Raw genomic sequence first — 568407 nt, forward strand, 5'->3', positions numbered from 1 at the left:
TCCCGCTACCCAGGAATGGTATATTGAGGGGCACATCATACCACAGACACACTCTCTTCTCCCTCCTTCCATCGGGGAGAAGGTTCAAGAGTGTGAAAGCACCCAACAGGCTTGGACAATTTGTTTCCCACAGCCATCAGGCTCCTGAACAAATCCCATCTCAGACCTCACACACTGCCCTTGCTTGGTACTAATCGACCTGTTACACTGTAACTCCATTCTCCCCAAATTACCCTTCTCACTATGCCAGGTCTAATGTGACAGGTACAAAGTCACTGAGGACTAATAACAGAAGGGGCTGCAGATTAGCTGGGGTCTGTTCCCCAGGATAACACTGCCCATCTATTCACATAGATCACACAAGATCAAGATTTATGATTCTATGCAGTTTACGAGCAACAAAAGAGACCAGTCATACAGGACATCAAGTAGGAAGCCCGGGAACACAGAGCCATTGTCTCAGGGTCTGGCCCAGAAATCTTCGGACCCAAGGCTATGGGTGCAGTTGGACCGGGCATACAGCCCTGGGTGCATGAACTCTCTGGGAAGGGGTGGGAGTGGGTGGGCTCAGGCTCGTTGCAGATTTGTGGCCATCGCTATGTTGTCCTGACGCACTGCTTTGTAGTCGGCCAGGATCTTGTCCAGGCTGCTGAGTGCTGTCCTCCCAGTCTCTGACTCAATCTGCAGGGAGAGCGGGGGAAGGAATAAGGTCAGATTAGATGGGTGGGCGGGGGGGGTGGGGGTCCCCATTCATTTCATGCAGCACGCACACCTCAGTCCCAGACCTGGGCAGTGGGCAGCCACAACAAACATGTGCATCAGTTCACTGACAGGGACACACACACACACACACACACACACACACACACACACACACACACACACACACACACAAATATGTGCACATGCGCACACACCACACATGAAACAGCACATGGTCTCACAAACATGAACAAGCGGTCACACACAATCACACACACAGACATATGAACAAGTGCACAGTCATATTTACAGTCAGGCACGCAATCACACAGGTAAGCGTAAACCTGCACAAGCGCGCAGTCACACAAAGGCAGGCAGGCAATCACACACAGCCCACAAATGGAGCTTCTTCCCGTGTACACAGCCTCTCACACCTGCTCCTCCAGGTCCCGCACCTCCCTCAGGATGGTCCCGCTGTCCTCAATGGTGCTGATCAGGTGGCTGCAGTTCTACAACACAGACAGCAGTGGGTGAGTGAAGGCCGGACCCACCCTCTCCACATGTCCCCTCCCCCTCAGGCAGTTGGGCCAACATGGCCTGTGCTCCCCGTACCTCATGCAGCGCTGCCAGGTACTTGTAGGCCTTACGAACAACCTCGTCCCGCTTTGCATCCTGAAGCAAGAGAACAGAGTCAATGAGTGGTCTGGGTGGGGTCAGGAACAGTTGCCCCAGGGTGGGGGAGGGGGTTCTGGATCATCACTCTGGGGTAGGTGGGGTCAGGAACAGTACCTGGGTTAGGGGTTCAGGGTGTGGTGGATGGGGACAAGGGTGGAGGTGATGAGTCAAGGGGGTGGGTGCGTGGAGTGCCCAAAGGATGTTGTCATATACATGAGTACAATGTAGGTGCACAGAATTTCCCACTTGCTTGCAGCCCATGACCAGGACAGGGAAAGAGATGATCAGCTTCAGAGAACAGGTCAATGTTCACAGTTGCAGTCACTGGTGTGTCAGTGGGGGTTCCAGAGGGATCTGCGGTGAGGGATAGGGCAATATGGGGAGGTTCACAAGCAATCGGACAAGGCTGATGCTTCACGAACTGATGAGCTGAACACCTTCTATGCTCATTTTGAGAAGAAGAACTCAACAGTGCCAACTAGAATCCCTGCAAAGGCTGAGGACCCCTGTGATTCTCTCCCCAAGGCCAATGTCAGAACATCGTTCAGGAGGGTGAACCCTTGCAAGGCCTCAGGCTGTGATGGTGTACCTGGCAGGATAGTGAAAATCTGTGCCAACCAACTACCCAGAGTGTTCATGGACATACCTTAACCTCTCACTGCTGCAATCAGAGGTTCCCATCTGCTTCAAAAAGGCATCAATCATCCTGGTGCCCGAGAAGAGCAGAGTGAGCTCCCTCAATGACTATCACCCAGTAGCACTAATATCTACTGTGATTAAATGCTTTGAGAGGCAGGTCATGGCCAGAATTAACATGTACCCACTGCAATTCTCCTGTCGTCACAATCGCTCCACAGCAGCTACAATATCACTGACTCTCCACTCAGCTCTGGATCACCTCGAACAACAACTCATACACAAGGCTGCTCTTAAGACTACAGCTCATCCTTCAATACCATTATTCCCTCAGTCCCGGTCAAGAAGCTCCAAACCTGGGCCTCTGCACCCCGCTCCGCAACTGGATCCTTGACTTCTTCATCGGAAGACCACAGTCAGTACGAATTGGAAACAACGTCTTCTTCTCACTGATCATCAACACAGGAACACCCAAAGGATGCGTGCTGCTCTACTCACGCTACACCCACATGTGGCCAAGCACAATTCCAATACTTCATGCAAATGCACCATGATTGTCGACAGAATCACAGACAGCAATTAGAAAATATAGATCAGCTATCTTTGAGTGGTGTCATGCCAACAATCTTGTGTCCAACATAAGCAAAACCAAGGAGATGATTGTAGACTTCAGGAGGAAATCAGGGGAATACGACCCAGGGTTCAATAGTGGAGAGAGACAAGAACTTCAAATTTCTGGGAGTGAACATCTCAGAACATCTGTCCTGGAATCTCCTTGTTGATGCAATCACAAAGAAGGCTCATCAGTGGCTATACTTTGTGAGGAGATTCGGTTTGTCACTGAAGTCCCTCGAAAACCTCAACAGGTGAACTGTGGAGAGCATTTTGCCTGGTTGCATCATTGCCTGGAATGGAGGTGCCAACTCTCAGGAGAATACTAAATTCCAGAGGGTTGTTAACTCAGTTTGAGACATCACAGATATCAAACTTCACTTCATCAAGATGATGCAGTGCCTTCAGAAAGCAGCCTCTATCCTCAAGGACCCCCACCACCCAGGGCCATGCCCTCTCTTCACTCTGCTACCATCAGGAAAAAGGTACAGGAGCCTGAAGACAAACCCTCAGTGGCACAAGGACAGCTTCTTCCCTGTTCCCATCAGATTCCTGAATAATCAATGAATCAAAGACACTGCCTTACTTTTCGGGCACTACGATTATTTATTTTGTAAGATGGTTTATAATATGAATGTTTGCACTGTGATGCTGGCATTTACACTGAATTTCACGACTTGTTCCTGATTTTGATTCTGAATAGTTTCTCAAGATAGTGCCAGATTTTAGGCTTCTGGTCCTATGGAGGTTGTGACAGGGGGATGAGGGAGGTACCTGGAACCCTTGGTGGGGTTGGACCAGCAACCCTTGGTGGCAGTCCAACTCACAGGGGCCTCCCACCCTCCACATGAACCCACCCTCCACATGAACCCACCCTCCACATGAACCCACCCTCCACATGAACCCACCCTCCACATGAACCCACCCTCCACATGAACCCACCCTCCACATGAACCCACCCTCCACATGAACCCACCCTCCACATGAACCCACCCTCCACATGAACCCACCCTCCACATGAACCCACCCTCCACATGAACCCACCCTCCACATGAACCCTCCCCCCACAGGGACCCCACTCCCCCATATGAATCCCCCACACCCCCACCATGACTCTGCTCCCCAACAGGGACCCCCACCCCCCACAGGGATACCCCACCAGGACCCCCAGCCCCTCAGAGTTACCTCCACTAGGACTCTCATCCCCCAGCAGGGACCCAGCAGGGACTACCCCTCACCCCCACAGGGACCTCCCCTCACCCCCACAGGGACCTCCCCTCACCCCCACAGGGACCTCCCCTCACCCCCACAGGGACCTCCCTTCACCCCCACAGGGACCTCCCCTCACCCCCACAGGGCCCGTCCACTTTCCCTGACCCAGACCCACCCCCACATCGCCGACAGATCCACCCCCGGTGCTGCTCCCCCATCGGAAGCACATCCCCCCATTCCCAGCACCCAACATTCCAGCACAGGATCCCCCCATCCTCAACACTACCCCCACTCAAACCCCATCTCCCCAACAAGGAGCCTCTGACCCCTGTCAAGGTTCCCCACCCCTCATCCAAGCCCCAGCCCACACCTCCAACACAGTCTCCCCCATCCACCCGACATACCACAGCCCCTCCCACTCCCGCAGACCTGGACGCCCAACCCAGATACACCCACACCAGCACTGTCCCATGCCCCCTGATCTGGACACACCAACCCTGACCCAGATTAGCCCCATGCCGCTTGACCCAGACACCCTATACCTTGAAGACCAGCTCATCTGTCACAGCGAAGGTTCGTTCCAGTTTGCCCGAGAGACTGTTCACCTCCTTCTGAGAGTCCCTGGTGTCAGAGAGTATCTACGGGAGGAACAGAGACCAGCTGAGGGAGGGGGGGGCCGGGGGCGGCCGAGGGAGGGGGGGGCCGGGGGCGGCCGAGGGAGGGGGGGGGCCGGGGGCGGCCGAGGGAGGGGGGGGCCGGGGGCGGCCGAGGGAGGGGGGGGCCGGGGGCGGCCGAGGGAGGGGGGGCAGGGGGGGGCCGAGGAGGGGGGGGGCAGGGGGCGGCCGAGGGAGGGGGGGGGCCGGGGGCGGCCGAGGGAGGGGGGGGGGCCGGGGGCGGCCGAGGGAAGGGAGGGCCGGGGGCGGCCGAGGGAGGGGGGGACCGGGGGCGGCCGAGGGAGGGGGGGACCTGGGGCGGCCGAGGGAGGGGGGGTCGGGGACGGCCATGGGGGGGGGTCCGGGGGCGGCCGAGGCGGGCGGGGGGCCGGGGGCGGCTGAGGGAGGGGGGGCCGGGGGCGGCCGAGGGGGGGGGCAGGGGCGGCTGAGGGAGGGGGGGCCGGGGGCGGCCGAGGGAGGGGGGAGCCGGGGGCGGCCGAGGGAGGGGGGGACCGGGGGCGACCGAGGGGGGGGGGGCGGGGGAGGCCGAGGGGGGGGGGGGGCCGGGGGAGGGGGGCGGCCGGGGAGGGGGGCGGCCGGGGGAGGGGGGGTCGGGGACGGCCATGGGGGGGGGGGTCCGGGGGCGGCCGAGGCGGGCGGGGGGCCGGGGGCGGCTGAGGGAGGGGGGGCCGGGGGCGGCCGAGGGGGGGGGGCAGGGGCGGCCGAGGGAGGGGGGGCCGGGGGCGGCCGAGGGGGGGGGGGGAGCCGGGGGCGGCCGAGGGAGGGGGGGGACCGGGGGCGACCGGGGGGGGGGGGGGCGGGGGAGGCCGAGGTGGGGGGGGCCGGGGGAGGGGGGCGGCCGGGGGAGGGGGGCGGCCGGGGGAGGGGGTCGGCCGGGGGAGGGGGGGCGGCCGGGGGAGGGGGGCGGCCGGGGGAGGGGGGCGGCCGGGGGAGGGGGGCGGCCGGGGGAGGGGGGCGGCCGGGGGAGGGGGGCGGCCGGGGGAGGGGGGCGGCCGGGGGAGGGGGGCGGCCGGGGGAGGGGGGGGGCCGGGGGAGGGGGGGACCGGGGGCGGCCGAGGGAGGGGGGGACCGGGAGCGGCCGTGGGGGGGGGGGGGCGGGGGCGGCCGGGGGCGGGTGCGGCCGGGGGAGGGGGAGGCCGGGGGCGGCCGGGGGAGGGGGGCGGCCGGGGGAGGGGGGCGGCCGGGGGAGGGGGGCGGCCGCGGGAGGGGGGCGGCCGGGGGAGGGGGGCGGCCGGGGGAGGGGGGCGGCCGGGGGAGGGGGGCGGCCGGGGGAGGGGGGCGGCCGGGGGAGGGGGGCGGCCGAGGGAGGGGGAGGCCGGTGGCAGCCGAGGGAGGGGGGCCGGGGGCGGCAGAGGGAGGGGGCGGGGGAATCTGAGGGCTAGGGTAAAGAGTAGAGAGCACCCAAGATGGGGAGTGAGGTCAATCCCAGGTTAAAACCCTGGAAGTGCCTGATCCCAGATGATGACCACTGACCTTGGAAATGTCCTCCTTCTGTTTCTTGATGTTGCCGATGATCTCTAGGATACGTTGTGTGTAGGTCGAGCGCCCCACATCTTTGGGGAGGGTCCCTAACTCAACTGTCTGTGGGAGAGAGAGATTTCAAAACACACCAACACCCCAGCCACAGTTCCACTCCCTCCCCACCCCTCACTGCCCCTCCCACGGCACTCCCCCCTTGCTCACCCCCCTCATTGAACACCCTCCCTTACAACTGCCCCTTCCTGAATGGTGCACTCACCAGCTGCCTGTACAGGGCTTCCTTCTTCTTTGCTTCCTCTGCTGAGTATTTTATCTTCTCACGGAGAGCCTTCATCTCCTCTAGTTTCCGAACTGACTGGTGCTGCCAGCAAACAGTGATACGGGTATGAACAGCCAGAACTCAGGAGAAGTGTGGGCATGAGGGCCAAGCAGGGGACTGGAGGTGATTCCATTTACCCATCATTTATCAAATGCTGGAGAGGTTCAAATGTGTGGGCTGGTCAGAAACAAACTACAGGGAAATTAGGACCAAAACAGTCTCCTTGGCAAAGGCTGATGGGGGGAGAAGAGGGGTGTATGGGAGGTATGGGTGGGTGAAGGTGGGTATGTGTGTGTATTGTTACGAGCCCAAAGGACCCCAAAACCCAGCAGCAATAGACATTCACCAAGACTACTCTCATCTACTCTCCTGAACCTTGAGGTGATGTCCCCTGGATCTAAGGATGATAGACTCTGTTCACTATGTTGCAGAGGTGACAAGACTCACTAGAGATTGCCAAGGCGTGGTGAGGGTGGAGCAGAGGCTGAGAGTGGAACCCAGGGAAGGTGTGTGAGATGAGGAAGAGTTTAAGGTCAAACATTAATTTGGAGGGTGAAGGGGAGGGAATGTACAGTAGGGAGGAGTCTGGTACTCTTTGCCAGATAGGATGGGAGATTCAGGGATCCTCCTACATTTTACTCAGAGCCGGGGGTTAAACAGAGAGCTGCAACCCACAAGAGCTGAGGCTGGGTAAGGGCTGGATGGCCTCTTGCAACAGTGAGCAAGCACCAGCCTCTGAATGGGCAATAACAGAGCAGAGTGGGAAGAGGTTATGGATGGGGGAGTGGGCTGCCTGTGCTTTGAGGAAACCCACCCCCTTCCCCCTTTGCCCAGCCACCTCCTTTCAAGGAGCGGGGGGAGGGACAGGCTCCCAGACAACCCATTTCCAGGCCTCACCTCGCGCTTGGCAGTGACCTCCTTGAGCCGACGGAACTCAGCCACAAGTGGCGCTCGATGTTTCTCCCACTGCTGGGCCAGCCTGACGATCCGCTGGGCACTGCCCTCAATCACAGCCTGGGGGTTACCAGGGGAATAAGAGTCATTGAGGAGGAAAAGGGGGAAATAGAGGGTCCGGACGAGGGGAAGCGGGGGTCCGGGCGAGGGGAAGCAGGGGTCCGGGCGAGGGGAAGCAGGGGTCCGGGCGAGGGGAAGCAGGGGTCCGGGCGAGGGGAAGCAGGGGTCCGGGCGAGGGGAAGCAGGGGTCCGGGCGAGGGGAAGCAGGGGTCCGGGCGAGGGGAAGCAGGGGTCCGGGCGAGGGGAAGCAGGGGTCCGGGCGAGGGGAAGCAGGGGTCCGGGCGAGGGGAAGCAGGGGTCCGGGCGAGGGGAAGCAGGGGTCCGGGCGAGGGGAAGCAGGGGTCCGGGCGAGGGGAAGCAGGGGTCCGGGCGAGGGGAAGCAGGGGTCCGGGCGAGGGGAAGCAGGGGTCCGGGCGAGGGGAAGCAGGGGTCCGGGCGAGGGGAAGCAGGGGTCCGGGCGAGGGGAAGCAGGGGTCCGGGCGAGGGGAAGCAGGGGTCCGGGCGAGGGGAAGCAGGGGTCCGGGCGAGGGGAAGCAGGGGTCCGGGCGAGGGGAAGCAGGGGTCCGGGCGAGGGGAAGCAGGGGTCCGGGCGAGGGGAAGCAGGGGTCCGGGCGAGGGGAAGCAGGGGTCCGGGCGAGGGGAAGCAGGGGTCCGGGCGAGGGGAAGCAGGGGTCCGGGCGAGGGGAAGCAGGGGTCCGGGCGAGGGGAAGCAGGGGTCCGGGCGAGGGGAAGCAGGGGTCCGGGCGAGGGGAAGCAGGGGTCCGGGCGAGGGGAAGCAGGGGTCCGGGCGAGGGGAAGCAGGGGTCCGGGCGAGGGGAAGCAGGGGTCCGGGCGAGGGGAAGCAGGGGTCCGGGCGAGGGGAAGCAGGGGTCCGGGCGAGGGGAAGCAGGGGTCCGGGCGAGGGGAAGCAGGGGTCCGGGCGAGGGGAAGCAGGGGTCCGGGCGAGGGGAAGCAGGGGTCCGGGCGAGGGGAAGCAGGGGTCCGGGCGAGGGGAAGCAGGGGTCCGGGCGAGGGGAAGCAGGGGTCCGGGCGAGGGGAAGCAGGGGTCCGGGCGAGGGGAAGCAGGGGTCCGGGCGAGGGGAACCAGGGGTCCGGGCGAGGGGAACCAGGGGTCCGGGCGAGGGGAACCAGGGGTCCGGGCGAGGGGAACCAGGGGTCCGGGCGAGGGGAACCAGGGGTCCGGGCGAGGGGAACCAGGGGTCCGGGCGAGGGGAACCAGGGGTCCGGGCGAGGGGAACCAGGGGTCCGGGCGAGGGGAAGCAGGGGTCCGGGCGAGGGGAAGCAGGGGTCCGGGCGAGGGGAACCAGGGGTCCGGGCGAGGGGAACCAGGGGTCCGGGCGAGGGGAACCAGGGGTCCGGGCGAGGGGAACCAGGGGTCCGGGCGAGGGGAAGCAGGGGTCCGGGCGAGGGGAAGCAGGGGTCCGGGCGAGGGGAAGCAGGGGTCCGGGCGAGGGGAAGCAGGGGTCCGGGCGAGGGGAAGCAGGGGTCCGGGCGAGGGGAAGCAGGGGTCCGGGCGAGGGGAAGCAGGGGTCCGGGCGAGGGGAAGCAGGGGTCCGGGCGAGGGGAAGCAGGGGTCCGGGCGAGGGGAAGCAGGGGTCCGGGCGAGGGGAAGCAGGGGTCCGGGCGAGGGGAACCAGGGGTCCGGGCGAGGGGAACCAGGGGTCCGGGCGAGGGGAACCAGGGGTCCGGGCGAGGGGAACCAGGGGTCCGGGCGAGGGGAACCAGGGGTCCGGGCGAGGGGAACCAGGGGTCCGGGCGAGGGGAACCAGGGGTCCGGGCGAGGGGAACCAGGGGTCCGGGCGAGGGGAACCAGGGGTCCGGGCGAGGGGAACCAGGGGTCCGGGCGAGGGGAACCAGGGGTCCGGGCGAGGGGAACCAGGGGTCCGGGCGAGGGGAACCAGGGGTCCCGGCGAGGGGAACCAGGGGTCCCGGCGAGGGGAACCAGGGGTCCGGGCGAGGGGAACCAGGGGTCCGGGCGAGGGGAACCAGGGGTCCGGGCGAGGGGAACCAGGGGTCCGGGCGAGGGGAACCAGGGGTCCGGGCGAGGGGAACCAGGGGTCCGGGCGAGGGGAACCAGGGGTCCGGGCGAGGGGAACCAGGGGTCCGGGCGAGGGGAACCAGGGGTCCGGGCGAGGGGAACCAGGGGTCCGGGCGAGGGGAACCAGGGGTCCGGGCGAGGGGAACCAGGGGTCCGGGCGAGGGGAACCAGGGGTCCGGGCGAGGGGAACCAGGGGTCCGGGCGAGGGGAACCAGGGGTCCGGGCGAGGGGAACCAGGGGTCCGGGCGAGGGGAACCAGGGGTCCGGGCGAGGGGAACCAGGGGTCCGGGCGAGGGGAACCAGGGGTCCGGGCGAGGGGAAGCAGGGGTCCGGGCGAGGGGAAGCAGGGGTCCGGGCGAGGGGAAGCAGGGGTCCGGGCGAGGGGAAGCAGGGGTCCGGGCGAGGGGAAGCAGGGGTCCGGGCGAGGGGAAGCAGGGGTCCGGGCGAGGGGAAGCAGGGGTCCGGGCGAGGGGAACCAGGGGTCCGGGCGAGGGGAACCAGGGGTCCGGGCGAGGGGAACCAGGGGTCCGGGCGAGGGGAACCAGGGGTCCGGGCGAGGGGAAGCAGGGGTCCGGGCGAGGGGAAGCAGGGGTCCGGGCGAGGGGAACCAGGGGTCCGGCGAGGGGAACCAGGGGAACAGGGGTCAGTGACGAGGACACAAGGGAACAGGGTCAGTGACGGGGTCATGGGGGGTGAGGGTGGTCGCTGGGTGGTCAGTGAGGGGGGTCATTGTGGGTCACAGGGTTCAGTGAGGGGATCACGGGGGGAGGGTCGGGGTGGATTGAGTGGGGTATATCCAGAGAGTCGAAGGAGATGGGGGAGTGACCATGGGAAAGGGAAGAGGGAAGCAAGAGTGGGGACATTGTTGGGTCCCACTGCCAGCTCACTCAAGGGTACACCCCTGGATCCCACTGCCCACCTCTCACCTGTAATTTGCCCAGATTGGTCTCAGCGTCTGGCAGCAGCTCCACGGTCCTACGCTTCACACCCATCAGCTCTTCCTTCTGGGATGCAGCCTGCTGTGCTCCACGCACCTCCTCCCGTACCTGAATGGCGGTGGGGGGAGGGGTTGTGGTGGAGGGGAGAGTTTACACAGACCCACAGTATCCTTCTCTCAGCCCCCCTCCCCACTTACCCAACTAAACCAAACCACCCCAACCACTCAGTTCTCACTTCCTTCCCTGCCGGATGGGGTGTTACATGAGGGCTGAACGGAACCAAGTCCACTCCCCTGATCTGACAAAGTCCTTACAGAAACCTCCCTATCGTCCCCATACCAGCAGGTTCCCCTCCTCACACCACGCTTTCCAGACAAGATACGTCACCGCCCCTTCATCACTGAGTGGGATTCTCAGGCCCCTCTCCCCACCTAGCAGTGAGCACCACTCCCCACACCCACTGCAGCATTTTGTACCTGAGAAACGGTCACCAGCAGATGCTTCACATCTCTTGACACGTCCTCCAGGCGCAGGCTAAGGCCCTCCAACCTCTGCTGACAGGCACTCAGTTCTTCTTGCTGCATCCGTACACCCTGTGGGCACAAGCAGAGAGCTTTGGGTGTGGAGGGGCAGGGGTGGTCGGGAAACAAAATAATCTCCACAAGTCACCAGAAAACCAGGAGAAAACTGTGGAGTGGGAAGGGCAATACAAATGGAAAAGGATGATGGGAAATTCAGCCAGCATTAATAGTGCCAGCAATTGGGACTTGGGTTTGAATCCCGTGCGGTCTATAAGGAGTTTGTACGTTGCATAATCTTGCAATGAGACAAGGTGCTGTTTCTGCAATTCACAGGTGGCCTCAATTTGCCAGTGCATGAGGCTGTGGAGCAACATGTTGGTGTGGGAATGGGGTGTGGAACTGAAGTGTTTGGCCACTGGGAGGTCTTTGCTGTTGCTGTGGACAGAGCAAAGGTGCTTAATGAAACGATCCCTGTCTGTTTCCAGCCTCCCCAGTGAAGGGGGTCCATGTCAGGAGCATCGGATTCAGTGTCCCTTTTGACCACAGTAGGGGAACTTGGTCACAGGTTTGAGGTGGGGTGGGGGAAGATTTAATAGGATTCTGGGGGGGGGGGGATACCTTTATTTTTAAACAGAGGGTGGTGGGTACATTGAGCAAATTGCTGAAGGTAGTTGATCAGGTATTATTGCACCATTTAGACAGATACATGGATAGGATAAGTTTAGAGGGATGTGGACCAAATGCAGACAGATGGAACACATAGAGGTGTGACATTTTGGTCAGCATGGGAATGTTGGGCTGAAGGGCCTGTTTTAAAGCTGTACAGATCTATGACTGCAGATCAAGTTCACGTTTGAAATCACGTGTACCAAGGTATACAGAGGAAGTTCATTTTGTAAGCAGCTCAGCTCATCAACCTGAATAAAGTACAGAGGGAAAACCACAGTGCACGGAGATCTGTTGGAACAGGGAACTGGCAATGTAATTGGGGCGGCACAGTTAGCACAACACTGTTACAGCACCAGCGATCGAGATTCGAATCCTGGACTGTAAGGAGTTTGTGCATTCTCCCCATGCCTGCATGGGTTTTCTACGCGGGCTCTGGTTTCCTCCAACTTCAAAATGTACTGGCGGTTGTAGGACAATTGGGTGTAAATTGGGCCAAAATGGCTTGTTAAAAATTAAAAATATTTCATTACTGTGAGTATCGTACAGGAGCCTGATGCCTGAAGTAGGTATCACTTTTTAAATTTAAATTTAGACATACAACGTGGTTACAGGCCATTGCTGCCCAATTACAACCAATTGATCTACCACCCTTGTATGTCTCGAACGATGGGCGGTAAACGGAGTTGTGCCCAGGCAGGCACGTGGAGAACATACAAACTCCTTTTAGACAGCATGGGATTCAAACCCAGGTCCTGATCGCTGGTCCTATACGGGCATTGTGGTGCTGGCAATCCTGCACTTCATTTGCAAAACATTTTTTTTAAATCAGTAAGATTGATGAGGATCCACTGTCAGAGGTCCAGTGTAAATCAATAATTAATGATGGAGGAAACAGGATGTTGTGAAGCTGTGAAAGCTGAACATTATAACCATTGTACCACAACTTGCAGGATGTTTTACAGCTTGTTGGGAGTGTTCAAAGCTCTCACTTGAGCAGACTAACTGATGTGCACTGAAATTGATTGTTTGTGAACCTCACCACTGCTGCACGGCGTTTGCTGGTGCATCGTCTCGATCGGAGGTTTCGAGTGTGGATAAACGGACAATATCCCTCACCCAGCTGAAACTGTCCAGACGGCTTGGCAGAATTGAGGGCAACTCTTCAGACTAATCCCGGGATGCAGGTACGCCCTCGCACCAATATGCAGGAGAGAGATGGGGTCTGGGATGGACGCTGAACAGAAGCAACCTTTGTCAGGGCCCAGTTCAGGACAACCTGGTGATGAAAGGTATTAGTGGACAGCTCTACAGTGTGTGGACATGAGGCCAGAGCAATACACCACCTTCTGAAAGATCCAGCCACTGTTCACACTGCTCCTCGAGCTCTGGCGATAGGGACACGCAGGCACACAAGGCTGGCTGGTTCCTCATGCTGGACCAGCGGGCTGGAGCTGGTGGGGAATTGTAATGAGATATAGTTGGACACACACTCACCTCTTCCGAATCCCTGCAGTGAGGATGGGCACTGCCAACAGACTCCACCTGGCGGATCAGCCCATCTGCATCCTGTGTGGGAAAGAAACAGGTGACATACTGCCCCTACTCACACCGACCCCACGTGCACACTGCCCCGGTAACACGCACACACACACATTGACCTATCAGTCATTGCCACTCCTTGACCGTGCACCCGCATGGACTACTGCACCTCTCCCTACCAGCAGCGAGGTACAATCGACCAGCAGCCCCGATGTGGCCTTAGTTCCTTCCTAGATCTCAGCTTCCCATGTTCACCCTGCAACCAGTACCCTGCACCAGCTCCACAACTGCCTTGAGGCCACAACAATTGGCCTGACTGGAGGCAGGAGATGGGATCCCACTCCACTGCAGTCACTGCCTATGGCTCATTCTTTCCACATCCGAGGCCCAGCACCGCTGCCTCATCCATGACTGCTCCCAAAGGAGGTGGGAGTGAGTCGTTATCACGAGCCGCTGCTGTCTGCATGGAAGTCATGGTGGAATGCTGGATGGACTGAATCACCACACTGGACACGGTCATACTAGAGAGAATGCAGAGGAGACTCACCTTTGAGAGGTGGGAAAGACAGTGGATAGGCTGGGCTTGTTCTCCCTGCAGGGCAACCTCATCAAGGAGGAGGCAGGGACAGGAGTGGACAGTCAGAGTGGTAGGGGACTCTGCCATATTTTGGACTCTGACCATATTTAACTTTTCATAATGTACACTCCAGTCTAGGTCTATGAGTACACTACATTACAAACACTAGTATGTGCCAGCTAGTGGTTGGGTATAAAACCAGTCTCGGGAAAAGGGGATTCAGACTATATGCACTTGTTGCAAACTGGAACACAGAGTCCAAAGAGTTAAAGGTGAGAGGGAGGAGACTTTGAGCGGTTGATGATAGAATCAGGTACAAGGTAGAAGGTGCAAATTCCCCACAGACAGTGCCCAAGGTCAGGATGGAACCCAGGGGCCTGGCAAGAGTTTCGACAAGTGCAGGGAGCTATAAAGGGAATCAATATTTTGCTTACATAGAGTGGTTGATAACTGGGATTTACTGCCAGAGGTCAGGATGGAACCAAGGGGCCTGGCAAGGAATTCACAAGTGCAGGGAGCTATAAAGGGAATCAATATTTTGCTTACAGAGAGTGGCTGATATCTGGGATTTACTGCCAGGGGAGGTATTGAAATCAGACACAGTCCCATACAGATAATTGTGAAAGATGGCTGAAAATGATTAAACTCACACCATTCTGTGAAAAGTGATGGGATGCAAATTATTTAGATTAGAGCTTGAGAGTAGACAGTACTAGCTAATGTTCCCTTCTTATCAGAAGCCTCAAGGATGCAGGAATCTGGTTCGAACTGGCACGGTGATCTAAGGTACCTATGGCTACTACTGCTCTTGCTTAATAAAGACACGAATATTAACTTAGACGCCCCCAAGGAGGGGATGGACTAATTAGCATAACATGCGATGCATGATGAGGGAGAAATTGTGTGGTATCTGCAATGATGGAAGGGAAAAGGGGAAGGTTGTAAGGTATTGAATCGAGCGCGGGACAGTACAAAAGAATGATGATTCTGGACCTCTGGTGTGTCTTGGGACAGAGGGCTCTGCAGACCAGAAATAAAGCTGAACCTGTTCTCTAAGACTTTGTCTTCAGAGTAGTGATTGTGAACACTAGATTTCACACACTTAAATAGGCAAGAGATAGGATCGAGACCAATGTAGGCCAATGGGATTGGTATTGATGGCATGGAGGTGATAGGCTGAAGGGGTTTTTTCTGTGACCTGCTGTTGGGAAGGTTCGGCTGGGTATTCAGAGGGTTGTTTGCAAACTATCCACGTGGCCAGGACCTGGACTCACGTCCAGACCAGCAGGACAAGGGTTCTTCCCTAAGTGGGTGACACAGTTGGCGTAGCGGTTAGCTCAACACTGTTACAGTGCCAGCGATCAGGACTGGGGTATGAATCCTGCACTGTCTGTAAGGGGTTTGTACATTCTCCCTGTGTCTGCATGGGTTTTTCCTGGTTTCCTCATGGGCTGTAGGTCTAAAGATAAAATGTTAAATATATTAAAATTTAAATTTAAAACATCTGGAAGTGGTCCAGGACTTCCATAGTCATCCTTCGTACAAAGGCAGAGAGAGCCAGTCACATTCTCGTGCACCATGTGTCATCTGCCGGCTGGAGCATGTACTCACCCCCAAGAGTGAGCAGGAGAATCCCAATTCCTCCACACTGCCCCCCCCACCACAATTCCCAGATAGGAGGGAGACATCAAGCTGACACCTCGTTTTCCTACCTGGGTGAAGGTGAACCTCTCGGTGTGGGTGAAGCGGGACCCCTTGGCTTCCATTGAGCTGGTTCCATAAGACTGCAGCAGCTGGGAGAGGTCAGACGGCGAAGGGGTCTGACCCCCAGGGCTGTGCTGAACACACCACTGGAACTGGTCCCGAATCCGTCTCTGCAGGCGCTGGCACTTACGGGCTTTATACTCCTGGTCGCAGTGAGAGAAACAGGGAAACACAGTTTGAAATCAGATGAGACTGCTAGGACCATGAGCTCACTTCCACGCGACAACGTCTAAACCTCTCCCACCCCTGAAATACGAGAATTGGAAAAAGATAGTAGACGCTGGAATCCCAAGATTAAAAACAGGCGAAGGTGGAAAGACTCAGCAGGTCAGGCAGCATCTATGGAGGATCCAGACCCTCATCGTAGAGGAAAGAGGAGGAGATTCATCGCCTCCTACAACTCAACATAATGATGAGGGATCTCTGCTGGCCTCAGCTCCTCTTAAAACCATAGAACCAAAGAACACTACAGCACAGGAACAGACCCTTCCACCTAAACTATTAACTTGCACCCAGACCATAGCCCTCCATCCCCTCCCAACCACATACCTATCCAAATTTTTCTTTAATGTCAAATTCAAGCCTGCATTCATCACTTCAACTGGCAGCTCTTTCCACACTCCCACCACTTTCTGTATGGTTTTCCCCCCTCATGCTCCCTTTAAACATTTCCCTTTTGTGCATTAGCCCATGTTCTTTTGTTCTTGTCTCATCCAACCTCAGTAGAAAAAGCCACTTTCATTTACTCCATCAATATCCCTCATAATTTTGTATACCTCTGTCAAATCTCACATTCTTTGATGCTCCAGGGAATAAAGTCCCAATTGAGTTTCAGTAACTCAGTTCCTCAAGTCCTGGCAACATCCTCTTCTGTGCCAGTTCCCCACAGCTGTCCATCCATACCTTACTTTCAAATACTTCTCCACTCCCACCATGATGTCCCCTCAAGGAGCAAAGGTTTCCACGCACCTCCATTCTCAACAACCAGCCCTTCATTCTGTACCTCATTTGTGACTCTCCCAACAGTGGAAACAACCCCATTTCCACCCAGTCCTGATGAAGAGATTCCGCCCATGACATCACCGGAGATGAGGAGGAACTATTTCTCCCAGAGGAGTGAATCTGGGGAATTCCCTGCCCAAGGAAGTCTGGAGGCTGCCTCATTAAAACAGTGAGACAGATTTTTAGATAGGTGGGGAATTAGGTATGGGGTCGGGGGGGTGAAACAGGCAGGGAAGTGGAACAGAGTCCTGGGCAGGATCACCCCTGATCTCAGTGAATGGCAGAGCAGTTCCACAGGCTGGATGGCCGATTCCAGACGTTGCAATGAGTGTGATAGAGGGAATATGTAGAAGGGTGACGAATAGAGAAAGGGACAGCATGACTCGAGACTGGATCTGACCAGGCCAGTTAAGCAGGGTTTTGAAGATTCCACCGGCATCAGGTGTGGACCTACCTCTGGAGACAGGTGGGATGCCAAGCCCTGGTTGTTCCACTCCGCATCCCACTCTTGAACAGCACTGAGTTCAGTGGTGGCTCGTTCCAGGAGTGAGGCAGCAACGAAGGAGTGGTGGGAGGGCTGGGCTGTGACAGGAGGGCAGTGCCGATCGAAATAATCCTTGGTCTCTGTATACACACACACACACACACAGCAGAGGGGGTAGGTGCTGGGTCACGTAGCTGGGAATGACAACACTTGGTGAGGCTCAGCTCGCAGAACTTCCCACCCTGACACAGTGGGAGCACTGATCTGCAACACATAGACCCCGTAAACAGCCCCAATAATTTCCCCCCACACAAGGGCCCCGTAAACCACCCTGATAATTCCCCCAACAGACAGACCCCGTAAACCACCCCAATAATTCCCCCACCCCACACAAACACGTAAATCACCCCGATAATTTCCCCCACACAAAGACCCTGTAATAAACCCCACAACCCATTGGATCCATGACTTGAGAAACACTTCAACAACAGACACATTACTGTCTGTGTACTGTCCCAGGGTGGCAGATGTCCCCCGCAATGGGAAGACCCAGAATATTCGCTCCCACCTGTTGGGATCTTCCCAGCTGGAAAGTTTGTGGGGAGACTGAGTGGCTGACTATGGAATTCTTGCATCAGTCGGGTGCCCTGCAAAGAGACAATGCACATGGACATCAGTGCTGGGGCTGGGGGCTGGGGGGATCTCTGCACATTATTTACTATTGAATATTCACTTTCTGTGTTGTCACATGGTTTGCATATTCTTCTTGTTTGTCTCTTTTGAATATGTATCTTTTCTTGAATAAGTTTTATTGTACTAAGTAGAAATGCCAGGCCCACAGGAAAAAGAATCTCAGGGTTGTATGTAATGTCATGTACTTGTCATGTACTCTTGATGATAAATCTGTAAAAGGACAAGAAGACAGGGAGAGGGGACAGGCAGGGCATCACTCCCCTGTCACACAATGCTAGAGGATTGGACACGAGAGCAAACCGAATCCTCAAGAGGAATGAGGAGATGCTCTCGGGATCCCAGACAAGTAGGAGATCTTGGCAAACACCTTGGGGAGATCAGAAATAAAAACAATTTACTTTTAAATTTAGTCATACAGCACTCTGCCCATGAGTCCATGCCACTCAATTTACACCCCATTAATCTACACCCCCAGTACATTTTGAACAGTGCAAGAAAACCCATGCAGACATGGGGAGTATATACAAAATCCTTAGAGAGAGTGTGGAACTTGAACCCATCCTGACCTAATTGCTGGTGCTGTAAAGGCTATGTCAACCGTGCCACCCCAGGTCTGGAATAGATCTAGATGAATGGTGATTAATCTGTAATATCATCTCTGCTCCTGCCTCAATAGATGTTACTCAAACAGCTGATGTCCTAGCAGAGAGGGTGGGTTACACTGTAGGTGTGCGATTGGAGTTCTGGGTAGTGGGGATAAGGAGATGAATGAGGTTGATGGATTGTTCCCATGGGACCAAGGACCCCTTGAGCTTCCTGTTATCAGAATGGAATGGGAGAACCCCCACCCCTCCCAGATGGCTGAAGGTCGAGAGATCTCTCAGTGAATAGGACTGATGGCTATTGGAAGAGAGTGCGGGGGTGGGGGAAGTGATGCTGAGTGTGCGAAGGATTCAGTGGATCTTCAGTGATGAAAATCATGTTTTAATTTTATGTGTATGCTGTGGTCGTAATAGTTGCCTCTCATGGTTTTGTTGCCACATATTATGGGTTTTTTTTTGTTTTAGTTGTTGCTCTGTGTTTTGTGTCTGTGATGTTGTAGTTTGAATAAAGTTTGTTTGTATATATAAAAAAGGGGCTGACATTCAACCTTGTACAAACTATCCCCCCCTTTTCACAGAGCAAATGCAGCAAAGCCCTGGGGTGGGGTCACCTACCTGAGCAGCCAGTGAGCCAGGTGTCCTGAGGGATGGTGGCAGCCAGGGGGTGGCCAGCTCCTGCCTAATCCTGGCTGCGATAGCTCGCTGGAGGACAGCTGACTTGCCTGCTGAAGGGAAAGGGTGGGTCAGTGACTGAAGCACGAGCCTGCTCCTCTCGCTTCCACCATCTCCTCTCCATCATCCCCCACCCCCATTTTCCCACACACTCCTCTCGCCCTATTGTACATTCTCCAACCCTGCCATTCCCCATCCTCTGCTCACAGCTCCCATAATAGACGACGATTTACAGGTTCTAGTATTTCCTAATTTCAAAATGTATCATCTTCAAGTGTCCGTGGCCCGGTCTCCGCTCATGTGCCCACATGCGCCAGGGCGCGGGTCAATATCCTATCCACCTCCTCCATGATGATATTGCGAATTACTATCTTATTAATCCAATAAACCAAACTTTGTAGATGCAGCTTTATGTAGGATTAATTCATTGATAAAATGGATAAACATTTTGCATAACTTCGCATTAAGATTTTCATAATGATGAATAAACAAAGCATATATTGTATTAAAAAATATAATGATATTTAACCTCAAAGAGATATATAAGAAATTAGATGAATTCAAAGAAAATTATCTTGGGCTCACGTTCCCTTCGTAGTTTACACAGATATGACATATGATGTCGTAGTCACTAAGGTAACACTACAAACAATAGTCTTACTTAAAGACAAGTACAAAATTAACTAAGAATCAAAAACACAAGGTTTTAAGTTTTACACCCACCACCCACTCAACTGATCTCCATCCCCATCCCATTCCATCTCCTGTCCATCCACCCCTGTCCTCTGTCCTCCATGCACTCCCCCTTTCACCAGCCCACCCAACAACCCTCAGGAGGGTGCCCAAAGAGTTTGGGACATTAGTGAAGGGGGTTCTGGCCACCTCACTTTCGGCCGAACTACACCCTCCAGGTATGGAAAGCCCCTTGATTCTATTGCCCATGGGCCCTCTATTGGAGGGAGGGGGTTGTGGAGACCAACCTGTCGATTGGTGGGGTGACTCAGATCCGTCCCGGGGCAGCTTCTCCACAAGGAACATGAGCAGGCGCCGCAACTCCAGCTCATTGCTGTACAAGAAGGTCTGATATCCAATGTCCCCCTCATAGCCCAGGTCCTGGTAGGAAGCAGAGGAAGGTCAGGATCAAAGAAGCCTTACCAATGTCCCACCCACACAACTTGTTTAGCTGGGAGAGGGGTGGGTGGGTGGGGAGCGAGAAAGAAATGGTGGGAGCGAGAAAGAAATGGTGGGAGCGAGAAAGAAATGGTGGGAGCGAGAAAGAAATGGCAGGGATGGGGGGGGGGGGGGGGAGAGAAGGGAGATGGATGTCTCCTTATCTGCCACCTCACTTGACAAGCCTGAGCCAGGGTCATTCCAATCCGGAAGCGTGCTGACATTCCAGGTGGGAGCAGGTGGCTGAGGCCATTCACCAGGGGAGGGTCAATTCTCTGCAGACAACGCACCACTGCCTCCACGATCAGCTCGGTGGTGAACTGCCGCAGGCTGCACACGTCCTCTGGTACATCCCTGCAGAGAGATGGAGGGTCAATCTGTCTGAAACAAATCCAATGTCAGTACGATAGGAGGTGCAGTCCAGAGGCATTGCACCTAAACCATCTGCCTTCTGTCTGCAGAGAAGGGGTAGGCTGGGAACCAAGTGGGGCCCACCAGCAGGTAAGGGCAGTCGCGGACCTGTCTGAGACCCATCTGCGTGGAGGGGGGCACCACGTCTGCTGGGGACGGGGAGAGTGTGTCCGTGGGGGGGGAGGCGGGGGGGTGGAAGTGTCCGGGACGTGTCCGTGGGGGGGGTGGAAGTGTCCGGGTCGTCTCCGTAAGGGGGGGGAAGGTGGAAGTGTCCGGGACGTCTCCGTGAGGGGCGGGGTGGAAATGTTCGTGAGAAGGGGGGTGGAAGTGTCCGCGGCCCGGCCTCCACTCACGTGCCCACATGCGCCAGGGCCCGGGTCAGTATCCTATCCACCTCCTCCATGAACCCCCTTCACCGCACCGTCCACCACTGCTCCGGAAGTCACGGTCTGTGTGCCGGAAGTCACGTGCAGAGGGCTGAGCGCAGCCTGCTGGGAATTGTAGTCAATAACCTGTCCGTTCTCACATGGCGGCGAACCCCCTCCACCACACCACGCGAGTTGAGGTATCCACGGTCAACATGATGATCCAGCCAGGACTGTGTCCGTTCCAGTAGGGTTGGGCGGCGCTCGCTGAGGTGAGGGGGTGTCTGGTGCCGATTACATGGTTCAGCCGGACCTTTCTCAAAGTTTAACAAGATCTGCGGGGTTGGGAGCGCCGGGGGAGGAGCGCGGCGCCGGTGGCCGCCACTAGCGTCCGGGGGGGGGACGGGGCGCCGGTGGCCGCCACCAGCGTCCGGGGGGGCGGGGCGCCGGTGGCCACATCTAAAAGCTATGGTGAAGAGGGATTGGAGATGCTGGAGGAATTCAGCTGGTCGTTCAGTGTCCATAGGCCCCTGAGTTTCTCTGAACCAACCCTCTGACTTCCCCAACCCTTCCTGCCCTCCACTCCATTTTCCTCCCCGAAACCCTCCGCCCACTGAGCTTTCTCCTAACCCCCTGCCTGGGCTTCACCATCCCCTCCAACCTCCCCTCTTGAGAGACGGAGCAGTCCACCCTCAGGAGTTGCCTCCCCTTCATCCACATCTCAACGAGTTCCACGCACGCCCTAACGCTGAACTCTTCTTCCATCAGCTCCATCTCCGTGCCGACTTCCACAACTACGATTCTCACATGCCCACTACAGATTCCCCTCCAGCTTTAATCCTTCTTTCTCCTCCTCGACATCTTCTGTCTGCTCTGATCCTTTATATTTCCAACCATGACAGCAAGAAGGGCTCAGACCCAAAACCACAGCAATACACATTTGCCTCCTAGGAACACCAAAAGACCGGTTGAGTTCCTTCAGCATTTTGGTGGGGTTTTTTGTGCTGCATGGTGCCTGCAGACTTTCAGGTTTCATTCGAAGGAGGATTTGAGCAGAAGCACTTGGAGGCAAGGAATCAGGATTTAGTGTCACAAAATTCGGCGTTTTGCAGCAGAACCACAGTGCTAACATTCATATTTTAACCATCTTACAGCACTACTACAAATATTAAAAATAGTATTGCCTGAAAAGTAAGGCAGTGTCTTTGGTTCATTGATTATTCAAGAATCTAATGGCAGTGGGGAAGAAGCTGTCTTTGTGCCACTAGGTGCTGGTCTTTAGGCTCCTGTACATTTTTCCCCAGTGATAACAGAGTAAAGAGGGTGTGGCCTGGGTGGAAGGGTCTTTGAGGATAGAGGCTGTATTTTTAAGACACCGCCTCATGTCGATGTCCTCGATGGAGTGAGGTCTGATGCCTGTGATGTCGCCGGCAGAGTAAACAACCCGCTGGAGTTTATTCTTATCCTGTGTTGGCACCTCAACACCAGGCAGTGATGCAACCAGGCAAAATGCTCTCCACAGTTCACCTGTCGAGATTTTCAAGGGACTTCAGTGACAGACCGAATCTCCTCAGACACCTCAAAGTATAATCACTGGTGAGCCTTCTTTGTGATTACCTCAACATGGAGGCTCCAGGACAGATCCTCAGATGTTGATTCCCAGGAATTTGAAGTTCTTGACCCTCTCCACTACTGATTCTCAAAGAGGACTGCGTCGTGTTCCCCTGACTTCCTCCTGAAGTCCACAATCATCTCCTTGGTTTTGCTGATGTTGAGCACAAGGTTGTCATTAAACCATTCAACGAGCTGATTTATCTCTCTCCTGTACACTTCCTCAATTGCCGATTGTGATTCTGCCATCAACTGTGGTGTCATCAGCAAACTTGTAGATAGCATTGGAATTGTGCCTGACCCCACAGTCAGTGGTGTATAATGAGAAGAGCAGGGGGTAAGCATGCATCCTCAGGGTGCATCTGTGTTGATAATCAATGTGAAGGAGATGTTATTTTCAATTCGTACTGAATGTGGTCTTCCGATGTGGGGGGTATAGAGTTTCTAGCTTCTTGACCAGCACTGAGGGAATAATGGTATTGACCAAGCTGTAGTTGATGAAGACTTATGTACAAGTTGCTTTTTGGACCCCTCCTGCCCTCCACCTCCTGATCCACCCCACCCATTGAGCTTTCCCCATTTTGGCAAGTCTGATCACCTGGCTGTGCTCCTTCTGCCTTCATACAGACAGAACCTAAAAAGAGAGGCTCTGGAGGTCAGGACAGCTAGAAAGTGGTCACAGGAGGCTGAAGAACAGTTACAGGACATCCTCAAGTCAGTGAGCTTTCCCCCAACCAGAAACCCTGGATGAACAATGATATCTAGAACCTGCTGAGAACCAGATCACAGGCATTAAAGTTCTGAGATCCAAATCAGTATAGGAGTAGCTATGACCAACAGAAAGTCACCTTATTGGGTATAATCGCTCTCTCGAGAACCCTGCGTGTCAGTAGCCAGAAGTCACCCTATTGGGTATGCGCTCCCTCCCCTCGCCCTCCCTCCCCTCGCCCTCCCTCCCCTCGCCCTCCCTCCCCTCGCCCTCCCTCCCCTCGCCCTCCCTCCCCTCGCCCTCCCTCAAACCCTGTGTGTCAGTAGCCAGGTCAATCTAATAGAAGGAATGAGAGAGCATCACGTCTCTGAATCATAATTGTGTGAGTGTGTACACAACAGTAGAGACAAGGAATGTAATGAACCCTGCATATACTCCATGCACCAACCATGAGAAGGAAAACAACAGAAGGTAGAAAATGTCTACCTTAACAACCCCAACAAGTTCCTGCCAATAGATCAAGACAAAAGCATGCCAAGATGGCAGAGGGAAAGTTCAGGGAATTCACCGAAGTAGAAGAAAGTTGGGATAACTACCTCGAACCGTTTAACCACTACTGCGTAGCTCACAATATTGTGGAAGGTCCAGTAAACTGCAAACGTGCCCTCTTCCTCAGTAGAAGAGGCAGCAAAACATTCAACCTCCTTAAGACCTTGCTGGCCTCAGAGGATCCAAAATATTCAACGAATTATGTACAGGTTTAAGGAACCAGACCACCAGTTATGGCAGAAAGGCAACAAATCTATGAAAGGAGACAAGGACCAGGAGAAACAGTAAGTAAATACCTGGCATCATTGTGCAAACTGGCAGAGCACTGTCATTTCAAGCAGTTTCTAAATCAGGCACTGTGAGACAGATTAGTGATGGGGTTGGCAAATTGCCAAGCAAGGCAAAAATTATTAGCAATGTATGAAGACATTACACTACAAGTTGCATACAGAACTGCCTGCAGCTCTGAAATGGCAGATAAAAACTTGGATGTAGGTCAATCAGACCTACTAGTTGGAAAGTCTTCCCTCATAATGCTTCCATTGTGGGAAATAAAACCACTGACCAGAAAACTTTCTTCAAAAATTCTAAATTCAACCATTGCAGAACAGGACATATCAAAACTAAATGTTCACTTCTAAAGCACAAGTGGCCTGTAGCTAAAGTCAAAACAATTGCAGAGAGAGAAACAACCTGGCAACGATGCCCAACGGCTGACCTTCAAGCTCCTGAAATGTCAGCTCCTGAGATATTACACATCAGAGGAATAAACAGGAAACACAGCAATCTTTATACTGCTAAAAATAAACGGACACCCCCTGAAGATGGAGTTAGACCCAGGGGCTGAGGTGTCCCTAATGCCGTTACATGTAAAAGATCACTTGCTACCACGCCTCCTGGTAAAATCAACTGAAATAACTCTATGATCTGTTACAGGAGACAGAATCAGTGTTTGGAAAAAGTATGGTCCAAATACAATACAAACAACAGCAACCAAAAACACTCTCCACATCATAGGTACCCATGGACCAGCACTTTTTGGAAGCAACTGGGTACAAAACATTCCCTAGACTGGCTGGAAATTGGTTCAATACTAAATGTAAACCACACAGACACCTTCCAGCCAGAACCTGAGACTAAATCCTCAGCAACCACAAGAATTGGGGAAAATCAAAGGCGTTCAAGCCAAACTGCAATTAAAAGATAATGCCGAACCAAAATCCTTCCAAGTCAGAACAGTCCCATTTGCTATAAAAGAGAAAATTGAGGCTGAATTAAACAGACTAAAACATGAATGCATATTAGAACCAATACAATACAGCAATTGGGCAGCGTCCATTGTACCTGTACAAAAAGCAAATGGTGAAATTTGTATTTGCAACGATTACAAAGTCACCATCAATTCATCACTCAAAATACCTGAGCACCCCATGCCCAAGGCAGAAAAATTGTTCCAACCACTAAACAGAGGGCAAAAATTCACAAAACTAGATTTGTCACAAGCATATCAACATATAGAATTAGACAAAAAGAAAAATCAAGGAAATGTGTAACAATCAATACCCATCTGGGACTATTCACCTTTACATGCCTTATGGAATTTCAGCAACACCTGCTATTTTTCAAGTAACAATGGACAAATCACTACATGGACTCTCAGTTGGGTGTTACCTAGATGATATCTAGGTAAATAACAGTGAACACTTACAAAACCTTGATAAGGTTTTAACAAGACTACAATTACGAAAGGTGTTACAGAGTTCTGTGCTGTGTATTAGCCTATGTGTTGTAGTTTTATGTTAAAAAATGACAGTTTGCCTTAGAGAGCCAAGGTGATGGTGGACTGCTGAGAGTGGGAGACAGACAGAGTATGTGCAGAAAATGATCTAAAAATTTCTGGACTTGGACGATAAACCACCATTGAGGGTGCTGTGGAGTGGAAGTTGGCCCAGAGTACGAGTCATGGTCTGGAAGACAGTTTAGAATGTTGGGATTTCAAAAAAAGGATGAACATTCCGAAGGCAGACAGAAGGATCTGGGCGGACCAAGCCAGTGGTTCCTCTCTCTGCAAGCAACACAAGACAACAACTTTGAATTTTGTGCTCGCTCGCTCGCACAATGTCCATTTCCTGAGTAAATACTGATGCAAATAAATGGTTTAAGATCGCCCCATTACGTGAGGCTCCACACATAGTTGACCATTCTGATCCTTTAGGGGACCAATTTTGTCCCTTACTATCCTTTTAATATACTTGGAGAAACCCTTTGGATTCACCTTCACACTATCTGCCAAAGCACCCTCATATCTTCTTTTTGCCTTCCTCATTTCCTTCTTTAGTATTCTCTTACATTTTCTATACTCTGCAAATACCTAATTTCCTCCTTGTTACCTATACCGGTTATACACCTCTCTTCTTAATCATATCACCAATATCCCTTGAAAACTAAGTTCCCTATGCCCATTAATTTTGGCTTTAATCCTGGTAGGAACATGCAAACTCTGCACTTCAAAATCTTGGCCTGCATACATGAAACTCAATAGAGAAAACCTACCGGGGACATCTACCACCTAAAATGATAGAAGGAGAAGGAAATGAAAATAATTGACTCAGTGGAACTTCTTGTTTACTTTTATTGAGTGACAACATTGTTTGATGGGTTTAATGTATCTTAGATTCTGAACTTTAAATGAATGGGAGGGGAGGTAGGGAGGGTGGGATGGGAAGAGGGGGGGAAGAAAACAACACTGTATATATTTGAAAAGAAAAATGTATGCATCTTGATCAATGTGGTTTATAGTGTGAAAAAAAAATAAAAAAAAAAAAATCTTGGCCTGAATGTTGGACGCATCCTTGCCAGAAAACAACTTATTCCAATAGACTCCTCCAAGATCCTTCCTCATTTCTACAAAATTGACTTTTCTCCAATTTAGAACCTCAACTCAAGGACCAGACCTATCCTTATCCATAAGTAACTTGAACCTGATGACATTATGGTCCCTGGACTCAAAATGTTCACCTAAACAGACTTCTGTCACCTGACCTCTCTTTTTCTCTAATAGGAGATCCAGTATTGTATCCTCTCTCATTGGTACCTCTACATATTGATTTAGAAAACTTTCCTGAACACATTTGACAAACTCCAAGCTATCCAGTCCTTTTACAGTATGGGAGTCCAATTCAATATGCAGAAAGTTTAAAATCTCCTACTACCACAACTTTCTGTTTCTTACATTGGTCTGCTACCTCCCTACTGATTTGCGCCTCCAATTCTCTGACTATTGGGTGGGCTATAACATCATTAGTGTGCTCACACCTTTCCTGTTCTTTAGCTCCACCCATTATGGCCTCTGTAGGCAAGTCTACAGTGCTGTCCTAGCATAGCTGTGATATTTTCCCTGACTAGCAATGCCATTTGTCCCCCTTTCAGCCCTCCCTCTCTATCACGAACTGAACATTGGAACCCCAGAACATTGATCTGCCAGTCCTGCCCCTCCAACAACCAAGTCTCACTAATAGTAATAACCTCTTAATCGCAGGTGTAAATCCATACCCTAAGCTCATGTGCCTTACTGATAATGCTTTTCACATTGAAGTAGGTACATCTGAGATCATTTCTATCATGTACAAGCATCTGCTTTCTGTCTTTACACACAGTCCTCACATGACCCTTACCGTCCTTCACTTCACTATCTCACTCTGCTTTCCCCTCACCCAGCAAATCTAGTTTAAATCCCCCCAGAGCAGCACTAGCAAACCTACCCATGAGGATGCTAGTCCCCTGCTAATTCAGGTGCAAACCATCCCATCAGATAAGGTCCCACTTCCCTGGAACAAAACATAATCTAGAAACATGAAGCCCTCCCTCCTGTCATGTGTTTAGCTGCATTATATTCCTGTTTTTAAGCTTCACTATCACTTGGCACCGATAGCAATCCTGAGATTACCACCTGGAGGTCCTGTATTGCTAACTCCCTAAACTCTCCTGGCAAGACCTCCTCCCCCTTCCTACCCACATCATTGATCCCTACATGGACCACAACATCTGGCTGCTCACCCTTCCTCCTTAGAATCAGGAGAACTTGATCCAAAATATCTCAGATCCTGGCACCAAGGAGGCAACAGACCACCTGAGATACTCGATCTCTCCCACAGAAATTCTCATCTCTCCCTCTATCAAATTCCCTATCACTACTGCGCTCTTCTCCTTCTAAGTTGGGAGTCCAGTCTCAATGCCAGGGACGTGACCTCTACAACTTGTCCGTAGTAGATCATCCTCACCATCAGTATTCAAAACAGTATACCTATTACTGATGGGAATGCTCTGCTCATTCTGCCTCTTCCCCTTGCCTCCCCTGACAGTCACCCAACCGCCTGTTTCTTGACTTAGGGGTGACTACCTCCCAAATGATCCAAAGTTCACCAAACTGCAGCTCCAGTTCCCTAACTCAGTTTATCAGGAGCTGCAGCTGGATGCACCTCTTGCAGGTAGAATCATTAGTAACAAATGTGTTGTCTCTGACATAGAAACATAGAAGATAGGAGCAGGAGTAGGTCATTCGACCCTTCGAGCCTGCTCCGTCATTCAACGAGATCATGGCTGATCTTAAAGTTCAGTACCCCGTCCCCGCCTTCTCTCCGTAACCTTTAATACCCTTATACTGAAGAAATATATCTAATTCCCTCTTAAATATATTTAATGAACCTGCCTCTACTGCCCTCTGTGGCAATGAATTCCACAGATTCACCACCCTCTGGGTAAAGAAATTCCTCCTCATCTCAGTCCTAAATGGTTTGCCTATTATCCTCAAACCATGGCCCCGGGTTCTGGATTTTCCCATCATTGGAAACATCCCATCTGCATCCATTCTGTCCAATCCTGCAAGAATTTTATATGTCTCTATGAGATCCCCTCTCAATCTTCTAAACTCCAGCGAGTACAATCCCAATTTACGCAATCTTTTCTCACAAGTCATTCCTGCCATTCCAGGTATCAGCCTGGTGAATCACCTCTGCACTCCCTCCATTGCAAGAACATCCTTCCTTAGATAAGGTGACCAAAACTGCACACAATACTCCAGGTGTGGTCTCATCAAGGCCCTGTACAGCTGCAGTAAGGTATTCTTGTTCCTATACTCAAACCCTCTTGATATGATGGCCAACATACCATTTGCCTTTTTAACCACCTGCTGTACCTGCATGCTCGCCTTCAGAGACTGGTGTACAAGTACCCCTATGTCTCTCTGCACTTCCCCATCTCTTAAATCCATTGCCATTCAAATAGTAATCTGCCCTCCGGTTTGTATTACCAAAGTGGATAACCTCTCATTTATCCACATTGTAGTGCATTTGCCATGTATCTGCCCAGTCCCTCAATTTATCCAAATCACACTGGAGCTTCCTGACTCCCTCTTCCGTGCACACCCCTCTTAGCTTAGTGTCATCTGACTTCCCACATTCTGCAGTCAAAATACTGGACTGCCCTCACAACTGCCTCCATTACCCAATTCCTCAGTTAATTAACTATCTTAATTCAAGAAACTTACCACTTTTAGCGGGAGTGAATTCCTCCTCAGCAACTACTCAACAAAGCCACAATGTCCCTCTCTGAACCACAACATTACTGGACACTTGAACAGCTGTCCTGTAGCTAGCTGCTACAAGCTATGCTCTGTAGAGCCCATTACACAGGAGAGGTTATTGGTGCAGGCAGGTTAGCTCAGAAAGAACAACATAAACCCATTTGAGCATAGTTAACACTGATCTTTATTGGACTCACAGCCCTGCTTTTATTCTCAAGATGAGGGGCGTGGTCGAAGCCCCCTCAGCACTGATTGGTGCATTTGTGATCCGCTTTCCTTGATAGGCCAGTTAGGCTCCTTTACTTGTGGCCAATTGGAGGGCAGAGCTGCAAGCCTCTTGCAGCCTGCTGGATCATTGCGGTCATCCTTTATTTTGTGAGGCTCCGTGGGGGAGCTATGAAGGGCTGCCACAGTCCCTCTTTTTCTGTCCTTATCTATTATCTCAATTGCTCCCTGACCCTAATCAATTAACTCAATTGCAGCCTCCTGACTTCAACTCAAAAAGAAGCAAGGTAAGAGTTCCTTACCTTTTCAAACCTCCCTCTCAGCTGTGCTGATGTCACGTGCCTGTGCAATCTGCCCTTTCCTGACTTTAAAAAATAATTAAATAAAAATGGCTACTCACACACAGACCCTCCTTGCAGCCTCCTGACTCCAACTCAAAAGAAGTAAGGTAAAAGTTCCTTATCTTTTCAAACCTCCCTCTCATTTATTATATTTTTTAGAAATTTACATACAGAGCTGTATCAGGCCATTTTGGCCCAATTTACATAAAATTATCCAATACCCCCGGTACATTTTGAACAATGGGAACGAATGGGAACAATGGGACGAAACCGGAGACCCCAGGGAAAACCCACGCAGACATAGGGAGGATGTACAAACTCCTTACAGACAGCGCAGCGTTACGAGCCCAGAGGACCCCAAAACCCAATAGCAATATTCATCAAGACAAATAGTTACTTAAACAAAAGTTGCTTTTAATTATCTTGAAACATGAAAACAGAATCACACTTTAACTTATCACTATTAACTTAACTAATCTAACTTAACCCCCTTCTAATTCTAAGTGCATGTGTATATAATGTGTATTTAAGTTCAGAAAAGTTATTTGATTCACAGTCCAAACTCACTTCTCATTCCTCCAAGTTCACTGGTTGCAGGCAATTCTTATACTGGGCACAGAATTTAACATTTTAAAAATTAACCAGGCTTTGTGCTTGAAAGGTAAATGGTTACCACTCAAGAAGGTTCTTGTTGGTTTTCAGGGATAGATTTGTTGTACGCTGGACACCCACAACTGATTCCTTTTTAATCAGCCACTTCACTCTCTTGCAGAAGAAACTTGCCCCCTCAGGGTTCTCCAGGTGATAACCTCTTTCTTTCAGGTCACCACAGAGTTCCTTTCTGTTTCTCTTATTCCAAATAAAACATTAGACAGCCAGTCCTCTCATCTTGCATGAACCACAAGGGCATTGACCAGGCTGAACTCAGCACTCACAACCCATCTTCCAAATGGGGTTTTTCCAAAAGCTTGCCAGCTTGTCCTGTTCCAGTCCCAGCTGCTGCTGCTAACTGTCAAACTCTAGAACTGATCTCTGTGTGTCTCTCTCAGAGAAAAACCTGTTTGACTCTCTCTGCCTGCAAAACCACATGACCCTCCTAGAACAGCAAATTCCCCTCCTGTCTGTGGCTCTGACAAGTTCTTTCATCTGTTGCCTTTTTGAAAACAACAATCCATTAGTGAAGTCACTCTCCAAAGCTTTTGCAAAGGCTCTGGGGCCGACATGTCGAGCATGAGCAGAGCTCCAGTATTTTAAATAAGATCTGTTTTAAAGTGTTTGTATGTGACCTACTCTTAAAATAAACTGCCACAATTTATCTCCTAAAAACACATTTATATTCTGTCACAGTGGGATTCTAACCCAGGTCCCGATCATTGGTGCTGTAAAAGGCATTGCACTGATATGCCAACTGTGTATCTTTTCATACATGTGTGATTATTATGTGCTGTGTAATTGTGTGTGTGTGTGTGTGTGTGTGTGTGTGTGTAGGATGTGAAAAATCGCTGTTTTGTCAGGTTGTATATGTACAGTCAGATGATAATAAATTTGAACGTGAAATATGTCCATCTATTTGCATTAACTATGTGCAATAAAGAATGCCGAAATCTTAGTCTTACTAATCACAGAGCACCTGTGGCATACAGATTACTTAAAATGGGATGTGAGTGGAAAGAAAAAGATTGAGAACCACTGCTCTAAGAGTTTATATTATAACCTGACAGTTCCACTACATATCTAGAAATTTGCCAGGGTTTCTGATGTCATACCAAACCTATGCAAACTCCTGAGGAAGTAGAGGTGCTGATGAGCTCTCTTCATGATGACATTAGTTAATTGGGTCCAGGAGATAGTAACTCCCAAGAATTTAAATTTTTCACCCTCTCCACCTCTGATCCCCCAGTGATCACTGAATTGTACACTTCTGGTTTTCCCTTCCTTAAGTCCTTAGTTTTGGTGACATTGAATGGAAGGCTGTTGTTGATGCACCATTCGGCCAAGTTTTCGATCTCCATCCTGTCTGCTGACTCATCACTTTCCTTGATACAACCCACGGCCGTGGGATCATCAGCAAATTTGTAGACGATGTTGTTGTTTTACCGAGCCACAGTCGTAGGTGTAAAGTGAGTGGAGCAAGGGGCTGAGAACACAGCCCTGTGGTGCTCCGGTACTGATGGAGATTGTGAAGAAGTTATCAATCTTTGCTGATTGTGGTTTGGAGGTAAGGAAGTCCAGGATCCGATTCCACAGTGGGGTTTAAGGGCCAGGTCTTGGAGTTTGCTGATCAGTTTAGATGGGATGATGGTGTTAAATGCCGAACTATAGTCGATAAAGCTCCCCATAATATATGCATCTTTGCTGTCTAAGTGTTCCAGGGCTATGTGTAGAGTCAGTGAGATGACATCCACTGTAGACCTGTTGCTACGATAGGGAAATTGTAATGGAGCTGATATGCTTTAATACCAGCCTCTCAAAACACTTCATCACTGTTGATGTGAGTGCCACTGGTCAATAGTCATTTAGGCAGGTTAATAAAGATCCTTCCTGTATTCAGCCTGCTTCCAAACTCATTGCTCTTTGAACCCACTGAACTTGTTTTCCTTCCCCTTACCAAAAAATGGCCCCACCAGGTTCCACAAAACTGATTTGGACCACACCAGAACATTTATTGTGCTTTGTCCACTTGCAGCCTTTAATATCATTTCCCCTTTTCAATGTTAGCACGGTGGGAAAAGAAACTGCCTGAGCAGATTTTCTAGTTTTTTTTGTTAGCTCATAGAATCCTACAGCACAAAAACAGGCCCTTCAGCACATCTATTCTATACCAAACTATTAATGTGAGGATGTAAGCCAGCGCTTCTACACTTCAGACCCATTTGCTCCTCTCATTTGTTCTCCTGCCCCCAAACTAATTTCCAATCCTCATCAGCAATTCTCTTGTAAAAGTTATGGTCTTCAGTTTTTTTTCTGCTTCTTCACCAGGTTTCCAAATTTTGGTTTTAATACCAACCACTGAAGTGCCCCACTTTACCATTTTTGGAAGTCTGATTAGCTGTTCCCAGCCCATTTTGTAGCTCCTCTGTACGCTATTGCTTGTCCTGTGTGTTCTGATCCAATCCTTAGTTATGGTGAACAATCGGGATAAATGTTCCCCAATGATCAAAAGATTCCTGCCTGGACAGCAAATGGTGCCTATAGAAATTTCTTGTGTAGCAACCCTTTATGTGACACCATCAAACCTGTTCCATTCCTGTTACTGTGGATGGTTTTCTGTTATTCAAACCCCCCAAGAATTAAATGGGTCATTCTCACAATGCTGGAACAGAAGACTTCAACTCCTTACTAACATCTTCAATGAAGGAATCCTGTGTAATATATCCTTGTTTGTTGATATTATGAGTGAGGAAACAGGTTTGGTAAGTCTCAGAGGCAAGGATCTGCACACAGGTTTTGATAGCAAAAAGCTTTATTTGCTAGGAGCAAAGCCATGGGAAAATTAGGTTATACACAGCACACACACTGTATATACAACTGTGGGAAGGGCGGAAAAACAGTGAACAAATGCATACAGTTTATTACTTAGCATGGGAACCGCACTTGGTTGGCAATAAGAATTTGATAGTGTGGAAAAATTAGCAGTATTGAAACACGCACACAGCTAATAAACGGGCATGGGGAAAAATGATGCACACACACACACATAGTAAAGGGAAAAGTAAATTTGTGTCCTGCCACCCCTTGACTCTGGGTGAACATGGCTCTGTGCTAATCTAGGGACACTGATCAGTGCTCCCAACCCCTATTAAACAGTACCATTATTTCACCAGCAGTTTCTCAGCCCAGGTTCACGTTTCTCAGCCCAGAGTGGAGCAGGTGGGGGGGGTCCCTCGAAGATAGCAAGAGAGCGAACAAAGGGTGCATATACTGCTGGAGAGTCTAACCCAGGTGATTGACTGGGGGAGGGTGGGGGGAAATGGTTCAGTGCCAGTCAGGCTAACCTAATTATGGCAGCCAATGACCCGAGGTCAAGTACAGGCAAACTGGAGGGTGTAGGGCAGGTAATTAACATGGGCCAACAGCAAGGTGTGTGGCCGAAACAGGAGCTTGATTGGCAACTGGTGTGTCCTCTGACTAGGTAGGGAGGAGTGGCATCACATGACAGTCACAACTCTCCTAATACAGTTGACAAAGATAAAAATGGACAAATTCTGCAAAATTTTAGAGATAGGGAAAACGTCAAAGTATTTTCAAATAGTTGTACAGCACAGAAGTGGGTCCCTTTGCCTACCACATCCACACTAACCTTAATGCTAAGACTAATCCCATTTTCCCACATTAAGTCTGTAATCTACATGAGTGCTTGTTTATATGTTGAAGGTATCTGATTTCAACATCAGAGTTCGAGACGTCAACCTGAGTGTAAAATCCTCTTCAAAACTTGTGCCCTTTTTGATTCTTCGCCTACTTTTCTTCTCTCCATACCCAAAACCCCCACCACCATGGGAAAAAGGGTGACCATCTTTGCCACTTGTTGTTTTAACAACATCATGCTTCAAAACCTCAGTACCACCCCCGCAACTGGATCTTTGACTTTCTCATCGGTGATGAGTCAGCATACAGGATGGAGACTGAAAACCTGGCTGAATGGTTCACCAACAATAAACACATTCAATATCACCAAAGCCAAGGAGCTGATTGTGGACTTCAGGAAGGGAAAACCAGACATACATGATCTCGTGATTAATTAGGGACATCAGAGGTTGAGAGGGTGAGCAAATTTAAGTTCTTGGGAGTTACTATCTTGAAGAATCTTTTCTGGGCCCAACACACCAACAGCATGAAGAAAGCACTTCAGCACCTCTACTTCTTCAGGAGTTTGCAGAAGTTTTGTATGACATCAGAAACCCTGGCAATTTTTACAGATGTGTGGTGGAAAGTGTGCTGACCAGCTGCATCACAGTCTGGTATGGGGACACCAATACCTTGAGCCTAATGCCCTCCAAAAGGTGGTGGACACAGCCCAGGACATCACAGGTAAAACCCTCCCCACCAACAAGAACATCTACAGGGTGTCAGAGGACAGCGGCAATCATCAAGAAGCCACCTAACCTAGCGCGCACACACACGGTTTGCTGTTATCAGTAAAGATGTATAGGTGCCGCAAGACTCATACCACCAGGTCCAGGAACAACTGCTACCCCTCCATCATCAGACACCTTTACAACAAACTAATTTAAGGACTCTTACTTGTGCACTTTATTGTTTTTTTTCTCCTCTCTGTATTACAGTTGTTTTCATTTGTATGTGTATGTCATGTGTATGTTTTTTTCACTATCAATTCTGCCTGGCCCACAGGAAAGGAGATCAGTGGAAATCGACAAAGAGAACAGATAGAGAAGTGAAGCAAAGGCCAAAGACCAGATCAGGTCTGATCTCAAGCAGCAGCACGGTTTTAACCAGTTTTTAATCATCAGCTCACTCTTCATAAAATGCCAGGAATAAGGCAGAGAACAAAGGGAATACAAGTGAGATGCTGCTTTGCATCAACAGCAATTTTAGATGTATTTAATATAGAAAAACAACAGGATAAATGCATTATACTTCCAATTTCAAATTCTCTGTAGATGTACTTTTATTACCATTTTTCTCAAAACGAAATACATAACTCCAAATTAATCTTTCATAAAAGTTTAAAAAATGTTTGTGAAATGATACTTGCATCTGCTGTGATGAATTGATGTTTAAAAATCAATAGCAAACAGACATAGCAGCATCCAACATGAGGCAGTCACCATTGTTGGGAGGTTTGCGACAGACTGGAGCTTTTCCATTCAATACAATAAATCCACTACTTTCGGCTCTTCACAAAGTCTTCTCCTTTCTTTATGGAAGCCTTCAGTTCACTCATGGCCTCTGCTACAAGCTTTTCCTCAAAAGCAGATAGTTTACCTAATCCGAGATTCTTCTCTATACCATTTTTCTGGGGGGGGTGGGGGAGGGAAAGCAAAAACAACTTGAAACATTTTCTCAGAAAAACAATTTAGAGACCATTATTCTGACTAAGGTGCAAAACCAACAAGCGAATATAAAGTTACAAGGGCAGACTTGTTTCATAAGTTAGTGGATCTCTGTTAAAACATTCCAGCCCTATTATCCCTGAGAAAGGGAAGGTGGAATTATAAAAATGAAGAAAGGTAAGCAAACTTCAAAGTTTCAATCATTTAATCTGACCCCTGTTGGAACATTCTAGACACAAGAGTACAGAATTAAATTGAATGCCCTCCACCAGAAGCACCACAGATGATGCAATTTCACACAGAATAGACCACTTGATAGACTTCACAGCTCAACAACAGAACTATACTTTTCCAAAAGTCTCCAAGGTCAGTACTGAGAGTTAGTCAAATGGAACCCTCCTACATTGTCCCCTTGCTTGATGCTCAGAATGCTTTGCCATAATAAAAGCATCATTATAGCTTTACTGGGACCTGCTGTATGAGGAAGCTGGTGCTAACCCGACCCACTCCATTGATGCAGTAATAAGGACAAATTGAAGGGGTAAACAAGAACTTCCATCACATCCAACTGGAGAGGGACAAAGGAAAAAGATCAATAGGTTCCAGGAGGTCTGTTAGCAAAGCTAGTTCTGCTCATCCCAACAATTACCTGCACTGAGCTGGTTTTAGAACACAGTACAGGCCCTTCAGCCTATGTAAACCTTGTGCACAATGAGCTCATTTTTCCCTCTTTCCCATCCATATCCCTATATTTTTCTGACATCCATTTGCCCATCTAAGAGTCTTTTGAATGTCCCTGTTATATTAGGTGGTCCACCCTTGGCATCCATCACCAAGTTAAAAAAAACTTGCCTCGGACATCTCCCCTAAACTTTTCTCCACTCTTCTTAAACTGATGTCCTCTGGTATTTGCTATTGTCACCCCAGGAAAATCATGTTGGCTGTCCACCTGTCCAAGCTCCCCATAATCTTGTATACCTATCAAGTCACCTCTCATCCTTCATTGCTGTAAAGAGAAAAGCCCAAGCTCAGATGACATGTTCTCCAATCCAGGCACCATCCTGGTAAACCTCCTCTGCACCCTTTCCATTGTTGTATTTCTGAGCCCCACACCCCAGCTCTGAGGGGCTGCACTGCTCACCCTGGCCTGTCCAGCAGCAACCCTCACATGGGTACAAGTGGAGGGCAGGCTCAACTCAGTTTCCCTACAATCTGAACATGGCCTTAAAAAAAAAGGTAAGAGAAGATGCACCATATAATTGGCTCTGCTGTGTCCATATAGAAAACAGAGCTTCTGTCAATACCAAAGTTTTACTGTGGAATTGTCTGATTTGCTTCTCAACATACAGAGATTAAAAGCAGCAACGAGAGTCATTTCAATTACAAAATATTGTTAGAGTTGTCAAAGTGCACAAATTCATTCACGTTTTGGCCACTTGCAATTGAAGGGGAAACATCTGGCTGAACCTGCCCAAATTGAAAGCATACAAACTCACCCCAAGTAGTAAAGGTGTAGAGAAGTATGGAGATTCAGTTTCTTCAGACCGAACAAATGCACATTCTACTACTCCTTCTTTACCATTCATAGCATCCAGGAGAGAGAAGACAAATCTGGCACCAGCATAAGCCATAGACAGGGTGGCAGAACCTAAATAATCCATTGAAAAATAAAATTAATGCATAATCACTTAATAGGTTTTTAGTTCTTGCCAAAAATAATTAAACTTCCCAGTTAAGTTTGGAACAAAAGTTAAGAAAAATGCTGTTCACACAATTGCATCCAAATCAAATTTCACAATGTAAATTGTAGTCACTTTGACAGGGTGATACTAACAGGTTAGAGAGTTTCTACAAGTAACCAGTATTCTGGATATCATTCAATGCTGCCATTTTACATGTGCTTCTCACGTGGTCAGCTATTAAAAGTTTCAGATGTTGGTGGACTGACGTACTGTTGCTGCTATCAAATATACAGGACATTGTTCTCATACCTCAGGGTGAGTGGAATCAAGGAAACCAGTTTAAAGGGTGCTCAATAATTTAGTTGTAATGAGATTGAGAGGATGAAGATGGTTGTCAGTTTCAGGTACAAATGGAGAAGTAACTATAGATTAGTTTGGAAAATAGATATTTTCAAAATATTGGCTATCCCTTTGCTTTCTGTCGATGCAGTGTGACCAGAGTTTCTCCAGCACATTTCTATAGTGCACTGGACACCAGCACCTGAAATCTTTCTCATTTAATCTTAGCAAGCAGAAACTAGTTGATTCTTGCTTTGGAAGAGGGGAAGAGGATGAGAACATTTACTGCATCCAGTGCTGCCTCCTCTTCATCAGAGAGGCTAGACACAGACTGGGTGAACATTTCGTTCAGCAACTTCACTCTGTCCACAGCAATAGTAAAGATCTCCCATTGGCCAACCACTTCAAATTCCATACCCATTGCCAGTGATCAGGGTTTGAATCCAGTGCTGTAAGGAGTTTGCATGTCCTCCCCATATCTGCATGGGTTTCCTCTGGGGGTTCTGGCTTCCTCCCACCCTTCTAAACGTACTGGGGTTGTCGGTCAATTGGGTGTAATTGGGCTGCACAGGCTTGTGGGCCAAAAGAGCTTGTTATCTGCTGCATGTCTCTGCCCTCTCCCCCATCACTTTTCAGCTTCTTTCCCCTCCCACCTGTATCCACCCACTACCTTTTAGCCTATGCTTTTCCCCCTTGTAATTCAGGTACCTTGCCCAATTTTCAGAACACCTGAAGGAGGGCTCAGGCCAGAAATGTCTTCTGTTTTTTTATTTTGTATGGATGCTGCATGACTTGCTGAATTTCTCCAGCGGTTTAGTGTACTATACTAGTCCTCAGCATCTATCAGACATGTCATTTACCACTGCATGTAAGTGAAGGTTTAAGGAAATGCATAACAAAAGCCACTTAATCTCCAAGATTATCTCAGTCCTGTTTAAACACTACAGCAAATACTGGAAAAAATCTGCTCATGCTTGTAATCAGCACAATTCATTGAACTTGCTTACATTGGAATAAATAAGATTGAAGCTTCAATTGTCATCGTCCAACTAAATGCCTACAAACCCAATTCATTTTACTCAATCCAACAACAGAAAAAACTTGAGAAGTTTAGAAACAAACGAACAACTCCTGCAAGGTGAAGAGGTCAAATGGCCCTGTAAAAAAAATGGTAACACACTAACCTGCTCCAGCCTTTGCTTTGACCACCTCTGTACCAGCCTCTTGGATTCTTTCTGTCAAGGCCTGCAGCTTATCCTGGGGGATTTCAACTTTAGGAGTACACTGAAGTGAAAACCAAAACTGAAGTTAGCATCCTAATGCTCACTTTCTATGGATTCAGACAGATGTGAACAGATCAAACAAAAACCCATTTATCAGTTTTCAGATGACCAGAAATATATGTTATCGCTTCGCAATTTAAATAAATTTCAGTACACAGAGCTACTGGTAGAATAGAGAGGTTCATACAGCAGTGGCCTTTCCCAGATTTTTATGTCAAAATGAATCCATATAGGCCAGTTAGTATGTAACTGAAGGGAATGAAATGTTTGAAACATGGAGCAGCATGCAACTCCAGTACACCAGATGCTACTGAGATTTTCCAACTTTCATTTCAAGATCATATTGGGGTTGTGGCTTCTTGCTATAATCAAGTGGATGCATGTGGAAAAATATCAATTAGGTATATTCAGAAAGTGACAATGGAATTTATGTCAAACAAAAAACACATTCCTTGAAAGTGAGCTATTTATTTAATCGTACAAGGCCAACAGTACAGATTTCATGGATAAAAGTTTGAGGAGCAAACACAAGCTGCAACTCTGAAATACTTTAGCCAAATAAGAATAGGATTTTTTGGGGGGAGGGGCAGGGGAGAAGATGGGAAGTAGCACGACTGATCAGGGATAGCATTACAGTTGCAGAAAGGAAGGACTCTGTGGCAGTAGTGTCTACTTAGTCAGTCTGGGTGGAAGTAAGAAATAGGAAGGGAGCAATCTCTGTATTGGGAGTTGTCCACAGGCCCCCCAAATACCTTCAGGATAATGAGGAACAGATTAGCAGGCACATTTTGGAATGGAGCAGAAGTAACAGGGTTATTATTTCTTCCCAAATATTGACTGGCATTCCCTTCCTGCAAGAGGGAGAGATAGGCAGAATTTGTCAGGGGTGTCCAAGGATTCCTGACAGTTTGTGGATCAGTCAACTAGAGAAGAGTAGTCCATACTGGATCTAGGACTGGGTACAGAACCTGGTCAGGTGACAGACCTCTGAGTGGGGGAGCATTTCAGTGATACAGATCACAACTCCCCAAGCTTTAGCATAGCTATGGATAAGGATAAATGTAGAGAGAATGATAAAGTGTTTAATTGTGGAAGGGCTAATTACAATGGGATGAGGCAGGAACTAGGAAGAGTAAATTGGGAACAGATGTTCTCAGGAGAAAGCACAGATGTGGAGGATGTTTAGGGACCACTTATGTGGGGTTCTCGATAGGCATGGTCCACTGTGAAAGTAGGAAATGAGAACCATGGTTGACAAAGCATGTAGACAGCTAGACAAGGGAGGAAGCATACATTAAATTTAGGAAGCAAAACACAGAAGGGCTCATAATATGTGTTTACAGGGGTGGTGGTGAAGGCTGGAACAACAGGGGCACTTAAGAGACTCTTAGACAGGCACATAGATGATGGAAAAAGAGGGTTTGAGGTTGGGAGTGTTTAGTTTTTTTGGTAGGCCAAAGGGCCTGTGTTGTAATGTTCTATGAGTAAACAGCATGTGAAACTGTCTTTAGGAATGGATTTCACTGATAACGGGATAATCCTGAAAAGTGCAACTGCTAAACAGATTAAATCAAGTCTACAACTCCTGTTAACTCTATACTAATTAGCCAGAATTTGATGATAGTTTGATCATCTTCATTGCCTGCTTACCTGAGAGATCAGTGGGATGATTGTCTTTCCAGCATGGCCTCCAACCACTGGTACAGATACACGTGCAGGGTCAAGACCCTTCAAAACAAAACGCATTTGCACATCATTACTGAAAATATTTGAATTAAACTATACAACAAACAAACAAAAAAAAGGTAATCAGTAACTGTTGTTGCAAAGATGCATACATCAGATTGAAAGAGTGCAGAGAAGATTTACTAGGATGTTGCCAGGAATTCAGGAACTGAGTTACAGGGAAAGATTAAACAGGCTAGGACTTTATTCCCTGGAGCGTAGAAGAATGAGGGGAGATTTAATAGAGGTATACAAAATTGAGGGGTATGGACAGAGTAAATGCATATAGGCTTTTTCAACTGAGGTTAGCAGAGGTATAATGGATGCAAATTTAATGTTTTAACCAAAGACCATCCTATTTCACATTTACCTTAAGCTCAGCAACAAAGGTGTTAGCTCTGACCACATCCAATGTTGAGACACCAAAAATCTTATTAGGGTTGTATACTCCAAGTTTCTTGAAAAGTTCTGTTGCGATTGGTATTGTAGAGTTCACCTTGGGGAAAAAAAGATGACAAAATAATATCAGAAGAATGCCAAAACAAGGAATCTGTAGAAATCCACATTGTGCTTGCTTTTGTTGATCTGTAAATTTATAGATTATAAAATGGATTACAGAAAGAAAATACTTAAAATTCAAACTACAATTGAATAAAAACTCCAATTACTCAATCAACATCTTACAAGTTCCAGTCACACAAACACAGCTCAAAAGGAAATTTGAGGGAAATAACAAGAAACAACAAACAAGACCAATTCCTGGGAATAAGACAGTTTGCCAATCACAAACTATAGTAGTTGAAAATACAGTACATTTCCCCATATCCAAAATTCTGTTAACTGAACTTTTATTCCAGTGGCGACATGACGTCACAAGTTGAAAAGTTTTTCACCCAATTTACCCATGTGGGGCTCTGACGCTCTGTTGGTGCCATTTTGAATCCAACGGAGTTCTCGTGTATTGTACAATGGCAAAAAGGTCTGCAGATAGCACTGTCAAAGTCAGTGAAAAGGGGAAGTGTTTATCCTTGTCTATAGAATAGAAAGTAAAGCTGTTGGTGAAACTGGTGCAAGTGGTGCAAGTCTGAAACGTCTAACAGATGAGTATGGTGTTGGAATGAAGAGGCAGAAGGATAAACTCTTGAAGTTCTATTCTGAAAGTGATGAATAGAAATTAATGAAAACACTGCATTAAGGTAAAAATGAAGAATGATTGTGTATTGGAGTGGATCCAACAGCATCGCAGTGAACCACTTAATGGTTCGCTGATCATGAAACAAGTAAAGCTCTATCATGGTGATCTGAACATTGAAGTGAACTGTGAAAATTCAGCAGAGTGAATGAGTAAATTTAAGACAAGGCATTAAATTGTTAAAGATTAGTGGTTAAAAAAAACATCTGCTGATCACAAATCAGTGGAGAAATTCATTGACAAGTTTGCCAAGATCGCATCGCTAATGAAAATCTGATGCCAGACGAAGTCTATAATGCTGATGAAACATCACTGTTTTGGCTTTTTTCCCCCAGAACAACACTGGCCACAGCTGATAAGCCCCTACAGGAATTCAGGATGCCAAGAACAGAATAACTGCTGGGATGTGTTAATGCAGCAGGCATCCACGTGTAAACTTACTGTGATAAGTAAAAGTTTGCATCCTTGTTTTAAAGGAGTGAATTTCTTATCAGTTCATAATTATGCAAATAGAAAGGCAAGGGTCACCAGGGATATCTTTTCTGACTGGTTTAACAAACATTTTGTGCCAGCAAGTCATGCTCACTGCAGGGAAGCTGGATGACGAATACAAGATTTTTTTATTCCTTGACTATTGTTCTACTCATCCTCAGCTGAAAATCTCAAAGATAATATTCATGCCATGTAGCTTCCCCCAAAGTGACTTCCTTAAATCAGCCATGTGACCAAGGTATCCTTAGATCAATGAAGAGTGAATATAAAAACACTTGAACAGGATGCTATCAGTAGTGTGGCAGGTTTCCAAAAGGAGTTTACCATCAAGGATGCCATGTATGCTTCTGCCAACACTGGGAATAAAGTGACTAAAGACACAGTTATACATGCCTGTCACAATCTCTGGCCTGCAACTATGTTCCTTGATAGAGATGAAGATTTTATTGGTTTGAAAGATTCTTTGTGTCAGGTGAAAAAAGTGACCTCATTCAGACTCCACCTGTTAGCTGGAAGAAGAGTATATTGAAGAAGTTGTTCCAGTTGTTCATTCACTGACTGATGGTGAAAGAGCTGAACTTGTTCTGCATCAAGGTGAGCACAATGAAGATGGCTTAGTTGACACTGCAGAAAAAGTGTCTATAGACGACATGGTGAGAATGTGATGGACTTATTGAAGGCCTAGAGCAGTGTGCATTCATAACAGAACAAGAAATCAGGACAGTTTATTAAATCAAAGAGAGACTGCTATGACAAAAGCCAAAGTTAATGAGGCAGATGACACTGGAGGAAACATTTGAAAAAACAGTTGGAGAGAATTTCTAGTGTTTGTTGCTACATTTATCTTATTTTGTAAACAGCAATCACATTCTTTTTGGTAAGAAACTATTTCACGTATGAAAAGCATTCCATTGTTTTTTGTTGTTGTTTAACCATTGATACAAGTATTCTGCTGATGCTACCGGGCTGCTTAAAGCCATTATTCCATTATCTAAAAAAAATCCCATTAACCAAATATGGGGAAACACTGTATTCTGTGGAGCTTGGAAGAGTGATCATTTTTAAATTTACAAAATCCAAAGAGGGTACAACAAGGTAGATGTTGAGGTTTCCAAGAGTGGATGTGTTTCAATCCAGGAAATGGCCTTTTCTCCAAGAGAAGAATCCTTCATACTTGAAAAGGGTTGTGAGGTGTTCCTTAACCAGAAAACTTTCCAGGTGCAAATTTTTCACAAAGATTCATCTTGTCACTTTTAGTCTATGACTACTTACTCTCGGGTGTCAACAAGTTGAATTGTTGCTTCCATACAAGCTTTTTAGCCAATTTTGAAACCAAATTAGGTATCATACACATGATTCCACATCAGAATAGTTTCAATGTTTGCATTATACCTTGGTTAATTGAAATTTATGACCAGTGGAATAATTTACTACTACAGTTTGTAGAGTGCGTCGAAAGAACCAAAGACTTGTTGATCCAAACCAAGGCTTTTATTAACTAAAAGACTGGAGCATATCACAAGTATCACCAGTGAGCATATCACCAGTCTAGAATGACCTGGTCTGGCTAGGAGCAATCCTTTAAGACCTACCAATAGGTGTGACTACGCTCTCAGCCAATCACAGTCATCCTACACTACTATCTGTATATATACACGTTGGTGATACAATCTGTACTATCACATTCACCCCTTCTTTGAGAACTAACCCCAGGGTGGATGGAGATTAGGGGCTGTACCAGTCAGGGGGCCTGACCATCCGGTATGACCGCAGTGGTACCGGGATTGGGGTCACCAGCAGGCTCGTCAGGTGCAGCCACTGCTTCGCTCAATTCCACAACAGCGTTGTCAACAGTCTGGCCTGAGCTGGTGGGGTGGTGCTGGTCCCTCTGTTCAAGCACATGACCTGGGGGAGAAGGAATAGGGGGAGGTTGGGTTAAAGGCACTGCTGTGCCTGATCCGGCTTGGGCTAGGTCCCTTACTGAGACTGTGTCCTCCTGCCCGTCCGGCTACTCAACGTAGGCATAATGCGGGTTCGCATGGAGCAGAGTCACTTGATCAACCAAGGGTCGTTCTTTGAGGACCGGATGTGGCGTGGTAAGAGGACTGGACCGGGAACCGTGAGCCACGCTGGTATGATCGTTCATCCTTTCATGGGGGGTGGCATTGGTCATGGTGCATAGGAGGGAGCGGATGGAGTATAGTGCACTAGTGAGCACGTCCTGCCAGCGAGAGGTGAGGAGACCTTTGGACCGGAGGGCAAGCGTAACAGTTTTCCAGACGGTGGCATTGTCTCTTTACCCATGGGTTATAGCTAGTGGTCCTGCTTGAAGCAATACCACGCTCCAGAAGGTACTGCCGCAACTCTGCGCTCATAAATGAGGACTCCCCTGTCACTGTGGATGTATCTGGGGTACCCGAAGATGGCGAAGATGCTGCGCAGGGCCTCTATGACTGAGGAGGCAGTCATGTCCGAGCAGGGCACAGCAAACGGGCGCGGGAGTACTCATCGATAGCCATAAGGATGTAGGTGTTACGGTTGGTCAACGGAAGGGGCCTTTGAAGTCTACACTGAGACACTCAAAGGGGTGGGTGGCTTTGCTGACATGGGTGATCTCCAGATGGAAGAAGAGGGGCTTGCATTCGGCGCACACCGGGCAGGCTTGGGTCATGGAGCAAATCTCCTTGACCGTGCAGGGCAGGTTGCGACCTTTGACAAAGTGGGCAAACTTAGTGACCCCTGGATGACAGAACTCCTCGTGGAGTCTCTGCAGCCTGTCCAGTTGTATGTTGGCTTAAGTCCCCCTGGAGAGCGCATCTGGTGGGTTGTTGAGTTTACCAGGCCGATACAGTATATCATAATTAAAGGTGGAGAGCTCGATTCTCCATCTGGCAATTTTGAAATTCTTGATCTTACCTCGCTGGGTTTTGCTAAACATGAAGGAAACCGCGCGTTGGTCGGTCAGCAGTGTAAAGTGCCTGCCAGTGAGGTAGTGTCTCCAACGACATACTGCTTCGACTGTGGTCTGGGCCTCCTTCTCGACAGAAGAGTGTCAGCTCTCAGGACCCTGGAGGGTTCTGGAGAAGGTGGCTACCGGCCGGCCGGCCTGGTTCAAAATGGCTGCCAGTGCAATGTCGGACACATCGCTCTCGACGGAACGGAATGGACTCGTCGATGGTGTGCAGCTTTGCAGCAGCAATCCCCAATTTGATGCGGTCAAAGGCCGCTCTGGCTTCAGTTGACAGGCCGTGCCTTGTCAGCAGTGTGGAACCCATTGGGCATAATAAAAGAAAAAGCCCAGGCAGCATCTGAGTGCTTTCTGGGTGTTGGGGGGGGGGCAAGTCCATGAGGGGACACATGCGGTCAGGGTCCGGCATGACCATCCCGTTCTCCACAACCCGAGCCAAATGGTCTGGAAGACACACTTGTCAAAATTGTAGGTCAAGTTCAGCCAAACTGCAGTCTGAAAAAATTTCTCAAGGTTGGTATCATGATCCTCCGTGTCATGGCTGCAGATGGTGACATTGTCCAGATACGGGTAAGTAGCAGTCAGCCCATTCTGGTCCAGAAGACCGCGATGTCATTTGTGACCCCAAAGGGTACCCTGAGGAATTGATACAACCGGCCGTGAACAGTTGGGAGCTGATGATAGGCCGAACGCAAGTCAATGGTGGAAAATACACAATATTTGCCGATCTGATTCACCACATCTGTGATCCGTGGAAGGGGGTACACATTCAGAAGCATGAAGCGGTTGATTTTCTGGCTGTGGTAAACTACAATCCGCGGCTTCTCCTCGTTTTTAACAACCACCGCCTGGGCCCTCCAGGGACTCGAGCTAGGTTCGATAATGCCCTCGTCCAGCAGTCTGCGCACCTCACTTGTGATAAATTTCCTGTGTTCATGACTATATTGCCGGCTTTTGGTGGCACCTCGGAGGGTGGAGAGACTACAGGTGAGGCCCCGGGGGTTGGTGGTCGACCTACTTGTGATATGCTCCAGTCTTTTAGTTAATAAAATTGTAGAGCACGTCGAAAGAACCAAAGACGTTGATCCAAACCAAGGCTTTTATTAACCAAAAGACTGGAACATATCACAACTAGGTCGACCAGTCCAGAATGACCTGGTCTGGCTAGCAGCAATTCTTTAAGACCTGCCAGTAGGTGTGGCTACACTCTCAGCCAATCACAGTCATCCTACACTCCAATCTGTACATATACACATTGGTGATAGAATCTGTACTATCACACAGTTACATTAAAGTCTATCACACAGTTACATTAAAATCTTACCAATAAACTCAAGTAGGTCAGTTCTGGGAATATTTCATGAAAATATTACACACAAATTTTGTTTCTACACCAAAACAAGAGCAATGAGTCTCATTGGGAGGCATTTAAAGTTTTCCACAACACATTTATCTGAGACGGGAGCAAAGGCAGACAATTTGTGCCCTTCAGTCTGTTCCACTTTTTAAACAGGCTGACCATCTCAAGCCATTTTTCCATCCCACATCCCTGGATCCTGTTACCATCCAGAAATCAATTTCTGTTTTTAAATAGCCCAATCATAGCCCAAGATAGTGACCTTCAAATGGAAGAATGCAGTCAAGTTGTGACTTGTACAAGACATACAACCAACTTGTAGAACAAACTCACAGGGTTGGAGATGACACAGATCATTGCCTCTGGACAATGCTGGGCACAAGCCTCTGTTAGATCTGCAACTATTGAAGCATTTGTGGTGAACAGATCATCTCGAGTCATGCCTGCAATCAAAAATAATTTTAGTGTTTACACATCTGTTTCACAGCAGTCTTGTATGTATAAACAAACAAACAAAAATTCTTCTATGTATTCTCCCACAATTTATTTTTTCATTTTAGTGATAATGACTGCAAATTATGGAACCTATTACAGCTTTAATTTGGCCACAAGCTTATTTAAAAAAGCAAAACGGAAACCCAGTCATACTTTAATAAAAATACACACGTCCATTTTAACTAAGATGTGCTTTGGGGAAGAAAATGCAATACTTTTGAGAACCAAATACAAGTAATCTAATCAAATATAGATTCTATCTTAATATCCAAAAATTGTGATGCACATTGTTGCCTTCCATAGAGTTCTCACATTTTTGGAAGAAATTGGAAGAAATTTCACCTCATCTATTCTAGACAGTAGATCTTGGCAAGGCAACTCAGCCAAAGGAAACAACTTTACATCTACCCATTTCAATGAGATCATGAACTTGACAGCACAGACCTAACCTGCTCATTTATTCGACATCTCAGAAATCAGTTCAGTGACCATTTAATGCACTCCCTCAATTGCAAGAATGTCCTTCACTAAATAGATACAAATTGTGAACAGCTGAGGTCCAAACACTAAATCCTTTGGCAGCCCATTACTTGTTATTCTTTTTCTAACCATGAAGTAATCGTTGATTCACTGCATACTCAGTTCAATGCATTCGCTTTATTAATCTTATGTACTTTTTTAAGGACTTTAAAGTGTCACATTAGTTGGTTCCTCTTATTCTGCCAGAAATAACCCTCAAAAAATCTCATAGATTTATCAGTTTTCCTTTCATAGATACATTGTGACTGCTAAATCTGACTTCATGAGCTGTTTGTCACTGAAAAGATTTCAATATTTTCCCCATGTGCTGACATTATCTTTCTTCAATGGTGAAATTTTCAAGTTTTCATTGTGGGAACTATTAGGACAGGAATGTTCTCTACCATTTCCTTATTTCTCAAGGCAAGTTTCTGTAAAGGGCCCCTCATTCATTTTATTTGTACAGTTTGTCCTGTACAGAAAGCATGATGGGACTCACTTCATATTGTTTTTAAAATAGACAATGTGTATTAGTTCGAACAATTTTACTAAAAGTTCTTATGATTATTCAAAAACTATATGAAGAAACTAAATGAACAGACCACCAATGGCATTCTGTATTTAGTTTACAATCATCCAAGTCTCAGTATTTCAGTATTGGTCAACCACAATGAAATTGTCAGATTTAATTCAATTCTAGATAAATTTACACCAAGTGGTTTATTTGAGCTGCAATACATCTATTACCAGTAGTTTGGTTTTAAAGCTAATCATACTGATGATTTTATTAAATATAAAAAAGTTAACTCCAATCCAATTTGCAGATTCATTGAAAATTTCAGTCTTTTGAGAAAGAAAAGCTATTAAACCATACACTATAGCAAAAAAACAGTTCCTCATAAAGCTTGAGACTTCACACAACTGTGAGACAGAGCACTCACAATTTTAGACTGAAAATTCTAATTTCAGTAAGTGAAAAGGCATGCAAGCTCCAATAATGCAGAGATACACCCCCGTCCAAAATATTTCCCCAAGATAGTTATTGCACAGCCTTAGATTTTATGAATTTAAACTATCACCACACAAAATAGTTATTGCAAATCACTGTTCTGATGAAGGGTCTTCAGTCTGAAATGTTAACGGTTTCCTTCTGCCACAGATCCTGTGCAACCTGATATGTTTTTGGAGTCCTCATGTAAATTTCTGTTTTCCAAATTTTGCAAGTGTTGATTTTTCTACTCCTCTCCCAACCTCCCAGTGTCCAATGCGAATCAGAATGTTATTGCCATGAACACGTCACAAAATTCTGTGGCAGCGTGGTGCAAACATTTGTATAAACCGCCTTATAATGTTGAGCCAAAAGGACCCATAGATATTCACCAAGACAAATGGTTACTTGAACAATAGTTGCTTTTAATTGTCTTTAAACATGAAAACAGAATCAAACTTCAACTTATCTATTATTAACTTAACCTAATTTAACCCCCTTCTAATTCTAAGCACACATGTAATTTGTATGCAAGTTCAGAAAAGTTCTTTGGTTCACAGTCCGATCTCATTCCTCCAAGTTCACTGGTTGCAGGCAATTCTTATACTGTGCACAGAAATTTAACATGTATCAAGTTCACCAGGATTTGGTGCTTGAAAGGTAAATGGTTACCACTCAGGAAGGTGCTTGATGGTTTTCAGAGAGAGATTTGTTGTTCAAGGACATCCACAACTCCACTCCATTGCCTTGCTGACGAAACTTGCCCCTTCAGGGTTCTCCAGATGATAACCTCTTTCTTTCAGGTCACCACAGAGTTCCTTTTTGTTCCAGTAAAACATTAAACAGCCAGTCCTCTCCTCTTGCATGAACCACAAGGGCTTTGACCAGGCACTCACAACCCATCAATCCTATCTGCAACACATAGTATGCAGATATAATTGTACCTCTTCAGAATAAAGGAAATGCCAGTAGAGAAATTATTGAGATCAATGAAGAGGATCCCAGTGCAGATGGCAGGCTCTTGTATTCTGTTCCCTACTTTTTTATTTTAGGTTTCTTTGGGTTTTTCTCGTTCCTTTCAGGGTTTGTGACTTTACCAAGATTTGGTTCTTGGCATTTATTTAATTTATGTAATCCTTCCTTCATTGTATTAAGGTTTGGGAGGGAGGAGATAGGAGTATGAAAAAAACTCAGACTATATAGGATTTGAATGAGTCTTTGAAAATCAAACATGGCAGCTCGCCAGCGGTGAAACTTTGTGAGGTGTCTGAAAAGATTCAGTATGTAATAAAACTCTCCTAAATTTCTACAGGTTGGTTGTATGGATGCACCAGCTCTCAGGACAAGAATAAACTCCAGAGGGTTGTTAACAATGCCGGCGACATCACAGGCACCAGACTTTATGCCATTCGAGAACATCTGCACGAGGCGATATCTTAAAAAAAAAGCAGCCTCTATCTTCAAAGACCCCCACCACTCAAGCCATGCTCTCTTCACTCTGCTACCATCGGGAAAAGGTACAGGAGCCTAAAGACGAGCACTCAGTGGCACAGGGACAGCTTCATCCCCACTGCCATCAGACTCCTGAATGATAAAAGAACCAAAGACGCCCCACCCCCGCTGGCCTCGCGCCATCGCCCCCCCCTTCGCTGGCCTCGCGCCATCGCCCCCCCCTTTGCTGGCCTCGCGCCATCGCCCCCCCTTCGCTGGCCTCGCGCCATCGCCCCCCCTTCGCTGGCCTCGCGCCATCGCCCCCCCTTCGCTGGCCTCGCGCCATCGCCCCCCCTTCGCTGGCCTCGCGCCATCGCCCCCCCTTCGCTGGCCTCGCGCCATCGCCCCCCCTTCGCTGGCCTTGCGCCATCGCTCGCCCCCTTCGCTGGCCTTGCGCCATCGCTCGCCCCCTTCGCTGGCCTTGCGCCATCGCTCGCCCCCTTCGCTGGCCTTGCGCCATCGCTCGCCCCCTTCGCTGGCCTTGCGCCATCGCTCGCCCCCTTCGCTGGCCTTGCGCCATCGCTCGCCCCCTTCGCTGGCCTTGCGCCATCGCCCCCCCATTCGCTGGCCTCGCGCCATCGCCCCCCCCTTCGCTGGCCTCGCGTCATCAAATAATATGATGAATACAGCAATTAAACATGAACATTTATTTATATATAATATAGGAAAAAAGAAAAGAACTCCCCCCCTTCAGCCAACTCTCCTAAGGAGAGCCATAAAAAAAAGAAATATTAAATATACATATTAAAATCTAATCAATATAAATTGAAATGTAAATATTCCGAGTATAACAGCCACTTATTAATAAAAAAATTATAATTATCATGCATAACATACGTAATTTTTTCCATTATTGAACAATATTTCATCTCATATCAATCATACTAGCAATACATTTTTTCGCTACGAATAAAGCTAAATATACAAAAGCAAGCTGGAATTTATCTAATCCCAAACCTTTCAGAGGTTTCAAACTACCCAATAAAAACTGTTGGATCTAAAACTATTTTAATCTTATACAGGTATTCTAAAAACAATTGAATTTTCTTCCAAAAAGATTGTATGACCAAACAGCATGAAGAAAAGTTCCAACCGTATCACCATATCTAAAACACAAATCTGATTAATCTAAACCATATTTTTTTTAATTTTTCATGTGTCAAATATAATTGATGTAAAAAATTGTAATTAATCATTGCATAACGTGCATTTATCTAGTTACACTATCATAACAGATATCAAACCAATCATCTTCAAAAAAATAAAACCAATATCCGCTTCCCATTTAAATTTAGATCTATCCCAACCCTTTTTATCCATACCATCCTGTAATAGTTGATACACAAATTCAATATACCTCTCTCTGGTACCTTCATAAGAAGTGTCAAATTAAGTCATTTTAGGTAAAATCATCTCTACCAAACATACATTTTACCAAAGATCGAATTTGATAATAAAAAAATAAAGAATTCTTATCAATACTAAAATCTTCCCTCATCTGATTAAAAGATAAAAACTTACCCTCTTTAAAACAATCTCCCAAATTTTTCACACCTTTAAATCTCCAATGCAATAAACTTTGATTATGTATTGAAAAAGAAATAAGTTGATTATTATACAACGGAGTCAAAACAAATAATTTACCCCTAGAACCTATCATTTTATTTTTCTTTATCCATAACTTCATTAAATGTTTTAGTATAGGCACATTATATTGCTGTAACAAATTCATACTCCACCTAAACAAAAGTATTTCAAATTCAGAAATACTTGCCATCTCAATTTTAGCCCATCTAGGAGGCCGTACCAAATCCATCAATGAGCTAATAAATTTAAGTTGAGTTGCCTCATAATAATTTTGAAAATGTGGTAAACGTAATCCCCCTAACTCATATTTCCAAGTTAATTTATTCAAAGCTACTCTCGAAAATTTACCCCTCCATAAAAACTCCCTAACTGTTTTATTTAAATCTAAAAAAAAATTTATCAAGTAAATACAGAATAGATTGAAACAGATATTGTATACGCGGAAAGATATTCATCTTAATTGTATTTATCCTTCCCACTAAATTAATAGGTAAATCTTTCCATTTAATCAAATCAGTTTTGATTTTTTTTTCATTAACACAGCATAATTTATATAAAGATTGATAATTAACATTCAAAATTATACCCAGATATTTAATTCGGTCAGTCCACTTCAAATTAATAATATTCTTATAAACTGAATAATCTCCTTCACTTACCGGTAATATTTCACTTTTTTCCCAGTTAACTTTATTTCCAGAAAGACATCCATATTGTATTAAACATTCCTTCAAATGCAAAAGTGACTGAGCTGGATTTGTTAAATACACCAGCAAATAAATTAATTTTATACTCCTCATTTAAAACTTTCATACCTTGTATCTGTGTATTTTGTCTTATCAACTGGGCTAAAGGTTCAATTACTAACACAAACAAAGCTGGTGATAAAGGTCAACCTTGACGAGTTGATCGAGTTAACTGAAAAGATTCTGAAATCAAATCATTCGTCAATACTCTAGCTACCGGTTTACTATGTAGAGCCCTAATCCAACCAATAAAAAGAAGAACCAAATTTAAATTTCTCCAAAACTTTAAACAAAAAATTCCATTCAATTCTATCAAATGCTTTTTCTGCATCCAAGGATATCACCATCGGATGATCTAAAGATTGTCAAAATCTATTAATCAAACTAATCACGTGCAAAATGTTATCTTTTTTAAAAAACTTTATTTAAAGATTTTATCACATGAATAAAACAAAAAAAAATTACATTTAAAGAAAAAGAAAAATAAAGTAATTATTACAACACAGCATTAATGACCTAACTTAAATCAGTCTAACCCCCCCCCCCCATATATACGGCCACTAAAAAAAAATATATATATATAAAAAAACCCACCCTCCCCTCCCGAAATAAAGAGTGAAGAATTAATAAAGTTAATAATATTATATATAAAAAAACCACTCAAACAAAAAAAAATAACAGGTAAAAATACTAATAAAAAAAGTTATCAAATCTAAAATATCACACATAAAACATATTTAAGTCAAACTTAATTGCATGTACTTAACAAATGGAGTCCACTTCAGCTTATAAAAAGACATCTTATCTTGAATTGAAAAAGATATCTTTTCCATAATTAAACAAGACTTCATCTCTAAATACCACCTATCTAAGGTTAATATATTTCTGTCTTTCCAAGTAAGCGCTATACATTTCTTGGCCACTGCTAAGGCTAAATAGATAAAAGAAATCGGATAATCATTTAAGCCTAAGTCAATTAATGATTGCATATTCCCCAATAAAAATATATCAGGATCTAATACAACAGATATTATATAAACTATTAAATATAGATTGAATACCTTTCCAAAACTGTTGCAATCGATCACAAAACCAAACAGAATGTAAAAAAGTATTGGCCGTCTGATCACAATGAAAACAACAATCTGACTTACCAAGACCAAATTTTTTTAAATTTCTCTGGTGTTAAATATAATTGATGTATAAAATTATAATTAATCATCGCTAATCTAGCATTGATCTATTTCCGAATACTATTCTGACAAATTTCAATCCAGGCTTCTTCATCTATTATAGAACCTAAATCTTTTTCCCATTTCAACTTATCTTTATCCCAATCTGTCTTGCTTTCATTTTCTTGTAAAATACAAATCAGATATATACCCCTTTTTTGGTATGGAAAGTACATATTTCTCAAAACTAGTTTCAGGCAATAAAATCATATGTCGGCCACATATCTGTTTTACAAATGATCTTAACCGATAATACACAAATACAGAATTTCCACTAATACCAAATTTCCTTTGTAATTCCTCAAAAGAACAAAAACATCCTTCAAAAAAAAAAAAATCTGATAAATTTTTTATTCCTTTCCTTTCCCATTGTTTCAAAATAATATTGGAGACTGTAAAAGGAACAAGTTGATTATTATATAATGGCAATCGCCCAGACCATTTATTTTTAAGCCCCAATTTATTAAGTTTACTTGTTCATAAATTCAATAAATGTTTCAATATTGGTACATCGTAAGTTCGTAATAAATTTTTATTCCATCGAAACAAAAACTCATGTGGAAATTTATCTAAAATAACTGCCATTTCTATCTTTGCCCAACTAGGTGGATCCTCCATATTCATTAATGCACTAAGAAATTTAAATTGAGCTGCCTCATAATCAACTTTCTCATTGCTACCCTTGGAAATTTTCCCTTCCATAAGAAGTCTCTAACTGCTTTATATAAATCCTTAAAAATCTTTTTTTTTTAAAATAACGAATTGATTGAAACAAATATTGTATCCGAGGAAAAATATTCACTTTTATAGTATTAATCCTCCCCAATAAACCTAAAGGTAAATCCTTCCACCTAATCAAGTCTAATTTAATCTTTTTTATTAAAGGAAGATAATTAATTGAATATAAATCTTGATATTCTGTATTAATATTAATTCCTAAATATTTAATTTGTTTAGTCCACTTCAAATTTATAATATTTTCATATATTGAATAATCATCTTTACAAATTGACAAAATTTCACTTTTAGCCCAATTTACCTTATAACCAGATAATTGACCATAATTTTCTAAAGATTCTTGAATTGCTGGTAAAGAGATATCAGGATCCACCAAATATAATAAGACATCATCAGCAAATAAATTAATCTTATATTCCTCATTCAAAACTCTCATACCCTTAACATTTTCATTTTGACGTATTAATTGTGCCAAAGGTTCAATAACTATGGCAAATAAAGCAGGTGACAATGGACATCCTTGTCTAATAGACCTTGTTAAATCAAAAGATTCTGAAATCTGCCCATTGGTAGCAACTCTAGCCTTCAGACTATTATACAAAGCCTTTATCAATCCAATAAACGAGGAACCAAAACAAAATTTCTCAAGTACTTTAAATAAAAACTTCCATTCCACTCTATCAAAAGCCTTTTCTGCATCCAACGAAACCACTATTGGATAATTCATTTGAGATTTAGATTTGTTTATCAAAGTTATTAAATGCAAAATATTATCAGACACATATCTATTTTTTATAAATCCTGTTTGGTCTTTATGTATTATTTTAGGTAAATATTGAGCTAATCTATTAGCCATAACTTTAGCCACAATTTTATAATCCACATTTAACAACGATATTGGTCGATAAGAAGAAACCTGTAAAGGATCTTTTTTTTGGTATAACTGTGATTACTGCATTAGAACAAGATTCAGGTAATTGAAAATTTTTTTAAATTTGCTGTATTACATCCTTATAAATAAGAGATATATCAACATAAAAAGTTTTATAAAACTCTATAGAAAAACCCATCTTCACCAGGTGCCTTTCCATTTGGCATATCTCTTATCACCATTTCAATTTCATTTTCTGTAAAAAATTTATCCAACTCTTGTCTATCTTCTTGATTCAGTTGTGGCAATTTAATATTTTTCAAAAAAGAATCTATTGCATCTTCAGTTACATCTTTACATTCTGAAGTATATAATTTTTAATAAAAATTACAAAATTCCTGATTAATTTCTTTTTGTCTAAAAGTAATACCCGATTTCTTTCTAATTGCTGGTATAATCCTAGATAATTGTTCCTTTTTTAAATGCCATGACAGAACTTTATGAGCTTTCTCACCCCATTCATAAAACTTATGTTTATTTCGATTCATTAAACATTCAAACCAATATGTTTGTAATTCATTATATTTAAATTTTAAATTAGTTAACTGATTCTTTTGCATTTCGGTAGCATTTTTTTGAAATTCTTTTTCAGTAACAGTCATCTTTTTCTCTAAATCTTCAATCTCTCTGATTCTCTCTTTCTTTACTTTAGAAGCATAACTAATAATTTGACCTCGTAAAAAAGCTTTCATTGCATCCCATAAAACAAAATGACAAGAAACAGAATTAATATTATTACTAATAAAAACTTCAATTTGTTTTTTTAAATAACTAATAAATTCTGGTTTTTGCAATAACATAGTATTAAATCTCCATCTTGGAGTTCTCTGAACATCTTGTGATCTCTGATATTCTAAAAATAGTAATGAATGGTCTGAAACCAACCTTGCCTTATAATCCACAGATATAACCCTATCCTGCAAATGTGTTGAAATTAAAAAATAATCAATTCTTGAAAAAGAATTATGACGTGAAGAATAAAAAGAAAAATCTTTCTCTGTAGGATTAAATCTTCGCCAAATATCAACTAAATTCAAATCTGTCATCATGTTAGTCACTTGCACTGCCATCTTAGATTTCTTAATTGCTCTTGGATACTTGTCCAATAAAGGCTCCAATACCACATTTAAGATCATTGCTTGTCCAAGTAATAAAGACATATCCACAACAAAAGCTGTATCCTCAACATTTGGAGCATAAACATCAAGCAAAGTCCAAGCCTCGTTAAAGATTATACAATTCAGTTTTAATATACTTCCACCATTTTTCTCTTCATTCTGTAAATGGTAGATTCTTGTGCACCAAAATTGCCACTCCTTTTGCCTTTGAATTAAATGAAGAATAAAAAACTTGTCCAACCCATTCACATTTAAGTTTCAAATGTTCCTTATCTGTTAAATGAGTTTCCTGCAAAAAAGCCACATCAACTTTTAATTTTTTTAAATAAGCAAGTACTTTCTTATGCTTAATAGGATTATTTAAACCCTGGACATTAAGAGAAACAAACTTTAATTTAGACATTTCTTACAACACAAGAAAAAAAGAGAAAAAAAAAACAAAAAAAAGACCCCCTCCCCTTATCCCCTCTTAAAACTACAACAAAAAAAATTTAAAAAAAAAATAAATAAAAAGAAACTTCACTCCTTAATCCAAAAATTAAGGAAAAAAAACAGGTAAGAGGTTACAACTACCTCCTCCTGTCTGAACCGCACAATGCGGTAACTCCCACAAAATATTGGGTGTGAGATAACTCACACGTAGCTGATGACTTCTGGAAAATAATGCCCAACCAGTTCCCTCTCCTAACTCCCATTTCACATTAAACTATCATCATTATCTAAATCTTCTCGAAAAAAAATATTTTTTTTATTTTTTTTTAAAAATCAGCTTTGTCATTCCGACCACCATTGCTTCCATTTCTTCTTGAAATTCGATTCCCATCTTGCGTCTCCACTCTCTTTGGAGACCGTGGAGGACTACGTCATTCCTGGAATTGCGTGATTGGTAACAGTTGAGCAAAGTCCATAGCTTCTTTAGGGTTATCAAAAAATTTTGGTTGATATCCATCCTGAAAAATCTTCAATACTGCAGGGTATCTAAATGTTGCTTTATATCCTTTTTTCCATAGCACTTCTTTCACAGGATTAAATTCACGTCATTGAGACATAACTTCTTGACTCAAATCCGGATAAAAAAAAACACGATTGTTCTGGACCATCAAAGGAGATCTGCTTTGTTGCGCATTTCTAATAGCCACACGCAAAATTGTCTATCATAATAGTTTAAACAACGGACCAGAACAGGTCTTGGATTCTGTCCTGGAAAAGGCTTTCTTCTCAAAGCTCAGTGAGCACGTTCCAGTATTAAACCTTCCGGGAACTTAACTTGTCCTAACACTTGTGGAATCCAATCAGTAAAAAATTTTCTTGGATCTGGTCCTTCTATATCTTCTGGCAAACCAATAATTTTTACGTTGTTCCGTCTAGACTGTTTCTCAAAATAATCAACCTTTTTCGCTAAATTTTTCTTCTGAATTTGTAAAGTTTCAATTGTTTTATTTATGTCTTGTATTTGATCTTGTACCTCAACTATACCTTGGTCACAAACATCAAGTCTTTCATTTGTTTCAAGCTTAAAAGCTCCATAATCAACCATCTGTTGAGTATTAATGTCCACCAAGGTATTAAGCATAGTGTAATTAAAGCACTAGAACAAGACTCAGGTAATTCATAATGTTCTCCAACTTGATGTAATATATCCCCAAACCCTGTAGATAAATCATCATAAAAAATTTTATAAAATTTAACCGAGAATCCATCATCGCCAGGCGATTTACCATTCGGCATTTCCAGCATAGCCATTTTAATTTCAGAATCAGTAAATGGTTTTTCTAACTCCTGTATATCTCCATCCTCTAATATCGGTAAATTCAGCTGTGATAAAAAAAGATCAATCGGTCCAGTTTCCTGTTTTCCTTCAGATGTATATAACTTTTTATAAAATGAATAAAATTCATCATTAATCTCACGAGATTTATAAGTAGTAAGAGAATTCCGTCTAACAGCATTAATAGTCCTCGATATCTGTTCTTTCTTTAATTGCCATTCCAATACCTTTTGTGCTTTCTCTCCCTATTCGTAACACCATTGCAGCCTGGGGCTGCTTCAAGTCGTCAAGGCCCAAAATCTACAACATTTCAAAAATGTATTTTCTTTTGAACTTAAGATTTAGTCTTTTTACCATTAGTGGCCATAATTTCTTAAAAACTTAAATTAAAATTTAAAAAATTTAAACTTGGAAACAAAAGGTTAAAAAAACGGGTATTTTAAAGTCTGGCCAGAGAGGTCGAGATCCCACGTCTAGACTCTACGCCATCTTCCACCCCCCCCCCTCCCCGCTCGGGCATCATCACCCCACCCTCCCCGCTCGGGCATCATCACCCCCCCCTCCCCGCTCGGGCATCATCACCCCCCCCTCCCCGCTCGGGCATCATCACCCCCCCCTCCCCGCTCGGGCATCATCACCCCCCCCTCCCCGCTCGGGCATCATCACCCCCCCCTCCCCGCTCGGGCATCATCACCCCCCCCTCCCCGCTCGGGCATCATCACCCCCCCCTCCCCGCTCGGGCATCATCACCCCCCCCCTCCCCGCTCGGGCATCATCACCCCCCCCCTCCCCGCTCGGGCATCATCACCCCCCCCCTCCCCGCTCGGGCATCATCACCCCCCCCCTCCCCGCTCGGGCATCATCACCCCCCCCTCCCCGCTCGGGCATCATCACCCCCCCCTCCCCGCTCGGGCATCATCACCCCCCCCTCCCCGCTCGGGCATCATCACCCCCCCCCTCCCCGCTCGGGCATCATCACCCCCCCCCCTCCCCGCTCGTGCATCATCACCCCCCCCCTCCCCGCTCGGGCATCATCACCCCCCCCCTCCCCGCTCGGGCATCATCACCCCCCCCCTCCCCGCTCGGGCATCATCACCCCCCCCCTCCCCGCTCGGGCATCATCACCCCCTCCCCGCTCACGCATCATCACCCCCTCCCCGCTCACGCATCATCACCCCCCTCCCCGCTCACGCATCATCACCCCCTCCCCGCTCACGCATCATCACCCCCTCCCCGCTCACGCATCATCACCCCCCTCCCCGCTCACGCATCATCACCCCCCTCCCCGCTCACGCATCATCACCCCCCTCCCCGCTCACCCATCATCACCCCCCCTCCCCGTTCACGCATCATCACCCCCCTCCCCGTTCACGCATCATCACCCCCTCCCCGTTCACGCATCATCACCCCCCTCCCCGTTCACGCATCATCACCCCCCCTCCCCGTTCACGCATCATCACCCCCCCTCCCCGTTCACGCATCATCACCCCCCCTCCCCGTTCACGCATCATCACCCCCCCTCCCCGTTCACGCATCATCACCCCCCCTCCCCGTTCACGCATCATCACCCCCCTCCCCGTTCACGCATCATCACCCCCCCCCGTTGTAAGATAGTTTGCACTATGATTGTGCTCAAAACACGAATTTCATAACTTGTTCACAACAAATTCTGATTCATTCTGAAATCTGACAGCAGAGAATAAGCTGTCATTGTGCTGTTGAGTGCTCGTCTTTACCGGAGTAAAGAGGGCATGGTCTGGGTGGTGGGGGTCCTTAAGGAAAGAGGCTGCTTTCTTTTTTTATTTAATTTTTTTATTTTTCACACAATAAACCATACCGACCAAAATACATAGACATTTTTCTCTTGAATATATAGTGTCATTTTCTCCCCTTTTTCCCCCCCTCCCTCCCCCTTCCCATTTATTCAAAGTTCAATCTATAAGATACATTAAATCCGTTAAACAATGTCGTCACTTAATAAAACAAACAAGAAATTTTTATCTTTTACTTTTATGTACTGAGTCAGTTCATTTCGTTGTCTTCTCCTTGTCATTTTAGGTGGTGAAGGTTCATGGTAGGATTTCTCTATTGTATTTTATGTATGGTTCCCATATTTGTTCGAATATTGTGATGTTATTTCTTAAATTATATTAAAGAGGTACAAGGACTGCCTAAAGAAATCTCTTGGTGCCTGCCACATTGACCACTGCCAGTGGGCTGATATCGCCTTAAACCGTGCATCTTGGCACCTCACAGTTCGGCGGGCAGCAGCCTCCTTTGAAGAAGACCGCAGAGCCCACCTCACTGACAAAAGACAAAGGAGGAAAAACCCAACACCCAACCCCAACCAACCAATTTTCCCCTGCAACCGTGTCTGCCTGTCCCGCATCGGACTTGTCAGCCACAAACGAGCCTGCAGCTGACGTGGTCATTACCCCTCTGTAAATCTTCGTCCATGAAGCCAAGCCAAAGTAAAGGATGTTATTTTTTCTAATGGAATACATTTATTTATTTCTATGTACCATTGTTGTATTCTCAAGTTGTCTTCTAATTTCCAGCTAGGGCTATCATAATAAATCTTTTTTGTGCTCCATCCAAATAGGCTGCTTTCTTAAGACATCACCTCTTGTAGGTGTCCTTGATGGAGTGAAGACTGGTGCCCATGATATCACAGGCAGAGTTAACCATCCTCTGGAGTTTTTTTCTTGTCCTGAGCATTGGCACCTCCATATAAACAACCAGAAAGTCTTTGGTGACATTTCAAATCTCCTTAAAGTATAGTCATTGGTGAGCCTTCTATTCTTCATGATTGCATCAACATGGAGGCTCCAGGACAGATACTCAGAGATGTGTCAGTATGTATTTTTATCTTTGCTATATAAAGGATACTGTTTGACCTGAGTTTTTCCAGCATGGTGCTTTTACTTCAACCACAGTATCTGCAGACTTCCGTGTTTTATTCCTGGTTCGTGTTCTCCTGAAGTACATAATCATCTCCTTGGTTTTACTAATGTTGAGTGTAACGTTGTGACACCACTCAACTAGCTGATCCATTTCCCTCCTGTATGCTTCCTCATTGCTGTCTATGATTCTCCTGAGACCATCAGCAAATTTGTAGGTAGCATTTGAATTGTGCCTAGTGAGTAGAGGCTTAAACACGCATCCTAGAGAGTGCCTGTGTTGTCAAGGATCCAGTTGCAGAGGGGGAGGGGGTGCAGAGGCCCATGGTTTGGATCAGTGGTTCTCAACCTTTTTCCTTTTCACTCATATACCACTAAGTAATTCCTATGCCATGGATCCCATTCGATTAGAAAGGGATTGCTTAAAGTGGTATGTGAGTGGGAAGGGGAGGTCAAGAATCACAGCTCTAGACCCAATTGTTACTGAAATATTTTGCTTGAGAAAAATTGTCAATGGCCCATTTCATTTGGAGTTATGAAACCATGCACAGAACAAGTCAATGAGGTACGATTAAAACAGTGGTGATCAAACTTTTTCTTTCCATCCATATACCACCTAAAGCAATCCCTTACTAATCACAGAGCACCTATGGCACAGAGAATACTTAAAAGTGGTATGTGTGGAAAGAAAAAGGTTGAGAACCACTGGTTTGGGGCTTGTTCACCAGCAATAAGGGAATAATGGTGTTGAAGGCTGAGCTGTAGTCGATGAAGAGCAGCCATGTGCATGAGTTGTTGTCTAGGTGTTCCAGAGCTTAGGGGAGAGCCAGTGCATCTGCCGTAGAATGACTGTGCTGGTAGGCAAATCATAGTGGGTCCAGTCCTTTACTTAAGTGCGTGTTAATTCTGGCCATGACTGGGCAATAGTCATTGAAGCCGCCCACTCTGCTTTCTTAGGCACCGGAATGATTAATGTTCTTTTGAAGCAGGTGGGAACTTCTGACTGCAGCAGTGAGAGGTTGAAAATGTCCACGAACACTCCAATTAGTTGGTTGGCATAACATTTTAGCTAGGTACGCCTTTAGGGCCTGACACCTTGTGAAGGTTCACCCTTTTGAACGATGCTCTAACATTAGCCTCAGAGACAGATATCACAGGGTCCTCAGCCTTTGCAGGCATTCTCATAGGCACTGTTGAGTTCTCCTTCTCAAAGCAGGCATAGCTGTTCAGCTCATTGAGTAGTGAAGCATCACAGTCATTTATGGTGTTTGCCCTCACTTTGTAGGATGTAACATAGGATGGATCCCACATAATTAACAGATCGGTTCAATGAAGGAATCAGCATCAAGGCTAGAAATGTTAGTTAAAATATAAAGCACATACCTGGTTTCCTTGGTACTCCAGCAGGAATAGCCACCAGTTCACACCCTTTTAATGCATCAGGCAGCTGTTCGGCACCCAAATAACCTGGGCAAAAATAATTCAGTCAGTGCTTTAATTAGGCAGAGCCAAATTGATAGCATAATTACATTTAACGATTAGTAAAATCACTGAGACTGTCCACAGGTAATTAGCAGCCTGAAAATGTGTTTAATAAACCTGCCAGGTAATTTGTACTTGACAAAGTCCTACATCCAGCAAAAGGAAAAGTACAATGGTTTGCTGTCAGTAGCACTGAAAAGTCAATGAGCATACTTTCCACTGGTTGGAATCAAACCATTGTTGTAGTCTGTAGATTAATTAACCACACCAAGAGATCCTCAGAATAGTCCCCTGGCCCTACTACCATCAACTGTTTCAATGTTCTTTCTGGCATCACCCAATCAGAAGGGGGGGGGGGAGGGGGAAGGAAACACTTGCTAATAATCAATGTTCAAATCTCCTCAAAATTCTTTAGAAAATAAAGCAAGAACTGGACAACATTAAGGAATTGGTTAATAAATGGCTGAAAGAAAGTCTGACCACGTATCCTTACAGCATTACCAAATTCTCCACCAAATCATTTGCAAAACACTGACCAAGATTGATCAAAGATTGAATTTTCTGAAGTTACTCATCTCCCAACTCCACAAAGCCTTTTCACCATCTACAAGGAAAAAAAAAAGAATGCTAAGTGCAACTCCTACCACACAAGCAGTTTTACTGGCATCAAGACTTCACAACCTCAACATGACACATGATTTACAGTATGCATCTTCTAAAAAAATTGCAAGCTGTCCTCAGCCATCCAATTTCACTATGCCTTTCCACCATCTACCAGGTACCAATCAGTAAAGTGAAAGAATACGGTTTAGTTGCTTCAACGAGTGCAGATCCAACACCTTCCAAGCTCAGCAGAGAGATAAAGCAGCACATTTGACTACTACCAACCAAACAGCCAGGGGCTTCAATGCTTGCAAGGAAAAGCATTTTCAAAATCCACTGCGGTAACTTAACCAAAGCCATTCTGACAGCTTTTTTTTATGATCACCAAGTTTGTGTCTTCAGGTACATGGGAACAGCATCACCTACATTTTTCACCATAGATACTCCTTCAGTATCAGGTCTAAATACTGGAATTTTCTCCTCACCAGAACAACTGCTGAAGTTCGAGATAAAAGCTTGGAAAAATGGGCAATACTGTAAATGATTAAAAACCTATGACAGGGCAGCATGTCCTCAGTATCACACAGATGTGCTCATCTCTGGAACAGGGCTTGAACTAAACATCGTGGCACTAAGATATGATTAAAGCTGTAGATAACATCGGATAAACAAACATTTCTCTCCCCTCCAACCCAGATCTTGCACGAGGACACAGCACTGCACCATTTTGCCCCTCATGCCTGCTCAGCAAGATCATGGCCAATTTTATTTGAGTGCAAATTTCCTGCAGTAAACCCATATTCCAAGATTCGCTTAATAATCAAAAAATTGCAGATCTCTATCTTGAATGTACACTCAGGTGACCAATCCTTTGGGCAGAGAATTCCGAAAAGAGACTATGCTCTACATGACGAAATTCTTCAAATTTTAAATTTAGACATAGCACAGTAACAGGCCCTTCCAAGCCAATGAGCCCGTGCCACCCAATTACACCCAAAATGTGTTTTTTTTGAAGGGAGGGAGGAAACCAGAGGAAATCCACGCAGACAATGGGGAGAAAGTACAAACTCCTGAGAGACAGCACAGGATTCGAACCCCAGTCCCAGTCATTGGTACTCTAAATGTTGCACTAACGGCGACACTATGTCACTCACTCTGACCCAATTCACTAACCCCTTTCACAGTCCAATGGAAAGGTCTCAATCCAAAGCACCGCTATCATTTGTCTCTACAGATGCCAATCAACCTGGGAAATTTCAGCAGCAGTTTGCTTTTTGCTAGTCATTTTAGATCGATTACAGCCAACATCAGCTCTGCATATAAACCTGTCAAGCTCCATAAAATTTTTGAGCATTTATGAGATTAGCTCCTTGACCTCTTTTCATGGTGATTTTATTGATTAGATAAATCTTTACTGCATTCTTATACAGAAGACCAGGAAGGGAGATGTATGCAAAATTCAAAATGCACTTTTCCCAGGGCCCTTTATAAATTTCAAAATTAGGCTTTTATTCTTGTACTTTATTGCAAAAAATTAATATAAAACCAACTTCTTGGTGTATACGCTTATCTTTGAAGTACAAGGTTACCCAGACCCCTTTGAACACAAGTGTTCCACATGTCACCAAAGAATACTCAATTTTTTGGGAAAAATTTTCCCAAGCGAAGTGATAAATATTTTCCAGCCCAGCTAGACTATCGCTAACTCTCGGCATCTTCAATTCCCACTGGCACCCAGCTTTTACAATCAAACTTGGATATATTACACTTGAAACCCCACCCCCTTAGTCAAATCATAAATAGATTGCAAGGATTGGTACACACCAAATGAGAAAGCCTCCCAACCCAAAATTAACTCCTTTATTCCTGTTTTACCATCCATCACTATTGTCCCAAATCCATGCACTTTGCTTGATCACTTTGTGTGGCATCTCAAAAGTTTACTGAAAGACCAACACATCATTCAAATCCCCCTTTATCCATATGGGTAGTTACAACCTCATCTAACAAATTTATAATTTGACTCAAATCCATGGCGAGTTTGCCCAATGCTATCATCATTTTCTTGATAGATGCCAGCATTTTCCCTACTGCCAAAACCCAGCTAAGTGGTCTTTTTTTTCCCCCTCAATCCCTCCATTCCTGCTTAACAAGGTTACATTTTTCTTGAGTACAGGCAGCCTCTGAGCTTAAAAACATTCAATTTATGAACAACTTGTACTTACGAGCCAACAAGCCAGTCTGAAGTCAACTTGTAGTTCAAGCATGATTGAGTCAGCATCACGAGAGAATAGTGAACCACACATCACAAGTGCAGGAATAGATTTGAAATTGAAAAATACGGATTCAAACATCACACCTGTACAGGACTGTATACTCTTATTTCGCCTGGTTTGCAAGTGACTTGTGGACCAACAGTTTGGTGACTCTTTACTGACTCTATGGGTTAAGGGCAGCAAGAAATGAACAGCTGCTTCTTTGCAGTTGATTCCACCTCCAAATTTCAGGTGGCAAAAATCAAACTGACTCTCCAGCATCAGGTTCATCCTCTACAACAGTACCCACCTACCCATCTTCACCCACATCATCCAATTATGTACTGTATTATTATGTTTAAGATGTTATAGAATATTTGGAAGTGTTTTACTTGCATAGAAAGTTAAATATATACTATATATAGATGCAATATACCAGGATAAACATTTGACTAACTGGCACTAAGTAAGGACTGAACAAATAGAAATTGGAGTTAAAGACAGACCTAGGTAACAGAGCTTCCTGTAATCACCTTCATCTTATGAATCCCTTCACTTAATCACATTATATACTAGCCACATACAATTTGGTGCAGCAATTTTTTTTTTTATAAACGAAGAGAAAATGTATTGCTCTTAAATCTATACTCACCTGTTACTTTTGCCCTCGTCTCAATGTGGCTAAGGTCTGCTGCAACACCAGGTGTGTGAGCAATATCATACAATGAGAGCTCACTTACAAGTGGACTGTTCTTCAGCATCAAGGAGAAAGGCTGACCAATGCCACCTGATGCACCCAACACTGCTACCTTGGCATTACTCTGTGCAAAAGAAAAATTGAATATGGAAAGGTGTAAAATCACACATTTAATAGACGAGATCATTAGTAGAAATGTACAAAAAAGTCCTGTTTGCGCGTTAGTTTATTGCTTTTGAATACAACTTATTTTAGATTACTTCTGCAACCCTTCAGTTTGTAAAACTAACCTAAGTATTAAAATGGCATCTGCTTTGATATTGTTAACAACCCTCAATTTAATCCTGAAATCACTACTGCGTCTTACTTTCTAACCATGTTTTCTTCAAGGACAATAATGTATCCATTATACTTCCTGTGCAAAAGTAAAACACGAACATCTGCAGACACCTTGAAGTAAAAACAATGCTGGAGAAACTTAGCAGGCCAAGCAACGTCCTTTATATAGCAAAGATTTTTTTTTAAAAATTATCTTTGCTATATAAAGGACCATGCTTGACCTGCTGAGTTTCTCCAGCATTTTGTTTATACTTCCTGTGCATTTCTAGAAGAGCAAGAATTCATTCCTTTCATTTATTCAAGTCTCGACAGTTCACAAAAACATGCTAGAATGTTATTTCAAGAATAACACGGCAAAGGATTCTATACAAACTGCTGTCCTTGAAGCAAATAGAATATTGCTCAGGCGTTCTACCAACCCAGAGTAAAAAGAAGTTTCCACTGGCAACTCATACCCTTAAAAACCACCACTGCCATTCAATAGTATAATGGCAAATTTGACTATGGCCTCACTGTACTTTTATGCCCAATCCCCCCACAAATCTGTCGATGAGGATAATTAATGAAATGATGCAGAATTGTTTTTGTAAATGCCTGGTAAGGGAAGCAACTGATTTCAAGATTTCATTTACAGAAAATACACACAAGATTTCCTTCATTGAAACACCAGATTGGAAATGAGTTTTGGTGTATAATATTTAGATAGATCTTGAAATGCATACCTGTAATAATGTGACCAAAAGATTCAAGCACCTAATGGTGTCCTTGAACATGCTGAATGGAAATGGGTAATTTGTTCAGGTGTTAACCTTGAATTTACCACACCCATTTCCCTCAAATTGATCTTGCTCCAACAACTTGAACCAATTAGAGTTTCAATCACCAACACTAGTAATTCAACACTCCCTCAATAGCAGCAGAATTGCAGCAAATCTGAACACTCCTGTCCACTGTTTGCAATTTCTTTTCGCAGGCGCAACCTACAATATTCCACTGAGGCATGTAAATACAATCAGTACATAACTATGAATAAGAGCAGATTTCAATTTTAGACTCTAAATTGGAAATAAATTTAATAAATTTGCACAATTCAAGGGTAATTATAAAAAGCTTCTTTACTGAATTGACAACCCTCAATTGACATTCCTCAATTGATGCAAATTCTTTTACAAGTTAGGGTGATCAAACCAGGTAAAGTATCTCACTGGATTTGAGGTTATATTAACAGGATGTTTGGAACTCGAGAGAGAGAGAAATTGGTCACTGCATTACATGGACGTGAAGGCTTTGGAGAAGGTGCAGGTTTGCCAGGATGTGGCTTGACTTGGAGAACATTAATTATCAAGAAAGGCTGAACAAACTTGGTTTGTTTTCTCAGACGCAGAGGTTGAAAAAGCAACCTGGAAATGTCAAAAAAAGGCACATCTTTATGGGAAAGGATTTACAGGGCAAGGCTTTTATAGAAAAAGCCAGTGGGAAGTGGTGGAAACAGCAACTTTAAGAGCATAAAATAATGAGATGCAGAACGTGCAGAAGTTAAAATTGGCATCTTGATTAGCACAGGCAGCGTGAGCCAAAGGGCCCATCCCAACGAGGATGCAACTGGCCTCAGATATGCATTTTCTATTTCAGTCTTTTGAAAAATAAACTACACATTACTGAATCAATGAATTCTCAAACCATGCCTACATTCCAGCCAAGTACATCCATTTTTTTTTAAAAAATGAGCAGTCATGCCCAACACTGAAGAAAAGTCAATCATTGTAAAAGTAGAGCACATAGTTCATGCCATCATACTGTCAAGCAAGAAAGTATCAGTTAACACTGTTGAACCTTGCAATACTCCTCCTAGCATTTCCTACCTCCCGTGGGCGTAGCTTTAAAGGGCATTTGGAGTAAATGCTGATATATTACACCAGTTAAGACGAGACAACAAAAAAGTTTTTTCCCCTGGAAGGACAGATCCAATAAAACACCACTAGATAAAATCATTGCTCCAGTTCCATGAGGAAATGTAGGAACAATCCCAGACTGACTCCCAATGAGGTTGCGGGTAACTTCTTAAATAAAAATGGGCCACGCTGCTCGGTGAGGGGTCCCAGATCTACATACCCACGAAGAGGATGTGACACTGAAGGGAAGCCCCTCAACCAACGGATTGGAGGGGGAGGGGGAAGAAACGGCAAGGTGGTGGAGTGTTCAAAGAATGTAAAATTTTCAATTAATGTGAATGGTTATATGAGTATGACAATAAATCGAATCTAACTGTAATGGGACGAAGTTTTCTTACATTATAAATAATTTATTGTGAATAAAGCATGAGAGGTGGGAGGAACCTATCAACGCCCAACTGATCGCCGGCTTTGTGGCGATAACATCCGCAAGAAAACTTTACGCGGACCCCCAGCTTCTCTGCCCCGACCTGTGACCCAAGGCCTTGGGGCAGCGGGCCAGGCCTTCAGCCCCTATCCTCAGGAAGAACTAAAGTACCGGGGGGTGGGGGAGAACGGGAGCCGCCCGACCGCCCTCGTACCTGCGAGGAGCCGGAGAAACTCCTGCTGAGCCCAGCGGCAACTGGCCTGGCCACACGAGACAACATCTCGACTGACTGGATTCCCCACTGACGTGACTCGAACGACCTCCAGCAACCAAAGGACTCAACCGAGGACGGCGGTGCATCCTAACCTGCTGCCTCACGCCCCATTCGCCAATCAGCTGCCTCGGCTTCTCCTTTCCCTCTCGCTGAGAGGTCGGCGCCGCTTCAGCCGCGTATCACGGTAGGTTGACGTGCGGAGCATGCGCACTCCCTGGTTAGTCGACCGTGCTGGAGAGGGGGAGAAAATACTATTTTCCCCTTCCCTCTATTTCCCTATGGATGCTGCGTGGCTTGCTGAGTGTCTCCAGCAACTTTATTGCTCCACTCGACTTTCACCCCTGCAAACTTTCTCGATGAGCGATTGGACGAACCATCGCCAAGCTTCGGCGCATGCGCCAGCTAGGCCCCCTCCAGTGACGTCACTTCATAGATACCGTTCAACAAGAGCTGCAACTAAGGCATCTGGTGAGGATGGAAGTTGGTGGAGGCAGCAGGAGCTAAGGCAACATATTAGCCCTTTTAATGGCAGGGATTATGTTTTGTGATGCAACAGAGCTCTACAATATGCTGAATCAAAGAACAAAGTATTCCAGGTTGGCAGAACCAATCTATCTCTATTTGGTTGGTGAGTATAAGGGCAAAAGTCTATGTAAAAGAGGTCATGCTCATGAGAGAAAGCCCTACAATTAGTATATCAGTTTATTTTCTGATGACAGTTTCTCCCATACCAGTGCTTCTGCCTTATCTTTCTTTTTCTGTGCCTCTGGCGGGGCAATGTAATTGTAGGGACAGTTGGCAGCGTTTACTGGGGCGGCCACCCTCTTGGAGAGAGCCAAACGTTGGATGTGTAGAGGTGTATGAGAGTTGGGGAAGCAGACAGTTGGTGAGTGAGTGAGTGAGGGGGGCGGAATGGTGAAAGTGATGGGGGGAATGGTGAAAGAGATGGGGGGAATGGTGAAAGAGATGGGGGGAATGGTGAAAGAGATGGGGGGAATGGTGAAAGAGATGGGGGGAATGGTGAAAGAGATGGGGGGAATGGTGAAAGAGATGGGGGGAATGGTGAAAGAGATGGGGGGAATGGTGAAAGAGATGGGGGGAATGGTGAAAGAGATGGGGGGAATGGTGAAAGAGATGGGGGGAATGGTGAAAGAGATGGGGGGAATGGTGAAAGAGATGGGGGGAATGGTGAAAGAGATGGGGGGAATGGTGAAAGAGATGGGGGGAATGGTGAAAGAGATGGGGGGAATGGTGAAAGAGATGGGGGGAATGGTGAAAGAGATGGGGGGAATGGTGAAAGAGATGGGGGGAATGGTGAAAGAGATGGGGGGAATGGTGAAAGAGATGGGGGGAATGGTGAAAGAGATGGGGGGAATGGTGAAAGAGATGGGGGGAATGGTGAAAGAGATGGGGGGAATGGTGAAAGAGATGGGGGGAATGGTGAAAGAGATGGGGGGAATGGTGAAAGAGATGGGGGGAATGGTGAAAGAGATGGGGGGAATGGTGAAAGAGATGGGGGGAATGGTGAAAGAGATGGGGGGAATGGTGAAAGAGATGGGGGGAATGGTGAAAGAGATGGGGGGAATGGTGAAAGAGATGGGGGGAATGGTGAAAGAGATGGGGGGAATGGTGAAAGAGATGGGGGGAATGGTGAAAGAGATGGGGGGAATGGTGAAAGAGATGGGGGGAATGGTGAAAGAGATGGGGGGAATGGTGAAAGAGATGGGGGGAATGGTGAAAGAGATGGGGGGAATGGTGAAAGAGATGGGGGGAATGGTGAAAGAGATGGGGGGAATGGTGAAAGAGATGGGGGGAATGGTGAAAGAGATGGGGGGAATGGTGAAAGAGATGGGGGGAATGGTGAAAGAGATGGGGGGAATGGTGAAAGAGATGGGGGGAATGGTGAAAGAGATGGGGGGAATGGTGAAAGAGATGGGGGGAATGGTGAAAGAGATGGGGGGAATGGTGAAAGAGATGGGGGGAATGGTGAAAGAGATGGGGGGAATGGTGAAGGAGATGGGGGGAATGGTGAAGGAGATGGGGGGAATGGTGAAGGAGATGGGGGGAATGGTGAAGGAGATGGGGGGAATGGTGAAGGAGATGGGGGGAATGGTGAAGGAGATGGGGGGAATGGTGAAGGAGATGGGGGGAATGGTGAAGGAGATGGGGGGAATGGTGAAGGAGATGGGGGGAATGGTGAAGGAGATGGGGGGAATGGTGAAGGAGATGGGGGGAATGGTGAAGGAGATGGGGGGAATGGTGAAGGAGATGGGGGGAATGGTGAAGGAGATGGGGGGAATGGTGAAGGAGATGGGGGGAATGGTGAAGGAGATGGGGGGAATGGTGAAGGAGATGGGGGGAATGGTGAAGGAGATGGGGGGAATGGTGAAGGAGATGGGGGGAATGGTGAAGGAGATGGGGGGAATGGTGAAGGAGATGGGGGGAATGGTGAAGGAGATGGGGGGAATGGTGAAGGAGATGGGGGGAATGGTGAAGGAGATGGGGGGAATGGTGAAGGAGATGGGGGGAATGGTGAAGGAGATGGGGGGAATGGTGAAGGAGATGGGGGGAATGGTGAAGGAGATGGGGGGAATGGTGAAGGAGATGGGGGGAATGGTGAAGGAGATGGGGGGAATGGTGAAGGAGATGGGGGGAATGGTGAAGGAGATGGGGGGAATGGTGAAGGAGATGGGGGGAATGGTGAAGGAGATGGGGGGAATGGTGAAGGAGATGGGGGGAATGGTGAAGGAGATGGGGGGAATGGTGAAGGAGATGGGGGGAATGGTGAAGGAGATGGGGGGAATGGTGAAGGAGATGGGGGGAATGGTGAAGGAGATGGGGGGAATGGTGAAGGAGATGGGGGGAATGGTGAAGGAGATGGGGGGAATGGTGAAGGAGATGGGGGGAATGGTGAAGGAGATGGGGGGAATGGTGAAGGAGATGGGGGGAATGGTGAAGGAGATGGGGGGAATGGTGAAGGAGATGGGGGGAATGGTGAAGGAGATGGGGGGAATGGTGAAGGAGATGGGGGGAATGGTGAAGGAGATGGGGGGAATGGTGAAGGAGATGGGGGGGAATGGTGAAGGAGATGGGGGGAATGGTGAAGGAGATGGGGGGAATGGTGAAGGAGATGGGGGGAATGGTGAAGGAGATGGGGGGAATGGTGAAGGAGATGGGGGGAATGGTGAAGGAGATGGGGGGAATGGTGAAGGAGATGGGGGGAATGGTGAAGGAGATGGGGGGAATGGTGAAGGAGATGGGGGGAATGGTGAAGGAGATGGGGGGAATGGTGAAGGAGATGGGGGGAATGGTGAAGGAGATGGGGGGAATGGTGAAGGAGATGGGGGGAATGGTGAAGGAGATGGGGGGAATGGTGAAGGAGATGGGGGGAATGGTGAAGGAGATGGGGGGAATGGTGAAGGAGATGGGGGGAATGGTGAAGGAGATGGGGGGAATGGTGAAGGAGATGGGGGGAATGGTGAAGGAGATGGGGGGAATGGTGAAGGAGATGGGGGGAATGGTGAAGGAGATGGGGGGAATGGTGAAGGAGATGGGGGGAATGGTGAAGGAGATGGGGGGAATGGTGAAGGAGATGGGGGGAATGGTGAAGGAGATGGGGGGAATGGTGAAGGAGATGGGGGGAATGGTGAAGGAGATGGGGGGAATGGTGAAGGAGATGGGGGGAATGGTGAAGGAGATGGGGGGAATGGTGAAGGAGATGGGGGGAATGGTGAAGGAGATGGGGGGAATGGTGAAGGAGATGGGGGGAATGGTGAAGGAGATGGGGGGAATGGTGAAGGAGATGGGGGGAATGGTGAAGGAGATGGGGGGAATGGTGAAGGAGATGGGGGGAATGGTGAAGGAGATGGGGGGAATGGTGAAGGAGATGGGGGGAATGGTGAAGGAGATGGGGGGAATGGTGAAGGAGATGGGGGGAATGGTGAAGGAGATGGGGGGAATGGTGAAGGAGATGGGGGGAATGGTGAAGGAGATGGGGGGAATGGTGAAGGAGATGGGGGGAATGGTGAAGGAGATGGGGGGAATGGTGAAGGAGATGGGGGGAATGGTGAAGGAGATGGGGGGAATGGTGAAGGAGATGGGGGGAATGGTGAAGGAGATGGGGGGAATGGTGAAGGAGATGGGGGGAATGGTGAAGGAGATGGGGGGAATGGTGAAGGAGATGGGGGGAATGGTGAAGGAGATGGGGGGAATGGTGAAGGAGATGGGGGGAATGGTGAAGGAGATGGGGGGAATGGTGAAGGAGATGGGGGGAATGGTGAAGGAGATGGGGGGAATGGTGAAGGAGATGGGGGGAATGGTGAAGGAGATGGGGGGAATGGTGAAGGAGATGGGGGGAATGGTGAAGGAGATGGGGGGAATGGTGAAGGAGATGGGGGGAATGGTGAAGGAGATGGGGGGAATGGTGAAGGAGATGGGGGGAATGGTGAAGGAGATGGGGGGAATGGTGAAGGAGATGGGGGGAATGGTGAAGGAGATGGGGGGAATGGTGAAGGAGATGGGGGGAATGGTGAAGGAGATGGGGGGAATGGTGAAGGAGATGGGGGGAATGGTGAAGGAGATGGGGGGAATGGTGAAGGAGATGGGGGGAATGGTGAAGGAGATGGGGGGAATGGTGAAGGAGATGGGGGAATGGTGAAGGAGATGGGGGGAATGGTGAAGGAGATGGGGGGAATGGTGAAGGAGATGGGGGGAATGGTGAAGGAGATGGGGGGAATGGTGAAGGAGATGGGGGGAATGGTGAAGGAGATGGGGGGAATGGTGAAGGAGATGGGGGGAATGGTGAAGGAGATGGGGGGAATGGTGAAGGAGATGGGGGGAATGGTGAAGGAGATGGGGGGAATGGTGAAGGAGATGGGGGGAATGGTGAAGGAGATGGGGGGAATGGTGAAGGAGATGGGGGGAATGGTGAAGGAGATGGGGGGAATGGTGAAGGAGATGGGGGGAATGGTGAAGGAGATGGGGGGAATGGTGAAGGAGATGGGGGGAATGGTGAAGGAGATGGGGGGAATGGTGAAGGAGATGGGGGGAATGGTGAAGGAGATGGGGGAATGGTGAAGGAGATGGGGGGAATGGTGAAGGAGATGGGGGGAATGGTGAAAATGGTTGGGGTAAAATGAGGGAGAAGGCATCGTGGAGAAGGATGCGTGCACAATGGTGCGCCCAGATGTACCTACATATGAGTAGTGGCAGAATCTGGCCTCCAGACATCTTGGACCACCTTGCCATAGGTGTCAACACTGAGGTGTCAGAGTACATGAGCAACCTCGTGTTTAAATAATTAATGCACAGGGACTTTCCACTTCTTAGAACTAGAATGGAAATAAATCTCCCTCAATCCTGAGAGATTGCTTAAAAACAGAAACCCCTCCAAAAAGTTGTTCAAACTCACAGCAATTCTTTAGCTTGGCTTCGCCGACGAAGATTTATGGAGGGGTAAATGTCCACGTCAGCTGCAGGCTCGTTTGTGGCTGACAAGTCCGATGCGGGACAGGCAGACACGGTTGCAGCGGTTGGAAGGGAAAATTAGTTGGTTGGATGGGGTTGGGTGTTGGGTTTTTCCTCCTTTGTCTTTTGTCAGTGTGGTGGGCTCTGCGGTCTTCTTCAATGGATGTTGCTGCCCGCCGAACTGTGAGGCGCCAAGATGCACGGTTTGAGGCGATATCAGCCCACTGGCGGTGGTCAATGTGGCAGGCACCAAGAGATTTCTTTAGGCAGTCCTTGTACCTCTTCTTTGGTCCACCTATCTTTTAAACAAACTTTTTAAGTTGCCAGATGAATTGAGTAAAGTAAGAAAAAGTGGTGTTTGTGTAATGGTTAACACTTTGTGGTTCTTTGATGTGGCAACTGTGTTGTACAGCTGATGATCTCTTCAAGGACACTTAGTACTGACCCTTCCATCTCCCAAGCGAGTTCACCCTGCTGAAGGGCTCAAGACCTAAATGTCCGTTATGTATCTTTACCTTTGCTATACCAACAAGGTCGGGTCAGATACAGCAATGAGCTCTCTGAACCCTTCTCCTTGCATGAAGCAAGGCTGCGTTCTCGCACCAATCCTCTTTTCAATCTTCTTCAGCATGATGTTGAAACAAGCCATGAAAGACCTCAACAATGAAGACGCTGTTTACATCCGGTACCGCACGGATGGCAGTCTCTTCAATCTGAGGCGCCTGCAAGCTCACACCAAGACACAAGAGCAACTTGTCCGTGAACTACTCTTTGCAGACGATGCCGCTTTAGTTGCCCATTCAGAGCCAGCTCTTCAGCGCTTGACGTCCTGTTTTGCGGAAACTGCCAAAATGTTTGGCCTGGAAGTCAGCCTGAAGAAAACTGAGGTCCTCCATCAGCCAGCTCCCCACCATGACTACCAGCCCCCACCCCCCCACATCTCCATCGGGCACACAAAACTCAAAACGGTCAACCAGTTTACCTATCTCGGCTGCACCATTTCATCGGATGCAAGGATCGACAACAAGATAGACAACAGACTCGCCAAGGCAAATAGCGCCTTTGGAAGACTACACAAAAGAGTCTGGAAAAACTGAAAAAACCTCAAAAAGATTAGCATATACAGAGCCGTTGTAATACCCACACTCCTGTTCGGCTCCGAATCATGGGTCCTTTACCGGCATCACCTACGGCTCCTAGAACGCTTCCACCAGCGTTGTCTCCGCTCCATCCTCAACATTCATTGGAGCGACTTCATCTCCAACATCGAAGTTCTCGAGATGGCAGAGGCCGACAGCATCGAATCCATGCTGCTGAAGATCCAACTGCGCTGGGTAGGTCATGTCTCCAGAATGGAGGACCATCGCCATCCCAAGATCGTGTTATATGGCGAGCTCTCCACTGGCCCACCGAGACAGAGGTGCACCAAAGAGAGTTACAAGGACTGCCTAAAGAAAGCTCTTGGTGCCTGCCACATTGACCATCGCCAGTGGGCTGATATCGCCTCAAACCGTGCATCTTGGGTGCCTCACAGTTCAGCGGGCTGCAACCTCCTTTGAAGAAGACCGCAGAGCCCACCTCACTGTCAAAAGAGAAAGGAGGAAAAACCCAACACCCAACCCCAACCCACCAATTTTCCCTTCCAACCGCTGCAACCGTGTCTGCCTTTCCCACATTGGACTTGTCAGCTACAAACGAGCCTGCAGCTGACGTGGACATTACCCCTCCATAAATCTTCGTCCGCGAACCCAAGCCAATGAAATAAAGAAGACAAAGTACATTGTTTGACCTGCTGAGTTTCTTCAGGATTGTGTTTTTTACAATAAACTCTCATTAAAATCTGCAGGCTCTGTTGTTGAACTAAAACTTAAAATGCTGGAGAAGCTCAGCAGGTCAAACAATGTCCTTTATGTAGCAAAGGCAAAAATACATAACCAATGTTTTGGGCCTGAGCCCTTCATCAATGTATGAGAGAATGCCAGTCGGTATCTGAACAAAAGATAGGTGGGGGGGGGGGGGCAGTGGTAAAGGCAGGAGAATAATAGATGGGGGAGGGAGGGAGGCTGAGTGGGTAAGGGGAAAGGGAGGGGAGAACTGGAAGGACAGGAATGGGGAGGGGAAAAAAGGTGAGCAGGTTTAGCAAAGAGGTCAATGTTAATGCCATCTGGCTGGTGGGTGCCCAGATGGAAGATAAGGTATTGTTCCTCCAATCTATGGGTGGTCAGGGTGGGATAGTATACAAGGCTATGAATAGACATGCGAGCGTGGGAGTGTGACTCAGAATTGAAATGGTTGGCTACTAGGAGGTCACTGACGAAGTAGATGTGTGACTGGTCTTTTGTTTGGGCACCTGCTGCCATTCTCTCATACCTTGATGAAGGGCTCAAGGCCAAAACGTTGGTTATGTATTTTTGCCTTTGCTACATAAAGGACACTGTTTGACCTTCTGATCTTCTCCAGCATTTTGTGATTTTACTCATTACTTGTTACATTTATCACTGAATTGCTGATTGTGGTAAATGTACATTTGCGTGAAATGATATTGCTGTGAAGTTTCCAGTGACATAATTGTATTACAATCTGAGCAATTGATTTGGTACGATCTTTGAAATAAACAGATGCGTCTTCCTGATACTCTTAGTTCAACTTTGTAATGTCAGAATAACTCAATATGATTGGCAAAATGTTCAAACCCACCCCCCTTCCTGAAACCACTCGACAATAATTGCTGTGATTCTTTATGTAGAATGTACACAAGTCACCTCAAAACACCAAGTGTCAGCAATGTTCACATCCACTCCAGGCTGTCATCCTTATCATCAAGGCTCTGTTTATACTCAGCCAGCTCCAGTGATCAGTCCTCATCATCCATATGTTAACCTCTCTGAGATCTTTCACAGCAGAAGGTTTCCACAAAAACAGGAAAAATGTGTCTTGTATTCTTGTAGTCTTCTTGGTGGGGGAGGAAAGAGAGAATGTAGTAACAATCTCCATGATGAACAAGAATTCATTTTTAATATACAGCTTTTTAAAAATCTATTGCAGATGTACGGACCAAAAATCAATATGATGAAAGTCATGTGATAACAGCTAAGAGAGCAAAACGGGTAATCTAATATATATTTGTGCATATATATCTGTTTGTCTGTTCTCCATGCAAATCAATATGGAGCACTCTAGAAATGTCCAAGGAGATTCAGTAGGGGTAACATTAGATGCTGAATGTCATGACCTCATAGAATTTAATTTAACCTTTATGGTCCTATGAAGTTCAAAAAAAATTTAAGCTTGCACCAGGGCTATCTCAATTAGTTACAGTGTTGTGCATAAATGTACATTCAGAGTTAGACAAAGGAGAGAGTGAGAGAATGCAGAGGAACATCAGTTTCGCCTCACTATTGATGCTTCAAGACATGCAAAGAGCAGGCAGCAGGAAACGGAACAGCAACACCAGGCCCGCCTCCGTGCTCAGGCCTCCAGACAAAGAAGGAGCAGGCAGCAGGAAAAGAAAAAATATATTTATGCAGAATTACCATGAAGTTTTTGGGGTATTTTGTTTCAACCATGAAGTCAACAACTGAATGTTTTGTTTCCCAGGCCATGCTGGGCATCTTCCTAATATTTTCTATTTCTGTTTGCTAAAAGAGGATATCATTTGCATTTAGATAAAGCACGTTCTAATGAGTTCTCAGGTTGCTTTAATTATATTCTTCTTTGGCTTGGCTTCGCGGACGAAGATTATATTGTTTAATGTTTAATTTGGCAACCATCTGGCCCAATGGAACAGTGAATGTCAGGATAAATAGTTGATTGCATTGCTGAAGTTAACTGACACTAATATTTGGTCTTTGCTAGAACTCCTGTACTTCAGCTGGGAGCTGGAACATCCACTTGAACCCCAGCTTAACACATTCAAAATTTACCACAGCTTCAGGACATTTCTTTTTTGAAGTGGCAATCTTGATCAATCTTGAGCACAAGATTTCTGATTTAGAAGAAAAGGTGCCATCAGCAAACCCTAACAAAAATGTGATTTAAAATTTGGTACCTTAAAAAGTTCTGAAATCCAATAAAAACAAAATGAAATCTAATGTTGTATTAATGAAAAGCTGTTTTCTTCGCAGAACTAAGAGTCTGATAAGCATACTGATTTGTTAAATCCTTTAATTTGTTATTTTTCAGGACATGGATGGAAATTATTTGATGCCAGAGGATGTAGAAGTTGAGTGTGTAAGGTACTGTGTGGTTTATGATGAGCACACAAACTCATTGAATGACAAAGGTAAACATGAAATCATAAGTTTACAGCAAAAATACAGCCCAGTAATAATATTGCAATAAACATTCATTTTGCACATTGAATACATAACTGACAGCTGTTAGGTCTGCATTGTTCATGAATGAGTGAGACAAACACCAGACTGAGTCGAAATCAGGGTTCTTTGTTCTTTATTACCGGATTGTAACACTTGCGACTAACAAAGTTAGTCGGAGAATGCATTCTGCCGTTATCAGCAAAATGGTGATTTTTTATACCCTTGGATACATGCTTAGAACATCATCATATCATTACTTGTCCAATGACTAAAACTGTTGCTATCCTTTCCCTGCTAGCTTCCTGCCTCTCAATCCATCAATGTCTCTCTTATCTTGTAAGTACAAGGATGCATTCTGTTACTCCTTAGTACTGGGTGACTCCTTCTCCGGTCCCATCTCATGATGTTTTACCTAACAGGAGTACAAGGACACCTCCCCTTCTTGTTACTGCCCTGTACAGGGTAACTCCCTACACATTCCCATCTCATGATGTTTTACCTTACAATCCCTCCTTTGTCCTCTTTAGAGGACAATCTCGCCCTGACTATGCTACCACCGCGTTACATTATTTCGCCTATTATTGCCAAGCTCTATACGGGTTCTGTTCACAGGGTAGTTCGGCTGGTGGGCGAGGGTTCCCCCAACCCTCCTTTGCGTACACCCCCCATCCGTCACCCCGATCCCATTGCCCGTTTACAAGTTTCATCCCATTTGCCCCCAAGCAAAAAACTATAGCTAACCCCCCGTACATTAGTAAATTCCCAAGTTAACATATGGTCTACAATCTAATTCATAATACTTGTTCTACAATCTGATTAATAATGTTTGTGTTACAATCAATGTTATAATATTTGGGTTACAAGCAAGGTTAAAATTATATGTGTAACAATCTAATTCACAATCCCTCCTTCCCATCACATTCCCCTTCAGACTCCAGATCGATCTCAGCAACTTTCTCCGTCTCCTGTAATGTGAGATAGTCTTGCTCCACAGCCTGCACAGCTTGATATTTCGGAGGCAGTTCATCACGGTCAGCAAAGGCTTTCTCTATGGTCCTCGTGACCAGCGTTCGAATGCATGGAATACAACAACAGCCACAAGTGATAAAAATTGATACAGAAATGAACAAACCCAGCAAAAGTTGTCCTAACAATGTGCTCCATCTCCCAAACACTCCCTGTAACCAGGATAAAACAGGATTGGAGACTCCAGACTGGGCTTTTAATTCTTTCGCCAATGCCCTAAGTTTCGTTAACCCCTTAGTGAGTGATCCATCTGGCCCTGTGTTATTAGAGATAGAAGTGCAGCATAGATCTCCAAACATAGCACACACTCCACCTTTCTCTGCCAGGACCATATCAATCGCTATCCTATTCTGAAGTGTCATAAGGGAAGTTTCTGACAGTTGTTGATGTATTGCCTCAACAACGTCCCTGGTCAAATTTGCAAGGCGCTGGACATTATAGTGAATAAGGTTGATCCTATTAACATTTTTATTTACAGTGATGGGAAAAATTGCACTAAAAACAGGAAAGCTTTCAAACCCAGCTGCAATCTCATCGGCTAATTTAAATTCGTCCGGAATATTCCGGGCTTGGCCAATGGCATCAATCCATACCCCATCAGGGTTCCTTCCTCCCGGCCCCAAGAGTCCAACACTCCTCCTTTTTCTCCACAGCCAACTCTCTGTGTGGCGCAATTCTAGGGAATCCTCGTCTCCCTCCTGCATTTTGACAATCAGCACTGGCGCATTAAGGGTTACTAGAGCACACCGACCATCCCAGTTAGCGGGGAGCCAGTTGTACAGCACTCTTCCTCCACAAAACTCATCTGTGTAGTCATTCAATCTGCTACAAGTCTCCTTAGTTTCAGATTCATTTTTTTTTGTTATGGGACCTCAAAATCATCCCCTGTATATGTTCATGATAACCAGTAACCTGTTTGGCTGCCCTGTCAGGCACCCATGTGGCGTTTTCCCTGCTAATAGTAGGTCGTCTACATACTGAATCAGTGTAACATCTTCCGGGAGCTTTAATTTCATTAGGATTTCGCTAAGGGCCTGATTGAACAGTCCTGGACTGTCCTTATAACCCTGAGGTAATCTAGTTTATGTGTACCGATATGCTTGGTAAGTGAAAGTGAACCAGTCTTGGCATTCCTCAGCTAAATTCAAGCAGAAGAATGCGTTTGCCAGATCAATGACAGCATAGTATTCGTGCTCCGGACTCAGAGCCCTAAGTGCTACATATGGGTCTGGGACTGGTCTCCCGATGGTCTTGGTAGCCAAGTTAATCTCCCGGAGGTCGTGTACCATCCTCCAGTCTTTTCTACCCGGTTTGGGAACAGGCATGATGGGCGTGTACCACATACTGTCAGGTGCCGCCCTTAAAACCCCTGACTCCATTAACCCTTCTATCGTTCCTTTAATACCCTCCTCCTGACTGGGCGACAAGCGGTATTGTTTTCTCCATATTGGTTTCTGCCCGGGGTTGGCCAATTCTAGAAATACCTCTCCTTTTATTACTCCCACATCATAGGGCCCCGTTGTCCATATATGTGGACTCAGATTAGAAAAATATTTGTCTGAGTCTCTGTGATCAATATTTTCTCCTTCTATGGCTCGGTCTCTTTCTACTTTCTCATTCACTACCTGGTCCCATGCTTCAATATTCAGTCTGACAAATTTTCCTCCCTCCGAGGTGGAATATCCCGGGATTTCTGTCTGCCTGTATTCACACCCTATCGCTTCCTTTACCATCGGACCCAGCTGTCGAGCGTGATGATCTTTGTCAATACCCAAGGTCACATGAGGCACACTTTCTACTCCTAAGCAGAACCACTCCATTTGTTCTTCTGTCATGACAACCATAGCAGCTATTCCCTCCTTACCTACAAAGATAAATGGACAATGTATCGTTTCTGTCTTCCCTTCTTTTAGAGAGTCCCACCTCTCCTCATATTCCTGGTCCGGGTGGATGGTGTAGTTTAATGTAACATGCATAGGATCTAGTGGATAATGGTAATCCCCATACCGTGGAATACTGGCCCTCCACTCAAAAAACTGTTTAATCAGCCCTGGGCCTGGTTCATCATACAGTAGCCGACTCCAGAAAATACTAACCTCCACAGAGTCTTCTGAAGCGTTAGATGGGGTCATTACTATAAACTGTCCTCCCCTTCTTATTGTATCCCCTGGGTATGTTAACCGAAGGCCCTTCTCAGAACATTGTATGGTTATTCCTAGTTTGGTAAGAATGTCCCTTGCTAATAAATTAATGGGGCAACTTGGCACAACCAGGACAGGCGTTTTAACCCTTTGTCGTCCAAATGTCATGTTATCTGTATAGGGCTGTGTTTCCCTTATCCCGGAGAATCCTATTGTAGATAATGTTTTGCCCGAAAATGTGCTCCCTGGGGGTTTTTTAATCACTGTCGTAACTGCTGCCCCTGTGTCAACCATAAATTCAATTTTTTCTCCATTTACCGTCCCCCAAATTTTTGGTGGCTCCCAGGGAGGCGTGATTTTTGATTCTCCTGGGCACCTTCAATAATCAAATTCAGCACCTTCCTCAATATAGTCATTACACTGAGGTGCCTGGACTTGTTGATCACTCTGCCACCCCCCGATTCTCTGGGGCCCATCAATGTGTCCACCCCTACCCCTTGCTTGTCCTCTTAAGTTTCCTCCTCTTCCCCGATAGCCTCTCATAGAGGGTAATCTTTTTCCCCTTGCTCTCCCAGCCTCCGGACAGTTCCGCTGGTAGTGTCCAGGATTTTGGCAGTACCAGCATACTGCATGTTCCCCTCTATACATTGTACCTAGCTGTCTTTCCCAACCATTTCTTACTTGGGGTCCCGGATTTATCACTGGCCCCATGACCTGTGGGACTATCTGTTGGGCCGCTAATTTAACCCCTATATGTTCTATGGCTCTCACCAATTTATCGGTTGTTTTGTCCACCTCCTTCTGGGATGCACTTTCTGACTTAGCATGCTCTGATTGACGATGTCGTTTGATTGCATGTGTCAGGTGTCTTTTCCACAAATCCTCTGACATTGTCTCTAATCCCACAATGTCCCTTAATTTTGCTTGAACCGTAGCAGGTAGTCCGTTTATTATCCCATTACGAAAGTGAGTCCTTCCTAAGGGGCTGTGGTCGGGTCTTTCTCCAGTCCCTGTTTCCCATAAGTCCCATGCTCGAGTGAAATACTCGTGTGCAGTCTCTCCTTCCTTTAGTTGAAGGGTTACCAAGGCATCCAAACTATAGGGTGTAGGAAATGTTTCTCTAAGTGCTTCCCAAAATTTATTCCGAAGTGGGTTAAATTCTATTTCATCCCCCAATTTACTGCTTCTTACAATTCTCTCTATTTGCTTCAGGGCCCCTTCTGCCTTTAATTTTATCATGATAGTTCTGACATCTGCGAGTGCTAATTGTTCTTGGCAGGTTTCTCGCTCAAAACAAGAAATCCATGGACTAGCCCCATTACTCAACGGAGGTAGTTTTTTCATTAAACTCTCTAAGTCCATTCGTGACCAGGGTACATATTTTTGAGTTCCCCGTCCCGTGATCAGTAATGGGCATTGATATCTCAATTTTGGGGATTTCTGCTCCTTCTTTACTCTTGGCATGCATTTATTTATCCCACCTTGTTCTGACTCTTCTTCGTCACTGTCACTGTCCCTATCAGCTTCCAATGTCTCAGGGTCAAAGGTATATTGGTCACGTTCATCTCTAAGATAATCTTTTCGGCCATAGTTTAGTTGTTTCACATCTTTCTCTTTTGTTCTAACTATGTCCAGGTAGGCATGTCTATTTTTCTCCCTCCTGAGTCTTTTCCTTTTACTTTCCTCCCATGGTGGATCGTATCTCGTTTCCTCATCTGTACTACACTTTTCGTCCTTCACTCCTATTACCATTCCTTCAGCTTTAATTTCTCCTGACAGTGTTGTAGTTATCTTTTCCACTTCCTTCAATACACCTACCATTAATTCTTTTTGATCCTCACTGATCTGCCCCAGCACATTAATATCTCTGTTTAAGTTTTTAATGTTATCCTGAACCTTTTTCATGTTCCATTTCTGTATCTCTCACTCCTTTTCTATTTTCTTGGACTCCAGAGGGGTCTCTACATCTATTACTCCCCCTTCTATTTTTATTAAAGGGGCCTGTACCTCGTCTAATGTGTCCCTATTCCCGTGGTTCTTGTCACACCCCAGTGTCTCAATATCTGAATATAAGGGACGTGACTCCAGTGTCCCATCTGGGGTGCCAGAGAGAGAGAGAGAGAGAGAGCGAGCATAGCGAGAGAAAGAGATAGAGATGCAGATACACAGAGCACAAGAGATAGAGAGAGAAAATGCCTTGCACTGGCCCCACTGGGAGAAAAGTCTTCAGATTAACACTTTCGTTTCAAAGGTTTCAAAAGGTTCTCATCCTGTGATCACTGGTCTGGATCAGATTGGGTCTCCCACCACTGGGAACTATCACTCCTTCCTTCCCTCCCACCTCGAGTGAGCTACACGTCAGCCCACAATGTCTGCCCTGATCCCGCAATGGTGGGGGTGCGGGAAAAAGGGAGGGAGAGAGGATAAAACAGGATCCCATTTGATGCGGAGCTGGAATTGTGGGCACAAAATTAAAACCAAATTGTATTTCTCTGCCCTGCCCAACCTGGGGATTTCAGGGCAGCACCGCCACAGATTGGGATTGGGAGGGGGAGTGGGTGAGAGAGGAGGGGGGGGGAGAAGAGAGAGAGGGGGAGAGAAGAGAGAGGGGGGAGGGTGAAAGGAGGGAGGGAGAGAGCAAACCCGGACACTTCGTGGCTGGAAACTGGAAACAGGCACTTTTCCTTTCCCTTCTGTGTTTTGTTTCTTCCAGCTTATCTAAGCCTCTACGTTTTAAAATTTTTTTTTCCTCACCTGTCAGGAACATCTCAGTGCCCCCGGGTAACCAACCCCTCTTCCTCCAGCGGTCTACACATTTTCGGAGCATTTTTTGTTTTTCCAATGCCGCATTACTGGTATTTCGCTCCTCTAATTCCTGATTAATTTCCTTAATAACTTGGTCAAAAGTCTTAGCAGGCAACTGTACAGCCATAGCTGCGGGACCGCTTTCTAATGCCTGTTTTAATTTAGGTTTTTGTCCGTTTAGGGGATCTATGTCAACGAAAATTACTTTTAAAAATGTCTCCTTGCAAGCTGGATGACTAATATCTTTTAAAAGAACAGTCTCTAAGTCTTGTCCTCCAATTGACTTCAGACTGTCCTGTATACTCTGATTGCTCGTTTTCCACTCTCTGTTTTCCCAAAGGGGTCTGAAAGTTAAATTACAACTAGAAAACCAAATATTTGGGCTATACTTTTGTCCTGTTTCCCTGTACCAATCTATGAATTTACGTAACTTTATCTCCTTGGTGATGTTGGGAATACCCTCATTTAACTTATCAAAAGTATTTCGAATAAACTGGGTGTCTCTTAGGAGTTTGTCAACTTTTTCATTAATATCTCCTACCTGATCCGGACACAGCTGTCGCAGCCTTCTGTCGTCGTTCTTGTTCACCAGGCAGGCGTCCCTGAGTACTTTTTTTGTTGTCTCAAGGTCTCTAGTGTCTGCTGTGGTATTCCACCACGGCGAATTGGGGAAATAAATTCTTAACTTCTCAAGTGTACAGACATTATCATACCTACCGGACATTTATAAGTCAGTCTCTCAGATACAATTGAGGCCAATATGCCTGAACCTTTGTTTTCTTTCAAAGCCCAACCTTCACGTGGGAGATTTCTCCTCTTAATAACCAGTTTAGGGCAGAAAACTCAGGTCCTCAATTGTTTATAGACCACCTTCTCACTCTATTGGACTTTGCAACGACGCAATAAAGACTTTTAAACTCTAGTAGTTTCTTGCGAAGCACTTAATAAATGTCATTCAAACACCTTAAGGACTTTTATCTTGTCTGTAATCACTTACGTGTTACAATCCTGGCATGCGACCTTCAATTGTGGTCGTCTAATTTGTCCGATCTCCAGTTCTTACTGACAATCATAAAGATTTTTTTTAAAAAAAAGAGAATTTTGTTAAAACAGGCTTCTCTGGACCTTTTTATCAGCCGGCTGAGATGATTGTCAGAAAAAACAGAAACCGTCGTCCAGTGTTCACTCACCCATCACGTCGGGGTCACCAAATTGTTAGGTCTGCATTGTTCATGAATGAGTGAGACAAACACCAGACTGAGTCGAAATCAGGGTTCTTTGTTCTTTATTACCGGATTGTAACACTTGCGACTAACAAAGTTAGTCGGAGAATGCATTCTGCCGTTATCAGCAAAATGGTGATTTTTTTATACCCTTGGATACATGCTTAGAACATCATCATATCATTACTTGTCCAATGACTAAAACTGTTGCTATCCTTTCCCTGCTAGCTTCCTGCCTCTCAATCCATCAATGTCTCTCTTATCTTGTAAGTACAAGGATGCATTCTGTTACTCCTTAGTACTGGGTGACTCCTTCTCCGGTCCCATCTCATGATGTTTTACCTAACAGGAGTACAAGGACACCTCCCCTTCTTGTTACTGCCCTGTACAGGGTAACTCCCTACACATTCCCATCTCATGATGTTTTACCTTACACAGCCTGGCCATTATTGATCAAATTGCCTGCATGTAATTAGGATTACATAATTGTAGAATCATTGTGGTATAGAAGGTGGCAATTCACCACACAGTGTTCCTTGGAGTGCAATCTATTTGGTCACATTCATCTGCTTATTGTCTGTAGCCCACCAATTTTGGTGTATATAAAATCTGTTATTGAGACCACCTCTGTTTACCCTCTACTGACCTTTCCTGGTCTTGTATATCTTTGTTAAATCCCCTATTGACCTGCTTCAAGGAAAGCTTTTCCATTCTTTTCTTGCAGCTGAAATTCTTCGTCCCTGGAACAGTTTTAGTACGCCACTTTTTCATCCTCTCTTGGTTGTTTATGTTCTTCCTTCAGTGTGCTGAGGACGGATGCACATCCCTAAAGTTTAACAGAATATTCCTGCTTTTGTATACTATGCCTCTATTCTACACTTTTAAAACCCAGGACTCCACACATAATAGTGATTGCTCTTTCAATAGTTTCTGCCACTTTTATGCACAAATACATCCCAATGCACACTCTTTAAAATGATTCTATTTCATCTCTTCCATGGATTTATGAAGGGGAAATCATGATTGACAAATCAATTAGCTTTTTTGAGATTGTAACCAGCAGAAGTGGATAAGGGGCAACAGTGGATGTGATGTGCTTTGACATTCAGAAGTTCTTCAATAAATAAATTACTAAATAAAATTAATAATATTGGTGTCGATTGAAATGCAAAAACAAAAAAGATGGAAAAGCTCAGCAGGTTAGTGGAAAGAGGAACAGTGTTAATGCCTCAAATCAGAGACTTATCAGCAAAACAGATTGAACAGTAGATTATGATTAAGAGGCTCAAAACAAAACTCAGCAGGTCAAGGGAGGTCCGGGAGAAACTCAGCAGGTCAAGGGGGGTTCGGGAGAAACTCAGCAGGTCAAGGGGGGTCCGGCAGAAACTCAGCAGGTCAAGGGGGTCTGGGAGAAACTCAGCAGGTCAAGGGGGGTCCGGCAGAAACTCAGGGGGGGGCCTGACCTCACCAGGACCGTTGCCCACTCCCCCTCCCTGCTGCAGGCCGACCCGCGACTCATGGTGACGGGGCCACTGATCCACCGAGATGCCGCCCTGCAGCGAGAGCCGATGCCCCTGCACTGTCGTTGTCCAACCCAATCACCCGCAAACCCCCGCCCTCCTGCACACAGGCCTGAGTAACTATTATGAACTTTAATCTCAGGATAAAATGATCTTCCAATAGATTCATATCACAGTGATAAATATATTCCTAAATATATTCCATTAAAAATGGTCCTGCACCTGGATACAAGCTTATTAGGCATAAAACTTGAAAAGTGTGTAAATCAAAGGATATCTGTACCAATGGAAAAAGGGCATGGCAAATAACCCTGCTAGAGTTCATACTCACAATCAGTCACCCATTTGATTGTTTCAGGAATCATGTTATTCTCCCACATTCTCAATAGCCCTCAGATTTTACTATTCGACAGCACACTAGCAACATTTGACAAATCCTCTATAGAGAAATATTATTTATTGAATATTTTATTTCTCATTTGTTAATGCTTCTGGAAAGAGTTTATCCAAAACTATTATTAAACATTTATTTTAATAAGAAAAAGTTTAACATTACATATGTTGAAAGAAGAGAAAACATGCAGATGTTGTTGAAAATTTTCAATAAATATTTAGTTCGGCCCTCGACTTAGTCCAAGTTTTTAATTTTGGCACTCCATGAATTTGAGTTTGACACCCCTGCTTTACACCATCTGCTGTATTCCTTCTTCAGTCTTCTCTGTTATCTCATCAAAAAAAAATCAGATCACTCAAATACATTTTGCTTTTAACAAATTTATTTTGGGTTTACTATTTGCACTGAAATGTTTACAACTTGCTTGCTTTTCTTCCCCTGATTAATGTTTTACTTTAGAGCAAGAGTGTTCACAGACATTTGCTGGGCATTAACATCAGTGCTGCAGTCATAGGTTCAAAAGGGCATCAGTCATCCCAGTGCCCAGGAAGAGCGAGTGAGCTGCTCTTGTCTATTGTGATAAAGTCAGAATTAACACGTACTGTCACAATCACTCCACAGCAGATGCACTCATCTCTGATCACCTAGACAACAGCAACACATACATCTGCCTACTCTTCATCAACTACAGCTCAGCCTTCAACACCATTATTCCCAAAGTGCTGGTCATCAAGCTTCAAAACCTGGGCATCTGCACCCCTCCCCTCTGCAACTGGATTGTTAACTTCCTCATCGGAAGATCTCAGTCATTATCAATGGGAATGGGAATGACTGCACCTCCTCCCTGATGATCAACACAGGGGCACCCTGAGGATGAGTGCTTAGCTCACTGCTCTATTTCACCCATGGCTGTGTGGCTAGGCACAATTCAAATGCTGCCTACACCATGATTGTTGGCAGAATCACAGACAGCAATGAGGAAGTGTCCAGGAGGGAGATAGATCAGCTAGTTGAGTGGTGTCACAAACAACAACCTTGTACTCAATGTAAACAAAACCAATGAGATGATTGTGGACTTCAGGAGGAAGTCAGGAAAACAAGAACCAGTCCTCAACGAGGGGTCAGCAGTGGAGGCAGTCAAGAACTGAGAACATGGTCAATTTTTACTCAGTCATTATCAGAAGATAAATTGGAGCAGAAGTAAGCCCATTGAGTCCACTTTGTCTTTCTAATCATGAGCTGAACCATCCTCCCACTCAGCCCCACTCCCTGGCTTTTTCCCTGTAACACAATGCTCTAATTAATCAAACACCTATCAATTTCTGCCTTAAATACACTAATGGAGATTTTCACAGGAAGCTCTTGATACAGACTGATAGAGTATGAAGCAATTAAATTTGGACTGGTACTCTAACTCAATACATATGTTATTTTCCCATCCCCCAATCAGTGACCATCCTCCACTTGCTACCCATTTACTATTCACTATTTTAGCAGATTCCTAGGTTTGTTTTTATGTCATTTTATCCCCTGCTCTTTGACTGAGTCATTTTCCTTTTGCCATCACAACATTGTTTAACAGATTCTTATTTGAGTATCTATCTGCCTCCCCTCCCCCATAACTCGTAATATGGAAAAGGCTACCTAAAAATGTCCTAAATATTCTTAGTGAGGAAGCCTCCACTGCTTTCCACACCAGAAGATCCACAGAGAATTCAAAAGATTTACTACTATCTGGGAAAAGCAGATCCTCCTCATCTCCATCAAAATCTGCTCCCCTGAAGTTTGAAGCTTGTGTTCCTTAGTTCTAATTTCACCTACCAGTGGAAACAACTTTGTCTACCCTTCTTTATAATTTTCTATGTATCTATAGTATCCTCTTTCATTCTTCTGAATCCCAGTGTGATTCAATATTTCTTAACTCCCTTGATCCTGGAATCAACTGGTGAACTTCCTCTGTACCACCTTCAAAGCCATTATATCCTTCTCAAGTAAAGAGATCAGAAGCTTGTACAGATGCAGAGGAATCTCCCTGGTCTTAAATTAATTACTCTGGCAATGAAGGCCAACATCCCATTCACCTTCATGATTACCTGTGGCACTTGCAAACTAACCTTTTGTGTATCTTAGCAGCTCTAAGTCCCCTTTCCCAACAGAATGCTTCAATATTTAACATAATCTGTTGACTTACTTTCTTTGCAAAGTGGATTCCCTCACATTTAACAACATCATACTTCATCTTCCAGACTCTTCCCCACTCATTCAACCAATTTGAATCTCTGCATCCTCTGCAGAATTTGCTTTTCCACTTAATTTGGTGTTTAATTTAGGAAGGAGATTGAAAACATCGCTCAAAGGTGTAAAACAACCTCTCACACAATGCCACCAAAACCAAGGAGCTGATTTTAGGAAGGGCAAACCAGGGATGTATAATCCAGTGATCATTGGGTGATAAGAGGTGGAAAGGGTAAGCAAGCTTAAAATCTTGAGAGCCACTGTGTCAGAAGACCTTTCCTGGGCCCAACGTACTAATGGCATCCTGAAGAAAGCATGTCGGTGTTTCTACCTTCTCAGGTGTTTGCAGAGGTTAGGTATGATATCGGAAACCTTGGCACACTTCTACAGATGTGCTTTGGTAAGTGTGCTGACCGTCTATATCACCACCTGATATGGAGACACCATTACCACGGAGTGGAAAGTTCTGCAAAAGTTAATGGACACAGCCACCAGATACATCACAGGCAAAACCCTCCCTACCATCAAGAAAATCTATATCGAACTCTGCTGTCAGAGAGCAGCAGCTGTAAATATATAGGTTCCACACCTCTGATGCCATGCTCTGTTCTCACTGCTGCCATCAGGAAAGATGTCTAGGTCTCACAAGATTTGTTCCACCACATTCAAGAACAGCTGCTACCCCTCCACCATCAGACTCCTAAACAACAGACTCAATCAGGGACTCATTTAAGGACACTGACTTTGCACATTATTTATTACTTATTTTTTCCCATCAGTTTGTTTACATTTCTTTAGCTTGTGTACCTCTTTCTTGAGTACAGTTTACAGTTATACATAAGTAAAATTTCTGCCTGGCCTGCAGGAAAAAGAATCTGAGTACATACATGATATCACATAAAACTCAGATAATAAATTTGAACTTTGTCAAACTCAGATCCCTCTTGAAATTATTAATGTATATCATAAACATCTGCACCAACCTGTGGACAGTCTGCTCACCACTGATGGCTAATCAGAGAAAGTCCATGTGTCCCAACTCTGTCTTCTATTGGTTAACCAATCCTCTATTCATGCCAATACAATGTTGCTGATTCAATGCATTTTTATCTTTCGGTTAAGTCTTTTATGCAGCACCTTATCGAACACCTTTTGGATATCCAAGAATACACCATCTATCCACTGTGCTCATGATATCCTCAAAGATTTCCAGGAAATTTGTCAAAAGAGTCTTGATCCTGAACCCATGCTGCATTTGCATCCAGATGTCTTGATATTTCTTCCTTAATGATTACTTCAATGACTACAGAGTTAAGCTAACTACCCTACTGTAACCTGCCTCTTGCAACATTGTATTTTTTTTCCATAGTGACTTGACGATTGCTCTCTTTCAATACACCAGAACCTGTCCAGAGAATTTTTGGAAATTGCTACAATCACATCTATTCTAACTTCCACCATTTCTTTCAGTACCCTGCAATGAATTCCACCCTGAGGCTTTTCCTTTAAAAATTTCTAACCTGTACCTCCATCCTTCAATGTACTTCTGGAAATAGTGTCCCATATTTGTGGATTAAGGTAATTGTTGCATTTTAACATTTTGTGGTGATTTACTCTTTGCTTAAGCATTTATGTTGTTATTTATCTTTATCATTCCAAGGGCTTGCAATTGAATATGCAAATCTTCTGCAAGTTGTCAGCCGACAACCAATCAGGGTCCTTAATGGAGGATATAAACATTTCTCGGCTTGTTATCCATTCTTCAGGACACAGAAAATATTTTACATGCCACAGGTAAGGTTAGTGGGTTGTGTGGAGCAGGTTCAATAACTCCACAATCTTGAACCACCTGGCCTTCCCCAGCAAAGTGAGCCCAATTTTCCAAAGTGTAACTCACATTTGTTTTGTAATTTGTATGCATGTTATTTTTCAAAAGGTGCACAAGCATGGAAGAAAAGAAAAGAAAATCTAAATGATCAGAGTGCTCTTCAGTGTTTAAAAGTTTAAATGTCGCTGTTGTACCAGCCTCTGCCAACACCCCTGGCAATGCTTTTCAGGCAACCACCACTGTTTTTCTTTTTTTTTAAAAAAAAAAGTACTTCCGATGTCTCCCTGAAACATACCTCCTGTCATCTAGTACAGATGTCCTCTGATGTTTGCTAGTCTCACCCCAGGAAGAATATGCTGGTTGTCCTCCCTGTGCCTCCTGTAAACTTGTAGACCTCTATTAAATCACTCATCCTTCTCTCAAATGAGAAAAGCCCTTGCTCTGTCAACCTTGCTTCATAAGACATATTCTCCAATCAAAGTAACATCTTGATAAGTCTCCTCTGTTCAAATTTCAAAGATCAAAGTTCAGATTTATTGTCAGAGTACATTCATGACATCTCATACAACTATGAGATCCTGTGAGCCACGCAGAATTTCTACTTCGTTTATTTATCATCTAATTATACAAGTACAACTTGATGAAGCAGCATTCTGGTCGTCGGTGCAACACATTGCAAATGTGCATACCAGCATAACACACACAAAGACAATTGATACATATGCTCATATTAAAATAAATATTATTGTTAATTGAATAATAGAGTCACTATTATGAACAGTTAATTCAGTCATTCACAGTATCACTGGCCGTGGGAAGAAGCTGGTGGTTCTGGCTTTGATACTCCTGTATCCCTTTCCCAAAGGAAGTATCCTTAAATTCAAATGTTTGAATACATGATTCTAGTAAAACCTCCTTTTCTCATCTCTTTTTCAATACTAGACAATTTGCAATAACATGACCAGGTTTCTTACAAAAATGACATACAAATCCAGAAGTTATGTCTTTTCCCTCCTTACCTTCATCTTTTCTCTTAACATTCTCTCCAGACTTAATTTCAGGTTTATTAGTCTGCTCCACATTAACCTTCTGAACAGGCTTATTAATCTGCTCCACATTAACCTTCTGAACAGGATTATTAATCTGTTCCACATTAACCTGAACAGGATTATTAATCTGCTCCACATTAACTCTGAACAGGATTATTAATCTGCTCCACATTAACCTTCTGAACAGAATTATTAATCTGCTCCACATTAACCTTCTGAACAGGATTATTAATCTGCTCCACATTAACCTTCTGAACAGGATTATTAATCTGCTCCACATGAACCTTCTGAACAGGATTATTAATCTGCTCCACATTAACGTTCTGAACAGGATTATTAATCTGCTCCACATTAACTCTGAACAGGATTATTGTTCTGAAATTTATTTTTGTGAATTAGGGAAATTTGTCCACTAATCTAGCCATTTGCCACCATGTCCCCACATCTCTCTCTTCCAGGTACAATTTAATCTAATTTGGAACACACCTTTTAATTTCCTCAATTAATATCAATTCTCTCAATCTGTCAAAATCATTATTTTATTGCTTTTGAGTCACACAAATGGTCAAAACATACAGATTTTCTTCAGAGCAAAATCCATATAACATTTCACCAAACTCCTAAATTTTTGTCTATATGCTTCTGGAATCATAAGCTTAAGCTTTTTATACTGTTTGTTAACAGTATTATAATTTGCCACTTGCTCTCTGGTCAAACTAGAGGATGGAATTTGTGCTTTTCCTTTCAATACATTTTGGAGCATAACAGGCCTCTTTTCTTTTGGCCATCTTGAGCTCTCAGCAACCTTTTCAAAAAGCTGAAAATATGTATCTATATCTCCCTCGTCAAAAGGAGGAACTAGATTTACCTCTCTACTAACCAAATCTTCTCCCCAGGAGTTACAACCTCAATTCTCTTACTTCTCTCCATCCCAATTTTTATCTTCTCTAATTAAAACTGTCTGTCCCTTTCAATCTTTTCCAAGTCATATTTTCTTTGTCTTTCATCATCCTCCCTCCATTTTCCAGCCACCTCTGCCTCATATATCCGTTTCTCTCCTCTTCCACCCTCAATTTCTCCAATTCCAATTGCAACTCAACAGATCTATTCTCTGGAAAATTTTCTTTCTCAACAAATTTTCCCTCACCTATATAATATTTCACCATAATCCTCTGTATTTGTATTTTCCTCATCCAATGCTTGACTTCAGTCAGCTTTAATGCCTTAGAAATAACCATCAGTTCCTCTTTTCTCTTGCTCTGCAGGTGATGGTTGTGACAAAAATGTATCAACATCCATTGCTGCTGTTCTTCCACACACAAGCTTTAAATTAGCTGAGGAAAAAAAAACAATTAGGTAATAAATCACAAAAACTCCAATTTTCAAGCCGGGTCGAGCCTCCATAAAATGTTACAAGCCCAGAGGACCCATAAACCCAGCAGAAATAGATATTCACCAAGACAAATGATAACTTAAACAAAAGTTGTTTTTAATTATCTTTAAACATGAAAACAGAATCACACTTTAACTTGTCACGATTGACGTAACTAACCTAACTTAATCCCCTTCTAATTTTAAGCACATATATGTGTAATGTGTGTGTAAGTTCAGATAAGTTCTTTGGTTCACAGTCCAATCTCACTTCTCATTCCTCCAAGCTCACTGGTTGCAGGCAATTCTTATACTGTGCACAGACTTTAACATTTTTAAAATTCACCAGGCTTTGGTGCTTGAAAGGTAAATGTTAACTGCTCAGGAAGGTTCTTGTCAGTTTTCAGAGAGAGATTTGTCATTGCAGCACATCAACAACTGAGGCACTTCCATCAGTCACTTTAGTGTCTTGCTGATGAAACTTGCCCCTTCAGGGTTCTCCACATGATAACCTCTTCTTTTCAGGTCACCATAGAGTGCCTTTTTGTTTTTCTTATTCCAAGTAAAACATTAGAAAGCCAGTCCTCTCCTCTTGCATGAACCACAAGGGCTTTGACCAAGCTATTTTCTAAATGGGGCTTTCCACAAGCTTGCCAGCTTGTCTTGTTCCATTCCCAGCTGCTGTTGCTGGCTGTAACACTGTAGAAGTGATCTCTCTCTCTGAGAAAAAGCCTGTTTTACTCTCTCTGCTTGCAAAACAACATGACCCTCTTAGAACAGCAAGCTCCCTTCCAGACAGAAAACGGCTCTGGACAAGATCTTTCATCTGTTGCCTTTTGTAAACAACAATCCATTAGTGAATTCTCTTGGGCACTCTCCAAAGCTTTTACAAAAGCTGTGGAGCCAATATGTCTAGCATTAGCAGAGCACCAGTATTTTAAATAAGATCTGTTTAAAAGTGTTTGTATGTAACCTACTCAAACAAACCTTTCCCAGTTTATCTCCCAAAACTCTGTCACAAGATAAAAATACAAAAAGATCTAAGAATATTTGTGCTTGGTAATATATATGAAGCAGATACAAAATTGAAGTTGGATAAATATCAAACAAAATTTTTGAGTGTATTAATAGTAGCAGCAAAGAAATGTGTGGCAATAATGTGAAAACATAATTTTGCATTAATAGATAGATGGAACATGAAATACAAACCTATACCATTATAAAAAAAATACTTATAGTTTAAGGAACCAAATCGGGAGTTTTTATAAGTTCTGGGAACCATATATGGATTTTGTGAATAAAGTTCATTCACATCCTCCACTTCACCTGCTCCTCTCAGCTAACAGTTAATAATTAATAGTTAGAAAATAAACTAACTATGGTAATAATAGCAAATGTATAGATTTAGGTGTTTTTCTTTCTTTTCTTTGGGGGGTAGAAGGGATAGGGTGACAAGAAAATAGAAAAAAAAATGGTATTATTTTTGAACTATGTTGTTATAAGAAATTAACTTTATTGAGTTAATGTTTGTATCGATGCAAATGATAAATAAAAATGTTTAAAAAATCAATGGTAACACTGGGAATTTGATCAGTATAGAAATGTATAATAGTGAAGCAGGAGGTATGCCTCTAATTCTTGCGTATATTCAAGGTGATGTGGAACTAGAGTATTAGCTTGGGGTCTATTAAACAATGTTTTTATAGATTAAGCTTTCACATTACAGGAAGGTAGTTGTAAAAGATGGATACATTGGCCTTTGGTAAATAGGTTGGTTAAAAATTAATTATTAAGTAAACAGAAATTTAAATGAAATGAACATATAAAACAAGATAATATAATTTTTTATAATTTAGAGATACAGCATGGTAACACCCAGAGATGGGAGCACCCAGCGGAAACCTACGTGATCAGGAAGAGATTGCACAAACTCCTTACGGACAGTGCCGAATTTGAGCCTGGGTCGTTGGTGCTGTAATAGCTTTGCACTAACTGCTACGCTAACCGAAAGATGTTTAAAATGGCAAGATAGGAGGTGTGGCATTTGAGAGTTTGAAAAGACATTTGAGGGCCAATTAAATCTGTTTTCTACCTCCTAATCACTTGAGCTTGAATGAATTCAAAACAAAAATGTTGGAAGCTCTCAACAGGTCAGGAAGTATCTTAGTTCATATTTTCAGTTTGAAGACCCTTTGTCAGGAAAAAAATACAATTTAGTTTTAAGTTGCTGTTAAGGTGGGAAGAAACAAATAAGGTTAAGCTTATTTAGGAGATAAATTGTAGACATGATTGACCAATGAGTTAATGGGAGGAGTTCAAAAGTGAGAATTCAAACAAAGGAGCCTTAAAAAGTTGTGAAATTCAGGGTTGTAGGTGATGCCCAGTAGGACTGGGTGTGTTAATGAGGAGGGAAAACTGAGCCAATATCACAAAAATGACGAGGCCTGGACTTTATTCCTTGGAGCACAGAATGAGAGGAGATTTGATAGAGATATACAAAATTATGAAGGTATAGATAAAATAAATTCAAGCAGGCTTTTTTTCCACTGAGGTTAGGTGTGATACAAACCAGAGGACATGAGTTGAGGGTGAAAGGGAAGAAGTTTAGGCAGAACATTAGGTGGAACTTCTTCACACAGAGGTGTGGAGCGAGCTGCCAGCTGAAGTGTTGAATGTGGGCTCAATGTTGACTTTAATAAAAATGTGGACACTGTGGTGGCGCACTTTCTCATGGCGAACCGGCCCCGCTTGTACCGGTGTGTGGCAGGGCAGCCATGAGAAGATGGCGCCGTCAGGGGTTCTTCCTTACCTCGTGTTTCCAGCCTAGCACGTGCCCCGGACAGCACATGTGGTGGCCGAGCTCACGCTGCCCTTAAAGGGGAGTGCGCAGGTTTTGAATAAAACAGTCGTTGAGTGCATCCAATGTGGTGGCTGTGAGTTTCTTCGCTGTAGCTACCGCTACATTGGTGACCCTGACGAGTCCAGAGGGTTTTCTGGTCAAAGCCATTGCTATCAAGCTGCCCCCCTTCTGGACCCATCGCCCATGTACATGGTTCAGGCAGGTGGAGACACAATTTCGCCTCAGGAACATATCCACAGACGCCACGATGTTTTATCACGTCATGAGCGTGCTGGACGAGGAGACCGCGGCCAGGGTGGATGATCTCATCCACAACCCACCAGCTGAGGCTAAATGCCCTGCCCTCAAAAACCTCCTCCTAGGCACATTTGGTCTCTCCCCACAACAGTGGGCCTCCAGACTCCTGCATCTGGATGGATTAGGAGACCAAACACCATCAGCCCTCATGGACAAGATGCTGGTGCTGGCGGAAGATCACAAGCCCTGCTTCTTATTCCACCAGATCTTCCTGGAGCAGATGCCCAGGACATTCAGCTCCTCCAGGCGGGCGAGGACTTCAAAGACCCACAGCGAGTTGCAGACTGAGTGGACACACTCTGGCGCACCAAGAGGGAGAACGAAGCCGCCCTCAGCCAAGTCACCCGTCCAGGAACTAGCCAGCCTCAGCCTCCCACCAAGCATAAGGTGAGGAGCACCATCCCATCTGGTGCTTCTATCACCAATGCTGAGGGGCACAAATTCGTAAGTGCAGGCAACCTCATATCTACCAGGGAAATGACTCGGACAGCTGCCGTTGACGGCCGCGACGGTTGGCCATGCGAACAGCCTGCTGCATGTGACAGATAAGTCCTCCAGCCGGTGTTTCCTGGTGGACACTGGAGCAGAACTGAGTGTCTTGCCCCACCCGCCCTCGAGACACACACCCGAGCTCATGGTCCCACCCTGAGGGCAGCCAACGGTTCCACCATCAAAGCCTTCGGCACCCACAAGGCACAGATCCAGATCGGGAAGGAGAAATTGCACTGGAGGTTCGTGCTAGCCTCAGTAGGTACCGCGCTCTTGGGGGCCGACTTCCTCAGAGTGCACGCCTACTTATGAAAGGCAAAAGACGTTCCACTCTGTTTGCCTCGAAGCCTTGGACACCTGCAAACCCGAAATCGCCGGTCCCAGGGACGAGTATTCCAGCATACTCAATGAGTTCCCCTCCATCCTGCAGCCACAGTTCAACGACACCTTACCCCAGCACAGGGTATATCATCACATCTCCACACAAGGCCCCCCCCCCCCCCACTGCACACCAAGGCCCAATGATTTCTGCCTGAGAATCTGCAGTTAGCCAAGCAGGAGTTCTCGCGCCTGCAGGAGTTGGATATCATCCACCGCTCGGACACCCTCTGGGCATCCCCTTTTCACATTGTCCACAAATCCTCCAGAGGCTGGAGACCCTGGAGGGATTATTGATGCCTGAACGATGCGACCACACTGGACAGGTATCCAATACCCCATATCTAGGACTTTACGGCCAACTTCCATGGCGCCCAGGTCTTCTTGAAAGTCGACCTGGTGCGGGGTTATCATCAAATCCCAGTCCACCCAAGGACATTGATAAAACAGTGATCATTACACCGTTCGGCCTTTTAAAATTCTTGCGCATGCCCTTCGGGCTTAAGAACGCAGCCCAGACTTTTCAGCGCATCATGGGCGCAGTGGGCAGGGACCTGGACTTTGTGTTTATTTACCTCGACGATATCCTTATCACCAGTCGTGACCACGAGGAGCACAAGGCCCATCTCCGCACCCTGTTTGCTCGCCTAGCGGAATTCGGCCTCACCATCAACATGTCTAAGTCACAGTTCGGCAAGCAGACACTGCAGTTCCTGGGGCACACCATCTCAACAGCAGGGGCTGCCCCTGAGCCAGAAAAAGTCGTGGCTGTCCAATTCCCCAAACCCACCACCCTCAAGGGCCTGCAAAAATGCGTAGGTATGGATCATCAGTTCATCCCCGGTGCCGCCCACTTCATATGGCCGTTGTTTGTATTGATTGCCACTAAAGATGAAGTCCTGGTCTGGTCAGAAGAGGCAGAGGGTGCTTTCGCAGCAATGAAAGATGCTCTGGCCAGCACCACTTTGCTGTTTCACCCATGACCGGAGGCACACACCGCGCTCTCAGTGGATAATCGGGTGTTGGGGGCATGCTCGAGCAGTGGGTTGATAGACAGTGGTGCCCTCTGGCCTTCTTTAGCAGGCACCTTCGTCCACTGGAGCTCAGTTCAGTGCCTTCGACCGGGAGCTCCTGGCGCTGTACCTGGCCATTTGGCACTTCCAGTACTTCCTGGAGGTCAGGCCATTCATGGCGTTCACTAACCACTAGCCCTTCACACAGGCCCTCGCAATGGCCAAGGATCCATGGTTGCCCTGCCCTTCATGTCGGAGTTCACCACTGACATTCGACACAGGGCGGGTAGAGACAATGCCATGGCGGACACACTCTCCCGACCGGCAATCAACACTCTCACCCCGGCCTCAAATACACCCAACTGGCATAGGCTCAGAGGGAAGATGGACTGCCATTTCGGGGCTCAACGTCCAAGACCTTCAGTTGCCGAACAACCCGGACACGCTGCACCTGGTAGTCCCGCCACAGTGGAGAGGTCGTGGGCCTTCAGCATGGTCCACGATCACCCCTCAGTTAAGGCATTGGTGCATATGGTGACGGAGCAGTTCGTGTGGCATGGGCTCAAGAAGAAGGTGGCAGAGATGGCGAGGAGCTGCACTCAGTGCCAGGCCTCCAAGGTACATCAGCATACACAGACCCCGATTCAGCAGTTCAACCTGACAGTAAAGAGATTCCAGCATATACACGTTGACATCGTTGGCCCCCTGCCAGTGTCCAAGGAGACGCGCTTCCTGCTCACGGTGGTCGACCGGACCATGAGATGGCCGGAAGCCATCCCCATCAAGGAGGCTTCTACCAAGACGTGTGCCAGGACTTTAGTCAGCCATTGGATTGCCACATTCGGAGTTCCAGCACATATCACCAGAACAGAGGCGCCCAGTTCACCTCCGCCCTATGGTCTCAATTGGCAAACCTTTTGGGCTCAAACTCCATCACACCACAGCCTATCATCTGCAAGCAAATGGTCTGGTGGAGAGATTTCACCGCCAGCTGAAGTTGGCCCTCATGGCTCACCTCACAGGTCCCAGTTGGGTGGATGAACTACCCTGCGTCCTCTTAGGCATCAGAACAGCACCCAAGGAGGATCTACAGGCGTCATCTGTAGAGTTGGTCTACGGCGTACCACTCTCGCTGCCCAGTGAGTTCTTTAGCCAAGCACCCAAACTTGTTGGTGGATCTTCGCAGCAAACTCACCTCGCTAGCCCCCCGCCCCCCCAAGCATCATGGTGTCCAACTGGCCCATCTTTCCAAAGAGATGGACTCAGTGAAATTCGTTTTTGTTCATTGTGGACCACACACTGCACCTTTGCAACACCCGTACGAGGGCCCGTACAAAGTCCTCCAGCGGTCCGGCAAAACTTTTACATTGGACATTGGGGGCAAAAATGAACTGTTTACCGTAGACCAAGACACTTGGACCTCTCTCGGCCAGTGCAAACGGCCAAACCCAAACGCCAAGGTCGTCTGCCCAAGTGGCGGGTCGTGTAAGCCGGTTCTGGGGTGGTTGTGTGGCAGCGCACTCTCTCGTGGTGAACCAGCCCTGCTTGTACCGGCGCCGTCAGGGGTTCTCCCTTGCCTCATGTTTCCAGCCCAGCACGTACCCCGGGCAGCCATTATGACATCACCATGCATGCAGTGGCCGAGCTCACGCTGCCCTTAACCCCCCCCCCCCCCCCCAATTCTAAGCACACGTGTGTGTGATGGGTATATAGGCTTAGAAAAGTTCTTTGGTTTACAGTCCAATCTCACTGGTTGCATGCAATTCTTGTACTGTGCATAGAAGTTAGCATAAATAAAGTTCACCAGGCCTTGGTGCTTAACAGGTAAATGTCACCACTCAGGAGGGTTCTTGTTGGTTTTCTCCTTTGACCAGGCAATCTTCCAAAAGTTTGCCAGCTTTTCCCTCTGGAAACAATTTCTGTGTCTCTCCTCTCTCTACTCCCTCCCTCTCGGAGAGCAAAACTGTTCTCCCATGCCTTGCCTTGCATGCACTCCCAGGCATGTTGCTGAATGTTGCTACTTTGTTGCTTTCTGCAAAATAGCACTCTGCAAAAGTCCTGCAAAAATTCTGTGTTTTAAAATGTTTGTGTGCAACCTGCTCTAACAATTCCTCCCAAACCACTTCTAAATACCCTGTCACAAAAAGAGGCTGGATGGGAAGAGATATCTTTCTGAACTGTAGGTTCTTTAGCATAGCTGACATAGCCATTGATTGACTGCATTATATCTATTTCATGCATCTTCGCTCTCAGCCCTCTACTGGAGAGAGCAAGGATAGTGTTGCCCTAGTCCTCGCCTTCTACCCACCAGCCTTCATGTTTAGCAGATCATCCTTGCAATTTCTGCCAACTCCAGTCAGTTTGGCATTTGCTGGCTTGGATTTTCTGGCCAGCAAATGATAAACAAGTTCCATAAAGGTGTGGACATCAGATTTAGGACTTTACATTCATTCACAAATAGGAAATCCTTAAACCTGGTGCCAAGAAATGTCACCTATTGTTTCTCTGCAAAATCAGGTTGATTACAATTGTCATTTCTTCTGAATTGTATGTTACTATTAGGAGCTGGATGCCTTTGAGCCCTATCCAATTGAAATATTGCCAGCCAAGCTTTATTTGGGTGACTACAAACAATCCTGTAACCCACAAATTCAGAAAGATTTGAAATTCAGGGCATTCATCAACCTCTGCCATGAGAAAGAGATAATGTGAGTAATGAAAAGATATTTTTCATCCATAATTTGCACATTCTGAGGCTAATGTTTGAAAGTCTTACGATGATTATATGTATTGAATGAGGTTTATGCCTTGTACTACTGATAAATCAATGATGGGGATGGAATTGAAGGAAACACAGTATGTTTGAACTCGTGAGTCTTCAGTTCATCCACTGAGGGTATCTACTTACACATGAGAGTCAACAGAAACCTTTGGATTTGCATGCCTGAGACCAAAGATAAAAGTGCACTAGATCCCCAGCAGACGCATATTCTCCCTGTGGGTTTCTCCAAGTGCTCCGGTTTCCTCCCTCTTCCCAAATTTGTGCTGGCAAATGAATCAAAAGGTATGTTGCAGGGCTACAGGGAATAATGGGAAAATTAGACAGACGAGTTTGCTCTGCCTGGAGCTGGCTAGGGTTCAGCTGGTTGAATGAGTTCCATCTGCATTGTAGCAACTATGTTTGTCAGATACATGGATGGGATGAGTTTTGAGGGATATGGACCAAATTCAAGCAGTGGGTCTAGTGTGGGTGGAACATTTTGGTCACTGTGGACAAGTTGGGATGAAGAGCTTGTTTCCACGTTGTATGGGTCTGAGTCTAAGCCTACAGCAAGCTAGATGTTTGTCCCATCAACTCTGCACTGCTCTCTCCAAGAGCTACTTATTTAGTTTCAGTCCCTTCCCTTCTCCATAGCCCTGTGATTATTTCGTTTGAACAGATACAAGTAATTCTGGCCTAAAATGCAAATGTATGTATTGTGATGGATCTATGATAATATTAATCTTTAAAGTTAAAATGTTATATATTTCCTAGTCAAGTTAGTTTTTGGGTGGACAGGGCACATTCCCACTAACAGACACTACAGATCTTTATACGCAAAAACTATTTTGAAAGTTGAAATGTCTGTTAAGCCATTGCTCCGCTAGAATCCTATTTGCTTAAAAAGACTGCTAATTAAAACTGCAAACAGTCATAAAAGTCTTATGACTGTTCTCTATTGAGAAAAAACAATAGGTGATTGCTGGAAAAACAGCTGTGTTCACAAGAAAGCCTTTTGCAGGTTGAGCTGTGCAGATGGATCGGAGTCCGATCCACTCAAACTTCTGGAAGATATGCTTTTAGCATCTTCAAAAGTAACTTCAAAAGGCCATCCACCATGATTCAAGTTTTTGGAGAAATGAAACAAAATGAGGTCATGTCACATGATTAAAGATTTTTTGAGACAAGGTATTACTGAAAACAGGAACATTTTGAAGATACCAGAAAAGGCCTGGCCATACCTGTAGGTGACACAGGATTGAAGAAGGGGCTATAAATCACACAGTATTGAAATGCAGTAACAAAAGGCTGCTTATGTTCTCCTTATGAAAATGAGGAACACTGGAAAAGTGGTTTTAAAGAATTTAGTCACTTCAGCTGCCTCTTTGAAAAGAGGACTGATTCTACGTGTCCATTTTCATCTGGCCACTTCATGTAACCCTTCTCTGGGTTTTTGAAATCATGGAAGAAAAATAGCCACCACTGTGTCTTTGAAAAGAGGACAGCTTCATCATGTGGAACACAGATTCCAAAATCTCCATGCAAGAGAGAGTAAAATCACTCATATGGTGAAACATTGCTCTGAACACAACTCTGCAAGAAATGTGAGTTTTAAAGAAGTCTGATGACTTGATGTTTCAAATGATTTCACAATTGCTTTTGAACAACAATTTAAAGAAATCTGATGCCTCATACTTATTCCATAATTTCTTATGAACAACAATTAAGGCTTTGAGTTTCAACACAAAAGCTTTGACCTTTAAAAATTATCTCTTCAGAATCAAGCTTAAACTGTAATGGTTTGAGTTTTAAAACACACACACACACACACACACACACACACACACACACACACACACACTTGCGCATAGTGGGGTTAAGTTAGAGTTAAGTGAGAAATGTTATGTTATTAATAATAAAAATTATTAATTTTGAAAATACCATTGTCTGTGGTTATAACCATTACTGCTGATCTTCTTTTCTTTGGCTTGGCTTCGCGGACGAAGATTTATGGAGGGGATAAATGTCCACATCAGCTGCAGGCTCGTTTGTGGCTGACAAGTCCGATGCGGGACAGGCAGACACAGTTGCAGGTGAAAATTGGTTGGTTGGGGTTGGGTGTTGGGTTTTTCCTCCTTTGTCTTTTGTCAGTGAGGTGGGCTCTGCGGTCTTCTTCAAAGGAGGTTGCTGCCCGCCGAACTGTGAGGCGCCAAGATGCACAGTTTGAGGCGATATCAGCCCATTGGCGGTGGTCAATGTGGCAGGCACCAAGAGATTTCTTTAGGCAGTCCTTGTACCTCTTCTTTGGTGCACCTCTGTCACGGTGGCCAGTGGAGAGCTCGCCATATAACACAAGCTTTGGAAGGTGATGTCCTCCATTCTGGAGGCGTGACCTACACAGCGCAGTTTGATCTTCAGTAGCGTGGATTCGATGCTGTCGGCCGCTGCCATCTCGAGTACTTTGATGTTAGGGATGAAGTCGCTCCAATGAATGTTGAGGATGGAGCGGAGACAACGCTGGTGGAAGCGTTCTAGGAGCTGTAGGTGGTGCCAGTAGAGGACCCATGATTCAGAGCCGAACAGGAGTATGGGTATGACAACGGCTCTGTATACGCTTAACTTTGTGAGGTTTTTCAGTTGGTTGTTTTTCCAGACTCTTTTGTGTAGTCTTCCAAAGGCGCTATTTGCCTTGGCGAGTCTGTTGTCTATCTCGTTGTCGATCCTTGCATCTGATGAAATGGTGCAGCCGAGATAGGTAAACTGGTTGACCGTTTTGTGTGCCCGATTGAGATGTGGGGGGTGGGGGTGCTGGTAGTCATGGTGGGGAGCTGGCTGATGGAGGACCTCAGTTTTCTTCAGGCTGACTTCCAGGCCAAACATTTTGGCAGTTTCCGCAAAACAGGACGTCAAGCGCTGAAGAGCTGGCTCTGAATGGGCAACTAAAGCGGCATCGTCTGCAAAGAGTAGTTCACGGACAAGTTGCTCTTGTGTCTTGGTGTGAGCTTGCAGGCGCCTCAGATTGAAGAGACTGCCATCCGTGCGGTACCGGATATAAACAGTGTCTTCATTGTTGAGGTCTTTCATGGTTTGGTTCAGCATCATGCTGAAGAAGATTGAAAAGAGGGTTGGTGCGAGAACGCAGCCTTGCTTCACGCCATTGTTAATGGAGAAGGGTTCAGAGAGCTCATTGCTGTATCTGACCCGACCTTGTTGGTTTTCATGCAGTTGGATAACCATGTTGAGGAACTTTGGGGGGCATCCGATGCACTCTAGTATTTGCCAAAGCCCTTTCCTGCTCACGGTGTCGAAGGCTTTGGTGAGGTCAACAAAGGTGATGTAGAATCCTTTGTTTTGTTCTCTGCACTTTTCTTGGAGCTATCTGAGGGCAAAGACCATGTCAGTAGTTCCTCTGTTTGCGCGAAAGCCGCACTGTGATTCTGGGAGAACATTCTCGGCGACACTAGGTATTATTCTATTTAGGAGAATCCTAGCGAAGATTTTGCCTGCAATGGAAAGCAGCATGATTCCCCTGTAGTTTGAGCAGTCTGATTTCTCGCCTTTATTTTTGTACAGGATGATGATGATGGCATCACGAAGGTCCTGAGGCAGTTTTCCTTGGTCCCAACAAAGCTTGAAAAAACTCATGCAGTTTGACTTGCAGTTTTGCCGCCAGCCTTCCAGACCTCTGGGGGGGAATTCCATCCATACCTGCTGCTTTGCCACTTTTCAGTTGTTCAATTGCCTTATATGTCTCTTCCCGGATGAGGACCTCATCCAGCTCTAGCCTTAGGGGCTGTTGAGGCAACAAACTAAAAAAAATAATTGTTTCACTCTGTTTATCTCTTTTTTTTTTAAGCACGGCAGAAGACCAAGATATTGCAATTTTGCACATTTCTTCTTCAGAAGTCATTGATTTCTTCACCCATTTTCCAACAATCTGTAACTTTCTGGGTGAGTTTAATTCCTTTTGATGCCTGCCAAGATGTGTGTAACTGCAAAATATGTTATACCCTTTAAATTAAATGCATTTTTTTTCTTTTCATTGATGGTCATGTCTGCAATTCATTTATCATGAAAAATAATCAGTAGCTTAAATTTGGGGGATGCAATAAAAACAGAAATTGCAAAAGCAAATGTGGGAAATTTGAAATGAAAACAGAAAATTCAGTAAATACTCAGCAGGTTAAGCAGCTTATGTCGAGAGAGAAAATAAAGGTGGTAAATAAATTATGATTGTATTTCTCTCACAGATGGAACATTTAATGAGCACTTACCTGTGCGAAGTTTGATGATGATTATTTGAGCAATGGGAGTTGATGAGTCAACGTGAGATCCAATCCGCACATGTGCAGCCATTCCTTTACAGTCCGGAGGGGAAAAGCCACTGAACTTAAATGAGCTAAACTAGATGAATCAGCTATAACACAAACCTGTGACTGAACATATTTATTACAACCAAACATTTTTAGCCATAAACAAGAAAAAAAGGGGAGCGAGAGGTGGACACTTTGACTCACCAACTACATTGTTCAAATAATAATCATCAAACTTTGCACAGGTAAGTGCTCATTTAATGTTCCATTATTCTTCACAATGTATGTTGGTTGGCCAATGTGAGAGTTTGTAGCTCAGTGGCTTATCCCCTTTGGGTAGTCTGACAGGCCATAATCATTTTAATGGGTTCCCCCTTCCACGGCCTTATTCAATCTGCTGCATGTAGGATGGAAGCCATGAAACTCTGCCCCTCTGAATTTAAAGATTTGTTGTAGAACCTATTGAAGGTTCTCATTACTCCATCCCGCTTGGCGGAGGTTATCCCACATAGGGACCTCGGCCCTATTGGCTGCCGAGGTTGCCGCCGCTCTAGTTGAAGGGGACCCAAACTAAGAAGTATCCACTCTAGCCACTTTCATGACCTCCTGCAGCCATCTGGCCAACATCTGGGAGGGAGCCCACTGATGTAGTTTTTTATAACATATAAAGAGGCTTTTCTCATTTAGTCTAATTGTTTTGTACATACAACTTTTTAAAATAATCTAACACACAAAGTCTTTCATCTTCTCTGTATGCATGCAGTGAAAATTCTGTCCCAATTCTCCCTTGCCTGTTATGTTTCAAAATGTCTGTAACTTGAATATTTACACAGTCCCCCTCGCAACAGATATAGTCCATATGAATGCCAGACAAAATTTGAACCCTCTGGGCCGATGTCAAGGCCACTAGCATTAACTGCTTATGGGACAGGCTATGCAAGTCCAAACTGAAAGTTGGTGACAGTAGCCTTAAATAATCCAAAACAATCTTTACGTCCCAAATTTCCTTATATCGGGGTACCGGAGGATGTAAGTGAAACACTCCTTTCATAAACCTTTTGATCAGGGGGTGGTTCATCATCTCATACTCATGTCCTGGAGTGTTTAAAAAAGCAGCCAGTGTACTTTGCTGTATTCATTGTGCTGTAGCTGGTCCCCTGGTTGTAAAACATATCTGTTAGAAAGCTCAGTACGCCTCCAATAGAAGCTGACTGTTCATTCAGTCTGATTTGGCCACAGTACTATTTCCATTTCTCCATATAGGAAGCATACTGTTTTTGTGTTGACTTTCTCCAAGATGACTGCAGGATGTCCAGAGTTCTTGGCTGCAGCGCGTTTGTGTCGATCCTCGCTCTCCGATCCTGCAATCTAACAGATTTAAGTGAGACAATGGATTAGCAGACCTTTGCTTTTCATGAATACCAACGGACTCCCCACTATAAGCCTAAGGAGTTCGGGGAACCAACACTGGGAAGGCCAATTGGCACTTCCAGCAATCCCGAGGCACTGTCTTCCTGTATCGTATTCAGGCACTTCGCCACCAAGGCAAACGGTGGGGGGGTGGGGGGGGGGGGGTGCGGGGTGGGGAGATAGTGCATAAAAGTTAAACTTTGACCAGTCTAGGGTAAAAGTGTCAATGGGCTCCACTTGGGGATCCAGCAGCCAGGACACATACCTCAGAACCTGGTCATTAAGCCTGGATGCAAACAAATCTATTTCCGGTATACCAAAGGTGTCTGCGAACAGTTTAAAATATTTCTTACCCAGAGTCCACTCAGTGCTATCATTGAATTTTGTGGATATCAGGTCCACCTGAATGTTAATCCGACCTGGCAGGTAGGCAGCTGTAACCCAAATGTTTCTTTGAATGCACCAGTGCCAAGTCTCAATGGCTAGCTTGTTAAAGGAAGATTTGAGACCTACATGAATGTTAGCTTCCCTAGCACAGAAAGACTTGTGCTAGAAATCCCTCCAGCATTTCCAAATAATTGATGCCTGATTTTGAGGCCTCCCTAAGCTCTCTGTCTATCCATTTGCCCCCAGTAGAGACCTTTAGATTTGTGGCTCCCCAACCTTCATCACTAGCATCTGACCTGATCTCCAGGCTCATCTTTCTGAGCTCGATCCTCGCATAATCCTGCGAGATATAATCGATCCACCAAGCCAGATTGGATCTGGCCTCACTTGTTAGCCTCATGGGCCTGTCAAAATGTCCCCTAGCTACCTTAAGAGCTAACATTTTATCCCTTTCCAGTAACCTATAATTTAGCTGGCCAAACCACCAGGAGAGCCACCACCAGTTTCCCAATCAACAAGGCCACCTTTCTTATGGAGGGTCAACAATCTATCATGAACCCTCTGTAGGTTGTCCTCATCTCTGTTGCTTTATCCTATGGCAGGGTAACTTTCATCTCTTCTGTATCAATAATGAACCCAAGGAATTTTAACCTCTTAGTAGGCACCAGCACTGATTTCTCGGAATGTATAAGAAAACCCACATGGCTTAATAATCTTGAGGTGGCTGCTACTGCCCTTTTTGTTTCCTCGAACGATTTGCCCACGATAAGAGTATCGTCAAGGTAACTCATTACCATGTGCCCCTCTTTCCTCAGCCTTGCAAACACTGGCTTCAGTAACTTGGTAAATACCCTGGGTGCCAAGCTCAGCCCATTCAGCAAAGCCTTATACTACCATAGCCCTCCTTTCCAGGAAAATTTCAAGAATTTCTTATACTGTGGGCAGATCGTGACAGAATAATTTGCCTCTATCGAGGCCATGTAATAGCCCTTTCATAACATAGGTAACACAGAATATATGTTATCCATTTTAAAATGCTTGTACAAGACATATTCGTTAAGATCCAATAGATCCAGTATCATTTTAGTGCCACCACTTCTTTTGGGTCGCGTAAAGGTGTCTGCTTTAAACTCATGTTTTTCATGGCTAGAACATTCAATAACATTTTTCCTATTTAATGCCATGATCTCAGCATGTACAGCCTCCATCAGTTGCAGTCAGCATATTATATGTATATAGATCCACCCTCCTTATCGGAGGGGATTTCTGTGGATCAAATTCGATTTTATACCCCTTCACTGTCTGCGGAATAGAAGCACCAATGGTAATATTACACCAACTATCATAGAATAACATTAATTGACTATCAACCGTTAAAGCCTTGTAATTATCAAGTGCGCTCAACTGTAATTGCGTAGCATTCACTTCCTCGACCCGCCTAGTCTGCGGGCCGGTCTGTGGGCCATTCTGGGCCCATCTCCACGAAGCACTTTGAGCGGGAAAATTCTGCTGCCGCTGTCTCCATGGAAAAGGCCTGTTGGCTGTTGCCATTTGGAGCGGTAAATCACCTCAGATAATCTGCTTAAATTCCGCTGCATACCTGCGGTAGGGGTGAAACATCACAGGTTCTCTTGCCTGTGCTCTCGGACCTCTGATCAGGCCAGCCACTGCCTTCTGCTGCTCATTCAAATCTTACACCTGTTTGCTTTGCTAAGATCGTCATCAAATAGAAATTTCATAATAGAGTTAGATGGTCTGGACAAATGAGCATATCTTACATTTAAGTCAGGTTTAATCAGCTCCTTCCTGAGGGCATTCAATTCATAGTTTGCATGGGATAACAGCCCCAGAACATCTTGCTAGGTCTCTGATAAATCGTGTGAGAGCAATGATACCTTTAACCAATGACCTCTGTAGCCTTACAATTTCATGTCTTTTGCTCTTGTGGGAACCTTCAAATTGTCCCATTTTGCAGGGTTTACCTTAGGCACTTCCAACAGAGGGCAGTTAAAAGGGCAGGGGTACTTCTTGATGAATTCTTTTAGTACCATCTCCTGAAAAGCATTCAATACCATTTACATTATTAACCCCGCAACTTCATCCTCTAGTGGCTAGCCAATGCCCCTTGGTACTGCAAACTTTGCGCCAAGAGTTGATATATTCTCCTCCTGGCTGGCCTGAGCAGTGTATGGGGATTTGGGTGACTCAGCCTCCATTACTAGCCCTTCATCATCTTCCCATGTATAATCATTAATGTCCACCCCTGGTCTGATGGCATAGGAAACTTACTCACCATGGCCATCACCAGTTCCTCCAATTTGTCTAAACGACTTACACTGATCGAGGCCTCTGCTCTCTGACAGGCCTTACTCTCGTACCCCGATCAAGCGGGTGCCTGTCGTACAGAAACCATGTCCTTCTTTGGGGTTTTTCTGGTGATTATTCTTGCCCGTCAAGTGGGCGGCTTCGCTATGTGATGTGTTAGATTTGAATCGGGTCCTATCTGCTCTTGTGCGGGGTACTCCCCCTCATGGCCACGTGATACGCTGTGGTCCAATCGTCTCATGCAGCTCACCACATATAGCGGCATAACAGTATTGCTGCTTGCTTTTTGAGACCCCGACTTCCACAAAGCCAGGTTGGTGCAGGACCCCACCTTTAGGAAAGGCAGATCTTTCATCGGATCCCACCCCCAGCGGAGGAAGATCAGCATCACTGCTATCGTTTTTCAGACCCCAACTTCAATGGAGCTAGGTCAGTGCAGACAGCTTTGGGCCCCACCTTCAACGAAGGTAGTCCACTGCTTTCAGATCCCACCCTCAATGGAGGTAGATCGGCCTTACTGCTCCTCAGATGGGACACTGCACCCTGGCAGGCCCACTGGATTTTTGGCACCAACGAAGCTCTATGGGGGTTCATCTTGGAGGCTTTCCTCCTCGGGCTCTTACCACCCTCCCTCTGCTCAGCTCCTCCTCGGGACCCAGGAACCTCCCATTGGTTGTCCTGGACCTTTTTGGTACACTTCCGCCTCCAGAGGGCTTCATCGGTGCATCCCTTCATCGGGACCCGGGAACCTCCCACCAGCAGTCCTGGAATTTTTACCATTCTCCTCCTTCTCTGGAGGGCTCATTCGGGGGTTTGACTTCTGTAGAGGATGTCAAAAGCATCAAAGGCTTGTTGATCCAAACCAAGGCTTTTATTAACTAGAAGACTGGAGCATATCACATGTAGATCGACCAGTCCAGAATGATCTGATCTGGCTAGGAGCAACCCTTTAAGACCAGCCAGTAGGCGTGGCTAAGCTCTCAGCCAATCACAATCATCCTACACTACAATCTATACATATACACATTGGTGATATAATCTGTACTATCACAACTCCATTTTTGTGGATCACTCTCTTGCGATCTCCCTCAGGGCTCTGCTCCTGCAGGCCCACTAATTCAGTGCTTTTTTGCTCCCACGCCAAAAGCACGTGCTGCTCCTCGCATGTCAGCGGATGTAATGGCTGCGCATGTGTGAATGGGATCTCACGTTGGTGAACCAACGTACATTGTGAAGAATAATACTGCATGACCTTGCTGAGTATTTTCAACATTACAAAAGATGAATTTGTTTTTAAATTCAAAAAGCTTCATTGAGGCAATTTGTCCATTCCTTTTTTTGTGGCAATTTTCGTGCTTTTAAAAGAGAAGATTGGTTCTGGGGATTAGAATGTTATTAGTTAGATAAACAAAGAGATAAACATTAGATAAACAAAGATAATATTTAATATATTCAGGATAGCTGGTGGAAATTTACTACACTTCTTCCATGGCAAATATAATAGAAAATGTGGTCACCCATGGCCCTGTAATCAGATTTCCTAACACCTTTACTCACATCTTCTTTTGGTAAAAACCAATGTGCCATTTGCTCTCCTGATCTGGATGATACTGACCTCCAGTCCTGTCTGCGCCATGGTTTTAGATAATCCTTGTGCTCCTTTCCTCTGGGAGCTCCAATCTCCTCCAACATCTTGATGATGTGTTGCTTGTAGCTTAATTGGCTGCCATTAATTTCCACTAGTGTAATACCTGGGTGGGGGGAGGGAGGAGGGAGAGATGTGTGAGAGAATAGGTTTCAAGGAAATAAATGAATTGATCAGAGAACTCAATAGACTGAATGTATTGTAAGGAAATAGTATCATTTACTGGATCTACCTATTTATCTTCAGTGATATGCGAACAAGAACACCCAGGTCCTGTTGAACATCAACACCATCTAATTTCTCACCAATTAACAAATGTTCTGCTCTTCTGTATGTGCCCCACAGTGGATAACCTCCTATTTTTCCACATAATCTTCCATCTGACATTCTCACATTCACTCACTTGCCTTGTCCATTTCCCCTTGACGCCTCTTTATATCATCCTACGTACTTGCGGTGAAAGGCATTTGCATAGATGTATGGATGGGCCAATCTGAACGTACCTGACCTTCCCTAACCCCTCCCTTGGCTTCTCCCCGGATTTCCCAATAAAGGCTGGCGTGCCCAGACTTGCCCCCTCTTTCTCCTGTACCTGGAACCTGGCCAAATCATGTATCAGTGATGTTCAGGGTTTTGGTAATTAAAGCCATTTAATATCTCCATCATGTGCCACTGCCTCATGAAACTCAAAACAAAACTACAAATCATCCATGCATTTTAATGGGCTTAATTCAAGTTTACATTTTAGAGCATTGCTTTCAGGAAAGCCACTGAGTATTGGGCAGGTAACACTTGTTGATTAAATATTTGCCAGATATATTCCAAGGCTGGAAATGTAAACTGCTTGGTGTTATATAGGTGAGTAGGGTGGTTTTGATCTTTCTTCTGTGAAACAGTCATCATGTGGCAGTTGCAAACCAATGTCATGCCATTGGTGACTGTGATAGTACAGATCTATCACCAATAGATAGATATACACTATATAGTGTATATAGTTACAGTATCTAGACTGTGCTTACAGCAATTGGCTGAGAGCTAAGCCACGCCTACTGTCTGGGCCTTAAAGGGTTGTGTCCCTAGCCAGGTCGGATCATTCCGGACTGGTCGGCCACCTGTGAAGAGCTCCTGTCTTTTGCTAATAAAAGCCTTGGTTTGGATCAACAAGTCTTTGATTCTTTCAACAAGCTCTACAGTGACAAAGGCTGATTCTCTACCAGGGCTTTTGTGAACAGTAGGATACTAAGTAGAGTTATACAGCACATATTTCTACTCCTTATGGTATGCAGAAAGTCTTTAATGAAACAGCTAAAGCTGACTGAGCCACAAAGGCAGAGGCTCCTGCTTTGGAAAATGGCTCCTGCTTCAAGAATCTGCTGGGTCCAGAGCAGAGCAGTGAATACTTAAAATTCTTTCAGTAATAGCCAAACTATTGCCCAAAAGAATGATATACAGCCAAAGAAGTACTCTCAAATAGATTAGAAGTACAGAACAAGGCAACCAATTTGTACACAAGATTCCTTAAACATCATGAACAAATAAGAAATTTTTTAAAATAATGTTACATGATGAAAAATAAATGTTGCATGCAACAATCCTCCTAAAGATCTTTAAAAGTGTAATGGTAACTTCTAAACTAATGTGAGGATTGAACAGCTCATCTAGAAGGCAGCATCCCTTCAGGCCAGTATTGAAGGAGAACTGCAGAACAGTGCCATATCCAAATTACAGAATTTGATCCCACATTCATTGGATCCAATGTAAATTGGGCAACTTAGACATATAGATGTGATACTTTGGTTATAAGGAAGAGTAAGTAATATACTGTATAATACACATTAACAATTGTACCAAAATCAAAATGTTTAAACAAATTGTGAGTGGAAATATTCCAAATAGGAATTCATCCCTTCTTCCCACGCCACTAAACCCTGACTTTTGTGGGCAGAAGTCAGTCACAGACTTTGTCAAAGTTCAGGGGAGAGGTTCTGTTAGAGGCAGGCTCTTGGTTGCATGGTCCCTCCTATTAAAGTCATCATGAGCCTAAAGCGCATCTCTGCCTTCGATGGCTGCTCTCCCCTTAAAACAGAGTTCTTGGTGAACATTAGGGTTAGGGTTACCCTAAACATCTTGCCTTCCGCACTGGATTCTTTTGAGATGAAGGATCCAATGCGTCACTTTCTCCACTCCAACCACAGGAAATTGCTGTGCAAGGTACAAGACAGAACATTATATCACATGACAGCCTCTTTGCTCTATGATATGGTGCCAACCTATGGCACAAAACAATCTAATTTTTCTTTCCCTCACACACATCTTTCCCTCTATTTTTGTGACATTGGATTTCATACAAGTTTCATCTCTGGGTGCCAGTGGGCTTTCTTGATGTTCCATGCTGTGAAAGAGTGACTCTAGGATCTACATCTACCAAATTGAAGATGCATGCTAATTGATTTTGGTAGTTAACCACAGTTTTATTGATTATTTGTAATTAAGTAATCCAGGTTATTTTTTGAAACTTGATTTTCATGAACTCCAGAATCAAACTACATGATTTTCTTCCACACAGATAAGCACTTGGATAAAGGTGCCGCATGCATTGTCTCCACTCTGGGTATAAGCCGCTGTTCTACTGTAGTGATGGCCTACCTCATTTATTGTCAGAAACTTCCACTGAAGGTATGAGGGGTTGATGTAAAAATGCCGTGTTGGAATCAGCAGCCACCGTGAACTCTGAGAACAATGCGGCAGAACCATGGTGATCATTTTTTTAATTGCTGTCACTCTGATGAGAGAGGATAAAGCAATAATTGTGGATTTTCGGGACAAAATTAAAATGGCAAGAAGAAGAAAGTCCCTGATTTCAGATCATTGATCTGATATACTAACCCTGGTCCCTTCCTCACGGACACTACTTTACTCCAGTTTATTTCCAGTACTTCACTTTTATATCAGATTTCTGTAATCTGTACCGTTGATTTTCCATCTCTAACGATGGCAATCTATCAGATCATATCTTCCTTTAGATTATGTTGGTCCAAACCTGACATTTTGGCCAATACGAGAATGGTGGAATTAATATAAAAAACAAGCAGAATTTTTTTTTTTGGAAAATTTTATTTATAAATTTTCCAAGTACATACATACATACAAAATAATCTAACAAAAACAAAAACTAAATCCCTACAACCTCCCTACCCCACCCCCCTACAATCCACCCTCCCCCCCATCGGAGCTGAAAAACAATTATATCGGGCATTTAATAGTTGCTGCTTGGTGTGCCAACCCTTTACATCACAAAAAAAATTACTTTATATCCAAACCCATACATTTCAAATATAAATTCTACATTTTAATAAAAAAAGATAATATTTTTGCAAATTATAAGTAAGCAGAATGTTTTCTAATACAAAGTACCATCTGCTTTTTCCTTCACAATTCAAGATTCCATTTATTATCATGTATACAAAATATACCAAAATCTTTCCTCTGTTTGCTCTCCAAAGGCAAAGTGGAGGTAACTAATCCAGTGCTATTATTTAAGCAAGAGAGAGAAGCAAAAGTGTTCCTTCAGAGACATTGGGGATCCGTGCCCCCATGACCTTTATAGCTACATGGCCTGTGATTCATCTCCTGGTTCCACATCCCCCGAAGCGTCAGGAAGCCTCTCAGTTGGCTCTGCTCACCAGTTCACCTCATGAATCCTGGGCCCGCTTCCTGACAGCAGCCTGACGTGAGGCCCTCAGCCGACAAACCCGAGATGGAGCCTGCCACACTTAGCTGCTTGCGCTCCATGCATCAACCTAGTGGGATGCTTTCAAGGAAAATGTTTATTTTGTGACGCCTCTTAGTTTTCTAGGTTAAATACTCCCTTTAATGGAGTGCACAAATGTATTGGAGAAACTCAGCAGGGTCACACAGCTGCAGTAGAAAGTAAGGCTAACCAACGTTCTGCATCTAGGACCTTTGTCAGGAGAGGAGGAAGGAAAGGGAAAAGGGAGGAGCACAGGCTCCCCTCCTTCCCATCCCTGCCCACCTTTTTATTTAGGTGCCGTCTTATTCCTGACGAGGGGTCCAGACCCGAAATGTTGTTTACCCTTTACTCCCCATGCTGAATTTCTCCAGCATGTTTATGTGCTGCCTTGACCCCAGCATTTTGTGTTTAACTTTAAATGGAACCTGTTTTTCTTACCTACCAACCTAAGCAGGAAGGAAAGGCTTCTTCATCCTCTAATTTGTGATTGGGTTTCCAATTTATTTTTCTATCACATTTAAATCCTCTTTTAATGATATAATTCCCATAATGGAACTGAGAGACTTCATGATAGGGACTTGGGACTAGTGAACCTTGATAGTTAATTCTTTTGTCTATCTTGACCATAGCTTGTCTGCAGCGATCCCTTGTGTTTGTATCTACTAACTGAAATCTCACATGCCTGAGTCAGCATCAGTATTAGTGTTCCTTTCGGGTCTACCATTGAAAGAGCTGGTAGAGAATAGATTAGATCGACCTTTTGGTTTTGTCAGATTCCGATCAGAGAATTAGCTATTTCAGCAGATGGCTAAAGAAAGAATGCAATTCCAAGAAATATTCCGAAATAATGATGGCCAGTGGGAAACGGAAGGAAGGAAGCAGGTCCACTCATTGCTGCATCCTCTCCTCCCCCACCCTTCAATTCACCTATAAAACCCACTCTTGCGACAAAAATAAATAGATGCCAGTAGCTATTTTAATAGCTTTGTGAGAAATAGATTGTGTTTTGTTATTTTAAAGTTCCGATTTATTGTTGGAGTTCATAATGATATCACATACAACCCTGAGATTCCTTTCTCCTGCAAGTCGGGCAGAATTTCTATTTATCAGTAGTGCAAAAACCTCTACAAAAGAGAAAAATGTAAACAAATTGACGGTGCAATATAGGAAAAGTAATAAATAATGAGCAAAATAAGAGTCCTTCAGTGAGTCCCTGATCGAGTTTGTTGTTGGGGAGTCTGATGGTGGAGGGGGAGCAGTTGCTGCTGAGCCTGGTGGTGCGAGTCTGTGGCACCTAGACCTCTTTCCTGAGCGTGTCCTTCGTGGTGTGGATCCTTGATGAATGCTGCTGCTCTCTGTCGGCAGAGAACCATGTAGATTTCATCTTCAGTAGGAAGAGTTTTCCTTGTGATGTTCTGGGCTGTGTTCACTATCTTTTGCAGGGCTTTCTATTGATGTCCCATACCAGGCCATGATGCAGTTGGTCAGCACACTTTCCACTATACATCTGTAGAAGTCTCCCAAGTTTTTCAATGACACACTGAACCTCCACAAACTCCTGAGGAAGTAGAGACACTGACGTGCTTTATTCACCATAACGTTAGAATGTTGGGTCCAGGAAAAGTCCTCTGAGATGGTAACTCCCAGGAATTTAAATTTGCTCACCCTCTCTGCTTCTGATTTTCCCCCAATGACCACTGGATCATGCACCTAGGTTTTGGTGACATTGAGTGTGAGGTTGTTGCTCGTCCACCATTCAGGCAAGTTTTCAGTCTCCCTCCTCTATGCTGACTCATTATCTCCTTTTATGCAGCCCACTACTGTAGTGGCGTCAGCAAATTTGTAGATGGTGTTCTGTTGTACCATATGCTATCTTTTGAAACCTGTCTTTGCAGATGAGTTAAATATACCTCAATGTTCTTTTCCCTTAGGATGTGTGGGCACATGTGAAGAAGTGTAAAGCAGCAATCCGCCCACTTCGTGACTTTGTACATCACCTTTCTCAGTGGGAAGAAGCTATTCTGAAGGAAAAGATCACAGATGTCTCGGACCCTTATTACTGAAATGGTATATCTGGATTGGCAGTCATAATATTCCTTCACTGTCAAAACAAGATCAGGAAATGTTTCTGTTTTTTAAGAGCTGAATTAATAGCTTGAAAGGTTCAACAATATTATCTGATTTATAATACAAATGATTTAAATTTTATTCATAATTTCATAATTTATAACCACAAATCAATGCACCTTGAATTATAATTTACATATTCATCACAGATTTAAGAGAGTGCTTGACAGTGTCATAAGGCATATCAGCAGAATATCCAAAATCACACAGAGAAAGTGTGCAGTAGTGGGGAGCTATAAGATGCAGGATTTAGCTTGACCTTGAGACACAGGAGACAGCAGATGCTGGAATCTAAAGCTAAACACAATCTGCTGGAGGAACTCCGTGTCAGTGGGAGAAGAGAATGGTTGACTTTTCATGTTGAAACTCTTTATGGAGACTATGAAATGTGAAAAGAGATATGGTGGGACTGGGTCCTTGTGGGATTGGTGAATCAGAGAGAGGTGAAGCATGGCAGAAAGAGGATTTCACCTAACAGTCATCAGTTAACAAAGGTTTAGTTATGATACCCTAAGGAATGCATATTCAGAGATACCAGAGGTACCTCATGCCTTTGTGTACAGCCCAGAGTGATATCTTGTTTATGTCCTTGAAAACATTGCATAAAGACCACATTGCAACTCACAACAATTTTTTTTTAGGGAAAGCACCAGATGTGTTTGGAAAATAATATCTCTCCCTTAAACTGAGGGGCTAGAAATAGCAAAGGTGCTGGCTCGCAACATTGCCTGTTCTTCCTCTCCCACTGATACTGCTCAACCACTGAGTTCCTCCAACAAATTGTGTTTAGCTTCAGATTCCAGCGTCTGCTCTCCTGTGTGTCTCCCACAATCCCTCGTCTCACAAAGGTGTGTCTCCAGTCCTTTATGTCTTTAGAGATGAAGGTATTGGGCTGGTCGTGTACTTTGGGAAGTGCCAGGGGCCAGTGTGCCTAGTTGTTCTCTTGGGTAAGTCAGGGCCACTGCTGGTGGCTTGTTTGTGCTTTTGGCCAGGAATTCACCAGGGGTGCGCCGTAGACCATCTCCGCTGCTGATACATCAAAATCCTCTTTGGGAGCAGTGCAAATTCCCAGGAGGACCCAATGGAGTTTGTTGGCCTAGTTAGGTTCCTTGAGCCGGGCCATGAAGGCTGCCTTGAGGTTCCACCAACTTGTTGACCTGAGGGTGGTATGCCGTGGAATGGTGGAGTTGTGTTACCAGGATGTTGGCTAAGCCTGCCCAAAGGCTTGGGGTGAACTGAGCCCCTCTCCTTGAGGTCAGATGGTCTGGAACCCCAAGCTGTGCTACCCAGAGATTCAGAAGAGCTCTGGCTCATGCTGCCAGGGGAGCTGCTTCCGGCCACCTAGTCAGGTGGTTCATCAACGTCAAAAAGTATCGTGCTCCTTTTGCATACACTTTCTGACTGAGCAAAATCGATCTGTGGCTTCTCCATTTCCTCCTCACAACCTGCTGCCCCTCCACCTATCTTAGCCGCAAGCCATTTCTTACGCAATCCAAATCATTAACATACAGCATGAAAAGAAGTCGTGTGGGGGCCAAAGAAAGGTATGATGTAGATGTCTATAAATAGGGGTAGAATATTCACAGACAATAGTAGTGCAAAATAATGATCAGTGTTGCAGACAGATCTTGAAGTAGTGTTACGACAAAGGCCATCAAGTTATGAGCCCAATCGCTTTTGGAAAGAACCTGTTCTTGAGTCTTGAAGTTGCAGACCTCAAGCTTCTGCAATTTTCTGCCTGAAGGCAGCAATGGGAAGAAAGTACATCCAGTGTGATGGAGGTCGTTCGTTATGTTGACATCCTACTTTGCCACCTGTAACGCCTTGTGAATCTTCATTGGTTGGGAAGTCAGTCCTGTGATGGACGTGGCCTAGGTATGCAACCTCCTGCAGCCTTCTGAGTTCTTGGGCATTCACGTTTCCAAACTAGGTCATAATTCAACCATCCAACCGATCTGTACAATTTCCACACTACACCTGCGGAAGTTCAATAGCCTATTCAACAGCATGCCAAATCTCTGAAAATTCCTCAGGAAGTTGAGGCATGTCTTCTTCCCAGTTGTCTTGATGTAGTGGTTCCAGGAGAATTGTAGTTGCCAGGAATTTGAAGTTATTAAACCTTCCCACCATTGCCCCATTAACAAAGACAAAATGATGAACAACAGCTGTTCCAAGCTCAACAATTCTTGCCCATTCTTTCCTCATAACTCTCCTAGTTCAAATGTCTGATAAAAATACTTTGACTGTTGTCAATAAGCCCAACCCCACAGCTATTGTGGTAGTAGTTCTGCTGGAGAAGAAATCCCTTCTAATGTCCATCTGAAATGGATGAAGCTTTATTCTCAAAGCTTGCCTCCTTGGGGCCACTTGGAGAAACATTTTTTTTCCCCAGCAGCCTCACTGTCAATAGCAGTCAGAATCCTAAACACACACTTGAGCAGTTGGCCAAATATTCCATGCAAATGACGTGAAATGTTTGCAGATGGTCCAATGAGGTTAAAGGTATGACCAAATGTCAGCCTTCTGCACATTGGGAATCCCCTTCCATTTCCATCCATGACGCACAGTGACTGTGTGCCTGGACCTCTTACAAATTCCACTGTGTTCAAACTGGGTGCCGTGACCTCAAGAACAAAGTCTCAAGGACACACATAAAGTGTTATTTTTCAATAGTCTACATGACTCAGGAATTAGAGCAATTCACAAAGGTGCAAGAGAAACTCAACAGGTCCTGTACCATCCACACGAAGTAAACAGCAGTCACAGCAATGGTTTGCAGCTGGCCCCAGAGATCCTTCTTCCCCTTTTGACATTTTCTAGTTTATTATCGAGATTGTAACTTTAACTATGAATAATTATATAATTGTTATCTTTTTATACATTTAAGGGTGTTTTGAAAAGAAAAACACATTGAACTGCTCTGCCTCTATTTCACTGAATTCTTGTAACTTACAAGAAACTGCTCTCCATTGGAAAATCCGAGGGGTAGCAGAACCCATGTAGATTTTTACAACTCTGATTCAAAGGTCCGAGTCAAGAACCAGTAATTTTCATCATCAATTTCATGTGGACAACCTTATTAACTGTTGTGGAGAAATCAATAGGCTATTATTCACAAGAACCAAGGCACATCCATACTATTTGACTGTCCTGCACTGAGGAGCGGGGAGGGGCTGTGGAATAGACACCTTTTTACAAGAGTCTGTGGGGAGGGGCTACAGGTGCAATTGGCCAATAGGTGTGCCTGACCAGACAATTACTTGCAAAAGTGGTTTACCACAAGTCTAACACTTCAAATGCAATGATCATTTATGTTCAGGAAATTTCAAAGGGAAAACTTAATTTTCACAAATTCTGAACTCACCTAATTTCTGCGCTGAACACTCAGAGGGAAACTGCATTCCACGTTCAGGACTCCATGCTGCATTATTCAAGATGTTTTTGACCTTGAAATGAGGCAAGTTACCCAGGCCCTGTCAGGTATTATGTGATGAATATTAATGATCCAAAGACGTGTTGAACAGATGGGAGATCCATAAGCCATTTCATCCATGTATCTTCAAACTTCTCAGTTTTATAAAATAAATAACTACATTAAAACATGAAAGAGAATGTAAAGTGGACAGAAAGGTGGAACTGTGGTAGAGAACTCTACCTCGAAAGCTGACACTGACACACCCATGATGGATTAAGCAGCCTCTTCCTGTCCTCCGCTCTCTCTGATCCCGAGATGTATGAAATTTTGAATAAATTCAAAGGGGCTATTTAAAGTGCAATTTTTTAAAAATGATCAAATGCTGAAACTTGTCATAAGACTAGAAACTAAGTTCAGAAAATGAAGGCACCTCCCTTAAAAATGGTTTATAAAATAATATAAAGCACTCTCTGTATCCTTTTGGCCCAATTTATTCCCACTATAGACAGCAATCCTTCCTTCCATCTCCACAGCCATGTGTCCATTCAATCTCTTTACCATCCACTTTAGCTGTGAGGATATCACAAGATGCACTGTTCTTAATGGTGTCTTCTTTAAAGCCAGTGGATACTGTTAGACTCTTTTTCCACCTAAAGATAAAGGAGCTGGAATGAGCCAATTGTCCCTTGAAGCTGCTCTGCTATTCAAGAGGATCATGGTGTGAAAAAACACTGTTTTGGTGGGCTGTCTCGTCAGATGATAATAGACTTGAACATTTCCATTCCTGGGGTCAACTCTACTTTCTCATTCTCTCTGTATTTCATGAGCCCCTTGTTTATATGTCTATCAAACTCTTTTAATCATTGAATAGTTGTGGAACAGGAAGCTATTTGACCTATTATGTCCGAACCACCTATCTACCAGCGCAACCCATTGCTTCCATTGCTTCTTCACAGCCTTGCAAGTCTTTCCTCACCATGTTTATCCAATCACCTTTCAAGGGCCATAGTAGAACCCACATTTGAAGGCAATGAATTCCATTTTCCAACCACGCACTATCCTGTCTGCTCTGCAGAAGGGATTATGAAACATCGTGGAAGAAATCTGGTCAAAGAACACCCAGTGTTAGGAAGAGTAGAAGAATAGGAAACAAAGTTGTGGGTACAGAATCTGTGGCACAAGAAGGATGAAGGTCCCCAGCCACCTCTGTGCACAACAGGCACGATTAGCACTGCTGGTGCAACCAGTAGAAATGATCCTGCAATCACTGTCTGTTTGGATGGTATGCTCACATATTATTCCTGTGCTGAATATTTTGATAAGTAAGGTTAAGAGCCCACTTAAGCCTGGGTTTTTGCAGCTTTATTGCACCATACATCCCTCAAGGCCACCGTACAGGTTGATAGGATAGTTAAGAAGGCCTGTGGGATGCTGGGCTTCATTAATAGGGGGACTGAGTTCAAGAGTAGAGAGGTCATGCTGCAACTCTACAAATCTCTGTTGAGTCCACATTTGGAGTATTGTGTTCAATTCTGGTCATCTCATTATAGGAAGGATGTGGAAGCTATGGAGAGGGTGCAGAGGAGATTTACCAGGATGTTGCCTGGATTGGAAAACAAGTTCATGAGGCAAGGTTGGTAGATGATGGCATTGAGATTACTTAAAGTGGTACGTGAGTGGAAAGAAAAAGGTTAAGAACCACTGATGTAATTTGCCCCTGTTACAAATAGAAGTACCTTAACAGAAATTGCTTGAGTCAAAAATTGAGAACAAAGAACATTTATTACAACAACAATGCAAAGTTGGGTGCTTCCCCTTACCCTGGGAATACACACATACACTGGGGCTCACCCAACTTTAATACAGTGAACTTCTGCGGCCTTGGGCAGACCAATTGCCAGACCCTGCTCTGAAGCCTCCAAACAGGATAACTTCTAGGGTACATCTATAAAAATAGGTGAGAGACAATGGGGACATGGTAAATTTCCTTCAGCTTCTAAGGGGCAGTAGAGTCATTAGTAGGTTTTCTTGTCCATAGTATCAACATGATTGGACCATAACAAGTTGTTAATGAAAACACACAGAAGACCGCAGATGTTAGAATCTGAAGCTAAACAAATTCAGGACCAAGCTGCATAAGTGGGAGGAAAGGTTAACATTTTGAGATGAAATTCTTTATTGAGATTAGAAAATTATAGTAAAGAAGCCAGTGTGAAGAAAACAGGGTGGGAGGGGTAAGATAGGGGCCCCATGTGGTAGTGGTGAACCAATGAGAGGTGAAATATGATGACTGAGGTCATTGATGGGCAGTTGTCAGACAAAGGGAGAGAGAGCGAGGAAAGAAAAACAATGGGGGCCGGTGGAGGAAGGCATGCTGTTCAGGGTGGAGTTGGTGTTTCAGGGTTGATAAGGTGAGAATGGTGGTATAAGGAGAGACCAGATGGAACCAAGGGTTGGGGGGGGGGGGGGAATAAGAGTGAGCAGAAGAATCTAGTGGGGAGATGGGGGTGGACCGGGATAGAATGAAAGAGGAGGGGAATGAGAATGGATGGGGGGCTGGGTGGGAAAGGGGACAATAAAAAGAGAGGAAGGGCAGAAGGGTGACCGAAGAAGGGAGTGGGGACTCATTACCTGAAATTAGACAGCCCAGAATGAATATGAGGTGTCGTTTCTCTCATTAATGTGGGGCCTCACTCTGGCAATGGAGAAGGCCAGGGTGAAAATAGGCGGCAGGGAGTGAAAAAGCCAATACGACCAGAACTTTGCAGAGAAATGGAATCAACTTTGTTCAGTACCGCTGGAAAGCAGTGTAGTGGGAGCCCCACGCGAACACCAGAATTGCACACAGCCACAGCAGTTTAGCAAGCACATTACCAGAGCGTAGAGCCTCCAACAAGGTCCCAGTCTTCCCGCTACAAGCCAAGCACCAGCAATTAGGAAAAGCGCGCGAAAAAGACCCCACACTTTTTATGGCATCCAACACCCGAGGCTGGAAAGTGACATCACTACTGCATCCCAGAAGGCTCAACGTGAAACATGCAGAGGGATCTATAAAAACTGTGGTTAAGCACAATAAAGGGACTGATTCCTGACTATACTGTCTCTTGTGTAAGGTAGTGCCGTCAGATAGGCCACTACAGCAGCATCTTTTTCCTGCCCCCTTTTGCAGTGATTGAGAAAGCAAATAATTTCAAGGGGCTCATTTTGATTGCAAGTTCAAGGAAAGATCAAACCGATCAGACCAGAAAATGAGCTGAGAATTTTAAAACTCTTTCTCTTAATAGCCTTTGTTTTATAAGACTGTTCCATTACTCCCCATATCGTCCTTTTGCCATCCATTCCTTCCTTTATTCGGGATTCCTTCTCATTTCCATGTGTATAGCCAAGACATGACACAGCAATCCTTCCAATCTCTAGTCACCATCTAACCCTGTACAACTCAAATCAGGGCTGCCTGCCTGGGAAATTGCAGGCTGTGAGATCAATGAACAGAGTCAATTATTCCAAATAGTTATACGTTTTTATTTTATAGTATGTCTTTTTGTATAAATGTGATTATAATGGGCTGAACATTGCATGTGCAGGGTGGTGCAGAGAAATGCTGTTCCGTCTGGTTGTACATGTACAGTCAGATGATAATAAACTTAGAATCAGAATCAGAATTTATGTCATGAACAAGTCAGGAAACTCGTTGTTTTGTGGCAGTGTCATAGAGCAAACATTCATATAAACCACCGTACAACAATATATAAAAAAAACACATGAAAAGTCAAAGTAAAGCAGAGTCCTTGGATGATTGATTGTTCAGGAATCTGATGGCAGTGGGGAAGGAGCTGCCCTTGTGCTGCTGAGTGCTCGTCTTTAGGCTCCTTTACCTTTTTCCCGATGGTAGCAGAGTGAAAAGGTCATGGCCTGGGTGGTGGGGTCTTTGAGGATAAAGGCTGCTTTTTTAAGACACCATTTCATGTAGATGTCCTCGATGGAGTGAACTCTGGTGCCTGTGATGTCGCAGGCCAAGTTAACAACCCTCTGGAGTTCTTTCTTGTCCTGAGAGTTGGCGCCTCCAGTCCAGGCAGTGATGCAACCAGCCAGAATATTCCCCACGATACACCTGTAGATGGTTTTGAGAGTCCACCACCATTACCCTGTATCCTTTTCCTGCCATGAGAAACAGGATCAGCAGCTGGCCAATTGTCAACCAGAATCATTGCCCAACACCCCAAATTCCTTGCACTGAGCATTGGTGAGACTCCCTGCAGTGCAATGTTGGGAGTCAGCTTCTAATCTAGCTTTAGTACACTCACAGTACAAAGTCTATTTGGTCATGGTCTCACTACAAACATACCCTTCCTTTATGAGTAGTTGTAAAGGCCAATGACTCATGTAGTTACAAAGGCCCATGATCAGTTCAAAGAACCATGTACATTGTACCAAGCCCTCCACTCCCCTCATTGTCCAAAAGGTCACCCATTTATGCTGCTCACACATACTGAGATGTATTTTTTTTATTCCATTGCATCTGTAATCTGTCTCAATTCTTCCTGTCACTCCTGTAGTTCCACTACTTCCAGAACCTGATGACCTCATGTGAATGTCCCAGAGTCCCCACATGGTGCACAAATGGTGGCAGTCGCTCTCAGGTTCCGTGCATGATCCAAGGAACATTGTTCTTCTCTACTACTTTTCAAAAGTAACACCACTCTGAATCCCTGGCTGTTCAAAAGTCAGTTGTATAAATTCAACAACCGTCTCCTTGGTCTTGGGAATAGAGAATTCCAAACATTCACCACTTCCTCCTTCCTTGTTTCTGCCTAAAGGGGCAATCCCTTATTATGCTTCCATGTTATAGACAACCACACTCAACCCAGAATCCACCCTATGAATGCCTCTCAGAATCTAAACTGTTTTATTAAGTTTACCACTCCAGAGCTCTAAAGACCTCCTTCCTTCCACCCCTTTCTTAGTGAGGTAAAAATAGGAGGATAATGCAACTTAACACCTGGCTAAACATGTGGTGCCGGAGGGAGGGCTTCAGGTTTCTGGATCATTTGGCTCTTTTCCAGGGAAGGTGGGACCTGTTCCAACAGGGCAGTTTGCATCTGGAGGGGGAACTAATATCTTTGTGGGATGGTTTGCTAGTTCTGCCCTGGGGGGTTTAAACTAGATACACAGCAGGATGGTAACCAGTGTGCCAGAGCAGATAGAGGATTGGAGGAAGGAAAGGTGATGGGAAAATTACATGCACTGTTAGAAGTCAACTGGTTGGACATGATAGAAATGTTCTTAGGTGCATCTATTTCAATGCAAGGAGTGTTGTAGGAGAGGCAGACGAGCTTGGAGCATGGATTGGCATGTGGAATTATGATGTTGAGACCATTAGTGAAACTTAGTTGCAGGAGGGACAGGACTGGCAGCTCAATGTTCCAGGCATCTGTTCTTTCAGACACAATAAAATGGGAGGAATGAAAGATGGAGGAGTGGCAATGCTCATCAGGGGAAATATCCCAGCTGTGCACAGGCAGGACAGACCAGAGGGCTCAACCACTGAGTCTAAATGGGTGGAGCTGATGAAAGGGAAAGGTATGACCACACTCAAGTCAAGACACCTTTATTTGTCATTCATACCATGCATTGCTTGGTGAAGATGAGATAGCGTTTTTCCAGGACCATGGAACAGATTTACATAAATATGTTAAAAAAGAAATGAAAATATTAAGACCGATACAATAAAAGTCCACGGTACCCTATCCACATATGTTCTGGAAATTCAGAAGCCTGATGGCTTGGGGGTAAAAGCTGTTGCTCAATCTGGACATAAGGGCTGGAGTGCTGCAGTACATCCTACAAGATGGCAGAAGGGAGAACAGTTTATGTGAGGGGCATATTAAGACAATGTTTATTGCCTTTCGTCTGTGTCGAGTGTTGTAGACGTCCATCATGGTAGGAAGAGAGCCCCCAGTGATTTTTTCTGCTGACTTCACTATCCTCTCCAGGCAGTGATGCAGTTGTTCAGGATGCCCTCGATACATGCTCTGTAAAATGTAGTGAAGATGGAGGGTGGGAGATGGACTTTCCTCAGCCTTCGCAGGAAGTAGAGTCGCTGCTGGGCTTTCTTGGCGATGGAGCTGGTGTTAAGGAACCAGGTGAGATTCTCTGCCAAGCGCACACCAAGGAATTTGATATTCTTGATGACCTCAGTGGTAGGGCTGTCAATGGTCAGCAGGGAGTGATTACCCCCAGGCCCTCCTGAAGTCAACAGCTATCTCTTTTAGCCTTCCTGGGGTTGTATTATAGACCGCCCAATAGTCCGAGCAAATTGGAGGTGCAAATCTGTCAGGAGATAGCAGACTATTATAAGAAACAGAAAGTTGTGGTCATCGGAGATTTTAACTTTCCACACATTGATTGGGATTCCCATACTGTAAAGGGGCTGGATGTCTTAAATTTTGTCATATGTGTTCAGGAAAGTTTTCTAAATCAATATGTAGAGGTACCAACTAGAGAGAGCACAACACTGGATCTTATATTAGGGAACAAAACAGGACAGGTGCCAGAAGTATGTGTAGGGGATTATTTTGGGTCCAGTGATCACAATGCCATTATTTTCAAGTTAATTGTGGAGAAGGAAAGGTCTGGGTCTCAAGCTGAGATTCTAAATTGGAGAAAGGCTAATTATGAGGAAATGACAAAGGACCTTGAAAGCATGGATTGGGATAAATTGTTTCTGGCAAAGATGTGCCAGATAAGAGTAAGATCTTCAAAGATGAAATTTTGAGAATACAAAGTTTGTTTGTTTCTGTCAAGATTAAAGACAAAGTTAGCAGGCATAGAGAATCTTGGTTTTTGAGGGATATTGGGGATCAGGTTCAGAAGAAGAGAGAGGTGTATAACAGGTATAGGCAACATGGAGCTTATTATGGGTAGGGGTATAAAAAACCTCAAGAAATCAGGAAGGCTAAAAGAAGACATGATGTTGCTTTGGCAGACACTATGAAGGAAAATCCTAAGGGCTTATACAGTTTTATTAAGAGCAAAAAGATAGTAAGGGACAAAATTGGACCCATAGAACCATAGAACATTACAGCACAGAAACAGGCCACCTTGGCCCCTCTAGTCTGTGCGGGACCACTTTATTCCCAGTCTCACTGACCTGCACCCAGCCTATAGCCATCCATATATTTCCCATCCATATACCTGTCCAAATTTCTTTTAAATGTTAAAATTTATCCCACATTTATCACTTCAGTTGGAAGCTTGTTCCACACTCCCACCATCCTCTGTGTGAAGAAGTTCCCCCTCATGTTCCCCTAAACTTTTTCTCTTTTACCCTTAACCCATGCCCTCTGGTTTGGCTCTCATCTGCCCTCAGTGGTAAAAACCTATCCACATTTACTCTGTCCATTCTCCTCATAATATTAAATATCTTCATCAAATCTCCCCTCATTTTTCTACACTCCAGGGAATAAAGTCCTAACCTGTTTAACCTTTCCCTGTAACCCAGTTTCTGAAGTTCAGGGAACATCCTAGTAAATCTTCTCTCCACTCTTTCTATCTTATTGATATCTTTCCTGTAGTTAGGTGACCAAAACTGCACACAATACTCCAAATTTGGCTTCATGGATGTCTTATACAACTTTAACATAGCATCCCATCTCCTGTACTCAATACTTTGATTAATAGGGTCATTATGCCAAAAGCTCTCTTTACAACCCTATCCACCTGTGACGCCACTTTCAGGGAATTATGTATCTGTATTCCCAGAGCCCTCTGTTCTACCGCACTCCTCAGTGCCCCACCATTTGCCGTGTATGTCCTTTCTTGGTTTGTTCTTCCCAAATGAAACAGCTCACACTTGTCTACATTAAATTCCATTGGCCATTTTGTATCCCATTTTTCCAACTGGTCCCGATCTATACAATCTATACTTCTATATAGAGTTGATATGAATGACAGAGTTGACCATCCCAAGTTAAAAAACCAAAATCAACATTTTCTCCCTGACTCTGAAACTTTTAAAAACCATTTTTAAATATAATCCCAACAAATACATGTGAATTACAGATCTTTCATGAACTTGAATAGTAACTGTATGTGCCTCATGCACTTTCCTTTGGCTTGGCTTCGTGGACGAAGATTTATGGAGGGGTAATGTCCACGTCAGCTGCAGGCTCATTTGTGGCTGACAAGTCCGATGCGGGACAGGCAGACATGGTTGCAAGGGAAAATTGGTTGGTTGGGATTGGGTGTTGGGTTTTTCCTCCTTTGTCTTTTGACAGAGAGGTGGGCTCTGCGGTCTTCTTCAAAGGAGGTTGCTGCCCGCCGAACTGTGAGGCGCCAAGATGCACGGTTTGAGGCGATATCAGCCCACTGGCGATGGTCAATGTGGCAGGCACCAAGAGATTTCTTTAGGCAGTCCTTGTACCTCTTCTTCGGTGCACCTCTGTCTCGGTGGCCAGTGGAGAGCTCGCCAGATAACACGATCTTGGGAAGGTGATGGTCCTCCATTCTGGAGATGTGACCTACCCAGCGCAGTTGGATCTTCAGCAGCGTGGATTTGATGCTGTCGGCCTCTGCCATCTCGAGTACTTCGATGTTGGAGATGAAGTCGCTCCAATGAATGTTGAGGATGGAGCGGAGACAATGCTGGTGGAAGCGTTCTAGGACCCATGATTCGGAGCCGAACAGGAGTGTGGGTATGACAACGGCTCTGTATACGCTAATCTTTGTGAGGTTTTTTCAGTTGGTTGTTTTTCCAGACTCTTTTGTGTAGTCTTCCAAAGGCGTTATTTACCTTGGCGAGTCTGTTGTCTATCTCGTTGTCGATCCTTGCATCCGATGAAATGGTGCAGCCGAGATAGGTAGACTGGTTGACCGTTTTGAGTTTTGTGTGCCCGATGGAGATGTGGGGGGGGTTGGTAGTCATGGTGGGGAGCTGGCTGGTGGAGGACCTCAGTTTTCTTCAGGCTGACTTCCAGGCCAAACATTTTGGCATTTGGCCTCATGCATTACTGATCTGATAAATGGCTTTCAAAAGGTTTTTGACTAACGGGCTTCATATTGTAGAAAATTAAGGGGCAGCCAGGAATTGAACCCATCTTGCCCAGACCTTAGGCAAGTACACTAACCAGTCAGCTAAAGGGTCCAATCTATTAGGCAAGGGCCTACACATCCATGGTCATTATGCCGCTCCTTCATGAAACCTGGCCCCTATGCTTCACCATGCCAGCTCCCTCATGCTCTGAGCATGTGAATCAGTCGTTGGCGATTTCAGCACATATTTCTTTGTTTATTTTTACTTGACATTTCATCAGAGGTTGGTTGTGGGATGATTCTGAGGACATCAAAGAGATACCACAAAGTATCCTCACGGTTTGGCCAGGAGAAGCGATTTCTCCCCACTTTGTGCATGCTTGTGACTTTTGCATGTATCTCATTGACCTCAACAATGGTCCCAGGATCAATTTCATCATCGTATTTGATGAGACACCACTGTCCAATGATATATTTTCAGACAGTGGTCGTTTTTTCAGCAAAATATTTAATTTTTAAAATTTCCCTGTATAATTTGGAGTTCTCCTGTTTTATTTGTCTTCATCCTGACCTCCTTTGCCTGAATATAGGATACAACCAAAATTGTTACTAAAAAAAGTTACAAACCATGCATAAATTATAGCAGGTGCCTTTATGATACAACTCCTTGGAAGAAATAGTTCAATTATCATCTTGTTGACAATCCCACAATCAAAGAACCACTCTTTTCTCAATCTACATATGTACAGTTACTCAGTAAAATTATAGCCTCATGGACCTATACACTCACCAACCACACACTCATCTAACCTGTGTGTCTGCGGTTCAGTTAATGGTTTCTGACTTTGTGGTGGTGTCATCTCTACCAGTCTCTGCCTTCTTGCTCTGCACCTCTGCTGGGCCTATCTCCAATACCTGTGCTTGTACCTTAGCTCCCTTTCACCCAGTTCGGCCACTGTGCTTGTCTGCCCTGCATTTCTCCTTTGGTGCCATCTATTTCTGTCTTTTTGCAAATGTTCTACCTTCCTTACAGGGTCAGCATCTCGCCGCACCCCGTATTGCCGTTGCCTTTCTGCTGTTGACAGCTTCATCGACCTAGAACAGAAATTATTCAATTTCCTTAAGTTGGAATGGTATACCGCAAATGTACCCTTTACAGTAAAATAACCCAGCAGAATCCATAATAAATGTAAAATAATGCAAAGTGTTTAAATGTGATTGGGAACTTTTGACTCTGTTACTCATTGTCAACTCTATTATCAGTAATCCGTTTGAACCATTAAGAGTTGAAGATAACAGAGTTAACATTTTCCACCATTTTGTGCCTTAACTCCGTGTACTCACCTCAAACCAAATACCACATGGCATGTCTGAAAACAGAATTTTATGGATTTTCATCACGTTATCGATTTTTTTTAATTAAATGAAAGTCACTGCAATATCACAAAAACAGATTTGACAAATAATTAATCTACTGTTGATGTATCCTCAATATTTTGTACAAAACAATTAGAGAAGCATGACGTACCTCACTGCCTTCCAGAGTTTTCCAGCCAGAGGAAGTGACATCACTGGGTGCGGGTCACAAACTCTTTATATGAATGTTTGGAGATTTTTATGCAGTTTTATAACAGAGTTGATCAGAACAGAGGGACAGATACAAAATACATTTTTTTATTGCTGAAATTGCATATGTACATACGATACATAAAATAGATATTATATGCAATTGATTTTTAACTTTTAATAGAGTAAGCACAAAAAATGAAAATTACACTTAATTATTTCATTAATTTAAGTTGAATGTATGAATCAGGAGCTGAAGACATTCAATAATGGGTGGGGTGGGAGTCATTTAGTTAATAGTTATGTATAAATTGTGTCTAAAATATACATATACCATTATTATTCATAAAAGTTTAATATAATTATTATTATTCAAAACTGATTCAACAAAGATTTTTTGGAAAAAGAGCAAAAGTTTTATCTGGGAGACATGAAATGTACCCCTAATTCTAGAACTTTCCATAGGACAGCACAGCATTGAAGGCCAAAGGGCCTGTATTATGTTGTAGTGTTGTTCTTTGTATATGTAAATAATTGGGGATGATTTACTCAAGTTACAAGAAAATGTTCAAGAATCTCCAGGGCTCTAGAGAAGTTACCAGGGCTCTAACTTCTAGTCTTTTTCCCTCTCTGTTATGTACTGACTGCCCTGATGGCTCCTCTGATATGACTACAGGCTCCCAGAGAGGAACAGACACCCAGGTACCCACATTTTCAGTGCAAGTGAACCAAATCAAGCAGACGGCGCAGGTGGGATGGATTTCTCCACCACGTGGATGACTGCTGCTCCCACCACGAAGGAGGGTTGGAGGTTTCAAGGCCATCCACCTCTTCTCCATTCTGTGCCCAGTTCTGTGCTTCCCCCTCCACACATTAGAATGGAGCTCAACCCATCCATGTAACTCGCTCTCCGGGTAGGGCTCTCTCTGATGCAAGTTCCTTCTCATCAAGTCCTTTTCTCTGGGTATTCATGGGTTCCCAGGGTTATGTAAGTTTGGAACCAGCTTCCATTGGCAACAGGACCAAGGTCCATCTAATAAATGGGTGATTAGTATTGTTAGTCACTAACAATACTGTAGCTGTATAGGTGTGTGATTAGTTCACAGTGCCAATGAACAAAAGATATCACCCAAATGGTAGCCTATCACATGATTCTGTCTCACACATTTAACACAGAAATGGCATTCAATGGCCAAATAAAACCTTATTTTTCACCTCAATTCTCTTTTTATTAATGCTTTTTTATTAATTTGTTGCCATGTTCCAAATATTCTTTGCAAGGGAAGTTAAATGTTGAAGTTATTGATGAGATCATTGTTATTTTATTTTTAAAGCTATTTTATTTCAACTGCAAGCAGCAACTTTTCCCACTTGTCACCAAATTCATTTAACTGTTTCTCCAAAGAAAACACCTTCCATGCAAAGCCTGTGTAGCAGCATAACCCTCGTATATTCACTCCATCATTACTGATCAGTAATTACTGATCTGCTGACAGTAAATCATATAACCCACTTTGGTCGTTCATTTCATGTAACTCTGCTAGGCTCACCCTCCAAAAGTAGCAAAGTTTTCCCGGGGGCTCTGGTTTCCTCCCACCATTCCAAATATAGGTCAATTGGGTGTTATGGTGAAATTTTATCATGTTTATATCTACATTTAAAAAAATGTAATTTAACATTGTAGAATAACATTATCCTAGAACATAGAACAGTACAATCCAGCACAGTGATCATGATGTCCATCTAACCTATCCAGTCTGCCTGCATTTGGTCCATAATGCTTAATTCCCTGCCTGCTCATGTGCCTGTCTAAATGCCTCTTAAATGTCACTATCGTACCTGCTTCTCACACCTCGCCCGGCAGCATGTTCTAGGCACCTATCACTCTGTCAAAATAATTGACTCACAGATTTCCTTTACACTCTCCCCCTTTCACTGTCCTCCAGTATTTGATCTGTCTACTCCGGGAAGAAGTCTCGACTGCCTACCCCATCTGTCTCACAAATCTCTACGTACTTCTATCAATCACCCTCAGCCCCCAAAGCTCCAAATGCACTTCAATCCAGGCAACATCCTGGTGAACCTCTTCTGAACCCTCTCCAAAACCTTCTGAACCCTTTCCAAAAAACATTTTTGTTTTGTTTTTTGTCATAATCTGGTATTATAACAAAAAAACAAAAATTGCAAGAAACTATGGAAAGATCTTGATCATAAAGTTGTAAGTTTTCACCAGATTATTATGTGGAATTGGCAGAAACATCAGTTTGCATTGGCAAATATCGGAAACATGGATGAAACGCCCATGGATCTCAACATGATAGGCAATAGAACAATAAATGGAAAGGGGGTTAAAACTGTACAAACTAGAAGAACAGGCCACGAAAGGACTAGGTTTACCGTGGCGTTATTGTGCGTGGCTGACGGGACAAAGTTAAGACCCATGGTAATCTTCAAATGCAAAATGAAATTCCCTGTAGGTATTTTTGTACACTTTCATGAAAAAGGATGGATAGACAATGTATTCAACAGGCGTTTTACACAAGGAATGGAGTTTGTTGGTCTGGGATATGTTTCGTAGCCACATAACCGAAAAGATTAAAAGTAAATTAGCATGTCATAATGCTTAAATAGCGGTTATCCCAGCTGGTTTGATATCCCTATTGCAACCTCTCGATGTCTGCTTGAACATGCATCCATGATCATGACATCTCCTTCCACTGCTATGCTGATGACACCCACCTCTGTCTCCCCCAACGACCAAGTAAAGAGAACAAGCCTGAAGGACTGACTGGAGGACATAAAGTGCTGGATGGCTCAAAACGTTTTGCAGCTAATTTTTCTAAGACAAATCTGAGATCATCCTATTTCCCACCCCTCCCAACTCCACCAAAATTATCGCCAGTACCCTTGGCAATTTAGCCACCCCATTAAACCACACGTCAAATCCCTTGGTGTGATATTCGATTCCACCTTCAAGTTTGACAAACAAGGCAATGCAGTAGTAAAAGCTAGCTTTTCCCAGTTCCACACTGCTGCCAAAATCAAATCATTCCTGGCACTGAGAGACCTCGAGAAAGTTATCCACTCCCTCATTTTCTCCCATTTAGACTACTTCAACTCTCTTTGTACTGGAATTAGTCAGTCGTCATTATCCCGTCTGCAACGTGCATAATGCTGCAGTAAGACTCTTGACCAGAGCCAAGAAGAGGGACCATATGACCCCTATTCTGCCCTCCCTCCACTGGCTGCCAGTACAGCTCAGGATAGAATTTAGTTCTCCAGTTTGTTTACAAAATCATTAATGGACTTGCCCACTCCTACATCTCCGATCTCCTAACACCCTACTCCACTTCAAGACCCCTCAGATCAGCCAATTTAGGCCACTTGGTTATTCTGCGCTCAAATCATAAACTCAGGAGAGATCGTGCCTTTGCAGCCCCCCAAGCTGTGGATATTGAGTGCAGAAAAATCTCTCACAAAAGGCAACGCTTCACTTGATGTGGTGTGTAAATTCATTGTCAAGGCACAGGACAAAGTTAGAGACTGTGATAAAATTGTTTAAAAGCAATTGATGGCACTGAAGATGATTTATTGTGGGACACCGATGACGAAGCTGAAGCCGCCTCATCAGATACAGACTGGGACCCATATGATGACTGCTTAAACAGTGAAAGTATGGATGTGGTTGCCACGATCTTTGCCTCATACGATTATAGCAAGAGTGATTTTGAAGGGTTCTAAATTAGTTTTTTTTTCAAAATGTCATTTTGGGGGCGTGGCCATGTGAAGGACTTGTTTAATCGAGCTCTCTGTGAAGAGAGACAAAGAGATGGTTGTAGTGATATGACTGTACTGGCTGGCCTGCCCTCCGGGGTCTTCCTACCTTAGCTCCTCCCTTGATCCTTCCCATGTGACCCCTGGCCATAAGGGTTGAGTCCCCTCTCCTTCCTGCTCATTTTCCTAGCCTAAACCCGGGCCTGCAGTCTCTAGCTCAATAAAGCCTATCGTTCCCCTCAGCCTGCTGCCTGCATCATTATTGGGCTACCGATAGTGCCCAACAATTTATTGAGCAAGATTTTTAGAACTCTCCAGATATGGAGAAATTGCTGCGCCCCGAAAGGCTGGAAGTAGATCCCCAAGTCCCAGGTGCATCAGTACTCTTCGAACAGTGAGTGAATTGTTTTTATAATTACCTCGATGCTGCTGCGGAGGTGGTTGACTCCAACAAGAAGAAACTCAAGATCCTTCAAGCACGAGTCGGCCAGAACCCCTACTTGACCATCTTGGGCTGTGCAACCTACATCGAGACGATGGCTGAGCTGCAGGCACTCTATAAACCCAAGGTGAATGTGGTTTACTCCCGTTACCTGCTGGCCTCCCGGAAACAAGAGCCTGGTGAGTCTGACGAAGAGTTCATCCGGTCCTTGGTCACATTGGGAAAAGACTGTTTGGGGGAATCTCTCAGGCCCGGGCACGATATTGTTGAACCAGTGCATGGAAGAACTGATCAGAGACGCCTGTGTGTCAGTATTGCGGTCAGACTAGATCCAGCAGAGGCTCCTTGAGGAGGACCTGCTCCTCCTTAAAAAGGCTATCAAACTGGTCAGAACTCTGGACTCAGCCCAACGCCAGGCGGTGTCGATCGCGGGCAGAAGCGGGTTGAAAGTATATGTTCCACCATGAGGGCCATCGCCCTGGGGCTCAGTGTTGGGTGTCAGTGACCCGACCGCGGCCGCAATCGCACTAATCGCATCATTGAGGTGCAACTTTTGCGGGCAGGCCAGGCACGCGAGGTGTCTCTGCCCCGCGAAAGGAGCAACATGCTCGGGTTGTGGTAAGAGGGACCACTACCAGAGGGTCTGCAGGTCCCAATTGCAGCTGGTGAGCAGTGCAGCGTGCGTCCCTGAAGAACTTTCAGCACTGACTGCATGTGCGGTGAGGGGAGCATCATCTTACTGATCACCGCTCCCAACCTCGATACCCCATCCTACCACGCTGTCACTTCCGGCCCCCTTGACTCCACTTCCGGCTTCTTCTTTGTCTGATGCTGCCTGGTCAACATGGAGGACGCCATCTTGACGATGGAGAAATGCCTCTTCTCGCTTCCGTTACTCTAAACCAAGCTAGTCCTTAACCGATCTCGAACTGAATGATGCAGATTGAGGTGAATTGACATAAAATTAACTGTCTTTGATAGCGGCAGCACGGAAAGCTTTGTGCACCCCGATGTGGTCCAAATACTCTCCCTCCTGGTCCGACCCATAACTGGGATGGTTTCAATGGTGCTCAGGGACCAACAGACAAGTATCCGGGGGTTTTGTTTTGTGTCACTGATGGTGAGGGAGGGAGGGAGAATGTTACAATGACTGTGTTACTGGTAATGCCCTGCTTCTGTGCACCAATCCTCCTAGGCCTTGACTTCTAGAGTCAGTTTAGGAGCACGCCGATAGCATTCAGAGGCCCCCAACCACCATTGACTGTTCGCAGCCCTCAACTTTCGGGTGACCATCTCCGACCCCTGTTACCGTCCTGTGGCCCTGACACCCAATCCACAGCACCGTCTAGCGGCCTTGGCACTCGGTCTCCAGCTACAATCCGTGGCCTCACAACCTTAAGAGTGACCCATCCATCGCTGTTCGCGAACCTCACTCTGGATTGCAAACCTATCGCCACCAGGAGTCAGCGCTATAGTTCGGAGGATATGCAATTTATCTGGGCTGAGGTTCAGCGACTCCTGGCGGAGGCAAGGCAAGCCCCGGATGGTAATTGACTATAGTCAAACCATCAACCGCTTCAACCAGCTGAATGCTTACCTGCTCCCCCGTATAGCCGACTTGGTCAACAAGGTCACCAAATACAGAATTTTTTTGACCATTGACCTCAAGTTGGCTAACCACCAACTTCCCCTCCGTCCAAGCGATTGAATCTATACATGGTTCAAAGCTGACAGGAAACTTTTCCACTTCCTGCGGGTACCCTTCAGAGTTACTAACGGTGTTTCTGCTTTCCAGAGAGTGATGGACCAGATGGTGGAGGAGCACGTGCTGACAGCGACGTTCCCCTACTGCGACAATGTCACCATTTGCAGCCATGATCAGCAGGACCATGACGCAAACTTTGCCAAGTTCTTGCTTACAGCTAAGTTGCTTAACTTGACGTACAACATGGACAAATATTCAACACAGAGCGCCTGGCCCATCTTGGATGTGTCGTGGCACATGGTGTCATTGCTCTGGACCCCAACCGCATGTGACCACTTCCAGAACTCCCTGTTCTGAATACCCTGAAGGTGCTGAAGAGGTGCCTAGTGTTGTTCTCATACTATGTGCAGTGGGTGCCCAACTACGCCGCTGAGGCCCATCCCCTAATTCAGTCAACCACTTTTCCATTATCGACGGAGGCCCAGGCTGCCTTCAACTGAATTCAAGGAGACATCGCTAAGGCCACGATGCATGCTGTGGATGAGTCCATCCTCTTCCTCCGACTTAGCGCAGGCCGCCACATTAAACCAAGCAGGCAGGCCATTAGCATTTTTTTCCTGCACCCTTCATGGCCCCGAACTCTGGCACTCCTCCGTCGAGAAGGAGGCGCGGGCGATCGTTGAGGCAGTGTGCCACTGGTGGCACTACCTAGCCAGTAAAAGATTTACCCTGTTGACTGACCAGAGGGCAGTTGCCTTCATGTTCAGTGCCAAACAAAAGGGTAAAATCAAGAATGACAAGATTCTGAGGTGGAGGATTGAGTTATCTAGCCAGGTAAGCTCAATGATCCCCTGGATGCCCTATCCAGGGCATCCCCCACAGTTCCGGCAGTCCGTATCTCGACCATCTCCAGGTTCTGGATAGTAGTCTGTGCCACCCTGGAGTCACAAGGTTCTATCACTTTATCAGGTCAAGGAACCTCCCCTACTCTGTCGAGGATGTCGGGTCCACGACCAGACGCTGTGAGATCTGCTCTGAGTGTAAGCCTCAGTTCTACCTACCAGAGAAGGCACACCTCATCAAGGCCACCTGCCCTTTCGAATGACTCAGCGTCAATTTCAAGGGCCTCCTGCCAACCACAAATAGGAACACCTACATCCTGACGGTGGTGGACAAATTTTCCAGGTTTCCTTTTGCAATTCCCTGCCTGGATATGATCTCAACCACTGTCATCTAGACCCTGACCAGTATCTCACTCTGTTTGGGTACCCCGACTATATTCACAGTGACCGGGGGACCTCGTTCATGAATGAGGAGCTGTGTCAGTACTTCCTGACCAGAACCATAGCCACCAGCAGGACCTAGAGGTAATGGCCAGATGGAAAGGGAGAATGGCACCATCTAGAAGGCAGTGCTCCTTGCCCTCAGTTTTATCACCACATTCATCCCCCCCCTTTTAAAAAAAGAACCCTCATGGTCCAAAAATTTACCAGTGTCCCACTGGCAGGATGCTATCCGGTCATTACTCTGCACCACAACTAACACCACCCCACATGAACGCCTCTTTGCTTTCCCTAGAAGGTTGGCAAATGGTTCTTCCATCCCTCCTGGCTGACATCCCCAGGGCCGGTTCTTCTTCAGAAGCGTCAGAGGTCATAAGACAGATCCACTGGTTGAACCGGTATGCCTCATTCATGCCAACCGCCAGTATGCATTTGTGAGATACCCGGATGGCCATGGACCGTGGACATGGTGCCCTTACGAGAGCTGGCAAGGGCCGGAGACTCCGAGACTGCCTTGTCGGCTGCTGACCACGCCGCGGACCCAATGGTCCCATACCCAAGCACAGCTCTGGAATCCGAACTGCCAACCCTGCAGCCAGATGTTCAGGCTCCTCCCACTCCTACAGCTGCAGAGGATGCCCCAATGATTCCAGAGTCCACTGCGAGCAGCCCAACCCCCACAGTTCCGGCAGCAGACACTCCCATGTCGGTCCCCTCTTCGGAGGAGCGCTGTACTGAAACCCCGGTTCTCTGGTGGTCCAGCAGACAGAGAAGGCTGTCTATGCGGCTCATCTGCTAGTTGGAGGGAGGGTTGGGCGTCTGCTTCCTCTGCCAGGTTGTTGATTGTTAAAGTTACAGTTTTTTTTTCTCTATGGTATTCAGCCTCCAGATTTTGTAATCACCGGGTGGTTCTTTTTTTAAAAAGGGGGGATGAATGTGGTGATATGTCTGTTTGTACTAGCTGGCCTGCCCTCCGGGGTCTCCATACCTTAGCTCCTCCCTTGATCCTTCCCATGTGACCCCTGGCCATAAAGGTCGAGTCCCCTCTCCTTCCTGCTCATTTTCTTAGCCTCGACCTGGGCCAGGAGTCTCTTGCTCAATAAAGCCTATCGTTCCCCTCAGTCTTCTGTCTGTGTAATTATTGGGCTACCGATAGCACCCAACACGGTAAAAACTAAAATTAAGATTTTTTCACTAAAAAATAGACAAAACTAGTACTAAGAAACCAAGGCAACCAAGAACAAAAAGTGAAGAAGTTTCTACTCAGCCAAGAACATCAAGCAAAAGCCCAAAATGGAGCAGTGCAAGAGTGGCCTCAGGACTGGCATATCCTGGTAGAGCTGGGGAGTCAGGACAAGAACTAAATATTATCCTGGAGAAAATAAAAAACTTGAGCAACCGATTTGTTTCATCATTGTTCCTCGATTTGATTGAAAGGATGACTGAAATTGAAGAAATCGTTGAAGACATAATGGAAAGAATGATCCAAGCAGAAATACACTTAACCCCATAGAAAGAGACTATTTGTTCTACTCAAGAGTGTATGATTCACATACAAGAATTGATTTGTTTTTAATGTCTTCCCAGTTAAAAAGTAGAGTGGTAAAAATGAATATTTGGTGAGACTTTTATCAGATTGTTTGCCATTAACTTTAACTATTGCAATAATGGAAAAACAAGAAAGTGTATATAGATGGCATTTCAATGCCAGACTGTTGAGAAGGATGGACTTTTGTGAGTTTATTAAGAGGGAGATAGAACTATTCTGTGAAACTAATCTTTCTTCTCCTGATAATAGCTTTTTAATATGGGAAACGCTTGAAGCTTATCTAAAAGGACAAATTATTTCTTATACAAAAATCTTGAGAGAATATGCTACAGAACTAGATGGTCTAGAGAAAGATATAATGAAACTGAGAAAAGTATCAGAGAACAGGGTCACAAGAAAAATATAGACTGTTAGTGAATTTTAAAATTAAATATAACAGTTAATAAATATATAGAACAGAAAGAATTATATTAAAAACCAAACAAAAATATTATGACAGGGGAATGAGCACATCAGTTTTGTCTTGGAAGTTAAAGGCAGAGAAGTAATCTAGAATGATAAATACAATAAAAACAGAGGCTGATATTATATCATATAATCAAAAATAAATAAATACATTTTAAACAATATTATATGAAACTATATAAGTCAGAATTATTAGGAGATGAAAATGAGATGTACTAATTTTTAGCAAATATTGAACTTCCAAAATTACAAGATAGAGAATGAGTTAATTTGGATGCACCTTTCAAAAGAGAAGAAATTGAGAAAGTTTTGGGTGCTTTACAAGCTAACAAATCCCCAGGGGAGGATGAGTTTCCTCCTGAGTTCTATAGGCAATTTAAATATTTGTTGATGCCTCTTATAATGGACCAGCCAGTGGAGACCCAGACCCGACCAGAATCTTTCTCAACTGCTATAATTACAGTGCTATCAAAGAAAGGGAGAAACCCATTAAAAACTTCATTATATCACACCTAAATGCAGATTATAAAATATTAGCAAAGGTACTAGCTAATAGATTTGGACAATATTTACCAAAATTAATACATGCAAATCAGGTGGGATTTGTTAAAGGAAGACATTCTTCAAATAGTCTAAGTAGAGTATTCAATATAATATATCTGGCAAAATCAAAGCTGAATCCAAGTATAACCATCTCCCTAGATGCAGAAAAAGCATTTGATTGATTAGAATGGTCTTTTCTATTTAAAACATTGGGAAAAAAATTGGTATAGGTAAAACATTTATAAACTGGATAAGTACTCTTTATCATAAACCACAAGCGAAAATTATAACTAACAATCAGATGTCAACGGTTTTTCCCTTGAGTAGATCAAGTAGACAGGGGTGTCCTCTGTCTATGGAACTTTTTGTCCTAACTATTGAACAACTGGTGGTGATTATAAAGAGTGATCCAGATATTAAGGGATTCAAAGATTTTCAGCAAGAGCATAAAATTAGTTTATTTGCTGATGATGAGATATTATATATGTTTGACCTGGCTGAATCCTTGATAAAATCACAAACAATATTAGAAAAATATGGAAGAATATCAGGTTATAAAATAAATATGGATAAGAGTGAGATAATGCCATTGAAGAATTTTAATTATGAAAGATATCAAAAAGGTAGAAGATTTAAATGTAAGACAGATCAAATGAAATATTTAGGAATAATGACAGATAATAATTTACAGAACATATAAGTTTAATTACACTCCTCTTTTATAAAAAAAAATAGAGAAAGATTTACAGAAGTGGAAACACCTGCCAATTACTTTAGTGGGAAGAGTAAATTGTATTAAAATGAAGTTGATGCCAAGATTACAGTATCTTTTTTCAAGTGTTGTCTATTGCACTACCTAAAAATTTCTTTAAAGTATTAAATAATTACATAAAGCAATTCCTATGGAATAATAAAGTGCCAAGAATTTCATTGGAAAAGCTAACATGGGATTATAAACTGGGAGGACTTAGACTTCCGGATTCCAAGAAATATTATTTATCAGCACAGGCAAGATTTTTATCATTCTTTTTTGAAGAGGATAGAGCCCTTCTTGGAACCTAATGGGAGAGAATTCAATAGGAGAGGAAACAGCAAAGAATTTTATTTACAAATGGAATGTTTTTTTTAAACTTTATTTATTTGTTCAAAAAACAAATAATATATGACATATACAACAATTAACCATAAACATGAACGTTTTTTTTAATATATACCCCCCTTCAGCCAACTCTCCTGAGCCATAAAGAAAGAAAAAAGAAAGAATATTAAAGAAAAATTAAATATACATATTAAAATCTAATCAATATAAATTGAAATGTAAATATTCTGAATATAACAACCACTTATTAATAAAAAAAATATAATTATCATGCGAAACATACATAATTTTTGCTATTATTGAACAATATTTCATCATTATGCCATCAATTAATATCAATCATATTTGCATCTTTCCACGTACTAGCACTACATTTTTTCGCTACGGATAAAGCTAAATATACAAAAGCAAGCTGAAACTTATCTAATCCCAAGCCTTTCAGAGGTTGCAAACTACCTAATAAAAATACTGTTGGATCTAAAACTATTTTAATCTTATACAGGTATTCTAAAAACGATTGAATTTTCTTCCAAAAAGATTGTATATGTATACATGACCAAACAGCATGAAAAAAAGTTCCAACCATATCACCACATCTAAAACACAAATATGATTCATTAATTTTTCAGGTGTTAATTATAATTGATGTAAAAAATTATAATTAATCATTGCATAATGTGCATTTATCAGTCTAGTTACACTATCATAACAAGTATCTAACCAATCATCTTCAGAAAAAATAAAACCAGTATCCGCTTCCCATTTAATTTTAGATCTATCCCAACCCTTTTTATCCATACCATCCTGTAATATTTGATACATAGATGAAATATAACCCTTCTCTGGTACCTTCATAAGAAAAGTCTCAAATTTAGTCATTTCAGGTAAAATCATATCTCTACCAAACATACATTTTACCAAAGATTGAATTTGATAATAAAGAAACAAAGAGTTCTTATCAATACCAAAACTTTCCCTCATCTGATTAAAAGATTTAAAAAATTTACCCTCTTTAAAACAATCTCCCAAATTTTCCACACCATTAAATTTCCAATGCAATAAACTTCGATTATGTATTGAAAAAGAAATAAGTTGATTATTACACAATGGAGTCAAAGCCAATAATTTACCCCTAGAGTCTGTCATTTTATTTTTCTTTATCCATAACTTCATTAAATGTTTTAGTATAGGCACATTATATTGTTGTAACAAATTTATATTCCATCTAAACAAAATTTGATGTATTTCAAATTCAGAAATACTTGCCATCTCAATTTTAGCCCAACTAGGAGGCCGTACCAAATCCATCAATGAACTAATAAATTTAAGTTGGGCTGCTTCATAATAATTTTGAAAATGTGGTAAATGTAATCCCCCTAACTCATATTTCCAAGTTAATTTATTCAAAGCTACTATCGAAAATTTACCCCTCCATAAAAACTCCCTAACCATTTTATTCAAATCTCGAAAAAAAATATTATCAAGTAAATACGGAATAGATTGAAACAAATATATTATACGTGGAAAGATATTCATCTTAATTGTATTTATCCTACCCATTAAATTAATAGGTAAATCTTTCCATTTAATCAAATCAGTTTTAATTTTTTTCATTAACGGAACATAATTAAATTTATATAAAGATTGATAATTAACATTCAAAATTATACCCAGATATTTAATTTGATCAGTCCATTTCAAATTAATAATATTCTTATAAACTGAATAATCTCCTTCACTTACCGGTAATATTTCACTTTTTTTCCCAGTTAACTTTGTATCCATAAAGACATCCATATTGTATTAAACACTCCTTCAAGTGCAAAAGTGACTGAGCTGGGTTTGTTAAATACACCAATACATCATCAGCAAATAAATTAATTTTATATTCCTCATCTAAAACTTTCATACCTTGTATCTGTGTATTTTGTCTTATCAGCTGTGCTAAAGGTTCAATCACTAACGCAAACAAAGCTGGTGATAAAGGACAACCTTGATGAGTTGATCGAGTTAACTTAAAGGATTCCGAAATCAAACCATTCGTCAATACTCTCACTACCAGTTTACTATATAGAGCCCTAATCCAACCAATAAAAAAAGGACCAAACTTAAATTTCTCCAAAACTTTAAACAAAAAATTCCATTCAACTCTATCAAATGCTTTTTCTGCATCTAGAGATATCACCATCGGATGATCTGAAAATTGTCAAAATCTATTAATCAAACAAAATGTTATCTGAAGCATATCTATTCTTTATAAAACCTGTTTGATCAATATGAATCAACTTAGGAAAAAAATTAGACATTCTATTCGCTAATATTTTAGCTATTATTTTATAATCTATATTTAACAACGAAATTGGTTGAAATGAAGATACTTTCAAAGGATCTCTATCTTATTTTTGGAATTACTGTAATTAAAGCACTAGAACAAGACTCAGGTCATTCATAATGTTCTCCAACTTGATGTAATACATCCCCAAACACTGTAGATAAATCATCATAAAAAATTTTATAAAATTCAACCGAAAATCCATCATCACCAGACAATATACCATTCGGCATTTCCAGCATAGCCATTTTAATTTCAGAATCAGTAAGTGGTTCTTCTAACTCCTGTATATCTGCATCCTCTAATATCAGTAAATTCAACTGTGATAAAAAAAAGATCAATCGATGCAGTGTCTTGTTTTCCTTCAGATGTATATAACTTTTTATAAAATGAATAAAATTCATCATTAATCTCACGAGGTTTATAAGTAATAAGAGAATTCCGTCTAACAGCATTAATAGTCCTCGAAATCTGTTCTTTCTTTAATTGCCATTCCAGTACCTTATGTGCTTTATCTTCCCATTCATAATACCGTTGTTTAGTCCTATTAATCACACATTCAAATTGATAAGATTGCCAAGTATTATATTCCAATTTCAACCTAGATAATTCTATTTTCTGATCTTCTGTAGCATCTTTCTGAAATTCCTTTTCTAACTCATCAATCTGTTTCTCTAATTCAAGACTCTGATTTAATCGATTCTTTTTTATTTTAGAAGTATATCTAATTATTTGTCCACTCAAATAGGCTTTCATAGCATCCCATAATACAAACTTACTTTGAACAGAATTAGAATTTTCTTTAAAAAAAATTAATTTGTTTTTCAAAAAATCAATAAATTCCATATTTTTAAACTTTCTTTTTTTCTTTGGCTTGGCTTCGCGGACGAAGATTTATGGAGGGGGTAAAAAGTCCACGTCAGCTGCAGGCTCGTTTGTGGCTGACAAGTCCGATGCGGGACAGGCAGACACGATTGCAGCGGTTGCAAGGGAAAATTGGTTGGTTGGGGTTGGGTGTTGGGTTTTTCCTCCTTTGCCTTTTGTCAGTGAAGTGGGCTCTGCGGTCTTCTTCAAAGGAGGTTGCTGCCCGCCAAACTGTGAGGCGCCAAGATGCACGGTTTGAGGCGTTATCAGCCCACTGGCGGTGGTCAATGTGGCAGGCACCAAGAGATTTCTTTAGGCAGTCCTTGTACCTTTTCTTTGGTGCACCTCTGTCACGGTGGCCAGTGGAGAGCTCGCCATATAACACGATCTTGGGAAGGCGATGGTCCTCCATTCTGGAGACGTGACCCATCCAGCGCAGCTGGATCTTCAGCAGCGTGGACTCGATGCTGTCGACCTCTGCCATCTCGAGTACTTCGACGTTAGGGGTGTAAGCGCTCCAATGGATGTTGAGGATGGAGCGGAGACAACGCTGGTGGAAGCTTTCTAGGAGCCGTAGGTGGTGCCGGTAGAGGACCCATGATTCGGAGCCGAACAGGAGTGTGGGTATGACAACGGCTCTGTATACGCTTATCTTTGTGAGGTTTTTCAGTTGGTTGTTTTTCCAGACTCTTTTGTGTAGTCTTCCAAAGGCGCTATTTGCCTTGGCGAGTCTGTTGTCTATCTCATTGTCGATCCTTGCATCTGATGAAATGGTGCAGCTGAGATAGGTAAACTGGTTGACCGTTTTGAGTTTTGTGTGCCCGATGGAGATGTGGGGGGGCTGGTAGTCATGGTGGGGAGCTGGCTGATGGAGGACCTCAGTTTTCTTCAGGCTGACTTCCAGGCCATATTTTTAAACAACATTGTATTAAACCTCCAACGATAGACCATTTGAATTTTCTCAGAAGTTGCATATGTAAAATATAACAAAGAGTGATCTGAAATCACCCTACTTTTATATTCCGCTTGCTGTATTTTCCCTTGAAAATGTGCCGATACTAAAAAGAAGTCAATCCTTGAAAACGATTCATGTATAGATGAATAAAAGGAGAAATCTTTCTCTGTTCGATTAAGACATCTCCAAATATCTACTAAATTAAGATCTTTCATCAACGCTTAAACCTGAACTGCCATCTTGGATTTCTTAACTTTCTTCGGAGATTTATCTAATAAAGGTTCCAAAACACAGTTAAAATCACCATCAACTAAAATATTATCTTTAGCTTGACCCAAACATAAAAATGCATCTGAAATAAATATTTCATCATCTGCATTTGGGGCATAAATATAAAGTAAAGTCCAAAATTCACTAAAAATTTTACAATTCAATTTAAGAATACATCCTGCATTTTCCTCCATTGATTGTAATTCAAAAGATAAATTTTTGTGTATCAAAATTGCTACACCTTTAGCCCTAGAATTAAATGAAGAAGAATATATATGACCAATCCAGTCCCTCTTTAATTTCATGCTTTCCTTCACATTCAAATGTGTTTCTTGTAAAAAAGCAATATCAATTTTAATTTTCTTAGTATACGCCAAGACTCGCTTACGCTTAATCGAACATTAAAAGTAGCAAACCTCAACTTTGACATACTTACTATTATTACTAAATACCAATAATATCTTTATATAAAAACTCAGATCAACGTATATAGGCCCTCCAATAGGAAAAAAAATCACAAATTAAAAATTAACTAAAATGAAAATAAAAAAATAATAAAGAAAAAAATACCCCCCCTAAAAAAAACTACCAAAAGGTAGTAATCCCCTGAGCAAAAATTGGGTGTGGATCACCCACCAGTGGCTGATGACTAGTAAAGAACTTAGAACAAATCTCTCCCTCCCCAGCCAAACAATCAATAACATCAAAATATCATAATAACAAAAAAATAGAGTAAGAAAAAAAAATTCTTCTTTTCATCCAAAAGATTCCAATCTTGAAGATCTCATTTCAGAAGGAGTTGGACTCTTTCCATTCCCGTTTCCCCCATTTCTGCCATTTCTTCCATTTCCAGAACAATCAGATTTTTCTTTAGGAGATAATGGTCGACTACGTCTTTGTCCTCTTATATCTGGCAATGAATCAGCAAAAATCATTGCTTCACGATCATTTTCAAAAAACCGAAATTGATAATCTCCAAAAAACACCTTCAACACTGCAGGGTAGTGAAAAGTAGACTTATAACCTTTACGCCACAAAACTTCTTTAACTGGATTAAATTGATGTCGACGTTGAATGACTGCTTGACTCAAATCAGGATAAAAAAAATTCTGCTCTTCTGAATCAATAACGGAGTTTGTTGTTGTCTCGCATTTTGCACTGCTAGTCGAAGTATTGCTTCTCTATCCAAATAATTCAAACATCGAATTATTACCGGTCTCGGTGGTTGACCAGCTGAGGGTATTCTTCTTAAAGCTCTATGGGCTCTTTCCAGTACCAATCCCCCAGAAAAAAATTCTTGCCCTAATACTTGTGGGATCCAATCTTTAAAGAAACAAAGAGGATCTTGTCCTTCTATACCTTCTGGCAAACCAACAATTTTTACATTATTCCTTCTGCTTTGATTCTCCAAGTAGTCTATTTTCCTCTCTAGCTCATTCTCACATTCTCCCAATTCTCTGACGGATTTTTCAACCTTCAACACTTTTTTTGTATTAGAAGTCACTTGTTGTTTACAGCCCAAAAAAGCAGTCTGAATTTAAAAATTCTTCATAAGATGCATCCACACATGCTTTAACTGTATTCAATTCTGAACTTATACTAGCATTCATTTGAACCATCTCATTCATTAAAGGTTAAATGACTGCATTTAATTGCATACACTGTCAGTCAGAAAAGCTCAGCTCTGCTCTCTGACGTAGTGGTAGAACAAGGTAACTGCAGCTCCTGCTGCAACTCAACAGAAGGCATTTTAAAAGTTTTACTGCGGGTCTGGACTCCCAGTGACGGCATCCCGACTTCCTCAGTGGGTGTTGGAATATAGGGGTTAATTAATCATAGAAAATATGTAGAATATATGCTTATATACTATTCATTTTGTATACATGAACCAGTACTATGTAACAATTTAATATTTACCTCATGGTGAAGGGAAAGAGTAATGTAAGTAAGGGGCAGCCACAGTATGTAGCAAAGTTGGCTGATTACAGTAGGTTTAGAATTGTCTGCTCCCAAAATACAAAAGAGAGAACAATTTAGTAGGAAGGTTAAGGCAAAAGGGGGTGTTGATTAGCACAGGAGACGATGGCCAGACAAGAACAAAGAGAATCCTGACAGAGACTGTCAGAAACAAAGAGAATAGAACTAACTCAGTAAGAAGGCTAAGACAGAAGGAGGTGTTGAGTAGAACAAAGAAGAATATGGCCAGATGAGAACAAAGAAATAATTAGAAATATCTGGGGTATAAAATTGATTTCTGATCAAAACAACAGGATATTCTGGCCTTGAGGATTAAGATGGGAGCTTTCTTCTTTCTTTGGCTTGGCTTCGCGGACGAAGATTTATGGAGGGGGTAAAAGTCCACGTCAGCTGCAGGCTCGTTTGTGGCTGACAAGTCTGATGCGGGACAGGCAGACACGGTTGCAGCGGCTGCAGGGGAAAATTGGTTGGTTGGGGTTGGGTGTTGGGTTTTTCCTCCTTTGCCTTTTGTCAGTGAGGTGGGCTCTGCGGTCTTCTTCAAAGGAGGTTGCTGCCCGCCAAACTGTGAGGCGCCAAGATGCATGGTTTGAGGCGATATCAGCCCACTGGCGGTGGTCAATGTGGCAGGCACCAAGAGATTTCTTTAGGCAGTCGTTGTACCTTTTCTTTGGTGCACCTCTGTCACGGTGGCCAGTGGAGAGCTCGCCATATAACACGATCTTGGGAAGGCGATGGTCCTCCATTCTGGAGACGTGACCCATCCAGCGCAGCTGGATCTTCAGCAGCGTGGACTCGAAGCTGTCGACCTCTGCCATCTCGAGTACTTCGACGTTAGGGATGAAAGCGCTCCAATGGATGTTGAGGATGGAGCGGAGACAACGCTGGTGGAAGTGTTCTAGGAGCCGTAGGTGATGCCGGTAGAGGACCCATGATTCGGAGCCGAACAGGAGTGTGGGTATGACAACGGCTCTGTATACGCTTATCTTTGTGAGGTTTTTCAGTTGGTTGTTTTTCCAGACTCTTTTGTGTAGTCTTCCAAAGGCGCTATTTGCCTTGGCGAGTCTGTTGTCTATCTCATTGTCGATGAAATTACTTGTGATAAATCTTATGCAAGAAATCTAGCAAAGAAAGGCAACTTTTGTTCTGTATGATAATGAAATCTAGCAAAGGAAGCCAACTTTTGTTCTGCATGATAAGGTTGAGCTATATAAACTGTAGAGACTGGACAGTAGAGGTCAGTCTTGGGGAATAGCTCACTGTGCAGGTGACCTATGAACTAACGACTGAACCAGAGCTCTGTTAAGCTTTATTCTTGTGCTGTGTAATAAACTGATTGTTGAACCAAATACCTTCTCCTATCACTTCATTTAATGAACACGCTGGACTCAGACGACACATAGACTAAATTAAGGGTAGGGTAAAGCCAGAGTCCGACAATTTGGTGACCCCGACGTGATGAAGATGGAGAAGTGATGGAAGAGAAAGAGACGAAACAACGGTCGATTGTGGTGTGGTGATAACAACAAGTGGCCACTCAACAAAAGGAGGTAAGCAGACGCCTGTTTAAACGAAGGTCTGCTATTGGCAATGATAAAATTGTGTGTTGTCACTACTCTGCGAAAGTCCTAGTAGAAGCCAAGGAATAAAGCTTTAACCCCTGGTTTTTTAAGCTTTATTCATTGGCTGGAGACCCAGGGGTTAGAGTCCCCTGGAGAAACAGGGGTTAGAGGCCCCCTAGAGAAACAGGGGTTAGAGGCCCCTGAAAAACCTAGGGGTTAGAGTCCCCTGGAGAAACAGGGGTTAGAGGCCCCTGGAGAAACAGGGGTTAGAGGCCCCCTAGAGAAACAGGGGTTAGAGGCCCCTGAAAAATCCAGGGGTTAGAGTCCCCTGGAGAAAACGGGGGTTAGAGGCCCCCTAGAGAAATGGGTTAGAGGCCCCTGAAAAAACAGGGGTTTGAGTCCCCTGGAATAAAAACGGGGGTTAGAGTCCCCCTAGAGAAATAGGGGTTAGAGTCCCCTAGTAGAGACATAGATATAAAAGTTCTTGGCCAAATAGATTTAGTGAACATATTGTATAATAGTTACGTTTTTTAGTAGTGTAAGTTTAGATGAATTAAATGGTTGTGGTCACAACAATGATTGTTATCTTTATTATTAATTAAAGCATGTTCATTCCCATTCAGTAATGAACACTCAACTTTATACTCAGTAGAAATTAGTCTGCAGAGCCCCTGTAGTTGAAAAGCACCAGAGTAATCCACGTAACCAGTGAAACACAAAGTCTACAGACTCAGTGACTGAAGGGCTCAGGCCTGAAAGGTCGGCAACAGATCTTTGTCTCTTATGGATGCTGAAAAGTCCGGTGGAGTTCCACCAGCATTTCAGTGTGTTTTAAACCAACTCCAATAGCTGTGAGTCTAATATTTCAAGTATGATGTTCATTTAAGGTTAGAAACATCTAACAGAAAATCTTAATTATATTTTAGAATAATATTCTCTTCACAAAATGTGCTGCTCACCTAATTCCTGTACTGTTCATGCAGTGGAAAACTGCACTTTGTGCCAAGGACGCCATGCTGCAATATTCAAGATGTTGCTCCTCGAATGTCAAGTAACTCAGATCCCATCAGGTGTTCAATGGTGAGCATGAAAGATTCCATGTCTCTTGATGAACAGGTGAGAGTTCTATAAGCCATTTCACCCCCGTTACTGAACAAAACAATTTTTTTTTTTAACCTTTCAATGTTGGGCTCACTGACTTTATTTATAACTAGAACATGCTTTTATACATCTACTTAGAAAAATATGGCGTTAACATATGAAAATGTATGTTGAAGAGAAATGTAGGTAAACAAGAACATTTGCAGATGCTGGGGTCTACTGCACTGCACAAACCATTGGAGAAGCCCAGCAGGCCACACAGTGTCAACGAGAAGGAAAGGACAACACTTTGGGCCAGAGCCCTTTGTCGAGAATGATTCATCAGAAACCGTCAACTGCCTTCTACTTCTTAAGGATGCTGCATGACCTACTGTGTTCCTCCAACAGGAAGAGAAATGGCATTATGGTAGATAACTCCAACCGAAAGGCAGGTTGTCGCAGCCACGATGGATTTCTGCCCTCTGCTGCAGGCTCACAGGGACACACAGCGCTCAACAAGTACTTTGCGCCTGTGGTGCACTGTTAGCTAGAATCAGACACACACAAGGTAAAGACTGTACAACAGACTTTAATCCACAAAGACTTCCACAGAGCCAGGCTGGTTGTAGCTGCAGCAACTCTCTGAGTGAGGCCTCGGGAGGCCAGCGCAAACTTATATCCTGGAGGGTGATTGACACCCAACTGGGTGGGGCTTGATCCATTCAGGCTGACTGATTGACAGCCGACCAGGTGTTGTCCTGTCCCCTTACACTCCTGCAGGTACAGAGGATTCCCCCTGCAAATAGGCTGGCGGTGTACCACCTCATTCATCCCCTACTTTAAAATTGTCCTGGGGGTGGGGGGGCAGTAACAAGGAATCATACCCACTATACAAAATACAATATTTACAGATTGAGACAATCTGTGGCCGCCGGGGTCCCTGTGATCATTGTAGGACTGGCTCCTGGTCACTGGACGGAGGGGTCTGTGTGACTGGTGTGGTGCTGTGCGGAGGGGTGGCCAAAGGGGCCAGGGTCGACGTGTGAGTGTCATATTGGATAGGTGGCGGGGCAGGTTCATCTCCTTGACCTGGTGGTCAAGGAGGTCCTGCGCGCCCCATAGCCTGGGGACAGGGATGTATGCCCGGTCAGCATCATCCTGGGCTGAAAGATGTCATGGAATTGCGGGTGCTCCTGCTGGTGCCAGGTCCCTGGTTGAGACAGTGTCCTCCCTGCCACTGCCGATCCTAACGTAGGCGTAGTTGTGGTTCGCGTGTAGGAGGAAGACCTGCTCGACCAGGGGTTCAGCCTTATGTGTCCGTACGTGCTTATGCAGGAGCACCAGTCCCGGGGATGTGAGCCATGCTGGGAGGGACATTCTAGTCCCCGACTTCTTGGGGAATGTGAACAGACATTCATGAGGTGTCTTGTTGGTAACCATACATAGCAGTGACTGACTGGCATGGAGGGCCTCGGGTAGGGCATCCTGCCAGTACTCAATGGCCCACCCTTTCGACTTGAGAACCAGGAGGACTGCCTTCTAGACCACCCCATTTTCGCATTCCACTTGCCCATTGCCTCTCGGGTTATAAATCGTCGTGCGGCTAGTCACGATACCCCTCGCCGTCAGGAACTGGTGCAGCTCATCACTCATGAAACTAGACTACCGGTCGCTGTGCATGAAAGCGGGGGTAGCCAAACATGGTGAAGATCTACCCCAAGGCCCTGAAGACGGTGGCCGTGGAGGTGTCCAGGCAAGGGATAGCGAAAGGGAAGCTTGAGTACTTGTCCACTACCGTGAGAAAGTAGATGTTTCGGTTCGTGGAAGGCAGGAGGCCTTTGAAGTCCATGCCAAGACGCTCGAAGGGCCGAGTGGCCTTTACGACATAGGCCTGGGGCGGGCAGAATAAATGGGGTTTACACTCCGCACAGACTCGGCAGGCCTCGGTCATGTCCCTGACGTCCCTGATGGTATATGGCAGGTTCCGGGACTTAATGAAGTGGTACAACCTGGTGACACCCAGATGGCAGAGGGGTTCATGCAATGCCTGCAGCCTGTCATCGTGCATAGATGCGCAGGTCTGAGAGGGGGCATCGGGGGAGTCGTTAAACTTCCCGGGGCAATACTGGATGTCGTAGCTGTAGGTTGCCAGATCGACTCTCCAGAGCAGGATCATGTCATTCTTGATCTTGCTCTTGTGGGTAGTGTTAAACATGAACGCCACGACCCGCTGGTCTGTGAGGAGGGTGAATCTCCTGCCGGCCAGGTAGTGGTGCCACTGGCGGACCACTTCCACAATCGTCTGGGCTTCCTTTTCAATGGCAGAATGCCCTAGCGCAGAGCCGTGGAGGGTCCTAGAGAAGAAAGCGAAGGGGCATCCACTTGGTTGAGGGTAGCGACGAGGGTTACCTCGGAGGCATCGTTCTCCACCTGGAAGGGGGAGTCCTCATCCACGGCCTACATCGTGGCGTCCACGATGTCCTGCCTGATGAGGATGAAGGCTGCCTGCGCCTCAGGTGGTAGGGGAAATGTTGTAGCTTGGGCCAGTGGGTGGACCTTGTCTGAGAAGTGAGGGACCCACTGCAAGTAATAGGAAAATAGGCCAAGGCACCTGCGGAGGGCCTTTAGCGTGGGGGGGAGAGGTAGCTCCATTAATGGGCGCATCCTTTCTGGATCTGGGCTGATGACCCCATGGGCCACGATGTACCCCAGGATGGCGAGGCAGGTGGTGCTGAACACACACTTCTCCTTGTTGTAAGTGAAGTTCAGCTCCGCGGCCGTCTGGAGAAATTTTTCCAGATTAGCATCATGGTCCTGCTGGTCATGGCCACAGTTAGTGATGTTATCCAGATATGGAAACGTCGCCTTTAGCTGGATGGATCCCAAGGGGAACTCAGCGGAACTGATACAGGCACCCATCTGCCTCGAAGGCGGTGTAGGACTTGTCCTTCGGGTGGGTAGGGATTTGGTGATATGCCGACTTCAGGTCAATCATGGAGAAAACCAAGTAGCAGGCTATCTCGTTGATTATGTCAGCGATCCTCGGCAGGGAATAGGCGTCCAGTTGGATGTACCGGTTAATGGTCTGGCTGTAATCCACGACCATCTTCAGCTTCCCCCTTTAACCGCCAGGACTTGGGCTCTCCAAGGGCTGTTATTGGGCTCTATGACACTTTCTGCCAGGAGTCGCCACACCTCCATCTTGATGAAGTCTCTGTCTGCAGCGTAATAGCACTTACTTCTGGCAGCGATCGGCTTGCAGCCTAGAGTAAGATGTGGGAAGAGTGCTGGTAGGGTGATGCGCAGTGTGGAGAGGCCACAGGTTGGCTGGGGCTGGTAGGTTGGTGTGCTGTGAGTGGAGGTTTGGGTCCCCCCCCGAAGGCAATGGTGACACTCTGCAGGAGGCACTGCAAATCTAGGCCCAGGAGGACTGGGGTGCAGAGTTTGGGCATGACCAGGAGCCTGAACCCTGTGTAAGTCTCCCCTCCCACAGTTATATTGGCTGAGCAGTGCCCGAGGGTACCAACAGTCTTATCCTTGGTGGCGAGGGCGATCGAGCAGGTGGTAGGGTGAACTTTTAATCTCAGGGAGTGGGTCGCGCTCGGGTGAATGAAGCTCTCGGTGCTGCCACTGTCGAACAGGCATTTTGTTACCTGCCCGTTGACTTGCTTGCATGTTCATCACAGAGCGCCTGAGGTCGTGAGGGATGTCCCTGGTCAGCATGGTGGCAGCCAGGACTGTCTCGGAGTCAGAGTCATCGCTCTCCGGTTGTGTGTGGTGATTTGTGGTGTCTGGAGGTGTAGGGAGTGTCAGTAGGGATGCCTGGTCATCGTCCATGTTGACTACGTCGACGTCGGTCGTGGGGTGTGGCGTGTGGCAGCTGATGGTGTCTGGAGTTGTGGGGAGTGTCAGTAGGGTGGCCTGGTCATTGCCTGTGTCGACCACGTCGATGTTGGTCGTGGGGTGCGGCGTGCAGCAGGTGATGGTGTCCGGAGGTGTGGTGAGCATCGGTAGGGTGGCCTGGTCATTGCCCGTGTTGACCACGTCGTTCTCATCTCATCATCGTCGGGCACCCTCCATGTCGGCTGCTGCCTGGCCCAAGATAGCGGTGGCACGTGGGGGCCCGCTGCGTGGCTGGCCTTCTTCCCCAGTCATGTTCGTTGCACCGGGGGAAGTGACGTCATCGCAGCCAGTGGCAGTGACGTCAGTATGTCTGCCGGAAGTGATATCACACCATGCGCCGGAAGTGGCATTGCTGTAGTTCTTGGCGAGTGGCGCTGGCAAGGGTGGAGGCTGGTTTAGGTGCTCGGGGCACACATGGCGATCATCGCTAGTGGAGCCGGATGCTGCATCATCGGAGTCAGGAAAGACAGAAGTTGTAGTGGGGACAATGGCGCTGCCCCACACATGCATGTGAAGGGGTCCGCGGGGGAGGTCATAGAGGGCCGGTGAGCTGCTGGCTTGTTTTGAGAGGCACACTTTAGCAAAGTGGCCTCTCTTGCCACATCAGGAACAATACTGGTTCCTAGCCAGGCAGTTTTGGCGCAATCATCGGTCTGACCCACACCAGGACCCACAGTGCTTACAGGGGCACCGGGTGCCTGCCGCAGTGATGTTCTCCTCCCCAGCTCGGTCTAGGGCTGCAGCTGCAGTGTGAGAGGGCCATGAGGGAGTCTGAGGGAACCTGGAATCGAAGGCTTCGATGTGCAGGGCTGCAGCTTCCAGGGTTTGGACCACTTCCACTGTCTTGGTTAGGACGTAGATATTATCTTCCAGTAGATTCTGCTGGATGGCCCTCAAGCGTAGCCCTCAGACGAAGGCGTCCCGGATCAGCCTCTCAACCTCTTCTGTGCCTACCCTGGATTCAGCCAGACACGGTCAGGACAACTTTCGCAGGTGTCCCAGGTAAGACTCAGCTGTCTCCCTGGGTTGCTGGGCTCGGGTACTGAGGAGGTACCTTGCACAGACCGCATTCATGGGGGGCTTGTACAAGTTCTCGAGAGTGTCCATTGCGCTCTTATATGTTACCTGGAAGGTGTGGGGACCCAGCTTTGACCGGAGTAGGACCAGCTTCTTCTGATCTGAGTCCAGGATGCCGCCTGCGTGCGCCTCGATGATTGCCTCGACTGCATGCTGCCAGATCTCGAAGTGTGTCTGGGCTTCCAGGTGGCATGGGTCAACTTCGAGACTCCCTGCAATCAGGAATATTTTCATGGCAGCTGTGGGAAAATTTTGTGGATTAAATTGTGGTGTGCTGTTAGCCAGAATCAGACACACACAAGGTAAAGACTGCACAACAGGCTTTAATCCACAAAGACTTCCACAGAGCCAGGCTGGCTGTAGCTGCAGCAACTCTGAATGAGGTCTTGGGAGGCCGGCGCAGGGTTATATCCCGGAGGGTGATTGATACCCAACTGGGTGGGGCTTGATCCATTCAGGCTGACTGATTGACAGCCGGCCAGGTGTTGTCCTGCCCCCTTACACCCCTGCAGGTACATAGGTTGCCCCCTGCAGTAGGCTGGTGGTGTATCACCACAGCGCCAACTTGTCCATCCTGACCACGGTGGTATCCTGGGCCGGCCCCATTGCCTGCATTTATCCCGTTCTTTTGCTTTCTTTGATTCAATAATATTTGAGACATTGAACAAATTCAGAGGATACTTTGTGCGCAATTTCAGTAAAAGTTCATATCCTGAAACTTGTCATAAACTAGATAGTGATTAAGAAAAGGAAATCACTTCACCATTAATTATCTGAATTTTATAAATTGTTTTGTCTGCTAAATATTTGATTAAACCATTGAAGGAATATTCTCAGTGAAATTAACTAAGAATTTTTCTTTCAAATTCTAGATCTTTCCTTAAGAGACCTCGTGCGGAAGGTATTTAGACTGTTACACATAACTTTGACAAAGTGATTTGAAGAAAAGGGAAGTGTTTTCATCAATAGATCTTCAAAACCTCAGGATGTATTAAAATATTTCAGTCACAGAGACCTGGACATAGTCTTCACAGCACAGAAACCGACCCACAGGCCCAGCTTGTTCATTCTGAACAATTTAACGCAGAGAAGGGTGAGGTGTGCATTTTGGTAAATGAATGATAGGGATCTGGAGAGTGTGGTAGAGCAGGGGGATCTAGCAGTACACGTACATAATACGTTGAAACTGGTGTCACAGGTAGATAGCGTGATTAAAAAGGCACAAAGGCTTTTGTCAGTCAGTGTACTGAGTATAGAAGTTGGAGATTATTTTGCAGTTTGTAGAAGATGTTGGTGAGGTTCCAATTAGAATATTGTGTTCAGTTTTGATTACCGTGCTATAAGAAATATGCTATCAAACTGGGGAAGGCTCGGAGAAGATAAATGAGGATGTTACCAGGACTCGGCGGCCTGAGCTATAGGGAAAGGTTGAGCAGAGTTGCGTGGACGTTGCGGAGTGATCTCATGAAGTGTACAAAACAGGACAGGAATAAATTGGGTAAATGCACAGAGTCTTCAACCAGAGAACATAGATTTAATGTGGGGGATGGGGAGGGGGGTGGGGTAGGTTGGGAGGGATGAAGGAATAGGAACCTGAGGGGCCATTTATTTTTTTTATACACAGAGGGTAATGGGTCTATGGAGCAAGGAGCTATAGTTGAGGAAATTACTATTCCAATAATTTGGAGAGATATATGGATATGATGGGTTAAAAGGAATATGGCCTAAATGAAGGCAGGTGAGACCAGCATGGGTGGGGCCTTTTGGTTGTGAGCAAGTTGGGCTGAAGGGCCTGTTTTCATGTTGCATGACCTTGAGCCTTCTGCTTTACTGGCATTTGTCCATACACATAATCCCTCTAATCCCCACCCATCCATTTATCCAAGTGTTTACAAAGGGAAGCTAGCATATCTGCATCTCCCCCTTTAGCAGCCCACCCACCTCTGTGCCCTCACAACCCTTCCAGATCACACCTCTCTCACTTTTTAATTATGGACTGTTGTCTTAGATTCTCTTGCTCTTGGAAACTATTCACCTCATAATTTTATAATCCTCAGAAGATTCCTCCTCAACTTCCTTTGCGATCAGATTGGTGCAAGGAAAGCAGAGCTAGTTTTCCCAGTCTTTCACGATAACTCAACTTCCTTAACCATGGCAACGATCTTCTGTGCCCTTTTCAACTCCATAATATCCTTCCTATAGCTTGGTGACCAGAACTGCACACAATATTCCAAGTGTGACCCCACCAACATCTTGTATAGGTTCAGCAAAATGTCCAAAACTCTAGTGTTCAATGCCCCAACCAATGAAGGCAAGTGTCCCAAACACTCTATTCACTGATCTGTCCACCTGGGCTGCCACCTGTAACCACCTATGTCCCTCCATCCGAGGTCCTTCTGCTTCATAACACAATTTAGGGCCCTACTATTAACAGAGTAGGTCCTTTTCTGCTTTGATTTACTCAAATACAGGGCTTTGAGTTGAACTGCATCTGGCCTTTCCTTAGCCCAGTTCCCCAGCTGAGACAGATCTCATTGCAGACCCAGGTTACCTTCTTCACGTCCACCATACCACATTTCCATGTCATCATCAAACAGACTCACCTTGCCACAGCCTTGCCCAAATCATTCATGTTTATCGCAAAATGCAAGAGTCTTAATACTGAACCCTGAGGTACTCCACTCGTCAACAGTTCTCCAGTCTGAAAAACCACCCGCTACAAATGTGCACTGACTCCTATCACCAGGTCAATATTTTATCCCGCGTCCTCCAATCTTCCATGCCAATGTAACATGTGCTACTTTATCAAGTGACTTACTAAAATCCGTAGAACACTACAACACGGAAAATGGGCAATTCAGCTCCTCTAGTCAGTACTGACCATCATCTCCCTTTCCCACTGACCCATTCCATAACCTTCCAGACCTCTCCCATCCATGTATCTATCCATTTTATTCTTAAAGCTTACGAGTGAGCCTGCATTTACCATGTTAGATGGCAGCTCGTTCCACACTCCCACTACTCTCTGAATGAAGATCCCCATAAATATTTCCCCCTCCAGCTTAAAACTGTCCTCTTGTATTTATCTCTCCTAATCATTTTTTTGAATTTTATATTTTTGATTTTTTTTCAAAAATATACAGAATAAAATTTTCAATATCACAATATATTAAGCTGTTTCTTACAAACAACAAACAAAATGAAACAAACCCCCCCCCCCTCCACTTCCATACATATGAATCTGTACATTGTCAGAGCTTACTATCTTTTAAATACATAGAATACAATTAGGGAAACCACGTTTAAATTTCTATAACATTTGCATTTATAGTCCTTTTTCTTTTCTATTACTGTATTGGGACCCCTATGTGGTGCAGGTATGGCTGCCAGATCTTTACAAGTTGTGATTCCCCCCCCCATAGGTATATAGCTGTTCATTTTCGCAGTCCATCGTGCTATGAGTGGAGGGGAGTTGGATTTCCAAGTGATTGCGATACATTTTTCGTTACAGCCAGTGCTATTTGTATAAATGAGATTTGATATTTGGTCAATTTGTTGCTTAATTCCATAAAATTACCTAATAGATATAGTTCCGGGTTGCCTGTGAAGGCCACTCCTATAATCCTGGTTAATTTTTCTGTGATGTCTTGTCAAAATGGCCTCACCTTCACGCACGACCACAAAGCATGTAGAAAAGTTCCTGTCTCAGTCCCACATCTGAAATGCATCTCTGAAATTTTGCCTTTTGATCTGTGTAACTTTTGTGAGGTAAGATGTAATTGGTGTAAAATATTATACTGAACCAATCAATATCTTGCATTTATAATTGATGTTGTGCTGTCCTTGCACCAATCTGACCAGCTTCTTTCTGGAATCTCCACACCCAAATCTGACTCCCATCTTTCCCTTGACTTCTGCAACCCTGGTTTTGCACTTCTCTGGAGAGCATAGTACATTTTTGTTATAAATTTGAATGCATTCCCCATCCAGATCGTTCGTTCAGTTTCACTAATTTCAGGTGGGGTCAACATTGGTCCCCATCTTTCACTTAACAAAAGAAGATCTCATCGGCCACTCCGTATTTGTGTTTTAGTTGTTCAAAGGACATAAGAATTCCTTCCATATAGCAGTCTTTAATATATCTTATACCTTTTTCATACCATTAATTTAATATTCTATCGCTTAAGTTCATAGGCAGTAACACATTTTTACACAGTGGAGCTTTTATTGATATCCCTACTTTTTTTCCTACGTATTCATTAATTTCTTGCCACGTTCTAATCATATGTATTAGTATGGGTTTGATTATCTGTCTTTTTTTCTAGAGATTTGCCACTCCATTTATAGATAAAATTTTGTTTCCCCCTCCCATCTGTGCATTCCCATCTGAATCCAAGAGGGGGGACTTTCTTCCACAAAGAAGGCTGTGAGAAATCCAACCTGTGGAGCTAGGTAGTATTTTTTTAAATCTAGAAGTCTAAGTCCTCTCAGCTCGTAATGCCATGTCAGTTTTTCAGTGCAATTCTTGGTACCTTATTATTCCTAATATGATTGATTAATGATTTAAAGACATTTTTAGGTAACCATTTTTAGGCAGCCATTGAAAAAGATACTGCAGTCTTGGCATTACCTTCATTTTGATGCAATTGACCCTTCCCACTAGAGTAATTGATAAGTATCTCCATTTCTGCAGGCCCTCTTCTATTTTCCCCAAAAGACGAACATAATTTAGGTAGTATAGATTTTGTAAATTGTTGTCAGTTGCTATTCCAAGATATTTTATTTCATCCATCTTCCATTTAAATTTTCTTCCTTTTTGGTATCTTCCATATTCAGAATGTATCAATGGCATTATCTCACTTTTGTCCATATTTATTTTATAACTGGACATTCTTCCATATTTTCCTTGTAATCTTGCCAGAGATTTAGTCTGATTTGATAGGTACAATACCACAGCATCAGCAAATAGATTAGTTTTATGTTTTTCTTGTCAAAATTTGAAGCCCTTTATATCCAGATCTTGTCTTATTATCTCTGCCAGTGGTTCAATCGCTAAAATAAAAAGCGACCCCTTGCAATTTCTAAACTTGTCTTGCTCAAGGACCGAGGGAATATCATGTCTAGCCCTGGGGGATTTATCTCCCTTTATTCACTGTAAGGCAGCAAGCACCTTCTCCTCTTTAATCGCTATATGTTCCATCCCACCACTGCTCATTTCCCTTCCTTCCTTCTGCTGGTTTCCTGAGTAAAATAAATAACATCAACTGCCTTGCTCTCATCTACCTCTTCAAAAAATTCTGTCAAGTTTGTGAGATCCTTATTTCCCACACACAAATCCATCTAGCCCTGCTTGATTTCCCCTGGCCATCCAAATGTTGATATATTCTATCAGAATCCTTTCCTGCAGTCTCCCGACAAGTGATGTTAAACCAATAGGTCTGTAGTTACCTGAATTATCCTTACGGCCATTTTAAAATATTGGCATCACATTCGCCATCCTCTAAAACATCTTTTGGACTCAGCGAGGAGTTAAAAATGTCTGTCCAAGACCCAAAATTCTCTTTCATGTCTTCCCAAAGTGTTCTAGGAAGCACCTAGTCTGGATCAAAGATTTAACCAAAAACACTGTGTATGACCTTTATCTCCCTCCCCTCCCACTCCTGCCTCTCAGTAAACCCTCCTAAAATATTTATTTAAGATGTTACCCACCTCTCTGGCTTTAGAGAGACATCCCTCCTGATTATTAAGGGGGCCAATTCTGTCCCTCTTAACAATTTTGTTTTTGATATACTTAAAATATTTTTGGATTAACCCTTACATCGTTTGTCAAAGCCATCTCAAAACCGGTTTATTTTCCTCTTCACCATGCTCCTACATTCCTTATACTCTTTGGGGATTCCCCCGAACATGTCTGCCTGTAGCTAACATATGCCTTCTTTATCTTTCTGACCTGTGCCCCTAAATCTCGCTAACCATGTGTACTTTTCTGGCACTTACAACATGATCCCACCACCAAATGCACCTTCCCCTCTCCTTCCCTAGGGACCACACCCTCTGTGACATCCTCCCTCATGCAATCATCCTTCCCCACTAATTGCACCCTTGGAACCTACCCCTGTGGCCGCAAGAAATGTCACACTTCAGCCCACACCTCCTCCCTCACCACAGTCTGAGGCCCCAAACAGGCCTTTCAAGGGAAGCAACACTTCACTTCTGTATCTTCTTTGTGGTCTTCTCTACATTGGAAAGACTGGGCGCAGACTGGGAGATCACTTTACTGAGCACCTTTGCTCGATCCACACCAGTGACAGAGACCTCCCAGTGGCCAACCATTTCAGTTCTGTATCCCACTCCCACACTCACATATCTGTTCATGGCCTTATGTGCTATCCCACCAAGACCACCCGCAAATTGAAGGAACAACTCCTGATTTTCCATCTGAGCACTCACCAGCTGGACGCCATTAACATCAATTTCTCCAATTTCTGCTAACCTGCTCTCCATTCTCCTTCCTTTCCCTTCCCCGTCTTCTTTCGCTCCGCTCTCCACCCCCTTCCTTCTTTATTCATTGAGCCATCCCCTCTCCCTCTGCTCACTGCTTTGTCCTTCCCTCCTTTCTCCACCAATTATCTCCTGCCTTTGGGACTGTGCTCTTTCTACTGCCCCTTTTCCATTACTTTTTTTGTTCAGACACCCGTCGACATTTTTCCATACCTTGATGAAGGGCTGAAGCCTGAAACATTGGTTGTGTATCTTTAACTTTGCTAATATAAAGAACACTGTTTGACCTGTTGAGTTTCTCCAGGACTGTGTTTTTACCCCTTTAATTTCCCATTCCTACCCATTCCCACTTTGATGCCACCTCCTCCTTATCACACTTACATACCTCCTTGATCTTTCTCTCTAATACTAGAGTCAATTATTGCTAATTCTTGCCTAATCAAGTTGAAATTGGCCTTGCTTCACTTTGGGATTCTAACTTGACCACTGATGATGGTCTGGACTGGACTCTACAAGTGATCTTTTTCCATAACTAACGGAATTGTTGGTCACTGGTCCCAAAGTGCTCCCCTAATGACACCCGACCAGCTTTATTCCCAGTACAAGGTTCACTGTTGCCCTTTCCCCAGTTGGCCTGTCCAAGTGTTGCTTGAGAAAGTTCTCATGGACATACTTAAAGTTCACTCTATCCAAAACCCCAAGAGGTTGGCATTCTCAGCCAGTGCTGGAGAAGCACTGACAGTAAGAGCTTGGCCATTTTTACAGACCTTGGCCATCTGTGACTGAGGTGTGGGTCATAATTCATCTGGCCACATTGCAACATTGATTTTTCCAGTTTATATTAGCCTCACTCCCCATCTCCCCCACTCCCTATCCTCCTGCCTCCTTTCCTCCAGCTCCCTACCCCTTCTGCCTTTCCCTCTGTCTCCTTTTCACAGAGTTACCCCCTCCTGATTCATTCTTACCTCCTCTCTGCTGCCCTCCTATCCATGTCCACCTGTGGCCTCTTGGCTGTTGGCCCACGCTCTTCCCCCAACCTTTTGATTCAGGCCTGTCTCCTTTTTGCTCTTTGACAAAGGGCTCAGGCCTGAAATGTTGGTTATATACCTTTGCTCCCTCTGGATGCTGCAAGACCTGCTGAGTTTCTCCAGCACTTTTGTGCATTTACTAGCCATCTCGATACATATTTGATCCTCTGGTTCTTGGTCACATAGATTGAAGGTGCCACCCCTGTAACAAACTGAGCAAGATTCTGTAAATTAGTTTCAATTAAGGATTACAAATTCCAGGGAAGCAGAGGATTGGTGCAGAGGATCAGAAAGCAGGGAGACCACCCTTCATTCGAGAAGAAGCATCAGAGGAGAAAGACCAAGGGACGGTGAACATGGTGGCGGACCAATGAGGGGTTCTGCGGCTGAAGGAACCACACAGCTGTTGACGACAGAAGGCAAGGAACCCACACAGGCTGGAGAAAGCAGTGGAGGGATTCACACTGGGCTGTGGACTGCTGGAGACTGGCTGAGGGGGCACCAGGTATTGGAACCGAAATGCGAAAGGGTGCTGAGGGCATCAAAGGGTTCCTGAGCATGTCGGAGGTTTGGATCTGAAGCTCGGGCTGATGATGGTCTGGACTGGACTCTGTGGTTGCAGAAACTGGAGGTGAATCCATGGACACTTGGTGAGTCTGAGGGGATTCTCTTTTGCTTCTCTTTCTCTGACTGTAAGAGGCGCTTCAGGCAATTTCTGCCAATGGTGAATCTGTCTGCCTAACACCAGATGAAAACAAATTTTGCATAACACTGCATTGTCTTAATTACAGGTCAATAAATTGAAGCTTGAATTATGGGGATTGCGTTTGCAATGGCATGTGGCAGCTCCATTTCTCTTTGCCACGTTTACTTCCTGTGGTAACAGCATCTCATCCAAATGATGGCACCTACATTGGCATCACCTACTCAACGTTACATTAGAGATTCAGCTTGGGATTTGTGGTCAGATCACTGGAGTTGGCTTGAATCCATGGCCTTTTGATTTGCAGCTGAGAATACAAGCATCAGAAGACAAGGATATCTATAGCTTTTATCCAACAGGCATCTACAAAAGATACTTACCCCAAAAATGTTATTGTTTGCCAAGTTCATTGAAGGGGAGTTTTGTTGACATAAATTTAGCCCTTGAGAGAAATTGAACTGAAGTACAGGGAGATTCTGGGGAGACTGACCCTGAAGAACTGCATGTTGTTGTGGTCTCCCAAGTTGAGAAAGGATGCACTGGCTTTGGAGGCAGTGCAGAGGAGATTCACCCCCTTCTGGGGATGAGTGGGGTCTGCCGATGCATAGTTGCTGGAGTTGAGAAGGATCAGGGAAGGTATTACAGAGCCATATAAAAAGAAAGAAGGGGGTTGTTTCCACTGGCAGTGACATCATAACTATGAGACACAGTCTCATGATTTGAGTGAGTAGATTTAAGACAGAGATTAGGAGGAACTGATTCTCTCAGAGAATAGTGGACTGCTCTGTCCAAAGAAGCAGTGGAGGCAGCCTCACCGAATACATTCAAGACACGGATAGATTTCCGAAGATATAAGGAATTAAGGGTTATGAGGAAACCATCGGATTATTGGAGCAGAAAGTCCAATCAGATCAGCCATGATATTGAATGGTGGAGCATGGCCAACCCCTGATCCTATTTCTTTTGTGATATTAGGATCACGTTGCCTCTAAGATGGTCTATTTTGATTATATACAGACAAATGCCCTGTACTATTTTATAAGTACGTTTTAAACAACTTAGTCACAGCTGCTATCTTGTGATCAGACTTCATAGTATGTAAAAGCATTCCATTTACAACTCCCAAGCTGAGGCACACAGAGAGATTCTATAGTAAAACACAAAAGTCTGCTGACTTTGTGCTTGAAGTAAAAATACAATACTGGAGAAACTCAGAGAAACACAATCGGCTGCAGACGCTGACACCACAGTTGTTGGCAGAATCACAAGCAGCAATGAGGAAGCGAACAGGAGGGAGATAGAACAGCTCGTCAAATGGTGTAACGACAACAACATTGCACTCAACGTCAGCAAAACCATGGAGATAATTGTGGACTTCAGGAGAAAGTCAGGGGAACATGACCCAGCCCTCATCAAGGGCTCAGTAGTGGAAAGGGTCAAGAACTTCAAATTCCTGGGTGTCAATATCTCCGAGGATCTGCCCTGGAGCCTCCATGTTGATGCAATTACAAAGCAGGCTCGCCAGCGGCTATACTTTGTAAGGTGTCTGAGGAGATTCGGTAGGTCATTGAAAACTCTCGTAAACTTCTACAGGTGTACCGTGGAGAGCATTCTGACTGGTTGCATCACTGTCTCGTCAGGAGGCGCCAACTCTCAGGACAAGAATAAACACGAGAGGGCTTTTAACTTGACCTGCGACATCACAGGCACCAGACTTCATTCCATCAAGGACATAACATGAGGCAGTTTCTATCCTCAAGGACCCCCACCACCCAGGCCACTCTGCTACCATCGAGAAAAAGGTACAGGAGCCTATAGATGAGCGCTCAATGGCACAAGGACAGCTTCTTCCCTGCGGCCATCCAGATTTCTGAATAATCAATGAACCAAAGACACTGCCTCATGTTTTGTGCACTACTATTTTAATTTTTAAAAATTTATAGTTATGTTATCTTTTTTCTTTGGCTTGGCTTCGCGGACGAAGATTTATGGAGGGGGTAAAAGTCCACGTCAGCTGCAGGCTCGTTTGTGGCTGACAAGTCCGATGCGGGACAGGCAGACACGGTTGCAGCGGCTGCAGGGGAAAATTGGTTGGTTGGGGTTGGGTGTTGGGTTTTTCCTCCTTTGCCTTTTGTCAGTGAGGTGGGCTCTGCGGTCTTCTTCAAAGGAGGTTGCTGCCCGCCAAACTGTGAGGCGCCAAGATGCACGGTTTGAGGCGTTATCAGCCCACTGGCGGTGGTCAATGTGGCAGGCACCAAGAGATTTCTTTAGGCAGTCCTTGTACCTTTTCTTTGGTGCACCTCTGTCACGGTGGCCAGTGGAGAGCGCGCCATATAACACGATCTTGGGAAGGCGATGGTCCTCCATTCTGGAGACGTGACCCATCCAGCGCAGCTGGATCTTCAGCAGCGTGGACTCGATGCTGTCGACCTCTGCCATCTCGAGTACTTCGACGTTAGGGATGAAAGCGCTCCAATGGATGTTGAGGATGGAGCGGAGACATGTTATAAGATGGTTATAATATGAATGTTTGCTCCACTATGATGCTGCCACAAAACACTGAATTTCATATAACCATATAACCACTTACAGCACAGAACAGGCCAGTTTGGCCCTACTAGTCCATGCCGTAACAAATCCCCACCCTCTTAGTCCCACTGACCAGCATCCGGTCCATACCCCTCCAGTCCTCTCCTCTCCATGTAACTATCCAGTCTTTCCTTAAATGTAACCAATGGCCCCGCCTCGACCACGTCTGCCGGAAGCTCATTCCACATCCCTACCACCCTTTGCGTAAAGAAATTTCCCCTCATGTTCCCCTTATAATTTTCTCCCTTCAATCTTAAACCATGCCCTCTAGTTTGAATCTCCCCCACTCTTAATTGAAAAAGCCTATCCACATTTACTCTGTCTGTCCCTTTTAAAATCTTAAACACCTCTATCAAGTCCCCCCTCAATCTTCTACACTCCAGAGAAAAAAAGCCCAAGTCTGCACAACCTTTCCCTGTAACTCAAACCTTGAAATCCTGTCAACATTCTCGTGAACCTTCTCTTCACTCTCTCTATTTTGTTTATATCTTTCCTATAATTTGGTGACCAAAACTGTACACAGTACTCCAAATTTGGCCTCACCAATGCCTTGTACAATTTCATCATAATCTCCCTACTCTTGAATTCAATACTCTGATTTTTGAAGGCCAACATTCCAAATGCCTTCTTCACCACACCATCTACCTGAGTATCAGCCTTGAGGGTACTATTTACCATCACTCCTAAATCCCTTTGTTGCTCTGCACATCTCAATAGCCTACCATTTAGTGCATATGACCTATTTAGATTTGCCTTTCCAAAATGTAACACCTCACACTTATCTGTATTAAATTCCATCAGCCATTTCTCAGCTCACACCTCCAGCCTACCTAAATTACCTTTTAATCTATGGTAATCTTCCTCACTGTCCACAACACCACCAATCTTTGTATCATCCGCAAACTTGCTTATCCAATTCTCCACCCCTACTTCCAGATTGTTAATATATATAACAAACAATAGGGAACCCAGGACCGATCCCTGAGGAACTCCACTAGTCACCGGCCTCCAATTGGACAATTTTCTACCACTACTTTCTGACACCTCCCATCCAGCCATTGCTGAATCCTAATGCCTCCACCTTTTTTCCTAACCTCCTGTGGGGAACTTTGTCAAAAGCTTTACTAAAGTCTAAATAGACAACATCCACAGCTTTCCCTTCATCAACCTTTTTTGTAATCTCCTTGAAAAATTCAAGCATGATCTACCCCTGACAAAATCATGCTGATTACTCCCTAGCAATCCCTGTACCTCCAAATATTTGTAAATACCATCCCTCAGAACACTTTCCGTCAACTTGCCCACCACAGACATCAGACTCTCGGGCCTATAATTCCCAGGTTTACATTTGGACCCCTTCTTAAACAGCGGAACCACATGCGCCACCCTCCAATCCTTCGGCACTACCCCCGTGGCCAGTGACATCCTAAATATCTCTGTTAATGGCCCCACTATCTGTCCACAAGCCTCCCTGAGTGTCCTTGGGAATATTTTGTCTGGTCCTGGAGATTTATCCACCTTTATCTTTTTCAACACAGCCATCACTACTTCCTCGGTTATCCTTATATGCTTCATGACCTCTCCACTATTTTTCTTTACTTCAACTGGTTCAATATTTTTTTTCCCTAGTGAATACCGAGGCAAAGAAATCATTCAAAATTTCCCCCATTTCCTCTGACTTCTCACTCAGCCTACCCTCGCTATCTACAAGGGGCCCAATTTTATCTCTCACTAATCTTTTACTTTTAATGTACCTATAGAAACCCTTTGGATTTATTTTTACTCTGTTTGCCAAAGCCTCTTCGTGCCTTTTTTTGGCCTTTCTAATTTCTTTCTTAAGATTCCTTCTACACTCTTTGTAGTCCTCCTTCAAATTGTCAACTCCCTGCTCTTTATACCTCTTGTACACCTCCCTTTGTCTCCTAACCAAATTTCCAACATTCCTCGAAAACCAAGCCTCCCTATGACTTCCAGCCTCACTGGGACATATCTACTCTGTACCCTCAAAATTTCTTTTTTGAATATCCTCCATTTTTCATTTACATACTTACCTGAAAATATCCTGTCCCACTCAATACTCCCCAAATCCCTTCTTATTCCTTCGAAATTTCCTCTTCTCCAATCCACAACCTCAACTTTAGGCTCCTCCTTGCTATGGTCATGACATGTTCATGACCATAAATCTTGATTCTGATGCTGGAGGAACTCAGCTGGTTTATTCAACATCTAGAATCTTTTTGACAAAGAGAGATTGCTGACATTTTGGGCCTGGGCCCTTCTTCAAGGAAAAAAAATCAGTAAAGGCAGAAGCAGGATGATACAGAAAGTCTCAGAATTCAAACAATGGGGGAGGAATCAGACCAACAAAAGGCATTAACTGGATGTGATAAGGGACTAGGTGAAAATTTATTGTGTCTGTGTGAAAGGAGACAGGCAATGGAGAGTCAACAGTGAAGTGGGAGAGGGGGGGAATGGAGAATTTTTTTTAAACAAAAACCAGGAAAGTTGATATTTATGCCTTCCAGTTGGAGGGTGCCCTGTCAGAAGATGAGGTGTTGTTCCTCCAATTTACAGGTGGTCTCAGTCTGGCATGTCGGCAAGGGAGTGGGATGCGTGTGGGGGCCACTGGGAGATCCACACTATTGCAGTGGACAGAGCCGAGGTGCTCAATAAAGGGATCTTCCAGTCTGCATCCTGTCTCTCTGATGTAGAGGAGACCACAGCGGGAGCACCAAATGTAGTAGGTGACCCCTGCAGATTCATAAATGAAATGTTGCTTTACTTGGAAGGACTGTTTGAGGCCCCAAACGGGGCTGAGGGAGGAGGTGTGAGTGCAAGTGGAGTATCTCCTAGTCACAGGGGAGGGGACAATTGACGGGGAGTGAGGAGTAGACAAGGGAGTCATGGAGGGAGTAGTCCCTGCAAAAGGAGGAGGGGGAATATGTGTCTAGTAGTGGGATTGCATAGTAGGTGGAGGGAATGGTGGAGGAGGATGTATTGGATGCTCGTGGGGTGATAGGTGAGAACAAGAGGAATCCTGTCCTTCTTGCACATGGGGGTAGAGGGGGCCTGGGCAGATGTATGGGTGAGGGCTGCATTTAATGGTGGTGGGAAAGCCATGTTGTTTAAAAAAGGAGCACATCTCTGATGATCTGGAATGGAAGTCCTCATCCTGGGTGCTGATGTGATGGAGATGGAGGAATTGAGAGAAAGGAATGGAATCCTTACAGGGGTCAGGGTGGGATGAGGTGTAGTTGAGGTCACTGTGGGAATTAGTGGGTTTGTAGATGTCTGTCGAGATGTCTGGAGAAACTCAGCAGGTCAAACAGTGTCCATTATATAGCAAAGATAAAGATGCATAACCAACGATTCAGACCTGAGCTCTTCGTTAAGGTATTCATGAAGGGCTCAAGCCCCAAGAGTCAGTTATATTGTGACAGAGTATGTAGAGGAATTGTTAGAACAGGTTGCACACACAAATTTTAAAACACAGAATTTTTGCAGGACTTTTGCAGAGTGCTTTTTGCAGAAAGCAACAAAGTAGCAACATTCAGCAGAGCATTTGGGAGAGCATGTAATCTTTGCAGGCAGAGGGGAGAACAGCTTTTCTCTCAGTGAGGGAGGGAGCAGAAAGAGGAGAGACACAGAAATCGGTTCCAGAGGGACAAGCTGGCAAACTTTGGAAGACTGCCTGGTCAAAGGAGAAGACTGGCTGTCTGAAAGGTGACGTGAAAGAAAGAGGATCATCTGGAGAACCCTGAAGGAGGCAAGTTTCATCAGCAAGACTGATTGGAAAGGAATCAGGTGTGGATGTCCTGGAACAAAAGAAATCTCTCTCAGAAAACCAACCAGAACCCTTCTGAGTGGTGACCATTTGCCTGTTAAGCACTAAAGCCTGGTGAACTTTATTTATGCTAACTTCTGTGCACAGTACAAGAATTGCCTGCAACCAGTGAGATTGGACTGTGAACTTTTCTAAGCCTATATACACATCATACACTCATGCACTTAGAATTGGTGGGGGGGTTAAGTAAGCTGATAGTAATAAGTTAAAGTTTAATTCTATTTTCTTGTTCAAATATAATTAAAAGCAACTTTTGTTTAAGTACCCCTTAGTGTTGTCATGCATATCAATTGCTGCTGGTTTTTGGGGTCCTCTGGACTCCGTAACAGTATCTTTAAGATATAATGAACAATGTGTTTGACCTGCTGAGTTTTTCCAGCATTGTGTTTTTTGTTAGAGATTCAGCATACGTCAAGTATCTCAATGAAAATGGCCTGGCCATTATAAGCAAACAGGCATCCCAATGTCACTAAAATCTTCATCAAGAGAACCCAGCTTCAAGGCCAATGCTTTCATCAAAGAGCAGAGGAAGACGGTGAGACAGCCATCCTACAAAACAACTGCAAGTGCTGTGGCCATTGGCTGGAGGCTGCGAGTGGTCTTGAATATCATCTTCAAGCATTTCTGGTCCCACAGACCCTTCTTCAGTAGATACATCTCAGGATGATGGTCACTGGTCAGCCAGGGCACTGGTGGCTGCATGAATGCTGCCTGCCTGAGCACGTCAGTGATCCTAGACCTCAATGGTTTCTTCTTTCCCTTCAGCGCAAGCTCCTCATACACTGCAGAGTACCTGAACTGGTCTCTTACACAGATAGCCCCATTCATTGTGCAAAGCCAGGGTCTTCCGGTCACGATGAAGAATCCCATCCTCTGCAAACCTAGAAATGGGCATCAGACACTGTCAAACTCTAGCTAGGAAACAGGAACTGTGAAGGCTGAAGATGTGAACGAGAAAGGTTCTGTTCAGAAAGGTAACAGCCCTGGTGGGCTGAAGTCCAGCCACAGGAGCAGGACACTCCCTGGACAGGGAAGTTGAGCGTGATTACTGCTCCCGAGGGCTCAGGAGGATGACTACAGGTGTTTACACACAGGAATCACTGGCAAAGTCCAACGTGCCCTTGGTGGACCCACCACAATAACTTTGGTGGTGAGTTGTACGATTTCTTTGACCTGAACATCTCCAGCATTTTCATTTCAGATTTTTGGCATCTGCAGCTTTTTTGGCATCTGCAGCTTTTTTTTTTGCTTTTTGAGAGAACAGTTTGATTTGAATTGTTTATTGTCACATACACCTTCACATCCAAGTCATTTCTATCACAAACAACAGTCCCAGCATTGATCCCCATGGTACTGATTTTTTTCACTCAGATAAACCCATTCACCGCCAACCCTCTGCTGCCTTTTAACCAGCCAATTATTGATCTCTTGAATGCTGTGGCACTGAGCAGTTATCTTGTGAGTGCTGCTACCTCAGCCAAATTCTTCATCCGTAGGTTTGTGTTCCCAGTGCAGCATGTAAGAAAAAGTGATTGCTCTGAAGTGTAACAAATAGTAGTTTTTCTATGTGTCATATAAAAGCATGTGGACATTGATTAGGCATCTCCTGTTATGAAGTTGAGGAGAAGATATGGATAGAAGGACATGAATCAGGTGCAGTACTTGTCTGGAATATTGCTAGGAGAAAATAAATTGTTTTGATCCATTCTATGCCGCAGTTTGACTCAGAGACAACACTCATATTTTGCTCAAACATCTGCAGAATCCTCCGGTTGTCATGCTCATGCAGAGATCTAGTTTCACTGACCATGGGTACTTCAGGTGTGGTGCACCAATATTTCCACAGTTACCACCTTGTGTCGGGCCCATCACCAGCCACGAAAGGAGAAAGAGCAGCGATCTTCTGTTCAGCAAGGAGCAGCGACTGCAGGAGGCGTAACAAATGGATCGCCTGTCTGGATATGGTAATCAATGTTCCCATAGCTTCTCTTGAAGACCTTGCTCTTTGGACCACTGTCCAGTCAAGGAAATTTCACAATGTGTAACTAAATTATAACATCAAACTAAAGCAATTCCTAAGCATTTGCAAACAACCCTGCAACATGTGAGTACTCTAATTACTTGGCAGTCCAATGTTCAGCCCATGTCTTTGTCCCACAGATTAGCTTAATTGCTCAACTTTTCTGACCTTTTAATGTTGCTACTGAAAAGACTGCTACCAGGGTGGAAAGATGACCATTAATGGTCTCTCACCCTGGAACTGATGCTGCAATGACTCAGCATGTGCAAGTATGGGCTGCATTGGCAGGCTCCGAGTTTGTAAAAGGGAGTGAAAGACTGATCTTCTGAGGAAGGATAGCAAAATTGCTGCACAGTGCCTGTGAAACTCTTCAGCTGAACAAAAAAAAAATAAATTGCAGATGCTGGGCATTTAAAATAAAAAAATGTTGGAAATTCTCAAGCCAAATCCATGGGAACTGAAACCGTGCTAGAGTTTCAGACTGAAGACCCCTTCACGAGAATGCAATGACATAACTGCTCTTAAAGCCTGCAGACCTGGACACCATTGATGACCAAATCTCACATCTACTTGTGAAGGACATTTTCTGCCTTGTCAGCTTTCTCAGAAATCAACCTCCCCTCTGTTGTTGGCTCTACCAATACTGATTCCACAGTATCTCAGCTGAGTCTGTATTCTTTATTAATCTCCTCTTAACCAGCAACACAAAGCCACCTTTTCCTTGACATTCCTAAATACTGACTACCTTTGAGTGTTTCATTTATTTTTGAGGACTAGGGTGCAAGAGCAGAGAAGTGACTATCAAGATCTGGCTTTTTTTTGACTGATAAGATGGGTCCTAGTTTGATATTGCCCACTCAGAGTGAATTGGAATTATTGATTCGTAAATGGTAATGTGAATAAATTTATCTCTGGAGCTAAAAGAAAGCCCCTAAAATAGGGTGTAAAGCTTGAAACCTTATGTTTTTATTTCTTAATTTTGTGCCCATCCTTTTAAGAAATTGTTGTTTGTAGTGTTACTATAGTCACTATGACATCATATATTGTAATATCCAGGCGTATGGAGACCTTGCTCATTCTTCGAAGAGTTATGGAGGAGACACAAGCTCAAGATACTTTCCATTGAATTAGTCTTAATCATCTTAATTTTGGCTTATATCTGCTTAAAGTTGAATATCATTATTTTATTTACAGTATACTTTGTTTATTCATTGTTATGAAAATCTCAATGTAAAGTTATGCAAAATATTTGTTTGTTTTATTAACAAATTAAAACTACTTAAAGCTGCAACTACAAAGTTTAATTTATTGGATAGTAATTCAGAATATTGTCCCTATGTTTCCTAGAAGATGACATGTTTTGAAATTGAGAAATACTAGATCTTGGAAAGAGCCATCTATATAGGGGTACATAGCTGAAATTAAGATGGGAAGTGGATTTGAATAGACAAATAGATGAGAAAGACTGGATGGAATTATGTAGATAATATAATAATGGTTATTAATGTTAGGTTTAGGTTGGTTCAGTATAATTGTTTGCATCAGTTATATTTAACTCCTCAAAAACCGAATAGGCTAAATTCCTGTATCATCATCTGTCCAACATCTCATGCTAAAACTACCACAAAAACATTTCATTGACCTGGAAGGAAAGTGATGTGTCAATTTCATTCCCAGTTTGTTTCGAGAACTGGGCTTGAATTATGTGAGTGGACTTTGCTTTAATCAATGTTTGTGACTTCAATGTCTGATTAAAAAAAAACAACTAAAAAAAATTGATCCAATACTATCAGATTTATATTTTAGATGTGGACAGCAAGTTGGATCATTTCTGCATTCTATGTGGAAGAGTCCTAAAGTTAAACACTTCTGGTTGAAAGTTAGAATTATTTTTTGGAACGAATAATGTGGGTTAAGTTCCTGCAGGATCTGATGCTATTTGTTGGGTAATATTAGGGCTAGATGACCCAAATTGAAATTAACTATGTATCAAATTCAATTTGTACAAATTGCTTTAGCAGTTTCCATGAAGTGTAGAGTTATTACTTGGAAATCAGACACGGATTTAGAGATGGAACGGGCAAATACATAGAGGGGGGCTCCTCAGAGGGTCTGTTAAACATTCATGCCCACATTTTGCAAATATGGGTGCCATATTTTCCACGAGAAAATTACTTATAATTTATGTAATAAACAGCAGATATTTTGGAAAATATGGCACCCATATTTGCAAAATGTGGGCATGAATGTTTAACAGACCCTCTGAGGAGCCCCCCTCTCTTGGTGGAGCCCCCCTCTCTTGGTAACCTCCAGCATCATTATTACTAAAAACTTTATTGATCCCCTTGACATTCTCCAGTTTTTCTCTCTTCTATTTCTATAACTTTTTAAAATATATTTTTTGGGGGTTTAGGGGGAGAGAGGGAGAGAGAGAGAGAGAGAGAGAGAGAGAGAGAGAGAGAGAGAGATGTATAACTTTTGAAGCTTTTTATTGAAAGAAATGTATCTACAGTTCTGGTTTAAAAATTGCTAAATAAAATATTAAAAAAAATGCAGGGATATGACATTAAAACTACAAGGAACTGGTGAGGCCTCATTTAGAGTACGGGGCACAGTACAATAGTAGTACAGATAGAAGACCATAAAATATAGAAGCAGAAGTAGGTCATTCGGCCCACAGAGTCTGTTCCACCATTCAATCATAAGTTCATCCATTACCTACTCAGCCCCGCTCCCCTGCCTTCACCCCATGACCTTTGATACCCTGACTATTCAGATACCTATCAATCTCTGCCTTAAATACTCCCAATGACCTGACCTACGCAGCCACCGATGGTAGCAAATTCCAGAGGTTCAACACGCTCTGGCTAAAGAAATTCCTTCACATCTCTGTTTTAAACAGATGCCCTTCAATCCTTAATTTGTGCCCTCTTGTCCTAGATATCCCTCCAGTGGAAACCAACTTTGTCACATCTACTCAGTCCAAATCTTTCACCATTCAAAATACTTCTACAAAGACCCCTTCATTCTTTTGAACTCTGAGTACCATTAAATGTTCCAAATCTGCCAATTCCTTCATTCCAGGAATCATTCTTATGAATCATCTCTGAACCCTCTCCAATACCAGCACATCATCCTTTCCTAAAACAGGAGCCCAAAATGTACCCTGCATTCCAGGAGAGGCCTCACCAGTGCCTTATAAAGCCTCCATATCACATCTCTGCTCTTAAAGGTAAAAGTTCCATTATTGGTCACGTAATACTACATTTAGAAGGTAATATACATGAAATTCTTTAATTTTGTCTACTGTAATGAAGACAGAGTCGCCACTTTGTCCAGTGCCCCTCACAGACATGAGGCCCCAATGAGGAACAAACTCACAACCCCTGGTTTACAAAACCAGTGCCCTAACCACTGAGCTATTGTAGTCCTACATCAGTGGTTTTCAAACCTTTTCTTTCCACTTACAAACCACTTTAAGTAATCCCTATGCCATAGGTGCTGTGATTAGTAAGGGATTGCTTCAAGTGGTATGTGGGATGTTTTAACCGTACCAATTGACTCATTGTGTGCACGGTTTCATAACTCCAAAGGAAATGGGCCAATGACAATTTTTCTCAAGCAAAATATTTCAGTAACAATTTGGTCCAGGGCAATGATTCTCATCCTTCCCTTCCCACCGACATACCACCTGAAACAATCCCTTACTAATCACAGAGCACTGATGGCATAGGGATTACTTAAAGTGGGATGTGAGTGGAAAGAAAAAGGTTGAGAACCACTGCTCTAGATAAACTAAAGACATAACTAAATACTCAAGGAGTCAATATTTCGGCAGGACAGGAAAGGGTGGCTTTGTGTTGCTGGTTAAAAGGAGATTAATGCAACCACAAACGACACAAGCTGAAATGAGATGATGTGGAATCTGCCTTGATAGAACTAATGAATACTAAAGACAAAGAAAATCTGAATGGTGGTTGTATACAGAACCCAAATACAGCTAAAGGTGGCAATGGGACTAAACAGAAATGCATGCAATTATTATGGGCGACTTTAATCCAGACATTAACAATACCGTGCAGAAAGAGTTCCTGACGTGTATACAATATTATTTTCTGCACCATTACTTCAAGGAATCAACCAACAAGCAAGTCATGCTGGAACTGGGATGTACTTCATGAAGGAGGATTAATGAACAATCCTGTTCTGCAAGCTTCCTTGTATAGAGTGACATCTTACGGTAAAATTGATTATGAATGGTGCCTATGTGGAATTTTACAGTATAAAATGGGGGTGAGGGTGAGGGGGGGGGGGGGAGAGAAACTATGATTCGGAACAAAGAATGACCGATGAACAATGAAAATGTCATTCACCACTCTGAGACTGAGTATTTTTTCCCACAGACCTTATTTCAATTGAGAGCAGGCAGCAGTCTCCACTGCTTACCAACTCCAAAATCTTCTCTACTACTTCATTGTCAACCTCCCTCAACAACCCAACAAATACATATGTGTGCAAAACACACACATAACACACATACCAACAATAGCAGGACAAGTATTTCATCTATACAAATAAATAAATATTGTTCCATGAATATGAGTCTTGGATGGTTAGTGTGAGCAGTTCCTTTGGTTGTTCAGCATTCACACTGCCCATGGGAAGAAGCCGTTCCTCAGCCTGGTGGTGCTGGCTCTGATCCTCCTGTACAAGCTCTTGTACAGAGACAAACACACATACAGAAATTATAATTGCATCATGTAATAAAACTACAGTTTAAAAAAAATAACTTTAGTTTTGTCTAATTGTAAGAAAAATATCAAATTGACCACTGTTAGTGTCCTTGACTACAGTTAAGGCAACAACTCGTCTTCCAATTAATATCTTGCTGAACACAATTAGACAAATCCACATAATGTTTTAAAACTGACTGTTTGCCAATTATTTGAGAGTTAGTATCAACATCTGTGTAGGAAATTTATTCCACAAATACTTGTCTTCATAGGAGTTCACAAGTCAACTCCTAGCATTGAGTGAGAGAGAAGAATTGAGGGAAATCAGCAATCACAGAAATGGTATAGGGCGAAGTTGCCCACTCCCAACACTGCTCCGAGTTTCTGTGTTGTTTATGCATTCCATCTTCACAAATCAAACTAGACGTCATTTCACTGAGTTAGCAATGCTTTCCCCATAAACATTTCCCTTGGTATGGTGCCCAGAATGAAACAGGTATTCACCAGAGCATGTTTGGCTATAAGCAGAACCTCTACCCCTGGTTTTCAATCCACTGGAGAGAGTATTCATCAATTCACTTCGGCAAAGTGAGTACATTTGTTTGCTTCCTCCTTGGGGCTGTGCAGATGCTTCAAGCTAATTGGTTGAGATGTCTTGCTGTCTCACTCAGCCCCTGTGGATGTTACAGGACTAGAAAGTAAACTGGATGAGAGGAAACTGCCACTGAAGATCGCAAAGTCTGGACAGCAAAGTGAACAGCTGCCTTTTTTAAAAAAAACTGTTGAAAAGGAATTTCGGGCCATTATTGTAGCCAAGCCATTTTAGTGGCTAGTCAAGGGAAGGCCATTGCATAATCAGAGTCCATGAGTCAACTCCTTACCAATTATAGCATACAAATTATTCAAACTGTGCCTCATATTGAACCCAAGAAGATCAATAATTCACTTTCAATTCTTACTTGCAGTCTCCTACTCTATGTCCACCTTCTAAAAGTCGATCAAGTTCTCCCTTATCCATTTTGTTTGTTATTACATCATAACATTTAATTAAATGTGAACAAAGTTTTGCAAATCAATCATGGCACTTTCAAATTATTCCAAATTCAAGTTTATTGTCATCCACTTCCATAAACACAACCCAATAAAACTGTTCTCTGGTCCTTAGTATAAATCACACACACACACCCAGACATAACACTCGTACAGACAAACAATACATACTCAGGACAAGTATATATATTCTCGCTGTCTGTGGGAGGAAGCTGTTCCTCAGCATGGTGATGCTGGCTCGGATACTCCTGTATCTCTTCCCCAATGGGTGCAGCTGAAAGATGCTGTGTGCAGGTTGGAAGGGGCCCCTCAATGATTTAGTGCACCCTTTTCAGTCAACGATCCCAGTAGATCATGTCGACGTGGGGGAAGGGGGATGCAGAGGGCGGAGGAAAATCCCAGTGATCCTCCTGGCCACTCGTGCTCCTGTGGATTGACCTCTGATCCAATTCTCTACAGCAACTGTACCAGTGTGATGCAGCCAGCCACTCTCGATAGAGCTCCTGTAGAAGGTTGACAGGATGGTGGTCAGTACCTTTACCCGCTTCAGTCTTTTGAGGATGTGCAGTCACTGTTGCACTGCCCTAACAAGTGAAAAGAGGTTGTGTGTCCACAATAGGTCATTTGTTAAGTAGATTCCAAGGAACTTAGTGCAGAAAGGTTAGTGCAACTCTGTACAGCTCCAGCAATCGGGACGGAGGTTCAAATCCTACACCGTCTGCAAGGAGTTTGTACGTTCTCCCCATGTGTTTTCATGGTGGTTCCAGTTTCCTTCCACTGTTCAAAACAGTGTAGGTTTATGGGGCCACATGGGCTAAAATGGCCTGTTATCTTGCTGGTGCTTGGCACTCTCTACTCTCTCCACTAGTTGTTAATAGGTAATGGAGGGTGGTTGTTCCTGGTCCTCCTGAAGTCCACGATCATCTCTTTAGTCTTGTCCATGTTGAGACTTGGGTTTTTACTCTTGCACGATATCACGAGATTTTCCACCTCTTCTCTGTAGTGCGACTCATTGTTGTGGGTGATGAGGCCAATGACTGTGGTGCCATCTGCAAATGATAACACTGATGGATCTGGCAATGCAGTCGTGGCTAACCATACAGCTCTGTGGCATGTCTGTGTTCAGTGTGACAGTGCTCAATAGTCTACGACTGACCCGGACAGACTGTTGGTAAATCCAGAATTTATTATGAGGGTTGGGGTTGTTGAGTCCCAGTGAGGACAGTTTCTCCAACAGCCTCTGGGGAATGATTGTAATAAACACCAAGCTGAAGTCGATGAACAGCAGCCTGGTGCATGTGGTGTCGTTCTCTAAGTGGGCCAGGAAAAAGTGAAGGGACGCGACTACATAGAATATGGCACCTTACTCGCAGTACATTGGTTCTCAGATAGATTGACACCCCCCCCCCCCACCACACCCTCTAAATAGGGATATTGCTAAATTATCCCAGTACGGCCAGAGGTGTGATTACAGAAATGAGACTTGGTGTGGATGACACACCTGCCCTTTCCCTTTCCGCTCTTTCGTTTTCTCTATCTTTTGAGTTTCTTTCTTTTCTTTTTAGTGTTTTCTTTGAATGGCATTGTGATTTATTTTCATTACAGGTCTTGATAGGGTTCGTGTACCCCAGGATGAGTCGGATGGAGATAATTTTTTGGAAGGTATTCCCTGTGGTGGGTGGGGTGGGGGTGAAACAAATACAGACTTTGGGCATGAATATGTACATGAATGGCTTTGTTTATTGGATTTTGTAAGTCTGTGGAAGCTGAAATATTCAAATAAAGGACATGACTATCAGTGCATTGCCACAACAGATTTCAAAATCATTTTGCTCTTTTACCTTAAATTAGAAATCGGTGGCTGACAGCCACCGACCTGAACGTCGGTCTGCCCTCATTGCACATGAACTCCTCAGACTTGACATCGACATAGCCGCTCTCAGTGAAGTCCGCCTGGCAGATGTAGGCAGCCTCCAAGAACGCGGCGCGGGCTACACACTCTACTGGTCTGGCAAGCCTTCGGATGAACGATGCCTATCTGGTGTAGGCTTCATGGTCAAGAGCTTCATTGCCTCCAAACTCGAAAACCTTCCGACAGGCCTCTCGGACCGAATCATGTCCATGCGACTCCCCCTTCAGAACAAGCGTCACATCACCCTCATCAGTGTCTATGCTCCAACCCTCCAGGCGGAACCAGCAGAAAAGGACAAGTTCTACACCGACCTGCGCAACCTCATCCAACGCACCCCTACAGCCGACAAGGTTGTCATCCTGGGCGACTTCAACGCTCGTGTCGGCAAAGACTCAGAAACCTGGCCAGGAATCCTGGGCAAGCATGGCGTCGGCAAGTGCAACGACAATGGGCGCCTCCTGTTGGAGCTCTGTGCAGAACAGCGGCTTGTCATTACAAACACCCTTTTTCAGCAGAGGGACAGCCTTAAGACCACCTGGATGCATCCCCGATCCAAACACTGGCACCTCCTGGACTACATCCTGGTGCGAGAAAGTGACAAATGAGATGTGCTCCACACCAGGGTCATGCCTAGCGCGGAATGCCACACTGACCACTGGCTGGTTCGCTGCAAGCTCAACCTTCACTTCAAACCAAAGCCCAGGAACAATAAAGCCCCCAGAAAGAGGTTCAATGTTGGAAACCTGCAGTCAGACGAAGCGAGAAGAAACTTCCAGGCAAACCTCAAAGCAAAGCTCGACGATGCAATCCGCCTCACGGACCCGTCCCCTGAAACCCTCTGGGATCAGTTGAAGACTACCATACTGCAATCCACTGAAGAGGTACTGGGCTTCTCCTCCAGGAAAAACAAGGACTGGTTTGACGAAAACAGCCAGGAAATCCAGGAGCTGCTGGCAAAGAAGCGAGCTGCCCACCAGGCTCACCTTACAAAGCCGTCCTGTCCAGAGAAGAAACAAGCCTTCTGTCGCGCATGCAGCCATCTTCAGCGCAAACTCCGGGAGATCCAAAATGAGTGGTGGACTAGCCTCGCCAAACGAACCCAGCTCAGCGCGGACATTGGCGACTTCAGGGGTTTCTACGAGGCTCTAAAGGCTGTGTACGGCCCCTCACCCCAAGTCCAAAGCCCGCTGCGCAGCTCAGACGGCAAAGTCCTCCTCAGCGACAAGATCTCCATCCTCAACCGATGGTCAGAACACTTCCAATCTCTTTTCAGTGCCAACCGCTCAGTCCAAGATTCCGCCCTGCTCCAGCTCCCTCAACAGCCCCTAAGGCTAGAGCTGGATGAGGTTCCCACCCTGGATGAGACATATAAGGCAATCGAACAACTGAAAAGTGGCAAAGCAGCAGGTATGGATGGAATCCCCCCAGAAGTCTGGAAGGCTGGCGGCAAAACTCTGCATGCCAAACTGCATGAGTTTTTCAAGCTTTGTTGGGACCAAGGTAAACTGCCTCAGGATCTTCGTGATGCCACCATCATCACCCTGTACAAAAACAAAGGCGAGAAATCAGACTGCTCAAACTACAGGGGAATCACGTTGCTCTCCATTGCAGGCAAAATCTTCGCTAGGATTCTACTAAATAGAATAATACCTAGTGTCGCCGAGAATATTCTCCCAGAATCACAGTGCGGCTTTCGCGCAAACAGAGGAACTACTGACATGGTCTTTGCCCTCAGACAGCTCCAAGAAAAATGCAGAGAACAAAACAAAGGACTCTACATCACCTTTGTTGACCTCACCAAAGCCTTCGACACCGTGAGCAGGAAAGGGCTTTGGCAAATACTAGAGCGCATCGGATGTCCCCCAAAGTTCCTCAACATGATTATCCAACTGCACGAAAACCAACAAGGTCGGGTCAGATACAGCAATGAGCTCTCTGAACCCTTCTCCATTAACAATGGCGTGAAGCAAGGCTGTGTTCTGGCACCAACCCTCTTTTCAATCTTCTTCAGCATGATGCTGAACCAAGCCATGAAAGACCCCAACAATGAAGACGCTGTTTACATCCGGTACCGCACGGATGGCAGTCTCTTCAATCTGAGGCGCCTGCAAGATCACACCAAGACACAAGAGAAACTTGTCCGTGAACTGCTCTTTGCAGACGATGCCGCTTTAGTTGCCCATTCAGAGCCAGCTCTTCAGCGCTTGACGTCCTGCTTTGCGGAAACTGCCAAAATGTTTGGCCTGGAAGTCAGCCTGAAGAAAACTGAGGTCCTCCATCAGCCAGCTCCCCACCATGATTACCAGCCCCCCCACATCTCCATCGGGCACACAAAACTCAAAACGGTCAACCAGTTTACCTATCTCGGCTGCACCATTTCATCAGATGCAAGGATCGACAATGAGATAGACAACAGACTCGCCAAGGCAAATAGCGCCTTTGGAAGACTACACAAAAGAGTCTGGAAAAACAACCAACTGAAAAACCTCACAAAGATAAGCGTATACAGAGCCGTTGTCATACCCACACTCCTGTTCGGCTCCGAATCATGGGTCCTCTACCGGCACCACCTACGGCTCCTAGAACGCTTCCACCAGCGTTGTCTCCACTCCATCCTCAACATCCATTGGAGCGCTTACATCCCTAACGTCGAAGTACTCGAGATGGCAGAGGTCGACAGCATCGAGTCCACACTGCTGAAGATCCAGCTGCGCTGGATGGGTCACGTCTCCAGAATGGAGGACCATCGCCTTCCCAAGATCGTGTTATATGGCGAGCTCTCCACTGGCCACCGTGACAGAGGTGCACCAAAGAAAAGGTACAAGGACTGCCTAAAGAAATCTCTTGGTGCCTGCCACATTGACCACCGCCAGTGGGCTGATATCGCCTCAAACCGTGCATCTTGGCGCCTCACAGTTTGGCGGGCAGCAACCTCCTTTGAAGAAGACCGCAGAGCCTACCTCACTGACAAAAGGCAAAGGAGGAAAAACCCAACACCCAACCCCAACCCACCAATTTTCCCCTGCAACCGCTGCAATCGTGTCTGCCTGTCCCGCATCGGACTTGTCAGCCACAAACGAGCCTGCAGCTGACGTGGACTTTTTACCCCCTCCATAAATCTTCGTCCGCGAAGCCAAGCCAAAGAAAGAGAAATCCAGAGTTACATTATGGCAAGTGAAATTAACATTTTATGGATCAGTTCTTTGGGACATTATAAAGATTTGATGAATTCCCAACCCAATTCATGTAAATGTGTCGAGAAGAAGTTATCAGTTTCAAGGTCTGTCAAAATTGATCAACTTTTAAATACTTATATTTAAAGTATATCAGCAAGTTCCTTTCTATGATTATTACAAAATGATGACAATAAACTCTATCTTTGCTTGTTTTAATGGGGAAGAGGTATTTTTCCCATCATTTCCTCCACACCAATGGTTCTCAACCTTCATCTTTTCATCCACATCCCACCTTAAACAATCCCTTACTAATCACAGACCACCCGATGACATGGGGATTACTTAAAGTGGGATGAGAATGGAAAGAAAAAGGTTATGAACCACAGCTCTACAGCAAACACTGACCTGCATTGAAAAGTCTGCCATTACAGGTTTATGTTTATATCTAGTTCAGTTATTTCAATCCACACCATCTTTTGTGCTTTGACAACTTTCGGACACCCTCAAAACTGTACTAATTAAATATCAGTGAAGTAAATTGTGCATTCATTCTACTGCTTCCCATTTTTGCTTACTTACACTCTCCTTGTCCTGATGCAGAAGGCCAACTTTACTGGCTCTCCACATCTTCTGGTTGGGTGGCAAGAACGAAGGACCAAGCCTCTGAAATTTGGATATTTAAAAAAAGAGAATTGAAATATGCAAAAAGCAGTGAAATAATTGCCCACATTAAACTAAAATCATTTAAAATCGCTTGTTTTCCTCCTTTCACAGGCCTAGAATCCTGATTAAAAAGATGCACCAAGTCCCCAACATTGGACCAGAAAGGAGGATCCTGCAAGTCTTTGAGCTGTTGGAAGAAATGCAGAGGCTAACATGTACGGATGACACCAAGCCCAACGAGATCAGTCCCATTAATGTAGTTTCACGTGGATACACGAGAAAACAGAAAAACTTGAAATGACATCAGCCCAATAAATTAGCCTTGTGCTTTACCCAGCAGAATTGCCTTTCATTTCTTCACACAAGATCCTCTCCAACAGTGTTCCAACTTATGGTGCTTGCAGATAGAAACAGCAAAAAAAAAGCAACACTGCTTGCAAATTAAGCTGCATTTAAGTTGCGCCACTACGAATGCAATTGATTTAAAATAAATACAAATCCCAACTTGAAAAGTGTGGCATGGTAAGCTTAACAGTTAGTGCAACACTATTACAGCGCCAGTGACCTAGTTCAAATCCCCCAACATCTGTAGGGAGCTTGTATGTTTGCTCTGTGACATGTGCCATTTTGCTCTGAGTGATCCGGTTTCCTTCCACCCTCCAAAATGTACTGGATGGATAGGCTAATTGGGGTTCAATGCTGGAATCAGTTTCTACCGTGTTGTAAATAAATTTAACATTTAAATTTGAAAACATTCAGCCCACGATCAAATTGTAGCTGATATTGCAAAATACGGATACAATTTTAAAACTCTCAACTCACTGTGATCTACAATGGAGAGGGAGTTGGGGAAGTTCTTCTGGATCAGAAAAATTTAATGTCATGAACATGCCACAAAATTCATTGTTTTGCAGCAGCCTCAATAGTGCAAACCTTTACATAAGCCAGTTTTCAATATAATAAAAATAGAGCAATAAAAAGAAAAGACAAAGGAAGTATCTAATGTTCATTGATCATTCAGAAATCTGATGGCAGAGGGGAAGAAGCTGCCCTTGTGCCACTCAGTCTGTTCTTCTCGGGGAACTGGGATAATTGAGGATGCCCTTTTGAAGCAGGTGGGAACCTCCGAATGCAGCAGCGAGGGATTGAAAATAAATTGAAAACAATAGATGATGACATTGCTATTACAGTGCAGGATTGGAAGGTTTCTAACCAGTAGATAACACCCACCCCAAATCTAATTTGATGAAATGTGGGTTATTTACAGATTCTCTGCATGTGGAAACTCAAAACATCAGAATTCCAAATTTAAATGTCTTTATTGTTCAGAAAATGAAATATATATCCTGTACAGGTTTTAAAATGGATGAATTTCAATATAATCAATATACATTTTTGATTAATCATAGACAATATTTTCCAGTGTAGATAAAATGAAAGATCAAAGTCCATTCAGTTTTGTCTATTCAGCACTCAGCAGAATCTCCACTTCTCTCAGCGAGAAACATCGAGTTCCCAAAATCACGCTGTATTTTTGATAAAAGTGAAGCATTTTTACTTATTAAAAAATTCTGCTCCTGACTTAGTTACTTTATAAAATAAACGATGCATCCAGTGCTGTTACATTCACACTTACAATTGTAAAAACACAAGAAATGCTTCAAATAGGTTGAAATTGTAAATTGAACTCAAGATATGCATTTCCCATGTAAATGCACCTTGATCACCAGTTGTTTTAAATATCCAACACTTTCTATTTGATTTTTTGAAAATCACATCAATTATGCTTTTGCAATAAAACAACCAATTTATTGCAAAATAAAGTGTGGGACAATAAATGAGGGGTCTGTAAAAATAACACATTTTTAACAAGAGAGAAAGTGATTTATATCAGCAGAGGGTCTCATCATTTTGCATTCTCCCCAATATAACTGAAGTTTCATACAATTAAACAGATTAATTTAAATATGACACAACTACAGAAGGTCCTGAAAAGTTTTAAAAGACGAATAGCACGGTGTCTCAAGGGCACCAGGTAGTCTATTAAGCTTCTACAATGGGTTCAATTTAGAGCATTTACAATGATTCTGGAAAAAAATAATGGCAAGTGAATTGAAAGAAATAAGATACAGTTCAAAAGGAGATTGGGACAATATTCCTTCAATCTTGACTTTTTTGCTAAATAGACTACAGTCAAAATGCAATTGGCCATGCCACACAAAAATCTCTGCAGGTAACCTGTCAATGTTAAGGCTAGAAGAGGCAAATATTTCCAATGACTGCAAATAGAATGGAAACATCTTTGCATTAAAATGATAAGTCAGAGTACCTAGATTCCAGGACAGCATAGCTCTGTGCTGGGAAACCTGCTCCACAGCCTGCAGAGCAACGCCCAGCATGATTTGAGGATGAAGTCCCTGCTGTTTCCTAGAAGCTGTCAAGTTGAAAATAGAAATGTTCTCTATAAAATGGATAGGGAATGCAGAACTATACAACTGAACATTCCTTCCACTTTAAAGAGATGTATCCCTACAAAGTATTAGGGCCCGTGGAATCAATGGGCATTTGTTTACTTTTTAAAATTCCCTACAAAAATAGAACTATTCTTCAGCTTCCTCTCCATTAGTGAGGGGATAACAGCAAAGTCCAAGGCACTTCAGGTAATATTAAAATCTCCAATGTCAGGAGAAATAGTAATTAGAAAAAAAATCATTTTGGTACAATCATAATTTTTCAAAGATTTGAAAAAAAACATAAGCTCAAGAGAAGAACCTTGGAATTCATAGTATGGGAAGAGCAAAAATGTACTGAAAACAAAGGATGGAGTTTTCAAGTAATTTTAGCTGTTGTTGCAGATTGGTATGATTGAAAATCCATATTCGTGGAGAAGGCAAAACTGAAGATAAGTTTTCAGTAGTTTATGATAGGTGATCCCTTTGACCGCATTTTTCAACAATAATGCTTTTGCAATCTTTTAATAAAGCAGAAACAATTCAAAAAAGAAAATACAAGTCAAATTCAAATAGTACAAAAATCAGACAAATCTGCAATTGCAGTCATTCACCTCGTTGTAAAGGCACTCCCCAGCAAGACTAATTTCTCTTAAAATATAGTTTTTATACAAATTACTGTGCAAAATAAAGCAGTTGTTAAATGACAGGTAGCAATCTTATTTTAAGATGAATGAATAGCTTGTTAAAACATCAAATTGTACAATAATGGCAGATTGTGAGAAGCCTCAAAACTGCAGCAGGCACTCCAAATATTATATTACATCCACCACCAAAACTCCATTCTTCCAGCAGCATCAAGTACATTTCAACAGCATAAAGGGAAAGAGTGAATTAGTTTGTGTTTAAGACAATATTTGGAGAATCACACTCACAGCTTCAAGCTCCCCTGATAAATGGGCATTTTGCATGAAATTAAACCATTTTGCCATAATGTATCTAATGGAAATAGGACTCCAGGTGGAAAAATAAGTTTTCACTATTTTTGAATAACTAGGGGAGATATTTTGTTTGCCCAAACAGAAATAAACTTCATGGAACACGCTTCAGGGAAATGAATATACGTCCAACTTTTGCATGCTGAAGATGTGGGCAGAATAGAGTCAAATTTTGAAACATCCTGGTCTCAGCACAAAGTGATTTTAAAAGCATCAATGTAAACTCAATAACCAGGACTTTAGCCTCATGCCCTCCTCCAGTTACTGCTTTCCAAATGCATGTAGCACCATGCCAAATAGATGGATATCCGCTTCTGTTGTCAAAATAAAGGTTGAATGAGGAAACACTGATGGGACAAATTTGAAGAAAATGGGTAACAAAACAGCTTTGTTCTCAGAGAGGAGGAAACAGTAAACAAATCCATACAGATGGCTAGAAGTTGTAAGGCTGCACAAGAACAGTCCCAGGTGCAATACAATTCATGATCAAAGACATTAAATATATGGATCCTAATCCAAATATTAGCATCCTACAATTGCATATTGAAACCTAAGCAGCAAAAAAAAAATCATGTTCTGTATAGATAAGACTACTTCAAGGCACAAAAGGGTCTAAAATTCTTAATTAAAACCACATCGAATATTGCATCTGATGCCGAAAATATTCTTTAGGGAGAGGGGCAAAGGGGAAGGAGCAGAACATTTCAGGTATAAGAGGAAAAATAAACATTGGCTCAATTTAAATTCAGATGATGATGGGTTTTGACTGTAAATTGAAGGAAACTAACAAATGAACAAGATGGAATGCATACAAAATAAGAATGCAGTTATTGATCAACCTTAACAGATTTAACAGAGCACTATTTCCATTATTTGACTTTCAGCTTCTTAATATGCTTGTAAACTTTTACCTGTAATATTGCACTGGAGATAAATGCAAATTCAAAGATCAACAAACTAGATTTAAAATGACAATTTTTATTTCCTTTTTAATTTGTGCATTTCTACTGATCTTTAAGCACACCTAGTCTAAAATGTGCATAAAAATTCTGATTGCACAGATCTGTGTAAATGAAATGGAACCATACAGTTCTGCATGGAGTTTAGATTTAAGGTTTGAGGTATAATAAAATGAAGATGGTGCATCTTATCAACCCAGAATAACCTAAATATGTATGTGTAATTGAGAAGGACTGGTTTTGTCTTTCATAGAGCCATGCACAAGCTGCAGTCAGCATGTTTGCTTGTAATGCAAGTGGCCTTGGGTTTAGTCTCCAAAAACAGATCAGCTTGCCAGAGCTTAATTTCAGCTACAACTAACAAATCTATCCATCTTCTTGTATGACAACAATAAACATGAAGTTTCAATCATCTTTCACTTCTCATTAATTTTAAATGCAACTGCATCACTAAGTTATTTTCTCAAGCACCGGCTTCCATTGCATGGAGGCAGTTTTCTCCCAACATCACTAGTAAAATCAATTTAAAGTGTCTTCAGTTACTATGTTAAACTTTGAATACTCATTCAACAGGTACAATTACCTTCAGAAGTACCAATTCCCTCGAAAAGAACTCCCCTTACATTTAGTGATCTTTTCTTGCTCTGCCTGCGTTCATGTTCTGTAACCACCATTCTTTATCAAAAGAACATGCAAAACAACGAATTAACAAGTCATCTCCAATTTTCAAGATTAGTGACAGCCTGAAATAACCCAATGTTATTCCATGGAGTGGTACAAGATCTGTGACTTTTAACAACTCTACTTTGAGCTTTCTTGTACTTTTCTTTCCAATTACATTTGCTCCATCCATTTATACCTTACTTTTTAAGTAAGATATTGCAGCTCAGTAAGTTACCATTTAAATATAGCCAAGGTAAAATATTTTTATCTCAAATTATTTTATACAACCAAATGGTATTTTCAACAAGTGAAGTAGAAATGTGGCAACAGTCTTAGGAGATGCGGACTGATTTAAATGAGCAGGTTGGGATCTGAGTTGTGAAAATGCACTTCTCCAATCAATTTGATACGGTTTTATGGTAGCTGTGGTTACTCAAGATCTGAAGACATGCACAGCTCTTATGACAAACTGTCTACAAATTGGGCATTCACTCATGCGCTTTCCACACTTGGTACACGTGACCATATGACCGCACTCAAGCAGTACACAGTCAATTGGAGAATCCATGCATATTTTACAAATGTTCTCATCAATAGCTGATGATCCCGTCCCACCTGCACAAAATAAAACAACAATTAATGGAAGACACCTTGACTGAGCATCATGGCATATTTAACAGAGGAAAATAGTAAGTAATATCCAAATAAACAGTAAAGTCTTCTGTGGATATACAAAAAATGGTTCTTTGTTCATTGGAGTGCAGAAGAAAGAGGGCATAACAGGATAATGTTGTTATTTCCGTTATTGGAAGAATCTCAAGTGGGGGAACTGAGAGGTGGGGGCACAGTTATGAGAAGAAGTCATTTAAAATGTATTGAACAAGAATGCAATACACAAATGTGCTGGAGAAACTCAGTGGATCACTCAGCATCCATAAGGAATTATGGTAACCAAGGTTTCAGGCTTAAGCCCTTCAACAGGTACAAGAAAAAACAGACAGGTGCCTGAATAGAAAGGTGGAAGGATGGTGGGAGGAGAGGAGGGAAGAAGGGGAAGGTGAAGGAGGAGTACTGGCTAACAGGTAAGAGGTAACAGGAGGGCAGAAGAACACAAGAATTCCTGTTTGCAGAACTGATGAATCTCTGGAATTCTCGACCTCAGTTGTAGAGTCTGGATTAATGGAGGTATTTAAGTTGCAGATCAACTTTTGAAAGATCAGAATTGAGGAACTGGCATAGAAAAGGGGCTGAGACTTTTTTGACTATATCAAATTCCAGGACAGGTGACTCAATGGAATTAGTTTGAATGTCATGCATGAATACAGAGGGAGAAAGGGAATATTTAAATAAAGTTAAACAGAGATGGCAGGTTTGAGTTAACAATTGAGAGCAAGTATTTACAACCCAAATTCCACTTCAGAATTGTTTGCCAATGTGCAGTAGCTCAGTAATTTAACATTTACTGGCATTACACATACTTTCACTCAAAGTTATCCAGATATCTAAAATCTGGAAAGCTCCAAAATCTGGCAAGTGGGGAGAAAGGCGGCAGCACAAGTCAGGCAGCCGGGGGACTGGCGGTTGGGGGAGGCGGCCGGGCAATTGGAAGGGGTGGGGGTGGATATGACAGCAAAATTTGGGTGGGCCTTCTGAAATCCGGAAAAATCCAAAATTCGGAACACACTGTCCCCCAAGGGTTCTGGATAAAGGATCGTGTACCTGTACTATTAGAAAAAGACAATTTACACTGGCTTGGTGGGCATTTGTTAGGTGAAATTTGGGGTTCTTTTGGCAAGTATCAGATTCAGAAATGTTTTTAAAACAAATATTGGATAAAAATGAAGAAAACATTCAACTCCCCAGCACTAACATCCATTACCGGGTGAATATTGTGCTCAAAAGTAAAATCTCCACATGAAACAAGAACGGTTTTTAAAATGCTACTTAAGGAACTGTTTTTCCTCTTTCTCAGTTTTGATCATTTGTTCTATTAAGTCACCTTGGGTCTGTGTGGCTATCATCACCTTACTGGTTTAATTTTTTTGGTATTCTTTCTATGAAATAATATTGTGTACCATACAATATAATGAATATTTAAAAGCTGCAAATCTTACCATCTTGAGTTTTGAATTCCACAGCTGCAAAAAGAAATCAGAAAAAGGTACATTAAACAATGTAATTAAATGCCAAGTTTAATTATCCAATTCTGTGCATAAACTTCTCCTACCCTGATTCTGAAGGTCTTTTTGTTCATTGTATAACCTTGTCACTCTCTCCATTAACTCCCATTTTTCACAACACCCTTTGTAATTTACAAAGTTTCGTGCTAGTATTTCTTTTAGCTGGCGCACCGAGAGAGCTTCAATGTCTTCCACACAGGTCAAGTCTGATAAAGAGGCTCTGTGCCGGCCTGCGACAATGACCTCTTCTGAATCGACAGACTAGAACAAATCCAAACCAAAATAGAATGATGAAAGGTGTACATATGGTAACAGCACCACTAAAAAAAAATGGCAGCGCTGCCAGAGCGGCTGCAACAACAACGCTGATGCTGGTGTGGAGCCACAGAGAGCAGTGAGCGGAGACAGTGCTTCTCCACAGGGTTCTGCCGTCCAGTCCAACTGTCGATGGCTCCGTACAAGGTTTAAACTCTTTGTTAAAGAAGCTGATGGTGTTTTATTTTAAAATTCCGTGACCGCCAGGTCTGGGCCCAAAATGGCGGCTCCCATGTTCGGCACAGCCTAGAGGGATTGCAGACTCTGGGGAAGCAGAGGACCAGAACACAGGGAGACCACCCCCTGTATGAGAAGGAGGAGATGACCATATGGGATGGTGTCCATTTTGCAGCTGACCAGTGAAGGGCTTTAAGGCTGAAGAAGACACAGAGGATGGACTGTTGGTGACGAGAGATGAGGAACCCAACAGGCTGTGGACAACAGGAGAATGGCTCATTTCTGTCTGAAGGGATACCAAGTACCAGAACCAGGATGCAAGAGTGCTGAAGGCTTCCTGATAGTGTCAGAAATTCAGATCTGATGCTCAGGTTCCTGATGGTTTAGACTGGAGTCCATGTGGCTATGAAGGCTGTGGGTGCACTAGAGGTGAATCCACACACTTGGTGACTCTGGGGGATCTCTCTCTCTTGCTTCTCTTTCTCTGCCAGAGGCAAATTTTCTGCTGATGGCAAATCAGTCTGGCTTCTAGCAAACAAAACCAAATTTCTTGTAATACAGTACATCTCCAATTATCCAAAATCGGATTCTCCGATACCCTCATTTATCTGAAAATTTTTTGGAGCCGAACTGACTGCGGACCTTAGGCTGTTGGCTGCAGCAGAGTCTTGGTGGGGAGGTGCTGGTGATCAGCGGTGGCCTGCATTTTTTTGGTGAGAATTAAACATTATTTTAATGCTTAAAATGCCTTCCCTTGTTGTTTAAACATTAGTGTTTTTTAGGCAGCAATGTTGGTAAAATCAGTGAAAATTGTGGTCATTTACACTGCACCCCTCAAGTTCCTGTGCGTGTTAGTCCTGGTGCTTTTACGTGGAGCAATGTGGCATGAATCATCTGCTCGACGATGAATTCATGAGGTGAGTTTTGCAGAGTGATTTAGACTGCAGGCTTCCCCTGAAAAGTAGCAAGGGTCCTGCAGGATAAATCGCGGTGCAGGAATTGACTAAAAATTCCTGTACTTTCCTTTTTAGGCTGCCCATGTAACGGCAAATTTTGTTGATTGTGCCATTACATGCCTGGAGTTTAAAAACTGATAGGGGATTTGCTGTTGCTACTGGGCTGTTTTTTAAAAAATAACTAGTTCTACGAAAAAAAACTGTTTATCTGACATGGGCCTGGTTCCAACCGTTTTGAATAATCGGAGTTGTACTGTATTACACTTGTTTTATTACATGACAATAAAGGAATCACATATCTAATCATTACGCATTACATGTAAAAAATGTACAGAACATGTTTCACACAATTGTAATGCAATGATACCCTACACATTCACAGCAAATTTTCCAAGCTCAACCAAACAGATTTAGTGAGAAATGTAGCTTTTTCTATGTTAATCTTTTCCTTCTTCAAAGAGGAATGGAATTAACTGTAACCACAATTTTTGTTAAACTTTAGATTTCAGACTCATATCCATTTATACAACAGCAAGCCCAAGAAGCACATTGTTTGCCAAAGGATGCTTTCTGTAGAATTTTGATATAGAAGTTTGTGAACAACTAATTCTTTGTTCTGACATTCTATCCTTCTATCATGAAACAAATTCAAGATGGAGATGAACTTCTGCAAGTAGCCAGAGGGCCTATTTTGTGAGGTTGAAAAAGGCCTTGCACAATATTTTGTTCTGCTCCCTGAATTTCATTTGGAGTATTTGCAAGGTGAAAAATCACATTCTAGATGGACAGAATCCAAGCAGTGATTTGGGGAGTAGTCCTTCAGCCATGGATGAGAGGCAGTTGAGAATGACTTTCCCATTGGCTTATAGTGAATCGTTATTGCAGGCGAATTGTTGCTTTTCTTGACAATGATCATAACTACGGCACGTCTAATGTCTTCTAACATACCCTATCCATTGTGGATTTGAAACTGAAGTTCCTCACCATCAAATTTTAGAACTTTAGAGGGGCTGCTGTCCCTCCTTCTACAATTACCGAAAGGATAATCTGCACCCCAAAATGTGATTTGTGACACAGCACTGATGGATTAATTAGTATTGATGTTCTAAACCTTGGTCATTTAAAAGTAGTTTCAGAAAAACCTACATGACCATTCATTGACATTACCCTAAAATGCAATGAATACTGCCTTTTTTCGAGATAACCTCACACATGGCTATACGATGCTCTTTGTTGTCAAAAATCACAAAAAAATCCGCTTAGTTAAATTGTCAAATTTCTGAGTGCCAAACTGACAGTGAAAATTAGCCTCAAGTACTTTTATTCAACACGTTTATATCTCAAAAATGGAAATCCACAAAATGAAAAAAAAAGAACATTTTCTTAGCAAATTAAACACAAAATGGTAAAAGAGAACTTCTGAAACAGGACTCAATAGATCAATTTATAAAATATGTCGATTGTTATTATAATCTGATCTTGTACAAAATATGGGGTTAGTTTTCAATGTGATACAACATTCCATGAAATTGAGTAAAATTAACTACATCACAATAAAAAAAAACTGATTTTGTCTGAAAATATGATCACCTTGGGAGAGAATAAAAACATTTGTGATTGCAAACCTATGTTTTTAATGATGTGCTTTGTCAAATGCTAGAAACAAAAGAAACTTCACTGAGTAACTAGGCGCAATTATTCAACTGACCTCAGTCTCATCCTCAAGTTGTAACTCATTCAGATTTCCTCCAGGCATTTCTGCATTCACCTGTATAGTAACAGAGCAAAATATTAACTCACTAATACTTCACACTCATATTCTAAAACTCAAAAGTAAAAACATCTTGCAATAAAGCAGTTAATGAATACAGAAATACTGGATTATTTATTATTTTATTTTAAAAAAACTTTTAGAGATACAGAACGGTTACAGACCCTTCCAGCTCATAAGCCCCTGCCACCCAAATACACCAATTAACCTGCAAACCCTGAATGTTTCTGAAGGATGGGAGGAAACCAGAGCACCCTGAGGAAACCTATGCAGATACAGGGAAAACGTACACACTCCTTACTGACAGCACTGGTTTCGGATGTGGGTTGCTTACGCTGTAATTGCATTGTGCTAAAAGTTACACAAATTGTGCTGTCCTATTTATAATTAGAGTTCATTGCTGACTTGCAATTTTCATATTCTATGCAAACAGTAATACAAACCATTAAGATTTGTGAGCCCCCAAAGGAATGCCTCAATATCACTCTTCAATGACCAAGCTCACTTTTGAAACAATGGCCACTGCTCTGACCAGGAGAAACACATTCTCAGCATCCATCTTTGAAAGTGAAAACACAATGCAGGAGAAACACAGCAGGTCAAACAATGTCCTTTATGTAGCAAAGCTAAAGATTCATAACCAACGTTTTGGGCTTGAGTCCTTCATCAAGGTTAGGAAAAATACTGGCGGGTACCTCCACAAAATAGATGGGGGAGTAGGGGAGCAGCACGGATCCAAAGGCAGGAGGCAATAGGTGGATAAGGGAGGAAAGACACAGCAGCAAGCAGGGATCACTAACTCCCACAACTACACTCCCTCACACACAGTCCAGATTTCTATTCCCTTCTCATAATTTTTCCTTCTCTGCCGCATCTGTTCCTAAGATGAGGTCACCCAGTCCAGATCATCTTAAATGTCTGCCTTCTTCCACAAATGTGGATTCCCCTTCACCACCATCAACTCAGCCTTCATCCACATCTCCTCCATTTCCCACTCATCTGTCCTGGCCCCTCTTCCCCCAGATATAACAAACACAGGATTCCCTTTGACCTTACCAACGATCCCACCAGCCTCCACATCCAACACATTATCTTCTGGAATTTCTTTTTTTTTTCTTTTCTTTTTAAAATATTTTTATTGATTTGGTGGAGAGAAATATTACGTTACATATTGTCTACATACTATTTACATAACTTTTATATAATACAGAATATCAAAATTGATTTATTCATTGTCTTGTCTACAATGCTCAAATAAAATGGAAAGTCCCTTATGAAAACTTCACCTCATATTCTAGCATTACGACATATTCATTGTTGGTTATCTAATTGGACTAATCTCTTCTACTCATAAAAGAAAATAGAAGAAAAAAGAGCCCCCCATTCTAATCCTACCCCTCCCACTAAACGGTCACCAGCAAATAATATGCAAGGAATCGAGTCTCGACTCCTGCCCACCGGACAGGACACCACCAGAGCACCCCCCAACTATGTATTCAAATTATGATATTAGTCCAGAAATGGGCCCATATCTTGTCAAATTAAATACAACATTAAAGAGATCAAGTTTGAATGTTCCATCTAATTTTCTTCAAACACAAAGCAAGACATAATATCCTGTACTCATTGCATATGAGTTGGTGCTAAACTTCATAATTTCTGCCAGATACAATATGTTCCCAGTACGAGACACACCTTCCCCTCTCCTCCCAACTCTGCCTTCTGTTGGGGCTGCTCCCTCAGTTGACTTCCTCGTGCACTCATCCTTCTCCACCAATCACCCCCTTGTGGCCACAGAAAGTCCCACACGTGCCCACACCTCCTCCCTCACCACAGTCTGGGGCCCTAAACTGTCCTTCCAAGGGAAGCAACACTTCACTTGTGCATCCATGGGAGTGATCTAGTGCATCTGGTCCTCCCTTTGCAGCCTTCTCTAAGTCAGACACAGCCCAGAAGATCGCTTTGCTGAGCACCTTCACTTGTCTGCATCAGTAACAGTGATCTCCCAGTGGCCAACCATTTCAATTCTGCATCGCACTCCCACACTCACATGTCAGTCCATGGCCTCGTGTACTATCCCACCAAGACGTTGGAGGAACAACACCTGATTTTCCATCTGGGCACTCTCAAACTGGATGGCATTAACATCAACTTCTCCAGCTTCTAACCAATTCACTGTTCTTCCTTCCTTCCTTCCCTTCGTCTTCTTTCCCTCAGCTCCCCACCCTCTTCACTCTCTACTCAGAGCCATCGCCCCTTCCCATGCTTGCTGCTGAGCCCTCCCACCCTTATCCACCCCTTACCTCTTGCCTGTGGGACCAGGCTCCTCCCCCACCATTTCTTTCAGGCACCTTGGCAAATATTTTCCTATACCCAGTGCATGTGAGTTGGTGTTAAGCTTTGTAATATCTGCCAGCTACAATATGAGGGGCTGAAACCCAAAACATTAGTTATGTACCTTTATCTTCACTAAATAAAGTGTTCTGATGAGTATGACTTGCTGAGTTTCTCCAGCATTATGTGTTTTTTTAATTTCAAATATGGTGTCTGCAGACTTTTGTGTTTTACATCTATCTTGTTAAGTTTGCCTCGGAAAAGTTTTGATAAACACAAGTCTCAACTTTCTAAACTCATTAAGAAATTCTCAATTCTTGAACCAAGTAAAAAATGGAAGTTCATGATTAAAGAATTCTGAATCAAATTAAAAAAAAAACTTAAGTATTATTTCAGTTTTCAGAGGTTTATTTAAAAAACATACCATGTTTGCCTCTTGAGAATGTCCTGGGCTATTTGGGATGGTTGCTCCATATGGTGGGGGAGCATCATGTGAGGTAGATGCAGTTGTCCCTGTGTGCATGTTTGATATATCCACACGGTAGAGAGGAATATGCACCTGACTAGATGGTACAGATGGTTGCTGTCCCATTACCAAGTCTACGAGATCCGATTTCTCTCGGCACATCTCCATGGAAATTTCATGCAGTTGCAAGTAGTCGCGCAATTCTTTTACTTTCAATTTCATCAGTTCTCCCCGGTGGAAGTCAGTGATACGAAATCTCTGGCAGGTGTGGCATATTTTAGGACTATTTTCAGATTGGACTGAACAAGACGTACAAAAATTCTTCTTACAGTCTACACATACATGCTGAAAGAGAAGAGACAATGATGGTGTGTGTGCATCATTAATAGAATCGATGCATTAAATGAAGTACCTTTTTGTGAATTTTTTATTCCCTAGATAGAACCAGAGAACATTGCAGCACAGAAAACAAGCCCTCCTATTCTGTGCTGAACTAATATTCAGCCTAGTCCCACTGCCCTGCATCCAGTCCATAGCCCTCCATACCTCTCCCATCCATGTACCTGTCCAAATTTTTCTTAAATGTGAAAATTGAGGCCATATTCACCACTTCAGCTGCCAACTCGTTCCACACTCCCACCATTCTCTGTGAAGAAGATCCCCTAAACTTTTCTTCTTTCACCCTAAATCCATATCTTCTGGTTTCTCAGCCAACCTCAGTGAAAAAAAAAGGTCTACTTGCATGTACTCTATCTATAACCTTCAATTTTATTTACCTCTTATGAAATCTCCCCTCATTCTTCTACATTCCAGGGAATAAAGTCCTAACCTGTTTAACCTTTCCCTGCAACTCAGTTCCTTAAATTCCGGCAACAACCTAATAAATCTCTGCATTCTTTCAATCTATTGACATCTTTCTTATTGTTAGGTGACCACAACTCTGCACAATACACTGAATTTGGCCCCACCAATGTCTTGTACAACTTTACCATAACATTCCATCTCCTTAATTTCTTTAAAAATATACACTAAAACAGTTTTCCAAATTTCTTCCACAATTACATGAAACAACAACATATTATTAAATTTATTAAGGATAATTATTCTGCCACATGCAGTTTGTATGGTTAATATTTTGCTTTCTACCTGAATCCTTTCACAATAACCAAGTAGTTCAAGACAAAAAATCTTCAGATCTTTTCAAATGTATTTGAGCAATTTTTGCACAATGGACATGAATTTCCTTCAGAGTACATTAGAAATGTAAATTAGAGGTCATTAAAATGATTCACAAGGGCAAGACTATGGACATTGTACACATGGATTTCAGTAAAGAATTTGACAAGGTCACTCCTGGTAGGATAATCCAGAAGATTAAACCTACAATAATTTGTTAGATTGAATTCAAATTTGTCTTGGTTTAGTAGAAAGGACAGCAATACACAACTGTTACTCCTCCCCATCAAAGAATATGATGTACCATCTCTAACTCCCTCCCACAGCCTTCAACCCAACATTTCCCAACCCTGGATTGCCCTGTTCTACCTCCTACCAAAGATCCACAAATCCAATTGTGCTGGTAAACACATTGTTTCAACTTGTCCTCCCACTTCTAACGGTTTATCACTTTAGCTTGACTATTTTTACCCCCAGTCCAATTTCCCCTACCTTCATCCATGATACCTCACATGCCCTTCATCACTTCAATAACTTGCAATTCCCTGCATTCTACTGCTTCATTTTCAGTATTGACAATCAATCTTTAAACATCTCCATCTGAAGGTCTCAAAGCCCTTGGTTTCTTTCTCATCAACAGACCCAACCAGTTCCCCTCCACTAGTCTCCTTAGCCTGGCCCAAATAGAAGGGGTAGCCATGGGTACCCGTATGGGTCCCAGCTATACCTGTCTTTTTGTTAGCCATGTGGAGCAGTCCATGCTACAAACCTACACAGACAAGGCTCCTCAACTCTTCCTCTGCTATATCGACAACTACTCTGGTGCTGCCTCATGCATGTGTGATGAGCTCATCAACTTTATCCACTTTGCTGTCATCTTCCACCCTGACCTCAAATTTACTAGGCCCCTCTCTGACAATACTCTCCACTTTCTTGATCTCTAAGGAGGCAAGCTTTCTACAGAATTTTACTACAAACCCACCAACTCCCACAAATACCTCAGCACCTCTTCACACCCTGTCCCCGGAAGGATTTTTTTCCCTCAATTCCTCGGTCTAATCTGCTCCCAGATTCTATTCCAGATAATCTGGGGAAAAAAAATTAAAAATACAGCTTCCTCTATCACCATCTCTTCAATTTCCTGCACATTTATTCTAGCCCCTCTACCTCTAAACTCAACAAGGACAGGATTCTCCTGACACGTAATGGGATTAAATTCCATTTGCCAATGCTTTGCTCAACTTTTCACCTAATCTATACAGGCGATTCCCATTTTTACACATCCACAAGTCAGAAAATACACCTAAAAAGGCACTCAATTGTGTCAGTATAGCTCTACAGTATTTTAATGAATTGCATCAAAAGCCTTGGTTTCCCATAGCATTCAAAGATGGATTCACTCCAGCCCAAGTGATTTATCCAAGCTTTAGTTCCAACACATCTAATACTTTCTCCTTCTTAATAGCTTTATGGTCCAGATTATCAATGGATCCTTCCCTGAACTCTATCCTCCATGGTCACTTCCTTGGCAAATGTGTGTGGTGGGTTTATGAGGAAGGACAGGCAGGGAAGGAAGCATAAATGTGGTCAGCTGAAGGGTTTGAAATGTGTATATTTTAATGCAAGGAGTATTAGAAATAAAGCGGCATCATCTGGAAAGAGTAGTTCACGGACAAGTTTCTCTTGTGTCTTGGTGTGAGCTTGCAGGCGCCTCAGATTGAAGAGACTGCCATCCGTGCGGTACCGGATGTAAACAGCATCTTCATTGTTGGGGTCTTTCATGGCTTGGTTCAGCATCATGCTGAAGAAGATTGAAAAGAGGGTTGGTGCGAGAACACAGCCTTGCTTCACGCCATTGTTAATGGAGAAGGGTTCAGAGAGCTCATTGCTGTATCTGACCCGACCTTGTTGGTTTTCATGCAGTTGGATAATCATGTTGATGAACTTTGGGGGACATCCGATGCGCTCTAGTATTTGCCAAAGCCCTTTCCTGCTCACGGTGTCGAAGGCTTTGGTGAGGTCAACAAAGGTGATGTAGAGTCCTTTGTTTTGTTCTCTGCACTTTTCTTGGAGCTGTCTGAAGGCAAAGACCATGTCAGTGGTTCCTCTGTTTGCACGAAAGCCGCACTGTGATTCTGGGAGAATATTCTCGGCGACACTAGGTATTATTCTATTTAGTAGAATCCTAGCGAAGATTTTGCCTGCAATGGAGAGCAACGTGATTCCCCTGTAGTTTGAGCAGTCTGATTTCTCGCCTTTGTTTTTGTACAGGGTGATGATGGTGGCATCACGAAGATCCTGAGGCAGTTTACCTTGGTCCCAACAAAGCTTGAAAAACTCATGCAGTTTGGCATGCAGAGTTTTGCCGCCAGCCTTCCAGACTTCTGGGGGGATTCCATCCATACCTGCTGCTTTGCCACTTTTCAGTTGTTCGATTGCCTTATATGTCTCATCCAGGGTGGGAACCTCATCCAGCTCTAGCCTTAGGGGCTGTTGAGGGAGCTGGAGCAGGGCGGAATCTTGGACTGAGCGGTTGGCACTGAAAAGAGATTGGAAGTGTTCTGACCATCGGTTGAGGATGGAGATCTTGTCGCTGAGGAGGACTTTGCCGTCTGAGCTGCGCAGCGGGCTTTGGACTTGGGGTGAGGGGCCGTACACAGCCTTTAGAGCCTCGTAGAAACCCCTGAAGTCGCCAATGTCCGCGCTGAGCTGTGTTCGTTTGGCGAGGCTAGTCCACCACTCATTTTGGATCTCCCGGAGTTTGCGCTGAAGATGGCTGCATGCGCGACAGAAGGCTTGTTTCTTCTCTGGAAGAGAAGGCTTTAGTTGCCCATTCAGAGCCAGCTCTTCAGCGCTTGACGTCCTGCTTTGCGGAAACTGCCAAAATGTTTGGCCTGAAAGTCAGCCTGAAGAAAACTGAGGTCCTCCATCAGCCAGCTCCCCACCATGACTACCAGCCCCCCAACATCTCCATCGGGCACACAAAACTCAAAACGGTCAACCAGTTTACCTATCTCGGCTGCACCATTTCATCAGATGCAAGGATCGACAATGAGATAGACAACAGACTCGCCAAGGCAAATAGCGCCTTTGGAAGACTACATAAAAGAGTCTGGAAAAACAACCAACTGAAAAACCTCACAAAGATAAGCGTATACAGAGCCGTTGTCATACCCACACTCCTGTTCGGCTCCGAATCATGGGTCCTCTACCGGCACCACCTACGGCTCCTAGAATGCTTCCACCAGCGTTGTCTCCGCTCCATCCTCAACATCCATTGGAGCGCTTACACCCCTAACGTCGAAGTACTCGAGATGGCAGAGGTCGACAGCATCGAGTCCACGCTGCTGAAGATCCAGCTGCGCTGGATGCGTCACGTCTCCAGAATGGAGGACCATCGCCTTCCCAAGATCGTGTTATATGGCGAGCTCTCCACTGGCCACCGTGACAGAGGTGCACCAAAGAAAAGGTACAAGGACTGCCTAAAGAAATCTCTTGGTGCCTGCCACATTGACCACCGCCAGTGGGCTGATAACGCCTCAAACCGTGCATCTTGGCGCCTCACAGTTTGGCGGGCAGCAACCTCCTTTGAAGAAGACCGCAGAGCCCACCTCACTGACAAAAGGCAAAGGAGGAAAAACCCAACACCCAACCCCAACCAACCAATTTTCCCTTGCAACCGCTGCAATCGTGTCTGCCTGTCCCGCATCGGACTTGTCAGCCACAAACGAGCCTGCAGCTGACGTGGACTTTTTACCCCCTCCATAAATCTTCGTCCGCGAAGCCAAGCCAAAGAAGAAAGAAGAAAGATTAGAAATAAAGGAGATGAATTTAGAGCAGGGATCAATATGTGGAATTATGATGTTGTGGCCACTATAGAGACTTGACTGATGCAAGGACAGGATAAGTTGATGCAGGTATCAGGATTTAGATGTTTTAAAAGGGATAGGCTGGGGGAAAAGGGGAGGTGCAAGGGGGGTGGGGTAAATAGCATTACTGGTCAGGAATAATATCACAGCTGCAGAAAGGGAGGATGCTGAGGAGAGAATGTCTACTGAGTTGGTATGAAGTCAGAAATAGGTTGGATGCAAACACTGTATTGGGAATTGACAAAGACCACTAAATAGTCGAACAAATTAGTAGGCAGATTTTGGAATTGAGCAGAAATAACAGGATTGTTGTTATGGGAGATTTCCACTTCCCAAATATTGACTGGAATATCCTTACTGCAAGGGGGCAGAATTTATCAGGTATGTCCAAGGAGGATCCCTGTCATGGTATGTGCACCAGAAGACTTGTGGAGAAGCCATACTGGGTAATGAATCAAGTCAAGTATGTTGGTGTGGAGGAGACGTGGCCTCCCTGGCTGCCTGGAATGTGCATATTGAAGGTGGTCACATGACCTCCCTGTCTGAAACCAATTCGGAAGTCACATCACCTGTCAGTTAAGGTTGGACTCCAGCCACCCATTAGTGCACATCTTGGAGGCAGAGGCAGTTGGGAATGTCAAAATAAATATTTTGCTTCAGTCTTCACCAGAGGAAAAGGACCTTGGTCAAGGTGAGGTCAGAATAGAACAGGCTTGTGTGGTGGAGCATGTTTAGGTTAAGAAAGAGGAAGTGCTAGATCTTCTTAAAAACATTAGGACTGACAAGACCCTGTGACCAGACAAGATATATCCAGGTTGCTATGGGAAGGAAGGCAAGAGATTATAGGAGCATTGGCCACAGGGGAAGTGCCAGAGGATTGGAGAATGGCAAATATGGTCCCCTTGTTTAAAAGGGTAATAGGGAAATCCTGAGAATTATGGACTAGTGAGTCTGACATCAGTGATGGGAAAACTATTGGAGTGGATTCTTAAGGACAGGATTTAGAAGCATTTAGAGAAGTAGTCTTCTCAGCGATAGTCAGTATGGCTTTGTGAGGGAAAGATGTACCTCACAAATCTAAATGAGTTTTTTGAGGAGTGATGAAGTTAGAGAGGCAGATGTGGTGTAGATAGATTTTAGTAAGGCATTTGACAAGATTCCCCATGGAAGAATTGTTCAGAAAGTCATGAGGCACAAGATCCTTGAAACCATGGCTGTATGAATTCAGAATTGTAGAAAGCAGAGAGAAGTAGTGGATGGGAAGTATTCTGCCGAGTGACTAGTGGAGTACCACAGGTATCTGCTTTGGGGTCGCTGCTCTGTGATCTTTACAAGTGATCTGAATGAAGAAGGGATTGGTCAGCAAGTTTGCAGATGTTACAAAGTTTGGAGTTGTGGATAGTGTTGAAAGGTGTCATAGGTTATAACAGGCTATAGTTACGATGCAGAGTTGGACGGAAAACTGGCAGATGGAGTTCAATCCAGATAACTGTGAGGTGATGCATTTTGGTTGGTCAAACCTGAAGGCAGAGTACATGATTAATAGTGCGATACTTTTTTGAATATTTTATTTTTCATAAATAAATTCATACAATCTTTAAACTTTTATACATAAATACATTAAATACCTGCAAAACTCATCCCCCTCACTGAATACAATATAGCTTCATGTATCGCCAGTGTTCTCATTTTTGAAGGATATCACATCGTTACATACATAGAAGGGTCAAATTTATAATTGGACTCCAACATAATCCAAGTTCAGTTGCCATATCTTAATGAATGAGTCATATTTATTATGTGAATAATGTAATTTTCTCCTTGGGTATTAAACTATGGAACTCCAAGGCCCATTGAGCAATAAGAAGGGGAGAGTCAGATTTCCAGGTGATTGCTACACAATTCCTGCTTTAACAAAGCAAATATGAAATTTAGTCAGTTTGTAGCTCACGTCCATAAGGTTGCACAAAAGGTACAGCTCTGGAAGCATGGGAAAGACACTCTTGTTAGTGTTTCAGTGATATCAAGCCAGAATGGTCTTACCTTTACACACGACCAGGGTCCAATTTCAATAGCACATTTTGGATATTTCAGATTTTGATTTATGTAGTTTTGGTGACATGAGATATAATTGATAAAAATTATATTGAACCAGTCCACATCTTGCATTGATCATTGATGTCATATTATCCAAACACTAATCAGACCAACGCTCCTCTGATATTATAACACCCAGGTCTGACTCCCACCTCTTTCTTGACTTTGCACTTTCACCTTAGAGAACAAAACACATCCTAGTTATAAATGTAAGTGTATTTCCCAGCCTAAGCACCCCTTCCACTTTATTACTTGAGGTGGGACCATTGTGGGGCCCCACCTTTCTCACAAGAAGGATCTTAATTGAAGAAAGCAGTATTCATCAAGTCATATTTTTGTTTTAGTTGTTCAAAGGACATATGTAGCCCTTCCTCATAACAATCTTCAATATGTCCAATTCCTTTCTCAAACCAAGTATTTAGAATTTTATTACCAAAATTGATGGACAAAAATTCATTTTGGCAGTGGTGCTTTTGGTGATATCCACACCTTTTTCACAATTCATTCATTAATCTCATGCCAAATTTTAATCATATGTATTAAAAAAGGGTTATCTTTTTAAAAAAATTAATTTAACATTCCATTTGTAAATAAAATCCTTGGCTGCCCTCTCCCTCAATGTATGTAATCCTATTTGGATCAATGAGGGAGGGATCTCCTCTTTAAAAAAAAAAGGATGAAAGGAATCTCATCTGGGCTGATAATTTAAAAAATCTGGTATTAATCCCCCATTTATATTCCCACGTCAATTTCTCCATGGAAGTCCCAGGCACTTTATTATTCCAAATAAACTGTCCAATACGCCATTGAGTATCTTAAAGAAATTCCAAGACAAGGGATAAGGCAATGACTGGAAGAGATATTGCAGTCTTGGCATCACCTTCATTTTTCACACAAGTAACCTTCCCAACAAAAGTGATAGACGAGTTCTTCCATCTTTGTAGATAGTTTTATATCTTTCCAAGCATAGGGAGATATAGTCTGTATAAATTTTGTGTTATTATCTAACATTATTCCTAAACATTTAGTTCCTTCCAATTTCTATTTAAACCGACTTACATTTTGGTATCTTTCATAATCAAAATTTGTTAGTGGCATAATTTCACTTTTTTTCCCCCAAATTAATTTTGTAACCAGAAACTCTTCCTTATTTCTCCAGTGTGTTTGTAGTTTGGCCAAAGACTCATCAGGGTCTGATAAATACAACAGCACATCGATTGCAAACAAATTAATTTTATGCTCTTCCTGGTCAACTCTGAATCCTTTTATGTCCAGATCCTTCCTTATAACCTCTGCTAATGGTTCAATTGCCAAAACAAAGACCTGGAGACAGTGGGCACACCTGCCTACTGGATCTACTCAAAGGAAACATCATCGACATCTGACCATTAGTTATAATTTTGGCCTGTGGCTTATGATAAAGGGTTGTCATCCAGTTAATAAATATTTGGCCACTCCATTACTAATACTTGGAATAGAAATGGCCATTCTAACCGATCAAATGCCTTTTTGTGCATTCAACACTAGTTATACTTTGGTTCATTTTAGACTTAGCCAGATGAATTATATTGAATAATCTGCACAAATTGTCCAGAGTGGACAACTTTTTTGACAAAGCCTACTTGATCTGGATTTATCAATTTTGATATTGCCCTAAACTATTAGCTTGGACTTTAACCACAATCTTGTACGCTGCATTTAATAGGGAAATAGGTCTATAGGATTTTGTTTTTTTTTCAGTAGCACCGTAATAATAGCTATTAAGAAGGATTCTGGGAGCCGCCTGGTTTATCACATCCATAATAAAAGGTATCAAAAGATCATTGAATTATCTATAAAACTCGTGTGGAAATCAATCTTCCCCTGGTGACCAATTTGGCTGTAATGTATTCAAGGCTTTTTCCTCTTCTCTGGTAAAGGGGACATCCAATTCCATCTGAACTTTATTTTCCAATTTTGGCAATTCAATCAATGGAAGAAATTAATCCATCCTCCACAGAGTCACCTAGCAATTCTGACCAATACAATTTTGTATAATATTGTTTAAAAGTACCATTAATTTCTTTCGGATTGTACATTAATTTGTCAGGTTCTGTTTGAATTGCATTAATCATCCTGGATGTCTCTTCCATCTTTAATTGCCACATGAGAACTTTGTGCTCTATCTCCCAATTCATAATATTTTTGTTTCGATTTTAAAATAGTTCTATTTTACATGTTTGTAATGTATTATATTTCAATTTTTTTTATTTTCCAAGATCTTATATTTGTCTTTCGAACCCAACCTCTGGTACTCTTTTTCCAACTCCTATTTCTTTCTTCAGACCATTAATCTTCATCATGTGTTCCTTCATTTTTTTTTAAAGTATACAAAATTATCTCATATTTTAAAAAAAACCTATCAGTAGAGGGGCAATTTGTTTCACAAAACAATTCTATTTGTCTCCTAATAAAATTACAGAAATCCGTCCTTCCCAACAGCGTAGAATAAGACGCCATCTACAGACGCTCTGGCATCAATATCATTAGTGTCAATGGTGCATGATCAGACATCAATCTAGTCAGGTACTCTGTTTGGACCACTGTTTTCCAATTGTGCAGACAGTAAAAAAATAAAAATCAATTCTCATATAATAATCATGAACCTTTGAGTTGAATCTCTCACCCTGGGGTGTCACTGTCTCCATACATCTATCAAATTTAAATTCTTCATAAAAAATTAAGTAACTTTTGCAGTTTTGTCACTGACTTTGCTGCTTTAACAAGGACGGGCTCCAAGCAAAAATTAAAATCTCCCCCAACCAATTCATTTTGTCTTTCTTCCATTTCTTTTAAGAATACATTCTGCAGAAAGGATTCATCATCAAAATCTAGAGCATAAATATTCAGAAGCGTCCAGGATTCTGTGTATATCCAACAACGTGCCATTACAAATCTTCCTGCTGAATCAATGGGCACCAGTATATTTTTATTTTTATTGGAATTGAAAGAAGATGAAACAACTTGTCCCACTTTTTAATTTATTATATTCCAATGTTGTAAGGTGTGTTTTCTTTAAGAAAACTATGCCCACCTTTCATTTTTCATGTGCCAAACTCTCTTCCTTTTTATGGGTCTGTTTAAACAGTTATTATAACTAATACATTTTAATGTTTTACTCGTATTCATATTTATACATATCCAGTTCTGCCATAGACCCTTCTGCTTCTTCATGCAGTACAATGATTTTTCCCTTTTAAAAAACATGTGCAATGGCAAATGCACTGACAGTGACAGAGCCATTTTGTAAAAACTCCCCTTCTCTGACACCTTTAACTTCCCTTAAATCGGGGTACACACCCTTCTACTATTTTACTATGTATTCACCCTCTTCAAAGCTCTCCTTAAATATTTCAATATTACTTTAATTAAGCAATGAAAGACAATTCAAAATATAACTCTCTTTTTACTATTACGTTATGTTCCTTGTTCCTTTCTTTGCTTAACCAAGTTTGCACTAAGGTCTTGGAAAAACCTCCAGCACTTTCCACCTTCCAACTCGACTGGGCCATTATTTTCCCTGGCATATTCGACTGCTGCTCTTAGTGTTGCCTCCTGATCCTGATAACTCACGAATCATACCAGAGTCTGTCGTGGTCTTTGATCATCTGGTCTTCTTGGGCCAAGGGTCTGGTGGGCTCTCTCCACAAGGAAGTTTTCTTTGAATCTTCTTATTCTCAACACTTGTGGGATCCATTCCTCAAAGAACTCCACCGGGTTATTCCCTTCAGTTCCTTCATTTAGGCTGATGGTATGGACATTGTTCCTTCTGCTGAAATTCTCCATATGATTGATTTTATCCTGCAGCAGTTTCCAGTTTCCATGCCGTTGCATTTTCTTCCAGGGCCTTCAGTTTTCCCTGAGCCAATGTCAATTCATTGTCGACCTGGTCCACTCGAGTCGTCAGATTTTCAAGCGCCATCACCCTGCCACCTCTCTCAGCACATTTTCTACCTTAGAAAACCACCCACTCAATGTCTCCATTGTTTCCAGAAACATTTGCAGGTTAGGTGTTGTTCCCCTGTCTATTTGAGTCTGTTCCGACATCATGGCAACATTTTCTTCACCACTCCCTTGTGGACTTTCTGTCAACAATCTTGGCGACTTTGAACTTCTTCAGTCTTAGTTTTTTGGGTCTTATTTTTCTTACCTGTCATTTTCTATTTTTAAGCATGCAAAATCTTTAATGAGTCTTCAGAGATTTCTTCTAACCCATGTCTGGTAGATCCTTCGCATGGCCACGCTCCAATGGTCGGATACACAAGAGTGAGGAATCACAGAAGGACTGTGAGGTGCAAATCAATAGATCTCTCAAGGTCATCGTGCAAGTTGATAGGACAGGGGATGAATTCAGGAGTCATTACATTAGGATCAATGCAACAATTAATGTTGCAGCTCTATAAATCTCTGGTGAGATCACAGTTAGAATATTGTGTTCAGTTCTGTTCACCTCATTACAGGAAAGATGTGGATGCTACAGAGAGGAGATTTACCAGGATGTTGCCTGGATTGGAAAATATGTCTGATGAGGCAAGGTTTGCAGAACTAAGGCTTTTCTCTTTGAGGCAAAGGAGGATAAGAAGTGACTTAATAGAGGTCTACAAGATTATCTTCTTCTTCTCTTTGGCTTGGCTTCGCGGACGAAGATTTATGGAGGGGGTAAAGGTCCACGTCAGCTGCAGGCTCGATTGTGGCTGACAAGTCCAATGCGGGACAGGCAGACACGGTTGCAGCGGTTGCAGGGGAAAATTGGTTGGTTGGGGTTGGGTGTTGGGTTTTTCCTCCTTTGTCTTTTGTCAGTGAGGTGGGCTCTGCGGTCTTCTTCAAAGGAGGTTGCTGCCCGCCGAACTGTGAGGCGCCAAGATGCACGGTTTGAGGCGATATCAGCCCACTGGCGGTGGTCAATGTGGCAGGCACCAAGAGATTTCTTTAGGCAGTCCTTGTACCTCTTCTTTGGTGCACCTCTGTCACGGTGGTCAGTGGAGAGCTCGCCATAGAACACGATCTTGGGAAGGCGATGGTCCTTCATTCTGGAGACGTGACCCACCCAGCGCAGCTGGATCTTCAGCAGCATGGACAAGATTATAGAGGCATAGAAAAGACAGTCGGCACTTTTTTCCCCCTGGCAAACACCATCTGTACAAAGTGAAGAAAGGGAAGCTAAGGGGAGACATCAGAAGTCAGTTTTCTTTCAATAAACATAGTGTAGGTGTCTGAATTGCATTGTCAGGGATGATGGTGGAGACTATAATAGGGGCATTTAAGAGACTCTAAGACGGGCACATGGATGGAAGAAAAATAAAGGGCTACGGGGTAGTGAGGGTTTAGTTTTTTTTTGGGGGGGTTTAAGATACATATGGGCCAGCACAACACCATAGGCCAAAGGGCCTGTACTGTGCTATAATGATCTGTTTTATGAATACAGGTGACAAGTTTTCATTCAGGACCTCACTCTAATGGGAACAACTTTTAGAATGCTTGGTTCTGACAGTTGATCCATGATTAGCATTTTGGGTGATATCAGTCTTTTAAATCTTTTCTCATGATGCTGAAAATAATGAACCTCAAGATCATTTTCAGGCATAACAACAGTGTCTTTATTTAATGATGAATGATCCTTTTAAAATAAAGACAGAATCCACAATCCTAACACACCCAGCCCAGAACTATCCCAATATTAATATCTAGAATGAGCCTGTTTGTTTTTTTAAATTTAGAGATGCAGAACCACAGGTCCTTCTGACCCAGGAGCCCATGCAACTCCAATGTAACCAATGAATCTACCAAATCCATACGTCTTTGGAATACAGGAGGAAACCAGAGGACCCAGACATGGGGAGAATGTACACACTCTTTTCAAACAGCACTGGATTCAAATACAACTCTGTACCAGGCAGCCACTCCAATCTAATTTGCACAGAGCAAAGTTTCCCTAGTTAATCCCTGGCAAATCATTTACAAGTTTTGTTTCCCTTTTCCTGCCTTGAGGTACTGAGAATATCTAGCTCAGTTATTTGAATGGAAACCCAATATTATTTTTGTGTGTGAATTGATAAACCAAACACGAAAGTGAAGGAAATGAAAAGGGGAGTATGAAAAATTAAAAATATTAAGACATTTATTTGGTATCTTTCACAAATTTGATATATTCCACTGTACTTTAAAGTCAATTAAAGAATTTTGAAGTGCCGTTACTATAGTTACAAAGAAAGTGCAGCAGCCAACTTGCAGGAAAGAAAGATCCCACAAAAGCAAAGTGATAATTTTTTTCCCCCCGAATCACACTGTTTGAGAAATAAATATTGGTCAGGGTACCAGGGAAAACACCTCAAATGGTTCAACAGGATCTTTTACATAGACCTTTGGTTTGAAGGCATGTACACATTCAGGCATTTTCATCTTAGCCTCAGCCTTTTGAGGTAAACATCTTTTGTCTTTGCACAAAATTTAGATTCAAAATAGTGTGTCATATTTTCATTTTCTTTTGACATTGTATACAGTACAGTCCCCACCAAATAATTTAAGGTTATCCCCAACCAGAAGCCCTGGATGAACAATAAAATTCAGAACATGCTGAGAGCCAGATCACAGACCCAGATCACTAGATATGACCAATGAAAAGCCATTTCCTGGGGAAAGTGGAGATTACGTACACAAATAGAAACAATGAAGGATACCCAACAGCTGTGGCAGGGCCCAAATGATGTGACATGTCACAGAACCAAATCTGGTTTAATAGGAGGCACCAAAGCTTCACTCCCAGATGAGCTCAATACCTTCTAAACACAATATGACCACTAAAAGAACCACTATCACCCCCTTGTCCCTTGATGATCCTCCACTGTATCAGAGGAGGATACAAGGCCTGCCTTCAGGAGACCGAATGCAAGGAAAGCATCTGGTGTGGACGGACTACCCAAATGAGTACTGAAAACCTATGCTGACCCACTGGCTAATGTATTCATGGATAGTTTCAACAACTTACTATAACAGGATGTGGTGCCCACCAGTTTCAAACAGGCCTCAATCGTACCAGTGCCCAAGAAGAGTGTTGTAACCTGCCTAAATGATTACTGACCAGTAGCATTCACATTCACGGTGAAGTGTTTTTAGACGCTGGTGTCAAAGTTTATAGGCTTTTGCTGAGTTGCAAAATGAATCTGTTCCAATTTGTCTATAGCAGCAATTGGTCTAAGGCGGATGCCATTTCACTGGATACAAAACACAGGGACAGCAAAGATGCAACAGTATGCTCTTTATTGACTATAATTCAGCATTCAACATCATCTTCCCCTCAAAACTGATTAGCAAACTCCAAGACCTGGGGCTCAATAACTGACTGTGTAATTGGATCCTGGATTTCTTCACCTCCAGACTCCAATCAGTGCAGATTGGTAAGAACAGTGCCTCTACAATCTCTACCAATATTAAGGCACCACAGAGCTTTACACCCATGACTGTGTGGCTTGGTACAACACCATCATTTACAAATTTTCTGATGATCCTACAGTTGTGGGCTATATAAAGAGGGGTGATGAGTCAGCAGATAGGAGAGACCCTTCCTGGACTCAAACATACTAATGTAATTGCAAAGAAAGCACATCAGTGCCTCTACTTTTTCAGGAGTTTGCAGAGTTTCAATACCACATCTGAAACTGTGGCAAACTTCTACAGATGCACACTGGATAAGGTGTTGACCAGCTGCATCATAGGCTGGAGTGGAAAGCTCTGCAAAAGGCAGTGGACACACCCCAGGTTATCACAGACAAAACCCTTCCCACCATCAAGAACATCTATAGGGAATGCTATCTTTGGAGAGCAGCAACAATCTAGAATTTACACCACCCAGGACACCCACTGTTCTCATTACTGCCATCAGGAAAGAGGGAAAGGTACAAGACTCATACCACCAGGTTCAGAAACAATTGCTACTTTTCCACCATCAGACTCTCTCAGTGACTCATTCAAGGGAATTTTTAAGAAATTGAACTCAAACCTGAAGGCTGGAATAACAGGTTTGATCACCTGGCAAAGGGCAGCATTCTTCTGAAAGAGAACGAGATTCACAGGTGTGTCCCAAAACGTTTCACAACAATTCTTTCAAGTTCGATAGTTGAACATTGATCTGAAAATTCTTGTGGCTTCATTCAGCATATGAAGAGGAAGCACCAATTCATTTTTATTTTAGATTCAAGATTTAAAAAGTTTGAAGTTACAGCCACATGAAATTTGGAAAGGAAAATGACAGCTGATCGATCCAGCAGTTGAAAAGTTCAGAAATAAAACTACATGTAAATACATAAATTAACCATCATGTTGCAAAAGGCTGACAAATTAAAACTATCCCTCCCTCCAACACCTGCAGTGGCCAGATGATTTCCTCTCAAAAATAAAACTAATGTGAATCATGAAAAAGTTACATGATATGTCATATGTGTAATCAGAATTTATTGTTATTAATGTCACAAAGTTCATTGTTCAAATAGCTAGGCATACTTCTTTTAGCCCAATAGGTAAAAGTGCAGCAGTATTTAACACAGATTCAAAATGATCGTGATCCTACATTAAATGAAGATATTTCTGTTTTATTACATGACAATAAATAGTATCTATATATGTATAAATGCAAAATAGCACAGAGAAAATAGTGTTATTTTTACTCTGCTGTGGTTCAACATTTTCCTGTGAAAAAATTATTTCAATTCAATTTCCACATCTTGCTTACAATAGGTACTTACTTTTCGTGAGGCATTTTCAAATTGAGAACCACATGCTCTACATGTGTTTTCTACTCCAGATGAAGATGACCGTGAGTTATAGCCTGCATTTGTATATGCCTGCCTTCTAGGATTATATTCAGATTCATCCATAGTCTGGTTGTCCAGGCAGAACCAGTTGCAGCAGGAGGCCCACATTGCAGTTCCGTCTGCATTAATGACAGAAGAGTGATTATTCCATCTAAACAGCATATTTTAAAAAAACAATAATCTTTGCCAAGATTAGCATTTATTGCCCATCCAAAATGGTTCAAGATACAAATGTGTTTTAATACTTTTAAAATGATACGACTCTGAGATGTCGAACCTTGTTCCTATTGCTTTTTCTTTTTATCTCCTGTGGAGGCGCACATAGCATGTAGCGAAACGGCCCCGCTTGTATAGCCGCGCTGGTGGGACAGCTGCAGGGAGATGGCGGCATTGTGACTGATTACCTCGTGGCTTAGGCCACTCGCGCCCCAGGCGATGTGATGATGTCACCACCGCGCAGGGCGGAACTCCCATTGGCCTTAAAGGGACATGTGCAAAATTCAAATAAACAGTTCAACTGAAACCTCCACAGTGTCCTGTGGTGTGTTTCTGTGTGTAGCAGCCGCGACATTGGTGACCCCGCAGAGCCCAGACATTATCTGGTCTCCAACCATGGATTCGTTGGTGATCAGCGCAGAGGCCGTGAAACACCCAACCACCCCCCCCCCCCCACCTTGGACCCATCAACCCTGCACGTGGTTCGGGCAGGCGGAGGTGCAGTTTCATCTCAAACAGATCAACACAGCCAGAGTGGACGACCTGATTCACGATTCACCAGAGGAGGGGAAGTATGTCACCCTCAAAGCCTTCGGTCTCTCCAGTTGGCAGCGCGCAGCCAGGCTGATGCACCTCGGTGGCCTAAGAGTCAAAGCCCCGTCCACTCTAATGGATGAAATGCTCGCTCTGGCAGAAGGCCACAAACCCTGCCTGGTGTTTGAGCAAGCCTTCCTCAAACAAATGCTGGAAGACATTCATCTCCTACTGGCAGACAAGGATTTCTTGAACCCCCAGGTTGCAGCCTACGCTGACGTGCTGTGGAGAACCAAACGGGAGAACGAGGCCACCGTGAATCAGATCACCCGCCCTGGACCCAACCAACCACAGCCCACCCCCAGACAGAAGCCAGAAGAGCACCAAACCACCTCGCGTTTCTACCACCTACGCTGGGGAGCCCAAGTCCACAAGTGCCGACAGCCCTGCTCATAACAGGGAAATGACCAGGCCGGCCGCTGCTGATGGCTGCAACAGCTGGCCACATGAACAGCCTCTTGCACATGGTTGACAAGACCAATGGACGGCATTTCTTGGTCAGAGCAGAGTTGAGCGGCTTCCCCCGACCACCCTCGAATCCTGCACGAGACCCCGATCCTGCTTGGCATTCGAACGGCTCCGAAGGAGGTTCTCCAGGTTTCATCTGCGGAACTTGTCTATGGTGCACTGTTGTCGCTGCCAGAAGGGTTCTTCAGGGCAGGCGAAGAATCCGGAGGTGAGAATCCAACCCTCCTCGCAGACCTCTGCATCAGGCTGGCACCCCCACCATGGCAAGCACCCGGCGAAAGTTCTCAAGGAGCTGGTCTCAGTGGAGTTCATTTTCGTCTGGTGTGGTCCGCACTCTACCCACCCTATAGCTCCTGAACAAGGTCCCACACCAGTCAGGAAAGACTTTTACCCTGGACATTGGGGGCAGGGAGGTGTTATTCACAATCGACAGACTGAAACTAGCACACATGGACTTAGATCAACCAGTGAGGATGGCCCAACCTAAGCAAAGGGGTCAGCCACCCAAGCGGTGAGATGCACAAGCCGGGTGGGGGGGGGGGGGGTATAGTGTGCTGGCGCACATCGCTTGTAGTGAACCGGTCCCGCTTGTATCGCTGCGATGGCGCAGCAGCTGCAGGAAGAGGTCACCATCGGGGCCTCACAGATTACCTCGTGGCTTAGGCCACAGCTTGCACCCTGGGCATCATGATGATGTCACCTCTGCCTTAAAGGGGTGTGCGTGAAATTCAAACAAACAGTTCAACTGAAACCTCCACCATGTCCTGTGGTGTGTTTCTGTCTGCGTAGCAGCTGCTACACTCCCTTTATTCCCTGCTGTCTGTCCCCATTTCTTTCAAATCTGGGGAGGGGGCACTGGGAGAAGAGGGACTCTCCTTTCCTTATTTTTTTTCCAGACCTTATGAATATTTTTCTCTGATTTTATATTCAATGTATTATTGTTGTTATATTAAGTCCTATATTCTGCATTTTCTTAACTTTCTTAATATTCAAAAAAATTCAAATGTGATGCATTTTGAACCATGTCAATCCTTATAGTGAGATATTCAGGTATTATGCAGAGATTTCCAACATTTTGATCAAGTGATTGTGACAATCTCCTTCTGCCTTGTCCTTGGAGGTTGTGAGAGATGATAGTTTAGTCAGTGCTGTCGATGTAATGAACTTCTACAGCTATATTCCACCAGCAGTGAAAAAGTGGATGTTTAGAGGGATATATAGGATGCTTCACTCTGGATGGTATCAAAACTTCGAGTCTTTTTGGAGCTGGTATTTTACCAATTGTGGAAAAATAGTGAAGTCAGGAGGTTAACATTCAGCTACAAAATATCCAATGTCAAACCTCTTCTTGTTGTTCCTGTTGCTAGTTTAACTTGACGGGTTCTTTTTTTTTGAAACTTTATTTAAAGATTTTATTACATAAATAAAACAAAGAAATTACATTTAAAGAAAAAATAAAAAAGTAATTATTGCAACACAACATTAATAGCCTAACTTAAATCAATCTAACCCCCCCCATTTATACGACCACTAAAAAAAAACTATATATAAAAAAAACCCACCCTTCCCCCAAAATAAAGAGTGAAGAATTAATAAAGTTAGTAATATTATATATAAAAAACACTCTCAAACAAAAAATAAAAAGTAAAAATATTTTTAAAAATATATCAAATCTAAAAAAAAATCACACATAAAACATATTTAAATCAGACTTAATTGCAAGTACTTAACAAATGGAGTCCACTTCAACTTATAAAAAGACATCTTATCTTGAATTGAAAGATATCTTTTCCATAATTAAACAAGACTTCATCTCTAAATACCACCTATCTAAGGTTAGTATATTTCTATCTTTCCAAGTAAGCGCTATCATTTCTTAGCCACTGCTAAGGCTAAATAGATAAAAGAAATTTGATAATCATTTAAGCCTAAATCGATTAATGATTGCATATTCCCTAATAAAAATATATCAGGATCTAATAGAACATAGATATTATATAAACTATTAAATATAGATTGAATACCTTTCCAAAACTGTTGCAATCGATCACAAAACCAAACTGTATGTAAAAAAAGTATTAGCCGTCTGATCACAACGAAAACAACAATCTACCTTACTAAGGCCAAATTTTTTAAATTTCTCTGGTGTTAAATATAATTGATGTATAAAATTATAATTAATCATTGCTAATCTAGCATTAATCAATTTCTGAATACTATTCTGACAAATTTCCATCCAAGCTTCTTCAGCTATTATAGAACCTAAATCTTTTTCCCATTTCAACTAACTTGACTGGTTCTGTTACATTTCTAGTTCACAGGGATTCTTTTGGGACCTAATTGTGGGGGATTAGACAACTTCAGTATGGCTGAACTTCAAGGGTGGCTAGACTCTCCCTTGTTAGAGATGATCCTTACCTGATACCAACATTACTTTTCATTTCTTAGCCCAAACCTGACCCACACTGCAGATATTCTGAATCTGTTTCAATGCTGCAGTTCTAATGCTCCCACTCTGATCTTTTGGTCATTGGTAATCCCCAATGATTTCTTGTATCTTTATGGTTGGGCCAAGATTAACTCACCTCAGTATCTATCTTTTGTACTGGAGAGCATGAATTCAACTTTCATTCTATTTTGGAGTTTTGATAGCAAGGCAGCAAGTTTGTAAGAGTTGACTCATGTCTGGTCATTCAGATGAAAAGCCAAAAGCAAAATTTTCTCTATGGTATGTGTATATAAATAAAAATCTTATTCATACATTCAAATTTCCAGATCTAGCTGTATACAAATGACTGCCATGGCTATTATAGGAGTAACTAAACTTCAAAAGTATTCACTGACCAAGTGTTTCAGGCTGTCTTCAATATGTGGGTAATGTCAATGGAGCATTCTCTGCTTGGATTGGACCAGTACAAAAATAACACAACAGTGTTCTCTAGTCCACTGTGCAGAATGTGCATAAAGGCAACACAGACAAATGATACACATATACAGTACATATTAAAATAAATATTCTTAATAAATAGTAGAGTCACAGTTGTTTTCAAGCAGACCATGAAAAGAATCTGTTCATCAGCCTGGAGGTGCTGGTTTTGATACCTTCTGTATCTTGTACCCTGATAGGAGTAGCTGGAAGACGCTGTGTGCAGAATAGTAGGGGTCCTCCCTGATTTTGCAAAAATCCCAAGAAACCACATCAATGGGTGGGAGGGAAATCTCATTGATCCTCTGTTGCATTTATGGTCCTGTTGGTTGACCTTAATTCGATGCTCTACTGCAAGTGAATCACACTGTGATGAAGCTGGCCAGGACGCTCTCAATAGATCTCCTCTAGAAAGATAACAGAATGGTGGCCAGTAGCCTTGACCTCCTTTTAAGGAAGTACAGTCGCTGTTGAACTTTTTTGACAACCGAGGAGATGTTTTGTGTCCAGGATAGGTCACTTCTTAAGTGGACTCCAAGCAACTTGGTGCTTTCCACTCTCTCCACTGCCGAGCTGTTAATATGTAGTGGAGGGCTGTCATCCCTGGTCCTCCTGAAGTCCACAATCATCTCTTTGTCCATATTGAGACTCAGATTGTTACACCATTTTACAAGGTTTTCAACCTCTTCTCTGTTGAGAAACTCATTGTTGTTGCTGAGGCAAACTATTATTATGACACCTGCAAACTTGATGTCTCTGTTGGAGGGTGATCTGGCAGTTGTGGGTCAGACACATGACCAGGAGTGGGCTGAGCACGTTGCCAAGTTCTCAGTGTAATGGTACTCGATGTTCTGCCAACCCACAGACTGCAGTTAATTAAATTAAATTAATTAAATTAAATCAGCAATCACGGTCATCCATGACATATTGGCAAATGTAGATCAAATACTTTGAACTTCTGACTGAAGATAGCAAGGTCTTTTCTTTTGTACTTGTTAAAGACATCCTTAATCCAAGGGAGATTCATGGCAAAACAAGGTAGAACTGTGGAACTTTGATGCAATCTAGTGGCTGTGAGATCACTCAGCTGTGTTTTTGCCCTGTGATGCAACCACACAGGTTGGAACCTCATTTATACCTGGTATTCTTAAGCCGCTTTCAGGTGGAATCGCCGGGAGAATGGGTTCCAGGTGTCTGTGAAGGGATGCTCAGGTGGCAGCGCTGTTCTGCCACTCGAAAGGTCTGCAGCAGGAAGAGGTGCCCTGGAGCAAACACTGGCTCCCGAGTCAGGGCAGTGGCAGCCGCTTGACAGCCCCCCTCACCGCTGACGTCCCGCTCCGGCTGCTACAGCCCTGACGTCTCGTGCCGGGGGGGGGGGGGGGGGGGCTCAGGCAGCGGGGAGTTGGGTCGCCGGCTGACTGTCATCAGCCCACCCCCTGCTGGGCACCTGAAAGCTGCTAGCTGCTTTGCCTTGCTGTTTTCAACTGCAAAGGGGGAGCGCTCGGAAGTGGAGAATATACCTCCCCGAGGTGGGTTAAGTAAGTGGTCCTCTGGGACGGGTTTTCCGCTTTCAGGTGGCCTCCCAACAGCCACATTGGGGTATTTTAGGCAGATTTATATTTGGGTATTCTGGCCACCTAAAAGCGACTTTACTTTATTCTTCTCTGCTCATCATTGAACCTGGCTTAACAAGAGAAAAAGATGAGCAATATTCCTTCATGTTATATGGAAATATAATCAAGCTACTGATATTCCTTCATGAATTCACAGCTTTGTGCTCCCCAATCTGATATGAACCCAAATTAATTTGCATGGTTGAGATTTCTACAAACGTTATGGACTTGGACTTCATTTCATGTGCATTGTTCACTAATCGGTTGTATCAAGAGAAAACACCCATGATATGGACTGGTGAAGTAGCTCTTTTCCTTCATTGGATAGACCTTCAGCTGCTGCAAATTCATTCTGGCAGCTTTATTGTACAGGACCTAGCCAGCTCGGTGAATAGTGGTGCTACAAAATCATTTTTAGTACAGGTATTAGACATTAAAGGTCCCCAAAAGGCACAATATGTGCACATTTTATCTGCAGTGCTTGTTACAAGTAATGCTAATCGTGGAAGATCATTAATTCCTCAAATGAGGGAGAGAAATTACAATTCTTTGCCTATGCGTAACCAACAAATTACAAAAAGGAAACAATTTTCTTTCCTTACAAGGGAACCAGTTGTTTTCTGATCCCTCACATAGACATTACCATTATAGACATTAGCTTCAGACATAATTAACTAAATTCAAATGATCTCTCAGTTTTTCATTATTTATCTTGTCCATCATAACCTATTCAAGATCAAATTCATTATCATCTGGCAGTACGCCATATATAACCATTTTTCCAGACCATAGTGCACATATAACGAGCAATGCACAGCACATAATTACATGTATATAAAGAGATAATATTTTGAAATTATTTGTTCAGTTACAGGATACTGTTCCTCCATCTTAGCCTGTGGGAAAAAAAGCTACTTCTCAGCCTCACAATCCCAAAAGGTATGCTCCAGTCCCACCTCCTTGGTGTGAGTTTGTCAAAGATACAATCTGCTAGATGGAAAAGGTCCTCCATAATTCTGAGCCCTATTCAAGCAATTTTGTCAATAAAGGAGAGCAAGATGTCAGTGATCTTCTTGGCCTTTTTTATGGTCCTCTGTTTTGACGCATGGTCTGATGCTTTGCAACTATCACACCACACAATAATGCAGCCAGTCAGGTAACTCCCAAAATGTTGTCCAGATGGGGGCCAGTAGCCTTGACCCCCTCAACCTCCTTAGAAAGTGTAGGTACTGCTGGATTTTCCCGACTAATGATGTGGAAGGCCCAGGATCCAACATCCTTTATATGCACTCCAAGGAACATTTCAGAGCCACTGATATTTTATGGAGAGTGATCAACCTTTGTTCTCCTGAAGTCCACAATCCTGTCCTTTGTAATGTTCACGTTAATATTCGGGTTGTTGTTTTTGCACAATTTTACAAGCCTGCCAACCTCCACTCTGCAAGCTGAATCATTAATGTTGTCAATCAGGCTAACTACTGTTGTATCATCTGCAAATTTGATCATTCTGTTTGAACTAGCCGTGCAGGCATGAGTCAACAGTGTGAACAGTAGCAGGCTAAGCTCACAGCCCTTGAAATGGGACTTGAAATTTTGCTGCCAGCCTGGACTGTGATCTTTCGGTCTTGCAGAAAGGGATGTTGATGTATCAGAACTACCCTTAATACATTTACAGTTTGTTGAACATGGAACCCATGGCAGCTGCAATAATACTCTCTGGCAGGAGACAACCAATTGTTTTAAATTGTACCAGAGCAAACGTTGAATCCTGAAATTTAGTAAATTGATCACTACATCACTATCAAGTAGCTAAATAAAATGCATCCGACTGAAAAAAGTAATTGATTACAAAAACAAACATTAATTTCAAGTAAATGATATCATTAATCTCAAATGGGTATGAAAAGCAAATGAGCAACACTCATTCAATTAAGCATTGCAAAGAGAAAATTTGACAGGTTCTGGGAGAAGAAAAAAAAAGCCAGGCTAAATCACTCTTGCAAGGAACTAGATGAACAAGATCAGCCCAATTAAAATTTTACCAATCTATCATAAATGTCACAGACAGGCACAGGAAAAGATAAAAGCATGAACATATTGGACTGTAAAACAAAAGTATGGCTATAAAAATCCTGCGAAGATAACATTTCAAAAGTTTTTTGGCACACCTAAAAAGAGGTGGTGCTGTTTTGAAATGCGTGAAATACATGTCACCAGAAATATACCTGGACTCATTTTCAAATGAGACTACAGTCTCATTTCAAATTGGGTTCATTTCAAATGAGACCAGGGTTCTTTGGAAATTGGATGATCTGATTAAAACTTATTGGGAGAAATGGAGTAGATAGAGAAAAGACGACTTCTTCTGGTTGGAGAACCTAAGACAAGGTCAGGCATCTCAGCAATGAAGCAAGGAGGCAAAAGGTTGCAAAGGTTTGGACTTTCTTCCACAAATACCATTCAAAATCAGTTAGGTGGTGATGCCATTTCTCAGATCAGACATAATCCCATCAAATTGCAGTTGAGGTTATAGAAGCAAAATGAATTATTTCTCATTTTAACTGCCCAATGTTATAGTGAACAAAAGAAAAAATGCATCTTGATTTGATCAATGAAGAGTGCATTGCTGTATGAATGGAAATTATTAACTTTTAGAAGCAAGATCAATCAAGAAAATGGACTCTTCCCATTTACCAACCTCCAAAATAATTTGAGGTTAATAATTGTTCTGCACCCAAATCACTTTCTTGGGGAAGCAAAAACAGTAATTCTAACAAAATCCTTCCAAAGGTCAAAAATGAAGCTGCTGTAACCATCTTTAAAAAGAAAACAATTTACTTCACCAGCATCTTTCTCAATGTGGCCTCCTTTACATCAGTGAGACCAGAAAATTGCTTTGCTGATTACTTATGCTCAGTTTGAGAGTCTAAAGCCCTTTTTAGAAGAGGTCCTTCAATATTACCATAAAGAAGACCCGTTATTAAGCCAACGTTTTAAAAAACGGAACCAAACAATGCCGTCATAATGCTGCCCCAGTGTGTCATTTTACAAAACATGCCAGCATTCCAGAAGTAAAAGAGGCGTGACATGTAACACAACAGCATCAGTGTCTAGTGTGATAGCTCACCCTTTTTATATAGACATCAATTTGGCACTATGACTACCCCTACTGCCTGTTTAAAAACGGGTCTACAATGACCCCACCCCCATTTCGTGTTCGTACCTTTTACACAGAACGGCGTGGTGCAATAACCAGGCAACATTCCCACCTTGAAGATGGATAGGGGCTTAATTTTGAACATCGTGTAGTCAAACATTCCAACATCCCCCAACAATGACAAATCTGTACTAAGCCTCATCCTGTGTCAGGGTGAACCCAAATGCAAACTTGACGCCAACACATCATATTCCTCCTGGACTGCCTTTAAATTTTAGGTGCACACCACAGAAACATGCCTTTCCAGCACCCAAGCCCATCCTCTAAAATATCTCAATTAACCCATAACCCCTGTATGTTTTGAAAGGTGGGAGGAAAGCGGAGCACTTGGAGGAAACCCACAGATGAGGAGAATGTACAAACTCCTTACAGTGCTTGAAATCATTTTAAATACAGATGTATGTTGCAGCACTGGTTAGAAATCTTTCCATACAACTTCTCTTCTGACCCATTTCCCGTGTTATGGTACTTTGCCATGTAACCGCAGGAGATTCAAGTCTTCTGGTTTCTCCCTTCCCATTGCCAATATACAGGGTGCCGAGCCAGATCTAATGCATTCACATCATGGCTTCTTCTACACTGAAGAAACTAAGCAATAATTGGGTTGATTCCAAGCATTCACTGAAACTGGGTCTCTGGTGCTGTAATAGCATTGTGCTAAACCACTACGATAGCCTTTAACTTCTTGGCACAAACATAGGTTTCCCAACTTTAGACGATATCCACTCCATTTGCTCCACTAGTTCCACCTTTAGCCAACTCCTGTACCTTTCTTCTTCTTCTTCTTCAAATTTTCTTCCTCCTCTTCTGCTGGCAGTCTCTCCCTCCACCTCTCCCACCTTCTGAACTCTACCCCACAACCTCTTCACCTTGCTTCCAGGTTCATCCCCTGTGCATGATAATATGACCCCCCAACTTTTCTCTTTAATCTACTTAATGGGACCAGACCTGAAATACTGGCTGAGCATGGATGCCCTCTGACCTGCTGACTTCCTCCAGCAATTCGTTGCTCAAGATTCCAGCATCTCCAGTCTTTGGATTATGATATTAGTCTTGCTGTTTCTGCATTCCCCAAGGTGGTTATTTGGATGCAGAGGAAACATTTATAATCAAACAAAAGATGTACTTAAAAGGAAATACAAGAATCTTCAATCACAAATAACACAAAATCCTCAACAGATTCAACATCAGTCTTTGGAAACATTAAATACAAATTAAATCTGAACCAATGTCTACATGTAAAAATTAACCCCTCTTTTAGAAATTTAAAGATACAAATGCAAAGAGAGGCTCAATTGTTAATAGCATGAAACATCATATTGGGCGGCATGAGTGAACCGGTGCGGACTCGAAAGACCAACATGGCCTGTTTCCGCTCCATAAATGGTTATATGGTAAACACAGCGGTTGCGCAACACCTTTACAGCACCAGCGATCAGGATAGGTTCAAATCCTGCACCGTCTTAAGGAGTATGTACATTCTCAGTGTCTGTAGGTTTTCCCTGGGGGCTCTTGTTTCCTCCCACTGTTCAAATGTACCAATTGGGTGCAAAATGGGTGGCACAGACTCATGGGCCAAAATGGCCTGTTACCATGCTGTATATCTAAATTTTAAAATTTACTTTGAATTTAATTTTTAAAAAAAAAAATCACAGCATCATTACTTGATACACAGCAAGTAACTTTGTGCTTTCCAAATTATTATTATTATTTTTTTAAAAATCAGAAATTTGAAATCATTTTAAATACTGATGTATGTTGCAGTACTGGTTAGAAATCTTACCATATAACTTCTCTTCTGACCCATTTCCCGTGTTATGGTAATGATTCAATTCTTCTGGTTTCTCCCTTCCCATTGCCAATATACAGGGTGCCAAACCGTATTATATGGCGAGCTCTCCACTGGCCACCAAGACGGAGGTGCACCAAAGAAGAGGTACAAGGACTGCTTAAAGAAATCTCTTGGTGCTTGCCACATTGACCACCGCCAGTGGGCTGATATCGCCTCCAACCGTGCATCTTGGCACCTCACAGTTCGGCGGGCAGCAACCTCCTTTGAAGAAGACCGCAGAGCCCGCCTCACTGACAAAAGACAAAGGAGGAAAAACCCCCACTCAACCCCAACCAACCAATTTTCCCTTGCAACCGCTGCAACCGTGCCTGCCTATCCCGCATCGGACTTGTCAGTCACCAACGAGCCTGCAGTAGACATGGACATACCCTTCCATAAATCTTCGTCCGCGAAGCCAAGCCAAAGAAAGAAGAAAGAAAAGAAGCCAGATCTAATGCATTCACATCATGGCCTCTTCTGCACTGAAGAAACTAAGCATTAATTGGGTTGATTCCAAGCATTCAGCCTTTTGAAGTTACCCAGAATTCCCAATTGTCTGCCACTTTAATTCCTATTCTATTTCCAGAATGATCCACTCTGTGGCCTCGTCCCCATGGCATTTTGGTTTGAGTGCTTAATACACTAAAGTGCTGGAGAAACTTAGCAGCTCCCATAGCGTCCATAGAAATTAAAGATATATGACCAACATTTCAGGTCTTAGCCTGTTGTATGAGCAAAAAGCAGGCAGGAATCTGAACAAAGAGGGAGGAGGAGCATAGGACAACTGAAAAGAGGTAATGATGAACATGGATAGGACAGCAGGAGAGAAAAGATGAGAATTGATCAGGGGAAGGGGATAGCCCTGTGAATGAAGAGCTAGAGGAAAGGAGACATAGGGATCAGGAAAGAGGCAGGGAGAAAGAAAAGGGTGGGGAGAACTGATAAAAACCGGAGAAGATGTTAATGCAATCTGGTTGGAGGGTGTCCAAATGGAATAAGAGATGATGTTCCTCCAATTAATTTATGGATGGTTTCAGTTTGGCAGTGCATGAGACCATGGACAGACATGTTGGCATGGGAAATTGAAGTGGGCTGAACCTGGCGTTTCCATTGTGGGCTCCTCGAAATTGGAGATTGGATGCAGACAGATTGCTTTGTTGAGTACCTTTGTTCTGTCCACCATAATAGCAGGGATCTACCAGAGGCAAACCATTTCAGTTCCCAGCCCCATTCCCAGGCCATCAGGTCTGTCCAAACTGGGACCATCCACAAACTAGAGGAACAATTCCTTAAATTCCATCTGGGCAACTTCTAACCAAATGGCATTAACAACGACTTCTCTGGATTCTGTTAACCACACCCCCAGCCTCTCTTTCCCTATCCCCATCACTCTTTTCCTCCAGCTCCCACTCCTCCTTTCTCTCTCCTTGTTTCCTTTCTCCAGCTCTGCATTCACAAAGTTATCCCCTCTCACCAATCAATTCTCTGGTGCCCTCCTATCCATGCCCACCGATGACATCTTGGCTGCTACCCTGTGCTCCTCCCCCTGCCGTTTCTTCCCTCCTAACTTCATGTTTTTACTCAGGTACCTGCCTGCTTTAGGCTCATACATTGATGGAGGGCTCCAATGGACATTGCAGGGCCTGCTGATTTCCTCCAGGACTTTTGCATATTGACTACAATCACAGCATCTCCAGGCTTTCTAGTTTCACTTAATTGAAGTGCTATTTTTTAAAATGCAGAATTGGAGCAAATGATTAACGCATGTCAAAAAGAGGAAGCAAATGAGGTGCATAAGGTTTAAAACTTTCAGCAGCCTTCCAGATTCAATATCAAATTCTCCAGCCTCAGATAAAGCATTATTTCACTCTGCAGAGCTGATCATTTTCACCATTCATCATTTTGGCTGCTTTTTTTTTTCTCTTTTATAGCATCATCTGCCTGCTGGGTATGCCCCCAGTCCTGCTATCACCAACACAGAATTCCGATAATTTGGTCTCATCTTATCAGAGACAAGCCCTTTACTCTTCCCATTCCCCCCTTCACTTCTCCGCTAATGAAAGCAGAATTTTTAGCATTGGTATTATTCCAAATAAATGTATTGGCAGTGCTTTATATTTTACTCTAAACTTTTTACTTGGAGAAATGAAGATTGTTATCCACATATTCAAATCTACTTTAATATGATAATATTCTTCTGAATTATATTTATTTTGCCTCCTTGTTTTACCTTGCATTTTCCAAACCAACTTTACAGAAAATAAACACATTTCCACTTTTAATATTGGTACATTTTTAATATTCAAGTGTCTCTATCATCATAAAACAATGATTAGGCCAGTAATGGTGAGTTGTGAGTACATATCTTTTAAAAAAAACTGCTTTCCAGATGAACTTTCAAAATATAAATTGAGATAAAGGGTGCTCCTCTTGAAGTGTTAACTGCGTTTTCTTTCCAGAGACGCTGCCTGACCTATTCAACATTTAATGCACTCCTCTGAGCAGAATTGTTACAAATTCTTGGAATTTCATTCTAATATTTACCCTTATAAAATACAAGTACAAAAAGATACAAAAGTTTCAAAACTCCAAGTTTTAAAAACGAAGCGATAAAAGATGGCATGTTTATATTTTGTAAGTTCAAAAAAGCCATCTAGAAAGCATTTAAAAAAAAACCTGCACTACATCTCATCAGGTAATCAGGTACATCTCATCATTGCTCATTCTTTCTTTGGCTTGGCTTCGCGGACGAAAATTTATGGAGGGGTATGTCCATGTCTGCTGCAGGCTCGATGGTGACTGACAAGTCCGATGCAGGACAGGCAGGCACAGTTGCAGCGGTTGCAAGGGAAAATTGGTGGGTTGGGGTTGGGTGTTGGGTTTTTCCTCCTTTGTTTTTTGTCAGTGAGGCGGGCTCTGCGGACTTCTTCAAAGGAGGTTGCTGCCCGCCGAACTGTGAGGCGCCAAGATGCACGATTGGAGGCGATATCAGCCCACTGGCGGTGGTCAATGTGGCAGGCACCAAGAGATTTCTTTAAGCAGTCCTTGTACCGCCTTTTGAGGGGGAGGACATGGACCTGTTCTCGGGCCTGCGCAAAGGAGGTTTTAGGTGGAGTGCAGTGTGCGCAGTACTGGCCCCACCCTTTACCCCCATGGTTCGTGTGCCGTGGCCAAGCAAGCTGGGACGTGGCAGCGAGGTCCTTGGGTCATAGGTTTTATATCGGAGTGACCTTCTCCTATGCATGTTGCTTAACCGGGCTGAAGAGGCCTGCCTCCCCTTTGCTCATTGCTCATAATCATTGATTTATGACAATGCACAAACTTGAATATTAAAAGGGCATTTACCAATTAATGAACATTTACCAAGCAGTCAAAATAGCAGGAAGACTAAAACAGCAAAGTAACAATACACCCAAAAGTTACATTTGTATGACTGAGTGAGGCAAGGCCACAAGGGAGAATAGTATAGAGATTGCAGAGGCCCTGGCAGACATGTACTTAAAACATCCTTAGCCTCAAGTGAGGTGCCATAGGATTTGAATAGCTAATGTTACTATTTAGAAAAAATGGTTGAAAAATAATCCAGGTGAGCCTGATATTAGTCATGGGTAAATAAATTATTAGTTATTCTAAGAGATCGAATACACAATTATTTGGCTAGGCAGGGAATAGTTAGGAATAGTCACCACAGCTTTGTGTGTGGTAAGTGGTGTTCAACTAATGAAGAGTTTTTTGAAGAGGTAACCAGGAGAGTTGATGAAGGAAATCTGTGAACGTCGCTTACAATGACTTTAGTAAAACCTTTCAGCTGCTCAATGTTCAGAATGAGGTAGTAAATTGGATTAAATTAAGACAGAAGCTAGAGATTGGTAGTAGATAATTAATTCCCTATCAAACTGGAAGCCTGTGACTAGTGGTATGCCTCAGGGATCGGTGCTGGATTCATTGTTGTTTGCCATCAAGTATAGGGAAAAGCAGGCGATGGCAATGTTGATGACTGTTGCTTGAAGCTTCTTATCCCAGCTGTCAGGCAAATGTCCAAGGATACATAGTGCATCGAAAGGATAGACAGGGAAGCAGAGGGGGTGGCATGGCTCTGTTGGAATAACATTAAATTATTAGAAAGGGGTGACGAAGGATCAAAAGATATAGAATCATTGTGGGTTGAATTAAGAAATGGCAAGGGTAAAAGGACACAGTTAGAAGTTAAATAAAGACATTTAAACAGTAGCCAGGATGTGGACAGCAAATTACAACAGCAAATGGAAAAGGCATGTCAGAAGGGCAATGTCATAGTGGTCATGAGGGATTTTAATATGCAAGTAAATTGGGAAAACCAGGTTTGGACTGGATCTCAAGAGAGAATTTGTAGAATGGCTTTTTAGAGCAGCTTGTTGATGAGTCCACTAAGGGAAAAATCAGATGTTGTGAAATGCACCAGCGGCGATAAGGGAGCTTAGGGTAAAGGAACCATTCGGGGGCCAGTGATCACAATATGATTGAATTCAATCTGAGATTTAACAAGGAGAAACTAAGTCAGATGTGTTGGTATTTCAGTGGAGTAAAGGGGATTGTCAATGGAGAAGGGTTCGGAGAGCTCATTACTGTATCTGACCCGACCTTACCGAACCCTTCTCCATTGACAACGGCGTGAAGCAAGGCTGCGTCCTCGCACCAACCCTCTTTACTATCTTCTTCAGCATGATGCTGAAACAAGCCATGAAAGACCTCAACAATGAAGACGCTGTTTACATCCGGTACCACACGGATGGTAGTCTCTTCAATCTGAGGCGCCTGCAAGCTCACACCAAGACACAAGAGCAACTTGTCCGTGAACTACTCTTTGCAGACGATGCCGCTTTAGTTGCCCATTCAGAGCCAGCTCTCCAGCGCATGACATCCTGTTTTGCGGAAACTGCCAAAATGTTTGGCCTGGAAGTTAGCCTGAAGAAAACTGAGGTCCTCCATCAGCCAACTCCCCACCATGACTACCAGCCCTCCCACATCTCCATCGGGCACACAAAACTCAAAACGGTCAACCAGTTTACCTACCTCGGCTGCACCATTTCATCTGATGCAAGGATCGACAAAGAGATAGACAACAGACTCGCCAAGGCAAATAGCACCTTTGGAAGACTACACAAAAAAGTCTGGAAAAACAACCACCTGAAGAAACACACAAAGATCAGCGTGTACAGAGCCGCTGTCATACTCACGCTCCTGTTCGGCTCCGAATCATGGGTCCTCTACCGGCATCACCTACGGCTCCTAGAATGCTTCCATCAGCGCTGTCTCCGCTCCATCCTCAACATTCATTGGAATGATTTCATCACCAACATCGAAGTTCTCGAGCTGGCAGAGTCCGCAAGCATCAAATCCATGCTGCTGAAGACCCAACTGCGCTGGGTGGGTCACGTCTCCAGAATAGAGGACCATCGCCTTCCCAAGATCGTGTTCTATGGCGAGCTCTCCACTGGCCACCGAGACAGAGGTGCACCAAAGAAGAGGTACAAGGACAGCTTAAAGAAATCTCTTGGTGGCTGCCACATTGACCACCGCCAGTGGGTTGATATCGCCTCCAACCTTGCATCTTGGCGCCTCACAGTTCAGTGGGCAGCAACTTCCTTTGAAGAAGACCGCAGAGCCCACCTCACTGACAAAAGACAAAGGAGGAAAAATCCAACACCCAACCCCAACCAACCAATTTTCCTTTGCAACCGCTGCAACCGTGCCTGCCTGACCCGCATCGGACTTGTCAGTCATCAACGAGCCTGCAGCAGATGTGGACGTACCCCTCCATAAATCTTCGTCCGCGAAGCCAAGCCAAAGCAAAGGGGATTACAGTGGCAAGGGAGGGGAACTAGAAAAAGTAGATTGGAAAAGGGGCTCTCGTAGGGAGGAACAGCATACATGGAAGCAAAAATTAGTAGGAAGACAGAGAATTAGGAAATTTTAAAAAACTTCAAATTTATTGTCAGAGTATATACATGACATCACATAAAACCCAAAGATTCCTTCTTGTGCAGGCAAGGCTGGATTATCACTTATTGGTTGTATAAAAAAACATCTAATGTATACAAGTAAACAAAGAAATGTAAAACAAACTACTATGCAGAGAGGGGGAAAAAAAATCAATATAGTGAAAAAGTAAGATCCTTAAATGTGTCTCTGAATTTGTTGTTGAGGAGTTTGATGGTGGAAGGGTAGCAACTGTTCCTGAATCTGGTGGTGCAAGTCATGTGGCATCTATACCCCTTTCCTGATGGGAGCAGCGAGAACAGAGCACGTCCTGACCACATCCAGAGCATGTTTGAACAGAGTCCAAAGGTGGTGTGGATCCTTGATTTCTGTTGCTCTCTGATGGCAGCATTCCCTGTAGATGTTCTCGATGGTGGGGAGGATTTTGCCTGTGATGTCATCGGCTGTGTCCACTACCTTTTGCAGGGCTTTATCAGGAGTATTGGAGTTGCCATATCAAACTGTGATAGGATCAGCTGGTCAGCACAGTTTTCTTCACACACTTGCAGAAATTTTCCAGGGTTTCAGAGGTCATACCAACTTGGAGAAGGTAAATGAAAAACTCATAAGGAAAAGATGAAATATGAAAGTAGGCTAGAAAACAATATCAAATAGGATTCAAAAACTTCAAGTCTATCAAGAGTAAAAGAGAAGCAAGGATAGATTATAGGATCAATAGAAAATAATAATGGAGGAGATAAGGAGATGGAAGAGGAACCGAATAATTTTGCATCAGTCTTCACTGTGGAAGTCATTAGCAGTGTGCCGGATGTCCAAAGGTATTAGGGAAGTGAGTGCAGATACTATTTCATGGGAGAAGGAGCTCAGGAAACTGAATGGTCTTAAATGAGTCTCCAGATAGATTGCATCATCTGAAAGAAGTAGCAGTAGAGATTGTGTAGGTATTGGTAATGATCTTTCAGGAATCAATAGATTCGGACGTGGCCATGGAGGACTTGAAAATGCAAATGCAAAAAGGGAGAGAAGCAGTTGAAAGGAAATTATAAACCGGTTTGCCGGAGATCAGTGGTTGGTAAGATGTTGGAGTTGATTGTCAAGGATGAGGTTACAGAGTACTTGGAGGCACATGACAAGATTTTCTCAAGAGAAAATCTTGCTGGACAAACCTATCGGCCTGTAAGTTTGACGTCTGTGGTAGGTAAATTAATGGAGAAAATTCTTAGAGATAGTACTTATAAACATCTGGATAGACAGGGTCTGATCAGGAGCACTCAACATGGATTTGTGGGAGGAAGGTCATGTTTGACCAATCTGATTGAATTTTTTGAAGAGGTGACGAGGAATGTGGATGAGGGTAGCGCAGTGGATGTTGTCTATATGGACTTCAGTAAGGCCTTCGATAAGGTAACACATGGAAGGTTAGTTAGGAAGGTGCAGTCTTTAGGTATAAATTTTAAGATAGTCAAATGGATTGAACATTGGCTGAAAGGGAGAGGCCAGAGAGTGGTAGTGGTAGTGTCAGGTTGGAGGCCGGTGACCAGTGGGGTGCCTCAAGGATCTGTATTGGGCCCATTGTTGTTCGTTATATACATTAATGATCTAGATGATGGAGTGGTGAATTGGATTAGTAAATATGCAGACGATACTAAGATAGGTGGAATAGTGGATAATGAAGAAGGTTTTCAAGGATTGCAGAGGGATTTGGGCTGCTTAGAAAAGTGGGCTGAAAAATGGCAGATGGAATTTAATGCTGATAAGTGTGAGGTGCTTCATTTTGGTAAGAAGAATCAGAATAGGACATACGTGGTAAATGGGAGAGCATTGAGGAATACAGAAGAGCAGAAAGATTTAGGAGTAACGGTACATCGTTCCCTGAAGGTAGAAACTCACGTGAATAGGGTGGTGAAGAAGGCTTTTAGTATGCTGGCCTTTATCAATCATTGCATGGAATATAGGAGTTGGGAGGTGATGTTGAGATTGTATAAGACGTTGGTGCGGCCTAATTTGGAGTTCTGTGTGCAGTTCTGGTCGCCTAATTATAGGAAGGATATAAACAGAGTGGAGAGAGTGCAGAGAAGGTTTACCAGAATGTTACCTGGGTTTAAGCATCTAGAGTATAGGGAGAGATTGGACAGATTAGGTCTTTATTCTTTGGAGCGTAGAAGGTTGAGAGGGGATTTGATAGAAGTATTTAAGATTATGAAAGGGATAGACAGAGTGGATGTGGATAGACTATTTCCATTAAGAGGAGGAAAGATTAAAACAAGAGGACATGGGTTAAGAATTAAGGGGCAGAGGTTTAGAGGTAACATGAGGGGGAACTTCTTTACTCAGAGAGTGGTAGCCGTGTGGAATGATCTTCCGGGAGAAATAGTGGCGGCGGAGTCAATTGTATTATTTAAGAAAAGGTTGGACAGGTATATAGATGAGAAGAAGATGGAGGGTTATGGGCATTGTGCAGGGAGGTGGGACTAGAAAGGGGTGTTTGGTTCGGTGCGGACTAGAAGGGCCTAATGGCCTGTTTCCGTGCTGTAATTGTTATGTTATTATTTACCTTCTTCTTTGAAGAAGTGATGAGCAGGCTAGATAAAGGAGGTGCAGTGGATGTTGTGTATTTGGATTAACAAGATAACAGCCCATGGTTTTACAGAAATCATACTAGGATGTGTAGAGCTTGTCTGATTGGCAGGAAGTCGAGTCAAAAAACAGTGATAATATTTTGATTGGCTGCCAGCTGCTTGTGGTGTTCCATCGGAGGTTGTTGTTAGAGCCGCTTCTTTTTTTGTTGTATATCAATGATTTAGGTTATGGAATAAATGGCTTTGTGGCCAAGTTTCCAGATGACACGAAGGTGGGTGGTACAGGAGGTATTGAGGAAACCAGGAAGCTGCAGAAGGACAACAGATTTGAAAATGGGCAGAGAAGGGCAAAATGATATACAGTGTCAGAAAGTGTGTTGTCATGCATTTTGGTAGAAGAAATAAATAACTAGGTTTTCTAAATGGGAAGGAAATTGAAAATTCCCAGATGGAAATGGACCTGAGAGTCCTCGTGCAGGATACCCTGAAGGTAAACTTGCTGGTTGAGTCTCAGCAGTGAAAATAGCAAATGTAATTTTGTGTAATAGTTAGCACAACACCTTTATAGCACCAGTGATTGGGACTGGGGTTCAAATCCCATGCCATCTGTAAGGAGTTTGTATGTTCTCCTCGTGTCTGTGGGGGTTTTCCCTGGGAAGGCTCTGGTTTCACTCCCACCATTCAAAACGTACCAGAAATGTAGGTTAATTGTGTGTAAATTTGGCGGCATGGACTATTGGGCCGAAATGGCTCGTTTCCATGCTGTATGCCTAAATTTAAAAAAAATTAAATTTAATGCTGGCATTCATTTCAAGAGGAATAGAACCACAGTGCACTACAGCACAGAAAACAGATCATTTGGCCCTTCTAGTCTGTGCCAAAACACCATTCCGCGATCTCTCCCATACACGTATCTATCCATGCATTTACCACGTCAGATGCAACTCGCTCCACACTCCCATGACTCTGAGTGAAGGTTCCACCTAGTGTTCCCCCTAAACCTTTCCCCTTTCACCCTAAAGCCATGTCCTCTTATATTTACTCTGTCTATACTCCTCAATTGTGTAAACCTCTATTAAATCTCCCCTAATTATTGTAGACTCCAAGGAATGAAGTCCTAACCTGTTTAATCTTTTCCTGTAACTCAACTCCTGAAGACCCAGCAACATCCCGATATCCTTCTGTACTCTTTCATCCTTACTGATATTCTTCCTATGATTAGGCAACCAGAACCTCACATAATACTCCAAATTTGGCCTCAGCAATGTTCTATACAACCTTACCATAACATCCCAACTCCTATACTCAGTATTTTGATTTATGAAGGCCAAGATGCCAAAAGCTTTCTTTACAACCCTGTCTACCTGTGATGTCACTTTCAGGGAAATGTGCAGCTATATTCCTAGATTCCTTAGTTGTTCTGCACTCCTCGGTGCCCTACCATTTACTAAGTCCTACCTTGGTTTGTCCTTCCAAAATGCAACACCTCACACTTGTCTGCATTAAATTCCATCTGCCACTTTCTGGTCCATTTTCCAGTTGGTCCAGATTCCTCTGCAAGTTTTGAAAGCTTTCTTCGCTGCCAACAATGCCTCCAATCTTAAGCGTTATCAGCAAACTTCATGATCCAATTTACCACATTATCATTCAGATTATTGATATAGACAACAATGGTCCCAGAACTAATCCCTGAGGCACACCACTAAATCACAGATCTCCAGTCTGAGAAGCAATCATCCACTACCACTCTGTCTATACAGGAGCAGGGATGTGATATTGAGGCACTGGTGAGACCTCACTTGTCAGGCTATTCATTAAAGAAAGGATATACTGATGTTAGAGAGGGTTCAGAGGAGGTTCACAACGATGATTCAGGAATGAAAAGGTTATCATACAAGGAATGTTCGACAGCTCTGTTGAAATTTAGGAGAATTGGGGTGGGGGAGGTGAGATTTCTCATTGAAACATTTCGAATGTTGAAAGGCATGGACAGAGTAGATGCAGAAAGATCTTTTCCCATGGTGGGAGAGTCTAGGATAAGAGGGCACAACCAGGAATGAAGGACACCCACTTACAATAGAGATAGAGGGTTAGGGTGGTGAATTTGGAATTTGTTGCCATGGGCAGTTGTGGAGGCCAAGTCGTTGGGTGTATTTAAGGGAGAGATTGATAGGTTATTGATTAGCCAGGGCATCCAATGTTATGGGGAGAATACTGGGCACTGGGGCCGTGGGAAAATGGATCAACTCACGATTGAATGGCGGGGCAGACTCAATGTGCTGAATAGCTTATTTCTACTTCTATATCTTATAGTTTCATCCTTTGATCAGTTTACTTTTGCAGTGGCATGAACTTGACATGTTCATGAATGCAACTCTGTAGTGATTATATACCACTAACACAACGTTGGCTGCCTGTACACAAGATAAATTGAAAAACCCCAAAGTTCACATTTCCAATCTAACATAGCACTCCAGAATGAAGCATATTACATCCTTCCATATTCTGTAGTAAACTTACCCAGATTTTTCTTCAAAATATGGAGGCGTAATGGCAAAAAATTAATATGCAATTAATAAAACAGCCATATTCAGAATCATTTGGAAAATTTGAGAAGAACATGCCTATTTACAAACTCAATCCAAGTGTGAATCTGCTTTTTGGTAAATTCAGATAACTTAAAATGGACCAATCCTAATAAGCACATTTAATATTATGCAAGAGATTGAAGTTAGTTAGACACAGGAAGTGATTCTATCAAAGTTGTATTAAAATTTTTCCTTAATAAGTGCTTAACATTTGCTACCCAGATCCCAACAATTTATTATAACCAAGCGTATTCTCAGTAAAGTGTGCTTTAACAGGGAACTTATCAAATTTCCAAAACTCAAACAGGTATCATGAGGCATTGGACTATATAGAAACAAAATGATTGTTTGTTAATCAATGAGGCCTCCTGGCTTTTAAATACATTAACAAGATTTAAATAATTTTCTATTTAAATAGCAGCATTGCAGAATTAGCTGATGTTTGTGAAGAATGACAATTTCAGAAATGGGTTTCAATATGAAAAAAAGCAACAACAGGGAGCCACCTAAAATACCATGAAGATGCATTAACCCAAACCCACAACCAAATGTGCAATTCAACACAATTCAAAATGAAAAAGAATGCAAAAGCTTTTATGTTGATTTGAGAAACAAAATGAGTTTCACACAAGAGGATCACATTAGGCACCAGTACTGAAAATATTTTAAGTGTCAGTGGGTCATGGTTCAAGGTTGAATATGCAATCAAGCAGTACAAATGGCAGGTTAGATTTTGCGATGAACTTATCAAGGTGAAGCATGCATATAAAAGATATTAAGAAGGATATGGTAATAGAGGCTATTATTCCTCCAACTTGAAGGGAGACTGAAGGTGAGAATATAACTACGAAAGCAGCTGAAAAGAATGAAGAACAAAATATTTGCAGAGTTTCAAACCAAAATTAAATTCAATACAGAAAAATTAACAGGACCGTCAAAAAAATTGGGATAATATATTTATGGATAGGACTGTCCTAAATTCATTATGATTATAATGAAATATTTTATCATAATTCCAAAATCTTGAAAATGAAACATTTGCCATCGGGGCAGAGGATAAATGTCCAATAACAAATTAAGAGTTAAGCCAGAAAAAAGGGAGAATAAGCTGAATATTAATAAAGAGCATTTTCACTGGGGTTAATTAAGCATATTGAATGCTTTCCACAGATACCATTAATCACAAATTAAAATAGTAAGAAATGGGAAAGAAATATAGCAAGGGAGAGTGAAATAGTTCCAGTGTCCAACACAGGTTTTACATTTTTTTTTATTATCTACATACTAGTCTTCAAGCAGGTCATTCTATGGTTAGTATAACCATTTGTAGGAAAGCAGAGGACATCCGATTTTCATGTTCTCTAATACTCAAAGGACGCTGTTACAATTTCAAATGGCATACCAAATAAAGAGTTGACTGAGCCAATATTTTTTCCAGGAGAAACCACACATCACTATCAAGTTCCTAGTCTTTGTTGCCATCCACCTCTCCATAGCAGAAATCCCATATAAATATAACTCACAAGTTAACTTCACCAAGATTGTTCCAGATCGCCCCTGCAGATCAGGATCCACTATCCCAATTCCCTCTCAATGTTATTTGTGGTCCAGTTTGACAAATTTCAATTCTAATCCAAGCATACTTTCTCCCCCAAATCATTCTGTGGATTCAGATACCATTTTAATCATCCCTGCCATTTAACAATGTGCACATCTTCCATTTTCTAATGGTAATTTCTTTTCTTATGCTTACACTCACTATTGACTATAGACCCTCTGCATCCACAATTTGTTCCAACTCTATTTTCACATTTGTTGACAACTCAGTAGTGGGCCATTTATTAAATAATAAGGAGATGGAATGAAAGAAAGAGATTAAACATCCAGTGGCATGGTACAAAGATAAAAACCGCTGTCTCAATGTTAACAAGGTGAAGAAGATGATCATTGACCTCAGTCGAGGGGTAGAGTCCACACCAGTGTTCACATTAATGGCAATGAAGTCAAAAGAGTAGATGGTTTCAAGTTCTTAGGAAAAAATATCTCCAATGATCTGATCCAAGATATGCAACACCTTTACTTAGAAGGTTAAGTTTGGCTTATCCCCAATTACACAACAAACTTCTGCAGGTGCACCATCGATTGCAGTATCTGGAATACGGAGAAAGATTGAGTAGACTGGGTTGAGGGGGATTTGATAGAGGTATTTAAAATCGCAAAGGGGATAGATTGAGTAGATGTGAATAGGCCCTTCCCCTGGAGGATAGGTGAAATTGGAACAAGGGGTCATGAGTTAAGGGTTAGGAGGCAAAAGTTTGGAAGTAACATGAGAGGGTGCTTCTTCACTCAGAGAGAAGTGGCTGAGTGGAATGACCTTCCAGAAGAGGTGGTTGCAGCAGAGTCAATTTTGTCATTTAAGAGAAAGTTGGATAAGTACATGGATGTGAGGGGATTGGAGGATTATGGACAGGGAGCAGGTAGGTGGGACTAGAGGGGCCGAGATGGCCTGTTTCCGTACTGTAATTGTTATATAGTTATATATGGAAAACACACTTGATGGATGCTTCATACCATGATGAGAGCTGCTCTGCTCAAAATCCGAAGCAGCTGCAGAAGGCAGTTAATGCAGCCCAGAACATAACACTAACTCCTCCTTCCCTCCATGGATTCCACCAATATCCCCTGCTATCTAGGGAAGGCAGACAACATGCTCAAAAACCAATCACACCCCAATCGTGCTCTCTTCACCCTCCTCCCATTGGGAAAATGGCTGGTGTGAGAAAGCACCTATTAGCTAAAGACAATTTCTTCCCTACAGCTAGCAGGCCTATGAATAAAACCCATGAAAGTGCTATCATGCTGTCCTTGCTTGGTACTAACCAATCTTTTTCATTGTAATCCTATGCTTTGTAAACTATACTCTATGAAATGTTAGAGATAACTCAACAGGTCTTGCAACATCCTTAGGAGATAGATATATAACCAATGATTCAGGATTGAGCCCTTCAAGATATGAGTAAAAGGCAGGCACGCATCTGAATTAAAAGGCTTTTAATTCCTTTGAAAGTTTTAAGACCTCCATCATCATGAAATGCTCCAAGCGTATGGTGATGGATCGGGTCAAAGCACACTTCCCACAGATGTTGGCACCATTTCAATTTGCCTATAAGAAGAAATTGCTCCACAGATGATGCTATAGCCATATCCCTTTACTTTGTCCTGACCCATCTGGAGAACAACGCCTCATACATCATATCACCCTGCTGTTCATCTACATCAGCTTGATGTTTAATATGATTCTTCCCGAGGCTGGTGGAGAAGCTGTCCTTACTGGGACAGCTCTGTAATTGGATCTTGGACTTGCTCATGGAAAGACCCCAGTCTGTCCAGGTCAGTAGCAGAACGTTGAGAACCTCAAGGTTGTTTGCTCAGCCCGCTCCAGTTCACGTTACTGACCCACGACTGCATCGCCAGATCCAGATCCAACAGTATCTTCAAATTTGCAGTAGTTGGCCTCATCAGGAACAACGATGAGCCGCACTAAAAAGAGGTGGAAAATCTTGTGAAAGGGTGAGGTAGTAACAATCTAAGATTCAATGAGGACAAGACGACATAGATGATTGTGGACTTCAGGAAGAGCAGGGACAACCACCCTTCACTACACATCAACAATGCTAAAGTAGAGAGAGTGGAGAGCACAAAGTTCCTTGGAGTTCACTTAACTAGTGACTATCAGTAGACATTCAATATCTCCTCACTTATCAGGAGGCACAACAGTCACTGCACTTCCTGAGAAGAGTGAGGTAGGCAAGGCTACCAGCCACCATTCTGTCAATTTTCTAAGGAGCTCTATTGAGAGCATCCTGGCCAGATGCACGAGTTGGTAAAGTTGTTGCAGGGAGATGGATTGGAAGTCAATCCACAAGACCATAAGAGTGGCCGAAAGAGTCACTGGAGTCTCCCTGCCCCTGCTGCCCCCCCCTCCCAACGTGATGTCTGAAGAGGGCATGCAAAATCATTGAGGACTCTTTCCACCTTGCACACAGCATCTTTCAGCTGCTCCTGTCGGGGAAGAGACAGGAGTAGCTGAGCCAGCACCGCCAGGCCAAGGAACAGCTTTTCCCCACAGGCAGTGAGAATGCTGAACGACCCATAATACTAACCCATAATCACGAAACAAAATTTAGTTATATGCATGAATACTTGTCCTTCATATGTATTGCTTGTCTGCATGTGTGTTATGTCTGGTTGTGATTCAAAACATGCAGACACAAGGACACGAGAACGCTGTTTCATTGGGTTGTACTTGGACAATCAGATAACAATAAACTTGATTTGAAATCCAATTTAATAGCTCAGTTTTAGAATAACATGGACAAGATAAACACTTCATGTAGCTATTTAATAAGCAGGGATGTGCCAAAGGATTAGCAATTCTTTATTCATCAACCAAAATCCATTCAATCTTTTATTTGGTTAAAGAAGAAAATTTGCTGGGATCCAGTACCATACACAGATGTGCTGGAGAAACAAGAAGTCACACAGCATCAGAGAGAGTAAAGGGTAACCCAAGTTTCAGACCTGGGCCCTTTGTTTCTGGGACCCTCAAGTGCATTATGGAATTTTCTGCAAGATAAAAGCAACTCTACAACACAAATCTATGATTGGTTATAAAATATTTTGGGAGAACATAGGACAGGAAAGATGCAATATTTATACAGATTTCTTGCTCTCATGGATAGCTAACTCTTCTGGAATTTCCTCTCCTTTTCCAAGTTCTAATTTTTCTGCCAAAACGCAAAAAATGTGCTCTTACTTTATTCCTTGTCCTACACTCCACATTGTCCTTTCATATTGAAAAATACCACAAGTGGTTTTTAATCACAAGAGGAATAAGGAAATTATAGAACCATTTTTTGGCAGTAGGCTCTTCTGGCCCATGAGATCTATCTTCTTTGGCTTGGCTTCGCGGACGAAGATTTATGGAGGGGGTAAAAAGTCCACGTCAGCTGCAGGCTCGTTTGTGGCTGACAAGTCCGATGCGGGACAGGCAGACACGATTGCAGCGGTTGCAAGGGAAAATTGGTTGGTTGGGGTTGGGAGTTGGGTTTTTCCTCCTTTGCCTTTTGTCAGTGAGGTGGGCTCTGCGGTCTTCTTCAAAGGAGGTTGCTGCCCGCCAAACTGTGAGGCGCCAAGATGCACGGTTTGAGGCGTTATGCCACTCAATAAACCTACTAACACTACACGTTTTTGGAAAATGGGAGGAAACCGAAGCTCCTGGAGAAAACCCACACAGGTCACATGGAGAATGTACAAACTCCTTACAGATAAGTGGCAGATTAGAAACTGGATTGCTGGCAATGTAATAGCATTCTGCTAACCACCTCATTAAACTTTCACCCTTTTAACCATTTAAGAAAATACAAATGGATGTGCAAACTTGAAGCAACATGTGAAAGAATGCAATGCAGGGAATGGAAGCATTTGTGAGGCAGTGACTGGATGTCTGTCATCTCTTGTCAAAGAAATTACCATTGATAGTGCTCTGGTTAAAATCAGCAGTTACAGGTGGGTAATCAACAAACATTATAAACCAGCAACAGGAGAATTTAGTGCAATGTCAGGTCCCACCATAATAAAAGTCACAAATGGAAAACTGAAAATTAAGGGTTACGTTTTCCCAAGCTTACAGGAGAGCCTGGTGGTGCCCACCTCACTGGATCCAACTATTGCCTCACACTTCTGTTTGTACGCAGTTGTTAGTTGCCTCTTGGTGGTCCACAACTGAATGTTGTTTGGATCTTGCTACACACAGGCATGACTATGCAAGGAATATATGGTGAAAGAATAGTGATACATTTCCAACTCAACATGTCAAGAAATTTGAAGTTGCAAGCAGTGATGGTCCAAATGGGCCAGCCAGACAAATACCATGACAAGAAGAGATCCCAAGTACCAACTATTCTCTTACTTCTAAACTGTTATGAATTGGAGACATATTTGCCATAGAGGATTTTGGCAAGTTTCTGGTGCATCTTGTAGATGGACTACTTTGTTGCTGTAAAGCAACAATGATTGAAGTAGTGGATGCTTAAAATGGTGGGATACCAATTTAACAGTTGCTATTTCCTGGATGGTGCTGTGTCATGGGCTTATGTCAAGCTTTGCTCCTATGATCCATTACCTAATACAGAGGCAGTGTAAAGTTATGAGATGGAGATATTGACTAATGATGAAAAGGTTGTGAAAAATTCATGAGAATTTATTTATTGTCATGAACGTCATGAAATTCAGTGTTTTACAGCAGTAAACATTCATATTAAAACCGTCTTTCGACATGACTATAAAAAATAAAAATAATAATGCGTGAAAGTGAGGCAGTGTTTTTGGTTCATTAATTATTCAGGAATCTGATGGCAGTGGGGAAGAAGCTCTCCTTGTCCAATTGACTGGAATTTAGAATAAAGATATACAAGATTCTGCCAGGGACTCAGTGCAGGGCTGACTATTTTCCCTTAGACCCAGTGGGTATCATCTCTGATTAGCATTCAGCCATTTGAAAATGAAATGCTATTTAAAAAAAAATTAACCAGTCACATTAATCAACATGAGAAAGATGATACATGGCTTGTTTGTTTTATGACCTCTCTGAAGACATTACCGAGTCCAGAGCATAAATGGAAAGAATTTAGTTACACAGGGACTTTTAAAATAAGAGTATTCAAAGTGATACACAAGTACATGGAGCAGTTTTTAAAGGTGATAAACAAAGCTGCTGTATAATATAGACAAATACAATGTTTGTCAAATCCAGCCATGATAAAGTCAAATCTTTCCTATTAAATTCTTTTGAGAAATGTTGGGCAGGAAATCAAGGCAGATCAGCATTATTTGAAAAGCTGCAGACAAATTACTCTATTTTCAAATGAAGAGATATGCTCCACTGCCCAAAAGAATCTATTTCAATACATTACTTGCCCATTGTTGCACTGAAGAGACAACACAAACTGCATGCTCAGAATTCAAGATGGACTTGAACCTATAACCTAATGAACTGACATTTTCAGGAACAACTTTGTTATAGGAATAAAAGTTTGGGCACAAAATCATACAATTTTATTTGAAATTTCAATGTAGTAGTAGAGGGAGTATTTTCAAATTAAGATGCTATCTACAAGTCTTGCTGAATTCCATGGCACGGTTCTGAATAGGGAATTTCTCTAGGGCACTCCCACTATTGTTCCATCACCTCGTAGATAATCTCTTGCATGCACAAATCAGATACAAGTGATCAAGCAGAAATGAATTGGTTATAAAGCATATTAAGAATCAATAGTTTATTGATCCAAATGTTGCATTAATACCAAGAGAGAAACACAGCAAAATAGCCCCATATAATAAGAGAATTTGAAAATGGCTTCTTGTTACTAATTGCTATGTTTGCCTTGAAACAAACCTTGTATGCACAAAATGCTTTAGCTTCATTCATCTTACTAGTTATTACTTACTACCATTAAACCAGCTGTTTTAATGGTGGTAAGTCGTAACCAATAACAATAACTTGCTTGAGTCTGACCAAGTTATATGAAAGAATTGGTTGAATCAACCAGATGATTGCCACAATAATGAAGAAATTGAAACCAAAGGTATTCAAAAACTGCACATGCACTAAAAAAACAGAAACATAGATTATAGAGTAGAATTGCAACAATGCTTTCATTTAGCCATCCAAATTTAATACTGCCATTTAAAACTGTATGATTACCCTCAGGAACTTTCTTCAGCAGATTCTCAAATTCAAGTGATACATCACTGGCCCCAGAGCATTGATTCCTCCCCCCACCCCCCCACAATTGTCTGCATAATGACAGTGAGCGGAGGCTGCATTGGACACATTAACCAGATTCAATAACAATTAATCTGTTTCTGCGTGGCTCCCACTGAGCCACATACACTCACCTAAATTGGCAGCAGTCTTCACTTCACCTTTGGGAGAGTGATCTGTAATTACACACAATAATAATAATACTACTTAATGGAAAGATGGTAATGCTACTAATTTTAATTTATCTAAATAATTACATTTTTAAAAATCTGGCTATTCAATAAAATAGATGAATGCAACAATTTCAGGATGGAGAGCAAATCACAATGGGTTAATTACATTTTTAAATGCCCTCATTTTTAACACTCCCATCTGAAATGAGGGCGCGAACCAAAGGATACTGACATCAGCACTGATCAGTGAGATCTTTTTCCTTTGGCTTGGCTTCGCGGACGAAGATTTATGGAGGGGTAAATGTCCACGTCAGCTGCAGGCTCGTTTGTGGCTGACAAGTCCGACGCGGGACAGGCAGACAAGGTTGCAGCGGTTGCAAGGAAAAATTGGTTGGTTGGGGGTTGGGTGTTGGGTTTTTCCTCCTTTGCCTTTTGTCAGTGAGGTGGGCTCTGCGGTCTTCTTCAAAGGAGGTTGCTGCCTGCCGAACTGTGAGGTGCCAAGATGCACGGTTTGAGGCGATATCAGCCCACTGGCGGTGGTCAATGTGGCAGGCACCAAGAGATTTCTTTAGGCAGTCCTTGAACCTCTTCTTTGGTGCACCTCTGTCTCGGTGGCCAGTGGAGAGCTCACCATATAACACGATCTTGGGAAGGCGATGGTCCTCCATTCTGGAGACGTGACCTACCCAGCGCAGTTGGATCTTCAGCAGCGTGGATTCGATGCCTTCGGCCTCTGCCATCTTGAGTACTTCGATGTTGGAGATGAAATCGCTCCAATGAATGTTGAGGATGGAGCGGACACAACGCTGGTGGAAGCGTTCTAGGAGCCGTAGGTGATGCCGGTAGAGGACCCATGATTTGGAGCCGAACAGGAGTGTGGGTATGACAACGGCTTTGTATACGCTAATCTTTGTGAGGTTTTTCAGTTGGTTGTTTTTCCAGACTCTTTTGTGTAGTCTTCCAAAGGCGCTATTTGCCTTGGCGAGTCTGTTGTCTATATCATTGTTGATCCTTGCATCCGATGAAATGGTGCAGCCGAGATAGGTAAACTGGTTGACCGTTTCAAAACTTTTAAAGTACCAATCCCAATGAATGAAGAATGAACAACAGAATACTTTTGGTACTTCTAAATGAATTCAAGGACTGGAGAAGCATGACTCATAGGGTAAACAGAATCCAAACAATGTATTTAAACTCTGAAATAGGTTTCAGGACAAGAGCTTGCATGACCAGAAGTCATGCAAGAATAAGTCTCATAATGTCATAGGTTGCTAAAATCTAGGAACATGGTCTCCTCTCAAATTACCACTGATCCATGGAACAGCTATACAAACCATCTGAGACTCATATTCAAGAAACAACACATTTATTTAGATGAAATACTTGTCCTGCACACATATTATTTGTTTACGTGTTATGTCTGGTTGTGTGTCTGCATGTTTTGCACCAAGGATTGGAGAACACGGTTTCATCCAGTTGTTCTTGTATTGAACTTGGCTTCATACCATCAAGCTCTCTGACCTGCCATTGTCTACCCCAAACAGATTGCAGCCTTTTTGTAACACAGTTTGTTTCCCTCTCCACTGAATGTTTTTAAGCAACTCATTTTCTACTTAAATCTAAAAATAACACATATACATCTTAGGCAATGCTCAATTTCCTTGTATAGAACATTACAACACTGAACAGGCCCTTCAGCCCTTGATGCTGTGCCAACCCATATATCCCTAAAGTATTAAACCCACCCCACAACCCTCTATTTTTCCTTCATCCATGTGCCTGTTTAAGAGCCTCTTAAATGCCCCCAATGTTTCAGCCTCCATCACCATCCCAGGCAAGGTTAAGATGTCTCTCCTAAACTTCCCTACCTTAACTTTATACACACTTCGTCTGGTGTTTGCTATTCCTGCTCTGGGAAACAGGTGCTGGCTGTCCACCCTATCTATGCCTGTCATAATCTTGTAGTCCTCTATCAAGTCTCCTCTCATCCTCTACACTCCAAAGAGAGATGCCCCAACTCGTAAGACTTGTTTCCCAATCCAGGCAACATCACAGTAAATCTTCTCTGCACTCTCTCCATGGCTTCCACATCCTTCCTCTAATGAGGTGATCAGACTTGAACACAATACTCTAACTGTGGCCTTACCAGAGATTTGTAGAATTGCAACATGACGTCCTCTCTACTCCTGAATTCAATCCCATATAACCATTTATGGACCGGAAACAGGCCATGTTGGCCTTTCGAGTCCGCACCGGTTCACTGAGTTTGTGTGCCCTCTTCAGGCATTGGTCCTGGTAGATCTTCATTCAATAACGATGGGTGAATTCAATGCAGGTGGACCTTGCAAAGCCTTCCTGGCCAGAGAAAAAAACGAGCCTTCCATCTCGCATGCAGCCATCTTCAGTGCAAACTCCGGGAGATCCAAAATGAGTGGTGGACTAGCCTTGCCAAACGAACCCAGCTTAGCGCCGACATTGGCGACTTCAGGGGTTTTTAATGAGACACTAAAGGCTGTGTACGGCCCCTCACCCCAAATCCAAAGCCCTCTGCGTAGCTCAGATGGTGAAGTCCTCCTCGGCAACAAGATCTCCATCCTCAATCGATGGTCAGAACACCAATCTCTTTTCAGTGCCAACCGCTCAGTCCAAGAATCCGCACTGCTCCAGCTCCCTCAACAGCCCTCGAGTCTAGAGCTGGATGAGGTCCTTACTCGGGAAGAGACATATAAGGCAATTGAACAACTGAAAAGTGGCAAAGCAGCAGGTATGGATGGAATCCCCCCCCCAGAGGTTTGGAAGGCTGGCGGCAAAACTCTGTATACCAAACTGCATGAGTTTTTCATGCTCTGCTGGGACCTTGAGGGATGTATGGACTTGCACCCCAAAGTCCCTCTGTTCATCCACACTCTGAAGTAACCAACCATTAACCCTGTACTCAGCCTTCTGGTTTGTCCTTCCAAAATGCATCACCTCACACTTATCCTGATTGAAATTCTTCTGCCATTTTCTGCCCAGCTCCTGTCTATATCCTCTGGTAACCTTCATCAACCTCAGCTCCATCCACAACTTCTCCAACCTTCATGTCATCTGCAAACTTACTGACCCCTCCTTCTGCCTCTTCGTCCAGGTAATGTATATATTTTTTAAAAATCACAAAGAGCAGGGGTCCCAGAACAGATCCTTGTGGCACTCCACTGGTTACCGACCTCCAGGCAGAATACTTTCCTTCCGCTAATACTCTCTTCTTTCTTCCTGCAAGCCTATTTTTTATCCACACAGCCAAGGATCCACAGACTCGATGCCTCATGACTTTCTGGATGAGTCTCTCGTCGGGGACCTTGTCAAATGCCTTGCTAAAATCCATGTGGACTACATCTACTGCCCTGCCCTCATCAATTTCTTTTGTTACCTCATCAAAAAACTAAATTAGACTCATGAGGCACCACCTTCCCTCACCGGTCTATAATTCCTAGGATTCTCCCTATTATCTTTTTTTAAACAATAGGATGACGTTCGCCATTCTCCAATCCTCCAGCGCATCCCCCGCGGCCATAGATCATAGCTACTGCCCCAGCTATTGCTTCTCTCACTTCCCACAGCAACCTGGGGTGTATCGCATCCCGCCCTGGGACATATCAATCTTGATGTTTCTAAGAAGATTGAACACTTCCTTAATCTCCACATTGTCCACAACACAGGCCTGTTCTATTCCAACCTCACTCTGCTTCAGTATTCACAAAAGTATTCATTTCAGACCTCCCAACCTCCTGGCACATGTAGTTCAAAATTAATGGATTTACACAATATTCAATTTTTAATTAATATTTAAATGTTTAAAATATTCTTTAGACACTTACAAATAATTAACAATACAAACCAGTTTAAAAATGTTAATTATTATTTTTCTATTAAAAAAGCAAACAAAAATATATACGATGCATCAACAAGCTAAGCCCAATGACTTCGTGGAAAGGGAGAGAGAACAGGGAACTGAAGAAACAAAGGGCCAATACAGGGAACTGTAGAACATGGGTCATGCAGCCAAGATACCGCAGATCACGATGATTCAAGAGATAGAAATAGAAGTACATTAACAGGATCAGGAGATCTGGGGTCCAATTTCAGACGGAGGTTCGAGACGGTCAGGTAAAAAATAGAAATTTTTAAAAGTCTCATGACAGAGAATCTTCAAATTTATTGCAACTAAATTAATAATTTTGGACTAGTTTCATGTAAAAATACTCGAGTCATTCAACAACTTGATTATATTTAAGTTACAGGACTGTCATTGATTTTTAAAAAGGATTTAATTACAGAGAGAAACAAATGCGAGCATACAATGTCTTGGAAGGCGTCCTTCATGTTCTGTCCACAAGACTCGCCCTAAATGTGATTACACAGGAATGAACTAAAGCAACACCAGAATATCTATGTCTTCAAACATCATGAATACCTTGCTTTGTCTCCAGTTAAAGAAATAAAAATTTACTTAAAAATTCAAATTTAAATATTCCACTAAAAACTAATCAAAAATTTCTGCCACTGGCTCTGTTGAAATTGACAAAACGAGAAACCGGGCATCAAATTTTAGCCACGATGCTTCAAAGAACAAAACAAAGATAGCAAGATGTGTGGATGGTCAAGATTCTTAATGATACAAAAAAAAACACGCTGATGATTACCATACCAAAGGCATTGAGAGCATAATTAAAGATGATCACAAAATTGAGGATACATAGGGAAAAAATAACTATTACAGACTCTATAACATGATTTAAAACAGGTAATTCCACATACATCAGAGAAATTTCTTGTAAACATCAAGCACAAAGAAAACATTAAACAAGTGCAAAACAGGACACCAGGTGAGACATAAAAGGAAGAAGCTAGCCTTGGAAAAGATGTCAAATACCCTCTGATGGATTTGTTAAAAGGATTATTGCAATTTATTTTTAAATAAGAAAAACAGAAGTAAATTCATAACAGGAAACAAATTTTCACACTAAGGGCACTCGGATTTTGGCCTGGTCTTGAAGCAGATTGTTTGAAACAGATAAATAGGAGATCCACAAAATTCTGCTTATGTAACAGGTCATCACATTGTTAGATTTCCCCAGGTAATGCTAGTGTAGTTATAAACAGTGAAGTGCATAAACAAACCAGCTATAGTAACAAGATGTTGGTTCAAATAAACATCTAAAACAACTTAAACTGATCAAAACAATTAACCAAGAACTCCTATATCAGATCCAATAAACAATGTTCCCCCCCCACAAAAGCTTACAAACTAAGACTCAAATTATTGACAACTCAGCTAAAAACATGATCACTCAACACATTCTGACAGTTTGCCAAAGAGATTTTACTCCTCCAGACAAAATGCAAAGTTTTATTTTTATTTACCCCCCACCCCACCCCCGAACAGTCAAGAAACCAATCCATGGCTAAACTGGCACTAACTACTGTTCAGGATTTCTATGCCAACTATATTCTTCCCCACATCCCACTTAGGTGACTACAGGCAGGCTGAAAGAGTGACTACAGGCAGGCTGAAAGAGTGACTACAGGCAGGCTGAAAGAGTGACTACAGGCAGGCTGAAAGAGTGACTACAGGCAGGCTGAAAGAGTGACTACAGGCAGGCTGAAAGAGTGACTACAGGCAGGCTGAAAGAGTGACTACAGGCAGGCTGAAAGAGTGACTACAGGCAGGCTGAAAGAGTGACTACAGGCAGGCTGAAAGAGTGACTACAGGCAGGCTGAAAGAGTGACTACAGGCAGGCTGAAAGAGTGACTACAGGCAGGCTGAAAGAGTGACTACAGGCAGGCTGAAAGAGTGACTACAGGCAGGCTGAAAGAGTGACTACAGGCAGGCTGAAAGAGTGACTACAGGCAGGCTGAAAGAGTGACTACAGGCAGTGCGCCGGCGGCGGACATCGTGAAAGAGCGCAGGCGGCGAGAAGGAAATGCCGGGCTGGGAAGAAAGCAGCCGTGAACGAAGGTGTTGTGAGCGGGGCTGCCATGGCGGAAAGGTGCCGGGTTGGAGCCGTCGCCGAGAGTAGTTGGGAGCCAGAGGAGGTCCAGCTCCCACCACAGCCGTTCCTACCTGCGCGACTCTCCTGCGGTCTTTTACCGAAACTTTTCTTCTCTTCGTTTCATCAGCAGCGCCGTCCTCCTTTCAAACATGTGACAGTCTAGTCACCGGAAACGAAAAAAACTCCCACAGGACAGACTAGTAACAACAGCCAAGCAATGGAAGGGAGGGGAGGGGAGGGGAGGAGAGACGTCGACGACCCCGGGGCACTCGCTCAACCTTCCGCCGGGGGCAGGGCTGCCAAGCGGCGCCTGATCACAGTGGAGCCCGGCGCGCCAGCCTCCCTGGCGCTGGAGAACCGCTCCGCACCAAGGGAGACGGAGTTCTGGGGGCGCTCTTGGAGACGTCCGATAAGGATCGTTGGCAAAAAAAATCACCGCTTAAATGGGGGAGTGAGCAGATGAATCGGGGCATGATGACGCAAAACCCATCAGAATTCTTCGCTTGATTGGAAATAATACATTTGAATGGGTTTCCACTGTTCAATACAATGAATTAAACAGGACGTGGCGCATCTCCCCCGCGACGGTGAGCGCTGACAGGGACCCACGGGCTGGCGGCGACGTGGTGACGTCACACGCGGTGCGCGGGAGCTGGAGGCATGGCAGCGAAAGGCTCTGAAGTTAGGGGTGAGCCGGAGAGTGGTGGCGGCGCAGGGCGAGCGGCGGCGCCCGGGGTTACTTACGAGCTTCCCTGGTGAGCCGTGGCGTGATGTGGGGGGCGCGGGTGCTGTTGGTGAGGGGACGGTCAGGCGCAGCCCCCCGCGGGCACCGTCGTGTGAGCCCGGGCCTCGGCTGCAGCTTCTGTCATCTATCTCGGAGGTGACCGATGACAGGTCTGCACACTCCGTCCTCGGCGGGTTTAAACTTCCCTCCCCTCCTGGCCGAGCACACCGGAGGTTCTCAGTTCCACCAGGAATGCTGGCCCTCCTTGGCTTTGTCCCAGAATTCCCAGGAGAAAGTGGGGAGGTGGTATTTCTTTCCAGGACCATTTTGAGGCTGTGCATGGTTTCCTCTGATTGCCCCATGACAGAATTCAGAGACAAAGTATATATCTGGAATCAGTCATGCAGAGTTAACTTGAATGTAATTTGGGCTTCTGGATTATTTGTTTTTGTGCTGAGAGGTTGGCCCAAGGGTTCTTGTTGGCTTTCAGAGAGTTTTCCTTGTTCCAGGACATCCACAACTAATTCCTTGTTGATCAGTGTCTTGCTGATGAAACTTGCCCCCATCAGGGTTCCCCAGATGACCTCTTTCTTTCAGGTCACCACTGAGTTCCTTTCTGTTTCTCCTATTCCAAGGGAAACACCAGACAGCCAGTCCTCTCCTTTAACCAGGTCGTCTTCCAAAGCTGTTCTACCTCTGCCTGCAAAGATCACATACTCTTCCAGACAGCAACCTGATTTCCACACAAAGCTGCTGCTGTATGTTGCTACATTGTTGCCTTTTCAAACAGTCCATCATGAGTCTGTGAGCACTTTGCAAAACTTCTGTGTTTTAAAGTGTTGTGTGTGACCTGCTCTAACAAATCTTAACAATTTATCTCCCAAACTCCTCTATATACTCTAACATAACATTCATTACCTTTGTTAGGGAGTCCAGAGGACCCCAAAAACCAGCAGCAATGGATATACACCACAACACAGGGTTACTTAAACAAAAGTAGTTTTTAATTATATTTGAACAAGAAAATAGAATTAAACTTATTACTATCAACTTACTTAACCTACTTAACTTACTTAATTTCCCCCCCCCCCTCTAATACTAAGCACAGGTGTCTGTGATGTATATTTAAGATTAGAAAAGTTCTTTGGATTCAATCTCACTGGTTGCATGGAATTCTTGTACTGTGCACAGGAGGTAGCATTAACAAAGTTCACCAGGCTTTGGTATTTAACAGGCAAATGGTTTTCAGAGAGAAATTTCATTTGACTTGCTGACGAAACTTGCCCCCTTCAGGGTTCTCCAGATGATCCTTCTTTCTTTTGGGTCACCTGTGACAGCCAGCCTTCTCCTTTGACCAGACAGCCTTCCAAAGGTTTGCCAGCTTTGTCCTTCTGGAACTGATTTCTGTAGGTGACCCTTTAAATTGCAGGTGGCAGCGTTGAAAGCACAGTGCTGGCCACCTGAAAGGACAGCTGCGCCAGGATGCGCATCTGAGCACATTCCGGCTCCTGTCCCTTAGGCTGTCAATTCAGGATGACTGGCTGTCAGCTGGGGCAGCCAGTGCGGGCTATCAGCGTAGGACATCCCCACACTGATCTCACTGCCCCACTCTCTCCCCACTCATGAATTCAATCCCCACATTGTGGGGCGGCTGGCGCGGGCTGTCAGTGAGGGACATCCCCACACTGATCCCGCTGCCCCGCTCTCTCACGGGGCTGGAGCGGCCTGCGGTGGAGGAGGGGGCTGGAGCGGCCAGCGGGGGGGTACGGGGGCTGGAGCGGCCAGCGGGGGGGGGACGGGGGCTGGAGCAGCCGGCGAGGGGGTATGGGGGCTGGAGCAGCCGGCGGGGGGGGTTACGGGGGCTGGAGCGGCCGGTGGGGGAGAAGGAGGCTGGGGTGGCTGGTGGGTGAGTATGAGGGCTGGAGCGGCTGGCGGGGGAGAAGGAGGCACTCGAGTCTGGTACTGGCATTGTTTCAGCCGGCCCCTTCTCCCCACTCCCAAAATCAGTCCCAACAGTGTGGGGACAGCCCATGCCGGCTGCCCGACACTGTGGGGACTGATTTCATGAGTTGGGAGAGAGCGGGATCAGCGTGGGGACTTTCCCGCGCTGACAGCCTGCGCCGGCTGCCCGACAGTGTGGGGACTGGGAGAGGAAAGTCCTGCAAAAATTCTGTTTTAAAATGTGTGTGTGCTCTAACAAATCCTCCCAAACCACCTCTAGATACTCTGTCACATCTCACTCTTCCGGTGTATTTGGAAGGTTTAGGGATGACATGTGTTGCACATCCTGTTTCATACTGATCAACTATGAGTTTTATGCAGGTTTATGTTCTTGTATTTATAAGCTCCATAAGAACAATTCGAATAGCCAAGAGTAGGCTATTCAGTCCTTGTAAACTGTTCCACTATTCAGTTGATTGACTTTCACAAGTACAGGAGCAGGCCCCCTTGCTCATCAAACCAACCCCAATCCTCCTATTAAGTATTGTTATGGTAATAATGTTTAGGCTCACCACTTTTCTGTTATAATTTGCCATGGTTTTCAATATCCTAATCTTATCAAAAGTTCTACCTCTTCTTTAAATAAAGCCTCCAGATCTTGTGGCCAAAAGAATTTCAATGATGCTTCAATGATGCAAGAAGAAATTCCGACACCTCAATTTTCATTGGTGTGTCCTTATCTGATAGCTGTCTCCCTGTTTGAGACTTTCACACTAGTGAAAAAAATCTTGATTCTGTCTTGCCCACTTAACATCTTGTAACAAGATCACCCCTCATTTTTTAAACTCCAAAGAATGCAGTTCCATCTAATTTATTGTCTTTCCCCTTTCTCCCTGATTTTTGTTCTCAATAATTCCTTGATTTGATTAGTCACAAAATTTATTTATTTGTTTATAATATTCTCATTGGATGAGCATCCATAAATGGGTAGAGAATAAACAATATTTATTCAAAATTAGAAAAAAAATTTTCATTTGTTTGAGCCCTTATGAAACTGCATCCTAATTCTTGGCTGTTCAGCCAGAAGAAACAGCCACCTACTATCTGTACTCAATCCATATTACATTTCTCATTCCTTGGATATATAGTAGGTTTGTACTGATGCTGAGAGGATGTTTCTCCTCATGGAGAACATAGAATTAGAGAAGTACACTCTCTGAAATAAGGAGTTTCATCTTAGAGTTATGAATTTTAGAAATTCTTTACCCCAGAATTCTGGACTGCAGTGAAGTTGAAAGTTCTGGAGAACAGGCAGGAAAACGGAGGTGAAACTTGGATGAGATCAGCCATCATCTATTAAACTGCTGGGCAAACGAGGCTGATTGACTTCTGACTTTAAAAATCATTTTTATGATAAATAAACCCCTCTTCCCATAACCAGTCTAGTGCACTGCCTGAAGAGAGAAATGAGAAGAGAGCATGTCCAGGATGATTGAGAGCTTTTTTTTATGATGTTGGCTGCTGCTTTGAGGTAGTCTCTCAAGTAAATGCTTTCAATGAATGGGAGGTTGTAGCCCATTAATTGCTCTTGGCTGTGTCTGCCACTTGAAAGTGTGTGCAAAAGCTCCAGCTAGTAGGTTTGTGCAACATCTGGACTAGAAAACTTCCAAGGGCCAACCCTCATCAAGATTCTCCTTGCGTCAGTTTCGATGATTATGAGCACAAGGGGCGCTGGGAGTTCATGAAGGTGCTATTTTTTTTTTTGCTTCTGAAGTGATTATAGAAGGCTTTGAGTTTGTCCAGAAGCATTCCATTGTAGTTTCTAATGCTACTTGGATTTGTCATATAGGAAGCAATGGTGTGCAAGCTCTGCCACATCTGCGTGTGTCCTCCGGAGACTCCGACTTAGTCTGGAATGGTTTTTTTTTCATGTTGGTGGTAGCCTTCCAACGATCATACCTGATCTTCTTGTATGTCTCTTAATTGATTGGTTTAAGGCTACATAAGGGGCTTTTCAGTTTTTGTACAATTTAGGATGTCATACAAAGCTGGAACAAGGGGATAGTTGACATAAGAGATATGAGCTGGAGTAGGCCATCTGACCCATTGCCATTCAGTAAGATCGTGGCTGATCTGGTGTCTCCAGCCACCTGCCTTTTCCCTATATACTTTAATACCCCTATGTGCAAAAATCCATTCAGTCTTGTCTTAAATATGTTTACTGAGGTCACCTCCACTGTTTCTATGAGCAGAGAATTCCATAGATTCACCACCCTCTGGGAAAAGCAGTTCCTTCTCATCTCTGTACTAAACCTACTGCCATGAATCTTGAGGCTATGCCCCTTGGTTTTCGTCTCACCTACCAATTCAAGTTCTCCTCATAGCAGAGAGTTGGGGTGTTTTTCTGGTTGGCAACCAATGAGGCAGCATCTGGAGGACTGTGTGCAGTTCTGGTCTCCTGACTTGAGGAAGGATATACTGGCTTTGGAGGTGGTGCAGAGGAAGTTCACCAGTTTGATTCCAAGGATACGGGGGGTTAGCATATGTGGAGAGATTGAGACATCTGGGACTGTACTCATTTGAATTTAGAAGGATGAGAGGGGATCATAGATAAGATAGAGTTAGATAATTGTTTCATTTTCCATTGATGGGGGAAGACCGGAACTAAGGGATATAGCCTCAAGATTCAGGGTAGTAGATTTAGGATGGAGATGAGGAGGAATTGCTTTTCCCACAGGGTGGTGAATCTGGAATTCCTTGCTCATTGAAGCAGTGTAGGCTACATCAGTGAATATATTTAAGACAAGGTTGGATAGATTTTTTAATGGAAGGGAATTAAGGAATATAGGGAAAAGGCCTTTTCATCAGATCAGCCATGATCTCATTGAATGGCAGAGCAAACTCGACAGACTCCTATTTCTTATGTTCTTGTAAACATTTTCAATAAGAATTGAGGTAATTCAAGGGTGGGTGATCATATGCATAGAGTTTTAGGAGTGGTCTGGTTATTTGGATGAATGTTGCACTTTGGATCACATGAATAGCTCTCCCTATGACATTTGGCAGGAAAGAAGAGAGAGTTCATTAAGTGATTTTTTGGCAAGCACTGAATACATTAGCTCTGGTCTACCCAATAGCTATCTGGTGAAATTTCTGCAGAGCTGAATACTGGGCAGAAGTTTGTTGGTTTATGGTGTTGTTCTCCTGGCAGAGAAAATGAACGAATAATCTAAAGATTATTTTAACTTATTGATCTGTTTATTTTTTTAATTGTTGTATTGCCTTGAATTAAAATGAATTTTAAGCACACAAGTTAAACAAGAAAGTCTGCACACACTGTGATTGTAGTTTACACAAAAATTATGAGCACATAAATACTGATTAAAATATTTTGGTTCTGCCTGCACATCATCTGTATCCTGCTATTCCCTGCATTCTCTTTGTCCAAACATGGGAACAGACAGTTGATAAGTGGAAGCAGACAGCAGAGAGAAAAAAAAAATCAGGTGGGAGAGGGTATCATGTGGGTCTAATATGTCTATGTACGTAGATGAACTTGGTACAAAGTGGAAGATGAAAATGGGGGGGTGGGTGCAGGAGGGAGTTTGCAAAAGGAAGAAGTGGGAGTGCTGGAGGTGGATTGGAAGGAACGTGTAGAGAGTAAAGGATTAAAGGTTACCCGAAATTGGAAAAGTCAATGTTCATGGCATTGGATTGTAGTCTACTCAGGAAGAATATTAGATGTTGTTCTTCTAGTTGGCTTTGGGCTACACACTGGCAGTGGAGAAGGCTGAGGGTGAATAGGTCAGTGCAGGATGGAAAGTGAAGTTAAAATGGCATGGAACTGGGAGCTCAGAATGGCCACTGCGAACCAAGTGCATGTGCTCTTCAAATTGGTTACCTCCTCTGTTCTTGGTCTTGCAGAAGGCCACATACTGAATGCGGTAGATGAGGTTGGAGGAGGTCCATGTGAATTTTCGGCTTACCTGAAAGGCTAATTTAGGTCCCTGTATATTAGTGAGGAAGGAAGTTACACCCATTTTATCCACCAAATCCACTCTTCCATCTGGCTTCATCTGCTCCATCTTTCCCCGTATGGTTCCCACCTACACCTTACTGATCAGACTCCAGCACTTATGTTCCTGATTATCACCCTCTGGCAGCTTAATCTGCACCCTCTCCTGTTTTTCTGCACCCCCCTCCTCCCAAGATGGCTCTAACTGCTTTTTTTTTCCCTTTTCTTCTTCAGTCTGTCACTTGTCTCCCAACTCCACTTCAATCCATCCCTTCACTGATTAGGAGCCAAAAAAGAGCCTTGTTCATGTGATAATTTTCTCATGCATAACCAGGATATTTGTGAAGTTATTTATTTTAAACATTAGAAAGATATCAGAACAATAAAAACAAATGGGGAAAATAATGTAATAGGAGTAATTACAGTAAATGGCTTTTCACAGTTCTGGCTGCCTAAAAGCAATCATAGGATACTTATCTTGAAGTAACAGTGCTGTAGAACAGGATTGACCACTTAATTCCCAGTCCAATATGATATTAAATGTCCAATTAATTGCTTACTAATGCAGAAACTAATATTTCAAAAGTTAATAACTATTGATTTAAACTGCAATCTGCCTTTAAGGTAATTTATGCTGCATTGAAGCTTGTGCAACTCTCTTTCCTTAACGCGGATCTTCAGGATAAATATAAGCTAAATATAAAATGACCAGAGCTCAAGATGGTGACTGGCTTTAATGGAGCCACTCTGGCTTTTCCCATTACAAATCCATGATGTACTCGCTCTTGGTTATTTCGCAGCAGTAATTAATTGATAGTTACCAAAATGGTGTTACTGAGCAAATGTCTTTAAAACATCTGTTGACTTCAAAATTCTCCCACATTTTAAGACTCTTGTGCAATGGAATCTGGTATACTTTCATCCCATCCAAATTTTCTTCTGCACAATTCTTGCAGAACGTTTTTGGCTCTTAATACTACTGGTGCCAATATTTCAAAAGGATCATATATCAAGCTTATGATTGAAATAATTCCTCTTCTTGTCAAAGGCCGTTCTTTCAAAACAATTTTGAATTTGAAAACATCAGATTGAACACACCATTGGATCCCTAGAATTCTTTCAACAGGTAGAAAGTCACAATCCATGTTAAGATGTTTTATCTCCTTTGCTCTTTCTGCCTCAGGAATAACAGCCGACACATTTCGACTGTTGCTAATTCACTTCGTAAGGAAGAAACTTTCTTTATTACACCTCTCTTTTAACTCGTGATAAAGATCTATTGCTTCTTTTTCTGAAAGCACTGAAGTAAGTGTCTTGGGTAAACCTATACCTCTCATTTTGTTCGTTTTAGATTGGTCACAGTGTTTGAGCTACCGAAAGAAAATAGACACACACACCGAGAGCAGTTTAGTTTATACAAATGTTTATTACAAATTCAAAAGCTGATTTCACACTACAATATGCAAGCCCTTCCCAACTATACTTATCAATGCTTGGACTGGTCCCAACTGCCGAAGCGAGGCAACGACTGCACACTTGTAGTAGGTTGTCAGGGCGCCGGTAGCAGCTTCTCCACCTCCCCTGACCGGGACGTTGGCTGGACTCCAGAAGTTCTTCTTCTTCCTGAGAGATGTTGCCACCTCTCGGAGAGTCTCAAACTTCAGCAGCGGGACCATGACTTATATTACCCAAAAACTACTTACCCAAGCACCTATTCCCAGCACAGCAAGAAAGATAAGCGAGTAAGCTAGCATGCTAGGCTTCTAACGAATAACATAATTTTCAGCTTATCACTTTGAATACAATGGTTTATTTTGCATCAAGGCTTGGCCTCTGACAGTCTGTGACCAAAACAAGCAGGAAGATTAAATGTTCTTGGTACACAGATGTCCTTTCGTCAGATAACTGCATCTCTGGCCCCTTGGTGGAATTTAGCTTATGTCTGCTGATTCTAAAACACAAGGAGGTTCTCAGCCTTGCAGAACCCAGAGCTGCAAGTTTAAAAAAACAGGTTAGAATCTTCCATTACATTCCACCCCTTGGTCACAGGCTGTCAGACACGAGACTTGACAAGCATAAGAATACAAAAAGAGCGTAAAAGAGAAATTAAAACTACAATAATCACAAAAACAAGCAATAAAGCAAGCAACCAATGGAGAATATTGTGGCCCAACCCCCCAAATGTACCAGCTAACCATGAAAAAGAATTCCAACCAAGGCTCACATTATCCTTGTTGGCCACAATACCCAGACACTGGAGCTCACGAACAGATTTTGAAACATGCTGAACAATAACATATTTATATAAGCTGCACTTGAGGTGGGTGACCGAGGACTTCCTTGATGTAATGCATCGGACTGTGTCTCTCACGGGCAACTCCCTCGGAACGTCCTCGTCATTACAAATCCAATTGCTGGTACCAAAGCAGCTGTTAAGCCAGATCACCAGGAGTGTAAAATGGAGAACCTGGAACAAAGAAGCCTGACACGTCACTCACGATACCGTAAGCGTTCAGTGTTTAAACAGACTAAATCATCCTGTCCCTCAATAGCTACCCATCGAGTGTTACCCTGGGCAGGTGTCACTATTTCTCCTTTTACAGGAGGGCCACTACCTGGTGATGCCACCCATACCTTTTCTCCGGCATTCTCTAGTTCAGGAGTGGGGGGCAATGACTGTTTTTCCTCTGGAATAGGCTGTAGTTCAGAAGTCGGTGGAAAGGTGTACCTCCTTTTAAAGGGTGATGATTCAAATTGTCGACTGCCTGCTGCAGCACATGACACCACCCCTTCAGGGTTCCCAGAGGTGTTAACAAATGAATTTGTTCCTTCAGTAAGCCATTCATTTGTTCAACTAACCCAGCAGCCTGTGGGTAATAAGGAATATGGTGAACCCATAAGATACCGTTGTCATTTGCCCAATCACAGATTGCTTTCACGGAGAAGTGCGAGCCATTATCAGACTGAATCTCCTCTGGAACATCATAACGGGAAATTAAATGATTTAGTCCTTGGATAGTACTAGCTTGGTCAGCCGTCTTGGTGGGAAAGGCAAAAACCAGGCCCGAAAAGGTGTCAACCATTACTAGGTTGTAAGGTTTACCCATACAGTCTGGCATGGGGCCTATGTAATCAATTTGCCAAACCGCAGCTGGGCGAGCACCCTATTTTATTCGGCCATGAGGACCAGGAGGAACGACATGGGACTTCACAAGTTGACATTCTGGGCATGTACGCATGACCATGTGGACATCATGCTGATGGACGGGTAAAGCATGTGTACGGGCCCACATAGCTGATCCCTTCTCCCCCAAATGACCACTCTGTTCATGTGCCCATCGAGCCAGCGGGACGGTATCAGCACAGCTGATAGTGGCAAGCTGATCTGCTACTGCATTATGTTGTGCCATGTTAGTCGCCACATTGGTATGGGCATCAATGTGATACATGGTTATCTCACGGTGGTGGGTAGCATCCCACAACAGCTGCCACAACTGTTTGCCCCACACTGGGCGGTCATGTATCATCCAGTCACTCTTTTGCCAATCAGGCATCCATACCACAAGTCCATTAGCCACAGCCCAGGCGAAGAGGGTGATCATGGGGATCTAGTGATAAAGTGACTGCCTTCAACTCAGCATACTGACTGGAGCCACCATCCCCCTCCTCTGATAAGTGAGTTCCTGACTTGGGATGGTAAGCCACTGCCTTCCACTTTTGCTTTCCTTGCACCCACTGGCTGCTACCATCAGTAAACCAGGCATCCTCTTGTTCTGCTTTCTGTACCATCTCTTCCGTGGCCCCTTGGATTAGTACATCATCAATATAATGGTGAATTGAGAGGGAAGGCGTTACTGGCACCATCTCCAGATCACGGGCAATTAGGCTGTGGCAAATAGTGGGAGAGTGTACATAAGCCTGAGGGAGGCGGTGGAAGGAATACTGGCACCCCTTCCAGATAAAGGCGAACTGATCCTGTGAGTCTTCAGCTATAAGAATACTGAAGATGGCGTTAGCGAGATCAATGACAGCATACCATGTTCCTGAGTTCCCAGTAGCAATGTTTTCAATAAGGGTGATAATGTCCGGAACTGCTGAAGCAAGTGGTGGGGCATGTCTGTTCAAAAAACGATAGTCAACTGTCATTCTCCAGGAGCTGTCCGGCTTCTAGACCGGCCAAATAGGGGTATTAAAGGGTGACGTTCTGGGCCTCACTACCCCTTCTTCTTGCAAAGCATCGATGGTGGCACTACTTGCCCTCCAGGGAGGCAATATTGTGGAATGCACACTGGTTTCATGGGGGGTGGCACCATCACAGGATCCCACTTAGCCTGACCCACTATTAGATTTTTTGTAATAGTCCGAATTCCAAATACAAATCCCCCTTGGCTAGTATTAAGGGCCGTACCGGCCAACATATTAATACCCAGGATACACTTGTCAGTAGCAGCCACCAGGGAATGTAACCAGATAGGGGAAGGGCTATCACCCACTTTGGCATGTACTTTTATTTCCTTTGCCAGGGTGACCGCCCCTCCCAACCCCTCTATTCGAAAGGTCCGTCCAGTCCAGAGGTTTGGGTTACCCGGAATCACCGAGTGCTCCGCACCGGTATCGACTAAGGCCAAATATTGGCGGTCATTACCCCCACCCCAATGGACTGTTAACAGTATGTAGGGTCGTGGGTCCCCGTGTATCCGCTGTATCTCAATGGAGTAGACACGGGAGCCCTGCCCACACCTTCATGCTTTAGTCCCCCCCTTCTGTCTGTTTGGGAAGTCTGCTGCCTTATGGGGTGGACATGAACAGCAGGTGGAGAGGGTGTAGACACGTGCTGGGGAGTATCTGCATCATTACCATTGTCATGCCAGATATTCCCATCCCAATCCTCAATTACATCAGGATCGTCACCATTCCTTATCATGGCACGAATACGATATGGATCGGGTTCTACTCCATGCCTTTCCTTATCTGCACATAGCTGCTGCCGGAGTTTAATATTACGGCAGATCATTTGGACATGCTTATCTTCCCATTCTTTGGCTCTGTCCTGACTGGTGCGAACAATCTCACTCATCATGGAACAGCATTATCGCATGGCTTCTAGCTCCTCCTCTAATTGCTTTCTCTTGTGCTGAGATTCTACTTCTCTTTGAACTGATTCTGCTTCACGCTGAATGGAGTGGTGTAAGGCTGTGGCCAGCAACCAAAAACCATCCGTCAGCGTCCCCTTTTTATCAGGAAATTTACTTTCTCGAAGGAGAGTGGCAACCCGCTCTCCCAGAGGTGCATTTGATGAATCTAACTTCTCATCCCAACTAATGGGTGGTCCCAACAAAGACAGAGTATTGGCCAACATGCCAAACCCATCGTCTTTGGAAGTCCATCCAGGAATCAAGAACTGCTCAGGGCTCACCTCTTTCTTTCAGCGAAACATCTTGAGACCAACCCTGCTCGCTGCGCCAATTGTCTTGGTAAACTTATACCTCTCATTTTGTTTGTTTTAGATTGGTCACAGTGTTTGAGCTACCGAAAGAAAATAGACACTCACACCGAGAGCAGTTCAGTTTATACAAATGTTTTTTACAAATTCAAAAGCTGATTTCACACTACAATATGCAAGCCCTTCCCAACTATACTTATCAACGCTTGGACTGGTCCCAACTGCCGAAGCGAGGCAACGACTTTACACTTGTAGTAGGTTGTCAGAGCGCCGGTAGCTGCTTCTCCACCTCCCCTGACTGGGACGTTGGCTGGACTCCAGAAGTTCTTCTTCTTGCTGAGAGATGTTGCCACCTCTCGGAGAGTCTCAAACTTCAGCAGCGTGACCATGGCTTATATTACCCAAAAACTACTTACCCAAGCACCTATTCACAGCAAGAAAGATAAGCAAGCAAGCTAACGAATAACATAATTTTCAGCTTATCACTTTGAATACAATGGTTTATTTTGCATCAAGGCTTGGCCTCTGACAGTCTGTGACCAAAACAAGCAGGAAGATTAAATGTTCTTGGTACACAGATGTCCTTTCGTCAGATAACTGCATCTCTGGCCCCTTGGTGTTATTTAGCTTATGTCTGCTGATTCTAAAACACAAGGAGGTTCTCAGCCTTGCAGAACCCAGAGCTGCAAGTTTAAAAAAACAGGTTAGAATCTTCCATTACAGTAAGACAATCATCAACATAGAAATTATTTCTGATGATGTTTATAGGTTGAGAACTAAATTGCTCCTCATTATCTTCAGCACATTTCCTAAGAGCAAAATTTGCACAACTCGGTGGCGAAGTTGCTCCAAATAAATGAACTGTCATTCTTATTCAGTTATATCTTTACTGTAATTGCCATTAGGTCACTATAACAATTGTAGAAAATCACGATCTTCTCATGGTACTTTCACTTGATGAAACCGCTTCAATATCTGCAGCAATTATAATAGGCTCTTTACAAAATCTTATCAGGATGCCTATTAAAGTACTGGTTAAGTCTGGACCTTATAAAAGTTGAGAATTCAATGAAACTCCTTGAAATGATGCTCCACAATCAAATACTACTTTTGTGGATATATAACTTCATGATGAGTTAAATACCATTTTAAGTTCCAAGATATCTTCTGATACCTTTTCTACATAACCCTTAAATGTCATATCCAACATGACATTGGTATATTCCAAATGAAAGGAAGAATTTCTCTTGAATTTTCTCCTCAAATTTAGCATACGCTGTCCTGCAATTATTTTATTACCTGGCGTACAAATTTCTCTTTTCTTCAAAGGTAATGCTATACGGTAATGACCATCAACATATTTAACAAAATTTGAAATTAAATCCGGAAACTGCTTGTCCTCCTTCGATGGTTCTTGAATGAGACATTCAGGAAAATCAATTTTAAACTGTTCCCGCAGATCATTAAGTTTGACTGCTAAAATTTGATGACTCCTGATCATTATTCATTTTTCCTCCTAATGGTCTGTTAATTGTCCATCCAAGCAACGTTCTCAAGGTAAGGTCTGTCATTTTGACTTGTTATTACTTCGAGGTTTGATATATTTTGGTTCATCTAATCCAATTAACATCTTGATTTTAGCATCAATCTTGGGTAAACAATGATCCCACTGTTTGATATCTTCCTGATAGGGAATATTCTTCTTATTCACAGGCATAGTCTTCTGAGTATATACACTTGGAAGATCGCAAAATTCATTGCTATTCAATTTGGCAATCTGTAAACCTGAAACTATTAGTTTCAATGTTATTTTCATCATTCATAGTCTTCAACAAGATCTGTGATATTTTATCAAGAAGATTGTTTATTCATTAATTCTACAGTCCAAAATGATGCAGTACTTCCAGAATCAAGAAATACGTAGGTCATCAGTATTTTAGCTTTAACCTGCACAGGAACTATTGAGAGAGCATTTTTACCAGCCCCAGTAAGACTGTTTGAACCAAAGCTGAAGCATTCTCTTTGACTGTCACATTAGTCTTGGATTCAGATTGTTTGACTTGCTTCTCAACTTTACTTTGTTGAGTCTGTAGTAACTTGGGAGGATTTAAACTGCATATATCGCAACTGAGTCACTTATTACAAGTTTTGCTGATGCAACCTTTACAGAAGCAACTGAAACATATTCCATTCTTCTTAAAAAAGGTTAATTTCTCATCAAGTGACTTTTTCTCCAATCGTAAACATCATTCTAAAGCATGCTTATCTTTGCAATATAATCAGCTTTCCTGAATAATCTAATCTTCCTTTTCCTTTGTTTCCTTGTTCTTTCTTGTGCTTGTATCTGACACAGCAGTAAGAAAGGTACTTTCCTTTGGTTTCTGTTGAGACAATTATTTAGACTTCTTTACATCTTTAGGAACTTGAAGTATCCTTAATATTTCCAAAAGCCGGTATGGTGTAAACATATACATGCCATTCCAAGAATTGTACAACATCCTCAAAAGTGGCATCCCTTCCAGGAATAATTTTAAGCTCTGCAACTTTGGTTCTCCATAATTCCCTCATAAGGTAATTTATTGACAATAACCAACAAATTAGCAAACAAATTCAGCTCTTGCAAATGTACACTGCTTCCCATTGCTCTCAGAAAGTGTGCATATGTTTGTAAAGCCTTTGTGTCCGTTGATTTTTTTTAATATTTAAATCAACATATATATGATAATTATAACAAACAATAACAAATCATATTACATTGTTTATAAATATATGTTGAAAATATATGAAAAGAAAAGATGGAAAAAGCAAAAGAATACTACTAAAACTAAAACTGAGAACTTAAAAAAAAACCCTAACCCCATCCTAAACTAATCTAAATATAAAATACATAATAAAATAGCTAAATAATAATTTGGATTGCTTCAGATGACACTCAAGGATCCTGAAAAATAGCCACCAAAAGTAATTAATCATTTAGGGAAAACTTCACTGGTCAGGAGGATTGAAAATAAAAAAAAAATATTATTTTAATCTCATCATTCTAGAATACAAGCTTCAAATTTGCAAAAGTATAGAATATATACCCCTTAAATTATAAGTAATTTTTTTCTAAAGGAATACAAATTTGAATCTTTCTATGCCAGGGGTCTCAAACTCAAATTCACAGAGGGCCAAAATTAAAAACTTGGACTAAGTCGTGGGCCAAACTAAATATTTATTGAAAATTTTCAACAACATCTGCATGTTTTCTCTATGTAATGTTAAACTTTTTCTTGTTAAAATAAATGTTTCATAATAGTTTTGGTTAAACTTTCCAGAAGAAACATTAACAAATGAGAAATAAAATATTCAATAAATAATATTTCTCTATAGCCTTTAAGCTCCTTTTAAATGTATTTTTTTTCACAAACCAACAAGTCAAAAAAATAACAACTTGCTTCAATGACAAACAGGTTTGTCTTTTAAAATGATGAACATATAGTCTGCCTCCCACCTGTGTTGAAAGGTCCTGTTTTCTGTCTTTCGTTTGGCCATTTTTCGTAAGGGGTTTATTACATGTGAGTTAGACGACAGGTCGCAGATGCTAATGAAAGTAAAGAGAGGAGGTGAAGGCGATTAGCGGGTTGACGGGCCGGTGCCAATGCATTTGCAAAGCATTCTGGGATTTGTAGTATTAGCTGTGCATGCGCTATACTGGCGCCGCGGCCAGCGGGCCAGCTCTAATATATATTTGATATGATCTTGCGGGCCAAATATAATTATATCACGGGCCAAATTTGGCCCGCGGGCCTGAGTTTGACATGTGCGCTTTATGCCATCTTTAATATGTTAATGAAACATCTGATTTTCATGTAATAGCGATACATTTCTTTGTTACTACTAAAGCTAACAAATTTCAATTGAAAATATGAAAAAGGTAATTTAGGAGTAATATTATCAAAAAATTTTAACAATAATAATTCAGGATTTAACGGAAAAGCAACACCAGTAGTTTGTTGTAGAAACTTACAGACACCTAAAAAGAATTAACCTTAAGAGTAAAGAAAAGTTCCAACTTCTTTTCCACATCTAGAACATTGGTCTGATATTTTCAATCTATTCAATTTCTGAGGTGTAATACACAATTGATGTAAAAAATTATAATGGACTAACCTATATCTTACATTAATACTATTAGACACAACTTCTTTACATAAATCTTACCAGACCTGCTGATCTATTGTTATATTTAAATCTAGTTCCTATTTTTCTTTTTAATTAAGCAAACCTACTTTAGGTGTTTGTTCTTGTAACAACATATATGCTATTAAAATAAACCTTTTAGTCATTTCATGAACTATAATTTGTTATAAATCTGTAAGATTTTTTAGAATCATATCAGATCCTAATTTTTCTCTTAAATTGGCTCTTAATTAAAAATAACAAAATAATTTATTACAAGGAATATTGTATTTAATTTTTAATTGATCAAATGACATTAATATATCATTGTCATAACAATATCCCAATTTTGAGATTATTTTATTATTCCAAATATTTAAAAAGAGATTATCTTTTGAGAAAATTAAGAGAGGATTAATTAATGGCATTTTTAACGATAAAAGATTTCCATCAATTTCTAACGTAACTTTATTCCAAATATTAAGCAAATGTTTTAATATCGGAGCATCTTTATCCATTGTTATTTAATTTTGGTTCCCATTTATAATTAAATTGTTCAGATATAGTTTCTCCAGTTTTATTTCCACCCAAGATGGTTTAGTTTTTACAAACAAAGAGACAATACATCTTAATTGTGCTGCCTTATAATAATTCTTGAAATTGGGAAGTTGTAATCCTCCTTGTTTGTACTTCCATGTTAACTTTCTAATGACACTCTTATCATTTTTCCTTTCCAAAGAAATTTCTTAATTTGTTTATTTAAATTTTGAAAACATTTTTGAGATATAGAAATGGGTAAAGTCTGAAATAGATATTGAATTCTCAAAAAAATGTTCATTTTAATACATTTAACTCTTCCAATTAAAGTAATAGGCAAATTTACCTATTTCTTTAAATCTTCACCTATCTTCTTAAATATTTGGATATGTTATATAATTTTTTCATGTTATTATTAATACATATACCTAAATATTTAATCGTATCTATCCACTTAAATTCAACTTTTTCGCATTGTGAATATTCTTCTTGTACCGATTACATTACTTCACTTTTATCCCAGTTTATTTTATATTCTGAAACTTTCCCATATTCTAACAGCTGACTATAAAGTCTTGGTAATGACAATTGTGGCTGAGTTAAATAAACTAATACATCAGTAAATAAACTAATTTTATGTACGGTCTGACTTATTACAAGCCCTTTCAACTGTCGATCATCTCGAATCTTGTGCTAATGGCTCTATAGCTAAAGCAAACAAAGCTGGTGATAAACATAGAAGATAGGAGCAGGTCATTCGACCCTTCGAGCCTGCTCCGCCATTCAACGAGATCATGGCTGATCTTAAAGTTCAGTACCCCGTCCCCGCCTTCTCTCCTTAACCTTTAATACCCTTATACTGAAGAAATATACCCAGAATCACAGTGCGGCTTTCGCGCAAACAGAGGAACCACTGACATGGTCTTTGCCCTCAGACAGCTCCAAGAAAAGTGCAGAGAACAAAACAAAGGACTCTACATCACCTTTGTTGACCTCACCAAAGCCTTCGACACCGTGAGCAGGAAAGGGCTTTGGCAAATACTAGAGCGCATCGGATGTCCCCCAAAGTTCCTCAACATGATTATCCAACTGCACGAAAACCAACAAGGTCGGGTCAGATACAGCAATGAGCTCTCTGAACCCTTCTCCATTAACAATGGCGTGAAGCAAGGCTGTGTTCTCGCACCAACCCTCTTTTCAATCTTCTTCAGCATGATGCTGAACCAAGCCATGAAAGACCCCAACAATGAAGACGCTGTTTACATCCGGTACCGCATGGATGGCAGTCTCTTCAATCTGAGGCGCCTGCAAGCTCACACCAAGACACAAGAGAAACTTGTCCGTGAACTACTCTTTGCAGATGATGCCGCTTTAGTTGCCCATTCAGAGCCAGCTCTTCAGCGCTTGACGTCCTGCTTTGCGGAAACTGCCAAAATGTTTGGCCTGGAAGTCAGCCTGAAGAAAACTGAGGTCCTCCATCAGCCAGCTCCCCACCATGACTACCAGCCCCCCCACATCTCCATCGGGCACACAAAACTCAAAATGGTCAACCAGTTTACCTATCTCGGCTGCACCATTTCATCAGATGCAAGGATCGACAATGAGATAGACAACAGACTCGCCAAGGCAAATAGCGCCTTTGGAAGACTACACAAAAGAGTCTGGAAAAACAACCAACTGAAAAACCTCACAAAGATAAGCGTATACAGAGCCGTTGTCATACCCACACTCCTGTTCGGCTCCGAATCATGGGTCCTCTACCGGCACCACCTACGGCTCCTAGAACGCTTCCACCAGCGTTGTCTCCGCTCCATCCTCAACATCCATTGGAGCGCTCACACCCCTAACGTCGAGGTACTCGAGATGGCAGAGGTCGACAGCATCGAGTCCACGCTGCTGAAGATCCAGCTGCGCTGGATGGGTCACGTCTCCAGAATGGAGGACCATCGCCTTCCCAAGATCGTATTATATGGCGAGCTCTCCACTGGCCACCGTGACAGAGGTGCACCAAAGAAAAGGTACAAGGACTGCCTAAAGAAATCTCTTGGTGCCTGCCACATTGACCACCGCCAGTGGGCTGATAACGCCTCAAACCGTGCATCTTGGCGCCTCACAGTTTGGCGGGCAGCAGCCTCCTTTGAAGAAGACCGCAGAGCCCACCTCACTGACAAAAGGCAAAGGAGGAAAAACCCAACACCCAACCCCAACCAACCAATTTTCCCTTGCAACCGCTGCAATCGTGTCTGCCTGTCCCGCATCGGACTGGTCAGCCACAAACGAGCCTGCAGCTGACGTGGACTTTTTACCCCCTCCATAAATCTTCGTCCGCGAAGCCAAGCCAAAGACTGAAGAAATGTATCTAATTCCCTCTTAAATATATTTAATGAATCTGCCTCTACTGCCCTCTGTGGCAATGAATTCCACAGATTCACCACCCTCTGGGTAAAGAAATTCCTCCTCATCTCGGTCCTAAATGGTTTGCCTATTATCCTCAAACCATGGCCCCGGGTTCTGGATTTTCCCATCATTGGTAACATCCCATCTGCATCCATTCTGTCCAGTCCTGCCAGAATTTTATAGGTCTCTATGAGATCCCCTCTCAATCTTCTAAACTCCAGCGAGTACAATCCCAATTTGCGCAATCTTTCCTCATAAGTCATTCCAGGTATCAGCCTGGTGAATCGCCTCTGCACTCTCTCCAATGCAAGAACATCCTTCCTTAGATAAGGTGACCAAAACTGCACACAATACTCCAGGTGTGGTCTCACCAAGGCCCTGTACAGCTGCAGTAAGGTATCCTTGTTCCTATACTCAAACCCTCTTGATATGAAGGCCAACATACCATTTGCCTTTTTAACCGCCTGCTGTACCTGCATGCTCGCCTTCAGAGACTGGTGTACAAGTACCCCTAGGTCTCTCTGCACTTCCCCATCTCTTAATCCATTGCCATTCAAATAGTAATCTGCCCTCCGGTTTGTATTACCAAAGTGGATAACCTCACATTTATCCACATTGTAGTGGACATCCTTGTCTACTAAATCTAGTTGAAATAAAAGATTGAGACATCTGTCCATTTGTTATTATCTTATCTTTAGGATTTCTATATAATGCCTTAATCCAATTTATAAAATTCAAACCAAAGCCAAATTTACTCAAGAACTTAAAAAATCCCATTCTAACCTATCCAAAGCTTTTTTTTGCCTCTAAATCCACTGTTACACTCAAATCTTTTTTTCCTCTGCACAAAATGATACTTAATAGCCTTACTATATTTTCCGAAGTTGATCTATTTTTAACGAAACCTGTCAGGTCTATATTTGTTAATTCAGCAAAATAATAATTAATCCAATTCGCTAACACTTTTGCTGTAATTTTATCATCAATATTTGGTAACGAGATAGACAACAGACTCGCCAAGGTAAATAGCGCCTTTGGAAGACTACACAAAAGAGTCTGGAAAAACAACCAACTGAAAAACCTCACAAAGATTAGCGTATACAGAGCCGTTGTCATACCCACACTCCTGTTCGGCTCCGAATCAGGTGTCCTCTACCGGCATCACCTACGGCTCCTAGAACACTTCCACCAGCGTTGTCTCCGCTCCATCCTCAACATTCATTGGAGCGACTTCATCGCTAACATCAAAGTACTTGAGATGGCAGAGGCCGAGAGCATCGAATCCACGCTGCTGAAGATCCAACTGCGCTGGGTAGGTCACGTCTCCAGAATGGAGAACCATCGCCTTCCCAAGATCGTGTTATATGGCGAGCTCTCCACTGGCCACTGTGACAGAGGTGCACCAAAGAAGAGGTACAAGGACTGCCTAAAGAAATCTCTTGGTGCCTGCCACATTGACCACTGCCAGTAGGCTGATATCGCCTCAAATCGTGCATCTTGGCGCCTCACAGTTCGGCGGGCAGCAACCTCCTTTGAAGAAGACCTCAGAGCCCACCTCACTGACAAAAGACAAAGGAGGAAAAACCCAACACCCAACCCCAACCAACCAATTTTCCCTTGCAACCGCTGCAACTGTGTCTGCCTGTCCCGCATCGGACTTGTCAGCCATAAACGAGCCTGCAGCTGACGTGGACATTACCCCTCCATAAATCTTCGTTAGTGAAGCCAAGCCAAAGAAAGAATTTGGTAACGATATAGATCTATATGAAACTGGTTTTAATGGATCTCTATCTTTTTTAGAAATAATTATCACCGTGGAAAAGTTTCTGCAAGATAATGCAGTTTAAAAGCTTGATCTATTACCTTCATAAATAGTCATTGTCTTTAAATTCTTTATAGAATTCAACTGGGAACCCATCTCTGGCTGGAGATTTATTATTTTGTAAACAATTAAGTGGATCATAAACCTAATTCAGTAAAAGGACTATCTAAATCATCTTTACCTACTTCAGTTAAACTTGGTAATACCATTTGTGACAAATATTCATCTATAGCTTCCTCATCATGTAATGATTCAGATGCATATAGTTTTTCATAAAATTCCTTAAATACATATTTTGTGGTTTAAATGTCACTCCATTGTTATTCTGTTGTATTGCATTAATTGTTCGAGAGGATTGTTGCGCTTTTAATTGCCAAGCTAAAAGTTTGAGATCATTCTCTTAATTCATAGTATTTCTGCTGAAACCATAATATCATTTTCTCTGTTCAATATGCTAACATTATACTATATTGTAATTTCTTATTCATTAATCTTCTGTGGTGGTGTGAGCAGTGGAAGAAACACAGTCACCATGTTGAGGGTTGTTAATGACTGTTTTTATTCAAATTCAGCTTGGCCCTTTAAGGGCAGCATGAGCTCAGTCACCTGGTGCATTGTGACATCATAATCGCTGCCCAGGGTGGGCGCTGGAAGGGATGCTGGAGTCAGAGAGAAACCTCTGATGACGCCATTTCCCCATGGCTGCCCCGCCACATGGCGATACAAGCGGGGCCAGTTAACCATGAGGTTGTGCGCTGCCACACTTCTATATTTATTCACGGAAGATGATTTTTGAATTTCTTTTTCCAATATTGTTATTTTCTTTTCTAATTTATCTATATCCTTCATATATTCCTTGTTAAGTTTTGAAATACATCTTATAATATGTCCTCTTTAATAATCCAAATAATAAAACATATCTTCTGTTGAGTGCAAATTTGTATCACAAAATAATCCTATAGATTTTCTTATAAAAGACAAAAATCTACCCTTTTTAAAAGTAAAGAATTTACCTCACTGACAGAAGACCGCAGAGCCCACCTCACTGACAAAAGGCAAAGGAGGAAAAACCCAACACCCAACCCCAACCAACCAATTTTCCCTTGCAACCGCTGCAATCGTGTCTGCCTGTCCCGCATCGGACTTGTGAGCCACAAACGAGCCTGCAGCTGACGTGGACTTTTTACCCCCTCCATAAATCTTCGTCCGCGAAGCCAAGCCAAAGAAGAAAAGAAGAAATCAACATTTAAAACTCTTGTTGATTTTGAGCCGAAAGCAAAAAAAAAAAATTTGGGAATATGTATCAAATCTACTAGTATAAAAAGAATAGTCCCTATCTTTAGGATGCATCCTTCTCCATATATTAATTAACTTCAAATCCTTCATTAAAGCTAACAATATTTTAACCACTTTTGATTTAACTGTAGTTCTCAAATTATCCTTCAATGGTTCCAAACAAAAATTAAAATCACTACCAACTAAAACATTTTCATGAACATCTGCTAAATTCAAAAAAGTATCTTGTATAAATTTCTGATCATCTTTATTTGGTGCATATATGTTTAACAAAGTCCACTCCTCAGAAAATATTTGACAATTTACCACTGCATATCTTCCCAGTAAATTTTTATGAAATAAAATTGCTACTCTTCTAGCTTTATAATTAAATGTAGAAAAAACTACCTGGCCTACCCAATCTCTTTTTAATTTTATGTGTTTATTTTTCGTTAAATGAGTCGCTTGTAAAAAAGCAATATCTACTCCCAATTTTTTAATATAGGGTAAAATTTTCTTACTTTTTATGGGCCCATTAATCCCGTTAATATTAAAACTCAAAATTTTAACTGCTCTATTCATTTTCATTATCTATACATTTTTTTAAAATTCTATCGATCTCTCCTATCCAGGAAGGATTCCCACAAATTAATTTGGTCCTGAGTGACAACGTCTGCAATCCAAAAACATCAGAATTACTCAAGATAAACACATTATAAAAAATTATTATAGAAAAAGAAAGATAAAGCAACCCCCCTTCCTCAAAATGCTGAAGATACTAGCATTACCACCCTCCATTTTGCGGGTCATGGTTAAACCACAAAACACATGGCCATCAGAAATCGACAAACACATCCCTTGACCCCTGGGGGGAAAAAACTTCTCTGTATAAACAACAATACTTCCCCATAGAGAATTTCTTCATCCATCAAACTAAAAGGGGGAATTACACCCCTTTTTATATGCATTTGATATATTTCAACAAATAATCATCTATTGTTACTTGAGTTTTAGACAAACTATTCGTATATTCTTCAGCCTGTACATGATTTGTAAAACCATATTCTGTTGATCTGGCAAAAATACTTTCAAAGTACCAGGATAACAGAGAACAAATCTATAACCTTTATCATATAAAATCTTCTTAACCAGATTAAACTCTCTTCAATAGAGTTTGACTCAAATCTGGATTTAAAAATTTTTTCCCCTTCATAATTCAAAGGTCCATGTTCTCTTAACTCTTTGCTAAACCAAGTATCCTCTCTCTATCCCAATAGTTTATGAATATAATCAGGATAGAGCGAGGTCTCTGGTTAGGACCTGGCTTGGGTCTAAGAGCTCTCAATTAGAATCTTACCCTCAAAATGTTCTTCTCCAAACATTAAGGAATCCATTCTTCAAAAAAATCGGATCACATCTTGACCTTCTTTAACTTCAGACATCCCCACAATTTTAAGATTATTCCTTCTGTAATTTTTCAAAATGTCAACTTTCTCAACAATTTTTCATTAATAAAAATCAAATCAGTCATTGAATCTTCATTTATATTTGACCTTTATTTTTCCAAGATATGTTGTACATCTTGAATTTTACACTTTATCAACTCTTTGCGAAACATTATCAATTTAGTCATATCTATTCTGACTTGCTTTAATTCTAGTTAAAAATTTACTCTCCAGTGTATCAGAAAGTCTATCAATTTTAGTTTCAATTTTATCCATTTTTTAATTTTCTTTAGATCTTTCTTCTGAATGTCCTTAGTCCTCTGAGTCCTCTTCCACATGAGAAGTCTCCTCCTCCTGTTCAGAATTTGTTTTCCTCTGCAATGCACATGTGGAATGCAGTCCAATGGTGCCATCTTTGCAGTGCCTCCTCTGGAGGATAGTCCTTCAATAAGGGCATTCACCAACGGATCCAGATCTAATTTCAGAAGCCTGCTTCGATAATAAAATAGGCCCAAATTATCTTTCCTTTCTTCCTGTTTTTCTTTTGGTGCTTTTTCCTTTTTCAGCAACATCTTTTTTTTTTCTTTTGATAAGCACTTTAATATAACTTTAAGATAGCTTTTGTAACTTTAACTTTGCTTGATCTGTTCTTTTTTCAGTGAATCCCTCGGGCGTCAATAGGTTGTGTGGTGTTCCTCATGACATCACATGATGTCCCCCTCCCCTCTGATTTTATTGACCCAAGAAAGAATCTTGTCGATGTTGGCCCTTGTGATTTTATGTTCATCACCATAATGATGATGCAATAATTATTTTGTCCTTTTAAAACCTTGTTCTGGATTCATATATTTGGCAACTTTTTACTAACTCCTTCACCTTTCCTCCAGTTTACTGTTCCAGGTAATACAAACTATCTTTAGTGTTTTTAGTATTACTTTCAATGTGATGTTCAAAAGATTTCATGAAAGTTAGAAATTGCAATGGATCTCCATTGAAAACAGGAATTTCCTTCTGAGGTAAACTGAATGGAACTTGTTGCTGCGCTAACATAGCAGAAATTTCATTTTGTTTTGCAGTAATTGATATATTGTCCACCATGGCTTGTGACTGGTTGTCTTATTGTAACTAGCAAACAGATCTTGCACTGGTGTCATCAGTGTAGGACTTTGAATATGTAAGTTATGGCATTGGTGGAGATCCTTGTTGCTGGTTCTTCAGCAACACGAAGAGACATCAGTTGATCAACTCACATGGTTGAACTTTTTCAAAATACTCTCCTTTTGGGAAGATTCATATATAGTGCGCCATGAAGAGATTGAATGTGGCTAGCTCTTTCCATAGGACTGACCATTGTAATTTGAGCACTAGCAGTGCCACCGTGGCTCCTTGCTCGAGTCTCCTTGTTTCTTGTGGCTGCGGTACCCATTGATCTGCTGGAAGGTTAGGTGCGAGCCCTTTGGGTATTTCACTTTGAGTGATAAATCTTGCAGAAGCCTGAGCTAATGCTTTGACTATATTCATAGCATGTTGTTCCTCAAGCTCCAGTCTTTTCTCTCTTCAATAATCTATTTTGTTCTTCTTGCTGAATCTTCGTTTCAGCTTCTTTATCCTCAAAAATATCTTTTTTTCTGACCACTCGTGTTGTGCACAGATCGAAACCAAGTCTGCTTGTGCCCTAGTGGATATTTTTGAAGCACGTGAAGCTGTACTTGCTCTAGCTACCTTTGAAGACCTTCCTGTGCTCATAACCTTGGAAATACTATTAGGATTCACATCTGAACTTTCAGATACCGCTGATTGAGTCTCTATCTTCTGCATTTTGCTGGGTTCAGCACCAGTGGGACTTTGCAATGTATGTTCATCTGTTCCATTCCACTAACCTTTAAGTCAGCTAATGAGACCTGCAGTGCTTTGATGGTGTCCTCTTCTTGCTTGGTAGTTGAAGCAGTTTCTTCTATGGTGGCTGGCTCCAACCTCCTGCCAAGCATTGTCAGTCTGCCTTGCTGGATCAACTCACAACCAAACAGTTCTTTGAGAAGGGTTGTTCTCGAGGTCTTTAGCCCAAGGAGACTTCTTAACCATCTTGGTTTCTTCACACTGCAACCCGGCTTTTCCTGACTTATCTTGGTTTCTGGGAACTGTAAACAAATGTGTATCTTGCATGGTCCCTTTAAGAGAATTTCTCTGAATTGTCTTTGTGTTGTTCTGCACACAAGCCTCCTTTATCTCTGGTTGTTTATAACTTTTAAGAACACATTCTTCTGGGCCTCCTGCCAGATTCTGCGAACCAGAGCTGTATCTTATCTTTCCAAGGTCACAGGTGTCTTCCAAGACTAGCTGAATTTTAAATTGCACAATTCACAGACATATTCTCATAGAGGCTTCTGGAATATTCTATTTTACAGCGAGAATGTCTCTGCTGTGAACAAGTTGAGTTCTTTCAGACAAATTTTACGAGCCTTTCTTCCAAAGTACACAATTATAATTTTCTTTGAATCAAAATATAGATGATACTTTCCAGGTTATAGTATTTCCTAAATATTGTGAGGACAATATTTCTGAATCCAATAAACCAAACTTTATAGATGCAGCTTTATGAAGCTTGAATTCGTTGATAAAACGGATAAATATTCTGCATAACTTCGCATTAAGATTTTCATAATGATGAATAAACAAAGCATATATTATATTTAAAAATATAATGATATTTAACTTTAAATGAATTCAAAAAAATGATCTCGAGCTCACTTTCTCTTCATAGTTCGTCAAAGAATGAAATGCAAGCTCTTAGTCTGCGTGGAAATTATGACACATTGTGTCATGGTCACTATGGTAACACTACAAACAATACTTTTTCTTAAAGAGATAAGTACAAAATTAACTAAGAATTAAAAACACAAGGTTTTAACCTTTACATCTTCAGCCTGTCGTGTTTCACTCATAATTAATTATTGAGACAATTGGCTACTGAAAATAGACCGCTAGTCATTATAATAAAATGTAATCCCTGGACATGAGTCATGTGTTACAAAAGCCCAATGCTGTGGATAGGAAGGAAATGGTTGGGTCAGAAGATCATAATTTAAAGTATATGCCACGCCATTGGTGAAGAAGAAAGATATAGAGATTATTTTGTTATTATTTCATTAAGCACCTTTGCTTTGTTCACTGCAAAAACAGGGACTTTCCAGTGCCCAACCACTTCAATTCGACAACCTACTCCCACTCCGGCATGTTTGTTCAAGGCCTCATCCACTGCCAAACCAAGGCCATCCGCAAATTGGAGGAACAACATCTAATATTCCTCCTGGGCATTCTCTGACAGACTTCTCCGATTTTTGTTAGGCCCATCTTCTGTCTCCCTTTCTTTCTCATCACTGTCTCCTTTCCTCCTACTCTTCACTCCCTTCTGTCTCAATTCCGAGAGCTATTCCCCTCCCCATCACCTCTCATCTTTTTTCTCTTCTGAATGCCTACCCATATCCACCTGTGACCCCTTGCCTTTGCTCCTCCCCCTGCTCTCCCCTGACCATTTTATTCAGTTGCCTGTCTGCTTTTTGTTTGTACTTTGAAGGTCTCAGGCCCAAAACGTTGGTCATGTATCATTAATTTTGCTACATAAAGAATGCTGCGTGACTTGCTGACATTCTCCAGTATTTTTGTGTAAACTTCGATTACAGTGTCTGCAAGCATTCTTGTTTAACTCCAAGAAGATGCTGTCAAGTCCACTAAATGAGGCTGGATTTGATGAAGTAGACCAGCTTGACGTGGAAGTGTTACTAGAATCACATATTGAAGAGATTACACAATATGTGTTGCAGTAAACGTCTTCATCAGATGAAGAGGAGAACTTTCCAGATATCAACTCTTCGCTTTGGCCTCTGTCATTAACCACCCAGGAACTGACGGTGTTACAGGATCCATTAAGATTGGATTAACCAGGATTGCATTAATCTGAACACCAATGATATCTTGTTTCTCATGTACCCTGCTGCCATGACCACATGAAAAAAAAATACTGAGAGTTGGAGCAGGAATAGAAACCGCGGCCTTTTCAGTCTGCCTTTCAGTAAAATTGTGGCTGCTACAAATGATAGTTCAGCCTACCCGTTCCTAGTTTCAAAAATAATCTGTTTGTCTTTTTTTGAGGAAGCAAGTTCTAGAAACTCAACATTCTGAGAATTTTTGCCTCAAATGTTTGAACTTTTAACTTGGGGCAATCATCCTTCTTGGACTCCACTGGAAGATTCCATAAAATCCTGGATATTTCACAGAGAATACCTAAAAAGACTACATTATGCATGTTTTATTACTTTAATACATTAAATTTTTAATAAAACAATATTTTATTATTATTTACACTTGTGTTGACATTTGTTAAGTACCTTGGTTTTTAACTGACATTCTTGATTTCTGTAAATATAACCAGTTTTTAAACATTAACGTTCAAATTACTGCTTAATATCTCTTTGTAAATTGAATATTATGAAATCAATAAATTTTATGACGATGTAACTGGAGCTGGGTAGCATGGAAAATGTACAAGTTGTTCCCTGATATCTAGATCGAAAGAGGAGCAGGCTCAAAAGTGAATGGAGGTGACCAAAAGCAGGTTGGGAAGAAGCAGCAACTTTTAGGTGCTCTTTTAAGTTCAAAACCACAAGGAGAGAGTGCACAAATAATTACTCTTTCTGAATGAGGCACTGAGCTTGAGTTAGATGGGGAGAAAGTTTGCTTTCTGGGCTCGAGGAGTTCAGTTTAGCACTGTGCCATTTAGAGAAGTAAAATAGGAAATCTCGAACTCAGTAGAGAATGGGAGAAGTGGAGGAACTTGCTGAGTCTTCTGAAAAAATTCAGGTGAAGTTGCATGCAAAATACTGGAAGTAGGCAGTGAATCAGGCAGGATCTATGGAATGCAATAGACAGCCAAAAATGTAACCTGACACCAGGAGTAGCAAGAAAGGGCAGGTCTGAATAAATGGAAGGGGGTAGGGGAGGAGAGAATAAATAAAAGTAAGATAGGCAGTGGTTCTCAACCTTTTTCTTTCCACTCACATACCACTTTAAGTAATCCCTGTGCCATCGGTTCTCTGATTGGTAAGGGATTGCATAAGGCGGTGTGTGAGTGGGAAGGGGAGGTGGAGGATTACTCCTTTAGACTCAATTGTTACTGAACTATTTTGCTTGAGAAAAATTGTCATTGTCCCATTTCCTTTGGAGTTATAAAAATGTGCACATAATGAGTCAATGAGGTACAATTAAAAGAATGGTTTTCAAACTTTTTCTTTCTACCCACTTACCACCATAAGCAATCCCTTACTAATCATAGAGCACTGATGGCATAGGGAATACTTAAAGTGGGATGTGAGTGGAAAGAAAAAAGTTGAGAACCATTGGGCTAAGGCCTAAGGAAAGTGCACTCTGGAAGGCTGGAGATCATTGTCAGAATAGAAAGAGGTGGAGAGTTAGAGGAAGAAAGATGTTGTGCCAGGTAGGGAAAGGAAAAGGGAAGGAGGAATGGGACTAGAGAAATCAGAGGGTAGTGTTTACTGGAAATTGGAGGTCGATGTTGATGCCATCTGGTTGGAGACTGCCAAGGTGTTCTAACTTATACATGGATTCAACTTGGCAGTGCAGTCAGCAATGAACAGACATGTCATTGTGGGATTGGAAAATGGAATTAAAGTGGCTTACTATTTGGAGATCCTAGGTGTTGAGGTGGACAGAGTGAAGGTGCTCAACATTTTCCCCCAGTCTTCCCAATGTACAGGAGGGTGCAGAAATGACTTCTACAGATTTGCAGGTGAAACATTGCCTCATTAGGAAAGACAAGTCTTCTCATTACCGGGCATTGAGAGCCTGAGACTGAGGTGAACCCCCTCAAACAACAGGGGGGAGTAATGGCAAGGTGCTGCAGTGGTGGCAGTGATGCGAATAAAAATGAATGTAACAATGTACAGTGATGGAATGTGGAGATGCGAATCTAAGGGTGAGAGGAGACTGAACTGTTTTCCCTTTGTAAATAATTTATTGTGAATAAAGTCTATTTTTTTTTTAAAAAGACTGGGTAAGGGAGGATTTGTAGATGTATGGTCTCAGGTTTAAATGCTAGGCGGTGATTAGTGAGGAGGCATGAGATGACAAAAGAGCCATGGAGGACTCGTGTGCCATTTTCAAATTCTTGACTTTCTACCCAATGCATTTTCAATAGACTTTCTAGTCTCCTTTTCTTTATACTGTATAACCACTGAATTAAAAAAAAATCAGCATGCATATTCTCCCTTGCTCAATTACATTTTTATTTAAACATTTTAAATCAAGTTATTGCAAGACTGTCTTATCAAGGTATGTGTATTAACTTGGATTTTTATGATTTTTAAACAGGGTTGAGAAGTACAGACCTTTGAAACTGAGTGAAGTTGTGGGGAATGAAGAAACAGTCAGTCGACTGGAGGTAGTTTTCTCGTATTTTTGAGAAGGATTGCGTTTCATGTCATATTGCAATGTGCATATGCAGCAAAATTCTTATTTGCTGTAGCTGAACAGATATTTTGTAAAAAAAAAATACATAGTGTAACAAGAGGAGGTTCAAGAGCCTGATAGCATTTGGGAAATAAAAAACTGTTCTTGACCCTAGAGGTTCTTGTCTTCGGGCTTAAAGGCACAAACATCTTTACTTTGGCTGAGGAAGGAGAGGAACTAGTTATCATGGTCCACATAGCTACAAATGACGTAGGTAGAACTAGGACAGAGACCATTGAGAAATGATGAGCATCTTGCGGCAACATCTAAAAATAGAATCACAAACATTATCATTTTGAGGTTATTGCATGAGCCAAGTGAAAATTAGCATGGGATAAATCAGATTGAACAAAAATAATTATATGATTCCAATATTGCTGTGGAAGAAAATAGGCCCCAGTAATGGGAAGAATTACTCTATTGGAACATGGTTTCTTTGAATTGTGCTGGTACTTGTGTCCTAACAAAATATATAGCTAGGGTGTGTGGATGGGTCTTTAGGCCAATGTGACGATATTATGTGCAATGGATGGAAGACCCCAGGTGAATGCAGTATACTTGGATTTCTAAAAAGTTCCTGATAGGTGCCGCACAAAAGATTCTATGTAAGATAAGGATCCAGGGAAATGCATTGGCTTGGATGGAAGATTTATTAACCAATGGGAGACAGAGAATTTGGATAATTGGATGTTTCTCTGGTTGTCAATTGTTAGTAATGTGCTAGAAGAATTGGTGCTGGGTCTACAACTGTTCACAATATACATTTGGAGGAGGGATGTAACAGCTTCCCGCACACAACACGTGTATCTCATGAATCTTGTATACAAAGCAATTGTGTTGCCAGGTGTAAAATGGTACAGTACATATATAACCTATAATACTTGTTGTGATAGTCATAATAAATGCTTATATTAATAATATGTTCGTACAACATCCAAATTGCCTAACATCCTATTTCACAGAACATATCATGGACGTTAAGTGACGCATGACATCCTGTTGAACAATCCAAATATCCTCATCATGCGCCTTTTCTGTCTCAGAAAACTTGGATACCTCACCATGTCTCTCTTCCCCCAGTCATTAAAATAGTTCATAAATCACTGAGGACCTATGACTTGCTTGGAGAACTCCTCTACTTCTAATTATTTTCTGCAGTTCCAATTATCTTCTTTTGTGATGGAATAATTGGTTTGAGATGCCAGAAGGATTAGACAATCATTTTTATTCTGTGAGTCAAACAAGTTAATTGCTTATCTATGTCAGCTGAATATGCAAAATATTGCAGACAGCTAGTTTGCTTCTGAACTTTCATACCTGAATACTGCAATGAGGAATTGCAGTTGAGTATTGTAGCATTTCCATTAATTTGTAAACTGAAAGGTCTGGTGCACTTTATCCCTGGCCATTCAGCTTTAATGCCATCCAGCATGGCTCATTAATTTGAATTATTTGCTGATACAATGTTTTGATATATTTACATCAAGATTAATTTAAAAGTATGTTCAAGTATTTTTTAATGGTAAAATGTTTTTTTTCAGCTTTTCCAATTTGTGTCGATCATATATTTAAACATCATGAAATAGGCCTTCCAACAGTGTGAAGGCAGCTCATGAAGTGACCACTGTCTCTGGCCTTGTTGCCTCTTGCATCTGCTCTGCACAGTAGGTCATTATATGAGTGAATCCAGCAGGACACTGGGAACTGTGATGGTCACCTTGTGAGAGACAAGCACTAAGCACTAATTTGTGATTGTGACTATATCATTTTAGGCTAGGTAGTTGGATGGCAAGCTCTTTATTGATTCTCTAGCTCACTGTAATGTGTTATTGATTTAATATGCTATCTCCATACATGTGAATGCAGAATAGTTAATTGTTGAATTTGTAACTGAAAATAGGTTGCCGATGGTTAAGTAATTCCATTGCATAATTTTCAACAGGTTTTTGCAAGAGAAGGAAATGTACCAAACATCATTATTGCGGTGAGTTTGAATCTTCTATTGCATTTCCTTACATAAATGCATAACAACATATTGGGATGATTTTGAAACACAAGCTATTTTGCTCATACTTAAAAGCAGTTATGAATGATACTTTGAGGGAGAAGCTGGGGAAGTTATACTAATAATGTGTTTATTATATCTATTGCAAATTGGTGTCACCTTTTTTTAATTTAAATTTTATTTCCAACATATTAGAAGCCAAATCAGGTCATTTAAACCTGTGGGGCCCAAATTAACCTACAACCCTGATTGTTTTGAAGGGTGGGAGGAAACTGGAGCACTCTGGAAAACCCATGCAGACAGAGGAAGAATGCACAAGCTCCTTACAGATAGCGCCAGATTCGAACCTGGGCCCCAGGCATTGCATTAGTGTTTTCCCCCCTATTCTACTGTTTCTGCCATTTAATTTCTTGGTGTGGTGCATTATGTGTACAGTGGTTTTGCTTGTTCTTGTGGGTTTGAAAAGAATGGCTTGTAGCTGCAGCTACACTGCTAACTGGAATAACACACAACCAGATGGGTTGAGCTCAGTGAGCAGAACTGATTTATTGCAGGCTGCCTGACTGGCCTTATGCTCCCAGCCTGGACCCGGCTGAGAACCGTGCTGGGGGCGCTGATGTCACCAGGGCGTTACATGAGTCCCGAAGTGCAGGCTTCTGAGCCCAATGCCAAGGTCAAAGGGGGAAAGCCCCGATGGCGCCATTTTGGCCGGCTGCCCCGCCGCATATGTTAGAAGCGGGGCCGGTTCTCCTGCATAACGGCACACAGCCGCGCCCCCCCCCCCCCCCCCCAGAACCGGCATCGATGTCCTTTTTAGTCGTGCCGTGGACGGGCCTCGCCAAATAAAAACCTACTTCGTGGAGTGCAGCTCGCTGGGGACGTAAGAGGACCGTAAGAGGTACCATGTCTGGGCGGCATTGGAGGTGCGAAGGAGCCCGACTAGGCCCGAGGTGGGGGAGTAATTCATGCGGTGACAGCTGGGGGTTGTGAGGTGCGTTTACGAACTCACCGAGTAGTGCTAGCGGTGCGCCGTAGACCAGCTCAGCTGATGATGCCTGTAGATCGTTGGGTGTCACGCGGATGCCCAGGAGCACCCAAGGCAGTTCGTCCACCTAAGTACCAACTTAAGGTGGCGGTGTAGTCGCTCGACCAGCCCATTGGCCTGTGGGTGATAGGCCGTGGGTGCGGTGTAGCTCGATCCCCAGCCTGTTGGCGAACTGTGCCTAGAGTGCAGAGGTGAACTGGGCGCCCCGATCACTGGTGAGGTGATTTGGGACGCCCAACCGGGCGACCCAACCATGCAACAGCGCTCGGGAGCAGGAGTCCGTGGAGGCATCTGGCATCAGGATCGCCTCGGGCCAATGAGTGGTGCGGCCCACCACTGTGAAAAGGTAACAGTTACCCCGGGAAATGGGTAACGGCCCAGCTATGTCCATGTGAATGTGGCTGAACCGTTCCCGGACATGCTTCAACTCCTGTACGGGCGCTCTGGTGTGCCTGTGCACCTTGGAAAGCTGGCAATGGGTGCAGGTTCTGGCCCAGCCTGCGATCTGCTTCCGCAGCTCGTGGCAGATGAAATGCTCTGCCACCATACGGACCATGAACCTGATGGAAGGGTGCAAAAGGTCATGGATATGGTGGAAGACTTGCCTGTGCCACAGCTGGGGAACCACTGGTCGTGGGGTGCCCATGGAGACATCACACAGAACGGTGCCCTCACCACTAGGAGCCGGGAGGTCCTGGAACCGCAGGCCCGTGATGGCAGTCTTGAAGGCTCGCGTCTCCTTGTCGGACTTCTGGTCCCGGGCAAGCTGGTCGAAGTCGAGGCCGGGTGTCAGTGCGCAGATGGCCGGTCGTAGGAGTGCATCGGCGACCACATTGTCCTTCCCCGCCTTGTGCCGAATGTCGGTGGTGAACTCCGACACGAAGGAGAGGTGACGCTGCTGGCGGGCCGACCAGGGATCCTTTGCCATGGCGAGTGCCTGAGTGAAGGGTTTGTGGTTGGTAAAGATGGTAAAAGTCCTTCCCTCCAAGAAATAGTGGAAATGCCGCACCACCAGGTAACTCATGGTCGAGGGCGCTATACGCGCTCTGGTGGGCGAAGAAGCTGACTGAAGAATGCCAGTGGCTTCCACTGTCCATTCACCTGCTGCTCCAGGATGGCGCCGATGGCTGTGGCAGAGTCATCGATGGAGAGCTCCATATGCAGGTCGGTGTGTGGCTGGGTGAGCAAGGTAGCCTTCGCGAGGGCATCCTTCGTGGCTTCGAATGCCCTGCAGGCCTCTGGAGTCCAGGCAAGCGTTTTGTATTTGGCTGGGATGATGCCGAAGAGCAGCTCCATGATGCGGGCAGTGCCTGGGATGAAACGGTAATAGAAGTTGACCATACCCACGAACTCCTGCAGCCACTTGAGGTTGTCCAGGCATGGGAACTCCTTGATTGCGGCGATCTTTGTAGTGGCAGGCATGGCTCCTTTGGCCGTGATGGTATGGCCCAGGAACTGCATGGACTCTTTCCCAAACTTGACTGGGTTGATCATGAGGCCGAAGTCGGCCAGTCAGGAGGTGGGCCTTGTGATGCGCCCGATCCCTGCTGACAACAAAGATGTCATCCAAGTAAATGAAGATGAAATCCAAGTCCCTGCCTACGGAGTCCATAAGGCGTTAGAAAGTCTGGGCAGCGTTCTTGAGACTGAACAGCATGCGAAGGAATTCAAACAAGCTGAAGGGGGTAATGATGGCCGTCTTGGGTATGTCTTCGAGGTGCACCGGGATTTGGTGATACGGCGCACCAGGTCGACCTTGGAGTCAAGTCCTGGATGTGAGGGATGGGGTAACGGTCAGGAACTGTCGCATCATTGAGCCACCGGTTGTCTCCGCAGAAGCACCAGCCGCCGGAGGCTTTCAGGACCAGGTGGAGCGGTGAAGCCCAAGGGCTGTCGGAGCACCGAATGATCCCCAACTCCAGCAGATGTGAAAACTCTTCCTTTGCCACCTGGAGCTTATCCGGCATGTCTTGGGTGAGGATGTGATGGAACATCCCATGGCGCAGTGAGGCAGCGGAGAACTGTGGCTTGAGGAGGGCCGGAAACTCGTCCAGGATATGTTGGAACTCGTCCTTGTACGTGCTGATCATGGCCATCTGCGGCTGCTCTGTGCGGGAGGCGTTGAGGCGAATAGCCTAGAAGGTATGGGCATCTACCAGGCACCTACCTCGATTGTCAACCAGGAGCTCGTGGGTGAGGAGGAAGTCGTCACCCAGGATGGCGGTCAGAAGGGACGAGATGGTGAACCGGCCGATCTGGAAGTGGACGGTCTTGTCTCCATACGTCCGGATCTCCATTGCATTGGCCGCACGGAAGGGAGGTCCTTGAGGCCGGTTCCTGGACTCGATGGCCGTGGCTGGAATGACGCTGATCTGGGCCCCAGTGTTAACGAGGAAATGTCGGCAACTGACTGAGTCCCGCAGGCAGAGAAGGCTGTGTCCCTGGCCAGCCACCACAGCCATTAACAGTGGATGGCCTGCTCGTTTCCCTGGAACGAGCAGGGGTGACAACACTTCCGAGCCTTGGCTCCCCAGCGCTGGTGGTAGAAGCAGAGGCCCGGAGCAGATGCCTTGCCTCTGGTTATGCTCTTTGTGGCCCCTGTAGGGACTGGGTGTTCTACAGCAGTGCAAGAGGAAGGCTTGGAGTGGTCATGCCCGTGACTTGCGACCTGCTGGACTGCTGAACCATAGCTCTTGAGCCTTCTGAGCAACCTTCCTTGGGTCAGCGAAGCTCTCTTGGGCCAGTAGCGGCCCGATGTCCTCAGGCTGATGGTTGAGAAAGTTGGGCTCAAAAAGTGGACAGTTGGTGTGATCGCCCATGAGTGCGAGCATCTCGTACATTAGTTCATTCGGGGACCTATCCCCCAAGACATTGAGGTGCAGCATCTGAACGGCACGCTGGCGCCTGGATAGTCCGAGGGAGCCGGTGAGCACCCGCTTGATGATCTTGCATTTATCTTCCGCAGGTGGGTGTTGAACGATGTGCAGCACACGTTTGGTGGTGGTTTGGTCCAGGGCGGTGACCACATGGTAGAACCTGGTTGTGTCTGATGAAATATGGCGGAGGTGAAACTGAGCCTCTGCGTGGCTGAACCAGGTCTCTGGCTCCTGCACCCAGAAATCAGGGAGCTTGACAACTATAGCACTGATCGAAGGGTCGCTCATGTTGGGTTCAAAGGTGTTTGAACCTTTTGTGGTCACCAATTGTAGAGGCAGCAACACTGCTAACTGGAATAACACACAACCAGACGGGTTGAGCTCAGTGAGCAGAACTGATTTATTGCAGGCTGCCTGGTTGGCCTTATACTCCCAGCCTGGACCTGGCTGAAAACTGCGCTAGGGGCGCTGATGTCACCAGGGTGTCACGTGGGTCCCCAACTGTGGGCTTCTGAGCCCGGTGCCAAGGGGAAAACACCCGATGGCGCCATGTTTGCTAGCTGCCCCGTGCGTGTGTTACAAGCGGGGCTGGTTCGCCTGCATAACGGTGTGCCACCACAGAGAGCGGCAGCGGCCCCGGCCCCGGTCCGGGCAGTATGGACCGACTAGGAGGGGAGGCAGGCCCCTCCAGCCCGGGTAAGAAACCTGCATAGGAGAAGGCCACTCCGATATAAAACCTACGACCCAAGGACCTCGCTGCCACGTCCCAGCTTGCTTGGCCACGGCACACGAACCATGGGTGTAAAGGGTGGGGCCAGTACTGCGCGCACTGCACTCCACCTAAAAGCTCCTTTGCGCAGGCCCGAAGACTGGTCCACGTCCTCCCCCTCCACGTCCTCCCCCTCAAAAGAAGCTCACAAACTCAAGCTAGCATGCTGGAACATCAGAACCATGCTAAACAAGGCTGATAGCCACCGACCTGAACGTCGGTCTGCCCTCATCGCACATGAACTCCTCAGACTTGACATCGACATAGCTGCTCTCAGTGAAGTCCGCCTTGCAGATGTAGGCAGCCTCCAAGAACGCAGCGCAGGCTACACACTCTACTGGTCTGGCAAGCTTATGGATGAACGATGCCTATCTGGTGTAGGCTTCATGGTCAAGAACTCCATTGCCTCCAAACTCGAAAACCTCCCGACAGGCCACTCGGACCGAATCATGTCCATGCGACTACCCCTTCAAAACAAGCGTCGCATCACCCTCATCAGTGTCTATGCTCCAACCCTCCAGGCGGAACCAGCAGAAAAGGACAAGTTCTACACTGACCTGCACAACCTCATTCAACGCACCCCTACAGCCGACAAGGTTGTCATCCTTGGCGACTTCAACGCTCGCGTCGGCAAAGGCTCAGAAACCTGGCCAGGAATCCTGGGCAAGCATGGTGTCGGCAAGTGCAACGACAATGGGCGCCTCCTGTTGGAGCTCTGCGCAGAACAGCGGCTTGTCATTACAAACACCCTTTTTCAGCAGAGGGACAGCCTGAAGACTACCTGGATGCATCCCCGATCCAAACACTGGCACCTCCTGGACTACGTCCTGGTGCGAGAAAGAGACAAACGAGATGTGCTCCACACCAGGGTCATGCCCAGCGCGGAATGCCACACTGACCACCGGCTGGTTCGCTGCAAGCTCAACCTTCACTTCAAGCCAAAGCCCAGGAACAGTAAAGCCCCCAGAAAGAGGTTCAATGTTGGAAACCTGCAGTCAGACGAAGTGAGAGGAAACTTCCAGGCAAACCTCAAAGCAAAGCTCGACGATGCAATCCGCCTCACGGACTCGTCCCCTGAAACCCTCTGGGATCAGCTGAAGACTACCATACTGCAATCCACTGAAGAGGTACTGGGCTTCTCCTCCAGGAAAAACAAGGACTGGTTCGACGATAACAGCCAGGAAATCCAGGAGCTGCTGGCAAAGAAGCGAGCTGCCCACCAGGCTCACCTTACAAAGCCGTCCTGTCCAGAGAAGAAACAAGCCTTCCGTCGCGCATGTAGCCATCTTCAGCGCAAACTCTGGGAGATCCAAAATGAGTGGTGGATTAGCCAGGCCAAGTGAACCCAGCTCAGCGCGGACATTGGCGACTTCAGGGGTTTCTACGAGGCTCTAAAGGCTGTGTACGGCCCCTCACCCCAAGTCCAAAGCCCGCTGCGCAGCTCAGACGGCAAAGTCCTCTTCAGCGACAAGATCTCCATCCTCAACCAATGGTCAGAACACTTCCAATCTCTTTTCAGTGCCAACCGCTCAGTCCAAGATTCCGCCCTGCTCCAGCTCCCTCAACAGCCCCTAAGGTCCTCACCCAGGATGAGACATATAAGGCAATTGAACAACTGAAAAGTGGCAAAGCAGCAGGTATGGATGGAATCCCCCCAGAGGTCTGGAAGGCTGGCAGAAAAACTCTGCATGTCAAGCTGCATGAGTTTTTCAAGCTTTGTTGGGACAAAGGAAAACTGCCTCAGGACCTTTGTGATGCCATCATCATCACCCTGTACAAAAACAAAGGAGAGAAATCAGACTGCTCAAACTACAGGGGAATCACGCTGCTCTCCATTGCAGGCAAAATCTTCGCTAGGATTCTCCTAAATAGAATAATACCTAGTGTCGCCGAGAATATTCTCCCAGAATCACAGTGCGGCTTTCGCACAAACATAGGAACTACTGACATGGTCTTTGCCCTCAGACAGCTCTAAGAAAAGTGCAGAGAACAAAACAAAGGACTCTACATCACCTTTGTTGACCTCACCAAAGCCTTTGACACCGTGAGCAGGAAAGGGCTTTGGTAAATACTAGAGCGCCTCGGATGCCCCCCAAAGTTCCTCAACATGGTTATCCAACTGCACAAAAACCAACAAGGTCGGGTCAGATACAGCAATGAGCTCTCTGAACCCTTCTCCATTAACAATGGCGTGAAGCAAGGCTGTGTTCTCGCACCAACCCTCTTTTCAATCTTCTTCAGCATGATGCTGAACCAAGCCATGAAAGACCTCAACAATGAAGACGCTGTTTACATCCGGTACTGCACGGATGGCAGTCTCTTCAATCTGAGGCGCCTGCAAGCTCACACCAAGACACAAGAGAAACTTGTCCGTGAACTACTCTTTGCAGATGATGCCGCTTTAGTTGCCCATTCAGAGCCAGCTCTTCAGCGCTTAACGTCCTGTTTTGCGGAAACTGCCAAAATGTTTGGCCTGGAAGTCAGCCTGAAGAAAACGGAGGTCCTCCATCAGCCAGCTCCCCACCATGACTACCAGCCCCCCCACATCTCCATCGAGCACACAAAACCCAAAACGGTCAACCAGTTTACCTATCTCGGCTGCACCATTTCATCAGATGCAAGGATCGACAACGAGATAGACAACAGACTCGCCAAGGCAAATAGCACCTTTGGAAGACTACACAAAAGAGTCTGGAAAAACAACCAACTGAAAAACCTCACAAAGATAAGCGTATACAGAGCCATTGTCATACCCACACTCCTGTTCGGCTCCGAATCATGGGTCCTCTACCGGCTTCACCTACGGCTCCTAGAACGCTTCCACCAGCGTTGTCTCCACTCCATCCTCAACATTCATTGGAGCGCCTTCATCCCTAACATCGAAGTACTCGAGATGGCAGAGGCCGATAGCATCGAGTCCACGCTGCTGAAGATCCAGCTGCGCTGGATGGGTCACGTCTCCAGAATGGAGGACCATCGCCTTCCCAAGATCGTGTTATATGGCGAGCTCTTCACTGGCCACCGTGACAGAGGTGCACCAAAGAAGAGGTACAAAGACTGCCTAAAGAAATCTCTTGGTGCCTGCCACATTGACCACTGCCAGTGGGCTGATATGGCCTCAAACCGTGCATCTTGGTGCCTCACAGTTCGGCAGGCAGCAACCTCCTTTGAAGAAGACCGCAGAGCCCACCTCACTGACAAAAGACAAAGGAGGAAAAACTCAACACCCAACCCCAACCAACCAATTTTCCCTTGCAACCGCTGCAACCGTGTCTGCCTGACCCGCATCGGACTTGTCAGCCACAAACGAGCCTGGAGCTGATGTGGACATTTACCCTTCCATAAATCTTTGTCTACGAAGCCAAGCCAAAGAACATTCCTATTGATTAGGAACATGTTAGTTTTCTTTAAAGACAACATAGCCAGATTGCTTAAGTTAGAGCACCCACAAACAGCAACCCAGTAACTAGATTTTGTGTTCTTTGAGACCTTACAGACTATCTTTCTCCCCATTTACACCCAGCCATGTAAATTTCTCTTGCTAGTTATAAGCAAATAAATGCTTCAGACTAAAATGCTTGAGGGACACAAAACTACTGATCCCTGACATTTGAATTTTGAGTTCAATATGTTTGTGAAACCCATTACTGAAATTGAAGGTGAGCTATTGATTAATATATTTATTAATAATGTGATTTTCTATTAGATGAAAGTATATTGCTCCCAATGTATTTAGTACAGTAAACTCCCTGGTATCCAGAACTCCAGCAACGGGCAGTCTCAAGCAACTGGCCAAAAAACCGAGAAAGATAAATTTTAAAAATTAAAATAATAGGTAAAGTTTAAAATTGAAAAAATTAAGGTTCTCTGAAGTAACACATACATCTTTGGTGAAGATGGGAACAAATATTCAACCAGCAGAGTGCTTTGCTTGTAGCAGCTGTTTAAGTAAGTTGTGTTTGAATGAGCTGGTTGATGCTGCTCACCTTTGGGATGACTCTCTTAAGTGTCTCCTTATCCCTCCTCAGTAACGATAGCCCCGGTTAGAAGCTTTAAATTGGGAGTTGGGTGGGGGGGGGGAGTAATTATCTTTAATGTTATTGTTCGTCTTTCAGGCGACTTCATAGAAGGGTAGCAGCGATGTTAAATGTTTTCAAAGAATGTGACTGAAAATAAAGTAAAATACTTTAAGGTTTATATATTCATGTAAATTAAGTTTGTTCAGTATATGTACAGTGTAGTTTTGTCTTTTCAACCATTTGTTCTTAATGCAGGTATATTAGGCATGGCAAGAGCAAGTCTCAGGCAACTGGAAAATACACTTATCTGGCATCTACCAATCCCCATCGGTGCAGGATACCAGGAGTTTTACTGTCTATGTACCTATCGTTGGCCATTTGGGGGGGAAAAAATCTCATCTTGCCTGTGAGAATAATTTACCCCATATTACCAAATAATATTATCAATATTATTTTGGAGATTGCTGGTTTAGGGAAAGAAACCTTGTTTGTTATATGGCAGGAGACATTTAGTTGTATCTTTTCCTTTCATTGCTGTGCAGGTTTACAGCTGATGCTAGTTAAATTGATTTCCTAATAATAAAACATGATTTTCGAGTTTGAGCATTTATTGACCATGCGCAATTGCCCCTAAGCTGAATTGCTAGCCAGGCCTTTTGAGGGAGTTGTTAAATAACAGGAATCTCTTGGACCAGACAGGGTTGGCTGAGTTCCTTCTTGGAAGGATATTGTGAATTAGTTTTAAGTACAGTTCGTAATACATTTACTGATACTACCTACCTATTTCAGATTCAATTAATTTTCCCAGCTGCTGCATCATAATTCAAACTTTTAAATGTATTTGTGGTCCAGTTGCATACCGCTACCATATTTAAATCCTGGCCATGTTTGTCTTTTAGCTAACAGTCTTTTGATTTTATATTTATTGAGAAGTAGTTGTTGCTGAATGCTAGCTCTTAGTAGTCTATGTAATTTTTAAGTTAATTGTTAAAGCACTTGTTTATCTTCAGTTGTTAATGATTTATTTTTGTCCTTATTTAGGGTCCGCCTGGCACTGGAAAAACAACTAGTATCTTGTGCTTGGCACGAGCATTGTTAGGTCCTGCATTAAAGGATGCTGTTCTTGAACTCAATGCCTCAAATGACCGGTGAGAGTCCTATATTTAGTATTGATATTTGAAAATGATCTGGGGTCATAATCATTGCTGACAATAAAATAGATCAGATAGATACTTCTACCCATCTGGCTAGGACTGCAGGGTAAGGATGCTTCAATAGGGAAAGGAGATATAAAAAGAAAATCTGATTTTTTGTTATCAGTTGGCATTAGTATTATTAGTATAAGGGGTATGAAGAAAAACTTTCATTTAAATAGCCCTTTGAGGCACACTGATGTTTTATAGCCATTGAAGCGCTTGTGAGATAGTCCCTGTTTTTTTTAGACAAACAGCACAGTAACAGGCCTTTCCAGCACTTGAGCCTGTGCTCCCCCAAATAAAATACCCCAATTAACCTACAACCCCCACAAATTTTGAAAAGTGGGAGAAAACCAGAGAGGAAACCCACGCAAACAAGGGGAGAACAAAAAAAACTCCTTGCAGACAGCGCCAGATCAAACCCGGGTTGCTGACGCTACAATAGCATTGCGCCAACTGTGCCGTCCTCTGCGCCAACTGTACCATCCTCTGTGCCAATCGTGCCATCCTCTGCGCCAACTGTGCCGTCCTCTGCGCCAACCATGCCACCCCCTGTGGTAACTGTGCCGCCCTATTGTAACGAAGGAGTTGCCAAAGCCTATTTGTGTCCACTGAAACCTCAAACAGCGGAATCACATGCAGAATTTATTGCAGGTATTTTCTTTGTTTTGTGGATCCTCAGTTAGAAGTAATCACTATTTTTTAAATCTTGTGTTTTTCATGTGCCCCTCCTTTATGCAGTTGATCCACTGAAATCCAGCTACCCATAATTTAATTTACTTTTGGTTTAAGATTAAGTAAAAATCTTATGCATTTATTCAAGTCCAGAAACTGTAGTAGCAACAAAATCATACTCAGAAGCACCTGGCCTTTGAAAGGGACTATGAAAAGAAACTAAAGGAAACATTTTTAATAAAGAGCATGAAATATAGTTTGACTTTTAAAAAAAAATTTTGATGTACAGCATGATTACAGGCCATTCTGGCCCATGAGCCCTTGCCGCCTAAATACCCCAATTAACCTACAACCCCCATACATTTTAAAGGGTGGGAGAAAAACATGAAAGTCTGCAGACACCGTGCTTGAAGTAAAAATGCAATACAGGAGAAACTCAGCAGGTCAAACAATGTACTTTGTAGAGCAAAGATAAAAATACATAACCAATGTTTCAGCCTTGAGCCCTTCATTAAAGTATGGACAAAATGTGGGCAGGCGCCCAAACAAAATGGTGGGGGGGCAAGGGCAAGAGCATAGAAGACCCATTGTTTCTGCAAGCTCCTGCTCCACTAAACTATACCATCCTACCATGACTCCATTTTATCTTCCCAGGTCTAATCCTTTCTCACCTACATCCACAATTCCTCACATGTCCTCCTTCCCTTCAATTACTTCCAATTCCCTGAGCTAGACCATCTCATTTTCACTATGGACATCCAATCTCTGTATACCTTCATCCCCATACAGAAGGTCTCTTTTCTTTCTTTTTATTAGAAGGTTTCAAAGTCCTCCAACCAGTTTTTTCTTGACAAGAGACCTAACCAGTCAGTCATCCTGCATCACCAACCTCCTCTGCCTGGTGAAACTTGTTCTCAGCCTTAATAATTTCTCTTTTGACTCATCCCACTTTCTCGAACTCAAAGGAGTAGCATGGGTCCCAGCTATGCCTGCCTGTTTGCTGGCTTTATGGAGCAATCCATGCTGAAAGCCTAAATAGGCAAGGCCCTTCAATTCTTCCTCCACTATATTGACGACTACAACGGTACTGCCTTATACACCCATGATGAGCTCGTCAAGTTCATTAACTTTGCTACCAACTTTCACCCTGATCTCAAACTCACCTGAACCATCTCTGACAACACTCTTCCCTTTCTTGATCTTTCTATTTCCATCTTGGGAGACAAGCTTTTGACAGACATTTTTTCACAAACCCACGAACTTCCACAACTACCTTGACTACACTTCTTTGCACCAAGACCCCTGCAAGGATTCTATTCCTTTCTCTCAATTTCTCTATCTCCATCGCATCTATTCCCAAGATGAGGTCTTACAGTCCAGATCTTCTTCCAAGTACGGTGGCTTCAACTTCACCACCATCAACTCAGCCCTTATCCCCACCTCCTCCATTTTCCGCTCATCTGCCCTGGCCCCCATCTGCCTCCAAATGCAAAAAAAAAAGGATACCCCTTGTTCTCAGCATCCAACACATTATCTCTGTAATTTCAGACATCTACAACGTGGTCCCACCATCAGACGCATCTTTTCTCTGCCATCTGTAGGGGCCCTCCCTCCGTGACTCCCTCATCTTCTCATCCCTTCCTATTAATTGCCCTCTTGGCACCTTACCCTGCGGCTGCAGAAGTGCCACACGTGCCCACACCGCCTCCCTCATCATCGTTTGGAGTCCTAAACAGTCCTTCCAAGTGATGCAACACTTCACCATATCCACGGAGTCACCCACTACATCCGGTATTCCCGTTGTGTTTTTCATTCTACTTCAGAGAGGCTGGACGCAGACTGGGAGATCATTTCAATGAGCACCTTCCCTCTGTCTGCATCAATTATGGGGTCCCCAGTGGCCAACCATTTCAATTCTGCACCCCACTCCCATGCTGACACATCTGTCCGTGGTCTCGTGTACTATCAAACCAGGACAACACGTAAATTGGATGGAATTAATGCTGTCTTCTCTGGTTTCTGCAAGCCCATTCCCCCTTCTTTCTCTCCCTTCACCATCCCTCTGACATTTCCTCTTGTCTCTCCATTCACAGAGTGTAATGAAAGATTTAAACTGTGTCTCAGCTGCAAGGCTGAGAACTTGCCAGTTTTTTTTTAAGAATTAGTAGACACATCTGGTTTACACTATGAGGCCCAGGATGCATATTTAGTAGACACATCTAAATTCCACCATGGGGCCCAGGATGCAGTTGAATAGGAAGACCTTATCTAATTTACACTTATGAGGCCCAGACATGAAGTTTTCTTTTGTTGGTCGCAGACTGTCAGGAGACTTTGAAGATAATTAAACCATTTGTTGAAAGAGATAAGATCTGAAGTAAACAACTTTTGGGTAATATAAGCCATGGTCCCACTGCTGAAGAGAAAGACTCTGCAAGAGGTGGCAACATCTCTCAGCAAGAAGAACTTCAAGAGGCCAGCTAACGTCCTGGTCGAGGGAGGTGGAGAAGCTGCTACCGGCACCCCGACAACCTACTACAAGTGTGCAGTCGTTGCCTCGCTTCAGCAGTTGGGACCAGTCCAGGCATCGATAAGTATAATTGGTAAGGGCTTGCATATTGTAGAGTGAATTCAGCTTTAGATTTAGTAATAAAGACTTGTATAAACTGAACTGCTCTCGGTGTGTGTGTCTATTTCCTTTCGGTAGCTCAAACACTGTGACCAATCTAAAACGAACAAAGTGAGAGGTACAAGTTTACCCAAGACAATTGGCATAGTCAGCAGGATTGGTCTCAAGATGTTTCGCCGAAAGAAAGAGGTGAGCCCTGAGCAGTTCTTGATTCCGGGATGGACTTCCAAAGACGATGGGTTTGGCATGTTTGCCAATACCCTGTCTTTGTTGGGACCACCCCTCAGTTGGGATGAGAAGTTAGATCCATCAAGTGCGCCTCTTGGAGAGCGGGTTGCCACTTTCCTTCGAGAAAGTAAATTTCCTGTTAAAAAGGGGACGCTGACGGATGGTTTTTGGCTGCTGGCCACAGCCTTACGCCACTCTGTTCAGCATGAAGCAGAATCAGTTCAGCGAGAAGTAGAATCTCAGCATAAGAGAGAGCAACTAGAGGAGCGACAACGCTGTTCCATGATGAGTGAGATTGTTTGCACCAGTCAGGACCGAGCCAAAGAATGGGAGGATAAGCATGTCCAAACGATCTGCTGTAATATTAAACTCCGGCAGCAGCTCTGTGCAGATAAAAAAAAGGCATGGAGTAGAATCCAATCCACATCGTATTCGTGCCATGATAAGGAATGGCGACAATCCTGATGTAATTGATGAATGGGATGGGAATATCTGGAAAGATGACCATGGTAATAATGCAGATACTCCTCAGCATGTGCCTAACATACTGCCCCATGCCTGCCCCATAAGACAGCAGACTTCCCAAACAGATGGAAGAAGGGATGATGTAAGGGTAGAGATTGAAGGGATAGATACCCCGATCTCTCAAGAGGATCCAGGGGAAAATACCTGAACCCCTGCTTATGCTCAATGGCCCACCCCCTCTACGGGATGGCCTAGGCCTCATTCCGTCCACTGGACAAAGGACCCTGTGGGCCAAAGTGGGAGCAGGGTTCAAGAGCAGACAATGATACACGACTTCTCTATAAAAGAGCCTGGCTGCCATTGGAGATCGATTTAGGCAAAAGGTGGGAGAAACTCTGGCAGCCTGGCTCCTGTGTGTTTGGGAGCAAGGAGAGGGAAATGTATATTTAACCCCTGAGGAATTGTTGGGATTAGGAACATTGACTACTGATATCCAGGTCACTGCTGAGCTGCGGGGTAGAGGAAGAGAGGTGGATTACTCACTTGCTACTCTAGGGGATGCCCTGCTACAAGTATACCCATTACCAGTAGATTGGGATTTACATTTACAACAATTGGGGCACCCCAGAGGAGGGTATAGCAGTAATTCGTCAGCAGGCCCTGGCTTCTGCCTTGTATGCAGGGCGTTTGAGGCTGTGGGTACATGGGGGAAGCCCTGATGAAGAGATATTCACAGCTAGAATGCATACCAGATTGGTTCATTCTGCCCAACCCACTGTACAGGGACTGGTTCTGTCCGTAACTAGCCCGCTAATTGGACACCCTGTGTCTGAGGCGGTGCACGCCTTATCTGGGCAGGGAGAATTAGAGTTGGGAGGTAAAATTCATTCACGTACAACCCAGGTTAAATCAGACAAGCAGGATGAAAGGAGAGGGGCTGCTGTTAATAACGGGACAAGAAGAGACCTTTTTCTAACCTTGTTAAAGTTAGGCATACCTAAAAGTGATATTGATGGGAAACCTACTGCAGTCCTTTATGCCCTTTATAAGAGGAAGGCAGGGGAACATCTTCCCCAGCTGCTGAGTCCTCCTGGCCCAGCTGTGCCTTCTGCTCCCACTGCTGCTCCCACTGAGCCAGCTTCTCTTGCTCCAGTTACCCGTGATGAGATACAACAAATGGTTAAAAAGGCTCTTATGAATAATAGTGGCATGTGGGCCTGGAAGACCCCGAACCCTACTAAAGCATGAGGGTGTGGGCAGGGCTCCCGTGTCTACTCCATTGAGATACGGCAGATACACGGGGACCCACGACCCTACATACCGATAACAATCCATTGGGGTGGGGATAATGACCACCAATATTTGGCCTTGGTCGATACCGGTGCGGAGCACTCGGTGCTTCTGGGTAACGCTGACCTCTGGACTGGACCAACATTTTGAATAAAAGGAATGGGAGGAGTGATCACCCTGGTGAAGGAAATAAAAGTCTGTGCCATGGTGGGTGATGGCCCTTCCCCTATATGGTTACATGCCCTGGTGGCTGCCACTGATGAGTGCATCCTAGGTATTAATATGTTGGCCGGTACGGCCCTTAACACTAGCCAAGGGGGATTTGGAATTCGGACTATTACTAAAAGATTAGTGGTGGGTCGTGCTAAGTCGGATCTTGTGATGGTGCTTTCCCCCCAAAACCAGTATGCATTCCACAATATCGCCTCCCTGGGGGGCAGGAAGAGATTACTGCCACCATCGATCCTCTGCAAGAAGAATGGGTAGTGAGGCCCGCAACGTGGCCCTTTAATAGGCCTGTTTGGCCGGTCCAGAAGTGGAGAATGACAGTTGACTGTCGTTTTTTGAATAAACATGCCCCACCACTAGCTTCGGCAGTTCTGGACATTGTTACCTTTATTGAAAACATTGCTACTAGGAACTCAGGAACATGGTATGCTGTGATTGATCTCGCTAACGCCTTCTTCAGTATTCTTATAGACGAGGTCTCACAGGATCAGTTCGCATTTACTTGGAAGGGGCGCAAGTATACCTTCACCCGCCTCCTTCAGGGCTATGTACACTCTCCCACTATTTGCCACAGCCTAATTGCCCGTGATTTGGAGACAGTGCAAGTATCGCCTTCTCTCTCAATTCACCATTATATTGATGATGTGATGATCCAAGGGGCCACGGAAGAGATGGTACAGGAAGGTATAGAGAGTGTCCAAGATACCCTGATGCAAAGAGGTTGGGCCATTAACCCCCACCCCAAGGTACAGGGCCCGTCCTAGACAGTTATCTTCCTTGGAATTCAGTGGCATGCTGAAGAACAGGTGGTTCCCGATAAAGTACACAATAAGATCGCAGTCTTGGCCACTCCTACTAACAAAAAAGAGACCCAGCGTTTCCTGGGGTTATTGGGATACTGGCAATGCCATATTCCACACTTGGCATTGCTTTTATGTCCTCCATACAAGCTTAACCAAAAGAAAAGAGACTTTGTATGGGGTGACAATCAGGAAAGGGCGTTCCAGTCCGCCAAGCAGGCTATTCTTCAGGCCCTGCCCATTGCTCCCCGCATCCCAAATACCCCCTATGAACTACAAGTCTCTGTTACTGATGATGTGGCATCCTGTTGCCTCTGGCAGAAACAAGAGGGCCACCGAGTCCCACTGGGATTCTGGTCACGTACCATTCCCAAGGCTGCCACTCGTTATTCTGCTTTTGAACAACAGTTACTAGCCTGTTACTGGGCCCTGCTGGAGACTGAAAGAATGACAGGCGATGCAGATGTTCAATTAAGACCTGCACTTCCAATAATGAACTGGGTCCTGGCTAATGATGCTAATCTAAAGATCGGGCGGGCTCAGCAGTCCTCTATTGTTAAATGGAAGTGGTATATTCTGACTTGTGCAATCAGAGGGCCTGAAGGGGTGGGCTGCATACACGAACAGAGTGGCCATTTGGGGGAGAAGGGATCAGCTATGTGGGCCCGTACACATGCCTTACCCGTCCATCAGGACAATGTCCACATGGTCGTGCATATATGCCCTGCATGCCAGCTTGTGAAGTCCCGCACCGTTCCTCCTGGTCCACATGGCCGAATAAGACGGGGAGCTCGCTCAGCTGCGGTTAGGCAAATTGATTACATAGGCCTTATGCCAGACTGTATGGGTAAACGTTACGTCCTAGATTACTAGGACCTTTTCGGGCCTGGTTTTTGCTTTTCCCACCAAGACGGCTGACCAAGCTAGCACTATCCAAGGACTAAACCATTTAATTTCTCCATATAACCACTTACAACACAGAACAGGCCAGTTCGGCCCTACTAGTCCATGCCGTAACAAATCCCCACCCTCCTAGTCCCACTGACCAGCACCCGGTCCATACCCCTCCAGTCCTCTCCTATCCATGTAACTATCCAGTCTTTCCTTAAATGTAACCAATGACCCCGCTTCGACCACATCTGTTGGAAGCTCATTCCACATCCCTACCACTCTTTGCGTAAAGAAATTTCCCCTCATGTTCCCCTTATAATTTTCCCCCTCCAATCTTAAACCATGCCCTCCAGTTTGAATCTCCCCCACTCTTAATTGAAAAAGCCTATCCACATTTACTGTCTGTCCCTTTTAAAATCTTAAACACCTCTATCAAGTCCCCTCTCAATCTACGCTCCAGAGAAAAAAGCCCCAGTCTGCACAACCTTTCCCTGTAACTCAGACCTTGAAATCCTGTCAACATTCTCGTGAACCTTCTTTGGCACTCTCTCTATTTTGTTTATATCTTTCCTATAATTTGGTGACCAAAACTGTACACAGTACTCCAAATTTGGCCTCACCAATGCCTTGTACAATGTCATCATAACCTCCCTACTCTTGAATTCAATACTCCGATATATGAAGGCCAATATTCCAAATGCCTTCTTCACCACACCATCTACCTGAGTATCAGCCTTGAGGGTACTATTTACCATCACTCCTAAATCCCTTTGTTGCTCTGCACATCTCAATAGCCTACCATTTAATGCATATGACCTATTTAGATTTGCCTTTCCAAAATGTAACACCTCACACTTATCTGTATTAAATTCCATCAGCCATTTCTCACCGCACACCTCCAGCCTTCCTAAATCACCTTTTAATCTACGGTAATCTTCCTCACTGTCCACAACACCACCAACCTTTGTATCATCCGCAAACTTGCTTATCCAATTCTCCACCCCTACTTCCAGATCGTTAATATATATAACAAACAATAGTGGACCGAGAACCGATCCCTGAGGAACTCCACTAGTCACCGGCCTCCAATTGGACAAACAATTTTCTACCACTACTCTCTGACACCTCCCATCCAACCATTGCTGAATCCATTTCACTGTCTCCTCATTTATACCTAATGCCTCCTCCTCTTTTCCTAACCTCCTGTGGGGAACTTTGTCAAAAGCTTTACTAAAGTCTAAATAGACAACATCCACAGCTTTCCCTTCATCAACCTTTTTTGTAACCCCCTCGAAAAACTCAATCAGGTTTGTCAAGCATGATCTACCCCTGACAAAACCATGCTGATTACTCCCTATCAATCCCTGTACCTCCAAATATTTGTAAATACCATCCCTCAGAACACTTTCCATCAACTTGCCCACCACAGATGTCAGACTCACGGGCCTATAATTCCCAGGTTTACATTTAGACCCTTTCTTAAACAGCGGAACCACATGCGCCACCCTCCAATCCTTTGGCACTACCCCCATGGCCAGTGACATCCTAAATATCTCTGTTAATGGCCCCACTATCTGTCCACTAGCCTCCCTGAGTGTCCTTGGGAATATTTTGTCCGGTCCTGGAGATTTATCCACCTTTATCTTTTTCAACACAGCCATCACTACCTCCTCGGTTATCCTTATATGCTTCATTACCTCCCCACTATTTTTTTAAACCTCAACTGGTTCAATATTTTTTTCCCTAGAGAATACCAAGGCAAAGAAATCATTCAAAATTTCCCCCATTTCCTCTGACTTCTCACTCAGCCTACCCTCACTATCTACAAGGGGTCCAATTTTATCCTCACTAATCTTTTACTTTTAATGTACTTATAGAAACCCTTTGGATTTATTTCTCACTCTGTCTGCTAAAGCCTCTTCGTGCCTTTTTTTGGCCTTTCTAATTTCTTTCTCAAGATTCCTTCTACACTCCTTGTAGTTCTCCTTCAAATTGTCAGCTCCCTGTTCTTTATACCTCTTGTACACCTCCCTTTTTCTCCTAACCAGATTTCCAATATTCCTCGAAAACCAAGCCTCCCTATGACTTCCAGCCTTTACTTTGATCCTCACTGGGACATAACTACTCTGTACCCTCAAAATCTCTTTTTTGAATATCCTCCATTTTTCATTTACACCCTCACCTGAAAATATCCAGTCCCACTCAATACTCCCCAAATCCCTTCTTATTCCTTTGAAATTTGCTCTTCTCCAATCCAGAACCTCAACTTTAGGCCCCTCCTTGCTCTTCCCTAAAACTACCTTAAAACTAACAGAAATATGATCACTAGACCCAATTGGATCTCCAACATTAATGTCTGATACCTGACCTAGCTCGTTCCCTAACAGGAGATCCAGTATTACACTGTCCCGAGTCGGTTCTTCTACTATTTGATTCAGAAAACAATCTTGAACACATTTAACGAACTCTAGCCCATCCAGCCCTCTAACTGTATGGGTATCCCAATCAATGTGAGGGAAGTTAAAATCTCCCATGATCACTACCTTATGATTCTCACACAGATACGTTATCTCTCTACACATTTGTTCCTCTAGTTTTCTTGACCCATTTGGTGGTCTGTAATACACCCTTATTAGCACCCTCATGTCTCCTTCACCCCTCAATTCCAACCAAACAGCCTCACTGGATGATCCCTCCGGACCATCTTGCCACCTCACGGCAGTAATGTCCTCCTTAACAAGCAGAGCAACTCCTCCCCCTTTTTTTTTACCCCCTGATCTATCACATCTAAAACAAATGTATCCTGGAACGTTAAGTTGCCAGTCCTGCCCCTCTTGTAGCCAGGTCTCACTAATTGCCACAATATCGTGACCCCAAGTATCTGTCTATACTCTCAGCTCGTCTACCTTGTTCACTATGCTTCTTGCATTAAAATATATGCATTTCAGAGAATGACCCTCATATACATTCTATTTTCTACCTTCTACCCTAATCTCCATCCTACCTTTGTTATCGTTTTTATTCTTATATAGGTGGCCATGCTCCCTTGACACTGCTCTCACACTCTGTTCCCCACCCCCCTGCCAAACTAGTTTAAACCTTCCCCCACAGCTCTAGCAAATCTGCTTGCCAGCACATTGGTCCCCCTCCAGTTCAAGTGGAGTCCGTCCCTTTTGTACAGGTCTGACCTTCCCCAGAAGAGATCCCAATGATCCAGAAATCTTATCCCTTGCCCCCTGCACCATCTCTTTAGCCACGCATTCATCCTCCACATCCTCCTATTTCTACCCTCACTAGCACGTGGCACCGGCAGCAATCCAGAGATTACTACCTTGGAGGTCCTGTTTTTTAACTTCCTACCTAATTCCACATAATCCTGTTTCAGGACCTCATCCCCACTTCTAGCTAAGTCATTGGTCCCCACATGGACCACGACTTCTGGCTGTTCTCCTTCCCCTTGCAGAATGCTATGTACTCGATCAGAGATATCCCTGACCCTGGCACCAGGGAGGCAACATACCAATCTGGATCCCCGATCTCATCCCACAAACCTTCTATCTGTCCCTCTGACTAACGAGTCCCCAACTACAAGTATTCTGTTCTTATCCCTCCTTCTCTTCTGAACCTCAGGGGCAGCCCCCATGTCAGAGACCTGACCCCAACGACTCGTCCCAGATTGGCTGTTCTCCCCAGCAGTATCCAATGTAGAATACATATTGCTGAGTGGCACTTCCACAGGGGTACACTGCACTGGCACTCTCCCTCCTTTCCTCACAGTCACCCAATTCCCTGACTCCTGCCTTCTAGGGGTGTCTGTCTCCCTGTAACTCCTCTCTATCACTGCCTCTGCTTCCCTTATGATCCTCAGTTCATCCAACTGCAGCTCAAGCTCCCTTACACAGTCACTTATGATATGCAATTGGATGCACCTTTTGCAGGTGTAGTCATCAGAAACAGCTGTGCTCTCTCTGATTTCCCACATCCCACAATTGGAGCACTTAACTACCCCAACTGACTCCATTTCCTCCTTTCTTAATATAAATACCTTTCCCACACAAGTAGCTCCTTCTCGCCAAAGTCCCTCGAACCAAAGTCCTAAGACCCCACTCCTTCACTGGGCCACTCATTCACTGCGCCGCTCCCTCCCTTTCTACTCCTTTTATTAGCCCTGATCAATTTACCCCAATTAACTCCTGGCTCCTCCTCCTCTCAACCAATACCAGGCACTGACTCACTGTCTCCTCCGACCCCGAGTCTGACCTTTCTGAGCCCAAGCCCTGGTAAGTCCAGCTATTTATTATACTCACCCTCTGATGCTGTCTCTTGGCTCCTCTTCCTCTCACTCCTCTCGTTATGATGTACCAGAAGAAATTCAGTCTGATCATGGCTCACACTTTTCCGGGAAGGCAATCTGTGATTGGGAAGCTGACAACAGTATTTTATGGGTCCACCATATTCCTTATTACCCACAGGCTGCCGGGTTAGTTGAACGAATGAATGGCTTACTGAAGGAACTAATTCGTTTGTTAACACCACTGGGGACCCTGAAGGGGTAGTGCCATGTGCTGCAGCAGGCAGTCAACAATTTGAATTATCGCCCTTTGAAGGGAGGTACACCTTTCCACTGACTTCTTCACGCTTCTGAACTACAGCCTATTCTAGAGGAAAAACAGTCATTGCCCCACATTCCCGAGCTAGAGAATGCCGGACAAAAGGTATGGGTGGCAGCATCAGGTAGTGGCCCTCCTGTAAAAGGAGAAATAGTGACACCTGCCCAGGGTAGCACTCGATGGGTAGCTATTGAGGGACAGGATGATTTAGTCTGTTTAAACACTGAACGCTTACGGTATCGTGAGTGACATGTGTCAGGCTTCTTTGTTCCAGGTTCTCCATTTTACGCTCCTGGTGATCTGGCTTAACAGCTGCTTTGGTACCAGCAATTGGATTTGTAATGTCGAGGACATTCCGAGGGAGTTGCCCATGGGGGACACGGCCTGATGTATCCACTAATATATCTGATATTGTTAAGCATGTTTCAAAATCTGTTCGTGAGCTTCAGTGTCTGGGTATTGTGGCCCACAAGGATAGTTTGAATCCTTTTTCATGGTTAAATGGTATATTTGGGGGATTAGACCACAATATTCTCCGTTGGTTGCTCGCATTATTGTTTATTTTTGTGATTATCATAGTTTTAGTTTCTCTTTTTCGCTCCTTCTGTACTCAAATGCTTAGAACCAACCCCCTCTCCTTGTTTGCTGGTGTGCCTTCCCACTCTTATCCACCTATTACCTCCTACCTGTATGACTGTGCTCCTCCCCTTGCCCCCTCCCCCCCCCCCACACTATTTGTTCGAGCATCTGCCTACAAAATGCCAGAAATGTTGGTCATGTATCTTTTCAATAAAAAGCACTCTGTTGGACCTGCAGAGTTTCTCCAGCATTGGTGTTATTATAATAATAATGGTGTCCTACTAACAGTTAATACTGTTGAAAGCATTGTGGAAATGAATAGATGCAAAATAAAGCATTCCCTGTTGCATCTGGTCACTTGCTGTTTGCAACATTTATGTTTGAAATGATCAAATGATTCTATAACTCAGAACCAGGACATTTTGTGTTTTTACACTGCATTTGATAGTAGCAGAATCAAGGTGATCAGCTGATCTCAGATTATGACCACATCATTCTATTTCACAATGTGCAAGAAAAAACATGGCAGCTCAAGTGACTCCTGTTCACTTTTTACAACCAGTCCTATCTTTGGAGATTCCACCTTCTCTTCATGACTGTATGGGATTCCTTGCACTGAAATAGTCATCTGTATAAACTCTATTGGCCTTTGATCCTGCAAGGATTCGACAGTGTAATCTTGCACACTGTCCTTTAAAGCTGTTGCTAATACTTATTTCAGAGAAGGAAAAAAAATCCAGCATATTTTGGTGATCATTGCCTCAATCACCTTACTAACTACAAGTCAAAACCGCAAAATCGAGGATGATCTTCACTTGTATATTTCTCGTGTGCCACTTCAGAGGAATACAATTAAAACAGTTTACCCTATTTATTGATAATCTGTTTCAGAGGTTGCAATCTCAGAAGAGCTGAACAAATTTGAACAGGAAAATCTGCAGTTGTTGTGATTGAGTGCAACACGCAGAATTACTGTAGAACCCCAGCAGGTCAAGCAGCATCCGTCGGAAGCAAAGGGATATAGCCAGCATTTCAGACTCGGGCTCCAAATATTGGCTATATCTCTTTGCTTCCTATGGACACTGCATGACCTGCTGGGGTTCTTCAGCACTTTTGTGTGTTATATCTGCTGAATCAAAGTTCATGTACCAACTTTGCATTACAAAATTTGAGATTAAATCTTTCATCGGTCTAGATACTTGCAATTGTCCTTGATACTTCATGCAAAGTATATCTTTGTATACTTGACTTGTAACTTTAACAATGATTTGACATGTGACTTTAACAATGACCTGACATAATTGCAAGTTGCCTTTGTTTCAGAGGTATTGATGTGGTTAGAAACAAAATTAAAATGTTTGCCCAGCAGAAAGTTACGCTACCAAAAAGTCGTCACAAGATTATCATCCTAGATGAAGCAGACAGGTGAGTGGCTGTTCAAATATATTGTCAGTGTACAAATTGACTGAGAGTACAGAAAATAAATAATGTAGTACAGTAATAATGAGCAAAGTAAGAGTCTTTAAATGAATCTCTGAATTAGTCCGTTGTTCAGGAACCTGATGGTTCAGGGGTTGCAGCTATTCCTGAACCTGCAGGTACAACTCTGGAGCATCTGTAAGTCTTTTCTGATAACAACAGCAAGAACAGCTTGTCCTGGGTGGTGTGGAACCTTGATGATTGCTGCTGCTCTCTAACAGCAACATTATATGTAGATTTTCAGGATGATGGGGAGAGTTTTACCTGGGATGTACTGGGGTGTGTCTCCTACCTTTGGCAGGGCATTTCGCTCCAAGGTATTGGTGCTCCCGTACCCTCAGGCCATGATGCAACCTAAAAGCAAGCTTTCCACTGCACACTTGTAGAAGTTTTCAAAGGATTCCAATGACAGGTCGATCCTCCGCAAACTCCTGAGGAAGTAGAGGAGATGATGTGCTTTCTTCACGAGGCATTAGTATGATGACTTCCTTTGTTTCAGATGTGATAGAGCCAGGGGGATGAAAGGAGAGGAGGTGGCATTGCTTGTCAGGGAAAATATCACAGCTGTGCTCAGGCAGGACAGACAAGAGGCTACTGAGTCGAAATGGGTGGAGCTGAGGAACAGGAAAGGTATGACCACACTCGTGGGATTGTATTATAGACCACCCAATCGTCAATAAGAATTTGTGGAGCAAATCTGTAGAAAACTTTCCTGAACAGCTGCAGAAAACATAAGGTTGTGATAGTAGGAGATTTTAACTTTTCACATATTGGCTGAGACTTCCATACTGTAAATGGGCTGGATGGCTTGGAGTTTGTTAAATGTATTCAGGGAAGTTTTCTAATCAATGTATAGAGATATCAACTAGAGAAAGTGCAATACTGAATCTTCTATTGGGGAATGAGACAGGATACGCAGCAGAAGTATGTGTAAGGGAACATTTTGGGTCATAATGCAATTAGTTTTTAACTTAGTTATGGAGAAGGATAGGACTAGGTCTCAGATTGAGATTTAAAATCAGAGAAGGGCAAATTTTGAGGAAATGAAAGATTTTAAAAGCATGGTTTGGGATATATTTTCTGGCAAGGATGTGCTCGGTAAGTGGAAGACCTTCAAAGGTGAAATTTTGAGAATATATGTTCTTGTCAGGATTAAAGGGAATGTTAACAGGCATAGAGAATCTTGGGTTTTGAGGAATATTAGGAATCTGGTTCAAAAGAAGAAAGGTGAATAGCAGGTATAGGCAATGCAGAGTAAATTAGGTACTAGAGGAGTATAAAAAATGTAAGAAAAAAAACTCAAGAAAGAAATCAGGAAGTCATGAGGTTGCTTTGCCAGACAATGTGAAGGAAACCCCTAAGGGTTTCTACAGGTATATTAAGAGCAAAAGGATAGTGAGGGACAGAATTGGTCCCCTTGAAGATCAGAGTGGTCTGCTATATATGATCCCACAAGAAATAGGGGAGATATTTAATGGGCTTTTTGCATCAGTACTCAGGAAACTGGCACAGAGTCAAGGAAAGTAAGGAAAACAAGCATTGAGGTCATAGAACCTATACGGATTAAAGAGGAAGTAGTGCTTGCTGCCTAAAACAAATAAGGGTGGATAAATCCCCAGGGCCTGACAGAATATTCCCTTGGACCTTGATGGAGGCTAGTACTGAAACTGCATGGACTTTGGCAGAAATATTTAAATTGTCCTTAGACATGGGTGGCAGAAAATTGGAGGGTAGATTATATTGTGTTGTTTTTTAAAAAAAAAAGGCTCCAAAAGTAATTTTGGAAATTATAGGCTGGAAATCCTGACATCAATAGTAGGTAAATTATTGGAAGGTGTTCCAGGAGATCGGATATACAAATATTTGAATAGCCATGGGCTGATTAGGGATGGTAAACATGGCTTTGTGCCTTGTCGGTTGTGTTTAACTAATCTGATAGTTTTTCGAGGAGGTTACCCGGAAAATTAGTGGAGGCACAATTAACGTAGTGGTTACCACAACTCTGTTAAGTGCCATCGATCGAGACGGGTCCAAATCCCACACTGTCTGTAAGGAGTTTGTATGTTCTCCCCGTGTCTGCATGAATTTCCTCCGGGGGCTCTGGTTTTCTCCCACTGTTCAAAACGTATGGGGGTTGTCAGTCAATTGGATATAATTGGGCAGTACAGCTAATGGGCTGAAATTGCCTGTTACCATGCTGTATGCATAAACATATTTTTTTAAAGTTGATGAAGGAAAGGCTGTGGATGTTGTCTTCATGGACTTTAAAAAGGCCTTTGACAAGGTCCCACATGGCAGGTTAGTCAGGAAAGTTTAGACACTCGGTATTCATTGTGAGGTGGTAAATTGGATTCAACGTTGGCTATAAGGGAGGAGCCATAGAGTAGTGGTGGATGATTGCTTCTCAGACAGGAGGCCTGTGACTAGTGGTGGGCCTCAGGGATTGGTGCTGGGACCGTTGTTGTTTGTCATTTATGTCAATGATCTGGATGATAATGTGGTAAATTGGATCAGCAAGTTTACAGATGACACAAAGATTGGAAGGGTTGTGGACAGCAAAAAGGTTTTCAAAGCTTGCAGAGTGATCTGGACTAATTGGAAAAATGGGCTGTAAAATGGCAGATGGAACTTAATGCAGACAATTGTGAGGTGTTGCATTTTGAAAGGATAAACCAAGGTAGGACATGTATGGTAAATGGTAGGGTACTAAGGAGTGTGGTAGAAAAGAGGGATCTGGTATACAATTTCCTGAAAGTGGCGTCATAGGTAGATAGGGTTGTAAAGAGAGTTATTGTCATATTGGCCTTCATAAATCAAAGTATTGAGTATAGGAGTTGGGATGGTAAGACATTGATGAGGCCAAATTTGGAGTATTGGGTACAGTTTTGGTCATCTAACTACAGGAGAGATATTAATAAGATTGAAAGAGTGTAGAGAAGATTTACAGGGATCTTGCCTGGACTTCAAGAACTAAGTTAAAGGCAAAGTTAACCTTTAGGTTAGGATGTTTTTCCCTGAATTGTAGAAGAATAAGGGGATTTTTGATAGAGGGATTTAAAAGTGAGGGGGATAGAGTAAATGTAGGTAGGCTTTTTCTACTGAGGGTAGGTGAAATCCAAGGCATAGGATATGGGTTAAGGGTGAAATAGGGAATGTTTAGGGGGAACATCTTCACACAGAGAGTGGTGGGAGTGTGGATCGAGCTGCCAGCTGAAGTGATGAATGTGGGCTCAATTTAAGGTAAATTTGAGCAGGTACATGGATGGGAGTGATATGGAGGGCTATTGACTGTGTGCAGGCCAGTGGGACTGGGCAGAAAAATAGATCGGCACAAACCAGAAGAGCAAAGGGCTTGTTTCTGTGCTGGTTCTATGGGTCCAGGAAAGGTTCCCTGAGATAGTGACACCTAGGATTTATAATATGCTCACCCTCTCCACCTCTAATTCTTCAATGATTACTGAATTGTACACCTTTTTAAAGTCCACAATCCATCCAAATGCATGCATATTTTCTCCCTCAGAATATTCTCTGGTATCTTCGTGACCAAAGATGTAAGTTCAAAGTTCTGATTTATTGTCAGAGTACATACATGACATCACATACAACCCTGAGATTCTTTTTCCTGTGGGCCAGGCAGAATTTCTATTTATTGGTAGTGCAAAAAACTGTACTTGAGTAAAGATACAAAAGAGAAATCTAAACAAAGAAAGAAACAAACTGCAACACAGAAAGTAAATATTCAGTAATAAATAAAGTGAAAAGAATGAGTTCTTAAATGAGTCTCTGATTGAGTTTGTTATTTAGAATCTGATGGTGGAGGTCTTGTGTCCTCTTTCCTGATCATAAGATAAAGGAACAGAAGTGGGCCATTCAGCCCATCGAGTCTGCTCTGAAAATCCGCCTTAAGCTAAACTGTTCTCACATTTAGTTCCAAATTCTGGCCTTTTCCCCATACCCCTTGATACCTTGACTAATTGGATACCTATCAATCTCGATTCTACCAATCCACGCCCCTCTGGCTAAAGCAATTTCTTCTCATCTCTGTTTTAAATGGGTACCTTCTAACTATAGGACTGTGCCCTTTGTCTTGGATTCACTGACCAAAGGAAACATCTTATTTATATCTACTCTGTCCAATCCTTTCAGTATTCAAAATGTTTCTGGAGATTCCCTCTCATTATTCTGTACTCCAATGAATACAGTCCAAGAACTGCTAAACATATGTTAGCCCTTGTATTCCAGGAATCATCCTGGTAAATCTTCTCTGTACTCTCCAACAATATTACATCCCTTCTAAGATAACGAGCCCAAAACTGCACACAGAACTCCAAATAAGCTCTCACCAGTGCCCCATAGAGCCTCATCAACCCCTCCTTACTCTCATATACTGTTCCTCTTGAAATGAGTACTAACATAGCATTTGCTTTCTTTACTGCCAATCCAACTTGGTGGTTAACCTTTAGGTTATCCTGCACGAGGACCCCCAAGTCCCTTTGCATTTCTGAACTTTGAAATTTCATCTCATCCAAATAATAATCTCCCTGTTTATTTTCTTTTCCAAAATGTACAGCCACACATTTCTCAACATTTTATCCCATCTGCCATTTGTTTGTTCACTCCCCTCAGCTGTCCAAGTCTCTGCAACCTTTCAGTTTCTTCAACACTTCCTACTCCACCACCTATCTTGGTGTCATCTGCAAACTTAGTCACAAAACCATTCACTCCATAATCTAAATCATCAATACACATTGTAAAAAGAAGATCCCTGCAGAACACCACTAGTAACCAGCAACCAACCAGAACAGGGTCCCTTTATTCCCATCCTTTGTTTCCTGCCTATCAGCCAAAGCTGTACCCAATCTCTTTTCTGTCATTCCATGGGCTCTCATCTTATTAAGCAGCCTCTTATGTGGCACCTTATCGAAAGCCTTTTGAAAATCTAAATACACAACATCCACAGCCTCTCCCTTGTCCACCAAACTTGAGATTTCCTCAAAAAATTCCAACAGGTTGGTCAGGCAGGATCTTCCCTTCATGAAACCATCTCTTTTGAGTTCTGGAAAATCAATTTCCAAAGCCACCTCCATTAGAACCCATGGGTGCACCTCATCCAGTCCAGGAGACTTATCTACCTTCAGTCCATTCATCTTACTAAGCAATATCTCTCTAGTAATCTTGACTTACTTAATTCTATTCCCTGAGATCTCTTACTATCAGGTATATGGCAAAGTATTTATTCTACCAAAATATTTGTTACCCATTATAATCTCTCCAGCATCATTTTCAATCAGTCCTATATCTACCCGTATCTCTCTTTTACTATTTATATATTTTTAAAAACTCATATATTCTTTTGTTTGTTATTTGTCAACTTCCTTTCATAATTTATCTTTTTCTTTCCTAATTACTTTCTTTGTCTCTTTCTATAAGTTTTTAAAAGTTTCCCAGTCCTCTGTTTTTCCACTAATTTTTGCTTCCTTGGATGAGCTCCCTTTTGCTTTTCTTTTAGCCCTAACCTCTCTTGTTAGCCACATTTGAGCCATTTTTCCATTTATAATTTTTTTCCTGGCATATATCTATCCTGCACTTTCTTTATTTCTTGTAGAAATATCATTCAATTCTGCTCTGCCATCCCTACATCTAGCTTACTTTTCTAGTCAGCTTGGGGCCAGTTCCTCAGTCTGTAATTCCCTACTGAAACATTGATAAACCTGATATCAGCTTTTCCTTTTCAAATTTGAGATGGAACTCTATGTGACACAATATGTTTTTGGGAGATAAATTGAGGCAAGGTTTGTCAGTGTAGGTCACATACAAACACTTTAAAACAGATCTTAGTTAAAATACTGGAGCTCTGCTAATGCTAGACATGTCAGGGCCTCAGAGCCTTTGGAAATGTTTTGGAAAGTGCCCAAGAGACTTCACAAATGGATTGTTGTTTACAAAAATGCAACCGATGAAAGAGCTTGTTGGAGCCGCAGACAGACTGGAGGGGAACTTGCTGTTTTAAGAGGGTCATGTAGTTTTGCAAGCAAAGAGTAAAACAGACTTCCTCTGTGTGAGAGAGAGTCTCAGAGATCAAATCTACAGTTTTACAGTCAGCAGCAGCAACTGGAACTGGAACAGGACAAGCTGGCAAGCTTGTGGAAAACCCCATTTGGAAGACAGGTTGTGAATGCTTAGTTCAGCCTGGTCAAAGTCCTTGTAGTTCATGTAAGAGGAGAGAACTGGCTGTCTAATGTTTCACTTGGAATAATTACCTGCGCCAGAGACATGACCACTTCGACTGTCCCTGGTTGGTTGTCTCCACCAACAGTATCCAAAACAGTATACCTGTTAAGCCACACCTTATGGAAATTAGAGGTCTTTCTCTGCCTCCCTAACAATTTTGTATTTTCAGTATCATTTAAAACCTCACATAAGTAAGCAGAAATAAACATTCAGTAGTGGCTTCAGAAAGTAAAGTCCTTCTCTCATGTTGTGGGAGAAAATATGCTAAAGGATCAAATTGAGCAACTTTATACATGTCCAGGTTTGTTAGTTTGTGGCTTTCTACCGGAGGCCAGTAACCTGCAGTAGCTAGGGTCACTAATAGGGCAGTTACTGCAAAAACTACCTGTTGTTATGGTGCATTCCTCTGTCTGTTATGTGTTCATAATTTATGTTGAAACCACTGTTGAATTGTTTGTTGGTGGTAGATCTCTTTCATGTGAAACATTAGATCTCGTGCCTCATTTGCCCATGCGTGTATGCTCAAGGTTACGTGGTATAAGTTAAAGCACATAATTTTCCTGATTCCTAACTGCCATTCCTTCCTCAAAATACAGATTAACTGATCATTTGTCTCATTTAGCTAATGGGATCAAACTGTACATAATTACTTCTTAAAATAAGTGACTTCTCTACAGAGGAAATAAAAATCTTGTATGCTTTGGGAGGTTTGGAAGGCATGCCAAAGAGCTATTAAGAATTTAAAGTCAACCCTATCTTTTTATTTCTGTTCAGGTCCAAAGTATGCACTTCCACACTTAGCTAAAACCAGAACTCCACATTTACAATTGCTACTGTCTGGTTACTTTATTGCACAACCATTATTGACAGCAATGTAAATGTATTTTGAATGAAGAATGCATCAGCTCGTTTAAGTCACTGATATTTTATTTGCCAGTCATGTCATTGGATGCTGAATCCTCGAGGTACTTGTATAATTATTATTGCAGATAGGCAAGAACTGAATATAAGATGAGAAGAATATTATGTCATAATAAGTTTTCTATATAATTTGCAGTATGACAGATGGAGCCCAGCAAGCCCTAAGAAGGACAATGGAGATTTACTCTAAAACTACACGCTTTGCACTGGCATGCAATGCTTCAGATAAAATTATCGGTAGGTTTATGCTAATCAGATTATCTCTTTCTGAATGCATCTCCAGGAGGCCTTAAATTGACTATCGCTGTGTTTCTGGAAACATTGCCCATAAATTTTACGGACAGAATTTCATTTGGTTTCAATCAAGGTCTTTGAAAAGTTTAATCTGGTCTTTGAAAAACAATGTTATATCCTTGCCAGTTCATATAATTCAAAAAGAATTCAAAAAAGGCAGTCAGGAAGCCATATGCAGTGAAATGGTTAAGAAGGTAAGAGCTTGAAGAACATGTGCTGTTCTGGGTTGTGGAATAGAACAACCCAGAACTATGCAGCAATGGATGGGGAAAATTTTGTCCTAATCTGCCATTGCCACATCTTGAGGATTGAATTAGATTCTCACCTGTCTTTACCTATGGATGATTGTTTTGATTTTATTGCGTGAACATGGAGAAGTATTTCCAGCAGTGAGAAAGTCTAGCACCAGAGGGCATAGCCTTAGAATAAAAGGACGTCCCTTTAAAACAAAGATGAGAATTTTTTTCATTTTGAGGATGGGGATTGCGTGGAGTTTGTAACCACAGTTGGCTCAGGAGGCTGTCATTGGATATATATAAAGTTAGTAAGTTCTTGATTAGAAAGGGTTTCAAAAGTTATGGGGAGAAGGCAGAAAAATAGGGTAGAGAGAAAAGAATTCATCAGCCATGATTTGAATGGCAGAGCAGACTCTATTGAGATGAATGGCCTAAATCTGCTCCTACGTCTTATGGTCCTTATGATTTGGTAGTTTCAAGTAATTGCTTCTAATATGGTAATGACAAAGCTGATGTTAATAGGGTGGTAAATTAACCATCTCGAGATCCTATAATTTATTCAGCTGTGTCATTTGGCTTATTTTTAGCCGCTCACCATTTCCTGACCTGGATACTCTCCATTACAAGGTGAATCAGTCATGCACTTGAACTCCTAGAATATACAAAATGGATCCTTGCCAGGATCAATTGCATCAAGTGGATTTGCCAGGATGGCTGTGAACTTAAAGGATTTTTTTAATATGCTGAGAAGAGCGAAAGAGAACCTGTAACTGTTGCTGTATAATTAAACAATTAAAAAACTTATTATTTTCCATTTAAAATGTGTAACATGCTAATACTGTGACACATTTTATATTTAGCACTCATTTGAATGTAGTTAATTATGTATATTCTATGTGCTGGAGGTAAATCATTAGTCAAATGCAGTGATAGATGTGCTTTAGCTGATTCCCTTAAAAGTTCTGTTTTGTTTGTTTGCATTTTATTCTGTTTCATTGTGATTGTTAACTTTATAAAATGAAACATTTAACAAAGAATACTAGAGTAATTGCAAAGAATGCTGGTTGATGAGATATACCACATAGAGGCTCATTTCAGTGTTTTAGTGACAAAAAATTATGGCCAATTCCCTAATGCCACTGGCTAATAAAGCAAACAACCAGAATGAAACTACTCTGTTCTGTAGTATATTTGGAAAATATGCCCCTTCCCCTTTTTCAGAGAAAAGTCAATACATCAGTTTATAATTGTATCTATAATAATAGTATGACATCAAGCTTATTTTATCTTTTCATTGTATGCACAGAGCCTATCCAGTCTCGCTGTGCTGTTCTACGGTATACAAAGCTGACTGATGCTCAAGTCCTTGCACGATTGATGCAGGTGGTTGAGAAGGAGAATGTCCAATATACAGATGATGGATTAGAAGCCATAATCTTCACAGCACAAGGAGACATGAGACAGGTAAAAACATAGCAGCGTATAACACTCGAATGAGGATAATGCTTATTAGATCTTGTACAGTAAAATCCCTGGTATCTGGCACCTACAGAGATTGCAGATGCCGGATATGCAAATTTTCCGGTTGCGTGAGAAACACTCTTGCATTGCCTAACTAATACACCTGAATTAAGAATAAACAGTTTAAAAGAGTGCAAAATGTAATTTGAAAACCATCAGTATTGTAGTTCTTTATGTAAATTTCACTTTAATCAGGTAATTCCTGTAACTTACAAAATTTAAATTAGAACCCAGGTTGCTGGTGTTGCACTAAACGTGCCACTATCATAATTAATCCCCTTCCTCCCAAGTTAACTGATAAAGCCTTCTTAATAACAAAGATAAAGACTCTTACTAGGCAGGAATAGGGAGGCACATTAGAAGAGTCACCCCAGCGGTGAGCGGCATCAGCCAGTTCTTCATCCTGGGCGACACCATTTTATTCAAACACAACTTTATTCAAATAGCTGCTGCGGGCAGGACACAACCGGAGCGCTCCGCTGGCTGAACATTTGATCCATCTTCGTCCGAGATCATTTACTTTTACAATTTTAAACTTTAGTTTATTTTTTTATTTGTTCTAATCATTTTTATTTATTCTCTCAAAAACTCCTGGTTACTTGGAGCTGCCAGTTCCTTTACCAGTTGAATTGGGACTTGTATAGATTGCAATACAATTTTTTTTATGCAGAGTGGTATAAAATATACATCAAAGAAATTATTTTTTCAATCAACATGGTGTACATCAGCATGTACTGTGCTATCTGTTTATAAAAAGAATCTACACCCCTAATTGCTAACACCTTATCAGAACTGGGAAATTTGGGCACTAAATTTCATTGCATTTATTTTGCTTTCTTTCCTCTTCTCATTAAGGAATGAAGATTTCAATTTCTGTACCTGCCTGGTGCAGTGATTGGCACCACAGAGCTTTGTTTTCAATCTTGTACAATGAATGTAGCTGTCACACCATCTGACATTCTAACTTGGTGCTGAAATGGTTAATTTATGAACAGATATAACCCAACTTTGTTTATGTAGATTTCTTTCACATCAAAAGGAAGGCTAGATCTGAGTTTTCCCAAGCCTTCTGAATATAAATTGTAATGTAGATATTGCATGTTGTGTTAAATCATTTTTCAATCTTAACAGGCTTTGAACAACTTGCAGTCAACACATTCAGGATTTGAGTTTGTGAACAGTAACAATGTTTTCAAGGTAAGTTGCTCAGATTCTTGTGAAAAGAAAGCATTGGATTTGCACAGCATCTCTCACATCCTTTGAGCTTGTGTTTAAAAGTGCATCTGAGTAAATAAGAAAAAGCCACTTTGCCCCTGAGGATATGCAGGTCTAGTTAATCAAATCTAGTTGACTCTGCTCTTCCATTAATATGATTGTTTTTGACCTGAATGCAATGTCAACTCCTAATTTGTGCCTTCATGCAGTGAGATTGCTTGTTAAGAACCTATCTGCCTCTACCTTGAAGTATTCTGTTTCTACTGTCCTGTGTGGAAGAGTTTCAAAGATTCCTAATCTTTGAGAGAAAAAATATTTGACTTTAAAGGTGTTTTAAACCCTTAGCTTTAAATTATTACCTGCTGTTTTAGATTAGCACTAGGAGCATAAAATTCCTTGTGTAACTTTGAGCCAACTCTACCATTCAGTATGATCGGGCTAATACTGTTATCTCTATACAGCATTACCCTCTTTTTCTCAAATTTCTTGATGCCTATTTGTGATAGTACAGATCTATCACCAATGTACATAGTGTATATAGTTACTGTATCTAGACTGTGCTTACAGCGATTTGCTGAGAGCTAAGCCACGGCTATTGTCTGGGTGACAAGATCACCATCCTCAACCGATGGTCAGAACACTTCCAATCTCTTTTCAGTGCCAACCGCTCAGTCCAAGATTCCGCCCTGCTCCAGCTCCCTCAACAGCCCCTAAGGCTAGAGCTGGATGAGGTCCTCACCCAGGATGAGACATATAAGGCAATCGAACAACTGAAAAGTGGCAAAGCAGCAGGTATGGATGGAATCCCCCCCAGAGGTCTGGAAGGCTGGCGGCAAAACTCTGCATGTCAAACTGCATGAGTTTTTCAAGCTTTGTTGGGACCAAGGAAAACTGCCTCAGGACCTTCGTGATGCCATCATCATCACCCTGTACAAAAACAAAGGCGAGAAATCAGACTGCTCAAACTACAGGGGAATCACGCTGCTCTCCATTGCAGGCAAAATCTTCGCTAGGATTCTCCTAAATAGAATAATACCTAGTGTCACCGAGAATATTCTCCCAGAATCACAGTGTGGCTTTCGCGCAAACAGAGGAACTACTGACATGGTCTTTGCCCTCAGACAGCTCCAAGAAAAGTGCAGAGAACAAAACAAAGGACTCTACATCACCTTTGTTGACCTCACCAAAGCCTTCGACACCGTGAGCAGGAAAGGGCTTTGGCAAATACTAGAGCGCCTCGGATACCCCCCACAGTTCCTCAACATGGTTATCCAACTGCACAAAAACCAACAAGGTCGGGTCAGGTACAGCAATGAGCTCTCTGAACCCTTCTCCATTAACAATGGCGTGAAGCAAGGCTGTGTTCTCGCACCAAACCTCTTTTCAATCTTCTTCAGCATGATGCTGAAACAAACCATGAAAGACCTCAACAATGAAGACGCTGTTTACATCCGGTACCGCACGGATGGCAGTCTCTTCAATCTGAGGCGCCTGCTAGCTCACACCAAGACACAAGAGAAACTTGTCCGTGAACTACTCTTTGCAGACGATGCCGCTTTAGTTGCCCATTCAGAGCCAGCTCTTCAGCGCTTGATGTCGTGTTTTGCGGAAACTGCCAAAATGTTTGGCCTGGAAGTCAGCCTGAAGAAAACGGAGGTCCTCCATCAGCCAGCTCCCCACCATGACTACCAGCCCCCCCACATCTCCATCGGGCACACAAAACTCAAAACGGTCAACCAGTTTACCTATCTTGGCTGCACCATTTCATCAGATGCAAGGATCGACAACGAGATAGACAACAGACTCGCCAAGGCAAAAAGCGCCATTGGAAGACTACACAAAAGAGTCTGGAAAAACAACCAACTGAAAAACCTCACAAAGATAAGCGTATACAGAGCCGTTGTCATACCCAAACTCCTGTTCGGCTCCGAATCATGGGTCCTCTACCGGCATCACCTACGGCTCCTAGAACGCTTCCACCAGTGTTGTCTCCACTCCATTTTCAACATTCATTGGAGCGCTTTCATCCCTAACGTCGAAGTACTCGAGATGGCAGAGGTCGACAGCATCGAGTCCACGCTACTGAAGATCCACCTGCGCTGGGTGGGTCACGTCTCCAGAATGAAGGACCATTGCCTTCCCAAGATCGTGTTATATGGCGAGCTCTCCACTGGCCACCGTGACAGAGGTGCACCAAAGAAGAGGTACAAGGACTGCCTAAAGAAATCTCTTGGTGCCTGCCACATTGACCATCGCCAGTGGGCTGATATCGCCTCAAACCGTGCATCTTGGCGCCTCACAGTTCGGCGGGCAGCAACCTCCTTTGAAGAAGACTGCAGAGCCCACCTCACTGACAAAAGGCAAAGGAGGAAAAACCCAACATCCAACCCCAAGCAACCAATTTTCCCCTGCAACCGCTGCAACCGTGTCTGCCTGTCCCGCATTGGACTTGTCAGCCACAAACGAGCCTGCAGCTGACGTGGACATTTACCCCCTCCATAAATCTTCGTCCGTGAAGCCAAGCCAAAGAAGAAAGGGTTGTGTCCCTAGCCAGGTCGGATCATTCCGGACTGGTCGGCCACCTGTGAAGAGCTCCTGTCTTCTGCTAATAAAAGCCTTGGTTTGGATCAACAAGTCTTTGATTCTTTCGATGAGCTCTACACTATTATGTTCAGAAATATATCCATCTCCTTAACGTATTCCGTCACATGGCCTCTGTAGTAAAGAATCTATTGGGCTCACCACCTGTGTGGAGAGTTTTCTCCTCATCTCTGTTCTAAAGTTCTTGCCCTGTACCCTGAGACTAAGTTATGGACCTGTTCTATCTGGCAAAATGCTGTATGTTTCAAATGGATTTTACCCCATTTTTCTAAACTCTAGAATATGCAGGTCTGGTTGATCAAAATGTTCGTCGTTCAACAGTCCTGCTCTACCAGGAATCAATCTGCTTGACTATCGTATAACTAATACATGCTGCACACAATCCAGGTGTGATCTCACGAAGGCCTTGCATAGTTGTAATAAGACCTCCTTGCTTCTACTCAAAACTTTCACTTAAGTTAACATACCATTTGTCGCCCTAACCTCCATGCTTTCTGTTAGTGACTGGACTAACAGAGATACTCAGGTTACTTTGTGCATAAACATATCCTCAACTACCACCATTTAAATGCTACCATTTGGGGTGGCATGGTTAGTGTAGCAGTCAGCACAACGCTAGCCAGTGGGGTTTGAATTTGGTGCTCTCTGTAAGGAGTTTGTATGTTTTCCCTGTGTCTGTCTGGGTTTTCTCCGGGTGATCCAGTTTCCTCCCATCTTTCAAAATGTACTGGAGGTATAGTAAATTGGGCTGAAAGAACCTCTTGCCATGCTGTATGCCTAAATTTAAATTTAAATAATATGCTATCCCATACACTATCAATAACACCAAAAGGCTGGAGTTACTGGATGACAGCATAAGACTTGGACCATGCTCCTGTTCTGCCCTGATCCCAGGACTCGTTCTGAGGGAGAGATTTGGCTTAACTGTCTTTATTAGGGGATTCCAAGGGGTAGAGTCACAGGGAAGGCAGGCCAGCCATAAATCAGAAGCAGAATTTATTGTCATGAACAAGTCATGAAATGTGTTTTGCGACAGTATCACAGTTGTACATGCATTTTATACCATCTTACGACATCACTGTGAGGAAAAATAAATAATATTAATGCCAATAGTGCACGAGAAATAAGGCAGTGTCTTTGGGTTCATAAAACTATTGATTATCCAGGAATCTGATGGCTGCAGGGAAGAAGCTGTCCCTGTGCTGCTGAGTGCTCGTCTTTAGGCTCCTGTACCTTTGTCCTGATTATAGTAAATTGAAGAGGGCATGGCCTGGGTGGTGGTGGGGTCTTTGAGGATAAAGGCTGCATTTTTAAAACACCTCCTCATGTAGATGTCCTTGATGGAGTGAAGTCTGGTGCTTGTGATGTCACAGGCTGAGTTAACAAACCTCTGCAGTTTATTCTTGAGAGTTGGTGCCTCCATACCAGGCAGTGATGCAACTGGTCAGAATACTCTCCATGGTACACCTGTAGAAGTTTACAAGAGTCTCTGGTGACATGCCGAATCTCCTCAAATGCCTAATAAATATAGCCACTGGTGGGCCTTCTTTGTGGTTGCATCAATGTGGAGGCTCCAGGACAGATCCTCGGAGATATTGATACCCAGGAATGTGAAGATCTTGACCCTCTCCACTACTGAGCCTTCGAGGACTGGGTCACGTTCCCGACTTCCTCCTGAAGTCCACAATCATCTCTTTGTTTTTGCTAATGTTGGGTGCAAGGTTGTTGTTACACCATTCAACGAGCTGATCTGTCTCCCACCTGTACGCTTCCTCATTGCCGTTTGTGATTCTGCCAACAACTGTGGTGTCGTCGGCAAACTTGTAGATGGTATTGGAATTGTGCCTGGCCACACAGTTGTGGGTGTATAGTGAGTAGAGCAGTGGGCTAAGCATGTATCCTTGGAGTGTGCCTGTATTGAAAATCAGTGAGGAGGAGACATTTTCAATTCATACTGACTGGTCTTTCAATAAGAAAGTCAAGGTTCCAGTTGCAGCTTCTTGACCAGCACTGAGTGAATAATGGTATTGAAGGCTGAGCTGTGGTCTATGAAGAGCAGCTGTATGTATGAATGAATTATTGTTTTTGAGGTGATTCAGAGCTGAGTAGAGAGCCAGCGATATTGTATCCACTGTGGAGCGATTGTGATGATAGGCGAACTGTATTGGGTCAATATCTTTGCTTAGGTACATGTTAATTCTGGCCATGACCATCCTCTCAAAGCATTTAATCACTGTAGAAGTTAGTGCTACTGGGCGGTAGTTGTTGAGGCCACTCACCCTGCTCATCTTGGGTACTGGAATGATTGATGCCCTTTTGAAGCAGGTTGAGACCTCTGACTGTTGTAATGAGAGATTGGAAATGTCCATGAACACATCGGATAGTTCACACATGTCAAACTCAGGCCTGCGGGCCAAATTTGGCCCGTGATATAATTATATTTGGCCCGCAGGATCATATCAAATATGTATTAGAGCTGGCCCGCTGGCCACCGCGCCAGTATAGCGCATGCACAGCTAATACTTCAAATCCCAGAATGCTTTGCAAATGTGTTGGCACTGGCCCGTCAGCCCGTTAATCACCCCCACCTCCTCTCTTTACTTTCATTAGCATCTGCGACCTGTCGCCCAACTCACATGTAATAAACCCCTTACGAAAAATGGCCAAATGAAAGAAAGAAAACACGACCTTTCAAGACAGGTGGGAGGGAGACTCTGACCCCAGAGTTTGATGAACTTGCATCGAAGAAGAGATGCCAAGTATCTGGTTTAGACCCAGGTGCATCAGAGTAAATCACAGTGTAGCAAGCTAAGCTTGGATTAATATTTTCTTTGGTTAACTTTGGACTGTTCATAGTTGAAAGATTGGATTTTCATTGAAGCAAGTTGTTATTTTTTTGACTTGTTGGCTTGTGAAAAAAAAAACATTTCAAAGGAGCTTAAAGGCTATCGAGAAATATTATTTATTGAATATTTTATTTCTCATTTCTTAATGCTTCTTCTGGAAAGAGTTTAACCAAAACTATTATTAAACATTTATTTTAATAAGAATAAGTTTAACATTACATATGTTGAAAGAAGAGAAAACATGCAGATGTTGTTGAAAATTTTCAATAAATATTTAGTTTGGCCCACGATTTAGTCCAAGTTTTTAATTTTGGCCCTCTGTGAATTTGAGTTTGACACCCCTGGGATAGTTGATTGGGGCAGGTTTTCAGTACCCTCCCAGGAACACCGTCCAGTCCTGTCACCTTGTGAAGGTTCACCCTCTTGAATGATGTTCTGACATCTTCCTCAGAGTCAGATACCACAGGGTCTTCAGCTTTTTCAGGGATCCTGGAAGGCACTATTTTATTTTTCTTTTCAAAGTGGTCATAGAAGGTGTTCACCTCATCAGACAATGAAGCATTACAGCCTTTGTTTTGTAGGCTGTAATGGCCTGCACTCCCTGCCATGGCTGGCGAGTATCTGTCTCTAGCCTCTTCCGGTACTGACACTTTGCTTCGGAGATGGCCTTCTGCAGGTTGTACCTCAACTTCTTGTAAAAATCTTGATCCCCGACCTTAAACAACCTTGTTCTCTCCCTCAGCAGGGTGTGGATTCTCTGATTGGGGAACACCTGGTATGTGCATGTGGGCACACACTCATCCTCACACGTCTTGATGAAGTTGGTGGCACCTGTTGCATATTCATTCAAATCTATGGATTAGTTCTTGAATATGTTCTAGTCCGCCTCCCTCGACCACACTTTTGCCGTCTTCATCACTGGTGCTGTGGTCTTCAGTCTCTGCTTGTACGCCAGGAGTAGGAGTACAGCCAGGTGATCACAGAGACCTGGCTAAACATGGACATTCCAGACATGGCGTGGCTGCCCAATCTACCTGCCAAGGGAGAGATGCGTTTTTCATGGTGGTGGAGCAATGTTCGAGTGTGCTGCTTCCCCTGGTCTCACATGTGACGTGTTGGTGGTAGTTTGTCAGAGATTTCTTCAGGTTGGCCTGATTGAAGTCTCCCACAATGATCGGGAAGGCTTGGATGACCTGACTCATAGCTATTAATCACAGTGCTCAGTCCTTCCAATGCCTACCTGACATTAGCCTGGGGTGGAATGTACACTGCGACCAGGATGATGGCGGTTAACTCCCTTGGCAGGTTGATTGGGCAGCATTTGTTCGCCAGATGTTCCAGGTCAGGGGAGCAGATCTGGGACATGACTATCACATCTGTGCACCACGATGAATTGATGATGACACAAACGCCGCTATTCGGTCAGCGTGATGGAAGGTGTAGCCTTTGGGCTGCAGCACCATGCCCGGAATGTCCATGTTTAGGTAAGTCTCTGTGAAGCATATCATGCAGGACTCCCTGATGATTCTCGGATTTTGTAGTCTGGTTTGGAGTTCATCCAGTTTGTTCTCCAAGGACTGTATTTTGGCAAGTAGGATGGTAGGGGGCAGAAGCCTCAGATCCTGGTGTCTCAACCTAACCTGTCGCCCCCCCCCCCTCTGCGCCCAAGTGGTCAGGTCTTCTTTACCTGGCCTGTTGGTAGTTGTATTGTCTGAGCCCTGTCCCTTTAAATCCTTCTTGATGTTTGACTCACCTGATCGATGGTGTTTTAAAACTTCAGTGGTATTGGAATGGTAACTATGTGAGCAGTTTAAAGCTTCCACATTTTAACATTGCACACCAACCTCCAACATGGGAGTTTATCAAAGATCTTCAGAGATTCAAAACTCATTACATCCACAAGAGGAAAGAAATATCCTCTTTGTCCCCAATTGTTCATCATTCCAGCAACTTTCATGTTTTGATCAAGCCCCCTCCACATCTACCAAACACTAGTGGATACAAGCCTCGCCTATCCAACTTTTCTTCTTAATATTTATTTTGAGCATTAATCTAATAAATCTAACCTGAACTGGTTCCAATGCTTTAATTGTTTACTGAAATAAGGAGCCCAATAGTGTAGGTAGCACTTTGGATGTCATGCAATGCTTCTGCTATTTTTGCACCATTTAAAAAAATATTTTTATTGTTCAGTGTTTTTATTTTGCTGTTCTTCACTTTTTTAAAGAGTAGAATGTATCCTCTTCTGAGAATGTTTTCTCCCATTTGAAAATAACTCAGAAGTGTGACATTTTTAATCTAAATAACTAAATTTTGCTCCATCAATCTTCTACACATGCATGAAGGTCTTTACTCAGAATATTGTAGCTAGGTTAATATACTTTCCTGATCAAGCTGGCTCTAAATGGCTATTCAATATCGGGCAGTTTTAAATACCCAGTAATCATTTTAAAAAGTAACTGTATTTGTATTGTAGTTTAGCAGCATGTGACATGATGTGTCACAGCTGTCAGTCACACTTGACATGTAGACAAGTCATTTTGCATGATTTACAAAATTAGTCACTGTGTGCTGCTAAAATTTGCATTGTTGGCATTGGGTAATGTTAACCAATGGTCTTGATAAATCCCTGGGGTGAAGAATTATACCAATTTTAGGTCATAACTGGCAGAAACACTGAAGCGATTCGACGTTGATTTATCTTTAACTGCCCCATGTTTTAATAGGTGTGTGATGAACCTCATCCTCTCCTGGTAAAAGAGATGATTCAGCACTGTATTAATGCAAACATCGATGAGGCATATAAGGTAGGTTGTACAGATGATCATTTGCCAACTTAAATAATCTTCTATTAGATTTCCACACACACTTATCAACACACCTTGTGCTTTTATGATCTGTAAAGAAAATAAGGGGTTTCTTGAATAAATGCTTCAATTCTACATTCAGCTGGGCCATTGGCAGTTGACCTCGAAATCCAATATTATTCTGCATGTTCAAATTATTACAGTGCTTTCTTAACAAAAACGTTGCCTTATTTGTTTCTTTGCTTTAATACAATTCTGCAGAGAAGTAGTTTAGGACTTTTTTTCTGTTCCTCTCTGACAACCGCTCAACTAACTTGTCCTCAACATCCCCTTCCATCTTATGTTCTCCATTCCCTGTTATAGTTTCATCAGTATAGGCCCACCTCTTCTTTTAAAGCCCTCATGCAATCAAAGTGAGTTCTCTGCCTTCTTTCAAATCTATTACAGGTACACAATCCTTTATCCAGAACCCTTGGGGGACAGTGTGTTCCAAATTTAGGATTTTTCCGGATATTGGAAAGCTAGATTTAAGACCACCCGAATTGTGCTGCCGTATCCACCCCCACCCCCTTCCAGTCATGATGCCGTCTCCCCCACCCCCATCCGCCCGACGCTGCCGTCTCTACCCCCCCCATCCGCCCGCCTCGCGCTGCCGGTCTCTCGCCCGCCCGCCCCGCGCTGCCGGTCTCTCGCCCGCCCGCCCCGCGCTGCCGGTCTCTCGCCCGCCCGCCCCGCGCTGCCGGTCTCTCGCCCGCCCGCCCCGCGCTGCCGGTCTCTCGCCCGCCCGCCCCGCGCTGCCGGTCTCTCGCCCGCCCGCCCCGCGCTGCCGGTCTCTCGCCCGCCCGCCCCGCGCTGCCGGTCTCTCGCCCGCCCGCCCCGCGCTGCCGGTCTCTCGCCCGCCCGCCCCGCGCTGCCGGTCTCTCGCCCGCCCGCCCCGCGCTGCCGGTCTCTCGCCCGCCCGCCCCGCGCTGCCGGTCTCTCGCCCGCCCGCCCCGCGCTGCCGGTCTCTCGCCCGCCCGCCCCGCGCTGCCGGTCTCTCGCCCGCCCGCCCCGCGCTGCCGGTCTCTCGCCCGCCCGCCCCGCGCTGCCGGTCTCTCGCCCGCCCGCCCCGCGCTGCCGGTCTCTCGCCCGCCCGCCCCGCGCTGCCGGTCTCTCGCCCGCCCGCCCCGCGCTGCCGGTCTCTCTCCCCATTTGCCAAATTTTGGAGCTTTCTGGATTTTAGATGACCGGATAAAGGATTGTGTACCTGTACTTGTTTGAAAGCTTCCAAAATATTGTCTCTGCCTCTACATTTTTCCCTCTTTTCAGACTTCTCTGAACTTTGAATTTTAATCTGTTTCTTTCGTTGGCAGCCCAAGACATTACCGTTTTATCTCTTCTGATTACTGGCAAGTGTGTTTCATTAGCCTTTCCTTATGATCTCTTTCTGCATCTGTTGTTATCATTCAAAGGTTGTTGCTCATCTCTGGAAACTGGGATATTCACCTGAGGACATCATTGGCAATATCTTCAGAGTCTGTAAAACATTCCAAATGCAGGAGTACTTGAAACTGGAGTTTATAAAGGTAGGAAGTGTTGAAGTGTGTAACCTGGGTTTTCAGATTGGAATTGCTTTATATTGTTTTTGCAGTAACTTTTAAAAACTGGGTAAATCATTGTTTCATGCTGATATTGAATTGCTAGAATGCAATCTTCGAACCATAGAAGAACTACAGCAGGGAAATGGGCCCTTTGGCCCTTCTAGTCTGTGCCAATTTACTTTTCTGCATATTCCCACTGACCTGCACCAGGACCATATCCCTCCATACCCCTCCCATTCATGTACTTATCCAAATTTTTCTTAAATGTAAAAATTGAGCCTGCATTCACCAATTCAGGTAGCAGCTCGTTCCACACTCCCACAGTTCTCTGTGTAAAGAAGTTCCCCCAAAACTTTTCCTTCAATTTTTATCTCACCTATCCTCAGTGGAAAAAGCTTGCTTTCATTTACTCTGTCTGTACCCATCATAATTTTGTATACCTCTTTCAAATCTCCCCTCATTCTTCTATGCTCCAGAGAATAAAGTCCTAACCTATTTAACCTTTCCTTCTTGCTTGCAGTTTTTGACTACTCCATTTGTCTTAAACATTTGTATGATGTGTTGGGTGTTGTGGCGGTTCTATTGCTGGGCCATTAATCCAGGGGTCTGGTTTAGGAATCCAGGATTCTGAGGAGAAATTATATCATGGTAGCTGCAGAATTTAATTAAAAAATGTTTTTAAATAGATGCACTTAGATGACCATGAAACTAGGGGGGTTGACATAAAATATGCCAAACTCCTAAATTCACCAATATCCTGGAGAAAAGTAAAACTGTTGTCTACCCAGTCTGACCTTTCTCTGACCTGTCATTATGTTTGGCTTTTAAATGCTCTCTGATATGGCTATTGAGGTGCTCAGTTCAAGGACTATTGGAAACAGACACAGGGAGAATATGCAAACTCCTCACAGATGCCACGATCAGTCAGGATTGAATCCAGATCTGTGGCACTGAGAGGCAGCTGTGACACTTGGCCGCACATATTATTGGAAATTTCAGAATCAAAATGTATTGTTGTCATCACGTCACATCAGCCTTTTTTTTTTTTTTTGCAGCATTTCAGGTGCAATATTGCTTTACATTAAGAAACTAAATTGGTGCAAGAGAAAGTGAGGTAGTATCTGGGGTTCATTGTCCATTCAGAAATATGATGACAGAAGCTGTTTCTGGGTGTTCATCTTCAGGCTCCTGTACCTCCTTCCTGATGGTAGCAGTGAGAAGAGGGCATGGCCTGGGTGGTGAGGGTCATTGAGGATAGAGGCTGCTTTCTTGTGACATCACCTCTTGTAGATGTCCTTAATGGACTGAAGGTTGAGGCCCATGATGGCTGAGTTCACAGACAGTGATGCAATGGGTCAGAACGCTCTCCGCAATACACTTGTAGAAATTTGTGAGGGTCTTTGGATACATGCCAAATCTCCTCAAACTCCTCACAGAGTATATCTGTTGGTGAGCCTTCTTCATCATTGTATCGACTGGAGGCCCAGGATAGATTTTCAGAGAAGTTGACACCCAGGAATTTGAACCCTTTCCACTGCTGAACCCTCGACGAGGACGGGTTTGGGTTCTCCTGATTTCTCCTTCCTGAATTCCACAATCAATTCCTTTTGCTAATGTTGGGTGTGACACCACTCAACCAGCTGATCTATCTCACTCCTGTACACTTCTTCATTGCCATCTGTGATTCTGCCAATGACCGTGGGTCACCAATTTTTATTCTTCACGTGGGTGAGAGAACCAGTGAGTGGTCTTACTTTCACCTTTTGCAAAAACCTTGGAAGGCCTTTACCTCAAATAGCACAATGTACACAAAAACTCTTGCTGTTTCCTTTTACTTGTCTGAGTTATTCTGGTATACTTGTTTTTAGAAATGTTTATCCTTTCTTCTCCCCAATGTGTGAAGATCTTCCCTTAAAATTTATTTTTGGATCACATTCTTTGTTTATCTGTGAATTCTCATTGTATGCATAATATATCTAAACCATGATTTAACTTGTAAATTGTTTATAACATAGTAAAAAATCTAGGTAATTTGATGAGCCCTGAGTAGAGAGGGTCAGTTTTGCTGTGGCACTGGGTTTCAAGCACCTTTTCTGCAACTGTTGAATATTATGAACATTGTTTTGTTTGATGTTATGAGTTTGAACTTCAATTTTTTGTGCTGCTTTGCTGATCTTCGACAAATGTTCATAGTAAAATCAATGGAATCTTTCGGTTTTTGCAGTAGTTGGAGGATGCTTCCGTGATCGATGAGAGATAATCTTAATGGAGGCATCAAAAGCAAGGTGTCGAGTTGAGGCTGTGATTTACTTCTTGGTTGGATGTGACATTGAGTGGATCATGAATCAAAGGCTGTGCCAAAGGTTTGGCCTTGTGGGAAGAGAAGGAAGCAAGGGATGGGGAAAAGATTGAACAATGGTGCTGTTACCACATGATCCTTTCTCAGAGATCTGTATTTAAACCCTTATGGCAAAGCAAATTGAATGGTTTATCTGTAATGAGATGAGACGTTATTGCTGTGCGGCTGCATCTTTTTTGAGTTAAAATGTAAAACCGATGAGTGTTAAGCATGGATTTCCAGGAAGAGCATCAGATGGGAATGTCAGATTTAATTTTCAGGCTTTGTTTCCTGCCAAGTTGATTTTTATTTTTCCACTTTTGCAATAATGTTTTGAAAGTTGTAACAGTTTGAGATTCAGAAAGACTATATAATTTGAACTTCCTTTCCTTTGCAATTGATATTATGGGTGATGTAAGATTTATTTGGCAAAACTTTCACCTTCATGACACAATAGTCATTTCCATTGGTAAGTGACACTGAATAAAGCTTCAAAAATTGTAATATCCATTTAGAAAGCCACTCAGAAGCAAAAGAACAATGGAGATTGATTTTTACAATTAAAATGTAACTAATGCGCAAACAAATGAATGGTAGTTTATTGTTTATTGATAAAGTAAATCCTCCTTTCTTCCTGCAGGAGATTGGCTACACTCACATGAGGATTGCAGAAGGAGTGAATTCCTTGTTGCAAATGGCAGGGTTACTGGCTCGACTTTGTCAAAAGACTTCAACTCCACCTGCAAGTTGACCCATGAGTTTTAATCTCCAATTTGCTTTTTGTTTATAAAGCTTGGATGTGAATTAAATGCATAGACAGTTGTTAGTTACACGTGATCACTCTTCCTGTATATTCAAAACTTTGTAGATCAGCTCTTGTAACCTATTGTGTAACTTTTTTAAAATTGATATAATAAATGAAATGATCATATTTATCATTTTTCTTAATTTTCTCATTTCAATCCAAATTATTACCTGGCAGTCATTTTAATAACACTTTTGAACTTGTTTACTTCTCTATATGAGGTAGGTGGTGCAGTAGTTTGCAGCTTTGATTATGTTAACACTTGCATTTGATATTTTCACCCAGATAGGATCTAGATTTGTGGGTAAAGGCATAGAAGCTGCAAATTAAAACATTTGTTCTAAAGGTCATGTAAATGCCCGTATTCATGCTGCAGCCTGCAAATGATGCTCACATCAGCACAAGCATGGAGACCACACTTAAATATATGAGAGAATGAGTCTTTCAGTCAATCTGCAAGCAGTGGCCCTCTACCAGCCTGCCCCTACTGCTCAAATCTGATAGTGATTCATGACAGAAAATGCGCCCTGCTTCCCATAGCCCATTACTACTTCCCAGCAGGCAATAATCTACTGGAGGTGTGTCTCTACTTCCCAGTAAAGGATGATATTGATGATGGGATCCATGATTGTCTTCAACATGCTAGTGAAGCCCATTGATAAGTTGAGAAAATAGCATCTTAAAGTCAAAATCTCAAAACTGGAATAAAACTCGTGTACTGTGATCCCTGCCCTCATATACACTTCTGAGACTCTTGACTGCATTCAGTGGTCACCCCTCAAGACAGTGGAAAGGCACAGCAAATTCATTGGAAAGATGTGAACCAATGTCACTGTTCTCTACTGGGCCAACATCCTGAATCGTTGAGATCTTTGACATACTTGGTGGCTATTGCCATTGTAGACCCTGTTGTTTACACTCAAAATGGATAATCTTCTGATAGAGCTGGGAATAGAGATCATCATTTGGTCAGGATTATCAATGTCCCCACTGACTTCTTGGAGTTTTTTTGCTCCTGACCGTTCAAACTAAAAGCACATTCAGGAGAGTGTGGAGAACCACAAGGCTGCACATCAAACGCACACAGGAGCCCAGTGTAAATGGCTGAAGGTGTGCATCTCCTCCCCATCTAATCACCCACCTGTTTGCCTTGTCTATCAGCTCTTGCCCCATCTGTGGAAATGTCTGCAGTGCCCATCTCCATGTTCAAACCTGCAAAACTGGAGTGAAAAGACATCATCCCAGATCCAAAGCAACTGCCCCGAAGGTGGAGTTTGAAATGTGTGCGCTAATTTCTCCTTCCGGTAATAGAGAAGGTACAGAGTGTAGAATTGAAAGAATGGAATTTTGTGCTCAAATTTCCAAACAGCAGACTGCTATATTTAATGGATGATCCTGACCGATCATTAGATTAAAACCCATTTATCCGTCTTGCCCTTTGCCTGTTCCCAAAGTGGTAAGATGTGATCCCTTGACTCGTAAGATTCATTGTAGATAATTAGGTATGATTATTGCTTTCCCAATCCATGAAATTGTTTGTCAATTTAGTGGAATTGGCAATGAATTAGCATAGTTGTCACGTGGGAGATTTCCACATTTTTGTTTTTTTCTGAGATCCCAATTTAAATTACAGCCTGAGAAAAGTACCATGTGATTCAGTGTCACATGAGGCCCCTAAATTCCCGGCAACTTTGCATTACTTAACAGTCGTGACCATTCTTTAGGGGAATAAGCATGTGCTGATACCTTTAAATCAGTAAATATTGTTGATGTATCTCAGTAATGTCACAATGTTGAAAATGCACATACTCAGGGGATTTACGGATGTTTCTTTTAATATCTGTTGACATGAGCAGTTACAAGATTCTGAAGAAAAACAATCTGGAATGAATGTGGAAAAATTTGATCATGAGTGAGTACAGATGAAAATCAAAAAGGTAGATGTGGGAGATCTAGAATACTTGAAAATGCCAGAAGCGTTCAGTGAGTCAGACAGCATTGGAGGAAAATGAAACCATGTCCTTGGTCAGAGAAAAACCAAGTTAGCAGAGAGGGTGGAAGAGGGATGGATTCTTCTTTGGCTTGGCTTTGCGGACGAAGATTTATGGAGGGGGTAAATGTCCACGTCAGCTGCAGGCTCGTTTGTGGCTGACAAGTCCGATGCGGGACAGGCAGACACGGTTGCAGCGGTTGCAGGGGAAAATTGGTTGGTTGGGGTTGGGTGTTGGGTTTTTCCTCCTTTGCCTTTTGTCAGTGAGGTGTGCTCTGCGGTCTTCTTCAAAGGAGGTTGCTACCCGCCGAACTGTGAGGCGCCAAGATGCACAGTTTGAGGCAATATCAGCCCACTGGCGGTGGCCAGTAGGGATGGATTAGGGAAGGGGAATAAGCCTGAAAGGACAAAAGTAGGAATGCATCATTCACTCAGTGGGTTAACAGGCAACTAGTGAGAGGGAGGGATTCAAGGTTCTTTTATTTTCCTTTAAAAAGCAAAATGTAATATTGCATGAAATTTACTTTAGTCTACAGAAGGCAGACAAAGAATTGCCATCAGCAGAAATTGTCTGGCAGCCCTTACAGTTAGAGAAAAAGAAGCAAAAGGGAGTCCTTTCTTTCCCCCCCCCCCCCCCCACCAAGTCACTGAGTGTCCATGGATTCGCCTTCAGTGCTCCCGCAGCCTGATTTTATTCCAAAGAACAGGAAGGCATAAGAATAAAGAGATATTAACAAAGATAAAAGAGAATGTTGGTCTGGATTCCTCCCAGACAGTCTTCAGTCCCTGTTTCTTGCACCTTTCTATTCTTTGCCTTTTCCTTGAAGGGCTCAGGCCTGAAACTTTGGTAATATATCTTTACCTCCTATGAACGCTGAGAGACTGGGTGAGTTCCTCCAGCATTTCTGGGTGTTTTTACCGAACCATCAGCAAACCGAGCTGATCCAAACCTCAGGAAACCCTTAGCTCCTCTGCATCCTCTCGTAGCCCTGTTCTGATATCTAGTACCCATCCAGCCAGACTTCAACAGTCAGCAGGCTGGTCTGAGTCCATTGACTGCGTGGGTTCTTCGATTCGATTCAGCAACCACTCTCCACCTGTATGTTCTTCAGCCTCATATCCCCTTGCTGCTCCACAGCTGTGGTCACCATCCTGTGGGTGGTCTCTGCTTCTCCTTCTTAAACGAGGTGGTCTTCCTGTTTTCTGGAGCCCTGCACTAGTCCTTCCCAGGAGTCTGAAAGCCTTCATGGTCACTGCAGAACATGAGGTTGCAGGATTTTACAACAAACCACTGTTGGCTCTTTTATCAGGCTGTTTAAAGCTAGTGTGGAATTGACGGCAGTCAGTCTGAGCGGTTGGACCCTGTGGGGTAGCTCTGTGTCTCCACTCCCTGCTCTCCATGGGTCCACACCAGCAGAGGTGCTGCCGTAACAGTGGCTCCAGCTCCTATGCTCTAAGGAAAGTGGCATATTGGAGATCAGGTCTATGTGTAAAGAAAAATGAGAGTTCAGACTTGTTGTTAGAGTAGATACATGATATCTCAGACAATCCTGAGATTCCCTTTGCCTGCGAGCGAAGCAGAATTGGTAGTGCAAAAAAAACGCAGCATACACATGTAAACAGATAAAGAACTATAAAACTGATATATATTAAAAAATCTAGGTGCACAAGTGGAAGAGACCTTAAATGAGTTCCTGATTGAGTTTGTCGTTGAGGAGTCTGATGGAGGAGGGGTAGCAGCTGTTCCTAAACCTGGTGGTGCGAGTCTTGTGGGATCCAGACCTCTTTTCTGATGGCAGCAGCGAGAACAGAGCATGGGTGGTGGTGAGGGTCTTTGATGATTGTTGCAGCTCTCCGGCGGCAGTGTTCTCTGGCTGTTCTTGATAGTGGGGAGGGTTTTGCTTATGATGTCCTGTGCTGTGTTTACTACCTTTTGCAAGGGTATTGATGTGCCCAAGAGTGTAGTAACCTGCCTTAATGAGTCACGACCAGTAGCACTTGCATCAACAGTGATGAAGTGTTTTGAAAGGCTGGTGTTGAATCATAGCAGCTCCTGTCTGGGCGGTGATGTGGATCCGTTCCAGTTCACCATCTTACTGGCTCTAGACAAAGCCCTGGAACAACTGGACCATGATGCAGCCAGTCAGCACACATTCTACCAGGGTTTATGGTGTCATACCAAACCTCCGCAAACTCCTGAGGAAGTAGAGGTGCTGATGAGCTTTCTTCACGACGCCATTAGTGTGTTAGCTCCAAGAACTTAAATTTGCTCACCCTCTCCACCTCTGATCCCCCAGTGATCACTGAATTGTACACTTCTGGTTTTCCCTTCCTTAAGTCCTTAGTTTTGGTGACATTGAATGGAAGGCTGTTGTTGATGCACCATTCGGCCAAGTTTTCGATCTCCATCCTGTCTGCTGACTCATCACTTTCCTTGATACAACCCACGGCCGTGGGATCATCAGCAAATTTGTAGACGATGTTGTTGTTTTACCGAGCCACAGTCGTAGGTGTAAAGTGAGTGCAGCAAGGGGCTGAGAACACAGCCCTGTGGTGCTCCGGTACTGATGGAGATTGTGGAGGAGATGTTCTTACCAATCCTCACTGATTGTGGTCTGGAGATAAGGAATGATCCAACTACACAGTGGGGTGTTAACTCCTAGGTCTGGAATTTGCTGATCTGTTTTGAGGAGATGATAGTGTTAAATGTCAAACTGTAGTTGATAAAGAGCAACCTGATGAATGCATTTTTACTGTCCAGTTGTTCCTTACTACACTTTTGGGCACAGTATGATTGACACCTGTTTGAAACAGGTGGGTACCATGCCCTGCTGGAGTGAGATATTGAAGATATCCATGAATACCTTGTTAAGTTAGTCAGCACAGATTTTTAATACTCACCCAGGTTCTCTATCCAGGGTGAATGCTTTCCTCAGATTCACTCTCCTCACATCATCCTCCTATACAGACAGGATGGAATCATCAAGGAATACTGGGGTGTGGAGGGGTGGTTCTTTGCTATTACTGTTGTCAAATTAGGTGTAGAAGGCATTGAGCTTGTCTGGGAGCAAAGCTTTGCCACCTGTAACTTTACTGGATTTGGTTTTGTAACAGGTTATGGCATTTAGGCCCTGCCACAGTTGACAGGTATCCCTTGTTCTTTTCATTTTCATCCAGGAGATGACCCACGAGATGGCTTTCTGCAGTTCTTACCTGCTCCTGCTGTACTGATCGGGATCTCGGAACTTAAATCCCTGTAACCTGGCTCTCATTGTTCATCCAGGGTTTCTGGTTGGGGAAAACACTGAATGATTTGGAGCATACTCATCCATAGCTGTTTTGATAAAGTCTGAGACAGCCCTGTTGTACTCATTCAGGTGCTCAGGTGAATCCTTTCAATTTGCTGACTCGAAGTCCTGTAACTGTTCTTCATTTTTTTGGGTGGCAGGTTTGGCCTAGTGGTTAGCGCAACAACTTCACTGTGCCAGCGATCGGGGCCAGGTTGTCTATAAGGAGTTTGAATGTTCTCTGTGTCTGTGTGGATTTTCCCCTGACATTCCAGACTCCCCCCATCATTCGAAACGTACTGGGGGTTGTAGGTTAATTGGAAGTAAATTGAGCGGCACAGACTCTGTGGCTGAAGTGGCCTGTTACCGTACTGTTTGTCTAAAATCAAATTATATCAGTAAGATTGAAATAGTGCAGAGAAGATTTACGAGGATGTTACTAGGGCTTGAACATAGAACATTGCAGCACAGTACAGGCCCTTCGGCCCATGATATTGTGCCAATCTACCCAAGAAAAATACTAAATCCTCCCTACCTCTTACCCTCTTTTTCTTTCATCCATTTAAGTCTCTTAAATGCCCCTATTGTTCCATTCTCTCCCGCCACCCCTGGCAAGGCATTCCAGGCACCCAAAACTGTTTTTTTAAAACTTACCCCTGATGTCTCCCCTAAACTTTCCTGCCTTTATACACATATCCTTTGTTTGAGCTATTCCTGGGGAAAAAAAAGTGCTGGTTGTCTACCTTATCTGTGCTTCTCATAATCTTGTAGATCTCCATCATTACCTCTCATCCTTCTTTGCTCCAAAGAGAAAACTCCCAGCTCTGCTAACCTTGCCTCATCAGATATATTTTCCAATCCAGGAAACATCCTGGTAAATCTCCTCTGCACCCTCTCTATGGCTTCCACATCCTTATAATGAGGTGACCAGAACTGAACACAATATTCTAAGTGTGGTATCACCAGAGATTTATAGAGCTGCAACATTATCTCACAACTCTTGAACTCAATCCCGTGACTAATGAGGCCTTCTTAACTATCCTATCAACCTGTGCAGCAACCTTGAGAGATGTATGGATTTGAACCTCAAGGCCCCTCTGTTCATCTACTCTCCTAAGTAACTGACCATTAACCCTGTACTCAGCCTTCTGGTTAATCCTTCCAAAATGCATAACCTCACACTTAACTGGATTGAAGTCCATCTGCCACTTTTCTGCCCAACTCTGCATCCTGTCTTTATCCAGTTGTAACCTACGAAAACTTCGGCACCATCCACAACACCTCCAACCTTCATAACATCCACAAACTTACTTATTCATCCTTCTATTTCGTCTTCTAGGTCATTTATAAAAAAAACACAAAGAGCAGGGGTCCCAGAACTGATCCCTGCAGTACTCCACTGGTCACTCACCGTCAGGCAGAATACTTTTCTTCCACTACTACTCTCTGTATTCTATAGGCAACCCAATTCTAAATCCATACAGCCAAGTTTCCATGGATTCCTTGCCTCATGACTTTCTAAATGAGTTTTCAATGGGGGACCTTGTCAAAAACCTTACTAAAATCCATGTACACCACATCTACTGCCCTACCTTCATCATTTTACCTTTTGGGAAAAAAACTAAATTGGACATGTGAGTCATGACCTTCCCCTCACAAAGCCATGTTGACTATCCCTAAGAACACTATACTTCTCTAAATGCTTGTAAATTCTGTTCTTAAGAATCATCTCCAACAGTTTTCTCACCATTGATGTAAGACTCTCCGGTCTATAATTCCAAGGATTTTCCCTATTACATTTTTTAAACAGGGGGACCACATTTGCCATTCTCCAGTCCTCCGGCACCTCCCCTGTGGCCAAGCAGGACTCAAAGATTATTGTCAACTTCTCAGTAATCTCTTCCTTCCCTTCCCACAGAAACCTGGGTATATCTCATCCAGACCCAGGGACTTTCCAATCCTAATGTTCTTTAAGAAGTTCCAGTACTTAGTCTTTCTTAATCTCAAATGGTCCAGCATATAATCTTGTTCTATTCTGACTTGAGATTGACCAATGTCCTTTTCATATATAACCATATAGCAGTTTATGGCATGGAAACAGGCCATCTCAGCCCTTCAAGTCCACGCCGGTTCACTCAAACAAATCCGCTAGATCCCCCCACCTATTCTCCACTCATAACCTTCCAACCGCCTCCTATCCATGTATATATCCAGCCTCCTCTTAAATGAAAGAATTGACTCTGCCTCAACTATTTTCTCCGGAAGATTACTCCATTCAGCCACCACTCTCTGAGCGAAGAAGCATCCTCTAATGTTTCTCCTAAAATTTTTCCCCCTTACCCTCAACTTGTGTCCTCTTGTTTCAACCTCCCCTGCTCTCAGGGGAAAGAGTCGACTTGCATCTAGTCTATCTATTCCCTTCATAATTTTAAATACCTCTATCAAATCCCCTCTCAACCGTCATATGTTCCAATGAATAAAATCCTAACCTCTTCAATCTTTCTCTGTTCTCTACGTATTTTAAGCCAGGCAGCATCCTTGTAAATCTTCTCTGCAACCTCTCTACCTTATCTATATCCTTCCTATAATTTGGAGACCAGAACTGAACTCAATACTCTAAACCTGGCCTCAGCAACACCTTAAACAGTCGCAGTATCACTTCCCAGCTCCTATACTCTATGCTATGATTTATGAATGCTAACATACCAAATACCTTCTTAACCACCCTGTCAACATGGGAATCCACCTTCAAGGAACGATGCACCATAACTCCGATCTCTTTGTTCTTGTGCATTCCCCAATGTCCTCCCCTTTACTACATATGTCCTATTTTGATCATTTTTTCCCGAAATGAAGCACCTCACACTTCTCTACATTAAATTCCATCTGCCATCTTCCAGCCCAATTTTCCAGACAAACCAAATCCCTCTGTAATCCCTAAAAACCTTCCTCACTATACACTGCACCCCCTATTCTTGTATCATCTGTGTATTTACTTACCTAGTTAACCACCCCATCATCCAAATCATTAATATAAATTATGAACTACAGGGGACCTAGCACCGATCTCTGGTGACTACTGAAGAAAAGTATTCATTTATGACCATGTAGATGACTGCTACAAAGAAACACACACATAAGTGGGCAGGTTAAGTTCACTCCTTTATTAGGGCTGGAAATGCTGCTTTTATACTGTTCAAGCTTCCACCATTTTTGCTGATTGACTGAGTCAGCCATACAAATAACAATAGCAGGTGGGAACATCCATGCACATGAATGCCCTTCTTCCCCAGCCTGTTTCTGTTGAGTTCGCTGGGCAGCTTGACCAATGCCATTTTAGGGCTGTTGGTCTGATGCTGCCCCAGCTTCTACCCCTGCCAGTTCGTTGTCCTGGGAGTTGCTTTAGCGATCTCTGTCCGCGTCTGGTGTCGCGCGATGTGCCGGCCCGATCTCCACAATTCTGGGCCGCCACAACCACCCCAATCTCCTCCGCCTCCAGGCACATGTTGCCTCTTTATCGTTAAGCGGCCCCATCTTCACTCTTATCTTTCTGTTCCTCATGCTTTCCTTAAACCTACTTGCCAAGGCCTTTTTATTCCCCCTTCCAGATCTCTTTAAGTCCTTTCTTAAGTTCCTTCCTGGCTACCTTATAATTCTCATGAGTTCTTCCTGTTTTTTGCTTCCTAAATCTGATGTAAGCTTCCTCCTTCCTCTTAACCAGCTGCCTCACCTGTTTTGTCAACCACGGTTCCCCTTTCCCTACCAGTGGGACAAACCTATCCAGGGCCCTGCATAAGTGGTCCCTAATCAACCTCCACATTATCCTGTGCTTTGTCCCAAGAACATCTGTTCCTAATTTACTCTCCCGAGTTTGAACCATACATGGAACATAACAAAGAGAGCTTGCCTCAGACCTCCATCCCCTAAAATGATAAGAAGTCAAAACGACTAGATTCAGTGTAACACATTTTTCTTGTTTATTTTCCTTTGTGTGAAGATATTGTTTTATGGTTTTATTGTATTGTATATGTTAAATATTTATGGGTTTCGGAGGGGGGGGTGGGAAGAGGAGAGGGAGGGAAAGGGGGGAAAAAAGAGAGAAAATGCCACTGTATATTTAATGAGAAACGTTTGTACATATTTTGGTTGATATGGTTCACAGTGAAAAATAAAAAAAATATATTATAACATTTACTCTCCGAGTTCCTGCCTCATCCCATGGTAATTAGCCCTTCCACAATTAAACAGTTCACCATTTTTGCCTGATTCTATCTTTGTCCATAGCTGTGCTAAAGTTCAGGGAGTTGTGGTCACTCTCACCAAAATGTTCCCTCACCGAGAGATCTGTCACCAGGTTCATTACCCAGTACTAGATCCAGTATGGCCTCTCCTCGAGTCAGCCGGACCACGTACTGTCAGAAATCCTTGGACGCACCAGACAAATTCTGCCCTGTCTATCCCTCTTAGAGTAAGGAGGTATCAGTCAATATTTTGGAAGTTGGTCTCCCATAACAACCACCTTGTTATTTATGCAGCATTCCAAAATCTGCCAACCTTGCTCCTTGTTTCCTGAGAGCTATTTGGGGGCCTATAGAATACTCCCAATGCAGTGATTACTTTCTTCCTATTTCAGTAGATAGTCCCTCCACAGCGTCCTCCCTTTCTGCAGCTGTGCTACTATCTCTGAACAGTAATGTCTCCCCTCTAAACCCTGGTGCCTACCTCTGTAATGACCACCACATTGTAATTCTACGAAATGATCCATGCTCATCTTTATCCAAGTTCATCTCCTTTATTCCTAATGCTCCTTACATTGAAATAAACACTTTTTTTTAAAGACATACAGCACAGCAGCAGGCCTTTTCGGCCAACAAGTCTGTGCTACCCAATTTACACCCAATTAACCTTCACCCCCAGTATGAATGGTGGGAGGAAACTGGAGCACCCTCCCCTGGGAAAACCCACGTAGATATGGAGAGAACGTGCAAACAGACAGTGCGGGATTCAAATGTCGCTGGCACTGTAAGGATGTTGCACCAGCCGCTATGCCCACCGTGCCAAGCCCACCAAATAACTACATATATGCTTCCTTCCCTGCCTGTCCTTCCCACATCCACAACACATTGTGTCATCCTTTCCAACTTCTGCTCTGTTCTCTTCTCTTACCTTCTGGTGCCCAACCCCTGCCAAACTAATTTAAAATCTCGCCAACAGCTCCAGCAATCTTGCCCACCAGGAACTGAGGAGGCAGAGAGAGTATATGAAAGCAGGCTTTTTCCATTGAGGTTAGGTGAGACAACAACTAGAGGGCATGGTTTAAGAGTGAAAGGGGGACTGTTCAAAGGGAAAAGTCGTTCGTGCAGAGAGTGGAGAGTGCTGTGGCTTCAATTTTGACGTTTCAGAAAAATTTGGAAAGGCTGAGAGGAGCAAGGAGGGCTATGGTCCTGGTGCAGGTTGCCGGCACAAGGCAGAAAAATAGTTCTGCAGGGACCTGATGGGCCCAAGGGCTGGTTTCTGCACTGTAGGGTTCTATGAATATTATAATGTGCAGGAATTTCCCAGTGTGTCAGGCTGCCTAACAGAGGATGAAACACCAAGCCAACTGTGGGCAGATGAGGAGAGAAGTAACAAAGATGGAGGGATGTCATCAGATGGAACCTATTATTCATTCAAGGCATGTGGGTGTCTCGGGCTGAGCTAGCTTTTAATTGTCCATCACTACTTGCCCTTGAGAAAGTGGCAGTGAGCTGCCTTCTTGATCGACTGCAGTGCTTGAGCTGTGTGTATTTACCCTCAATGCTATTTGTGAGGGATGTCCAGGATTTTGACTTGGCCACAGTGAAATAACGACAACATATTCCCAAGTCACGACGATGTGTGCCTTGGAGGGCAACTTCCATATGGGTGTGTGGCTTTGTGCTGCAAACATTGTGGTTTGTGGGAAGGGATTGAACGTGCCCTGTGAATGTGTTAAAGGCTTATTTGCCATCACTCCTTGTTTCCCAGAACACTGATATTCTTAAAGCAAGGTGTTAAGAACTGCTTAGCAACTGGAGGGTCACTGAGGACAAACTAGTAAAACTCACTTGAATGTGTCACTTAAGAGATTTATTTTACTGTATTTCCTTACACGTACAGGGCCCTCCATAATGTATGGGGAAGACACTATTTTTCCTTTATTTGCTACTGTGCTCCACAGTTTTAAATTTGTAATCAATTAATTCACTGTGATTTAAAGAGCACATTCCGGATTTTATTCAAGGTCAAGTTATGCACATTCTGGTTTGACCAAGGAGAAATTACAGCACTTTTTATACATAGTCCCATCATCATTTGGCTGTGGGAAGTGCCCAGAGGTCAGGCTATACAATCGAGAGGAAAAAGTTGAGCCAAAATCACAGACGGACGACTGGCAGCAACGGCCAGTTCTGATACAGAGAGAAAGAACAAGTGACCTGAAGTTAGTTGCCGGAGTGTCTGAGCAATACAGTAAGTTTGAAAGGGGGACAATTAGTTGAAGTTTGCCCACTAGCAAACCATTGCCGAGTCATTCAAATGGGAAAATATTTATTTAATATAGAGTTTGAACTTTTGATTGAAAAAATGTAATATTTTCTTCCGATCCATAATAGCTTAAAATATCCTTAGAATTGCATGTACCTCGAATCCTGCATGACATGTGGAGTGCAGAAAATCTCAGGGAAGTACAGAATGACTTGCTACAAAGCACATATTTAAGACAATGCTGCATCAAAAGTATTTTTATATGCAGCACTTTATTACCAATTGGAAATTTTAAATCTATTGTGAGTTTGAAAATGGCTTAACATTTTTGAATGTTAAATCTGACAATGGGTGCAATAACTTAAAATACTATAATAACTAACTGACGAAGAGATGAATAGTCTTCTGGAGAAATCGGTCCCAAATGCTGGCATTATTAGTAGTTTACATGATTTGGAAGAGGTCTAGGATAATGGAATGAAAAGCAGCAGGTACAGATAATCAGCACTGAAATCTTCCAACTCTGCAGAAACCATCTTGAGCGGAGTGGTATTAATCAATTAGAACGGGGAACTGTTTGAATAGGATTTTCTGGCTGCAATTAATTAATGGAATCCTGGTCATCAAATATCCATGACATTTGAGACTTGAAACTGTTCTTAGCAGAATTAAAACACTACTGAATAGTAGCGAGGAATTCTCCAGAGGTTTGCGGGATAGCTTTCTCCTCGAAGTGTGAGACAACTGCTGCCATTGTCTGTGGATCACTGTCTCCTCTATGTCTGTTAAAGAAGATAATGCAGTTAAATGTTTAGTTTATCAATGTGCTCACATGCTTATTAAATCAAATTAATAACTGCTAATCCATTAAACAGTGGTTCTCAACCTTTTTCTTTCCACTTGAAGTAATCCCTGTGCCATCGGTGCTCTGTGATTGGTAAGGGATTGCTTAAGGTGGTGTGGGAGTGGGAAGGGAACGTTGAGAATAACGCAATTGTTACTGAAATATTTTGCTTGAGAAAAATTGTCATTGGCCCATTTCCTTTGGAGTTAGGAAACCGTGCACCGAACGAGTCAATTAGGGATGATTAAAACCATAGTTTTCAAACTTTTACTTCCCACTCCCGTACCACCTTAAGCAATCCCTTACTAATCACAGAGCACCGATGGCATAAGGAATACATAAAGTGGTATGTGAGTGGAAAGAAAAAGGTTGAGAACCACTGCCATAAAAACAGTACTAACAGTGCTGGGGTTTCTGGTCTATTAAATATTCTCTTTATACTCAACCATACTTTTACTTCGATACAACAAATGTGCTGGAGAAACACAACAGGTCACACAACATCCACAGGATGCACTTAAATTAGAAAACATTCAGGAATACCTGTGCAACCCTGGCCTCACCCAATTAAAGTTCTCTCTCTCTCTCTCTCTGTGCCTTCAAACTGAGTTTCTCACTTTACAGATTTTGAATGATCTGAACCAATGACAGTTTCTCCCTCTGCAGATACAGTCTGACCTGCTGGGTACTCTAGCATTCTCTATTTTCAATGTTCTTTACCTTGGTAGCAGCCCCTGAACTGAGTCGTGAGCCAGCTCACAAAATGGCTGGCAAATGTGGTGATTGCGAGGGTCCCGTGGGGACCAACGGCTATTGTCCCATATGACCTCCTGCACAACAGGAAACAGCGGGAAACTGCGGGAACGCCGGTCCGTTGGAGGCCGGCACTGAGATGATGTCACTCCTGCCGTCAGAGGCAGGGAGTGAATATAAACAGAGCTGGCAGAGCAATAAATCAGTCTTGGACCTCGACTCGGCTGTGCTTGCGTGTGGTTCTTACTCCACACCTCATGTAGTGCACACACTACACCCTTACTAGTCTTTTCCTTTTTATTCCTACTTGTAGAAACTCTTTTGCATTCAAATTCACTTTGCCACTTTTTTTTGTTAATCTTGTGATATTTTTAATGTTCTCCCAATCCTTAACTTGCTGTTCCTCACAATTAAAACCTCTTCCTTTATTGCATTAACAGCATTAGCTGCCACATGATCTCCTGCCTCAGCATCATTTCCTTCAATAAAGTCTTGAACAGCAGGTCATACTGAGCTCCCTCTGCCTGACTTGCTCTCCATGATGTTTGCCTGTGCATTCCCTTCTCCCTTGATGCTGACCATTAGGGATGATTAAAACCATAGTTTTCAAACTTTTACTTCCCACTTAAGTCAAGTCACCTTTACTTATTGTTCTGTTTCTCCAGAACCATGGAGCATATGTACGTAAATATAAGACACAATAGAAGTTAAGCACATTGAAATATTAAAATATTAAGACGTATACAGTAAACTACCATGGTAAACTATCCACATATATTCTGGAAGTTCAGGCTTGGGGGAAAAAAACTGTTTCCCACTCTGAATATAAGGGCCTGAGTGCTAGGGTACCTCCTAGAAGGCAGAAGGGAGAACAGTTTACACGAGGGGTGTGTGGAGTCCTTCACAATGTTTATTGTCTTTTGCCTATATCGAGTGTTGTAGATGTCTGTCACGGTAGGAAGAGATGATATTTTCCGCTGACTTCACTGTCCTATGCGGGGTCTTGCGGTCCGAGGTGGTACAGCTTCCAAACCAGGCAGTGATGCAGTTACACAGGATGCTCTTGATACATCCTCTGTAGAATGCAGTGAGGATGGAGGGTGGGAGACGAACTTTCCTCAGCATTCGCAGGAAGTAGAGGCGCTGCTGTGTTTTCTTGGCTATGGGAGCTGGTGTTAAGGGACCAGGTGAGATTCTCCACCAAGTGCCCTCTAAGGAACTGATACTCTTGACGTCCTCAACAGTGGATCCGTCAGTGGTCAGAGGAGTATGGTCCCCCGGGCCCTTTTGAAGTCAACAACCATCTCTTTTGTTTTATTAATGTTGTTGGCTGTGCACTTGCCCGTTAGCGACTGCCCCTCATCTCTGTAGACTGACTCCTCATTCTGATAAATGTGGCTGTTTGGTGCAAATGAGAATTTTTGCCAAGAGTCTTCTTTCCCCAAGTGCTGACTGCTTGTTGGGTGTTTCCAGCATTATCAGAATCGGAATGTATTGCCATGAATAAGTGTCATGAAATGTGTTGTTTTGCAGCAACATCACAGGGGCACAAATTACTATGAATTACATAGTTAAAACTAAATAAATCAGTGCAAATTAAAGGCTGTGGTTCATTGTCCATTTAGAAATCTGATGGTGGAGGGGAAGAAGATGTTCTTGAACCACTGGGTGCTCGTCTTCAGACTCCTGTACCTCCTTCCTGATGGTAGCAGAGTGAAGGGATCATGGCCTGGGTGATGGGATCCTTGAGGACAGAGGCTGCTTTCTGAAGACACCACCCCTTGTAGATATCCTCGATGGAGTGAAGGATTGGTGCCCATGATGGCGCTGGCTAAATTCACAACCCTACTGGATCTTGAGGCTATGTCCCCTTGTTCTCGTCTCCCCCACCAATGGAAACAACTTACCTACCTCTATCTTATCTATGTCTTTCATAATTTTATGTGTTTCTATAAGATACCCTCTCGTTCTTCTAAATTCCAGCGAGTACAGACTCAGACACTCAATCTCTCCTCATAGGCTAACCCCTCTCATCTCTGGAATCATCCTGGTGAATCTCCTCTCACCGCCTCCAAAGCCACTCCACAAGTAAGGAGATCAGAACTGCACCCAGTGCTCCAGATGCGGCCTCACCAGTACCTTATAGCTGGAGCAGAACCTCCCTGCTCCATTTGCCTTTTTGATCGCCTGCTGCATCTGAAAACAACCTTTTGCGATTCATGCACAAGTCCTTCTGCACGGCCGCAGGCTGAAATCACTTGCCATGTAAATAATATTCTGATCTTCCATTTTTCCTTCCAAAGTGGATAATCTCACATTTACCAACATTGTACTCCATCCGCCAGACCCTTGGCCACTCACTTAACCTTTCTATCTCTTTGCAGACTCTCCGTATCTTCTGCACAATTTGTTTTTCCACTCAATTTAGTGTCATCAGAAAAGCTAGATACACCACATTCCATCCCATCTTCCAGATCATTAATGTATATCATGAACAGTTGCGGGTCCAGCACCGACCCCTGTGGCACCCCACTCACCAATGATTGCCAACCACAAAAACACCCGTGTCCCAACTCTCTGCTTTCTATTGGTTAACCAATCCCCTATCCATGCTAATACATCACCCCTAACTCCATGACTTGTTAATGTCTTTTATGTCGCAGCTTATCAAACACCTTGAGTTTGAGGAGATATGGAATGCCACCAAAGACTCTTGCAAATTTCCACAAGTGTACTGTGGAGAGTTCTGACCAGTTGCATCACTGTCTTATATGGAGGTGCCAATGCACAGAACACAAAAAGAGTTGTGAACTTGGCCAGCACCATCATGGGCTTCAGTCTTCACTCCAATGAGGAAATCTACAAGAGGCGGTGCCTCAAGAAAGCAATCTCTATCCTCAAGGACCCCCAGCACCCAGGCCATGCCATCTCCTCACTGCTACCATCAGGAAGGAGATACAGGAGCCCGAAGACAGTGCCCAGCAGCACAAGGACGGCTTCTTCCCCTCCGCCATCAGATTCCTGAATGGACAATGAACCAGAGACACAACCTCACTTTTTTTTCTCCTTTTGGACTAATTTATTTAATTTTAAATAGTAATGTAATTTATAGTAATATTTCACCTGTAATGCATAATACTGCAGCCACAAAACAACAAATTTTGTGACACATTCATGAAAACAAACCTGATTCTGATTGTGTTGGCTTTATCCTTGGTCATTCCTCTTTCTGTTGGTCCTCCTTTCACTTACCGTGGGGCTGTGATCCTCAAATTTCCTTTCTCTTTCACCATGATTACTTTTCTCATCACCTCAGTTAGACATTTATCTCCCCTCCACAAAGTTCAAGTTCAAACTACACTCGTGACATCGCATACAACCCTGAGATTCTTTTTCCTGAAGGGCCAGGCAGAGTTTCTACTTAATCATGAACTGTATTTAAAAAAAAGATAAATATACAAAAGAGAGAAATGTAAACAAACTGTGCATTGAAGGAAAAAGTTAGTAATGTGCCAAGTAACAGTCCTTGAATAAGTCTCTGACTGAGCCTTGCCGAAACATTATTTACGTATCTTTATCTTTGCTCCATAAAGAAGGCTGCACGATTTCATGAGTTTCTCCAGCATTTTTGTGAAAAACTACAATCTGCAGATGACCTTAACTCTTGAGTCTGTTGTTCCTTGGTTCCAAGTATTGTGCAGTTCCCACTGGGCTTCAACGGGTATCTGAAAAAAAAGCTGAATGTTTCTTCGAGGGCCACAGTTGTGCCACAGCTTCCTAGTTTCAAATCGGTTGCATTGGGCACTGTAATGATCTACAAGTCAGCAAATGTGGAGCTGAAGGAGAAATTTCTCCCTTGCTTTTTGTTCAGTTCTTATAATACCTTTCCCTCACTGCAGTGATGCTCATTTACATAGAACAGAATGAATCAGTAAAACTCCAATAATCTGACACCCACCCACTTGGCAGATTTTCTGGGCTATTAGATGATAGCTCTATTCATATTCCAATACTCATCTTTTATTTAAAAAATTGCACAGTATTAAGCTATCTTTCTCAATGAATCAATTAAATGTAAAGGGATCTTGGTGAGTTGTAGGGGAGGACTAAACAAGTCATTGGGATTTCCAAATACTCAGATCATTGGAGTCTTCCTGTTCCCGGTCAAATTCTGAGCAACTCTTACCTTTACAGAGATGGACAAGGAACAGTGTTGACATAATCAGGTTCTTCATCCTCATCCTCATCCTCATCCTTTTCATCCGACCTCTCTGAAGGTTGAAAGTACATTCAGTTAGGGAGTTTGATGTTTTGGGCACTTCCTTTCATGCTTTTCTTAATATGAACCATGATGAACCCTTGAATAGTGACTGGTTTAGGGACGCACAGTTGATACAACGTGTAGTGTGTCTGTATGGAAGGATCAGCTACTGAGGGTGCATAAATGTAGTCAGTTGAAAGGATTGAATGTATTTACTTCAATGCAAGAAATGTTAGGAATAAAGGAGATGCGTTTAGATCAGTGGTTCTCAACCTTTTTCTTTCCACTCACATCCCACTTTAAGTAATCCCTATGCCATTGGTACTCTGTGATCAGTAAGAGTTTGCTGAAGATGGGATGTGGGTGGAAGGGGATGGTTGAGAATCTTTGTTCTAGACTCAATTGTTACTGAAATATTTTGCTTGAGAAAAATGGTCATTGGCCCATTTCCTTTGGAGTTATGAAACATAGAAACATAGGTACAGGAGTAGGCCATTTGGCCCTTCAAGCTTACACTACCATTCAATATAATCATGGCTGATCAGTACCCAGTTCCTGCCTTCTCCCCATGCCCCCTGATCCCCTTAGCCACAAGGGCCAAATCTAACCTTCTCTTAGATATTGACAAGGAACCGGCCTCAACTACTTCCTGTGGCAAAGAATTCCACAGAACCACCACCCTCTGAGAGAAGAAATTTTCCCTCATCTCAGTCCTAAAAAACTTCCCCCTTATCCATAAACAGTGACCCCTGGTTCTGATTTTTCCCAGCATTGGAAACAACCTACCTGCATCTAGTCTGTCTAAACCCTTAAAAATTTAATATGTTTCTATAAGATCTCCCCTCAATCTTCTAAATTCCAAATACAAGCCTAGTCTATCCAAATTTTATTCATATGCAAGTCCTTCCATCCCTGGTATCAGTCTAGTGAATCTTCTCTGCACCCCCTCCATGGCGAGGCTGTCCTTCCTCAGATAAGGAGACCAAAACTGCACGCAGTACTCCAGATGTGGTCTCACCAAGTCCCTATAAGGCTGCAGCAGGATCTCCCTATTCCTGGACTCAAATCCTCTCGCTATGAACACCAACATACCATTCGCCCTCCTCACTGCCTGCTGCACCTGCAGGTCCACTTTCAACAACTGATGCACAGCAACACCCAAGTCTCTCTGCATCTCCCCTTTTCCTAAACAGATACCATTTAGATAATCGTCCTCTTTCCTGTTCTTACCTCCAAAGTGGATAACCTCACATTTATCCACATTATATTGCATCTTCCACGACTTGGCCTACTCGCCTAACTTGTCCAAATCACTCTGCATCCTCCTAGCGTCCCCCGCTACCCAACTTCGTGTCATCTGTAAATTTTGAGATATTGCTATCTATTCCCACATTTAAGTCGTTGATATATATTGTAAACAACTGTGGCCCCAGCACAGAGCCCTGCAGTACCCCACTAGCCACTGGTTGCCATTCTGAAAAGAACCCATTTATTCCTACTCTTTGCTTCCTGTACATCAACCAATTCTCTATCCACCTTAATACCATACCTCCTAAACCAGACTTTTTAAGTTTGTATGCTAGTCTTCTTTGCGGAACTTTATCAAATGCCTTACTGAAGTCCAGATATACCACATCCACATAACGAGTCAATGAGATATGATTAAAACAGTGGTTTTCAAACTTTTTCTTTCTACCCAGATACCACCTTAAGCAATCCCTTAACTAATCACAGAGCACTGATGGCATAGGGAATACTTAAAGTGGGATGTGAGTGGAAAGAAAAAGGTTGAGAACCACTGATTTAGAGCATGGATCAGCACATGGAATTATGATGTTGTGGCCATTACAGAGACTTGGCTGTTGCAGGTTCTGCAGTTTAGATCTTTCAAAAGGAATGGGGTGGGGGGTTAGGAACTGGGAACTAGCATTACTAATCAGGGATAGTATCACAGCTGCAAAAAGGGAGGGTGTTGTGGAGGGAGTGCCTACTGGGTCAGTGTGGATTGAATTCAGAAACAGGAAGGGAGCAATCAATCTATTGAGAGTGGTCGATATCATCCCCCTCGGGGCACTGAGCAGAACAGTAGGCAGATTTTGGAATGGTTAAAAAAGAACAGGGTTGTTGTTCTGGGAGATTTCAACTTCCCAAATACTGACTGGCATGAGAATTGATGGGGCAGAATTTGTCTGGTGTGTTCAAAGTATGTGGACCAGCCGACTAGAGAAGAGGCCATAGTGGATCAGTACTGAGGAATGAACCTGGTCAGGTGACTGATCTCTTGTTGGGGGAGCATTCTGGTGACAGTGACCACAACTCCCTGACTTTATAGGTTATAAAAAGTAGAAAATGGGCAATTGAGGAAGGGATAATTATGATGGGATGAGGCAGGAACATGGGAGAGTAAATTGGGCCACATGATCTTGGGGAAAAACGCAGGCAAGGTGGAGGATGTACTTGCACAGTGTTCTGGATGCAAGAAAAGTAGAGGGTTATGTGTGTGAGGTAGAGAAGGTTTAGATTGTACAGGTTTCTACATGTTGGTACAACATTGTGGGCCGAAGGGCCTGTACTGCACTGTAATGTTCTATATTCTAACATTGGCAGCAGCCCAATGATTAATCTCGGTCATTCCATTGACCTGCCACTATTTCCTATCCCTTTAAACCCCTTTCACAAAGGGACAGCAAGAGCAAACAGCAATGGAAATCTGGAGAAGTGCTTCCTGATTTCAACTTCATGTCCCCTTGCTTTAATGTTGGAGCAGTAGGTGAGACTAAAGCATGGGACAAATTGAAGCCCTGTCAATGTACATGCAGGAGGGCAAATGGATAAATTATTGACTAAAAGTTGAGGAGTTCAATGTGGAATTGAGACATTTGGCCCACCAGGTCTAGACTATAATTGTACCAATTCCATTTAACTCTCTCCACACTCCCCATCAACTGTACCTAGATTCTGCTACTCATCCACACACTTGCCGATCAATCCACCAACGTGCACAACTTGGGGATGTGGCAGAAAACCAGCGTTACTAGAGCTTGTCGGGCTCTCTGTCATCTGAGCAGAATGGCCCTCGAAATAAATCTGAAACCTCTGTACAAAGAGGAGGTAGGGAAGTTTAGGGGAGTCATCAGGGCTATGTTTTCTTTTTCCACAGAGAGTTGTGGGTGCCTGGAATGCCTTGCCAGGAATGGTGGTGGAGGCTGGAACATTTGGGGCATTTAAGGGAATCTTAGACAGGCACAGGGATGGAAGAAAAACAGGTTACAGAGTAGAGGGAGGGTTTCGTTTTTTTTTGGTGGGAATATACAAGTCAGCTCAACATCAAGGGCTAAAGGGCCTGAACTGTTCTGTAATGTTCTATGTTTTAGGGAAGCTATTCAAAAATCCCTCTCTATTTTTCTTCAGGAGGGGAACACCCTTCCTCCCTTTGAACACCACAAATATCATCAAACAACTTTCAATTAATTCCTAACCCACAGCTGTTTGTTTAAAGTCTTACACACTCCGATAAGGTTACCAACTTGTGGTACTGTAACTCCAAGCCCACAAGGTAACATCAGAGGGCTGACGTCTATGGTTCACTGCAACCACACTCCTTACCTTCTGGTTTCTCCTGAAGCCCCCACTTCATAACAAATTCACAGTTCTCATAGCTCCCTCCTGAGTTTACTGCAAAGAGAAACAGTACAGATGTAAGCAGAGACTTCCCGAGCATTTCATATGTTGAATGCTTCCAGGTACCACATGTTCCACCTACCAGATGTCTGACTTTCAACTTTATTAATCTGTACGTTTTCATATGAGTTCGAATCATCATCTTCATGCAAAAAGAAAATCAGCAGATGTTATGAAAATGCAATTCAAGTTTATTGTCATCTGATTGTCCAAGTATAACCCAATGAAACAGCGTTCTCCGGTCCTCGGTGCAAAACACGCAGACACACAACCAGATGTAATACACCAACAGACAAGCAATACACATGCAGGACAAGTATTCATATAGGCAAATAGATAAATATTATCTCGGATGGTCAATGGGGGCAGCTCCTTTGGTTGTTCAGCATTCTCGCTGCCCGTAGGAAGAAGCTGTTCCTCAGCCTGGTGGGGCTAGCTCTGATACTCCTGTATCTCTTCCCCGATGGGAGCAGCTGAAAGATGCTGTGTGTGAGGTGAAAGGGATCCTCAATGATTTTGCATACCCTCTTCAGATTATGTCAATGGGGGGGGGGGAGGGAGATTCCAGAGATCCTATCTGCCAGTGTTATGGAGGGCTATGGACTGAGTGCAGGTCAGTAGGATCAGGCCACCAGGTGGGAAGCATAGGCACCACTATCTTGGGACGTGGGATCCCTAACAGCTGCTGCCACCAAGGAGCGCACAAGGTGCAACTACTATGGCCAGTCTAAGCACCCCCGGACATACTGATCGGTCAGTAGCGTGATGTGCTCAAACTGCCAGAGGATGGGTCACTACGCTGAGGTATGCCTTCCTCTAGCAGCATCATGTACGGGCTGCGGCCAATGTTGCTATCTTGGAACGATTGACTTCCAGCATCATATCCAGCAGCAAGGAACCAAACGGCGGTAACAGGAAGAAGACGACACGGGTCGACGTCATTTCCGGACCCCACTGCATGCGATCCTTGGGGGCAGTCATATTCTGCATGTCCAGGACGGCTGTCTTGGTAGCAGTCACCGCCACACTGCAGCAGCAGCGATGTGGAGAGTGAATTGACTCTGGCCTAAATTGCTCTGGACTAGAACAGGCCACACCAAATGGCACAATCCGTGATGGACATAGAGGTAAACGGTTGTGTCACGGGCTGCCTTTGTGACACTAGCGCTAGTGTCAAAATCCCAACCCACAGAAATCCACAGGTGACCCTAAGTGTGAGGGGCACGAAGTATAAAAACTTCAAGCTGCTTGTCATGCTCCATCACTCCTACAACCATGAAATGAACCCCAAATATCCCCACGGCCCCCCTGAACCAGTTCGGACTAATACAGTTCAGCCCCACAGACATTCAGCCTCCTCTACAGGTCACTGCAGGAGCAGACAACTAAGCGACCGGAACTGCAACGATCACAGCAGCAGATAAAGCTACTGGACCAGCTGGATCTGTGTGCCATAAATGGTAACAATGGACTCAGTCACACTTCACCCCATCGGACTTCTTCGAAAAAGAAGGGGTGAATGTTGTGCCACATGGCATTGCGTGTATACTCTACAGGCTGACCCAACTCCGACTCTGTTACTCCTCCCCATAAAATTCCCCAGTAAAAGGTGAGTTGCGCTAGTCTCCTCCTTTCATACCAGCCTTGGAACCAGGCCAGCAGCTTGTGAAGATGTGCCTGTTGTTTCAGGTTATTAAAGCCTTTAATCACCCGCTTCAAGTCTGCTTGTGGTTATTGATCGTGCTACAATGTTTACGGCCCACAGCGCAGTACACAGATTAGAGGAAATTTCTCCTCGTTAATGATAACGATCTGTTCAATCTCTATCCAAGAGCTACAAGAGTACATTGAAAGGAAAGATTAATAAATCTTTGGATATTGAGGGAATCAGGGGATGTGGGATAAGATCAGCAAACGGATGTTACTTATTGGTAGAACCCACAGATGTCAGTGAATGGTTTCTCCTGCTCCTCTTTCCTATATTCACATAGTCGCACCATCCACACATTGCAGTTCATCTGCTTTTGGCAATGAAGGTGTAAAGCCTACACCCACTGTCGATTCATCTCAGTCCAGCAGAAGTTGGTGGCAAATGAGGTGCAGAGCTGTAACAGGAGAGATCCAGTCTGCTACTAAGCTGATGGATAGATTCACAGATTTATACACATTGTGTTGCCGACGTACAGCAGAGTAACAGGGCCCATTCAGCCCAATTAACCTACAACCCACCCCTCCCCCGGAATGCTTCGAACAGAGGGAGAAAACTGGAGCCCCCGGGGAAAATCCACGTAGACACGGGGAGAACATTCTTATAGACAGCGTGGGATTTGAACCCCAGTCCCAATCACCAGCGCTGTAAAAAAACACATTGCACTAACCGTTAGGCCAACTGTGCTGCAAGGTTCTGAGAACTGAGAGGATGATGGTCAATGCTCTTGTTGGTTTACTCGGGCAATGTTCATATCTACATTGGCACAAGATGGACAGAATCCGCACACCAACTTGGGGCAGCTCTCTGACCACTGGAGGAGGTGACTGAGGACAGGAAGCAGGGAGATCCCTCTGCAGTTACCACAATCGACCTTGCCTTCTTTCTTGGGAAGGGTGAGGACTGCAGTTTCTTCTAGATCCCCCTGGCATCCCTGCTTCTTCCCAGATGAGGGAGAAAAGGTCTTGGATTTATGACAGAAATATTCTTCTGGATTTCAGTACTTTGCCTGTTCCAGGGGCCTTCACTTTTTTTAAAGATGTTGTCAGGTCATTTCTCATCATTGCAGAGGGCTGGAGATTTGTAGCAGGCAGCAAGTGTTGGAATGGAACCAAGGAGACACGTGTCAAATGCCGAACCTTAAGATGTTGCGTCCCACTGAGATCTTTGAAGTGGGCACTGGCTGCTCTTGTGGAGGAGCTGCTTTGGGGATGGTTAGCTCGCCATCTAATGGCAGTGCCCGGTATATCAGCATTGAGCAGAGATGACCAATGTTATTTTTACATAGAACATAGAAATCTGCAGCACAGTGGGCCCTTTGGCCCACCTAATAACCTACTCCACCAACTGCCTAGAATTTCCCTATTATGTAATTCTCCATCTTTCTCAGATTAATGTACCTGTCTAATAGTTTCTTAGTACCTGCCCCCACCCCCACATTCCATGAACCCACCACTCTCTGTATGGAAAATTTACCTCCTACTCCCTGTACTCACTCCCAAGCACTTTAAAACTATGCCCCCTGGAAAAAAAGCCTCTGGCCATGCACATGATCAATGCCTCTCATCATCTCTATCAGGTCACTCCTCTTCCTCCATCACTCCAAAGGGAATAGGCCAAGTTCATTAAATCTATCCTCATAAGGGATAATCTTTCGATCCATGCAACATCCTTGCAAATCTCCTCTGCACCCTCTCTGAAGCAACCACATCCTTCCTGCAGTTAGGTGACCAGAACTGGAACACAATATTCCAAGAAGGGTTGAATGAAGATCTGATATGGCTGAAAACATTACCTCACGGCTCTTGAACTCAATCCCATCATTAATGAAGGCCAACTCTATCAACCCATGACTCAGCTTTGAGATCTCTCAGATCTTCCACACTGCCCATTAACATGTATTCCGCCTTCAAATGTGACCTATGGAAGTGAACCACTTCACATTTCTCTGCATTAAACTGCATCTGCCACTTCTCAGCCTAGCTGTGCATCCTATGAATGTCCCGCTACTTCCTCCACTCTATCCCAAACTTCCATGTCATCCACAAGCTTATTAACCCACTTTTCCACTTCCTCATCCAGGTCATTAATAAAAATCACAAGAGGAGGGGTTCCAGAACAGATCCCTGCGGAAAACTGGTGGTCACTGACCTCCACGCAGAATACGAGCCATCGACAACCACCCTCTGCCTTCACAGGGTGACTTTCAGAGGTCCTTATGGATATCTTCAACATGTCACTGCAGCAGTCTATCATCCCCACAGGCTTCAGGACAGCCACCATTATCTTGATACCAAAGAAGGCGACAGTAACAGGCCTCAATTACAGCTGCCCAGTAGCACTGACTGGGCATTATCAAATGCTTTGAGCGTCTGGTGGTGGAACACATCAAAATGGCCCACCTAGAGACCCTGGACCCATTTCAATTCACCTTCATCCTGCCCCACCTGCAGAATGACACCTTATCCCCACTCTCCCTGGGTCCGCCCAAGCAGCAGAAATATTCACATGTTGATAAACAATATGTCAAAAGGACAATTATCCTCACAGGAATATTTCATATTCACTCTGAAAGTAATGGGTATCTTTGAAAAGACTGTTGAACAATGCAATGGATGCAAATCTCTAGTGAGGTCTGTACACATTTCGGTCTGAGACAAATACCTCCCTCAGAGGGCAGGTAATCCAAATAAGTTAGACAAGAATGTGTTAGGTTTAGTCACTGGGTGGGTTCAGAGTGAAATTTCCAAACAATTCCTTTGGCCAACCTCAGTTTTGTATCTCCTGAGAGATTGGTTTTGGATGAGACAGAAGCATCACAACAGAACCATCCTGTGTGTAAGATGCCCAACACAACATGTAGACAAAAGTGCCAGAGGAACTCAGCAAGTCAAGGGTAACCCACATTTCGTACGTGGTCCCTCCATCAAGGTATGAGCAAAATGGAGAGGAGGGAGGAAGGGGCAGGGTGAGGTGTACAGGCTAACAGGTGAGAGGTCACCTATTCACTTTAGATGCTGTTGACATGAAAGTGTAAAGATTCCATTATTGGATCGTAATACTACATTTAGAATATAACATATATGAAACTCTTTAACCTTTGACTACTGTAAGGCAGACAGAGAGTCGCCGCTTTGTCCAGCGCCCCCCACAGAAACCCATATCACCCGGTGTTCCGAAGCGGTCTCCCCTCCAAGTACTGGCCAGGCCTGAGCCTGCTTAGCTTCCGAGATCAGAGAATCCCAGACGTATTCAGGCTGTTAGGTGGTGATATGCACACTAGTTTCAATACGTTAGTAATTTAGGGTATCATGGTTGGCATAATGGTTAGTGCAACACTGTTACAGCACCAGTGCTTTGGACTGGGGTTCGAATCCCGCGCTGTCTGTAAGGAGTTTGTTCGTTCTCCCCACATCTGCGTGGGTTTTCCCCGGGAGCTCTGGTTTCGTCCCACTGGGGGTGAAGGTCATTGGGGTGTAAATTGGGTGGCACAGGCTTGTGGGCTGAAATGGCCTGTTACCATGCTGTATGTCAAAATTTAAAATAATTAAAATTCAAACAATAAGAAGCTGGAGGGACATGGTGTCCACGGATAGAAATAGTCAGTCAATGATTAGGGTTGTGGCTTATTATTGATACTCATTGGCTGACCATTTCTACCCAAGGGCGCAGCCTAACCTGCTGGGTTCATCCGGCCTCTGGTTCACCCCCGCCAGTTCAATTTTGTCTGCGTTTGGCTCACATTCCTTAACCTTTCCAAATGAGTCTGTAGATGCTGGAATCTGGAGCCAAAATCACAATCCATTGGTGGAACACCGTGGGCTGTGCAGTGTCAGAGGGAGTTAAAGTACAGTCACTGTTTTGAGTCTGATGAAGGGGTTCGGTCTGAAATTTTAACTGGCCCTTTTGGCCCACGACTCCATGCTGCCCAATTAACCTACAACCCCCGGTACGTTTTGAACAGTGGGAGGAATCTGTAGCCCCTGGGGGAAACCCACGCAAACATGGGGAGAACATGCAAACTCCTTACAGACGGGGTGGGATTCAAACCCTGGTCCCAATCGCTGGCGCTGTAAGAGAGACACACTGACTGCTTCGCCCACCGTGCCGCCCAAATGTTGACAACTCCTTCATCTTCCGCTGCTGCTGAATTCCTCCAGCAGGTGGTTCTACCTGTGAAAATGGTTGTATGACTGACTATTTCTCTCTGTGGACGCCTCGTCCCTCCAGCTTCTTGTTGTTTGAATTTTATATTTTTAAAATTTAGACATACAGCACGGTAACAGGCCACTTTGGCCCTCGAGCCAGTGCCACCCAATTTACACTCATTAACCTACACCCCTGGCACATTTCAAAGGGTGGGAGGAAACTAAAGCCCCCGGGGAAAACTCACACATACACAGGGAGAACTTACAAACTCCTTACAAACAGCATGGGATTCGAACCCTGCTCACTGGGGCCGCCTCACGATTCTCACATGTGCAGCTTTTGTATTTGCCCAATAAAGGTAGGTGACTTGGCCAGCATGGATGATTTGGGCCAAAGGGTCTGCCTCTGTGCTGTATGGTTTTGACTTGTGAGGGTTACACTGATGAGGGTCCAGGTCATTTGCTGACCACAACTTCCAACTTCTCATCCTTTTGTGCACACCAGATGCTGTGTTTCTCAACACTCAACAACCACCACCACGCTTCCTCTGAGCTATCTCGCAAGCAGGGTTTGGCTGCAGAACTCAGTCTTTCACAGCTCTGCTAGGCTTAGCAGAAGGGGAACTCCCCGGCATCACACCCACATCTGCTTTTCTGACAGCCTGAATTTGTCTTGCAGCTGTGTTGATGTCACGCAACAATTACACTTGCAGCCAGGCATGCAAGTGGATTCCAGCTACTGGACACTTACCATCCGCGGATTTAGAACACTTCCGAGGAGAGCAGTAGTAGTCTTCAGACAATGGGTTTCTGCCAGAAACAATACAAGGTTGAGATTGAACAACAAAATCACTCGGTCTTAAGGAGAGTGGGGTGGGGGGGGGACGCAGGACTGGTGCAGCGGGAAGTGCCGCTGCCTCACAGGCCCACACCTGACGTTGACTCCTGTCCAATGTGGAATTTCTGTGTCCCCCCCACCCCACACGGTGACTACGTGAGTTTTCTCCAGGTCCTCTGGTTTCTTCACAAACTCCAAAGGTGGCAGACTAAGTGGCCACTGTGAATTGCCGCTAATGTGTAGAATCTGGGGTGGGGGTGGGAGAATGTGGATTGGATGTGGAGTGTAAATGGGTGAATGATGTTTGGCACAGGCCAGGGCTAAACAGGCTTTTGCGCAGTATGACCAGCTCAAAATTCAGAAATACTCAATGACCAAAAACCCGACAAGTGCCTGTCCAAAATGAGGGCCCAAAATTGTAAATCGAGGCCAAGATGGGAGCCAGACTTAGAAACAATAATTGAGTAACAATGCTGGTTTGACCTGTTCCAGGACAGCATGACGGCGGTCATTAATGCCAGATGTAGGCTGGTGCAGTACGATTCTATCTTACGCCACAAAAATTACACAAGGTCAAACCAAAAATCTCACAATAGTGTTTTAGATAGTGATTTAGAGACAGGAAACTTCATGCACTCAACCTGACTATGCACCAAGGTGAGAGCCTTCTAGGTAGAGTTAGGGGACATTTTGGAAAACAATTACAGGGAGAGGTGGAGTATCCACAGGACCCCGCGCAGTTCCTGTTGGGGAATATTATGGACGCGAGTCTGAGCATGTCCAAACACCAAATTCTATTTGTAAAAGGTACCTTGGCGGTGGCCAAGAAATACATAACGGTCACTTGGAAATCTGACTCTCAGCTAAGCATAATGCAACGAGACACGGAGATGTGGAGCTGTGTTCCCCTGGAGAACATTACTTATAATTTCAGAGGGAGACGCGACACATTAGTTGAGGTGTGGCAGCCACACCTGCGATACACTGAAATGCAAGCGTGATTAACCCTCCCAAGGTCTTTCTCAAAAGGAAACAGTGGACAATTGGGTCATACAAGTCCTGGAATGCTGAGAATGCTGGTCGGCACCCCCACCTTTTCCCCTAACATATGTGTATTGTTATTCTTAGTCATTGATATATGTTTGTCTTTGTTCATATTAGGGTGAGAGGGAGGATAAAGGGTGGGGGAAGAGAGGACTCGATATAAAATGATCTGGAAAAGGGGAGGATTGATTCCCTATAATGTTTGTAAAGTACAAGTCTGTCAAATTATAAACAAGATATTCAAAAAAAGGTTCCTGAAGCTCCAGTGCAGATCCAGTCAGGGGCAGGCACGGTTGGTGTAGCGGTCAGTACAACATTATTATGGCACCAGTGAGCAGAACCAGGGTTCGAATCCTGTGCTGTCTGTAAGGAGTTTGTGCGTTCTCCATGTGTCTGTGTGGGTTTTCCCCAGGGGCTCTGATTTCCTCCCACCCTTCAAAATGTACCCGGGATTAATTGACTGTAATTGGGCGGCACAGGCTCGTGGGCTGAAAGGGCCTGTTACTGAGCTGCGTCTAAATTTAAAGAAAAATATAACTTAAATTTAATTTTAAAAAACCTCTTCAAGACCATGCTCCCTTACTCCCTGTGGAGGGCCGTAGAGATGCGACACTGGGGTGAGCTACCGGACAGTGCCTGAAACCTCAGCCAGGAGAGCAATTAGTAAGTTGGGTCACTGAGGTTGTGGAAGGCCCTGTGGTACATCAGCATCAGATATGAATGTAGGAGACGGACATCTTTCCTTCAAGCACCTAGTAGCTCGTTGAGATCTCACCTGAAGTATTGTGCAAGGGTTTCCTCTCCTTACTTACACAGGCTGCAAAGAGAGGTTAGCAGAGGTTTACAGGGCTGGTTCAGGGATGGTGGATGTGCCACATGAGGAAAATGTATTGTCCAGTGACCGGAAAACCAACTTTATCCAAACTCTCCCATAGATCTTTAAAGCATTTTTCACCCTAGTAATAATAATAGAAGCAGGAGAAGGCTAAACTAGAGAAGCAGGCCCTTCTGTGCCTAGTCCCAATTATCTGGACCATATCCCTCCACCTCCCTCCCATCCATGTAACTGTCCACATTTTTCTCACATATCAAAATCAAACCCATTGTGATGGTACACTGCAGGAGGCAACCTCTGTACCTGCAGGAGTGTAAGGGGACAGGAGAACACCTGGTTGGCTGTCAATCAGTCGGCCTGAATGGATCAAGCCCCACCTGGTTGGCTGTAAGCTTGTGCCGGCCTCCCGAGGCCTCACTCAGAGTTGCTGCAGCCACAGACAGCCTGGCTCTGTGGAAGTCTTTGTGGATTAAAGCCTGTTGTACAGTCTTTACCTTGTGTGTGTCTGATTCTGGCTAACAGCACACCACATCCACATTCACCACTCCCACTGGCAGCTTGTTTCATACTCTCACCACTACATGAAGAAGTTCCCCTTAAACATTTCACCCTAATCCATGTCCTCCAGTTCTTCTCACCTAATCTCAGTGGAAAAAAAACCTACTTGCATTTATTCTATCTGCACCCTCTTAAATTTTGTATTATGTCTATCAAACCTCCTCTCATTTTCTGCTGCTCCAGGAAGGGGACCTGAGGACACCGTGCATTCTCTGGGGTTCAGAACACCTATTCTCAACCTTACTTTGGCTACGGTCCCCTGAGGATTCTGATCAAAGTTTATGGGCCCCCTTCACTGTGAAACAGTCAAGTTTAGTTGGTTTATTCTGTACTTCTCACCTTCTGACTGCATAAAAATATTTTATGATTTTAGTCCGTGCCCTCCTTAAATGTGAGAAGAGACAAGACTGGGAAACTTTTAAAGAAGTGGTTTTCAACCTTTTTTCACCCTCACATACCACTTTAAGTAATCCCTATGCCATTGGAGCTCTGTGATTAGTCAGGGATTGCTTAAGGTGAGATGTGGGAAGGAAAGGGAAGGTTGAGAATCACTGCTCTAGACCCAATTGTTACTGAGATATTTTGCTTGAGAAAAATGGTCATTGGCCCATTTCCTTTGGAGTTATGAAATGGTGCACATAACGAGTCAATGAGGGACAATTAAAACAGTGGTTTTCAAACTTTTTCTTTCCACCTTAAGCAATCCCTGACTAATCACAGAGCACCAATGACATGGGGAAGGAGGTATGTGAGTGGAAAGAAAAAGGTTGAGAACCAGTATTTTAAAGTGTACAGAAGGCAACTCAGAATGTCAATAGGAAGGAATAGATGATTTTTGAAAGGAAGCTAGCAACTATTGTCAAAAAGGATACTAAAAGTTTTTTAAGAGTAAAAAAAGAGTAGCTATAAGACCACTGGAAAATTGTAATGGGAGGGAAGGAGATGCCAGAGGAGCTGAATGAGTATTTTGCATTGTGGAAGACATTAGCAGTGTACTGGACGTTAAAGGGTTTTAGGGAAGAGATCACCAGAGAAAAGGTGCTTTGGAAGCTGAATGGTCTAAGAGGACCCTGACAACAGCTTGTCTCATCGTTAAATCTTCCCCTGGGTTTACTCCTCCTCCGTGTACAATAACTCCATAGTTCACTCTTCCACCATTCACAAGTCCTTGAGGTTCCGAATCTGAATCACTGGGAGATGCTGACTGTGCTCCCCTTACATTCCTGAGCTTTCCATGCTCCCGCAAACCACTGGGCTATGAGGAGATTTATATCAGTAAAAAAAATTAAAATGTGTTGGAGCATTAATTGGAAGATCAGTTGGTCTGACCCAGCAGATGTTCTGCACAATTGGAGGGGAATCCCAATTTCAGTGATGGAAGAGAAAGCAACAGAGGACCAGCAATGACTTACATGTATTCCTGGTCCAGCTGACAGTGGTTTCCTGCAAACAATAGGTTTTGGTTACATTCTTTTAGTAGTTTCTGTGGAACAACCGTATCACCGCACATCAGACAGGCAAATTAACGACAGGTAGAAAACCTGTCCGACTAATAGCAGAAGGGAAAGACCTTGAAAGGGAGTCTGTTAGACAGATCAGACTAACTGCGCTACAGGTGGACTGACCAGAGTAATACCCTGCACTACAGGTGAACTCAACAGTTATAGACAAAGCTACAGCTGGATTGACCGATTACATACAACACTGCTGATGGACTGAGCAGAGTTACAGATGAAGTGACAGGTGGACTGAGCAATTCTTTGGCTTGGCTTCGCGGACGAAGATTTATGGAGGGGTAAATGTCCACGTCAGCTGCAGGCTCATTTGTGGCTGACAAGTCTGATGCGGGACAGGCAGACACGGTTGCAGCAGTTGCAGGGGAAAATTGGTTGGTTGGGGTTGGGTGTTGGGATTTTCCTCCTTTGCCTTTTGTCAGTGAGGTGGGCCAAGATGCACGGTTTGAGGCGATATCAGCCCACTGGCGGTGGTCAATATGGCAGGCACCAAGAGATTTCTTTAGGCAGTCCTTGTAACTTTTCTTTGGTGCACCTCTGTCACGGTGGCCAGTGGAGAGCTCGCCATATAACACGATCTTGGGAAGGCGATGGTCCTCCATTCTGGAGACGTGACCCACCCAGCGCAGGTGGATCTTCAGCAGCGTGGACTCGATGCTGTCGACCTCTGCCATCTCGAGTACTTCGACGTTAGGGATAAAAGCGCTCCAATGAATGTTGAGGATGGAGCGGAGACAACGCTGGTGGAAGCGTTCTAGGTGATGCCGGACCCATGATTCAGAGTCGAACAGGAGTGTGGGTATGACAACGGCTCTGTATACGCTTATCTTTGTGAGGTTTTTCAGTTGGTTGTTTTTCCAGACTCTTTTGTGTAGTCTTCCAAAGGCACTATTTGCCTTGGCGAGTCTGTTGTCTATCTCATTGTCGATCCTTGCATCTGATGAAATGGTGCAGCCGAGATAGGTAAACGGGTTGACCGTTTTGAGTTTTGTGTGCTCGATGGAGATGTGGGGGGGCTGGTAGTCATGGGGGGGAGCTGGCTGATGGAGGACCTCAGTTTTCTTCAGGCTGACTTCCAGGCCAAACATTTTGGCAGTTTCCGCAAAACAGGACGTCAAGCGCTGAAGAGCTGGCTCTGAATGGGCAACTAAAGCGGCATCATCTGCAAAAAGTAGTTCACGGACAAGTTTCTCTTGTGTCTTGGTGTGAGCTTGCAGGCGCCTCTGATTGAAGAGACTGCCATCCGTGCGGTACCGGATGTAAACAGCGTCTTCATTGTTGAGGTCTTTCATGGCTTGGTTCAGCATCATGCTGAAGAAGATTGAAAAGAGGGTTGGTGCGAGAACACAGCCTTGCTTCACCCCATTGTTAATGGAGAAGGGTTCAGAGAGCTCATTGCTGTATCTGACCCGACCTTGTTGGTTTTCGTGCAGTTGGATAAACATGTTGAGGAACTTTGGGGGGCATCCGAGGCGCTCTAGTATTTGCCAAAGCCCTTTCCTGCTCACGGTGTCGAAGGCTTTGGTGAGGTCAACAAAGGTGATGTAGAGTCCTTTGTTTTGTTCTCTGCACTTTTCTTGGAGCTTTCTGAGGGCAAAGACCATGTCAGTAGTTCCTCTGTTTGCGCAAAAGCCGCACTGTGATTCTGGGAGAATATTCTCGGCGACACTAGGTATTATTCTATTTAGGAGAATCCTAGCGAAGATTTTGCCTGCAATGGAGAGCAGCGTGATTCCTCTGTAGTTTGAGCAGTCTGATTTCTCGCCTTTGTTTTTGTACAGGGTGACGAAGGTCCTGAGGCAGTTTTCCTTTGTCCCAACAAAGCTTGAAAAACTCATGCAGTTTGACATGCAGAGTTTTGCCGCCACCCTTCCTGACCTCTGGCGGGATTCCATCCATACCTGCTGCTTTGCCACTTTTCAGTTGTTCGATTGCCTTATATGTCTCATCCTGGGTGAGGACCTCATCCAGCTCTAGCCTTAGGGGCTGTTGAGGGAGCTGGAGCAGGGCGGAATCTTGGACTGAGCGGTTGGCACTGAAAAGAGATTGGAAGTGTTCTGACCATCGGTTGAGGATGGAGATCTTGTCGCTGAGGAGGACTTTGCCGTCTGAGCTGCGCAGCGGGCTTTGGACTTGGGGGTGAGGGGCCGTACACAGCCTTTAGAGCTTCGTAGAAACCCCTGAAGTCGCCAATGTCCGCGCTGAGCTGGGTTCGCTTGGCCTGGCTAGTCCACCACTCATTTTGGATCTCCCAGAGTTTGCGCTGAAGATGGCTGCATGCGCGACGGAAGGCTTGTTTCTTCTCTGGACAGGACGGCTTTGTAAGGTGAGCCTGGTGGGCTCGCTTCTTTGCCAGCAGCTCCTGGATTTCCTGGCTGTTTTCATCAAACCAGTCCTTGTTTTTCCTGGAGGAGAAGCCCAGTACCTCTTCAGTGGATTGCAGTATGGTAGTCTTCAGCTGATCCCAGAGGGTTTCAGGGGATGGGTCCGTGAGGCGCATTGCATCGTCGAGCTTTGCTTTGAGGTTTGCCTGGAAGTTTCCTCTCACTTCGTCTGACTGCAGGTTTCCAACATTGAACCTCTTTCTGGGGGCTTTACTGTTTTTGGGCAATTACAGGTGAAGTAATAGGTGGACTGAGCAGTTACAGGCAGTGTCGGGTGGACTGAACAGAGTTACAGCTGGAGTGATGGGTGGACTGGGCAGTTACAGGCAGAGTGAAGGGTGGACTGAGCAGAGTTACAGACGAAGTGATAGGTAGACTGAGTACAGTTACAGTGACAGGTGGACTGAGCAGTTATAGGTGAAATAACAGGTGGACTGAGCAGTTACAGGCAGTTACCTCTGACTGCTCAGTCACAGAGGTCAAAAGGTTAAGCTGAGGTTAGATTTTTTTTGTGTTGATTAATTTGGTAATTGAGTTAATTGGCAGGGACCAATAAAAGGAGGGTAGCTAAATTAGCAACCAGTGTGTGAGTGGCCTAGTGACACTTTGGCAAGCAGAGGCTGGGAAAGAGCTTGCTTGCTACCAGAGAGGTAAGGCCAGGTGAGATAGTTTAAAATCTTTAATTAAATTTAGATAATGGAGTCAGCTGGGGCAGTGGGTTGCTCTGGTTGTGGGAAATTTGGGACAGGGTACTTGTCCCAGACATCTACACCTGCAAAAGGTGCATCCAGCTGCAGCTCCTTACAACCTGAGTTAGGAAACTGGAGCAGGATTTGGATGAACTATGGATCTTGAGGAAGAATGAAATAGTGGCAGACAGGAGTGTCAGGGAGGTGGTCACCCCATAATTTAGGAGGCAGGTAGCTGGGTGACTGCCAGGAGAGGGAAGGGGAAGATGCAGACAGTATAGAGTACCCCTGTGTCTGTCCCATCAACAACAGGTATATAATTTTGGACACTATTGATTGGGAGCTACAAGTGACAAGTCAAGGTGGTACTAATGGACAGAGGGGATTAGAGGAACAAATTTGTAAGGAGATAGCATATATGAATAGTAAACATAAGGTGGTGATTAAAGGAGATTTTAACTTCCCATACATTGCCTGGGATGCCCATCCTGTAAAAGGGCTAGATAGGTTGGAGTTTGTCAAATGTGTTCAGGAAAGTTTTCTCAATCAATACATAGAAGAACCAACTAGAGAGGGGGCAGTATTAGATCTCTTATTAGGGATTGTGATAGGTCAGGTGACAGGTGTGTGTTGGGAGCACTTTGGGTCCAGTGATTACAATTCTATTAGTTTTAGATTAACTATGGAGAAGGATAGGGCTGGGCCTAAGGTTGAGATTCTTGATTGGAACAAGGGTAATTTTGAGGAGATGTGAGGAGGTGTGGATTGGGATAATTTATTTTCTGGGAAGGATAAATGGAGGATATTCAAAGGGGAAATTTTGAGAGCAAAGAGTTTGTTTGTCCCTGTGAGGATTAAAGGAAAGGTTAGGAAATATAGGGAGTCTTGGTTTTGAAGAGATACTGGTAATTTGGTTTGGAGGAAGAGGGATGTGTTCAACAGGTATAGATAGCAGGGAATAAATAAGGTGCTTGAGGAACATAAGGAGTGTTTTTTTTTAAAAAAAAAAGCTTAATAAAGAAATTAGAAAGGCTAAAAGGAGATATGAACCTGCTTTAACAGGCAAGGTAAAATTAAATCCAAAGGGTTTCTACAGGTACATTTAAAAGTAAAAGAATAGTAAGGGATAAAATTGGGCCCCTTGAGGATCAGAGGGGTAGGGAATGTGAGGAGTCAGAAGAGATGAGGGAAATTTTAAATGATTTCTTTTCTTCAGTATTCACTAAGGAAAGGAATATTGAGCCAGGTGAAGTAAGGAAATCTGGTAGTGAGGTCATGGATGATATACAGATTAATTAGGAGGTAGTACTGACTATTTTAAAGAGAATAGAGATGGATAAATCTCTAGGTTCTGACAAGATATTCCCTAGGTTCCTGAGGGAGGTTAGTGGGGGCTCTGACAGAAATATTTAAAATGTCACTGGCCAAAGGGGAGGTTCCAGAGGATTGGAGGGTAGCTCATGTTGTTTTACTGCCTTTTTTAAAAATAAAGGCTCCAAAAGTAAACTAGGTAATTCTAGGCTGATGTCGGTGGTAGGTCAATTAATGGAGAGTGTTCTTAGAGATGGAATATACAATTATTTGGATGGACAGGGACTGATTAGGAGTAGTCAACATGGCTTTTGTATGGGATAGATAATGTTTAACAAATCTTGTAGAATATTTTGAGGTGGTTACTAAGAAGGTTGATGAGGGGAAGGCTGTGGATGTTGTCTATATGGACTTTAGTAAGGCCTTTGACAAGGTTCTGCATGTTAATTAGGAAGGTTCAAGCATTAGGTATTAATGTTGAAGTAGTGAACTGAATTCAACAATGGTTGGATGGGAGATGCAAAAGAGTAGTGGTGGAAAATTGTTTGTCAAATTGGTAGCTGGTGACGAGTGGAGTGGAGTGTCTCAGGGAGTGATGCTGGGTCCATTGTTTGTCATATATGTTAATGATCTGGGTGGTAGAGTGGTAAATTGGATTAGTAAGTATGAAGATGATACTAGGATTGGTGGTGTTGTGGACAGTGAAGAAGGTTTTCAAAGCTTGCAGAGGGATATGGGCCAGTTAAAAGATTGTCTGAAAGATGGCAGATGGAGTTTGATACTGAATAATGTGAGGTGCTACATTTTGGTCGGACTAATTAGCAAAGGTCATACATGTTAAATGGTTGACAATTGAGGAGTCCAGTAGGACAAAGGGATTTAGGAATTCTGGTACATAATTCCCTGGAAGTGGAGTCACATGTAGATAGGGTGGTGAAGAATGCTTTTGGTATGTATGAGGCATTGTTGAGGCCAAATTTGGACTATTGTGTGCAGTTGTGGTTACAGAATTACTAGAAGGATATAAACAGAATAGAGAGAGTGCAGAGGAGGTTTACGAGAATGTTGCTGGGGTTTCAGAGTCTGAGTTACAGGGAAAGGTTAAACAGGCTGGGACTTTATTCCTTGGAGTGTAGAAGAATGAGGGGTGATTTGATAGGGGTATTTAAAATTATGAAGGGGCAGATGGAGTAAATGTGGATAGGCTTTTTCCATTGAGAGAGGGGGAGATTCCAAGAAGAGGACACGGATTGAGATTGAAGTGAAAACATGAGGGGAAATTTCTTCACTCAGAGGGTGGTGGAAGTGTGTAATGAGCTTCCAGACAAAGTGATAGATGTGGGCTTGATTTTAATATTTAATGAAAAGTTGCATAGGTATATGGATGAGGGAGGTGTGGAAGGTTGAGCTAGGTGCAGGTCAATGGGACTAGGGGGAGAAGGTGTTTGGCATGGACTAGAAGGCCCAAATGGGTCTGTTTCTGTGCTGTAATTATTGTATCTCTCTCTCTCTCTCTCTCTCTCTCACAGACAGAGACAGGGAGGGGGGGAGGGGGGGAGGGGGGGAGGGGGGAGGGGGGGAGGGGGGGAGGGGGGGAGGGGGGAGGGGGGGAGGGGGGAGGGGGGGATACAGCAGCACAATTTGAGGGGGGGAGGGGGAGGGGGAGGGGGGGAGGGGGGAGGAGGGAGGGGAGGAGGGAGGAGGGAGGAGGGAGGAGGGAGGAGGGAGGAGGGAGGAGGGAGGAGGGAGGAGGGAGGAGGGAGGAGGGAGGAGGGAGGAGGGAGGAGGGAGGAGGGAGGAGGGAGGAGGGAGGGGGGAGGGGGGAGGGGGGAGGGGGGGAGGGGGGGAGGGGATACAGCAGCACTATTTGAGGGGGGGAGGGAGGGGGGAGGGGGGGAGGGGGGAGGGGGGAGGGGGGGAGGGGATACAGCAGCACTATTTGAGGGGGAGGGAGGGGGGGGAGGGGGGAGGGGATACAGCAGCACAATTTGGGTGGGCTTAAATCTAGCTTTCTAAAATCTGGAAGACACTGTCCCCCAAGGGTTCAAGATAAAGGATTGTGTGCCTGTACTCCAGCTGATGATTTGCCCACATCTGGGCTCCCCACAGAGCAGAGCAGTGTGCTCACTCAGCAGCTTCACCTACTTCTCCATGAAAGCCACGAGCAATCAGCATACCTAGCCACACTGCTGACCACTGTGTGGGCTGCGAGCAAGGACTGAGCAGCCCTTGATGGCTGTCTCATTGGTGGCTGTTCTCTGGAAAATGGATCCCATCGCATAGCCACATCATCTGAGCAGCCACCAAGAAATGCACATTTTTTTCCACATAAATTCTGTGACAGCAAACTTAGTTCTACATCCAAATGTTTGGGTGGAGATTTGCGAATTTCAGGAGGACACATTTCTGTTATCTAAGTGGCTGCAAAGCAGGGGACACTTGGGCATTCCCAAAATCCCACCAGCCTACCTACAAACGTCACAGTTTCGTACAACCAGACCACTGTATTGCTCTGGTCACAAGAAGGCTCCCTCATCGGAAACACCGACCGTTCTCTCCCCCCACAGATGCTGCCTAACCTGCTGATTGTTTCCAGTATCTTTTATTTTGATTTATATACTTTTTTTTTACTCACCAACATCTATGTTCATATAACTTGGTGAAATATCTGCTGGGAGAAAGAGAAGAGTTTCAGAATGGTTGTGATACGTGTGAATATAACATTCTTGACCCTCCATGTGGTTTTCACCCTGAAGTGTCCCTCTGCTACACTGCTCTATGGATGCAGCATGGTTTATTTACATTTAATTTTTTTTAAATTTAGAGATACAGCATGGTGCCACCAAATTGACCTACAACCCCATACATTTCGAAGGATGGGAGGAAACCGGAGACCTTGGAGGAAAGCTCACGCAGATACGGGGAGGACATACAAACTCCTTACAGACCGTGCAGGATTCAAACCCCAGTCCTGAGCGCTGGGGCTGCAACAGCATTGCATTAACCCATCTGCCCAATGATAACAGGCCATAGGGCCTGCACCGCACAAATGTACTCGTGTCCAATTATTCTACCAACCCAGTTGGGAAGAAAGCAGAGGGAAAACCCCACGGGGACGCAGGGAGAATGTACAAACTCCTTACAGACAGCACTGGATTCAAACCCACGTTGCTGGAGCTGTTCCCCTTTCAACCGCTTCACACACAAATGTACTCTTGTCCAATTACTCTACCAACCCAGTTGGGAAGAAAGCAGAGGGGAAAATCCCACGTGGATGCAGGGAGAATGTACAAACTCCTTACAGACAGCGCTGGATTCAAACCCACGTTGCTGGAGCTGTTCCCCTTTCAACTGCTTCACACTGAGCCTGGGTGAGACACCATGCTAGACAATTCAATGTGAGGCATCACAGCTGCAACGAGGGTAGGCCTTGCCTCCAGATGTGGAAACCATTCTGAATGTATCTCGACACATGATTATTGAGAATGTTATTTGTTGTGGGGTCAGGGAGAGGGCACTTAGCCCTCACTTCCCTTGAACTGAACAGATCTCTTCATTCATTTCCTTTTATTAATGGAATGTGTAGCTGAGTTCAGGAAGTGGACAGTTGGTCAGTGTAGGACAAGCATGTGCCGTCTGCACTGTTTTGGAGGGCCAGATGTTCTTGGGTTCCCGTGCCACTTGGATTCCAGTTCATCAGATAGTTCTTGTTGGAGTTGTAGACCCTTCTGGAAAATCTGTTGCCTCAGGGACCCACTAGGTCACTCGTGTGATGTGTCCAGAATGTCGATGGAACATGTGGTCTCACTAAAGCCTTGGTGCAGCAAAGTTACTACCTGCTTGTTCCAACTGTGTCAAGATATTCCCTAAAACTGATTAGTTTGTGCACCTGCCTGGGACATTTTCATTGGTAACCAAGGACCTCCACCTCTCAGTTGATCTCCAGTTTATAGCTCATTAACATTCAGAGACCAGAAAAACACACAGATGCTGTAACCTTGAGCAAACCCTGCCCGCCTTCTGGAACTCTCAGTTGTCTGCCTTTATAATTCCTCTTCCCATTCCCATACTGATGCATCTGTCCTTGACCTCATCCATTGCCAGGGTGAGGCCAAACATGCACTCAAAGAACAGCACATCATGATTCCCCTTGGCTAGTGAACTTTCCAATTTCAGACAACTCCCACTTCTTCCAGTTCCATCTGCCCTTTACTGATCACCTAGCCCATTTCAATGTTGCTTTTCTCTCCCTCCCCTACCTCAGTGATCTCCTAACTCCCCTGTCTGAACACAAAACCATGAGAAATAATAGCAGCAACAATTGTTCATCTGGCCTGTTGACTCTTCTCCAGCATTCAGTAAGATCACAGCTGATCTGGCTGTGGACTTGGCTTTAACTGCCCTTCTTTTCCCTATAAACTCTTAATCTTCCTACTCTGCAAGAGTCTTTCTATCTGTGTCTCAAATACATTTATTGGAGCAGCCTTTACTGCTTCCATGGGCAGAGAATTCCATCGATTCACTCCTCTTGGGTGAAAGCACTTCCTCCTTATTTCTGTCCTAAATCTATTCCACTGAATCTAGAGCCTGTGTCCCCTCATTCTAGTCTCACCTACCAGTGGAAACAAATTTCCTGCCTCTATCTTGTCTATCTCTTTCAGAATGTTATCTTTCTATCAGATCCCCTCTCATTCTTCTAAATTCCAGCAAGTGCAGCCCCAGATGCCTCGATCTCTCCTCATGGGCTAACTACCCACACCTCCAGAATCAACCTGGTGAACCTCCTCTACCACCTCCAAAGCCAGTACAGTAAAACCTCTTATCTGGAAAGCAACCGGCTTTTTAAAAAAAAAACTATTTCAGAATCTTCTTCTTTGGCTTGGCTTCGCGGACGAAGATTTATGGAGGGGGTAAAAAGTCCACGTCAGCTGCAAGCTCGTTTGTGGCTGACAAGTCCGATGCGGGACAGGCAGACACGATTGCAGCGGTTGCAAGGGAAAATTGGTTGGTTGGGGTTGGGTGTTGGGTTTTTCCTCCTTTGCCTTTTGTCAGTGAGGTGGGCTCTGCGGTCTTCTTCAAAGGAGGTTGCTGCCCGCCAAACTGTGAGGCGCCAAGATGCACGGTTTGAGGCGTTATCAGCCCACTGGCGGTGGTCAATGTGGCAGGCACCAAGAGATTTCTTTAGGCAGTCCTTGTACCTTTTCTTTGGTGCACCTCTGTCACGGTGGCCAGTGGAGAGCTCGCCATATAACACGATCTTGGGAAGGCGATGGTCCTCCATTCTGGAGACGTGACCCATCCAGCGCAGCTGGATCTTCAGCAGCGTGGACTCGATGCTGTCGACCTCTGCCATCTCGAGTACTTCGACGTTAGGGGTGTAAGCGCTCCAATGGATGTTGAGGATGGAGTGGAGACAACGCTGGTGGAAACGTTCTAGGAGCCGTAGGTGGTGCCGGTAGAGGACCCATGATTCGGAGCCGAACAGGAGTGTGGGTATGACAATGGCTCTGTATACGCTTATCTTTGTGAGGTTTTTCAGTTGGTTGTTTTTCCAGACTCTTTTGTGTAGTCTTCCAAAGGCGCTATTTGCCTTGGCGAGTCTGTTGTCTATCTCATTGTCGATCCTTGCATCTGATGAAATGGTGCAGCCGAGATAGGTAAACTGGTTGACCGTTTTGAGTTTTGTGTGCCCGATGGAGATGTGGGGGGGCTGGTAGTCATGGTGGGGAGCTGGCTGATGGAGGACCTCAGTTTTCTTCAGGCTGACTTCCAGGCCAAACATTTTGGCAGTTTCCGCAAAGCAGGACGTCAAGCGCTGAAGAGCTAGCTCTGAATGGGCAACTAAAGCGGCATCATCTGCAAAGAGTAGTTCACGGACAAGTTTCTCTTGTGTCTTGGTGTGAGCTTGCAGGCGCCTCAGATTGAAGAGACTGCCATCCGTGCGGTACCGGATGTAAACAGCGTCTTCATTGTTGGGGTCTTTCATGGCTTGGTTCAGCATCATGCTGAAGAAGATTGAAAAGAGGGTTGGTGCGAGAACACAGCCTTGCTTCACGCCATTGTTAATGGAGAAGGGTTCAGAGAGCTCATTGCTGTATCTGACCCGACCTTGTTGGTTTTCGTGCAGTTGGATAATCATGTTGAGGAACTTTGGGGGACATCCGGTGCGCTCTAGTATTTGCCAAAGCCCTTTCCTGCTCACGGTGTCGAAGGCTTTGGTGAGGTCAACAAAGGTGATGTAGAGTCTTTTGTTTTGTTCTCTGCACTTTTCTTGGAGCTGTCTGAGGGCAAAGACCATGTCAGTGGTTCCTCTGTTTGCGCAAAAGCCGCACTGTGATTCTGGGAGAATATTCTCGGCGATACTAGGTATTATTCTATTTAGTAGAATCCTAGCGAAGATTTTGCCTGCAATGGAGAGCAACGTGATTCCCCTGTAGTTTGAGCAGTCTGATTTCTCGCCTTTGTTTTTGTACAGGGTGATGATGGTGGCATCACGAAGATCCTGAGGCAGTTTACCTTGGTCCCAACAAAGCTTGAAAAACTCATGCAGTTTGACATGCAGAGTTTTGCCACCAGCCTTCCAGACTTCTGGGGGGATTCCATCCATACCTGCTGCTTTGCCACTTTTCAGTTGTTCGATTGCCTTATATGTCTCATCCTGGGTGAGGACCTCATCCAGCTCTAGCCTTAGGGGCTGTTGAGGGAGCTGGAGCAGGGCGGAATCTTGGACTGAGCGGTTGGCACTGAAAAGAGATTGGAAGTGTTCTGACCATCGGTTGAGGATGGAGATCTTGTCGCTGAGGAGGACTTTGCCGTCTGAGCTGCGCAGCGGGCTTTGGACTTGGGGTGAGGGGCCGTACACAGCCTTTAGAGCCTCGTAGAAACCCCTGAAGTCGCCAATGTCCGCGCTGAGCTGTGTTCGTTTGGCGAGGCTAGTCCACCACTCATTTTGGATCTCCCGGAGTTTGCGCTGAAGATGGCTGCATGCGCGACGGAAGGCTTGTTTCTTCTCTGGACAGGACGGCTTTGTAAGGTGAGCCTGGTGGGCAGCTCGCTTCTTTGCCAGCAGCTCCTGGATTTCCTGGCTGTTTTCGTCAAACCAGTCCTTATTTTTCCTGGAGGAGAAGCCCAGTACCTCTTCAGTGGATTGCAGTATGGTAGTCTTCAACTGATCCCAGAGGGTTTCAGGGGACGGGTCCGTGAGGCGGGTTGCAACATCGAGCTTTGCTTTGAGGTTTGCCTGGAAGTTTCCTCTCGCTTCGTCTGACTGCAGGTTTCCAACATTGAACCTCTTTCTGGGGGCTTTATTGTTCCTGGGCTTTGGCTTGAAGTGAAGGTTGAGCTTGCAGCGAACCAGCCGGTGGTCAGTGTGGCATTCCGCGCTAGGCATGACCCTGGTGTGGAGCACATCTTGTTTGTCACTTTTAAAAAGGTAAAAAATATGCAAGTTTAAAATTGGCGCACCTCTTCGTTAGTTCACCAATTGCTCAACATGCAATCTCAAGCAACCAGAAAATTCACTTATCTGGCATCTACCAGACCCCAGATACCAGGGGTTTTACTGTATCTCCATTCTTGAGTAAGGAGACCTGAACTGCACTCGGTGCTCCAGACGCGGCCTCACCAGTACCCTTGACAGTTGCAGCTAAATTCAATCCTTCCAGCAATGAAGGCCAACATTCAATTTTCCGCCTTTATGACCTATTTCACCTGCAAACCCACCTTCCAAGTACTTCTGCACATACGAATCCTGTAGTACTTCACCATTTGAGGAATAATCAGATCTATTATTTCTTCCAAAGTCGATGACCTTGCATTTACTGACTTTGAACTCCATCTGCCAGTCCTCCATACAATTTGCTTTTCCATTCAATTTAACACTAATTTCCAATCAGCAAATGTAGATACGCCACACTCGGCCCCCGCCTCCAAATCACGATTAGCATAGCGGTCAGTGCAAAGTTATTACAGCGGCAGTGACACTGCTTTAAACCCAGCACTGTATGTTCTCCAAGTGTCTACGTGGGTTTTCTCTCACCCATCAAAAATGTGTGGAGGTTGCAGGTTAATTGGGTGTGATTGGGCAGCACAGGGTCATGGGCCTGTTACTAGGCTGTATATCTAAATTTAAAATGTAAAATTATTGTGACCAGTATGACTGTCTCCCAACGTCACTGCTCCCACAGTCACATGTCCACTACCCTATAATACTTGGGCTTTCTCCCTTCCATGTTTCTACTTCCTGCCTTATTCTCAACCTCAAACAATGGCTGCCCTCTTCCCTCCACAGATGCTCTCTCACCACCGAGCCCACCATTAGTTGTTGCATCATTTGGAAAGTATCCATTTTACATTCCGGATTATGACCTCCAAATTTGCCCAGATTGCATTCCTTCTGTAACAGTGTAGCTCACTCTCTCAACATATCAATCCCTCTTTGAAACCGAATGCTTCCATCTGTCCTCTCCATCGGCACCTTTGGCAAACTTGGTAAAATGCACAAGTCTGCAGACACCACGGTTGAAGTAAAAACACAAAGCTGGAAATACTTGGCAGGTCAAGCAGTGTATTTTATACAACAAAGATAAAGATCCATCCCCGGTGTTTCAGGCTTGAGCCTTTCATCAAAGTATGGGGAAAATGTCAGCAGGTGTCTGAATAAGGGGGAGGGGTAGCGGAAGAGCACAGTCCCAAAGGCAGGAGAAGGGAGGGAGGGCACAGCAGTGAGCAGGGAGAGGAGGGACAGCTGGGTGAATAGAAAGGGGGTGGAGAGCTAAGGGAAGGGAGGGGGAAAGGAGAGCAGGTTAGCAGAAACTGTTAATATCAATGTCACCCAAGTGGTTTATATATGTGGTGGAATATCTGTGGCCCAGTGCCAATCCTTGCTACACTTGGCCACCACTCGCCACATCTTGCTCATTGGAGTACCTTCCGTCCTGAATATTTTCTGTCTCCTGCCAATCAAGTTCCCCATTTAATCTAACAGCTCCCATCTCTTACGAGGGATTTAGTCAAACACATCTGGAAGTCAACAGTTCTGACACCCACCAGGCATGGTTAGCATAGCAGTTAGTGCAATGTCGTTTCAGCGCCAGCGACCGGGACCAGGGTACAAATCCCACGCTGTCTTGTAAGTAGTCTGTACATTCTCCCAGTGCCTGCATGTGTTTTCCCCGAGGCCTCCACTGTTCGAAGCATACCAGGGGTTATAGGTCAATTGGGTGTAATTGGGCAGCATGGGGTCGTGGGCTGAAATGGCCTGTTGTACATGGCCCATGTAGGTCTAAATTTTTTTAAAAATCCTTAAATGGTTATATGGTTAAGAGAAGGAAGAAAGAAAGAAGTGGGTGTGACAGAAATAATGGTTTCAAAGTACAAGCAAGAACCAGAGAGAGAATTGCCGATCTATTCTTTAATTGATTGGGTTGATGGAGAGCGATCGGACTACCTACTAAAGACGTCCAACAACCAAATCAATACAAACCCTGGCACGCTGTTGATATTGCAACATTTGAGGCAGGAAGGTTCCTGAAAGGGAAGATAAATGTTTTATTTAGGATAAATAGACTTTGTCCCTGTATTTAATTGAATAATTATCAAGCCCCACATGTTCCATATTTTACATCTGTATGCAGTACATTTCCAATCAACCAAAACGGCAACGTGATGTCACAAGTTGAAAACAATGTTTCGCCTGACGTGCTCATGTGGGTCTCTGACATGCTGTTGGCACCAATTTGCTAACATCAGTGAGCGACTGGAGGAAGTCAACAGGTCAGGCAGTGCATGGGGAGATCGTCCTCGTTACAGGTAACGTCCTCGTTATAGGTAACTCCCTCTTGTCATTTTTTTATTTAACCTGCTACTGTACTTGGTTCTCCACTGTCTCCAGAGTTGGTGTCAGAACAAATCAGGTAACTGCAGGGGTGGGGTGTGCTGAGTTTTTGGCAACAGCGTGGGACCGGGGATGGGGAACATGGAGCGAGGATTTCAGGCTCTCAGGCAGGTTCAGAAACTGCAGGTGAGGAGGTGTCGGGGATCGGAGTGGGGACCTCTGGCTTCTGGGCAGATTTGGCGATGGCGGCAGGGAGGTGATGTGGATCTGAGCAGGGACCTCAGCCTCCCGGGCAGGTTCAGTGACCATAGTGGGGAGGTGTTGGGATCGGTGACAGCTACTGCTTAAACTGGGCTGTTTAAAGCCATTTCTCAATTAACTGATACACATCTGGTCCCGAGCGTTTTGGATAATCAGAAACATATTGTAATAGGAGGGAGGGAAGGGGTGAGGTGGGGTAGGGAAAGGCATGGGTGGAATCGTTTGGTATGTGCTTTTTCACACTATCAATGAAGCTTTGTGTCACGTTTCTTACTCAGTCTTTGGCTTGACACTTGCTTTTTTTCCTGATCGTGACACTGGGGGAAAAAAATGAAGACAATATTACACCACTTTTATTGATGAAAAATAATGTTAAATAAAAAAAATCTTTGCTGCTTAATAGAGTGAAACAAGAAATTTTCCAGACCATGTGATTACATTAAATATACAAAATTATTGGGGAAACTCAGCAGGTCCAGCAACATCCATACGAAGCCAAGATATATAACTAAAGGCTCGGGCCTCCTGGGGACCCTGTTAGACTTGCTGAGTTTCTCCAGCAATTTTTATTTACTGCTACTTTATTAATTTATTAATTCATGTGAAGGCAGTTTTTTGCTTTGTGGCTGGGCCTCAATTTTCACGGCTAGCATAGCGGTTAGTGCCAGCAATTGCGACTGGGGTCAAATCCCGCATGGGTTTTCCCAAGGGGGTCCGGTTTCCTCCCACCATTTCAAAATGTAATGGGATTGTAGGTAATTAGATGGCATAGGCTCATGGACAGAAATGGCCTGCTACCATTCTGTATGTCTATGTTTACATTTTTTTAAAATGAAGGTCTCTCCCAGTCTGGCGCCATCTTGTCTGCTCTCTTGCAGACTACCAACAGGAAGTGAAACAATAATGCAGAAAGTTTCATTGAAGAAATGACCAGCAGCCTAGATAAGGGAGATGCAGTGGATGTTGTGTATATGGATTTTCAGAAGGCCGTTGACAAGGAGCTGCATATGAGGCTACTTAACAAGATAAGACCCCTAATATAACTGGAAACATACCAGCGTGGGTAGAGCATTGGCTCATTGGCAGGAAGCAGAGAGTTGGAATGCAGGGGCCATATTCTGATTAGCTACCAGTTGCTAGTGGTGTCCACAGGAGTCAGTGTTGGGGCAACTTCTTTTTATGTTGTTATGATTTGGTTGATGGAATGAATGGCTTTGTGGCCAAGTTTGTAGATGATACGCAGGTAGGTGGAGGAACAGGTCGTGTAGACAAAACAGGGAGGCTGCAGAAGGATTTAGACAGATCAGCAGAGCCAGTAGAGAAGTGGCAACTGAAATACAATGTTGGAAAGAATACGGTTGTGCACTTTTGTAGAAAATAAATAAACAGGCAGATTATTTTTTAAATGAAGAGACCATAAAAAAAATCCCAGAGGCAAAGGGACCTGGGAGTCCTCGTGCAGGATAGTCTGAAGGTAAACTTGCAAGTTCAGATGGTGGTGAAGAAGGCAAAAGCAATGCTGGTGCTCGTTTCCAGGGGAATAGAATACCAGTCCAGGGATGTGATGTTGAGGCTTTATAAGGCCCTGGTGAGACCTCATGTGGAGTATTGTGAGCAATGTTGGCTCTTGGTTTAAGAAAGGATGTGCTGATGTTAGAGTGGGTACAGAGAAGATTCACGAGGATGATTATGACAATGAAAGGGTTATCATATGAGGAGCATTTGACAGCTCTTGGAATTTAAGAGAATGGTGGGGCGGGGTCTCATTGAAACATTTTGAATGTTGAAAGATGTGGACAGAGTAGGGCACCAATTGGAACAGGGATCCGGAGGAATTTCTTCAGTCATGGATGGGTAAATATGTGGAATTATTTTGCCACAGACCGTTGTGGGGGCCAAGTCATTGGGTATATTTCAGGCAGAAATTGATAGGTTCTTGACTAGTTAGGGCATTAAAGGTTATGGGGAGAAGGCCGGGCAGTGGGGCTGAGTGGGGAAATGGATCAGCTCACAATTAAATGGTGGGGCAGAATTGATGGGCTGAATAGTCTATTTCTGCTCCAAGGTCTTATGGGTCTTAAAAACATAATATGAGCAGGAGGAGGCTATCTGGCCTGTTGAGCCTGCTCTGCCATTCAACAAGATCATGGCTAAGGATGAGAGATGACAGAATCGAGATATACAAGATTATGAGGGGCTTGGATGGGGTGAATAGCCAGCACCTTTCTCCTAGGTAACAATAGCAAATACCAGAGGATGTAGGATTAAAGTGAGTGGAAGAAAGTTTAGAGACAAGTTTTTTTTGTTTTTTTTTTTATATACACAGAGTGACAGGTAGCTGAGGTGGTGGTGGAGCCTGGTATAGTAGAGACTCTGAGATGGGTGTGTGGATGTAAAAAAAAAAAAAAAAAAAATCGGGGGTGATGGGTGAGAGGTAGAGAAGGATTAGATTGTTGTGGAGTAGGTTAGAGAGGTCTTGAATTGAAGGGCCTTACTATGCTGCAATGTTCAATGGTTGATTTGGCTGTAGATTCCACTCCCCCCACCTGCCTTCTCCCCAGAACCCTTCATTCACCTATTACTGAAGGATCTCTCTGTGTCTTAAATACATTCAAAGGAGCAGCATCTTGTGCTTCCTTGGGCAGAGAATTCTACAGATTCACTACCCTTGAGACAAGCAGATCCTCCTCATCTCCATCCACAATCTACTCCCTGAATCTTGAGGCCGTGCTTCCAGTTCTAGTCTCACCTGCTAGTGGAATCAACCACACTGCTTTTAAATAATCTATTCCCTCCATCTCTTTATAAGAGCTTGGGCAATGGACCAACACAGACCACACTAACTCTAGAAAAGGGTTCTCCACAAACAGGTATAGGTTGCAATGGTGCCTTTGGTAGTCCCTGATTAGGTTTACCCACAACCTGACAAATATGATATATCCTGAAAAAGTCACAATATCCCTCCTTAAACTAGGCCAATAAAAATGTTTTGTTACTTTATCTACAGTGTTCTTTACTCCAAAATGATCACCCAAGGGTGTGCTATGGGCCCAGTTTAAAATTTCATTCCTATATGCTTTAGGAACTACAACCTGATGAATAACTGCCCATTCTTCATTAGCAACTATATCCCTTGGTCTCCACTTTCTCATAAGCGCACATCTTTAAGATAATAACCAACTGGCACTTTCTCAATTTCTTCCTCAGATAAAACCTTGTTTCTCACCTCAGCAAGATCAATGTCTGTTTTCTGTTTCCCTATAAATTCTTTTCATAACTATATAACAATTACAGTATGGAAACAGGGCATCTCAGCCCCTCTAGTCTGCTCTGATTTAAGAGAACTCCACTAGTCCCACTTACCCACTTCCTGTCCATAACCCTTCGATCTTCTCACATCTATGCACTCATCCAACCTTCTCTTAAATGGCAAAATTGACCCTGCTGCAACCACCTTTTCCGGAAGATCATTAGGTCATTCCACTCAGCCGCCACTCTCTGAGTGAAGAAGTTTCCCCTCATGTTACTTCTAAACTTTTGCCCTCTAACCCTTAACATATGACCCCACATTCCAAATTCCCCTACCTTCAAGGGGAAGAGCCTATTCACATCTACTCTGTCTATCCCCCTCATAATTTTATGTAGCTCTATCAAATCCCCCCTCAACCTTCTACACTCCAATGAATTAAAGACCCAGTTTACTCAATCTTTCTTTTTGTTCTAGAAACTGCAATCCAGGCAATATTTTAGTAATAAAAAAATTCTTACTTTCAAAACACTGTTCAACAAAAATGACTGGGCTGCCCCAGTATCTCAAAGTATTTTCACCAGCACTTGTGATGCCCCTCCTTTACCAAAACCAAACCCTTTGACACAAAATATTAAAACTCATCCCTAATGTCAGCAGATCTGAAACTTTCATTGTTTCCAGGTCTCTACTCTTTGAATACAGGCATATGGCGCTGCCTCTTTGTGTTTCTTCAGCTTGTAACAATTTGTCATCACATGACTGGGTTTTCTACAATAATGATAAAGGGGACCTGAAGGTTTTTCCTTGTCCTACTTCGCTTCATCTTTAATTCTCAGATTATTTCCTGATTAATTTTCAAATTTACTGGGATGAATCACATTAACCTTTTGAAAGGCTTTATTGGGTATAAACTTAACCTGTGGGTCAGAGCATACTCATCGGCTAACTTAGCAGATTCTTGCCAAGTTCCTACTTTCTCTTTCATCTAAGTGTGATTTTATATCATGAGGAACACATCTTTTGATTTCTTCAACTCTCATCAATTCTCTTAATCTGTTGTAGCTGTTCTTTATTTCTTTTGTTGTGACCATCGGTCAAAACCCACAGCTTCTTCATAGGCAAAATCCATTTAAGATTGATTAATTGATCTCCTCAAAGTCCTGTTTTTTTTGTTTGTCTGTAAGCTTCAGGAACTAATTTGTGATCTTTAAGCATGGCTTTCTTTACTCTCTAATGACCAGCTTGTTCTGTAGTAAGGGCTGAGTGACCCTGCTGTGCTTTCCAGTTAATTACACTTTGTAACACGAGGGACCACTGACCCCGTGGCCATTTTAAACTTTTAGCTACCTTTTCAAAATGCTGAAAGTATTTATTAATTTCATTTTCATCAAATGGAGGAACTAACCTCACTGGCCATAAACTTCTCAATTGGACTAGAAGATAGAACTCTGCTTCATCTCTACTCTGCCTCAAACCTCCACTGTCTCTCTTTTTCCTCTGCCTCATTGCCATTACCTCTCTGCATCCTCAAACTCCATTTTTTAACTCTGTCTTTGCCTTTTTTCCTCTGCCCCAATTTTTTTTAACTCAATCCTTTCCAACACCAGCTGCTGTTTTAATGGATTTACTCTCAGAAAATTTCTCAACTTCACGTCTTTAAACTTTCCCTCTTCTGCATATTTACTTGCTATAATTTCCTTTATCTCCACCTTTCTCATGGGTAATTTTCCTTCAGCAAATCCCAACTGTTGAGCAACATTCACCAAAACATCTTTTTTTGTCTTCTGCAACTCTGCAGGAGACGGTGACTCCAAAAATCGTTCAATATCCATTGATGCTATTTCTCTTCTTTGGCTTGGCTTCGCGGACGAAGATTTATGGAGGGGGTAAAAAGTCCACGTCAGCTGCAGGCTCGTTTGTGGCTGACAAGTCCGATGCGGGACAGGCAGAATTAGCTTGTAAAAAGGAATTTAACCACCAATCAAAATTTTATCAATTACAAAGCTCCAAATTCTGTGCTGCCTTCTGTAGCACATACAATATAAGCTTTCCAATTTGGTTAAGTTTCAATTAGTTCCAAATGTGGTAAAATTCCAGAAGATGAACCCTCAATTTTGTTATGAACCACATGTAACAATCAATGAACTAGACAGTGTTTAATTTTAAAACACTTTTTAATAAAGGCCCAGTCATTCACAGGGCATACTTTGTTCTAATTTCAAAGAATGCCTGGCTATAATGTTGCTTTCAAAGAGGTGTTTTCTCTTCACCCATCAGCATGTTTCTCCCCTGCAAAATCTCAATGTCTTTGCAAATGCATAGAATTTTGGAACAGACTGTGACAAACCTTCCCACAGTTCTTCCAATGTATTGAATTGTCACTGGGCTGTAACTTGTGTTGGTGCTTGTGTGAAAAATTAAATGTTAACTGTGTCTATTCAGCCCCTCCTCTCTATGCTATCCCTCACAGTGATAATCCCATTTTATTAAAACGGGAGCTTGTAATAATATATATATACATTTTGGATGGTGACAAGATAAACAAGGACATTTTTCAACACAGAATATCAGAGCAGGAAACTGCCAAAGCTTCAAAACAGAAATGTTGGGAGAACTCAGCCGGTCTTGCAGTGACTGCAGGTTGTAAAGATTTATTACTGACATTTCGGGCCTGAGCCCGTCCTCGAGGTATCTGCAGTGACTGGCTAGATCCTGTCCAGAGCAGAGTGCTCATTTCCAGGCATCACACTGAATCAGGGTTTGTGGTGTAGAGAGGCTCATGTTCTGTGAAGAAGCTGGCTTTGATTCCAGTTGGGCTAGAGCAAAGGAAATCTCATTTTAAAAAAAATTTCAAATCATGAATGGTCTTAATAAGTTAGAAAAAGAGGTGTGCCCAGTGACTGAGAAGTTTGAAGCAGAATTGGACCCAGTGGAACCCAGGCTTCCTGTGATCTGTTCAAAGTTCAGGTTTAGATTCAAATCACGGGTTCACTACCTGAAAGGCATGGGTCATCACTCCGAGTGAAGTGAGATATGATCAGGGAGGAGAAATAGGTATTTGGGTAGAGAGCAGTGCTTGAAAAATTGTGTAGTTTTATAAAGGGCCAATGCAGGCAGGATGGCCAAAATGGACTCAATGTGACATTTACCTGTATATGATCTTGCCACTTCAAAGCCTTTCATGGTTTCATTCCTGAAAAAAAATAAACAGATGTTTAATTGTTTTAGGCTGGTTAGTGGTAAAGTTCAGCCTGTTGCATCGATTCCTTTTCGCTGACATCTGGCAGGTTATAAGGAATGCAGCGGGACCAGCCTCCAAATCGAGGAGACACTGACCTAGGGGCTGGGCATTCTGCAATGACAGGGAACAGCAAGTGGCCCTCAGGAGAAAGGGAGTCGGCACTATCCTGGAGTTAAACAAGAAAGGCTGCAGGTGCTGGGGGTCGAGTGTGATACCCTCATGTGCTGGAGAAACACAGCAGGTCACGCAGCATCCATAGGAAATAAAGGCCCGGGCCCTTTGTCAGGCATAAGTAACAACTGGCAGGTGCCTGAATAAAAAGATGGGGAGGGGGGAAGGGGGAAAGAGGGGATCTAATCTCCCACCTGTACCCACCTGTGACCTACCCATTAGCCTGTGCTCCTTCCTCCCTCCTCTCCTCCCCCCTTCCCAAGTGGCATCTCTTCTATAAGCATCTATAGGCAGGTAACAAATGAATATTTATTTTATGTTATATCTGTATGTATCTACGTAATGATTATGGGCAGTGTATTGTGTGTGTGTGGGTACTGCAATCCTGAGAAACGCTGTTTCATCCTGTTGTACATGTACAGTCAGATGATAAAAAACTTGAATGGAATCATTTCCTATCAATAACCTTTCTCATTTTTGAGAAAAAAAAATGATTGGCCTGAAACCTCACCCCCTCCACAGCTGCTGCATGACCTGCAACGCAAAACCTGCATTTTGATTTTACTTCTAGCTGACCAATGTTGTTTGAGCTCAGACAGAACTCTCAGAATGGAGTGAGGTACCACTTCATTACAGGTGCTCCTGTACTTACGAAGGTCCGACATATGATTTTTCAAAGTCATGATGGTTCGGAGCCATACTTTCAATTTTGAATTCCAATCTGTTCTCGTGCTGCTAATATGTGGCACGCTAACTCACCCCCGCGATGGCAGGGTCACTCAAGAGTATCGTACGGCATACTCTCTCGCGATGCTGACTTAACCATGCTTGCAATCTCTGTAGCGATCACACAAACGGGTGCACTATAAACAACCCATCGTGATATCTTCCTGTAGGAGTCTATGTCTGTTAAACCATCAACAAGTGTTAATGCCCCAGTGCCTTCAAGAAGTGTCAATGACGCAGTACGTTCTATGAGCTGTTCTCGAGCATCATCAGAAGAGAGGGAAATTGATGGCCCTGTTGCTTTAGCATCCAGCAATTAATTTTAGTTCAATACTTCAACCATTCTTCATGTCCAGTGTGCTTTCAGCTGTGTAGGTGTGGAATGTCGGTATTTAGAATTTAATTTTAAAAATTGGTGGGTGTGATATACTTTTTCAACTTACGATTGCATCAACCTCCACATCAAGTGCTCCCTGATCAACTGTGCGTGTCTTATTAATTACTGACAGCCAATACGTCCGTTTTGGACTGAACACAATATATTATCCCTTACTTCTCCAATGTGCAAGCAGTAATGGGTGCCAAGTGCCATTAATATAATGATCCAGAATTAATGATTAGCCGTTTCATATTTGCATTGACACTGATAACCTTGCTTCTCACACATGCACATCACATTGTGGTGTTAACCTCTGCCAAACCCTGACTTACATGTGAATGCTTTGGGGTTTCCTTCTGGTCTCTTCTCTGATTATTGCTGTGGATGCAAAAGATCATTCATTAGATTAGGTTACATTGTGAGGAGCCCACAATTGTGGAACTGCATCAAGTTAAACCAGCTCTTTCAGTACATGTTGAAGGTTCCTCCTAAGTTCAATCACATTTGACTCATGCGGGAGACTCTACAGGGGTTTGAAATCTGAAGCCAAATACAATTTGCTGGAGGAACTCAGCAGGTCATAGCATCCGTGGAGAAAAAGCGTGGCAGAGGGGACCATTGGAGTCTCTTCCCACCCCACCCATCGATGTGATCTGCCTGAATTGTTGTATCATGAGCATGTGCAAGATCATGGAGGACCCCTTCCACCCCGCACACACCATCCTTCAGCTTCTCCTGTCAGGGAAGAGATCCAGGAAGATCAGAGCTAGCACTGGCACCGTCAGGCTGAGGAACAGTTCCTTCCTTCAGGCAGTGAAAACACCAAACGCCCAAAGGAACTGCTTATCCGAGACTCTCATTTGTACAAAACAATAGTTATTTATTTATTTGTAGAGATTTTTTTTAAAACTTGTCCAGCTTATTATTTGGATGTGTGTTATGTTTGTTATGTCTGGTTGTGTGTCTGCATGTTTTGCACCGAGGACCGGGGAACGCTGTTTCATTGGGTTGTACTTGTACAATCAGATGACAATAAACTTGACTTGAAAAGGAAAAGTCGATGCTTCGAGCTGGTTGAAGGGTTTCAGCTCAAAACATCAACCTTTCTTTTTCTTCCACTCAGAAGAACTCCGTGGTTGTGATCTGGCAAGAAGAGAAGATTATGAAATGTCAGAGTGGGAAGCAGCGAGTAAGTAAGGCCAGTGTTAAATTGGACAGAGATTCCAAATCAAAAGTAATTTGTATCTAAATTGTGAAAACCCAACACGATCAAAACACCAAAGAAATCCAAGTATAACTACCTCAGTAAATGTGGGTAAATTTAAAAAAAACATAAAGTAAAGCAAAGGATGGAAGAGGGTTCTTATAAACTGGAGAATGTTACAGCTCTATAAACTCTGGTTAGATCACACTTGGAGGATGGCGTTCAGTTCTGTTCACCTCATTACAGAAAGGACGTTGATATAGTCAATAGACAATAGGTGCTGGGGTGGGTGCAGAGGGGATTTAAAGTGAGTGGAGGGAAGTTCAGGGAAGATGTCAGAGTAATTTCTTTTACACAGAGAGTGGTGGGAACACAGAATACATTACTTGGCAATCCCTTCCTAATCACAGAGCACCAATGGCAAAGGGATTACTTAAAGTGGGATGTGGGTGGAAATAAAAAGGTTAAGAACCACTGTTTTATTCCCTCTAGTGGTCTACTGCTACCACCTACTCTGCTTACACAGGCCTCGGTTACTCCTATCATCCACAGGCTTCCACCAACTCACCCCGTGTACTCACTGGATCTCCCGCCACCTTGGTCATGGCCTTCTCCCATCTCCCTTACAATCCAATCTTTTCAGGGCCATCCTTTCTCACCCTTCTGTCACCAATATCAATGTTTATGGAGGCACGGGGTCAGCTTCTCCACCTCCACCACACAGTGAGCCTTTTCCTCCCAGGTTCTTCATTTTTTTTTCTTCTTTTCCTACTCACTCTTTCTTATATTCATATTTCTGATGATCTGTCTCTTTGGGGTTTTCTTTCAGGGATCTTCTTTTATCTGTTCTTTATTATCTTTTCTTTGGGGAGCTCTCAGATCTCCTTACAACTTCCTTGCTGCCATCTTGGATCCTCCCATTCAAAAGACTCTTAGTAGGCACATGGGTGTAGGCAAATGGCTGAGGTCATTGTGGAGGAAGTTCACACAGATCAGCACTACATCATGGGCTGAAGGGCCTGTATTGCACTGTAATGTTCTATGTTAAATGTCTTCAAGCTGAATCTCCAAATAAAGAGACAATGGAGACTATTGACCAAATAGAGGTGAGTAGGGTTAGTGGAGAAGGTGAGCAAGGACATGATGGACTGTTGAGCCTAGATCTGCACCGTACAACTCCATAACTTCAGGGAAGGAAGAGCACTGGGGGTGTGATCCTGTTCTAAATCAGGATGTCCCCACACACACCAAACATCTCCAATGATCTTAAGACCTGCTGCAGAAGACAGAGGACTTGATAACCCTGACACCGGGAGTTCTAACTAAATGCTTCTCTTCAGCATAATGTTTGCAGATACATCTTTATTCATCCAAGATGTGCAACCTGTGATTGTTTGTCCTCATTATTAATAGGATATATTTCTCCTGGACTTCATCAACGGCAAATTTAAATGTTTGTCATTGCATTTTTTCACTAATATATAAAATCATAGAAAATAGGAGAAGGTCATTCAGTCCTTCAAACTGCACCATCATTCAATACTATCATGGCCGATTATGCAACCTCAGTCCCATATTTCTGCTTTCTCTCCCTACCCTTCGATCCCTTAAGCCAGAATAGTACCATCCAACACCTTTTGAATATATCTAACAGACCGGCTTTACCAACTTTCGGTAGCAGGAGTTTCACAGATTCACAACTTTCTGAGTGAAGAATTTTCTCCTCATTTCCATCCTAAATTGCTTCCCCATTCTCATTAGACTGTAACCCCTTAACTGGGTTGGGCAAACTTTTAATGTTTAATTTAGACATACAGGATGGTAACAGGCCATTTTGGCCCACGAGTGTGTAATGCAGATGTAGGTTAATTGGCCACCATGGACTCGTTGGCTGAAATGGCCTGTTACTGTGCAGTATGTCTAAATTAAACATTAAAAGGATGGCCACCCCTGCCATAGAACATAGAATACTACAGCACAGTACAGGGTCTTCAGCCCTCAATGTTGTGCCAACCCATATATTCCTTAAAAAGAGTATTAACTTCAATCCTGCTAAAGAGTTGTTGTGGAAGATAGGTTACAAGGCAACCTTTAGATATCCAGCTGTTTTGAAGGTTTTTCAAGATGGTTGCCAATCAAAGTTCTTTGATTCTCCAAAGGAAGCTATAGCATTTGCTCAAGAGCTGCCAATTACTCAGTTTCAACAGAGACATAATCCGCCGTGATCTCTAAGGAGACAAGAGATGGAAGAAAAGAGCCGTGCTCCAAGAAGGAATGGTTGTAATAGTGACTCGGCAGTTGGAGCTGATTTTTAACTTCCTACCCGTTTTTTTTTCCTTTTTTTTTGTATTATTAGATTAAAGAGTGAAGGGGTTTTTTTTTGTTTAAATATTAAAAAAAAGCATAAGAAAATATTTGATTGTTTAAAAAACTAAAAATTGATGTGGTTTTTTTTGTAAAGTTTATTCAGTAGATAAGGAATATCTGAAATTTAAATGTGAATGGGATGGATAAGCTTTTTTAATATTTTTTCTTTAACTTTAAGGTGAAAGGAGTGGTAATTCTGGTGTATATTATTTTGCTATTTTAGTTATAGAACGAAGGGAATAATGGTGAAAGTTATAAATTGAATTGTACAATTCTTAATGAGGCTTGAATTTTGTTTGTGGTTTATGCTCCATTTGTTGAAGATATAGATTTCGTTGTAGATGTGTTTTTATTATTTGGATATCTGAATTTTAACGTAATGATTGGGGATATTTAAATGTGGTATTGGAGCTTTTATTGGATAACTATTCAAGAGTAAAAGGGAAAAATGGTGGAAGAGTACTAAAATTGAATTGTACAATGCTTAATGAGGTTTGAATTTTGTTTTAAGATGGTGGTTTATGTGACTAATATGATGATAGATGTGAAGTTAGTTGATATTTGGTGAAGGTTTATCTCTATAGAGAAAGTTTTTTTTTCATCTTTTTTTTCATGCTACAATTTTTTTTTAAGAATTGATTATTGTTTAAGAATTTTTGATAGATAATGTTACTAACTTTACTAATTTTTTATATTAAGTTTGAGTTAAATATATGTTTCATCTTAACTCCGTTTGTTAAATATATGCATTTAAGTTTGATTTAAATATGTTTTTAAAGTCTGATATCTTAGTATTAATTACTTTTTTTTTGTTAGTATTTTAATCGGTTATGTTTTTGTTTTTTTTGTAAGTGGGTTTTTTTTCTCACATATATTATTAACTTTATTAATTCTTCACTCTTTATTTGGGGGGGAAAGGGGGGGTTGGACTAATTTGAGTTGGGTTATTATTGTGTAATAATTATTGGGGAGGGTATAGTTTATTTAGATTACTGATATTGTATTGTAATTTTATTATTTTATTCTTAATTTTTTTAATGTAATCCTATATGTTATTCATGTTATAAAATCTTAAATAAAGTTTTAAAAAAAAGAGTATTAACCTTTCCCATAACCCTCTATTTTTCTTCCATCCATGTGTTTGTCTAAGAGTCTCTTAAATACCCCTAATGTTTCATCCTCCACAACCATCCCAGGCAAGGCATTCCAGTCACCCACAACTCTCTGTGGAAAAAAACTTACCCCTGATGTCTCCCTAAACTTTCCTCCCTTGACTTTGTACAGATGTCCTCTGGTGTTTGCTATTCCTGCCTTGTGAAACAGGTGCTGGCTGTCTGCCCTATCTCTTTGGAGCATAAAAGGATGAGAGGAGACTTGACAGAGATCTACAAGATTTTGAGAGGCAAAAGTCCCAATTCTACTAACCTTGCCTCATAAGACTTATTTTCCAGTCCAGGCCACATCCTGGTAAATCTCCTCTGCACCCTTTCCATAACTTCCACATCCTTCCTATAGGTGACCAGAACTGAACACTATTCTGCAAGTGTGGTCTCACCAGAGATTTGTAGAGTTGCAACATGACCTCTCTACTCTTGAACTCAATCCCCCTATTAATGAAGCCCAGCATCCCACAGGCCTTCTTAATTATCCTATGCTGCAACCTTGAGGGATGTATAGATTTGAACCCCAAGGTCCATCCACACTCTTACATAACCGACCATTAACCCTGTACTTAGCCTTCTGGTTTGTTCTTCCAAAATGCATCACCTCACACTTATCAACTCTGCATCCTGTTTATATCCTCTTGTAACCTTGACAACCTTCAGCTCCATCCACAACTCCTCCAACCTTTGTATCATCCGCAAACATGTGGACCCATCCTTCCACCTCTTGATCCAGGTCATTTATAAAAATCACGAAGAACAGGGGTCCCAGAACAAATCTTTGCGGCACTCCACTAGTCACCAACCTCCAGGCAGAATTCTTTCCTTCCATTTCTACTCTCTGCTTTCTAACTGCAAGCCAATTTTTGTATCCACACAGCCAAGGTTCACTGATCCAGTGCCTCATGACTTTCTGGATGAGTCTCTCATGAGGGACCTTGTCAAATGCTTTGCTAAAATTCATGCTGACCACAGCTATCATCTACCCTCATCAATTGTTTTTGTTACCTCCTTAAAAACTCAATTAGACTCATGAGGCATGACCTTCCCTTCACAAAGCCATGCTGACTATCCTTGAGTGGACTGGACTTCTCCAACTGCTCATAGATCCTATCCTTATGAATCCTCACCATAAGTTTACACAACATGGACATAAGACTACAATTCTCAGGATTCTCCCTATTACCTTTTTAAACAAGAGGACTACATTGAGGGAATGCTCTGAAAGTGTATTTGACAATGCAAATTATATTTTACTTCTAAATTCAAAAAAGGAGTATATGAAAGAAATAGATCAATTAGAAAAAGAAATAGTGGTTTTGGAAAAGGAACTTCAAAGGAGAAGTTCTGAAGATAAACACAGACAACTAATTAATATAAAATTTCAGTATCATACATTACAAACTTACAGAACGAGAAAGTGATTACAAGAATTAAACGGAGGTTAATTAGGCAAACAATCACATAAAGTACTTGCATGGCAACTAAAAGCGCAGCAGGTTTCAAGAACGATTAAAGTAATTAAAAATGACTCCAATGTTATTAGTTATAAACTTCAAGAAATAAATGAATCTCTTAAGAGTTTTTATTCAAAACTATATAGATGGGAATCCTTAAGGATGATAATAAAATTAATGGATATCTATCTCAGATAAGTTTACTAAGATTTAGTATGGAAGAACAGACAGAATTGAGTGCGTACCTCACACAGATAGAGGTGAGAGAGGCAATAGGTTCATTACAAAGTAATAAATCTCTGGGAAAAGATGGCTTTCTGCCTGAATTTTATAAAGAATTTAAATATTTTTACACAACTAACCCTGCCTACCAGTGTGCTAGGCAAGACCAACCATCTATTCAAGCCTTCCTCAATCTTTCTAAGGAAGGGGATGTAATTCAACTAATATAAATTATTCAAGTTGATCACTCTAACTCCTAGGTATATGATCTGTCTTGCGGCCAATTCATTTGACTATTTTGTTGGTACTGGCTGTAATCCCCTTTAGTAAATGGCAAAATCTCACTTTTATCCCAATTGATTTTATATCCAGAAACTTCCCCATAATCTTCCAGAATAGAGTGTCATTTAGCCAGTGAGTCTATTGGGTCTGTCAGATATACTAGCATATCATCGGCATATAAATTGATTTTGTGATCTTCCTGGCCCACCCAAATTCCTTAATCCTGTTGAATGGCCTCAGCCAATGATTCAATAGCTAAGATGAATAGAGCTGGTGATAGTTGATATCCCTGCTTACTAGATCTAGATAGTGGGAAAGCTGGATAAATTTGCCCATTGGTCACAACTTTAGCCTTGGGAGCTTGAATTAGTGTCCTTATCCAATTTATAAAAGTTGGCCCCACCTCCAATTTTTCCAGCACTTTGAATAAAAAGTCCCACTCTGTTATGTCTCTGGGTTACTTGGGAGGCTTCTTAAATAACTTAGAGATGCAAGATTCAGATAACAGAAGAGACTTTTACTTACTGATGCCTTCCACTATCTCTGGAAACTGTTCACACATGCCTCACAGTGGTGCACTACAGTTACTACAGTGAGAAGAATGTATTCTTATGTGGTTACAAAATAGTTCACATTATCCTCACTATATAGCATCCCTCCTTCTCAAGATAAAGAAAAATTTAGTGTTCTTTATCACTTTCTTTCCAGTGCAACCTAATAACTGAACTTGTAAACTAGTTTATTTACACAAATATTTTAAAATCGTTCTTATCAATATCGCACTGACGGCATTACATTCCTTCGCCATCTTGTGGATTTGGCTGTGACTGATGGGCTCTGTGTTGCTGGTTCACATGTAGGTGATGTAGTTTGTTGTGCTTCACCTGACAACTGCTGTGTTGATGTTATGGTATTAGTGGTTGTGGTCTCTTCACTTGATATTGGTGTTGCAGGTTTTGCTGGTATTAAATCTTTTTGCTTCATCACATCTTGTGTCGACCGGATGTGAATTCTGATCCTCCTCAGCTGATGGCCAGAGTCTGTCTCGACAATTTGGTGTCTCAGCTTCTCTGATAACCTTTGCTGGGGTCCATGTTTTCAACATCAGCTCTTGAATATGCACATGCTGCCCCCTGATGAATTCTGTCAATGTTTGTGCATATTTATTATAATGTTGGAGTCCTTCTTCTTGCATGTCAGCCAGTCTTCTTCTGGTTTCCTCCTGGTCTTCTGGAGGGGGTAATTTGCTTGGCAGAGTTGTTTCATATCTCCTGCCATTGAGAAGTTCTGTTATGGTCTTCATGTCAGCCCATAAAGGTGTTGCTCGTAATGATAGAAGAGCTATGTCTGGGTCTTCTTTTGTTTTGTGACACTTAACTAGTGTGTGTTTCACAGTTTGCACTCGTCCTTCAATGAACCCATGATCTTTGGGGTAGTTTGGGGATGATGTAGTGATAACAAACCCATACTCTACAGCCAGCTTTCTGAATTCTTGTGATGAGAACTGTGTTTCATTGTCACATATTACTTGCTCGGGTATTCCTTGTTCAGCAAGGAGCGCTCTCATTTCTGAGGTGAATGTTGATGCTTTCAGGTCTTTCATCCTTTTTACAAATGGAAACAGAGTAGTTACAGGCTAATATTAAATACCACTCTTGATTCTCGGTGAACAAGTTTGCTCCAACTGAGTGCCATATTAACTCTCCCTAGCTGATTGATTATGGTCCACCATAGGCTGTTAATGTGATATTTGCTGTTTCCAATGCACTGTCATTTGGATTCCCATTTATTAGGCTCTCTGGGAACATCTGGTGGTAGAGTCTGAGTGGAAGGATATTGCTTTGTTTTTATAAATAAAGACTTTAATCAAAATACAGTTAAACATAACAAAGAAAAGTGAAGAACAAATTTTTATATTTAAAAAAAAACCACCCACCCTCCCACCCCTTTAGCCAGCTCCCTTAAGGGGAGCCAAATATAAAAACAATACAGTTGATATAAAGAATATTTCAAAGTATTTCCAAATTCATATACTCCAAATAAGGAGACCACATTTTAACAAAAAATGAATAATTATCATGTAAATCATGTGTAATTTTTTCCATAATAATACATTTTCAATTCATGATGCCAGGGTATTATGTTAATTTCCACATTATCTTTTGAAGTACTAGCTACACATTTTTGTGCTACAGACAGTACCAGACGTACAAATGCAATTTGAAATTTATCCAACCCTAGTCCTTTCAAAGAAACCATATATCCCAACAAAAAAATAGCAATTTAATGTTAAATAATTTTTCCAAAATCAATCTAATTCTTTCCCAAAATGGTTGTACTTTAACACAAGACCAGACAGCATGTAAAAAAATTCCAGTACATAATCCACATCTAAAACAAGAATCCGAATTACAAAACCCATATTTTTTAAATTTCTCTGGAGTCAAATATAACTGATTCAAAAAATTATAATTAACCATTCCATATCGTACATTTGTCACTTTAGTTACAGTATCATGGCACATAGCCTCCCAATTATCTTTGGGAAAAATATGTTAAATCACTTTCCCATTTAAGTCTAGATTTCTCCCAATCTGGTTTATCCATCGCATCTTGTAACAATTGGTACATACCCGAAATATAACCTTTCTTAGGTACAGAAGAAATCAAAAACTCAAATTTCGTCAACATGGGTAAATTCATCTCTTTACCATAATTATTTTTTATCAAAGTTGATAATACGCAAATAAAGAGTTTACAGATGTATCAAATTTCTCCCTTAGCTGATTAAAGGAAAGAAACTGGCCTTCTTCAAAACAGTCCTAAACTATCTTAATACCTTTAGAATTCTATCTCTTTAAATGATTATTGGACATTGAAAAAGGTATAAGCTGATTATGATATAATGGGGTTTGAATTGATAATTTACCTTTTGATCCTAAAACCATATTTCGTTTAACTCATATCCTTAACAAATGTTTTAATACCGGCATATTGCATTCCCGCAATAAATTCCCATTCCACTTAAATATAAACTGATGTATCTCAACTTCAGATATACAAGCCATTTCCACCTTTGCCCAACTCGAAGGTTGGTCCATATCCATCAATCTACTAACAAATTTCAACTGAGCTGCTTCATAATAATTTTGAAAATGAGGTAACTGCAATCCACCTAATGCTTATTTCCATGCAAGTTTATGCAAAGCTACTCATGCTAATTTTCCCTTCCATAAAAATTCCCGCTCTGCTCTATTCAGATCCTGAAAAAAACCCTTTGAAAGTAAACATGGTTTACATGAAAGTAAACACTGAAAAAAACATTGAATTCGAGGAAAAATATTCATTTTAATGCAATTTACTCAACCAATTAATGTTAAGGCAGATCTTTCCATTTAGTCAAATCCATTTTAATCCTTTTTAATAAAGGAACATAATTTAATTTATATAAAGATTGATAATCTGCATTTACTACCACACCTAAATATTTAATTCTATCTGACCACTTTAATTTTATAATTCTTTTATATTCTGAATAATCTCAATCCCCAACTGGCAATATTTCACTCTTATCCCAATTTACTTTATATCCAGACAACTCCCCAAATTTTAACAAACAATCTTGTAAATATTTCAAAGATCGTTCCGGTTCTGTCAAATATACCAACACATCATCTGCAAACAAATTAATCTATATTCATCATCCACAATTTTAATTCCTTTAATCTTATAATTCTGTTGTATTGTCTGAGCCAATGCAAATAAGTCAAGTCAATCGCATTAATTTAAATGGTAAAGAAATTTGGCCATTTGTCACCACCCTAGCAACTGGGTTTGTATATAAAGCCTTAACCCAACCAATAAAATAAGGGCCAAAATTAAACTTCTCTAACACTTTAAATAAAAAATTCCACTCAATCCTATCAAAGGCTTTTTCCGCATCCAGCACAACCACCATTGGGTGGTTGGGTTGCTGTCTAAATGCATTGACCAATGTTATCAATCTGAGGATGTTATCAGATGCATTTCTATTTTTAATAAAACCTGTTTGATCTGTATGTATCAACTGAGGTAAATATTTGGCAAGTCTATTCGCTAACATGTTCGCTATAATTTTATAATCTACATTTAATAAGGAAATAGGCCTATACAAAGACACTTTCAATGGGTCCCTATCTTTCTTAGGAATCACAGTAATTATAGCACTCGAACAAGATTTTGGTAACAACTGCTCCTTAGTTACTTGCTGCAATACATCTCCAAATATAGAGGATAAATCTTCATAAAATACTTTATAAAATTCAACTGAGAATCCATCATCTCCTGGCGACTTTCTATTCGGTATCTCCTGTATAGCCTCTTTAATCTCAAAATCCGTGAATGGACCTTTCAATTCTTTAACCTCCTCCTCCCCTAAAACAGGTAAATTTAATTTTGATAAATAAGATTCAATAGAATCAGCCTCCTGCTTTCCCTCAGAAGTATATAATTTCTGGTAAAATGAATAAAACTGGTTATTAATTTCCTGAGGTTTATAGGTAACTGTTGAATTCTTTTTCACAACATTAATTGTTCAGGATATCTGTTCTGTTTTTACCTGCCATGCTAGTACCTTATGAGCTCTCTCACCCAATTCATAATAACATTGCTTAGATCGATAAATTAAACGCTCATACTGATATGTTTGTAATGTATTATAAAGTAATTTCAACTTCGTTAAAGCAGCTTTTTTTTAATCTTCTGTAACACCTTTCTGAAATTCCTTTTCCAACTCAGTAATTTGTTTCTCCAATGTTAAACTTTCCGCCACATATTGTTTTTTAAATTTCGTAGTATAGCTAATAATTTGCCCTCGTAAATATGCTTTCAAAGCATCCCACAGTATAAAATTATTATATACTGAATTGACATTCTCACTCAGAAACAAAGTAATCTGCTCCTTAATAAAAGTAATAAACTCTGGTTTCTTCAATAACGTTGTATTAAACCTCCATCTATAAGACGATTGCACCATTTCTGGACTTACACAGGAGTAAAATAACATGGAATAGTCTGATATAACCCAACTTTTATATTCAGCCTGTAGTGTTCTACCCTGTAATGTGCTGAAACCAAGAAAAAGTCTATTCTAGAAAATGAATCATGTCTAGATGAATTAAAAAGAAAAGTCTTTCTCTGTAGGATTTACTCTCCTCCAAACATCAACCAAATTCAGATCTTTCATCAAAGCTTCTATTTGTAATGCCACCTTTGATTTTCTTATACTTTTCGGAGATCTATCCAATAAAGGATCCAAAACACAGTCAAAATCTCCTTCATCCAAAATATTGTCATTGGCCTGATTTAACAATAAAAAGCCTCTGGCATGGTTCATCATCTACATTAGGTGCATAAATATTTAACAAAGTCCATGATTCAGCAAAAATTTTACAGTTAACCATCAAAACCCTCCCAGCATTTCCTTCAAACGATTCTTCTTCTTGTCTTTTTTCTTCACTGGTATCACTGTTTTCTTCATACCAGACTTGCACATCTTTGCCCAGTGGTTTGCTTTAACACAGGGTCTAAATTCAAAACTGTATGTGGGTCATTTGTTACGGTCATTGAAGGGGTGTTGTCTGCTGCCCTTACTGCAGGTCTTGGGGGTTTGCACTTTTCTGATTGTGTTCTTTATAGCATCAACCCTTCTTTCTCTTTGCTGTGGGTGGGTCTGCATTGATAGGGATTTCATTTGCATCCTTGTATCTTTGAAGGCTCTGGCTGTGTATATAGCTTCGGCTGGCTTGAAGCCATCAGAACTCCCCCATATTAGTTGATCAACTAATCTTTCCTCTATATTCTTCCATCTGCACTTTGCAACAACAATTTTTAGTCTAGTGAGGAAGTTATCAACAGTTTCATCAGTTTCTTGCATTAAGCCTTGAAATTCATAGCACTTAATTCTATGATTAGACCTGGGTTCAAGGTGAGAAACAAACTTTGCAAATATCTGCTCGGGATCATTTTTCTCCACCTCTATAAGCTCCCAGCTATTAAATAAGACAAGATCTCACTCCCCTGTCCAGAGAAGTAGATAACTGACCTTCTCCTCTGTAGTTGCATTTTTAAAATAGCTTTCAAATGCTAAATTGTGTTTCTGCTGAAACTTTTTAAACGATTCAACAATGTCTTCATCCTCCCGTCCATCACTGGGTGAACTGCTGTTGCTCCAGCCATTTTTTTCAGGAATGTTTTTTCTCTTCTTTCCCTTTCTATTTCAGTGACTTACAATCAATTGTATGGCTTTATTCTTGTTCTCTTATACCACTGCCACCATGTTATGTCTCTGGATTACTTGGGAGGCTTCTAAAATAACTTAGGGATGCAAGATTCAAATAACAAAAGAGACTTTACTTACTGATGCCTTCTACCAGCACAGGAAACTGTTCACATACACACTCATACACACTACAGTTACTACAGTGAGAAGGGTGTATTCTTACACAGTTACAAAATAGTTCACATTATTCTGACTATATAACACACTCTAACCTGTCAAACTCTCTCCATCTAAGGATACCGCTATACTTTTGTCATCCCTTCGCTGTGCCAGATGTATTATACTAAATAGACAACAGATGTTGCCTGAGGTTTGCGTCTTTTGCACAAAGCCCGTATGGTCCATATTCGTTAGTTGTTAAATTGAGTTAAAATTGAATTTCTGTGTCTTCAGTACCTCTTCCAAACTTTGCTCATGGTATTGCCTCGAGGATTCTTTCAAAACCTACACTCACATATTAGAAGATTTCTTTGGAATGGTAAGGTAGCCAGAGTCTCCATGGAGAAATTAATATGGGACTACAGTTTGGGTGGTTTAAAATTTCCAGACATTAAGAAATATAATTGGGCAGCCAAGTCAAGGTATATCACCTTTCTATTTGAGGGGGAAAGTATACCATCCTGGGCAACAAATTGGTCTGTACACAGTGGGTGAGAAAGTAGGGGGCCATGGCCTGATAGCAAAGGAAGAAGTATAATTCTGTCTTCCCCCAGTTGGACTAATAAATACCCAAAATAAATACTTTAAAAAGTCTTGAAAGTTTGCTCTGATGTTGTCTGAATATTGTTACAGAGTTCTGTGTTGTGTATAGGCCTATGTGTTGTGTGGTTTTATGTTAAAAAGTGACAGTTTGCCTTAGAGAACCCAGGTGAAGGTAGACTACTGAGAGAGTGGGAGGCGGACTGAGCATGTGCAGAAAATGATCTAAAAATTTCTGGACTTGGACGATAAACCACCACTGGGGGTACTGTGGAGTGGAAGGTGGCCCAGAGCATGAGTCATAGTCTGGAGGACAGTTTAGAATGTTGGGATTTCAAAAAAGGATGAACATTCCGAAGGGAGCCAGTTGTTCCTCTCTCTGCAAGCAACACAAGACAACTTCAAATTTTGTGCACTCTCTCTCTCTCTCTCTCTCTCTCTCTCTCTCTCTCTCTCTCTCTCTCTCTCTCTCTCTCTAAAGATCATTTGGCTTCAGTTTACCAAACAGACTGAATTTTGTTTATGATCTTTGCTTCGGTTGAAATTGAAGTTTTGTGAGTCTTGTGTGTTTTGTGTCTAAGTTTTTCTGTGGGCTGGTTGGAAATATAACTTAGACTTTAATTACATATGTTATATTTAGGCTGTGGAATTTATTAGTTTTACACTATTATCGAGATTTGCATAGTAACCAGTGGGCATTGTTATAAAAGGGAGGATTTGGAATTAAAGTTTGAAGGTGAATTTTTGTAAATAAAGTTCATAATAAGGTATTAGTATTAATAAAGTATTTATTAGTAAATAAAGTAAATAGTGTTCATCTTTACCCCTGTGTGATATGCCTTCTTTGTGGTTGCTGGTTTGACCTTGTAACATAATTTGGGGCCATCGTCCGTGATCAAACCAATTTGGAAGCTTTAGGGGTGATCGACTTGTGCTTAGTTATCAGTTGTCTGAGTTTGACTCAACCTCCAGCTTGAAATTAAAAATAAATGGTGAGTGTATAAATCACCAGCAGAAAAACCAGCAACTATGAATATTGACCAGTTCATAGCGAACCCTTCAGTGGTTAATTTAAAAATGGCTTAAAAGTCAGAGCTGATGGTTATAGTTGGCAAGTTAAAACTTCTTACAGTAAGAACTGGGATGAAAAAAAGGGAAATTGCCTGAAAGATTGTTAACCACTATGTAGGAAAGGGGGTATTTGAAGAAGCTGCATTAGAACAGTTTCCAAAGGAGAAAATTCAGAGGAATATTGGCTTTGAGAAAACTAGAGTTAGAGGAAAAAAAGGCAGACAGAAATGGAGAAAAGGGCAGCCGCAAAGGAGGAGAGAGAGAAAGAATGGAAACATGAGCTAGAACCAGCTAAATTAAAGTTGACCCTAACGCAAGGAGAGGGAGAAGCCCAAAATCCACATGCTAGTCAGGAGGAGAGGATTCTGGTCAGTAGAGAAGTGAGGTTAGTTCCTCCATTTGAGGAAGCTGAAATAGAGCAGTATTTTCAGCATTTTGAGAAAATAGCTGTAAATTTAAAATGGTGACCAGACCAGTGGTCACTCCTGCTACAAAGTGTTCTTAAAGAGAAAGCCCAACAGGTGTACTCATATCTCACTGTACAACAAGCAGTTGATTATGAATTTGTAAAGCAGGCTATACTCCGATCTTATGAACTAGTCCCAGAGGCTTATAGACAAAAGTTCAGGAGTTTAAAAAAGCAGTAACCAAATCTTACCTGAATTTTGCTTATAGGAAGGTTGTGTGTTTTGATTGGTGGTGTGCCGCAATTAAAGTAGAACATAACTTTGATTTTTCAAGGGAAATCATTCTGACTGAGGAGATTAAAAATTGTGTTCCTGATGATATTAAAGTATACTTGGCAGAGAAAAATATAAAAACTTGGCAAGAATTGGCTAAATTCGCAGAGGAATATGCTTTAACCCACAAGTGTAAGTGGACACCAGGGAAACCTTTCAAAGGAATACTACTGATAATCCAAGTACAGTAGAAAGAAAATCTAGAAGTGAGGTTAAAGGAAGAGAGGAAGAGAAATAGGTGAAGGAAAAATTTTTGAGTGCTATTTGGCACTATTGTAAGAAGCCAGGGCACATAATAGCAAATTGTCCTGTAATGAAAATGAAGAAAGAGAAAAGGGTGGTACCTACTGCCTGTGTTCAGAGTGAGAAAGTTAGGGATATTTTTAAACCATTCATGACTGAAGGTTTCATTTCAGTTAAAGAAGGATCCAATCAAGTGCCAGTTAAAATCCTGCAGGATACTGGAGCAGCCCAATCACTTGTATTAAGCAACGTTTTGAATTTTGGTGAGGAGACCAATACTGGAGATGTGAATTTAATTAAAGGCATTGGTGGTGAAGCGGAGCCTATACTTTTGCACAGAATAGTGATGAAATTAAAGACTTAGTTAATGGCCTGGTTACGATAGGGATAAGATCAAGTCTGCCGGTGGATGGAGTTTCTCTTTTGTTAGGAAATTATTTAGCAGAGGGTAAAGTCATACCTGCGGTGAAGCTCACAAGTAAGCTATTGGTTTATGAATCTGAAAAGGATTTGGAAATCTACCCTGCATGTGCCATTACTAGAGCCATGTCTAGAAAAAAGGTAGTGGTAGAGAAAGTCTGTGATGATCCTGTAGTGGAGGCAAGCATTGAGGACAAAACCTAAGGATCCAGCTTGGCTGTTGTCAAGAGAAGAATTAATAGCCAGACAAAATCTTGATCCTGATCTTGCTGGGATAAGAGATAAGATTCTGTCCAACTAGGAAATTGAAACTGTGCCAGTAGGTTACTTTGTTCAAGATGGAATATTGATGAGAAAGTGAAGACCACATGTGATACCTGCCAGTGTAAGGCAAGATGTAATTCCCAAAACTTACAGGAATGGAATATTAAAGTTGGCTCATAGTACACCTTTAGGAGGTCATCTTGGAGTGAAGAAGATGGTAGAAAAGATAAGGAAACAGTTTTATTGGCCGAATTTAAGAAAGAATGTTATAGAACCTGTCACACTTGTCAACTGGTGGGCAAGCCTAATCAAGGACCACCAGTGGCACCTTCCCCCCCCCCCCCAACCCTGCTTTTGGGAAGCCTTTCCCAAAAGTGATAGTGGATTGTTTCCAGAGGCTATTCCCCTGAGAAACATTAAAGTGAAGATGATTGTGAAGGCTATGCTAAAATTTTTCACACTGTTTGGACTACCAAGGGAAATTCAATCGGACCAAGGGAGTAATTTTATGTCTGGAATATTTCAACAGGAGTTGTATGAATTGAGAGCCTATTAAATTGTGTTGTCTGCCTATCATCCTGCAAGTCAAGGGGGTTTGGAAAGGTTCCATTTAACTGTGAAAAATATGATGAGGGCTTATTGCATGGAAAATAATAAGGATTGGGATGAAGGAATCCATTTGTTATTGTTTGCTGTTAGAGAGGCAACTCAGGATTCTCCTGGCTTTAGTCCATTTGAGTTGGTGTTTGTTCATTAAGTCAGGGGTCCATTACTATTGTTGAAGGAACAGTGGATACAAAATGATATACAATCAAATCTGTTGGATTATGTTTTCAAATTTAAAAACAGATTACATCAGGCTTCCGAGATGCCAAGGAAAAATTTAAAAACTGCTCAGGGAAAAATAAAAATTTGGTATGATCAAAAAGCAAAAATTAGGGACATTAAACCTGGCAACAAAGTATTGGTTTTGTTTCCAATGCAAGTCAAACCCTTTGAGAGCTCAGTTTTCAGGACCATATAAGGTGAAATCAAAAATTAACCAGGTCACCTATGTCATTGAGATACCTGATCATCGAAGAGAGACACAGGTCTGTTACATGAACGTGCTTAAACCCTACTTTGAGAAAATGACTGAGGTGGAGACTAGGATTCCAACCAAAGTGCTAGTAAAAGAAAAAAGTAAGGCGGAGATAAGTTTCATGGAAGCTCATGGAGCACAGAAAGTGATAAGCCCCAGGTTGGAAAATTCTATAGTTTTGACACCAAGTTAATTCATTTGACTACATCAGAAAGGGAAGAAATGAAGACATTACATGAAATTTAAGGATATATTCCCAGATGTTCCAAGAAGAACTACTGTGGCTTGTCATGATGTGGAGGTCAGTGATGCTAAGCCTATTAAGCAGCATCCTTTCTGAGTTAATCAGGAAAAGAGCAGATTGTTGGATCAAGAGGTGGATTATATGCTCAAAAATGACATCATCTGAAAATCAAGTTCAAGTTGGAGTTCACCCTGTGTTCTGGTGCCTTAGCCAGATGGCTCAATTAGGTTTTGTACAGATTATCGAAGGTAAATATGGTGACAAAGACTGATGCATTCCCTATTCCCAGAATAGATGATTGTATAGAAAAGGTGGGGAAGGCTAAGTTTCTTTCTAAGATTGATCTCTTAAAAGGATACTGGTGTGTTCCTTTGTCAGAGAAAAGCAGGGAGATTTCTGCATTTGTTACACCTTCAGGATTGTATGAGTATAATGTTATGCCTTTCAGTATGAAAAATGCACCTAGCACATTTCAATGAATAATTAATGTAGTAATTCAAGGTTTAGAGCACACAGGAGCCTATATCGATAATTTAGTCATTAGTACAAATACATGGGAAGAACACATGTTTGAATTAAAGCAGTTATTTCAGAGACTGGTGGAAGCACGCCTCACAGTGAATTTGCACAAGAGTGAATTTGGACATGCCACTGTAATTTATCTGGGTGATGTGGTAGGACAGGGACAGGTGGCACCAACCGGTTAGAGCAAAAGTATTGGCTATCACTATGTTCCCTAACCCTGGTAATAAGAAAGCTCTTCGGAGATTTCTAGGTATGATTGGCTACTATTGTAGATTTTGTAAAAACTTTGCAGAAATTGTACTCCCATTAACAAAACTACTTGGAAAGAAAGAAAAATTTATCTGGTCAACATTAGATGAACAACATTCAACAAAGACCATGACTCAGCAAACAATTTGCAATTAATCAATAAAATTCGGCTACCTGATTCCACCAAAGATTCAAGTTCAAATGGTATTTTCTTATGAATCAAGATCGCCACTCCTCCTGCTTTCCAATTAAAAGAAGATGAAAATACATGACTGACCCAATCCCAGGAAGCCTTTCTGAAGTTAAAGGCCATTTTATGCCATCAGCCTGTACTGTGTCCCCTAACTCTTTACCTGTGAATGCCAGTGACGAAGCAGTTGGTGCTGTACTGTTACAAGAGAAGGATGGTGATGGAGTAGAACATCCTATTTCATACTTCTCAAAAAGTTTAACGACCATCAATGAAATTACTCAACCATTGAGAAGGAGTTATTAGTGCTTGGTTTAGCATTGCAACATTTTGATGTGTATATTTGTACTGCTCAAAAACTGTTAATAATATATACTGATCATAATCCATTAGTTTTTCTGTCTAAAATGAAAAATAAGAACAGATGATTATAGAATTGGAGCTTACTATTACAAGAGTATGATTTAATTATTACACACATAATGGGGACAGATAATGCATTAGCATATTGTTTGTTCATAGGTTAATCTGGGTAGATATGAATCTTATCACATACTTATTTTTTAAAAATGGAGTGTTTATTTTATTTTAGTTATGTAATTCTTCCATTAATTGTTAAAAATTTGTTCTTCTGGACCAAATTTTTTTTTTATCAGGGGAGGTGTTACAGAGTTCTGTGTTGTGTATTGGCCTATGCATTGTGTGGTTTTATGTTAAAAAGTGACAGTTTGCCTGAGAGATCCAAGGTGGAAGTGGACTGCTCAGAGAGTGGGAGACGGACTGAGCATGTGCAGAAAATTATCTAAAAATTTCTGTACTTGGACGATAAATCACCACTGGGGGTGCTGTGAAAGGGAAGGAGGCCCAGAGCATGAGCCATGGTCTGGAGGACAGTTTGGAATGTTAGGATTTCAAAAAGAATGAACATTCTGAAGGCAGCCCAGAAGGATCTGGACTAAGCCAGTTGTTCCTCTCTCTGCAAGCAACACAAGACAACTTCGAATTTTGTGTTCTCTCTCTCTCTCTCTCTCTCTCTCTCTCTCTCTCTCTCTCTAAAGATCTTTTGGCTTCAGTTTACCAAACTGAATTTTGTTTATAACATAACATAACATAACAATTTACAGCACGGAAACAGGCCATTAGGCCCTTCTAGTCCGCACCGAACCAAACACCCCTCTCTAGTCCCACCTCCCTGCACAATGCCCATAACCCTCCATCTTCTTCTCATCCATATACCTGTCCAACCTTTTCTTAAATAATACAATTGACTCCGCCGCCACTATTTCTCCCGGAAGCTCATTCCACACATCTACCACTCTCTGAGTAAAGAAGTTCCCTCTCATGTTACCTCTAAACCTCTGCCCCTTAATTCTTATCTCATGTCTTAACTCTACGCTCCAAAGAATAAAGACCTAATCTGTCCAATCTCTCCCTATACTCTAGATGCTTAAACCCAGGTAACATTCTGGTAAACCTTCTCTGCACTATAGGAGTCTATAGAGTCGGGCACGATGCATGACACCACTGTGGGTCCCAGTGGCGCGGAAGCTCGAGGCAGCGTGTCGGAAGATGTGCATGCACAGGCCCCAGCACTGCCAAGCATGCACGGTGTGTCTCGAGTCTGCAATCTTTTGGACAGGGTCTGGGCTGGCAGCGACCTGAACATGTCGGGTCTGGGTCTGTAGGTGTGCAGATCAGAAGTAAGGTGATGAAATCAATGGCAGAATGAAAGGAACAAGGAAAAGCTTCTTTTCAAATTGACTGTTACTGAAATTAAAGAAGGTAGGCCTCAAGGAGAGACTAGTTATACCACTTTTGATGCTGTTTTTACAATTTTAGAATCTATAGCTCATCAAATGGGTAATATGTCAACAGAAATGTCTACTCAGATTGATCATGGATTCATGAATATGACTGAAAAAATGAATAATATTTGTGAAGAAGTTACTTGGGTTATAAAAGATATTTCTGTCATTAAAGCTGATGTTAATAGATGCTTGAATATGGTGGATACAGTTCAAGACAATTTTAAGAAAATGGAAAGTGCGTTTCAAGTTTGTAAAGAACAAGTGGATCGTAACAAAGAAAAAAATAGAAAAAGTGGAAGATTCTTTTGTTGGATGGGAAATTCAGAAGAAGGACTTATTGAAGAAGATAGATTATTTGGAAAATCAAAGCTACCAGAATAATGTTAAAATAATGGGAATTCCCAAAGGAATTGATGGTTCGGATCCAATTTAAAACATTTTTTAAATGGATCCCTGAAGCATTGGGATTGGAATTTTTTCCAGAAGGTTTGGAATTAGATAGGGCACATAGGGCCTTAAGAAGTAAACCATATCCGGGTCAACCTCCACGAGTTGTTTTGATCCGTTGTTTACGGTACCGAGATAGGGAAAGTATTTTGAGAGTAGCAGTTAAAAATGCATGTAGATATCAATCTCCGTTGATGGTACAGGGAAATAAGGTTTTTTTCTATCCGGATTTAAGAATTTTTTAAAAGGTGTAAAGAATTCAATTCTGCTAAAGAGGTGCTTTGGAGGAAGGGTTATAAATTTTCTTTTAAATACCATGCAGTTTCGAAGATTTTTTATGGTAATTTCCAATCACAGTTTTTTTGAGAGTGATCATGATGCTTTAATTTTTGCCAATTCTTAGCCAGACAGAGCTACTGAAATGAATTCTTCACCTAAGAGAAAAGACACCTGATAAGAAGAATGGAAATGGGAATACAAATATATCAAAAAGCTTGATTGATATTGATGATCCAGAAGAACATGCTTTGGGATTGAATTCGTTGGGGCTGTGAGCTGACTTAGACATAATTTTATAAATTGGGGGGATGGAGGTCGCTGAAGCTTTCGGAAGTCGTCCGCCACCTATGGGGAGGATTTTATTTCTTTCCACACCCAGTTAAGTGGGGAGTTACTACTTCTGTAGTTTATTTTTTTAAATACCTTTTTATTTGTGTAAGTTTTACTTTGTTTAGAGAGGGGTTTAGTGATTGTTTAATTTAGAGGTTACTTAGCAAGGGGAGCTTCAATATTTTTTATTGGAGAGGGTTTTTTTTTGCAGATAGAAGGAATAGAAAGAGGGGGTTTTATTTTGTTTCTATTTTATCCCAATAACAATGTCTAGTTTGAAATTTGTAACATTTAATGTGCAGGGTTTAAATAATTCTATTAAGCGAAAACATACTTTAGCCTATATAAAAAAGATGAAAGTCGATATTGCTTTTTTGCAGGAAACTCATTTAACTGAAAGAAAACATTTGAAATTGAAGCGGGATTTGGTCAGTCATGTATTTTCATCTTCTTTTAATTGGAAAGCAAAAGGAGTGGTGATCTTGATTCATAAGAAAATACTATTTGAACTTGAAGCTTTGGTGGAATCAGGTGGCCGAATTTTATTGATTAATTGTAAATTGTTTGCTGAGTCATCGTCTTTGTTGAATGTTGTTCACCTAATTTTGATGATGAACAATTTGTGTCTGAAGCTTTTTTAATTTTAAGTCAAGCTAAAGAAAATATTTTGATTGGGGGAGATTTTAATTGTGTATTAGATCCATTATTGGATAAATCTCGAAAAATCGTAAAAAAAAATTAAAAGCAGATGAAAGACTTAAATTTGATAGAGGTTTGAAGAAGGTTAAACCCTACTGAGAAAGACTTTTCATTTTATTCCTCACGTCATGATTCATTCTCAAGGATTGACTTTTTTTTGGCATCAGCACATTTGCAAGCACGTTTTATTCAAGATAAGAGTAGAATAATTTCTAACCAGTCATTCTTATTCATTTCTTGTGTTGGGCCAAAGTTATTCAATCAACCTTTCAGTGGAGGTTTGATGCAATGTTATTGAAAAAAATCGGAATTTGTAAAATTCATTAAGGATCAAATTGATTCCTTTTTAGATTTGAATAGGAATACAGTTCAAAATAATTTTACTGTATGGGATGTTTGAAGGTGTTTTTATGTGGTCAAATTATTAGCTATGCATCAAAGAAAAAGAAGAAATTTTTGGCAGATACTCGGTCATTGGAAAAACCGATAGCTGATTTGGAAAAAGAATTTCAGAGGAATTGTATAAGGCAGTTTTGACTAAATTGAAGTTACGATATAATACATTACAAACATACCAATATGAATGTTTGATTCAAAGATCTAAACATTATTATGAGTTAAGGGACAGAGCCCATAAAATTTTGGTGGGGCATCTGAAAACAGAATAAGCATCAAGAGTTATTAACGCTGTGAGGAAATATAACTCAGTTACTTTTAAAGCTCAGGAAATCAATGACCAATTTTTATCATTTTATCAGAAATTATATGCTTCTGAGGAAGTTCGAGAAGATGGTTCCAATGAATCTTTTTTGTCAGAATTAAACTTGCCAATATTAGGGGAAGATGATGTGAGGAAACTGGATTCTCCTTTTACAGATTTAGAAATAAAGGATGTCATTCAACAAATGTCTGATGGGAAGTCTCCAGGAGATGATTTTTTTTTTATGATGATCTGTCCTCTTTATTTATTTATTTATGGATGTTCTTTATGAGGTAACCCAGGAACAAGCTTTACCAGATTCGTGTTTAAGTGCAATAATAACAGTTATACCAAAAAAAGATAGAGACCCTTTGAAAGTAGCTTCATATTGGCCAATTTCTTTATTAAATGTGGATTATAAAATAATAGCAAAATTATTGGTGAATAGACTTGCTAAGTATTTATCACAATTGGTACATGCTGATCAGGCAGGTTTTATTAAAAATAAGAATGCTTCTGATAATATTCTTAGAGTGATTTCACTGATCAATGCTTCACGTCAGCAACGTCAGCATTAGATGCTGAAAAAGTTTTTGATAGGGTCGAATGGATTTTTTTAAAATTTAAAGTCTTGGAGAAATATGTTTGGACCTTTTTTATTGGTTGGTTGAAGGCATTATATAATAATCCTGTAGCTAGAGTGGCAACAAATGGTCAAACCTCTTCTTTCTTTAAATTGTCACCTTCAACTCGTCAAGGTTGTCCTTTGTCGCCAGCTCTATTTGCATTGGTTATCGAACCGTTAACTCAAGCTATTAGGCAGAATGAGAATATTATAGGTATAAGGATAGTAGATGATGAATATAAGACTAATCTATTTGCCGATGATGTTTTGATATATTTAACTAATTTGGAATTATCTTTAATTTACTTGCAAGAATGTTTAGAACAATATGGTAAATTATCAGGATATTAAAGTGAACTGGATAAAAGTGAAATATTACCAATTCTGAAGGAAACTACAACCAGTGTAGACAAATTACTAAATTCCATTGGACTGATAAAATTAAGTATTTAGGGATAATGATTGGTGTAAATATTCAATCATTGTATAATTTAAATTATGTACCATTAATGAGAAAGATTAAAGCTGATTTGATTAAATGGAAGGATTTACCTTTGTCATTAATAGGTCAAGTAAACTGCATTAAGATGAATATCTTTCCACAAATTCAGTATCTTTTCCAATTGATTCCTTGTTCTCTTTCAAAATTTATTTTCAAGACTTAAATAAAGTAGTTTGAGAATTTCTATGGAAGGGAAAATTAGCAAGAGTAGAGATGCATAAATTGACTTCGAAATATGCTTTGTGAGGTTTGCAATAACCCCATTTTCAAAATTATTATAAAGCAGCTCAATTAAGATTTATTAATCGTATGTTAGATATTTCATTCCCCCCCCCCACCACCCTAGTTGGGCTAGGGTAGAATTGGCTGGTATATTGGAATCTTGTCCACATCAATTTGTATTTAAATGGAATTCTGTTTTATTACAGAGATATGATGTACCGATTTTGAAACAGTTGTTAGGGATTTGGACCAAAAGAAATTTATTAATAGGCTCAAAAGGTAAAATATCAGTTCAGGCCCCAATATACCAAAATAAATTGATTCCTTTTTCATTGAATAACAGATTTTTAGGAAATTGGCAGATTAAAGGAATAAAGTTATTGCAGGATTGATTTGAAGAGGGTACATTTTTATCATTTAATTATCTTAGAGAGAAATTTGGTATTTCAGTGTATTCTTTGTTTGTTTACTATCAAATTAGAGCATTAGTGAAAGATCATTTTGGAAGAGAAATTAAAAATCCTAAGTTAACGAAATTTGATGTTTATGATTTCACATTTTTCAGATAAAGGTTTTATTTCAGAGATGTATGCGTTGTTACAAGATACTATGGATAAAATAAATTTAGATAAATCCAGAATTAAATGGGAAAATGATTTAATTTGTGATATTAATCAGGCCGACTGAGAGATGATGTGCTTTGATGGTGTGAATAAATTGTTTAATGTAAGATATAGTATGATTAATTTTTTGCATCAGTTATATTTAACCCCTGAGAAATTGAGAAAATATAGATTTAGTAATTCAGAGTCATGTTTTAGATGTGGATCATGTGTTGGAACTTTACATTCTGTTTGGCTTTGTGATAAAGTTCAATCATTTTGGTATAAAATTAGGGATTTTCTTTAAAATTTGTTTAAAATTCAATTTTATTAGATCCCCAAATTTTTTTTGTTGGGTTATATTGTTCCATTTATGGACTTGGGGTTAGATAAGTTTCTGACAGCATTTTTAGGTTTAGCATTGGCGGTAGCGCATAAATGTGTCATAACCTCCTGGAAAGACGAAGTTGAGATAAATGTAAATCGTTGGCATAATGAGTTGAGGTCACTATGAAGAAAATTACAAATAATTTACATGATAATTATGAGGCAATTATTTGAAATGTATGAATTTAGTAATAACTTAAACTGCTGTATGTTTTTATTCTTTTTTTTAATGCTTCCTTTGTGGGGTCTGTTGAGAGTAGGGAAGGGGGTGGATAACAAGGGAAATTAGAGACAGCATTGGGTCCAAAGAGAGAGCATATCAATTGGCCAAAAAAAGTACCACAACCGAAGACTGGGAGCAGTTCAAGATGCAGCAAAGGAGGACAAAGGGATTAATCAAGAGAGCAAAAATAAATTATGAAAATAAGCTTGCGACAAATATAAAAACCGACTGCAAAAGCTTTTATAAATATGTCAAGAGGAAAAGATTGGTGAAATCCAGAGTAGGTCCTTTGCAGTCGGAATCAGGGGAATAAATAATGGGGAATAAGGAAATGGCAGAACAATTAAATTCTTACTTTAGTTCTGTTTTTACAAGAGAGGATATAAATAACCTCCCAAGGATGTTGGGAAACATAGAGACTAATGCAAGGGAGGAACTGAAAGAAATCAGTATCTCTAAGGACATGGTCTTGGGGAAATTGATGGGATTGAAGGCAGATAAATCCCAAGGGCCTGATAATCCACATCCTAGGGTACTTAAGGAAGTGGCCATTCAGATAGCAGATACTTTAAGAATTATTTTCCAGAACTCAATAGACTCAGGATCAGTACCCATGGATTGGAAGGTAGCTAATATTACCCCACTATTTAAAAAGGGGGGGTAGAGAAAAAGCGGGGAATTATAGGCCGGTGAGCCTTATATCAGTAGTGGGCAAAATGATGGAATCCATTATTAAGGATGTAATAGCGGAGCATATGTCTAGCAGAGAAGGGATCGGATGGAGTCAACATGGATTTACAAAAGTTGGATTTATGAATAACAATTAATGATAAGGTCCCGCATAAACGACTGGTTTACAAAATCAAGGCTCATGGGATTGGGGGCAAAGTATTGATGTGGATTGAGAACTGGCTGGCAGGTAGAAGACAGAGAGTTGGGATAAATGGCTCATTTTCTGAGTGGCAGGCTGTGACGAGTGGGGTGCCACAGCGATCTGTACTGGGACCCCAGCTGTTCACAATTTACATTAATGATCTGGATGAGGGGATTAGATGTAATATCTCCAAATTTGCAGATGACATTAAGCTAGGAGGGGTTGTGTGCACGGAAGAGGGGGGTCAGGAAGCTCCAGTGTGATTTGGATAAATTGAGGGACTGGGCAGATACATGGCAAATGCACTACAATGTGGATAAATGTGAGGTTATCCACTTTGGTAATACAAACCGGAGGGCAGATTACTATTTGAATGGCAATAGATTAAGAGATAGGGAAGTGCAGAGAGACCTAGGGGCACTTGTACATCAGTCTCTGAAGGCGAGCATGCAGGTACAGCAGGCAGTTAAAAAGGCAAATGGTATGTTGGCCTTCATAACAAGAAAGTTTGAGTATAGGAACAAGGATACCTTACTGCAGCTGTACAGGGCCTTGGTGAGACCCCACCTGGAGTATTGTGTGCAGTTTTGGTCACTTTATCTAAGGAAGGATGTTCTTGCAATGGAGGGAGTGCAGAGGCGATTCACCAGGCTGATACCTGGAATGGCAGGAATGACTTATGAGGAAAGATTGCGCAAATTGGGATTGTACTCGCTGGAGTTTAGAAGATTGAGAGGGGATCTCATAGAGACATATAAAATTCTGGCAGGACTGGACAGAATGGATGCAGATGGGATGTTTCCAATGATGGGAAAATCCAGAACCCGGGGCCATGGTTTGAGGATAATAGGCAAACCATTTAGGACCGAGATGAGGAGGAATTTCTTTACCCAGAGGGTGGTGAATCTGTGGAATTCATTGCCACAGAGGGCAGTAGAGGCAGGTTCATTAAATATATTTAAGAGGGAATTAGATCTATTTCTTCAGTATAAGGGTATTAAAGGTTACGGAGAGAAGGCGGGGACGGGGTACTGAACTTTAAGATCAGCCATGATCTCGTTGAATGGCAGAGCAGGCTCGAAGGGTCGAATGACCTACTCCTGCTCCTATCTTCTATGTTTCTATGGATAGTTGTAGTTCTCATTTTTATATTATGTATTTTGTAAAAGTTTTTGTTTTGATAATATAAATTAAGTTTAAAAAAAGTGGACGAGAAAGTAGCAGGGGGTTTTATTTGTAAATGGAATGCTAAATTGTTATCTGGCAAAAAAGACAGCCCCATACTAAAATGTGTCATTATTATTTGGAATATAATGAACTAGTGTATAGGAGTAAAAGTGGGACTGTCTCCAAAAATGCCCCTGACTCTGAACAGGTTAATTGCATTGACAAGATCCTGGAAACTTGGTGCCGAATGAGAATCAGGGGTATCAACGACTGTTAAGAGCAGGGGAAATGAATGTCATTTTGAACAGCTTAGGAATAAATATGATTTATCTAATAAGACATTTCCCTGATACCTTCTGTTAAGATCTTTCTTGAGTGACAATTTAGGACCTTACCCACGTGCAGTGATGTGGAGACCCTGATTTGAAAAGGGAAGATATGAACATTTATTTTGACATTGTATTTCCTGCTCCAACCGGAAAGACCAAAACCATAAATCGAGGCAAAGGTGGGAGTTGGATTTATGAATAACAATTAATGATCAGTGCTGGTCAGACCTGTGTTGAATCAGCATGACAGCAATTATCAATGCAAGGCATAGGCTAGTACAGTACAATTCCCTTCACCAGTCATATTTGATGCCACAGGAATTGAACCAGAAATTTCAGACCAATGCTTTAGGTGCAACATGACGACAGGAATCCTTGTGCGCATGACCTGGATATGTACCAAGGTGAGGCCCTTTTGGGTCAATCTAGGCCAAGTCCTGGAAAGAAATATAGTTAAAAAGTTCCCACAAGATCCAGAGCTATTCGTGCTGGGGAACATGTTGGACATAAGACTTATGATGAAGTTGTCCCCCTTTCAAATACAATTCATAATGATCACATTGGCAGTGGCCAGGATGTGTATAGCGGTGACCTGGAAACTCAATCCCTATCTAGACATTGCGTGTTGGAACATGGAAATGCAGAGCTGTGTGCCCCTGGTGAAAATTACCTATAACGTGAGAAAAAATATAGTACATTCCTTAAAATTTGGCAACCATATTTAAATTACATTGGTGCGCAGGTGCCTCTGCCCCCAACTCCATCTATGAACCTTTCCATGGGGGAGTGGACTAAGGAGATTTTTTCATCATACCTCAATCAAGAACAGCCAAGGAAAAGTAACAGCCAAGGAAAAGTGATAGCCTGGGCGCCGGCAGCTGAGACGTGGTGAATCCTCGCACTTTATTTATTGGCTAATTTCTTTTCCATTTTCTCTTTAGTTCCTTTTAGTCTGGGTGAGGTGTGCGAATGTGGATGTCCAGTAGTGTCTTGAGGTGTGCCTGTCCCTAAACAGATTAATATGTATAGAAAGAGCCCCAGAGCTAAGAAGCTACTTGAAAGGTATAAGGGGCAGGGATGATCCCACTGCTGGTTCCCTCACCTCTGTTGTAGAAGTCCTGTAGGTGAGGTATGAATGTACGTGTGATGTGTGGAAGATTGAAGGGAGGGGATGTGGGCGGGGGGAAATGACTTGAACAGAGCGGTAGATTTTGTACATGGCTACTTGTAAATATCTGAATATGGAAACTGTTTGAGTTTTAAAAATTATAAATAAAATATTTTAAAAAAAGAATTTAAAGATTTATTAATTCCTGGAAATGTTAGATCAGATATCATCAACTCACACTTTCACAGAATCATTTTCAACAGCAATAATTACCGTGATACCAAAAAAAGAGACTTTTTAAAACCTTCTTGTAGACCTATTTCATTATTAAATGCAGATTTTAAGATTGTTGCCAAAATTTTGCCAAATAGAATGACTAAATTGTTACCTAAATTAATAAATACGGATCAAACAAGTTTTGTAAAAAAGATACAATCAGCTGATAATGTGGCTAGATTACTTAGTATTATAAATTTAGCACAAAAAAGAAGACAAGTGTTTCAGTGGCTCTAGATCCAGAAAAAACATTTGATAGATTGGAGTGGAACTTTTTGCTTAAGGTGTTGGATACATTTGGATTTGGACAGACCTTTGTAAAATGGATTAAGTTAAAGTAGTGACTAATGGATAAATACTTCATTTCAATTGACGAGATCTAGTAGATGTCCCTTATCTCCAGCTTTGTTTATATGAGCTATAGAGCCACAAGCCAAGGCAATTAGGAGCAATTTGGAAATTAAGGGATTTAGGGTTGGTCAAGAAGAGCATAAAATTAGTTTATTTTCAGATGATGTTCTAATATATTTGACAGAACCTGAGACTTCCTTGCGAATATTACATTTTAAATTGGAAGAATATGGACTGCTTTCCGGTTACCAAATAAATTGGAATAAAAGTGAAATTATGTCCCTTATGGAAGGAGATTATAGTCAATATCAAAGAAATATTCAATTCAAAAGGCCAAACAATGGGATTAAAAATCTAGGGATTCATACAGATAATAATTTAAAGAATTTATATAAATTGAATTGTTTATCATTACTTCAAAAGGTTGAAGAAGATTTGAAATAATTGACAACTTTATCTTTAACATTAATAGTGTTAAGATGAATATATTCCCAAACTTTACTTATATTGTAACCTCAATTTTTTTTCCAGGAATTAAATAAATATATAAGGAAATTTCTTTGGAAAGGTAAAATGTCAAGAATCTCTCTAGAAAGGTTAACATGAAAATATGAATTGGGAGGCCTACAGCTTCCTGATTTTAATAATTATTATCAAGCTGCCCAAATGAGATTTATTACTTCTTTCTTTGAAGAAAAGCCAGTTAAAATAGAATTGGATAAAATAGGAGAGAGATTAGCAAAGGAATTTTTATAATTCAATGCAAGGAGTATTGTAAGAAAGGTGGATGAGGTTAGACCATGGATAGACACATGAAAATATGATATTGTAGCCATCAGTGAAACTTGGTTGCAGGAGGGGCATGATTGGCAGCTAAATATTCCAGGATTCCGTTGTTTTAGGTGTGCTAGAACAGGGGGAGGAGGTGGATAAAAGGTGGAGGAGTCACATTGCTTCTTCAAGAAAACATTCCAGTGGTGCTATGGCAGGAAAGATTGGAGGGCTTGTCCAGTGAAGCAATTTGGGTGGAATTGAGTAATGCGGGAAATGCATAAAAACACCAATGGTCAGAGGGAATTAGAGGAGCAAATCTGTAAGGGGATAGCCTATATGTGAAGTGGACTTAAGGTGGTGGTTATAGGAGATTTTAACTTCCACACATTAACTGGGACACCCATACTATAAAAGGGCTGGATGGGTTGGAGTTTGTCAAATGTGTTCAGGAAAGTTTTCTAAATCAATACATAGAAGAACCGTCCAGAGAGGGGGCTGTATTGGATCTCTTATTAAGGTCAGGTGGCAGAGGTGTGTGTTGGGGAGCACTTTGGGTCTAGTGATCACAATTCTGTTAGTTTTAGGTTAATTATGGAGAAGGATAGGGCTGGGCCTAAGGTTGATTGGAACAAGGGTAATTTCAATGAGATGCCAAAGGATTTAGAGGGTGTCGATTGGGATAATTCATTTTCTGGGAAGGATGCAGCTGATAAATGGAGGATATTCAAAGGGGAAATGTTAAGGTTAGGAAATATAGGGAGTCGTGGTTTTGAAGGGATATTGGGAATTTGGTTTGGAGGAAGAGGGATGTGTTCAACAGGTGTAGACACCAGGGAATAAATGAGGTGTTTGAGGAACATAAGGAGTGTAAAAAAAAACTTAAGAAAGAAATTAGAAAGGCTAAAAGAAGATGTGAGGCTACTTTGACAGGCTAGGTAAACATAAATCCAATGGGTTTCTACAGGTACATTAAAAGTAAAAGAATAATGAGGGATAAAATTTGGCCCCTTGAGGATCAGGGGGGTAGGGAATGTGAGGAGTCAGAAGAGATGGGGTAAATTTTAAATGATTTTTATTTCTTCAGTATTCACTAAGGAAAGGAATATTGAGGAAGGAAATCTGGTAGTGAGGTCATGGAAAATATACAGATTATTGAGGAGGTAGTACTGGCTATTTTAAAGAGAATCAAGGTGGATAAATCTTCGGGTTCTGACAAGATATTCCCTAGGACCCTGAGGGAAGTTAGTGTCCAAATAGTGAGGGCTCTGACCGAAATATTTAAAATGTCACTGGCCACAGGGGAGGTAACAGAGGATTGGAGGGTGGCTCATGTTGTTCCACTGTTTAAACCTGGTGGCCTGTGAGCTTGATGTCAGTGGTGAGGTCATTAATAGAGAGTGTTCTTAAAGATGGTATATACAATTATATGGATGGACAGGGACTGATTAGGAATAGTTGTGACAGATTATGTTGTGTTTGTATTGAATATAGATATGTTTTTGGGAGATAAATTGGGATAGGTTTTTTTAGTGTAGGTCACATACAAACACTTTAAAACAGATCTTATTTAAAATACTGGAGCCAAGAGCCTTTGGGGAGTGCCCAAGAGACGTCACTAATGGATTGTTGTTTACAAAAAGGCAACAGATGAAGGAACTCATCAGAGCCACAGGCTGTCTGGAGTGGAACTTACTGTTCTAAGACGGTGATGTGGTTTTGCAAGCAGAGAGAGTCAAACAGGCTTTTTATCTGAGTGAGAGAGAGAGGGAGGGAGGATTCAGTTCTGCAGCTGGGACTGGAACAGGACAAGGTGGCAAGCTTGTGGAAAAACCCATTTGGAAGATGTGTTGTGACTGCTTAGTTCAGCCTGGTCAAAGCCCTTGTGGTTCATGCAAGAGGAGAGGACTGGCTACCTAATGTTTCACTTGAAATAAGAGAAACAAAAAGGAACTCTGTGGTGACCTGAAAGAAAGAGGTCTGGAAAACCTGATTGGGCCAAGTTTCTTCAGCAAGACCCTGAAGTGGCTGGTTACAAGAAATCAGTTGTGGGTGTCCAGCGAAAAACAAATCTCTCTAAGAAAACTCACAAGTACCTTCCTGAGTGGTAACCATTTACCTTTCAAGCACCAAAGTCTGGTGGAATTCATAAATGTTAAATTCTGTGCACAGTATAAGAATTGCCTGCAACCAGTAAACTTGGAGGAATGAGAAGTGAGATTGGACTGTGAATCAACAAACTTTTCTGAACTTACATATACATTGCATACACGTGCGCTTAGAATTAGAAGGGGGTTAAATTAATAGTAATAAGTTAAAGTTTGATCCTGTTTTCATGTTTAAAGTTAATGAAAAGCAACTTTATTTAAATAACCATTTGTCTTGGTGAATATCTATTGTTGCTGGGTTTATAGGTCCTCTGGGCTCATAACAGTAGTCAACATGGTTTTGTGTGTGGTAGATCATGTTTAACAAATCTTATAGAGTTTTTTGAGAAGGTCGCCTAGAAAGTTGATGAGGGGAAGGCTGTGGATGTTGTTTCTATGGACTTTAGTAAGGCCTTTGACAAGGTTCCATGTAAGAGGTTAGTTAAGAAGATTCAAGCATTGAAGTAGTGAAATAGATTCAAGAATGGTTGGATGGGAGATGTCAGAGAGTAATGGTGGAAAATTGTTTGTCAAATTGGAGGCCAGTGATGAGTAGAGTGCCTCAGGGATTGGTACTGGGTCCATTGATTGTCATATATACAAATGATCTAGATGATAGGGTGGTAAATTGGATTAGCAAGTATGCAGATGATACAAAGATTGGTGGTGTGGTCAGTGAGGAAGATTATCAAAGCTTGCAGTGGGATATAGGCCAGTTAGAAGAGTGGGCAGATGGAGTTTAATACTGATAACTGTGAGGCGCTACATTTTGGTAGGAATAATCAAAACAGGTCATACACTTTAAATGGTAGACAATTGAGGAGTGCAGTAGAACAAAGGGATTTAGGAATTCTGGTACATAATTCCCTGAAAGTGGAGTCACATGTAGATAGGGTGGTGAAGAAAGCATTTTGACTCAGAATTCTACTGAAGTAGGGGAGATCATTTGAGGGGTATACTTTAAATCTAACAGTTAAAATCAGCAAAAACATCTCTTTCAATGATTGAGAGCATTAGGGATCATTTGCTCTGGTCTATGCAAACCAGGTTGATTTTTTACACAAAGTGCAGTCTCACCACAGACCTGTCTTTAAACACAGAGCCAGAGAACACAGGAAACTAGCAATTGACTCATTGAACATACAAGTTGGCTAACTTCACATACCCAACTTCTACTGATACTGGACAGGACAAGTTCACACAATGTTTAAGTTGACCCACCTCTGAGTGTAAACAGATCAGTACTGCACTCATTGACCAGCTCTCACTGCCCCACACACAAATACATCATAATGGCCCACTAAAGGTTACTTAAAATCTACTGAACAACACTACACAGATCGATAGCCCAAAATACACTTTTGATTTCCCATATATATAATATATATATATGTTTCCCCTGACTCGTTGACTGCCTCCTAATGATTATCTTTCAGTTCTAAACCCAAGATGAGGAAATTCGCTATGACCACACTACAGAATTGTTTCATGATTTTAAAGACTTTGGTCATGATTTCAAAATTTTCACTTTTCGCAAGAGTTTCCAATCTGTTCAGTCTTCTTTAGCCACAGAGGCAGTACAGCAATTCTTTTTAAAATTCTGATCCTCTTGTTTCATTAATGGAAGTTCGAGTCCACACCACAAGTATTTTAAAACCAATATTTCAGTTCACATACAGTCAGTTCTCTGCTTTTGAAGATTATTCCTGTGGAAAGTAAGGTATGCTTTTCCTGGGCAGGCTGATCAAGCAGTTCTTCACAGATCATTGTGACCCTCTCAGTGGGTCCAAATGGGTTGTGGATCCAGTTTAAAACATGGCCCTGAAACCTCCACTTCTCCAGCGTAACTGGGTGTGTGGCTGAAGGCAGGATTAGACTTGCATGTGATTCCCCTTGTGGTCTGAGATCAGTTATGGACAAGTTTTAAATGTATGCCCCTTTGTGACATGGGGAGGAGAGGATGTTGACCAATGAAAAGTAAGCAGAAAGGGGAGATGATGTGTCTGAGATTTTTAAATTTAAATTTAAAATTTAGACATGCAGCACGGTGACAGGCCATTTTGGCCCATGAGCCCGTGCCGCCCAATTACACTCAATGAACCGACAACCATTGGTCATTTCAAACGGTGAGAGAAAACCTGAGCCCCCAGAAGAAATCCATACAGACATAGGGGAAATGTACAAACTCCTTTGGATTTGAACCCCGGTCCCAATGGCTGGCACTGTAACAGTGTCACAGTAAATTTTGTGCTTTTGAAAATTATTCCTGTGGAAAGTAAGGCAGGTTGATCGAGCAGTTCAACAAGGATCATTATGATCCTCTCAGTGAAACCATAAAGATTCCAATTGGGTTGTGGGTTCAGTTTAAAACTGGCCCTGAAATCTCCCCACTTCTCCCAACATCTATGCTCTCCAAGCTAATCCCACTTGCTTGCGTTTGGCCCATTTTTCTCTGAACCTTTCTTATCCATGCACCCATCTAAAATCTTTTAAACGTTACAATTGTCCCACTTAGAACACAAGAAATAGGAGCAGGAGTCGGCCATTCGGCTCGTCGAGCCTGCTCCCCCATTCAATGAGATCATGGCTGATCTGATCATTGACTCAACTCCACCTACCTGCCTTTGCCCAATATCCCTTAATTCCTTTTTTATGTAAAAATATATCTAACTGAACCTTAGATATGTTTAATGAAGTCGCCTCAACCACTTCCCCTGGGCAGAGAATTCCACAGATTCACTACTCTTTGGGGAAAAGTTTTTCCTCAGTTCAGATGTTCCAAAGACAAAGTGCGAGGTTAGAAGGTTAACCAATCACATGGGTGTATTTGGACATTGTGGGTTCCTGGGCCTGCTACCACACTGCATATCTCAAAATCTATAAACCGGTAAAAAAGTGGATTTTGATCCTGCATTTTACCATGCTCTGAACGCAGTTCTAACACAATGTAGAACAGAACCACGGCACAGAGGAACAGATGAGCCACAATACTAGGGACAATATCTCTCAGCAACTAGAATCATTAGCCTCTGAAGGAAACAACCTTCTCAGAGAGGAAATGTGGTTTTGCTCGTGTTTGCTGACCATTTTCAACATGGAGGACGTTCCATTAACACAGCACAGACTACAATGAATGAAGGAAATACAGCAGTGGCTTTTTGTATGCAGATGAATCAAACAAGAATGTGGTTTGTAACCAACTTAGTAAAGCTATCTTTTGAATTACATCACAAAGATTCAAAGAATTGGCAGAGAAGGGATTAAAAATATGTTCTGGTAGGCGTGAACAAGTAAAGGATAATTCGGGATGGGACTTGCTCCACCCAAGACCACAAGAAACAGCAGGCCATCACACCCAACCAGCCCTCTGTCAACTTCACCTCCCGATGCCTCTGGACAGCACCCAACATATTAAAGGACCTGTCCCACCACAGTCACATTCTCCTCTCCCCCTCCCATCAGGCAGAAGAATAAGGCTTGTAAACCTGCCTCCACATTTCAGGGCAGTTTCTTTCCTGCTGTTATCAGACTCTTGAATGGACCTCCCTTCATGTAAGCTTCATTTTATTTGACACCGTAGCAAACAAAGACACAGTGGTCAGTGTCAGTCAGTTTAACTGATATTACTTGAACTCTCATGTGAGTTTATAACCCCCCAATGATTCTTTGCTGCCCCCAGGATCATTGTGATGTCAGCCTGAAGGGCTGGCAACGCTCCCAGTGTCTCGGGGCTCACAGTCCCGCGCGAGCCTGCACCTCTGTGACCCGGTTCACTTGCTACATTAACCTCTCCCTCAGAACTGATGTCAGAAGGTGATGAGTTCATTCGTTGTATAAAGTTCTTATGTTTAGGCTAGTGACCTCTCTGCCGTGGGCACACTACTGGTGCCTGCTGCTCCAGGTTGATGTGTGCCGGCTTGAGGCAGTCAATGGTGAATGCTTCTTCCCTGCCTCCAATGTCCAGTACACATATCGATCAGAGCGTTTTGTAAGGACCCTCATACGGTCACTGAAGCGAGTCCATTAGCCTCTTGTTGTCGATCCTTGCATCCGATGAAATGGTACAGCCGAGATAGGTAAACTGATACAGGTAGACCCCAACTTACCTTTAGTCAAAACAGATTCTGACACTTGGAACTTTGAAACATCATGTTGAGTCTGAAGATCTACCGGGACAAATGTCTGAAGAGGGCGCACAAAATCAGTGAACCGGTGCGGACTCGAAAGGCCAACATGGCCTGTTTCCGCTCCGTAAATGGTTATATGGTTGACCGTTTTGAGTTTTGTGTGCCCGATGGAGATGTGGGGGGGCTGGTAGTCATGGTGGGGAGCTGGCTGATGGAGGACCTCAGTTTTCTTCAGGCTGACTTCCAGGCCAAACATTTTGGCAGTTTCCGCAAAACAGGACGTCAAGCGCTGAAAAGCTAGCTCTGAATGGGCAACTAAAGCAGCATTGTCTGCAAAGAGTAGTTCACGGACGAGTTGCTCTTGTGCCTTGGTGTGAGCTTGCAGGCCTCTCAGATTGAAGAGACTGCCATCCGTGCGGTACCGGATGTAAACAGCGTCTTCATTGTTGAGGTCTTTCATGGCTTGTTTCAGCATCATGCTGAAGAAGATTGAAAAGAGGGTTGGTGCGAGAACACAGCCTTACTTCAAGCCATTGTTAATGGAGAAGGGTTCAGAGAACTCGTTGCTGTATCTGACCCGACCTTGTTGGTTTTCGTGCAGTTGGATAACCATGTTGAGGATCTTGGCGGGGCATCCGAGGCACTCTAGTATTTGCCAAAGCCCTTTCCTACTCACGGTGTCGAAGGCTTTGGTGAGGTCAACAAAGGTGATGTAGAGTCCTTTATTTTGTTCCCTGCACTTTTCTTGGAGCTGTCTGAGGGCAAAGACCATGTCAGTAGTTCCTCTGTTTGCGCGAAAGCTGCACTGTGATTCTGGGAGAACATTTTCGGCGACACTAGGTATTATTCTATTTAGGAGAATCCTAGCGAAGATTTTGCCTGCAATGGAGAGCAGCGTTATTCCCCTGTAGTTTGAGCAGTCTGATTTCTCGCCTTTGCCATGAGGAGGAGCGAGTGGTTGGTGAGAACTTTAACAGAGATTTGTGGGAGATAGTAATTGGGTAATTAAGTTCATTGGTAGAGGGCCAATAAAAGGAGGTTAAGATAAAGGAGTGGGGGTACTGAGGCTTTGGTGAGCAGAGTCTGAGGAAGAGCTCCCTATGCGGTAAGGTTTGTTTGGTAAGTCTGTTTTGAGTTTATCTTTCTTTACTCTAATTTAAGAGGCAGGTGATGGAGGTAGTTGGGGTCTGATTGCAGGATGTGGGAGGTCAGGGACAGCACAGATGTTCCTGATAACTACACCTGCAAAAGGTCCAACCAGTTGCAACTCCTGGGAGACTGGGTTAGGGACGTGGAGTTGCAGCTGGATGAACTGTAGATAGATAGTTATGGGGCGGAAGTCACCCTTAGCAGCCAGGAATCAGGGAAGTGGGTGACTGTGAGGAAAGGGAAAGGGGGAGAGAGGCAGTGCAGAGAACACCTATGGCTGTTCCCCTCAACAACAAATATACTGCTTTGGATACTGTTGGAGGGGATGATCTACAGGAGGCAAGTCATGGAGGTCGGGTCTCTGGCACAGGGGCTAGACCCTTAGCTCAGAAGGAAAGTGGGGGGAGGGGAAGAGTAGGGCTATTGTAGTTGGGGACTTGCTGGTTAGGGGAGCAGATATGAGGTTTGCTGGACTAGATTGGGGATTCTGGTTGGTACATTGCCTCCCAGATGCTTGGGTCAGGGATGTGTCTGGTTGAGTCCACAGCATTCTGGAGGGGGAGGGGGAGCAGGAGCAGCCAAAAGTTGTGGTCCATGTGGGGACAAATGACCTAGAAGTAGAGATGAGGTCCTGAAGAAAGATTATATAGAGTTAGGGGAGAAGTTGAAAAGCAGGACCTCAAGGGTGGCAATCTCAGGATTGCTCTCTGTGCCATATACTAGTGAGGGCAGGAACAGGAAGTTGTGGAGGCTCAGGAGCTGGAGCAGGGGGTTTAGATTTCTGGATCATTGGGATATCTTCTGAGGAAAGTCTGACCTTGTACAATAAGGATGGGCTGCAGTTAAACTGGAGGGGGACCAATATCCTGGCGGGCAGGTTTACTTGAGCTGGTGAGGAGGGTTTAAACTATTTTGGTGGGGTGGGGGGGGAGTGGGAATCAGAATGAGAGTAGGGAGATTATATTAGGAAGGAAGAACACCTAGATCAGAAGGAATGGGGAGGAACAGAATGAAAAAGTAAATAGAGAGAGGAAGGTAAAGGTAGTTGGTAACAAAACTAGTATATGTGAAGGACAGTCTCTCAAATGGATATATTTTAATATAAGGAGGATGAGCTTAAGGCATGTATAGCCACATGGAAATACGATATTGTGGCCATCAGTGAAACTTAGTTGCAGGAAGGGCATGTTTGGGAGTTAAATATTGCAGGATTTTGTTTTAGGAATGACAGAACAGGGGGAAAGAGGGGAAGGGAAAAGTTGCACTGCTTATTAGGGAGAACATTACAGCTGTGTTGTGGCAGGATGGTTTAGTGGAATCGTCCAGCGAGGCTATTTGGGTGGAATTGAGGAATGGCAGAGGATTAAGTACATTAATGAGAGTGTATTATAGACCACCAAATGGGCTGAGGGAATCAGAGGAGCAAATTTGTAAGGAGATTGCAAATATGTGTAATAAAATACAAGGTGGTAGTTGTGGAAAATTTCAACTTTCCAAACATTAACTGGAATACCCATACAGTAAGAGGGCTGGATGGGGTAGAGTTTAAGTGTGTTCAGGGAAGTTTTCTTAATCAGTACATAGAAGAACCAACTTGAGAGGGAACAAGGTAGGTCAGGTGACAGAGGTTTGTATTGTGGAGCACTTTGGGTCTAGTGAAAAATTAATAGTATTGTTTAGGCTAGTAATGGAAAAGAATAGAGATGGGCCAAGGTTGAAATTCTTGATTGGAAGAAAGCAAATTTTGAGGGCATGAGAAGATTTGAAGAGTGTGAATTGGGATGCTATTTTCAGGGGAAAATGTAGCTAAAAAATGGAGGATGTTCAAAGGAGAATTTCAGACAGGGAAGAGTCGGTCTGTCCCTGTGAGGATTAGAGGAAAGATCAGAAACTGTAGGGAGCCTTTGTTTTCAAAAGATATTGGGAACTTGCTTCAGATGGATGTGTACCACAGGTATAAACAGCAGGGAAGGGATGAACTGCTTGAGGAATACAGGGAATGTTAAAAAAAACTTAAGGAAGAAAGAAATTAGAACAGCTAAAAGGAGGTATGAAGCGGATTTGGCAGGAAAAGTAAAAATAAATCCAAAGGGTTTCGATAGGTACATTAAAAGTAAAACAACAGTGAAGGATAAAATTGGAGCACTTGAAGATGAGGGGGGTCGGCTCTGTCAGAAGCCATAGGAGAATTTTTAAACTTTTTTTTAATCTTCAATATTCACTCAGGATAAGAATCTTGAGCCAGATGAAGTGAAGAAATATGGTAGGGAGCTCATAGATAATATAAGGATTAGTGAAGAGGTAGTGTTCGCTGTATTTTTAAAAAAATCAAGGTGGATAAATCTCCAGGTCCTAACAAAATAATCCCTGGGACACTGTAATGGAGGAGTTAATCCATGCTTTTGCTTATGCAAGGCTGAGTATCAGTAACCTACTTTGAGAATAATGTATACATAATCTAAATTCCACCATGGGGACCAGAGATGCAGTTGTCTTTTGTTGGTCGCAGACTGTCAGGCAAGACCTTTTAACCATATAACAGTTTATGGCATGGAAACAGGCCATCTCGGCCCTTCAAGTCCACGCCGGTTCACTCAAACAACTCTGCTAGATCCCCCTGCATATTCTCCACCTTGAAGATAAGTAAACCATTTATTCAAAGTGATAAGCTATGAGGAAACAATTTTTGGGTAATATAACTTCTGCTGAAGTTTCAGACTCTCTGAGGGGTGGAAATGTCTCTCAGCAAGAAGAAGAACTTCTAGAGTCCAACCAATGTCCCAGTCGGGGGAGGTAGAGAACCTGCTACTGGCGCCCCGACAACCTACTAGAAGTGTGCGGTCGTTGCCTCGCTTCGGCAGTTGGGACCAGTCCAGGAGTTGATAAGTATAATTGGGAAGGGCTTGCATATTGTAGTTTGAAATCAGCTTAAGATTTTGTAATAAACATTTGTATAAACTGAAGTGCTCTCAGCGTGTGTCTCTGTTTTCTTTCGGTAGCTCAAACACTGTGACCAATCTAAAATGAACAAAGTGAGAGGTACAAGTTTACCAGAACAAATGACCCTGAGGGGAGGTTAGCAAACAAATAGTGGGGGCTTTGACAGAAATATTTAAAATGTCACTGGCCACGGGTGAAGTGCCGGAGGACTGGAGGGTGACTCACGTTGTTCCGCTGTTCAAAAAAGGATCCAAAAGTAAACCTGGTAATTCTAGGTCTGTAAGTCTGACTTCAATGGTGGGTAAATTAATGGAAAATATTCTTAGAGATGGTATATACAACTATTTGGAAAGATAGGAATTGATTTGTTGATTTGGAGTAGTCAGCATGGTTTTGTACGTGTTAGATCATGTCTACAAATCTTGTAGAGTTTTTCGAGGAGGTTACTAAAAAGATTGATGAGAGGAAGGTGGTGGATGTTGTCTATTTGAACTTTAGTAAGGCTTCTGACAAGGTTCCCCATAAGAAGTTAGTAAGGAAGGTGGAAGCATTAGGTATTAATGATGAAGTAGAGAATAGATTCAGCAATGGTTGGATGGGAGATGCCAGAGAGTGGTGGTGGAAAATTGTTTGTCTAATTGCAGGCTGTTATCGAGTGGAGTGACTTGGGGATTGGTACTTGGTCCACTGCTATTTGTCATATATATTAATGATCTAGATCACACATGTCAAACTCTGGCCCGCGGGCCAAATTTGGCCCGCGATATAATTATATTTGACCCGCAAGATTATTTCAAAAATGTATTAGAGGTGGCCTGCTGGCCGCTGCGCCAGTATAGCACATGCACAGTAATACAACAAATCCCAGAATGCATTGGCATCAGCCTGCTAATCGCCTCCACCTCCTCTGTTTACGTTGCAGGGTCTCACTGTGGACTCTGGTTTTGAGGCCTGGCCAGTGTCAGGGGAAGCCAAGGCCGCTTCCCAGCGCCCGGAACCGGAGGCCTCGGGCCTGACCTCGGCAGGACCGTTGCCCACTCCCCCTCCCTGCCGCAGGCCGACCCGCGACTCACGGTGCCACTGATCTGCCGAGATGCCACCCTGCAGCGAGAGCCGATGCCCCCGCACTGTCGTTGTCCAAGCCGATCGCCCGCAAACCCCGCCCTCCCGCACACAGGCCTGAGTAAGTATTATGAACTTTAATCTCAGGATAAAACGATCTTCCAATAGTTTCATGTCACAGGGATAAATATATTCCTGGTTAAAAATGGTCCTGCACCTGGATACAAGCTCATTAGGCATAAAACTTGAAAAGTGTGTAAATCAAAGGATATCTGTACCAATGGAAAAAGGGCATGGCAAATAACCCTGCTAGAGTTCATACTCACAATCAGTCACCCATTTGATTGTTTCAGGAATCATGTTATTCTCCCACATTCTCAATAGCCCTCAGATTTTACTATTCGACAGCACACTAGCAACATTTGACAAATCCTCTATAGAGAAATATTATTTATTGAATATTTTATTTCTCATTTGTTAATGCTTCTGGAAAGAGTTTATCCAAAACTATTATTAAACATTTATTTTAATAAGAAAAAGTTTAACATTACATATGTTGAAAGAAGAGAAAACATGCAGATGTTGTTGAAAATTTTCAATAAATATTTAGTTCGGCCCTCGACTTAGTCCAAGTTTTTAACTTTGGCCCTCCATGAATTTGAATTTGACACCCCGATCTAGATGATAAGATGGCAAATTAGATTAGTGAATTTGCAGATGATACAAAGATTGGTGTGTTGTTGACAGTGAGGAAGATTATCAAAGCTTACAGGGTAATAAAGGACACTGAGAAGAGTGGGCAGAAAGATGGCAGATGAAGTTTAATACTGATAAATGTGAGGTGCTAAATTTTGGTAGGTCTAATCAAAATAGAACATGCACATTAAATGGTAGACAACTGAGGAGTGCAGTGGAACAAAGGGATTTTGGAGTTATGGAACATAATTCCCTCAAAGTTGAATCACAAGTGGATAGGGTGGTGAAGAAAGCATTTAGTATGTTGGCTTTCTTAAATCAGAGTATAGAACACAGGAGTTGGGATGTTATGTTGAAGTTGTAAAGGGCATTGGAGAGGCCAAATTTGGAATATTGTGCGCAGTTTTGGTCACCAAATTACAGGAAGGATATAAACAGTATAGAGAGAGTGAAGAGGAGGTTTACTAGAATGTTGCCAGGGTTTCAGGGTTTGAGTTATAGGGAAAGGTTGAACAGGCTGGAACTTTATTCCCTGGAGTATAGAAGGTTGAGGGGTGATTTGATAGAGGTATTAAAAATTATAAAGGGGATGGATAGAGTCAATGTGGACAGGCTTTTTTCCACTGAGAGTGGGGGAGATTCAAACAAGAGGGCGTGGATTGAGAGTAAAAGGGGAAAGTTTAGGGGAAACATGAGGGGGGAATTTCTTCATGTAGAGGGTGATGGGGGCACGGAATGAATTTTCAGCAGTGCTGGTAGAAGTGAGATCGATGTTAATGCTCAAGGAAAAGTTGGATAGGTATATGGATGGAAGAAGTGCGGAGGGTTATGGCCGAATGCAAGCCAATGGGACGGTGGGAGAAATTGCTTGGCACAGACTAGAATGGCCAAATTGGCCTGTTTCTGAGCTGTAAATGGTTATGTGGTTCCATGGCCTTCCCAAGATCGTGTTATATGGCGAGCTCTCCACTGGCCACCGTGACAGAGGTGCACCAAAGAAGAGGTACAAGGACTGCCTAAAGAAATCTCTTGGTGCCTGCCACATTGACCACCGCCAGTGGGCTGATATCGCCTCAAACCATGCATCTTGGCACCTCACAGTTCGGCAGGCAGCAACCTCCTTTGAAGAAGACCGCAGGGCCCATCTCACTGACAAAAAACAAAGAAGGAAAAACCCAACACCCAACCCCAACCAACCAATTTTCCCCTGCAACTGCTGCAACCGTGTCTGCCTGTCCCGCATCGGACTTGTCAGCCACAAACGAGCCTGCAGCTGACGTGGACATTACCCCTCCATAAATATTCGTCCGCGAAGCCAAGCCGAAGATTAATGTTGCCCAGAGCATCACAGGAGAAGCAAATAAGAGACCCTTCAGAGTCAATGTCTGTGGATTCTCCTCCAGTATTCCCACAGTTGCACAGACTCCTGTCAATCCATTGGCCACCTGAGCTTCAGACCTAAACCTCCGACACGACAAGGAAGCCTTGAGCGCCCGAGGCCTTTTGTGGGCCCTTCCTGTCCTCTGCAGCCTGGAGAGCATTCTGACTGGTTGCATCACTGCCTGATATGGAGGAGCCAACTCTTAGGACAAGAAGAAACACCAGAGGGTTGTTAACTAGGCATGTGACATCACAGGCGCCAGACTTCACTCTCTGAAGGACATCAACATGAGACGGTGTCTTTTAAAAAGCAGCCTCTATCCTAGTGGTGCTCAACCATCTCTTCCCACTCACACACCACCTTAAGCAATCCCTATGCCATTGGTGCTCTGTGATTAGTAAGGGATTGCTTAAGGCAGTATGTGAGTGGAAAGAAAGAGACTCCCACTATCCATTCCACACCCCCTTCACTGTTACCATCGAGAAAAAGGTACAGGAGCCTAAAGATGAGCACTCTGCGGCATAAGGACAGTTTCTTCCTCACTGCCATCAGATTCCTGAATGATTAGTGAAACAAAGACACTGCCTTACTTTTTATGCACTGTTATTTACATTTTTTTATATGAATGTTGTAAGATGTTTGCACTGTGATACTGCTCAAACACCAAATTTCATGACTTGTTCATGTCAATAAATTTTGATTCTGAGCTGCAGTGAAAAACATTTGTTTGATGTGTGATCTATCATGTCAACAGATAAAACACCATATAGGATGCAGAGTAACAGAGAGATCCGTTAGATCGGAGCAAGGGCAGCATTATTTTACTAATGAGGTTCACTCAGGAGTCTGATAACAGCAGTAGAGAAACTGACTCTTCAATGTCTGTGAGGCACTTTAAATGTCTTTGATATTTAAAACCATTTAAAAATAACAAAAATAATTTTAATTTAAAAAAATACTTTACAATTATTAATGCATTAAAACACAAATTAATTAGAAATATTAAAATAAAGTCAGCAATTAGAACTGAACTTTGTTGGCTTCCCCAACCACTAGGTGAAGAATCTCACCCTCAACAGAGTCTGTATAGGTTAGGATTATGGAGTCTGATTCTCCATTGTAATCCAGGGGAATTCAGCACCAAGGACTCTTGCATCACAAGAGCAGAAGTAGGCCAATCGGCCCACCAAGTCTGCTCTGCCATTTAATCATGAGCTGTTCCTTAATCATTCAGCCCCACTCCCTGGCCGCCTTCCCTGTAACCTTTGATGTCCTGACTAATCAAAATCCTGTCACGTTCCAGAAACACGATCCCACGGGCTAAAGAAATTTCTCTGCATTTCTCTTTTAAATTGATGACCTTTTATCCTGAAATTGTGGCCTTGAGTCCTAGACTCCCCCACCATGGAAAACAACTCTGTCCCATCTACTCTGTCCAGACCTTTCAGCATTCAAAATGCTTCTCTAAGGACTCCCCTTATCCCTCTGCACTCCAAAAGCTGACAAACATCCCTCAAGTGTTAACCCTTTCATTCCTGATAAATTTTCTCTGAACCCTCTCTAATGCTAGCACATCCTTTCTCAAAAAAGGTGCCCAAAGCTGAACACAGTGAGCATCAGCCCAGCGGAGTGAGGAATAAGCAGTGATCTCCAACTCGGCTCATCACATACTGCAAGGCCAAAGAATATTCTACAAGCCAGCGGCAGGACACAGCACTTCAACTGGGAGCTGTTGATCACAGTCCATTCTGGTAGCCCCCACCCCTGCCCTGTCCACTTTGTACCCCGGACTGGACCACAACAGCAACATGTTCACTGGCAGGATTTTCTGTCCATGCAAGCAGCAGAGGCTGTCTCATTGAATGTACTTAAGACACAGATGGCTGATTTATGAAGAATAGGGGAATTAATGGTTGTGGGGACCAGGTGTAAGCAGACATGAATCCTTGGCCAAATCAGCCATGATATTATTGAATTTTGGAACAGGCTCAACAGGCCACAGAGCCAACTCCTTATCCTGTTTCACATGTTCTTATAAGCTGGAGAAGGTCGGGGGGGGGGGGGGGGGGGATTTCTATCAGTTGGAAAATGAAGAGAGAGAGAGAGAGAGACTGAACAGTCACAGCTGAAGCAAGCAGTAAGCTTGTTGGAATTGAAACAGAAAGCTCCAGAGCAGTGGATGGCTGGAAGTGCTATCTGTCTGATGTTTCTCTTGGAATAAATGGAACAGAAAGGAACTCTGTGGTAGCCTGAAAGAAAGGGGGTAGTTGGATGGGGCAGGAGGAGATTAGGTTCATCGTGAGGCATGTGTTCCATCCATCATTCCCAACATCACCCATTGAGGTTTTCAATACTATTCTGAGTCTGTTTCCCCTCCACAGTTTCCAGAAAACCCTGATGGGGCAAGTTTCATCAGCAAGACATTGAGGTGACTAATGGTGGTACCTCAGTTGTGGAAATCCTGGAACAACAAATCTCTCTCTGAAAACCCTATAAGAACCTTCCTGAGCAGTAACCATTTAACTTTCCAGCACCAAAGCCTGGTGAACTTTATACATGTTAAATTCTGTGCACAGTATAAGAATTGCCTGCAACCATAGAACTTGGAAGAATGAGAAGTGCAATTGAACTGTGAACCAAAGAACTTTTCTTAAATTTACACACACATCATACACGCGCACTTAGAATTAAAAGCGGGGTGGGGGGGTAATTTGGGTTAGTTAAGTTAATAGAGATAAGTTTTCGGTTTTCATGTTTAAAGGTAATTAAAAACAACTTTTGTTTAAGTAACCATTTGTCATGGTGAATATCTATTGCTGCTGGGTTTTGGGGTCCTATGGGCTTGTAACAGTACCTTGAAGGAATTCAACATCTCATTAACTCCTGGAAACTGTGGAGGGGAAACAGACTCAGAATAGTATTGAAAACCTCAATGGGTGATGTTGGGAATGATGGATGGAACACATGCCTCACGATGAACCTAATCTCCTCCTGCCCCATCCAACTACCCCCGCCTCCTGCCCCATCTAAATACACCCCCACCCCATCAAACTATCTGCCCCATTTAACTACCCCCTCCTGCCTCATCCAACTACACTCCCACCCTATTTAACTAGCCCCCTCCTTCCCCCTCTAACTACCCCTTCCTGCCCCTTCTAACTAACCCCCCACCTGCCCCATCCAACTACCCACCCCATCTGCCGAAGAATCTACCCTCCCACATTGGACACCTCAGGAACCTGAGGTGCTGGGTCCCAGGGAAAGAGGAGCAGAAGGAGCCTGGGATAGTTCCAATCTGTCAGGAAGGCCAGCTCCCATCTCAGTGTGAGAGCTAGGAGAGGAGGCAGAAACCCAGACATGGTCTCGGCTACACAGGCTGTGAAGGAAGGCTTGCTCCGGCTGCAGTGGTTGGATCCGACTGTTCAGCCTTCCCAACCCAAGGGTGTGTTTGATTGTTCAGCCTTCCTAACCTGAGGGTGTGTTCGACTGTTCAGCCTTTCCTAACCAGAGTGTGTGCAATTTCCCCAACCATTTACAAGACAGTAGAATGGTATCATACAATCTAAATTCCTCCCCAATAATACAATCTCCATCTCTTCACCTCCTGCTGGGAGATTGTCTCGCTGCTCCGTTCCATCCCGCTCTCTTCTACCTCCCCTACAAGTCTTTGCTCAACCTACTTTCTGTACCCCTGCCTCCTCTGCAACGTCTTCGAGTCTCAATCTTTCGTTTGCCATCTTTTAAACCGTGTCATCCAGCTGCTGTGCACATCTGTCGGGAAGTGATCACCCCACTGGGGGTCATTGCTGTGGTGGGTGAGTATCCACACCAAGTGCTGCTGGTGCTTCTCTCCCTGAGGAGAGAACGCCTGGGACCCACCCCACACTTGTCTCAGGAACAAAGCTAATTCATCGCTGCCCTCTGAACTGCACCAGGAGACCAAGCGTGAGAGGTCAGCAGCACCCTTATCCTGCAGTTATGTCTGCAGACGCTGTGATTGTAGTTTACACAAAATTGCTGGAGAAACACTGTTCAAAGAACGACACAGTTGGCATAGCAGTTAGCGCAACGCCGTTACCACGCCAGCGACTGGGACCATGGTTTGAATCCCGTGCTGTAAGGTACGTTCTCTCTGTGTCCGTGTGGGCTTTCCTCGGGGGATCCGGTTCCCTCCCATCGCTCGAAATGTACCAGGGGTTTGTTGGTTAATTGGGGGTAAATTTGGCGGCATGGGCTCGTGGGCCAAAATGGCCTGTTACCGTGGTGCATGTCTAAATTTAAGTTCCTCACTGAGGAAATCTGGGATCTCCGCAGTGTTCTTGACTAATCTTGTTAGATGCGCCACAGAAAGTATCCTGTCTGCATGCATCACTGTGAGGGACGAAACTGCTCTCCCCAAGACCACAAGGCACTGCAGAGAGTTGCGAACGCAGCTCTCATCATCACATACAACTCCCTCCCCTCCGTCAACTCTCTTTACACCTCCCACTGCCGAGGGAAAGCAGCCTATCCGACCCAGGACACATGCTCCATCCCTCTGTCTTGCCAAGATTCACAAGTTTGTCAAAAGCACACCCCAGAGTCAGGGACAATATCTTCAATTTAACTGGACCACAATTTTTTCAAAAGTTTTCTTCCTGAAAGAAAATTGGAGATTATGATAGACAACTTCAAGCTGAACACAAATATATATTGTATCACGTAGGATGTTGGAGAAGCATAAAATTAACTTTTATTGAATTTAGCATGTTCAGTAGCTTAATGATGCTGACACATTGCATTGGTTCACTGACCAAAAAATGTTTTGTCACTGATTTTCATTTGTACTCAGCATCTGATTCCCCTCATGTTGGCGTCCAGCAATAGTCGGCCAGCATTGATGGATTGCAGTTGTCCTGATACCGCTTTTCCAAGGCCGTAATGATCTGGTGCCACCTTTCACCATGTTCGTCACTGACTGCACCAAGATCAGCAGGGAAGAAGTCCAAGTGAAAATGCAGAAAATGAATTTTCAATGACATGTTGGACTTCATGGCTTGAAGCATATGCATCAACATGTATTCAATCTATATCAATGTAATGTACAACATTTGTGTATGTGAGCTGCTTTTAAAGTCTATCTAAATCTATCCTAACTAAGGATACCCAGGCCTAAAACAACATTTGCATAGCACCTGCACCAAGTGCGTCCCAGGAATGCTGGGACTGACCAAAACCACTTGCTTTGTGTGTAATATACTAGTAGACATAAAATAAAACAGGAAATCACAAAAATAGGTTATATCTAAAAAGTGGTATGACAGAACCATAGAACATTACAGAACAGAAACAAGCCCCTTTAGCCTTTGGCATGTAGTCTGTGCTGAACCATTTTTTTTGCCCAGTCCCACTGACCTGAACCCAGTACATAACCTTCCATCCCTCTCCTTTCCATGTACCTGTCCAAATGGTACAGAGTTCATTGAAGGTGAACTCCCATATAGACAGGGTGGTTAAGAAGACATATGGTACGCTGGCCTTCATAAATCATAGCATAGAGTATAGGAGCTGGTGTTTAAGGCATTGGTGAGGCCAGGTTTGGAGTACTGTACTCAGTTCTGGTCTCCAAATTATAGAAAGGATGGAGAGGGTGCAGAGAAGATTTACAAGGATATTGCCTGTCTTACAGCATCTGGATTATGGGGAGAGATTAAGGAGACTGGGACTTTATTCATTGGAATGTAGATGACTTGATAGAGGTATTTAAAATTATGAAAGGAATAGATAGACTAGGCATAAACAGACTCTTTTCCCTGAGGGGATGAGTAAAGGGTAAAGGGGAAAAGCTTTAGGAAAAATATTAGAGGATGCTTTTTCACTCAGTGAGTGATGGCAGAATGGAATGATCTTCCAAAGGAGATAGCTGTGGCAGGGTCCCTTCTGTTATTTAAGGATGTACATGGAGGTGAAGGGGTTGGAGGGTTATGGGCAGAGAGCGGGAGGGTTGAGCAAGTGGAGTTGTTCAAGTGAACTGATGGGGACTCGAAGGGCTGACATGGCCTGTTCCACGCTGTAAACGGTTATATGGTTAATTGTCAAAAGTGAGCCCGAATTCACCACTTCACCTGGCAGCTTGTTCCACACTCTCTGTGTAAAGAAATTCCCCATAAACTTTTCCCCTTTCACCCTTAACCCATACCCGCTGGTTTAAATCTCACCTACCTTCAGTGGAAAAAGCCTATCCACATTTATTCTGTCTATCCCCCTCATAATTTTAAATGTCTCTATCAAATCTCCCTTCATTCTCCAATGCTCCAGGGAATAAAATCCTAACCTGTTTAACTTTTCTCTGTTAATCCAGTTCCTGAAGTCCGGTAACATCCTAGTAAATCTTCTCTGCACTCTTTCAATCTTATTGATATCCTTCCAAATTTGGCCCCACTAATATCTTATACAACCTTAACATAACATCCCAACTCCTGTACTCAATACTTCATGTAAGAAAAATAAATGGTTATGAGGTAGGGAGGGTTTCAATTATTTTTGGAGGGTATACAGTAAATTGGTCAGCACCACATAGTGGGCCAAAGGGCCTATACTATGTTATAATGTTCTATGTTCTAATGTAGAAGCAAAGATACAGCAGATGGATATCACAATCAGTTTATACAACAAAAATATTTCACTGTTTGTTCAAACTCCAGAGTGTTTTTTTAATATCTGCACAAAGGACAGGCCCCGACCAGCATCATGGAAAGTCATCCACGTCCTCACTTATTAACAGCAGCTGACTGCTCACATAGCACAAACTGCGACTATACTCACCAGATCCCTCCTCAGCTTTCCGCTTTGACATCTGGGAGGCACGCTGCATGGTAAAGACATGAGCAAACTCAGTTTGACTGGCCCAATCCTCGGTTATTGAAGGAAACTCGGTTACTGAGGTAAACACCAACTCTCTGGATCTACAGTTTTAGGTGGAGGCTTAACAAGAACCTTGCAAGCTGGAGGGGTTGTAGTTAGTGTTGATGGTTGTCATAGGTTACAAGAGGATATAGACAGGATTCAGAGTTGGGCAGAAAAGTGGCAGATGGAGTTCAATCCAGATAAGTGTGAGGTGATGCATTTTGAAGGTCAAACCAGAAGGCTGAGGTACAGGGTTAATGGTTGGTTACTTAAGAGTGTGGATGAATAGAGGGACCTTCGGGTGCAAGTCCACACATCCCTCAAGGTTGCCGCCCAGGTTGATAGGATAGTTAACAAGGCCAATGGGATGCTGGGATTCATTAATGGGGGGATTGAGTTCAGGAGTTGAGAGGTCATGTTACAACCCTAAAAATCTCTGGTAAGACCACACTGGCAGATTTGTATTCAGTTCTGGTCACCTCATTATAAGAAGGATGTGGAAGCTATGGAGAGGGTGCAGAGGAGATTTACCAGGATGTTGCCTTGAATGGAAAATAAGTGAGCAGAGCTGGGACTTTTCTCATTGGAGCAAAGAATCGTACTTAATAGAGTCTACAAGATTCTGAGAGGCAGAGAGAGGCAGCCAGCACCTTTTCCCCAGGGCGGGAGTAGCAAACACCAGTGGACATCTGTACAAAGTGAAGGGAGAAAGTTTAAGGGAGAAGTCAGGGGTAGGTTTTTTTTTCTACAGTGAGTGATGGGTGCCTGGAATCCCTTGCCGGGGATGGTGGTAGAGGCTGAAAGACACATAGATGGAAGAAAAATAAAATACCTTACAAGGTAGGGAGGATTTAGTACTTTCTTTGGTAGGAATATATAGGTTGGCATAACATCGAGGGCCAAAGGGCCTATCCTGTGCTATATTTGCCCATTCATCCCAATCTGATGGAGAACCTCCCAAAACTCTTGTTGGCCATGATACCAGAGCTTTCCTTCTACGGCCCAGAAGGGTCCTTAAGGAAGCTTGGATAGGAAACACCCTCAAGTCCAACGGCTTCAGGGAATCAGGATGAGGGGATTTAAGAGGAGAGCACGAGCTGGTTTTGGGAAGACATGATCCTCAACTGCTCCTCGACTCTCTCTGAAGCAATGTTCCTTTTCCTTCCCTTTTCCTTTTGCAAAACATCACCATTTTGCTCGGCTTCTAACCACACATAAACCAAAGCATTTCCCTGAACTTTGGTAGATGTGATCATTGTAAATAAATCTAAATCAAGCACCTTTTAAGACTCCCCCAACACCCTCCCCACTGAGTGCATCATCAAATCCCATCCCCCAACACCCTCCCCACTGAGTGCATCACCCAATCTCTGACCCAATAGCTGCTTCACCACACACATCTGTGCCATACAATCCAGTCACTCAACTAACATCAACTGCTCATGAAACAGCACTGAAATCACTGAGGGTGACGAAAGCTGACATCCACTGACCCTTCCCTTGTTGCCCCTTCAATCACACAATCTCGTAGATTCATTCAGTGCCTCACTTCACTAAAGCCATTCGCCTGAAACCCTTCTGCAGTTAGTTTTCCAGGAGCATCCTGGACAGGCAGCCTCCTTGCACAGCTGGAACCTCACAGCAGCCAAGAGTCTGGTTCAATCCTGACCTCGGGTGCTGTCTGTGTGGAGATTTCTTAGTTACCCCAGGTACTCTGCTCCCCTCCCACACATGACGATGGTTGGGGGTGGGGGGGGAGTGAGAGCAGTGGCTGGAACATAATGCCTGCACTATATGGAATGGAATGAAGAGAGTTAATTAAGCAGCCTGAACCCCTTCCCTTCCACCCTACCCTCCTTTTATTTGGGTGTCTGCCCCTCTTTTTCTTATTCTTGGCGAAGGATCCAGGCCTTAAACGTTGGTTACCCTTTACTTCTTATAGATGCTGTGTGAGCTGCTAAGTTTCTCCAGCACATTTGTGCCAAGTATTTTACTTCCATACTCCATCCCCCTGCTACCATGTCTCTTCCTGGCCTTGTTCTGCCAAACCAAGGCCGCCCGCTGTGACAGAGGTGTTTGGGAGATAAACTGGGAAAGATTTGTTAGAGCAGGTCACACACAAACACTTTAAAACACAGAATTTTTGCAGAATGCTCACAGATTCATGATGGACTGTTATTTTGCAGAAGGCAACATGCCGGGCAACTTTGTCTGGAAAATAGTTTGCTGTCTGGAAGAGCATGTGATCTTTGCAGGCAGAGGCAGAACCTCTCAGAGTGGAAGGGAATGTGATAGAGGAGAGGCAGAGACTTCGGTTCCAGAGGGACAAGCTGGCAAGCTTTGCAAGACGGCCTGGTCAAAGGAGAAATCCTCCAGCACATTTGTGTATTGGTTAATTCCTGGAGCAGAGACATCAGGTAAGACATAGGTGAGACATACTGGAAGCTCTGTGTGCAGTTCTGGTCATCCACCTCTAGAAAAGATGTCCTTAAGTTGTCCAGGTGTAATGTAAGTGCTTTCCTTTATTGTGAGTCAAGAGACTCTGTTTTGGATATTCCCTTTCATCTTTAGTTAATATATAGAATGAGTCATATGAAGTAAAAATAACCTGCTGATAATCTTCAGTAAACAGCACTTCCTTACATCGCTTACTTGTTCTGGTTATAAGTCAATGCTAACAGTAAATGAAGCAATGCAGCTGGCAAATTTAGTCTCTGGCACTGACTTGCTGAACAAATTTGTTTGCGTGGTCATTTTAGCAGAACCACATTGAATCATCCTTTTAAAAAAGGCATTTCACTAGCAGAATCTTAGATCTTCCTCATGCACTAAAGGTTTCTTCGTTTGGTGCTTGGTGCATTAGGGGATTGCAGGACAGAGAGCGTGAGAGACAGCGACAGAGTGCGCTGGAGGAAGAGAGATGGCCCAGACAATCTTTTACAGACATTGGTTCCTTGCTTTCGTCCTCACAGCCCCCCCCCCCAAACATCAATGCAGAGCAGAGGAGTGTGTGCCATGTCCGTTCCACAGGAAGACACTGACCTACTTCATTCCTCCACTCATGACAAACTCAGCCATTGCTGAAACCTGCCGAGAAATTATACATTTCAGAGTGTTCTGTTGCCCTGATGCATTTTGTCAAGTGAAGACTTGTGAAAAAATAATGAACCTTACAAGTGATTGGTGGCTGTTTTATTCCACTTTGCATCTTGCATTATTTTTAGACCTCTCCATTTTCAATGACATTTACAATCTTGAACTGCAAAGGTTAGATTTGAAGCAAGAATGTTAGATCATTCACCAGATGCACTTCTAAAAACAATGAGAATTTTAATGTGCATTAGAAGGGCATGAAAAACTTCCAGAGAAACTTTTTAAGGTGCATTCGGGAACTGCTCAGTTAGGCTGCGCACAATTCTGACCCTGTGTTAGAAATGAATATCTCTGATGGCTTCCACTTTATCCTGGTCAAAAATGTTCAATGCTCAGAGTTGAGCAAAAATACCTGACAAAGGGCTTGGGCCCAAAGCGTTGGTTACCCTTTACTTCCTACAGATGCCGCGTGACCCGCTGTGTTTCTCCAGCACATTCAGTGCCGAGAGCACAGCAGCCATTGAGAAGTGTTTCAAAGCAGAAATACATGAAGCTAAATAAGAAGCTTCACATCCACATCCGTGGATGGAAGGCAGTGCTGACAGAGGAATGTGTTTGTCAGGGTGCAGCTTGCTCAGGTAGCCACAGAGAAGTGGCCGGCTGGCTTCCTACCTGCCCACCTGTTGGAAGAGGAATTAGTACAGGCAAGTCCCCAGGTTACGAGTGTCCGGCTTATGGAGAACTCGTACTTACGAGCTGACTGTTCCCCAAATTCAATCTTGCGCATAATGTTACCTCTCGAATGCCCCTTCCAGTGTGCAAGACATCGAGGGAACAAGAGTAAGTGTTAACTTTTAATCATGATATTTTTGCCCACACCACCAGGGGGAGGGGGCAGCACAGACTCATGGGCCAAAATGGCCTGTTACCGTGCTGTATGTCTAAATTTAAATACAAGAACTGTTTGAACCTGTCCGAATTACCTACAAATTTGACTTTAAGACAGACTTAGGAAGGGACCTCGTTTTTAACCTGGGGACTGCCTGTACCCTATTGGCTTCCTGAGCCTCCATGACAATCTCAGTGTACAACATAATCAAATCCCACCTCTGCTGCTGTCCATGTGGAGTTCACACCTTCTCCCTATGACCGGGTCCACTGGTTCCCTACAGGTCCATTGGTTCCCTCCCACATTCTAAAGACCCACAGGTCAGTAGGTTAACTGGCTCCTGTCAACTGACCCTAGTGTGCAGCTGAGAATGTGGGGAGAATAAAAAATGTGATTGTGGTATAATTAGGGACTTGGTGGCAGCTACCAGGTGGCTTGTGCTGTGATGCATCTCTTGGGGGGTGGGGGGGTATGGTTAGTTATAGCCCCAGTGATCGGGACCAGAGTTTGAATCCCACGCTGTCCATAAGGAGTTTGTACGTTCTCACCGTGTCTGCGTGGGGTTTTCCCCGGGAACTCAGTTTCCTCCCACCATTCAAAACGTTCTGGGGGTGTAGGTTAATTGGGTGTAAATTGGGCAGCAAGGTCTTTTGGGCTGAGTGGCTTGTTATCAAGTTGTATGTCCAAAATTTAAAATGTTGAATTTAAAAATTAAAATGACTGACTTCAAGAACATCATTCCAACAAATGAAACACATCCTGGATTTTGAAATTCCCTTAAGAGTGCACCACATGCCTTCAAATGAAGATAAAACAGGCACTTACTGCGGCTCCTTGACTTTTTACACCTCACGCAGAATACAAGGATCCCAAGAGGGAGAATGAAGAGGACCGAGAGAACAGCCACCCATAGCTCTACTTGGTTCATCCCTCGACCTGGAGTTCAAAAGACACAGGGACATTAATTGAGCACTGTAGGCTATGATATTTCAAAATCATCCAATACTTCCAGTGTCTGGACCCATGAGCTGACCAGAGCATGCTCAGGAACCCTCCCCAAATGCTGGATCCAATGATCTCTCCAAAGATCTTCATTTCTCCTCCACCTGGAGATCGATTCCTTGCATTGTTACTCATTTCCTCTGGAAGGCCACTGGCTTGGTGACCCCTCTCAGGCTATAGAAAAAAAAAAATGCCTTCTTTTCCCAGATTCCAAAGATCAGGTTCCAGGAACCCACCCCTCCCCCACCCCTCCACTCACTCTCAAATCTTTGGAAATTATGCTCAGGAAGGAGAGTGCTAAGAATGAGACACATTCAAGGCAAGGTTTACTCAGGGAATGTAATTCAACACAATCAGACCCCTTAATTTTGGCCAAACAAAATCTGGAATTTTCCATAAATCTCATGTAAATTCAACCCTAGTAGATCACAGATAACAGATCAACAGTTACAAAAACCTGCATGGAAGTGTCACGATGAAGAAATGAATTATTTTCTGTGTTGCAATTCATACAAACGTTAGGTTACAGATTCATGAAGTTCATTATCGACCAAGCACTACTATTACCGGTTGTGTAATTTGTGTGATTATGGCAAGAATTCCATTGTATGACCATCTCTGGATTGGTACTTTAACACCATGATCTATCAAAAAGCTATGAAAGCCTTAACGCAACATTTTATCTGCTTGCCACTCACAGATGTAAACAGTCTCAGATAGGAAGAGCGAGGCTGGAATTCAATAACGTTATTTTACCCCTTCATTGAGTTGTGATGCGAGCAGGTACAGTTACAACCATGTCCACAGTATTACGGCAGGTACTGGGAATATATGGTAATTATGAGTTTTAAACAGATTTCACTTAGCTGGTCATTGGGTGTGATGCAACAAATAAAAGAGCAAGTGTAAGAAAACATTTCGAAGAGTGACAATGCCTTATTTATGGTTTTTGTTCCATGGTGGGAAGTGCGTCTTGATGCACGGATTCTGTATCATTCATTCATTGGGTCTTTGTTCATCATTCGTTGAGAGATCATTTTAACTTCTGCTACTGATATGGTATTTTTGGATTCTCCTGTGAATTTCAGCCCCTCAAAAGTAGTATTCATGGAATAGTCGACCCCATAAATGTGTTACGCATTAGCAACCCTTTTAATTATGTTTGAGACTAAAGGGACTTTGTTATCACTAACACAGGAAAATTTTCACCAGAAAATGGGAGAGTCAAAATCATAGTTTTTGTTAAATTTCTCAAATAACTCTAACTTTAACCCATTATGTGCAAATGCAAGTGTGTGTGTGTGTGTGTGTGTGTGTGTGTGTGTGTGTGTGTGTGTGTGTGTGTGTGTGTGTGTGTGTGTGTGTAATTCAAAGTCCCACTCTGAAATGACTATCTTTAAAAGTTCAGCATCATTTTAGTTTTGCTTGAAGGTCTTAAATTCTCAGTTCAGAAATAATTTAAACAGCATATCTGCAGGCCTCTTTTACTCAAAATTCTGCTTTCCACATGAAGAATCTTCCCTCTTCTCAAAGAGACAGTGAATGTGGCTATTTTCTCCCACAATAAAGTCAAAAACCCAGACAAGGGTTAAATGAAGTGCCAAAACACAAAAATAGACCCAGTAGAATTCTGTCCTCTTTTCCAAAGAATCAGCAAAGTGGTCTTTATTAATTCAAAACCCACTGATTCTGTATTCCCCTTCTTCCAGGAGTAACACACAACAAACAGCACCAATTCTGGTTACTATAACTCAACCCTGTCTTTCACAAAGTTTCAACCCCTGTATGTCACAGGGTTTTGACTTCTGTGAACTCCAAGTGAAACTGTTCCAAAAGTGAAATGAAATGTCTAATATATTTCTCAAAATCATGTGGCCATTACATCATCACTGAGGTGAGTCCCAATTCTTGGAAACCTCATGACCATCAGTTTTATTTCTACCAAAATTCTGTTCCTTTTTCAGGACCACTCCATATCCATAACAACCTCTGACCTCATCTCTGTTCAAGAGGCTTAAGTGGCTTTGATTAAAAACAGATGGCTTCCTCAGCCATTCTTGAATAATTAAGACCCACTTGAAATCCATGAGCTCTGTCTATCCAAGTCACGTCAACTCCAAGAAAGAACATTCTTCCCAGAAAATATGTATCTATGAATGTGCAGTGACTTGTGTGACCCTGTACCAGCCCACAGTCATCTTACTAAGAATAGATACCATATTTTAACTCTATAATTTACTTTACTGAGACATTTTAATAAAAGAAATATAGTTTAACATTAGCAAATATAGTTTAACTATTACACCTCCTTCCCACAGAGAAAAACGCTGAACTTCTGAAAGGTCAAAATCTTAAACTGCAAACTCCCATTTGCTTTTAATAGATTTCACAGTTTTAAACAAGATAATACAAACAAATCTAAACATAACCTAAATCATATTGTTACAAAATTAAACTCCAGTTCAATAAATATCTCATTTAACTCATAGATTACGATCAATGTAAACAATGCTTCATCCCATAGCAGTGCAAACATTTACCTTAAAATGTTGCAAAGCTAATATAAGAAACAATAATTATTTTCCAATAGCAGAATAATTCTTTTGAGTGCTTATTAAATTTCTTTGATATATCTCTTGACATACAAGAATTTCTTAGATATTTAAGCCACTGGATTTTCAACCCCATCACAGTCATCTTTTTTTTTAAATAATTCAGCACCGACTGCATTTTAAGAGCAGGTTTCTAACATAACATGATGTTCAGGTTGTCAAATGCTTCTTGATACATAGCTGTCCAAATAAACTTCTCACTCTTCTTTTAAATATTAGTCAACAAAGCTTTCACAGAACTTCCCAAAAATCTCCCAATAACTCTCCTTCCTGTGGAGTCAGAAATCATTTGAATTTTAACCCAAATCTGCTCCAGTTTTCCTTGGCCAACAATATAACCAAGAGAACTCACTTGAGCATGGCAAAATGCAATCTTAGGTAAATTAACGTTGAAACTAGCTTTCAAAAATCTACCAAACAGCTTTTCTTTAAAATGACTCTTACAGAGTTTTGTTTTCTTTTAAGAGTTTTAACTTTATTCACCTTAGATGTTATCTCATTGTGTCCGGAAAATCTTGCTCTGAGATAATTAGACATTGTTGAGAACCCTTTTGTCACCTGGTTTAAAGCTTCTCTGTTTTGCTTTCCTGACAATCCAGGCTTCCATTTTGACTTGAGTCACCTTTAAATTCTCTTCAGCTACCTTACAATTTTTTCCTCCAGCGATCTTTACATTTTGAAACATATTCCAACAAATTCAACTGCACATCCTCATTAACCCACTGTTCTTTTAACAACATTAAAGGTTTCCTCACCTCACGTTCAAGTATCAATTCCCTTGCTAAAATCTAAATGGACATCTTCATCCCAATCGTTTTCATTTTCACAACAATAAGTTCTCATCCAAGTTTTCAAAGTTGAATGGAATCTCCCCAGATCTGCCTGAGGTTCTGGGTGATAGGCAGACAAAGCACTTTGTTTAGCTCCCAGTTTATAAACTAACTGCTGAAATACACCCGACATAAAATTCTTCCCTGATCCAATTTGATTTCTTTAGGCAGATCAAATGAACTGAAAAACTTTATTCTAGAACCCCAGACAGTTTTTGCTTTAATGTTTCTAAGTACTATGGCTTCTGTAAACTTGTAAAACGGAGCACATAATGGTCAACAGATATTTATTTCTGGTTTTTGTTTTGGGCAGCAGACAAACACAGTTGCAAGTACTTTAGAAAAAAGTTTTCCACAAACAGATTTTAAACGTTCCACTGTGGGACCTTCATTAGGTTTCCTTGCAACTTGACAAGTATGGCAAGTCTTGCAAAATCTCTTCACATTTTTTTAAAATTAGGCCAGTAAAACTGTTTAATAATTTTGTAGGTAGTTTCCTTCACTCCAAGGTGCTCACCTAAAGGTGTTTTATGTGGCATATTCAAAATCTCATCTCAATAGTCTTTAGGAACTACAACTTGGTGAACCACTGCCCATTGGCAGGAACTTCATTTAACTTATATTTTCTCATTAATAAACCTCCTTTGAAATTATATCCAACTGAAACTTTCTTTTTATATATTTTTTTTAATTTTTCACACTATGAACCATATCAACCAAAATATGTACAAACGTTTCTCATTAAATTTACACAGTGGTCTTTTCTCCCCTTTCCCTCCCTCCCTTTTTCCCACCCCCCCTCCAAAACCCATAAATAGTCAACATATACAATACAATAAAACCTTAAAACAATATCTTCACACAAAGGAAAATAAACAAGAAAAATGCAAAATCTATTTATTACACACTCAATCTAGACGTTTTGTCTTATCATTTTTATTCTCATTTTAGGGGATGGAGGTCATAGGCAAGCTCTCTCTGTTATGTTCCATGTATGGTTCCCAAATTTGTTCAAACACTGTGACTTTATTTTTTTAATTATATGTTTTTTTTCCCAATGGAATACATTTATTCATTTCCATGTACCATTGCTGTATTCTCAGGCTCTCTTCCATTTTCCAAGTTTACATTATAAATTTTTTTGCTATCGCTAAGGCTATCATAATGAATTTTTTTTTGCACTTTATCCAATTTGAGGCCTAATTATCTACTTCTTATGTTACTTAAAAGAAATATCTCTGTTTTTTTTGGTATGTTATTTTTTGTAATTTTATTTAGTATCTGATTTAGTTCTTCCCAATACGTATTCACTTTCGTACATGCCCAAGTTGCATGTAATGTTGCTCCCATTTCCTTCATACAGCGAAAACATCTATCCGATAATGCTGAATCCCATTTTTTTAAATTTTGAGGAGTGATATATACCCTGTGTAACCAAATATGCGTAACCTCGTGTTTATTGTATTCTTCATAGTTCCAGAACATAATTTTTCCCATAATTTATTTTTTATCTTTATGTTTAGATCTTTTTTCCACTTTTGCTTAGGTTTATAGTTTATTTCATTTTCCTTATCTTGCAGCTTAATGTACATGTTGGTTATAAATCTTTTAATTATCATTGTGTCTGTAATCACATATTCAAAGCTGCTTCCTTCAGGTAGTGTCAAGCTGTTTCCCAATTTATCCTTTAAATAAGCTTTCAATTGATGATATACAAACATTGTACCATGAATTATTCCATATTTGTACTTCAACTGTTCAAATGTTAATAAATTATTTCCCAAAAAACAATTTTCTATTCTTTTGATTCCTTCTCTCTCCCATTCTCTAAAGGAAAGGTTGTCTATTGTAAAAGGGATTAGTGGATTTTGTGTCAATAATAATTTTGGTATTTGATCATTCGTTTTTTTCCTTTCTAAGTGGATCTTCTTCCATGTATTAAGTAAATGATGCAGTACTGGTGAGTTTTTATATTGGACCAGCTTTACATATGTAAAGTATATGTTCCAGTACCTTTTCCCCTATTTTATCTAGTTCTATCTTAGTCCAGTCTGGTTTCTCCCTTGTCTGGTAAAAATCTGATATATACCTTAATTGTGCGGCTCTATAATAATTTCTGAAATTTGGTAACTGCAAACCACCTTGATTATACCTCTCTGCTAATTTATCTAAAGCTATCCTTGGTTTCTTCCCTTTCCATAAGAATTTCCTTATTATTCTCTTTAGTTTATTAAATAATTTTTCTGCTAAAGGAATTGGTAATGTTTGAAATAAGTATTGTATCCTTGGGAACACATTAATTTTAATGCAGTTTACCCTCCATATCAACATTAGCGGTAATTCTTTCCAATGTTCTAAGTCTTCCTGCAATTTCTTTATTAGTGGCTGATAATTTAGTTTGTACAAGTGGCTCAAGTTATTATCTAACCTGATCCCTAGGTATCGGATTGCTTGGGTTTACCATTTAAAAGGTGATTCTTTTTTAAATTCTGTATAGTCTGCGTTACTCATTGGCATCACTTCATTTTTATTTTCGTTGATCTTGTACCCCAATATTTCTCCATATTCCTTCAATTTCTTACGTAATTCTTTTACTGATACCTCTGGTTCTGTTAGGTATACTATGATGTCATCTGGAAATAAGCTGATTTTATACTCCTTCTCCTTCATTTTTATCCCTTTAATTTTATTTTCTATTCTTATCAGTTCCACCAAAGGTTCTATTGCTAAGGTGAACAATTAGTGGACATCCCTGTCTAGTTGACCTACTTAATTTAAAGTGACTCGATACATATCCATTTACTGCTACCTTCGCCAACGGTCCATTATACAATGCTTTAATCCAATTTATTTATTTTTTCTGGTAGATTGAATTTCTGTAATACTTTAAATAAGTAGTTCACTCTACTCTGTCAAAGGCTTTATCTGCGTCGAGAGCAACAGCCACTGTTGGTTTCTTATTTCCTTGAACTGTATGGATTAGTTTAATAAGTTTGCAGACATTGTCCGCTGTTCGTCTTTTCTTAATAAATCCAGTTAGATCTTGTTTTACTATTTTTGGTACACAATCGGCCAATCTGTTTGCTAATAATTTCACTATTATCTTATAGTCTGAGTTAAGTAGAGATATTGGTCTATATGATGCTGGTGTTAATGGATCCTTCCCCATCTTTGGTATTACTGTAATGTATGAATCTGGCAAGTTTTGTGTTTCTCCTATCTGGTTCATTACTTCCAGGAGAGGAGGAATTAATAACTCATTAAATGTTTTCTAAAATTCTATTGGAAAACCATCCTCTCCTGGTGTTTTACTGTTCGGCAGCTTTTTAAATATATCCTGTACTTCCTCCATTAGTTTGTTTTGTTCCTCTTGCAATTTTGACAGTTAAATTTCCTCTATTTTATCATCTTTCCCTCGTTCTCTGTTTGATACAATTGTTCATTAAATTCCTTAAAATTTTCATTAATCTCTGTTGGGTTATATGTAATTTGTTTGGCCTTTTTCCTTGATGCCAGTATCATTCTTTTAGCTTGTTCAATTTTAAGTTTCCAGGCTAATATTTTATGTGTTTGTCTCCCAATTCATTAAACTTTTGCTTTGTTTTCATTATGTTTTTCTCCATCTTGTATGTTTGTAATGTTTCATATTTAATTTTTTTGTCCGCCAATTCTCTCCTTTTTGTTTTATCATCCCTTTTTACTAATTCCTTTTCTGTACTTACTATCTCCTTTTCCAACTGCTCTATTTCCTGATTGTAATCTTTTTTCATCTAAGTCAGATAAATTATTATCTGCCCTCTAATGAGGCTTTCATTGCGTCCCATAATATAAATTTGTCTTTCACTGATCCTGTGTTAATTTCAAAATATGTTTTAATTTGGCATTCAATAAACTCCCGAAATTCCTGTCTTTTAAGTAGTATTAAGTTTAACCTTCATCTATATGTTCTTGGTGGGATGTCCTCCAGTTCTATTGCTAATAATAGGGGTGAATGATCTGATAGTAGTCTAGCTTTATACTCAGTTTTCCTAACTCTCCCTTGAATATGGGCTGACAACATAAACATATCAATCCTTGAGTAAGTTTTGTGCCTACTCGAATAATATGAAAATTCCTTCTGTCTTGGGTGTTGCCTCCTCCATATAACCATAAGTTTCATTTCCTGCATTGATTTAACTATAAATTTGGCTACTTTATTCTTTTTACTTGTCTTTTGTCCAGTTTGATCCAACATTGAGTCCAAATTAAGGTTAAAGTCCCCTCCTATCAATATGTTTCCTTGTGTGTCTGCAATCTTCAAAAAAAATCCTGCATAAACTTTTGATCCTCCTCGTTAGGCGAATATATATTGAGCAAATTCCAAAATTCAGAGTATATCTGACACTTAATCATTGCATACCTTCCTGCCGGATCTATTAGTTTCCTCCTCTATTTTGATTGGTACATTTTTGTTAACTAGTATGGCTTTTGAATTATAGATGCTGCCATTATGTGTCCTACCCAGACTCTCTTTAGTTTGTTATGTTCTGCTTCAGTTAGATGCATTTCCTGCACAAATGGTATATCTATTTTTTCCTTCTTCAATAAATTTAGTAGCCTCTTCCTTTTAATTTGGTTATGTATTCCATTAATATTTATAGTCATATAGTTCAACATGGCCATCTTATATCTTGGATACACCTCTTTTCCACTGCTTCACCACCTCCATCCCCTTTTTCCCCATTTTCATCTCTTAGTTTTCTCTTATTACACTTAATGTACATTAATGTGTACTAAATGCACATTTAAGACACTGAAATAGAGGAAGTACAGGATATATTTAAAAAGCTGCCGAACAATAAAACACCAGGAGAGGATGGTTTTCCAATAGAATTTTAGAAAACATTTAATGAGTTATTAATTCCTCCTCTCCTGGAAGTAATGAACCAGATAGGAGAAACACAAAACTTGCCAGATTCATACATTACAGTAATACCAAGGATGGGGAAGGATCCATTAACACCAGCATCATATAGACCAATATCTCTACTTAACTCAGATTATAAGATAATAGTGAAATTATTAGCAATTAGATTGGCCGATTGTGTACCAAAAATAGTAAAACAAGATCAAACTGGATTTATTAAGAAAAGACGAACAGCGGACAATGTCTGTAAACTTATTAATCTAATCCATACAGTTCATGGAAATAAGAAACCAACAGTGGCTGTTGCTCTCGACGCAGATAAAGCCTTTGACAGAGTAGAGTGGAACTACTTATTTAAAGTATTACAGAAGTTCTCACATCCACTAATACCTTAACCCCAAAAGATCCCCCCCTCTCTGAGTTGCCACATATCCCTTGCCGGGCAACCACAACTCCCCTTTTCATTTGGATTGTGATTTTGTTCGCAGCATCAACTGATTTTGCAGTGATGGTTATTCCTCCTCTACCCAGCCCTCTCCAGAAAACACTTTTTTAAAAAACACATATTACAAAGCTCTCTCTCTTCTTTCCCCCCTCCCTTACTCCCTTCTTTCCCTTCTTTTCCCTCTTTAGTTCTTTACATATACATTGTTTTTACATCTTTATATATATTTTATCACCATTCTTTATTCTTGTTACATCTCTTCATCGCTTCTCCTGTCCTGCAAACGTTCTGTGAATTCTTACGCTTTCTCTGGATCTGAGAGCAGCCTATTTTGCTCCCCGGGTATAAATATTTTAAGCACAGCTGGATGTGCTTAACATGAATTTGTAACCTTTTTTCCATAAAATCAATTTCACTGTATTAAACTCCTTCCTCCTCTTTAAGAGTCCAAAACTTACGTCTGGGTAAAAAAATATTTTTTGACCCTTGTATTCTAATGGTTTATTATCTTCTCTAACTTTATTCCTTGCCCGTTCCAGTATATTTTCTCTTGTCGTGTATCTCAAAAATTTTACTAAGATGGATCTTGGTTTTTGATGTGGTTTCAGAGCTAGTGTTCCATGTGCCCTTTCTATTTCCATTTCTTCCTGCATTTCTGTCATTCCCAGAACCTTTGGGATCCATCCTTTTATAAATTCCTTCATGTCTGTGCCTTCTTCACCCTCCTTCAGGCCCACTATTTTCATGCTGTTTCGCCTACCATAATTTTCCAATATATCAATTTTCTGAGATAACATCTCTTGTGTCTCTTTAATTTTTTTTGTCACTTTCTTCCAAATTTTCTCTTGTCATTCACTTCCACTTCTACAGCCGTTTCCCGCTCTTCCACACTCTCTACTCTTTTCCCTATTTCTGTCATTACCAGTTCTAACCTTTGCATTTTACCTTCTGTTCTTTTCATTTTCCTTTTAATTGCATTAAACTCTAATGACAACCATTCTTTTAGTGACCTCATTTGTTCTTCAAAAAAGACTATATTCTGTTCATCAGTTTTACCTTTTATTTCTCTTTGTCCATCAGTTTTACCTTCTATTTCTCTGTGAAGATCTTGGTCTTCTTCTTTCTCTTCTTCTGTATCCTTATCTGTGTTTGTGTCTTCTTCTCTTCTTTGTGTCTGACCCTCTTCTGTTTTTCCTGATGAGGTGCTTGCTTCTCTTTGTCAGGCCTCTTCTTGCTGGGCCTCTTGTTGCTGGTCCTCCCCCCCTAGGCTGCTCATCTGTTGATCTTCTTGTCAGTCATCCCTCCATCTATCTCCCATGTCTGTTTCATCACTCCCTCTTCTGCTGCCTTCCTCATCCTCCAGCTGAGTGCCCTGGTGTCAAGCGTCCTTCAGCTGTTCGCTCTGTGGCAGCCCGCTCCTCTGCTGAGCCCCCCTCCCGCCAGTGTCCTCTTTCTCCTTTGATTGCGCACTGTGCACTTTTGTTTGGCTCCGAGAGCCATTTTTGTAGTCCACCGGCTGGTGAGCGCGACTCCGCAGTGCAGGCACTGACCTTGAGGGTCGGGCGCTCATCGCCACTGCAGCTCCCTGCAGGTAAGGCCTTCTTCTTTCTTCTCTGGCAACTTTTCTACTTATTTTTTTCCAGTTGTTTTTACTTTCTCATTCTTGGAACCCATCTTCTTTCTCTTCTCTGTATCTTTATCTTCTAATTCTTATATTTTATTTTTGTTATGCTTTCCTTTTTCTTAACTTTTTTCCTATTTTCCTGGAGAGGGCTGGTTTTCCTGACTGCCCACTACTCCATCACGTGACTCCTCCCAATTGGAAGTTTCTTAACTCCTTCTCCAGAGAATACACCTTTTCTCTAACTTCAGCAAGATCATTATTGATACTTGATTTTTCTATCAATCTTGCTCTGGATTCTGAAAAATCCCTTTTCAACCGCTATTCACCGTCAAAGGATTTTAAATCATTTTGGACGTCACTGGTTTCACTGTCACTACTTTCAAGTTTAAAATCAGAATCAGAATTCTGACTTGAGAAAGAATTATCTAAAATGACTGGTGATTCACGGTTTATATCCTTTATCTCACAGTCAGTTTGCTTCTCCACCTGACACCTTATTCCTTGTTATATCTCACGGTTTGTTTATTTCTGGACCTGACAGTCTGTTTCTTTCTGCTGCTGGATCTCACAAGTTTTTAAATCACTTTGTCCAGTATCTTCATCACAGGCAAGATTTTTAAACTTTAAATCAGTTTGTTCAACAATCTCACTGGCAATAGTATCCCTGTCAGCTTCAAACTTAATTGTAGAGACAACCTTATCTCCTGAAACAAAAGATTCAAATTCCTTCCTAATTTAACCAGCAATTCCTCTTCCAATCAATCTTTCAATACAAGCATCGGGTGTTATTTCCTGCTCTTTCTCTTCAAGAGAAAATCAATTAGCTATAACATCCTCAGCTCTTTTACCATAATGACAAAATGAATCAAAAAGTTTTCCCCATTGATTTTCTACCTTATTTTGATACCTCACGATAACCTTTTGAAAAGGTATTTTGGGCACAAATTTCACATTGTCTGCAAATGTAACAGAATTTTTCTCCTTTTGAAAAGTTTCACATGGCTTTAATTTAAGCTCTGCATTTAACATATCAAAACCAACAGTAACTTTAAGTGAATTTTTCAAAATCTCGTTTTCTCTCTCAAATTCCCTTTGTTTCCTGGCTTCCTCTACACTAAGTTTTTCTGATTCTACCTCAAACTGCCTCTGCCTTTCAGCTTCCTCTAATCTAAGTTTTTCTCTCTCTTCATCCACCCTCCAATCTAAGTTTTTCTAACTCTAACCTTGTCGGCTGTAACTGCCATTCAAAAATTGCTTTAACTCTTTCTCTTCAAAAATATCCCCTTTTACATAGTAGTCAGCCATAATTTTCGGAATCACTATTTTTTTTTCATAGACACTGTTATCTCCATAAGTTTAAACTCTTCAGCGAGAAGCATCAACTCATTCTTTTTTTACCTTTTTCATATCTTAAAAGTTTGGTAATTCCAAAAAATATCCATTTGGACAATTTATCTTGGCCCACACACAGGTTTTGATTTCAAAACACACTCATCTGTACTTTTTACAGAATCTGACCAAATTTGGAAAGTTCCACTTGGTCCATGCTTAGTTTTAGGGCTTAAAATATTCTCATCAGCAAATTCTGTAAAACCTGATCAAGTCTCCACTTTCAAATCTACACAGATTGGCATTGACAAGCATTTATCAAAACCCATTGCTGTTGTTTATCCAGACATACTATAAGTCCTTTAATTGGCTTTCAAAAAATTTTTAACCAAACAAACTGAATATTTATTGATCAAATAAGCTCTCATTGAGCTCAAACCTTTGGTTTTTATCCCAGGACCTCTCACACAAGCGAGATGAGACAAGCCCCCAATTATTTCAAATCCCAGACAAGTCCCCAATCATGTTACGCACTGACAATCTTTTCAATTATTTTTGGGACAAAGGGGTTTTTGTTAGCACTAACACAGGAACAGCAATGGAGAATTCACCAGACAATGGCAAATTCAAAATAAGTTTTTATTAAACTATTATGTTACTCATCTCTAAACTTAACCTAACTATACGCAAATGTAAGTGAGTATGTGTGTGTGCGTGTGTGTGTGTGTGTGTGTGTTGTGTGTGAAATTCAAAATCCTGCTCTGAAAAGTCAATCTTTAAAAGTTCAGTATCATTTTAGTCTTACTTGAAGGTCTTAAATTCTCAGTTCAGAAATAATTATAAAGCATTTTTAAACATTACATCTTCCGGCCTCTTTTACTCACACTTCTGCTTCCCACATGAGAGACAGCAAATATAGCTATTTTCTTCCACCATGAATTCACAAACCCAGACAAGGGTTAAACAAATGTGGTTATCCTCTTCCACGATGAAGTCACAAACTAGACAAGGGTTAAATGAAGTGGCAAAACACAAAAATAGACCCAGTAGAATTCTGTCCTCTTTTCCAAAGAGACAAAAGCCACTGATTCTGTATTCCCCTTCTTCCAGGAATCTTCTTTTCTTCTTTGGCTTGGCTTCGCAGATGAAGATTAATGGAGGGGTAATGTCCACGTCAGCTGCAGGCTCGTTTGTGGCTGACAAGTCTGATGTGGGACAGGCAGACACAGTTGCTGCGGTTGCAAGGGAAAATTGGTTGGTTGGGGTTGGGTGTTGGGTTTTTCCTTCTTTTTGTCTTTTGTTAGTGAGGTGGGCTCTGCGGTCTTCTTCAAAGAAGGTTGCTGCCTGCCGAACTGTGAGGCGCCAAGATGCACGGTTTGAGGCGACATCAGCCCATTGGCGGTGGTCAATGTGGCAGGCACCAAGAGATTTCTTTAGGCAGTCCTTGTACCTCTTCTTTGGTGCACCTCTGTCCAGGAGTAACACACAACAAACAGCACCAATTCTGGTTACTATAACTCAACCCTGTCTTTCACAAGGTTTCAACCCCTATATGTCACAGGGTTTTGACTTCTGTGAACTCCAAGTGGAACTGTTCCAAAACTGAAACAAAATGTCTGAATTCAGTAATATATTTCTCAAAATCATGTGGCCATTACATCATCACTGAGGTGAGTCCCAATTCTTGGAAACCTCATGACCATCAGTTTTATTTCTACCAAAATTCTGTTCCTTTTTCAGGACCACTCCATATCCATAACAACCTCTGACCTCATCTCTGTTCAAGAGGCTTAAGTGGCTTTGATTAAAAACAGATGGCTTCCTCAGCAATTCTTGAATAATTAAGACCCACTTGAAATCCATGAGCTCTGTCTGTCCAAGACATGTCAACTCCAAGAAAGAACACTCTTCCCAGAAAACATGTATCTATGAATGTGCAGTGACTTGTGTGACCTTGTACCAACCCACAGTTATCTTACTAAGAATACAGATACCATATTTTAACACTATAATTTACTTTACTGAGACATTTTAATAAAAGAAATATAGTTTAACATTAAAGGTTAACATAAAACCATTATAAATGTAACATTAAAATGTTCCAGAAAATTTGACTCTTATATGAGTACCTAATGGTCTATTTGTTGGTGTCGGTGCCCTGCAATTGTTCAGCAAAAGGAGATGTAAGGCGCTCCTTCCGTCTGATAGCCCACAGGTCTCCCTTAGGCAAGGTGTAATACCTGTTTAGCTTCCCAATCAGGGTCACGTAATGCAGATGGTGGATGGTTTTTGTAAGCAGATTCTACAAATTGGAATTTATGGTTGTAGAATTAAAAACACTGGGCAGGTGAATCTGCTGATCAGTGGCCAGGGTTACCCTGCATATACACTGCAACTGAAGAAGGCCATGGGAAACCACTTCAGTATTTCCCCTTGTATAATCATAAACTCAACATCATCTATGGTCTCAGATCAAAAATAGAGCCTTCACTGAAGGAGAACAGGAATGGCAACAACTACAATTCGGAGGGTCAGAGATCATCATGGATAGAAAGACATGATCACCCTTGCTCAACGGCAATGCTTCTGAATGAATGAATGTATACTTAACATGTCCTTAGCCACAGGTGAGGTAATGAAGGATTGGATGGAGGGTCCTGGTGTTTGAGAAATGCTTCAGAAATAACCAAGGAAATTATAGGCACCGACTCTGACGTCAGTAATAATAAGTTATTAGAAGGTTCTTAGAGATCAGATATACAAGTTTGTGGATTGTCAGGGATTTATTAGAGATAGTCAACATGGCTTTGTGTGTGGTAGGTCATGTTTAACAAATCTGATACCATTTTTCAAGGAGGAATCCTGGGAAGTTAATGAAGGAAAGATGTGATGTTGTCTGCATGGACTTTAGTAAGGCCTTTGACAAAGTCCAACATGCGAGGTTAGTCAGAAAGGTTCAGTCGTCAGGTATTCGTGGTGAGGTAGTAAACTGGATTCAACACTGGTATGGGAAAAGCCAGAGAGTGTCAGTGGATGATTGCCTCTCTTGTGACAGAGTATATAAATAAGTTTTTGGGAGATAAATTGGGGCAGGTATTGTTAGTGTAGGTCACATAAAAACACTTTAAAACAGATCTTATTTAAAATACTGGAACTCTGCTAATGCTAGGCATGTTTGGGCCTCAGCCTTTGCAAAAGCTTTGGAGAGTGCCCAAGAGACTTCACTAATGGATGTTGTTTACAAAAAGCCAATAGATGAAAAAGCTTGTTGGAGTCACTTCTGTTTGGAAGGGAACTTGCTATTCTAAGAGGGTCAAGTGGTTTTGCAAGCAGAGAGAGTAAAACAGGGTGTGTGTGTGTGAGAGAGAGAGAGAGAGAGAGAGAGAGAGAGAGAGAGAGACAGAGAGAGAGAGAGAGACAGAGACAGAGAGAGAGAGAGAGAGACAGAGAGATCAGTTCTACAGTGTTACAGTCAGCAACAACAGCTGGGACTGGAACAGGACAAACTGGAAGCTTGTGAAAACCCATTTTGGAAGATGGGTTGTGAGTTCTTAGTTCAGCCTGGTCAAAGCCCTTGTGGTCCATGCAAGAGGAGAGGACTGGCTGTCTAATGTTTCACTTGAAATAAGAGAAACAAAAAGGAACTCTGTGGTGACCTGAAAGACAGAGGTTATCATCTGGAGAACCCTGATGGGGCAAGATTCTTTGGGAAAACACTGAAGTGGCTGGGTGTTCATCGTACAACCTATCTCTCTCTGAAAACTGATAAGAACCTTCCCGAGTGATAACCATTTAAATTTCAAGCACCCAAGTCTGGTGAACTATATAAATGTTAAATTCTGTGCACAGTATAAGAATTGCCTGCAACCAGTGAACTTGGAGGAATGAGAAGTGAGATTGGACTGTGAACCAAAGAACTTTTCTGAACTTACACACACATTTCACATGCGCTTAAAATTAGAAGGGGGTTAAGTTAGTTTAGTTAAGTTAATAGTGATAAGTTAAAGTGTAATTCTGTTTTCATGTTTAAAGATAATTAAAAGCAACTTTTGTTTAAGTAACCATTTGTCTTGGTAAATATCTATTGCTGCTGGGTTTTGGGGTCCTCTGGGCTCTTAACACTCTGACTGGAGGCCTGTGACTAGTGGTGTGTCTCAAAGATCGGTGCTGGGACCATTGTTGTTTGTCATTTATATCAGTGATCTAGCTGATAATGTGGTAAATTGGATCAGCAAGTTTGCAGATGACACAGAGATTAGAGGTGTTGTGGCAGCGAGGAAGGTGTTCAAAGCTTGCAGAGGGATCTGGAAAAATTGGCTGCAAAATGGCAGATTGAATTTAATGCAGACAAGTGAGAGGTGTTACATTTTAAAAGGACAAACCAAGGTAGGACATACACAGGAAACGTTAGAACACTGAGGAGTGTGGTAGAACAGAGGGATCTGGGAATACAGGTACATAATTCCTTGAAAGTGGCATCACAGGTGGATAGGTTAAAGAGAGCAATGTCTTTATAAATCAAAGTATTGAGTACAGGAGTTGGGATATTATGGTAAAGTTGTATAAGACATTGGTGAGGCCATATTTGGAGTACTGAGTGCAGTTTTGGTCATCTAACTACAGGAAAGACATCAATAAGATTGAAAGAGAGCAGAGAGGCATTACTGGGATGTTGCCAGGACTTCAGGAACTGAGTTACAAGGAAATGTTAGGACTTTATTCCCTGGAATGGATAAGAATGAAGGGAGGTTTGATTGAAGTTTACTAAATTATAAGAGGTTTTGATAGAGTGAAAACAAGTAGGCATTTTCCACTGAGGGTAGGTGAGATACAAACCAGACAACATGGGTCCTGGGTGAAAGGTGAGAAGTTTAGGGGAAATATTAGGGTGAATTTCTTCATGCAGAGAGTGGGTGTGTGGAACAAGGTACCAGCTGAAGTGGTGAATGCAGGCCTAATTTTAACAATTAAGAACAATTTGAAAAGGTTCATGGATGGGAGGGGTATGGACTGGTTCCTCATCTTGGGTACTCGGCAAATAGTTCAGCACAGGCTAGAAGGGCTGAATGGCCTATTTTCTTCCTGTCACATTCTAGGGTTCTGTGGTTCATATTATGAAGGTACAGTGAGCAAGAGCCTTTGGTTAGTGGAAAGCCTAACTATCCTCACCCAGGGAGTTACCAGTGTGAGCCCAAGTCTGAGAGAAGTTTTCAATAGTAACAGTAACTTATCTGGATGTAAAGGGCAAAGTCTCATTACCATTATCACAAAGAGAAGAAGATAATTGAGAGACAAGCAGAGGCAGAAGCCTAGACACCTCGGGAGATGAAGTCAGAAATTTCTGCTTCTTCAAATAAAATCGGCCCTTTTATTTTGGAATAACACAAAATCTGCAGGCACTGGGAGGAGCTCAGCTTGTCAGCAGCATTCAAGGTTAGAAATAGTCTGTCAGTATTTCAGGTTGGGACTCTTTATGGAGACTAAAGTATTGTCTTTTTTCCCTTCTCCTGTTCTTACTTTTCTCTCCAACTCAGAGATATCTCGTGCTTCTTTTAAATTTAAATTTCAATGTACAACATGGTAACAGGCCCATTTGGCATAAGAGTCCATACCCCCCAATTTACACCCAATTAACCTACACTCCCAGTACGTTTTGAATGGTTGGAGGAAACCGGAGTCCCCGGGGAAAACCCACGCAGACATGGGGAAAACGTACAAGACCCTTCCAGGCAGCATGGGATTCGAGCCCTGGTCCCAATTGTGGACTTCAAGAGGAAGCCAGGGGAACACGACCCAATCCTCATCAAGGGGCTCAGTAGTGGAGAGATTCAATAACTTCCAATTCCTGGGTGGCAACACCTCCGAGAATCTGCCCTGGAGCCTCCACGTTGATGCAATCTCAAAGAAGGCTCGCCAGCGGCTATACTCTGTGAGGTTTGGACTGTCACTGAAGATTCTCATAAAATTCTACAGGTATATGTACCGTGGAGGGCATTCTGGCTGGTTGCATCACTGCCTGGTCTGGGGGCGCCAACTCTCAGGACAAGAATAATCTCCAGAGGGTTGTTAACTCAACCTGCAACGTCACAGGCACCAGACTTCACTCCATCGAGGATATCTACATGAGGTGGTGTCTTTAAAAAGCAGCCTCTATTCTCAAGGACGCCACCACCCAGGCCAGGGCCTCTTCACTCTGCTACTATTGGGGAAAAAGTACAGGAGCCTGAAGATGAGCACTCAGCGGCACAAGGACAGCTTTTTCCCCACTGCCTTCAGATTCCTGAATGATCAATGAACCACAGACACGGCCTCACTTTTCGAGCACAATTATTTTTCTAGTAATGTTGTAAGATGGTTATAATCTGAATGTTTGCTCTATGATGCTGCCACAAACGTCGAATTTCATGATGTGTTCCTGACCATAAATCCTGATTCTGAATCAAACTTTAGTTTTGATCAGGGATCCTGGCCCTAGATGCAGCCTGACCTGCTGAGTTTTTCTGACAGCTCATTGTTTGCTCATTTCAGAATGCTGCTGCGGTCTACAGTTACATTCCTGCAGAGAAACAAGGCATTCATTTGCTTCCTAAAAACCTGAAATAAAATCAAGAAACACTGGGAATGCACAGGCCAGGTCCGAGAAAAGGACCGACAGGCGTCCTTGATCTGAAAGGTTGGCCCTGTTTTTCTCTCCCTCCATGGATCCATGGAGCTGGGTTTTAATTCTTTTCAAGTGCGACAGATGCAAGGTTAATAATATTCTCCATGGTCTGAAGTTAGCTTCACATCAAAGGACTTTGAGGTAATTTCCCACCAACTCGATGCCGACTCGTGTTTTAAAAATACATGTCAAATGAATTTAAATGGTCCAAATTTATGAGGTTAATGTAGCTGGGGTGTAGACAGAAGCAGAAGGAAATCTTCACTGCATTGGAAAGTTATAAAGAAACCTTGACAAATTATAACAAGTGAATAAGTTGATGAAAACAAAATGGAGTCCAAAGATGATTTTAACCCAACCTCGTGGGGCAAACCTGAGCATATGCTTGGCGCATGAGTAAGGTTATTAATTGAATACACGGAATCATGTAAAACAGAAGGTGAGATGACAAACTGTTAGACTACAGTTCCAGATTATCATCATCTGACTGTACATGTACAACCAGATGGAAGTGCGATTCTCCAGACACTTTGTTCACACACATAAACACACAATACCCAGCACATAATAATCAGACAAATAAATCAAGATATCACATAAAACAAGTATTTTGGATGTTCTCAAGTCAGGTGCCAGTGATTCACTGAGATGATAAAAGCAAAGAGAAGCAGGTTCAGAGTGAAACCAGGTGATTTGTGCTCCTCACTAATGAGGATTTGAGGAGAAGTATGGAGCTCGTCACCATAATCGGCCATGGAAACAAAATCCAAAGGGGCTTTTAAAAGGGTTTAAACACTACTGAAAGAAAACATTAAAGAGCAAGTCTCAGAGAGCCTATGTGTGGAACAGGAGTTTGTGGTAGCCATTCTATGTTCTAAGAAATATCATTTATTTTAAGTAATGTAATTTCTTGTAATAATGAATCAACACATTCTCTCCTCAGCTCAAGAACTGACAATATTTTCTATTCCATCTTCACATCAGAATCCAGTTTTACACATGCAAGAACAAATGGCACAGAAAAACGTTCATAGCACTGTGGAAGACAGTACATAGGGGTTAACACGCCCACCTACATTTCCTGAAGTCACAAAGTTTTTTTTGAAACTCAGGACCTTTGCACCACACAAGCCACATCTCACATCCCCTGCTCCAGACACTGAAGGACATCAACAGACCCTTTTTGTTCATTGCTGCCAGCTTCTCTGCTGTGTTGACACAAGTGTAGAGAGTGCAGTGCAAGCCTGGACAATTTTACTGAACTTTAATTCTATTAATGTTCCATTGGAGGTTTATTTATTTTATCAAAATGGCAAGTTTTATCCTCGTGACATTGTTAACCCTGCAGGGGAAGGGACAAGGATGAAAAGGATAAATTGAGAATGCATTGTGGAAATGCTCAGATGGCTGAGGCAGGTGGGGAGTGGGGGGGAGGGGGGAGAGATGTAGGTGTCACGTGTCTGCATTGTTACTTTGGTTCCTGGCAGTTCCCAGCAAGTGTATCCTGCAGTGCTCATATTGGAGTCGAGCTCAAAGGTTTGGTGACATTTGGGATATTCCATCTACTCGCTCTCCTTCCTTTCTGGAATAATGGTTTAACAATCCAGTGGTGGATTTAAAATCGGAAGCTCTCAAATCAAATTGTATCATATAATAGAAATTGGTCACACAAAAATGGCAAGCAATGCCTCAAAACATCATCTATGTCCCAGGGAGGCCCTGCCCCACAACATTGTCTATGTCCCAGGGATATCCTTCCCTAGAACATTGCCTGTGTCCAAGAGACACTCTGCCCCAGAACACTGTCCATGTTCTGGTAAGACCCTGCCTGGAAGATATGACCCAGGGATATTCATCCCCAGAACAATGTCCTTATTCCAGTTGTGACTTAACATAACAATTTCTGTCTCCTATCCCAGGTTGAGCAGGGTACTAAACCATCACTGTACCAAGGTCAGCCATGTGGACAATATTGATTTTAAATTTTAAACACCACCATTCATTTTTACTGCAACAATTATAGAAAAATACTGTAATTCTATGTGAACTTGCATTACAGGCAATCATATTTGGTCAATGTGAACCAGGACAATTGCTACCAAACCTGTAGCTAAGTTTATTGATAATGGGAAAACTGAAAACAAATGCTGGAACTACCTAGCAACATAGGTGGGGGAGAGAGAGAAATTGCTGGAGAAATTCAGCCTTCTTTATGCAGCAAAGATAAAGATAAACCATTGTTTCAGGACTGAGCCCTTCCTTCATCAAGACATGAGCAAAATACAGGCAAGCGCCTGAACAAAATGGTGGGAGGAGGTGCAGGGAGAGGTGCATAGGTCTATGGGTAAGAGGTCAAAGGTGGATATGGGCGGGAGGGCATGAGAAAAAAAGCTGAGAAGTATTGGGGAAGGGGACGCTCCCTGAATGAAGAGGGAAGGTGGTTGGTGAGCTGGAGGAAAGGAGACAGAGGGAGAAGGAAGAGAAGGACTTGGGAGGGGGGGACGGGGGGTGCTAACAGAAAGCAGAGGTCGACGTTATGGAGTACTTGGCGTTGCTCCTCCAATTAATGGGTGGGCTCAGTTGGGCAATGCCTGAGGCCATGGACAGACACATTGGTGTGGGAATGAGGCACAGAATTGAAGTGATTGGCCACTGGGAGATCCCTGTCACTTATGGTTTTTAGACTGCAGGCATGTAACAGCACAACCAAGGAATTTAGGCTATCCAAAAAGGAACATGCAGACATTTGGAGTCCATTCCTGCCCCACGATTTATCCAGCAGGACCCCGACAATATTTTGGATGAAGCCTGTAGTGTAAATCATCCTGGAAAAATTCACTGATGGTCATCCACTCGACTGCACGTCCAACCCCCGGGACTGTTGCACTCAGGTACTTGCAGTCTAGAAAGGTGCCCAGTGTGAACGACCACATGGGGAGTCATTATATTTTTTTTTCCGCTCTTTGGCTTGGCTGCGCGGACGAAGACTTATGGAGGGGGTAAATGTCCACGTCAGCTGCAGGCTCGTTTGTGGCTGACAAGTCCGATGCGGGACAGGCAGACACGGTTGCAGCGGTTGCAGGGGAAAATTGGTTGGTTGGGGTTGGGTGTTGGGTTTTTCCTCCTTTGCCTTTTGTCAGTGAGGTGGGCTCTGCGGTCTTCTTCAAAGGAGGTTGCTGCCCGCCAAACTGTGAGGCGCCAAGATGCACGGTTTGAGGCGATATCAGCCCACTGGCGGTGGTCAATGTGGCAGGCACCAAGAGATTTCTTTAGGCAGTCCTTATACCTTTTCTTTGGTGCACCTCTGTCACGGTGGCCAGTGGAGAGCTCGCCATATAACATGATCTTGGGAAGGCGATGGTCCTCCATTCTGGAGACGTGACCTACCCAGCGCAGCTGGATCTTCAGCAGCGTAGACTCGATGCTGTTGACCTCTGCCATCTCGAGTACTTCGACGTTAGGGATGAAAGCGCTCCAATGAATGTTGAGGATGGAGCGGAGACAACGCTGGTGGAAGCGTTCTAGGAGCCGTAGGTGATGCCGGTAGAGGACCCATTATTCGGAGCCGAACAGGAGTGTGGGTATGACAACGGCTCTGTATACGCTTATCTTTGTGAGGTTTTTCAGTTGGTTGTTTTTCCAGACTCTTTTGTGTAGTCTTCCAAAGGCGCTATTTGCCTTGGCGAGTCTGTTGTCTATCTCATTGTCGATCCTTGCATCTGATGAAATGGTGCAGCAGAGATAGGTAAATTGGTTGACCGTTTTGAGTTTTGTGTGCCCGATGGAGATGTGGGGGGGATGGTAGTCATGGTGGGGAGCTGGCTGATGGAGGACCTCAGTTTTCTTCAGGCTGACTTCCAGGCCAAACATTTTGGCAGTTTCCACAAAACAGGACGTCAAGCGCTGAATGGGCAACTAAAGCGGCATCGTCTGCAAAGAGTAGTTCACGGACAAGTTTCTCTTGTGTCTTGGTGTGAGCTTGCAGGCCCCTCAGATTGAAGAGACTGCCATCCGTGCGGTACCGGATGTAAACAGCGTCTTCATTGTTGAGGTCTTTCATGGCTTGTTTCAGCATCATGCTGAAGAAGATTGAAAAGAGGGTTGGTGCGAGAACATAGCCTTGCTTCACGCCATTGTTAATGTAGAAGGGTTCAGAGAGCTCATTGCTGTATCTGACCCGACCTTGTTGGTTTTCGTGCAGTTGGATAATCATGTCTATCTTCCCGACATTGCAGTCTAAAAGCCATCGTTGTTGTAGACAGAGCAAAGGTGCACAGTGAAGCAATCCCCCAGTCTGCGACCAGTTTTTCTGATGTAGGGAAGGCCACAACATGAGCACTGGATGCAGTAGACGAACCCCACAGATTCACACATGAAGTGAAGAGTTTTTCCTCATTATCCTTTAAATGTGACATCTGCAGAACATTCAGGAGCAAAGGGTCCTGGGACATGGACAAAGTTCAGGGACAGCATCTCCCTTGGACACAGGCATTGTTCAGGGACCACATTCTGGGGCAGTATCTCTCTGGGACACCTTCAAAAATCTTCTCGAGACTGCATAAACTATAAATGCTGAGAACAATGGCTCCATTTCTTTGTAGTCTACTGCAGAGTATCTGGGGATAGGGGTGCCAATATGTCAGGGTACAGCTCCCTCCTGATTCAACGAATGGCAGGATAGACAGAATGACCAAGTTTTGCACGTTCAGTTTTGATTAATGGAAGTGATTAGTCAGGAGAGCTGTCTGGAGTGAAGCTTGTGGTTAGATACTGTGCTGCTCTTCCATAGCCTAAGAATCAGCCATTGAACTTACATTTCCTGTTTTAAACATGACAGGTTCACAAATAGAAACAAAAAGAAAGTCTGACTTCTCTCAAGCAATGGTCAGGGGAACCTGGGTTCTTTGTTCTGATTGAAATTTGACAAGCAGTAAAACTTTAGGGCAAGGTACAGATGTTTAGCTCCAATTGTAATGAGACTGCCCCTGGAAATTTGTGTGCAGACTCATTCTCTCTATGTATACTTTCAACTGAGGGCCAGTTATGAAGGTCCACTAGATTAGTTCCTGGGTCGATGGATCTGTTGCATGCAAATAAATTATGCAGTCTGGGCCATCACTCTCGAGTTGACATGTTCTTATGAAAATTAAACTGAAGTTTAGACATACAGCTCAATAACAGGCCACTTCAGCCCAGTTTTTCAGTAATTCAGTCAATTACTCCCAATCAACCTATAATTTCTGGTACATTATTAAATGGTGGGAGAAAACCAGAGCCCCAGGGGAAAACTCACACAGACACAGGGAAAACGTACAAGCTCCTTACAGACAGCGCAGGATTTGAACCCCCATCGCTGGTGCTGTAACAGCGTTGTACTGACAGCTACGCTAACCCTATTCTACCTGTACAATAATCTGCAAGCTGATTATTTCTAACATAACTGTCAAGAGCATAATTTACAGAGCACAAGGTTACAATGAAAAGAAAGATCGATTAGTCCCAACCAAGGGCAGCCTCGTGGCTATGGTGAAGATACACTCTTTAAGCGGTTGGTGTATGCTTTTTCACTCTTGAGCCTTCTTCCCAATGGGAGAAGAGAGAGTATCCTTCAATCCATTGGCTGCTTTTCCCAGGTTGTTCATGACAATGCTAAATAAAATGGGAGAAAGTGGATCACCTTGCTTAATGTAGGGATGGATCTGATTCTGGGCTTGCTGTCATCAATAAAGGTGTTTGGGTCTGTAGGAAGGTCAGATACATGAATATGCGTGAATAGAGCAATGTGTATCATGTGAAAGCAGCAGAGATTGGCGTCATGTTTAGTGGAGACACATAGGCTGAAGGGCCTAATCCTGAGCTATACTGTTCTGTGGAGAAACAGGAGAAGGCCCTGGTGTAACCTTTCACCTCTGCATCACTTTCTTGCACTCGTCCCTGATTTCGGTTGATGCTGAAAAATTATCACTCTTTTTCTTGGGAGAGTTGTTGTTTGAGACACCACAGGTATCCAGGACAGAACTCCCAAGATTCCTGGGGAAGAAGTGTCTCCTGGTGCCTGTCCCGAATGGCTGACCCCTTACTTTGAGTCTTTAGCAGTTACCCCCTTGGCCCCCCCTCCCAGAACATCAATTCCCCATCTACCTCGTTAGACTGTGCAAGATTGGCGTGGCGGTTAGTGCAACGCTGTTACAATGCCAGTGATCGGGCCCTGGTTCGAATCCGGCGCTGTCTGTAAGGAGTTTGTATGTTCTCCCCATGTCTGCATGGGTTTTCCCCGGGGGCTCCGGTTCCCTCCCACCTGTTTGAAATGTCCCAGGGGGTGTAGGTTAATTGGGTATAAATTGGGCACCACAGGGTCGTGGGCCAAAATGGCTTGTTACCGTGCTGTATGTGTGAATTTTAAAAAATGTAAAAATTTAAATATGACAAATAAACAATCCTTATGCAGACAAAGAATTGTTGGAGGAATTCAACAGTACAAACAGCATCCAGAGGTAGAAATGGTCAGGAAAATATTCCAAGGGTTGTTAACTCAGCCTGAGACATCACAGGCACCAGACTTCACTCCGTCATGGACATCTACATGAGGCGGTGTCTTAAAAAAGCAGCCTCTTATCCTCAAAGACTCCACTACCCAGGCCAAGCCCACTTCACTCTACTACCATCAGGGAAAAGGTACAGGAGCCTAAAGACGAGCACTCAGCGGCACAAGGACAGCTTCTTCCCAGCTGCCAACAGATTCCTGAATGATCAACAAACCACAGAAACTGTCTCACTTTGTCTTTTTCTTATTCTATTTTTATTTATTTTGAAATGTGGTTTATATGAATATTTGTACATGTGACGCTGCCACAAAACAATGAATTTCGTGACATGTCATGACAATAAATTCTGATTCTGGTTCAACGTTTTGGGTTGGGATCCTTTATCAAGACCTGCCCATTTCTACCCCTAGATGCTGTTGGGCCTGCTGAATTCCTCCAGCAACTCTCTGTCTGCTCACGACTGCAGCATCTACTCTATTTGTGTTACTCTTCAGTCTTATGTTCATTGGACAGGAATGGCTTTGGTTTCTACCTGGGTCATAGAAATTTTATGCCCTGAATTGAAACACATTAGAATTGGTAGGTTAAGTGGACAGAGTTCTCTGAATCTGCTGCAAGGTGAAGTGCCAAGAGGACAAATCCCCTGACAGCCGAGAATCCCATCCACCAGTGCTTGTTCAGTACCCATAACTGCTGATTGGGTCGATGTTTAAAACAAAGGTGATTTCCACAGGTGGGGAGGCCACCTAGGAAAGAGGTAACCACCCCACCCCACCCCTCCAACCACAGCAGGCAACTGGAAATTCCCTCTCATCCTTCCACCAGATCCACGTGGCTCCTCACACCTGGCTCCAGACCACAAAGTCACCACAGCCATCACCCACAACCCCAAGCTTCCAGCACATCTTTCCCGACAGCTGCCTGACCCACTCGTCTGGTCCAGCTGCAAGCAATCTGTAGGAGGAACACAGTGTGGGGGGGAGGGAAGAAAGCTGGGCAATCCTCAAGCTGAAGGGTCTCGAAAGGGCACGTGGCAATTCTCTGTCAAGTTCAAGTTTGCTCGCATCTGACTGCACACTATTTACTTATATTTCTGTAGATACGTACTGCATATGTAACATTTCTCTGTTACATGTAACCCCCTTTTCCACTGTCACCCTGTCCCAGGAATGAACTGAGAATTTACTGGGACAGGGTCCAGTGGGAAAGGAACATTGTCTGAACACTGGTATCAAGTTATATAATTTCACTCCAGAGATTAACCGCCTCAACCCCTACTCATATCCCCAGAGTTTGCTGATGCTGGCATGCTGATAAACCCAGTGGAAAAGGGACAGCAAAAAGTCACCCATTTCCAGTTGAAGGTGGAACACTTTAATCCCTGGGGATGAGTTGTGTTCAGTGGAAAAGTAATTAGTGTCCCAGTCAAGGGTGGCCCAGTGGAAACGGCACAAAGGGTTTCCTATCCCAGGACACTGCCCAGCCAATTAACTGGGATGCCCATGGAAAAGGGGGCCTGTGATACATCTGGCAGTGTGTCTGCAGGGTTTTGCACGGAGGACTAGAGAACGCTGTTTGTACTTCTACAATCAGATGGCAATGAGTAAACAGCACTTCCCCAGATCACAGCAAGAAAATTAAGGGGTTCTGGGTGTGAGGTGGGGAAAGTTTAGTTTGTTGAGTCTGTCCATACTGGCCAGCACAACATAGTGGGCCGAAGGGCCTGTAATACTCACATACATAGTATAAAGTCAATGCCTAAATAATGCGCTGAATTTCATTTTCTCCCACCGACCGATTGCTCCTTATAACTTGATCATTTATTTGAAATCCCATTTCTCTCACCAACTTTCTCGCAAACCGGTGGCCGATCAGGTCAGTGAGTGAATCTGCCCCGGGTGCCCCGCTCTGGTCACCGCGCCCCCCCTCTCCCGAGTCCGGGGGTCCCGGGAGCGGCCAGAACCCCCCTCCCAGCTGGGCAACCCCGCCTCAACTCTGTGCCCCAAACCCAGCCACTCGCCGCATTACCCTCGACCCTGGACGGAAACATGGAGCAGGAAGGGGAGAGGGGTTCGGCTACCCTTCCTTACCTGCTGCAGTTTCAGAGGGTCCTCCGGCGTCCTGTCATCCTGCCCACCCCAGCCTCGGGCAGAGACTCGCTGGGGAAAGGAAAAGTCGTCCAAGCTGCAGTTTCCGCTGCTTCGACACGCAGCTGAAACCCCGGAGCCACATCCGCTGCGCCTCGCCGTTCACAGGGTCCGGGCTGAGGACCCGGGCCACACCTGGCCGGGGTCGGCGCCGCGGGGCGTGGGTGGGCGACACTGGGCACCCAGCGAGCGCGGGGCCAGTTTCATGCAGAGTCGGCTTCTAGATAGTTACAATGTGGTTAAAAACCTCCATTCCCTCCCACCCCCCCCCTCCCCCTCCATCTCCATCTCGCCCCAGCAACTTCTGGGAGGAGAGTTTCCTATTGTTTGTTATTTTACACAGAGGCAAGATTCTGAATTTCATCTTTCTTCCCTCTGTGACCTGTCTACACTTATGGCCCCTTTGCCCGGTAAAGGAGGCAGTGGCGGCTGGACCGAAGACTGCGGTCCTTTCCTGTGAAGCCTTTGCAGAACCTGGACTGAGCATCAGTCTTAACACCCGCGATGTGCCGTGACTCCCTGAGGCTGTCCTTCTCTCGCACACACCCTGCCAGCACCCCCATTCAAGACCCTGGAGATGAACTCCCTTCTTCGTTTGAAGGCGGAGGTTCAGACCAGCATTCTTCTTTGCGTGACCGATTATATCATGTTTTATACGATTTTGAAGGAGATATATGATTTTGAAGGAGATAGATTGTGGGGGTTTAGTGTAGGTCACAAATGAAACACATACACCTCACAAAACAGATCTTATTTAAAATGCAAGAGCTTTGCTGAAAGTCAGTCATGCAGGCACTGAAAGCCTTTTCAAAGACAATAAAACAAGGAGACTGCTTTGCTAAAGAATCACAAAAGCAGGTATAAATGGATTATTGTTTTGAAAGCAACAGACCAATGGGCTCAGAAGTTTGGGGCTGGTGCCGCAATCTGTCTAGTTGCAGTTTGCTGTTCTAAGAAAGTCATGTGGTTTTGCAAGCAGAAAGACAGACAGACAGACAGACAGGCTTTTTCTAAGAGAGAGAACTAACCCTAACCCTAATGTTGAAACCCCATTTTGAAGATGGGTTGTGAGTTCTGAGTTCAGCCTGTTGAAAACCAGTCCATACAAGAGGAAATGGCTGGCTAGAGTATTTCACCTGAAATAAGGGAAACAAAAGGAAGACTGTGAAGACCTGCAGAAGAGGTTATCATTTGGAAAATCACGAAGGGGCAAGTTTCTTCGACAAAACACTGAAGTGGCTGATCAGTTTGTGTGTGTCCAATGAGCAACAAATCTCTCTCTGAAACCAAAAGAACGTTCCTGAGCAGTAACCAATTACCTTTAAGTACCAAAGCTTGGTGAAAATTCATAAATGTTAAATTCTGTGCACAGTATAAGAATGTCTGATACCGGTGAACTTGAAGGAGTGAGAAGTGAGATTGGACTGTGAATCAAAGAACTTTACTAAACTTGATCACACATTACATACACGTGCACTTAGAATTAGAAGGGGGTTAACTTAGGTTAAGTTAAGTTAATTGTGATAAGTTAAAGTTTCATGCTGTTTTTATATTTATAGATAATTAAAAGTAACTTTTGTTTAAGTAACCATTTGTCTTGGTGAATATCTATTGCTGCTGGGTTTTGGGGTCGTCTGAACTCATAACATTTGTACCAGGTAAGACTTCATGATGTCACTTCTAACTTGTGTTACTGGTTGAGGGAGAAAAAGGTCCTCACCAAACATCCTCTAACCCACACCTGAAGCACATTTCTGACATCTCTGCTTTTCCTTTGTGTAATTTTTGTGATGAGATATAATTGGTGTAAGAAATATATGCACCAATGTTAGTCACTGATGATCACCGATGCTACACTTTCCCGACATAAATCTGACCAACACTCTTCATTGATCATTATTCCCCAGTCCGATTCCCACCTCTCCCTCGATCTGCAGGTCCAGCTTTGGGCTCTCACTGAAGCCCAAAGTATAATCTGGATTCAAATTTGGGGAGGGCTTCCCAGTCGAAGTTGCCCTTCCACCTGTTCCCTTCAGGTGGAGTCATGGACAGGCCCCATTTTTCCCTCAGGAAGGATCTTAACTGGAGAAAATAGTGAAAGGTTCCATTAGGCAAATCATATAAGTCCTTCAGTTGTACGAAGGATGAGCTGCCTATTCTTGTAGCAATCCTCAGTAGTTCGGATCCCTTTCTGGTGCCAATATCCAGAATTTTGTCACCTAAATTCCTAGACATCAGCTCGTTATGTATTAAGGTGCTTTTGGCGATATTACAATCTCTTTAGCAATGCAATCATTAATTTCCTTCCGGATTTTTCCCTGATGTTTTAGGATGGGGTTCTCCATTCTCTTATTTATTAATTTGGTATTTGTTTTGTAAATGAAATCTTTTGCCACCCCCTCCCCCATACTATGTTGTCTCACATTAACCCATTTGGTGGATCGTATTTTCTCTTCCTTTTATATTTATTATCTTTTCAACTCTTTACGGAATCTTAATTGCACCTACTTTGTGTTAGTGCGTTTATGTTATTGAGAGGCTGCAGCACTCAAGGCTTTGTTTCCCTCTGCATATTGTAGTAAACCATATAGGAATAACACCATTTGCTCATTCAATCATAAGTAAACTTAGATTATTGAGGAAAAGGGGCAGATTGATGATCCAAGTGACTCCAGAGAGCCATTTGCAAGAAGCCTTGAGGGAGATTTCTAACAACTATCAGTTTGGAAAGCTGATAGCTCAGTCAGCAGAGCATCAGGCCTTTAATCTCAGGGTACAGGGCTGAAGCCCTGGTCCAGCTGAGGTTGGGTGGCAAGGTGGCACTGCAGCTCTGGTAATGTGGGTTCAGTCCTGATTCCCAGTGCTATTCTTGCGACCACGAGGGCTTTCCTCTGCGTGTTCTAGTTTCTCACATTGCATCAGTGTGCAGGACAACAGGTTCATTGACTCATCACCCCGAGTCTTTGGATGGATGGTAGGATAATTGGGTGGTGGTGTGGGTGGGTAGGGATGTTATTGGTCATATGAGAGAGAGTAGGTTAAAGGGAATTGAGTGGATGGATGGGACAGCATTGACTCAAGGGGCTGAAGCACCTCCTTTGGCATCTCCAGAAAATAAGCAATATGAGAAATGTGCATTAACACTGTGATGACATTTGAAAAAAGTACTTTGTTGGTTGTAAAGGTTCTTGGATGTGGAAAGAACTAAGTGAAGATGAGTCATAAAATGTAGAGCTGGTCAGGTAACCTTCGAATTCTTTGCTTGACGCCATTTGATCATAGCTTTAGCACTTGGTTTGTTCAAGATGAATACTGTTTTACCACTACAAAGGTATTAAAGATAATCTTTAGCCTTAAGCATTTCATTGACACAATTTTTAACAAAATGGAGGAGCTGCTGGAGCTACTGTCATGGTAGCCTGCCGCAGGTGTGGACCTGGGGAGACTGGGGAGTGGAGACACAGCACTCCTCTGCAGGGTTCTACCGCCTTCTCCTATTGCCCTTAGCAATAGGCCTGTTAAAAGGGGCCAACGGAATTTTATTTAAAATCCAGCATCCCAAGATGGCGGCGCCCATGTTCGACAGTGGCCTCAAAGGGTTGCAGACTCCATGGGAGCAGCAAATTGGGGCAGGGCACCAGTAATGGGGAGAAGTTGGGGAAAAGACCCTCAGGATGGCGACCCCAGTGAGGGGCCCTGAGGCTGAAGGGCACACGCAGGCAGTGAGCAGTTGGCGACTCAAGGTCAAAGAACCCACACCAGGCCGCGGAGTGCTGGTCACTCAAGGTCAAAGGACCCACACAGGCCATGGGCTTCTAGTGACTCAAGGTCAAAGGACCCACACCAGGCCTTGTGTTGCTGGTGACTTGAGGTCAAAGGACCCACACCAGGCCGTGGGCTGCTTGAAGCGGCAGGCTCAAGAGAACCATGTATCATAACCAGGATTCGAGATGGTGTTGAGGCTAAGAAGGGGTCCTGAAGGGCCCTAGGTGCTGGTTTTCTTTATCCTGTCAGAGGTTTGGATCTGGGCTCAGGTTGTCGATAGTTTGAACTGAACTGGAATCTTCTGTTGCTACAGGAGGGCTGGAGGTGAATCCATGGACACTTGGTAGCTCTGGGGGAATCTCTTCGTTTCTCTTTCTCTGACTGTAAAGGGTGCCAGGCAATGCTAATGGAGAAACTTTGTCTGCCCTATGACTGACTAAAGGTGATTTTGGGTAATATTATAATCAGTTAGCTCTAAGAATAAAAAATGGACCTGGCACGTTTGCACTCAATGTGTGGATTATAAAGAATCATATATCGTTGAATAATGAGGAAGTCATCAGTTCACTGATTTGACACCAGATCTCTCAAAGATGCTTCATAGTTCCGTGCTTGACCTCTTGCCCCAATTCCTTATCTAACCATTAAATATGTGAAGAAATGTGATGGTTCTTCTGATAGAGAGTAGATAACAAGACACTATTTCCATTTGTGAGAAGATCTGTAACTTGAGAATGTAGTGTTGGTGCTACATGGGGGTGGAGAAGAACGACATGCGCACCAAAGCCTTGCAATTGAGGCTGGTTTATTGCACTGGCCACCGCATTTTTATGGGCCTCAAGTGCTGATGTCAGGACCCCTGCATCATCAGAGCGCCGGCCTGGGATTAGAAGTTCCCCATCTTCCCGCCATGTGAGAGGTCACCTGGGATGATGGCCAGTGTCACACCCCAGGTCCGTGTGGTTACCAAGGTTTTCGGAAATTTTGTGGGCCATCCCGTGTCTCCGTGTGCGGGTCACTACTCGACTCATCCAGAACTGGCGATCGGGCCATTGTCCATTGACTTAAGCAGTCTGGCCCTGTGATGCGGAGGAGGAGTGGAGACCAGCTGGTTACAGTCCAGATATGCCAGTTTCAGGCGGTCGATGGTAAAGATCTTCTCCTTACAACTGATATTGAGGACAAAAGTGGAGCCGTTATCCCTGATGACCCTGTAGGGCCCCTTGTAGGGTTGGTGTAGGGGCGGCCAGTGTAACACATACTGACAAGTCTTTGTCCCTCGGACGTTATGTTTGTGGTGGGGGTTGCCATGGGACCAGGGACCCCAGTTTTTGCTGCAGGTTCTCTGGGCATTTATCAGGGGCCAGGAACTCCCCAGGAATGATTAAGGGTGCATCATAGACCATCTCTGCCACCGAGGCCTTGAAGTCTTCCTTCAGTGGGGTATGAATCCCCAGCAGGACCCAAGGCAATTCATCCACCCAGTTGGGACCCTTGAACTGGGCCATCAAGGCTGCCTTGAGGGGAAAGATCTAAAATTAAATGGGAAGCAGATATTGGTTTTACTTTTTCTGAAGAGGATTGGTTAGATATTTGTTATGATAGTGTAACTAGATTGATAAATGCACATTATGCAATGATTAATTACAATTTTTTACATCAATTATATTTGACACCTGAAAAATTAAAAAAAATATGGTTTTAATGAATCAGATTTGTGTTTTAGATGTGGTGATACGGTTGGAACTTTTTTTCATGTGGTTTGGTTAAGTATACATATACATTTTTATTGGAAGAAAATTCAATCGTTTTTAGAATATCTGTATAAGATTAAAATAGTTTTAGATCCAACAGTATTTTTATTGGGTAGTTTTCAACCTCTGAAAGGCTTGGGATTAGATAAGTTTCAGCTTGCTTTTGCATATTTAGCTTTATCCGTAGCGAAAAAATGTACAAATATGATTGATATAAATAGATGGCATAATGAGATGACATTTTATTTAATAATGGAAAAAATTACGTATGTTTTGCATGATAATTATAATTTTTTTATTACTAAGTGGCTGTTATACTCGGAATATTTACATTTCAATTTATATTGATTAGATTTTAATATGTATATTTAACTTTTTTTTAATATTCTTTCTTTTTTCTTTTTTTATGGCTCTCCTTATGAGAGTTGACTGAAAGGGGGGGGGATTTTTTTCATATATATAAAAATATGTTCATGTTCATGTTTAATTGCTGTATATGTCATATATTATTTTTTTTGAACGAATAAATAAAGTTTTTTAAAAAAGGCTGCCTTGAGGTGCCTGTGAAACTACTCCAGGAACCCATTGGCCTGAAGTTGATACTCCATGGTGTGGTGGAGCTGTATCCCCAGGAAGTTAGCCAGTGCTGTCCAGAGCCCAGAGGTAAATTGTGCCTCCCTGTTCGAGGTTAGGTGCTCTGGGACCCTGTATCTTCCCATGTGTTGATGAGTGCCCTGGCGTAGATTTCTATGGTGGTATCAGCCAGCAGGACTGGCTTAGGCCACCTCATGGAGCAGTCAACCATGGCCAAGAGGTATCTCACCCCCACTGGTAACAACCCCACCATGTACATGGCTGAACTTGCGCTGCACTGGTTCAAAAGTGGGTGCTCTCATGTGTACCTGCACTTTGGAGAGCTGGCAGTTCATGCAGATCTTGGCCCACTGTTTATGAAGGCCATGCCAGGCAAACCTGTTGGCCACCATTTTGACTGTGGCATGGATTGCGGGGGTGTGCCAGGTTGTGGATGGCATTGAAAACCTGGCATCTTCATGCAGCTGGGATGATGGGGCGGGGGCTGCCAGTGGAGATGTAGCACAGCAGTCTCAGGTTACTTGGGCTGATGGGGACATCTTCCACCCTGAGGCCAAAGACGGCTGTCCTATACATGGGGATCTCATGGTCCTGCTGTTGCACTTTGGTGAGGGCCACATAATCGACCCCTTGGGACAGGATGTGGACTAACTTGATCACGAGGCAGGACAGAGCATTGACTACCACATTGTTTTTCCCTACAATATGTTGAATGTCTGTGGTAAACTCGGACACTTAGGACTTGCCTCTGTTGTTGGGCCAACCATGGGTCCGATACTTTATGGAAGGTGAAAGTCAGCAGCTTGAGATCGGTGAAGACTGAATTTCTGGCCTTCCAAAAAGTAATGGAAATGTCTCACCACCAGGTACAGCGCCAATAGCTCTCGGTCGAGCGTGCTGTATTTGAGTTCTGGGGGTATGGAGGTGCCTGCTGAAAAAAAACAGGGGTTACCACTGGTCCTGGATGAGTTGTTCCAGCCCATTCCCTACCACTGTGCTGGAGGTGTCGACTGTCAGGGGCTGGAGACGTCGACTTTCAGGGTGGTAGGTGCCTCTGGTCCGGGGTGGACCAGGAGGGGGGCATTGGTCAGCATGCCTTTGTCATTCTGGAATGTCCTTGAAGATTCATCGTCCCAGGAAATGTCCTTTGATTTGCCCGCCATCAGTGTGAAGGGGGGCGTGTGTTGTGGGCCACTGCTGGTATGAACCTGTGATAAAAGTTTATCATACCGGAGAATTCCTGAAGCCCTTTTACTGTGCGTGGCTCAGCGAAGTGCTGGACCACCTTGATCTTCTCAGAGAGGGATGTGGCCTCTTGTCTGTTAATCCTGTGCCCCAGGAAGTCAATAGTGTCCAGGTCGAATTGGCACTTCCTGGGGTTAATTGTCAGACCAAACTCATTCAGCTGATGCCCAGTTGTCTCAGGTGGGGGCCGTGGTCTTTGCGGCTGCAGCTGGTGATGAGGATATCGTCCAAATAGATGAATGCAAATGGGCCGCTGGAAAGTTTGTGCCGTGTTCTTTAGACCAAAGGGCATGCAAATTCAAAGAGGCCAAAAGGGGTTATAATTGGCGTCTTGGGGACGTCATGCAGGTTGGTGCCAAAGTCTTGGATGTGGGGCACAGGGTATCTGAGGTGGCCTTGTTGAGATGGCAGTAGTCACCTCATGGTCTCCATCCCCTGCTGATTTGATCATAATGTGGAGGGTGGAGGCCTAGGGACTGTCGGAGCACCACACAATCCCCAGCTCATCCATTTTTTTTAACTCCTCCTTCGCCAATCTGAACTTTTCAGGAGGGAGTCGGCATGCCCTGGCTTGGAGCGGGGGCCCTCAGTCAGTATGTGGTACCTTACCCCTTGCTTTGTTTCGGCCGCTGGGAACTGTGGCGCCACCATCGAGGTGAACTCCGCCAGGATGGGGGGGAATTACTTCTCCGAGAGTCCAGGTAGGGGGCGGGTACCTTGGCTTTCCCAAGAAGCAGAGTCTGAAAGATTATGGCATGCACCAAGTAAGAGATAGACAAGTAAGCAGTGGGCCCAAAGGAAGTCGGCCCCCAGGAGTGGTTGCGCCACTGCTGCAAGGGTGAAGGTTCTTGTAAACTAGCAGTAATGCAGGTCCAGAATTTCCGAATGGAGGATTGGTGGCTGCCCTCAGTGCTGGGCCCTCTTTGCCGCTGCAGGGGTCGAGGCCTGTGGGGGGTAGGATGCTTATCTCGATGCCAGTGTCTAGCAGGAAAAACCTACCTGACAAGGAGTCCCAGATGTAGAGGAGGCTATCATGTGGGCCATCCGCCGCATGCCAGGATGTTTCCCAGAAACTCAAAGGATGGGCGGCCTCGATAGGCCTCTGCACCCCATTGCTGATGATAGTAGCAGAACTGTCCCGAGGTATTAACTTGCCTCTCCACTGGCCTTGGTCTCACAGCAGCTATTCATGGGGCTTGCTGGTGTCTACAACGCTGCTGGTGTCCTTCTTCGCTTTCCAGAGCATGTCTACCTGGACCACAAGCCTCCAAGTGTTGCTGAAATCCTCATCTGTGAACAAGAGTCGGATATCCTCAGGCAGTTGCTCCAGAAAGATCTGCTAGAAGAGCAGACAAGGCTTGTGGCCCTCGGTCAAGGCGAGAATCTCACCCATTAGGGCGGACGGGACCTTGTCCCCCAATCTGTCCATATGCACCAATTGGGTGGCGCGTTCGCATCAGGAAAGCCCGAAAGAGTGGGTTAACAGCTCTTTGAGGGTTGTGTATTTGCCTTGTTCTGTAGGAAATCTATGATCCTTGCTGCTGTGTCCTGATCAAGGGTGCTCACAATGTAGAAGTAGCGGCATCTTTGGTGATGTGTCGAAGCAGGAACTGAGCCTCGGCGCGCGAACCATACGTGCAGCAGCGACTCTCAAAATGTTGTGAGCTTGAGTGGGACCGCGTGGATGGTCACTAGCTCAGCCTGGTCCATCATCTTCGGGCCAACTGCCAGTTGGACTTTTTGGGGACCTTACACGAGAGTGGAGGAGAATGTTGCACATAACGAAGCCTTGAAATCAAGGCACTGGCTGTCATATTTATATGGACCCCAGGCACTGACATCAGGACCCTGCATCATTGGAACACTGGTCTGGGATTGGCCGGCGTTTCTGCCACAGTTCTCCATCTTCCTGCCATGTGGGAGGTCACCTGGGACGATGGCCAGTGTCCCTCCAGGTCCACACAGTCGCCGTGTTTATCAGCCATTTTGTGGCCTGGTCAATGTCTCCATGCACGGGTCGCTACATGAATACAATTGCAAATTTGTCAGACAATTAATTGGAGCAGAAAAACAAAGATTTTGTTGTGTTGCACAATACATTGAATCTTTCAGAAGGAAATTCATGAAGGGGAGAACCATTTCATCTTGATCTTTTGAAGCTGGAGAACAGGTGAATCCTAAAGTGGTTGAGCTTTCTATCTGCATATGACTGAGTTAATCTGTCTCTGAGGCTGAATTTTGAAAGCCACGATACGGTCCTTCCAGAGAATGAGGTACCATCACTTGTGTATCAAGGGCAGGATGTGACAATATTGTTTGATATGGATTACCACAGGGGACGGCTATCAAAGCACAAGATGGGTGATTGTCTGGAGCACGACTGAATTGCCTGTGTTCTTTATACGTGGTAAAACTTTGAGACCCTTCTGATGGAGAAGCCAATACATTTAGCACAGAAAGAAAAATTGTTAGGAAGTAAAATGGTGGATCTGGTACTGAGTGGGGGGGGGGGGGTATAAATGCAAATATTATGGGCTCTGTTGTAGTAGTTTCCAAAATGTTTTGAAGGAAAGGGCCAACTCACCAATCCACATCACTCCCCTCATGGCTCTAACTGCCCTTTTCAATCTCTCTCCTCTATTTCTCCCTTTGTCTATTTCTCTCCTGCCTCTATCTCCCATCTCCACCCCAACTGTTCCCCCAGCTGGCTCCATCTCCATCTCCTTCACCCCTCCTGGCTCCACCTATTACCTACTGGCCCCTCCCCCTCTCCTCTTTAAATCTCCTCACCTTCCCCCCTCTTTCGCAATTGGGAACGTCGACTGTCCTTTTCCCTCCGTGGATGCTGCCTGGCCCGCTGAGTTTTTACTGTAGATTCCAGCAGCTGAATTCTTGTGTCATCTAATATGAGACATGTCTTGTTCCAGTCGGATTCTGAGTGTACAGAGAGCCGGTTTCCTCTGTAAGAAGACAGTCCACAATGGAAGCCTTGTGAAGGCTACTTGAAACATCGCCCTCACACCGCTGTGTACATGCAAGTTAACCCTCCAAATTGGAGGGTTAAATCACGGGAATCACGTGGTGTGAGAAGAAATGACTGGGCAGGGCAAGTCAATTTCAACCAGGCTTTCATCTCTGCTCGGAGCAAATTTGAGAGCCCGGCCGAGTTAACTCACCAACCGTTCTCTGGCGGTGTGAAAGCACAACCTGCTCTCACACTGTCACTGCTGGAGATGGGACGACTCTTAAAATCCCGAGTTGCAGAATCACCTGCAAATAATGGTGCAGTGTTAGAGGCTCCCGTGGTCAGCTTGCCCTGCATTTGTTTCCTGTTTTCTTGGAAGATTGGCAGTGAGAAAGGGGATAATGTTGCAGAGATAATTCTGGAGATAGCCTTAAACCCTTCCTGGCAAATAACTCCTTCCTTTGTGCTATCTTCCCCATTTTGGGGATCCTTGAGCTGTGAACTGGCTGAAAACCACAGGCTGAAACTGGCGAGAACTAAGAGACCTTGAAGAAAGGCTCAGGCCCAAAATGTTGGTGATTTATCTTTATCCTATGGATGCTGCGAGACTGGCTGAGATCCCACAGAATTTCTATGTGTTTTTACTGTGTCTGCAGACTTTTGTTTTCATACAACCTTAAAATTCAAGGGAGTACATTTAAGTCAGGGATGAGGAGGAAATGCTTCTCCCAGATCGGCAAATCTGTGGAATTCTGCATGCAGTGAAGTAGAGGTTGCCTTATTAAGTGTATTTAAGACACAGATAGACTTTTGAACAGTAAGGATTTAAAAGTTAAGAGTAGCAGGTAGGAGTTCTTATGAATAAATATCAGACCGGGGTCAAGAAAGTATCCACTCAGACGTGATGTATCGGCTTTGTAATGGACTTGTATAAACCTTTAATTTAATGTTAATCTATATTTCTTTTATAAAAATGTCTTAGTAAAGTAAATTATAGAGTAAAAATATTGTATCTATATTCTTAGTAACTTGGCTGTGGATTGGTATAGGGTCACACATAGTCACTGCACATTCATAGATACATGTTTTCTGGGAAGAGTGTTCTTTCTTGGAGTTGATGTGTCTTGGATGGACAGAGCTCATGGATTTCAAGTGGGTCTTAATTATTCAAGAACTGCTGAGAAAGCCATCTGTTTTTAATCAAAGCCACTTAAGCCTCTTGAACAGAGATGAGGTCAGAGGTTGTTATGAATATGGAGTGGTCCTGAAAAAGGAACAGAATTTTGGTAGAAATAAAACTGATAGTCATATAGTTTCATGACCATCAGTCCATGATGTAACGGTCTCATGACTTAGAGAAATATATTATCAAATTGAGACATTTTGTTTCAGTTTTGGAAGAGTTCAGTTTGGAGTTCACAGAAGTCAAAGCCCTGTGAAATACAGGGGTTGAAATCTTGTGAAAGATAGGGTTGAGTTACAGTAACCAGAATTGGTGCTGTTTGTTGTGTGTTACACCTGGAAGAAGAGGAACACAGAATCAGTGGCTTTTGAATTAATGAAGACCACTTTGCTGTCCGTTTGGAAAAAAAGATAGAATTCTACTGGGTCTATTTTTGTGTTTTGCCACTTCATTTAACCCTTGTCTGGTTTGTGACTTCCTCGTGGAAGAAGATAACCACATTTGTTTAACCCTTGTCTGGGTTTGTGAATTCATGTTGGAAGAAAATAGACACATTTGCTGTCTTTGAGATCAAAGAGGGCAAATTCTTTGTGTGGAAACCATAATTGTGAGTAAAGAGGCCTGAAGATATAATGTTTAAAAGCACTTTATAATTACTTCTGAACTGAGAATTTAAGACTTTCCAGGAAGACTAAAAAGATACAGACTTTTAAAGATTGAGTTTTCAGAGCGGGACTTTGAATTATACACACAAATATATACATAATATACATAATATACAGATGACCTGACAGAAGCTGGCAGCAGTGACCAGGTCGCTGGCACTGAGCCTGTCATGGTGGACCAAAAGGTAAAGAGGAATGCAGTGGTCATTGGGGACTCCATTGTCAGAAATACAGACAGGAGATTCTGTGAGCCAGATAGGTATGCCCGCATGGTGTGCTGCCTCCCTGGTGCAAGGGTGCGGGATATCTAAAATCGGGTCCAGGGTATTCTAAAAGGGGAAGGTGAACAGCCTGATGTCTTGGTACATGTGGGTACCAATGACATAGATAAAAAGGAGGAAGTACTGAAAAAGGATTACAGAGAGGTAGGACAGAAACTAAGAAATAGGACAGCCAGGGTGGTGATCTCTGGTTTGCTACCTGTGCCAAGTGCAACTGAGGACAAAAATGGAAGGTTAAGAAAAATGAATGTGTGGCTGAGGGGCTGGTGTAAAGGACAGGGTTTTGGCTTCTTGGATCATTGGGATCTCTTTTGGGGAAGGCATGACCTCTACAAGAAGGATGGGTTACACCTAAACCCAAAAGGGGTCAATATATTGGCAGCTAGGTTTGGTACAACCATTGGGTGCGGTTTAAACTAATTTGGCAGGGGGGTGGGAACCTGTATGATAGGGCAAAGGACAGAAAAGATAAAACAGGAAAAGTTAGGTTAGGCAGCGAGAGTAAAAAATAAGAAAGAGCAAGGAGGGTGAAAAAAGCAAATCTGAAGGCTTTATATCTTAATGCAAGAAGCATTCGGAACAAGGTAGATGAATTAGCTGTGGAAATTGAGATAAACAAATATAATTTGATTGGGATTACAGAAACATGGCTGCAGGGTGGGCAAGCCTGGGAACTTAACATCCCGGGGTATACGATATTTAGGAGGGATCGGCAAGAAAGAAAAGGGGGTGGGGTAGTATTGGTGGTGAGAGAAGGGACCGACACAATTGACAGGAAGGATGTTAACTCAGAAGATGCGGAATCTATATGGGTAGAACTGAGGAATAGCAAGGGGCGGAAAATGTTAGTGGGGGTGGTATATAGGCCTCCAAAGAGGCCTGTAGAGGTGAGAGAAGGCATTAAAAGAGAAATTAGAAAAGTGTGCAATAAGGGAACAGTTGTCATCATGGAAGACTTTAATTTGCATATAGATTGGACTAGTCAAATTGGTAAAAATACAGAGGAGGAGAAATTCCTTGAATGTTTACGGGACGGTTATCTAGACCAATATGTCGAGGAACCAACTCGGGAGCAGGCCATTTTAGATTGGGTATTATGCAATGATAAGGGGATAATCAGCAATCTTGTTGTACGAGGCCTTTTGGGTAGGAGCGATCACAATATGATCGAATTCACACTCGACATGGAGAGTGAAGAAATTAAAACCGAGACTAAGGTCCAGAATTTAAATAAAGGGAATTATGATGGTATGAGACGGGAGTTGAGTAAGATTGATTGAGTGGTATTTATGGGGGAGTTGACAGTGGATAGACAATGGAAAGCATTCACAGATCTAATGGAGAAATTGCAAAAATCATTTATACCGGTTTGGCATAAAAATAAACCAAAGAAGGTGACTCAACCGTGGATAACAAGGGAAATTAGAGACAGCATTGGGTCCAAAAAGAGAGCATATCAATTGGCCAAAAGAAGTACCGCAACCGAAGACTGGGAGCAGTTCAAGATGCACCAAAGGAGGACAAAGGGATTAATCAAGAGAGCAAAAATAAATTACAAAAGTAAGCTTGCGGCAAATATAAAAACCGACTGCAAAAGCTTTTATAAATATGTCAAGAGGAAAAGATTGGTGAAATCCAGAGTAGGTCCTTTGCAGACAGAATCAGGGGAATATATAATGGGGAATAAGGAAATGGCAGACCAATTAAATTCTTACTTTAGTTCTGTTTTTATGAGAGAGGATACAAATAACCTCCCAAGGATGTTGGGAAACATAGAGACTAATGCAAGGGAGGAACTGAAAGAAATCAGTATCTCTAGGGACATGGTCTTGGGGAAATTGATGGGATTGAAGGCAGATAAATCCCAAGGGCCTGATAATCTACATCCTAGGGTACTCAAGGAAGTGGCCATTCAGATAGCAGATGCTTTAAGAATTATTTTCCAGAACTCGATAGACTCAGGATCAGTACCCATGGATTGGAGGGTAGCTATTGTTACCCCACTATTTAAAAAGGGGGGTAGAGAAAAAGCGGGGAATTATCGGCCTGTGAGCCTTACATCAGTAGTGGGCAAAATGATGGAATCCATTATTAAGGATGTAATAGCGGAGCATATGTCTAGCAGAGAAGGGATCGGACGGAGTCAACATGGATTTACAAAAGGTAAATCGTGCTTGACACATCTATTGGAATTCTTTGAGATGGTGACAGGTAAAATAGATGGGGAAGAGCCAGTGGATGTGGTGTAACTGGACTTCCAAAAGGCCTTCAATAAGGTCCCGCATAAACGACTGGCTTCCAAAATCAAGGCTCATGGGATTGGGGGCAAAGTATTGATGTGGATTGAGAACTGGCTGACAGGTAGAAGACAGAGAGTTGGAATAAATGGCTCGTTTTCTGAGTGGCAGGCGGTGACTAGTGGGGTGCCACAGGGATCTGTACTGGGACCCCAGCTGTTCACAATTTACATTAATGATCTGGATGAGGGGATTGGATGTAATATCTCCAAATTTGCAGATGACACTAAGCTAGGAGGGGTTGTGTGCATGGAAGAGGGGGTCAGGAAGCTCCAGTGTGATTTGGATAAATTGAGGGACTGGGCAGATACATGGCAAATGCACTACAACGTGGATAAATGTGAGGTTATCCACTTTGGTAATACAAATCGGAGGGCAGATTACTATTTGAATGGCAATAGATTAAGAGATGGGGAAGTGCAGAGAGACCTAGGGGCACTTGTACATCAGTCTCTGAAGGCGAGCATGCAGGTACAGCAGGCGGTTAAAAAGGCAAATGGTATGTTGGCCTTCATATCAAGAGGGTTTGAGTATAGGAACAAGGATACCTTACTGCAGCTGTACAGGGCCTTGGTGAGACCCCACCTGGAGTATTGTGTGCAGTTTTGGTCACTTTATCTAAGGAAGGATGTTCTTGCAATGGAGGGAGTGCAGAGGTGATTCACCAGGCTGATACCTGGAATGGCAGGAATGACTTATGAGGAAAGATTGCGCAAATTGGGATTGTACTCGCTGGAGTTTAGAAGATTGAGAGGGGATCTCATAGAGACATATAAAATTCTGGCAGGACTGGACAGAATGGATGCAGATGGGATGTTTCCAATGATGGGAAAATCCAGAACCCGGGGCCATGGTTTGAGGATAATAGGCAAACCATTTAAGACCGAGATGAGGAGGAATTTCTTTACCCAGAGGGTGGTGAATCTGTGGAATCATTGCCACAGAGGGCAGTAGAGGAAGGTTCATTAAATATATTTAAGAGGGAATTAAATCTATTTCTTCAGTATAAGGGTATTAAAGGTTACGGAGAGAAGGCGGGGACGGGGTACTGAACTTTAAGATCAGCCATGATCTCGTTGAATGGCGGAGCAGGCTCGAAGGGTCGAATGACCTACTCCTGCTCCTATCTTCTATGTTTCTATGTTTCTATCTACATTTACGTTTGCTCATAGTGGGGTTACGTTTAGAGTTAAGTGAGAACTATTATGTAATTAATAGTTTAATAAAAACTGTTATTTTGGATTTGCCATTGTCTGGTGAATTTTCCATTGCTGTTAGTGCTAACACAGTCTCTTTAGTCCTAAACATATTTAAAAGGGTTGTTAGTTCGTAACATCATTTTGAACTCTATGTCTGAGTAAAATCTGAAGTGCACAAGGCCCATCTTGATCCTGCAAATGTCAAAACATAACTCCAATACTTTGATTATTTCAAGTAAGAAGTGAGGTCTTGACGTTCACGGAAGTATTGGGCTGTCATTCGGTTATTTTCAGTTTTGAAAGCTCTCACATGTGAAGCTGCCTAAGAGTTAATGTGAACCAAATCAGGTTTAAATGTTATTTGTCAATGAGCCTATGAATGTGGAAGGTTTGTGATGTGGGGAGTAGGGCAGGGTGAAGGCTTTGACCTCAGGAAGTAAGATGAATGGGAAGTAAATTCTCAAAATGCTGGAGAAGCTCAGCAGGTCAAACAGGGTCCTTTATGTAGCAAAGGTAAAGATACAGAACCGATGTTTTGGGCCTGAACCCTTCATTGAAGTATGAGAACATGCCAGAAGATGTCCACACAAAAACGTTGGAGAGGGGGGGTGTTTGACAAAGGCAGGAGATGATAGGTGGAGAAAGGAGGGAGGGGACAGCAGTGATCAGGGGAAGGAGAGTGACTGGGTGGATGGAAAGACAGGAAAAGCAGGTGGGGAAAGAAAAGGTGAGCAGGTTTAGTAGAAAACAGAGAAGTCGATGTTAACGCCATCTGGCTGGAGGGGGCCCAGACAGAAAATAAAATGTTGTACCTCCAACCTGCGGGTGGTCAGGGTGGGATAGTGCACAAGGCCAGGGACAGACATGTGAGCATGGGAGCATGACTTGGAATTGAAATGGTTGGCTGTGGTTGTGAACGGAGAGTGAACATGAATGGGAAGGACTCTCTCACAATGGACTCCACAAACCCCCTGCTTCTTCAGTAGTACTGCATGTGCTGGCTTTAACAAACTATTCCTGATCAAAACCTCTGTGTTCGCTGGAGACAGATGCCCTGCTCAAGTTCAGTGAATCCAAGTCAAAATTTCTGTACTAACCCCAGACAATGGAAACAATTGTAACCCAACTGATCACTGAGCACTGGCCATGGTCACACCTTCAAAGCTGACTCACTACCCTGTTGTGAAGGCAAATACTTGGCAGATGTGCTTCAATCACTTGTCCTTTCCATCTCCATGTTGTGGGGGGGGTTTCAGGTGTTTCTGTAGATTACAATGAAAAAGTAAACATGGCCGTCTCTCTGCAGATGCTGCTGGATCAGCACTGCATTTCAGATTTCTACTTTCCATGGTATTCTGTTTTTGGAAGCCATGGGTTAGTCTGTCGTGGCTGATCAATGTTCAATGCTGGCAAATGTGTGCCTTTTGCTTATTGACATGGAGACCTATAGCACAGACACCCTATCAGTCCCTGCTGACCATCAAGCACCCAGTCTTTTCACTCTCCCAGATTCTATCACCCACCTGTACTTGCGACAACTTATAGTGGCCAATTAAACCAGTACTCTGTGTGCTTTTTGGGAAATGGGGCGAAGCCCATGCAATCCTGCAGAAAATGTGCCAAGTCATTCAGTTAGCCCTGGAGGTCAGGATTGTACCCAGGATATTCAAGCTGGGTAATAGCTTGAACGTAATATTAAAACAAAAATGTACTCACCTCAAAAATTTCATTCCTTTTGAATACAAAAGCTTTTATTTATGTAGGAAAGTGGTAATGGAAATTATCTGGCTGTTGTTAATCTCCTTTATAAACTCTTTCTCTCGCTGAGTTAATTTTATCTGCTGCATCTATCAGTGGTGTGGGAAAGTGAGCTGTGGGCGAGGAACTCAGAGTAGGTGGAGGACCATTCTGACAGAGGATAGAAACTTCAATGATTGCCAACACAACAGGTGTTTAGACTTGGTGTGGCTCAACTCATGATCAGCTGCAGATCCCACCAGCCCGACTGATGCTTCCTGGCAAACAATTGTTTGTTGATGCCCCCTTGCCCGTAGCCAGCCAAAGTCTGTTGGGCTGGACCAGGAGTGTGGAAGAACACTCACTGCTTGCCTGAATGAGTGCAACTTCAACAACACTCGGGAAGCTCAACACCACACAGAACAAAGCAGCCCACTTGATAGGCACCGCACCCCCACCCATTTGCTCATTCCACCACCCACCAGCAGCTGTTTGAACCACTGCAGCAACTCACCAAGACTCCTTAGATGATGCCCTCCAAACCCACCACCTAGAATGTGAAGCGTGGCAAAAGCATGGAAACCCCACCCCCATGAATTTGCTGTCCAAGGTCATGCAGTGTCCTGATTTGGAAATACGTCACTGTCACTGGGTCAAAACCCTGGAACTCCCTTCATGACAGCATTATGGGTGCACCTACACCTCACGGACTAGAGTGTCTTAAGAAAGCAGTGCCCCCATCAAGGGCAGTTAGGCATGTGCACTTAAATGCTGGCTCAGCCTGCAAAACCCACACCCGTTGAATGAATTTTTAAAAACGCCTGATGTTTTTGTTGCCTTCTGCCTGACTGGTGCCCATGAATGCCAGGCAGCGACTCCTCATGCAATGACCCCTCTAAAGTATGCTCTGTCCTCACAGAGTCTTGCTTTGAGTTAGTGCCGAGCAGGGGTAGAAACTCTGTATGCGTTGGCCCTTCTGTTCCACAACGGTCCCAGGCTTGGGGTTTCAGACATGATAAAGGAAGTAGCGATATTGAAGGGGGGAGAAATACTTGTACACCAGGGAGACTCTGAGCCTGGAGCATGGGAATGGACTGGCTCAATGCCGATGGAAGCTGGGTGATCATGAGAATGCTCTCCTCCCACCTCCTGAGTTTTCACACAACCTAGGCTTGTGGGACAAGAAAGGAAAGTAGTGATGTGAATGGCATCATTGTGGAATTGCACCTACTGTCCAGTGTCAGTGAGTGTGGGAAGGGAAGGGAGGGGAGAGTGTCTCACTATCAGAGTGTTTGAGAAAGAGAGTGGAGTGGGTATGCCTGCTTGCCAGTGCCTGCGTCTCCCTCACTGCTCATAGGTGGCAGTGTCTCACCATCTGCCACCCAGTGTTAGATGAGGATCTCTTTTTATTTGAATATTTTTATTTATCTATTTTCACACATTCTTCTTCTTTCTTTCTTTCTTTCTTTGGCTTGGCTTCGCGGACGAAGATTTATGGAGGGGGTAAAATGTCCACGTCAGCTGCAGGCTCGTTTGTGGCTGACAAGTCCGATGCGGGACAGGCAGACACGGTTGCAGCAGTTGCAGGGGAAAATTGGTTGGTTGGGGTTGGGTGTTGGGTTTTTCCTCCTTTGCCTTTTGTCAGTGAGGTGGGCTCTGCGGTCTTCATCAAAGGAGGTTGCTGCCCGCCGAACTGTGAGGCGCCAATATGCACGGTTTGAGGCGATATCAGCCCACTGGCGGTGGTCAATGTGGCAGGCACCAAGAGATTTCTTTAGGCAGTCCTTGTACCTCTTCTTTGGTGCACCTCTGTCACGGTGGCCAGTGGAGAGCTCGCCATATAACACGATCTTGGGAAGGCGATGGTCCTCCATTCTGGAGACATGACATTACATTACAGTTATCAATTATATACAGAACTCGCCATTGAGTCCAAGCCATTTTCCCCCTTCCCTCCCTGCTCCCCACACTCAACAGACCACAGTTACACACAATATTCAAGACATCCACAACACAGGTTTGGAATACATCAGGGATTTGTCACGGCCCGACAGCCGGCACCCAGACAGGTACATTTTTCTTGACGACTTATGGTTGCCAAATGTTTATATTTTTTCCTTGAGTTATAGGTAATTTTCTCCAGGGAAACACAGCTCTGCATTTCTGAGCGCAATGCCCAAATGGGAGTCAGATTTCCAGGGAATCACTATGCTCTTCCTGGCCACTGCCAATGTGATCATTACTAATTGGATTTGGAATTTGGGCAGGTTCATTGCAAGCCTTATGCCCATCATGTTTCTCAACAGGAACAGCTCTGAGTTCCTTTCCAGTATTGACATGCCTCTCCCATATAAAAACAAGACGTGCTCCTTTGAAGATTGTGTTTATGAAATCCCCAATCTCTCTCTCCACAGCATTTTTCCAGTTATGAAAGCCCACGCTCACAAAGGCATCCAGTGGCCAAGACCTTCGAGTGGTACTAGACAGCCAACAGCAAAAACAAAATGCTGCATCGGCCTTGACAATGTATTCAAGCCAGTCTTGGTTGTGATTCCAAGTGGAGACAAATCAGCGCTTCCCACCACTGAGGGTACTGTTGTAAGACGAGTTGGTTGGGCTGGTTAGTGCCAAGGTCATCTACATCTATGGGTTGTCTTCCACAGCTGACACTTACGCTAGCATGTGCATCGTGGCTGCTTGCAGGAGGCTTTTGCTCTTCAGAGGTGGCCATGCTGGGCACATTTTCTCCCTCTTCTGTTGGTGGAGCTGGAGAAGGCCTTGAAGAAGCAGGTAAGTGTGGCCATTTCTGTTCAAAGAGCAGTCCGAGAGTTGCTTGCTCTCACTGAAACAACCACCAGACCAATAAGCACGCTCTTTCCCCAAATGTGACCTTATGCAACTATGACCAACAGGGTGTGTTTTTTTCTTATTTTTGTTTTTATTTCATTTACCAAAAAGGTTTTCACTTTTAATATGATAAATATAAATCAATTAATAAAATACAAAGTTTGGCACCAAAGGCTTGGCCTGCAGATGGGTGGGGGGGAAATGGCACAATAATTAATTTGGGGGGCATGGCCCGCGAATGCCCCCCACATGACACTGACCCTATGTATATTGTGTTCTGCATCAGAGCTAGAGTCAGAGGACCAGGCACACCCTTGCCAGTCAGTCCATGCATTGCCTGTCTTGCACTATCATACAAGGTCAGGCCGAACAGTCAGCCTTCCGGACCATTACGCAGCAGGACAGTTCTGATCAGTTGCCTCCTTGCATTGGCTCAGAAGCTGGGGAGGGGGTATCGTGGTTGTGTACTTACCTTCATCAGGAGTGGTGCTGATCACTGTCGATGATGTAATTAATGTGACACGCGGGGTAATAGCGCGCATGGGCGGATATTTTAAGCGTCAGTATACAGACGCAGGAGGAGGGGGGTGAGAGTCAGGATCACCCGTGTGGCAGTGAGCCAATGAGAAGGTCAGAGGGGTTTAGCTGGGCTGGGTTTGGGGAGTTGAAGAATGTAATGTTGTGTCTCAGACTAACAAAGAAAGTTGACTTCAAGGTGGCTGAAAGACACAAGTGAGTGTATTCGTTATTTGTTTGTAAGCTGTGGAAAATCAGTACCATTACAAGCATCCTCCAACCAGGCCATGCCCTCATCTCACTGCTGCCATCAGGAAGGAGATACGGGAGCCTGAAGACAAACACCCAAATTTACAAAAGCAGCTTCTTCTTTTCTCCCATCAGATTTCTGAATGGACAATGAACCTGCAGTGAAACCACTCTTTGGCTTGGCTTCGCGGACGAAGATTTATGGAGGGGGTAAAAAGTCCACGTCAGCTGCAGGCTCGTTTGTGGCTGACAAGTCCGATGCGGGACAGGCAGACACGATTGCAGCGGTTGCAAGGGAAAATTGGTTGGTTGGGGTTGGGTGTTGGGTTTTTCCTCCTTTGCCTTTTGTCAGTGAGGTGGGCTCTGCGGTCTTCTTCAAAGGAGGTTGCTGCCCGCCAAACTGTGAGGCGCCAAGATGCATGGTTTGAGGTGTTATCAGCCCACTGGTGGTGGTCAATGTGGCAGGCACCAAGAGATTTCTTTAGGCAGTCCTTGTACCTTTTCTTTGGTGCACCTCTGTCACGGTGGCCAGTGGAGAGCTCGCCATATAACACGATCTTGGGAAGGCGATGGTCCTCCATTCTGGAGACGTGACCCATCCAGCGCAGCTGGATCTTCAGCAGCGTGGACTCGATGCTGTCGACCTCTGCCATCTCGAGTACTTCGACGTTAGGGGTGTAAGCGCTCCAATGGATGTTGAGGATGGAGCGGAGACAACGCAGGTGGAAGCGTTCTAGGAGCCGTAGGTGGTGCCGGTAGAGGACCCATGATTCGGAGCCGAACAGGAGTGTGGGTATGACAACAGCTCTGTATACGCTTATCTTTGTGAGGTTTTTCAGTTGGTTGTTTTTCCAGACTCTTTTGTGTAGTCTTCCAAAGGCGCTATTTGCCTTGGCGAGTCTGTTGTCTATCTCATTGTCGATCCTTGCATCTGATGAAATGGTGCAGCCGAGATAGGTAAACTGGTTGACCGTTTTGAGTTTTGTGTGCCCGATGGAGATGTGAGGGGGCTGGTAGTCATGGTGGGGAGCTGGCTGATGCCAAACTGCATGAGTTTTTCAAGCTTTGTTGGGACCAAGGTAAACTGCCTCAGGATCTTCGTGATGCCACCATCATCACCCTGTACAAAAACAAAGGCGAGAAATCAGACTGCTCAAACTACAGGGGAATCACGTTGCTCTCCATTGCAGGCAAAATCTTCGCTAGGATTCTACTAAATAGAATAATACCTAGTGTCGCCGAGAATATTCTCCCAGAATCACAGTGCGGCTTTCGCGCAAACAGAGGAACTACTGACATGGTCTTTGCCCTCAGACAGCTCCAAGAAAAGTGCAGAGAACAAAACAAAGGACTCTACATCACCTTTGTTGACCTCACCAAAGCCTTCGACACCGTGAGCAGGAAAGGGCTTTGGCAAATACTAGAGCGCATCGGATGTCCCCCAAAGTTCCTCAACATGATTATCCAACTGCACGAAAACCAACAAGGTCGGGTCAGATACAGAAATGAGCTCTCTGAACCCTTCTCCATTAACAATGGCGTGAAGCAAGGCTGTGTTCTCGCACCAACCCTCTTTTCAATCTTCTTCAGCATGATGCTGAACCAAGCCATGAAAGACCCCAACAATGAAGACGCTGTTTACATCCGGTACCGCACGGATGGCAGTCTCTTCAATCTGAGGCGCCTGCAAGCTCACACCAAGACACAAGAGAAACTTGTCCGTGAACTACTCTTTACAGACGATGCCGCTTTAGTTGCCCATTCAGAGTCAGCTCTTCAGCGCTTGACGTCCTGCTTTGCGGAAACTGCCAAAATGTTTGGCCTGGAAGTCAGCCTGAAGAAAACTGAGGTCCTCCATCAGCCAGCTCCCCACCATGCAGTGAAACCACTATTATGTATGTAAATGACATGACATTTTCTGGTTGACCCTGCTTTCACTGGCCAGCTTGTGATTCCTCCCCTTTCTCCCCATAAAAGCTGTCGTGCCACAAGCCTGTCCCCAGTTCGAGTCTGGGTCAGTGTGAGCGACCAACATAGGGACGCCGTCCATCTCTTGCAAATAAGCGCCTTCAGTTCCAATAACTTCAGTCTTTGCGTAATTGATTGAACATCATTTATATTAGCAAGACTTTGTTTCTTCGGAACATGGACATATACTTGAAGTTGAACCCCCTAGAAATTGACTCGAGTGAACCCGAAGCAGCCGACAAATTCGCACTTTGGCGCCGCTGTTTCGAAAGATTCCCCACAGCCTCTGCAGACTCGCCAAGCTGCACCTGCTATTTTTATACATTGGGCCCCGAGTCTACCGGATGGTCCAGGACTGCCAGATATACAGAGATATCATAGACACCCTGAAAGACCAGTACAAGGTACAGGTGAACAAGGTCTACGCACGAACGTACTCCACTCACGTAAGCAGCGACCCGGGGAGACATTCAATGACTTTGTCAGGGCCCTGCAGGAGTTCGCGAGAAACTGCACCTGTGGGTGTGGGTGCAGAACAACACACACAGCTGCTGATCAGAGATGCCTGTGTAGCAGGCATCCGCTCCGATTTCGTGAGGCATGGGCTACTTGAGCAGAAAAGACTGAGCCTACCTCAAACAATCGAACTGGCAAACACCCTGATAGTAGCCACAGAATCATTCTTCAGCAGATGACCGGCACTGCCTTCTTGGGAGGCGGGATCGCACACCCCCTCCCAGCCTGAACTGACCTCCGCAGCTGTTAGCGACCACCTGAAGTGCTATTTCTGTGGGCAGGGCAAGCATCCGAGGAAATGCTGCCCTGCCAGGGATGCCGTCTGCTCCAAATGAGGGAAGAAGGGACATTTAGCGAAAGTCTGTAAGTCTAAGCAAGCCCCCAAGCCCAGCAGGGCTGTGTGCGAACATAGGGATAACTCTGTTAGTTTTAGGGTAGTTTTAGGGAAGAGCAAGGAGGGGCCTAAAGTTGAGGTTCTGGGTTGGAGAAGAGCAAATTTCGAAGGAATAAGAAGGGATTTGGGGAGTATTGAGTGGGACAAGATATTTTCAGGTAAGGATGAAAATGAAAAATGGAGGTTATTCAAAAAAGAAATTTTGAGGGTACAGAGTAGATATGTCCCAGTGAGGATCAAAGGAAAGGCTGGAAGTCATAGGGAGGCTTGGTTTTCGAGGAATATTGGAAATTTGGTTAGGAGTAAAAGGGAGGTGTGCAAGAGGTATAAAGAGCAGGGAGCTGAGAATTTGAAGGAGGACTACAAGGAGTGTAGAAGGAATCTTAAGAAAGAAATTAGAAAGGCCAAAAAAAGGCACGAAGAGGCTTTGGCAGACAGAATAAAAATAAATCCAAAGGGTTTCTATAGGTACATTAAAAGTAAAAGATTAGTTGGTTTTTTTTTCATTTAAGTTCTTTTTGTTTTTGTTTTTTCATATATATTCTTATATAATAAAAATTTTTTGGATTAATAATTAATACTTAATTAATATTTTTTTTGTTTTTTTATATATATCGATCTTTTTTTAAGATATATGTTTTTTATTTTTTTAATTATACTAATAGTATTAATTCTTCACTCTTTATCGTGGGGGTGGGGAGGGGGGTGGTTTAGGGGTTAAAAATAGTTTTTTTTTAAGTCTTAGTTTTTAGTTGTTAGGGGGAGATGCCGAGATTGGTATTGTATTAACTATGTTACTTTGTACTTGTATTACTTTATTTTATATTTTTTCTGTACGTGAATTACTTACTTTCTTCATATGTTAAAATTAATAAATAAAGTTTCGAAAAAAAAAAGTAAAAGATTAGTGAGGGATAAAATTGGACCCCTTGTAGATAGCGAGGGTAGGCTGAGTGAGAAGTCAGAGGAAATGGGGGAAATTTTGAATAATTTCTTTGCCTTGGTATTCACTAGGGAAAAAAAATTGAACCAGTTGAAGTAAAGAAAAATAGTGGGGAGGTCATGAAGCATATAAGGATAACCGAGGAGGTAGTGATGGCTGTGTTGAAAAAGATAAAAGTGGATAAATCTCTGGGACCGGACAAAATATTCCCAAGGACACTCAGGGAGGCTTGTGGACAGATAGTGGGGCCATCAACAGAGATATTTAGGATGTCACTGGCCACAGGGGTAGTGCCAAAGGATTGGAGGGTTGCGCATGTGGTTCCGCTGTTTAAGAAAGGGTCCAAATGTAAACCTGGGAATTATAGGCCCGTGAGTCTGACGTCACATTTGGTGGGCAAGTTGATGGAAAGTGTTCTGAGGGATGGTATTTACAAATATTTGGAGGTACAGGAATTGATAGGGAGTAATCAGCATGGTTTTTTCAGGGGTAGATCATGCTTGACAAACCTGATTGAGTTTTTCAAGGGGGTTACAAAAAAGGATGATGAAGGGAAAGCTGTGGATGTTGTCTATTTAGACTTTAGTAAAGGTTTTGACAAAGTTCCCCACAGGAGGTTAGGAAAAAAGGTGGAGGCATTAGGTATAAATAAGGAGGTAGTGAAATGGATTCAGCAATGGTCGGATGGGAGGTGTCAGAGAGTAGTGGTAGAAAATTGTTTGTCCAATTGGAGGCCGGTGACTAGTGGAGTTCCTCAGGGATCAGTCCTGGGTCCATTATTGTTTGTTATATATATTAACGATCTGGAAGTAGGGTTGGAGAATTGGATAAGCAAGTTTGCGGATGATACAAAGATTGGTGGTGTTGTGGACAGTGAGGAAGATTACCGTAAATTAAAAGGTGATTTAGGAAGGCTGGAGGTGTGGGCTGAGAAATGGCTGATGGAATTTAATACAGATAAGTGTGAGGTGTTACATTTTGGAAAGGCAAATCTAAATAGGTCATATGCATTAAATGGTAGGCTATTGAGATGTGCAGAGCAACAAAGGGATTTAGGAGTGATGGTAAATAGTACCCTCAAGGCTGATACTCAGGTAGATGGTGTGGTGAAGAAGGCATTTGGAATGTTGGCCTTCATAAATCGGAGTATTGAATTCAAGAGTAGGTAGGTTATGATAAAATTGTACAAGGCATTGGTGAGGCCAAATTTGGAGTACTGTGTACAGTTTTGGTCACCAAATTATAGGAAAGATATAAACAAAATAGAGAGAGTGCAGAGAAGGTTCACGAGAATGTTGACAGGATTTCAAGGTTTGAGTTACAGGGAAAGGTTTGCAGACTAGGGCTTTTTTCTCTGGAGCGTAGAAGATTGAGGGGGGACGATAGAGGTGTTTAAGATTTTAAAAGGGACAGACAGAGTAAATGTGGATAGGCTTTTTCAATTAAGAGTGGGGAGATTCAAATGAGAGGACATGGTTTAAGATTGAAGGGGGAAAATTATAAGGTGAAAATGAGGGGAAATTTCTTTACGCAAAGGGTGGTAGGGATGTGGAATGAGCTTCCGGCAGACGTGGTCGAGGAGGGATCATTGGTTACATTTAAGGAAAGACTGGATAGTTACATGGAGAGGAGAGGACTGGAGGGGTATGGACCGGGTGCTGGTCAGTGGGACTAGGAGGGTGGGGATTTGTTACGGCATGGACTAGTATGGCCGAACTGGCCTGTTCTGTGCTGTAAGTGGTTATATGGTTATATGGGACTGCCATCTTTAATGTAGTCGCTACCCCCGCCACTTCTGGGAACCTGGAACACCCGCACAAGTGCGCCACGGAGATCACCGATAGCTTCCATTTTTCCCTCTTTTCTACCAGCAAACTATGACTAGGCTGTCTGCGCTTCATGGGGGCTTCCCCTTACCGGACTGCTGGTAGCCAACAGAACTCTTCAGATGACAAGCTGACACTGGCATCGGTAATCCTGGATCATTGCAGACCACACCAACTCTCCAGAGGCATGATGGACATCCAGGTAAACGGCCTATCCAACAGTGGGAGCAGGATGAGCTTCATTCACCCAAACACTGTTCAGCACGACTTCCCTCAGGGTGCAGCCCAAGAGGTACAGCTTCTCCCTGGCCTCCAAATCCAAATCGACAAAAGTTCGTGGCAGTTGTACTGTGACACTGACTATCTGAGCCACGATATACCGTGACGTCAAGCTCCTAGTACTGCCCCAGCTCTGTGAACCAATCCTACTGGGGTTAGACTTTCAGTGCAACTTAAAGAATGTCATCATCTGCAGCCGTGACCAGCAGGACCATGACAAGAACCTCCAAATATTCCCCCACACTGCGAAACGCCTCAGCCTGATGTATAACACAGGGAAGTGTGTCTTCAGCACACGTCGCCTAGCTATACTGGGCTGCGTGATGGAGAATGGAGTCATCGAGCCCGACTCTGACTGCATGCACCTGCTGTTAGAACTCCATCCTCCCCATTGCTCCAAGGCCCTGAAAAGGTGCCTGGAATTTTTCTCCCAGTGAGTTCCCAGCTACGTGGAGAAGGCCCATCCCCTTATCATGGCCTTCAACTTCTCCCTGTCTGCAGAAGCTCGTGAGGCATTTGACCAAATCAAAGGCGACATTGTAAAGGCCACGATGCATACAGTGGATGAGTCCATCCCATTCCAGGTGGAGAGCAACACATCCAACTTTTCCCTGGCCACCAAGCTTAACCAGGCAGGCAGGTCTGTGGCATTTTTTTCACACACCCTGCAGGGTCCCGAGATCCAACACTCCTCCACTGAGAAAGAGGCCCAGGCTATCGATAAAGTTGTATGACATTGGAGACATTATCTTGCCAGTAAACATTTTATCCTGCTGACTGACCTTTATGTTCAACAACCAGAATCGAGCTGTCCACCTACAATGAGCCCCCTGACTCCTTGTCTCGAGGGACATGTGCCAGTGCACAGACGGACCGGTTGCAGGCACTGCTCAATGGCCTCTGCCACCCTGGGAACTCCCTTTTTTTTCATTTCATCAAGACCCATAATCTCCCCAATTTATCGAGGACATCAGGATGCTGACCAAAAATTTATGGGTCTGCACGGAGTGCAAACTGCACTTCTTCTAGCCCGACCAGTCACATTTGATCAAGGCCACTCTAACGTCTAAGTTTGGACTTCAAAGGACCCCTACACTCCATGAACCACAACGTGTACTTTCATCAACATCATCGATGAGTACTGTGGTTCCCCTTCACCGTCCCCTGTCCGGACATGACCACTGCAACCATCATAAAGGCTCAGAACAACTTGTTCACCATTTTCGGATAACCCTGCCATGTCCACAGTGATAGATGTTTGTCCTTCATGAGCGACAAGATGCATCAATATACGCTATCCAAGGGCATTGCCTCTAGCCGGACCACCCCAAAGGGAAGGCCAAGTGGAATGGGAGAATGGTATGGTTTTGGAAGGCAGTACTACTGGCCGTAAAGTCCAAGGGCCCCCCTGTCGCCCAATGGCAAGAAGTCCTCCCAGAGGCATTCCTGTGTACAGCCACCTCACGAGAGACTCTTTACATTCCTCAAGAGATGGGGATCAGGAACCACCTTACCCACCTGGCTAATATTCCCTTGGCCGGTCCTACTTCACAAGCACGTGAGGACCCATAAGTCTGACTCTCTGGTTGAGAGGGTCCAGTTGCTCCACGCTAATCCACAGTACTCCTACATTCCAGGACAGATGCGAGGACACAGTATCCATCTGGGACCTGGCACACATGGGAGCATCTGGACACCGCCCCTCCCTCAACCAGCTAAGAGGTATGCCCCTCCCAGCCCTCCAGGGCCTCAGTTCCCTATACCCACTATCCCGGCCAACCCGGCAGCCAACACAAACACTCCCACCTTCCCTGCTCAACCAATTACCCCAGCCATGCTAACAAGATGGAGCAGCCAGAATCAACGGAGACCACCACAGATCCCCAGATGGGGGCATGCCGGTCACAATGCCAAAGAAGGCCGCTGGATAGACTGAACCTATGATGTCACCTGACCACAACACATCCCCACCCGGGACTTCTTTTAAAAGTGGGGGTGAATGTGGTGAAACCACTATTGTATGTATATGACATGACCTTTCCTGGTTGACCCTGCTTTCACTACTGGTCATGACTCCTCCCCTTTCTCCCCTATAAAGGCTGTCATGCCACAAGCCTGCCCCCATTTCGAGTCGGGGCCAGTGTGAGTAACCAACATAGGGATGCTGTCCAATAATTTCAGTCTTTGTGGAATTGATCATGCATTAGAACCACAGACATGACCTCACTTTATTTTCCTCCTCTTGCACTAATTTATTTTTTCAGTTAGTGTATTTATGGAATTGTAATTTATAGCAATTTTGGACCTTTAATGTCCAACACTGCTGCCGCAAAACAATACATTTTTTGACACATTCATGACAATAAACCTGATTCTGAATTAAATTTAGTTTGTTCTAATATTTTTAATTAATGTAAGTTATTATGATGAAAGTTTGTGTTTTTTTTTAATCAATTACATCACTTTGCATAGTTATTGTCAAGGAAGGAAAGCACCAAAGGAGAACAAGGGCTTCCTGAGGATCTGAGGCCTACTCGCAATGTGGAACATCCCCCACCTTGTGGGATGACTCCTTGGGGTGGCACAGCTCCTCAACTGGCCCTCACTTGGAACCAGGTGGTGAGATGCAGCAGAGGGCAGAGGCCTGGGCAGGATCCAAGATTGACATAAAAATGGCAGCATTGCCCGAGCTGCTGTAATGGCAGCACTGCCACTGGCATAGTCCCAGGGAGAGCGGAGACACAGCGCTGCTCCGAAAGGTTCAACTGTCTGGCCAGTGACTCTATATAGGCGTTAAACGGCCTGTGAGAGGAGCTGAGGTTATAGGTTAATTGGATGTAATTGGGCGGCATAGACTGAAAGGGCCCTATTACTGTGCTGTATGTCTAAAACAAAAATGTGTGTGGCGTTATTTTCCCGAACCTTCCAGGGCCCCAAAATGATGGACACTGCCCCGCTTCACCCTGCCAAACTTTATCTAAAAGGAAGGGGTGAATGTGATGGAACACGGTAATGCAAGTGGGGGACCTCACTGGACTGCTCAGGCTGGCCCACCTCCCTGTACTTCCCCAATAAAGTCTCCTCCCTCAATACCAGCCTTGGATCTGGGCCAGAGCATATAGACATGTGCTGGATATTAAAGCCTTTAATCACTTGCTTTGTGTCTGCTTGTGGCTACAGTGTGCTTTCCAAAATTGAAACCGTGTGTCTCACAAAATCATTAAATGTTGGAATTGGAAAGGAAACCATTGACTTAATCGGATCAGATCCCTGACAGAGCTACCCACCATGTCATGTCTCCCTGCTGTTTGCCTTTTATTTTACATTTTGATTCGGCTAAATATGAAAATCATTTCATTCAGACACTGGGTGCCTCTCAGCTCCAGAGTCCTAATTAAATCCTGACCTCGGATGCAGTCTGTGCGGAGTTTGCATGTTTCCCTGCTGCTTGCTCCAGTTTGCACCCGCATCCCAAAAATGTGCAGACTGATAAGCTTCGAGGTGAGTGGCAGAATCTGAGGGGAGTTGTGGGAACAATAAAATAGGATTGGTGCAGGGTTTATGAAAATGCAGCGATTACTGGGCTGAAGGACCTGGCTGTATGACTCTATTCTGGATGAAGCTCTAGTACCTTGTGTGAAAGGGTGTGTGTTCTTGGCTTCAGACACCAAGTAAAGAATCTGTGAGCTTATAAAAGTCAAGTTAAACCAAAACCGGAATGGCTGCAGCTGCGGTTTTGATCAGCACTGTTTGTGGTTATTGCAAGGGCCTTGGATGCATGCATGCAATTCTCAACGGCACACTGTGTTCCCAGAATGTGTAAGTGGATGTCTGTTCAACATACAACCAGGAAAAACATCGAGAAAGTGAAGGGAGCAGTCAATTCCAGCACGTGAATGGAATTGGTAAGACTTAATACCAGGAAACTGAACCAAATTTCGCAGGGCAGTTGCTGTCAGTAAATGGTATGACATTTGAGGTGGATGAGATGCTGCAGAACTTGCTTCCCTCTTCACTCGAGTTTGTTTTCATTCAGAATGAGAGCCTGATATTTTTAATTGAGGAGTTACAAGAAGCTCCTGAGGATTCAGCACAAACTGCGCGTAAGCCTCAGAATTTCACCACGGGGAGCTTCTTGTCTAATCTGCAAATGTCCATAGATAACCTGAACAGTTTCACCGAGACTAACCAGCAGAGAATCAGCAGGTGCTGGATGTTGACTGCCTTTCCCACTCAGAAGACTGTAACCACAGCTGCTCGCTTGCTTTATATGATAGCATTGACTGGGGTTGTTGGTGGGGGAGGGAGGGGGGATAGATCACCATTGACGAGGGAGAGAAAGCATTAGCTGGAAGGTCAGCATGGGTGGGAAGAGGAGAGAGATAGCATGGCTGGGGAGGGGTTAGACCCAGCATTGACTGGAGGGTCAGCATTGGTAAGGAGAGAGAGAAAACATTAGCTGGGGAGGGGAGAGGGGAGACGGCATTAATGGGAGAAGCAGGCCAGGACATCTCAGGGCAAAACCCTCCCCACTATCGAGTACATCTACAGGGGCACTGCTGTTGGAGGGTAGCAGCAATCATTAAAGACCCTCACTGCCCAGCACACGCTCTGTTCTCGCTGCTGCCATCAGGAAAGAGGTCTAGGTGCCACATGACTTGCACCACCAAGTTCAGGAACAGCTACTGCCCCTCCATCATCAGACTCCTCAACGACAGACTCAATCAGGGACTAATTTAAGGACTCTTGTGAACTTTATTGATTTTCTTTTTTTATTCTCTCTGTATTGCACAGTCAGTTTGTTTACATTCATTATCTGTTTACAGTTCTTTATTTGTTTACGTTTTATGCCGTATGCAGTTTTTTTTGAACTACTAATTAGTGGTAATTCTGTGTCACACACAGAAAAGGAATCTCAGGGTTGTATGTGATGCCAAGTATGTACTCTGACAATAAATCTGAAATCTGGGTTGAGTGTATTGACTGGGGGTTCAGATTGGTGCAGAGGAGGAGACAGCATTAATGAGGGAGTGGGTGAGAGCATTAATGGGGTTCAGCATTAGTTGCAGAGTGGGGGTGGGAGAAACAGCATTAATCAGGAAGAGGGTAAGAGTATTTACTGGGTATTGTCATGGTAATTTGAGGGTTTATATCCAGACCACATCTGGTGGAAAGTTGGAGGGGTGATATAATCTCAGCGAGCTGCTTTAAACCTGACCATCTTTCACCAGTTAAGTTGGACCAATGTGGCTGACTGTCTGATGTTTTAAAATAAACCCAAAATAAACCCTAGAGAATCAAAAGTGTGGTCACGTTTAAAGTCCTTTTCACTGGACAGTTGGGTCATTTTCATGGGTTTTTCTCGACAGCCCATCTCCATTCATGATTGGTTTGCACACAGTTATAAAATAGGATCATGTCCATGTGGTGAATCACCACTAGCCTACTGCAGGGGGCGATCTCTGTACCTGTAGGAAGATCACTGGAAGACAGACTACACCTGGCCGGCTGTCAATCAACTGACCTGAATAGACCTAACTCCACCTGACCAGCTGTCAATCAACCGCCCAGGATATAATCCTGAGTTGGCCCCTTCCGAGCCAGTCATTCAGGAGGCACCAGTACAGCTACCACTGAAGCAGAGTCTTTTAACTGAATAAAGCCTGTTGTACAGTCTTTCTCGAGTTTTGTGTCTGCTTCCTGCTGCAGCCGTGCATCACAATTTATTCAGTTAAAATTTAGACCTGCGATGGAAAAGCTCCTAATTGTCCAGAGCCTAGAGATCGACTCTCACCACCCAGAAGGCCAAGCATGCTCCGAAATCTGGAGGAACACAGTCGAGGCAGTCATCCAGGCCCACTCCAACGTGGTTCAGAAGGAACTCATGGTGCTCCGCACGAAGTTGGGTCCCCGTGCCTTCCAGGTCCTCAAAGACTGTACAGAGTACCCGGAAGCAATGGCTACCCTGGAGGCCACATACAAGCCCCCAACGAATGTGCTCTATGCCAGATACCTCCTGCGTATGTGGGCCCAGCAGCCAGGTGAGACAGCCAAAGCCTACCTGGGAGCCCTGCATGAGCTAGCTCATCCGTGTCTGGCAGAGCCCGGGATGAACGAAAAGGAAGTCGAGAGATTGGTAAGTACTGTGGGTCCCGGTGTGGGTCAGATCAGTGATTGCACCAAAACTGCCCGGCGAGAAACCAGTTCTGTTCACAATGCGGCAAGAAAGGCCACTATGCAAAAGTATTCCTTTCAAAGCACGCCGGAAGCTCAGCGGCCCTCTACGATCATCTTGCTACCCCCCCCACCCCCCAGGATGCTGCCACGTGCGAGGGCTGGGTGCCCCCATTGCTCACCTAGCAACTTCCATCCTCCTTGCCAGCCCCACCTCTGGCCCCAACGGGTACTACCGCCAGGTGTTCGCCATGAACGTCGCCCTTCCCAAAGCCTCGCCAGCCAAGATGTCACTTCCGCCGCAACAAATAACAACACATCTGCCGACAAAGAGCGTAATGACATCACCTCCCCCTGAGCAGGCAGCACGACCGACGGGTAGAGCCAGCCATGCCGCCACCACGTGTGCTCACAGGGTGCCACCATCTTGCATCAGCTGAGCAGTGCTGCCATCTTGGGCCTATCTGGCCAATCCAGTGCACAACCCTACCTCCCACCCAGAACAGGACGATAATGACAACGGCGAAGATGACGTGGTCAACACGGGCGCCGAGCAGATCACCCTGTACCAAAAGCTTTATACACACGAACGTGGCCCAAACTTTGAGACTTAAAATCTACATTATGAGCTTTGCTATCACTTTCGCCACCCAGGACCTCTCCATAAAGACCCTCGGGCTCTGCTCCATTGATCTGACTGTGGGTGGGGGGGAGACATACAATGCGTTCAGATTCCTGGTCATACCCAGATTCTGTGCCCCGGTCCTCCTAGGCTTAGATTTCCAGTGCCTCCTACAGAGCATCACCCTCAGTTTCAGTGGGCCCCTACCCCTGCTCACACTTAACAGCATGCCGTCCGACCACCCCCAGCCCACATGGCCTCTCCACACTGCGTATCACCCCTCCCGTCCTCTTCACCTACCTCACGCCAGACTGCAAACTGATAGCGGCCAGAAGCAGGCGCTATTGCAGAGCCGATAGAGAATTCATTAAAGCGGAGGTAAAGTGGCTCCTGGCGAAGGGTGTCATAGAACCCAGCATCAGCCCATGGAGAGCCCAAGTCCTGGTAGTCAAAGGGGGCAGCAAACCGAGAATGATGATAGACTGTAGTCAAACCATTAACCGGTACACCCAGCTGGATGCCTACCTCTTACCCAGGATAGCCGACATGGTCAATGAGATAGCCTGCTATAGGGTCTTCTCCACAATCGACCCTAAATTGGCCTATCATCAACTCCCGATCGACGCGTGGGACAAGCCCTACATGGCCTTCGAGGCAGACGGGCATCTCTACCAGTTCTGCCGAATTCCATTCAGGGTCACTAATGGGGTCTTTGTTTTCCAGTGGGAAATGGACTCCACAGTAGACTGGCACAAGCTGAGAGCAACCTTCTCATATCTGGATAATGTCACCATCTGTGGACACAACCAGCAGAACCATGATGTCAACCTGGAGAGATTTCTCTGGACGGCCAAGGATCTGAACCTCACTTATAACAAAGAGAAGTGCGTGTTTAGCACCTCCCGCCTCGCCTTTCTTGGGTACATCGTGGCACATGGTGTCATTGGCCCCGGTCCAGAGTGCAGTGCCCATTAATGGAGCTACCCCTCCCACACACACACTCAAGGACCTCCACAGGAGCCTCGACCTCTTTTCCTATTACTCCCAGTGGATTCCCTGCTTCTCAGACAAGGTCCGCCCATTGGCCGAGGCTAACACCTTTCCCCTCCCACCCGAGGTGCAGGCAACCTTTACTCGCATCAGACAGCACATTGTGGATGCCACGATGCATGCAGTGGATGAGAACTTCCTGTTCCAGGTGGAGAGCGATGCCTCTGATGTGGCCCTTGCCGCCACCCTCAACTAGGAGGGGGGCGACCCGTCCCCTTCTTCTCAAGAACCCTCCATGGTTCAGAGCTCGGGGACTCCACCATTGAAAAGGAGGACTAGGCGATCGTGGAAGTGGTCCGCCACTGGTGTCACTACCTAGCAGGCAGGAAATTCATCCTCCACACCGACCAACATGCAATGGAGTTCATGTTAAACACCACCCACAAAGGCAAGATCGAAAATGACAAGATCATCCGCTGTAGAGTCGAGCTAGCAAAGTTCAGCTACAACATCCAGTACCCAATGGAGAAGTTCAACGACTCCCCGACGCCCTATCTTGGACCTACGCATGGGCCCAGGCCGATCAGCTGCAGGCACTCCACGAATCTCTCTGCCACCCAGACGTCATATGCCTCTACCAGTTCATCAAGTTCTGGAACCTACCATACACCATCCAGGAAGTCTGGGCCATGACTGAGGCATGCCAGGTCTGCGCAGAATACAAGCCTCACTTCTTCCACTCACCCTGACCCTTCAAATGCCTCAGTATTGGCTTCAAGGGCCCCCTGCCTTCCATGAACCAGAATGTCTACTTCCTCTGTTACAGAATTCTGTGTTCTGTATTGGCCTATGTGTTGTGTGGTTTTGTGTTGGAAAGTGACAGTTTGCCTTAGAGAGCCAAGGTGAAGGTGGACTGCTGAGATAGTGGGAGTCGGACTGGGCATGTGCAAAAAATGATCTAAATATTTCTGGACTTGGACAACAAACCGCCACTGGGTGTGGCTGTGGAGTGGAAGAAAGCCCAAAACATGAGTCATTTCCAGACAATGACAGTTTAGAATGTTGGGCATTTTAAAAGGGATGAACATTCCGAAGGCAGCCAGAAGGATCCGGACCAAGCCATTGTTCCTCTCTCTGCAAGCAACACAAGACAACTTCGAATTTTGTGCTCTCTCTCTCTCTCTCTCTCTCTCTCTCTCTCTCTCTCTCTCTCTCTCTCTCTCAAAGATCTTTTGGCTTCAGTTTACAAAAAAAATTGAATTTTATGATCTTTGCTTCTATTGAAATCAAAGTTTTGACTCTTGTGTGTTTTGTATTTGTTTTGTGTCTGTTTTTCTGTGGGCTAGTTGGAAATAAAACTTAGACTTTAATTACATATGTTATATTTAGGCTGGGGAATTTATTAGTTTTATACTGTTATAGAGATTTGCATAGTAACCAATGGTCATTGTTATAAAAGGGAGGATTTGGAATTAAAGTTTGAAGGTGAATTTTTGTTAATAAAGTAATTGTTCATCTTTACCCCTGTGTGATATGCCTTCTTTGTGGTTGCTGGTTTGATCTTGTAACATAATTTGGGGCCATCGTCTGGGAACAAACCAATTTGGAAGCTTTAGGGGTGATCGATTTGTGCTTAGTTATCAGTTGTCTGAGTTTGACTCAACCTCCAGCTTGAAATTAAAAATAAACGGTGAGTGTATAAATCACCAGCAGAAAAACCAGCAACTATGAATATTGACCAGTTCATAGCGAACCCTTCAGTGGTTAATTTAAAAATGGCTAAAAAGTCAGAGCTGATGGTTATAGTTGGCAAGTTAAAGCTTCTTACAGTAAAAACTGGGATGAAAAATAAGGAAATTGCCCAAAAGATTGTTAAGCACTATGTAGGAAAGTGGGTATTTGAAGAAGCTGCATTAGAACAGTTTCCAAAGGAGAAAACTTCAGAGGAAGTTGGCTTTGAGAAAACTAGAGCTAGAGGAAAAAAGAGAGGCAGAAAGGAAAGCAGAATGGGAAGCATTAAGGCAGGCAGAAATGGAGGAAAGGGCAGCCGCAAGGGAGGAGAGAGAGAAAGAATGGAAGCATGAGCTAGAACTAGCTGAATTAAAGCTGACCCTAACGCAGGGAGAGGGAGAAGCCCAAAACACACGTGCTGGTCAGGAGGAGAGGTTTCTGGTCAGTAGAAAAGTGAGGTTAATTCATCCATTTGAGGAAGCTGAAATAGAGCAGTATTTTCAGCATTTTGAAAAGGTAGCTCTAAATTTAAAATGGCCACCAGACCAGTGGTCACTTCTGCTACAAAATGTTCTTAAAGGGAAAGCCCAACAGGTGTATTCGTGTCTCATGGTACAACAAGCAGCTGATTACAAATTTGTAAAGCAGGCTATTCTCTGATCTTTTGAACTAGTCCCAGAGGCTTATAGGCAAAAGTTCAGGAGTTTAAAAAAAGCAGCAACCCAATCTTACCTGGATTTTGCTTATAGGAAGGCTGTTTATTTTGATCGGTGGTGTGCTGCAATGAAAGTAGAGAAAATAACTTTGATTTTTTGAGGGAAATCATTCTGACTGAGGAGATTAAAAATTGTGTTCCTGATGATATTCAAGTGTACTTGGCAGAGAAAAATATAAAAACTTGGCAAGAATTGGCTAAATTCAGAGAGAAATATACTTTAACCCACAAGCCTAAGTGGACACCAGGGAAAACCTTTCAAAGGAATACTGCTGATAACCCAAGTAGAGCAGTATGCCTTCTTTGTGGTTGCTGGTTTGATCTTGTAACACCTTGCAGTGATAGACGAGTACTCCCGTTTTTCCCTTTGCCATCCTGTGCCCAGACGCCTCCACAGCCACTATCATCAGGGTACTGACATAGATCTTCACTCTGTTCGGTTACCCCACATTCATCCACAGCGACCGGGGGTCCAGCTTCATGAGTACCTGACAGCAAGCAACAACACAACTAGTCGCTTGACTAGTTACAACCCGAGGGGCAATGGGCAGGTAGATCGCAAAAACAGAGTTATCTGGAAGGCAGTTCTCCTGGCCCTTAAGTCAAAAAGCTGGTCTGTGGACTACTGGCAGGACGCCCTCCACAAGGCACTTCACACCTTCAGGTTGCTCCTGTGCATGGCTACCAACGAGACCCCCACGAACGCTTGTTTTAATTCCCAAGGAAATCAGTGACTGGAATCTCCCTCCCAGCATGGCTCACGTCTCTAGGACCAGTGCTCCTGTGTAAACACACACGGGCGCACAAGGTCGACCCCCTGGTCAAACAGGTGTACCCCCTACATGCCAACCACAACTACGCCTATGTCAGGTACCCCAATGGCTGGGAGGACACTGTCTCAACCAGGGATCTGGCCTTAGCGGGAGCACCCACTTTAACTCAGCAACCTCCACTGCCCCAGGACCACGATGCCAACCTGAAGAGACTTCTCCAGGTCGGCCCGATGCGTCTTCCCCATCTCAAACACTCATTGCACACTCATGCCGTGGGGGACAACCCTTCTCCCCCGCCCCTCCAATGCCTCACACGCTTGCCAATCCAGGCTGCCCCAGCCACCCCACAGCGCTGCACCATGCCAACTGCCCCAGCACCCACCCTAGCCACCCCGTCTAACCCTTAGTCACCCAGCACGCCTTCGCCGACCTTTGACCACGAGCCAACCCTGCGACGGTCACAGAGACTCCGATGACTGCCGGACCGTCTAAACCTGTAAATACACATATATCACCTAAGAATGTTGCTAAAGCCCCCCCCCCCCCACCCCAGGACAATTTTAAAGAAGGGAGTGAATGTGGTGATACACCACTAGCTGACTGCAGGGGGCGATCTCTGTAACTGCAGGAAGATCATCGGAGGATAGACCACATCTGGCCGGCTCTCAATCAGCCGACCTAAATAGAACTAACTCCACCCAGCCGGCTGTCAATCAACTGCCCAGGATATAACCCTGAGCCGACCCCTCCCGACTCAGTCACTCAGGAGTCACCAGTACAGCTACCACTGTAGCAGAGACTTTTAACTGAATAAAGTCTGTTGTACAGTCTTCCTCGAGTTTTGTGTCTGCTTCCTGCTGCAGCCATGCATCACAGTCCATGAATTAGATGGTGTTGTGATTCTACGAAGGTATTGGAATGAAATGGGTTTCATCAGGAGGAGATTGGGATGACTGTTGGCTCCATTCTGTAAACTTGTAATGAAGTTCATGTGTCCAGTGAGGTTTCAGAGAACTTATGGTTTAAGATGAAGACATTTGAAGAAATGTGGCAATTTGTCAGTCACAAGCCGACCGTGCCTTGATACTTTTGTACTATTCTTTTTGTTGGATCACTTGCACTAAAATTCATGTTCTCTGGAGGCTATGAACTGAGACTTAGAGTGCCTAGAGCTCACACAGGCCCCTAATTAATACCCTACCACTGGAAACAACTACCTTCTTTGCTGCCTTCTTTGGCTATGTCAGGGACGTCACTTGGCCAAGCAGAGATGTCTTCACTTAGAGGGCAGTGAACCTTTGGCATTCTCTACTGTAGAGGCTCATCCCAGAAACAGGCCCTTCAGCCCATCGTTTCTGCTGATCATCAAGAACCCTTGTACAACCAAACTTTCTCTATTCTCTTCATTCCCAACAGCTTTCTCTCTGCCCCCAGACTTATTTCTACAATGCAGTAGAAATCCCAGCCACTCAATTTCACCCAATTAACCTACAACCTCGAACATTTTGGAGGTTGGGAGGAAACCGGAGCACCTGGGGAAAACCTACACAGAGAATGGGGAGGATGTACAAACCCCTTATAGACAAGCACCAGATTCGAACCCGGATCACTGTTGCTGCACCAGCCACGCTGCCCTACAGGGGCTTCTATTCCACCACCCATTGAGGGCAATTTACACCAGTTAATTAACCTGCTGACCATCAGGTCGTCGTGATGTGGGAGGAAATTAGAGTACCCAGGAGGAACCCAGGGAGAAAGTGCAAGCTCCAAAAATTCAGCAGCAGGGGTTAGGATCGAACCTTGACCTCTAGAGCTGAGTTTACTTGTGTCACTTTCCCAGCTTTGTGTCTGTTTATTCTACACAGTGATCTGTATATTTCAAAGCATTCAGGGAATCAAAAGATAGGGAGACAGGATGTATTGGTGTAAACCTAACCAGACTGGATGCACTGGCAGGATTGTGGAAATCCAAAAGAGCTCTGAGTAAGCCAGTGGTACAATTGTTGAGGAAACAGATTGTTAGTATACATTCATGTGTTCACTTCAAAGATGCTTAAGAAGGAGTCTGTTTGTTATTTAGTAGTGTGATAGTATGGGATCATATCATCACTGTATATATTTGCATATAGCGATAGTGATTGGCTGAGAGTCATAGCCACGCCTATTGGCAGGTCATAAAGGGCTGCTCCTAACCAGACCCAGGTCAGTCTGGACTGGTCGACCTCGATGTACTATGTTCCAGTCTTTTAGTAATATGTCTTGGTTTGAATCTACAAGTCTTTGAGTCATTCGACGTGCTACAATTTTATTAACAAAATGTTTCATCGGTTGGAGCGAATGATGTGACCAGAACGCTTCAGCATTGACCCACAGTCAGCTACTGGCCATAGTGATTTCAGGCCCTGGGTGAGGTGCTTCGAGGCATACCTGCAACGCTCAGACCCCATCGTGGAGGGGAGATAAGCTACTAGTCCTGATGTTTATGGTGTCTACGAAAACATTCAGGACACGCCCTCCTACACGGCTGCCATGAATGAGTCTTCCAGGTGGAGAGCGATGCTTCCGACTTTGCACTGGCAGCCTGTCGCCTTCTTTTCTAGGACCCTAAAGGGCCAGAAAGCTGACACTCCTCTGTCAAGAAGGAGGCCCAGGCCATTGTAGAGGCCGTACGTCATTGGAGACACTACCTCGCTAGCAGATGCTTCAAACTGCTGACCGACCAACGCGCAATCTCATTTATGTTTAGCAACAACCAGCAGGGTAAGATCAAAAATGACAAAATTGCCAGGTGGAGAATCGAACTTTCTACCTTTAACTGTGATACTCTGTACCAGCCTGGCAAACTCAATGAGCCGCCTGATGCACTTTCCCATGGGACATGCGCCAGCGAACGACTGGACAGGCTGCAGAGACTCCATGAGGAGCTCTGTCACCCAGGGGTCACCAGGTTCGCCCACTTTGTAAAGGCCTGCAACCTGCCCTATACAGTCGAGGATATCCGCTCCATGACCCGAGCCTACCCAGTATGCGCTGAGTGCAATCCCAATTTTTTCCAGCCCGAGAAGACCCACATCATTAAAGCCACCCGGCCCTTCAAACATCTCAGTGTAGACTTCAATGGGGCACTATCGTCGACAAAACGTAACACCTACATTCTCACGGTGGTCATTGAGTACTCCTGCTTCGCGTTTGCTATTCCCTGCCAGGACATGACCATCTCCACAGTCATAAATGCACTGCACAGCATCTTTGCCATTTTCAGGTACCCCAGCTACCATGGTGATTGACTGCAGTGAAACTAACGACCGCTTCATGCCTGTGTAGCACCCCCCACTTCCCCCACTCCTTTCCCTGCATGGCCAATGTGGTGAATCAGATAGCCCAATATCGGGTATTCTCCACCATTGATCTTAAGTCAGTGTATTGTTACAAGCCCAGAGGACTCTAGAACCCAGCAACAAAAGTTGCTTTTAATTAATGTTAAACATGAAAATAGGATTACATTTTAACTTGTCACTTTTAACTTATCTAACCTAACTTAAACCCCTTCTAATTCTATGTGTGTGTGTGTGTGTGTGTGTGTGTGTATATATGTGTGTGTGTGTGTGTGTGTGTGTGTGTGTGTGTGTGTGTGTGTGTGTGTGTAAGTTAACATAGAAATTACAGCACGGAAACAGGCCATTAGGCCCTTCTAGTCCGCACCAAACACCCCTTTCTAGTCCCACCTCCCTGCACAATGCCCATAACCCTCCATCTTCTTCTCATCCATATACCTGTCCAACCTTTTCTTAAATAATACAATTGACTCCGCCGCCACTATTTCTCCCGGAAGATCATTCCACACGGCTACTACTCTCTGAGTAAAGAAGTTCCCCCTCATGTTACCTCTAAACCTCTGCCCCTTAATTCTTAACTCATGTCCTCTTGTTTTAATCTTTCCTCCTCTTAACGGAAATAGTCTATCCACATCCACTCTGTCTATCCCTTTCAAATCCCCTCTCAACCTTCTACGCTCCAAAGAATAAAGACCTAATCTGTCCAATCTCTCCCTATACTCTAGATGCTTAAACCCAGGTAACATTCTGGTAAACCTTCTCTGCACTCTCTCCACTCTGTTTATATCCTTCCTATAATTAGGCGACCAGAACTGCACACAGAACTCCAAATTAGGCCGCACCAATGTCTTATACAATCTCAACATCACCTCCCAACTCCTATATTCCATGCAATGATTGATAAAGGCCAGCATACTAAAAGCCTTCTTCACCACCCTATTCACGTGAGTTTCTACCTTCAGGGAACGATGTACCATCACTCCTAAATCTTTATGCTCTTCTGTATTCCTCAATGCTCTCCCATTTACCACGTATGTCCTATTCTGATTCTTCTTACCAAAATGAAGCACCTCACACTTATCAGCATTAAATTCCATCTGCCATTTTTCAGCCCACTTTTCTAAGCAGCCCAAATCCCTCTGCAATCCTTGAAAACCTTCTTCATTATCCACTATTCCACCTATCTTAGTATCGTCTGCATATTTACTAATCCAATTCACCACCCCATCATCTAGATCATTAATGTATATAACGAACAACAATGGGCCCAATACAGATCCTTGAGGCACACCACTGGTCACCGGCCTCCAACCTGACAGACAATTATCCACTACCACTCTCTGGCCTCTCCCTTTCAGCCAATGTTCAATCCATTTGACTATCTTAAAATTTATACCTAAAGACTGCACCTTCCTAACTAACCTTCCATGTGGTACCTTATCGAAGGCCTTACTGAAGTCCATATAGACAACATCCACTGCGCTACCCTCATCCACATTCCTAGTCACCTCTTCAAAAAATTCAATCAGATTGGTCAAACATGACCTTCCTCCCACAAATCCATGTTGAGTGCTCCTGATCAGACCCTGTCTATCCAGATGTTTATAAGTACTATCTCTAAGAATTTTCTCCATTAATTTACCTACCACAGACGTCAAACTTACAGGCTGATAGTTGCCAGGCTTCCTCCTTGAACCTTTTTTAAATAACGGAACCACATGCGCAATGCGCCAATCCTCCGGCACTATCCCCATATCTAATGACATTTGGAAAATTACCGCCAGAGCCTCTGCTATTTCCTCCTTCACTTCTCTCAATGTCCTGGGGAAGATCCCGTCTGGTCCCGGAGACTTATCCACCTTTATATTCTTCAAAAGCCTTAAAACTACACCTTTTGTAATCTCTATATTCCCCATATTTACCCAATTTGCTTTTTTTATCTCACATCTCCCAATATCCTTCTCCTTAGTGAACACCGAAGAAAAGAAACTGTTCAATATCTCCCCCATTTCTCTAGGCTCCACACACAGTTTTCCGCTCTGATTTTCTAAGGGACCAATTTTGTCTCTAGCTTTCCTCTTACCATTAACATATTTGTAGAACTCTTTTGGATTAGTTTTCACCCTGCTTGCCATAGTTTTCTCGTACCTTCTTTTAGCTTTCCTAATTCCTCTCTTAAGATTCCTCTTACATTCAATGTATCTTTCAAACATCTCCTTAACTCCATGCTTCTTATATCTAATGTACACCTCCCTTTTTCTTCGAACCAAGTTTCCAATATTCCTTGAAAACCACGGCTCTCTGTGGTTCATAGTCCAATCTCACTTTTCATTCCTCCAAGTTCACTGGTTGCAGGCAATTCTTATACTGTGCATAGAATTTAACATTTATGAAGTTCACCAGGCTTTGGTGCTTGAAAGGTAAATGGTTACCACTCAGGAAGGTTCTTGTCAGTTTTCTCAGAGAGAGATTTGTTGTTCCTGCACACAAACTGATCCCTTTTTATCAGCCACGTCAGTGTTTTGCTGAAGAAACTTGTCCTGTCAGGATTCTCTAGATGACAACCTCTTTCTTTCAGGTCACTACATAGTTCCTTTTTAGTTTCTTTTATCTCAAGTGAAACATTAGGCAGCCAGTCCTCTCCTCTTGTATGAACCACAAGGGCTTTGACCAGGTTGAACTAAGCAGTCACAACTCATCTTCCAAATGGGGTTTTCCACAAGCTTGCCAGCTTGTCCTGTTCCAGTCCCAGTTGCTGCTGACTGTAACACTGCAGAACTGATCTCTCTCTGAGAAAAAACGGATAGCAAAAACCACATACCCTTTTAGAACAGCAAGCTGCACTCCCAGACAGCCTGCGACTCTGAACTACTCCTCCAATCTCTTTCATCTGTTGCTTTTCAAAACAACAATCCGTTAGCGAAGTCTCTTGGGCACTCCCCAAAGCTTTTGCAACGGCCCCCAGAAGCTGTCCTGTCTAGCTTAAGCAGAGCTCCAGTATTTTAAATGAGATCTGTTTTGAATTGTTTGTATGTGACCTACACTAAAAAGCCTGCCCCAATTTATCTCCCAAAAATACAAACACAACATAATCGGTCACAATACCACCAGCCCTCTATCTGCCCAGAGGACCGCCAATACACCATATTCGATGCAGACAACCACCTCTACCACTTCCTATGGGTTCCCTTCAGAATCACCAATGGAGTCTCCATTTTGCAGAGGGAAATTGTCCGAATGGTGGACCAGCACAGACTCAAGGCCTATTTGGGCAATGTCACCACCTGCGGCCATGACCTGCAGGATCATGACACAAACTTAGAAATATTCCTCCAAATAGCCAAGGCACTCAACCTCACCTACAATAAGCCAAATGTATGTTCCGCACATCACGTCTAGCCATCTTCGGCTATTTCATGGAACATGGAGTCATTGGTCCCGTCCCGACTGTATGTGTGCCCTGTTGGAACTCTTACTTTCCCACAGCCTAAAAAGGTGCCTGGGGTACTTTTCGTATTACGCTCAGTGAGTCCCCAACTATGCGGACAAGGCCCGATCCCTGGTGAAAGCCACACCTTTCCCCCAGTTGGCAGAAGTTGGGCAGTCTTCATCCACATTAAAGGAGACATCGCCAAGGCCACAATGCATGCCGTGGATGAATTCACCCTGTTCCAGATGGATAGTGATGCCTCCTACTTTGCCCTGGCATCTCCCTTTACCAAGTGGGCAGACACGTGGTGTTTTTCTCCTGCACTTTCCATGGCCCCGAGATCCAGCACTGCACTATCAAGAAGGAGGCCCAGGTCATTGTCGAGGCAGCGCTGGATGCACGACGAGGCCGGCAAATGATTTACCCTGCTGACTGACTAACGTGCAGTCACTTTTATATTTAAAAATAAGCAGCGGGGTAAAATCAAGAATGACAAGATTCTGAGGTGGAGAATCGAAGTCTCTACCAATAACTATGACATATTGTACTGGCCTGGGAAGCTCACAAGCCTCCAGATGCCCTGCCCAGGGGGACATGCGCCAGTACGCAGTCCGACCGACTCCAAGCCATCCACGATGACCTCTGCCACTCTGGGGTCACCAGGCTTTTTCACTTTGTCAAAGCCAGAAACCTTCCCTACTCCATTGATGATGTCAGGACACTGACCAGAAACTGCTGGGTCTGTTCGGAGTGGAAACCACGCTTCTACCAGCCTGACAAATCACACTTGATCAAGGCTACCCACCCCTTTGAACACCTAAGCATGAATTTCAAGGGGCCTCTGCCTTCCTCGAAACAAAATGTGTTCTTCCTCAACATTGTTGATGAGAACTCCTGGTTCCCATTTCCCATCCCCTGCCCAGACATGACCATGGCCACAGTCATAAAGACACTGCGCAACATCTTTACCCTAATCGGGTACCAAGCTGCATCCACCACGACCAGGGGTCCTCATTCATAGCAACAAGTTGCATCAGTACCTGATGGCGTGGGGCATCGCCAGTAGTAGAGCCAACAGTTATAACCCCTAGGCCAGGTGGAAAGGGAGAACACCACCATTTAAAAGGCAGTCCTCCTAGCCCTAAAATCAAAAGGCCTGTCTGTTTCCCATTGGCGAGAGGTCCTCCCGAGGCACTCCATGCAATTAGATCCCTCCTGCGTACAGCCACCAACACCACACTACATAAACAAATGTTTTCCTTCCCCAGGAAGTCCACGTCTGGGACCGCACTACCATCCTGGTTGATGTCCCTAGGACCAGTCCTCTTCTGGAGGTATGGGTGATGCCATAAGGCAGACCCACTGGTCGAGAAGGTCCTTTTCCCCCACGCCAGCCCCCCAATATGTCTATGTGGTGTACCTGGATGGGCACGAGGACACTGTCTCTGTCCAGGACCTGACACGCACGGGAGATCCCGAGACTGCCACCGACCACCCAGTGAGGCCTACCACCACGATCAACCACTACATAGCCAGACACCCTACCCCGACCCCCGCACCACCTGCTCCAACTCAGACACCAGACACACAAACTGCCAATGCATCACATTGACCAGGAACCGGCAGGTGAGCCACAGTCGGCAGAAGGCCGGACCAGCTAAATTTGTGATGGCCATTGAACCCACTCCATCCCGCTGGACTTTCTTTTAAAAGAAGGGCTGGATGTGATGATACCATGGTAACACTATTTCTTTCCATTTGTACTGTCTGTGTGTATGGCCGGTCTGTCTCCCTGCTAACTAACCCTGTGACCCCTCCCCTTGCAATTCCCTAATGAAGACGGTAAAGCCCAAGTCCGTTCCCCATTACGAACCCTGGAACCAGACCAGCAACATTCATTCTTATGGGAATAAAAGCCTGTTGTCTGGTAACTTCCAGTCTTGAGAAGTTACTGATAGCAGATCAGGCAGCAACTATGGCGATACACTGAGTTTTTCCAGCATTTTCGGTTTTAATTTCAGATTTGCAGCATCAGCAGTGTTTACCTTTATTGTTTTTGTTGAGAAAGTGGGGTCTTGATTAAGGAGACTCCAACAAAAGATTTTCCATGAGGATCCATCACTTTATTAGCTGCTGCTGTTATTACTCCTTCGGTCCAAGAATTATTACTGTTCTTCCGCAAATAATTTAGCTTTCTAATCGGCTCTGCAAGAACCTTAGACATTTTTCAGGTGTGAACAGCCACTTGGGAATCTTTGTAACAAAGTGAAAAATCATTGGATTCATTAAAAGTAATTAATGCTATCGGGACAGCAATTAATTCAGTTAAGGATCATTCTCCGGGCTTTGAGATGGTGGCTTTCGATGGCTCATGTTTGTGAAGGTTACAGGAGGGCAGGGATCTGTTTATTGTATGTACTAGCCAGTACAGGCACGGGCTGGCCCACCGCCCCCCCCCCACCCCACCTGATGACATCCTCTCCTAGACTCCTCCCCTGAGACCCAGGCCATAAAGATCGAGTCACCTCTTCCCTAGCTTGGACCTGGGCCAGCCTATCGGTCCCCTCAGTCTGGGGCAAATGGTAGTGCCAAACAATTTATTACACATAAGATTGTAATGTCTCCGATAATGGAGAAGTTGCTGCATCCCAATCGGCTAGAGGTAGATCCCCAAGTCCCAGGTGCATCCGAACTCTTTGAAAAGTGGGTGAACTGTTTCAATAATTTCCTCGAGGCCGCCGCTGTAGTGCTTGATTCGGACGAGAAGAGGCTGAAGGTCCTACAGGCAAGAGTCAGCCAGAGGGCTTTCCAGGCCATCAGAAGCAGCATGACCTACACCGAGGCAATGGCTGAACTACGGGCGCTACACAAGCCCAAACTCCCATTACCTGCTGGCGTCCAGAAAACAGCAGTCTGGTGAGTCAGTTGAAGAGTTTGTTCGATCGCTGGTCACACTGGGAAAAGATAGTTTGGGGAACCCCACGGCCCCGATACCGGGGGCCCAGTGCTTGGAGGAGGAGGTGGTCCAGGATGCTTGTGTGTCAGGGTTGAGGTTGGATTATATCCAACAACATCTCTTCGATGAGGATCAACTCCCACTAAAAAGGGCGATCCAACTGATCAGAACCTTAGATTCGGCTCAGCGCCATGCAGAGTCAATCGCGGGCAGAAGCAGGCCTACCACGTATGTAACACCGCGAGGGCCGCTGTCCTGGGAATCAGCTTCAGGGGTGACCGACCCGATCATGGCTGCAGTGACGCCGGCATTGTCGAGATAAAACTTCTGCAGGCAGGCTAGGCACTTGAGACGTCTCTGCCCTGCGAAAGGAGCCACAACCAGAAAGTTTGTAGGTCCAGAACCTTGTCCAGGAGTAGCGCGGCGTGTGCGACAAAAGAACTTCCAGTACTGACTGCTTGAGCAGTAAGGGTAACACCATCTTACTTGCTACCGTCCCCATCCTCTACGCCGTGGCCTACCTCATCAATTATGTCATTTCCACCCTCGGCGACACCACTTCTGCCTTCTTCCTCAACTATGGCAACGTGGTCAACATGGAGGCCGCCATCTTGGGTGTCAGGCCTCCCCACCAACGATGATGAGGAGATACCTGTCCTGGTGTCAGTCACCCTGAATCAAGCCAGCCCTCACCCAATCACGAACTCTATGATGCAGATTGAGGTGAATGGATACAAGACAAACTGCCTCTTTTACAGCAGCAGCACTGAAATTTTTATCCACTCTGAAGTGGTCCACATTCTGTCCCTTCCTGTCTGGCTGATGACCAGATGGCGGTGAAGGACCAGCAGACTTGCATCCGGGGGTATTGTGTAGCATCTCTGACGGTGGGTGGTGGGGGGGGGGGTAGAATCTCACAATGATTTTATATTGTTGGTCATGCCCCAGCTCTGCACGCCAATCCTCCTGGGCCTCGACTTCCAGAGTCAGTTCAGGAATGTGATGATGGCATTCACAACCCCCAGCTTACAGATCCCACTTCCCAACCAAGCACCCAGTCTCCGGCACCATCCTGAAGCCTCACCACCCTGAGGGTGGCCCCTCCATCACTATTTGCAAGTCTCAACCTGGACTGTAAACTGCTCGCCACCAAGAGTAGGCGCTATAGCATTGAAAATATGGAGTTCATCTGGGCTGAGGTTCAGTGACTCTTGGTGGAGGGGATTATAGCCCCTAGCTCCAGCCCCTGGAGGGCACAGGTCCTTGTGGTCAGAGGGGCAGGCAAGCCCTGGATGGTGATTGACTATAGTCAAACTATCAACTGCTTCACCCAGTTGGACACATACCCGCTACCCTGGATAGCCAACTTGGTCAACAAGGTCACACAATACAGAGTCTTTTTGACCATTGACCTCAAGTTGCCTTATCATCAACTTCCCCTTTGCCCGAGCAACCGGATCTACAAGGGATTCGAGGCCAACGGCAAACTGTTTCACTTCCTGCGGGTGCCTTTGGGAGTTACTAACGGTGTCTCTGCTTTTCAGAGGGTTATGGATCGGATTGTGGAGTAGCGCAAGCTGACAGTGATGTTCCCATATCTTGAAAATGTCACCATCTGCGGCCACAATCAGCAGGACCACGTTGCAAACCTCGCAAAGTTCCTACGTACGGCCAAGTCCCTCAGCTTGACATAAAATAAGGACAAGTGCGTGTTCAGTACAGATCGCCTGGCCCTTCTTGAATGCATTGTGGATCGTGGTGTAATTGCCCCAGACCCCGATCGCATGTGACCTCTTATGGAGCTCCCAGTCCCATACACCCTAAAGGCACTGAAGAGGTGCCTGGGGCTGTTTTCCTGTTATGCACAATGAGTGCCCAATTATGCCGATAAAGCCCACCCCCTGATTAAGTCCACAACCTTCCCATTATCAGCGGAAGCGCAGGCTGCTTTTCACCAGATCCGAGGAGACATCGCAAAGGTCACGATGCATGCCGTGGACGAATCCTTCCCATTTCAGGTGGAGAGTGATGCCTCCAACTTGGCACTGGCCGCCACACTTAACCAGGCGGGCAAGCCGGTAGCGTTTTTTCCCGCACACTGCATGGTCCTGAAGTACGGCACTCCTCCGTTGAGAAGGAGGCACAAGTGATTGTTGAGGCAGTGCACCATTGGCAACATTACCTGGCTGATAAACGGTTTACCCTGCTGACAGACCAGAGGGCCATGGCCTATATGTTCAATACAAAACAGCAGGGTAAAATTAAAAATGACAAGATTCTTAGGAGGAGGATCGAGCTATCCACCTATAATTACAACATTTTGTATCTGCCAGGTAAACTCAATGATTCCCCCAGATGCCTTATCCCGGGGGACGTGCACCAGTGCGCATCTCGACCGTCTCCAGGCCCTACATGACAATCTGTGCCACCCTGGAGTCATGAGGCTGTACCACTTCGACAAGACTCGGAACCTTCCATACTCTGTAGAGGATGTCCATTCTACGACCAGATGCTGCCAGATCTGTAAGCGAAATGTAAGCCGCAGTTCTACCGGCCAGAAAAGGCACACCTTATTAAGGCCACGCACCCCTTCGAATGACTCAGTGTCGATTTCAGGGGCCCCCTTCCCACCTCAAATAGCAATGCCTACTTCCTGACTGTGGTGGATGAATTCTCTAAGTTCCACTTCGCTATTCCCTGCCCAGATATGACCTTGACGACGGTTATGAAGGCATCTTCACCCTGTTCGGGTACCTTGACTATATTCACAGCGACCGTGTACTACAACAGTACTTCTTAGCCAGAGACATAGCCACCAGCGGACCACCAGCTATAACCCCAGGGGTAATGGCCAGGTGGAAAGGGAGAACGCCACCATCTGGAAGACAGTGATCCTGGCCCTCAGGTCCAGAAACATGCCAGTGTCCCATTGGCAGGACGTTTTGCCCAAGGCACTCCACGCCATCTGATCACTGCTGTGCACTGCTACTAATACCACCCCGCATGAACACCTCTTTGCTTTCCCTAGATCGGCGAATGGTTCCTCCGTCCCTCCTTGGATGGCAACCCCAGGGCCAGTCCTGCTACAGAAGCACGTCAGGGGCCATAAGAGGGATCCACTGGTGGAAGTGGTGCACCTCATTCACGCCAACCCCCAGTATGCACTCGTGAGGTACTCTGATGGCCATGAGGACACTGTACCGATCCGAGACCTGGCAAGGGCCGGAGACCCCGAAACCAACCAGCCTACGGATATGATCTCACTACACAGAAGCACAATCCTGGAGTCTGAGCCGCCTGCCTCCCCGTCTGGCTCCTCTCCCCAGGAGTCGACCCCCCCCGGGAGACATCAGACCACCCATCCCCCCGGGAGTCCCTCATCATCACCCCAATCCAAACTGTTCCAACCCCGGCCTCTTCCATGACAGCACCCCCCCCCCCCCCTCCGAGGAGCAGCGCAAGGACACGTCGGCTCCTCATCAGTCCGACAGAAGGAGGAAGTCGACGGTGTGACTAAACCTCTAGTCAGAGAGAGAGTTTGCGTTTACACATTTTTTTTCTTCTTCTCTTTCTCCCCTTTCTCATTATCATTCCTGGTGGTCTCTATTTAAAAAGAGGGGGTGAATGTAATGATATGGTTTGTTGTATGAACTAGCCAGTACAGGCACAGGCTGGTCCGCCCTCCTGATGCCATCCTCTCCTAGACTCCTCCCCTGTGACCCAGGCCACAAAGCTTGAGTCACCTCTTCCTTCACTGCACCTCTCTAGCCTGGTCCCGGGCCAACAAGTCTTGTGTGTAATAAAGCCTATCATTCCCCTCAGTCTTTGTCTCTGTGATTATTGGGGCAACTGGTAGAGCCCAACAATTTATTACACACAAGGCTTGCTGGCTTGGGTCCAAGCTAGGGAAGTGCCCAACACCCATGTGCTAAGTTTGAGGTTTTTAAACCTGTGAACACTCTTTGGCTAAGGCCGTGCTGGGGCACAGAAGGCAGTGATGAGTTTTCTCATAAGTGGTGGCCATTACTGGGAATACCCTCCAGATATTGGGAATATTTTTTGGGATCACATGACAGCAACCTTGGTGATGGGGGCATCCTCTGTGGAAGCTGAATCCTGGCCAACTGTGAAACAGAAAAGTCATTGGACCTTTGCACCGAGTCCTTGGCTACTGCCGCAGTAGAAACAATGATGCTTTGATATTCTCCCAGGTTTGCACAAATTCTGGGGAGGCCTGGTGGTGGGAGGTGGACTCCCTCACTCTCCTCACCTTCCCCAGCACTCAGTCAGGTAGAATGCACAACCATCCTGCCATTTTTCTGCAGCAGCTTTCTCCGAGACTTCTCCCTTTTGAAGGCTTCTTCCTAATCCCTCCAGAGAAGAAAACGATTCCTGGGATCTCTCTTTGGTGACACTTTGCCCCCCATCTGATTGCAGACACCCTTTTAACTGACTTCCTCCAGTCCTGACAATGCCAGCATTCCTACTGGCGAATGATGACATGACAAGAAGATTTATTTAAAGTAATTACGCCAGTGATGTTGTGGCCAGGAACATCACAAGCACCAGACCTCACTCCATCGAGGACATCTACAAGAGGTGGTGTCTTAAAAAAAGCAGCCTCTATCCTCAAAGACCCCCAGCACCCAGGCCATGTTCTCTTCACCCTGGTACCATTGGGAAAAAGGTACAGGAGCCTAAAGACGAGCACTCAGCGGCACAAGGACAGCTTCCTCCCCGCTGCCACCAGATTCCTGAATGATCAATGAACCAAAGATATTGCCTTTCTTTTCATGCACTAGTATTTTTTTAATTTATTGTTGTAAGGTGGTTAATATGAATGTTTGCACTGTGATGCTGCCACAAAACAACAAATTTTGTGACGTTCCTAACAATAAATTCTGATTCTTCTTCTTTTATTTTCATGTACGTTTTAAATTTGTGCTTTAAAGGGGGTTTTGGGTTCCTTTTCATGTTACCCATTGGTCATTTCTTTTATTGGAATTCTTCCTTTTTACAATATCCTGGTTGCACATGTTGTTTTCTCCCTGATTATTAGTGGTATTCAATATCTAGGGTGGGCACCATTCTATTCAACACTGAATGGGACATCCCAGAGAATGCCTGGAGGGTATAAACAGCAGGAGGGGCAGTTTCAATTTGGTACTTTGACCAGTGTAGCAAGGTAGTAATCTGCATTAGAGATATTGGAAAAACTGGTCTGTAAAAGTGACTGTCTAAACCAAGTCATTTAGGAGAAAGTTTCCTCCATATTATGTGACTTAGCTAACTGCATGGATGGCATTATTACGTTGAAATTCTCAACACTACTCTAAGTTAAGGAGAGGGTAAAGATGTGAAGAGGCAGAGGTGGAAAAAGGTAGTTAGTTTTCTCAGAGTAGTCCCAGTAATGCCAGAAAGGATTATGCTTTAGAAAATGTAGATACAAATACTACATTTGAAGAAACATGGAAACCATTTATTGATGACTTTCATGGGATATAACTGGCATTATTCTATGAATTAACTCTTCCATTCCAGACTTGGACATTTACCCCTCCATAAATCTTCGTCTGCGAAGCCAAGCCAAAGAGAAGAGGTGTGGATTGGAGCAATATTTTAAACTATGTGACAGATGCTCGAGTGAGGCCGCTCAGTTGTTTTTTATTTTATTAATAGATTAGTTGGGGAGTTATGTGTGTGAGTGAGTGAGAATATAAATATTTATTTATCTCTATTTTCTTTGTTTGAAGAATTATTTCTAATATGTCACATTTTTCACTATAGAATTTATATACTTGTACTATGTCGACTTGGACCGACCATTTTAATTGCATTATTTCTATTCTCCTTATGCTGTGTATATTATGAAATGTTAACAAAAAGATTGAAAAAGAAAGAAAATGTAGACCTAAATATCACATGCAATAAAAAGGGGAGAGGTTACCATTGCTAATATATGCAGCATCAGGTGTCACTGTCAAAGCCTGTGAAAAGGATGGAGTTACAGAAACTATACTAGACATTGATGATACCACAACTGCAGTATTGTGTGAAGTTCTCACCCCTTTATATTGGCTAACTACCTCTTATCCTTTCCACTGTCAACTGTCCATTTCCCGCCATAAGATGCTGGCCAAACTGCTGATTTTCTTCAGCTATTTTTTTCTGCTCCAGATTCCAGTCTCTTGTGTACCGCAGCCGAGTAGATTCAAAATTCTTTTATTGTCATGCAATAAAATAGAAAATGTTATATTACACAAAATTTCCTAGTATTTTGCTGCACTCTGTCCTATAGGGTCATCTTCTATGCTTCTCCTTCCCAAAGGAGGAGAGTTTCTCCCAGAGCCTAGTGCCCTGTGATGCTCCCCCAGAGTTTGCAACCCTTCGAGGGTGCTGCCATCTTGGGCACAGATGCAGGATTTTAGATTAAAAGCACCGTCGGCTCCATTAACAAGCTGTTTTGAGCCATCGGCATTAGGACCGGGCAGTTGTACCCAGCAAAGGAATGCTGCATCTCCGCTCCCTGAAATCCCTGGGACTGCACCAGAGGCTTTTCCATTAACTCCAGCAGTGCCGCCATGTTTTATAGATGCCTGATGGATGGAGTTTTCTCCATATCAAGTGATTTCTGAGCCATACTTCATTCACACAGTAACTTCTGTTCCTCACTACTGAGGTATAATTATACTCGCCCTACTGTAGAATAAACAATGCAAAGAAATACACTTCAAGTGATGGCCTAACAGAGAATGTGGAGGAATAGAGGGGGTTTTGAATACACGGTATAAATGGTTGCTAAGAAGGCATCCAGAAGTGTTGTTTTTATTGGCTATGGCACAGGAGAAGGGTAATGCTTTGAAACGACAGGCTGGAGCTGTTTCAGGGAGATGACCACCTATAAAAGTCATGTAAACAGAGAAGCACATGAGCTCAGTGACTGGCTACATCAGCAAGTGCATTGAAGTTGTCACCAAGATCAAATGCTTCACACCTTGGGCTAACCACACACCATGGTTAGGTGCAGATGTCTGGGCCCTTCTCAGAGCTCATGATGCAGCCTTCAGGACAGGCACCAAGATAAGCCAGGGCTGAACTTTCCCCTGCAATCTGGAAGGCAAAGTGGCTGTATGCACAGAAGGTCCACAGACAGCTGTGCGACACCAGTGACATGAGGCACATGTGAGTGAAACACGAAAGTCTGCAGATGCTGTAATTGTAGTTAAAACATTCCAAAGTGTCAGAGGAACTGAACCAGTCCTTCAGCATCCATCGGAAACAAAGATATATTTCTTGATGAAGGCCTGAGCACTTATTCAAGAAATGTTCAGAATGAACAAAAAACAGGAAATCTCCGAATATAGACCGTGCTGTCTGGGGGAGGACATCGGACCAACAAAAGGTACAAACTGCAAAGTCAGCAATACATCTTTGTCTCCTATGGATGATGAAAGACCAGCTGAGTTCCTCCAGCATTTTGGTGTGTTTTTACAAGGAGCATATGGCAAGGGATCAAGACTATAACAGATCACAAGTCAACCTTACGAGTTAAGGACAATGACTCCTCCCTTTCAGATAGACTGAACATCTTCTATGCATAGTTTGATGAGAAAAAGAGGATATCATCAAAGAAAGCTCCATGTCCCCCACGGCTAAGATGAGGAGAACCCACACAAGGTGGCAGAACTAGACAGTGTACCTGGTTGGATACTGAAAGACTGTGCAGATCAATTGACAGAAGTCTTCACGGATATCTTCAACTCCTCACTGCAGCTGTCCATCACTCCCACTGTCATTCTGGTACCCAAGAGGGTGACAATAACAGGGCTCAATGACTATGGCACTGACCTCCACCATTAAGAAATGCTTTGAGTGCCTGGTAATGGAGAGCATCAAAGCACACCTCACAGGGACGCTGGATCCATTTCAATTCACCTGGAGAAGAAACTGTTCCACAGACAATACTATAACCCTTGTCCCTTCACTCCATCCTTTCCCACCTGGAGAACAATGCCTCATATGCTAGGCTGCTGTTCATTGACTTCAGTTCAGCATTTAATATGATCAATCTCCAGAGGCTGGTGGAGAAGCTGTCCTCGCTGGGACTCAACACCTTTCTCTGTAACTGGATTCTGGAATCCAGTTACAGAGAGGGGCCTGTCTGAGTTGATAGAAGAACATTGAGTAGCGTCATGGTGAGGATTGGCACACCTCAGGGCTGTGTGCTCAGTCTGCTCCTGTTCAGATGACTGACCCACGACTACAATGCCAGATCCAGCCCCAACAGTGTCATCAATTTTGCAGATGATGCAAGTCGTTGGCCTCATCAGTAACAATGATGAGTCGCACTACAGAGAAGAGGCAGAAAATCTCATGAAGTGGTGCGAGAGGAACAACCGGAGTCTCAACATGGACAAGACAAAAAAGATGATCGTGGACTTCAGGAGGACCAGGAAGAACCACTCTCCACTACACATCAACAGCGCTGTAGTGGAGAGAGTGGGGAGCATGACGTTCCTTGGATTTCACTTAACTAGTGACCTATCATGGATACTCAACATGTCATCACATGTCAGGGAGGCACAACAGCGACTGCACTTCAGAAGAATGAAGCGGGCAAGGCTTCATTCTACCATTCTACAGGAGCTCTATTGAGGGCATCCTGGCTGGCTGAGTCACCATGTAGTACAATTGCTGCAGAGAAATGGATTGGAGGTCAATCCACAGGACTATAAGAGTAGCAGAAAGGATCACTGGAGCCTCACTCTCCACCCAACCCCCTCCTCACTAATTAAAAAGGAACAAGATGAGCATGTGAAGAGCTAAAACCTGCTGGACTTTAAAGGAAGAGATGGGAAATGGGGTTAACCTAACATCAATGTAGACACGTGGGCTGAAATATCCATGATATTATATTCCTACCAGTGGAATCTCCCATGGTTAAAGAGCTCCAGTAAGGATGCAGCCCATAAGTGTTGCCTAGTGAAGAATAGAAAGTTTGACTGTAAATCATTACACAACACATGATTCCTAAAATGAAAGAGAGGTGCAATGAATTACACGTTAGAAAATTTGCAGCTTGTTTACCTTAATGACAGTCTAATTATGAAAGCTACATTTCTAAATAAAATGTGGTAACCTTTTCTCTTTCTAATTTCAAAACACAATTTACTTAATGGAAAGCCCACTTGTTTATGGAACAAAATTTAAACCAACAGGTCAGTAACTAATATGTCAGTAGTTTCCAGGCTTACCACAGAGATAAACCTACATTCCTTTACGTAACTCGGGTATTCAAAGACTTCAGCTACTCTTAAGTCAATGTGTCCGCATTTATGTAAACATGAACGTGCAACTTTCCATTTTGGTTAATGTAACCAAAATAAGCAAGGAATACCAGTCTCAGGAAAAACAAGAGAAAAGAGAGAAAAAAAGACTAACCCCTTCTACTCAACAAGGATGAATTAATATTATTAGTTGTCTTGGAATTAAGCTGAAACCTCTGGAGGTCCAGCAAAACATTTCAATCTACCTTAATTATTCAAGCATATTCTGTAATGAGAAGGATTTACGTGTGATGCACACAGGTAAATACGTATTTACCTCATTCTAGACTTGAACTCAGAAAGGCAAAATCTACAGATGCTGTTAATCTAAAAATAAATACAATGCTGGAACCACACAGCAGGTCAGGAAGAAACTTCCTAAGTGGCCTCTCATTATAGCACAGGTGATGTGCAAGGTGTAAATTTTCAGTGTCGTTAATTAACTTCTCTCTCACATGGACAATCACAAGGAGAGATTTTAAGGACCAGTGAATTGGTCACTCATCAAAACGGTCTAGGACATTTTGGCACTGGATATTTTGGCCTATCTGCCCCACTCACTAGCCCCTTTAACACTGGCACTTTAACCTAGTAATTAACCGCCAATCTGCTAGAGTGAACGCTTGTGAACCGACACGCAGGGGTCAAATTGCCCTGGGGGAATGAACCGCCTAGGGAGGTTGTATCATTGCGTTCACCCAGGGGGTATACAGTACATCACTAATGGAGGATAGGTGCTGCTTTGCTCTGTGATGCTGGGTGGTGAATATGAAAGGGTGCAGAGAACTGATCAACATTGGTCCAGTGTGAACGGCTCTACCAGTATTTTAAGACTGATCATTGAACCACCAGTTTAGTGGTTCGCCAATGTTAGTCCAACTCCGTCCTGCCAGCTGCACACTGACAGCCCCACTTACAAGAGACACACATTAAAAGTGATAAAAAAGCATTTTCTTCACATGGTGAATTAGCATGACCTGAAATGCCCTGTCTAATCTGTGAGCAGGAAGCAGATTTAATATTAGTGCTGAAGATAGAAGCAGATAACGAAGGATTATAGCCCCACCAGCCACCCTGTGACAGACAGCCCCAGCCCCACTGGCTGCCTTAAGTATAACAATAGATCCCAAAATGTTTGCTGGGGGAGGGTTAGATTATTTCTATTTATACAAGTGATGTATAATAAAGTGATTATTTTCATATTTCTGAAATGCCTCAATGCCAGGGATCGCCAGGCCAAAGCCAAACTGTAAGCACCAAAATGTCCAAAGTGCTTCAAAAGACATTTTTTGCCAAATATGGGCAAAACACCAACAATTATTAATATATTATAATTACTGAGAGAGATAGAACAAGCTATATGAAGGAGTGGCAGAGGCAGGTACAAATATAACATGGATCGGAAAGGTTTGGAGGGATATGGCCTGAGTGAATTCTGTGGAGCTTATTGGCATGGATGGCTTTGGAGGCCAAGTCATATGCATATTTAAGATGGTGGGAGATAACTTCTTCATAAGGAAGGGAATCCAGGGTTGCAGGGTGAAGGCAGGAGAATGAGAGCCAAATTCTGCCCCTTTCTCTTATGGGAAAACATAGGCAAGTGGAACTAGCTCAGGAAGTCACCTTGGATGATGAATTAGGCAGAATTTATAGTTCCATGAATCTTCAACACATGAAAAATGTGCAGATTGTAAAGTTAATTGGCCACTGTAAATTCCACCTGATGGGATGATAAATGGTTGAATCAGATGGAGGAGGGGTGGTGGAGACCAAAATGAGATGAGTGCAAATGGGTGTTTGGCCGGGCATTGTTGGCCTGTTTTTGTCTTGGGTGGCTCTACAATGTCTATGAGATAACTATTCATTCTTCAGATTTTAATGTGTGGTCTTGCTACTTGGTATTCTATTGATCCTTAATGTTCATTTGTAGTTTTGACTATGCGTTTTCTAACGGCTTCTTTGAGGAGAACCTGTATGGTTTGTAAATGGGAGGAAATGCTAATCTTAAATGGGTTTAGCCTCTGAGGATAATTTAAGATTCAGCAAGAATTGCTCTTGAAAAGTGAAGGCCACTGTGGAGTAATAGTCATTACTAAACAAGGCTTCGTGCTAAAAACAACTGAACATTCAGTTCGGTATTTGCCTTTGAGTTAGCTTGCCGTTGTTTCAATATCTGGCTGTAACCAAAAACAAATTTGTTGGATTCAATGTTCTGCTAATGGAAAGGAAGGCTTGTATTCATTTTGTGCTCGATAGTTTTCTGGAAATTCTTATTAGTTACAGTTGAAATGACCTTGCAAGTGTGTTGAAATGAGTTTGCAGCAAGTTTGTGGGAGATGGTGACTGCTTTGCATTTTTTTTGGTGTGAAATGTTACTTGCCACTCGAACATGAGCTGCTGGAGGAACTCCATGGGTCAGGGCAACAACCATGGATAGAAATGGTCAGTCAATATTTTGGGTCTGGACCATAATCGAGAGGAAAGTAGGAAAGGGTGATTGTTAGAATATCAAGGGGGAAAGGGTGGGAGAAAGAAGGTGGGGAGGGGGTAAGATAAGGTACTGGTTGGCTATTTGGAGTTCTAGCCTAGACCCATCAGCAGAGCACAGGCCAACTCAAAGGCAGCTACCCAAACTTGAATCCTGAATGTCTTCTGGATTTAGCTTCATGCAAGAAAAGACTGCTTTATATGCTGAGGATATGGCATAGAACTAAAGGTTGCATAATAATTAGTTAGCATCCTCAATTCTGAGTTGAGGTTTTAAGATGCAAGTAAGAACCACTGTTGTCCTTGCTTCTTATAAAGGATATATTATTCCTCCAAGATACGCAAAAAATAGGAGGGGTTTCTGTGAATCCTGGGAGACATAGTGTTAAGTGCTGGGCCTTTGCTTGCCTCCTGTGGCGCTGTTCCTGTGGTGGAACCTTTTTACATGCCTGTGTCACATGTGGAGTGTGGTGATACACCACTAGCCTACTGCAGGGGGCGACCTGTGTACCTGCAGGAAGAGCACCGGAGGTCAAGACAACATCTGAACGGCTGTCAATCAGCTGATCTGAATGGACCAAGCCCCACCCGGTCAGCTGCCAATCATCCACCAGGATATAAGCCACATCTGGCCCCTCGAGGTCAGTCACTCAGAGATACAGCTAACTGCAGCAGGGACTTTAAGTGGAATAAAGCCTGTTGTTCAGTCTTCAAATCTTGGGTCTGCTTACTGTCACTACAATGCATCACAATTTATTTTACTTAAAATTTAAGCTGCTATGGAGAAACTCCTAAGCTCCGTGAGTCTCAAAGTCGACCCACATCTCCTGGAAGCGCAAGCATGCTTCAAAATCTGGAGGTACACGGTCGAAGCAATCATCGAGGCGCACATCGACGTCCTAGACACCAACAGGAAAAAACTCACACTGCTCTGCTCGAAGCTGGGTCCCCAAGCCTTCCAGGCCCTCAAAGACTGCATCGAGTACCCAGAGGCGATGAACACCCTGGAAACCATGCATAAACCCCCAATGGATGTGGTCTTCGCCAGGTACCTCCTAAGTATTTGTGCCCAGCAGCCTGGAGAGACAGCCGAGTCCAACCTGGGATCCCTGCGTGAGTTGGTCTGATCGTGCATGGCCGAACCTGGGGTGTCCGAAAAGGAAGCCAAAAGGCTAATCAGGGACACATGCATCCATGGTCTGTGCTTGAGAGTCGTTAGGCAGAAGCTTCTAGAGGACAATATTTACTCCCTGGCCAAAACTGCAGAGGTAATCATAGACCTGGAGGAAGCAGTCCTACACACCAAAGCCTTCATCTCCAGACTCCCACAGGTCTCCTCGTGGACAACACAAACCGCAGCCATGGCCCCAAATCCAGCTGGTGCATGAGAGCATCGACCTCTTCGCACACCTCACGCCCTTGTAAGTACTGTAGGTCTCAATGTGTGTCAGATCGGCAGTCGCAATGAAACTGCCCAGCCAGGAACCAATTCTGCTTGAAATGTGGCAAGAGAGGCCACTATGCTAAAGTATGCCTCTCTAAGCCTGCGGCAGCTCGACTCTACGACTAACACCCCTGGCCACAAGCAATTGCCGGGCGGTGACATTGCCCCCGCAGTGACTTCTGGCTTCACCAGCCTCGGCAGCCCTACTTCCAACCTCACTGGCAACAATCGCTGTATGCTCACCATGCATCCAGACCAGCCCCAGACCACGCCAACACTGCCTGCAATGACACCACATCTGCGGACTAAAGTGATATCACATCTGCTTCACAGAGTGACGTCACTTCCACTCCACGGGATGATGTTCCTCCTCCATTGCGACCAGTGCAGCTGAAGGTGGCCAGCCAAGCCGCTGCCATGCACCCCCACGCAGTGCTGCCATCTTGGGCTAGGGCGCAGGCTCCACAGCCACTCGGGGCCTCCCAGGCCTACACTGTTGACCTCACCAGCACTGACGACAACATGGTCAGCACAGGCACTGACCAAGCCGCTCTTCTGACGCACCCCACACCTGTGGATGCCACCGATCGCCAACCACTGCACCCCATGCCTACAGAAAACGCCACTGGCCAACACTCACCTCTCTCAATGCACCCCACACCCGCAGAGGATGACACCAACTGCAACTCACCTCTACCATCAGGGAACTGCAATCCAGACTTCGAGATGGTCCTAGAGGCCTCCACACTGTCCAGAGACATCCCTCATGCCCTTGGGTGGTTCATGATTGACGTCAAGATCAACAGCCAGGTAACAAAGTGCCTAATCGACAGTAGCAGCATCAAGAGCTTCATTCACCTGAACATGGCCCATTCTCTAAAATCCTCCACCCCCTTCTCTATCAGCTTCACCACCCAGGACTGAACTATTAATACCCTTGGGCACTGCTCTGCCGATCTGACTGTGGGGGGGGCGGTGGGGAGGGAGACATACACTGGGTTCAGGCTCCTGGTCATACCCAAACTCTGCACACCAATCCTCCTGGGCTTAGACTTCCAAAGCCACCTGCAGAGCATCACCCTCGCATTCGGGGGGGCCTCCACCCCCACTCACGTACCTTCCGACCAGCCCCGGCCAACCTGCGGCCTCTCCACACTGCGCATCACCCCCCTGCCCTCTTTGCACACCTCATGCCAGACTGCAAGCTGATAGCCACCAGAAGTAGGCGCTAATGCATAGCCAATAGACTTTATCAAGGCAGAGGTGAAGTGGCTTCTGGCGGAAGGTGTCGGAGAGCTCAGGTCCTGGTGGTCAAAGGAGGCAGTAAGTCGAGGATGGTCATAGATTAGAGTCAGACCATCAACTGGTATACCCAGCTGGACGCTGATCGAGGATCCTTACTGAGGATAGCTGACATGGTCAATGAGATTGCTCTCCATGATTGATCTGAAGTCAGCCTATTACCTGTGGAAGTTTCCCATCCACCCATGGGACAAGCCCTACACTGCCTTCGAGGCGGATGTGCACCTCTACCAGTTCTGCTGAGTTCCATTTGTGGTCACTAATGGGGTCTCCGTCTTCCAGAGGAAGATGGATTGCATGGTAGACTGACACAAATTAAAGGTGACCTTCTCATACCTGGATAATGTCACCATCTGCAGCCACGACCAGCAGAATCATAATGCCAACCTGGAGAGATTTCTCTGGACGGCCAAGGAGCTGAATCTCGTGTACAATAAAGAGAAGTGAGTGTTCAGCACATCCTGGGGTACATCATGGCACATGGTGTCATTGGCCCAGATCCAGAACAGATGCGCTCATTAATGGAGCTACCCCTCCCACACACACTCAAGACCCTCCGCAAGTGCCTTTGGGCTTTTCTCATACTACTCAGTGGGTTCCCTGCTTTTTGGACAAGGTCCACTCACTGGCCCAGGCCACCACCTTTCCCCTCCACCTGAGGCACAGGCAGCCTTCACATGCATTAGGCAGGACATTGCAGACACCACGATGCATGCTGTTGATGAGGACTCCCCTTCCAGGTGGAGAGCGATGCCTCTGATGTGGCCCTCACCACTACCCTTAACCAGGAAGGGGCGCCTGGTTGCCTTGTTCTCCAGAACCCTCCACGGTTCCAAGCCAGGGCACTCTGCCATTGAAAAGGACACCCAAGCGATCATGGAAACGGACCACCATTGACGCCACTACCTGGCTCGCAGGAGGTTTACCCTCCTCACTGACTAGCGTGCAGTGGCATTCATGTTCAGCACCACCCACAAAGGCAAGATCAAAAACAACAAGATCTTGCGCTGGAGAGTTGAGCTAGCAATGTTCAGCTATGACATCTAGTACTGTTCAGGGAAGTTTAACGACTCCCCCGATGACCTCTCCTGGACCTGCTCATCGCTCCATGATGACCAGCTGCAGGCCCTGGGCACTCTGCCACCTGGGCATCACTCGCCTTTATCACTTCATCAGGTCCCGACACCTCCCATACACCATCCAGGACATCAGGACCATGACTGAGGCATGCCAGATCTGTGTGGAATGCAAGCCCTGCTTCTTCCACCCACCCCAGGCCCACATCGACCCTTCGAGCGCCTCAGCAAAGACTTCAATGGCCCCCTGCCTTCCATGAATCATAACATCTATTTTCTCCCCTTTGCCATCCCATGCCCAGACACCTCCACAGCCACCATCATCAGGGTACTGACAGAGATCTTCACTCTGTTTGGCAACCCCACATTCATCCACAGCGACCGGGGGTCAAGCTTCATGAGTGAGGAACTGCGCCAGTACCTGACAGCAAGGGGTATTGCAACTAGGCGCACAACTAGTTACAACCCGAGGGGTAATGGGCAGGTAGAGCGCGAAAACAGGGTAATCTGGAAGGCAGTCCTCCTGGCTCTTGTCCAAGTGCTGGTCCATAGAGTACTGACAGGACAACCTCCCTGAGGCACTCCATACCATCAGGTTGCTCCTATGCACAGCTACCAACAAGACCCCTCACGAATGCCTGTTTTCATTCCCCAGGAAATCGGTGACTGGAATCTCACTCCCAGCATGACTCATGTCCCCGAGACTGTGCTCCTGCATAGACACATGCATGCCCACAAGGCCGACCCCCTGGTCGAGCAGGTGTTCCTCCTACACGCCAACCACAATTACTTTAGGTACCCCAGCGGAAGGGAGGACACCATCTCAACCAGGGACCTGGCACCAGCGGGAGCACCCGCTGCAGCAGCACCCACTGCAGCAGCACAGTCTCCATCACCCCAGGATTACGTCGCCATGATGCACCTCCCCGGTCCCAGACAGCTGTGGGGCACCCAGGACCATGTTGGCTTGCTGTGCCTTCCCTACCCTGGACACACTCAAACCGTGGGGGATGAACCCCCCCCCCCATGCCTCACATGCTCCAACTCCAGCTGCCCCACCATGCCAGCTGCTCCGGCCCTCACCCCAGCCCCTCCGACTAGCCCCCGCTTACCCTCGCCAACCCATGACCAGGAGCCAAACCTGCGACGGTCACAGAAACTTCTTGGCGCCAGACCGTCTAAATCTGTAAATATATATATATATATATATATGTTTGGGGCTTGCGGAACATTAGATGTAACCTCCTACCCCCCCCCCCCCACCCCGACCCTGGGACAATTTTAAAGAAGGAGGTGAATGTGGTGTCACACCACTAGCCGACTGCAGGGGGTGACCCACGTACCTGCAGGAAGAACATTGGAGGACAAGACAACACCTGGCCAGCTGTCAATCAGTTGACCTGAATGAATCAAGCCCCACTTGGCCGGCTACCAATCATCCGCCAGAATATAAGCTACATTCGGCCCCTCGAGGTCAGTCACTCAGTCTCTGAGTCTACAGTTAGCTGTAGCTCCAAGTAAAATAAAGCCTCTTGTTCAGTCTTTGAATCTGGTGTCTACTTACTGTCACTACAGTGCATCACATGGAGTTTGTGATAAATGTCCAATTAGGAGTTATTTTTCTTGCAGCAAAGTTTTTGAAGGGCTAGGAAAGCTCAGCCATCAGTATGAGCAGCATGGAGAGTAAGGTATGGGTACAGACACTGAGTTGCCTGGCTATGAAAGCAGGTTTATTTTCCTTAGCCCTGTAAATAACAATATCTTCAAACTTTTAATATCAGTAAAAGCTGGTTCTTATGTGAATAATCTCACTGATTTGGGTGTTGTACTACAAGAGGATATTTGAGCTAGTTTAATAACATGAAAATCTCATCTACAAATGAAGGCATTATGTTAATAACTGGCACAAATACACCATATGCTGGATTATTTCACACTATGCCAGGAGAAGTTTCAACTATACAACTTATTTTTGGAGTTGAGCAAATGAATTCTTGTTCTAACTTTGCAACCGATATTTATTTCCATCCGGTCATGTTGCTCTTCTGATATTCAGTCTTCGGTAATGGGTGGTGCAGCTTGTAAGTTGTTGCCTTTCAGCTCCCGATCCTGACCTGGTCAGTGTGGATTTTCTGCATGTTCATTGTGACTATGTGGGTTTTGTTTTGGCTTCCTCCCACATCCAAAATATGTAGGTTGGAAGATTAAGAGGCCACTGCAAATTGCCCCTGTTGTCCAGGTGGTGGGTAGAATCCGAGGGGGAGGGAGTTCATCCAAAATGTTGGGGGTTTCCTGGGCCAGAAAGGCCTTCTATAGTGGTGCATCATTAACATTAACATTTAATGAGAATGTGGGGAAAATAAAATTGGATTACTGGGTATGGGTACTTGTTTGGCATGGAGGTGATGGGCCAAAAGGCCTTTTCAATACTCTATGTCGGCATCCAAATGGCCTCCAGCTAAATACTGGTCAGTATCTGTGTCTGAACCAGACAATTTCCAATCCTGGCAGCCCATCAACTACCTAGCCCAGGACACGAATTGCCCTACGGGAAAGGTGCACAGCTGTGAATGTGCACAGTTGAGTCTGATCAATTACTGTGGTCTTAAAACTCTCCTTGGTGTGGCAGTATGCTCTGACTTTAGGGTAAATGCAAGGGTAGGTGGTTTAAAATGACCATGGTGCTCATGTCTGGGGTTTAAATGCCCTCACTGGATAGGAAGTCCCTTGAGGGACATAACAACACAGTGGAAGTAAAGATGAAGACAGAGAGAATAGAACTTTGTCAAATAAGACATTGATAATGTGCATGATTTCATCAGAAAATACCACATTATGCAGATGGTAAATTTTGCAATCATTGATAAAGATAATCAGAAAATTAAACAATTTTAGGACTGAATAGAGTTTAAATGTGGTTTTGATCATTGTTTATCATTAGATTCAGAGTTCAGATTTATTGCCAGAGTACACACATGACATCACACACAACACTGAGATTCTTTTACCTGTGGTTGCGGCAGAATTACAAAAAATAAACCGTACATAGTGTAAACAGATAACAAACGTAAACAAATTGACTGTGCAAAACAGCAAGAATTTTTTAAAATCAATACTTGAATTCAAACTTGGTCATGGAGTCTGATGGTGGAGAGGGAGCAGCTGTTCCTGAAACTGGTGGTGTGAGTTTTGTGGCACCGAGACCTCTTTCCTGATGGCAGCAGCGTGAACAGAGCATGTGCTAGGCGGTGTGGATCCCTGATGATTGCTGCTGCTTTCCGACGGCAGCCTTCCCTGAAGATGTTCTCGATGGTGGGGAGGGTTTTGCCTGAGTTGTCCTAGGCTGTGTCCACTACCTTTTTCAGGGCTTTACACTCAGGGGTATTGGTGTCCCCATACCAGACCATGATGTAGCTGGTCAGCACACTTTCCACCACACCTCGAGAAATTTGCCAGGGTTTCTGGTGTCATACCAAACCTTTGCAAACTCCTGAGGGAGTAGAAGCACTGATATGCTTCCTTCATGATGCCATTGGTGTGTTGAGTTCAAGATAGTGAGTCCTAAGAACCTAAATTTGCTCAACCTCTCCACCACTGATCCCCCAACGATCACTGGATTGTACACCTCTGGTTTTGGTGACAGTGAGTGTGAGGTTGTTGTTGGTGCACCATTCAGCCAAGTTTTTAATTTCCCTCCTGTAGGCTGACTCATCCCCATCCTTTATACAAACCACTACCATGGTATTGTTGGCAAATTTGTAGATGGTGTTATTGTCGTACCAACCTGTGTAAAGAGGTAGAACGGGGGCTAAGAACACAGCCCTGTGGTGCTCCAGTCCTGATGGAGATTGTGGAGGAGATGAAAATCAAAACTTCAAAGTACAAAGTTCCTGATTAACTTATGATAACTTACATGCCTTCACTATAATTTACTCAAGACAGGATATAAATAATTCTCTTTAGTTAATGACTACTTCATATTTAGTAAAATAATCTCTGGCTGTTAGATGAAGATAGTTGATGTGTAAGCTGTATTTGTTGGCTACAGCTGGGCTTTCACGCTAACCACAGGAAGGATATCAAAATAAGAATGAGTTATTGAGACATCTTTTTCTGACATTTCAACTCAAGAGGTAATTCTGTAGAATATTAGCTATAGAATATCTAGTTATTGGAATTATGAAGAAACAATCTCAGACTTTGCCATTAAGATGGAGAGAGAGAGTAACCAAGGACATTCCAGACAGGAATCAATTCTCACCTCTTCTACTGAGCTATTTCCTAATGCCTGTCTGATCTCTAACACAATAGTGCTAACTGACTACTACCTGATAGACGCAATCTAAAGGCAGTGTCCAGCACCATGCAGTCCCTGAATGGCATTGTTTCAGTGCTGAAGTTTTGGTCACCATTGTCAACTTCAAGAATCTAAGATTACTATGAAACTAGCCATTTACATGTATAAATTGGAAACCAGAAACCGGGCAGGGAGAGAACAGATGCTGATGTGTACTGTGAGCAACCCTCCCAGACTTCTGTTGATTTTTGTATACCAGAAGGATGTTCTTAATTATAACTGGTACATGAAATTAAATGACCAACAACAAATCATCTCCCTGTCTTTAGGAAGAGGATATGCAAAATGCAAAACCAGAGCTGTAGCAAAACCTTCAAAGAAATGTTATCCAATATGTATGCAGAAAAATGTCTTAAATATTGTATCCTGTGACTGTTCTTCGAATAAGACCAAGCAGTCTGAGTGAGGTGACTTGTCTACCCGACACTACAGACTGCTCATTCCTGCTAGCGTTATTTTGGATAAAGTCTGTTTGAATTGTACTGTGTGGCTTGGTTGTATTTTTTGTATCTTGACAGGAGCTCGACTTCAAGTTCCCTGCTGAAGTTGTATGCAGCCACATGGATTCTTTCATTTATCATCCAGATTCCTGACCCACTGCAGCTAATCCACTTTTTTCCCCCTCTTCCACCACGTATGTGAAGCATCTTCAAAATCTGCATTATTTTGGAATGGGTGATACACAAGTAGTTATAAGTGGCAAAAACCAGCACAAAGGAGAGATGTTTGGATAATTCTTCTGTCAATCACTGCTGGAAGTGACCAAGTTTGAATTCAAGTATTTTTTGGTACTTTCCTCCACTCATTGCATTTCTGTGTTGAAAATGCTCTTTTATTGGAAGAAATTGTTTGTTTCCTCTAAGCTTTGTTTTCTGTACATTGACTGCCATCAGGAAAGAGGTCTAGATGCCACCAGACTCACACCACCAGGTTCAGGAACATCTGCTACCCCTCTACCGTCAAACTCCTCAACGACAAACTCAATCAGGGACTTGTTTAAAGACTCTTGTGCACTTTGTATTTTTAAATTCTCTTTATATTGTTATATAAACTAAACTTAAATACAGTTTACATTTGCTATCTGTTTACAATTTTTTATTTGTTTAAATGTTTACAATGTGTACAGTTTTTTTGCACTACCAATTAGTGGTAATTATGGATGACCCTTTCACCTTCTAATATTTCCCAATCTCAAACATGTCAGCTTCCAAGAAAAGTAAGCCTAAATATTCCAAATTGCATCTTATTCATCCAAAGAAACCAAACTTCATAATTGCAGCTGTAAATAGCTGTAATTTTTCATTGATAAAACAAAAACATTTTCATAGCTTTGCACTTCATAACAATGAGTAAAACAAAGCATATTGTAAATGATAATGAGTCTCAACTTCAAACAAATATAAATTAATTAAAATGATAATAAATGATTAATAATAAACAATATGATGATGAATTCAAAGAAAAATTTCTTGAGAGCTCACGTCTCTTTCATGGTCATTCCAAGAATGAGAACAAGCTCGGTTATCTAGACCAATATGTCGAGGAACCAACTCGGGAGCAGGCCATTTTAGATTGGGTATTATGCAATGATAAGGGGCTAATCAACAATCTTGTTGTACGAGGCCCTTTGGGTAGGAGCGATCACAATATGATCGAATTCTCACTCGACATGGAGAGTGATGAAATTAAAACTGAGACTAAGGTCCTGAATTTAAATAAAGGGAATTATGATGGTATGAGACGGGAGTTGAGTAAGATTGATTGGGTGGTGTTTATTGGGGAGTTGACTGTGGATAGACAATGGAAAGCATTCACAGATCTAATGGAGAAATTGCAAAAATCGTTTATACCGGTTTGGCATAAAAATAAACCAAAAAAGGTGACTCAACCGTGGATAACAAGGGAAATTAGAGACAGCATTAGGTCCAAAGAGAGAGCATATCAATTGGCAAAAAAAAGTACCACAACCGAAGACTGGGAGCAGTTCAAGATGCATCAAAGGAGGACATAGGGATTAATCAAGAGAGCAAAAATAAATTATGAAAATAAGCTTGCGACAAATATAAAAACCGACTGCAAAAGCTTTTATAAATATGTCAAGAGGAAAAGATTGGTGAAATCCAGAGTAGGTCCTTTGCAGTTGGAATCAGGAGAATATATAATGGGGAATAAGGAAATGACAGAACAATTAAATTCTTACTTTAGTTCTGTTTTAACAAGAGAGGATACAAATAACCTCCCAAGGATGTTGGGAAACATAGAGACTAATGCAAGGGAGGAACTGAAAGAAATCAGTATCTCTAAGGACATGGTCTTGGGGAAATTGATGGGATTGAAGGCAGATAAATCCCAAGGGCCTGATAATCTACATCCTAGGGTACTTAAGGAAGTGGCCATTCAGATAGCAAATGCTTTAAGAATTATTTTCCAGAACTTGATAGACTCAGGATCAGTACCCATGGATTGGAGGGTAGCTAATGTTACCCCACTATTTAAAAAGGGGGTTAGAGAAAAAATGGGGAATTATAGGCCCGTGAGCCTTACATCAGTAGTGGGCAAAATGATGGAATCCATTATTAAGGATGTAATAGCAGAGCATATGACTAGCAGAGAAGGGATCGGACGGAGTCAACATGGATTTACAAAAGGTAAATCGTGCTTGACAAATCTATTGGAATTCTTTGAGATGGTGACAGGTAAAATAGATGGGGGAGAGCCAGTGGATGTGGTGTACCTGGACTTCCAAAAGGCCTTCGATAAGGTCCCGCATAAACAACTGGCTTACAAAATCAAGGCTCATGGGATTGGGGGCAAAGTATTGATGTGGATTGAGAACTGGCTGGCAGGCAGAAGACAGAGAGTTGGGATAAATGGCTCGTTTTCTGAGTGGCAGGCGGTGACCAGTGGGGTGCCACAGGGAACTGTACTGGGACCCCAGCTGTTCACAATTTACATTAATGATCTGGATGAGGGGTTGGATGCAATATCTCCAAATTTGCAGATGACACTAAGCTGGGAGGGGTTGTGTGCACGGAAGAGGGGGTCAGGAAGCTCCAGTGTGATTTGGATATATTGAGGGACTGGGCAGATACATGGCAAATGCACTACAATGTGGATAAATGTGAGGTTATCCACTTTGGTAATACAAACCGGAGGGCAGATTACTATTTGAATGGCAATAGATTAAGAGATGGGGAAGTGCAGAGAGACCTAGGGGTACTTGTACACCAGTCTCTGAAGGCGAGCATGCAGGTACAGCAGGCGGTTAAAAAGGCAAATGGTATGTTGGCCTTCATATCAAGAGGGTTTGAGTATAGGAACAAGGATACCTTACTGCAACTGTACAGGGCCTTGGTGAGACCCCACCTAGAGTATTGTGTGCAGTTTTGGTCACCTTATCTAAGGAAGGATGTTCTTCCAATGGAGGGAGTGCAGAGGCGATTCACCAGGCTGATACCTGGAATGGCAGGAATGACTTATGAGGAAAGATTGCGCAAATTGGGATTGTACTCGCTGGAGTTTAGAAGATTGAGAGGGGATCTCAAAGAGACATATAAAATTCTGGCAGGACTGGACAGAATGGATGCAGATGGGATGTTTCCAATGATGGGAAAATCCAGAACCCGGGGCCATGGTTTGAGGATAATAGGCAAACCATTTAGGACCGAGATGAGGAGGAATTTCTTTACCCAGAGGGTGGTGAATCTGTGGAATTCATTGCCACAGAGGGCAGTGGAGGCAGGTTCATTAAATATATTTAAGAGGGAATTAGATATATTTCTTCAGTATAAGTGTATTAAAGGTTACGAAGAGAAGGCGAGGACGAGGTACTGAACTTTAAGATCAGCCATGATCTCGTTGAATGGTGGAGCAGGCTCGAAGGGTCGAATGACCTACTCTTGCTCCTATCTTCTATGTTTCTATGTTTCTCATCTGCTCGGATATTACAACACATCTTTGGCTTGGCTTTGTGGAAGAAGATTTATGGAGGGGGTAAAAGTCCACGTCAGCTGCAGGCTTGTTTGTGGCTGACAAGTCCGATGCGGAACAGGCAGACACGGTTGCAGCGGCTGCAGGGGAAAATTGGTTGGTTGGGGTTGGGGTTGGGTGTTGGGTTTTTCCTCCTTTGCCTTTTGTGAGTGAGCTGGGCTCTGCGGTCTTCTTCAAAGGAGGTTGCTGCCCGACAAACTGTGAGGAGCCAAGATGCACGGTTTGAGGCGATATCAGCCCACTGGCGGAGGTCAATGTGGCAGGCACCAAGAGATTTCTTTAGGCAGTCCTTGTACCTTTCTTTGGTGCACCTCTGTCATGGTGGCCAGTGGAGAGCTCGCCATATAACACGATCTTGGGAAGGCGATGGTCCTCCATTCTGGAGACGTGACCCACCCAGCGCAGCTGGATCTTCAGCAGCGTGGACTCGATGCTGTCGACCTCTGCCATCTCGAGTACTACGACGTTAGGGATGAAAGCGCTCCAATGGATGTTGAGGATGGAGCAGAGACAACGCTGGTGGAAGCGTTCTAGGAGCCGTAGGTGATGCCAGTAGAGGAACCATGATTCGGAGCCGAACAGGAGTGTGGGTATGACAACGGCTCTGTATACGCTTATCTTTGTGAGGTTTTTCAGTTGGTTGTTTTTCCAGACTCTTTTGTGTAGTCTTCCAAAGGCACTATTTGCCTTGGCGAGTCTGTTGTCTATCTCATTGTCGATCCTTGCATCTGATGAAATGGTGCAGCCGGGATAGGTAAACTTGTTGACCGTTTTCAGTTTTGTGTGCCCGATGGAGATGTGGGGGGGCTGGTAGTCATGGTGGGGAGCTGGCTGATGGAGGACCTCAGTTTTCTTCAGGCTGACTTCCAGGCCAAACATTTTGGCAGTTTCCGCAAAGCAGGACGTCAAGCGCTGAAGAGCTGGCTCTGAATGGGCAACTAAAGCGGCATCGTCTGCAAAGAGTAGTTCACGGACAAGTTTCTCTTGTATCTTGGTGTGAGCTTGCAGGCGCCTCAGATTGAAGAGACTGCCATCCGTGCGGTACCGGATGTAAACAGCGTCTTCACTGTTGAGGTCTTTCATGGCTTGGTTCAGCATCATGCTGAAGAAGATTGAAAAGAGGGTTGGTGCGAGAACACAGCCTTGCTTCACGCCATTGTTAATGGAGAAGGGTTCAGAGAGCTCATTGCTGTATCTGACCCGACCTTGTTGGTTTTCGTGCAATTGGATAATCATGTTGAGGAACTTTGGGGGACATCCGATGCGCTCTAGTATTTGCCAAAGCCCTTTCCTGCTCACGGTGTCGAAGGCTTTGGTGAGGTCAACAAAGGTGATGTAGAGTCCTTCGTTTTGTTCTCTGCACTTTTCTTGGAGCTGTCTGAGGGCAAAGACCATGTCAGTAGTTCCTCTGTCTGCGCGAAAGCCGCACTGTGATTCTGGGAGAATATTCTCGGCGACACTAGGTATTATTCTATTTAGTAGAATCCTAGCGAAGATTTTGCCTGCAATGGAGAGCAGCGTGATTCCCCTGTAGTTTGAGCAGTCTGATTTCTCGCCTTTGTTTTTGTACAGGGTGATGATGGTGGCATCACGAAGGTCCTGAGGCAGTTTTCCTTGGTCTCATGCAGTTTGGCATGCAGAGTTTATCGCCAGCCTTCCATACCTCTGGGGGGATTCCATCCATACCTGCTGCTTTGCCACTTTTCAGTTGTTCGATTGCCTTATATGTCTCATCCTGGGTGAGGACCTCATCCAGCTCTAGCCTTAGGGGCTGTTGAGGGAGCTGGAGCAGGGCGGAATCTTGGACTGAGTGGTTGGCACTGAAAAGAGATTGGAAGTGTTCTGACCATCGGCTGAGGATGAAGATCTTGTCGCTGAGGAGGACTTTGCCGTCTGAGCTGCGCAGCGGGCTTTGAACTTGGGGTGAGGGGCCGTACACAGCCTTTAGAGCCTCGTAGAAACCCCTGAAGTCGCCAATGTCCGCGCTGAGCTGGGTTCGTTTGGCGAGGCTAGTCCACCACTCATTTTGGATCTCCCGGAGTTTGCGCTGAAGATGGCTGCATGCGCGACGGAAGGCTTGTTTCTTCTCTGGACAGGACGGCTTTGTAAGGTGAGCCTGGGGGGCAGCTCGCTTCTTTCCCAGCAGCTCCTAGATTTCCTGGCTGTTTTCGTCGAACCAGTCCTTGTTTTTCCTGGAGGAGAAACCCAGTACCTCTTCAGTGGATTGCAGTATGGTAGTCTTCAACTGATCCCAGAGGGTTTCAGGGGACGGGTCCGTGAGGCGGGTTGCATCGTCGAGCTTTGCTTTGAGGTTTGCCTGGAAGTTTCCTCTCGCTTCGTCTGACTGCAGGTTTCCAACATTGAACCTCTTTCTGGGGGCTTTACTGTTCCTGGGCTTTGGCTTGAAGTGAAGGTTGAGCTTGCAGCGAACCAGCCGGTGGTCAGTGTGGCATTCCGCGCTGGGCATGACCCTGGTGTGGAGCACCTCTTGTTTGTCACTTTCTCGCACCAGGATGTAGTCCAGGAGGTGCCAGTGTTTGGATCGGGGATGCATCCAGGTGGTCTTAATGCTGTCCCTCTGCTGAAAAAGGGTGTTTGTAATGACAAGCCGCTGTTCTGCGCAGAGCTCCAACAGGAGGCGCCCATTGTCGTTGCACTTGCTGACGCCATGATTGCCCAGGATTCCTGGCCAGGTTTCTGAGTCTTTGCCGACGCGAGCGTTGAAGTCGCCAAGGATGACAAGCTTGTCGGCTGTAGGGGTGCATTGGATGAGGTTGCGCAGGTCAGTGTAGAACTTGTCCTTTTCTGCTGGTTCCGCCTGGAGGGTTGGAGCATAGACACTGATGAGGGTGATGCAACGCTTGTTTTGAAGGGGGAGTCGCATGGACATGATCCGGTCTGAGTGGCCTGTCGGAAGGTTTTCGAGTTTGGAGGCAATGAAGTTCTTGACCATGAAGCCTACACCAGATAGGCGTCGTTCATCCGAAGGCTTGCCAGACCAGTAGAGTGTGTAGCCCGCGCCGCGTTCTTGGAGGTTGCCTACATCTGCCAGGCGGACTTCACTGAGAGCGGCTATGACGATGTCAAGTCTGAGGAGTTCATGTGCAATGAGGGCAGACCGACGTTCAGGTCGGTGGCTGTCAGCCTTGTCTAGCATGGTTCTGATGTTCCAGCATGCTAGCTTGAGTTTGTGAGCATCTTTTGAGGGGGAGGACGTGGAGGGGGAGGACGTGGAGGGGGAGGACGTGGAGGGGGAGGACGTGGAGGGGGAGGTCGTGGAGGGGGAGGTCGTGGAGGGGGAGGTCGTGGAGGGGAGGTCGTGGAGGGGGAGGTCGTGGAGGGGGAGGTCGTGGAGGGGGAGGTCGTGGAGGGGGAGGTCGTGGAGGGGGAGGTCGTGGAGGGGGAGGTCGTGGAGGGGGAGGTCGTGGAGGGGGAGGTCGTGGAGGGGGAGGTCGTGGAGGGGGAGGTCGTGGAGGGGGAGGTCGTGGAGGGGGAGGTCGTGGTGGGGGAGGTCGTGGAGGGGGAGGTCGTGGAGGGGGAGGTCGTGGAGGGGGAGGTCGTGGAGGGGGAGGTCGTGGAGGGGGAGGTCGTGGACCTGTCCTCGGGCCTGCGCAAAGGAGCTTTTAGGTGGAGTGCAGTGTGCGCAGTACTGGCCCCACCCTTTACATCCATGGTTCGCGTGCCGTGGCCAAGCAAGCTGGGACATGGCAGCGAGGTCCTTGGGTCGTAGGTTTTATATTGGTGTGGCCTTCTCCTATGCAGGTTTCTTACCCGGGCTGGAGGGGTCTGCCTCCCCTCCTAGGTCGCTCCATACTGCCCGGACCGGGGCCGAGGCTGCCGCAGCTCTCCCTGTGCCCGGACTGGGGCCGCCGCCTCTCACTTCTCTGCCTGGATCGGGGCCGCCGCTGCCTACCCTCTGCCCGGGCCGGGGTCAGGGCCGCCGCTGCTCTCTCTGTGCCCGGACTGGGGCTGCCGCCTCACAATCTCTGCCCGGACCGGGGCCTCCGCCTGCCTCACTCGACCGAGGCCGGGGCCGCCATCTTCCCCTTGCTCCTGCCCGGATCAGGGCCGCCGCCGCCTACCCTTCGCCTGGACCGGGGCCGGGGCCGCCGCTGCTCTCTCTGTGCCCGGTCTGGGGCCGCCGCCTCTCACTTCTCTGCCCGGATCGGGGCCTCCGCCTGCCTCACTCGACCGAGGCCGGGGCCGCTGTCTCCCCCTTGCTCCTGCCCGGATCGGGGCCGCCGCCGCCTACCCTCTGCCCGGGCCGGGGCCGCCGCCTCCTATTTTCTGCCCAGATCGGGGCCTCCGCCTGCCTCACTCGACACATAACGTCCTATTAATTATTGTAACTCTACAAAAACAACAATCTTGAACTATATAACCAGAAACAGGCCAGTTTGGCTCTACTAGTCTGTGCCGAACATCATCTCCCACCTAGTCCCACATTTGGCCCATAACCATCCACACCACTCCAACCTATCCTTGAATATTAACATCAATCTCATTCTACCACCTCTGCCAGAAGTTCATTCCATACTCTCACTACTTTGTGTGAAGAAATTCCCCCCCATGTTTTACTCTCAATCCATGCCCTCTTGTTTGAATCTCCCCCACTCTCAGTGTAAAAGCCTGTACACATTGACTCTATATGTCCTCCTTATAATTTTGAATATCTCTTTCAAATATTAAATGTTCCAGAGAATAAAGTCCCAGCCTACTCAACTGTTCCCTGTAACTTAAACACTGAAACCCCAGCAACATTCTCGTAAACCTCCTCTGCACTGTTTATATCCTTCCTATAATTCAGTGACCAAAACTGCACATAATATTCAAAATTTGGCCTCACCAACACCTTTTACAATTTCAACACAACACAACATCCCAACTCCTGTGTTCTATACTCTGATTTATAAAAGCCAACATGCTATATGCTTTCTTCACCACCCTATCCTCATGTGATTCAACTTTCAGCTAATGATGTACCATGACTCCTAAATCCCTTTGTTCCACTGCACTCCTCAATTGTCTATCATTTAACGTGTATGTCCTATTTTGACTAGTCCTACCAAAACGTAGCACCTCACATTTATCAGTATTAAACTCCATCTGCCATCTTCTAAACCACTCTTCTAACTGTCCTATATCACCCTGTAAGCTTTAATAATCTTCCTTACAATCCACAACACCGCCAACCTTTGTATCATCTGCAAATTTACTAATCCAATTTGCCACCCTATCATCTAGATCGTTAATATATATGAGAAATACAGTGGACCCAGTACCAATCCCAGAGGTCCAATATTTCACCACTACTCTCTGGCAACTCCCATCCAACCATTGCTGAACCCATTTCACTACTTCATCATTAATACCTAATGCTTCCACCTTCCTTACTAACCTCTTATGGGGAACTTTTTCAAAAACCTTACCAAAGTCCAAATAGACAACATCCACTGCCTTCCCCTCATCAACCTTTTTAGTAACCTCCTTGAAAAACTATGATTTGTTAGACATGATCTACCCTGTACAAAACCATGCTGACTACTCCAAATCAATCCCTGTATTTCCAAATAGTTGTATATACCATCTCTAAGAACACTTTCCATTAATTTACCCACCACTGACATCAGACTTACAGACCTAGAATTACCAGGTTTACTTTTGGATCCTTTTTTGGACAGCAGAACAACATGAGCCACCCTGCAGTCCTCCGGCACTTCACCCATGGCCAGTGACATTTTAAATATTTCTGTCAACGCCCCCACTATTTATTCACTAACCTCCCTCAGGGTCCCAGGGAATATTTTGTCAGGACCTGGAGATTTATCCACCTTGATCTTTTCTTTATAAATACAGCCAGCTTTACTTCCTCATTAATCCTGAGATTATCCATGAGCTCCCTACCATATTTCTTCACTTCATCTGGCTTAATATTCTTCTCCTGAGTGAACAATGAAGAAAAATATAGTTTAAAATTTCACCCATCTCCTCTGGCTTCTCACAGAGCTGACCCCCCCCCCCCCCCCACCTCATCTTCAAGAGCACAATTTTGTCCCTCACTGTTCTTTTACTTTTAATGTACTTATAGAAACCCTTTGGATTTATTTTTACTTTTCCTGCCAAAGCAGCTTCATATCTTCTTTTAGCCGTTCTAATTTCCTTCTGAAGATTAAAAAAACCATATAACCATATAACCACTTACAGCACAGAACAAGCCAGTTCGGCCATACTAGTCCATGTCGTAACAAATTCCCACCCTCCTAGTCCCACTGACCACCATCCAGTCCATACCCCTCCAGTCCTCTCCTCTCCATGTAACTATCCAGTCTATCTTTAAATGTAACCAATGATCCCGCCTCAACCACATCTGCTGGAAGCTCATTCCACATCCCTACCACCCTTTGCGTAAAGAAATTTCCCCTCATGTTCCCCTTATAATTTTCCCCCTTCAATCTTAAATCTCCCCCACAATTAATTGAAAAAGCCTATCCACATTTACTCTGCCTGTCCCTTTTAAAATCTTAAACACCTCTATCAAGTCCCCCCTCAATCTTCTATGCTCCAGAGAAAAAAGCCCTAGTCTGCACAACCTTTCCCTATAACTCAAACCTTGAAATCCTGTCAACATTCTCGTGAACCTTCTCTGTACTCTCTCTATTTTGTTTATATCTTTCCTATAATTTGGTGACCAAAACTGTACACAATACTCCAAATTTGGCCTCACCAATGCCTTGTATAATTTCATCATAACCTCCCTACTCTTGAATTCAATACTCCGATTTATGAAGGCCAACATTCCAAATGCCTTCTTCACCACATCATCTACCGGAGTATCAGCCTTGAGGGTACTATTTACCACAACTCCTAAATCCCTTTGTTGCTCTGCATATCTCAATAACCTACCATTTAATTCATATGACCTATTTAGATTTGCCTTTCAAAATGTAACACCTCACACTTATCTGTATTAAATTCCATCAGCCATTTCTCAGCCCACACCTCCAGCCTTCCTAAATCACCTTTTAATTTACAGTAATCTTCCTCACTGTCCACAACACCACCAATCTTTGTATCATCCACAAACTTGCTTATTCAATTCTCCACCCCTACTTCCAGATCGTTAATATATATAAGAAACAATAATGGTCCCAGGATCAAACCCTGAGGAACTCCACTAGAACTCCACTAGACACCGGCCTCCAATTGGACAAACAATTTCTACCACTACTCTCTGACACCTCCCATCCAACATGATTGCTGAATCCATTTCACTACCTCGTTATTTCTACCTAATGCCTCCACCTTTTTTCCTAACCTCCTGTGGGGAACTTTGTCAAAAGCTTTACTAAAGTCGAAATAGACAACATCCACAGCTTTCCCTTCATCAACCTTTTTTTCCTTATATTCCTCAAGCAGTTCATCCTTTCCCTGCTGTTTATACCAGTTATCCACATCCCTCTTCCTCCAAACCAAGTTTCCAATATCTTTTGAAAACCAAGGCTCCCTACAGTTTCTAACCTTTCCTTTAATCCTCACGGGGACAGACTGACTCTGCACTCTCAGAACTTCTTTGAATATCCTCCATTTATCTGCTACATTCTTCCCTGAAAATATCTTATTCCAATTCACACCCTCCAAATCTTTTTCATCCCCTCGAAATTTGCTTTATTCTAGTCAAGAAACTCAACCTTTGGCCCACCTCTATTCTTTTCTATTACTAGTCTAGAACTAATAGTATTGATTACACTAGACTCAAAGGGTTCCCCAACACAAACGTCTGTCACCTGACCTACCTCGTTCCCCAATCGGAGATCTAATACTGCCCCTTCGAGACAGTTCTTCTACGTGATGATTCAGAAAAGTTTCCTGAGCACCCTTAAACTCTACCCCCTACAACCTTCTGACTGTATGGGTGTCCCAGTTAATGTTTGGAAAGTTGAAATCTCCTACAACTACCACCTTGTACTTATTACATATATACGCAATCTCCTTACAAATTTGTACCTCTAATTCCCTCAGCCCATTTGGTGGTCTATAATACACTCCTATTAATGTATTCATACCTCTGCCATTCCTCAATTTTACCCAAATAGTCTCGCTGGACGATCCCACTAAACCATCCTGCCACAGCACAGTTGTAATGTTCTCTCTAATAAGCAATGGACTCATCCCCTTTTTATCCTCTCTGTTCTATCATGCCTAAAACATACGGATTCCTGGAATATTTAACTGCCAAACATGCCCTTACTGCAACCAAGTTTCACTGATTTTTTCCATGTGGCCATTCAGGCCTTAAGCTCATCCTCCTCATTTACAAGGCCCCTTGCATTAAAATATATGCACTTGAGAGACTCTCCTCCACATATACACCTTTGGTTACCAACTACCTTTACCTTCCTCCCTCTATTTATTTTGACATTTTGTTTCCTTCAATCTAGGTGTTCTTCCTCCTTACCCTTATTCGGATTCCCCCTGTCCCACCAAACTAGTTTAAACCCTCCCCACCAGCTCTAGTAAACCTGCTCACCAGGATATTGGTCACCCTTCAGTTTAAGTGCACCCCATCCCTATTATATAGGTCAGACTTTCCCCAGAAGAGATCCAAATAATCCAGAAATCCAAACCTCTGCCTCAACTCCTGAGCCACACATTCATCCTCCACAACTTCCTATTTCTACCCTCACTAGCGCATGGCACAGGAAGCAATCCTGACATTGAGATCCTGCTTTTCAACTACTTCCCTAACTCCATGTAATCCCTTTTCAGGACCTCATCCGCAATTCTAACTATATCATTAGTCCCCATGTGAACCACAACTTCTGGCTGCTCATCCTACCCCTCCAGAATGCCATGGACTCAATCAGAGACATCCCTGACCCTGGCACCTGGGAGGCAACATACCAACTGGGAGCCCTGATCTCATCCAGCAAACCTCCTATCTGCTCCCCTAACCAGTGAGTCCCCAACTCACTACTCTTTTTTCCCTCCACCTTCCCTTCTGAGCCAAGGGTCCAGCCCTTCCAGAGTCCCGACCTCCATGACTAGTCCCCTGTAGATCATTTCCCCCCTCCAACAGTATCCAAAGCAGAATACTTGTTGTTAAGGGGAACAGCTTCAGGGGTACTCTGCACTGCCTATCTTCCCTCCCCCCTTTCCTAACAGTCACCCATTTCCCTGATGTCGGTGGTTGGGAAGATATTTGAGTCAATCCTCAAGGATGAGGTGATGAAATACCTAGAGATGCATGACAGGATAGATCAAGTCAGCATGGTTTGTTAAAGGGTAGATCCTGTCTGACCAAACCATTACAGTTTTTTAAAGAAATCTCAAGTAGGATAGACAAAGGGGAGGTTGTGGATGTTATCTATTTAGATTTTAAAAAGGCTTTCAATAAGGTGCCGCATTTTAGGCTGTTAAATAAGATGAGGCCCCATGGAATTACAGGGAAGTTGTTATTAAACTGGATAGAAAAGTGGCTGATAGGCAGAAAGCAAAGGGTTGAAATTAAGGGATCTTGTTCAGGATGGCTACCTGTAACTAGCGGGGTTCCGCAGGGGTCGGTCTTGGGGATGCTGCTGTTTACAATTTATATTAATGATTTGGATTGTGGTTTGAATGGTTTTGTAGCCAAATTTGCAGATGACACCAAGATAGGTGGCGGAGTAGGAAGTGTAGTCGAAACGGCAAAGTTGTAGAAGGATATAGACAGATTAGGAAACTGGGCAAAATTATGGCAGATGAGATTTAAAAAAAGAAATGTACAGTTGTACATTTTAGCAGTGGAAACAAACAGACAGAATACTATTTGAATGGGGTGAAAATTCAGACCTTGGATATGCAAAGGGACCTGGGTGTCCTCGTGTAAGGAAACCTAAAAGTTAATGACCAGGTGAAATTGGTAGTGAAGAAAGCAAACAATATGTTGGCATTCATTTCAAGTGGAATAGTGTACAAGAGTAAAGAGGTGTTTTGGGCCCCCTATCTTAAAAGGGTGTGATGTTGTTGCAGAGGGTGCAGAGATTTATTAGGATGATTCCCAGAATTCAGAGGCAAATGTTCAAGGAGCATTTGGCAGCTCTTGGATTGTATTCATTGGAGTATAGGAGAATGAGAGGATATCTCATAGAGGCTTTTTGTATTTTGAAAAGTTTAGATAGACTGGATGCAGGCAAGATGTTTCCCTTGGTGGATGAATTGAGGACATGGGGTCATAGTCTGAAAAATTAGAGGTTATCCATAAAACAGAGATTAGGAAGAACTTCTTTAGCCAGAGGGTCGTGGATCTGTGGAACTCGCTGCCACATATAGCAATGGAAGCCAGACCACTGGGAGTATTTAAACAAGAAATAGACAAGTATCTCATTAGTGAGGGCATCAAGGGATATGGGGGAAAAGCCAGAAATTGGAACTAGTGGAGAGTAGCTTAGTGAAGTTTTATGGAACAGACTCGATGGGCCTAGTGGCCTGATTCTGTTCCCTTGTCTTGTGATCTTTCACTGCCTCTGCCTCCCTTATGATCCGCAGTTCATCCGGCTGCAACTCTATTTCCCTAACCCAGTCTTCCATGAGCTGCAACTGGATGCACCTTTTGCAGGTGTAGTCACCAGGAACATCTGTGCCATCCCTGAGCTCCCACATCATGCAATCGGAGCACTAAACTGCCCTCATCAACTGCTCTTCAATTTAAATTAGAGTAATTTAGATAAACTTAAAAAGAGACTTACCAAACCTTACCCCACAGGGAGCTCTGCCTCTGCTCACCAAAGCCTTTCGAGTCAAAGCCTTGAAGTCCCACTCCTTCACCAGGCCACTCACTCACTCACTGGGCTGCTCCTTTAGCGAGCCCTCCTTTTTATTGTCCCTGTTAATTTACTTAATTCCTCAATTAATCCATCCCACAATAATCAATGACCAGCAGTCACCAGACTCACCCGGCTGAAGGCTCCCCCCAGCAAGTGAACAGCAAGGTCAGCTGTCATTCCCTTTTTAAATTCTCCCGCCCGACTGATGTCACGGGCCTGTGCACAAGGCCCCCGCCTGACTTTCATAGCCCACCTAAAAAATTAAATAAATAGATAAATAGACCCTCAGAAATAAATAAATAAACAGACACCAATCAATAAATACATATCAATAAACACCAATGGCTACTCACGGATAACCAACAATTCTAGTGGCTGAAGACTCCTCACCAAGGGAAAGTCATAAAACAACCACAAATCATAAACACAAGGTTTTAACCTCTACAGTAATTCTGCAGTCTGGGCCGCCGCCTGCTATGTAACAATTTGACACAGTAACCTTCACCTAACCTTCAGTCTTGAAGATGCTTCACTTGGACTGAAAGAGTTGCTGCAGTAAAGGAGCAGAGGAGAGATAGCTATTATATGAGTGGGAGGGCATGAGGTGGCAAGCAATAGGGGATGCAAAGCTCAAGGATGCAATCTGCCTCACGGACTCGTCCCCTGAAACCCTCTGGGATCAGCTGAAGACTACCATACTGCAATCCACTGAAGAGGTACTGGGCTTCTCCTCCAGGAAAAACAAGGACTGGTTCGACGAAAACTGCCAGAAAATCCAGGAGCTGCTGGGAAAGAAGCGAGCTGCCCACCAGGCTCACCTTACAAAGCCATCCTGGCCAGAGAAGAAACAAGCCTTCCGTCACACATGCAGCCATCTTCAGCGCAAACTCCAGGAGATCCAAAATGAGTGGTGGACTAGCCTCGCCAAACGAACCCAGCTCAGTGCGGACATTGGCGACTTCAGGGGTTTTTACGAGGCTCTAAAGGCTGTGTTAGTAGAATCCTAGCTAAGATTTTGCCTGCAATGGAGAGCAGCGTGATTCCCCTGTAGTTTGAGCAGTCTGATTTCTCGCCTTTGTTTTTGTACAGGGTGATGATGGTGGCATCACGAAGATCCTGAGGCAGTTTTCCTTGGTCCCAACAAAGCTTGAAAAACTCATGCAGTTTGGCATGCAGAGTTTTGCCGCCAGCCTTCCAAACCTCTGGGGGGATTCCATCCATACCTGCTGCTTTGCCACTTTTCAGTTGTTCGATTGCCTTATATGTCTCATCCAGGGTGAGGACCTCATCCAGCTCTAGCCTTAGGGGCTGTTGAGGGAGCTGGAGCAGGGCAGAATCTTGGACTGAGCGGTTGGCACTGAAAAGAGATTGGAAGTGTTCTGACCATCGGTTGAGGATGGAGATCTTGTCGCTGAGGAGGACGTTGCCGTCTGAGGTGCGCAGCGGGCTTTGGACTTGGGGTGAGGGGCCGTACACAGCCTTTAGAGCCTCGTAGAAACCCCTGAAGTCGCCAATGTCCGTGCTGAGCTGGGTTCGTTTGGCGAGGCTAGTCCACCACTCATTTTGGATCTCCCGGAGTTTGCGCTGAAGATGCTGCATGCGCGACGGAAGGCTTTATAGAATAATACCTAGTGTCGCCGAGAATATTCTCCCAGAATCACAGTGCGGCTTTCGCGCAAACAGAGGAACTACTGACATGGTCTTTGCCCTCAGACAGCTCCAAGAAAAGTGCAGAGAACAAAACAAAGGACTCTACATCACCTTTGTTGACCTCACCAAAGCCTTCGACACCGTGAGCAGGAAAGGGCTTTGGCAAATACTAGAGCGCATCGGATGTCCCCCAAAGTTCCTCAACATGATTATCCAACTGCACGAAAACCAACAAGGTCGGGTCAGATACAGCAATGAGCTCTCTGAACCCTTCTCCATTAACAATGGCATGAAGCAAGGCTGTGTTCTCGCTCCAACCCTCTTTTCAATCTTCTTCAGCATGATGCTGAACCAAGCCATGAAAGACCCCAACAATGAAGACGCTGTTTACATCCAGTACCGCACGGATGGCAGTCTCTTCAATCTGAGGCGCCTGCAAGCTCACACCAAGACACAAGAGAAACTTGTCCGTGAACTACTCTTTACAGACGATGCCGCTTTAGTTGCCCATTCAGAGCCAGCTCTTCAGCGCTTGACGTCCTGCTTTGCGGAAACTGCCAAAATGTTTGGCCTGGAAGTCAGCCTGAAGAAAACTGAGGTCCTCCATCAGCCAGCTCCCCACCATGCCTACCAGCCCCCCCACATCTCCATCGGGCACACAAAACTCAAAACGGTCAACCAGTTTACCTATCTCGGCTGCACCATTTCATCAGTTGCAAGGATCGACAATGAGATAGACAACAGACTCGCCAAGGCAAATAGCGCCTTTGGAAGACTACACAAAAGAGTCTGGAAAAACAACCAACTGAAAAACCTCACAAAGATAAGCGTATACAGAGCCGTTGTCATACCCACACTCCTGTTCGGCTCCGAATCATGTGTCCTCTACCGGCATCACCTACGGCTCCTAGAACGCTTCCACCAGCGTTGTCTCTGCTCCATCCTCAACATCCATTGGAGCGCTTTCATCCCTAACGTCGAAGTACTCGAGATGGCAGAGGTCGACAGCATCGAGTCCACGCTGCTGAAGATCCAGCTGCGTTGGGTGGGTCACATCTCCTGAATGGAGGGCCATCACCTTCCCAAGATCGTGTTATATGGCGAGCTCTCCACTGGCCATCGTGACAGAGGTGCACCAAAGAAAAGGTACAAGGACTGCCTAAAGAAATCTCTTGGTGCCTGCCACATTGACCACTGCCAGTGGGCTGATATCGCCTCAAACCGTGCATCTTGGCGCCTCACAGTTTGGCGGGCAGCAACCTCCTTTGAAGAAGACCGCAGAGCCCACCTCACTGACAAAAGGCAAAGGAGGAAAAACCCAGCACCCAACCCCAACCAACCAATTTTCCTCTGCAGCCGCTGCAACCGTGTCTGCCTGTCCCGCATCGGACTTGTCAGCCACAAACGAGCCTGCAGCTGACGTGGACTTTTACCCCCTCCATAAATCTTCGTCCGCGAAGCCAAGCCAAAGAAGAAAGGTTGTGTACAGCCCCTCACCCCAAGTCCAAAGCCCGCTGTGCAGCTCAGATGGCAAAGTCCTCCTCAGTGACAAGATCTCCATCCTCAACTGATGGACAGAACTCTTCCAATCTCTTTTCAGTGCCAACCGCTCAGTCCAAGATTCCGCCCTGCTCCAGCTCCCTCAAAAGCCCCTAAGGCTAGAGCTGGATGAGGTCCTCACCCGGGAAGAGACATATAAGGCAATTGAACAACTGAAAAGTGGCAAAGCAGCAGGTATGGATGGAATCCCCCCAGAGGTCTGGAAGGCTGGCGGCAAAACTCTGCATGCCAAACTGCATGAGTTTTTCAAGCTTTGCTGGGAGCAAGGAAAACTGCCTCAGGACCTTCGTGATGCCATCATCATCACCCTGTACAAAAACAAAGGCAAGAAATCAGACTGCTCAAACTACAGGGGAATCACGCTGCTCTCCATTGCAGGCAAAATCTTCGCTAGGATTCTCCTAAATAGAATAATACCTAGTGTCGCTGAGAATGTTCTCCCAGAATCACAGGGCGGCTTTCGCGCAAACAGAGGAACTACTGACATGGTCTTTGCCCTTTGACAGCTCCAAGAAAAGTGCAGAGAACAAAACAAAGGACTCTACATCACCTTTGTTGACCTCACCAAAGCCTTCGACACCGTGAGCAGGAAAGGGCTTTGGCAAATACTAGAGCGCCTCGGATGCCCCCCAAAGTTCCTCAACATGGTTATCTAACTACACGAAAACCAACAAGGTCGGGTCAGATACAGCAATGAGCTCTCTGAACCCTTCTCCATTAACAATGGCGTGAAGCAAGGCTGCATTCTCGCACCAACCCTCTTCTCAATCTTCTTCAGCATGAACTCAAAACGGTCAACCAGTTTACCTATCTCGGCTGCACCATTTCATCAGATGCAAGGATCGACAACGAGATAGACAACAGACTCGCATAGGCAAATAGCGCCTTTGGAAGACTACACAAAAGAGTCTGGAAAAACAACCAACTGAAAATCCTCACAAAGATAAGCGTATTCTGAGCCGTTGTCATACCCACACTCCTGTTCAGTTCCGAATCATGGGTCCTCTACCGGCATCACCTACCGCTCCTAAAATGCTTCCACCAGCGTTGTCTCCGCTCCATCCTCAACATTCATTGGAGCGACTTCATCCCTAACATCGAAGTACTCGAGATGGCAGAGGCCGACAGCATCGAATCCACGCTGTTGAAGATCCAACTGCGCTGGGTAGGTCATATCTCCAGAATGGAGGACCATCGCCTCCCCAAGATCCTGTTATATGGCAAGCTCTCCACTGGCCATTGTGTCAGAGGTGCACCAAAGAAGAGGTACAAGGACTGCCTAAAGAAATCTCTTGGTGCCTGCCACATTGACCACCGCCAGTGGGCTGATATCGCCTCAAACCGTGCATCTTGGCGCCTCACAGTTTGGCGGGCAGCAACCTCCTTTGAAGAAGACTGCAGAGCCCACCTCTCTGACAAAAGACAAAGGAGGAAAAACCCAACACCCAACCCCAACCAACAAATTTTCCCCTGCAACCGCTGCAACCGTGTCTGCCTGTCCCGCATCGGACTTGTCAGCCACAAACGAGCCTGCATCTGACGTGGACATTTACCCCTCCATAAATCTTCGTCCGCGAAGCCAAGCCAAAGAAAAAGAAAATTCTGCAGTAACCTGCAGGAGAAAGAATCTCAGGGTTGTATGTGATGTCATGTATGTACTCTATCAATAAATCTGAAATCTGAATTTGGCTGTGTGGTCAATCATCTCTCACTGATTCAATGTGGAAACAGTCCCGTCAATAAATATCAAAAGCAAAATACTCTCGATGCCATTGGTCTGAAATAAGGTCAAAAATGCTGAAAATACTCAGCAGGTGAGGTGGAATGTCAGAAGAGAGAAACAGAATTAATGTTTCAACACAATTATCTTTTCAAAGAAGGATTTGCATAGCACATTTTATACAAAATTTTATGTCTATACTTAGACTGCTGAATTTTTAAAAAATTATCCATGTGTAAAAGAAAAACCATATGAACATACAAAGATCTTGTATGACAATGAATAACCAACCTGATCTCTGCCTTTGCTGTTGATTGACAGGTAAATATTGGCCAAGACCAAAAAAAAGAAGAAAAAATCACTCAGCCCTACGGCTTCTGCTCTGTCCCAGGCTAATTCCTTCTCTGTGCCATAGCCCTCAATCTCCTGATCAATAAATGTATCTACTTCCACTTGAAATACTTTTAATCAGCCACATTCACACCACTTTGGGATAGAGAATTCCAGTGATTCACCATCCTGCGTAATAAAACATTTCTACACACCTTGTTTTAAAGTAACCTATCCCTGGCTTGTATAACGATGTCCCTTGTTTGAGATTCTCCTGCTCATTAAAACATTTCAACATTTACCCTCCGCATCAGTGACATGGATCTCCCAGTGGCCAACCATTTCAAATTATGTGCCCCACTCCCATGCTCACATGTCTGTCCATGGCCTCATTTACTGTCCCACCAAGACAAGCCATAAACTGGGGGAACAACACATGACTTTCCATCTGGGTACTCTCCAGCCGTATGGCATTAACATTGACTTCTCCACTTTCTGCCAGCCTGCTCTCCATTCTCCCTCCCTTCCCTTTCCCTATGTCTTCTTTCCTCCAGCTCTCCAACCTCTTCCTTCCTCCCCCTACTCGCTGGTGTTTGAATATTTTTTGTTTGAATATTTTTTTTTTCATAAATATACATAGTAAACTCTCCAATATCAAAGTATATATATTTCAAAATTTTTCTTACAAAAAAACAAACAAAACAAAATAACCCCTCCCCCTCCCTTTTCACAATATAAATCCACACAACGTTGGGGCTCACATTTAAGTTGACCAGAAAAGAAATTCTCAATGGGGAACTCACTTGCATTTATATTACAGAGGTATTTAATATTATCCTTTCTATTTTTGTAGTTATTGTTACAGTTGGACCCCTCTATGATCCAAATGTGGCTGCCATATCTTAATAAATATGTCATATTTGTTCTTTAAGTTTTATGTAATTTTTTTCCATACACATGAAACTATTCCTCTCAGTAGTCCATCGTGCTATCTGTAGAGGGAAGTCGGATTTCCAAGTAATTGCAATATATCTCTTAGTCACTGTTAAGGATATTTTAACAAATGAAATTGGAATTTAGTTAGTTTATTACTTATTTCAATGAAGGCCACTCCTTTTATCCTTGTTAATATTTCAGTAACATCCTGCCAGAAAGGTCTCACTTTCACACATGACCATGTAGCATGCAAAAATGTTCCTATTTCTATCCCACATCTAAAACATATTTTTGATATTTCAGATTTTGATTTATGCAACTTCTATGGTGTGAGATATAATTGGTGTAGGAAATTATATTGCACTAATTCGTATCTTACATTTATAATTAATGTTGTGCTATCCAAACACCAATCAGGCCAATGTCTTTCCATTATAGCAAAACCTAGTTCCGACTCCCATCTCCCTCTCTCGATCTCTGTAAAGCTGGTTTTGCACTTTCATTCTGAAGAGCATACTACATATTAGTTATAAATTTAGGTGTATTCCCCAGCCAAATTGTTCATTCCATTTCATTAATTTCACATGGGGCCAAACTTGGGAATGACCTTATCTGGAGAAAACAAAAGAAAGTCCCATTAGCTGCTCCGTATTTATTTCCTAATTATTCAAAAGACATGAGAGATCCACATAGCAGTCATCAATATACCTTATTCCTTTATCATACCATGAATTCAATATTTTGTTTCCCACATTCATAGGCAGCCACATATTTTTACATAATACTGTTCTTAGTGATATACCTGCTTTTTTTCCAATATACTCATTTATTCTAATCATATATATTAATATAGGGTTATCTGTCTTTTTTGTTATTAACTTAACATTCCATTTGTAAATAAAATCCTTCACTGTTTCTTCTCCTATTGAATTCACTCCCATTCAGATCCAAGAAGGGGAACTGTCTTCTTCCAAGAAGAATGATAAAAATCTTGCTTGTGCTGAAAGATAATAATCTGGAATCCTAAATCCTCCCAGTTTATAATCCCATGTTAGTTTTTCCAATGAAATTCTTGGCACTTTGTTATTCCATAGGAATTGCCTTATAAATACTTTAAAGACATTTTTAGGTAGTGCAATAGGCAACGATTGAAAATGATACTGTAATCTTGACATCAACTTCATTTTAATACAATTTATTCTTCCCACAAAAGTAATCGGCAGGTCTTTCCACTTTTGTAAATTTTTCTCTATTTTTTTCAGAGTGTAATTAAACTTATATAAGTTTCGTAAATTATTATCTGTCATTATTCCTAAATACTTGATTCCATCTGTCTTACATTTAAATCTTGTACCTTTTTGATATCTTTTGTAATCAAAATTCTTCAATGGCATTATCTCACTCTTATCCATATTTATTTCATAACCTGATATTCTTCCCTATTTTTCTAATATTGTTTGTAATTTTATCAAGGATTCAGCTGGGTCAAACATATAAAATAGCACACCATCAGCAAACAAGCTAATTTGAAGTTCTTCCTGTCCAACATGTAATCCCTTAATATCTGAATCTATCCTTATAATCTCCACCAGTAGCTCGATAGCAAGGATAAAAAGCTCTGGGGACAGAGGACACCCCTGTCTACTTGATCTACTCAAGGAAATAACCACTGACATCTGATTATTATAATTTTTGGTTGTCCTGGAGTTGGAGTTTTTATCCAATTTATAAATGTTCTGCCTATACCAAATTTTCCAGTGTTTTAAATAGAAAAGACCATTCTAATTGGTCAAATGCTTTTTCTGCATCTATGGATTATACTTGGATTCAACTTTGATTTTGCCTTATATTAAATCATCTACCTAGACTATTTGAAGAATGTCTTCCTTTAACAAGTCCCACCTGGTCTGTATGTATTAATTTTGGTAAATATTGTCCCAGTCTATTAGCTAATCCCTTTGCCAATATTTTATAATCATCATTCAGAAGTGATATGATGAAGTTTTTAATGGGTCTCTACTTTTCTACAGTGGCACTGTAATTATAGAAGTTGAGAAAGTTTCTGGGAGGGTCTGGGTCCCCTCTGCCCAGTTCAATATATCCATCATGAGAGGCATCAATAAATCTTTAAATTGTCTGTAGAATTTGGGAGGAAACCCATCCTCCCTTGGAGTTTTGTTAGCTTGTAAAGTACCCAAAGCATTCTCATTTTCTTCTCTTGTGAAAGGAGCAACTAAACCAATTCATTCTCTATCTACTAATTTTGGAAGTTCAACATTCATTAGAAATTGGTCTATCTCATTTTCATCTCCTAATAATTCTGATTTATATAGTTTCATATAACATTGTTGAAAAAATATTATTTATTTCATTTTGATTATATGTTGTAATATCGGCCTCTCTTTTTATTGCATTTATCATCCTAGATGACTCCTCTGCCTTTAACTGCGAAGGAAAAACTTTATTCACCTGTTCTCCTAATTTATAATATTTTTGTTTGGTTTTTAATATCGTTTTTCTGTTCTATGCATTTGTAATATGTTATATTTCAGTTTTATATTCATTAATACTCTGTTTTTTTCTTGTGATCCTCTCCACTGATATTCTTTTCTCAATTTTGTTATATCTTTCTCTAGACTATCCAGTTCTGCAGCATATTCTCTCTTAAGATTTTTGTATAAGAAATAATTTGTCCTCTTAGATAAACTTTAAGCATATCCCATATTAAAGAAGCTATTATCAGGAGAAGAAAGATTAGTTTCACAAAATAATTCCATTTGTCTCTTAATAAACTCACAAAAGTCCTTCCTTCTCAACAGTTTGGCATTGAGATGCATCTATTTATACTTTCTTGTTTTTCCATTATTGCAATAGTTAAAGTTAATGGTGAATGATCTGATAAAAGTCTTGCCAAATATTTGATTTTTACCACTTGTTATGAGTGAGGAAACTTTGCATCCACAGACTTCAATAATGTATCTATAAATTGTATGTTCAATTTCTATGAGTGTGCTTAGAGACATTATGCATAGTAAAAACCATAACTAAGTGTGCCATTAAAAAAAATTACAAAGGCTTGATAAGATAGAATGTCCAGTGATAAAGAATCCACAGCAACAGCTGTTGTCTTGCTGAGACTTTTATTGCATAATACATGACAAACAGTCTTGTTGGTCAGTAGTCAGTTCAGTGTCACTGTACAGATGAGAGCAAAATCATAATCGACCCTGAGGAAAGTTTTGGCTAATATCTCAGTATCGAATGAGTTGTAGTGAGCGGTGGCACGAGGCAGAGATTTTTTCTAGAAGACTAATACGACTCTGCACCCTTGCATCTTCTGCCAGAGATTCCATTCAGCAACCACCTCACTGGCAGAGATCTGTAATTTAAAAGGAACACCTGGCTGGAGGGAGGTAAGTGGCAGTGGTTGTTCAACAGCTTGCTTTGGCGTGTCAAAAGCAGCCTGTTGTCCTGGACCCCATAGGAATGTGGCTTCCTTACAGGAGACCCTATAGGGTGGTTTAAAGAGCATGGTAAGATGGGATATGTGCTGCCGCCAATAACTTAGGAACCCCATGAGGCTCTGGGTGTCTGTTTTATTTGAGGGGATGGCAAAATTCAAAGTTTCATTCTTGGCAGTTTCAGTTTCTTTGTCCCGAGCACCATTGTATCCCCAGAAACAGAGCATTCTGGTTGGGGCACTGCAACCTTTTCAATAGGCCCTTTCAAGCTGCCTTGTAAAATGGGGTTAACTAGGCAATTTGCCTGGTTACCACCCAATTCACAAGGCAGCATGAAAGGGCCATCAGGGGGTCCATTGATACTCACCTAGGTCGTGTCCTCTTGTGGCTTGAAAGCAAAAATGGCCGACCCAGCTTGCGCTCTGGCATCACAGGGAATCCCAGCAGGAGAGAGAGGGGTTGGTGATGGGGCAGAGGGGTCTCCATGATTGGCGGGCCGGGGGGTACGCTGCGATCAGCTGCCACAGGGGTGAAGGAGTTGGCTGCCCCGGGGTGGGGGCAGGAGTGATTGACAGCTGATGGGGAGTAGACTTACTGATAGTTTGTATTAAGCGTCATTCAACGCATTATCGTGGGCGTGGGATCCCCCTTAAATCATCAGGTTGGTGATTTACTGGGTCGATCCTGCCTCAGCTTGAAAGGTGCTGGGAGCACCATTGACTTATTTAATGCACCTGGGTCCCAGGAGGGCTACCTAGGTGCAGCAGTTTAAAAGCACCTAATATCAATGAGCCAGCCCCGTTTCCGGAGGGAGATTCGCATCTGAAGGGCCTCTGAAACAATGATATAATGGACAACTGACTCCTCTGGGAGAGGTGAAATGTGTCTTTTCTCTTGTCCCAAGTAACTACAAATTGCTCTTGTGAGTTGAACTGGAGGAATGGAATGGAAAAGAAAACTGTCTTGTTGCAGGGTTTGTACTGTGGGGGGGGGGGGGGGGCAACAAATGGTTCCCCTTTGGCTGTCCCACTACAATTGTAACCCATGCAACCCGAATGTAAACTTGCTACTGTTAGTATAAAGGGACTGTTCCTTTAAAACCTTGATCCCTAGAACACATTCAGGGAAAGACTGTTACAGGTATATGTGGCTTCAGGTCTCCCGGGCAGGAGTGGGCAATGGAACATATGTTCCGGGGGCCCTGGCCTTCATCCTACAAGAGGAGGATGTGGGTCTGCGACCCTATGGCTGAGGGTGCCTGCTGGCGCAGATGGGACAGTTCCTGTTTCAGCAGGTCTCTGAGGGCAGGAGAGACTGTTTCAAGTGTGGAGGAGCAGAGAAAGTGTCAGTGTCAACAGGGGCAGCCCTAGGCTTTATCCCAGGGTGGTTGTAGGTTTTCCCCTGGCTTTCTTGCCCCCCACAAAGCTCTTTCTACAGGGCGTAAATAGCAGAGGTTGGGATCCTGTCTATGCTGGCACGGTCATCTCATCTCTGTGCTCAGCAGATCCAAGACCAGCTGCCTGTGTGTAAAGCAGGGAGGGAATGTGTTTCCACTTCTCATTGCTTCCCTATGGACCTGGGTGGGTGCCTCTCACTGCATATATTCTAGCCCTTCCAGGTTGTGGTGGTACACCACTGGCCTACTGCAGGGGACAACCTCTGTACCTACAGGAGAGTAAGGGGACAGGACAAAATCTGGCCAGCTGCCAATCAGTCGGCATAAATGGATCAAGCCCTACCCGGTTGGGTGTCAATCACCCTCCGGGATATAAGTCTGCGCCAGCTTCCCGAGGCCTCACACTGAGTTGCTGCACCCACAGCCAACCTGGCTCTGTGGAGGTTTTTGTGGTTTGGCCTGTTGTTCAGTCTTTACCTTGCGTGTGTCTGATTCTGTCTAACATGATGGGCCACTGACTTGAGGTCGGGGACTGCAGAGGTTACAAGGTGTCCCACAAATGCACTGGTCGTCTTTGTATTTTCAATAAAGTTCTGGTCGATGGCCCCCTCATAAATCCCATTGATCAGGGCTCATTCCCTGATGACCTGCTTACCCTCCCTTACTGTGGTCCAGTGTGGCCTCCCGTAGAGGTGTCACTCCAGGTGGGTGGGATACTAAATCCATATAGATGCGACCATTCGTTCCCAGAGGGATGACCCATTCCTGATCCCCTCTGGTGGCACCTACAGGGCATTGTTGACCGACTGGGAGTCAGAGAGGTTCCCCAGGATGCTGGGCTCCCACGGCCTGAACAGCCACATGGCGAGGTGCTTGCCTGGCTGTGTCAGTCCGCCAGCTGAGTAAGCACCTTCTGGGAGAAATCCTGAGTTTTGGTCATCTCTAAATGGTCCCAGGCGTGTCCCCACTACCTCCTCCTCTTCACTTCCCTCTCCTCTGCGGAGAACGTGGGACCGCGTGGTGATGGATAGGGCTTGCAAGGGCTTGGTGGTGGGGGGTGAAATACAAGGGCATCTCTTCTCCATCACTGTTCATCCAGTTGTCCCCATTCCCCCGCCAAGTGCCGGACTAAGGCTTGAATTTTGATTGGGTCTGGTCCCCAACCAGACCAGCGGGCTGCCTGCACCTGCTGGAGGTGCACCACTCGGCAAGCGACCTCTGTGCCTCGGGTCTACAGGTCACTTGCCCTGCTTTGGGCAGCAAAAATTGCCTTCTGCAGGACGCTGAAACTCCGCGCCAGGGCTTCTGTTTCCTTGTCTCTTTTGTCAGAGATGGTCTGCAGCTTTCCCACCAGCAGATTTACGATCCCTACGTGGTGTCTTAGCAGTGCTGCCAGCAGCCAGTAAGCACCCCTCTAACTCCCTTTTGCCTTGGGGAATCCTGACCTCTTGAGGAGGGCTACCACTTGGTGCCCCATTTGCTCGCCACAGGGGTCCAGCTGCTCAGACCAGTCCATGGGCTTACCAAAATCTGCTAGCATGCTGGCCAGATTTGCAAATCCATCCAAGTCGTCAGTCCACCCGGGAATCCTATCCATGCTGCCTGCACTGGCTTTTTTGCTCTGTTCCAGAATATTTCTCCACACCTGTGTCCAGCAAAGACCTCTGATATCATGCTCACAGTGCCAATTATTGTGAGTGAGGAAACAGGTTTGGTAGGTCTCAAAGGCAATAACTCTGAACACAGTTTTTTGTATGAAGGATTTTATTCACATGAAGGCAAGTGTGGGAAAATGGAAACTGATGCAACACACACACACACACACACACACACACACACACACACACACACACACACACACACACACACACACACACACACACAAAGATTACGGCAGCTGTGGGAAAGAAGAAGTGGACGATGAATAATGAATGTAGAGAAAATAGCATCGGAACAAAATGCACACATACACACATACAATGATCAAAGAAAAATTACTAAGATACCCCACCAACCCTTGACTCAGTGCAGGCATGGCTCTATGCTACAAGGGACACTAATTAAACACTCCCAAACCTTTTAACAGTGCACATCTTACCAACAGTTTCTCCAGCACCCTTCAATGTTTCTAGGCCTGAAGTGAAGCAGGGTGGTTCCAAGCTGGCAAAGAGGGTGAACAAAGAACACATGGCATCTTTATAGCACTGGAAGGTCCAGTCCAGATTATTTACAGGGTTATAATGGCTCAGTGCCAGGAGGGTTAATCCAAGTACAGGCAGGCTGGAGAGTGCAGTCAAGGTAATTTACAAGGAACCAACAGCAAAGCGTGCTCTAATGGATGGGGCGGAACCAAATGTTTATTGGCAGCTGGTGTGTCCTCCGACTAGGTAGGGGGCAGTGCTGTCACGTGATAGCCACAACCCTTCCCAATACACCACTGTACTTTTTAACTGGGCAGATATTAAAAACAAATCAATCCATGCATTCGAGTCATGACAAAGAATACTCTCTTTCTATGGGGTTAAAATGCCTCCATATATCAATCAAATTTAAATCCTTCATAAATTATAGTGTTGCTTTTGCAGCTTTTGCCCTTGATACTGTTCTGGCTGATTTATCCAGTATTGGATTAGTCAGAAATTGAAATCTCCTCTGACAGGTACATTTTTCTTCTTTTATTGGTATACTTTTATGAATTAGAATCACTTGTCCTCTTGTTTTTGAGCCAAATATAGATGATATTACTTGTCCCACCCATCCTCTTTTTAATTTAGCATGCTCCGATTTGGTAAGATGCATTTCTTGTAGAAAGACTGCCTTTAATTTTTTTAGGTGAACCAAGACCCACTTCCTTTTCACCATCCCATTTATCCCATTAAAATTAGCATTAATAAATTTTAATGTTCTATCCATATCGAATTTTTAAAAATATTAGTTAACCATAAAATATTTTCGATTGTTTAAATAGTGATTTTTCCCCTTTAAAAAACACTTACAATGTCCCTGCCCTGATGGTGACGTAAACAGGAAAGACCAAACACCAGTGATAAAAGCCCGCGGGATCTCTTGAGGAAGAAGAACCTTTCCCTATGGCACCATCTTTTATAGATACTCCTCTCTGAGCACCAGTCCCAAGTTTTCTCTCTTTTCTTAGCTCTCCGCGAACATTTCAATAAAACTAACTTTTCAACAATCAAGATAGTTTAAAAAATACAACTTTTACTTAGTCCCATTGTAAACATTCTTCCTCTTTGGCAACCTTAGCCTTCTTAGTCTTGAAAAATCATCAATTATCTTCTGCTACTTTGATCCTCAAAGTCATGGGGTATGTCATCGAATATTCCAAGTTTTAAGAACACAATTGTCTTTTTACATCATCAAACTCCTTCTTTTGCCTTAGGACTAAAATCTTGAAAAAAAAAGCACATTTTCATGGTTATTATTTTGCCTAGAATATTCATATGCTGCTCCCAGAATTGTCTCCCTTTTCCGGTAACTCAAAAGTCATATCAGAACTGACCCTTTCAATAAGTAATTTTTCTCTGAATTTGTCTTCTCACAGCACTCGTGGGATCCATGTTTCAAAGAAGTTTACTGGGTCTCTTCTCCCGATTCCTTCTTTCAGTCCAATAATTCGGATATTATTTTGTCTGCTAAAATTTTCCATGTAGTCGATCTTGTCCAGCAGACTTTGTCTGTCCAACTCCCATTGCTTCGCAACTTTATCCAAATCTTTTAGCTTATCTTGTGTTTTTACCAAATATGCTTCTGCTTGGGCCATTCTTTCTATTCTTTAATTTCAGTCATCCTTTCAGTCACATCTCTCATTACAGTTTGGACACCTACAAATTGATTTCTCAAGTTTTCCAATTTTTCCAGGATAATATTTTGTTCTTGTCCAAACTCCCCACCTCTGCTGGGGTACGCCAGTCCTGAGGCTCCCTTTTGGGCTTTCGCTTGATGTTCCTGGCCGAGTAGAAACTTCTTCAATTTTTGTTCTCGACTGTCTTGATTTCTTAGTACTTGTTTTGTCCATTTTTTGATGAAAAAATACTTAATTTTAAGATTTTAACTATCTTTTTGATACTTTTCATGAGGAGCTTGATCAAAACACATCTGTCTAAATTCTTCGCATGGCCACACCGCAATGCCCTCCCTCTCTTATCCTCATGCCCTTGGGACCGTGCTCCTCCCTCTGTCTCTCCCCTCAACCATTTTGTTCGGGCATCTGCCAAAACGTTGGTTATGTAACTTTATTTTTGACAGTTTGTCCAGCTGAATTTCTTCAACCAAGGTATTTACAGATTTTCGTGTTTTACTTCCTTTCTGCTATGTCCCCTTAGGATATTCCACGTTTCAATAAAATCACCTAAACAAATAATAGTCACAACCTGTCTAGCCTCCCTTCACAGGACAATCCTCACAACCCAATGTTACGACATCCTTTCTGAGGTGAAGGGTCCAAAACAGTGCAGGTGTGGCCTTACCAATGTCCTGTGGGTTTGTTTTATATCCATGTGTCATGGTAGATGGAGTTTAATGCCTTATTCTTTTTGAGATGTGGCAGCACTGGCAACAAGATTCATCACCCAAGTCCTTGAGTAATGTGTTACTTTCTATACGATTGCAGCTCCTGTAGAATGGCTGGTGGGATAGTAAGCATTGTAATGAAGGTACTCCCACGATGTTGTTGGATATGGAGATGAATGAAAGAACAGCAATACATTTCCTCACTAGGATGAGGTTCCCCTGGAAAAAGTACATCTTAACGGCTATTGTTCCCATACTTGACTGTCCTAGCCTTTTTAAATTGGAAAGACCATGGGATTGCGAGGTGTTTTGCTGGTATCTAAGTAAATTGCAATGTATCTTGTATTTGATGATAGACATTGCACCACAATGTGATAGTGATGGTAGGAAAGGAAAGCTAATTATGGTTAGATGGGTGCCCATCCTTCAAACTGCTTTGCCCTGGATGGTCTTTTAAAGTTGCATTTATCCAAGCAAGTCAACTTCCTGATTTGTGTCTTGTAGATTGTGAAAAGACTTTGGGTGCGAGGAGGCGAGTCACTTGCTTCAAACAGTCCTCAACCATACCTGTGCCCAAGAAGAGTGTGGTAACCTGTCTAAACGACTACCGGCCAGAGGCACTCACATCCACAATGATGGTGTTTTGAGAGGCTTGTGTTGAAGTAGATCAGCTCCTGTCTGAGGAGTGATATGGATCTGTTCCAATTTGCCTACCATAGCAACAGGTCTATGGCAGATGCCATCTTAGTGGTTCTAGGTAAAGCCCTGGAACACCTGGACAGCAAAGACTTATTCATCAGGATGCTCTTTATCAACTGCAGTTTGGCATCCAACACTATTCAACACTCTGAACTGATCAGCAAACATGGCCTCAGTTCCCCACTGTGAAATTGGACTACAATCAGTAAGGATTGGTAACAAAATTTCTTCCGAAATCTCAGAGCCTCCTGCTCTACTCACTTTATATCTATGACTGTGTGGCTCGGTACAACAATAACAGCATCTACAAATTTGCTGACAATACATCAGTAGTGGGTTGAATAAAAGAAGCAATGGATCAGCATACAGGATGGAGATGGAAAACTTGGCTGAATGGTGCACTAACAACAACCTCACACTTATTGTCACCAAACCCAAGAAGCTGATTGTGGACTTCAGGAAGGGAAAACCAGAGGTGTACTATTCAATGATCAGAGGTGGAAAGGGTAAGTAAATTTAAATTCTAGGGAGTCACTATTTTGGAGGAACTTTCCTGGACTCAATACACAAATATCATCAAGAAGATAGCATGTCAGCACCCTACTTACTCGGGAGTTTGCAGAGAGAAAGCCTTGGCAAACTTCTACAGATGTGAAGTGGAAAGTGTGCTGAATGGTTGTATCACAGCCTGGTATGAGGGGTATGAGGGTTCCAATACCTCTTAGTGGAAACCCTTGCCAAAGGTAAGGGACACAGCCCAGTACATCACAGGTAAAATCTTCCCACCATCGAGAAAATCTACATGGAAGGCTGCCAACGGAGAGCAGCAGCAATCATCAAGGATCCACACCACCCAGGACATGCCCTGTTCTTGATGCTGCCACAGGACTTGTACCACCAGGTTCAGGAACAGTTGCTATCCCTCCACCATCAGACTCTTCAACAACAAACTCAATCAGAGACTCATTTAAGGACTGCTGGGAACAGTGGAGCTGGATCATAATGGAGTTACCTGAAATTGAAATAGTGAAAGTTCAAGCCATGGGGTTTAGGCTACACAAGCAGATTATACGTTTACATTTGGCCTCACCCTGGCAATGGATGAGACAGAGGACAGACATAAGTGTTTGGGAATGGTGAGAAATTATGATAGTTGGTGACCGGGGGTTCATGCAGACAGGGAGCAGGTGCTCAACAAATTGTTCCTCAAGCAATAACCTAGGCCCAAGCTTCTTCATTCTTTCAGTGAAGAAGTCCATGTTTGATGATGACAGGACAATCTTTAATTAGGTTTAATGCTTCTCAATAAAACAAAGCAGCCCATGCCTGCTTGCCAGGAACTCACATCCTTTTTGGTTTTTGATATCTCCTTGCCTCATTTTGGCCATAAATCTATCCTTTTGTACTTTTTTCCTACCTCACTTTCCCTACTCCTGTGGATGGCTTAAAACTGACATTGAGAAATTGTACCATTTCCTACTTCTGATGGACAGATCATTGATCTGAAATATTTTTAAAGAAACTACCAGAAGTGTTCTGTTGGCTTTTCCTTGCGAAAGGACTAGTGAAGACTAGAAGTAAATGTGCAAGTCTCAAACATGCTGGAAGCATTCAGACTGCATTCTGAAGCTGGACAATGCGGAGTTAAGGATCAGGGAGGTGAAGTCGCAACAATTCTCCAAAACCTGCCTTGCAGTATCCCTCAAAAAACCAACACTAAATTGAACTTGGAGCAGGGAACTCCTCACCAGTGATATCAATGAAGGGGGATGGTTACAGGCAAGTGTGCTACTATTTGTTTTAATTGCTTTACTTTCTTTGAATGGTTTTAAGTGCTTTAATTTTATTATAAATATTTTAGAGTTTTTATTAATTTGTCAATAGTTGGATTAATTTTAATCATTTGGAAGTGTTTTTGTATGTTGTATGTTGTCTGCCTCTACACAGGATCTTGTT

The 568407-nt window shown here is 43.6% G+C and overlaps 7 protein-coding genes and 2 long non-coding RNA genes across 29 annotated transcripts; 3 read left to right on the forward strand and 6 right to left on the reverse strand.

Annotated features, from left to right (window-relative positions):
* Positions 1-371: 371 nt before the first annotated feature.
* ccdc22 (coiled-coil domain containing 22) lies at positions 372-21071 on the reverse strand. Of its 2 annotated transcripts, none has more exons than XM_069884956.1 (17): positions 20757-21071; positions 20169-20346; positions 19803-19935; positions 18766-18872; positions 17424-17502; positions 16826-16995; positions 15318-15512; positions 12984-13055; positions 10776-10892; positions 10288-10407; positions 7207-7323; positions 6250-6351; positions 5985-6092; positions 4380-4475; positions 1315-1374; positions 1137-1211; positions 372-681 (listed from the first exon to the last, which is right to left on the reverse strand). In XM_069884956.1, exons 1-17 carry the CDS (start codon positions 20804-20806, stop codon positions 568-570), a joined length of 1893 nt encoding a protein of 630 aa, XP_069741057.1. In that variant the 5' UTR covers positions 20807-21071; the 3' UTR covers positions 372-567. The 2 variants fall into 2 exon arrangements, with proteins under 2 accessions (XP_069741057.1, XP_069741056.1); XM_069884955.1 differs by having other exon boundaries at positions 18766-18875; positions 20757-21069.
* LOC138736082 (uncharacterized) lies at positions 20907-35536 on the forward strand. Its single transcript, XR_011340082.1, has 2 exons — positions 20907-21040; positions 35137-35536. It is a non-coding gene; the product is annotated as an uncharacterized lncRNA (long non-coding RNA).
* On the reverse strand, positions 33230-69397 carry mdh2 (malate dehydrogenase 2, NAD (mitochondrial)). Its single transcript, XM_069884960.1, has 9 exons — positions 69259-69397; positions 66342-66510; positions 62733-62816; positions 47170-47279; positions 41198-41323; positions 40753-40830; positions 39004-39103; positions 37295-37446; positions 33230-35761 (listed from the first exon to the last, which is right to left on the reverse strand). Exons 1-9 carry the CDS (start codon positions 69322-69324, stop codon positions 35630-35632), a joined length of 1017 nt encoding a protein of 338 aa, XP_069741061.1. The 5' UTR covers positions 69325-69397; the 3' UTR covers positions 33230-35629.
* A 333-nt stretch (positions 69398-69730) lies between these two features.
* Positions 69731-118529, forward strand: styxl1 (serine/threonine/tyrosine interacting-like 1). Of its 3 annotated transcripts, none has more exons than XM_069884961.1 (8): positions 69731-69946; positions 77830-77891; positions 78967-79066; positions 92105-92238; positions 102292-102437; positions 106347-106441; positions 115137-115246; positions 118253-118529. In XM_069884961.1, exons 1-8 carry the CDS (start codon positions 69844-69846, stop codon positions 118382-118384), a joined length of 882 nt encoding a protein of 293 aa, XP_069741062.1. In that variant the 5' UTR covers positions 69731-69843; the 3' UTR covers positions 118385-118529. The 3 variants fall into 3 exon arrangements, with proteins under 3 accessions (XP_069741062.1, XP_069741063.1, XP_069741064.1); XM_069884962.1 differs by having other exon boundaries at positions 69745-69914; XM_069884963.1 differs by lacking the exon at positions 77830-77891 and having other exon boundaries at positions 69867-69946.
* LOC138736078 (uncharacterized) lies at positions 82439-86725 on the reverse strand. Its single transcript, XM_069884957.1, has 2 exons — positions 86263-86725; positions 82439-86134 (listed from the first exon to the last, which is right to left on the reverse strand). Exon 2 carries the CDS (start codon positions 84170-84172, stop codon positions 82646-82648), a length of 1527 nt encoding a protein of 508 aa, XP_069741058.1. The 5' UTR covers positions 84173-86134; positions 86263-86725; the 3' UTR covers positions 82439-82645.
* A 68326-nt stretch (positions 118530-186855) lies between the features above and the next one.
* LOC138736084 (E3 ubiquitin-protein ligase rififylin-like) lies at positions 186856-251459 on the reverse strand. 5 transcript variants are annotated; one of them, XM_069884977.1, is made up of 8 exons: positions 250925-251459; positions 244783-244824; positions 214744-214931; positions 198918-199169; positions 195962-196021; positions 192853-193066; positions 192740-192763; positions 186856-191240 (listed from the first exon to the last, which is right to left on the reverse strand). In XM_069884977.1, the coding sequence occupies exons 3-8, from the start codon at positions 214918-214920 to the stop codon at positions 191059-191061; spliced, it is 909 nt and encodes a 302-aa protein (XP_069741078.1). In that variant the 5' UTR covers positions 214921-214931; positions 244783-244824; positions 250925-251459; the 3' UTR covers positions 186856-191058. The 5 variants fall into 5 exon arrangements, with proteins under 5 accessions (XP_069741078.1, XP_069741074.1, XP_069741075.1 ...); XM_069884973.1 differs by having other exon boundaries at positions 198783-199169; XM_069884974.1 differs by lacking the exon at positions 244783-244824 and having other exon boundaries at positions 198783-199169.
* On the forward strand, positions 250770-330440 carry rfc2 (replication factor C (activator 1) 2). 9 transcript variants are annotated; one of them, XM_069884967.1, is made up of 12 exons: positions 250801-250819; positions 280998-281067; positions 283078-283119; positions 292105-292255; positions 292891-292997; positions 306764-306865; positions 314208-314308; positions 315908-316065; positions 317254-317319; positions 325511-325591; positions 327043-327156; positions 330150-330440. In XM_069884967.1, exons 2-12 carry the CDS (start codon positions 281042-281044, stop codon positions 330258-330260), a joined length of 1059 nt encoding a protein of 352 aa, XP_069741068.1. In that variant the 5' UTR covers positions 250801-250819; positions 280998-281041; the 3' UTR covers positions 330261-330440. The 9 variants fall into 9 exon arrangements, with proteins under 9 accessions (XP_069741071.1, XP_069741068.1, XP_069741067.1 ...); XM_069884966.1 differs by lacking the exon at positions 250801-250819 and adding an exon at positions 251143-251440; XM_069884965.1 differs by lacking the exon at positions 250801-250819 and adding an exon at positions 251453-251541.
* On the reverse strand, positions 258988-305184 carry LOC138736085 (uncharacterized). The gene is made up of 3 exons (XR_011340083.1): positions 305097-305184; positions 304559-304662; positions 258988-260000 (listed from the first exon to the last, which is right to left on the reverse strand). It is a non-coding gene; the product is annotated as an uncharacterized lncRNA (long non-coding RNA).
* Positions 330441-341673: 11233 nt separating the features above from the next.
* On the reverse strand, positions 341674-467591 carry LOC138736086 (linker for activation of T-cells family member 2-like). Of its 6 annotated transcripts, XR_011340084.1 has the most exons (14): positions 437512-437619; positions 435273-435315; positions 384859-384904; positions 383159-383202; positions 377034-377076; positions 376148-376191; positions 369299-369334; positions 362178-362208; positions 358242-358300; positions 351717-351776; positions 351560-351628; positions 347879-347963; positions 347349-347417; positions 341674-342877 (listed from the first exon to the last, which is right to left on the reverse strand). XR_011340084.1 is itself a non-coding variant. In XM_069884980.1 (13 exons), exons 2-12 carry the CDS (start codon positions 440261-440263, stop codon positions 347881-347883), a joined length of 618 nt encoding a protein of 205 aa, XP_069741081.1. In that variant the 5' UTR covers positions 440264-440271; positions 467380-467591; the 3' UTR covers positions 341674-342877; positions 347879-347880. The 6 variants fall into 6 exon arrangements, 5 of the variants coding, with proteins under 5 accessions (XP_069741081.1, XP_069741083.1, XP_069741080.1 ...); XM_069884980.1 differs by lacking the exons at positions 347349-347417; positions 435273-435315; positions 437512-437619 and adding exons at positions 440161-440271; positions 467380-467591; XM_069884982.1 differs by lacking the exons at positions 347349-347417; positions 437512-437619 and adding an exon at positions 440161-440251.
* Positions 467592-568407: the final 100816 nt, after the last annotated feature.

This window comes from Narcine bancroftii, chromosome 6, assembly GCF_036971445.1.
Source record: "Narcine bancroftii isolate sNarBan1 chromosome 6, sNarBan1.hap1, whole genome shotgun sequence".
Taxonomy (NCBI): domain Eukaryota; kingdom Metazoa; phylum Chordata; class Chondrichthyes; order Torpediniformes; family Narcinidae; genus Narcine; species Narcine bancroftii.

What these genes read in the sequence shown, in the direction of transcription:
- ccdc22 (XM_069884955.1), bottom strand. Translation starts at nt 20,806, where the DNA reads ATGGAGGAGGTGGATAGGATACTGACCCGGGCCCTGGCGCATGTGGGC. An exon ending in CCCTGGCTCAGGCTTGTCAA is followed by an intron (nt 19,936 to 20,168) that starts GTGAGGTGGCAG and finishes GCTTCCTACCAG; the next exon opens with GACCTGGGCTATGAGGGGGA. An exon ending in CCAATCTGGGCAAATTACAG is followed by an intron (nt 7,324 to 10,287) that starts GTGAGAGGTGGG and finishes GGTAACCCCCAG; the next exon opens with GCTGTGATTGAGGGCAGTGC.
- styxl1 (XM_069884961.1), top strand. Translation starts at nt 69,844, where the DNA reads ATGGCAGGGATTATGTTTTGTGATGCAACAGAGCTCTACAATATGCTG. An exon ending in AATCTATCTCTATTTGGTTG is followed by an intron (nt 69,947 to 77,829) that starts GTGAGTATAAGG and finishes AATCTATTGCAG; the next exon opens with ATGTACGGACCAAAAATCAA. An exon ending in CAGCTAAGAGAGCAAAACGG is followed by an intron (nt 77,892 to 78,966) that starts GTAATCTAATAT and finishes GTTATTTTTCAG; the next exon opens with GACATGGATGGAAATTATTT.
- rfc2 (XM_069884967.1), top strand. Translation starts at nt 281,042, where the DNA reads ATGAAGAAACAGTCAGTCGACTGGAG. An exon ending in GAAAAAATCTCATCTTGCCT is followed by an intron (nt 292,256 to 292,890) that starts GTGAGAATAATT and finishes GTCCTTATTTAG; the next exon opens with GGTCCGCCTGGCACTGGAAA. An exon ending in TGAAACTGGAGTTTATAAAG is followed by an intron (nt 327,157 to 330,149) that starts GTAGGAAGTGTT and finishes TTCTTCCTGCAG; the next exon opens with GAGATTGGCTACACTCACAT.
- LOC138736084 (XM_069884974.1), bottom strand. Translation starts at nt 214,920, where the DNA reads ATGTGGGCCTCCTGCTGCAACTGGTTCTGCCTGGACAACCAGACTATG. An exon ending in ATTCTCAAGAGGCAAACATG is followed by an intron (nt 196,022 to 198,782) that starts GTATGTTTTTTA and finishes GTTACTATACAG; the next exon opens with GTGAATGCAGAAATGCCTGG. An exon ending in AAAAGACCTTCAGAATCAGG is followed by an intron (nt 192,764 to 192,852) that starts GTAGGAGAAGTT and finishes TTCTTTTTGCAG; the next exon opens with CTGTGGAATTCAAAACTCAA.
- mdh2 (XM_069884960.1), bottom strand. Translation starts at nt 69,324, where the DNA reads ATGTTGTCTCGTGTGGCCAGGCCAGTTGCCGCTGGGCTCAGCAGGAGT. An exon ending in CCTTTGTTGCTGAGCTTAAG is followed by an intron (nt 40,831 to 41,197) that starts GTAAATGTGAAA and finishes TTTGTTTTGAAG; the next exon opens with GGTCTTGACCCTGCACGTGT. An exon ending in CAAAGCAAAGGCTGGAGCAG is followed by an intron (nt 37,447 to 39,003) that starts GTTAGTGTGTTA and finishes TGGATTATTTAG; the next exon opens with GTTCTGCCACCCTGTCTATG.
- LOC138736078 (XM_069884957.1), bottom strand. Translation starts at nt 84,172, where the DNA reads ATGAAAAAGGTTCAGGATAACATTAAAAACTTAAACAGAGATATTAAT.
- LOC138736086 (XM_069884978.1), bottom strand. Translation starts at nt 437,595, where the DNA reads ATGCTCTTCCAGACAGCAAACTATTTTCCAGACAAAGTTGCCCGGCAT. An exon ending in CAGCTGGACCAGGAATACAT is followed by an intron (nt 358,301 to 362,177) that starts GTAAGTCATTGC and finishes TGTTTCTGGCAG; the next exon opens with AAACCCATTGTCTGAAGACT. An exon ending in AGTTGAAAGTCAGACATCTG is followed by an intron (nt 351,629 to 351,716) that starts GTAGGTGGAACA and finishes TTCTCTTTGCAG; the next exon opens with TAAACTCAGGAGGGAGCTAT.